This window comes from Heloderma suspectum, chromosome 14 (genome assembly GCF_057233095.1).
Source record: "Heloderma suspectum isolate Gila_16-S chromosome 14, 16-S_ref, whole genome shotgun sequence".
NCBI classification, from domain to species: Eukaryota; Metazoa; Chordata; class Lepidosauria; order Squamata; family Helodermatidae; genus Heloderma; species Heloderma suspectum.
The window spans coordinates 3,890,353-4,410,016 of NC_139471.1; the positions used below are offsets into that span (position 1 = coordinate 3,890,353).

General features: G+C 48.7%; 15 protein-coding genes across 39 annotated transcripts in view; 6 read left to right on the plus strand and 9 right to left on the minus strand.

The window, feature by feature from the left end:
* The window catches only part of MIGA2 (mitoguardin 2), a 39,150-nt gene extending 27,601 nt beyond the window's left edge, over positions 1-11,549 (minus strand). For 2 of the 5 annotated variants that reach the window (XM_084820915.1, XM_084820920.1), the window contains exons 1-4: positions 11,473-11,549; positions 4,430-4,664; positions 3,499-3,709; positions 1,892-2,004 (exon numbers count right to left, since the gene is read on the minus strand). In XM_084820915.1, coding sequence (XP_084677041.1) covers positions 1,892-2,004; positions 3,499-3,709; positions 4,430-4,525 — 420 coding nt within the window. In that variant the 5' untranslated portion in view covers positions 4,526-4,664; positions 11,473-11,549. Of the gene's footprint in view, positions 1-1,891; positions 2,005-3,498; positions 3,710-4,429; positions 4,665-6,302; positions 6,480-7,069; positions 7,177-11,472 lie in introns of those variants that run through there. The other 3 variants (XM_084820917.1, XM_084820916.1, XM_084820919.1) reach the window with 3 other exon arrangements.
* Positions 11,550-15,349: 3,800 nt separating this feature from the next.
* Positions 15,350-83,977, plus strand: SH3GLB2 (SH3 domain containing GRB2 like, endophilin B2). 3 transcript variants are annotated; one of them, XM_084820678.1, is made up of 11 exons: positions 15,350-15,554; positions 40,899-41,040; positions 44,740-44,868; positions 52,099-52,232; positions 54,075-54,167; positions 64,156-64,218; positions 73,599-73,622; positions 77,004-77,093; positions 77,633-77,733; positions 80,672-80,942; positions 81,328-83,977. In XM_084820678.1, exons 1-11 carry the CDS (start codon positions 15,492-15,494, stop codon positions 81,433-81,435), a joined length of 1,218 nt encoding a protein of 405 aa, XP_084676804.1. In that variant the 5' UTR covers positions 15,350-15,491; the 3' UTR covers positions 81,436-83,977. The 3 variants fall into 3 exon arrangements, with proteins under 3 accessions (XP_084676804.1, XP_084676805.1, XP_084676806.1); XM_084820679.1 differs by lacking the exon at positions 73,599-73,622 and having other exon boundaries at positions 81,328-83,975; XM_084820680.1 differs by lacking the exons at positions 64,156-64,218; positions 73,599-73,622 and having other exon boundaries at positions 81,328-83,975.
* A 1,221-nt stretch (positions 83,978-85,198) lies between these two features.
* Positions 85,199-140,259, minus strand: NUP188 (nucleoporin 188). 2 transcript variants are annotated; one of them, XM_084820670.1, is made up of 44 exons: positions 140,139-140,259; positions 133,810-133,864; positions 133,206-133,279; positions 132,398-132,482; positions 131,620-131,700; positions 130,427-130,471; positions 129,719-129,811; positions 128,844-128,963; positions 127,092-127,303; positions 125,532-125,643; positions 123,308-123,505; positions 122,252-122,341; positions 121,495-121,560; positions 120,103-120,222; positions 118,971-119,097; positions 117,612-117,767; positions 116,805-116,931; positions 116,406-116,493; positions 116,242-116,318; positions 115,776-115,890; positions 115,324-115,444; positions 114,861-114,927; positions 114,301-114,426; positions 113,935-114,080; positions 113,640-113,746; positions 107,368-107,574; positions 106,059-106,228; positions 105,526-105,595; positions 104,499-104,566; positions 103,170-103,365; positions 101,793-101,867; positions 98,658-98,743; positions 97,110-97,255; positions 96,486-96,667; positions 94,441-94,641; positions 93,211-93,303; positions 92,213-92,371; positions 91,600-91,737; positions 90,863-90,937; positions 89,225-89,434; positions 88,394-88,525; positions 87,542-87,615; positions 86,020-86,149; positions 85,199-85,488 (listed from the first exon to the last, which is right to left on the minus strand). In XM_084820670.1, exons 1-44 carry the CDS (start codon positions 140,162-140,164, stop codon positions 85,315-85,317), a joined length of 5,220 nt encoding a protein of 1,739 aa, XP_084676796.1. In that variant the 5' UTR covers positions 140,165-140,259; the 3' UTR covers positions 85,199-85,314. The 2 variants fall into 2 exon arrangements, with proteins under 2 accessions (XP_084676796.1, XP_084676795.1); XM_084820669.1 differs by having other exon boundaries at positions 114,301-114,429.
* Positions 140,260-140,391: 132 nt separating this feature from the next.
* Positions 140,392-167,476, plus strand: DOLK (dolichol kinase). Of its 4 annotated transcripts, XR_014785857.1 has the most exons (6): positions 140,392-140,441; positions 144,313-144,465; positions 164,456-164,791; positions 165,181-165,223; positions 166,068-166,365; positions 166,547-167,476. XR_014785857.1 is itself a non-coding variant. In XM_084820677.1 (4 exons), exon 4 carries the CDS (start codon positions 146,848-146,850, stop codon positions 148,417-148,419), a length of 1,572 nt encoding a protein of 523 aa, XP_084676803.1. In that variant the 5' UTR covers positions 140,392-140,441; positions 140,875-141,038; positions 144,313-144,465; positions 146,731-146,847; the 3' UTR covers positions 148,420-148,874. The 4 variants fall into 4 exon arrangements, 3 of the variants coding, with proteins under 3 accessions (XP_084676803.1, XP_084676802.1, XP_084676801.1); XM_084820677.1 differs by lacking the exons at positions 164,456-164,791; positions 165,181-165,223; positions 166,068-166,365; positions 166,547-167,476 and adding exons at positions 140,875-141,038; positions 146,731-148,874; XM_084820676.1 differs by lacking the exons at positions 164,456-164,791; positions 165,181-165,223; positions 166,068-166,365; positions 166,547-167,476 and adding an exon at positions 145,790-148,874.
* On the minus strand, positions 149,585-170,561 carry PHYHD1 (phytanoyl-CoA dioxygenase domain containing 1). 5 transcript variants are annotated; one of them, XM_084820684.1, is made up of 12 exons: positions 169,785-170,464; positions 166,521-166,650; positions 164,444-164,602; positions 161,416-161,491; positions 159,791-159,838; positions 158,494-158,549; positions 158,240-158,302; positions 157,967-157,988; positions 153,305-153,433; positions 151,879-151,995; positions 151,210-151,336; positions 149,590-150,323 (listed from the first exon to the last, which is right to left on the minus strand). In XM_084820684.1, the coding sequence occupies exons 2-12, from the start codon at positions 166,551-166,553 to the stop codon at positions 150,272-150,274; spliced, it is 882 nt and encodes a 293-aa protein (XP_084676810.1). In that variant the 5' UTR covers positions 166,554-166,650; positions 169,785-170,464; the 3' UTR covers positions 149,590-150,271. The 5 variants fall into 5 exon arrangements, with proteins under 5 accessions (XP_084676811.1, XP_084676810.1, XP_084676809.1 ...); XM_084820685.1 differs by lacking the exon at positions 151,879-151,995 and having other exon boundaries at positions 149,585-150,323; positions 169,785-170,561; XM_084820683.1 differs by lacking the exon at positions 151,879-151,995 and having other exon boundaries at positions 164,444-164,734; positions 169,785-170,036.
* Positions 170,562-172,445: 1,884 nt separating this feature from the next.
* LRRC8A (leucine rich repeat containing 8 VRAC subunit A) lies at positions 172,446-219,223 on the minus strand. Of its 3 annotated transcripts, XM_084820671.1 has the most exons (4): positions 218,967-219,223; positions 210,012-210,190; positions 184,131-186,294; positions 172,446-174,921 (listed from the first exon to the last, which is right to left on the minus strand). In XM_084820671.1, exons 3-4 carry the CDS (start codon positions 186,285-186,287, stop codon positions 174,646-174,648), a joined length of 2,433 nt encoding a protein of 810 aa, XP_084676797.1. In that variant the 5' UTR covers positions 186,288-186,294; positions 210,012-210,190; positions 218,967-219,223; the 3' UTR covers positions 172,446-174,645. The 3 variants fall into 3 exon arrangements, with proteins under 3 accessions (XP_084676797.1, XP_084676799.1, XP_084676800.1); XM_084820673.1 differs by lacking the exon at positions 210,012-210,190 and having other exon boundaries at positions 172,447-174,921; positions 218,967-219,052; XM_084820674.1 differs by lacking the exon at positions 172,446-174,921 and having other exon boundaries at positions 183,934-186,294; positions 218,967-219,146.
* An 82-nt stretch (positions 219,224-219,305) lies between these two features.
* On the plus strand, positions 219,306-248,269 carry KYAT1 (kynurenine aminotransferase 1). 3 transcript variants are annotated; one of them, XM_084820925.1, is made up of 14 exons: positions 219,306-219,435; positions 230,515-230,614; positions 234,916-234,974; positions 237,403-237,553; positions 237,958-238,107; positions 239,923-240,009; positions 241,291-241,419; positions 242,284-242,404; positions 243,036-243,112; positions 243,524-243,613; positions 245,125-245,311; positions 245,680-245,756; positions 246,661-246,747; positions 247,509-248,269. In XM_084820925.1, exons 2-14 carry the CDS (start codon positions 230,519-230,521, stop codon positions 247,575-247,577), a joined length of 1,380 nt encoding a protein of 459 aa, XP_084677051.1. In that variant the 5' UTR covers positions 219,306-219,435; positions 230,515-230,518; the 3' UTR covers positions 247,578-248,269. The 3 variants fall into 3 exon arrangements, with proteins under 3 accessions (XP_084677051.1, XP_084677050.1, XP_084677052.1); XM_084820924.1 differs by lacking the exon at positions 219,306-219,435 and adding an exon at positions 225,507-225,567; XM_084820926.1 differs by lacking the exons at positions 219,306-219,435; positions 245,680-245,756; positions 246,661-246,747; positions 247,509-248,269 and adding exons at positions 225,507-225,567; positions 245,519-245,610.
* Positions 248,270-251,855: 3,586 nt separating this feature from the next.
* On the plus strand, positions 251,856-267,511 carry SPOUT1 (SPOUT domain containing methyltransferase 1). Its single transcript, XM_084820929.1, has 12 exons — positions 251,856-251,900; positions 252,830-252,872; positions 254,762-254,878; positions 255,277-255,436; positions 256,945-257,034; positions 258,933-258,982; positions 260,829-260,959; positions 262,012-262,084; positions 262,853-262,951; positions 264,176-264,278; positions 264,748-264,895; positions 266,388-267,511. Exons 1-12 carry the CDS (start codon positions 251,865-251,867, stop codon positions 266,490-266,492), a joined length of 1,155 nt encoding a protein of 384 aa, XP_084677055.1. The 5' UTR covers positions 251,856-251,864; the 3' UTR covers positions 266,493-267,511.
* On the minus strand, positions 266,612-273,604 carry ENDOG (endonuclease G). The gene is made up of 4 exons (XM_084821288.1): positions 273,588-273,604; positions 271,116-272,331; positions 270,070-270,179; positions 266,612-268,501 (listed from the first exon to the last, which is right to left on the minus strand). The coding sequence occupies exons 1-4, from the start codon at positions 273,602-273,604 to the stop codon at positions 268,225-268,227; spliced, it is 1,620 nt and encodes a 539-aa protein (XP_084677414.1). The 3' UTR covers positions 266,612-268,224.
* An 888-nt stretch (positions 273,605-274,492) lies between these two features.
* On the minus strand, positions 274,493-304,215 carry TBC1D13 (TBC1 domain family member 13). Of its 2 annotated transcripts, XM_084820927.1 has the most exons (14): positions 304,074-304,215; positions 297,267-297,340; positions 294,146-294,186; positions 292,791-292,852; positions 290,873-290,972; positions 289,908-289,990; positions 289,564-289,723; positions 288,029-288,239; positions 287,427-287,590; positions 281,789-281,949; positions 280,010-280,067; positions 279,626-279,707; positions 275,350-278,773; positions 274,493-275,239 (listed from the first exon to the last, which is right to left on the minus strand). In XM_084820927.1, exons 1-12 carry the CDS (start codon positions 304,094-304,096, stop codon positions 279,642-279,644), a joined length of 1,203 nt encoding a protein of 400 aa, XP_084677053.1. In that variant the 5' UTR covers positions 304,097-304,215; the 3' UTR covers positions 274,493-275,239; positions 275,350-278,773; positions 279,626-279,641. The 2 variants fall into 2 exon arrangements, with proteins under 2 accessions (XP_084677053.1, XP_084677054.1); XM_084820928.1 differs by lacking the exons at positions 274,493-275,239; positions 281,789-281,949 and having other exon boundaries at positions 277,125-278,773.
* A 5,492-nt stretch (positions 304,216-309,707) lies between these two features.
* Positions 309,708-344,564, plus strand: ZER1 (zyg-11 related cell cycle regulator). Its single transcript, XM_084821260.1, has 16 exons — positions 309,708-309,927; positions 318,816-319,111; positions 320,119-320,269; positions 322,695-323,125; positions 323,990-324,166; positions 327,405-327,519; positions 328,330-328,476; positions 329,996-330,169; positions 332,086-332,301; positions 333,586-333,627; positions 334,224-334,343; positions 334,737-334,852; positions 335,819-336,007; positions 337,166-337,263; positions 338,327-338,429; positions 340,241-344,564. Exons 2-16 carry the CDS (start codon positions 318,954-318,956, stop codon positions 340,296-340,298), a joined length of 2,295 nt encoding a protein of 764 aa, XP_084677386.1. The 5' UTR covers positions 309,708-309,927; positions 318,816-318,953; the 3' UTR covers positions 340,299-344,564.
* Positions 341,579-360,527, plus strand: ZDHHC12 (zDHHC palmitoyltransferase 12). 4 transcript variants are annotated; one of them, XR_014785937.1, is made up of 6 exons: positions 350,705-350,868; positions 353,125-353,261; positions 355,243-355,329; positions 356,683-356,849; positions 359,165-359,960; positions 360,026-360,105. XR_014785937.1 is itself a non-coding variant. In XM_084821263.1 (5 exons), the coding sequence occupies exons 1-5, from the start codon at positions 341,637-341,639 to the stop codon at positions 359,475-359,477; spliced, it is 708 nt and encodes a 235-aa protein (XP_084677389.1). In that variant the 5' UTR covers positions 341,579-341,636; the 3' UTR covers positions 359,478-360,517. The 4 variants fall into 4 exon arrangements, 3 of the variants coding, with proteins under 3 accessions (XP_084677389.1, XP_084677387.1, XP_084677388.1); XM_084821263.1 differs by lacking the exon at positions 350,705-350,868 and adding an exon at positions 341,579-341,640 and having other exon boundaries at positions 359,165-360,517; XM_084821261.1 differs by having other exon boundaries at positions 359,165-360,527.
* Positions 360,528-360,867: 340 nt separating this feature from the next.
* PKN3 (protein kinase N3) lies at positions 360,868-401,018 on the minus strand (the record flags this gene model as incomplete). Its single annotated transcript, XM_084821289.1, has 22 exons — positions 360,868-362,624; positions 364,163-364,243; positions 365,085-365,192; positions 368,819-368,961; positions 369,608-369,684; positions 370,940-371,002; positions 371,331-371,507; positions 372,202-372,293; positions 374,105-374,174; positions 375,491-375,558; positions 375,691-375,802; positions 377,233-377,455; positions 378,449-378,524; positions 380,419-380,562; positions 381,960-382,069; positions 383,227-383,418; positions 384,396-384,594; positions 386,399-386,547; positions 387,748-387,877; positions 389,308-389,459; positions 390,375-390,657; positions 400,677-401,018. Coding segments are annotated over 22 exons (3,204 nt in total), but the record flags the coding sequence as incomplete, so codon positions are not given.
* Positions 401,019-408,015: 6,997 nt separating this feature from the next.
* Positions 408,016-417,483, minus strand: SET (SET nuclear proto-oncogene). Of its 2 annotated transcripts, none has more exons than XM_084821264.1 (8): positions 417,249-417,483; positions 414,517-414,574; positions 413,630-413,772; positions 413,117-413,220; positions 412,870-412,983; positions 411,365-411,535; positions 411,126-411,272; positions 408,016-408,547 (listed from the first exon to the last, which is right to left on the minus strand). In XM_084821264.1, the coding sequence occupies exons 1-8, from the start codon at positions 417,337-417,339 to the stop codon at positions 408,524-408,526; spliced, it is 852 nt and encodes a 283-aa protein (XP_084677390.1). In that variant the 5' UTR covers positions 417,340-417,483; the 3' UTR covers positions 408,016-408,523. The 2 variants fall into 2 exon arrangements, with proteins under 2 accessions (XP_084677390.1, XP_084677391.1); XM_084821265.1 differs by lacking the exon at positions 417,249-417,483 and adding an exon at positions 416,444-416,769.
* A 24,899-nt stretch (positions 417,484-442,382) lies between these two features.
* NCS1 (neuronal calcium sensor 1) lies at positions 442,383-492,060 on the minus strand. Of its 2 annotated transcripts, XM_084821051.1 has the most exons (8): positions 491,849-492,060; positions 468,821-468,845; positions 452,200-452,338; positions 448,489-448,567; positions 448,009-448,097; positions 447,253-447,330; positions 445,001-445,119; positions 442,383-444,170 (listed from the first exon to the last, which is right to left on the minus strand). In XM_084821051.1, the coding sequence occupies exons 1-7, from the start codon at positions 491,910-491,912 to the stop codon at positions 445,021-445,023; spliced, it is 573 nt and encodes a 190-aa protein (XP_084677177.1). In that variant the 5' UTR covers positions 491,913-492,060; the 3' UTR covers positions 442,383-444,170; positions 445,001-445,020. The 2 variants fall into 2 exon arrangements, with proteins under 2 accessions (XP_084677177.1, XP_084677178.1); XM_084821052.1 differs by lacking the exons at positions 468,821-468,845; positions 491,849-492,060 and adding an exon at positions 463,430-463,603.
* Between the last annotated feature and the right edge of the window lie 27,604 nt (positions 492,061-519,664).

Here is a 519,664-nt window from a genome sequence, read left to right on the forward strand (position 1 = left end):
TTCCACCAAATCCAGAGAGCAACAGGGTGGGGGAAAGCTGCTACAGAGAGCCTCAAATGGAAAACGCTCCGCATGGAAGCCCATGCGTTGCCTTTCCTCTCCTCTGAGACATTTGTAGGTCAGGTTGGAGAAGAAATCCAGTCCGAACAACAGAAGACCACCCTCCACTATCTCCCCCCCGCGCCACCCCACTGTGCCTGCGCTGATCTAACTGAGGAAAAAGGCCAAGGAGGGATGGGTTGCAAAACCTGATTACCGTCGCTTATCAGGGCAGCATACAGCAGACGACAGCAGCTCCCACAGATAAGGAAAGAAGGACAGAAAGCTCAATGCATAGAGCTGGAGGCCAGGCCAGGGGAGCGGGCGAGGAACAGCCACAGCAGCAGCCTCAGCATAATTAAGAACATCAGAAGAGCCCTGCTGGATCAGACCCAGGGTCCATCCAGTCCAGCATTCTGTTCACACAGTGGCCAACCAGCTGTCGTCCAGGAACCCAAGGACATGGGTGCAACAGCGCCCTCCCACCCATGTTCCCCAGCCACTGGTGCACATAGGCTCACTGCCTCTGGTACTGGAAGGAGCATATAGCCATCAGGACTAGTAGCCACTGATGGCCTTCTCCTCCTCCATGAATTTGCCCAATCCCCTCTGAAAGCCACCCAAATGGGTGGCCGTCACTACGTCTTGTTGAAGCGAGTTCCATGGCTTAACCCTGCACTGCGTGAAGAAGCCCTTCCTTTGCTCTGTCCCAAGTCTCCCACCATTCAGCTTCATGGGATGACCTTGTTGGGTTCTAGTATGACAAGAGAGGGAGAAAAATGTCTCCCTCTCCACCTTCTCCACATCATGCATAATTCCGTTCACCTCTATCGTGTCTCCCCTCACTCGCCTTTCTTCTAAGCTAAACAATCCCAGCTGTTGTAACCTTCCTTCATAGGGGAGATGCTCCAGCCCCTTGATCATTTTAGTTGTCCTAATTAAGTCAGCCTTTGAGATTAAAAGCCACCACGACCTTGAAAAAGGTATGCCCCTTACCTTGGCAAGAATGTCGGACTAGGACCGGGAGAGGCCTGGGTTCAAATCCCCACCCACCGTGAGCCTCACAAAGGGTGCAATCCTATGCATGTTCAGACAGAAAGAAGTCCTACAACTCCCAGCATTTCCTAGCTAGCATGCTGGGGATTGTAGGACCTTTTTCTGCCTAAACATGCATAAGATTGTGCCTTAAGAGACCTTAGGCCTTAACCTGCCTTACATGGTTGTTGTGGGGATTAAACTGGGGTGGGAGAGAGAACCATGCATGCCACTCCTGAGCTCCTGGGAGGAAAGGAAGGATGTAAAATATAAGAAGCAAACATAGTAGCCCCTAATATTTCTAACCAGTAAGCTGTGGGTAAGGAGGAGAGAAGAGAGCATCTCTTGCAGGTGCAGGTGGGTTTAAAACCCTCCTCTCCTCCTCCTTCAAGACGGGGCTGGACAGCCACCTGTCAGGGATGCTCTGACTTGGATCTCTGCACTGAGCAGGGGGTTGGACTCAATGGCCTTGTAGGCCCCTTCCAACCCTACTTTTCTGTGATTCTATGATTCCTCCAACTACACCCTCTGAGCACCACCCCGTTCCCATATGAAGCCATCCTCTGCTTGAAAAGAAACGGACAGGGACGGGACCAGCTCCCAGTCTCAGGGCCCAATCCAAAGGGCCCCAAACTCCACCCGCACAGCAGCACCGGAGTCAACTGAGCTTGCAACACCAAGAGAAGAGATGACCTCTGCTCCCGCCTGCAGACCAGTTGCCGTTTCTGCACACGTCGGCCCTCCGGAGAGAGGGGAGGGGCTGGGCTCTCAGCCTTGCCCCCGCCCCACACGGCGGCATGAGAGGCAAGGCCCTCACCGAAGCCAGGCTGTGCGAAGAGCTGGACTGCTTGCTGGGATCGATGGAGGAGATGCCACTCAGCGTGTCGTTGCTTTTGCTGCTGGGACTCTGCACTCGCCTGCTGGAATAGCCTGAAACAAGAGAGGACCCAAGTCCGATTGCCAAGGGAATGTGTAAACAGAATAACGGGGGGAGAGAGAAAAAACCACCGGTGCGTAGCAGCTACAACAGCTGTGCCCCCTACGCTTGGGCCACAACCTGCTGCCGGGACCCTCCGGTGACGCCAGCACCATCGCTCAGCCTGGCCTCCCTGGGCTGCAGGCTTACTTGGCCATGGCCACGGCCCCACAATGCCCAGGGGCGATGCAATCGCAGAGGCTCCAGGGCATTGTGGGGAAGTAAAATGGCCGCCTGCCACGGCTATGTAACCTGCAGTTGGTGGGGGCCTCACTGAATGTATCTTAAGGATTCATTACTTTATACTGTATGATATTTCCTCATTCTACTGTGAAGCACTTAACAATATTATATTAATTACCATTTATTATATTTAAGCGGAACAGAAGCATTGGAAATAGATAGACAGATAGACAGCGGTCCCCCTCAGAGGGTACATTGCTGCGGGCTGGCTAGAAACTGGAGCCACCCCTGGCCACAAGAAATCTCACCTTCTGTAACAGCCCTGCTCCAGCTACTGTTTTGGAAGGTTACTGGGGAGTGGATTTAGGGGCCCAAATATTCAAGCCACCCCACCGCAACATGTCTCTCTGTGGCGGGGGTGGGCAACCGAGGGCCAAATCTGGCCCTCCTAGGATGACCATGCTCTCCTAGGATGACCACTGCCCTTCACCTGGCAGTGCCCCTTCACCCAACCATCAATCCTGCAGTGGCTTCCCAGCTTTTGTGCAGTTCATTCCCCATTCAAAAATATTGAAATGCCCCTCCTAAGCTTTCGTTACTGGCTGGAAGAGCTGTAATCTACAATAGGCTGGTAATTTTGGCCCTGCCCCTTTTGCCTTTGGCCACACCCACCACTGGAATGCGGCCCCCAAGAGCTTCTCTGAAATGGAATTTGGTTCTCGAGCTGAAAGAGGGTCATGTTTGGCCAAGAAGGACGGTCTAGTCTTCAGCATTGCTTGTTTACTCAGGCAATGTACCTACCGACACCCCCCCGGGTTCAGTGTTTGAATTACAGCAGGGGTGTGGAACCTCAGGCTTGTAGGCCAAATGAGGCCCGCTGAGGTTCTCGGTATGACCTCACCCCTTCCCCCGAAACTGCCAATCATGTGGTGACTTCCCGCCTTTTGTGCAGTTTTTCCCTGATTCTAAAAGGCTGAAACGTTCTCTCCTAAGGCTTCGTTATGAGCAGTAAGAGTCTAAAGCTAAAACCGGTTGGCATTTGGGCCCCCACCTCTTTTTGCCTTTGGCTCTGCCTCTCACTGGAGTGCGGCCCCCGAGAGCTTCTCCGGAATTGAATTTGGCCCCCAGGCAGTTCAACACCCGTGTCAAGGGGTTCTGCCTCCATACACACACACACACACACACACCCCAACAGCCATAACGACAGGCATTTTTAATAATAATAAGGAAGATGACACCTTGCTCTCTTTGCACAGCGTAAGCACCTTTTTTCACGGAGGGGACCCGCCGCGTCGGCAAGATGGGGACCGGAACCCCTGCAGGCTTGGCACCAGCCTTCTCCGGGGCAAGCTGCTTCTTCCGACGGCGACGGCGCTTCAGCTGGTGTGCCGCAAGGGCCAAGGCGACCGTCCCGAGAGCCGTGGCGAACAGCACCTTGCGTAGGCCCGGGGTGAGTCTCAGCTGAGAGAAGGCAGACTTTAAAAGGGAAAAAGAGAGAGAATGACCAAAACAACACCAACAGCGACACATTTATATCTGCATCACTACCTTGTTTTGCGACAACAACCCAGAAACACTTCTCTAAATAAACCAGACGCTGACTCAGACTGTGGCTCTATTCTAGGGGGTTCCGGCTACTTTTTCTTTTGAGTCAGTGGGCACATTTGGAATTTTGACAGAGTGTCGTGGATGCTCTCACACAATGGCTGCCACAAAACAACCATTTTGCAGAAGGCAAAGTGGTGAGACTAAAAGAAAAGTCACTTGCCCAAGAACCAAAGTTCAAGGCAGAGGCAGGGGCTGAGCTCCAAAGCACAAAACCATTTGAGCTCAAATAAAGATGGTGCTGGAGAGTGGCTCTTGGCTTTGCAGCAAGAAGGCGGCTAGGGACAGGGAAGGGAGAGCAGGAAAGGGGTTGGGGGAGAGAAATAGCAAGGCCAGAGGATTTGAGTGGAACGAGAGAAAAAGTGAGCAAAGGGGAAAGGTCTGCGTGGACAGAAGACGACTAGGTGGGCCAGGAAGCAACTCTTTCAATTTCCCCCTCCCTCCCAGCCAAAATACCAATACTCAGAGGGCAGGACTGTGACCTCAGGAGGGCCAGATTTGGCCCGGGAGCCTCAGGTTCTGAACGCCTGGGCTCTATGAACTTAACTCTATAGATGCTGAATATTACTAAGTGGCTTCTTTTCTTTTTACCTGACCAAACGTTGTGTAAAGAAACACTGGTATCTCCGCCACAGTCATAGCCAAAGCTTGGATGATGGACATCCCTTCGGATCTTTGGAACGCCATTTCAGAAAGAGGCTCTTGGCGCTTGCTGGAACCTGGTGTGGCAAAGGGCTGTAGCTTACAAGGTTCTCCCCGAAATCCAGGTTTGCTTCAGTGAGTGCCTCAAGATGCTACAATCTGTCTTCAGTAGGAAATTTCCTCCCTAGGGCAGAGGTACAGAAGAAGATAAGCAGATGCAACTAACAGTAAAGTTAATTTTGGAGAGGTGGGACCCATTTGCATAGCACATATCAAAAAGCACATTAGAGCACCTTTGAAAACATTTATTTAAAGTATTTTTATCCCGCTCCTCAGCACGAAAAGGCTCCTGCAGCGGCATACACACAGTCACTGAAACAAGACCATCCCTGCCCGCAGGCTTACAATTTAAAAAAGACATGACATGCAAGGAAAAAGGGATGGGGAGGGAAGAGGAAAAAAATGAAGTCGTCTTTCAGCAGCTGGTAAAACAGCCCCGCTTCCCCCTCTCATCTCCTTCTGTACAGCCTGTGCATAAAACAGCGAGACAATTATAATGAGTGAACCACAAAAGACACTTTGTTGCTTTCATAAACAGCTAGAATGAACACAAGTGTCCAGGTTCCTGCCAGCCATGCCCTCTTCCAAAATATTCCATTCTATTTCCACCCAACCCGGGGTTCTACTTTCCCACCTCTTAACTATCAGCCAGCATTCCAAAACCTCTCAGCATGCTCAGCCCCCTTTAGGCGTTTTTCTCCCCCCAAACATTTTTTGTACTTCTCCAAACTCTGTGATTCCCCCAAGACAGCTGAGACTACCAGATGGGGGGCCATTTTGCCTAAATAAGGATCCACACATGGAGAATGAGATCATGGTTTGTGTACAGCAGGGATGAGGAACCTCTGTCCTGTGGACCTAATGTGGCCCGTGGAGGTTCCCCATCCAACCAACAGGAGTGTGGACTCCTCTCTGGGCCCTGCCCCCTCCCCTCCCCTCCCCAAGCCCCACCCCTGGCCTGGAAGCTACCAAGGGCTTGAGGAGGAGGTGGGGAGAGGAACTCCCTTGTTATCTCCGATATGTGGTTGGAGATAACAAGGGCATTCCCTTCCATGCCACTCCCGCTCCCACCAGCCCCCTGAAGTCATCTGTCCCATGGGAGAGTCAATCAGTCCTGCCACTGGAGCTAACATGCTTCCCCACTCCTGGGATATAAGACACTTATACGACAGGATAAGAGCACCTTGCTGGATCAGACCAAATGCCTATCTAGCTCCACATCCGGCCAACCAGGTGCCTCCAGAAAACCCACTAGCAAGACACGAAGGGCAACCGATACTTCCCTCTGGTTGGTTCCCCGTAACAGATATTCCAAGATAGACTACCTCTGACCACAGAGGTTCCATTGAGCCAGAATCACTCACCCTCCTCTAGAGCATGTTAGATCAGACAGCTGCAAAACTACTTTTTTTGTATGCCATGGTGCCAAACAGAGGCTCCAGCAGGAAAGGGAAAGCCATGCTGGCCAAATCTAACAGGAGCCTTAATTGTTGTTCCTGCCAGACCATCCCGGGCCGCTTCACTAGTGTTTAGCTGTGCCGTCATCACCTAAGGGTGTACATTGTGGGGCCCAGGGACCACATGCACTCCCTCACCATTAGGCCTTAATTGCACCACCACCACCCCGAAATTATCTTATTAAATTTCTATACCACCAGCAGGAGCAGCCGAAGCTCTCTGGGTAGTTGACAAACAAAACTTAAAACCAGAGAAAACAACAACATAGTAAAACACCACGTTTATCTCCTTCAGCTTTTCATACCTGTCAGCCGACAGCTTTCACCTGCGGCAATGGGCGGTGTGTACGCTACGCTTATCGCTGTGATCACTACAATGACTGTGGAGACAACAGTGATGAGGTGGGCTGCTTGTTCCGAACTTGTGACTCCCACACAGAGTTTACTTGCAATAATGGAAGGTGTATATCCCTTGAATACGTCTGCAATGGTGTAAACAACTGTTATGATAATGGCACTTCAGATGAGAGAAATTGCCGTAAGTTGATTAAAACTACATATTGTCCTTTAGGATCTGATTCTTTAGGCTTCAGAAGAGGAAAAAATGCTCAGAAAGAATCAGTGAAAGGGAAGAAATCGTTTAATAAAAGCTATCTGATATTTTCGACATAATATGAAAACCTTAGGTTTAAAACATGCATGTGTGGAAAATGGGCCCGGACCCTCTGAACTTGCCCACTCCTGCCTTATGGGGAGTGCAACCCCCTCCAGAGTAAGTTGAAGATCAGCATCCGGACAAAAGAACTGCCACTACCAGTACCTCTGTCTTATCTGGACTGAGTCTCTGTTTACTGGCCCTCATCCAGTCCACTGCACTGATTCAGAAAACCCTGACCCCGAATCCCCTAGGTGCCCTGCCCCTGAATTCCCTCCCCTTGCAACCCTGATGCAGATGGCTCTCCTGTTGCCGGGAGCAGCAGCAAGGAACGAGTAACCCCTATCACAAGCCTGGGGGATCACATTTCCTCCCCCGTCACACGGGGCCAAAACGGCTGTGCACCCCAGTACTAACCGGAACGTGGGCAGCGCCGTCCCTTCCGCCGCCAGAGAACGCGACCTAAAGCGCTGCATTGCTATGCTGAATTGTTAAGAGGCAAAGGAACCAAAATTCTTCAGCGTGACCTCCAAATGGCCGGAGCAAAAGATAAAGACTCCCGAGTACCGAGAGAAACAAACAGAAACAAGTCAGGGTCACTTCTTAGGCATAGTTCTCACGGGGGGGGAGGGTACAATTGCAGTTGGCTTGCAGCTCAATGGACTGCTCCCACGATGGAGTGCTTCTCCATATATTTATTCATTACATTTCTATACTGCCTAATAGCCGAAGCTCTATTATTATTATTATTATTATTATTTTATTAGCTCCTGCACATAGAAAGCTAGTTTCTCAGGGTGAAGGACTTTGTCTAGCTTTCTCCCTGATGTGCTATTTTTCTGTGTGCAGGGATTTACATGAATAGACAAGCAGTCATGTGAGCCCCCAGGCACAGGTTGGTTGTGAGACTGAGACTTCTCACAGGCTGTGCTAAGGGAGATGAGAGGAGGAAGCAGGGCCATCATTCTACCAGCCCTGCTGAAAGACTTGATTTTTTTCCTCTTCCCTCCTCATCCCCTTTTCCTTGTGTGTTGTGTCTGTATAGATTGTAAGCCTGTGGGCAACAGGGACTGTCTACTTTTTTCTGATTTGTAAACTGCTCCGGGAACCATTTTGGCCGAGGAATGGGATAAAAATACTCTAAAAAAATAAATGGTATAAACAACAACCTAAGAGGCCAATAGCACAAAGGGCCATTTCAGCCCAATTTTGGGAGGCGGGGGGAGAGGCAGGGGAAAGGGAGTGTCTTACCGCCTTCACTAAGCTGATACTAGATGGTAGTTGTGGAGAGATCCAGGAGAAACAACAGGGACGCGCACTGTCCCTTGCCCACCTAGCAGCGCAAAACAGAGCAACCCAAACAGTCCCCAAACTGCCAGATGGGGAAAAGATCCAAATCATCAGTTTCATCCAAGAAAAGCTTTGATTGCTAACCTTGCTAATTTTGCAAAGGTGTCTTGGGCTGTTGTTGTTACCTTGCAAGTTATTGTAATTTTAACTTTTTTTTTTTTTTACTAAAACTGTACTGCAATTTTAACTTCCTGGGAACCTGTGGAAAGGCGGGGTGTGACCTCAAATCAAATAAAACCAGATTGCTTCTTTCTGGCCTGGTGTGGGGAAAGTTGTGTACTCTTCTGGCAATAGTTACAGAGAGAGGACAAAGAGATGGTCTCGATTGTTGCAAAAAAAGAAAAGAAAAAAAGACCGGAGTGTCAGAAACTGCCATTCTGGACCCTCTAATGTTCCCAGAAAAGCCTTGATATGCAGAATGCTCCAGCATAAATTCAAAACTGCAACACATCTTCTAAAGTGCTGCATAGACAAGCAAACTGCAACCTTTGCTCAGCTGAGAAAAGCCAAAAAAAAAGCGCGTGTGTCAGCTGTCCCAGTCATATTAAGCCAGCGCGTCACTCTCCGTCACTCAGCGTGGGAGTTTGCAGGACATGGTTCTTTGGTTTCTCGTTTTGGCGGAACGCGGACAACATTTTGTTACAAGTGGACCGTTGTCCTCTCCACATAACCCAAGTCTTCTTTGTTGTGCATCATGTCTGTGTGCAAAGCAACATGATACTTTGGGGTCGGACTCGATGGTCTTATACGCCCCTTCCAATCCTTCTATGGGTATTCTATGATACCCGCAGACACTTTTTTTGGAACACACCATGCTCTCTGCCCCTCCTGATTGTTAATTAATGTGTTAAGTTTTTTCTAAAACTTACACTTTTAAAAAATTGGGAGGCTGCCATGCTGCAAAAGGAAGTGCCGCCCTCCAGCACCATCTTTATTTGGGTTCAAAATAAGTGGTTTTGCATTTTGGAGCTCAGACTGCACCTCTGGCTTGGACTTAGTGTTTTTGACAAATGACTTTTCGCCACACCGGTTTGTCTTCTGGGAAATGAGCGTTCAGTGACCGGCCATGCCCACCATGGGAGCTGTTTTGTGAATGGGCAAGCCCCACCCCCTGCAGCAGCCATTTTGTGAGAATGCCCAGGACAGACTCTCAGAATTCCAGATGTGCCCACTAACCCAAAAGCTTTGGGGACCCCCGTTGTAAACCTTGACTCAGATTTTTAAGTGGAAAAATCATGATCACCATCTCCTAGGCACCATAGAAGACCAGGTTCCTTGCACCTTTTAATAGTTGTGCAGAAGGAAGAATTCTAGCAGGTGGAACTTGTCATGCAAATGACACCTGCCGAAATTCCCTCTGCTGCGCAACTATAAAAGATGCAGGAATCTTGGTCGTCTTTTGCATCTGGCCACCCTGCTGGCTATTAGCCCATTGTTCTGCTGTAAACCCACCACGATACCGTCAAAACTTGCTGTGTCTGCTCCATCATAATGAAATCCATAGGGAGAAATCTCATCTTCAAGCACCTGCAAGTTATTTATTGAAAATTATTTTTAGGCCACTGGTGATGGAAAGGATAGAGTTAAGGTGTAGCAATAGCTTCAGTTCACTTTTTTAAAAAGTGCCTATGGCCAAGCTGGCTGAGAAGGATGGGACCCCATACCTGCCTGCTTGGTTGCAGCGCTCACCAGAAGATCCCCTCCTGGTGGCACCCAAGATTTCAGAGGTCTGGTCCATGACAGCACAGAAAGGGGCCTTTAGTGCCAAAGCCCGCTCTCTGGAACTCCTGAGTGCTACAAATTAGGTGGGTGCTGATCCTTCTGGGTTTTTGCTGCCTACCAAAAATATACTTTTCCCAACACGTATTCCCAGGAAGGCAATTTTGCCTTCTGCATTCACTAATATATAACATTTATTATAATATATATTAATATTTATTTTATTTTTATTTATTAAATTTATTAATCACCTATCTGGCCGGTCACCCAGCCACTCTGGGCGATGTACAAAGCATATAACAGAACAGTTTAAAACAATAAAATTCTACAATAAAAACACCATATTTCTAAAAATACCCTAACCCCAAACGCCTGCCTGAACAACCACATTTTTAATGCTCAGCGGAAGCTCATTAAAGATGCAGTATTTCATTACGACCTTATACTGTATTATATTGCACATTGCTAAGAAACTTCTTTTCATGTTAGCAACTTGTACATTTACATTAGGGAGCAATCCTATGCATGTTTAGACAGGAAAACCAGTTCCTGGGGAACACGGGCGGGAGGTTGCTGTTTGGAGCTGATTGTGGGGAGATTCAGGACAGATAAAAGAAAGGGCTTCTTCACACAGCACATAGTTAAACTATGGAATTCACTTCCACAAGACGTAGTGATGGCGACCAACTTCGATGGCTTTAAAAGGCAGTTGAACAAATTCATGGGGGAGAAGGCTATCAATGGCTACAAGTCCTGATGGCTATATGCAAACTCCGGTACTAGAGGCAGAGTCCCCAATGTTACTGGGGAACATGGGTGGGAGCGTGCTGTTGCACTCATGTCCTGGTTGTGGGTTTCCCTGTGGGCAGCTGGATTAGATGGACGCCTCTCCTTACGTTCTTATGTTTAAAAAGCCCTACATCTTCCAGCAATGCCCCAGCCAGCACGCTAGGAGTTGTAGGACTTTTTTTTTCTCTGTCTAAACGTGTATAGGATTGCACCCTAAGTCACGCTGATTTCAAGGGGTCTATATTCTCACTAAATCTGGATCCAAGCCATCATCCCATTTGCTTGTTTCTTAAAATGCCTGCCAATGCAAACTACAGTTATATCCCCCCCAATTGTGCAGCAGGATTCCATTCATGTTGGGAGCTGAAGGGCTTTTTTGTTGTTGAAACGTGCATAGGATCGCGCCCTAAATAAGTGAATAATACATTGGATGGCTGCTTGTTTTTTGCTCCTCTGTTGTTTTTGTTTCCGCAATCTTTTCAATTATTTCCCCCCATAAGAATAATAGGAAGACAACCAACCAAAGCCAATGCAGAGATGACTGGAAGCATAAATGCTTAGTTATAGACAGATCGGGGGGAGGAGGGGAGCAGTAAAATTGAACGGAACTGAGATCCAGGTATGGACGCTAATGGCAGCTCACCTGTCCAGGTGAGAGGGAACAGGTGAGACAGGTCTACCATCGCAGATATGGGGCAACAGCTACAGATATAGGGAGAGGACCACCCAACCCCCCAGCAAAAGGCAACTGCCCCCTATCATTCCCAGCAGGAGCTCACCCAAAGCACCTGCCCAACAGGTGAGCCACCTTCCTAACCGCGCAGGAGGGCTAGAATAAAAGGCAACGTTACATAGACATTCCCCCCCCCGCGCGATCACGATGGAAGAGGCCGCCGCGCACCTGCCCTAAGCAGAGCGGGCAATACCACTCTCCAGATTGGGGGGGGGAGAAGAATGCTCACCGTGCAGCCGCGGTCCATGGGTTCAGAAGGGCAGCGTCTCCTTCCCGGTTCTCTCGCAGCCTAGCCCGACTGCTGCCAGTAGGGGGCGGAGCGTCGTGGCGAGACTCACGACGGGCAGCCGCCTCGACCAATGAAAAGGGCAGCTCGATCCCCGTAAGGACCAATAGGCATGCGTTCCCCCGGCGGTTTAACATGCCGCAACCCACATCGAGTGCGGTTGAGCGACAGAAAGCAGAGTTCTCTTTTCCCACCCACTGCGCGTGCTTCAGAGCTGATTGGCTCAGGTTGGGCGTGACGCCAGAAGGGGCGCGGCTTGCCTTAAAGAGGCAATGTCTCCTTGTGTTTGGGTACAGCACAACAGGAATCTTGAGATTAAAAAACTAGGGACTAGAAACATAGGAGGGAGCAGCAACCAGGTATGAGGCCACAACTCCGCTCCAGCTGAAACCCCCTCCTTTCCCCCATCAATTTTCTGATTGTTATTTCTATTTATTTATTTGTTTATTTTATATCCCACCTTGTCCCCACAAAATAGCACTCAAAGGCGGATAACAATAAAATACAGATTTAAAACCCAAAATCTTAATTAAAACAAACATTAAAAACAAATAAACTAAAAATACAGCAATTTTAATTAATGTGAGCAACTTTGGGAGTCCATTTCTGGCATACTATAGTACTATATATATGAGATATAGTAAGGGTGCAATCCTATGCATGTTTAAACAGAAAATTGTCCTACAACTTCCAGCATTCAAGTTGTAGGACTTTTTTTCTGTCTAAGCATGCATAGGATTATGCCTTAAATGTGTTTACATAGGGCTGAAACCTGGTTAAAAGAGATTGTAAATGATTAATCGTATAAGTGTTAACCATTTACACACTTTTCTGGGAAGAAGTCCCAGTGAATTCAATGGACCACTGAGGAGACATGCATAGGATTGTAGATTTGGAAATAGGTAAACACAATATTTCTGAAAGCAATACTTTCAGAACATACTTTTGTTTGGGGTTATTTTTAAGATAATCCATGCAGATTTACGGCATTTTGTAGGATTTTGTATGATGTTTTCTACTGGTGCACCAACAATACACCCACAGATAAATACTGTATATATACCAAATCAACAATACACACACTGTTTACAAACCTCCTCCTGTATAAAACTGGGTGACGTTTTAAGGCTGCAGTCCTGTAACTGTTTACATGAGAGTAAGCCCTATTAAAATAAATGCAGCTTTCTTCTGCACAGACATGCATAGGATTACACAGAAATAGGACCCATTCAGTTCAATGGGACTTGCTCCCAGATAAGAGTGTATTGTAGCGTAATGGGCAACCAACCTAGCATTCCCTAGACTTTTGGACTACAACTCCCATAATCCCTGACCATTGGCATACTGGCTGGGGTTTATGGGAGTTGTAGTCCAAAACACCCGGAGGGCACCAGGTTAGGGAAGACTTCATAAAATTTAATCCACCACAAAAACTCTCCATAAGGACATCCAAGTGAATGAAGGGTTGATTCCAGACTTAGTCATATTTAGAGTAGATCACTTGAAATCAATGGGACTTAAGTTAGTCATGACTCACAAGTCCCATTGATTTCAATGGGTCTACTCAAAGTATGGCTAAATCTGGATCCAAGCTATAATTCAGGCTGCAATCTCATATATACACTAAACTGGGAGTGAATGCCATTGAATTCAATAGGACTTACTTCTGAGCAAACATGCATAGTTAGGGTTGCATTGTCAAACCCCTTGCATTCTGATCTATGTCAGGAAATGTTGGCCCAGGAACAGTGTATAAGCTTTGCATTATTGGGTATTTATCCATTTAGGAGTTACTTGGGAGTAAATCCTATTGAACTCCATGGGGCTTATTTCTGGATAAACATGCAAATAGGACTGAGCAACAGTTGGACGAGCTCAAAAAAGTTATCTGAGGATTACAGTCATGCATCCCAGATCCCATGCATGTTTCCTTGGAATTAATTAATTGGAATGGGATTAAGATCAGTGATGCTTTTTATTCCCAAGTAAGTGTTTATGCAATCCTATGCACACTTACCTGGAAGAAATCCCACTGAATTCAGGGGGGCTGACGTCTGAGTAACCTGCAGGGGTTCGAGCAAGCTGCACGTAAGGGTGTGATCCTCATCCTGTTTACTCCATCTACTCCACCTCAATGTGGTGAAGTGGTCAGAATATCATAGCACCATCCTATTTATTTATCCTGACCACAAGAATAAAATGGAGTTGGCTCCTGCACCCGCTGGTCTCTGGGTGATCATTTGGGGCCCCTGTTGGCTGTGGGGCCCGGACCTTGGCCCTGAAGTCCAACCCTAGAGGTGCCACTGTTTAATCCTCCACCTTTTCATGGTGACCCTTTTGGAAATGGTCACCATGGGAGGAAAATGGGACACCCCGTGGTTCCACAGGGACTGCTGGACTGCATTCTAAATCCTACTGTGAAGTGTCTTGAGTTGGCTTGGCATTGCAGCCTTACTCAGGAGTAAGTGCTGTGTACATGGCAGCTGGGATTGCATTTCTGGAGTTCCATCCATCCAATTTCTATACCGCCCCATAGCTGAAGCTCTTTAATCCAACAGGTTATTAGTGTTGCTGAAAAGATTCCTCGCTCCACCCTCAGAGGACACAAGCCTGTGTACAAATCTGCCCCTGCTAATTTATATCAATATGCGCAAACTTTGGAATAATGACCAGGACTTATTTAAATTTCACAGGGAGGCAAATGGGTCCAATCCATTTCTCATCCAACTCATCTCAGAATAAAATAAAGTCTTCACTTAACTTGCACTTTGCCTCGAAACAATGGCATCCCCTCCACTAGAATTAACTGCCAGACAGGGGTTGGGGTGTTGCAATTGGGGTTGGGGTGTTGCAACATGTCGGGGGGAGAGAGTTAACCCTCCCCTCCCCAGTTGCAACCCCCCCCCCCGAAAAGGCCTCCCCCACACACCATGGTAATTAAGGCGAGAACATAACCCTTCTATTGGCATCTGTGGACACTCTGGGCTCTGGGGAAGAGATCCGGCCCCCCAGAAAATAGATTCGGTGCTAGAACCCCTGGCAAGGCTGGAGTGTCCCTGTCGCGTCCAGTGTCTGTCCCATTCATTTGAATGGGACTACTCCGCGTAGGGCTCACATGGGCTATACCCTGCCTGGATGTAACTCTAGCTGAAAACCCCCTCCCACCCGAGGGAGCAGCAGTCCATCCACTGTGCCCACGACCGGCTGAACCCTACGGCTGAGAACCCATTGCCTGCAGCTCTTCCCTCGCACCTGTCCGTTTCTGTCGCGTCTCTTCAGACTGTAAGTCTGCGGGGCAGAGACGCTTGCAGAGCTGTGCCATCCCCCGCCCTTTCAAGGGGCTCTTCCTCCACGCATCCGCACCTGTAGCCCTAAAGACAGGCATTTATTCCTTGCCCGAATTCGCTCCTTTCCCCCCCTTCTCCCTCCGCCTCCCTTTTTCCTCGCGTGCCCCGTGTTTTTAGATTGCAAGCCTGCGGGGCAGAGGACTGTCTCTTTTTCCCCTTTTCTTTCTTCTTTTTGGAAGCCGCCTTGGGGAGACTTTTTGGGGGGCTGGGGAGATAACAGTGCTAAAAAGCAAACACATCAATCAAACCTTGGGAACCCTGGCCCCGACCCTCTACCCGATCCCAGCAGATGCGGGCGGCGTTTTGGGGGGCCCCTTCTCCCCCCACAACGGCAGGAGCGTTGCGCTTTAAGAGGCCGCCCAGAGGCGGCTAGAGGGCGCTGATGGGCGCATCTCTGGGATTGGGTGCCCTGGAAGTTCCGATCTTCCTGCTGCTATTTTTCCTCCTCCTCCTCCTCCCTGTAGTTTGTCTCTGCGCGCAGGTGGGCGGAGGACGCAGCAGAGCGCAGGTTCCAAGCCTGGCACCGATGCCCTGGAGCTCTCCCAGATACGTCTCCTTTTCTCTCTCCTCTCCGCCTCTCTTTTCCCTTCTGCCCTTTGCTGCTGGGGGCTCGAGATGGACTTCAATATGAAAAAGCTGGCCTCCGATGCGGGCGTTTTCTTCACCAGGGCCGTCCAGGTAAGGGCCGGGCAGATGCACGGTGGATCGGGCCCTGGCGCCCAACAGCTACAGCTCTTGTGCTGCAATGAGTAGGGCTGGGGGGGGGGGGTGCGCGTGTGGTGGTTCTTTGGAGGTGCAACCCCAGGCAGGTCTCCTCGAAAGCAAATCCATTGATTTGCTCCCAGGTGAGCGGCTCAAGAGGATTGCAAGCTCATCAACGCTTACGTGGGAGCAAGCCCCATCGAATTCAAGGGATTTGCTTCCGAGTAGACGTTCCTACAGTTGCCCTGTCAGCTGCTGCTTCTCACTGCGTTTAAGAGACAGCTGCTAACTTCCCTGCCTCTCCTTCTGGCCTTTGCACATAAATGCACATTTTATGTTAATATATATACACACACACACACACACACACATAGTGTAAGTAAATAACTTTTCCAAACAGTCTTCTTCAGTGAACCAGTTTCCTAAGCTGTTTTCTAGCGTGTAATTGCACTTAAATGCATATTTTGGTGTGTGTGTACGGCATGACTTGGAAAAGTAAAACAACAATATGCAATTCCATGCATGAGAAAGGTTTGCTATCTAGGGAAAAGGATACAAAATGCAATTAAATGCAAGAGAATGGTGTAGGGGATTGGTTCCCCAAAGAAGATGGGTTGGAAAAGTTGTTTTGCCCTGCCTGTGATTGCATGTTTTCATTCTGATTTTTTAAACTTTGCCAAGCTACACTTCCATAAGCTTTCCTCCTGCGTCCAGTTGCGTCTTGTGTTTTCCTCCTTTGGCTGAACCAGTTTTGCAACCCTCCCTTTGCCTGGGCAGCGTGCTCTCTCTCTCTGTTATAAGCTGGCTGTCCCCAAAGGTTTCTCTCCATCAGCTAAGAAATGATGTGTGTCTAATGGAGTTGTTGTTCTTTTGGGGCTGGGGATGTGAGCAAGGGCTGGGTAGGGATCTGAGTCTGCTGTCTGTCCCCCCCCCCCATTGCTTTAGCTGCAGTCCCTTGAAGATGGCCTGTCTGTCCCCCCCTCCTCTGCTTGCTTTAGCTGCAGTCCCTTGAAGGTGGCAGGTACCACAGCCTATGGCCTTCCCCAACTTAGCACTTTCCAGGTGTGTTGGACTACAGTTCCCATCCTCCCTGGCTGTGGACCATGGGAACTGTGGTCCAACATGTGTGGAGGATGCCTGCCTGGTTGGGAAAGACTGGCTTCTTGCAGTTCTAGGCCAAAGGGTAAGGGTGAGTTGTTACGATGACGGTGGTGGTGGTGGTGGTGATAATAATAATAATAAATTTACATTGCTATACTGCCCAATAGCCAAAGCTCTCTGGCGGTTCATGAAAGATTAAAACCTTAAAGGTACAATATAAAACATACAGGAGCAATTAAAAACAATCAACACTAGCAAATCTCAGGATTTTGAGTTTGCTTCTGCAGAGAAGCTGGGGAAAGGGTGCTTGATTTTAAAAGCCTCCTTTCCAGATGGCCTTCCCGCCCCCTATTCGTATGTGGCTCTTATTTCTTACTGGGACATTTTATTTTATTTTGAAATAAAGCTTAAAAAAATAATGATAAAGGCAATGAATGAAAAGAACGTACATAATAATATAAGAAGGTTGCAAAAGACTACGGGTGATAATTTGTGAGTTTATCACCGATATTGCCAGTGATACGGATAGACTCTCAGTGTTCCTCAGCCTGGCACACTCCAGGACTACAGCTCTTAGCATTTCTGACCTGGCTGGGGCAGATGGGGGTTGAAGTCCTCAACATCTGCAGTGCACAGGAAAGGCTGAGTTAGAGGGAAACTGCCTAAGTGCAAGGTCACAGTCTAATGAAAGAATGAAAATGCAAATCATATAGTGTGTGTGTGTGTGCTGTTTTTGTGTGTGTGTATCAGTCAAAAAATATATAGGCAACTGTACTTGGTTGGAATCTGATCAGAACTAACGGGCTTCCATATAGGGCAGCAGTTGGCTGGGGGATTATGGGTGTTGTATTCCAACACATCTGGAGGACAAGAGATTGGGGAAGGCTGACACATGGAATAAATGGAAACGGTGGTGCCGTAATACCTGTCTCAGAATTGGGATTCTTTCCTTGCTGCACTTGCTGAGTTTGCTTCTACATCGTCCTTGTCTCCCGAATTCTGCCAACCCACTGCCGTTTAGCTGATTGCTTTGGAGACTTCCAATTATGTGCTGTTCGTGGTGGTCGAACGTGGAGAAGTTCCTAACAGTAATAGTCAGCCACCAAGTTCCAAAACGCGGCTCTGTTGAACGTTATTCCATCAAACGCGTGGGATCTCTTCTCCACGTGTGCCCCCACAGAGGCACTTTGCGCACGTAACGAAATGAAACTGAACGCTGTGTCCCGTGCCTTGTTACTGTTGGCCCCGTTTCTTGTTACCTTTGGCTCCGTTTCCCTTCCCTTGTCGCCTCACCTCTGTTAAAATTCAGAGTGTAAGCTTCTTGGGGCAAGGACCGCACTCGTTTTCTCGCCCTGTGCATTAACAGCACTACATAAAAAGTTCTCTGCAGGGCACAATTCTTCCTCTCTCATTTTGCTGAGAGTTGGACCTAGTATCTGGCAGTGACTGTTCAGAGTTCCTGCAAAGTTTGGTCAGAGACCGCTGATGCTGGATAGTGGCTGCGGGCCAGGATAGCACCCCAGTGTCTGCTTGCTAATGATCCGGAATGCTTCAGTTGTGCTACCAGCGGTGTAGCAAAATCAGGGCTCACGGGGACACAGCGCTGGGCCTTTTTTTTATTAGCAGGGACGCTGATGTCACCCCACTCAGACTTCCCTGTTCCCTCTGAGGGGAAATGGATTGTCCCAGCAACCGTGTATTGTTCCCTCTTGTAATCTAAAGAGCCTCTTGTTGAGGGTGAAAGTGGAGAGTGCAAAAGCTGGTTTGAAACTCAACATTCAAAAAACGAAGATCATGGCATCTGGCCCCATCACTTCCTGGCATATGGAAGGGGAAGAATGGAAGCAGTGACAGATTTTATTTTCTTGGGCTCCAAGATCACCGCAGAAGGTGACTGTAGCCATGAAATTAAAAGATGCTTGCTCCTTGGGAGGAAAGCTATGGCACACCTAGACAGCATAGTAAGAAGCAGAGACATCACCTTGCCGACAAGCTGGACTATAAGGAAGGCTGAGGGCCGAAGAACTGATGCTTTTGAACTGTGGTGCTGGAGAAGACTCTCACGAGTCCCCTGGACTGCAAGGAGGTCAAATCAGTCCATCCTAAAGGAAATCAAACCTGAGTGCTCCTTGGAAGGACAGATACTGAAGCTGAAGCTGAAATATTTTGGCCACCTAATGCAAAGAGAAAACTCTCTGGAAAAGACCCTGATGCTGGGAAAGACTGAAGGCCAAAGGAGAAGGGGATGGCAGAGGATGAGATGGCTAGATAGCATCACCGATGCAATGAATATGGACTTGAGCACACTCCGGGAGAGAGCACAGGACAGGAAGGCCTGGCGTGCTATGGTCCATGGGGTCACGAAGAGTCAGACACGACTGAACAACAACCATCTGGAATGGGCAGGAAAGACCCGCTAGCTTTGCGAACGATCTGCTCCTCCTGTTGGAGATGAAAAGTGCAAGACCTGGTTTGTTGCTATGGATTGACACAGCTGCCTGCAAATTTGGACTCTCCGGGGGGGGGGGGGCGCATAGCTGTAGGGACTGTTGCACTGAGCGCCCACACTTTGAAATTTACCATTACAGCCCTGTGTGCTACCAGTGACAGGAACTACTGCCTAATCTGCTATCTTGAAATGCTAAATTCTGGCTGTCTGGTCTTTTCTGCCGTTCTGTATGAGCAGATGACTCTCGCTGTCTGTATAAAAATGATGGTCTTGTGGTGTCTTAAACACATTTATTGCAGCATAAGCTTTTAACCGTTATGTAGCCTTGTTGCAGAATTGGATGTTTCTGGTTGCAGAATTCCTGACACTTCGGTGCAGGACTCAAATGAGGTTGGTAGAGGATATTCTGACTTCCTTTAGGCCAGTTACTTACACAGTTGTTCTGAAGACGAGGCTGAGCGCTTGCTGCATGTCGATTCTTACGCTGGTGATCTGTTGCAAAAGCTGTTTGGGGCACCATTTTGGGCGTAATAAGGGGCTATGCAGGGACAGGACAAAATTCATAGGAAGGTTCAATGTTTTATGAATTCTTTTGTTTACTGCTTTTCTGAAAAAAACATACAGTGTGAATGTTAAGGAAACAACAACAAAAAGCAATGAAGTTTCAGTTCAATAGCCTAAAAATACAGGCAATGGCAACATAAAAAAACATAACATTTCAAAGCAGCATTTTAAAAATTGCGCACTGAAAGCCTGTTGGAACAGAAAGGTCTTTAAAAGATGCCCCCCCCCAAAAAAAACCAATGTGGGTACCAGGAGACCTCCTAAAGGCAGGTATTCATAATTTTGGCACCACCCCAAAGAAGGCCTCGTGTCTCACACTTGCCCCTCTAACAGTGCCGGGTGTAGGTTTCCCAGGAGCCTTGGGCAAGGCACCCTCAATGGGGTCCCCCTCTCAGTCAGTCTCCTTTCTCATCCCCTTGTCACCAGCAGCTCTTGCTCCTCCTCCATCTCCTCATCATTGCTCCCATTTGCTTGCTTGGAAGGCAGGGAGCCAGGCGGCCGCGGCATCTCCTGCTCTTATTTCTCACCACCTCCGTTGTCTGGGCCAGAGCAAGAGGCAGGTGACCAAGCAGGTTGCAATGGGGGAGAGGAGGAAGAACTCCAGGAGGATTTTGTCAGTGGGCCCCTGCTGGGGTGTGGGCCCTTGGCATTTACCCAACCATGCTGACCCTTGACACTGGCCCTGCCATCCGCTTTTGCTCTTGGTCATATTCAACATGGCATTGATCTTGTGTGTTTTTTTTAAAGCATCCGGGTAAAAAATGCAGTTGATGATAGAACTTTGCTGTGATGCCACATAACTGCCAATTACATGACATACCTTGCAATGGTCTGCTCATTCCTTGCCGTGGAGGAGCCGCTTTCAGTTCTCATTCCAACCCTGAGAAAAGCAGTCACAGTTCTTAAAGAGTTAGCCTCGCGCAAGCCCTCTGAATGGATTTCTCCTCCAGAAGAAGGCTTGTAAGGGAAACAAAGCTGAGTTAATTAGAAGGTGAGCTGGAGAACAACAAACATGAGAAGAGAAGCTATTAACTCCTTCTTTTTGACTTGGCCAGTCAACGGTGGCAAGGTTGAAAGTCGTAAATGGATATGCTGTTTTAAGTTGGAGGCTCAAGATGTGCGGATAATCGCCTTGTGAGGTTGGCTTGTGCACCCTAGAAGACAATTCCAATAGTTGCATACCCTCTACCAGTCCTTGTTTACCATGGCAGGGCCTATTTACTGGTTTCTTTCTCTAGAGTAGCCTTCCCCAACCTGGTGCCTTCCTGATATGTTGGACTACAACTCCCAGCATTCTCAGCCAGAAATGCCACTGGCAACCAACACAGCTGGAGGGCACCACACTGGGGAAGGCTGTTCTAGTAAATAATCTCTTCAGTATTTGGGGGGTGCCTTCTCAAAATTTTTGTTAGTGGGAGTCCCTGGCTTCGTGCACTACTTGCTCTCCCAAAGCTGAATCCTCATTGTTATCTCCGATCACTTGTTGGAAATAACAGCAGGGATTCCCCTTAGCACAGCATGCAGCTGATCGGAAGAAATAGTGGGGGTTCCTCCCCCTGAGGGGCGGAGCTTAGAGGAGGAGGTGGCCTCTGCAGACTGGAGCTTCCCCATCCCTGCCTTAAATGAACGGCCACGTTCAGATTTTGTTCCTGTTCTGTTTTTAAATTCTTGTTAGCGTTGTGCTGTTGTGCTTAAGGTGGTGAGCTGCTTTTGACCATTTCTTTTCAAATGAAAATTTGGGGTAACAAAAGTCAAGAAACAAATACCCACTGTCTGGCAAGGGCATTTTCAAGGGAGGAGTGGTGTGTGTGTGTGTGTGTGTGTGTGTTTGTCTGTCTTTGTGGCACATGTCTGCTTGCACAAGAGAAAGTTGGTGCCAATTTGAAAGAGGCTCTTTACCTCCCTGTGTTACTGGTGGGTGGGTGGGGGAATTGCTACACCTGTGGTGGTGTACACTCAAGGGGGGGGGGCAGAAGCTAGATCTCCAGATGTTTTGGACTTCAACTCCCAGCATTCCAGACCATTGGCCATGCTGGCTGGGGCTTTATGGGAACTGAAGTCCCAAACACCTGGAGATCAACTGGCTGCCCACCCCTGCACAAGACCATTTCCCAGACAAGCGTCCCCCTAGGGTTCCTCCTCCTCTTCCCCACTGCAACCCACTTGTTCCCCTGCCTCTCGCTCTGGCCCAGATAACAGTGGTGGTGAGAAGGAGGAGCAGGAGATGCTGCAGCCTCCTGGCTCCCTGGCTGTCTGCCTGCCAAGCAAGCAAGTGGGAGCCATGTTGAGAGAGAGGAGGAGGAGTTAGTGACCATGACGGGGAGAAGGGAGACTCACTGAGGGAGGGGGGCCCCCCAGCGGAGGGGGGCCCCCCAGCGGAGGGGGGCCCCCCAGCGGAGGGGGCCCCCCCAAAACCTGGAGCCGGCATTTTGTTTTGTTGTATCACTGCCAAGAACAAAGGAAAGGGAACACGGCAACACAGACAAGCACAGTCTGACCCCCTTGGCCAGAATATCTAGACAAAATATAATTTGGCCCAGTCTCCACTTGGATCTCCCCGCTGCCTCATCAGCCAATGCAATTCCAATGGACTTATTAACTTTGTGAAAATCAATGGTGCTGGAGGGAGTGTATTCTCCGGTGCCGTATAAAAACCAGAGTTCTGCACTAGCCCATTGCCTTGCAAGTCATATTGGATTGAGAAGAGCCTGCAGCAGCTCTGTAACAAATGGGCCTTTTTCTTTTTCTAGCTATCGAGCTATTGGGAGAAATATGGGTTTTAAGGAGTAAGATAACGTTCTAACAGGGGTGCAGTTGGAGTGGGTAGCCTTGTATTTTCTTTTTTTAAAAGGTTGTTGTTGTTCAGTCGTGTCGGACTCTTCGTGACCCCATGGACCATAGCACGCCAGGCCTTCCTGTCCTGCGCTGTCTCCCGGAGCGTGCTCAAGTTCATATTCATTGCATCCGTGATGCTATCTAGCCATCTCATCCTCTGCCATCCCCTTCTCCTTTTGCCTTCAGTCTTTCCCAGCATCAGGGTCTTTTCCAGAGAGTTTTCTCTTTGCATTAGGTGGCCAAAATATTTCAGCTTCAGTATCTGTCCTTCCAATGAGCACTCAGGGTTGATTTCCTTTAGGATGGACTGATTTGACCTCCTTGCAGTCCAGGGGACTCGTAAGAGTCTTCTCCAGCACCACAGTTCGAAAGCATCGATTCTTCGGCGCGCAGCCTTCCTTATAGTCCAGCTCTCACAGCCATACGTTACTACTGGGAAAACCATAGCTTTGATTAGACGGACCTTTGTCGGCAAGGTGATGTCTCTGCTTCTTACTATGCTGTCTAGGTTTGCCATAGCTTTCCTCCCAAGGAGCAAGCGTCTTTTAATTTCATGGCTACAGTCACCATCTGCGGTGATCTTGGAGCCCAAGAAAGTAAAATCTGTCACTGCTTCCATTTCTTCCCCTTCTATATGCCAGGAAGTGATGGGGCCAGATGCCATGATCTTCGTTTTTTTAATGTTGAGTTTCAAACCAGCTTTTGCACTCTCCTCTTTCACCCTCAACAAGAGGCTCTTGAGATCCTCTTCGCTTTCTGCCATTAGGGTGGTATCGTCTGCATATCGGAGGTTGTTGATAATTCTCCCAGCAATCTTAATTCCGACCTCTGATTCATCCAACCCGGCATTTCTCATGATGTACTCTGCATATAAGTTAAATAAGCAGGGTGACAATATGCAGCCTTGTCGTACTCCTTTCCCAATTTTGAACCAATCGGTTGTTCCATGTCTGGTTCTTACTGTTGCTTCTTGACCCTCGTACAGGTTTCTCAGGAGACAAGTAAGGTGGTCTGGTACTCCCATCACTTTAAGAATTTGCCACAGTTTGTTGTGATCCACACAATCAAAGGCTTTAGCGTAGTCAATGAAGCAGAAATAGACATTTTTCTGGAATTCTCTTGCTTTCTCCATGATGCAGCGAATGTTGGCGATTTGATCTCTAGTTCCTTTGCCTCTTCGAAACCCAGCTTGTACTTCCGGTAGTTCTCGGTTCGCATACTGCTGAAGCCTAGCTTGTAGGATTTTGAGCATCACCTTGCTGGCATGTGAAATGAGCGCAATTGTGCGGTAGTTTGAACACTCTTTGGCGTTGCCCTTCTTTGGAATTGGAATGTAAACTGACCTTTTCCAGTCTTGTGGCCACTGTTGAGTGTTCCAGATTTGTTGGCATATTGAATGCAGCACTTTAACAGCATCATCTTTTAGGATTTTAAATAGCTCGGCTGGAATACTGTCATCTCCGCTAGCTTTGTTGTTACTAATGCTTCCTAAGGCCCACTTGACTTCACTCTCTAGGATGTCCGGCTCAAGTTCAGTGACCGTACTATCATGGCTATCAGGGACATTCAGATCTTTCCTGTATAGTTCTTCTGTGTATTCTTGCCACCTCTTCTTAATCTCATCTGCTTCTGTTAGGTCCCTGCCTTCTTTGTCCTTTATCATGCCCGTCTTTGCACAAAACGTTCCCTTGAGATCTCCGATTTTCTTGAAGAGATCTCTAGTCTTTCCCATTCTGTTGTTTTCCTCGATTTCTTTGCATTGTTCATTTAAGAAGGCCTTCTTGTCTCTCCTTGCTATTCTCTGGAACTCTGCATTCAGTTGGCTATATCTTCCCCTTTCTCCCTTGCTTTTCGCTTCCCTTCTTTCGTGAGCTACTTGTAAAGCCTCCTCAGACAGCCACTTTGCTTTCTTGCATTTCTTTTTCTTTGGGATGGATTTCGTTGCTGCCTCCTGAACAATGTTACGGACCTCCGTCCATAGTTCCTCAGGCACTCTGTCTATCAGGTCTAATCCCTGAAATCTATTCCTCACCTCCACTGTATATTCATCAGGGATATGATTTAGGTCATACCTGAACGGTTTAGTGGTTTTCCCGACGTTCTTCAATTTAAGCCGAAATTTTGCAAGAAGCAGCTCATGATCTGAGCCACAGTCAGCTCCAGGTCTTGTTTTTACTGACTGTATGGAGCTTCTCCATCTTTGGCTGCAAAGGACATAATCAATCTGATTTCGATATTGACCATCTGGTGACGTCCATGTGTAGAGTCGCCTCTTGTGCTGTTGGAAAAGAGTGTTTGCTATGATCAGCATGTTCTCTTGGCAAAACTCTATTAGCTTTTGTCCTGCTTCATTTTGTACACCAAGGCCATGCCTGCCTGTTATCCCGGTGATTTCTTGACTTCCTACTCTAGCATTCCAATCCCCTATGATGAAGAGGACATCTTTTTTGGGTGTTAGTTCTAGAAGGTGTTATAGGTCTTCATAGAACCGATCAACCTCAGCTTCTTCGGCCTCAGTGGTTGGGGCATAGACTTGAATTACTGTGATGTTGAATGGTTTGCCTTGGATTCGTACTGAGATCATTCTATCGTTTTTAAGATTGTACCCCAGTACTGCTTTTCCCACCCTTTTGTTGACTATGAGTGCTACTCCATTTCTTCTAAGGGATTCTTGCCCACAATAGTAGATATGATGGTCACCTGAATTAAATTCGCCCATGCCTGTCCATTTTAGTTCGCTGATTCCCAAGATGTCGATGTTCAATCTTGCCATTTCATGTTTGACCACCTCCAGCTTACCTTGATTCATTGATCTGACATTCCAGGTTCCTAAACAATATTGTTCTTTACAGCATCGGATTTTCTTTTCACCACCAGACACATCCACAGCTGAGTGTCCTTTCGGGTTTGGCCCAGCCGCTTCACTCTTTCTGGCGCTACTTGGAAATACCCTCTGCTCTTCCCCAGTAGCATATTGGACACCTTCCGACCTGAGGGGCTCATCTTCCGGCGTCATCTCTTTTAGCCTTGTGATACGTTCCATGGGGTTTTCTTGGCAAGAATACTGGAGTGGGTTGCCATTTCCTTCTCCAGTGGACCACATTTTGTCAGAACTCTCTGCCATGACCTGTCCGTCTTGGGTGGCCCTGCACGGCATAGCTTATGGCTTCACTGAGTTACGCAAGCCCCTTCGCCACAACAAGGCAGTGATCCATGAAGGGGTTTTAAAAGGTACACGAAAGTGAATAAGCATCTTGACAGAGAAAACTGAAGGTGACTTCCTTCCACATCAATCTGGGTTCACCCAGCATCTGAGATGAGGCGGGTGAGGATGGGGTGAAAGATCTCCCCTGTTCTCTCTTGGTGCCCATTATTTTAATGCCAGGATAAGACCATCTCTTGTTTCCCCAGTTTTTACCACCTAAAAGAGTTTCGATCGTCCAACTTTATTGCTGCGTTAAAAGAGCCCTCCGTCTATCCAAAGTTCTGCCAGCAAGAGTCAGGAAGGGCAGGAGGAACAGCGGAGGCAATTTTGCCTCCTGTTCTTTTAAAATAAATATTGAACCAGATCGGCCTCTGAGCCTGTCTAGCTGACTTACCAGTGGTAAGACCCTCCCTGAACTCTTCCAAGGTTGCAACAGCTGCCGCGGTACTTTCCATGGCGGCTGCGAGGAGGGGGAACAGCCCAATGCTGGAGTTCCCCCTCCCAGGCTCCACCACAGCCTACATTGAATGGATGTTTTATTGTATTTTTTGTCTTTCCTGTGAATTTAATCCTTCTTGTTGTTGGCATGCTTTGTCTCAGGCAGTTTGATAGGCTGTCACTTTGTGTTCTTCCTGGTAGCAGCAATGACTGAAGTAGTGAACGTGTCTATACCCTAGAGGTATAGGTGTGCATCATATCACCAGCAACCTCCCAAGCATTAGCCAATAGGTTCCTGCAGTCTACAGTATGTGGATCTATTCCACCAGGGCATTCAGTTTTGTTAGTCCCAGGTGCTGAGCTATTTGCACCATTGGTTTGATCCTGCAAGTTTCTCTTTTGTTCTTATCCCTATATTGCCTCTGGTCCATCTAGAATATTTGACTTTCTTTTCTCCCTTGCAAGCATTGAGAGCCAGTATGTTGCAGTGGTGAGAGTGTTGGACTGGGACTCAGGAGATCCGGGTTCTAGACCCCACTTGGCCACAAAGCTCTCTGAGTGACTTCGGGCCAGTCACTGTCTCTCAGCCTAGCCTACCTCACAGGGTTGATGCGAGGGTAAAATAGAACGGAGGAGGAGAAGCCACCTTGGGTTCCTTGAGGGAGGAAAGAAGGTGGGATATAAATGTAATAATAAATGAGAGACCAGGGGAGTGCATCTTAAATTGCCATCTTCATTTCAAGAGGGTTGAATTCCAACTCTTGGGTTCATCCCCTCTCATAAGAGAGAGCCTTAAAACAATTTCCCAAGGAGTCACTTGCTCAATGCCACTCTGCTTTCCTTAAAAAACAGAAAAAGAAAAAAGGATGCCTCCAGATAAAGAGCATGGAATATTCATCGACAAACCAGTATGCAGTGGGTGTAACCCGAATTGCTATTTATAAAAATGCATGCTGATGTCTAGGCTGCCTCCAACCTACGCCTTGTTAGTAAAAAGTCTTGGTCTTCAGAAAGCCTCTTTGATCCTGTGCATGTTACTGCTTCTTTTCCAACTCTTCATCTCTTTTTCTTGCTAAAGTCATTTGCATGAGAATTGAGAACCTCCCCCAGGTAAGGAGAGAGATCGGGCGGGGCGCAGATGAGGAGCTTAAAGATCCTGTTCTCCCTTCCAGGAAATCAGGGGTAGACAACCTCTTTCAGCCTGAGGCTGAAGTCTGTTTCTGCCCCCCACACACACCCCAGTGGGCTGAATCTCTCCCCCCCCCACCTGAGTTTCTCTACCCCTGGCATAGACAGTACTGCGCTAGAGAAACCAATGGTCTGAAACCAATGGCACGCTCATATGTTTCTAATGACAGGTGCTACCCATAGATGCAAGACTTCCTTCCAATGGCCCATTTTACCCACGCAACAGCAGTGTAGCCTTAGGGGAGAGAGTGCCCGTGTGGTCTGCGTCACTTTTATGGGGCAAAACAACCCCATTTGTACGGAAGAGCCCCTTTTCTCCACATGCTTTGCGGAGGCTCTGCCCAAATTGGTATGCAGCACAGCCATCCCATAATAAAAGACATCGCAGGCAAGAGCTGAGATTGAAGTTTAGCCTTTCGTTCCGTTTTGGAGGGGCGGTTGTAGTGCAGAAGAGAGCCATTTCGTTATGGGGTGCCCAGATTCCGTCAAAGTGACCTTAACTCTCTCTTTCAGGTCTAACTCAGCCTGGACTCCAACTCCCTGCATCCTCAGCTAGCTGGGGATGATGGGACTTGCAGTCCACCACCTGGAAGACACCAAGTTGGGGAAGTTTGGTCAAACTCCATGCAGCAGCAGCAGCACAGATTCTGTCTGTGTTGAAGGCCTGATCCGGTAGGCATTCAACTTTGGAGTATGGCGTCCGGTTCTGGGCGCCCCATTTTAAGAAGGGCATGGTCAAGTTGGAGCATCTCCAGAGAAGAGCGACCAGGATGATGAGGGGTCTGGTACCCTAGTCCTCCTGAGGAATGGTTGAAAGAGCTGGGTACGTTTAGCCTGGAGAAGAGAAGATGAAGGGCAGACATGAGAGTGGCCTGTCAGAGAACTGTGGTGGCATTGCCTGAGCCATGCCAAGGCCCACGCGGCCACCGTCCTAGAGCAGCCAGGCTGTGTTTGTGGGCAAACATTTGGGTTTATTTCATTTATTTTTATCTCTATCCCCCCCTTCTGCCTCCTTCCCCTGCAACATTTTTGGCACTTAAAGAGGCCAGCGATAACATCCAAATTAACAAAGCATAGCATGAAAACCAATAAATTAAATGAAAAACACAAGAATAACAGAATAAACAGTACCCAACTCATTAAGGAACGCCTTCAGCAACAGGCAAGCTTGCATGCCAAAGGCCTGCCTGAATTAAAAATGTCTTGTCCTTCTGCCAGCAGGTAAACAGAGGTAGTGGGGGGTAACCTAGCCTCCTTTGGCAGGGAGTTCCACAGCCTGGGAGCGGCCACTAAGAAGGTCCTGTCTCGCTCCCCACTAAACATGGGAACCAGAGAAGGGCCTCTCTCCGAGATCTTAACACCCAGGCAGGCTCATGTGGGAGAAGGTGGTCTTTCAGGTAGCCTTGTCCTAAGCCGTACAGGCCTTTACAGGTCAAAGGGCTCTTATCTCCTATCAGCAGATGATCGTAGTGCTTTTCCATGCTTAGCAGGGGGGAAAGGGTCCCTTTCTCAGTGCTTAGCAGGGGAAAGCATGCTGATCAGAGACAAGAGCTTCTTCTTGTGGGGCCTGGGGAGGATGATGCTGAGTGATTCAGTCCTGCTTCCTTCTGAGTAGACATGTAAAGGCTTGGTGTTTGGGATGCTAGTGAGCTGCCCATATGCTACAGTCAGTATCTGAGGCCCTCCTCCAAGGGTGGTTCAGAGGTTGGCAGCAAGGGAGAGGGCCTTCTTGGTGACAGCCTCCCAATTGTGGAACAATCTCCCCAGTGAAGTCTGCCTGGTACCAACATTGTCATCTTTTCAGCACCAGTTAAGACTTTACTCCAGGCATTTGACGGCATACGATGGCTTATTTCAGTTTTTGATCAGGTCCCTGTAGTTTTATGTTTGATTGTTTTGAACTTGTTTTTAAACTGTTCTAAAATTTTGAATGTTAAAGGTTTTCTATTATGCCTTATCATGCTATGAACTGCCCAGGGAGCTTTGGCTATTGAGCAGTATAGGAAACGTAATAAACGATTGAATGAGCCAGTAGGCCGCGGCATCTCCTGCCCCTCCTTCTCATCACAACTTCTGCAGTTGTCTGGGTCAGAGCGAGAGGGAGGGGAACAAGCAGGTTGCAAAAGGGAAGAGGAGGAGCGAGTCCAGGGGGCTCTTGTCTGTGGGCCCCTCCTGGTGGGTGGGCCCTCGGCATTTACCCAACTATACCGGCCCTTGGCACCTGAGGAGTGCCCTTGGTGTGCAAGGGTTTTTAACTCCTGGGGTAAACGGTGGACTCCTGTGCCCGAGACTATGAGCTGCTGTCCGCTTTCCTTTGCCCTTCTGCAAGTCGGACAGAGAGCAAAGAAGGCACCTGATATTGTCAAACGGCAGATCTCCCCGGCGCCCACGCTGTCGCCCTGAGGGAAAGTGACTCCGGCATGAAATATTGATTCTCTGGGATGCATCTTCTCTCCCCTCCCTGGCTGATGTGTGTATGAGAGGCTCTCTGCAGAGGCCGCACTGCATTATTTATCACCGGCATGAACACCACGCTGGCTTCCCTGTGCCGAGAACCAGGGCAGATGCTTTACGCTTCGCCCTGAAGCTCCAGGGAAAAGGGGAGTTTGGGGTGCCAACTCTGACACCCCACCCCCCAGCTGGCACTTAGCGTTGTGTGTATTTCTGTATTTAAAGTTTTTTTTAGCCTGCTCCTCAGCCAAAAAGAAAGGTTCTGGAGAAGTTTCCAATCAATCAGTAAAACAAGCCCATCCCTGCCCACAATCTTTAAAAATAAAAATAAAAAGACACAACAGACAAGGAAAAAGGGATGAGGAGGGAAGAGGAAAAAATCCAGTCATCTTTCAGCAGGGCTGGTGAAACAGCTCCGCTTCGCCCCAACATCTCCTCCTGTACAGCCTGCTGCATAAAATAGTGAAGCAGTTATACTGAGTGAACCACAAAAGACACCTTGGGGCAGCTTTTTGTTATAACCAGCAATGCTGAACAAAAGTGAGACATGCAACAAAATGTTCAGGTTCTCGCCAGCCATGCCCTCTTCCAAAATACTCCATTCCATTTCCACCCAGCCCGGGGTTCTGCTTTCCCACCTCTGAACTATCAGCCAGCATTCCAAAGCCTCTGAGCAGCTTCAGACCCCACTAGGCTGTGCGCATGTGCGTGATCCCCCCTTAGGGTTTTTTTTCCTCCCCAAGACATTTTTTGTAGTTATGTAAACTCTGATATTCCCCCAAGACTGCTGAGATTAGATGGGGGCCATTTGGCTAGATAAAGGGATCCACATGTGGAGAATGAGGTCAAGGTTTGCGTACAGCAGGGATGAGAAACCTCCGGCCCGTGGACCTAATGTGGCCCACGGAGGTTCCCCATCCCACCAACAGACGCTTGGAGTGCTCTCTGGGTCCTGCCCCTCCCCTTCCCAAGCCCCACCCCTGGCCTGGAAGCTACCAAGGGCTTGGGGAGGAGGCAGGGAGAGGAATCCCCTTGTTATCGCCGACCTGTAATTGGAGATAACTCCCTCTCCTTCCAGTTTCGCCCCCTGAAGTCATTTGGCCTGTGGAGGAGTCGGGGTGGGATTACTCCCCTCCTCATGCTCTGCCCCCTGAGCTGGAGGCTAGCAGTTGGGGGGCAGTCCAGCTGGGCCAGGCCCTGATCTTCCTTTTACTTACTCCCTGTTTCCCTCGCTCTCTGCATAGAATCCCAAGATGGGGGTGTCTTAAACTTGGGAGTGAAGGTCCTAATACAAAACCGCTGCATCACTGCCGTGGGTTTTCCTAATCCTGTACAGCAGGGGTGAGCGGATTTCAGGCCTCCGAGGTCTTCTTGGCTTTTTACTAGAACCCTTATGATCCACTAGCTGGGCGTTCGCTTAGAATGAAAGAATTCTGAGCCCAGGGATTTGGGTGGAGTACCAGAACTGAATAGACCTTGCAATACAAAAACCTGCTCCTGGTTGGCAACCCGAGGGGTCTTCATTTCAACGGTATAATTAAAGGTGGGACTCATTTTCTTGCTGCTATTGTTTGTTTTACAGCATTTTTACCCTCATTCTTCAGCCAAAATGGGCTCCCAGAATGGCTGACATAGATTATTAATGTGACCATCCCTGCCATCGGGCTTACAATCTAAAAGACACGACACCAAACGAAAGGGGATTGGGAGGGAGGAGGGAAAAAAGCAAAGCTCAGGCACCAGCTCTTAATCTCAAAGTTTTTACAGGTGTTCTTTCTGGCAGAGAAGGGCAAAACAAGCTCCCTGCAGCTGTTCCTTCTGTGGCTGATGTATGGGACCAGGTTGGTCCCCCCCCACTTGCTGTGATGTCCTTCCTGGCAAGAAGGAGGTACAGCTCCTTGGTCCTCTGGCCGATGGTTGAAGCCAGAGTCTGTAGTCCCAGAGAACTGTCAGTTGGAGTTGTGTGTTCCTTCTGGCAGGGTGGGGTGAGGCAAACTAAACAAATGGGAATCAGAAATCCTTGCTGATCTCCTGCAAATCATCCCAAAATATTCCAGTGCACTCCACTCTACCTTCTGCCCACATCCCGCTGTACAAGACCAAATCAATAGCCCACCGCAATCAATTATCTTTTTTTACTCCCCTTTAAGATGGCATGGAGAAGGTTTCTAATAATAAAAAAAGTGGGGGGGGGAGATTTGGGCTGCAGCATATTTTCTTTATTTATGTCCTGCCTTTCCGGCCCAAAATGGTGTTCAAATCAGCTAGCAATACAATCCAGATTACAAACAAAATCTTAATGAAAACATAATATGAAATCAAATAAGTTGTTTTTAAAAATGTATTTCCAACTTATTAACAAATAAAAGACAGATACCAAAAAAAGAAAAGGTGCAATATCAACAAAAACAACAACAGAATCTTCTTACACCTGGAGATTTCTTTCTAATCTAATACGTTGCCAGTTTCCATTCCAGTGGATAATAAAATATTCTGTTGAGCTGTAGTACAGATTATCTGTTGATTTTCCCAACAGATAATAAAATAAAATAAAAACATAACAATAAAAGAAAGAGCGCCAACCAATTAACCCCCCTTCAGTAACAGACCAGTTTATATGCCAAAGACCTGCCTGAATAAAGATGTATTTGCCTGCCTGCAGAAGGATAAGAGAGAGGCACCAAATTAAAAATAGACCAAATGCATCCCCTTGGTTGATTAAACTTAAAACTAGTTTTTCTAAAAAATACAAGTACTTCTAAAGTACCGTCTTTCCTGGTTAAAAGTGTGTGTGTTTGCTTGTATTCCAATTTGATCAATTAGCTGATCATTTGTAACTTTTAGTTAAGATCAGCATCTTGCTTGGTAGCTGTAAAACCCTAATCTGTGTAACTATTTATGAAAGAAGGCATGGTCTTGGGTATCTAAGGCATTTCTTAGGGATGTGGGGAGGTGGGTTCAGAATCAACCTACCCAGTATGTAAAATTACAAAACAATAGGCCAAAACCTTGTGTCTACTTGTCCTCAAATTAAAAACGTAAAAAGCAAATGCTCCAATATAATTGCAGGCAGCAGACCTTGGAAGCTCAACAGATATTAACTCTAAGACCCCTGCCTTTGGTACATTGGGCAGGGTAGGGCTCATTTCAGTCTATGAACATGTCCATTAATACTCATTGTAGTGGATCTTAAGGGGCGGGGGGGGGATCAGATGTCCCATTCTTTGGCCCCTTGAGGCTTGCACGGGAGGCTGGTAGCAAGTTCAAGAAAGTAGGACCTTGGATAGCTCCGAGTGGGACATGCTGGCTGGAGCTCTCTGCTACTGGGGCAATAGGAGAATGTTGTCTCAGCAGAGAGCTGAAGCCAACTGAAGGCTTATATAGGCTAACAAGATGCAGCGTGGTCATTTCTTCCCCTCTTGGGGGAGATGACTGGGTTGTTAAAGGCCCCTTGCCTGATTTTGTAGCCTGAGACTTCTGTGAGGCTGGGGAGATGAGGTTCTGCTGGGGACTCATCCTCTTGAGCCTGAGGATAATTGCAGGGCTGTGTCCTCTGAGCCTTGAACAAACTCCTGACTGTTCCATATATGTGTGTGTGTGTGTGTGTGTGTGTGTGTGTATATATATATATATATATATATATACACACACACACACACACACACACACACGGAGATACTCTGTGCTTCACCTCATCAGAATTCTCTGCTGCACACTGGAAGATCCAAAGGCCGGGGATTATGACAGATGGTGATCTTTATGGGGCAACCCAGCTCTAAAAATTAGTAAGAAAATATTTTTGCGCTGGCCATGGACAGATAAGGCAATTTTCACTTTGGATCAACCAGTGGGTTGCGATGATGAGTTCTTGTCATTTTTTATCCTGCCTGCCAAATACGACTTGCCAGCTATGGCTGACAATGGCAGAACTTGCAATCACAGCATTTGTTAGTATCCACGTTTGACCCAGACGCTTTGACAGCGTCAGAGTCTCCATCATTACTGGAAGTACTTACTGAGGCTGGTCAGGCAAGTGACCCACAATCCAAGTCTCTACATTCTTGTTATTGGTGAATAAATATGATATATAGGGTTTTAAGCAGAAATGGAAAAGATAATTGGATTGTCCCATTCTGCCTAATCCGTGGATTGCTACTTTGGTGTCCTTCCCTGTCACATCTATGGCTGCATCTTATTCAGCAAAAACTTTCATTTCCTGTTGATTAAATGCCACAACATCTCTTTAATTAGCCAATTTGGCTAATTGCTGGTGGTGCAACGTAGCTAATGCTTCTTTTAAACACAAGTCTTGGTAGTGTCCAATAGTTGCTTCTTTTGGGGAGGAGGTTATTACACAGATAAATTTTGAACTGGAACAGTCTTTAGTATTCACTGATGTACATGCGCCTTTAACTAATTTCCCTGCTTCGTGGAAATTAATGCACAGTCAGCGTAAATGGATTCTCTGCGCCTTCTTGACAGCTAAAAGACTGCTTTACAACTTTGGACAGATAAATGCTCACCTCCTATAGTGCAATGGATTGAGGACCTTATAACGCTTTCAGCATTTGAATGGGTGGCATATAGATGCCACCTTCAAATTAATACTTATTTGGATACATGGTCCACTTTTGTTGAAGTCTATATATAATTGCTAGTAAGTTGTATTTTCATATGTATGAATTTCGTGCGTATTGATTGCTATGGATATATACAAATTTATTTATGTATACTTTAAAAATTCAAAAAAGAAAAAAGATATTGATCAAGAGCCCAGTTCACTGGAGCTTATGTTCTAGATGTCCAACCCCTAACCAGCTCTGAAACTGATTGGCTGCAATTCCATGGAACGGTAAGAACTAGTATCATGAATGACTGGCATGATTCAGCCTGTTCGCTCCTACTCGGCTTCTCCCACTAGCAACTAAAGAAACCAAAAAGAGGTTAGTTTAGCATATCATCCGAACCTGGGATCCTTACAGTAGAGAAGGCAGAAGGTACCGGAGTTGTCCCAGGGGATAGATTTTAGGCCTGGTTTATAAGACACGGGCCATCATTTGCTGCATAGTTTTGGTAAAAACTTCTTAAAAATGGCCGGTTAATCGGCAACATGGGCTAGGAGGTGAAAACTTTCAGTAGATCATTTATGGCATTATTAGTAGTAGTAGTAGGAATTAAAGTTCTCTACTGCCCAATAGCCAAAGCTGTCTGGGCAGTTTACAAAAGATTAGAACTGCAGCCTCTGCAGTATGTTTCTGAGAAAGCAACTTCATTTTCTCCACTACTCCCTTTTCGAACTTTTCCATTGTTTCTTCTTCGAAGATCATGTCATGACCACCACTTGCTATTGTCCTGTACAACCTGTTACCTGGCATGAAACAAACTCGGCATTTTCAAAAAATCAGTGTGCTCGTAGATTAAGTGTACAGTGAAAATGAAAATCTTTTGTACCATAGATGTGCGTTTGGAATCGGGATTTTGCAATCCACATTGCACTATGAAAATAATAGAGGAAGAAGGCAGACTGTACTCTGAAAACATATGGCAGACCAGATGTATTTTTTGCTGATTCTTGCATCATCTTCAATTCCCTTCCCCTAGGGGGTAGTGAAGGGTTGGTCATAGGGAGGAGAGATTATTAATTTGCTGTTGCTTGCTTGAGGTGGCTATGTGAATTACATGGTTTGCACATAACAACCCAGAGTACAAGTTGAATCATGGGTTGTCATTGAATCATGGGTTGTCGTTATGTGCGAACCTTGCGCTATGGTTTAACTATTGATTGTTAACCACAAACAACCCAGAATTCACAACCTGACGACAAACCATGGGTTCATTTCCTGGGTTGCTCTTGGTTAACAACCCATAGTTAAACCATAGTGCAGGGTTCGCATGTCACAACAACCCACGATTCAACGACAACCCATACTCAACCCATGCTGTAGGCTGTCGTTATGTGTGAACCAAGCCACTATTTAGAGGCTAGCAACGGTCATGATTTCAGTCCTTTATTCTGTAGTCTCATATCCTGTATTGGCGTGTAAAAATCTTACATTGGGCCCCCCCCCGCTTGGGTTACAGAAGAGGGCAGGAAGTCAAGTTCTCATGCAACATGTGGAACAATAGCTCAATGGCTGAGTAACAGTTTTCCATGCAGAAGGCCCCAGCTTCTAAGGTTCTAACATCTCCAGGTAAAGGATCTCTCTTAACATGGCTAAGAAAGGGTGTCTGATGACTCTGGAGGTCTGCCAACCGGTCAGAGAGGAGCAGGGGTGTTGAAAATCTTTTAACCAAATGGCCAAATTCCATTTTGGAGATGCTCGGGGAGGGGGGCAGGACGGTGGTGTGGCCAAAATAGCAACAATACCAGCCTGGTTTAGCTTAAAGCTTCTTCCTGCCAGTAACTAAGATATAGGAGCCATTTTGACCTTTCAGAATGGGCAAAACACTGCCTGATTGATGGTCCTGGAAAAGTGCGTGGGGCCAGGTGAAGGGGCGTGGCCATCTGGGAAAATCCTGGGCAGGCCGGATTTGGCCCTCAGGCCCAAGGTTCCCCACCCCAGCTGAAGATTATGGAAAGTGATATGCAGTTAAAACCTACTTATCCAAGCGTTGGAAACATGACCCAACTTGTGGTCCAACACAGCCAGCACGCCCCAATTATATTTATACCAGCAAAGTTTGTGTGTTGCAGCTATCATTGAAAAGAGAATACTAAATGTGAGATAATCACGGCTTGGACGGCGGTGTCCAATTCAGCTGTTCTAAGTAAAATGCCTCTGCAGTACTGATTCCAAGACCTCCCAATGTTTTATCAATTGCGGCTTTTAGCCCATGTCCCTATAGAGAACAGGCAGGCACTATAAAGCCATCTGAGGTCCTGAGAGACTCTTAAGACAGCGGTCGATGGGCCCTCAAATATTTTACCACTTTTCCAGCAAAGCGACTGCACAGAAGCCAAGGCTTGGCGTGTAGGAGAGGACTTGGAGTTCCTTTTACCCATTATGCAGAACGGGGAGCTGAGATACTGGGGTCTTCCGCTTACTGCAGGGCTGGGTTTTTTAGTTTTCTTTTAAAATATCTTCTGAGTGCTCTGCTGTAGTGGGTTTGACACCGAAAGAACTGGCGAGGAGTCAGATTTGAACTGACGCAGCGTCCTGCATATGCTGTTTGAATGCATAGAGACTTGCGTAGCTTCACGTAGGGAGTAGATTTTAAGAGGCTTTATCTAACCGAGGCAGGCCCCTTGCATAACAGGCAGCTTTTTAGCAGGCCTCTTACACGCTACTGGGTACCAAGCAAGTACAGCTGCTAAGCCTTTGCCTGGTTTCCTCCTCTTCCTAAGGGCGTAGTATTGCACCCCTGAGCTGGGAGACTTCCCTCTTCCTATGTTGGAACGTCAGGGCTCTTTCTCCCAGGAAAGGTCATTTATTTCCCAGACTGATGCTTCGAGCACCTTCTAGAATTTGAGAGAGGGCCATATAAGCTTGGAACAAAGCCAACCAATTTGGTCTCGCTCCAAGGGGGAATACGCATGCTACCAGCCTGGAGAATATTTGTTGGTCCTGGGGGAGCACCTCATATGCCTTGGGGACCCCAGAGTGCACATTCGGCTCTGACGAAGGTCTGCTTTGTCAACTGAAGGGACGTGAGCTTTCTTTGCATATCCTTTCTGCCTCCATTCATCATCTTTGTGCAGTCGATAAACTGTTGAAGTGATCCAGTTGTGATTTGTCTCGCTTTAGCAATCACGGATCTGGTTTGTTTGGGACCGAAGTAAATCAATACATCTGCCATGTAAAATACTTGGTGCAACTCAACAAGCGGGTCTGTGGAAGCTTTTGCGTGATTGCTTTCTCTGACGAACCGGTTTAATTTGCATAGGCAGCCTTTTTATGCGGCACTGTTTTAAGGGCCATCCCTGCATTTTGAAGTGGTGCCGTCCTGAATCCTGGCATCTCTTTCTGTACGATGGCTGAAATGGCTTAAAGCTGCAGGAGCAGGGGGTCTAGCGGTGGATCTCCAAGTGATCTGCTGCAGAAGATCAGCAAGGATTTCTGACTCACAGTTGTTTTAAGGACAGCGGCAGCAAGATGGCTCTCCTCCTGCCCCCCCCCCCCCACAGTTATATTACTGAAATAGACAGCTTGGAATAACCAGGAGTGGATTTTCCCCTCTGGTACTTGAAACCAATTCCTAGGCTTAGAATTCTTTTAGCGCTAAGTGCCTTTCGCACCAGGCTCCAGTTGATGGATCTCTGCTTCTGGTTAAAAAACAACAACCCCCAGGTAGAGGGGGTCCTGGAGAGGCATTTTGATCTTTTAGAATTGGGGTAAAACTGCAGCAAATGAGCAGTGGGCGGGGGGGAGATGTGGGCTAGGGGATGGAGCGTGTTCTTTGGGGGAACCCAAGATGGGCTGCATTTGGGGTGGGCCTGGGGTTCAACCCCTCGTGCTCTAGTGCATTGGGCTTCACTTGGTGGGTCAGGATCCCCAGCAGCAGCCCTGCCACCATGCAATACATGGTAAAAAAAAAATTGAGTGGGTCCCCGAAGGCACATTTGAGCGGAAGGTGGGGGGAGGAGGGGGGTTCCGGGTTTGAAGAAGTTGGAACTGCTGTGCTAGCTGAAAACCTGGTTTTGCAAGTTCGCTGTGGCTGAGTTAGAATGGTAGGAAAGCAAGCTGCAGAGGGTATCATTAACAGAGTCTGGCTTTTCCAGGAGCTTTTATTGCAAGGAAACCCAAACAAACCGGATGTCATCATCCGGGTGGGCTGAAGGTTAACCCTTTCTGCTAGCAGCCACCTACTTAGGAATAGCAGCAGCTGCCTTCTCCTGAGTCAGACCCTGGGTCCATCTCGCCCAGTGTTGTTGACACTTACTGGCAGCTGCAACTCTCCAGGGTTCAGGCAGAGCTTTTTCCTAGCCCTATATGGAGATGCCAGGAATCGAACCTGGGACCTTTTGCATGCAGAGCAAGGCTCTACCACTAAGCTGTTGTCCTTCACATAAAAATGTAGTAAGATTCCAGTCCTCATGGTCCTGAATAGAGGGCTGAATCAACTACGAACATAGGAAGCTGCCTCATACTGAGTCAGACACTTGGTCCATGTATTGTTGATACTAATTGGCTGCAGCTTCCTAGCATTTCAGGCAGGAGCTTTTCCAGCCCTACCTGGAGGTGCCGGGGATCGAACCTGGGACCTTCTGCATGCAATCCAGTGCTCGACCACTGAGCCACGGTTCCCTCCTATGTTCCTAACTCACACAAATTCCTCGAGCGTAGGAACTTGCCTTGTACGACAGCACTGAGTCTTAGGGTTTTTCTACACAAGGCATTTATCATATGCTCGTCATTCCCCAGTCACGATTGTTTATGGGTTCTTTAGTTGACGATGCAACTCTCCAATGTTGCTTCTGTAACTAACCAGTGCTTTTGGCGAGGTTTTTTTACTGCAGGGAAAATGGGCCATTTCATTGTGAAAGCAAAAGAAAGTGTAATTTCCTCTTGGGTATTTCTGTGATTCCGCTGTACTGCAGTGCCACCTAGAGGTTATGTAGTAGCAAAGCAGGAAAGGAAGCTTGCCCCATGTGCTGCTTGGAACTCAATTCTGCGACGAAACCGAAAGTAGATACAGCAGATTAACATTCTCGTGTAGAAAAGCTCTTACTTCCCAAATAAAATGGAAAAGGAAGAACTCAGTTTCAGGTTCGGGTTGGTATGCAAAGTGCTAACTAAGGACAAGGGATCCACTCAGTTGGCAGTACCCAACCCCAATATCCTGACAATACCTTAGAAAAGTGGCTTTCTTTATTTTCCATGGTAGACTCTGCAGAACGGCAATATAAATGTCCAAAAATATATATTTTTTCTTCAATGCTCCTCTACTAATGCTAAATTATCTGGGTTTAGACTTGCTTTCCCTTTATTAACAACACATCAGAAACCTTTTCAACTGTACTTAAGTCTTTGATGCATTTCTACCTCCTTATTTCTCCCCCTTTCTATGTTTTGTTCTGATTTGCGTATTGTTCCTAGTTATTGCATCTAAATGTACATTTTGCCCTTTATGGGACACTGTATTAAATGCGTGTATTAAAAACAAATTCTAAACATGAAGTATTTTTTTTTAAATCCCCAAAGACCAGAATTTGTGCCTGACATTCTTTAATGGCTTGTGAAGCCTCATGTTTTATTTCTGAAGTACTGGGCTCTCCAACATGACCCATGGATATTTTTTATTATTATTATTATATAAATATTTATATACAAATATAAATGTCTATATACAAATATATCTCTTCATGCCCGCCAGGCTCCCTGCCCATCCTGATTTTTATGTTGTTAAGGTTTTTTTTATTAAAAAAAAAATAACCAGGAGGCTGGCTTGTTGCAAAGCAAAGATCCACCCTCCAGCGCCATCTTTACTTGGGCTCAAATGGTTTTGTCTTTTGGAGCTCAGACCCACCTCTGCCTTGTACTTGGGATCTTGTGCAAGGGGCTTTTCTTTTAGTCTCACCAGTCGCCTTCTGGGAAATGTGTATTTTGTGACTGGCCACACCCACCAGGGCAGCCATTGTATGAATGGGTCAGCCCCGTCCCCATAGCAGCCATTTTGTGAGAGTACCCACAACATTCTAAATATTCCCATTGACTGAAAAAAGTTGGAAACCCCTGTGTGTAGTACCATGAGCCCCAGAAACGCCCTTATTTTTAAAATATGTCAAAAGTCTCTCAGGACGACAAATCCTGGACTTGGATATAAGGAGCATGCCCTATTTTCCAGGATAAGCAGTTCTTCTGAAACCACAGAGAAAGCCCCATAAATGCACGCTCGATTTATGGCCCTTTCTAGGATCTGCTCGCCTGCCAGCCCTTACGTCTGTCTCTCTAATTGTAGGCTTTTAACATTATTAACTTTGGCTTCGGTATTCCGGGATGTTGCGATTTTGTTATTGATACCGATGCTTCTAACTCAGTTCTTTAGATTTTATTGGAAACTGATTTGAGGGCCCTTCAGAAAATCAAATAAGCAGACCAGTGTTGAGTCCAGTGGATCATCCGTTCTTGCTTCTCTCTTCTCCATTCAGTTCACTGAGGAGAAGCTAGGCCAGGCGGAGAAGACCGAATTAGACGCCCACTTTGAAAACCTTCTGACCCGGGCAGACAGCACCAAGAACTGGACAGAGAAGATCTTGCGTCAAACAGAGGTCCTGCTGCAGCCAAACCCTAGTACGTGCTTATTCTGGTCTTGGAGCAATTAATTTCTTGCAGGGGTATCGAACCGCTTTCAGCCCGAGGGCTGAATTGCATGTTGGATAAGCTCTCGGGGGCCGCATTCCGGTGGTGGGCAGGGCTAAAAACAAAGGGGGCGAGGTCAAAAATACCAGCCTATTTTAGCTTTTATAGCCAGTAAGTAAGCCTTAGGAGGAGAGATATTTCAACCTTTTAGAATAGGGGGAAAACTGTACAAACAGCAGGAAGCCACGAACCAATCAGTGGTTGGGGGAAAGGGGGTGGCCCCAGTGGGAGGGGCATGGCCATCTTGGCAGGCCGCAGAGGCCCGCGGGCAGGCCGGAGATTCAACACACCTGCATTAGACTGTTCAAAGAAATGGTGACAATAACAGTTAATGTCTCCCCGCCGCCGCCTCCTCCTCCTCCTCCTCCTCCTCCTCCTCCTCCTCCTCCTCATGGGGCAGTTGGTTCGAATGGCCTTTGTGATGGTAGGAAAGGCCCAGTGATGGTAGCGATGACTGTCTGCCTTTTTTAATTCATTTATTACATTTCTATACCGCCCCATAGCTAAAGCCCTCTGGGTGGTTTATAGAAGTTAAAACATTAAAATGCAATATACAAAGTTTAAAAACCATTTACATTTATTCATTTATTGCATTTATATCCCGCCTTTATTCCTCCTTAAGGAATAAGGCGCTGTACATAATCCTCCTCCTCTCCATTTTATCCTCACAACAACCCTGTGAGGTAGGTTGGGCTGAGAGTCTGTGACTGGCCCAAAGTCACCCAGCGAGCTTCCATGGCCGAGTGGGGACCGGAGCCCGGATCTCCCGGCTCCCGGTCCAACTCTTCTCACCACGTATAACTAAAAACAACTTTGAACACTCAGTCACAACTAAAGAGACATCCAGGACCAATTAAAACTCATCAAGTGCTGCCAGATACCCGGGAAAAGAGAGAGAGGTCTGAACCTGGCACCGAGAAGATGACAGTGTTGGCGCCAGGCAGACCTCATTGGGGAGCTTGTTCCACAGATGGGGAGCCACCACTGAGAAGGCCCTCTGCCTCGTCGCCACCTTCCAAGCTTCCCTCAGAGGAAGCACCCGGAGGAGGACCTTAAGAGTACGGGAAGGTTCATTTTGGGAGAGGCCTGCCATCAGGTACTGCAGTCCCAAGCCGTGAGGGCTTTATAGGTTAAAGCCAGCACCGTGAATTGAGCTCAGAAGTGTATAGGCAGCCAGTGCAAGGGGGCCAGAGTTGGTCCTATAGGCGCAGTCCTACTGCCAGACCTTCCTGGCTTCCCCTTCCAATAATTTAGTAGGATGCAGGAGGGAAAATTTTCATAGGGACCACGGTGTGCATGGAGGAGGATTTGACTTCACCTCTCCCTGTGTGCTCAGGTCCCAACGACGATCGTCCCCTCTCACGCCTGCTGCTAGAAGGAAAACAAATCACGACTGCAAATGATGCTTTTAGTCTTGCATCTGGGTTGGCCCCGAGTCAACTCAATAGGAGTTGTGGGGAGAAATATTTGGTTTCGATCAGGGGTGCCATATCCAGTTTTAAAGCAAGACACAGAGCGATAACCAGTCACATAAGGCCGTTCTCCCCAACTCCCAGCTAGGAGTTGTAGTCCAGCCAATGGTGTAGTGGTTAATTTTGACATACAGGCAGTCATCATGACATAGTAGTCCCCCTAGCCACGCCCTCAGGCAGAGTCCAGAATTGCAGACAGCTGCGTTGATCCATATCAACAAACCAGTTCTAGCAGGTTTATTGCCTCCAGGAACCGGTCTTTTGTAAAATGAGTGCGCCTTTACTACCCCTTCAAGACCCTCAAATACTTTGCATTTCAACAGGGAAGAATATATAGTTGCTGGGAAAATGCATTCCCCTCCTGCTACTGTGAGGATCGCAGCTAAGCTCAGAAGGAACAGGGAAGCCCGAGGGGGGTGGCAGATGCCATCAGCGTCCCCGCTAATAAAAAAAAAGTCTCGGGGCTTTGTCCCTGTGAGCCCTGCCTTCACTACACCACTGAGTCTAATGCATCTGGTGGGCACCAAGTCGGGGAAGGTGGGCAGAAGCCTTCTCTGTGCAGTCCAGCCCCGAGGCCTCGACGGCTTCAGGAAATCCCGGTGGCGATTCACTCGGCCGCACGGCAGGAAGGAGGGTAGAGGTAACACGGGCTTGCTGTGCAGCATTCTCTGCAAAGCACAACTTCCGTTTCTTTTTTAGCCTTGGCACTTTACACAGTGACCAAAGAGGCTTTCCTGGCCCTGGTTCCCCTTAGCCAAGGGGGAACTAAATGAGCAGCAGGCGGAAAGGTTCCTCTTGGTGCTATCGCTGCTGGCATTTTCCACCCATGGCCACGGTGCCACCCATGCTGATGGCTACTAGTCCAAATGAACCAGCAGCACAGTTGGGACAGACCCAATGCAAGTGTATCTGGCAGACTGGGAATCACCCAAGATATTTGTATAACCTTCTGACTGTGTGAGACCGTTGATTTTGGGGTGCAGAACCTCTTTCGAATGCCACCTTGCAGAAGCTCTGGGGGGCCGTGTTCCAAGGGTGGGTGGGGCCAAAGGCAACAGGGGCGGGGCCAAAAATTCCAGCATGTTATAGCTTCGAGGTCTTGCTGCCACTAACCAACCCTTAGGAGAGGCATTTCAAGCTCTTTGAACAGGAGGAATAATGCAAACGCTGGGAAACCACCCAGCAGTAGGCTGTTGTGGGATGGGGAAGCAGGAAATGGCTGGTGACGTGCGACATGGGCCATCTTTGGACCCTGGGTTGGCAGTATTTGTCCCCCAGATCTGGGGTTCAGCGCTCTTGCTCAGTGCTGCATTACAGTGTCTCTGGAGACCTTTACCCCTTCTTGTCTCTCTCGCGGAGCTGTGTTTTTGGCTGGCGGTTAAAACCGCACAGCTCAGAAAACGGACGCCCCGGGCTCCGTTTGCACCTTGTCCGCGACGCTCGCTGCTCCTGCACGAGTTGCGCCCTTTCCAGCCTCGGTCTCCGTTTTCCAAATGGGCATGCTTTGCAAACCTGAGGTCATAGGCCTTCCCGTTTTACAGCTGGGAAAGTGCAGACAAAAGAGCTGGGAACTCCGGCGTGAAGCTACCTGGTGAGAAGGCAGACATGAAGTGCAATAGTGTGATAATAGTTAAATTGCTGAAATTCGAAACAGAAATAGTCGTCAGTCCGTGACGATTACATGTGCTGTCTTCTGGCTGCTCAGCTTTTAAGACCAAACGACGGGGCGGGGGGATTTTTAATTTTTCTAGCAAAAAACCTAAACATGGAGCCAAACTACACATTATGATTGTCATGTGGCATGTAGCTGAATCTTCGCTTTTTATTTACTCTAGTGTAAATGTGCATGGCCCCAGTTTGCACTGGGATGGGAGAATTAAACCTCCCCCCCGGCCACCATTGTCCCCCCAGATCTCCTCCCAGGTGCACCATGGCCCCAAATCAGGGCTGCCTGCACTTACACTCAAGTAAATAAAATGCTAATCTTCAGCTATGAGCTATGCGATGACCATAACATGTAGTTTGGCTTTTGGCCAACTGTGAAGGGCAAAAAACCTTAGTTAGCTGGTTCTGTGGGTTTTAGTTCCGCCAGAGCTATTTTTCCTTCTTGCTCCCCCAAAACATGCCCAATTCCTAATGTGATCTGATTTATTTCCAGGTGCCAGAGTGGAAGAGTTCCTCTATGAAAAGCTAGACCGGAAGGTCCCCTCCCGAGTCACCAATGGGGAGCTCCTTGCGCAGTACATGATCGAGGCCGCCAATGACTTTGGCTCTGGGTCTCCATATGGTGAGTCTTTTTTGGGGGGGGGGGCTCTTACAGCTTGCATGGGGTTTTGGAGAGAACACAAGGAAGGGAGAGTCTTCTGTCGTGCCCCCCCTTCCTCTGTTGGCAGGTGCAGAGGACTTGGGAGAGGGGTTTGATGGTGACCACAAATGGCTGGCTAAGCAAGCAAAACCAACATTTCTGGAAACACCCCCTGCCCCACTCGTGGGCTGCATCCAGCCTGCCTGGGTTCCATCCGGCCCCCGAGGTTCCCCAGTCAGCCACGCCCCCTAGCCTCACCGCCTTTCTCCTGATTGCCAATCATTTGGTGGTTTCCTGGCTTTTGTGGAGTTTTTTTCCCCATTCTGAGAAGTTGAAATGTCTCTCCGAGGGCTTAGTTACCGCAGGATGAGTTTTAAGCTAAAACATGCAGGTATTTTTTGGCCCTGCCCCCTTTGCCTTTGGCCCCACCCACCTCTGGAATGCAGCCCCCAAGAGCTTCTCCGAAATGTAGTCCGGCCCTCAGGATGAAAGAGGTTCCGCACCCCTGTAGTAGTAAAACATGGGAGGTTTGCAGGTAGAAGATGACACGGTTTGGACTTCCATGTTTGAGGAAGGGCAGCTGCAGAATAAAAGCCTCATCTGGAAACCCTCTCCTCCTCCCCCCCACCAGATGTGGAATTGAGCACAAAACTCTGCTCCTTAAAAATGAAAGTCGAGGTTTTCAGAGAATTAAAAAATACAGCTGCGAGGGCCAGATGCTTACAAAGATCTGCTTGACAGTGTGTGGGTTACTGGGGACTTTTTAATTGCTTGCCTTACATTGACATTGGACTGCTGTGAAACTTTATTAGAAATGGTTAGTTATTGCTAAGCTTACCCTTGTTTAGGGGAAGCTAGCCGTGTTGCTGTGTTTGAGATCTTAACGAGCTATAATAATAAAAGAGGATGCATGTCTGTCCGTCCGTGTGATAGCACCAAGACCATGAAACCGAGACACCTGAAACATGTTGTATGTACTAAGGGGACCTTAGGGGTATGCACCTCAGGGTTATTTTGTTTTTTAAATACATCAATTAATTTAATTAATGTAAATGTGTCTCTGTGGTTGAAGCCTACAGTAACATCTTCAGTCACTAGGTGGCAAGCTTTCCTAATCAGCCCATCGCCTTGCGGTCCATACCGTTTGAAGCCAGGGGAGATTAGGAGGTCGAGGGACACAGTTTTTCTCCTACCCCTCCTCCCTGTTGTAGGACAGACCCCCTCCCTTAGGGGGCTATAGGGTTGACCAAAGGCAGAGGCCATGCCTAAGGTTGCCAGCAGACCTGGCTTCACTCAAGACAGGGTGGGCACAACATGTCCCGCTCTGATAGCTGCATAAGATTGCTTGAAGGCTTTGCTGCATCAAACAAAGGGCTATTCCAACCTGTTCGCAAGTTCTCAACAAGGTAGGCTTCCAACGGTGGTGTTGCGCAAGAAGAATTTAACGTTTCTTTTTATTTGGACGATATGGTGCCTACTGTGGGACCAAAAGATTCAATTCCCTTTCTAATTCAGGAAAAGACCTCCAGACTAAATACTGGGGGATATAATGGAAGAGCGTATAGAAAATTCCGTGCAGGACACGGAATAATGGGCTCAAGTTACAGGAAGCCAGATTCTGGCTGAACGTCAGGAAAAACTTCCTGACTGTTACTGCAATACGACAGTGGAACCAGTTCCCTAGGGAGCTGGTGGGCTCTCCCACCCTGGAGGCGTTCAAGACAAGGCTGGACAGCCACCTGTCAGGGATGCTCTGACTTGGATTCCTGCGTTGAGCAGGGGGCTGGACTCGATGGCCTTGTAGGCCCCTTCCAGCCCTACTCTTCTATGATTCTATGAAAATGGTAAAGGCTAGTTAAAATGGTAATATAATACAAAAGCACCATAAAATTATTATTCAGTGGTGGTATCGCTCCATTGAGATTCAAAATGTGTGGGTTATCTGAAAGTCATTGTTGAGTTCTCTTTATACAGGATCCAGTTAAAATGCATTTTCACAATGAATGTTTGTTAAATGTGGCCGTTCCACTAGAACATGGTGATGTGTTGGACTACAAGTCCCGGCATCCTTAGCCAGAGTTATAGTCCAACACATTTGGCTGTACCAGAAGAATGACTTCTGGATAGCTGTTGGATCACCTTAAGGAAGAACATGAAGAAAGGCTCATTTACTGGTGATAGAAAGAATATCAGATGCCAGATATTGGAAACAAATTCTGTTCTTTTCCCCAGTTGATTTGTGGCTTGTAAAAATTATGGGTAATATAACAAAGAAGACCGCATTTGATTAGATCTTAGGGATATAATAGGAGACAGCTAGAAAATCTGAAATTATCTTCATGTTGAATACGGTCTAATTTTATTTTGGTTCACCAAGTTGTTGGTGGGTAGATTTTGTACAATGAAATAGACAGTGATAAGTGTGTGAGCAATTCTTGCTGAAATGTCAGAAGGTGGAGAGGGGAGCTGAATAAAATTTAGGGCTCCAAGGCAAGGCACTAATGCTCTCTCTGTGAGCTCGTTCCTTCTGAAGGAGCCATAACTCAGTGGCAAAACCCATGTGTTTCATCTAGAAAGTTCCATGTTCAGTCCCCATTCTCTGGTCTTGGACAACCTGCATATATAAGTACAACACCACATCTGTTCTATAAATCAGGAATTCTTAATAATAGTAATAATAATAGTTGTTGTTGTTGTTCTGAGTTCAGGTTTATTCTTTCATTACATCATTCCAAATAGACTTATCAATTAAGTTCGGTATTATATCCATTCATAAATAAGAATACTAACATAAGCCACCTATAAACATAATCTTCACTTCCTGCCTCCTTGAAAAAGAATGCTTAATAAAAAAATTCACAGACGTCAGGTGCCAGGTTCTCCTTCCGGTTCCTGAACCTGCCGCTGATCTGCTGTTCAGCAAACAGGAAGGGAAAGCAAGGCCAAGCAGGAGAGGGGGGAGAGAGCGCGAGGCTGGAGGCTAGCAGGGGGGAGAAACAACGAGATGAGGGAGTGGGGAGAAAGAGCAAGGCTAGATGCTGGGGGTGGAGAGAAACAGCAAGGTAAGGTGAGTGGGAGAGAAAGAGGAAGGCTTGGGGAAGGGAGAGGAAGAAGGTGGCTAGAGACAGGGAACGGAGAGAAGTAGCAAAGAAAGGGGTTGGGGTAGAGAAACAGCGAGGCTAGAGGCTGGGAGTGGAGAAAGAGAGCAAAGGGGAAAGGTCTGTGTGGAAGGAAGAAGATTGAGCTGGGCAGGAAGCAACTCTTTCCGTTTTCCAGTCCCAGCCTCTAGCCTCGCTGTTTCTCCCCGCCCCCAGCCAACTCTTGACGCAGCAGGCCCCTGCAGCAGCCATTATGTGACTAGCCACATCATCCTTGGGAGCCATTTTGTGGTGGTGCCCACAGCAGTTTCTCAGATTCCGCTCCAGCTTCTAGCTAATTGCCATATGGGCAGCCGTCAGGAACTGACGATAAGTCAGAGATTCTAGCAGTCTAATGGAGAAGACCAATATTGTTCACGTTGTTAAACAATTGAGTCAAGATCCATCACCGGCACGCTGCAAAATCTCCCAGATATCTATTGGTAGTTCCCAATCAACCTTCCATCCCTCCCCTGCTGTAAACGTAGTGTCTTTTGATGCATAGGAAATATTGCTGGACTTGGTGATGGGTCTAATTTGGTGGCCTCTCCAGCTCCCCAGACATGTCGATGGCTTCCTATTATAATGCAATGAAATCCATTCCAGCGGAAGAGAAGCACCTCTGTGCCCTTCCCGAACCTTGAGGAGATCCGGCCGTTCCGGATGTACTCCAAGTACATATACTCCAATGTACTCCAAGGAGACTTGTAGTCCTGCCGACTCCAGCGTGTGGGAAGCGTACCCCCAGAATCGGGAGCAAGGAGGCCTTTCTGTAAAAAAGAGGACTGAGCAACTGTAAGAAAATAACTGGACTTGTGTAGAAAAATCTTCTAAGGTCTAGGCTAACAGTTCAGAAACTCAGGCCCAGGAGCCAAATCTGGCCCTCCAAATCCGTTTCTCACGCCCCCTTCCCCCAGCTCTGCCCCCTTTCCCCCCCGACCACCAATTGTTTTGTGGTTCCTTGGCTTTTGTGCAGTTTCCCCCCGTTCTAAAAGGTTGAAATGTCTCTCTGGAGGTTGAGTTACTGGCAGTAAGGGCTTTCAGTTAAAAAATGCTGGTATTTCTGGCCCCGCCTTTTCACCTTTGGCCACACCCGCCACCAGAACGCGGCCCCCGAGAGCTTGTCTGAAATGGAATTTGGCCCACGGGGGTGGGCCAAAGCCAAAAAAGCCAGCCTGTTTTAGCTTCAAGCTAAAATTGTAGCTGCAGGGCCTTCATGGTGCCTCCCCGCTCCTGTTCTGAGTAGGGGAATAAATTGTGCAAAATAAGAGCTTTATGCAAACGTTCCTATTTGGCGTATTATATAGGAAGCAGGCTTCCGCTCTTCTGGGTAGAGTTTGGATTTCTATTTGGGAGTTCAGTGACAGAGAAGGGAAATTTTTAATCCACGGCCCACCTTCGCTTCACTGCAGTGTTCTGGGTTTTGTCCCCAGTTTCCTAAAATCAATAACGGAGCTTGTCGCAGGCAGAACCTGGCTAATTTCGGCTCGTGGCCGATCCGACACCCATTTGCTTGCTCTCTCTGCTCTGGTGCCTTTCAATTTGATTAGGTCGGGTTCTCGCAAATCCATTTCAGCATAGTTCATGATCTCTATCTCTCATAATTGCATGGCGACCATAGGTTGCTTCGGGTGTTCCTCTGGCTGCGGTACGGGAGAAAGACCGCTGCAGTGGCACTGGTACAATTGTAGCGGGGGGGGGGGGGATGCTGCAGGGCAACACCCTCCTAGATGCAGTGTGGTGTAGTGGTTAGTGCTAGCCTGGGACTCGGGAGATCCGGGTGCTAGTCCCCCACTTGGCCACGACGCTCGCTGGGTAACTTTGACGCTTCCTTGGCACCTTCCTGCACTTTACCTGCATTTCAGAGTTAAACTAGCACATGTTCAGACTTCTAAAAATGTCCCCTTGATTTTCCCCTGCACTCTCCTTGCATGTAAAAAAGCAAAAAGCGGCTCGTCCCCCCACCCCACCCCTTCAAAGCCAGGTCTCTGTCAGAGCTATTATAAAGCCAGAACTTTAATTGGTCCCCGCTCGTCTTGCCCATGGGGCAGGCATCCTGAAATACAAGTCCGGGATCATCTTAGATATGAGTGTGGGGCCTTTTAGGGGGACTTCTTGTACATCTCCCCAAAACCTTCATTCAGGTGATTCAACCTCTCCAGAACAGGTTAGCCACCTGCCGCTTGAAGTAGCCTCTTCAGCCTTCTGTGGGCCAAATAATTTAACCCTTTCAGTGCCAGATTAACATAAGGAGCTGGCGTTTACATGGCCCTGTGCCCCCAAAATAGGTTTTTGGCTACCCCATATCACAACCCTTTGTGACCGGGAGACTGTCCTGAGGGGGCAGGAAAGGGCAAAGTTGGCTGTGGGTTGAGGGAAAGGGATAAAGTCGGAATGGGGTAGGGAAGAACCTGAAATGAAAATGGGGGAAGAGGTTTTGGGGGGTCCTGAGGGAAATAATGGGTATTTAATAGGGGGTATTGGAGAGGGAAATAATAGAGCTGAATGGGGATTTCAAGATTACTGAGAGGAATGAAGCAGACCTGGAAAATGAGGATTTGGGGGAGGGAAGGAAGAGATCCTGAGGAGAATGAGGATGTCTTGAGGGAAGTATTGGGATATGTGATTGAGGGGGCATTAAGAGAATGGGCATTGGTGGAAGGGAATAATAAAAGGAATGGGGGGTCACTGACTTGCAAAATGGGAGTTGGTGTGGGGGGAGTGGTACTGAGGGGAATACTGTGGGGGTGACCTGAGAAATGTTGGTGTTATATTGGTGGGCTGTTTGGGACCCATGTGGGACCCATGTGGGACCCATATGGGACCCAGGTCAGCCCCACGACCTTGGGCCTGAGAGAGTGTCTAGTTCAGCTTTCCCCAACCTCATGCCCTCCAGATGTGTTGGGCTGCGACCCCCATAATTCTCATAACGCCCATAATTCCCTCAGTTTGAATCTGCGGGAATATCTAGAGGAGCCTTCCTCCACCTGGTGTTGGAGTTGCAGTCCAACACGTCTGGAGAGGCACCAGGTGGGCGAAGGCTCTTCCAGAAGCAGAGAATTACTGTAGGCCATGCAAAATCCAATTACGCAAAATGGCGCTAGGGACACATTGGTTCCTTCTGAGCGGCCAGAGGGACACATTAAACTTCCGAGTGGTCCTCGGAACGCATTAAAGCCTGGGTGAGCCTTGCAAGCGGCCTTGGATTAACTCTCCGACATCTCTCGATGGTCCCTGAAAGCCCGTTGTGGAAATCATGCATGCTTTAATGCCTTCCTATGGCCACTCAGAAATTCAGTTCCCATTTGGAAGGAATTGATCCATTTCAGTGGCTATTCTTAATTGTTAATTTGTTTTAGTTTGGACTGTAACCCAGTTAAAGAAGCTTTTATAGATTAATGCTGTGAGTGTCGGTCAGTTTTTTCCCATATGCAAGTCAGGTAGAGAGGAGAAAGATAAGATTTCTGAACTGAGAAGCAGAATCTTTTGTTAGATAATGCACACAGAGACAGTGTGGTGTAGTGGTTAGAGTGTTAGACTGAGGAGACCTGAGTTCTAGTCCCCACTGGGCCATGAAGCTCACTGGGTGACATTAGGCCAGTCCCTGACTCTCAGCCTAACCCACCTCACAGGGTTGTTGAGAGGATAAAATGGAGGAGAGGAGGAGGGGGACCATGTAAGCCACCTTGGGTTCCATGCAAAGAGGAAATAAGACAGGATATAAATGCATTAATAAAAGATAAATAAACTGAGGGCACGTGCATGTTTAGACAGAAAAAGTCCTACAACTCCCAGGATTCCCCAGCCAGCATGGCAGCCATTTTATGAATAGGCAAGCTAGCTCCCTGGTAGCCATTTTGTGAGAGTGCCCATGACATGCTTTCAAAATTCCAGATGTGCCCACTCACCCAAAAAAGTTGGGGATGCCTGTTTTAGCACGTCTGTACTGCAGGGACCAGAACAAGGAGGTGACTCCCTCTCCAAACCACCTTTGATTTGCGGGGGGACAAAGATGGCTGATTTTTCTGGTGAGGTCTGCCCAGATTGGTTTCCCTGACGGTTGTGTTTCTTGTAGGGAAAACCCTCATTAAAGTTGGAGAAACCGAGCGGCGCTTGGGAGGCGCCGAGAGGGACTTCATCCACTCTGCCTCCATCAACTTCCTGAGTCCTCTGCGCAACTTCCTGGAAGGGGACTGGAGAACCATTTCGGTAAGGCGGAGGCAGCGGACCGGTTACATTCCCTACAATAGTGCCAGGCGATGGTGGGCCGCCAGCCAATTTCTGGCTCTGTCGGTTCCTGGGATCTTTGCAAAGGATGCTGGATTAAGATGGACATTGATCTGATCCAGTGAAAGCAGTTTCGTTCTTAAGCAACAGTGCACTACAATAGATTCTTTATGCCTTCACACTTAAGGCATCCTGAGTATGCATTGATGCGTTATAGATTTAAAACAGATTGTTGAGTGGTGGGGATTCGAAACTCTCGAGAGTTCAGCGAGTCCATCCTTGCTCTGCAAGCCTGACTTCTATAAGACTAGCTCTTCTAGAATATTCACTTTGCTACAAGACGACGCAAGCTCCGGGTTAAAATGGCACACAAGGGTTTCATTCGGAGGTGTCGAACCTCTTTCAGCCTGAGGGCTGAATTACATTTCAGAGAAGCTCTCGAGGGCTGCAGTCCAGTGGTGGGCGGAGCCAAAGGCAAATTGGGCAGGGCCAGAATAACAAAATACCGGCATGTTTTAGTTTAAAGCTCCTACTGCCGGTAGCTGAGCCTTTCACCCATCAAAAGGGGGGAAAGCATATAAAAGCTGGAAAACTACCCACCGATCAGTAGTTGGGGGAAAGTGGGAGGAGTCGGGGAAAGGGTGTGGCTATCTGGGAAACCCTGTTGGGCCAGATTTGGCTTGCAGACCTGAGGTTCAACACCCCTGCTTTACTGTATGTAATGCATACACAGTAAAATGTATTTCTGGCGTCTCCCAAAAGGTAAGAGAGTCATTAGCTAGGAAGAGACATCGGGGCTAGACACATACTGAAACAGATGGCAAACTGGCTATTGGAAAGCACTGGTTCCTTCCGAATACCCTTAGGAATAAGTTAGACTCGGGGGTATTAGATTTTTTTTTTTAGGGACTGAATTAATCCGTTTTCCCCAACTTTGCAAATGGTGATTGAAATAGATGGAGAACATCAGAAGGAGAACATCCGAAGAGCCCTGCTGGATCAGACCCAGGGTCCATCCAGTCCCGCATTCTGTTCACACTGTGGCCAACGAGCTGTCGACCAGGAGCCCACAAGCAGGGCATGAGCGCAACAGCACCCTCCTGCCCATGTTCCCCAGCCACTGGTGCACATAGGCTCACTGCCTCTGGTACTGGAGGGAGCACAGAGCCATCAAGACTAGTAGACATGGATAGCCTTCTCCTCCAGGAATTTGTCAAGTCTCCTTTTCAAGCCATCCAAAGTGGTGGCCATCACTACATCTTGTCGAGGTGAATTCCGTAGTTTGACTGTGTGCTGTGTGAAGAAGCCCTTCCTTTGCTCTGTCTTGAATCTCCCACCAACCAGCTTCATGGGATGACCCCTTTGGGTTCTAGTATTATGAGAGCGAGGGAGAAAACCTGCCTCCTTCTCCAATTTCTCCCCACCATGCACAATTTTGTACACCTCTATTGTGTTTCTCTGCGCTCGCCTCTTTTCTAAACTGAACAGTTCCAGATGTTGTAACCTGTCCTCACAGGAGACTTGCTCCAGCCCTTTGATTGTTTTAGGATGCAATCCTATGCGTGTTTAGACTGAAAAAGTCCTACAACTCCCAGCATTCCCCATCCAGCATGCTGGGAGCTGTAGGACTTTTTCTGTCTAAACATGCATAGGATTGCCCCCTTTTCCAACTTGACAGCATCGTTTTCTCTAGGTGCGGTGATCAGAACTGTGTCCCAGGTATTATTCCAAATGTGGCTACACCATCAATTTGTGTAACGGTGGTGGGATATCGGCTGTTTTTCCTAGCTGTTCAGGAGCCTCAGCTTCCTCTCTCTTTTGCAGAAGGAGAGACGGATTTTAGAGAACCGTCGTCTGGATCTGGACGTTTGCAAAGCCAGGCTGAAGAAAGCAAAGGCTGCTGAAGCCAAAGCCGCGGTAACACCCCCTCCAGAATCGCTTTGCGTTTTTTTACAGCCCACCTGGCCTTTACTCATATGCATGTGACGAGTTCGATCATGAGTTGTATTTCTCTCTCTCTCTCTCTCTCTCTCTCTCTCTCTCTCATGGGACTGAATCCGTTCTGTGCTGCATGCAGTGCATCTATTGAGGAGGGTTATTGTGTCTGTGAATCCTTCCCTCCACCCCTCAAGCGTGGGGGAAGATTGGCTGAGAAGCTCCCTCAGAGTTACGCATTTGCTTTTTTCTCTCGCAGTCCGGTTGCTCTCGGGTTACTGCAGCCGGCCCTTGCTTTGGAGGCGAGAGGTATAATATGCAAAACTGGATCCTGGATCCGGATGATGGGAGCTGAAACCTCACACGCGCGCGCGCATAAACGCTCCAGCAATGGTCTAGATTTGTGGGTGACTGGGATGCACGACCCAAAGGGCACCTCTCCCCCACCCCAGGTAAATATAGGATGCCATGTCTTCCGGGTCGAGCCCTATTGCGCTCTTTCTTTCAAGGCGCCCTTTCCTCTCGCTTGGACACGGATAGCGGAACGACCATCCAGGGGTCCGGCTCCCAGCATTAGGCTTAGGACCAGCTCCAAGTTTTAGAGGTCCCTTGGGCAAGACATCATGCGTGGGCCCCCTCCCTCAGTGAGTCCACCTTCTCGCCACCATGGTCACCAGCTGCAGTTGCTTCTCCTCCTCTTCCTCCTCCTCGCTCCCACTCGCTTGTTGGGCAGGCAGGGAGCCAGGAGGCTGCGGCATCTCCCGCTCCTCCTCCTCCCCACCACCGTTGCCTGGGCCAGAGCGAGAGGCAGGGGAACAAGCGGGTTGCAAGGGGGGAGAGGGGGAGCAACTCCAGGGGGCTCTTGTCAGTGGGCCGCTGCTGGGGTGTGGGCCCTTGGCAGGTGCCTGAACATGCCAACCCTTGGTGCTGGCCCTAAGCAGAGCATCCCTGATACCTCTGCAGCATCAGCAAGCACTCTGCCTCCCCTCCAAGCCTGGCCACCTAACAGAGCAAGGGGGCCCCCTAAGCACCAGCACGGGCTCGAATCCTCTCATCTGACCCTGCCAGCCCCGATAAAAGTCCTGACGTTGGGTCAGCCCCTCCGTCTGGGCCAGGGAGAGAGGCAGGGGAACAGGCAGGTTGCAATGGGGAAGAGGAAGAGGAGCAAGTCCGGGGGCTCTGGTCAGGGGGCTCCTGCAGGCGCCCCACCATGCCTACCCATGACGTCGGCCCTCAGCACGTCAAGTCAGCCTGCCTCGAGTGGCAGATTTGGAGTCTCATGAAAGAGCGCCAAACTGCAAACTCCTTTCACCATTATGGAGCAGGATATATTCTGCCATACAGATTTTTAGTCCTGATCTCCTCCCCCCCCCCCGCCCCGCCCTGCCTTCAGAGCTCAAGGGTGGCATACACGGCTCTCCTCCACCCGGGCATGTCCTCACAGCAAGCCTGTGAGGTAGGTTCGGTTGAGAGGCAGGGCCACATTTGAGCTTCGTTCACGAGTCGAACGCCGCCACGCACCCCCTGGTCTTATGCCCAACGTTCTGGCCCCGCCTTCTGTGGACCAGTGCCCTCCAGATGAGCTGGAGGATGCTCAGAGTTGCAGTCCAGCACATCTGGAGGACTCCAGGGTGGGGAAAGCTGTTCTAGCCACTATACCTTACAGTCTCTGTGACTCTAAGATGTTTGGGGTCAGAACCTCTGGCCTTCTGCTTTTTCAGACTTCACATTTGCCACATTCCCTCCTGGTTGGATTTGCCCCCGCCTGAGCACCAGTTAGGCAGAGAACCCTGTGCTGGTTTCAGTGGTAGTTGTTAAGCCGTGTCTGGATCCTTCGGCCCGGTTTTGGGATATTATGCAGGCACCCTCTTCTCTCTCTCAAACCCCTCCCCGCGCGTACTGCACAGTTTAGGGCAGTGGCGGGCAACTTTGGGCAGGGACCACTTTTGACCCATGGCAAAAATAAGTTGGCCATTTGCCATCAACCTGCCATAGATCCATAAAAAGCACAACTTTAGCTTGAAAACAAATTTTCCTTTAAAAGGACAAACGTAGTCAGGGGGCCGCAGCAGAGAAAGGGGGGGCGTTTGTGGCCCCTGTGTTGACCAGCCCTGGTTTAGGGTTTCCTCTTCCTTTCAGTGAGTGCAGGGATATTTATCTCTCTCCTTGAACCTGGGAACTAAGCACCTGGCTAATTCCTTTCCCTTTTTGTCCAGTGTTTCATGTAAGAGACATCCCACAGAGAACCCTGCATCCTCTCCTATATAGGCCTAGAGGCACAGTTTAAATACTGGGAGGGGTTAAAGTTGGCTTGGCTTTCTTGCCCCTTGTATTCCCCCCCCCCCCCCGCCGCCTTATTTCCCGTTTCCGGAAGACTATGGTGGGAGTTATGGCTTAGCTAAAACCAGGGGAAGGTAAGAGATGTGGCTTGTGGATCTTATTATGGGGTCCCCTACTTGCTAAGCACTAAAAAGATTTGGGGGCCAGGCCCATAGGACAAAAATCTGCATAAAATTTGCATATGCTAATTTCTAAAGTATGCTAATTTAGCAAAAATTACTAGGATTTCTTTATCTTTCACAGGAGGCAAATGCAGCCACTTCCTTTCTCATCCAAATCACCCCAAATAACATAAATTCTTCACTTAACCCCAGATCATCCCAAATCGGTAGTTCCTCTTTAGTTACGTTTAATTTGCGATCTCTCACTGTCCTTTTCCCCACTTCTCCCCCCACCACACTTGTCTCCCTCTCTCTCTCTCTTTCCTTCCTGGAGGAAAATTCCCCCCACCTCAAGCAATTAAGCTTTGAAGAAAAGCTTCCATTAACATTAATGGAAGTTTTATTTCTAAGCTTAATTGCCATGTGGCAGGAGGATTTGGGGTGGGGGTTGTTGCAGTGGAGGGGGGAGGATTAACCCTTCTCTCCCCAGCTGCAGTCCCCCTTGAAAATTGTCCCCTGCATGGTAATTAAGCTAAGAATTCCATTGGCATCATTGGTCACTCGGGGGCCTGGGAAGCAGATTCGGGAGCCCTGGGAAGCAGATTCGGCGGCTAGGGCACCTTTCCTGCCATAATTCGGGTACTGCATAGAGGTAATGGGGGGAAAGACCAAGGTAATGGGGGGAAAGACCAAGGTAATACACGGCCCTCACTTCTGTTCCCATTTGAAAGCTGCTGTGTGACTACCTGGCCCATGCTGCAGCCAGGGAGAGTTGCCGTTCTCTCTCTGCTTCCTTTGGGGGCATTCTCCATTTGCTGGCATTGATGGCTGTCCATATGGCCAGACAGAGTCAGAAATACAATGCCAATCCCACAACTTTGACAGTAGGCTCTCTTGATGGAAAGTCCCGCTCTGGACTAGAGGTCTATATAGTTCGATTCAGAATTCACATTCCTGGCCCACCAGACTATGGGTTGGTCAAGTGTGGATATACAGTGAGCTCAAGTGTCTCCTCCTCCTCCTCCACCCCCCAGCTGTGGAGGAGAACCGTGTATTCCCCCACCATGTCGGTTTTTAAGCATTCCCTATGGGTCAGGATTGCAAACCAGGCTGTGTGTTCACACAATTATTTCCACCCACGCCCCATGCAAGGTGACTTCAGGCTAAGATAGATGTGCGTGTCTGCCACATTCATGTATGTCAGAGGTGGGGAACCCCTTTCACCCCACGGGCCAAATTTGGCTTCGGAGAATCTCTTGGGGGGGGGGGGGGCTATTGTTTGCTGGTGGTAGGAGCTGTGAACCTTTTAGAACGGGGGAAAACTGCACAAAAGCCAGGAAAGCACTAAATGATTGCTGGGTGGGGGAAGCGGGGTATGGCCAAGGGAAGGGGATGTCACCATTTGGGAAACCCAGAAGGCCAGATTTTGCCCCCAGGAGGGCTGGATTTATCCCCCGGCCTGGGGTTCCCCACTCCTGATGTCTGTGTGTTGTTTTTACTTTATTCATTTAGATCCAGCCTTTCATGATAAAATCTTGCCAAGGGGTCTTAGGCTACGCATAATGACAGGAATAACAACAACAACAAGAAGAGCATAGACTACATCAGCAAAAAAAGGAAAAGAAAAACAGAATCTAAGAGCGTAAAGATAGTAAGACCCTCTCACAAAAAGCCTTGCAGGACCGCAGATCTGTTGTTTGCTCTTGCTCGGAGCTGTCCGCCTGGAACTAGGGTCTTTAACAGGGTGCCTGTAGATACCAGTGTGCCCACAGAAACCTCTCCTGATGCCCGCCAGGCTCCCTGCCCCTCCTGATTTTAATTTTCTTTCTTAAAATACATTAACTGGAAAGCTGGCATGCTGCCAAGCGAAGTTCTGCCCTCCAGCACCACTGTCATTTGGGTTCAACAGAGTCGTTTTGTGTTTTGGAGCTTGGGCCCCACCTCAGATTTTGGTTCTTTTGCCAAGTTATTTTTTCTTTTAGTCTCGCCAGTTTGCCTTCTTGGTAATGGGCGTTTTGTGACTGGCGATGTCCACCATGGCAGCCATTTTATGAATGCCCCTCCCTGTGGCAGCCATTTCATGAGGGCACTCATGTCACTCCCTCAGAATTCCAAATGTGACCCCCCAAAAGTTGGAGACCCCTGATCTGGAAGCAGCCCAAGTACTGCACAGGGAGTCGTGTGCAACCACAATCTCGCTGTGTTTTTTTCCGGTCTACCCTTCCAGATTTTAGGGCGACGCCGGAACTCCCGTGTGAGTAGGCCCCTAGGAAGTGACTGCTACTATCACCTTGAGTGGGAAATGATTGTGTGAACTCCATGATGCCTTCCCAGCGGCCCACACTAGAATGGAAAAGCATCCTAATGATGATGTATCGATTGATCACGCCCTCTCTTCTTAGTGCATGCTAATCCCCTCATTGTGCTTGCTTTGTTTCCCATCTCCATAGAAAGGGGCTGAAGCAAGCATGTCCCCCTGCCCCATCCTCTTAAACCCGTTGCCCACAGATCACCTTTCGGTCCCATTGCAGGATCACAACCTCATTCCTAGCTTTGACCATTTTATCCTCTATGTAGACAGTGGTCAGTTTGGAACTGGAGACACTCATCCTGACAATCCCCCTAGGCATGCCCCCAGGGAGAGTCCAACATTGCAGGAAGCTGTGTTGATCCATATCCACAAAGCAGTTCTAGCAGCTTTCATCTCCATCAGGAGCAGCTCTTTGGTCAAGCAAATGAGTCTGAATTGCCCATTTAGGACCAAGCCACCCCCAAATACTTTGCATAACAATATATTGTTGTCGAGAAAATTCATGCCCCTCCCCATCGCCCCAGCTACTGTGAGGGTTGCAGCTAAACTCAGAAAAAAACAGGGGAGTCTGAGGGGGCTGGCAGATGATATCAGTGTCCCTGCTGATAAGGAAGGTGTCAGGGCTTCGTCCCTGTGAGCCCTGGTGACGCTACGCCATCGCAGAGATACTCGCCATTCAAAGCAAGTTGCTTTCCTGACTCGTTGGTTCCTTCCTACCTTGCTTTATTCCCCCCCCCGCCCCCACTCCTAACTTCTGAATCTCTTGTCCTTCACGTTGCTGCTGCTTTGTCCACTAACCTCTTTGCTTTGTTCTGTCTTTTTTTTTTCTGTAATTTTGCTCAGTGTGAGGGAGATGTGAGTATTACCTGTGTTAACAGTGCTGTGACTTTTGACCTGAAATGCTTCTCACTGTCCCTTTCCCATTCAGAAATGCAATTTTATTATTTTTTTAAGATTTCTTTTTGCTCGGCAGGGACTCTCCTGGGAGAGTGAACTTGAATGTGGGAATGGGGTGTGTTTTGGAGGGAGGGGGGGCCTACTTCCACTGGAAACAGTTGGCTGGCTGTCTACTGTGCATCCACCGTTTCCATCCACGTAGTCTCTTGGAAGCATTACTCAAGAGGTAGCGTTTGGAGGAGGGTGTGGCATGCAGAGCTGTGTGTATACCTGGGACGGTACAAAGAAGTTGCGGAATTTGGCTTTTTTAAAAAGTCACATTTCTAGCCCTTAATGCAGGGGTGCAGAACCTCAACGTGAGTTCCCAATCGGGCCCTCCGGGGTTCTCCAAATGGCCACTCCCCTGTCCCATAGTCCCACCCCCTTTCCCCCTGATCACCAATTGTTGGGTAGTTTCCTGGCTTTTGCCTGTTTTTCCCCCCCATTCCGAAAGGCTGAAATGCATCTGCTACAGCTTCGTTACTGGCAGGAAGAAGCTTTAAGCTAGACCATGCTGGTATTTTTGGAATCTTGGCCCCGCCCACCACTGGAACGCGGCGCCTGAGAACTTCCCCGAAATTTAATCTGGCCCCCAGGCTGAAAAACGTTCCGCACCCCTGCCTTAACGGGTGCAAAGCTATGTTTGAAACAGTGTGTGTGACATCTCAGGCGTTGACCGATCAAATGGCCGGGGCTGGGCTTTGCATCCTGTGTAGTTCCTTCCCTTTCCCCATAACCAAATGAAGAAGCATAAATGATGCAACGCGAGTGGAATCGTGTATATTTGCATGAGTGATGCAGCTTGAAGAATCTGAATAAACTTCAGTAAGGATCGTTGAGAAAGTTCGGTAGGTAGATAAATAGATAGGTTGATGGATTTAAAGTGTTAGAGTATTCACAGCCATGGTGAAAAGGGGTGTGAGGGGATGTGTAGCATTGGAAAGATGAGGCTATGGATCTGCTAGAAATAATGGGGTTTCATCGGGGATCAAGGGTCAAACGTTTGGCAGAGGCATAACTGAACATTTGCAGCGCTCTCCTGCCTCACCTTGTCCCCTACAACTCTGCTCGTTCCTCCCTGAATCCTGACAGCGTAGCGCAAAGGAAACATTCTCCCTCTCTCCAGTGTTGCCCCTTGATCGCTGCTTGCCCATGAGGGCTGCTGGCACAAAATCAATCGCCAGTTTTGCCAGACCAGTCTGAGAGGGTATCTTGGCAAGACTGCATCCCGCAGCCACGAGGCATAAAGGAGGTGGTTAAAAAAAAAAGTCTGGCTAAATAAAGTCGAAGCACAGATTCCTGCTCCAAAAGAAGGTATTCTTTCTCTCCCTCCCTCAGGTCTCCTAACAGTGGTTTAGGTTTCCCAGTTCATACTGTTTCAGAACATCTTACTAGGTGCTCGTAGCTGTCTCTACAGGCTTGTCTGCATGGGGCTTTTATCCTGCGACCAAGATTGGTTACTCATGGAAGTTTGCAGGTCCTTTACATGGCGTTGTCAGCCTCCAGGGCCTCTTCTGTCCTTTCTGAACTTTATCCCATTTTTTTTTTTACGATCAGGGATAATGAGCTATTTAAATATTGCTAGTTGAATTTCTTGTGAAAAGAGGAAGTTGCACTTTAACTTCCAGTATAGCTTCCAGTAGATGGTGCTGTGGTATAGCAGCTATACCACAGCACCATCTACTGACTGTATAAGGAAGCATATAGAACTTGCAGATAAAGGAACTCCCCATGGGGAAAAAAGCAGAATTGCGTGGAAAGGGCTGATCTTAATCATGCAAAGAATCCGGAAGCAGAAGCCCTGGTAAAGTTGTGGGATAAAAAGCCTTTGTGCAGAGAAGCTCTAGGCCTTACCTGAATTTGAGCTCCAAAGTTGAAGAGCTTCTTTCTCCCATAAGAATGTGCGGTATGTTTTTTTTTTTTTCCTTGTTGAGGGTTATATATTCAATCCACATGGCTGTGCGTGTATCCTGTGCAAAAGCCCAGAATGGGAGTGCTGGATTTAACATCCAATAAGCAAGTTTCTAGCCCCTGTTGCTGTGCAGGCTCAAGAATATGCTGGCAGTGTTGGATGAAATTTGAGGTGCTTCCAGATAGACACCTCCTAGCACTAATGCTCAAAAGGCATCGCCCAGCTATACCATCTCTTCTTTCCTTAACGGATTTCTTTTTCCGGTAAGAGAAAGGACAGAAGGAGCAATGGGAAAACACGGGGGGGGTTACGGGTGGAAGACGCCAACATCTGGGCCCTCCATAAAATTTCCTGAGCCCGGCAGAGTGATGGCATGATAAAAGTCTTGTCTGGAAGCACCCAGGGACGGTGCTGCTTTGCCCATCCTCTGGGTGCAGCAGGGAAAAAAATATGCCTATTTGGTGCTTCTTTGCTTTTTCTAATTTTTTAAATAATTTTTTATTGTCAAATGTCGATGAAACAAAAAAAGGAAAAAGGAAGAAAAATGTAGCTACGTAGCTCTGAATATATCAGTTTCAATGCATGCATATGCAATGCCCAGTTTGATATATGTTTACAGTCAGTGTAGTGGTGATTGAAGGGCAGATGCTAATCATGACACTGCCAACAGCCACTCACCCCAACCACACCCAAATAAAGCCCCGAATTGCAGGCAGCTAGTTTGATCCAGATTAGCAAACCAGTTCTCGCCTTTTTCATCTCCCCGGAGCAGGTCTTTCTCAAAGCGAATAGGCCTTAATTGCCCATTCAAGTCTGAGCCACCCCAAAACACTTTCTATTATAGGGAGGAACAATATGTACTTGCTGGGAGAATTCATTTTCCCCCAACTACTGTGAGGGTTGCAGCCAAGCTCAGAAGGAACAGGGAAGTCTGAGGGAGCTGGCAGACAACGGCACTGTCCCTGCTAAGAAAAAGTGCCGGTGCTTCGTCCTTGAGAGCCCTGCCTCCATTACGCCGCTGTTACGGCATTTGGCTTCCCTTTTTTCTGGAGCAGCTTCTTGGAGGAACTACTCTTTCTTGTGATAAACCTCTGTTGCTCCGGTCCATAACAGCAAGAAGCTACTGCCCAGACATTGCCCTTAAGACGAGCTGCGTATATTCCGAAAGTTTGTCACAGCTCGGGCAGAATTTGGCATTCACTGTTGTGGGTCTTAAAGTTTCTAGCCCTCAGCGTTGCCGAACGTTGTGGGTCTGCGCAAGAGCCAGCGTTAGACTGAGACAATGAAAACTGTAGGAATGGGGCTTGTATTGGCCAAGGCTGGAACTTAAATCCTTGTACAGCTAGTTTTTCATGGTTTGCTACTCCATATCCACTTCCATCTCTGGTCATCTAATTCCTATTTCCACGCCATTCCATTTCCCTCTCTTTATTTGCATATATCACGGGTGCAGAACCTCCAGACCGAGGGCCAAATCTAGCCCTCTGGAATTCCCCAGGCAGCCACACCCCCTTTCCTGGTAATGCCGACTTTCCCCAACCAGTAGTTTGGCGGTTTCCTGGCTTTTGTGCAGTTTCCCCCCATTCTAACGGGTTGAAATGCCTCTCTCCATCGTTGCTGGCAGTAACAACTTGAAGCTAAAATATGCTGGTATTTTTTGCCCTGCCCCTTTTGCATTTGGCCCCACCCACCACTGGAATGCAGCCCTCCAGCTGAAAGAGGTTCAACACCCCTGATATATATATACATATTCTCTTACCTACAATTCCTCCAAGGAGCTTTAGGTGATGTTCAGAGTCCTCACCCACATTTATCTACCTGGCAACCCTGTGAGATAGGTTGGGGCGGGGGGATTTGAGCTGAGGTCACCTCCATCTACCCACGACAACTCAGTAGTGCATTTCATGCCTTCACCCCTCTCCAGATGTGGCTTTTGGGCACAGAAGAAATCACGCACAGCCAAGGCATCCTATGCAGACTTCTGCATTTGCTTCTGATAAGAGAACACGGGTTTTACCTTGGTGCACCAGCCTGTCCAGGTAGCATCGCTCACTGGTTAGAGCTGTCCATGCAGGAGGGAATCTTGACCGCATGTGTTGTGGTGCTGATGGTGTGTGTGTTTAAAAACTGCTTTAAAAGCGGGTGGTAATCTTTAGTTGCCAAGATCTTGGGGAAAGAGACGGCCAGCCGGATGAACAGAGGGCCCACTTGCTTCCGATTTCTTTATGCTTCCCTCGATGTGAGCTGTAGGGAAACTTCTAAGCTCCCTACAGGAAGTGTTTGTCCATCCCCCAGTCCCTGTAGGCCTCAGTCCTTCATCGATACCCCTTCTGCATGATCTGTACGTGAAATTCTATTCCCCCTCCGTAGGCTGTGCCTGACTTTAACGAGACTAGACCGCGTAATTACATTCTCTCCGCCAGCGCATCAGCGGTAAGATCAACTCCTTCATCCTAGACATCTGCGCTTCAGCCTTTCTCTCTCTCTCTCTCCCCCTCTCTCTCTCTCTCCCCCCTCTCTCTCCCCCTCGCCTTCCTTGCTGTCTCTTTTTCTTTATCATCTTGGACCAAGCACTAATGCTGTTTTCAACATTTTAACGGGATGCTCGCTCTTCAGAACCAAATTCCTACCCAGCTGTAGGTGGGCCTCATAGGCGGGGGTGCTGAGTAGCAGTATGAGCTGCAGGTTAGGCAAGCGTCACTTCCCCAGCCAGCCGCCCTCTAGAAATATGGGTCTCCAGCGTGGTGCCCCCAGGCACCACTCTCGCTGCCCACAGGGCTGCCTGTCCCGCCTGACTTCAATTTAATTTCTTAAGCATTTTAGGGCGCAATCCTATCGAACGTGGAGGCGACCGCCGATCCAATGCAGGGTAGGAGAAGCACGGAGGGGATCGTCCCCTCCGTGCTTCAGCCGCCCTGTATTCGCAGCTAGACAGCTGCCCTGTCTAGCCGCTGGAAGGTGTGCCGGGGGGGGGAATGCTAGCCAACACATAGGAAACACAACGGCATTTCCGCCCACTCCAGCCTGCCCCTGGGAACACCCCGTTTCCGCCGCTCCGTGCTCCTCTTCCGCGTGCAGAGCATGGGGCTGTCCCGCGCTGCCTACGAGGCAGCACGGGAGGGTGGAGGTCAGTTCTCAGGGAACCGATCTATCCTATGGCCATCTAGCTGCCAACTAGCGGCCATAGGATTGCACCCTTAGTCTGCAGTCCTATGCATGTTTAGATAGCAAGAAAAGTCCCTGCTGGTTGGGGAATGCTGGGAGTTGTAGAATTGTTGGCTGTCTAAACACGCATAGGGTTGTGCCTTTAAGTGTGTTTTTTTAATTGGGAGGCTGGCATGCCGAAAGCCGAGTGCCGTCCAGCACCGTCTTTCCAAAAGGTGGTTTTGTGTGTTGGAGCTCAGACCCCTGCCTCCGGCTTCGGTGCTTAGGCAAGTGACTTTTCTTTTAGCCTCACCGCTTTGCCTTCTGGGAAATGAGTGTTCTGTGACTGGCCATGCCCACCATGGCAGCCATTTTGTGACTGGGCAAGCACCACCCCATGGCAGCCATTTTGTGAGAGCTCCCACAACACTCCTTCAAAATTCCAAATGCACCCACTGACCCCAAAAGGTCGGGACCCCTGCTTTGGATGTGTGGGACAACAGCAAGTCCCAGCATCCTGGCTGGGGATGCTTGGAGCTGTTGCCTTAGGAAACTGTCTTCCATGGTACCTCCTTCTCGTCTTTTCCCCTTGAGGCCAGCCACAAGCAAAGCTGGGACCCTGGAAAAGAGGGCAAAGGGGGTCTGGAGCTCCAGCCCCCCCAGGGGGTGATCAGGCAAAACAAACTGCTGTTGTCCCAGCAACAGACTGCAGCTTGGCAACAGAGGAATTGAGTTGAGAGTTACTGGCGAGGGGGAGGGGTGTCTTTTGGTTGGGATCCCTTTTGAATTTAATTTTTAATTTAATATCTGACTGACTTAAGACACACACACACACACACCCCTACCTCTTAAAAACACTTCCAGGGTCCCTGCCTGTCGGGTTAATTTTGCCTGGAGATAAAGTGCCGTCCAGAAGCAGCTTTTCTAATGGTTCGTCATCTCTTGGCTCACTTGGGCAAGCAGCACAGTCTCTTCCTCCTCTGTGAAAAACCGAAGGCGAGGTGGGCGGCAATGAACGCCGGCCGGCCGTTGGCTCTCTAGGACAGGGGTGGGAAGTGGAGGCTGCTTGCTCCGACATCAGCGGGGCGGTGAACCCGCTCTGGGTTTCAGTCGGAACGAGTCGGAGTTCTAAAGGAGCTCTCCAGGGAGCACCTTGGAGAGCTCCTTTAGAGCTCCGGCTCCTTCCGACTGAAAGCTGGAGTAGATTCACCGCCCCACTGACATTGGAGCCACCAGCCTCCACTGGGGGGTGGGCCGCATGTCGCCACATACACCCCATGGCCTTTTTTGCAGCCTCCCAGCCCATCCCCAAATTTGCAGCAAAAAGCATTGCAGGTGTTTCCTTGTCTTCAAGAAAACAAGCTGTGGTTTGCTGCCGAAATTCAGTGGGGCAGGGTACCCCCGGATGGGTTCCAGGTGAGGGATGCCGCTCCCTGGGCCCCCGGGCATTGCCTACCCCAGTCTAGAAGAACCGTGGCTGATGACTTTGCACTTGTCCCTTCTGGTGCTTCCAAGCGAGGCTTTTATTACGTGGTCGCCCTGCCTCCTTCACAGGGCTTTCCCTGGGGTGGCTGCATGTGTCTCTTCCACTTGTACCCCCCCCCCCCATGTTTCTCCCACGGCTTCTCCCGTCGTTTTTCCCCGAGGCAGGAATTCTGCAACAGAGGGGAATTTGGCATAGCTCGGCTGCAGCCTTTGCCAACTTGGTGCCCCCCAGATGTTTTGGACGCTGCTCCCCAGTGCTTCTTTGGCCCAGGCTGGCAGGGCCGAGGGCCAGGGTGCCTGGGAGCTGTAGTCCAAAGTACCTGGAGGGCGCTGGGATGGGGACAGGCTGCTGTGCCATGTCTTTGGGAAGCACTGGGAGCCCTCGGTCTGGAAGCCCCCCGCCTCGTCTTCCCCCTCCCCGCTGCCCCCTCCACTTGCAAGCCTCCTTCGAAGGGCAAAGATGTGCAGGGGGGGCAGGAGAAGGCAAAGGCCCCTCCCACCCACCCTTCCCTGCCTCTCACGCTGCATCGGGTGCATCTGAACTCGCTGCTCTGTGCTTCTGCCTGCCCCGGCCGCACGGCCCGCACCGTTCTCTCGTTAAAATGTTGAAAACGCTGTGCCTCGCACCCCGGGTTGCGGGTGGAACGGCGCTGATGCCCTTCTGGGCAGCCTGGCAGGAGGGGGAAGGCTTGCTATTATTTTACTTATTATTGTGTTGTTATTTTAATAATCATTTATTATTATACTAATTATCTTTTATTTTTAACTTTCTGTTTTAACTTTTTGTTTTTGTTTCAGCTTTAATTTTTATTATTGATTTATTGTTTTATACCACCCAATAGTTGAAGCTTTCTGGGTGGGTCACAACGATTACAATATCTCTCTTGCCGAGAGGCTCTTCGGTAGGCCAACGCGGCTGTTGCGTTATACGTGGCCTGCGGAACCCCGTTGGAGGGGATTCCACAGACGGGCATCGCTGCCGGCTTCACCGGGAACCTCTCTGGACCCCTCCCACAGCAGCGTTGGCACCGCATGCAGCCCGCTGCGCCTCTGCCGCCGCGTCCCGGTCGACCGCGGGCGCAGAAACCAACCCTCCGGTCAGGCATTTCTTTCCCAGAGCGGCATTTCTGGCCCAGGTGGGCAGCCCTTTGCTCCTGCAGTGGGTGGAGAAGGTGAGATTCGTCATGGGGGGAAGGGGTGAGGCAGCTTTTCCTCTGAACAGGAAGACAAGACATGGGGTTGCATCCGACGTGAGCCCTGCTTCGAGCAGATCCATGGCAATGCGCGGGACTCCGGTTAGACTACCATTGGATGCCACCCGTGGGGCCCAACTCTTGCTCCTTCCTTTTCTTTCTGTTTGTATTCCCCCTTCCCTTTCCCCAGGAAGCTCCCCACCCCATTGCCCTCACAACAACAGCCCCACAGGGCGGGTTGGGCCAAGAGCGGCCCAGGATCCCCAGCGAGCGTCATGGCTAAGGGTGGATTTGAGCCAGGGTCCCCGTGACCCTTGCCGTGCACCTCTTACCGCCGCGCCACGCTGGGTGTGGTCGGCAAACAGCCCCGGGTGCTGCAGATCAGGGCGGCCTTCCCGTGAGATGCAGCTATGGCCTGGGGCAGGCGAACCGCCATCCAGGCTTGGCGAAGGGGCGGAGGTGAGAGCAGTGCCTGGCCCTCCTCTCCTGCTACCTCGGTAAGGCTCTCAGTGCCGGCTCCAGGTTTCGGAGGGGCCTTGGGCACTACACCCTCAAGCCCCCCCCCCCCCCCGGTGAGTCAAGCAGCTCTTTCTCCTCCTCCTCCTTTCTCATCTTTGCTGCCACTTCTTCACCTGACAGGCAGAGAGCTGGTGAACAAGGAGGCCGCGGCATCCCCCGCTCTTCCTCACAACCCCCATTGTCTGGGCCAAGGCGAGTGGTAGGCGGTCGAGCAGGGTGACACGGGGAGAGGAGGAGTGACTCCGGGGGCTCTTGCCAGTGAGCCCCCGCTGGGGGGTGGGCCCAGGCATGTGCTCGGCCATGCCTACCCCTGCCGCCAGCCCTGAAGCCGCTTCCAGGGCGGTGGTATCAGGACCACGGTGCAGACTGGGCAAGTCACTCTTCCTCCTCTACCTCTTTCTGCGGTTTGCCCGGCTGGCGTTGGTTGCCCCATCCCGTTGGAGGCTGACGGTGTTAATCGAAGCACTCTGGGACTCGACTCCGCTTGAGGGGAGATGCAGGAGGCCCTGGAAAAGCAGGGAAGCGCTTTGAGCTCGGAGGCTTTTGGGGCACCCTAGGCGGGGTGCTAAGACTGCATTGCCCCGTTAAAGCGCTCTCCGGAACATTCCGCAAAGGTGCGGAGGGCTCTGGGAGATGTTCTTGGCTTACACAGGGAGTCAGTGGTGCAGCCAGGCAAGCTTAGATGCTGGGATGAGTGGCACTAACCGGCGGCGGTTTAGCCCGCCGTGTCGTGCGCTCCACAACTGAAGTAACACAACAAACGTGTCTCTTCTTCCCCCTCTCCGTCGCCCTCCCATGCTTTAAAACCGCTTCCATGGGCCTGATAAGTTAGAACAAAGCAAAACTGTTTGCCAACCCTGTTAAAAGTAGAGATCCTCTGAGCATGTGCAGTTTTGCAAGTTAACCTCAGTTTAATCAGGGCACCACCCATGACCCCAGGAATAAAATGGAGTTTGCTTCTGCCGTCGTGCTGAAAACACATTGGCTTGGGAAGAAAACGGCATTTTGCTGAAGAAAAGGATAATTTCTCCCGTTTGGGGATGTGCCTAGTTCTGGGGTCTCCAGTGTGGTCCCCATGGGCATCAGTGTGCCCAGAGACACCTCTCTTGGGGCTCGCTGGACTCCCTACCCCTCCTGATTTTTAGTTCCCACCTCCCCATGATACTAAGAACAGCTGCATGAAATCTGGTTTGAAGCAGCTTCTCTCTTTACAGATAGGGTGGTCCCCAAAATTTATTTATTTATTTATTTATTTGACAGTATTTTTATCCCACTCCTCAGCCCAGTCAATAAAACAAGATATACACCACTCCCTGAGAGGTGAAAGGTGTCTTGTCTCCAGATTCTTCACAAGTGCAGCGTGGAGGAATTGTTTATTTGCTTATTTATTTATTTATTTACAGTGTTTTTACCGCACTCTTCAGCCAAAAAAGGCTCCCACAACTGCTTAGAAAGATTAATAATAATAAGACAGTCCTTCCCTTCAGGCTTACAATCTGAAAGATGCGACACAAAAGGAAAAGGGATTGGGAGGGAAGAGGGGAAAAAAACAGTCAGGAGGCTGCTTTCCCGCGTAGTTCAATCGCCGCTAAAACAGCCTTGTAAATTGGAAATCCCCTTCCGGATTTCCGTTGTCTGTTTCTTCCCCCCTCACCCCCACCCCAGACTAGAATCCCTGTCTCGTAACCATGTGACCCCTCCCCATGAAATCAGTATCCCTTATTGGCACCCGTCCCGTGTTGGGAGCGGGCTGGAAGAGCGTGTCTGCTGTGGGAAAGAAATGCCGAGACCTCTGTGGAAAGCTTTGATCCCCCTCCTGCTGCTGCCTGTGCTTGCACGTGTCGCGTACGGTCTGCCGCGTCTTGTGTTCGGTTCCATCCCACTGAGCCAGATCCCAGGAGAGACGAGCAGACGGCCTCGCTGTACCCCAGACTGTCCTGGGTTCGGGGGGGGGGGGGTTGCTCCCGCTTACCTGCAGAAGGATTCTTCCTCTGTGTAGCCGTCATAGTTCCGGTAGGCGGCCCTGAAGGTCTTGATCGATTTGATTGGTGCCCACCTGTCTACCAAGAAAACTGGCGCTCAAGGCAGCTTACAGTCGTAACTTTAACAGTTTAATAAAACAGCAATAAATAGATTACTAAGTTTACTCAATTACTAAATAATAAATAAAACAGTACTGAAGCAAATGCATTAAAGCACAACTACAAATGCAGCAGCAGAATGAAAACGGCATCCGACCGGACATGCCTGCTTCTGTGCCAAAGGTAAGGGGGTAAAGTGTCTGAGCAGGGAGACGAGAAGGCTCTGGTCAGATCTCTACTTTTCTGTGTGAACAAGTAGGCAGTAGATCTTCAGCGCCGGTCCCAAGTTGTGGAGGGCCCTTGGGTAGGCGCCCCTCAGTGCCCCCCCCCCCCGTGCGTCTGCCTTCTCAGCTCCTCCAGCCCTTTCCCATCCTTGCTGCGCTCGCTCGCTCAGCAGGCAGGGAGCCGGGCGTCTCCTGCTCCTCCTCCTCCTCGCCAGCGCCGTTGCCTGGGCCAGAGCGAGAGGCAGGGGAACCAGGGGATTGCAGCGGGGAAGAGGAGGAGGAGCCTGTCCAGGGACTCCTGTCAGCTGGGGAGAGGGACCTCGGCAGGTGCCCAACCAGGCCTCCCTTTGGTGCCGGCCCTGCACTCCTTGTCCTCCGTGCTCCCATCTCTGTTAGGAACATACAGAGCTGCACTAGGAACATTGGAGGAGCCCTGCTGGGCCAGAGACCAGCGTTCTGTTCGCACAGTGGCCAACCAGGTGCTCCAGCAGAGTAGAACCACGGACTGGGAAATGGCAGGGGAGCAGACTTCGGCTGAACGTGAGGAGAAACGTCCTAGCAGCGAGGGCCATCCAGCAGGGGAACAGACTCCCTCAGGAGGTGGTGGGTTCCCCTTCTGGGGGTGTTTCAGCAGAGGCTGGGCAGCCACCCGCCAGGGAAGCCGTAACTGCACCCTGCAGCGCAGAGCCTGCCTTGCGCAGGGGTTGGATAGATGATCTTCAAGACCCCTTTCGTGGCTGCGATTCTGCAGAACCCACAAGTTGGATGGGAGTGCAGTAGCTCCCTCCTGCTCGTGTCCCCCAGCAACTGGCATACAGAGGCACCCTGCTTCCAGTACTGGAGGTAATATATAGCTGAAGTGATTAGTAGCCATTGATACTTCTTCACACAGTGCAGAGTTAAACTAGGGAGCTCGGTACCAGAGGACGTAGCGATGGCCACCACTTTGGATGGCTTTAAAAGGGCACATTCCCGGAGAAGGCTACCAATGGCTACTAGTCCCGATGGCTCTGTGCTGCCTCCAGTACCAGAGGCAGTGAGCCTTATGTGCACCAGTGGCTGGGGAACATGGGCGGGAGGGCGCTGTTGCGCTCATGCCCTGCTTGTGGGTCCCTGGTCGACAGCTGGTTGGCCACCGTGGGAACAGAGTGCTGGGCTGGATGGACCCTGGCTCTGCTCTTCTGAGGTTCTTCTTGTGAATTTGTCTAACCCCCTTTTAAGCCATTCAGATTGGTGGCCATCACTCCATCTGGTGGCAGCCAGTTCCATAGCTTAACTCTGCGCTGTGTGTAAGTGACACCTCCCTTTGATGTGTCCTGGATCTCCCACCACTCTGCTTCATGGGGTGGCCCCTTGGGTTCTCGTGTGATGGGAGAGGGAGGGAGACGTCTCCGCTGCATTGCCTTATATCGAGTCAGGCCGCTACCCTGTTTAGCCCGCTGTTATCGACACTCGCAACACCCGCTATAGAATGCTGCCAGCCAGTGCTGACGACACCGAGTTAGATGAGCCGGGCGTCCGGCTCGGCGTGAGACAGCTTCCGATGTTCCTTAGTTAGTTAGTCATTCGTTATATATGTAATCCGCCCGATGACCAGTGTTCACTGGGCGGATTACAAAAAGGGAAAAGAATAAAATACAATGCAGATGTTTAAAAGACGAATGTGCAATGCAAAGCTACAAACAGCACAGGGATATATATTAATAGCCCTGTCTGTCTGTCTGTCTGTCTGTCTGTCTGTCTGTCTACCTACCTATAAAGCTACAAACAGCACAGGGATATATATTAATAGGTCGGTCGGTCTGTCTGTCTGTCTGTCTGTCTGTCTGTCTGTCTGTCTGTCTGTCTGTCTGTCTGTCTGTCTACCTACCTACCTACCTATAAAGCTACAAACAGCACAGGGATATATATTAATAGCCCTATCTATCTGTCTATCTGTCTATCTGTCTACCTACCTATAAAGCTACAAACAGCACAGGGATATATATTAATAGCCCTGTCTGTCTGTCTGTCTGTCTGTCTATCTACCTACCTACCTACCTACCTACCTACCTATAAAGCTACAAACAGCACAGGGATATATATTAATAGCCCTATCTATCTATCTATCTATCTATCTATCTATCTATCTATCTATCTATCTACCTACCTACCTACCTACCTACCTACCTATAAAGCTACAAACAGCACAGGGATATATATTAATAGCCCTATCTATCTATCTATCTATCTATCTATCTATCTATCTATCTATCTATCTACCTACCTACCTACCTACCTACCTACCTACCTACCTACCAAGCTACAAACAGCACAGGGATATATATTAATAGCCCTGTCTGTCTGTCTGTCTGTCTGTCTATCTATCTTCTACCTATATTTATTAGATTTGTATATCGCCCAAGTGGCAAATGTCCTTGGGTCGGTTTACAGTCCTAAATTGCAGCAACAACAACAACAGGAAAAATAACCATAAATAAATAAAAATACAGCAATACAAGTATAAAGTAATAATTAAGCATTAAAAACATTTAAGAAGTACTAAAAACATTGATGAGCCAGCAGAACAATTAATGAAGCCACAGATCAAAAGTTAAACCCCTGCTTAAGGAGGAAAGCCTTAACCTGCCGTCTCCATCTATACAATGATGATGCCAGGAGGATGGCGGTTCCATAGATCACGGGGCCACTGCAGAGAAGGCTCTTCCCGGTAGCCACCTGTTGCCCTGCACGGGAGGCACCACCCAGAGAAGTCTCTCAAATGCCCGGGAGAAAAGGCAGGCCGTTGCCTGGCACCAAGAAGATAATATTTTTTCAAATCTTGATAAAATAAAAATCAGGTGGGTCAGGGAGCTAGGAAGGCGCCAAGAGAAGTCTGCACAGGTACCATGTTGGAGACGCCAGAGGCCTGGGTGCATCTTGCAGTCCTGGGGACTTGAGGTTCAGCGGGGGATGGATCTGGGTTTCCCAACTAGGGCCACCCGTCTGGGAAAGCCTCCGCCGTCTGCCGTCCCTGCTGGGGGACGGGCCCACCCTTCCTGGCGTGGCCCTGACGGCGTTCCGTGACGTGTCTCCGCCGGCGGCGGCTGCGTCGTTGTGGAATGTTGCTCTTTCGATGTCTTCCGACGCTGACCTCCTCCTCTCCTGTTTGCTCTGTGGCCCCACAGCTTTGGAGTGACGAGGTGGAAAAAGTAAGTACTGCCAATATTGGGGCTCTCCGATGCCTTTTCTAGACATATCCATGCTGAGGGTGTGGAGGGGGCTTGATGTGGGATGAGAGACCAAAGATGCTCTTTGTCCTTGTTTTTGGCAAAACTTGGGTGTAGGCCATGGGAGGGAGCCCAGTGTGGCCTGCAGAGGTTCCCCCTCGGGCCCACGGAGCCTTCATGAATCCCCCGCCCCCGGAGGAATCCCCCACTGCTACGTTGTAAGACGATCCGTGAGACTGTAGGCACACCAAAGGGCTGCCCTCTTATCTCAAATAGACTGGGGACGTGAACATCAGAAGGGCCCTGCTGAATCAGATCCAACGGTCACTTTCGTGTTTCCCACAGTGCTTAGGCCAACACCCCTGGAAAGCCACGCAGGGCATGAGCACGGTAGCCCCCTCCCGCTCCTGTTCTCTAACATCTGGCATTCAGAGGCTTCTTATCTCTCTGATCCTGGAGGTTGCATCTAGACATCGGGGCTAGTAGCCAGTGGATACCCTTCTCTTCCATGCGTTTGTCTAATCCCCTTTGAAAGCCATCTACATCGGTGGCCGTTGCTGCATCAGGTGGCAGGGAGTTCCACAGTTTTAACTCTTGGCTGTGTGACGGAGAACTTCTTTGTGTCCGTCCTGAATCTCCTGCCCACCAGTTTTCACGGGATAATCCCGAGTTCAAGTGTCACGGGGGAGAGTGAAAGAGAACATCTCCCTGCTTGCTTCTTTTGCACCATGCAAAGTTTTCTAGACCTCTCTCGCAGCTCGGTTGTCTCTTTGCTCAACCAGAACCCCCAAATCCTTTAGCCTTTTCTCATATGGGAGTTGCTCCAGCCCCCTGAAACCTTTGGCTGCCCATCTCTGCCCTTTTCCTACTTTGACGATGGGCTTTTGAAATGCAGTGACCAGAACTGTACACGGGGTTCCCACGTGTGGCCAAGCCATACAACACCCTCCCCCAACCTGGCTGGCTGATGGGAGTTGTAATCCAACAGATCTAGGGGGCACCAGGTTTGGTGAGGGTTTCCCAGCAAGATGCAACCTGTCTGGGGACACTGTCTCTCTGGGCAATAGGGGGCTTCAGACCTGTTTGCCCTTCCGTGGTGACTTTTGGGAGAGCCGCCCTTCAGAGTACACGCGTGCTCCAGGGGCACGATCCCAGAGCTGCTCCGAGCCTTGCCATACATTAGCCCCCTTCCTAAGATGCATGTGTGTGGTGTTCCTTTTCATGTAGCTTTAAACACAGGTGGGATGGCTGCTTAACATGTCTGTACAATGTGTTGCATGCAAACATGTAATTTATGTGTGTTACACCTGCGTGTGCCGTTGGTACACACACCAGAGGTCCGAGACTTGGCCGTGTTTTGCCATCATATAACATGTAAAACAGTCCTGACATACAAGAAAGAACCGCAACCCCACCCCACCCAAAAAAGTTGGCCATGTTGACCATAAGAAAAAAATCTGAAATCTAGTGTAGTACCTTAGTTAGGTCAACTGAAAGATCACAACTGCATAATGTTTGTGATCTTTTGGATGACCTAATAGAGGTATTACACTCCTATGGATTTTGGAAGGGTGTCTCTTACAAGCAATGCCATTGCAGGATGGAGGAGACCCCCTGCCCGGGATGCTCATGTTAAGGTTGAAACTGCCACACCCTACCACACATTAATTGGCTACCATCCGCCCAGTCAAAGAGCTTCAGTTGATACATACGTTGTAAACACCACGAGGAGACTTTTCTCCATCTCCCCTGCCCCTCCAGCCCCAGGAAAGCAAAACACACACACACACACACACACCCCAAATGAGGAAAGAGAAGCAAAGAGAAGCTGGTAAGTCCCTTATCTGCAGCAGGATCCAGCTTTGAGATCTGGGGCACCACAGCAAAGATCCAGGGCCTGGGCCCTAGTAGGCCCTTCCTCCCAACATCACTGCACCCAACTTTGGGGGGACCCTCAAATGGAATCCCAAATACTTGGGCGTTCACACATGGAAAATCCCCTGTAACTATGGGAAATTTTCCAAGCTCTAAACTCTCGAAGAGGAAAACACAGAAAAATTCACACATACACATCCAGGTTCACGCTGGATCAGCTGCCCTGACGGGTGTGGACTTCCCGCTCCCGCCTTCCCCGTGCAGAAGGGAGATCCCAAGATTGCAGGGTGCGGGGGAGGACTAGGTTCCAGATACTAAACCATCCGCCATTTCCACGAGCCGGTGTGAGAGGAGCAGGTTCTGAAGAGCCAAGGGCGAGAGCTAGGGGCCTCCTACAGCGGCAAGAGCCCCGCGCCCAGCTTTCGGGAGCGCAGAGCAGGGCCTGTTTTCCCGAGCACGACGAGCATGCAGGCGCTGTAGGGAAGCGGAGCCCTCTGGGCTGCCTCCCAGTCTGGCGCGCTCCGGGAGGCTGAACGAGGCGGCAGGGGGAGGCTGGGGGCTCCGATGTCAGTGGGGTGGTGCGTCCGCTCCGGGCTTCAGTCAGAACGCTAGAGGAGCTCTCCGAGGTGCGGGAGCCTTCGAATTTTGATTGAAACCAGAGTGGATTCACAAACACCGCCGCTGACATCGGAGCCACCAGCCTCCGCCGGTTCCTGCTGTGCCCCAGCGTAGCATTGTTCTGGAGCATTGTGGGAAGTCGTAAATATTTCCTGGCCTTGCCCGTTGCGGGGGGATGTTTTTTTTTAAGGCAGTGCAGGCGTCAGCAAGGATGCGCTGGTTTCCAGCATGGTGCCCTCGGACGCCTCCCGTGGTGCCCCCAGGCTCCACGCCCCTCTGGGGTCTCACTTCGTTCCTTGCGCCTGGCAGGGAGGCGGGCGTGCTGCAAAGCCAAGCGCCGCCTCCCGCGCCGGCTTTATTTGGATCCCACAGAGCGGTTTTTCGTTTCGGAGCTCGGGCCTTGGACGTTGGTGTTCCTGGGCAAGTGACTTTTCTTTGAGTCTCCCCGGGTTGGTTTCTGGGAAATCGTGGCTGCCATTTTAGGGGTGGGCAAGCCCCACCCTGTGGCAGCCATTTTGTGAGAGCACCCACGCCACTCTCAAAACCCCAGATGTGCTTGCCGACCGCAAATGGTGCACGGCTCCTGCCCCAGGGAGCTTTCTGGTGCGTGGCCTACCGTGCTTCAGCTTTGCTGGGCAGAGCATCCCCCCAAATGCAGGCGCTTGGAGTATGAGGCCAGATGGGGTGGGGCGGGTGCCAAAATAGCCATGACTCCTCCATTCAGGCGGGGGGGTGTAATTCCTAGGCTGCGTTTCTAGCTTGTCCCAGGCTTGGGGCCTTGGCCCTTGCTCCCAGAAGCCTCCATGCCAGCACCCACTCTCTCTTCCCTCCCGTCCTGTTCCCCTTCCTGTCGTCGTCATTGTCTTCCAGGCAGAGCATGAGCTCCGGCTGGCTCAGACAGAATTCGACCGGCAAGCGGAAGTGACTCGCCTCCTCCTGGAAGGGATCAGTAGCACACACGTGAGTCGCCCCGGGAAAGAAGAGTGGCTTCCTTGGAGAGGAGGGGAGAGGGGGAAGGAAAGGGGAACAAGGAAAGCAAAGGAAGGGAAAGGTGTGACTGGAGAGCATGGAGTGGCTGCAGCCATTTGGGGGACTTCTGAGCAGTGAACAGAAACAAATGCTGAGGGCCTCTTTATTTTCCTTGTTCCACGCTAGCGGACAGACCTGGCTTGGCACAGGTCGGAAAAGCCCTTAGCTTGGCCAAGGGAAGCCTGCAGGCACACCTGACGCGGCTGCCAGAGTCGGGCACCTTGTGCCCGCCGCGTCAAAGCGAAGCCACACCTGCGAGCGCCCCTGGCCACAGCCCCCGTCGCCTCCTGCGAGGGGGGACCATCCGCACCACTCCCCTGAAGGGGGGCTGCACCACCGCAAGGGCGAGGGAGGGGGCAGCCATATGACTCTGCCCCTCAGCCTCCCCTGGCGCCCAGCTGCATGGGCTGCAAAGCCATGTGCTGGCTGGGGAAGTCCGCCAGCTCAGGGCTTCGCTTCTCTTTCTTTAGGTAAATCATCTGCGTTGCCTCCATGAATTTGCAGAAGCTCAGGCCACGTATTATGCGCAGTGCTACCAGTACATGTTGGATCTGCAAAAGCAGCTGGGCAGGTAAGGGGCGGGATGCGCCGCTGTGTGTGTGTGTGTGTGTGTGTGCACGCGCACACACATGCATGCACATTTTTTTGAAATATCCATCTGGAAACGTCTTCTTGGTTCTGCAGCAGCCTTTCCCCTGTCCTGGCTCCCTCCAGATGTGTTGGGCTGCAACTCCCATCATCCCCCAGCCAACAGGGCCAATGGATGTGGGTGCTGGGAGTTGTAGTCCAACACACCTAGACAGCACCAGGTTGGGGGAAGGCCTGGGATAGGGCTATAGCTCCGTGGTGGGCCGCGTGCCTTGCGTGTAAAATGTCCCGGGTGCGATCCTTGCTGTCTCCACTTAAAAGGATCCAGTGGCAGGTGATAGGGTAAGATCTTTCTCCGCCCAAAACTCTGGAAATCTACTGGTGGTCAGACAGTACTGGACTAGTTCAGGGGTGGGCAACGTGTGGCCCACGCCCCCCCCATCATAAAATAATAATAAAATCAAAATGGCACCTGTAGCAGCCATTTTGAAATGCTGGGGGCGGCTTTTCCACCTGCCCTACCTGAGCTCCTTCTTGCTGGGATCTCCTGGAACCGAACCTGGGCGCTCGGCCTGGCCCCACGCGCGCTCCACAACCGAGCTGCACTCCTCCTTGCCGTCTTGACAGTCTTCTTACTAGGAGCTTCCTGTGTTCGTAACTTCTTGATTTGGGGGAAAACCTAAAGCTGGGGAAGATGGTGGCAGAGAAAATGCTGCTTCCTGCTGCTGCATTGCATTGCTTTCTGAAAGTCTCTTTCTCTTTGTGTAAATAGTGCTGTCCATACTGGTGGGTTGAGTGGTAGGAGATCAGCACCGGCACCATAAGAACGTGCAGGGATTTGGGCACACAGACTCAGTACATGCATCACCCCCAGCCCAGGGGACGATATCCTTGACGTGCCGGCCTCCCAACCCTCATTGGAGCCTCTTCTGTTGCTTGGGTGCCTCTAAGGCAGGGGGATCGAACCTCTTTCAGCCCGAGAGCCAAATTCAGTCTTGGAGAAGCTCTCGGGGGCCGCATTCCACCAGTGGGCGGGGCCCAAGGCGAAAGGGAGTGAAACCAGAATATCAAAAATACCTCCAAATGCCAATAGCTTTTAAGGCTCTTACTGCTAGCAGCTAAGCCTTAGGAGAGGCATTTCAACCTTTTAGAACGGGGGTGGAAGGACTCAGGAAAGCCCAGAAGTCACCAAAAGATGGGGAAGAGGTGGGCTGTATTTGGCCCATGGACCTGAGGTCCAACACCCCTGCTCTAAGGCCAATACGGAAAGTTTTGTTGCTGCAGAAAGTCTGTTCACTCGCCGTCTTATGTCTGCTCTTTCCCCCCTGCTTCCAGCTCCAGAGGAGAGATGTAAGTAAGAGATCTGGGTGATTGAGAGCGGGGGGGTGGGGGGAGTGTTTCGTTCTCTCTGCGTTGTCCCTTACAAATACAGCCCTCAAAATATCTTTCCCTCATTGAGTTACAAAAATCCTGAGCAAAATGTGCACTTGAGAAGACGCCCTCTGCACAGACACCTTGATGAAATAGCTTTTTAAGTACTGATGTACCGAATTCCGGTTATGCCTACAGCCAGGCATGTCTGAGCTTGCTCTTGGAGCCAGGGAGCACTGTTGATTTGGAAGATCTCTACCTTGTCCTTCAATCAGATTCCTGATTTCAAAACGTAGTCAGTATTTATTGTTAACATTTATAGACCACCTTACCTGCTAAAAAGCCATCAAGGCAGTGTACAGCAATTTAAAACAAAACCACAAAACAATAAAAAGAATGTTAAGAACACTGAAAACATTAAAACTACATCTTTTAAAAGGCTGCATTGAAAAGATGCCCCTTCGCATCCTTTCTGAAGGCCAAGAAAGCGGAGCTGAATTGTAGCTCCTGAGGGAGCGTGTTCCGCAGTTTGAGAGCGAGTCAGGAGAAAGCCCGTTCATGCATACCTACCTCTGTGGGTCATGGCTCCCTCACAAGGGCCTCTCCTGCAGATCTTAATACCCAGGCAGGTCCAGAGCGAGACAGGCGGTCTCTTCGATAACCAGTGCCTAAGGCAATTAGGGTTTTATAATAAAACAAGTCTTTAAAAAATCATACGGAAGTATACTGAGAACAGCACAAAAAACATAAAACCCGCCAGCCACGATAAAACAAATCAAGCTCAATGAAAAGGGAATGAAAATGGTTTTTAGCTGGCACCAAAATGCCATGGAAGTAGGCACCAGCAGACCCCCTGTGGAGAGGGTTCAACCATCGGGGTGCCACCATTGAGAAGGCCCTTCCCTGGCTAATGCATGTTTGTGAAAATAAATTTCTGTGAATATACATTTGGGTGCAGGTTATTGCTTTGTTAAACAAAATACAATCAGGGGCACCTTCTCCCAAATCTTTTCCCAATCCCCTCAGAGACCCACTGGATGCACATGTTTAGAGAAACTGGAATCTGTGGGATCATAGAGCTGTAGTTGAGCTGCCTCCCAAGAGCTTCTCCTGGCTATTGATATTGGTTTCCTAGGTAATTAAATAAATAAAACTAGAGTTGTTGTAGCTGAAGCATTTTTACGCCACTCCTCAGCCAGAGGTTCCTGGGGCGGCTTACATACAATCAGTAAAACAAGACAGTCCCTGACCCCTGAAGCCTTACAATCTAAAAAAGCCAAGGAAAAAGGGATGGTGAGGGAAGAAGAAAAATGCTTTCTGGAATGGCCCCGCTCTTTCCTCTCGACACCCCGCTGGAATAGCTACTGGTAGTCTTCGCTCGTGTGCGTTTTTACTTTTCGGTTTGTACTGTTCTGTTTTTATGCCTTGAATAAAACTTTGAAAGCTTTACATGCCTTGAACGGAGAAGGGACCATATGAAACTGAAAGGGAGCTGTATATTGTGTGGCAGGATTGGGCGTGGTAACATTTCTCTCTTCAACGCCACGTAGGCTTCCAGGAACATTTGTGGGCAACGCAGAGTCCACATCACCTCCACCAATCACCGCTTCTCCCACTGCTGCTGCCCCCGCCGCCACGGGTCCAGCGGTACCAGTCATCCCAGTGGTGCCCACGATCGTTGGAGCACCCAACTCTGCCCCGGCTGTCGAAGCCCTGACTCCCGGTGATGTGAAGCCCGCTGCCAGCGGGACCCGGAAGGCCCGGGTGCTCTATGACTATGAAGCAGCAGACAGCACTGAACTGTCCCTGCTTTCAGATGAGGTTAGTGGCAGCCCTCGGGGTGGCTGGAGGGAAATGGATTTTCCCAGCAACGATAGATGGTTCCCTGTCCTACTGCACAAAGTCTTTTGGGGTGGCTCGGTCTTGAATGGGCCATTAACGCCCATTCGCTTTCCAAAGGCCTGGTCCTGGTGGAGATGAAAACTGAAAAGACCAACAACAAAAATCGGATGGCGCCACAAACAGGGAGGGACTGCAGATATCAAAAATTTATTGGTAGGATTTATTTGCTAGGAGTTGTCTGTTGATAGGGATCAGCAGCGCTGCCTGCATTTTTGGCCTCTCCTTGGAGACAGTCACGATGAGCAGCTGTGCGTCACAATTTACCGCTGCGTGCAACTGATCTCTCTCTCTCTCTCCCCCCCAGATGATCACTGTGTACAGCCTGCCAGGGATGGACCCAGACTGGCTCATAGGAGAGAGAGGCAATCAGAAAGGCAAGGTCCCCGTCACCTACTTAGAACTGCTTAGTTAAGCATGCCTGGGGAGGGATTCTCCAAGCAAGCCACGCCCCTTCCTGCGTCCTGACCATTTTTTTTGAAAGGCTGACAGCTACTTCATCCGAGACCATTTGCTCTCTCCAGGGTCAGGTTTTTTCTCATGTAATGTTTGGATTAAGGCACAGAGTTGACTTGGAAGCTGCTGGTGGTTTGTTGGGTTGAATTGGGCTGGCGGTGTTGAGCTCCTCTTTTCCGAGGCTTCCAAGACTGAACCTATCCGTCATCCACCCCATTGGGTTTGAGAGTTGGTGGAAACTGGGAGAGGGTGAAAACTTCGATGGATAATCCATCGAAGCCCTTTGAGGTTGGCTAATGGGTGTAATGACAACCTAACCCCCCTTTTTCTCTTCCTGTGCCACTGCTATTCATTTTGGTTCAAACCAAATGGACTTTATCTAGAATTCAGCTATCTTACGCCATGCCTTGGTTTTCTTGCCCATCGTTTCACTAGCCATCTTGGCACATTTATTTTTTCAGTCCTTCTTGCTATCCGATACATTCCACCAGAGTGGGGGCGGGGGGGGTGTATTTCTAGACTGAAGCCAAATACTAAATTCTCCTTCCAAACAGGTTAATAAACTGTGTGCCGATGTGGGGGAAGGATGCAAGCTTTAGAACTCCAGTTGCGTATTTAGAGCCTCTTTGAAGGTAAAATTCACACTCCCTGTATTCATTAGATCAGGGGTGGGAAACTTGTGACTCTCCAGCTGTTTTGGCTGGTGGTGAGGGATAATTGGAATTGTAGGCCAAAACATCCAGGGAGTCATGAATGGCCCACCCCTACAGTCGTTGATTTGGGAAACTCCAAAGAAAATGAGGCACACTCCAGACCGATAATGGTGTGAATCAAACCAGCAGGAACAAAAATTAGTGTTTGGGGCTGAATTAGCAATTTGAAAGCCCTGTGCTGTGATAGCGTTGGGGGGGTTGTATTGTTAAGTTTACAATAGTATCTCTCTTCCCCACCCCTAAAAGAGAATGTTCTGCCTTTTCAATAAACTACATTTATTCTGCCCCCTCATCTGTTTCCTGGCAAGGCTGGACTTGGGGAGTGTCTTACAATAGATCAGGAATGAGTTCAGTTTCTTGGGTTGCCTCTCCTCCTGGGCAATCTGATTTCATGTTTGGAAATTCTCCGCTGGGCTTCCGGTCTGCTCTGCTCCACTTCTGCGCTAGCCGTGACAGGGAGTCACATGAAATGCAGTAACTGGCAGCGCCCCATCCTTGCCTAGGGCTTCTCCACCACCTCTCACCTGGCTCAGGTGTTGAGTAAGCCGTATTTCTTTCTCTGGATGGAGTAGACCCAATCTGTGCAAGCATACTTTTGAGGACAAGAGCTTGGTGCAGGCTCAACCCTTCGTTGGCTTTTCATCAGCCGCTAATCTAGACACAGCTGTGGGAGATGCACCACTTGGGTGGCTTTTGGTTTTGGACTTCCTCGTGAGCCATTTTTGTGGCTTATCATGATGTGAGATTCCTGAGCAGTTCCCCGTTGCACATGATTGATGTTTGCCAATAAACACCTAGCCTGCCCTTCCGTCTTGCTCTTTTTTATGGGCTTCATTTTTCCCCAGCTATTCTCTTTCCATAGGATGTTGCATGGGGGCTCAGAGCAGCTCCAGCAATGCTCAAGCTGCAAACCAAAGCTTTGATGCACAGGAGGACAGGTCTCCTTTGTGTTTACATAGGTAGGCAGGATTTTGACAGATACAGGAGCCCTGCCCCGCAATACAAATAATGGCCAACAGGTGGAAGAAGCCATGGTTTCACTTGCCCTTGGCATCTCGATTTTTAAAAACACTTCTGAGAGATGACGTTGAACTACCTGTAGGTCAGGCTGGTGCTGGGAAATGAAGGAATGAATCATGCATCCCGAGAGATCAGGCCTGACCTTCCTAGCTACCCATGTGCCTGTTCAACACAGGATCCATAGCGCCACTTGCTACCCTCCAGATGTTTCAGCTTACGACTCCCATCAGCCATAGCCAGCATGGCCAATGGTGTGGGATGACGGGAGTTGTTGGCCCAGACATCTGGAGGGCATGACACCAGGTTTGCTCCCTGGTTCCATTTGCGGTAGGTGGGAATGCAGCAAATGTCTTCTGACCATCCTCTAACAGGCTGTTTGCTCATCAAGTAAATGTCGCAGATGTTCCTGTCTGAATGCTAGTCTCTTGCATGGTTTTTCCTTGGGCTTAAGTTCCACTGAAAGCTGTCTTTCTGCCCTCTTCTTTTGGTGTGGTGCTTGTCTGGCAACACCGGACCATGTCAAGAGCACTCTCTACGAGCCCGGCTGCTGGAGTACATTTCCTTGCAAACCTGGCCCTTGGACAGCTGGTAACACCCATCACTCTCTTCTTTTGAGCTTTTCGTATTTTTGTAAAGGTTCCGCTTTTTTCTTTTCTTTAATTTGCTGTGAATTTAAAATGTTTTGGCTGGGGAGCAAGATGTAACCAGAAAGGTCCAATACTCTTGTTACTGCTACCTTTGACTAATAAACTTATACCTGCAACTCACTCCTTTGCTACCTTCCTCCATCCACTTCCTTCCCGTAGGAGTTGAATGACTAGGATATGCGTGATTCAACAGTCCTTTGCAAAGCGTTGTTCAGCCTTCCCCAACCTGGTGCCCTCCAGATGTGTTGGACTACAACTCCCAGCATTCCCCCAGCCAGCAGACCCTGACAGAAGTCCCTTTCTAGTCTGAAGAGCGGCCCCCTGCAGCTCTTGCGTAGTGCAAAGGCTTGATAAACAAAAGGAGGTCCTGATGAAATGGTGGCTTTAGCATGAGCAGTTCGACTGTTCTGAGGAATGAGCATTTCTCGCAGAAACGATGTGGTGGCTGAAGTCCCCCAGGCAGCTGGACCCCTCAGTTTTTCGTGCAATATCCATAATGTTGGTGTATTTTTCGTGAATTGTTCTAAACCGCCCAGAGAGCTTCAGCTGTGGGGCGGTAAGGAAATGAAATTATAATAATAATAATAATAATTATTATTATTATTATTAAATACCACTCTGTAAGTAGGTCAGGGGTCTCATAGATCACTGACTGGAAGCAATGGCTCTCCAGGGCTTCAGGCAGGATTCTTTCCTAGCCCTACCATTAGCCCCATGGTCAGGGATTACTTTTTGCTGCAAGCCATTCTGGCAGGGAGAATTACTCTTTGTACCGTACTGAGTAGAAGCCCGAGCACCTTGTAAGTCTTTGGGAACTCCCACTGCTTCTGAAACCTGCACGGTGAAGCGGCTGAGGAACTAAAGACAACACAGCACCATGATACTTACTGTACCAAAGAAGTTTGATTTCCAGCATTGCTTAGAAACGTTTTTAATCAGTATAAATAGGGAACAATTAGTACAAAAAGTGAGAACAAAGCAATGGAATACTGACTTTAAAACTTGTCCTGAAAGAGGAGGCCCCCTGTAAAAACGTTTCGCCTGCACTCTGCCAACCTGAGCAGCAGTGACTGGTCCAGTTGGTACAACTAAAAAAAGAAGCTGAAAGATGGTCTCAGTGTCCTTTGGCTTCACCAGAAAGGCTGCATCTTTATACCAAGAAGTTAATGCCCAATCCAGGAAAAGGGAGGCGGGAACCACACTTCAAAGCAACATCTCTTCCCTTCCCAGGCCGTACATGAGCAATAAAAGTAAGTAATTGGTTCGCGAAGGCAAAGCCTGATTTACTCATAACACACGGAACAAGCTTTGTCTGGAAAAGGCATTGTTTTTGAACCATTCCACATCCTTTGGGGATGGAAGCCTTCAGTTCTTCCTCCTGGTGGCAGAGGCACAGGGCCCAGCCAAAAGCTGATGAAAACGAACTCTGGTGGTCATCTGGAATCGGAGGCATGGCATTTATCTCTGCACATGCCGGACAAAGGCCTGTACCAGCTGGAAGAGGGGCTCCTGCCCCTCAGGGCCTAACTTGGAGGAGGAAGGTTTCCCTTGTGGAGAAGGGAAGACGCCACCAGCAGGAGAAGAGGGGCTGCCACGGCGGAAATAACGGGACAGGCTGGAGAGGAGAGTGCTCTGAAAAGAAGACACTCTGAGTTAGGTTCCTTGTACTATATACACCAGAAATGCAGAACCTCGGGCCGGGGGAACAAGTGTGGCCCTCTGGGGTTCTCCAGATAGCCCCGCCCCCAACCACCAATCATTTGGTGGTTTCCCAGCTTCCGCGCTGTTTTTTCCACATTCCAAAAGGTTAAAATGGCTCTCCTAAGGTCAAGGCTTAGCAACAGGCAGTAAGAGCTTCAAGGTAAAACAGGCTGGTATTTTAGCCACACCCCTTCTGCCTGTCCCTGTCCACCACTGGAATGTGGCCCCCAAGAGCTTCACTGATGTGGAATTCGGCCCTTGACCCGAAAGGGGTTCAACACCCGTGATATACACCATCTGGAAGTGTGCTATTTACTTGGGGCTCGGTTTGACCCCCACGCGTGGGAAAAGAAATGCTCTTCCGAAGGGCACATGCTTCCTAATTGTTCAGGTCTACTCCTATTAATGCATCCCTTGAGTTTTAATTCTTGGGGGTTTAATGCAAGGCATCTAGCTCCTTACCAGCTCGGAGCTGAGCTCCTGTTTCATTCTCTGCTTGTCTCGTGGGTGCACAGCAGGGTCCTTCAAATATCGGACAGCCTGAGAGATGAGCAGGTAGAAACAGTTTTCCATTGTAAACATAAGGAGAGACCTGGAGAAGGAGGAGACGTAAAAATAAAAAATTAAAATTAAAAAACAGCACAGAACTCAGCAGTGATGAAACTTAAGCCAGCCTCCCCCAACCAGATGTGTTGGACTACAACTCCTAGCATCTCACAGCGAGCATGCTGGGAGTTGTAGTCCAACGTATCTGTGGGGCACCAGATTAGGAAGGCTGTTGGAGGAGAAGGAGGAGACGAAGGGGCCATAGTTTAGTCAAAGGTCAGCAGACATCAGGCTTCTTAGATCTACTTTGTTCCCCCCCCCCCCCCCCAATATACTGGAACTCCCAAGAGTTCTTCCAAGAGTTCACTTCCAGAACTGAATGGAGCTTACACAGGAGTCCGCTCCTAGTTACCCCAAGCTTCCTTCATTTTAGGTGGGAAAAGTCATTTGGTTGTTGCTATTGTTAAACGACAGGTAAAAAAAAAACCCTTGATGCTCTGACCTGGATTCCTGCTTTGAGCAGGGGGTTGGACTCGATGGTCTTTTAGGCCCCTTCCAACCCTACCATTCTATGATTCTACTCCACATCACCCAGACGTCTACCAACCGACCCCAATCTACCTTCTACCCACCTCTGGCTTAGTGGCAGATGGAGCAGAGGCTTTGTGGTTAGATGATCCCACTCAGTTCCATCCACAGCATCTCTGTTTAAAAGGGCCTCAGCTAAGAAAACGCCTGTCTGAGATCTGGCAGAGCTGCTGCCACTCAAAAGAAACAATACTAACTAAGCTAGGTAGACCTGCAGAAGAAACGATACCAGGCTATATGGGCCTACAGGCTGAGAGCATAAAGGCAGCTTCATATGTCTGTGCGACCTGTACTAATGGTCAATCCCATCTTGAAGTTCTGACGTGGATTTCAGTTCCTCAGGTGAGGGTCAACATCGCCACCACATACGTGTGAGATGTCACACCTGTGGGTAGGTGAAAAATTAACAGTAACTGTACTTCTGTCCCTGGGCATTAAAACGATTCCTTAGAGGATCACTTCTCAAGTGCCAGCATGGTGCCAGACCTGCTGATGAACAAATCTTGTTGCTTTAGCAACCCAGTCTTTCCGAACCTAGCATCCTCCAGAGGTTTGGACTACAACTCCCGGCATTCCTCACCATAGGCCATGCTGGCTAGGGCTGATGGGGGTTGAAATCCAAAACATACGGACAGCACCAGATTGGGGAAGGCTAGACTAACGAAGAAAGTTTCAGGGAGAAGCTACTTAGAGCGCAATCCTAGGCATGTTTGGACAGAAAAAAAACTCCTACAACTCCCAGTATTCCCCAGCCAGCATAGCTAGGGAATGCTGTGGGCTGTGGGGGGAAAGACTCTCAAAACCTCTATTTCTTTGTTCCAGGGGGTAGTAAAGGAATCCGGGTACTTACTTGAGCGTCTTATTTCCCTCCTGCTGGGTGCCCAGTCCTGCAGCCAGGGTGAAAGGCTCCTTCTTCTTATCCAGCTTTGGGAGAAGGAAAAGCATAGCTGAAGACTGGAGGAGGTGTACAGCCAGGGTCGCTGGCACACTATACAATTCCATGTCAGCACAGTATTTGGAACTGAACGTTCAATTCAGCTTTCGCTAAAAAAAAAGTCTCCAGAAAAACCTTTGTGGGCCTGTTACATCCGAGAGAGGTATAGTGGCTTGGCTCCCTTCCCACCCTAGCTAATTCATCTGGGAAAGGGAAGGTACAAGGTGTCCAGACCAAACCATAGATAGTGTGTGTGTGGGGGGGAGACACCTTCCCACTAAAGAGATAACGCTGCTTCTCATTGGCATGGCCCTGCCTGTGGAGGACATGGGAAGTCTACGCTGCCTCGAGGACTATGTTTACTGGAAAGGTGAGGTAGCCAGCCTCTCCACTGGAGGAGAAATACTGCTGTTCCTACTTGCCTAATGGCTGAAGGTCAGAATTTCTAGACAAGGTCTCCAGAAGACAATTTTAATGGATAGGCAGGCTCACAAAGGCAATCCCAGACAAATTGGGGGCTCAAGCACAATTCTTGGTGCAAAGGCCGGCCTGTCCCTCCCTCTCCCACAACCTGTTCCTTTTCTCTGCCTTTCAGCACAGGGCTGCTGCTAGTCCGAGTTCTCCAAGGGAGTGCGCAACCTCCTTAGGTTTCCACCATGTCCCATCTTCCCCTTGCCCTTCAGCAGCAACTCCAGGAGCCATCCAGGCACTCTGGTGCTATGGGGCCCTCTCTAGCCCTGTCCACATGGGTTCCCTCTGGTTTCTTACCTCCCCGAGCATGTTGAGGGCCACGTTGACGGTGGCCAGGAGGGTCCCAAAGGAGGGGGCCACCTCAGAATCAAAGGCAGGGGTCGTGAAGCTCAACATGAAAAGCATGTTGTACTCAGCAAGGTCCAGCGACTGCAAGAGAAAGCAGGATCAAAACATATGGATTCCAAAGTAGGTATTCTCATGAGACTACAGCAGCACTGGGGAACCTGGGAAGGTTCCCAATCCAGCCCACGGAGGAACCTCTGCCGATCCCGCCCCTTCCATGACGTCCTCCCCGCCCACTTTGACATTTCTCTGTGCAGAGAGAGGCACAGCGTTCTATGCCCCTCTTTGCACAGACAACAGGACTCAGAAGGTGCTTGGACCAGTTTCCTTCGCGTGCTGGCTGAGTCCCCTTGTGCACCCTCCCAACGGGTAGGGAGAGGCATGCGGAGGAGATGCCCGACTTGTGCCAGCCTCCCCAGATGGCCACGCCCCCTCCCTTCCCCTGGCCCCACCCACTCTCCCCAACCCTTGATCCTGTGCTGCCGTCCCAGCTTTTGTGCATTTCCCCTGCTTCGAGAAGTCTGAAATGCCTCTGCAAAGGCTTGGCTCCTGGCAGGAAGAGCTTTAAGCTGCAGCAGCCTGATATTTTGGCCCTGCGCACCACTGAAATGCAGCCCTCGAGGGCTTTCACAGAAGGGAACCTGGCCCGCAGGGTACAAGAGGCTCAACACCCCTGGCCTAGAGAATGCCTGGCTAGGAGCCCGCCGGGGAGCTGTGCAGTCTTGAGTTCCAGCACAGAACAGTGGGACATCAACGTAAATAAAGCAGGCGCTGGGGCCGCACCTGGTCGAGGAGGATCTGGCAGATATCCGGGGTGAAGTGGCGCAAAGCGGCTAGAGATTTGCTGAGGATTTTCAGGAGGCTGTACTGCACCAGGTGCAGGGCCTTATGCTGCGCCGCCTCCGTCTCGGGGCTCGGCAGCTTGGCGGGGGCCTGTGAAGGCCTCTGGGCGCGGGGCGTGACTGCCGACGGGAGGGGCTCGCCGTTCTTGGTCTGGAAAGAAGCCACAGGAAGAGAAGCACACAGGTGAGAGGACAGAACACGCATGCCTTTGCGTGAAAACCGTCATCGGCGCAGAGGGGGCCTGCACATGGCGTGGGGCTGCGGGACACAGGCTGCGAGTGCAGATCCTGTGCTTGCCAGACTTCCTGCCCACAAAGCCCGACTCCCTCCAACAAGGCTTAAGCAGGACTGGGAATGATGAAAGCAGAATCCGTACCCTCGCTGCTCTGCACTGCCAAAGCTGCAAGCAGAATCCACAGCGCATGCAAACATCTGTCCATCTTTTGTAAATAATTCCAGGTGCAGAACTTGGATTTTATTTTTTTAGTCGAGAAGACACCCGCGCGCACACCACAGCACTTGGTGCCAATCAGCGGCGGCTCACGGAGAAAGGATTTGTTGGATACACTTTCGTACTTGAACCTTGTTTGGGGGTTTCAAGGGAAGGATAAAAGGCCTGAGTATATATTCTGGCCCTGCCTGTATGTTTGAGTCTGATTCAAGGTGCTGGTTTTAATCTATAAAACAGCCTTTCCAAACCTGCTGCCCTCCACTTCTGTTGGACTACAACTCCCAGCATTCCCCAGCATGCTGGGAGTTGTAGTCTAACACATCTGGAGGTTAGGGAAGGCTGCTATAAAGCCTTATATGGCTTGGGACTGCAATACCGGATGCAGCGCTTCTCCTGGTGTGAATCTACCCACACCTTACGGTCAGCATCGAAGGCCCTCCTCTGAGGGAGGTTCAGAGGATGGCAATGAGCGAGGGCCTTCTTGGTGGTAGCCCCTTCTCAGTGAGGCCTGCCTGGCGCCAAATTTTCATCTTTTCTCTATTCCCAGGCATTTGACAGCTGTGAGCTCTGTAACGCATCAGCTGAATTATTTAAGGTTGTCACTGATGTCATGGTATTCTATTGAGCGCTGTTTTTAGCCTTTTAAATTGTTCTACATTCTTGTATGTTTTAATTTTGTTGGACGTCACCTTGGTCTTCTTTGTTTTGTTTTTAGGAAAGCATCTAATGTATTTAATAAATAAATAAATAAATAAATAAATAAATAAATAAAATAATAATAATAATAATAATAATAATAATAATAATAATAATAATAATAATAATAATAATAGAAGGCCGAGTTCTCCCTGGGGTGGTCAACCTGTGTCTGAGCTGTGCTATTTCAGACTGAAAGTAAAGGCTCAGAGGAGTGAATATTCCTCCAAACAAGAACGACTCCACCTAGAAAACGAACATGCCAGGAAGAATGGTTCTGACATGGGCGTCTCCCTTGAGATGTTTATTTTCTATGTGTGTGGATTTTTTGGTGCTTTGGAACAGCATTCCGTGACGCGCGGCCTCCGCTGCTGTCTGAAGCGGTGCCGCCCAACCATCGATCGACCACCTCAGCCAGTTCCAGTGCTCACCTGCAAATAGTGCTGAAGCATTTTGCGGCTGTGGAGCAGTGAGGTACAGGCCTGGCACAGGTAACACAGGTTCACCTGAAACACAGGGGAAAGCGACTCTGACAAATCTTCCAGCAAATGTAAAATGAAGCCAGCCATCCCTTGAGGATGGTGAACAACAGCTGGACCCGAAGCGCCCACATTCAAATGTCAGACTGCCGCCTTGCAGAAGACATCCCTGCTCAGCCTCAAACTCCCATCTGTAAAGCGGATATGGAGATGAGTGGTTTCACAAGGGAAAGTAAAGCAGTGGTAGGGAACCTCTTTCAGCCCCGGGGCCACATTCCAGTGGTGGGCAGGGCAGAAGGCAAAAGGGACAGGGCCAAAATACGATAACTAAAGGTCTTTCTGCCAGTCACTAAGCCTTAGGAGAGGCATTTCAACCTTATAAAATGGGGGTGGGGGGAGAGTCACGAAAGCCAGGAAACCACCGAACGACTGACGGTGGGGGAGAAGGGGTAGGGCACAGGGAAAGGGGCATGGCTATGGGCCTGATTCGGACCCCAGGACAGGTGGATTTGGCCGCCAGGCTTGAGGTTCCAAACATCTAATATAAAAGAGAAGGCCCAATAGTCTCCGTTATTACAATATGCACGCAGCAGCCCCTGGCAAGCTGGCTTTCTCTGTCAGAGGCACTGCTCTGTCCCTTTCTTGTACAATGCAGGAATTCAGGAACACAGACGACAGGCTCTCCCTACCTGCACGTCTCTCAGGAGCTGGGGTAGGTGGAAATGCCATTCCTTCATGAAGTTAGAAAGCTGAAGAATGAATCCTACAGTATGATCAGCTTCTTCAAGGCAGGCCAGGCTCTGGACTGTCCGGACTGCATTCAGGCACTGGGAAGAGAAGAACAGAGGCCATCAGAGCAGGAAGATGAAACAGCAGAGACCTTCAGAGCAGGAACGTCTCGCCTCCTCTGTGCCCTCGATACACACACAAAAAGTGTGCTGACAACAAAGGCTGTAGGAATACGGAAGCATCTCCACCTTCTCCCATACATTCTAACAAGACATCTTGTCTGCCCCCACCCATTATCTCCCACCTCCTGCAATCAAACTCCACTTTCTTTTGATAAGGTCCAAACGTTGCTCTGTTCTTGCAGCTTTTCAGAAAGAAAACAAGGCCTCCCACTTATGAAAGGCTTATCAAATGCTGCCGTACACTGCACTGTTATTCAGTATTTGTTATTCAGTATTTGTTATTAATTTTGTTGTTCCTGTTTTGTTGTTAATTCCTGGAAAGCTGCTTCACATTTTGGAGACATGACTTACAAATATCGTAAGCAAATTAAACCCATTCATGACAACACACCTGGAGGATCCTCTCTTGGTGGACACCCACGAAGTCCAAAGCATCGGTTAGGAAGTTGTATCGGAGGGTCTTCAGAAGGCGCTCCATCAGTGATATGGAAAGGCGATAGACTCCAGGCCATGAGGGGGCATCCAGAGACTTCCGAGATGATGCCGGCACCTGCACAGGCAATCCGGGAGACCAATTATTGGCACAGGGATCTCACAGAACAAGCGAGCCTTACTACTAATGCAGCTAGATTTTTCCAGGGATATTACTGTGAATACGTGGCGATAATTGCCTATTTTTTCCCTGCCTCTACTTCCCTCCACTCACACTGTAGTATTCCTTGGGTCAAATTTTAGATGTGTGTGTGTGTCTGTCTGTGCCATAGCTCCAAGACTGAGAAACCTAGACACCTGCAACTTAGGATGCATACCAAGGGGACCTTAGGGGAGTCTACCTCAGGGTTATTTTGTTTTTAAAATGCATTAATTAATTTTAATGACTTTAAATGTGTCCATGCAGTTGAAGCCTGCAGTAACACCTTCAGTCACTAGGGGTAGATGTCCCTTAACAGCACACAGCTTTGCATCCATGCAGTCTGAAGCCAGGGGAGATCTGTAGGCCGAAGGACAGAGTTATAGGCCTGCCCGCTCCACTGTGTTGTGGGGCAGCTCCCTCCCTCTGGAACGGAGTGGACAGACCCCTCCCTCCGCAGGCTGTAGGGGTACACCATGGCAGGGGCCATAGCTAGGGGCACCAACAGGCATGGCTTCACTCAGACAGGGCGGGCACAATGTGTCCGACTCTGACAGCTGCATACGCTTGCTTAAAGTCTTTGCTGTATCAAAGTAAGGGCTATTCCAACCCATGTGACATCGGGTCCCATTTGCTAGTATGAGTAATAAAGACGTTGGTGATACACTAGAAGGCCCTTCTGCTCCACTGTGGCAGTAAGAGGAATCCAGACAAAGTAGGCAACCCACCACAAAGGGTGGCAGAGAAGAGCCACTCACCTGACCTGCTCCATTACTGCTCAACTGGTACACGCTCAAGAGGGGCAAACAGATGCTCTGCATGATGCCAGCTCCAGCAATAGCTGCTGCCCCCTGCAAGGAATAGATCCATCACTGTTGGAAGAAACTCCGCCTCTGGCGAGGTGGGGATAATAATCAAAGCGTCCCCAGATTTCTCAGTGCAATTAAAATTCCTGCACCCTGACAGCCCAGCTGGTACAATTCACCCCCTTGCCAATACTCTCCTCTTCACTGAAATCTATCCATGAGGTTGGCGTGATACACGCACTCACTCTCCGCCTTTTATTATCATCTGTCACTTTCCGCCTTTTGTTTTCATCACCATTATGTATCATTAATAGCAGTACTTTAAAACAGTGCAAAGTGCTTATTGATTCAGACCCCCTTATATTGATCCTCACAGCCGCTACCTACCACTGAAGACCAGGGGCAAGCAGCAATGGAGGGCCAGCGCCTTGGCATGAAATGCAGAGAGTGACAATCGCGTTAGCAGCGGCCGTTCACAGAGCAGTCACCGCTGATAATACAAGCCACCTGGCTCAAGGTAAGCTAATTAAGACATGCCATGTTACAATTTTAAAAATCCTTTCTCCCAATTCAAGCCTCCAGCGTTACAATTAAACCCACTGATGAATTCTAACTCACAAGACGTGCACTAATTGGCTTACCTCGTGCCAGGGTATTTGTGTTATCAGCAGCAACTGCACTCTGAATGACCACTGCTAATAATGCGATTGGCACTTGCTGGATTCCACTCCCTTCTCACCTCTCAGCTTACGGTTCTTTCCCCACCATCACCATCACCTATATCAACCTGAAACTCTCGGTAAAGCTCCATGAAGTGAGCTAGTCTGCGAAAGCATATACCTGAATAAATTGGTTAGTCTTTACGGTGCCACAAGGCTTTTTGTTTGTTTTAGCTGCAACAGAAAAACGTCTCCCTATCCACTTTCTCCACACCATGCATCGTTTTGTACACCATCATCGTGTCTCCCCTTACTTGCCTTTTTTCTAAGCTCAATGCCTCAGGTCTCTGCATTGCGCTCCACCCCCAACTCTGAACATTTCCCAAATGGGCCCTGCATACACTTTTGCAGCTCATGAATGTGGCTGCCAAATTGGACCAGGGGGCATTTCAGCCCAACACTACAGGGTGCTGTGAGTCAGCGAAACAGCATGTCAAAGGGACAAAGCTTTTGTGCCTCTCACCTGTTGGGTCCTGGCCAAAGTCAGCAGGAGGTGCAACGAGGCTTCTGTGAAGTGGAGGTTCTGCTTGACCCGTAAGCTGATCTCCAGGGTGCTGAAGAGAGCCGGCAGGATCGGGATCTTGCGGGTGACTTGCAGCCAGTAATCTCCATCCTCGTCCACTTCGCAGAGCTCCTTGGCCAGGTGAAGTCCCAGCACACACACCTGCCAGGAGGAAGAGGAGCACACCAGGGCAGGGGAAAGGCAGGCAGGGTCACTAGGGGAGCCTCTGGAAGTAATGCTACTGGCAACCAGCCCTTCCTGAGGCTCGTCTTCACTTCGTTCTCATTGAACAACAGCATCTTTACAACAATGGGGTAGACATCAACAAAAGCATTGTGGAGGAACATCTTTGGGTGAGGGAGGCAGTTCTGCTGCCAAACTGCTAAACAAGCAATTATAAAATGAGAGAGAGAGAACAATTAGGGATGTTCAGTTTGGAGAAAAGTGAAAATCATGGGGTTTTCTGGCGGATGTTTGAGATTGTCTTCAAACAACGCTTAAAATGGGAACCGCCTTTCCAGAAACGGGGGGCGGGGGGGGGGGCTGTTCACACCCAGTCTAATATCCTCAGTTTGTGTTGCTATTTTGTTGAATGTCAGATGGTCCCAATCTCTTACTGAGCCAATTCCAAAACGGTGGAAGCCCTGAATTTTTTTTCTTTGCCACTGGTTAAGTTCTGCTGTCTTTAAATCATCCACTTCCAACCTAGGAATGCCCCAAAGTGGCTGGGAATTGTGGGAGTTGCAGCCCAACACATCTGGAAGTCACCAGGTTGGATACAGGTGATTTACATGATGTTTTTCCTCTATTATGCACTGTCTTTAACCAAATGTCCTCATCTGTTCAAAGCTGACTGTTGTTCTGGTGGCCATTCGGGGATCTTTCCTTGTTCCAGAAGGTTGGTTGCTTGCCTGCCTACACTTGGGGCCACCCCTTCCGCATACTGGCTCAGCCCTCTCTCTCAGACCAGATCCCAGACGGAAAACATGCAGTCTTCCTATTTAAATGGGAGACAACTCAGAGGTGACATCCAAGAACGCTGCCCCTGCATCACTTTCTTTCCTGCTTTTACCCCATTGTCATGACGAGAGTTTTCCTTGATTATTTGCTTCTGCCCTCCATTCCAACTCACCCAAAAGAAATGGGTTGCAAGCTATTTATAATTCGCTTCAGAGACTGTGATGACAAAACCAGCTTTCCCCAACCTGGTGCCCTCCAGATGTGTTGGACTACAACTCTCAGCATCCCCCAGCCAGCAGGGCCGATGGATGTGGGTGCTAACAGAAGCTAAAACAATGCACAGTAGTTGCTTTGCACAGTAGCTGTTTGATTTGTATCTTCTAACTGATAAAGGATGTTTCTTTCTGTACTGTGAGAAACTTATTTTGCTGCCAAGAGAGAAAGCCCCGCCTCGCTCCTCTGGGTAAAGGGAGGGGTGTTTTCTGACAGTTTGAAAACTAAATGATGAGACCAGGCCCTATAAATCCTGAGCAGGTTGGCCTGCTACCTGTTCTCGTCCGAGAGGGGGAAGACGTGCCACCTGCTCAGATAACCAGCTGCACAGGACGACAGCAGTGGCTCCCCTGGGAACCAGAGTGGCTGAACCGAGAGTTGGATGTATATAAGCTCTCTTTGCTTTTGCTTTCTCTTAATCAATTTTCTATCAATAAACTGTTATTCTTTCACACAAGTGGACTTGAGTCATACTGGTATCCTCGAACCTGTTTAAAGTGTGGGTCCTGGGTGCACTGGGCCCTGGTTTAAGACACGTGCACCATAGCAGCCATTTATGAATGGACAAGCCCCACCCCCACAGCAGGCATTTTGTGAGAGCACCCATGACACTCTCACAATTTCAGATGAATAAAAATGAATATATAAATAAAAATGAATATATAAATGAATAAAATACATTTTTAATTTTGCCACTTCTTGATGTCATTCTTCGTTCTCACCGTCGTTTTTTAAAATATTGCTCATTTTAAGGAATGTTATAAATCACTTGCCCCGTCTCGCTGGTCCTTCTGTTTATGCCGGGAGGCATCGTCCGTCTCCATGCTGTCTTTGTCTTCCGCGGAGTCTCCGGAGGTCAGGCAGTGCCGCGTCTGGTCAAAGAGGGCAATGAATTCCTCTTGGAGCGTCACACACACGCTCAATACCAGCTGGGGATACTGGGGAATCTCACTCACTGTAACACACACATATACACACCCCAGTTTGATACGGAACAGAGACAAGCAGGAAAATGAACATGCTACGAAGCAGCCCGAGTTGGAACAAAGCCCTTTCTGACTCTTAAGTGAGAGATAAGGGGAAAAGAAAGACGCCCTCCAGTTCCATCAGCGCGCATGGTGTTTTACAGAGGAACAACAAATGGATAGGCCTCTGCCCCAAGCAACTTGCCATCTAAAATTCGCCAGAGGGTTCAAGTTCAGCTCCCATAATCCCTGACCCTGCTGGCTGGGATCTGTGGGAGTTGTAGCCCAAAATACCTGGAGGGCACCAGATTGCCCGCTCCCAACTAGGCAGTTGTGCCAAAAGGTCCTCTGCTCAGACATTACGGGAAAGAGCAAAACTGGAGCCATGTGGGAGCTCATCTCTGCATCAGCTCCCCATCAGCAACCTCTTACCTTCCACCTCTTTCATCTGCAGGACCGTGATGAGCGCAGAGAACACTTTGGCTTTGGTCTTTTCCACCATCTGCTGATCAGCCTGTAGCACGCCATCCAGGATCTGCGTCAAGGAATTTATGATTTTATCTACAAAGCCCAACTCGCTGACAACAGGGCCGGGGAAAAAGCAAAAAAAAAAAGGGAAGAGAAGCTCTTAAGAGACCTTGTTATAGCACATCACATTGTGTCTGCTCTGGGCTGGTCACGGCCTCGTGGGACATTCAGAGGGTTTGGTTGGAAGAGAACAGTGCAGGGCAACAGCAGGGACTCCAGCAGGCACAACTCCAGATACTAGAGGGGAGGTTCTAGTGCAGCCGTCCTCCAGCGCGGTGCTCCATCATCCCCAGCCAGCATGGGCAACAACTTGGTGGCTGGAGGTAATGGGAGTTGTAGTCCATCACATCCAGAGGGAAGCAGGTTGGGGGAGGCTGTTCTAGCAGGTCGTGCTTCTTCTCTCAGAGAAGGACTCCTTTTCGATGGTTTATAACTTTTATTTTTATTCATCGTCATTTTCATGGCACTTCGTAATTTGCCAATGGCACGACCATTCTCTTGAGCAGAGAGCACGGCCCAAATCAGCACCCAGTTGCCACCATTGCAAGTTTTTTTGTGTAGTCCCTCCACTTTGGAAAAGGTTGAAATGCCTCTCCTAAGGCTTAGTTACTGGCAGGAAGAGCTTTCCACTAAACTACGCTGGTGCTTTTGTCCTGCCCTTTCTGCCTTCGGGCACCGCCCAGCATTAGAATGTGGCCCCCGAGAGCTTCTGCAAACAGAATGTGGCCCTCAGGCTGAAAGAGGTTCCTCACCTCTGCCATAAAAGTTGCTGTTGTCGCCACTGCAATAATACCAAAATTCACAGCACTGTTTTGCTTCTCAAGCTAAGGCTATAGCAACATACCACCCCACCCCAACCCCCCTGTGCTCTCACTCTCTTTAGCAGATCTCCAATACAACGCCTGGGGATAGAGGAACAGAGAAGCTCCCTTAAAGCAAGTCAGAGCATCGGTCTATCTAGCTCAGTATTGCCTACATCAGGGACGCACTCAAAACGGCTGAGAAACTTGAGAAACAAATTTGAGAAACAGTGCTGGGCCCCACCACAAAATGGCCACAATGGCAAAGGACGAGTGACCTGCCCAAAAGACTGAGTACAAGGCAGAGGTGGGCCTGAGCCCCAACACACTAAACAACTCCTTTAAACCCACAGTTTTCAGTACCAACAGAAATTTCTTTTGCAACAATCCTAGTTGCTGGTAAGAAAATGCGTTAACTTTTTTCTTAAGTGGGAGGGGTAGGGTGTCCAGCGGTGCATTGCTGCCTGTGGGCACCACGTCGCCTAACACTGGTCTACACTGCACTGACTGGCAGTGGCCCTCCAAGGTTGCAGAGAATGGGCTCTTTCTTTCCCCAGTCCTGCCTGGAGATGTTCGGGACTGAACCTGGTACCTTTTGCATGCAAAATAGTGCTCTCCCACTGACCTACGACCTCTCGCCTAAGATACCTACCTCTTCCACTGCCTCAGCAGGATCAACAGAAGGGTGCACAGCATGGATCCTAACTGTAGGCAGCGCATGGAAGTGGGAACCAGCATCTATGGAGAGATTTATTTATTTGTTATGGAGTTAGAAGACTTGAATACTGCCTTGCAGTATAAAGTTTCCAAAGCAGCGCAGCCCATGAAACTGCCACAATCAAACCTTAAACAGATCACAAAATAATTTCTTTTAAAAATACAATATAAAACAGCCAATCAGCCCATGGGGGCGCGGGGGAGGGGGGCGGTGGAAAGCATTTTAGATTATTTCCATATGTACAGTCAGGGCCAGAAATATTGGAACAAGGATAACTGTTTTGGCAGTTGGCCTCTGCACACCACCACACTGAAGTTGAAAGGAAACACACCCAGATGGGAGCAAAGTCAGGACTTTCAGCTGTAATGCAAGGGGTGTGACAAAAGTGGGGCACTAACCATTCAGGAAGTACAGCCAGTGGCATACACACACCCCCATCGTTGGTGGCTCATAAGTAATGGAACAAACCAACATCATTTCAAACTTAAGGATCGCCTTTAATACCTGGATGAAAATCCTTTGCAGTCAATGACTGCCTGAAGTCTGGAACCCATGGACGTGACCAAATGCTGAGTTTCCTCCCTCGAGATGCTTTGCCAGGCCTTTACTGCAGCTGCCTTCAGCTGCTGCTTGTTTGTGGGTCTTTCTGCCTTCAGTCTTGTCTTCAGTAAGTGAAAAGCATGCTCTATTGGGCTGAGATCAGGTGATGGACTTGGCCATTGAAGAACATCCCACTTCTTTGCCTTGAGAAACTCTTGGGTAGCTTTTGCTGTATGTTTTGGGTCATTATCCATCTGCAATGAAGCGGCAACCTATCAGTTTGGCAGCATTTGGCTGAATCTGAGCAGAAGGTATAGCCCTATACGCTTCAGAATTCATCCTGCTGCTTTTATCAGCAGTCAGGTCATCAATAAACACCAGTGGCCTGGTTCCACTGGCGGCCATACATGCCCATGCCATAACACTGCCTCCACCATGTTTGACAGATGATGTGGTATACCTTGGATCATGAGCTGTTCCTTTCCTTCTCCATACTTTTCTCTTCCCATCATTCTGGTACAAGGTAATCTTGGTTTCATCAGTCCAAAGAATCTTATTCCAGAACTGGGCAGGCTTTTTTAGGTGTTTGCTGGCAAAGGCTAATCTGGCCTTTCGGTTCTTGAGAGTTACCAGTGGTTTGCACCTTGTTGTAAAGCCTCTGTATTTACATTCATAAAGCCGTCACTTGACTGTAGATGTTGACAATGACATGCCTACCTCCACAAGAGTGTTCTTGACCTGGCTAGATGTTGTGAAAGGGTTCCTCTTCACCATGAGCAGCATTCTGCGGTCATCCACTTTAGTTGTCTTCCAGGCCTTTTGCTGTTGCTGAGCTTGCCAGTTAATTCCTTCTTTTTCAGGATGTTCCAAACTGTTGTGTTGGCCACTCCCACTGTTTTTGCTATCTCTCTGATGGGTTCATTTTGTTTCCTCAGCCTAATGATGGCCTCCTTCACTCGCATGGACACCTCTTTGGACCTCATGTTGGGAGTTCCAGTGAACAGCTACCAAATGCAAATGTGACACTCAGAACCACCTCCATGCCTTTTATCTGCCATGGGGTACCCAGGAAACAGGCCACACCTGGCCATGCAGCTGCTTGTCAGCCATTTGTTCCATTACTTATGAGCCACCAATGATGGGTGTTTGTGTATGCCACTGGCTGTACTTCCTGAATGGTTAGTTCCCCACTTTTGTCCAACCCCTTGAATTTCAGCTGAAAGTCCTGACACCCTGGCTCCCATCTGGGTGTGTTTCCTTTCAACTTGAGAGTTACCAGTGGTTTGCACCTTGTTGTAAAGCCTCTGTGGTGGTGTACGGAGGCCAACTGCCAAAACAGTTATCCTTGTTCCAATATTTCTGGCCCTGACTGTATAACAGAAAAGATCTTAGCTTGCTTCAGGACAGAAGGGAGCGACGTGGGCATCTCAAAGGAGGATGTTCCAAACTTCCAGGGCTATAACAGAAAAGGCCCTGTGTTTTCTGAGCCCCTTCACCCCAGGTGAAGAGGACAACTGTTTGTGCCTTCCAACTGCCACCGGTCCCAACATTTCTCTTGAGGGTGCTTGTTTACATACAGCCTAAAAGGAAAATGAGTGGGGCACAATGCATTACAGCAGGGATGATGAACCTCTTTCAGCCCGAGGGCTGCATTCATTTTGGAGAACCTCTCAGGGGCTGCATTCCAGTGGTGGGTTGGGCCAAAGTAAAAAAGGTCAGGGCTGAAAGCACCAGCACAGTTCAGCTGAAAGCTCTTCCAGCCAGTTACTAAGCATCATGTTGGGAATTCCAGTGAACAGCTACCAAATGCAAATGTAACACTCAGAACCACCTCCATGCAAGTCAACCTTTTAGAATTGAGAGGCATGTCAACCTTTTAGAATTGAGGACTGCACGAACCACCAAACCACTAAACCAGTGGGGAAAAGGGACTGGAGCCAGGGGAAGGGAATGTGGCTATCTGGGGAACCCCAGAGGTCCGGACTGGGACCCTGGGTCTGAGGTTCTCACCCCTGCTTTACGGGCAGCTGGGAAGCAACTACACAGGACCAAAACCCTGTAAAAACAGAGAAGCCTATGGAAGTCCTCATCTGTCCAGTTGCACAGGATCAACTCAAGGAATGGAGACATGAAGATTTGTCTCTTGTACGAATTGAGGAGCAACTTCAGCTGACGCTACCTTTTGGGACAAGACACACAACTGGAGGTCATGGGGAGGAATTCATAGCCCTTTCCTAGCTACTGTCTGTGCCTGCCCCTCACTTTGGGCACTACTGAGTGAGAGCCTCAGAACTGATGTGCCTAAGATCTAACCACTCTCTCATATTCCATACCTTTGAGACTGCCAGCAGGATGAAATACACAATCCATAAGAGATTAATCCTATTATTGGACTTCCTTGCAACTCAGAAAGATCTCACCTCAAAGACTAGGAGGCCTAGAGTCTATCTGCCATTCCCTATAGCTGCCTATCCAAACCATGATGAAAACTACTGTAAAAATGACAAATATTTAAATACAAACACTCACCAAAGCCTTGGTCCCACTCAGGACATCCAGGAGCTGTTGCCGGACCTCCACGTCAGTCAAGTACATTATGTCAGCCTGAGAATATTTAAAATGGGTAAAGATGAAATCATGTGGAGAGCCTCCATGGATGCAGGAGAATTTCCCCTGCAGAAAATCACCCTCCCATGTGTAGAGGATGGAGGGGGTAGGGCTCGCACGCTGCCCCTCCTCAGGTGTTTAACCTACCCAGATCAGTAATGCTGAATAGGGCTACTGCCTCTGAACATGGAACATCCATTCAGCTAACTTGAGTAACAGCCCCTGAGGGCGCAACTGTATGCACGTTTAGACAGAAACAAGGCCTGCAACTCCCAGCACTGCTGTCTGAACAATTTTGTCTAAACATGCACAGGTTGAGCCCCAATACTCTTATCCTGAGGAGATCTGTCTAATCCCATTCTAGGCCAGTTGTCCTCTGCAAGCCTTGTGCTAATGAATTCCATAAGTTAATTCTCCTGTTGTATGAAGAACCTTTGTCTGTCCTAAATCTCCTGGCCATCAATTTCATTAGGTGATCTCAAGTTCTACTGTTATACAAGAGAGGAAGAAAAATTATTTCTCTGTGCATAATGTTATAAAACTCTGTTACTGAGGTCTCCAGTGTTGTGCCTGTGGACACCAATGTGTCCACAGACAACTCTCTTGGCACCCACCAGCTCCCTCTCCATTTCTTACGCTTTTTAATTGAAAAAAATTAACTGGGAGGCTAGCAGGCTGCGAAGCAAAGCACCGTCCCCCAGCACCATCTTTATTTGGCTTCAAAAGTGTGATTTTGGATCTCAGGCTGCACCTCTGCATTGGACTTAGGTTCCTGGGCAAGTTTTCTGTTAGTCTCACCAGTCTGGCTTCTGAAAATGAGAAATGGCACCGTGGCAGCCATTTGATGAGCAGGCAAGCCCCACCCCTGTGGCAGCCATTTTATGGGAGCATGCATGGCACTCTCTCAAAATTCCAAATGTGCCACTGACCAAACAAGGCTTGGGGACCCCTGACTCTATATCATGCCCCCCCGTAAGCTAAAAAGCCCCCAATTAATGGGGAAGATGTTCCAGACCCTTGATCATTTTGGTTGCCCTTTCTTAACCATTTCCAGAGTAAAACCATTCTTGAGTTCCCTGCAGGACAAGTCACTGGTATTATTCATTTACATGCCACATTTACCTGTCCACTCAAACACAGAACTGACTTGTGCTAGTCAACCTAAGCTACACCTGTTAAATTGTTGCTGGTCCCAACTAAATTATTTAGGCCATGATGAGATTTATTACCTCTCCTCTTCCTCAGTTTCCATCCCTTAAGTGTTTGGGGACAGACAGCACAACCTGCAGAAGTTCTTACGTGGCTGGAAGAAACAATGAGCATCATCCGCCAGGCGGAGATCAGCATCTGGTACTCTGCCATGGAAGTGCAGCCGCTGCCCTCCGTCTCCGCCACATGGAACGCCAGGGATTTCACGTAGCCTGACCAATAAGCAAAGCGCTTCTCTGTGGAAAACTTCTTTAGCGTGTCTTTGAGTGACTGATCCAGAGAACCCCTGCACCCAAATGAGAAATCAGGAGCTGCAGGTCTTTTCAGTTACCCTTAGATGTACAGAAAGGCTAAAGAGCGTACACAGGCAGGCATTATAAAAAATGTGCTATAGAATATGAAAAATGAGACACACACACACAAAACTGGTACTATTGACACCATGCTAGTGGAAACCATTGCATAAACGACATCAATAGGACTTGATAGTGTGACAGGTGTCCTGGAAAATCTGCCATGCTCACAACCACGATTGATGTTGCACAAGCATTGGTTTCCACTAGTGCAACTTCAACAGTAGTCACGCACGCTTGGATCCTTCCCTGTAACCCCGTTTGGCACAAGGTGCAGTGAAGCCATTCTCTCGGATGGCTTTAAAAGGGGATTATATCTAAGAACCACAAGCCCCAATTTGTCTGGTTCCCTTTTTAAAGGACAGAATACTTCACAGCTGGGCATTCTAAAACAATGTCTAACAATCACAAACCCCAATAATACAGGTCATCACTACACTGCCAACAACATCAAAATCTTTTATTTTCTCCCAAGGACTTGAAAAAAAACTACAGATGTGGACAGATAAAGACACTCTGCTGAAACATATTTTGATGCGCATGCCTAAGTGCAGCCAGTTTAAAAGTGGAAGTGGAGGTGATTCATCTCCTTCAGCACAAACACAGAAAAGAGGAGAGATAAGAGGGAGCACACAAGGCAGGAGCTTGTTCATGCAGCCCAGGGGTGCTGCTGCAGGCCCGGGGTCCTATTCCAGGCCTCTGAGGTTCCTGAGACGGCAACGCCCCCCTCTCCTTGTCGCCAGCTGGTTCCCGCTCCCCACCTCCACCCCTGACCACCAATCGTTTGGTGGTGTCACCATTTTTCCACAGTTTCTTTCCCTAAGGCTCAGTTACTGACACTAAGGGCTTCAAGCAAGAATAGGCTGGTATTTTTGCCCCTACCCGTTTTGCCTTTGGCCAGGCCCACAACTGGAATGCGGCCCCCGAGAGCTTATCTGAGATGGAATTTGGCCCTCAGGACGAGAAGTTCAACATCCCTGATGTAGCAGGGAACTATGATTCCTTCTTCCCTCCGAACTGGGCCAATGGGTCACTCTTTCTAGAAAATGCTCTTCAGGATACTTACTTCACCACATAATAGATCTCCAGACAAATGATCTTCATTATCAAGGCACAGGTGTCCAAGACACTGAGCTACAAAGAGGGAATGGGAGAGAATTAACTTCAGAGCTCTATGCCTCCAATCTCTGGCAGACAGAAATTAAAAATAAGAGGACTGAGACCAATGCTACCTGGGAATACTTCATGCCCTCTCTACCGAGTACATTGGTAATGCACATAAACAGGGAGCACAGGAAATCACGTGAAGGAAGTCACAACGAAAAGTGGTTTCTCCACCCGCACAACTCCTGCCCCCCATGCAGGGAAAGTGTAACACAACGTTATGTACGGACAATAAAACCTTGTCTACACAAGACACAGGTTATACAATCCTTAATGGGGAAGGGTTGAAGCTCAATGGAAGAGCCCCTGCTTTGCCTCAAGAAGGTCTGAGGTTCAATCCCCAGCACCATCTCCAGGTAGGACGAGGAAAGGCTCCTGCCTGAAACCCTGGAGAGCCATTGCTGCCAGTCAGTGTTGACAATACTGGGCTAGATGGACCAAGGGCCTGACTCAGGAGAAGGCAGCTTCCTACATTCCTATGACCAGCAACATCAGTGTCCCAACTGGACACAGTATATTTAAGATGGCAAGTGCCATCACAAAGGAAATATTAAGTCATATGAGAATTGTATGAGGTTTAACCGATTTAATCTACATACACTTGCATATGAAGAAAACAACCCTTTGGAAGAAAAAGCACACTTTTTAGATGCTGCGTGTATGCATCGCAGGAGGCACCAGCTAAGAAGCAGCCTTTCCTCCTGCAGCCTTCTCCAATCTGGTGCCCTCCAGATGTGGACTACAACTCCCAGCATGCCCCGATGCTGGGAGTTGTAGTCCAATACATCTGGAGGGCAACAGGTTGGGGAAGGCTGACTCCTGTGTGGAAGTGAAGGGGAGAGACCACTTCTAGGGGAGCAGCAATTCAAGGTTTCAGCCCTACTTGCAACAGCAGGAAATCAGCTCTACTTTCTGTGGGAGCTACCCACCTCAGATGTTTCACAAGGTGGAGGAAGTGTTCCAAAGAGTGGGTTGGTTAAGTTTCCCCAGAACTTCGGCCTAAGAAAGAAAGAAAGAAAGAAATCAAAATACCAATCAGTTGGCGATAGTTTTCACTTTTGCAGATACGAAACATACTTAAGACTATAAGAGCAGACCCCACAGTGGCTAACCTAGTGCCTCCCAGGAAGCCCACAAGAAGGGCATAAAGGCATCAGCAACTCTGACCCCGTCTTCTGCCTCCCAAGCAACTGGTATTCACAGGGACCGGTTGCTTCTAAACACGCATGCTAGTGTAGCTATCATGGCTAGTAGACAAGCCCTCCATGAATTTCTCTCATCCCCTTTTAAAGCCTGTCATCGTCACATCTTGTGGCAGGGAGTTCCATAGGTTAAGTCAGCCTTTTCCTCCAACCTGGTGCCCTTGGGATGCACTGGACAGTTTGCACGGGCCATTATTGCTCTGCTCTGGCCCCATCCTCGATAGCAGCAACAAGAGGCTGGCGAAATCAGCCACACTCACTTGGTCTGGAGGACTAACATGGCGCTGTCCCGGCGATCCTGCCACAGGGCATGGAGGAAGGCAATGGCGGCTCGTTGCAGGAGGGGAGGGCACCAGTACCGCTCCGGCTGCTTGGCATCTATCAGTTCTAAGACCACATGAAGGCAGCTCCACTCACCTAAGCTGAATTCCTAAAAGAGAATGACACTTTCAGGTGACATTGCAGTGCAGACATACAGTTGCCTGGTTGTCAGCAGTGACCAGATCATTCAGTTCAGCCTGGCCACATTAAAAACTCAAACACCTGAGCTACACAGGTCAGCTATGCCTAAAGGTGGTGTTTTCCAAAGAGGGATTTGAAAGAACTTCACCTTTGCTATTTGGGCAGAACCACGGGTAAACTACCAAGGTATTCAGGAATCTCTACTTCCAGGCGACCTACAGTTTCACCCTCAGAGTTCTTGCCTTACAGTCTGGGTCAACCCAAAGGCAGTCCCAGGAAGGTGTGCCAGAATCCTTAATTTCCATGGACCGTGAGGGTTTTGCCCTACATTTTCCTCTTTTATCATGACCAAGCAGGAGCACGCATGCTGGTTACCAGCAGCTCGATTGCTCCCGCTGCAAGCAGGTGGAGCGAAACAACCCAGAGACATTCCATTCCTGAGACGTGCATCATAACTTCCGAATGCAGAACTCTGGGTTGTTGGGGGAGAGAAAACCCGGAGTTGGAACCCGGGTTTTAACCCTCCCAGAGTTCCAAGTCATGATAAACAAGCCAAGGATGGAACATCTCTGGGTTGTTTGGCCCCTCCTGCTTGGAGCAGGAGCAGTCAAGCTGCCAGTAACCAGCATGCTTGCTTCCACTAGATCACAACAACCCCTCTTTGGAAAATGCTGCCTTTAGGCCTGGCTGACCCGTGTTGCTCAGGTGTTTTGAGTTTTTAATGCTGGGAGACGTTTAGAAGAAGCAGGAGCCGCTGAACTGCTGGGAACCAGCACACCTGCTCCTACTCGCTCATGACAACCCAAGGTTTGCTGTTGTTGTTTTTAAAAGAAAACAGAGTACAGTAGTCCAAGATGAAGGTTTACCAAGGCTTTCCCAAATCCTTCCAGAATAATGCACAATTAGGTTCCAATGCAAACAGCTCAAAGCTACCACTGGGGAATATCCAATGTTAGTCCTACATAGAGCAGCCTGATTGAAATGAATGGGATTTAAGTTAGTTGTGACTAATGTAAGTCTCATTCATTTCAATGAGTCTACTCTACACAGGACTAACACGTCCTCAACAGTCCCTCAAAATAGAGAAGTATGCACATCAACGTTTACCTTTGATCCATCACTCCCATCTTTCACTTCTAGGTTGAGAAATAACTCAATGAGCCCAGGCTGGGTTTCTACAGCAACTGTGAGGAACTCCAGAATCATGACTTTAACGCGCATGTCCTCAATTTTGCTCTGCAGACGTGTCAGGAAGGCATCCCGAATGGCGGCAGCATCGTTTCCGAGGCAGGCGTAGACAGACATCGGAGCAACCTGAAAAGGGAGGAAAGCCAGGGAGGGAAGAAGGCCCTACTGAAACTATTTACAATGATGCTCCTGTTCAATGGAAAACGACATCTTCTCTCACCAATTCTGACACTTGTTTATTCTCAGGGGTCCCCAACCTTATTATAATCTACCTGAGAGCACTGCAGGTGTTCTCACAAAACAGCTGCCTTGCTCATTCATCAACTGGCTGCCATGGCAGGTCACAGAACACTCATTTCTGAAACAGCAAACTGGTGAGACTGTAAGAAAAGTAACTTGGCCAAGAACCTCAGTGCATCTGAGCTCCAAACCACAAAACCACGTATTTGAACCCAGCACTTTGCTTTGTAGTATGCCAGCCTCCCAGTTTTTTTTAATGGTTTTAATTTTAAAAAATCTTAAGAATTAACATAAACATCAGGAGGGGCAGGGAGCCTGGTGAGTGCCAAGAAAGGGGCCTCTGAGCACACTGGCACTCACAAGTACCATGCTGGAGACCCCAAAATTGTGTATTATGATACAAAAGAGTAATCAAGCTGTCCTACAGTCTGGATAAAAGGTAAAGGTAAAGGTGTCCCCAACCAGTCGTGTCCGACTTTAGGGTGCGGTGCTCATCCCCGTTTCTAAGCCGAAGAGCCAGCGCTGTCCGAAGACGTTTCCATGGTCGTGTGGCCGGCATGACTGAACACCGAGGTGCACGGAACACTGTTACCTTTCCCGCCGAGGCGGTACCTATTTATCTACTTGCAATTTCTTGCTTTCGAACTGCTAGGTTGGCAGGAGCTGGGACTGAAGACGGGAGCTCACTCCGTCACATAGAATCATAGAATCATAGAATAGTAGGGTTGGAAGGGGCCTACAAGGCCATCGAGTCCAACCCCCTGCTCAATGCAGGAATCCAAGTCAGAGCATCCCTGACAAATGGCTGTCCAGCCTCGTCTTAAAGGCCTCCAGTGTGGGAGAGCCCACCACCTCCCCAGGTAATTGGTTCCATTGCCGTATTGCTCTGACACTCAGGAAGTTTTTCCTGATGTTCAGCCGGAATCTGGCTTCCTGTAACTTGAGCCCATTATTCCGTGTCCTGCACTCTGGGATGATCAAGAAGAGATCCTGGCCTTCTTCTCTGTGACAACCTTTCAAGTACTTGAAGAGTGCTATCATATCTCCCCTCAGTCTTCTCTTCTCAAGGCTAAACATGCCCAGTTCTTTCAGTCTCTCTTCATAGGACTTTGTTTCCAGTCCCCTGATCATCTTTGTTGCCCTCCTTTGAACCCTCTCCAGCTTGTCTGCATCCTTCTTAAAGTGTGGTGCCCAGAACTGGACACAGTACTCCAGATGAGGCCTAACCAGTGCTGAGTAGAGGGGAACTAGTACTTCCCGGGATTTGGAAGCGATGCTTCTATTAATGCAGCCCAAAATAGCATTTGCCTTTTTTGCAGCCACATCACATTGTTGGCTCATATTCAGCTTGTGATCGACGACAATTCCAAGATCCTTCTCGCTCGTAGTGTGGTTGAGCCACGTATCCCCCATCTTGTAACTGTGCATTTGGTTTCTTTTTCCTAGGTGCAGAACTTGGCATTTGTCCCTATTAAATGCCATTCTGTTGTTTTCTGCCCAGCACTCCAGTCTATCCAGATCACTTTGAATTTTGTTTCTGTCTTCCAAAGTATTAGCTATCCCTCCCAATTTTGTGTCATCTGCAAATTTGATCAGCATTCCCTGCACCTCCTCCTCCAAGTCATTAATAAAAATGTTGAAGAGCACTGGGCCCAGGACTGAGCCCTGCGGTACCCCGCTCGTTACCTCTCCCCAGCTTGAGAAGGTCCCATTGATAAGCACTCTTTGAGTCCGATTCTGTAGCCAACTGTGGATCCACCGGATCGTTGTTTCATCTAGCCCACTTCGAGCAAGTTTGCTCATCAGGATATCATGGGGCACTTTGTCGAAAGCTTTGCTGAAGTCGAGGTATATGATGTCTACAGCATTCCCACGGTCTACAAGGGAGGTGACTTGATCAAAAAATGAGATCAGATTTGTCTGGCAGGACTTGTTTTTGACAAATCCATGTTGGCTTCGAGTAATCACGGCATTGTTGTCAAGGTGCTTCCAGATGGATTGCTTTATGATCTGCTCCAGAATTTTCCCAGGGATTGATGTCAGACTGACTGGTCTGTAGTTCCCAGGTTCCTCCTTTTTACCGTTTTTGAAGATAGGGACAACGTTAGCCCTCCTCCAGTCATCTGGCACTTCCCCGGTCCTCCATGATTTCTCAAAGAGAATAGACAGCGGTTCTGAGAGTTCTTCTGCCAGTTCCTTTATTACTCTAGGATGCAGTTCATCTGGCCCTGGAGATTTGAACTCATTCAAAGGAATTAGGTGTTCCTTGACCATATGCCTGTCGATCTCAAGCTGCAATCCTGCCCCTTCAGCCTGTACTTCGCCTTTGCCAGGGGGGTCATAGACCCTCTTTTGGGAGAAGACTGAGCCAAAGTAGGAATTGAGCACCTCTGCCTTTTCTTTGTCATCTGTTATCATTTTGCCATCCTTATTTAATAGCTGAACAACCATTTCTTTCCTCTGCCTTTTACTATGCACGTAGCTGAAGAAAGCCTTTTTGTTGTTTTTAGCATCCCTCGCTAACCTCACCTCGTTCTCCGCTTTAGCCTTCCTGACGCCATCCCTGCAATTCTGTGCTACCTGCCTGTACTCTTCCTTTGTTACTTGGCCTTCTTTCCACTTCTTATATGTGTCCTTTTTTGTTTTCAGGTCATCCCTAAGCTTTTTGTGAAGCCACATTGGCTTCTTCTGTTGTCTTCCACCTTTTCTTCTTGTTGGAATTGTTTGTGATTGTGCCTTGAGAATTTCCTTTTTTAAAAGTTCCCACCCATCTTGGACTCCTTTTCTCGCTAGCATTGTTTGCCATGGGACCTTACTGATCATTGTTCTGAGTTTATTAAAATCAGCTTTCCTAAAATCCAGGGTACGCGTTTGAGTACACTCGGCTTTTGCTTCCCTTAGAACCAAGAACTCAAGTACAACATGGTCGCTTTCCCCCAGAGTTCCTGTAACTGCTACTTTATCCACTAAGTCATCTCTGTTGGTTAGGATCAAGTCAAGGATAGCCGATCCTCTAGTTCCTTCCTCTACTTTCTGTAGGAGGAAGTTATCCGCCACACAAGTCAGGAATTTCCTGGAGGGGCCATGTTTTGCAGAATTTGTCTCCCAACAAATATCGGGGAAATTGAAGTCCCCCATTACTACTACATCATGCTTCCTTAAAACATTGGCTATTTGCTTTTCAAAAGTTTCATCCTTGGCTTCTCCTTGATTGGGTGGCCGGTAGTAGACTCCGACCACCAGGTTCCTTTTATTCTTTGCTCCATTTATTTCAACCCAGATGCTCTCGATGGGGCTACCAAGCTCCTCCTCCTGTATTTCTGTGCAGAGATATGTATTTTTCACATACAGTGCAACCCCGCCTCCCTTTCTGTTCCTCCTGTTCTTTTTGAACAAGTTATATCCTTCAACTGCTGTATTCCAGTCATGAGAGTCATCCCACCAAGTCTCAGTTATACCTATCAAGTCATAATTTCCCTCCTGTATTAAGAGTTCAAGTTCATTCTGTTTGTTTCCCATACTCTGGGCATTAGTATATAGACATCGAAGACCATGTGCTTCATAGTCTGGCTTTCTTCCTACATGTGTCTGAAGACTATTATTGGGCGCTATCAGCGCTGTTCTCTCCATTGCAGTGCATGCGCCTACGTCCATTGTTACCCCCAACATTACATCTCCCTTCCCCGTAGGATTCAGTTTAAAGCCCTCCTGATGAAGTTCTTCATGCTGTGTCCAAACACATTCTTCCCAGCCTTTGTGAGGTGCAACCCATCCCTAGCCAACAGCCCATCTTCCAGGAAGTATAGCCCGTGGTCCCAGAATCCAAATCTCTCTCGTCGGCACCACCTTCGTAGCCAGTCATTCACCCGGAGTATTTTTCGTTCCCTTTCTATCCCTCTTCTAACTACTGGAAGGATGGATGAGAAAACTATCTGGGCCCCAAAGTTCTTGAGTTTCCTTCCCAAAGCTTCAAAGTCTGACGTGATCTCTTCGTAGCTCCGCTTGGCGGTATCATTTGTTCCCACATGGATGAGAAGAAAGGGATACCTGTCAGTGGGCTTTATGAGTGCAGGCAACCTTTCAGTCACGTCTCTAATCTGTCCTCCCGGGAGACAACATACCTGGCGAGTCCACGGGTCTTCGCGACATACTTGGGTCTCGATCCCACGCAGCAAGGAGTCTCCCACTACTACCACTCTTCTCTTCTTCTTCTTGTAGGCCTGGGTTTCATCGCCTCTGTTTGACTGACCTTTAGCCTCTTGCTCACTCTCATGCAGGTTCCCCTGTGATTCTTCCTCTGCAGGCTGTCCTCCAGTCTCATCTGCAAGTACCTGGAATCGGTTCCACAGCTCCACCGCTTCCACTGGTGCAGAGTGGCGTCTAGTTCTTCTTCTCCTAACTGTCACCGTTTTCCAAGGAGTATCCTCTACTCCATTTTTCTTCTCCTCAGCATTTCCCACTTCTGCCTCATCTTGCTGTTGCTCTTCAAGCTTCTGGTCTGCCCTTTGCTGCTGTAGTTCCCCCATTCTGTCCAAGAACTCTTCGTGTTCTCTTATTCCCCGGAGGGTTGACAGTCGCCGCTCCAGTCCACTTACTTTTTCCTCCAGCAGCGTGATCAACTTGCACTTGTTGCAGGTGTAGGCCATGTTGTTCTCAGGCAAGAAAACAAACATTGCACACACCTTGCAGGTCACCACCACTGGAGAGTCTTGTCCTTCCATAGCCCCTTTTCCCTTTTTGTGTCTAGCTTTGTGATTGTTCTAGACTAGCCTGTGCCTGCTCCTCTACTCAGTAGAGGTTAAAAGCAGAGTCCCACTGGTGTGAAAGTGTGTGTTACAAGACAAATAAATGGAAAAATGTTAGGTAAAAAAATAAAAAATGTTAGGGGCCTCCCCCTTGACCTCCCCTGCCGAACTCCCCTGGCCAACTCCTGTTTGCTCCCTCTGTTCACTTACTCTGTTCACTCGCTGTCTGGGAGCTTGCCTGCTTCTGTAGTCCCTGGACCAGCTGGAGCAGCTTCCTCTGCTCTGCTCTGCTCTGCTCTGCTCAGCTGGGAGACGGGAAACAGACTGAAGCTTCCCGCCCAGTCAGCTGCTGGGAGTACTCAGGCCACACCCCTCCAATTCAGTTGGAGCTCTCAGAAGCACCTGGTGAGCTCACAGCCAATCAGAAGGATAAAGGGCAGCCCCCTGGGCTTCCTGCAGCCCACTTACCTCTTAGCCTCTGTCTCCTTTGTCTCCTTTGTCTCCCCCGCCTCCCCAACCACTGCAACTCCCCTGGCCAACTCCTGTTTGCTCCCCCTGTTCGCTCGCTCTGTTCGCTCGCTCTCTGGGAGCTTGCCTGCTTCTGTAGTCCCTGGACCAGCTGGAGCAGCTTGCTCTGCTCTGCTCTGCTCTGCTCAGCTGGGAGGCGGGAAACAGACTGAAGCTTCCCGCCCAGTCAGCTGCTGGGAGTACTCAGGCCACACCCCTCCAATTCAGTTGGAGCTCTCAGAAGCTCCTGGTGAGCTCACAGCCAGTCAGAAGGATAAAGGGCAGCCCCCTGGGCTTCCTGCAGCCCACTTACCTCTTAGCCTCTGTCTCCTTTGTCTCCTTTGTCTCTTCAACCACTGCAACTCCCCTGGCCAACTCCTGTTTGCTCCCCCTGTTCGCTCGCTCTGTTCGCTCGCTCTCTGGGAGCTTGCCTGCTTCTGTAGTCCCTGGACCAGCTGGAGCAGCTTGCTCTGCTCTGCTCTGCTCAGCTGGGAGGCGGGAAACATGGCACTCGGGTCTCGAACTGCTGACCTGCCGACCTTCCAGTCTGCAGTTCAGCGTCTTAACCACTAAGCCACCGCGGCCCACAGTCTGGATGCTTTAGCGGTATTTGCATTCCTAGACACCCCCATATCAATAGCTCAGAACAGCAATAAAACACAAAATAATACAATGGATGGAAATGAAGAGAAGCCTTACTGTAGCCAGTCGCTTCAGGAGCTGGACGGCAAGGCGTGGCAAGGCTGCATCATGCTTGTGATAGATGTACTTGGCCAGGACAGCGACCAGATTGTTCCTGTGGGCACCTGGCAAGAGCAGAGTTTGAAATCACAGGAATATTAGTGCATCTCTGAGGAAAACATTGTAGAGGAAATGTCCTAGATGCAGCCCACATTCTGCCTGAAAACATAGTGTTGCAAATGACACGTATGTTGTTTACGTTATGCGTAAGACAGGTATGGCACTCCTGGCTGGACAGCAGAAAGGTACGTACCGTGCTGAGTAAGGGCGTGCTCTAGAGGGGACACGACCCTGGATGGTGGCTTTAACCGGATGACGTTATTGATAACCGAGAACGCCAGTTTCACCGTATGGATGAGCAGCTGGCCCTGGCTCTCACACTGGCTCTGAGGCTCCTCGCTGCATGGCCAACAAGAACGGCATTAGAACCCACCATCTGCACAGTCCAACTGGAACCCACCATCTCTGCTTTTGTTGTTGTTGTTCAGTCGTTCAGTCGTGTCCGACTCTTCGTGACCCCATGGACCATAGCTACCTCTTATCACACTAGAAGCTGCCAGCCAAAGAACTGGCAGAAGGAGCTCAATTTAAAAAATAAAAAATAAAACAGGCAACTCACCTAGTGGACTGCATGGCCATCACCATGTCAATCGTGTCCACGCCAATGCCCATAATGTTGATGACGGCCTGTCCTGCTTCGGTATTAGACAGGCTGAAGATGCAAAGGGACTGCAGGCTGGGGGCACTGCTGAAAGGCAAGAACACAGACCTCAACTCGCAGGCCAACCCTGACACAGTGAGCGCCAGAAGGCAACAGAGTGCTTGTTTCCTTTGTAGCCACGAGGGCTAGAAGCTCAGCTTGCTATGAGAATCAAGTATGCAGGGTGCTGGGAATTTATTTATTTATTTCAGTACATTTCTATATCGCCCAATAGCCAAGGCTCTCTGGGTGGTTCACAAAAATTAAAAACACAACGTACAGAATAAAAACAGTATACAATATAAAAGCTTAAAACTACAGTATAAACATACAACTAGAATAAAACCTGGCAGCAACGCAGAGATTTAAAATACAGTAACAGATTTAAAACGGCAAAGTTAAAAGACTGTAACGCTAAAATGCTAAAATAATTCCAAATTATTTGGAAGGCCGGGGAAAGAGAGTCAAGCATAGTGTACCTGCTATGGGGATCCATTTCAGGGCACAGATTCAATATTGCATGGATCAGCTGTACAATAAGATACCCTGAAAAACAAGGGAAAATGTGAACAATCTTCAGGGGGAAAACATGGGCTCAAAACAGCCAGTTTATATGCAATATTTTGCCCCTATTCGAATGCTTCTAGAATTATTACAGTTAAGGAGATGCTGGCTGAGTTTGCACAAAACACTGAGCCAGAATCTTCAAAATCCTACCTTATAATTCACGCTGCCTAATCACTCGCGCTTGGCTCCATCTGCAAGTGGAAGCAGCTAAACTAACCAGGAACTTATGAGGGCAGAAAAGCCAAGTCCGTCTCAAAACTCCAAATATGCCCCCTGGCCCAAGGAAGTCGGGGACCCCTGGAATAAGGTATAAGCCCCGGAAAGCACGGGATCTAATAGAAAAAGCCTTCACCCCCTTGGGGTCCTCGCGCTTACCAATTTGTTCTCTCACTCCGTGGGATTTATACCGCCATTTGTGGTAGTTTGGCAGCATCTCCTTCAGGACAAATACAACACAAGGCACCAATCCTTGGCTTTGGGTACTGCCGAGTTGTCCCTAGGGGAAGGGGTAAGACCACAGAACCTTCTGTTAACAGGAAATCCAACGCAGGCCACCACAAAAAGAAAAACCAGAAAACAGCAGAGATCCAAATATTCTTTGCAGCATGCAAGTCTCTCTGCATCCAGGTCTAAGCTCGTCCTAATGCCCTACACGTGTTTTGGACTACAGCTCCCAGCATTCCTGACCATTGATCATGCTGGCTGGGCTGATGGGAGTTGAAGTCCAAAAGATCTGAAGGGCACCAGGTTGGGGAAGGCTGTCCCTTAAGGCATGAAGACGTGCGATACAGAAAGTGATACAACGCCCTCCTCCTGAAAGCACTTACCCGGACAAGTGTCATGACTAAGTTTAGGAAGGAGATCGTAACGCCATATTCGCCTTGTGGCTGCTCAATACCCATGAGCAGGTTGCCATAGCCTCCAGCATTCATTCCCTCTGCACTGTGGAGACACGGGGAAAGCAGGCAAGTGGGGGAAAAGAGAGCGAGGCAGCTGTGACGGTGTGCATTACAGACAACGTACAAGCTTATAGATGAAGCGGCCTTAAACCCAGACAAATCCTCAGGGCAGCTTCCCCCATGGGGGGAACATTTCCTGATGTTTTGGACTACAACCTCCCACAGCCCCTGCCATCGTGGCCAATGGTCAGGGATGGTGAGAGTTGTAGTCCAAAGCAGGTTGGGGAGGGCTAACCTTTGCTAATTTTTAATCATTAGCATCATCCGGAATTTTGTCCAATATGTCCAACCATTTTCATCAGTGGATGATGTCATTCCGTGGGAATGAAATTACCTGATCACGTGACTCATGCTAGAAACTGGATTAGCAACAAATGGTAAAAAGCCTGTATGGTGAAGATCAGTCCAAACCTGAAAAGAGACCAAAAAGTATATTGATATATCTGTACAGATGTGGTGACTCTGAGAGAAAAGAAGTGAGCCACAGCCTCCTCCTACCTTGGCAGGCATTCGAGAGGCCAGTACTGTCAAGCAGTTGACACAGGAAGCGATAACATCAACCGGAGGAGAAATCACAGTAGTCAACCTGGAAAAGGCCATTACAAAATGTTATGCAGAGCTCTCCAAAACACTCAGAGATGAAGTACTGTCATTGCCTGAGCACATGGTGAGATACTTTGGAGTTTTTTCTTTGGTTTCTAAAAAGACTTAAGGCGCAATCCGATGCATGTTTTAGGCAGGGAAAAAAGTCCTACAACTCCCACGCTGGCTGGGGCATGCTGGGAGTTGTAGGACATTTTTCTGCCTAAACAGGCATAGGATTGCACCCTTATGCCAAGGTTACTGTTGAACATCCTGGTGAATTCAGAATTTAAGCAACTGCACGCACTTGCTTACCTCTGTAACAGCATGTAGATCCGTGACGTAATTGGCAGAAGGCAATCTGCTATCGACACATCGGTGCTGATGACTTTGTGGACCAGATCAATGACAGGCTTAACCCTCTGGCAATGCTGAAGGACATCTAAGGAACAGAATGTGTTTAGCATGGACACATCTGTTTCCCAGAGCAAACTCAGGTATACAAATAGACATAAAAGCAAAAAGGTCGAGGGCAGTTAGGCTGCTGAGGACACAGGAGAGGGCCTCCTCAGTGGAGGCACCGTACTTCTAGAATCAGTTTCCTTTGGAGGTTCATCAGGCCAGTTCTTTGCTGCTCTTCAGGAAAGCTCTGAAGACCCACTTGTTTTTGGCAGCCTTCCTGTAATTTTCTGGGCTGCAGGTTTTATTGGCAAGTTCTGTTTTTATTTATTTTTATCAGTAATCTCTTTTTTATATGGGGCTACAATATTTTTATTGTAACCTTCTTTGGTTTTTATTTTGTTACGCCACCTCTAGAGGGCTCCATCCTCCAAGGCGGCCTAAAAATAACTTTAAATAAATGCAATCTAAGGCAGCCCTTCCCCAACCCGGTACTCTCCGGGCGTGTTGGGAGACAACTCCCAGCGTTCCTGACCGTTGGCCATGCTGGCTGAGGCTGATGGGAGTTGAAGTCCAAAACATCTGGAGGGCACCAAGCTGGAGAAGGCTGACATAAGGAACAAATCATACCAGTATGCTAAACGGGACTTTTTGTTCAGCTGAAGCTCTCATAGCACATTTTATAGCACCCCGGCCCAGCTTTCCAAACTTCTAGACACTCACCAGCAGTCGACACCACATGCAGCAGCATCTCAACCTCACATGTGAACAGCGTCCAGCTGCTATACGAATACTCCCACCGTACCAAATAAGCTTGGTCATCCAGCATAACCTGACCCACAGTCCCTTGAGGTATCCTCAGGTTTGTTTGCCCAAGCCCTAAGAAGCAAAAGGGTGACACAAAACAAAGCCAGAATCTTCACGGGAGCAGAATTCCTTAAAAGCATGAAGATATTTTTCTTCAGCAATTCTGCAGGCGTCTTGAGCAAAAATCAATTATCTGGATTGTAGAAGTCTCTTTCTAAAATGCATTTCTTTCAACCGAGGCTTCTAGTCCTCCTGGTTGTGGGCGATGCACTCGAATGCATACAGGCAGGTCTTGCAGGGAGCTCTAGCATTAAGGAGGCAACACTTCTGTGTACAGAGTAGCACCATCCCTCATGGCCATCAGTCAGCCATAACCCTTCCCATACCAATTTACTGCTCCTCACCCTCCTGTCGCTCATCTCCTTACCCAGGTTCCAATTCCGCACACATTGAAATAGTAGGTTTAGAGCGTGGGCAGCAATGTGGACACTTCTCTTGGCATCCCCACCAGGCTCCCTGTCCCTCAGGTTTTATTATTTTTTAACTGGGAGGCTGGCTTGGGCAAAGCAATGGGCGGCCCTCCAGCACCATCTTTACCTGGGCTCCAAAGAGGGTTTTGTGTTTGGGGGCTCAGAACCCCACCTCTGCCTTGGGCTTAGGTTCATTCCTCAATTCTTTATTTCAGTTACTTTTCTTTAAGTCTCACCCACTTGCCTTCTGGGAAATGAGTGCCCCACCCACCCGAGAGCGGCTCCCGAGAGCTTCTCTGAAATGGAATTCAGCCCTCAGGCTGAAAGAGGTTCAACACCCCTGCTTCAAAGCCGAAATGGTCTGGGTCCAGGATATCTGAAAGAGTGCCTCTTACCCTACACTCCTCACCCCACAACCTTAAGATCGGCTGGAGAGGTCCTGCTGCAAGGACCCCCACCATCTGAGGTGTGGCAGACAATTATCCAAGACAGGGCCTTCTCTGTGATAGCCCCCTCCTTGTCGAAACTACCTAGGAATGCCCAACTGGTGCTGAAGACTGTCCATTTCATGAAGGCCATTATCCCCTAGGCTGCATACTACTGCTGTTCTAAAGAGCATGTGTTTTTTTTACAACAGATGTTCCTGCATTTTATTTGTTTCATACTGTGTTTTTATTGAATGAATGTAAAATGGATTGTTCCTCAATGAAACTGTTATGTTTTTAAGTTTCTTGTTGCCTTGCAAGTTACTTCGGAGGCATTTTGCAGATGCAAATAAATCTGTTGGAAGGGCACATTTTCTTACCAAGGGGATAGAGTAGCTTTGGTGCCTGCCTCCGCCATAGGGTGCCGTCTTCATGAGAGATCACATCAGGCGGCTTGTGGTTGTACAGCTCGATGTAGAAAGACATCTTATCCAAGAAGGTATATACCTTTAGGAAGGGAGAAAGGGGGCTGGTTGAGGAAGGTGGCTGGAGACATCATCAATGACTATGTGCCTCCTCCAGTACCAGAGGAGGTGAACCTATGTACACCAGTGGCTGGGGAACATGGGTGAGAGGGTGCTGTTGTGCTCATGTCCTGCTTGTCAGTTCCAAGTCAACAGCTGGTTGGCCACTGTGTGAACGAAATGCTGGACTAGATGGACCCTTGGTCTGACCCAGCATGGCTTTTCTTTTATGTTCTTACAAGCCTACTCTTAGAGTAGCTGGAAAGATGCCCTCCACCACGGTGGCCATGTGACAAAAACATCCCTATCTGAGAGAACCCCAGGAAAGAGGTCGCCCAACATCACAGAACCCTTCTGAAGTGGTTTCTCCCCCAATTTATTTCTATTACACAGAGGGGGAGATTCGCCCTTCCAAAACACCACTGGGAATTAGTTTGAGTTAGATATACCTTCCACACAACCTGACCCCTCTTTTATTCATGTTTACTCCACTGTTATCCTGCCCTCACTCCAAGGAGCTCAGGGTGGCTTTACCTTCACAGCCACCCGTGAAAGAGTGGGTAGCCCAAGACTCTCTGAACTCTGGGACTGGATGGGCACTTCATCTGGAGCCTGTACTCTAGTGCAGGGGTGTCAAACCTCATTCAACGGGAAGGCCAAATTCAATTTCTGAGAAGCTCTCAGGGATGCATTCCAAAGCAAAGCAGGGCCAAAGAAAAAGAGGACAGGTTCAAAGGCAAAAAATGCCAGGGCCAAAAATACCAGCATATTTTAGCTCAGGTCTCACTGCCAGTAACAAAGCCTTAGCAGAGGCATTTCTTCCTCTCAGAGTGGGGGGGAAACTGTGCAAAAGCTGGGAACCACATGTTGGGACCTCAGGCACGCCAGATTTGGTTCGACACCTCTACTCTAGCCACTACACTGGTTCTTGATAGCAATATTGGGTACAGATTCTCTCTCTCTCTCTCTCCAGGACTCTCATATGTACCTTCTTTGCCGTAGATTTATCTGAAACAAGAGCCGTAAGTAACTGCAGAAGAGGAGAGAGGAGGTGGGGGAACATTCCACAGACACTGTCCAAAATAATGCCCAGGCCTGCCGTCGGCTCCTGGCAGGAGACACACAAAACAAAGTTATCAAAAACCAATGCTGATCCAAGACAACTTTTTCTTGGGATAATAACATCAAGGTGGCTTTGCTGTTACAGTTCCTAGCTCTGCTCTGCTCCAAAATCCTGGCTGCTGCAAGGGTTAGAGACAGGGCTCTCATTTTACCTATGCTCACCTCCATCACTGGAATGAGGGCCCTTTTACACATGACGTCTCTGCAACATGGAGGTAATTTCCATGTAGGAAAAAACATGTACAAAGTACACTTGCTGTCATGTGTGAAATTAACCCTCAAATAGTGGAGGCTGGTAGCTCCGAGGTCAGTGAGGCAGCAAATCTGCTCTGGGTTTCAGTCAGAACCAGTCAGAACTCTAAATGAGCTCTCCAAGGTGCTTCTGCTTCTTAGAGTTCTGACTAGTTCTGACTGAAACCTAGAGCAAATTTCCCACCCTATTGACCTCGGAGCCACCAGCCTCCACTTGCCTCAAGAGCTATTTTTTCTGCAAGCAGAAGCACAAGTAGAAGATGAAGCCTTATGTTGTGAACAGACATATCTATTTTCAAAAATTTATACACTGTCTTTCTAAAAAAATCTTTAACACAGAACCAGGAACAGGTGTGGTGAGGTTTGATGCGGAGAGAAGCTCCACTCCCTGCCACCCTTGCATCCACTTAACACACACATGTATCAGGTTCTGGATCAAAAGCCAATTTTTGCCTTTCACACACACACCCTCCCCAACTCCTCATCTCTAGCAGGCAGTTTGCCTTGCTTTGAATGCACTGCATCCATTTCCACAGCAAGTGGAATCCATTTCTCCCAAGTGAAATTCTCTGCATCTGGACATACTTACTGAATGAAACGCTCAAATGTTTCATTAAAGCATCCTTCCCCAACCTGGTACCCTCTAGATGTGTTGGACTACAACTCCCATCACGGTTATGCTGCGAGTTGTAGTCCAACACATCTGGAGGTGCCAGGATGGGGAAGGCTGAAGCAGACCCTGAAATGATTAAAGCAGGGGCATAAATGGGAATGACAAGGATAACACGCCAATGCATGTCATGCAATTTTCACATCATTTTTGCAAGCAGCTCTCTAGGCCGCTTCACAAACACTTGTCTAAAGAATGCAGGTGGACAAAACAGGGGGAACCGCCCTTAAAATAGCCAACAGGGGGTCTGAGGCCTGGCTTTCCCATAAAGACTTTGGTCAAGAGAATACAATGGGAGGAAATACAGGCGAAATGCCTGGCCCACAGCCAACTCACCGTCTTCCAGAACATCGGAGGAATGCTTGAAGCAGCCAGCACTTCACATGCTGTATCTATGATGTCCTTTAGAAACAGGGGGAGAGACAGAGAAAACACACATCACATTACACATCGTTTGCTTATCTTGTTATTTATTTATTTACTGCATTTTTATCCTACTTTTAGACAATCATTGTGTCCCAAAGCAGCTCACATCAAATAAAAAAGAGGGAGGCGGACTTTGCCATCAGCCTCACAAACTAAAATGACAAGATATGCAAGGGGGGGGGGGAGAGGAGAGAAATCAGTTTTCCAAGGTCAAAACAAGGTGGTGAGCTCTAATTGGGCATTTAAATGGACTTTGGGCCAGGCTGAACATCCCTTGCTGCTGTTTTTGTTTGGAATCTTGTTCTTTTATGCATTTCTTAAAGAAATATGTAAGTATTTTGAATATTTCTAAACCACCCCTTTTCCTCACCTTCCAATCATTGTGTAGTTTCCCAGCTTTTGTGCATTTTTTTCTCCCCATTCTAAAAAGCTGAAACGTCTCTCCTAAGGCTTAGTTACTAGCTCTTAAGAGCTTTAAGCTAAAATATGATACTTTGGCCACACCTCTTTTGCTTTTGGCCATGCCCACTCCTGGAATGCAGCCCCCAAGGGCTGCTCCAAAATGGAATTCAGCCCTCAGGCTGAAAGAGGTTCAACACCCCTGAGACAGGCCGTTGGTTTGACGCAGGAGGACTGCTCTTCTCTCCTAAAGCCTTTGGACTCTTACCTGCTGATTGCCCAGTCTGTGCAGCTCCAGTGAGGTAAGGACAAAGGAAAGCAGGCCGTAGGTACACATGCATGCAGTGCTGGAAATGCACTGCAAGACAAAGAAAGAGGTTATTGAGAGTGGAGCCTCCATGGTTCAAAAGTAAAGTAGAGGAGTGGAAGAACCCATTCCTATGAACTCACCTTCCAGGGTAACAAGCCAATACCACAAGCATAAAAGGAAGGTAACAGCTAGGGATGGATGACAATTCTGTTTCAGTTTAATTCTCATAAGAATTCACCAGAATTCACAACGTTATCCATATCTGAGACAAAAAGAACTTGAAATTTTAAAAAACTGAATGTGGGAGAAACCAAAATGGGCAGATCTGTCCATCCAGGCCCAGGGTTTTGACTGCTTTGCTCTTTTAAGTCTGGGCCTGAATGTGGTGCTGAGCTGGGGCTGCCACCTTTTTTCTGACAGGCTCCTCATCTTTAACGGCTATAAGGCAGGCAGATACATTACGGTCCCCTCCTTGCTAGGAACAGCTGTAACTGAATGTCTGGTGCAGAGGGGTGAGCACTGCATTTCAGTGCATCTGAAATTTCAAATTCAGTTCAGAATTTACCAAAATTCCCAAAGCTCTTCATCTTTGGGGGAGAAAGAACTTGAAATCCTACAAACTGAAATGCGGGAGAAAGCGAAACTGACAGATTCATCCAATCCTTGTAACAGCCAATTTCTGACATCCCTTCTCTCAGCTTTCACCGATGCATCTATGAAGTGGCCAAAAGAATCCATGTAAAATACATGGGTTTTGAAAGAATGCAAAGCCATAGGAGAACAGGAAACATCCCTCAAAGTAATGCCCCAAATCGGGGCCCCCATCCTAAGCTTGCAGGGCTACACACCGCACCATTGGAATAGTACGAAACAGCCTCCCCCAGCCTGGCAACCTTCCAGATGTGCTGGAATACAACTCTCCAACATCCCCCCAGCCCAAATCTGGAGGGCACCAGGTTGAGGAAGGCCCCCTCTACCTCAAGAAGCCTTCCATGAGATTGCACTAAGACTCACATGTCCCTCACTCCTTATGGACCGGAGCATCTTCGTAAGATACTGGAAAACATTCAGCTGGATAGCAGTGCTTCCCATTCGGCGAATTGCGCTGGTCGTCTCTTCAGAGTTCAATGTGTGGCGAAGCAAAGCCCAGGCCAAGAGGACAGGGGCATGATGGGAGACATCCCCTAGAGTTAGCAGCAGGCAGTCCATTTCCTGCTCAGGGCAGAGAGAAGAGGAGTTGAGCCACCAAGCATTTCATCCTGAATACTGAGCACAAGAAATGTGAGTTCCAGCAGTGATGTTTTATTTCTTCCCTGCAGACGAGAGGCTGTTGCTGTTCGCCCCATCTCTCAGGAACAAGGCATTTTCCTTTCTTGGGACTGTATTTTAGATACTCCAAGATGAAATTACTTCGAAGAAATCACCAGAATGATTTCAGGTTGAGGTACAACAGCAAAAGGGTGGAGCTCAGCGGGGTGACGCAAATTCTTCAGCTATTTCCTCTGCCTAAAGTGAATTCATCTATTATTCATTGATTACATTTATATCTTGCCTTTCCTCCAAGGAGCCCAAAGTGGCGCACCTGATCCTCCTCCTCTCAGTTTTATCCTCACCTGGCTCAAAGTCACCCAGGGAGCCTCGTGGCTGAGTGAGGACTTGAACCTTGGTTTCGCCTGTCCCAGTCCAAGGGCAGCAAGCAACACTGCCAGTCCACTTACTCCACTAACTTAGCACCAGCATAAGCAACTGCTAGCGGTACACCAATGACTTAAGCTGGCACAACAGGTCTTCCAGGCAAACCTGTTGTGCCAGCTTACATTATTGGCATACCACTAAAGGCCGCTTACACTAGCAGTAGGTCAATAGCGTAAGCACTGCTGGATGCCGCCCCAGACTCTAAGCACTACACCACACTGGAAGGTACAAGACTCGGACATAGCCACCAACAGCCTCGTATACTGTGGGAAACTTCCTGCAGAGCTTTCCAAGCCTCTTGCAAATGACAAAGCTGCCAAGCATTTTCATACTAATTTCATTTTTTACATTTATACCCTGCCTTTCTTCAACAGAACCAGAAGGCAACATACGCAGGATTCCCGAGCGATCTCCCAGGCAAGCGCTAACCAGACTCAAGCTTGCTTAACTTTGGCAAGGTAGCTGCACCGCATCCCTTCAGCCCTGGCTGTCAGTATTAGAAGCTGGACAGACATCCTTGAATCTAACGATAATGGTGGAAAGAGCACAGGGCAGGACAGCACAGAGCAGACTGGAGCAAGGGAGGAAAATGGCTAACTGTCATGAACCAGGACCTGAACTCTCGTCCTCAGAAGAGGCGGCTCCTGAATTAACTGTTCAGGGAGAGGACTCTGTTACAGAAAGGCAACAAGTAGTTTCCACCTCCTGAAGGCGCAGTTCTCTAGGAGGAGCCTAGAGGAAGATGCATTACCACCCTCAGACTTTGAGGACTCCAGCCATGAAGATGCCAGCATGCCACAGCCTTAGGCTGCCAAAACAGACCAGGCCCCTTTCAGAGAAAAGGCCTCAGTCAGTGTGGAGGCAGGGCCAACCAGCCTAAAAGAAACCAAACCCTTGCTTAAGGCTCAGTCCCGATCTGCTGCTTGTTGGAGCAACATACAGCTTGTCTGGCTTTCAGCCCAGCATCACTTGGAGCTCTCCACGGTGCTGCCCTCTTCCCATTCCTGCCGTCATGAGAAACAGCTTTGCCAAAAAACCTGTACAGACTCAATCCATAGTGGAACCCGATAACCCAGGCCTTACCAGCATCCAAAGATGCTTATTTCTCACCATGAGAGAGGCAGAACAGAACACTAAGCCACAGAACAGACTGTCTAAAGTATCAAGGAAACCCCTGGACCAAAAGCCCAGCGCTTGCAAGGCAGACGTGGACTGATTTCAGTCTTGCATAGTGTGCCCACCAGCGAACCACGATCTCCCTTCTGCTTGCTTCTCCAACAAAGTACTTATTGACCTCTGGAAGTCACAGGAAGCTCCAGCTGGACTGCCCTCCAAAGAATTGAAGAGTGGGCTCTTATGGGGGCAGAAGTAAACACTCCTATGCTGCTATCACACTGCCCATCTTTCCAGCAGCTCTCCACTTTTCCCCTTTTGTTATTGATGTTTCATTGAGGATTTTTACATCAATACGCAAACATACTAACTTATGAACACTGAATATTGTAGTTATCATCTGTAAACACAGGTTTTGTTACAGGTTTACCTGGCAGATTTGGCCACCTCCAAATTTATGCTCCTCTTTCCTGTCATATAACAAACGCTCATGCAGGGAATCAATTTCCATGCCTTCCACTAGAATTAGAGCACTGAAGTGCCTGCAAATTGGGGTGGGGGGAGAAGAGGAAAGAGATTCAGAACTGGAAGAAGTAGTAGGGGAACACATTCAATGATTTAATATTTCTTCAAACAGCCCCTAGTTTTGTCTTGAAAGTGCTATGATTTAAAAGTCCAAAGAAATCTAGAATTCCAGTTTTAAGGACCTGATAGTTTAAGAACTTGATAGTATAAATTGTTTTTAGATATATGTTGTCGCCATGTGTGCTATCTGTTTAGATGTTTCTAGGCAAATAGTTTTACAGTATGTATAATGTATTTTTAAATTGTTTTTAATCTTTGTGAACCTCCCAGAAAGCTTTGGCAATGGGCCAGTACAGAAATGTTAATAGTAGTAGTAGTAGTTGTTGTTGTTTATGGACAGACACAGCAGCACCATTAACAGAAAACTGAGGAGTATTTTTCTCTATTGGTTTCTGCAACACTTGGGACCAAGTAGTTGCGCACTTACAGAAGCAGTTGCAGCACCCTCTGTTATGAATAAGGCTGCCTTTTACCCACTCAGATTTACGAAAAACTATGTATGACCTTCTTAGAGCCTTAGCTCAGTCATAAAGCACACGCTTTGCATTCAGGATGTCTCAGGGTTAGATTCCAGGCATCTCAAGGTAGAAAAGGGAGCAGGGCTGAGAAAGATCTCTGCCAGAGATAATGGAGAGTTGCTGCCAGTCACAACAGAAAAGTCCTATGCGGCCATGTCACTGCCAAATGCAGCTTCTCCATGTATCTACACACAGCAAAATAAAATTCAGGCATGATTTTACACACAGCTGTGCACTCTTTCCTATACACCTGTGCAGATAAAACAAAGTAATGTATGAAGCAACTCTTGGGAACCAATTTATTTAACAACAGCCAATGGACCCAGCTTCGCATGAGGTGGTATAGCCCTTCGTTTGATATGGCCAAGCGAACCTACACAGTGGTCAAGAGTTGGACACACTGTGCCCACCTCGTCTGAGTGAAGCCACGCTTGCTGGCACCCTAGGCATGACCCCTGCCGTGGTGCACCCCTACAGCCCCCTGAGGGAGGGATCTGTCCACTCCATTTTCCTGACGGGGGCTGCCAGGGGAAGTTAGTCAGCTGAGGGACAGAGTGATGGCGTATCACTCTGTCCCTCAGCTGACTAACTTCCCCTGGCTTTGAGCCCTATGGACTGCAAAGCTGTGTGCCAGTTGGGGTTGTCTGCTCCTAGTGGCTGAAGATGTTACTGCAGGCTTCAGCATATTTAAACTGATTAAAATTAATCCGTTAAAAAAACGAAATAACCCCAGGCGCACACTCCGAGGGTCCCCTTAGTACGCATGCCAAATTTCAGGTGTCTAGGCTTCACTGTTTGGGCACTATGGCACTGACAGACAGACACACATCCTCTTCAGTTATCAGACGGTCTGTAACAGCCTAATGTGTCACGGGCACCATACTCACCCAATACGGTCCACTAGGCAGTCCATGCTGGCATCAACCAGATGCCTGTTGGTCTGTCTGGAGCCGAAGCCCTGCTCTTTGAACATCTTGGCAAAAGCCAGCAGGTCCTCAGGTGCCATCTCAAAATAGGCGTAGTAAATGAAGATGATTTCAAGCAGCATGGACTGCTCCCGGAGGCACTGCGCAAACCAGCGAGAGACTTGCCGCTCCGTCTGCGGGAGAAGCGGAAGCCAAGTGTGATTAAATGAACAAGCAACTTTGGGGTGGGGGAGGTAGAAAGGCCACATGTGGAAACCTCAAACCTGCACTGAGGGAGGCACATCTCAGCTCATAGATTTCACTGTGCTTCGCCACATGTGACTCCGCACAGGATCGTGCTGAAATGCTTCAGCTGCCCGGGGGAAAGAGCTGCATCTGTAGTTTTTAGAGCAAGAGACAAACAGCCCAAAGCTCTAACCGCAGAGACAAACAGCCCAAAGCTCTAACCGCAGCTTTGGGTGTAGCATACAAGACCGCCCCACCCACAAAAAATAATGGCCACAATTCAATACAGAGTTAAGCATGCTTTAAGACTGGGGTCTCCAATGGAGTGCCCATGGGCACAAAGGTGCCTGCAGACAAGCTCTCTGTCCATTTTTAAGATTTTTTTTTTACTTACTTTTTTTGGAATGCTGCAAAGCAAACTGTGGCCCTTCAATGCCATCTTTATATGGGTTCAAAAGACTGGTTCTTGGAGATCAGACCCCACCTCTGCCTTGGACTTAGGTTCTTGGGCAAGTTACTTTTCTTTTACCTTCACCAATTTGCCTTCTGGGAAATGCCCACCATGGCAGCTATTTTATGAACAGGGAAGCCCCCTGGCAGCCATTTTGTGACAGCATCCACAACTCTCAGTATTCCAAATGTGCCCACCAGCCCAAAAAAGTTGGGGATCGCTGCTTTAAGTCCAGTGAAATCAATGGACAATGGTGTTTAACTGCATTGGATTGTGGTCACTGTATTTCTCTCTCCTGCCACCCCCCCCTAACACACACAGACACACACACACACACACACACACACACACACTTATTCCAAAGGAAGAGCACAAAGGAATAGAAGATCCAATGAGCAGAGATGCAATCCTCTCCTGATAACTAGTCACCTCGCAAGCTAGTTTTGTACTCTACTGAGGGTTTCAGAGATATGCAAACAAAAGGCATGCAATCAGGCACCTCAATATTTGAAACCAGTTCTATGATACTAGCAAGGGTTTTCTTCAGATGGAGGGGCACACAGTGAATTTAGGCAACCAAAGATGTAAATGTGGCAATACTATAACACCCACATTCTCCACTGATAAACTAGAACAGGCATGTTGAACCTCTTTCAGTTCCGAGAGCTGAATTCCATTTTGGAGAAGCTCTCTGGGGTCACCAGTGGCAGGTGGGTCTGAAGGCAAAGGGGATGAGGCCAAAATACCAACCTACTCTAGCTTAAAGCTCTTACTGCCAATAACTGGGCTTTAGGAGAGGCATTTCATCCTTTTATAATGGAAGAAAAAACTGCAAAAGCAGAGGAACCACTAAACGATCAGCTGTGTGGTGGAGTGGGGGGAATGGGACATGGCCATCTGGGGAACCCCAGAGAGCTAGATTTGGACCCCACACAGGCCAGATTTGGCCTGTGGCCTGAGGTTCAACACTCCTGAACTAGAAGCACACTGTACAAAATACAGAATATTGGAAGAAAGATATTGGAGGAATAAAATACCATTAGACTTCCATGTGTCTCCCACGTAGGTGCTTCTGCTCTGTACAGTTCTTCAAATTGTTTCCGGTAATTAAGAACCAGTTCCTTATCCAGTTTTTCCACACACTGTGAAAACTGGACCTTCAAAGTAAAACATTTTTTTAAATAAAAGGCACAGCCATAGACAGATGTGTCAATTTTGGTGCTTTTATCCCACCCTTTTAAGAGGGTTCTCAAGGCAGCTCACTAAACCCAAATTTCGAAAGAATTAAAGGACAAATAAAAAAAAATTGATGTTTTATTTCACAAGTATTACGATAAAATCTATAAAATAGCATAAAAGCACTTGGTGGAGGCACTAATCAAGATTGAAGTAAAAACCAATTAAGAGACCTGGGAAAATAAAAATAAAGAGTGTCAAAACGACATTAAAGGTGAGCCTCTCTGGGGAGAGCATTTAAAAATACAAAACAGTGCCAGCTCCGGGTTTCTGAGGGCCCTTGGGCAGGATGTCCTCCATGGGCCCCCTCCCTCAGTGAGTCTGCCTTCTCATGGCCATGGTCACCAGGTGCTTTTGCTCCTCCTCTTCCTCATCCTTCCTCACATTTGCTGGCTTGGCAGGCGGAGAGCCAGGGAGCAAGGAGGCTGCGGCATCTCCTGCTCCCCACCGCCATTGCCTGGGCCAGAACGGGAGGCCAGTGAACAAGCAGGGTGCCATGGGGAAGGGGAGGAGCAACTCCAGGGGCCTCTTGCCAGTGGGCCCGTGCTGCGGTGTGGGCCCTTGGCAAGTGCCAGACCATGCCTATCCTTGACGCCAGCCCTGATACGCAGTTTAGTACTGAATCAATTCTTATATTAGCATGTGGTGGAATCAGGGAAAGAAGCTCAATACCCACCATATAAGGGTGTCTCTCATCCTGGAAATAAGTGAGAAGGTGGAGGATGCAGCGAAGAATACAAATCCTTTCCTCATAGTAGTAGTCAGCAAGCTGTGAAAACATATCACCATCTCTATCACTAAACAGCAGTGTCTGCATTTTCAGGTTAGCTTTTCCGTTACCCGAAAGCAGGGGGGTGGGCAAAGGGTGGATCTGGATCTACCAAGAGAACCCTCTGGGCAATTTTCAGTAGATTGGGAAGGATTTCTGACTCCCAATGGTATCAGGACAGCAACAACAAAATGACCTGCTTCTGTGCCCTATTTTAGACTGAAGGAATGAAGAAAGCTAGGGGTAACCAGGAGTGGGTTTTTGTGTGTGAACAATATTCAGTTCTGGTCCTTGAAACAAATTCCTGGGCTTAGATTTCTTTCATTCAACGTGTGTGACTTTTTCACTGGGCTCAGGTTGGAGAGTCTCGGTGCTCTCGTAAAAAATAAAATAGATCCCCAAGTCTGAAGTCCGCCCACCCATGACCTAAAGGACAGCCTGGAACCCCCAACATGGACAGGCTCTCCTCAGCTCCTCTGCTGACCAGTAGGCAAAGACCTCTTCCAACAACCATCTGGCCTGTCAGACTCTTAGCTGGTTGCAATATCAGAGAATTGCTGATCATATACAGAAATACCTATAAAAAAGTTAAGAACACAGACTCAAGTTACTAACCTTCAGCATTAGAGCCTGACTCTGTCTTTCATCTTGCAGAACAGTCTATGAACAAAACAAAAGTAAAATAACTGATAACCGTGAATTAATATCAAACAGCCCTTGGCGTGAACTAAAAAACTCATTTATTCTGGAAGTGCTGCAAGGCATTTTGGTTATAATTTTTAGCTACATATTTCAAATAATGAGGAACACAGAGCGCCCTGCAAATATAACTTGATTAGGCCTCTCCTGAGCTTCCCTTAGGCCTTTTCACATAAAAATTACTTGTAATGCCAACATCCAGCTCTTGCATGAGGCTCCAATGGGACTGCTATGCAAGAGGCTACAACTGCTTAGCGCCAGCAATGGTACAGCTTCCATCAGGTGCTCCCAAACTATTCACAGGGTCTAATCCTTTTTATTGTTAAGTTTTGCCTTCATACTATTACATATCCACGGCTAAGAGGTAAACAGTTTTTCTCAGAAAAACTCACATGAGGCCGGAGAATATACCAAAAGATCCTTTGGGTTCACATTTCTGGCGAAATTTGTCCAATAACAAGGTTTCATTTAAATCTTGACTCAAACAATGTCAATTCACATTTGAGGAAAATATTCCACACAATTCAGAAACTTTGTATAACAAATTTATGACCAGCTGCTAAGTGCGGACCTGACCCTGAAAAAGATGTGCTTCTCCTTCGGTCAAATAATGGCTGATTAAAATTCTGGATGCTGCTGAAGCAAACACACAATATCTCTATAAAATTTGATTCCATGTCAACAGAGCTACTGGAGAAGAGAAACATTAAGGGAGCAGTCCTATGGCTGCTAGACAGCATCCAGACAGCCATAGGATATGTCGTTTTCCGGGAACCGACCTCAGACAATCCGCCTCCCCCCACTTCTGCGCTGCCTCGGAGGCAGCACAGAACGGCCCCAACCTCTGCGCTCGCAAGAGGAGTGTGGCGGCCAAAAAGGGGTGTGGCTGGGGGCATTCCAGGGTGGGGAGGGTGGAACTGCATGTACAATGTACAGCAGCCTCCTTCCCCACTCTGTGCTCCGGCAGCTAGACAGCCGCAATCGGCTGTCTAGCCAAAAATGCAGGGCAGGAGGAGCGCCGAGGGAACAATCCCCTCCGTGCTTCTCCTGCCCTGCTTTGGCGGCCGCCTATCTCAATAGGTTTGCTCCCTAAATTGTCAATTACCAACCTTCAAGGAGTCTCTGGTCCCTCTATAATCCTCTTGAAGGTAACACTGTAACAGCTGCACACTTTGCTCTTCATCCAAACCCTGGAGTAACACATACATTCAGCTAGCTTACATCAAAAGGGCTGACAACCATCAACTATCCTTCTCCTTTGGACAAATGCTGGAGTGTTTTTTATCCTGAAGGCCAAATCCCATTGTGGAAAAGCTCTTGGGTGCCACATTCCAATGGAGGGTGAGGCTGAAGGCAAGAGGGGTGGGGCCAAAATTCCAAAACTAGCAGCATATTTTAACATATTTAAACATTAAACATATTTAACATTAAGCATATTTAAGGCTTAGGAGAGGCATTTCAACCTTTCAGAATGGGGGAGAAACTGCACGAAAGCCGAATGATCAGTGGTTGGGGGGAAGTGGTTGGGGGCCAGGGGAAGAGGGTGTGGCCAATGGGGAACACCAGAGATCTGGATTTTGTGCCAAAGCAGGCCAGATTTAGCTGCTGGGTCTGAGGTTCTGCACCGTTGGGGGGGGGGGTGCAACAAATTAAGTCTGTCCCCATCTAACACTCAATGCTTCACGGTTTTTAAGAAATATTGTATTAGCAAGTCATGCATAGTCATCTGATGAAATTTCAGCAATCCCACATCCCACTCAAGCAGTGAGTAAGACAGTGAAGACAACTAGTTTTCCTTTCAACTGTGGCACACCTCCCAAGCTCTTTTGTCCAGAGGGATGCTTAGCAGGGTGAAACAGAGCAAAGCAGCCTGAGACCAATACTTACCAAAAACTTGCTGACTCTCAGACCCAGCTCTTTCAGTGGCGCAGCCACATTTTTATCAGCTTTTACTTCCTCTGCTGAACTTGCACTATGGATGAAAAAGGAAAGTAATTGTTTTCAATACCTGAAAATTACAAAAATGTATTTTGTTTGAAGCAAAACAGGCATGAAATTGAGGCATCTATATTTAAGGACTTATGTCAGGGGAGGGGAACCTCAGAGCTGCGGGTCAAATCCAGCCCTCCTGGGGTCCCAATCCAGCCCTCTGGGATTCCCCTGGCCACACCCCTTCTCCCAACCACAGATTGTTTGGTGGTTTCCTGGCTTTTCCAGAGTTTTTTTCCATTCCAAATGGATGCAATCCCTCTTCATGCTTAGTGACTGGCAGTAAAGTTTTAAACTAAAATATGCTGGTATTTTGGTGCTGTCCTTTTGCCACTGGTCCCACTCCGTTTGCCCTGGGCCCCACCTACCATTGCAATCCGGCCTGAGAGCTTCTCCAAAACTGAATTCAGCCCTGAGGCTGAAAGAGGTCACCCAACCTGTATCAACTACATTATGGGTGCGGCACAGGAGTCTTAGCAATTAACCATTGGAAATATCACCCAAATAGTCTGAATACTTGGAACAAATTCTTGATATATTTTCAGTATTTTGTGCACAGCCATGAGGAACGTGCCACTTTCCCCTGTTGTGCTAGTAACATCGGGCAAGTGTTGGTCCGTGCTAGCACCGCACCATTATTGCTGGTGCTGGGACACCGCTGGATACTACTTTAGGATACCCAACTTCCCTTAGCCAGTGCCTGTACCTGGGGGGCTTGTAGTAAGAAAGCCCTTCGAGCAGCCTCTGGCAGTGTTTATTCAGCTCTTCTGCAAGCTGGGCCTAGAACAGAACAAAGGAATAGTGAATGCAGAGTTCTCTCTATGCTGTAAAATGTAATAATAATGTGTTTATTTCCACAATGATATACAAAGCAAGACAGCAGCAACAGTGGAATATAATACAGTTTAGCTTCTAGTATATAGAAAGGGACCCCCACATTTTTGGGACGAGAGCTCACTGTGTCATGCAAACTTTTCTAAAAAAAAAAATAATAATTTGCCCAAGAACTTGAAGATAAGCCAGAGGCGGGGTCTGAGCTCCAAAACACAAACCCTTCTTTGGCACCCAAATAAAGATGGCGGTGGAGTGCCTTTCACTTTGCAGTATGCCAGCCTCTCGTTTTTAATTTTTTAAATCTTAAGAACGAACAAACAAAGCAAGAGAAAAGAGCAACAAAGACAAAAGCTCACCGTGTGAATGCCCGAGGGATAATAAGAGGCTACAGAACAAAACAGAACTCACTAGTATGTGGGCAGAAATCCTAGAAAAACATCCCCAAAAGGACCCTGCAAAAGCCATCTTCTACTTACTGGTTCTCTCAAAGCTGATTTGCCCTTCACAATGGTCCATAGCTCTCTGCTGCTCCTAAGAACAAAAATAATTTATTTTGTGTCGTTGGGGGGAAAAAAGCCAACAGATTATTTTTGTCAGTACATTTTTGTCAGTGCTCCTTCCAAAGCATGAAACCTTTTAATAGACTTAGCACTCTGGGAAGGCCCTTGCCACCTCCATGGAGGGCAAATGGAGCGTGTGGACTGGTACACTTAAAAAGAACAATCTGAGGAAAATCAAATCCTTCGAAATGTGGATATACCGACACATGCTGAAAATACCGTGGACTGATCAAGTAACACGTGAGAACATAATATGCAGAGTAAGCAAACAAACAGAATTGGTAAAGACCATCAAAAGAAGAACATTACAATACCTTGGCCATATGATCAGAGGCAAAAAATATGCCATACTCCAACTCATTACACAAGGGAAAATGGAAAGAAAAAGATCGATAGGAAGAAGATGAACATCATGGTTAAAGAATCTGAGGGAATGGTTCCGCTGTACTCCTATACAACTGTTTACAGCAGCGGTATCAAAAACAAAAATAGCTGTAATGATAGCTAACCTCGGATAGGAGATGGCACCTTAAGGAGGAGGAGGAGGACTGGTACTCACTTGCCCCAGGGCAGGGATTAACACTGGCCAGGTGTCTTACTTAACAGAGGACAGTCCTGTCTTTGAAAGTGTCCGGTATTTGATGGGCTTTCCAGTCCAAGTTTGGTTTAAAGTCAAAGGCATGGTTTGCACGTAACAACTAAACAACCCATAGTTAGTTGGGGCCATGCAGGACCAAGGAAGCATGCTGCCTTCCACCCGCTCAGCACTTCTGCTTTGCATCAGCTTTCATGAACAACCCAGGATTGCCCCGTTCCCAAGTTATTCCAGAACGAACTTGGAACTCTTAATACAAGAGGGAAATTATGACTTGATAGGTATAACTGAGATGTGGTGGGATGACTCTCATGACTGGAATACAGCAATGGAAGGATATAACTTGTTCAAAAAGAACAGGAGGAACAGAAAGGGAGGTGGGGTTGCACTGTATGTGAAAAATACACATCTCTGCACAGAAATACAGGAGGATGAGCTTGGTGGCCCCATCGAGAGCATCTGGATCAAAATAAATGGAGCAAAGAATAAAAGGAGCCTGGTGGTCGGAGTCTACTACCGGCCACCCAATCAAGGAGAAGACGAGGATGAAACTTTTGAAAAGCAAATAGCCAATGTTTTAAGGAAACATGATGTAGTAGTAATGGGGGACTTAAATTTCCCCGATATTTGTTGGGAGACAAGTTCTGCAAAACACGGCCCCTTCAGGAAATTCCTGACTTGCGTGGCGGATAACTTCCTCCTACAGAAAGTAGAGGAAGGAACTAGCAGATCGGCTATCCTTGACTTGATCCTAACCAACAGAGATGACTTAGTGGATAAAGTAGCAGTTACAGGAACTCTGGGGGAAAGCGACCATGTTGCACTTCAGTTCTTGGTTCTAAGGGAAGCAAAAGCCGAGTGTAGTCAAACGCATACCCTGGATTTTAGGAAAGCTCATTTTAATAAACTCAGATCAGTTAGGTCCCATGGCAAGCGATGCTAGCGAGAAAAGGAGTCCAAGATGGGTGGGAGCTTTTAAAAAAGGAAATTTTCAAGGCACAATTACAAACAATTCCAACAAGAAAAAAAGGTGGAACAGAAGAAGCCAATGTGGCTTCACAAAAAGCTTAGAGATGACCTGAAAACAAAAAAGGACACATACAGGAAGTGGAGAGAAGGCCAAGCAACAAAGGAAGAGTACAGGCAGGTAGCACAGCATTGCAGGGATGGCGTCAGGAAGGCTAAAGCTGAGAACGAGCTGAGGTTAGCAAGGGATGCTAAAAGCAACAAAAAGGCTTTCTTCAGCTACCTGCATAGTAAAAGACAGAGGAAAGAAATGGTTGTTCAGCTATTAAATAAGGATGGCAAAACGATAACAGATGACAAAGAAAAGGCAGAGGTGCTCAATTCCTACTTTGGCTCAGTCTTCTCCCAAAAGAGGGTCTATGACCCCCCTGGCAAAGGCGAAGTACAGGCTGAAGGGGCAGGATTGCAGCTTGAGATCGATAGGCATATGGTCAAGGAACACCTAATTACTTTGAATGAGTTCAAGTCTCCAGGGCCAGATGAACTGCACCCTAGAGTAATAAAGGAACTGGCAGAAGAACTCTCAGAACCGCTGTCTATTCTCTTTGAGAAATCATGGAGGACGGGTGAAGTGCCAGATGACTGGAGGAGGGCTAATGTTGTCCCTATCTTCAAAAACGGTAAAAAGGAGGAACCTGAGAACTACAGACAAGTCAGTCTGACATCAATCCCTGGGAAAATTCTGGAGCAGATGATAAAGCAATCCATCTGTAAGCACCTTGACAACAATGCCGTGATTACTCGAAGCCAACATGGATTCGTCAAGAACACATCCTGCCAGACGAATCTGATCTCAATTTTTGATCAAGTAACCTCCCTTGTGGACCGTGGGAATGCTGTAGACATAATATACCTCGACTTCAGCAAAGCTTTCGACAAAGTGCCCCAGGATATCCTGATGAGCAAACTAGCTCAAAGTGGGCTAGATGAAACAACGATCCGGTGGATCCACAGTTGGCTACAGAATCGGACTCAAAGAGTGCTTATCAATGGGACCTTCTCCAACTGGGGAGAGGTAATGAGTGGGGTACCGCAGGGCTCAGTCCTGGGCCCAGTGCTCTTCAACATTTTTATTAATGACTTGGAGGAGGTGCAGAGAATGCTGATCAAATTTGCAGATGACACAAAATTGGGCAGGAGAGCTAATACTTTGGAAGACAGAAATAAAATTCAAAGTCATCTGGATAGACTGGAGCGCTGGGCAGAAAACAACAGAATGACACTGAATAGGGATAAATGCCAAGTTTTGCACCTAGGAAAAAGAAACCAAATGCACAGTTACAAGATGGGGGATACGGGGCTCAACAACACTACAAGCGAGAAGGATCTTGGAATTGTTGTCAATCACAAGCTGAAGATGAGCCAACAATGTGATGTGGCTGCAAAAAAGGCAAATGCCATTTGGGGCTGCATTAATAGAAGCATAGCTTCCAAATCCCAGGAAGTACTAGTTCCTCTGTACTCAGCACTGGTTAGGCCTCATCTGGAGTACTGTGTCCAGTTCTGGGCACCACACTTTAAGAAGGATGCAGACAAGCTGGAGAGGGTTCAGAGGAGGGCATCAAAGATGATCCGGGGAATGGAAACAAAGCCCTATGAAGAGAGACTGAAAGAACTGGGCATGTTTAGCCTTGAGAAGACTGAGGGGAGATATAATTGCGCTCTTCAAGTACTTGAAAGGTTGTCACAGAGAGGAAGGCCAGGATCTCTTCTCGATCATCCCAGAGTGCAGGACACGGAATCATGGGCTCAAGTGACAGGAAGCCAGATTCCAGCTGAACATCAGGAATGACTGTTAGAGCAATACGACAATGGAACCAATTCCCTAGGGAGGTGGTGGGCTCTCCCACACTGGAGGCATTCAAGACGAGGCTGAACAGCCATCTGTCAGGGATGCTCTGACTTGGATTCCTGCATTGAGCAGGGGGTTGGACTCGATGGTCTTGTAGGCTCCTTCCAACCCTACTATTCTATGATTCTATTTTGATGCAATGTCCAAACTCAGAACTCTGGGTTGTGGAGGGGGAACCCACCCAGAGTTTTATACCATGGTTTGTGTCTCAATAAACAGATTGTTTTCTTTCAGTTAAAATCTTGAGTCTGTGGTCCTCAACACTGGTCATACTTTACCTCCTGACCTAACTGGGTTGCAAAGTTAAAAATCTGAACTCAGATTATACTACTGAAATAATACAATCAGCTGAAACAACAGAGAGCTTTGCTGCACCTTAAAGATTAGCAAAGTTATTATGGCATTGGCATAAGCTTTTGTGAATTAGAATCCACTTCATCAGATGCAAAAGTGTTATCCTCAGTTGGCAGATGTTATCAGTATGTTCAGATGTATCAGATATGACAAATACACATCAGTATGTTCAATTACCAGTCTGTGACAATTCAATTAGAGCTTAAATGCATGCAGATGAAACACAGTCACAACAGCAGTAACTGACGATAACACAACCGTCTCACTGTGGCCAAGTAAATTAACACTTGTAGTGGGATAGGAAACATTGTCTCTACTCAGACGCAAATGAACAGCACTGTTATTAGTTCAGATTCAGCAGTTTCACACAGGAATTTCCCTTTGAAACACCTCTCTTGGAGAATGACAATTTTCAGGTCAGCAGCAGTGTGTTCTAGGAGACGGGAATCTTCTCCTACTGGTTTCTGAATGTTGTGCATATGTATATGTGTGTACACACATAGTAATGCATGCACAAATGAAAGATACATGTAATGTGTGCACAGCACACATACACAGTCGATACCACAATACTTCTGACTAGGCAGGATGTAACACGTGTGTGAATCTGTATATGCATATACGTATGTACACAAGATACATACATGACACTGCAACTGAGGATCCATTTAATTCCTTCCCAGGGAAAGCCCATAGGGCAGTGGGAGAATATTGGCTTTGCATGCAGAAGGCCCCAAGTTCAATCCCCAGTATTTCTGGGGTAGAGCTGGGAAAAACCCCAAAAGCTGCCATCACTCAGTGTAGACAATACCAAGGGAGATGAACCAATGGGCTGGCTCAGTATGAGGCAGCTCCCTATATTGGTAAAACCATAGCGGCTTTGCATGCAAAACACCCCAAGTTCAATGCAAATTAATCTATGCTACATGCACGTAGAGTCTGACTTGGTATAAAGCAACTTCCTTTGTTCCTGCGATACCACATGCCACAGCTATTGCCCATGCTGGCTGGGGAATGCTGGGTACTGTAGTCCAATACATCTGGAGGTTGGGGGAGGCTGCCCTACATAACTCAGCTGATAATTAGCCTAACTACGCATAAGAGAAACAACTACATTTTATTTCCTCTGTTGTTTCCCCTCTGCTGAATTTTAGACTATAAGCTTTTCAGAGCAGGGACCTGCCTCTTGTCCTCTGTAAAGCACCATGAACATTGATGGTGCTGTACAGGTAACAAATAACCACAAGGCATGAAATGTTATCCTCAGCTGGCAAAGGTGCGTGTCTATGCTTGCAGATATGCATGTTTATACATGTATGTGCATGTGTGGTCATTATACACACAAACTCTACATATGTATATATCATAGAGGGATGTATCTAATGTTAGCCCTACTTAGAGCAGACCCACTAAAACCAATGGGAATTAAGTTAGACTAACATTGGATACCATCCATACTTCCAGCATCCTCCCTTCCCTATATATGTATTTTGCACACCACTGTGCATTTGTATAAGTGTGCATACCTAGATACGTTTATGTGTATGTGAGCTCAAATTTTATAGTGTGTGTAATTTACACATGCATTATATTTACATACACACACTTCATCTACACACACATACCCCCATTAGCCAGGTTTTCCTCCTACATACATTTCGCAAACCAGTGTGTGTTTGTATAACTGCATGTAATAACATTACTATACGTGTACCCACGCCAACTAAACGACAGCATCAACTTCACGCCTCTGAATACTGATCTCTCTCTATTCCCTCCGCCTGGTGCCCTGAAGACGCCTTGGACTACAAGTCCCATCATCTTGGCTGACAGCCTGTGTAGTGGTTAGAGCATTGGACTGGGGAGATCTGGGTTCTAGTTCCCACTCAGCCATGAAACTCCCTGCATGACTTTGGGCCAGTCCCTGACTCTCAGCCTACCCTACCTCACAGGGTCGTTGTGAGGACAAACAGGGGAGGAGGAGGAGGAGGAGGAGGAGGAGGGCCATGTGAGCCACTTCGGGCTTCTTGCAAGTGGAAAAAAGGCGGAATACAAATTTAATGATAAATATAAATAATGAAAGAGCCCTAAACTCCCCTCAGCTGCGAAGCTCCCCGGGTGCCTTTGGGCCAGTCCCTGAGTCTCGGCCCGCCTCACAGGGCTGTTGTGAGGATAAGACGGAGAGGAGGCGGCCGCGGAAGCCGCCTTGGGCTAGAGGAAGGGCGGCGGGATACGACAGCAGTCATACAACGAGGCGCATCGGGAGGGCGCCGCGCGGGAGGGGAGAGCGGCCCCGTAGCTGCCCCCAGGGGAAGCCAGCCTGCCCGGCTTCCAGGCGCCGCAAGGCCGAGCCCCCTCCTCGGCAGCCCCTTCTCCCCTCAGCCAGCCCGCAAGCGCGCGCGCGCGCCGCCCCATTACCTCACGCACCGCCCGCCGGCCGCCATCTTGTCCGCCTGCCCACGTGACTCCCTCCCTCAGCGCGCGCCCCCCCTCCCCCCGGCCGCCGCGGGTCAGACGCTTCCTCGGCCACCCAAGAGGAGCAGCCGGAGGAGGAGGAGGAGGAGGAGGAGGAGGAGGCGGGGCGGCGACGTGACGCGTCGCGTCGCCGGCGGGGGCGCGAGGCGTCCTCCCTCCTCGACGGTTGGCTGGCTGGCTGGTTGCGGGCGCGCGTGGATGACGTCAGGGCGCCGGCGTGCGGGAAGATGCCGACCTCCGAGCCGGGTGAGTTGGGCGGCGGGCGGCTGTGGGGAGCGGAGCGGGCGGCCCTCGCCGCCGCCGCCGCCGCCGCCGCCGCCGCCGCCGCCGCCACGGACGTTCCCCGAGCTGCCACCGTCAGTGTCATTCCCCTTATAGCAGCAGTAACGGGGATATTATATTGTCCCTTGTGAACTCCATGGCCACCGTATCTTTCCTATGTCCTTATATCCTATATCCTTCACAGGGCCATTATTGCTGTGCTGTAATATGGCTAGCGGTGTCCTGCCCTTATTTTCTTCATGTCGGCGTCGTCCTCACCTTTTATCGTCATCCTCATCGCTATTACCACTGCTGCCGTTATTGTCATTTTATTGCATTACCTCGTTACGTATTAATGTAACACGGACCTACAAGTTACAACTAAAACATGCGTATTATCTTATTATTTTTATGGTAGGAAATGTGTGCGTTGCTGTGCGCGCAGCAATGTGTGCGTTGCTGCCGACTGCAGAAGCCTAGTCTCAAGCGGCTTGCCCACACAAACACAGAAGTCCGGAATTAATATAACAACATTTATTTAAGATTTGAGATCGGCTTTTCAGCGCACACAGCCCTCGCAAGGTGGCGTATGATATCATAAAAATATGAACATATGAATTATAGTTAAGCATACACACACAGCGGCAGGTATTTATTATAATAGAAGTAATATTAATATTTATGTCCCACCATTCTTCCAAAGAGTTCAAGGTGGTAGACATGGTTCCTGTCCTCTTCCCCCCGCCCCATGTTATCCTCACAACAGCCCTCTGAGGTAGGTTGAACTGAGAGAGAGAGATTGGGCCATGGTCATCCAGTAAGCTTCATGGCTGAGTGGGGATTTGAACCTGAGTGCCTCTGCACCTACTCTGACACTGCAACTACTACATCACACTGGTGTAACAACGATATGTATTATAAAATATGTAACTTTATCATAATTTTGCATAGTATGTATTATGCTTTTGTCAAGCTTGGTATTATCAATAATGCCAAGCTGGATACTATGCAAATAACTCATATACATTCAAAGCATCTTTTCTAAGTGCTCAAAATATTTCCCATACATTTATCTCAGTTAATTATAACCCACCTGACTCTGGTGTATTTATTATTTATATTATTTGAAGTATTTTTATCCCATTCCTCAGCCAAAGGGCTACTGGAATGGCTGAAATGCAACCAGTAAAACAATTTCCAGAGTAGCCTTTGCTTTACCGCAGGCTTACAGTCAGACACAGCACACAAGGAAAGAGATGGGAAGGGCAGAGGAAAAAATTTAATCTTTCAGCAGGCCTGGTGGAATGGCCCTTCTCTCATCTCCCTCTCTACAGCCTGCTGTTCTGTATATTAACTGTTAAAATACCAATCAATATTGTGTTTGCTTTACTGATAGTTGAATGAATTGTTGTCAAATTGGATTACTTCATTTCCCTCTGACCTCACTGCTTACATTTTTCTCTCTCAACATGTTTCTGTGTATTTAATATATATGCTTCACTTCAGACACTTCTGGTCCAGTAATATTTATGCCATAATAAATGTATTAGTCTTCAAGGTGCCACAAGACTCTTTGTTTTTGCTGCAACAGATTATTATAGCTACCCTATTGGAAATTGTTATTGGCCTGGCTTGCACATAACACTAACCCATAGTGTGATTTGTTGAAATCTGGCTTATTGTTACTGAACTCATCCCCGCGAGCAAACTATAGTTTGTTAAGTAACTGCAAACCACAATAGAAGCCATGGTTTATTGTTGCCTTATGAAATGTGGCTTGTTTAAACCATGGCTTGTGATGGTATGGAGAAAGTAGATAGGGAGACATTTTTCTCCCTCATAATACTAGAATCCGGGGTCATCCCATGAAGCTGATTGGTGGGAGATTCAGGACAGATAAAAGGAAGGATTTCTTCACACAGCACAGAGTTAAACTATGGAATTGACTTCCACAAGATGTAGTGATGGCGACCAATTTGGATGGCTTTAAAGGGGGTTTAGAGAAATTCATGGAGGAGAAAGCTATCAATGGCTACTAGTCCTGATGGCTATATTCTACCTCCGGTATCAGAGGCAGCATGCCAATGTACACCAGTTGCTGGGGAACATGGGTGGGAGGGTGCTATTGCACTCATGTCCTGCTTGTGGGTTTCCCATGGGCAGCTGGTTGGCCACTGTGTGAACAGAATGCTGGACTAGATGGACCCTTAATCTGATCCAGCAGGGCTCTTCTTATGTTCTTATGTCATCAACTCAGAATTGTGGCTTATCCCTGGAGTTGTTTGTGCTGCTGTCCACCTAGAAACAGAGGTCCCCAGCAAAAGCAGCTTGAAAATGATAAACCCACTCTGAAAGCTTGCAAAATGGACAGGAGAGAAACAAACCAAAAATCGGGGAAACAAGCCACAGTTTGTTTGCTCGTCTTCAAGACAATTCATGGCTAAAGCAACAAAATATGGTTAATATAAACCATGGCTTAGCATTATGTGTGAACACAGCCACTGACTAACACAACAGAAATATTAAAGACTTAAAGCAAAACATTTCAGTGTCTGCCTTAAGCTGTAGTCAATGTGTTCCAATTTAAGACTTTCATATTTTTGTTGTATTAGTCACTGTAATGTTTGTATGTGTGCATGTATATTTTTTATTTCAAATATTTCTAGGTTGCTTTTATGGCAAAAGCCCCCCACCCCCCAATATGTATGAATGAATGAAAAACTGCTGTGCAGCAAGGAGGGTTATTTATCTTTTTCCTCTCTCTACCATTTTTCTGATCAAAGTTACATGCATACACACAAACACACAGTTGCTTAAGGCAGCAAACAAAATGCATAAAACGAAAATATCCTCTAAAACATTTCAACAGCGACACAATTAACATACAACTCAGTCAGTTAAAACAAAAAACCAAAGTGCACTGTAATGAATACATTTATATAAACAAAATATGTAACATAAACCGTGTCTTGTGAAGGATCTGGGAACACATAGGAAGCTAGCATGGGGATTTACAGTTTTAATTACTGTTTGTTGAGGATCGTTCATGAGAATCTATGGAATTCGGGGGAAATATATACATATAGAGAAAGAGAGAGCACATCTAATATTTAAAGAGAGAGTGGAGAGAAAGAAAGCAGCTAGATGTACAAAAATGCATTAGTTGTGGCTGAGCAGAGAGAAGTCTAACCTACAGTATGCTGGCCGCAAGGTTAAAATCAAATGGTTTCCCCAGGGGGCTTGTTCAGGAGAGAATAGCCATGGCCATTCCTGTTCATTGTGTCATGTTGCAGAGCCGTGGGAAATATGGGTAACCTTTGTGGGGGAGACAGGAATGTGAAAATGGGGTGCGGTGGGTAACCATTATGGCTCTAGAAGAGGGATATTGGCGCGACGTGGCGTGTTTGGAGGCGTTATGGGGACTGTTGCAGATGAAAGAGGACTGAAGATCTTACTGTTCTTGCTTCATTTAAGTTTATATGCTACAGTGGTCGGTTTCAGCTGGATGCTTATTTAGATATGTGGACTGCTTATGTTAATGTATACATTTGAAACAGATGTGTCAAATCCTTTTTATTAATGGAGTTTATGCTTTTAATGCTTTTATATCATGTTCTTTCCCCCACACACACCTTTTGTTGCTGTTTTTCCCCCTTTTCTCTTTTTGTTTCCGTAAATATATATATATATATATATATATATATATATTTAAAAAGCAGATGAAAGGGGACAGTTAAGGGGTTGGAGAGAGTACTACATAGTGCTATAGTATACAAAGATTATGTATTTAGGTTTTTTGTCCAACCCATTTCAGATGCTCGGGGTATGTAACTATGTTCCTTGATCTCATTGTCAGCACTGCCCAGTGAGGTAGGTTAAGCAGAGAGCGGCCTGCCCTGGTGGATGTACCCATTCCGTGAGCTTCATGACTGAGCAGGGATTTGATCCTCATCTCCACATCCAAGCTCAGCAGTTCTCTCGAATCCACCACACTGGCACAACGTGATAGGTAAGAAATGCAATGTTGGAGACCGTACCTGATCTGTCCAGGATCAATAAATGCATGTACACAAGGCGTTCGAAATCACATGTGTGTGATCCACACTTGGTTTACAAGGCTGCAGCAGAAAACACCGGGGTCAATGCAGTGATAGTGCTTGCTGCTGAAAGTGTGCAGCCATCCTAAGAAACCACGTATTTGGCAGAAAGCTGACAGAGAAGCTGTATGTTCCAGTACCGTCGCGTTGTTTCTATGGGAAACTGTACTACTTTCAATAGGAATGCGTACAGACAACAAGGTATTCCATAAAGTTAGCATTAGTACATCTGCTGTGATTTGTTACTAGAGCAGCCAACTTCTCAACCAACTGCTGCTCCTGTGCCTTTTAAAATAGTGTCATGTGCGAACCGTAGAATGGGGGGGGCAAACCTCTTTCAGCCCGAGGGAAGAAATTATCTATCTATCTATCTATCTATCTATAAACTAATATTGGTATAGCACTCCATATCTCGAACAGATTTTGGAGCAGTGAGCACAAGAGATAAAATGGTAAAAGGATAAAAAGATTAAAACACCAGATTAAAAGAATGCTTTTTTAAAAACAGAATACCAGTAGATACCATGACTGGTCAATTAAGGAATGCCTCCTGGAACAGTGCTGTGTTCAGGAGGCACCGGAAACAGCCCGGTGTTTGGAGAAGCCCTTCGGGGCTACATTCCAGGGGTGGGCGGAGCCAAAGGCAAAAGGGGGTGGAGCCAAAACTTTAAGAAGTCCGGCATATTTTAGCTTAAAGTTCTTGCCACCAGTAATGAAGCCTTGGGAGAGGCATTTCAACCTTTCAGAATGCAGAAGAAACTGTACAGAAGCCGGGAAACCACTAAACGTTTGGTAGGTGGGAAGAAAGGGATGGGTTCCAGGAGAAAGGGGGCATGGACATCTGGGGAACCCACCAATCTGAGGTTCAGCAGCCCTGCATTAAAAGATGTTATTTCTGTGCTGGAGCATTGTTATGGGATAGAGCCCACTTCATCTGACCAGAGCAATATATGACTTGTGCCATAATTTGCCCTATTCAGATGAATAACCAACTGTTATTTTGCTGCAAAACACAATTGGACATTTCTAGTCTCCTCTCCTTGCTTGTGGAGGAAGGAGTGGATGTGTCCAAGACAGCGGCTGTTTACATGAGCACTGTGTCTGAAAGCAGCCATTGTCTTCTCTGTCTGTCTTTCATAGGCAAACTTAAATGTGGAATACTGGGATTTAATACCAGCGCAGCATAGGGAACATAGGAAGCTGCCTTATACTAACTCAGACCCTTGGCCCATCTAGCCCAGAATTGTTGACACTGACTGGCAGCAGCGGCTCTACACAGTTTCAGGCAGGAGTTTTTCCAGCACCTGGAGATGCTACCGGGGCTCGAACCTGGGACCTTCTGCATGCAAAGCAGGGGCTCTGCCACGGCCCCACCCCATCTGACCCTTGCAATGAGATGGAAACCGGAGAGGCTGTGGAATGGCCCTGCTCACCCTCTCAACTCTAGGGAGCAAGGGGAGGGGGGAAGAGCTCACCCAACCAGGCCCTGATCTTCCCTTTGCCTGCCCCTGTCTCCTTACCCCTTCCTTCCACCTGCTATGGAAAGGCAAGATGATTTGCGGGAGTGGGCAATATTCTGCCCACCTCAAGAAAACGGAATTCTGTAGAACTGGAAGGGGTGCTGTAGAATTGGAAGCCGCACATTGAGACAGATTCTTCCATGTCTAAAGAACTGAAACTCTCTACACCCTTTATGATGTGCACATAGCAAGCCACGCACACAGAGGCAAGAGCGATCAAGGTATACTATGCCAGACGTACCTCTAAGAAAAAGAGCACCTGAGCCATATTTTAGGTATTTATCCAAGATAGTTATACCCTGTGTTTCCTCATATAGTTCAAGATGGTTCACATACAATGAAAACAATGAAAGAGCAACAGTAACAAGCCGGCAATGAAGCAATTTAAAAACAGCCATCATAACGGCATCATAAAACCCAGGACTGCATATCAGTTATGGCAAGGCAGGCAATAAAATCCAGCTTCTAAAGGCCAAAGGCCTGCCTCGCACTTCAGCAGAAAGGCTAAGGAGAGGGCAAAAGTAACCTCCCTGGGTAGGGCATTCCACGGCACAGCAGGGTTGCCATTAAGCAAAGCGAGCATTTCTACGGCACAGAAGGAGGAGCAGACGGTCTAGCCTGCTCTTTTAATGGTTTAGGTTTTGCTTTCGCTTCTAGGATCGACACTGAGATGCCAGTGAACTTTCGACGGCAGGAGAGCAGCTGTCTTTAAAAAGATTGAACCCGAACAGCTGCCGAGGTTCTTCAGTAGCAGGACGCAACCCGGCTGGCACCATGCTGAACAAACCAGTTCTCGTGGAGTCTCTCGTCGTGTTCACCATCGTGCTGTGTGTGCACAGCGCGGTCTGGGACTGGTTTTCGTGGTGCGCCATTGCCCTCGCAATCCAGGCTTTTTACATCCAGTTCAAGTGGGACCACCTGCTCCATCTGGGCAGCGCCGTGTTCCAGTTCCGGACGGGAGCCAACAGCGGCCTCATCCCAGCTTGCATGGCTGTCCCGTTGTTGGGCATCGTGATGAAGGAGAGGTGCCGCGCGGCCGGCGTTGTGTACTTCGAACGTTTTGGCATTGTCATGGCCTCTACTGGCATGGTGATCGCCCTCTTTCTCTCTGTGATCGCACTTGGCATCACGAAACCTGTGCCGACAAACACCTGCGTCCTCTCCGGCATCGCTGGCAGCCTGATCATCTACACCATGAAGCATTCTTTGACTGTCTCTGAAGTGATTGAGGTCCTGGAAGTGCTGCTTATCTTCGTCTACCTCAGCATGATCTTGTTGTACCTGTTGCCCCGGTGTTTCTCCCCCGGGGAGGCCCTGCTCCTCCTTAGCGGCATAAGCTTCGTCCTCAACCAACTCGTCAAACGTTCTCTGAATGTAACCGAGAGCAGAGGGGACCCCGTCGACTTCTTCCTCCTGGTGGTGGTGGTCGGAGTGGTGCTCCTCGGAATCTTCTTCACCGTTCTTTTTTTCTTCATGGATTCCGGGACCTGGATTTCTTCCATGTTCTTCCATATGATGACCGCGGTGCTGGGGCTAGGAGTTGTCATGCCGTGGCTGTACCGCCTGATCCGGAGGAATCCCTTGTTTTGGCTCTATCAGTTCCTCTCTCAAACGCAGACCAGAATTTACCTCCTTGCCTACTGGACCCTCTTGGTGGCTTTGGCGTGTGGTGTTGTCCTCTACCAAAACACCAAGCGGTTGTCCGGTTCTAAAAAACACCGGGCCTCCACCATCACCAGAAAATACTTCCACTTCATCGTGGTGGCGACATATGTTCCAGGGCTGATCTATGATCGCCAGCTACTCTACATCGCTGCCGTGGTGTGCCTGGCAGTCTTGATCCTTCTCGAGTACATCCGATACTTTACCATCAAACCCTTTGGGCACATGCTCAGGAACTTGCTCTCTCTCTTTTTGGATGAACGGGACAGTGGGCCTTTGATCTTGACTCATATCTACCTTCTCCTTGGCATGTCCCTCCCGGTGTGGCTGTTCCCCAGACCTTGTGCCCCCAAAGGTACCTTGGCTGGGGCAGGAGCTTTGGCTCCCTACTCAGGCGTTCTGGCCGTAGGGGTTGGGGACGCGGTAGCCTCGATTTTTGGTAGCACACTGGGGGAAATCAAATGGCCAGGGACCAAGAAAACATTTGAAGGCACAATGACGTCCATATTTGCGCAGATCATCACCGTGGCTGTAATCCTGATCTTCGACAGCACTGTGGATCTTAATGCCAGCTATTCCTGGATTTTGGCATCTATTAGCTTGGTTTCCCTTTTGGAAGCCTACACAAGCCAAGTGGACAATTTACTTTTGCCTCTCTACCTCCAAGTACTATTGATGGCTTAGGAAACTTTAGCGGGAATATAACAGTGCCCTTTGGTAGATAGTGACAGGGGACCTAAATATCTGTGCTTCGATGGCTCATCTGAGTCAGTGTGGTGCAAAGTGATACCGTGGCTGTGAGATGTGAAACAAATAATGTCAGAATGATTGCTCTCATCAAATTAATATTTAAAACTGAAATGCAAACACATCTGTCAGTTGTCGTTTCTAAGTTCGCTTTTGAAATCGCTCCAGCTGCATAGTCCAGATGTTTTGGCCAACAACTCCTATCAGCCCTAGGCAGCCTGGTCAATGGCGAGGGATCATGGGAGCTGTCGGCCAAAACATCGGGAGGGTCAGCCTTGGAACATTCCCCACATCCCCCCATTTCCATTTTCCCTGTTTATTTCATTATTTTATGACCTGCCTTTCTACTAGGAAGTGACGCTCAGGGAGCTGACAGCAATAAATGCCAAGTAGATCGCACCCCCATATAGATTACGTTCATTACATTTTCATGCCGCACAACAGCTGAAGCCCTCTGGGCAGTTCACAAAAGTTAAAATCATAAATATGCAACACAATAAGACATAATATATATATATATATTTTTTAAAGTTTAAAAACTACAGGCATTTACTTGGTGTCAAAAAAACCCACAATGTAGGCACCAGGCAAGTCTCTCTGGGGAGGGCCTTCACAACCAGGGTGCCATCACTGATAAGGCCCTCTCCTTATGAGTTACCTGCCTCACCTCATTCAGCGGGGGCACCCAGAGGAGGGCCTCTGGTGATCTTAGGATCAAGGCAAGTATGTATGGAAGGAGATGATCCTTTAGGTAACTTGGATTACTGAGGTTTGGGGCACTGTTCCACTATCCCCACGCTCCAAAATGTTTTGGGCTAGCAATGATATGGCCGCTACCAACATGCAGTCATGTGGAATTTCCAGAAAATTCTCCCATGCCCTAAACCCGCTGGGAACTGATTTGGCATGTCTGACTTCTATTTAGAAAACTAAACTTTTAAAAAACAAAATCACCGTGTTAACATTACATGCCATATAAATACCTCTGAAAGTGTGTGTACTTTTTCACCAATATCCAAAAGTAAATATCTGACTGCAATATTGGGGGCGGGGGGATCTATAAAGCACATTTTGTGTAGTTTAAAAGTTCACACAAACTCAAAGCTTCCCTTGGATTATTTTTAATTAGAGTACTTGTAAGTATTAGAACATGACAGCTCAGGCATATACACTTCCCTTTACATTTAAATCATGGGGTGGGGGGCGGTGAGGAAACAGAGGCACTAAATATGAAGCAGAGGTGGGATCTAAGCTCTGCCTTGTACTTCGGTTCTTGGGCAAATTACTTTTCTTGAGTCTTGCCACTTTGCTTTGTGGGAAATGAGTGTTTTGCGACCAGCCGTGCCAACCTTGGCAGCCATTTTATGAATGGGCAAGACCCTCCCCCATGACAGCCATTTTGTGACAGCATCCATGACACCCTGTCAAAACTCCAAATGTGCCCACTGACTCAAAAAGAGTGGGGACCCCTGCTGTAAGGAGCTCCATTCCCCTTTTTATCTGCACAACATCCTTGGGAGGTGGTTTGCCCAAGTTCAACCAGGGAGCTTCACGGCTGAGTGGTGGTTCGAACTCAGATCTTCTCAGTCACAGTTCAACACTAACCACTACACTACACTGGTTGTTGTCCTCTCATCCCCTCAAAGCAGATTCTTCCAAGTCAAAGATGAAACAATGTTGAAATCAGAAACTCCAGGACTAGAAACTTGGATCCAAAGACCATAACAGAGGGCAGCAGCTCCCAAGACGTGCGATAATCAACCAACCAGTCGAACGCCAAAGACTCCAGTTAGTGGTGTGTGTACAGAGGTGGGAAAGGTAAAGCAGGAGTTGGCTGAAGCCTGGAAGATGAAAGAGAAAGGAAAGGGAACCGTTAGCATGTTGTATCCTACTGGATTAGCTAGCTCCATTCTGTGTTTCAGTCAGAACCAGCCAGAACTCTAAAGGAGCTATGCAAGTGCTGAACCTATTTTGGGGCTAGGGTTAAGCACCTTGGAGAGCTCCTTTAGAGTTCTGGCTGGTTCTGACTGAAACCCAGAATGGATGCGTAGCCCCACTGAAATTGGAGCCACCAGCCTCTACTGCCTAGGTCACAGCTTCTGTAGGAATTCAGTGGTCTGATGGAAGCTTTTAATTCAGGGTGGAAGAATCCCAGGCCCATATGGGGCCCAAATTCAGCCCTCCAGGGATGGGCACTTCTCCATTCCCCCAAACGCCAATCATTTGGTGGTTTCCCAGCTGTTGATGATAAAAGGAGGGAATTCTTCACACTGCACAGGGTCAAACTATGGAACTCGCTACCACAGGACGTAGTGATGGCCACCCATTTGGAGGGCTTTAAAAGGGGACTGGACACATTCCTGGCGGAGAAAGCTATCAATGGCTACTAGTTCTGATGGCTGTGTGCTACCTCCAGTATCAGGGGCAGTATCTGTACCCATGGGGAACATGGGTAGGAGGGTTATGCTGTTGCACTCATGTCCTGCCTGTGGCTTTCCCGTGGGCAGCTGATTGGCCACTGTGGGAACCGAATAATGGACTAGATGGACCCTGGGTCTGATCCAGCAGGGCTCTTTGAATGTTCTGATGTTTTCAGCCTCACATTCAAGTTAATAAAGCCAGGGGGTGGGGGTGGGGCTGGGGACTCCTTGGCCGATCACAGCCGATGGGTCACTGTGGTTCCTTCTGCGTCAGAAACCGCTCCCAAATGGGCCTCATTCGTCCTACCAGTTTTCTGTGCTCCAGGTGGTGTCCTTGGCCTCCATCAGGTGGAAGGTATAGGCGTGGCGGGACTTTTGCGAGTAGTTGGGTTCGCTTTTGTGGACGACCTCGCCGTGAATAAGTACCATCCCGCCTATTTGCGATTAAACACAGAAACACCATCTTATTGAGAGACGAGGGCAGAACACAGGCGACGTAAGACGGTGCCCCAGACGATCAACGTAGCCTGCTGGGTCTACTCTGACACGCAGCAGCTAGCCAGATGTTCCGTCCGCACCCTTCAAAGGGGTGTTTTAACACAGACTCTCTGCGCCAGGAGCACTGAGCCCCGAGGGCTGCATTACGTTTCGGAGACGCTCTCGGGGGCCACATTCCAGAAGGCAACAGAGGGCGGACTAAAAATATCAGCCTACTTGAGCTTCAAGCGCTTGCTGCCAGGAACTCAGCCTTAGGAGAGGCATTCCACTCTTATAGAACGGGGGGAGAAAACTGCACAAAAGCCAGATAAACCACCCTTTTATCGGGGTGTCAGGGGAAGGGGGGTCGGGCCATCGTTGAAACCTCAGTGGACCGATTTAGGACCCCGGGCAGACTGGATTCAACCCGTGGGCCAGAGGTTCACCACCCCTGGATTAATATCATCTCCCTCTTAGGCCTTCTGTGCTGCCATTTTACCTTTCCCAACAGGGACAGGAATAAATTGGCTGTCCTCAAATTCCCGCTCATAGCCTGCAAAAGTGGTATATGGTACCGTCCCTGGGGGAGTTCGGACCATCCGTCGCGCGATCCCACCTAGAATCCCACAGGGCAGATAAAACAGCATGTCAGGAAGGAAGGGGCACAATGCCACCTACGTTCAGATTGCTGCAGAGGAACCTTTCACGGATGGGAACGCACCTGCAAGTGAGGTGTGAAGGCAGAGCATCGGGCCGCATTAACTAGGACATATGGGCCTGGCAATTTTGCTCTTGCTTTCATGAAGCTATGGCAGGGGTGCAGAACCTCTTTCCACCTGAAGGCCAAATTCAATTTCAAAGAAGCTCTCGGGGGCCACATTCCAGTGGTGGGCGGGGCCAAAGGCAAGAGGGGCGGGGCCAAAAGCTCAACCACATTTTAGCTTAAAGCTCTTCCTGCCAGTAACTAAATTTTAAGAGAGGCATTTCAACCTTTGAGAATTGGGGGGGGGGGTGAATGCACAAATGCCAGGAAACCACCGAACAATTGGTCATCAGGGGGTGGGGCTGGGGAAGGGGGTGTGGCCATCTGGGGAGCACTGAGGAAATGAATTGGGATCTCAGGCAGACTTGATCTGGCCTGTGGGCCGAAGGTGCTGCACTCCTGAGCTAGGGCCTTAATTATCATCATCATCATCATTATTAACATTTCTCTGGGTGGTTTACAAAGATTAAAAACATTTAAGAATACAGTATACAAAGATTAAAAGCCATTAACATTAACAAGAGACAATATACACAAGAGAACGTATATCTAAAACAACTTCAAACAAGCAATCTCGAGCAAACAACCATAACCATAAGACAATCCAGGATCGATTAAAACTTATCATATGCTGCCGCATGCCTAAGAAAAGAGAAAGGTCTTAACCTGGCACCGAAAAGATAACAATGTTGGCGCCAAGCAGGCCTCGTCAAGGAGATCATTCCATAATTGGGGGGCCACCACCAAGAACGCCCTGTCCCTTGTTGCTGTCTTCCGAGCTTCCCTTGGAATAGACAGCCAGAGAAGGACCTCAGATGTTGAGTGTAGTGTACAGGTAGGTTCGTGTCAGGAGAGGCGCTCCATCCTAAATTGCTTATGTTGACGTTTCCCTCGGTGAGAGTCTTCTCTCCCTAATTTTGTTAACGGGTTGATGCCTCGTTGCCTGTGCAATGCCCTTTCAGTCCATTTTCCAGCCTCTGCTCACTCAGTAACAAATACTGAGCTTGGACATGCTCATGTTGGTAACTTGATTTAACAAACATATTGTTAATCCCTCAAAAAATTGGGATATCCTCATTTTCTTCAAGAGAAATATGCCAATATGATTGCAGAAAGCCAAAATTATTTTAATTTCAAATCCCAAACCCTGGTAATTTCTTACTTGTGTGAGAGCCTGGGATGAACCACAAACAACCATTCTCTCGCATGGCATTTTCCAGGGCTATCCAGAGACCCAGAACCCTGCCCAAAGGATCTGTATGCAGAAATGTGGCATCCTGATGCGGAGTCACTGAAAGCAACAGATAAGAAACACACAGCATTAGGACAGATGTAATGCCAAACCATGGTTTGCTCTAACAGGAGCTTAGACTGTAAACAAATTATTATTATTATAATTCTCATTCTCATTACATTTTCTCAGTGCTGTTCAGGGATTTAAAAATGATGTAATCCATGCCAACATGCAAGGGTTGGTCAATTTCCTCTTCCCCGACCTTCCCTAAGAATCCTAGCCAGCCACCTCTGAAGGTAGAGAGACATCTCAAACCATGGTCTGTTGGTTCAGATGTAACGCCAAACCCCAATTTGCCCAAACGTTGGTTTGCAAACCAGAGTCAAACTCCGGTTGCAGATCCTGGTTTGGCAGCTACACGCAAACAATGGTTTGTCAAATGGGGTTGGTCATAAGAACATAAGACGACCCCTGCTGGATCAGACCAAAGGCCTGCCTCGTCCCTTATCTTGCCCCTGCCCCTGTTGGCCATGCCCCAATGGGAAGCCTACAAGCAGGACATGAGTGCAACAGCACCATCCTGCTTGTGTTCCCCAGCAACGGGTACTGAGAGCCATACTGCCTCTAGTACAACCAGTACCCATTGATAGCCTTCCCCTCCATGGTCGAGACATTGCAACCAGTGGTGTAGTGCAGGAGTGGATAGAAGGTGGATCTCAAGATGTTTTGGACTTCAACTCCCAGAAGCCTCTGCCAGCATGACCAATGGTCAGGGATGCTGGAAGCTGAAGTCCCAAACAGCTGGAGATCTACTTGCCGCCCACCCCTGGTGTAGTGGCTTGTTAGGATGCAGCACCAGCACTTTTTTTTTTTTATCATCGGGGATGTTGACGGCTTCTTCCAGCCCTCTCAGAATGCCTTGTTCCCTCTGAGCTGAGCTGCGACCCCCACAGTAGATGGGGGGAAATGGATTTCCCCAACAACAATATATGGCTCCCTGTTGCATGGTGAAGTACTGAGGTGGCTTGGTCTTGAATGGGCGATTAAGAGTCATTCGCTTTACCAAAGACCTGCTCCCGCTGGAGATGAAAACCACTAGAACTGGTTTGTTGATCTGGATCAGGTCAGCTGCCTGGATTTTTGGACTCTCCTTAACTGGGGGGCGGCTAAGAAGACCATTCAAATGTGGCCGCTACACCAGTCACCAGCTCCGATATGGCTTCTAGCCAGTAATGGCCTTATCCGCCATAGTCCAGACATCACACAAACCATGGTGTGGCTCGACTTCTACACTGTCTCCCTGCCTCACTCTTTCAACGCTCCTGCAATGCTCGCAGAACAGCGGCTTTTAAATTGTGCTCTGGTGCTCCGGGCTTTCCTTGAACGCTCTACCCCTGAGCTACCCCTCTCTGCCAGGTTCTGGGGCAGCCAGGCAGAGATTCCTTGGCAGGAGGCCATGATGTCCTGAAGGGAGAAATGTTGAAAACCCTTGCAACCGAAGAACCATACGCTGCATCCTGTTCTTTCGGCATCTCGTCTATCGCCTTGCCCTTCTCTTGATTGTAATGTTATCACTGACAGTGATACTGCTAAAGGGATATTGCTAACAGTACGGGTGTTCATTTTAGATACAAAGCAGTGCAACAGTTTATCAGCAGTCACCTCTGTAACTGTGCCCACTGGCCTATATCCATCGATTGTAACCTAAGGGGTGTTGAAACTTTGGCCCATGGGCCAGATCCGGCCATCTGGGATTCCCCTGGCCCACCCCCTTTCCTCAACTACTGATTGTTTGGTGGTTTCTTGGCTTGTGCATGACTTCTTTCCCCCATTTTGAAAGGTGGAAATGCCTCTCATAAGGCTCAGCTACTGGCAGGAAGAACTTTCAGCTCAAATATCTGAGGGGTTTTGGCCCACCACAGGAATACAAATCTATGGTGCGACCACACTTGGAGTACTGTGTACAGTTCTGGTCACCACACCTTAAAAAAAAGATATTGTAGAACCGGAAAAAGGGCAGGAAAGGGCAACTAAAATGATCAAGGGGCTGGAGCATCTCCCCTCAGAGGAGGTTACAACAGCTGGGATTGTTTAGCTTGGAAAAAAGGAGGGTCAGGGGAGACATGACAGAGGTGTACAGAATTATGCCTGGTGTGGAGAAAGTGGAGAGGGAGACATTTCTCTCCCTCTCTCAAAATACTAGAACCCAACAGGCTTATCCTATGAAGCTGGTTGGTGGGAGATTCAGAACAGATAAAAGGAAATACTTCTTCACACAGTGCAGAGTTAAACAATGGAATTCGCTACCACAGGATGTAGTGATAGCCACCAATTTGGATGGCTTTAAAAGGGGGTTAGACAAATTCCTGGAGGAGAAAGCTATCAATGGCTACTAGTCCTGATGGCTATGTGCTACATCCAGAACCAGAGGCAGTGGTCCTAGGTACACCAGTGGCTGGGGAACATGGGTGGAAGGGTGCTGTTGCGCTCATGCCCTTCTTGTGGGTTCCTGGTCAATGGTTGGTTGGCCACTGTGTGAACAGAATGCTGGACTAGATGGACCCTTGATCTGATCCAGCATAGCTCTTCTTATGTTCTTAAAGTGGCCCCCAAGGGCTTCTCCACAAGGGAATTTCACCCTCAGGCTGAAAAAGGTTCAACACCCCTATTGTAAGTGATGACAAGTGATAAAAGAGGTGTTCTTCTTAATATAAATTAAAACAAAAGTGTGGGAGGGAAGGATGACAAAGGCCATGTGCCCCTCCCCCAAATCAAAATTCTTTGGCCAGATAAACCAAAGTCTAAGCCTATAAGAACAGCCCTGCTGGATCAGAACAGAGGTCCATATAGTACAACATCCCAGTGGCCCAAAACAGATGTTTCTCCACATGCCAGAAAACAGAGTGTGAAAGTAAAACCCTTTGCTGGCAGTGTGTCTCCCAGAAACTATTACGCAGAGATAAAGTGCCTTTAAATAGAGAAGCTCCATTCTTAGCTGTTATAGTTAAGAGCTGTTGACAGACCCTGAACTGATAATCTAATCCTCGATAAGAACCTTAAAACATTCTTTTTGGATCAAACTAAGGTATTTATGTATGTGCTAGCGAATGGGCCCACCTCTGCCTGGGTTGGAATAGCTCTTAGTTTTGATACAGTGAAGCCTTCAAGAAAACTTATGCAGCTGTCTGAGTTGGACGCATTGTCCTTGCTGCGTCTGAGCAAAGCCATGCCCACAGGCACAGCACCTTCCCCAGTGCGCCCCTACGGGTCCCTGAGGGAGGGGTGTGTGTGTTCCATGCCCCTGGGGGGGGGCCTGCCCCATATCAAGGGACTGGGGGCAGGCATATAACTCTGTCCCTCGGCTGACTAATCTCTCCTGGCTTCAAGCTGTATAGATTTAGGGATGTGCGATACTGGGAATTCTGTTCCATTTAAGCCTGACAGGATTCCACAGTGTTTCCACTGCAGTAAACAACAGCGGACCGTAACAGGTCCCCCCCCCCCCATTCTGGACATTTTTTGCACATTTTTTTCCAGGTTCCATCATTTGCAAATGGTAATTTGTGCAAACTGGAATTTTTGCAGGGGAGGAAGATCTTGAAATGTGCTCAAGTGGGGTCGTAATTTTTTTAAAAAAATGTTTTTAATTGGCAATTTTGCACAAGTGTGCACAATCGCAAGCCCGCCTGTCCACTATGTAGCCCCTGCAGAGGCATATTCCCCTCATGTAAATATCCTTGTCAGTTTCATCCTCTCTACACCCAATGTCCTTTAGCCCAGCAGAGCCATATTCCCTGCTGGTCAAAGAATTTGTCAGTTGCATCCTCCACTTCAGTGTTTGACACGGGCTCATAAAGGACTACTAAGACGTTGCTTTAATTTAGGTCTCTACACTCCCCCCTCCCATCCACGCAATCTTAGGGTTTATGTAACTGTGTGTCAAGTTTCATTCCGAGGTGTGTTGTTACCTGTGAAATGCTTCGCAGATGACCTTCCACAGCCGAGCATCGAGTTTCCAGGGGACAAATGTCAGGTGTTGCCCTCTCCCTGACTTGCTAGTTTTACTTTACACCTATATACAGGTGTATATCGTATTCAAAAATACGATATACACCTGCCCCCCACCCCTCATTCTGAACTGATACAGTCCAGGATTCTGCCACCTTGTTCTGCATAACGTGTAGACGAAATCGAAGCTGCAGTGATCACCAACACCAGGTATTCATTAGAGCAGGGGTGCCCCAGGGCCCAATCCAATTTCAGGGAAGCTCTCAGGGGCCGCATTCCAGCGGTGGGCAGGACCAATGGCAAAGGGGGAGGGGCCAAAATGCCAAATTATCAGCATATTTTAGCTTAAGGCTCTTAATTCCAATAACAAGCCGTGGAAGAGGCATTTCAAGCTTTTATAATGGGGGGAAAACCATTCAAAGGCTGGGAAATCACCAAATGATTGCTGGTTGGGGGAAGGGGGTGTGGGCTGGGCTGGGCAAGGGGGCGTGGCCATCTGGGAAATCCTGGAGGCCAGAACTGGCCGCCAGCCCTAAGGCTCCACACCCCTGCATTGCAGCACAGCCATGGTACGACTCTCACCTTCACCGCCGATGCCAGGTTGCTATAAAAGAAAAAGAAACAAGAACATTTAATTGGGGTGAAAAAAGCCCAAAGCCCCGTGCAATAAATTATTTTATGGAATTTTACAATATTTTACAAAATTTTATTTACAATATTTATATACCGCTCCATATCTAGAACAGATTTCAGAGCGGTGAACACAAGAGATAAAACAGTACAAGGATAAAAAGATTAAAACACCAGATTAAAATTATGCTATTTTTTTTAGAGTTAAGGTTGAGGTTACTGTACTTTGAAGATGTACATGCTCTGTACCACCACAGGACACTCAAGGCCAATTTTTCTTGCCAGTTCCTGTGAAAGAGTCCAGAATTATAGGAGGTGTTAATTTTCTACCTAGTCCTAGCGAGATCAAGATGCATCCACCCCTGCCTCCGGGATCTAACATCTAGAGACACTGGGGAAACAGTGGAATGCTGACCGACACCAGCTGTAGCGAATCACGAATCTTAACCAAGAGGCAGAAACGGGCAGGGTTTGCTCACCTGCACTTGGGGGGCGTGAGTGACTCGCTTGAAGATGGGATCATAGGCATGTAATGCTGCAAAAAGGAAGAAGAAAAAGGAGGCTGAACCCCAGGCACTGAAAACCTCAGTGCAAAACCAGAATGGGGCGCAGGGCCGAATTGCTCTCCCCCAGACCCGAGGTGGGCTGGATGACATCAGAGGGTGTGGCCACGCCCACTGATGGCATATACCTCTCTGCCATTTGTTTTGTCTGTGCTGAGAGGAGGCCAGAGTTCTGTGCTTCACTTGGCATGGAGAAAGTCATAAGAACATCAGAAGAGCCCTGCTGGATCAAACCAAGCGCCCATCTAGTCCAGCTTTCTGTTCACACAGTGGCCAACCAGCTGTCGACCAGGAACCCACAAGCAGGACAGGAGTGCAACAGCACCCTCCTGCCCACGTTCCCCAGCAACTGGTGTACACAGGCTCACTGCCTCTGGTTCTGGAGGTAGCACAGAGCCATCAAGACTAGTAGCCCAGCTTTGTCCCTGGCTTTGTGTATCATCCCCATGTGGGAGCAGCACAAAGCGACTTGGCCAGCCATGTACCCACTGTCATCTCCAGTCTGAGACTGGAGATAACAGAGGGGGGTCCTCCAGGGAATCTGGAAATCAAAGAGGCTCAGTAGGCCAGATGTATAACCTCTGCGTGCCACATTAAGCCTGTGGGCCAAGAGTCCCGCATCCCCGCTATACACATTTACTCAGAAAGAAATCCCATTGAATTCAGTGGAACCTATTACTGCATAGGGGCCGCGGTGGCTTAGTGGTTAAGACGCTGAACTGCAGACTGGAAGGTCGGCAGGACAGCAGTTCGAGACCCAAGTGCTGCGTGATGGAATGAGCTCCCGTCTTCAGTCCCAGCTTCTGCCAACCTAGCAGTTCAAAAGCAAGAAATTGCAAGTAGATAAATAGGTACCGCCTCGGCGGGAAAGGTAACAGCGTTCCGTGCACCTCGGTGTTCAGTCATGCCGGCCACATGACCACAGAAACGTCTTCGGACAGTGCTGGCTCTTCGGCTTAGAAACGGGGATGAGCACCGCACCCTAGAGTCGGACACGACTGGTTGGGGACACCTTTACCTTTTTATTACTGCATAAGCGTGCTTAGGGTCCTAGCTTGAAATTCATGAGATTCCATTTCAGAGTGAGACACACCATTCCCAGAAGTTCAGCTCAGACCAGTAATTCCTTTGCAACACACAGTAACCCCATCATGGAAAAATGGACACCCCAGCAGCCCCTACGTTAAGTCACCCTGTTGTCGTTCATACTTACCATGACCAATTTTGCAAATGGCTTTTTCCTTTGGAACAAGAAAATCCCCTAGGAAACAAAATATACTGGATTGAAAAAAAATCACAAAACAGATCTGTTCGAATATGACTGCAATGTCAACCTGGGACGTGGAAGTCGCTAGAGATTAGATCTAAAATTGAAGGCTGCCTTATACGGACTCAGACCCTGGGACCATCTAGCCCAGTACTGTCGACATTGACTGGCAGCTGCGGCTCTCCAGGCTTTCAGGCAGGATTCTTTCCTAGCCCTTCCTGGAGACGTCGGGGATTGAACCTGGGACCTTCTGCCTACAAAGCAGGGGCTCTGCCACTGAGCCAAGAGAGAAGGAACAAACTCATCTATCGGATGGACTGTTCTTTATACTAATAAAGGCCAATCACGGTAAATTACAGCTGATAAGAGTAAAGTAGGGCTAATAACAGCTTATTATATTTAGCGACATACAAGTACTATTTGTACTTCTATAACGGTGTGCAATCCGACCAGAGAACGTTGGTGACTGGGCGGGTTAAAATATAATTAAAAAAGAAATGCTACTACCACTAAAGAAAGGTGGGCTCATTCCTCCTCTTGCTGGACAGAAGATTTTAACCTATCCACTATATTCTTTCCCCCTGACTCAGACTCAATGGGACCCACCCACATCTTCCCCCCAACCTGGTTCTCATCCTGGGCTAGGTCCCAGGTAGGGGATGTATGAAGTTGTTACATCTGTTCTGCCTCTGTTTCGTGGATTGTCAGGGGTCTTCCATTCTGTCATCTGCTCATTGACAGATTCGGATATAGTTTTAGGGACGCATGAGAATTTCGTTCCACTTGCTAATGCGCATTAGCGCAAGTGTGAATTTCTGCAAATCCCCATCAAAAGTAAAAAAAAACCCAAAAAACACAGTCTGTAAGTCCACAGAATCCGTGTGACTTAGGAAAAGCCGGTCTGCTAAGGAATCTGCAAGGTTGGATTCCTGGAAATCCAAATTCATTTGAATCCGTTCCAGATTTCTCTGACATCCTTTGTCCCAGGCCTGTCTCTCACACAGAACCTGGCCAATCACCCAATTCCCAGCTGACAGTGGGTGGCACCCCTGTGACATGAGCATTCTCAATGTGTATTTGGGGTCTTAAAAAATGAAACATCTCAACCTTGTCCACTCTGCATTTCAGCCTTCTCCAACCCAGGGCCCTCCAGCGCTGTTGGACTACAGCTCCCATCATTCCCAGCTGGCATGCCAGCTGGGAATGATGGGCGCTGTAGTCCAACAGCGCTGGAGGGCCCCAGGTTGGAGAAGGCTGCTGTATGTAATTCATTGGATGGGGGGTTGGATTTCAACCTTGGAAAACCAAACTCCCAGCTCATATATTGAGTCCCTGGGTGGCCTAAGTGAAATCATTCTGTCTGGTTTCGATCTGTACAATGGGAATATTAATAAACCTCCCGCCCCCTGCACGGATGTGTCGTCAGGCTGAGCGAGATAACGATTCAAAGGCACTTTGCATACCCAAACACTGCAGCGGTCATAAACAGAGCGAGTGGCTTCTAAAGTAATCTTTTGGCAGCAATTTCCACCTCTGGGCGTATTTCCAATGCTGAATTGAAAAACAATTACCTTTCTCGTTGAAAACACCTTTTTCAAAAAAGAACCTGATCTTGTCTCCACTGGTAAGGAAGTATTCTGCGCTGCCCTGTTGGAGGCCAAAGTAATTTTTTTTGAAAAGCATCTTAATGAAGATGAAGTCTTGTGGCACCTTCATGAGTACTAACAGCTTTGTTGGGGCACAACCTGTCACAAACTAGACCAGAGCCCACTTCAAAATATGAGCAGTTTCCCCCAACCTGGTGCCTTCTGGATGTGTTCAACTTCAACTTCCATCATCCCCAGCCTACATGGGAATGATGGGAGTTGCAGTCGGACACATCTGAAGTTCACCAGGTTGGGCCAAAAGGCCCTGAATAGAAGAGGTCAGAGGCATCAGTCTGCAATATTTGACATGTCACGGACTGCTTGTGATTACGAATGAAAGGAGGTGCACCCAAATAGGAGGGGCCCCCAGATAGCCAAGGGCCCTCCAAAACTCCACCCACCCAAAACTCTATCCTATGGCTCCCAGGATGCATGGTAGGTTGCAATATTTGGAATGGGTAGTCCTCGTGTGTGCGTGTGTGTGTGTGTATATAAAGTTTTAATTGGTACTCTAGGTGTGGTTACTATTATTACTGCTACTACAAAGAAACTCATTCAGCGTTCTTTACCAAGTTGCTAAGACTTCTTTTCATGACACAAATGAGCATAATACAAAATAGAAACAAGATGCTGGGAAAGAGCGGTGTTTCGCTTAGAAAAAGGGCCAGTGAGGGGAGACATGATAGAGGTGTACAAAATGATGCCCGGTGTGGAGAAAGTGGAGGGGGAGACATTTGTTCTCCCCCTCGTATAATACTGGAACCCAAAGGGGTCGTCCCATGGAGCTGAATGGTGGGAGATTCAGGACAGATCAAAGGAAGTGATCCTTCACACAGTGCAGAGTTAAGCAATGGAATTCGCTACCACAGGATGTAGTGATGGCCGCCAGTTTGGATGGCTTTAAAAGGGGGTTGGACAAACCCGCTGAGATTACGAATGGCTACTAGTCCTGATAGCTATGTGCCACCTCCAGTACCAGAGGCAGTGTGCCTATGTACACCAGTTGCTGGGGAACATGGGTGGGAGGGTGCTGTTGCACTCGTGTCCTACCTGTGGGTTCCCCATGGGCAGCTGGTTGGCCCCTGTGTGAACAGAAGCTAGACGAGGTGTGCCCTTGGTCTGATCCAGCAGGGCTCTTCGTATGTTCTTAATACTAATTTCTTATTTACCTAGGCCAGGATATACTCCTGGGTGCATCTCAGGCAAATCCTTCTCATGTTTGCTTGCGCTCAACTCTTTTCGCCTTGCAGTACATCAAACCACAGGGTTGTGGACAATTTGGACCCATGCACAATCCTACGAAATAATTGGGGTAACAAAGTTCCTTTTCTTTGAGACTGCTTAGCTCCCCAAAAGGTTAAGAATAATGTCCCTTTCTAAGCTTATCAAAGTCCTCTAAGTAGCAGGAGTGGATAAAATAACAGGCTGTGTCCCGAGGAGGAATGGGATAGGCCCACCTATTCTGGCATTTGATAAATGGCTGCCATTTATAAACACACCGGAATCCACACTGAACTGTTCTTCAATTAGATAGAAAATGTTTCTAAAACAACAAAGACCCCTTTTGTTGTTTTCACTGCCACAGACTAACACAGCTATCCCTCTGTTCCAGAAATGTTTCTGGAATCTGAGGTTGACTTTAATAATAATTTAAAAATATATACTGATTTTACTCCAATAATTTAAAGCACATATTATTCATTTAATTGTTATTCCCCCCTCCTCACTTCAAGAACCTCAGGAGAGTATACATGGTTCTCTCACAACAATCCTGTGAGGTAGGGTTTGGCTGAGCAATAGCAAGCAGCTGACAATCACCCAGCAAGTTTCGTGGCTGAGTGAGGGATTTGAACCCAGGACTCCCCTATTCTTTGTCTGACACGCTAACTGCTACGCCAATACTGGCTCTACATCAAGGATGGAGAACCTCCCAGCTCCAGCTTCTTTTTCTGTTATCTCCGATTATCGGGAGGGTATTTAAAGGAAATAGAACTACCCTGCAAAGAATCAAGCAGTTGTAAAGTTTTTGAGTTGTGCATTGCGCAGGCAGGAAAGCTGCTTGCTTGTGAGAAGACGCAAAAGCTTGGTATTTGGGATGCTATGTGAAAGTGCTGCTGAGTGATTCCATCCTGCTAACTTCTGACTAGACATGCAGAAGCGTTGCCCTGCTTACTCCTAAGTAGGCTTAAAATGGTAATAATCCCATCTGGCCCCACCCACAGATGCAATGCGGCCCCCGAGGCCTTTCTCATTTTGCAGTGTGGCCCTCGGGCTGAAAAGGTTCCCCACCCCTGCTCTACATGAATGCCTAAGGAGACAGGAGTGGAGGGGCGGCAGTGATTCTGAATTACTCTGCAGTAAAGGGGTTCTGATCGTGTGTGCATTGTAAAAGGGTATACCTGCATCTTTTTCCCCAAAGAGGCAGCCAGCGTGGTTAAAAGGAAAGAACGATGAGCATAACTTCCGAGGAAAATAAAGATTCCTTAAAATTAAAACTACAAAAGCGCCGTAGAGATAGATTTGTGCATCGGGGTGGGGGGCATTTGGTGCCGATTGTGTTTACGTCAGGGGTGTTGAACTTTTTTCAGTTCAAGGGCTGAATTCCATTTTGGAGAAGCTCTTGGGGGCCACATTCCTGTGGTGGGTGGGGCTAAAGGCAAAAGGGGTGGGGCCAAAGGCAAAACAGCGCAGGGTCAAAAATACCAGGCCATTTTAGCTTAGTGCTCCTGCTGCCAGCAATGGTTCGAATGAGGAAAAAACTGCACAAAAGCGGGGACGCCACCAGGTCATTGGCGGTTGGAAGAAGGGGTGGGGTCACGGGAAGGGAAGGGGCCTTCTGGAGGAATCTCGGAGGCATGGATTTGGCCTGCAGGCCTCGGGTTCAACATCCCTGGTCTAAATAGTGTACCGCACTGGTTGTGTTTCCGTGGGGTGTCTCCATCAGTCTCTCTACCTGTGCCTGTAGCTGCTCTTCCTCCTTGGTCGAAAACTCCGTGCGGCAGTGCGGAGGCACGTCCATACCGGCTACGATCTTCTGGATCCGGGCCCTCAGAGCATCACACTCTTCGGCACTGAGAAACTGTTCGAGGACGAGGAATCCATCTCGGCGAAACTGGAAGAAAGGGTGGGCTTCATCACGGCCCCAGCTTCCATGCAGAGGGCAAGGTCGAGGAGACACCAGGCCTGAGCCGCGCTGGCTGGGGATGACGGGTGTTGTAGTCCAACCCATCGGGAGGGTGCTAGCCTGGGGAAAATCAGCAAGAGCAGCTCTTCTCGTTTGACCACCTGGGAGAGCAGTGAGGTGGGTTTCCACATGTCAGGGGGCCTTCTCTGCGGTGGCCGCACACCTCTGGAATAAGTTGTCATCGGGAGCCCATCATGCTCTATCATTGCAGGCTTTTAAGAAGGCCTTGAAAAAACATGATTTTCCTCTGGCCTTCTCCTAATATGATTGCTGCTGTTGCTGGCTTTTGTTGTTGGGTTTTGTTGCTGGCTTTATTGCGTTTTTAATCACTCCTAATATCGTACCATTTTTACATGTTCTATTTCTGTACCCTTCTGTGGGAGGACTTCTGCCCTGAAAGGCAGCCAAAAAATATTTTAAATAAATGGGAGGAGGTTGGTCTGAGGGTGGTGCCTCGTCACAACAGGCCAGATTATTAATTAAAATTTATATACTGCTTTCCACAGAAGTATCAAAGAGGTGAACATAAAATACAATGGCATCCAAACAGTGAGTATAACAATAAAAACAACAAAACACAAATTAACCAGCAATATTAATCCAATCTACAGATTATCTGATAATGGAGTGCAAAATATTCTCCTAACTTAGTTTTCAGTTTCTAGGAATGTTTGCAGTTGGAATATGGAAGGTGGTTTGACAAGAATATTGTGTTAGGGTTTCTTTTAATGCTGTGTATAAATATGCATTTTCTATGATAATGGCGCTTTTTTATTCTTGTAGAAATTCCTTTTTTTAATACTAAAAATCATAATATAAGAAGTCTCCTGACTGCAGGCCATTTTCCTGAAGATGTTTGGCTATGGACTAAAAATTATAATTAGTGAATTTGTTTCTTTAGTGATCTTGTTATACAGTTATGTATGTTCTTCTGTTATTGCCTTTATTTTGTTAACTTCATTTCAAAATAAAATAAAATTTAATGAGGGGAAAAAAGTCTCCTGATAGCTGAGAATCTCAGTCTTCCTTTGGATTGTAATACCCATATGGGTTTGTGACGATGGTACACAACAGTTCTTATTCAGAGGTTTAGAAGTTCTACTCTTTGTAATTTAGGGTTCAATCCTACGCATATTTAGACGAAAAAAGTCCTACAACTCCCAGCATTTACCAGCTGGCATGTAGGACTTTTTCTATCTAAACATGCATAGGATTCCATCCTAAAATGATCAAGAGGCTGGAGCAACTCCCATCTGAGGAAAAGTTATGACGTCTGGGACTGTTTATCTTAGAGAAAAGGTGAGTGGCTGGGGAATGCTGGTAGATATAGGACTTTCTCTGTCTAAATGTGCATAGGATTGTGCCTTTAACTATTCAAAGGGTTTTTTTGCAGCTATTCAAAATGACGGCAACGTTGCTTTATATCGTCCTGCATGAGACCAACGGACCGACAACATACTCAGTGACACAACCTTTTCATTCTGGCTGACACATTGCCCAGTATAGAACCCAAGGAACTTATCTCTTGATGGACAGACGGGCAGATTTTGGATTTAGAAAAGGCAACAGATAAAGAAAAGAACCAGGAGAAAATAAAGATAATGAGAAGGGGTATTCGAATTCCAAGAGCCACCTGAGATGTTTGCTGTCCCAGCCAAATATCTATATATCAGCAGGGATGCAGAAAACAGGTCAGACTCCAACAAATCATTACTAAATCCAATTGTGAGGATGGGTGGGAAAACCTATTTGCTACTTCAAAGCAACTTTCTAGCACAAGCCTGTACACAAACCCTCCCGCCTCCCCCTTGCAGGGTCGTTGTTTTTGCTCGCTCACTCTCCTTACCTTATGGATCTCTTCCTGTGTTATAGATGCCATCAAAGGCAAAAGGATCCACTGGTAAAGACAGCTTTGTTGATGTGCCGCGGCCTTTCCGAGCAGTTAATTCTCCACCGCTCCTGGTATCTGTGATCCTCTTCCCAGCAACATGTGATAAAACAACAGAGGACACAGGCAGTTATGTCAACTGGATGATTTCAGGGGCCGCTTAGCTGGACTTTGAAATTTTGTCTTTGGGTTCGGTCCATCTTGAACCAATGCATCAGGGTTTATTCTCTCCACTTTTTAAAGGTGGGAAGAAATATTTTAAGATGCAATCAAGAATACCATTTGCATCCTTCATTTTTTACAAGCGCACACAGGACAACTTACATCAAAATCAAAATAATACAAAACACAGCCTTTAAAAAAACAATTTTACAACAAAATCAAAAAGTTAGAAGAACCAGGAGTTAAATTAAGCAGAAGATACATAATGAACCAAGACCCTGAAAAAGCCTGTCTACTTTTACTATAATGTGTGCATTTTTTTCATTATCATTATTATTAATGACAACATTTTGTATTCCATTGTTAACTACTTTGAGATTTTTTCATTGAGAAGTGGTATATAAATATTGATGATGATAATAATAATATCAAAATAATAACAGGCCTTTACAAGACTAGGTAGGAAGGTTTGCATGATATCATTCTGACGATAGGCAAAATCCGTTTTATTTCCTGGCCTTTTAATCATCTATTTATATATTGAAAGCATTCGTTTACTGGAACACTGGCATATAACTTCCTGAAGTATATAAATATTGTCAATTAATAAATGTTCATAAATGACCCCCCCAAAGTGCTTTACATGAAGCATTTCTGGGTGGGTGGGTGAGTTAGTGGGTGGGGATTATACAGAATTGAATCCATACTTATACAATATAACCGAATAAAAACACAGCAAACTACACCTTCTGAAAAGCATGGGTGATTTTTGTTAAACAAGAGGCTTGACTTGAAAAGATAACAGATGCCACTGAGCGAGCTTCTCCGCGGGGGAAGAGATACAGTTGTGGGGAGCCACAACAGAAAATGCTGTACCCCAGGTGACACCCCAACTTCACCACACAGGACCCAGGGGCCCAAAGGGCCTTTGAGCAGAATCTTAATACTCAGGCAGATTTGTGTTGAATGAGACGGTTGTTGAAATGTCTTTCTCTGCAGCTGTCTATGTCAGGAGTGGGAAATCTTCCTCTCCTCCCCCAGGCTGCATTCGTTCCGAGGAAATGAGTTGGATGAGTAATCTGGTCATATTAAAAACGAACAGGCCTGAATATCACAGAAGGGTGGCTTTGGAATAACAGACTTCACCGTGGAGAATAGTGACAGAGCCAGTTTTGCATGCAGAAGGTCTGAGGTTCGATCCCCGGCATCTCCAGGTATGGCCGGGACCCATTCGAGACCCTGGAAAGCCAGTGCCAAATCTTAAGCAGCAGGGGTGTTGAACCTCTTTCAGCCCAAGGGCCAAATTCCATTCCAGAGAAGCTCTCGGGGGCGGCATTCCACATGTGGGTGGGGCCAAAGGCAGAAGGGGCAGGGCCAAAATTACTAGCATATTTAGCTTAAAAGCTCTTCCTGTCTGTCACTAATCCTTAGAAGAGGCATTTCAACCTTTTAGAATGGGGTGAAACTGTGCAAAAGCCAGGAAACCACCAAAGGATTGGTGGTTGGGGGAAAGGGGGCAGGATGGGGGATGGCGATGTGGCCACTTGGGGAATCCTGGAGGGCTGGACTGAGTCCCGAGGTAGGCCAGATACTGTGACCTGAGTTGGGCCAGATTTTGGGGCCCCGGGGCTGAGATTCTCCACCCTGTCACTTAGCCTTTCCCAACCTCCCAGATGCGTCCGGGATGAGACTAAGCGCCTTGAAATGTCTGACAGCTCCAATTCTGAATCAGGGGTGGAGCAGCAGCTAGATCAGAGGCCGGGGGAGGGACCCTCCCTAGTGAGCCAAAACGCTGGAAGAGAGTCCTCCCAAGACCTTGACCCACAGATGGCCCAGGCTGAGTCCCTGCCCCCTTCCTCCACCATGAGAATGCAAGTTTCCGAGGAGGAGGAAGAGGGGTGTGACTGGAGAGATGCTAGGGCACAACACAGAGCAAAGCGGGAAAAGTTAGGGGCAGGGCTCAGACTCTCCTCCCAAAGAGCTACTCTTGGAAGCCAACGGAGGAGGGAGCCGCCCTAAGGGAGGGGCATCCCTGCAAAGCTAGCTTGGCTGGGAGGTTCATACTCCCAAGTGGCTGGCAACTTTCTCTCCCTCTGGTTTGTCTCCTCTGCTTAGAGATGGTTGATTAGTTGTTTAGAGCCTGGGGGCAGCCTGAGAGTTTTCCTTGAGTCTGCATTTGTAGAGAGACTAGGCTCTAGCCAAATAAAGTCATTTCAGCCTGAAGCTTTGTCTGTTGTGGCGTTGATTGCAAAGGGAAAGGATGATTGAAATCTGACAAGATGTGTTGGACTACGACTCCTGTGATCTCCAGCCTGCACTGGGGCCTAACACATGATTAAATCATCCATTGGGGGGTTTCTACTCTATCCACATGGGAACGCCGGAGAGATTTCCTGCCTCCCACTGTATTGCCAGTTTCACTTCCAGAGTCCACATGCATTTTCCACTAGGGTTTTTCAGCTATGGAGTTTATGCCTGCAATTATTCCATATCACAGGAGTGCAGAACCATCAGCCCACAGGGGCCAAATCTGGCCCTCCTGGGTTCCCAAGAGGGCCCCACCCCTTCCTCTGACCCCACCCGCTTTCCCCCAACCACCGACTGTTTGGTGGTTTTCCAACTTTTGTGCAATCCCCCCCCCCATTCTAAAAGGTTAAAATGCCTCTCCTAAGGCTTCGTTGCCAGCAGCAAGAGGCTTACACTAAAATATCCTGGTATTTGGGGCCCTGTCCCTTTTGCCTCTGGTCCTGCCCACCACTGCAGTGCGGCCCCCGAAAGAGGTTCAACCCCTTTGCCATACTCCCTAAAGAGGTAGAAATGAGGGTACACTCGAACGTCCTGATTCCAAAGGGGGAATTCTAAGCTGCTCAAGCAGATGTGAATATCCCATGGAATATCCCATTAACTCCAAGTTAAATGCCTAACTGCACATTCCGCAGATAAGTTGCTAGAGTACACTGTTTTTGAACATGCAATAGTTTACAGATTAACAGAGTGAGGGAGCAAACCATTTGTTTGCTGTGTAAGCGCCATCGTTGAATCAGCTCTTAGCTCACTCACCTTTATTTCTTTGCTGTCGACGCTGTAGCTTTTTTTTAAAAAAAATCTTGCATACTGTCTCTTTCTTGGACACAATGTAGTTTAAATAAAAGAAAAGCACTGGCTAGAGCCTTTATCCTTCAGTTAATTCCCAGGTGCCGTTCCAAAAAGAGCAGATGACGGCTTCTGTTTTAAGGAGTTCTGGCGATGTTTATTCTCCGGGGACCGGGGAGAACAGAGTGTCATGCCAATAGCTCTCAATGCCCTGTCCTTAGACCGGGAAAGGGCAAAAGCAAAGCTGAAGCAAAGCTCTGTAAACAGTCAACCTGAATGTTGGCAGCGCTGAGACAAGGCTCTCAGAACAATTCCCTTAATGCATCTCCCCAAAAGGAGGCTTCCTTGGGTAAGAGATTCCGCTTTTCCCAGGATGCAAGAAGACTCCCGTTATATTTTCCAGACAGCTGGGGGCTCCAAGCAGAGAAAGGTAGCTCAGACTTGTTTTCCTGCATTCCACAAGCAGGACTTGGAACAAGAGCTGGCGGAAGCCCACATAATTAAGGTGCGGTTGTTATTTTCAGAGTTGCTAGCTTTTTAATTATTATTGAGCCCTGCTTCTGTGCTTTTAGTCGCATCTTGATCTGCAGGCACGCAGAAAAATAAGAATATCTACTTCCATACTTGAGAAGCTGCACCTGTTTCCTGCAGGTTGAGGGTGCTGTTCAAGGGGTGGCCACGTGTCCTCAAACAGAGGGCAGTTCTCTCTTTGAAGGCATCCTCCATTTGATGGGCTCTCCAGTCCCAGGTTGGTGAAACACCAGAGCCACATGGAGAGAGAGCAGGCAGGGGCCCGGAAGTTCCCCATCAACCGTTGGCACGGAGAGGACGAACTGAGCAAAAAGAGACGGTTCACCCGGTCGGTCTTCTCCACTGGGTGAAATGATTGCATTTCTATTTAAAATCAGCGGTGGGCAACATGCACCCACGGACTGTACGTAGCCCACCCAAAATTGTAAAAAAAACTTTAAAAATATTAAAATTGTTTGACCCTTTTAGAGCTCTGTAGCTACTAGCTTGCAAACTAATTTTGATCCTGTCGATGCTCTGTTGCCTCTCCAGATGCCGTTTTCAAATTATTTTGTCCGGCACCACCGGGGATGGGAACATAAATGGCTCGTGGACCTCCTGAAGTTGCCCACCCCGTGTAAATTATAATTCCTAAATCGGCATCTACATATCAGTATGTGCAAATTATTTCTATAAATTGGCATCTACATCATTATGTCTAAAGAGGCATCTAAATATTAGTATATGCAAATAATATACAAATTGGCATCCTTTCTTTGCTGATGCACTTCCTGTTTTTGAGCAACGTGTAAGCAGCCTCCCTACCGAAGGCACAGGAGCAGCCCAGCTGGGGATGTCTTGGGGTCAACTGCCAAGCTCACTCCAGCTGTTTTAGACACAACACTCTCTCGTCTGGAAGTTCCCCCCACAATTTCTGGCTTCTTAGTGGTGATGGAAAGATGTTCTGTAACTTCTCGGGGCCACGTCTGTTCTTTGATCTGTCCGTCTGTTCTTTGGAGGTGCCAAAGTCAAGACATAGCATTGAAAATTGCTACAGTTTTGGGGAGCCCTGCGCCACTGACCTCTGGTGCAGCTGGGAAATGTTTCATCTCACAGCACATATTCCCCCTTCCCCCAAGTCCCTTCAGGATTACTTATGTGACTATAACATGCTCACCTTGCCTCCATGACACACACTCTCATTATATCCAGGCTAGACTACTGCAACGTGCTCTCCGTGGGGCTCTTTGAAATTGGTTCAGAAGCTTCGGCCAATAGTAGGGATGTACGAATTTTGTTAAATCCATTCCATCTGTGTTTCACGGATGTCATACGTCTTTCCTTCCATCCTCTGCTCGTTGATGGAATCTTTTTTTTCTTTTCTTTTCTTTGGGATGTACGAGAATTGTGTTCAAATTGCGCTAATGCCCAATTGCGCTAATACGCATTGTCCTAAGTGCGAATTTGTGCAAATCTCCCCAAGAAGTTTAAAACCCTAGTCTGCACAACTCAGAAAAGGCTGTGGTCCGCTGGGAAATCCACAGGTCAGATTCACAGAAATCCAAATTCATTTGAATCCCTTGTGGAGTTCTCCAACATCCCTAGTTGGTATAGAATATGGTGGCAATGAGGACGCTAGAGGAGGGGTAAGCTCTCAGAACATATTGTGCCAGTTACACTGAAGGCTACCTGTTGGTTTCCATGCCAACCTTTGGCTTTGGCCACGTCAAGAGCTGGAATACGGACCCTGACAGGTTTCAACAGAAGCAATGGGAAAAGAGGTCCCCCAACTCTGAGGTGGGTGGTTGCCACTGCACCTTTCCACCAGGTAGGTCTTTTAAGCGGCTAGCAAATATGGTCGAAGTCGTTTATCGGCTCAGCAGGGGCGGGCTTCCAAGGCAGCTCACAGTTGAAGGGTGCGACTAAAATAGGCAGCAGACCGGACCACACCCACTTGAGCCATCCAGCACCCAAAGGGACTGTTGGTGGGCAATCCGCCCCAAAATGTTCTGCATCCCTGTCCTAGGGGAAGGGTGCCATATATAGCTCATGCCCATTTTGCAAGATAATCCCTCACCTTTCAAGTGTTCATAAATAAAAAGAAACAGACCGCGGTCTTCCTCGGATATCCAGGCAGCTTTATTTAAACATTGGCAATACCAGAGGCCTGGTTTACATCGCTTGTCACGTGGCTTTTCAGCATGGCGAGTGCGCGCGGGGGTACGTGTGTCTTTCTCCTATTACAGTGGACGCAGAAGAAAGCAGAAGCTCGCAGCAGCTTTTGAATCCTCTTTACTGCCAGAAACATCGGAAGGGGGGGGAAGGGAAAGGGGTTCGAGCGTTCCCACGTACGTTGGGCCAAAACCAACACCCTTCTGGCAGGGAGCAAAAACTCTGAAATACACAGCAGCTGCTTTCACCCCTCCCTGCAAAAGGCCATGCTTCACCCCAAGGGAACCGTGCTACTGGACAACCTCCATAAACTGAATAGGGCGATGTCTAGCCCAAGAGTATGCTATGCTTTGACCACCTGTTTTTGCAATAAATTGGTAGCCGTTAGGAAGACTGAGCTTCCCACTGGACAGATGGATTAGACAGCAGTGCAAGTCCGACTTATTTTAATATGGGCTCCTTGCTTCCTAGTGCCAAGTGACAGGGAATCACGGAGCCCAGCAGCCTTCGAAGGCCCTTGCACTGCTCCTTTTGAAAGAGGTACAAAGGGAGGCTGCCAGGCTCCATTTGCCGAGATCTGGCAACCAGCTGCTTGCCCCTGCAACGAACTCTGGGAACCGAGGCAAATATCAGTCTCTTCTCCACAGGCTACACAGGAGCCAGCAAAAATCTGAAACAAAACCAAAAAACAGACCAGCTGCTCTATAAAAATCATAAAAGGAAAGGGAAAGAAGGGATGTAGTTTTAGCCCCACGGAAGATACTGGCAGCACCTTAAAAAAAATGCCCCAAAGGAAGTATATAGCAGAGGTGGGAAGAAGGTAGATCTCCAGATGTTTTCATCTTCAGCTCCCAGCATTTCTGACCATTGACCATGCTGTCAGGGCTTCTGGGATTTTTAGTCCAAAACATCTAGAGGCCTACTTTCTGCCCACCCCCGGTGTAGAGGAATGCTGTGTTTCTTTTAGTGTCTTTATCACCTCTGCCTATCCAGAGGAATGCTTCTGAACTGAATGCAGTGTTTCAAATACCCCCGAGTGCTAGGAGGGGAAGGGATGTTCAAAAGTCCATTAAAAATAAATAAATACCCCCCCACCCCACCCCCGAGCAGCTTTTGATTTCTGCCACCGCTAGGGCGTTGCCACTTGAGAATAATTTTACAGACTAGCATTCTTGTCCAGACAAAAGATTAGGCCAGGCAACACCTTGGAGTCGCAACATTTTATGGTTCATCCCATCCAGGAAGGGGTAATAGATGAATCAAATAACCATGGGTTGGAGATGGAAAGATCCTAATTTTAGAACAGGAAAGGGCGGGGGGACACTTTGAAAAGGGATGTCAACTTTTGCATAGCAATCCAAAGTAAAATGACTGAAGATTTAAAAAAAACACCAATGCCAGCATCAAAACTGATTGGCGGGGGGAGAAGAAATTTCTTCCTATCGGCTCCTCCAACAACGTCCTAACTCAGCTGCCCTGCCCACCTGGTGTCCTCCAGATGTTTGCGGCTCCAATTCCCTGCAGCCCCAGCCCACATGCCCAGTGATGCGGGGAGTCGTGTTCCAAACCCCCTGGAGGGCACCAGGTTGGAAAGGCTGCCGTACCCGACAAGCCAGCAGTGAGGTCCGTGTGCAATTCGGCTGCAGCCGCTGGGTATCCTTGATGGCTGAATGCGGAGTCCTCTCCGTGGGCTGCACGAGGGCCAAACGCTCAGTGTCCGGCAGGGGTGGCATGGCAGCAGGCAGTTGGAGACCGGCTCCGCACGCCTCTCGCTTTCTCCCCTGCCCCCTTTTCGACCTGGAGGCAGCTCCAAGCACTTGGCGCAAGTTGAGAGTCCCATTTCCTGGCGGGGAGAGCGGGAGCGTCTGACTCCCTGTCCTGCAAACGGCAACCCCGTCTCTCATTTGCACAGACGGTCCTCTCGCCCTGACCACCGCCTGCCCTGCTCCTCTTCCTCCCTCAAACCCTTCGTCCTGAAGGAGCAAGCAGCCTCACGCCCACCTGCTCGTGGCAGCTCCGGGAGGGCGGGTCTTGGCTAGTCCGGTTTTGGCTGGGAGGGAGAACACGGGGGCGGGGCGGCCAGGGGTCCCCCCCTGGCTATTTGGTCAGAGGCACTGGCTTTCCTCTTCCCTTTCCAGTCAGACTCTCAGGCCTGCTCCTTGTCGGCCCTCCACAGCCGCTCCTTCACCTCCAGGGGCAACGTGTTGAAGAGGTCCTCTTCCACCACCAGCCCACTGCGCTTCAGCAAGGGGCAGTCGCCCAACTCCACTGGCAGACACTCCAGGCGGTTGCCCCGCAGTTCGATCTGGGAGAGGTTCGCCAGCTCGCCCACCCGGGAAGGCAGCGACTGCAACACGTTGTTGCCCAGGTGCAAAGTCCGAAGTTTCCGGCACTGGAAGAGCTCAGCAGGGAGGCTCTCGATCTGGCGGGAGAGGAAAGATTTGGGGGCAGGGGGGGAGAGAGAGGTAAAAACATACAATAAATGTGGGGTCAACAAAACCACTTTCTCCATGATGGTGGTGATAAATATATTATTAATTTTATTATTATTATGACGACACCTACATTGTGCTCTTTCCGGAGCCAGGTGAAGACCTTTCTATTTTCCCAGCTCTGTTGTTTTAAATTTGTTATTGTATTTTAAATCTCTGCATTGCTCCTAGGTATTATGGCAGTTTGTATTTTGACACTGCAGTTTTAAACTTCTACATTTTATATTGTATTTTATGATGTATTTTGTGGTTTTAATTGTTGTGAACTACCCAGAGAGCTTTGGCTATTGGGCAGGATAGAAATGTAATAACAATATATATTATTTATATTATAATATTGTAATTAATATTATTTATATGTCTTTCTCAAAAAAAAGAAGACTCACGGTGACTTACAACAGAATTAAAACATACAAAAGTAAAAACAGTTACAACAATTAGCTCTGAAAATGAAACCACCCTATGAAACAGGGGGCACAGAGCTTCTTATCAGCCCAAGGGCTGAATTTCATCTAGGAAAGCGTCATGGGGGCCATAGTCCAGTAGTGGGTAAAGCCAAAGGCAATAAGGCCAGAGCTAAAATACCAGAATTACTGGTGCATTTGAGCTGAAAGCTCTTCCTGGCAGGAGCTAAGCCTTCGGAGAGGCATTTCAACCTTTTAGGATGGGGAAAAAACTGCGCCAAAGCCAGGAAACCACCAAACGATTGGTGGTTGGGGGAAAGGGGGTGGGTGATGTGCCCTACCTGGGGGCGATTTGTCTGAGGAAGAGGAGGGGAAAGACAGCACAGTAGGCCCCAGCCAGAGCTAAGCAAGGACTGTGAGCCTCGGCTGACAATCCTCCCCTGGAAACATTACAAGAGCCACCAGGCCCCGCTCGAGCAGTTCCTAAATTCCCCCAAATGCTGGAAGCAGAGCCTGAGATGAGCCATCGTTAGCCAGCTGTGTCGACTAATGGTCAGCTATAAATAGGGATGTTGGAGAAATCCTCCCCGGACCCCAATGAGGCTGGATTCTATTGAATCCACACACACCCCGAAGTCCGTGGAGGATCGGCTCTCTTACCTCCACCTCCCCGTGAAGTCCTCACCGGCTGGATCCTGCCTGCTGCTGGCTCCGAAACCCCAGCAATATAGCCGCCATTGCCATGTTGCTGGCTGGACTGATGGACTTCAGACACAAATAGCGTCCACTACGCCATTTGCATCCCTGCTCTTTGACATGACAGGCTACGTAAATCTTTACGTAGCCTATTGCGTGAAAAAAACAGGGACACAAATGGCGTATTTGCATCCCTGTTCCTTCGCGCGATAGGCTACATAAAGATTTATGTAGCCTATCACGTCAAAGAGCAGAGACACAAATGGCATCCGCTATGCCGGACGCCATTTGCGTCCGCAGTACGTCAGTCCAGCCAGCGATACGGCAATGGCAGCTGTATTGCTGGGGCTTTGGAGCCAGCCGGCAGCTCTGCGGAATTGCCGCAGAGCAGAGCCAGCCGGCGAGGATTCGGGGGTGGGGGGGGCGGATCGCCTCCCCCGCCAGAACGGCAGGTGAGTAATTCATACATCCCTAGCTATAAAGCAGCCCAGCTGACGCCAGCTCTCTGCTACGAACAACAGTGAACAGATCCTCAGCATTGCTTCCCAAGACACCAGATCTCACAGGCTACTAGACTCTCGGCTACCCATCCGCGCAACGCTTTTGGACACCCCCCACCCCTGACTGGCCTTGAGGCTTGATCAAACGGATGCTCGTGAACCGACCTGTGGACTGCTTTGACTTCGCTTGTGCCTGCAAAACCTCCTCAGAACGCCTGTGAACGACCCTGGGCTGAACTGGTTGCTCTCTCACTGCTGCTCCTGGGACTCTCTGCGCCTTGCCCAAGGCTCTGGCCTGGGTGGAGACAGCACAGTGGGGCCAGGGAAGGGGGCGTGGCCATCTAGGGTATGCCAGAGGACCAGATTTGGCCCCCAGGCCTGAAGCTCTGCGCCCCTGCTGTAAAACAACTAGGGCCTCAGGGATAAACATGAACAATTCAGCTGATGCATTCAACAGCCCGGCACAGGCCATCATGTGCCAGGGAATAGAGGAACGCCCCTGGTACTGAGAAGATGACAAGATTGGTGCCAGGCAGGCCCCTCTGGGGAAAGCATTTCACAATCAGGGGGCCACCACCAAGAAGGCCCTCTCCCTTGCTGCCATCCTTCCTCGGAGGGGGCACTCAGAGGATGCTGAGCATAGGGTATAGGTAGGTTCAAAGAGGGGGAGTGCTCCGTCAGGTACTGTAACCCCGAGCTGTGCAAGGTACGACTCTATTAAACTCTTCTGGCTCTCCAGGGTCTGCGACCCGATAGAAGCGTAAATCATCATTGTCACCATTATCAGGAGAAACATGTGTACATTTCTAAACTGCACATGAAAATACACACAAATATTTGTGCAAGATGGAATCAAGCTCACAGCCTGATACGGACATGAGTTCATTTTGCTGGTTCACACATCCCTGCAGCAACAAGGCTGAAATCAAGATGAAAACAAGCTCGCAGCCTGATACGGACATGAGTTCGTTTTGCTGGTTCACACATCCCTGCAGCAACAAGGCTGAAATCAAGATGAAATCAAGCTCGCAGCCTGATACGGACACAAGTTAGTTTTGCTAGTTCACACATCCCTGCAGCAACAAGGCTTCTCTGGGTCCAGAATAATTATGACCTTATGCACATGCCTGCAGGGAACAGGGGGTTGGAGATCCTTGAAAATGGGCAGGGAATGGGGGTTGGAGATCCTTGAAAGTGGGGGCAGGGAAAGGGAGCAAGCACACTGCTTCCGAACGTGTTACTACATTAGAAGAGTAGAGAAATCCTCTCTCCACAGAGAGATAAGGAAAATCAGAGCCTTCAACGTCCTTTCAATACTAAAGGCGAAGAAGCCCTACCCAGGACCTGGAGAGGATCTTCATCTCCAGTTAGCTTTGTAGGAACTGGACTCTTGCCAGTGAAGGATGACGCAATCATGAGCTGTTATTCTGAACTTCAAAGCAGAATTATAAAAAATAAAATGCCCAGACCTTGCCCCACCTGCATTTTTGCTCAGGAACATCCAGTGACCCTCACTCACAGAGCCTTTTTCCACTCGAGGAAAAGAAAAATCCACACGTTTGTACCTGCTGCTATACAACAGACATAGTACCGTCACGCCCACCCCACCAAAATCTAACTGAGCCCTTAGCCAAGTTCCTTTCTAAGCCCTTCTTTCCCACTGGACATGGCTGGGCACCCATATGGCAGGGACGCTGCAGTTCCAAGGTTCCTGCAACAAGGGAGAGGGTGGGCTAGATGACTACTGAGCCCCCTTCCAACTTTAGCATTCTATGACCTAAGAAAAGTGGGCCAATTAGGCAAGGCTATTTTTGGAGAAAGTGGATGAGACGGGAGGAGGAGGCGGGGAGAAACAGGGAAAAGGACAGCCTTACATTCACACACACCCCGCGCAAATGCCATCACCAACACACTGAACAGGAACAAGATCATCTAATTATTAAATACCTAAGCAATTTTGGTGGAGTTAAAAGTGAGGACAAGAGCAGAGAAGCCCTTTCACTCCAGAGGGCCGAATTCCATTTGGGAGCTCTCGGGGGCTGTATTCTGGTTGTGGGTGGGGCCAAGGAAAAGGGGGCAGGGCCAAAATCACAACATATTTTAGCTTTAAGCTCTTCCTGCCAGAAACTAAGCCTTAGGAGAGGCATTTCAACCTTCAAGAATGGGCAAAGACAGTGCACAAAAGCCAGGAAACTAGCAAAGGATCCGGGGTCAGGGGAAAGGGGGTGTAGCCATCTGGGAAAGTCCAGAAGGCCAGATTTAGCTCTCGGGCTTGAGGTTGCCAACCACTGGATTAGGACTTCATAGCTTTCAAAGCCTGTTGGCATAATGGGGTACCAGTACTGGCAAACCTTGCAATCTTTACCCCCTAACTGACCCTTCTTTGCCTCTCTCAATATGCCCCAAGAGAAATAAGCCTGCAAAACATGGCTTGGACATTTCCTTCCACTTGAAGAAAAAAATTATCTTCCCAACAGCCTTCAGATGCAAAGGCGGGAGAAGGAAGAGAAGAGAAACATCCTTGTTAAATGCAGGCAACCGCATTGATTTGTTTAGGAAAAAACACAACTTCAGCAGCAGCGCCACAAAAATAGCAAGCGTGCTTTCAGGCTTCATCCTCAGACTGGATGTTTAAAAAAAAAATCAGGAAAAGAAGGACAAGGGGAGAGAAAAAAGGTTGCAGATACAGGATATGGTGGAACTCTAGCCTGTAATATCAGACAGTCTGAATATAGTGATTCATGAAGCTCTTTGCAGACTAATTAAGTTAGTTTATGCCAAGCACAAAAGGTCTCAGGTTGTGGTAAAGTCTACTGGTATACAGAAGTAACGGATGTCCTCCCTAGGAAAACATTAAAGCCGGCAGTTATTCAGATCTGCCTCTACCACTGGTCAGAACACAGGGATCCCTTGTAAGACAGAGAGCAAAGAAAAACATGGCAGTTCTCGTTGCAACAAAACTGGAAATTAATGGCAAGGCGCTGCGTGTAGCATCAACAGGAGCTAAATTGGGAAGTCTGACCAAGTGTTTAGAGGAACCTTGTTTGGGCCGTAGGCACGTTGGGCCCATTGGAGAACTCTCCTGGGCACCACCACAAAATGGCCACCATGGGAAGCATGGCAAAGGACAAGTAACCTTCTCAAAAGACAGCATCCAAGGCAAAGGTGGGGGTCTGAGCCCCAACACACTAAACAACTCCTTTGAAACCGCAATTTTCAGCACCAACAGAAATCTATTTCACAGCAATTCCAGGTGCCAGTAACAACGTGTTATTTTTAAGCGGGAGGGGTAAGGCACCAAGAAAGGTGTCTGGGGGCGCACTCATGGGCAACAACATGTCTACCCCCGGGTTAGAGGTCTGGGTTGGCTCTGCTTTAGACAAAGGCCCATCACTGGGTAATAGCGGTGCTGGGATACAGGAGAGTTAGATAAGGAGGAAACTAAATTCAGTGGTAAATAAACCTAGGGGAAGGTTTGCTGCTCAGTGGTACAGCACCTGCTTTGCATGGAAAGGATCCATCCCTGGTATCTCCAGAGCTGGGAAACCACTGCCTGTCACTGCAGGTCAGGGATGGGAAACCTTTTTCAGCCCGAGGGCCACATTGCAAAATGTGAAAGATCTCAGGGGCCACATTCCATGTCATTGGGGGGGGGGACAAAGGCAGAGTGGGCAGGGCCGAATGTGATCACCACCCATTTTCAGCCTACTCAAAAACAGGCAGGACAAGGCCCCTGCATGTCTGCTCAGGAGTAAGCAGGACTGAATCACCCACCTGTGCTTACGAAGAGCGTCCCCACATACCAAGCCTCTGCATGTCTACTCACAAGTAAAAACCTCTCCTGCCTGCAAAATGCACCATTCAAAAACTGCTCAATCCTTTGCAGGTTATTTAAGAGTTAATTGGCTTTAAATACCCTCTTATCTCCCATCAGCAATTGGAGATAAAAGCAAAAGAAGCTTGCAGGCCGGATGGGGAACTCCCAGGGGCCACATCTGGCCTGTGGGCCAGAGGTCCCCCATCCCTGTTGTAGACAGTCTGGCTCCATATAAGACAGCTTCCTGTGTCCTTTGATTACCACAGTGTGCCTAACTCTGCACCCAATGCTAGATCTTACCTTGTATCACACAGCATTACAACATAGAGTTTCCCTGTCATCAGCAGCCAATGACACCTGACAGGTAAATGCAAAATGTTGTGATGCCAAGCAACACAAGTCCACTAGAGACACTGTTGCAGGGGAGACAGGGAGAACACAGCACACTGTTACCCTTTCTATGGCAGCTGCCCATTTACCATTATGTCTCCCTTGGCAACTAGCAGGAAGGATGTATGAGAATTCCTTTGGGGGGGTGAAAACTTGATGGATTTTTCTGGTTCAGCCCTGCAGATTTCGTTCTGTTTCCCCCCAATGGCATCACCTTGATCTGTAGCGAGTTGATCCAATATGCAGATTCCAATTTTTCATGGCAAGAATTTGCGCAAATTGGATCCCCCCACTCTTTAAATTTCCACAAATGGGGTCGTAATTTTTTTTATTGGTAATCTTGCGCAAGTGCACATGGTTGCAAGTCTGCCTGTCCCTTATGTAGTCCCGCAGAGGCATATTCCCCTCTTGTAAATATCCTTGTCAGATTCATCCTCTCCACAGGCTGTTTTGTTTCACCCAAGGGAGCCATTTCTAGCAGTTGTCAAAGAACTTGTCAATTTCATCCTCCATTTCTGCACTTCCCAAGCAAAGTGGGGGTGGGGGTTGGGGAGAGAATTGACAAGTTCTTTAACAAGTAAGGAGGAAATAGTGTGTGGAGAGGATGAAATTGATGAGGATATTGACAAGAAGGGAATATGCCTCAGCAGAGCTACATAGCAGACAGGTGGACTTGCGATCCTGTGCGCTTGCACAAGATTGTCGATAAAAAATATATTAAAAAATTATAACCTCATTTATGCAAGTTTAAAGACCCTCCCCCCAATCCAATTTGCACAAATTGCTATATCGGGCTTAAATAGAACGCAAATCCCACATCGCACATAATGGATTCTGGGGTTAGTGATATCTTCGGTTTAAAACAGAAAGCATCTCAGGTTGCAGAACTAGGCAGCCAGACAGAAAAAAATAACACTGGGCTAGATGAACTACTGATTTTGTACGAGGTGGCTTCATCGTTATTCTCTTAGGTGGACAACAACTTGTACAAGAGAGAGAAACAAGACAGTCGCTCCTCAACATTATTTCAGCATGTCCCTGTAGCACAGGATGAAGCAGTGTCTGGAAAAGTGACTGTGAGTCATGCTGGAGAAGATCACCACATTAAATACCTCTCTTCACCTGTTCTAGGACAAAGTCCTGGCATTGGAGTACATTATAGTACAGTAATAACATACTACTGTAACTTAGCCCAAGTACATGTCACTGAAATAACTCAAATTCGTTCCCTGTTTACCCCTGCCTTCGCTTCTTTTCCCTGTGCGCACAGACTGCATTACATAAATCAGGGATGTTCAACTGCTTTCAGCCAGAGGGCTGCATGCCATTTCAGAGAAGGTCTCAGGGGCTGCATTCTAGTGGTGTGTGGGGCCGCAGGCAAAAAGGGCAGAGCCAAAAATACCAGCGTATTTGAGCTTAATGCCCTTACTGCCAGTTACGAAGCCTCAGGAGAGGGATTTCGGCTTTTTAGAATGGGGAAAACAAATTGCAAAAGTTGGGATACCATCAAATGATGGGTGATCGGAGGAAAGGGGTGTGGCTACCTGGGGGTGGGGTCAGGGAAAAGGGGAGTGGCAACCTGGGAAACAGGATTCCCCCCCTCCCCGATATAAATTTAATAGATACTTGGGTGGAAAGTTCCAGTTCTGAACTCTGGCTCAGATTAAATCCTGGCCTATTGAACCAGAGGCTCTTCCCTCTTTCACCTCAAGAGCTCCTTTCGGGAAAGCTGCCCACACCAGTCTCAAAGTGGGGCTGATCTCTGTTAGATCATGGGTTATTTAGGTCATTCAAGGCCTGGCAGGTTTGGCACAGCGCTTGCCTTAGCAGTGCTAAGCAAATACCCTGATAATAATGCCCCACCTATGCCCACATGTAGTTGCCATTCCTCCTGCTTTGTATTTTAAGCACCAGAACAAGTTAAGTGCACACCCAAAGGTACACAAGAGACGTGTACTTTCTGTTCAGTTCAGTGAGCGAATGTGACTGTCCATCCCAAGAACAAAAGGCCTGTTATTACTGCAACCGTTATGAAAGGATCACGGAGCTAAGAGCTCCCTTGCGCCTTACATTGTAAAGTGGGATGTCTAAATGGCTGGCAGGGGCTTCTGGGAGTTCAAGTCCAAAACATCTGGAGATCCACCTTCTGCCCACCCATGATGAAACAGCCCCCCTTCCAGACTTCTCCATGTCTGCAAGCTCCGACCAAGGAAAACCGCAGCAACATCTCCCTCTTTTTTTTTTTGCCAGGAAAAAAGAACTTCCATACCTCACTTTTTGCCCCTATCCTTGTTCTCTTGTGGCCTGTGGGACTACCACACATTGGCAGGGCCTTTTTGGTAGCAGCACACCAGCTGTGGAACTCTCCTCCAACAGGGATTCAGTTGTGCCCCCCATGCTGCTCCCATTTAGGCACCCGTTAAAGGGCTATTTATTTGTGCAGGCTTTGGGGGCATAGTGAAGTACTCTGTTTCTGGATTGGTTGTGTTGATGGTTTTATTGCATTTTATTATACATTTGTGATTGTAGAGTCATGGTTTTAATGTTGTTTATGTGGCACACTGTGTTTTCTGGGGTTTCCAACATAGACATGAATGTGCCTACAGACACCTCTCCTCACACCCGCCAGGGGCCCTGCCTGATTTTTATTAGATTTCTTGAGGTTTTTTAAATTAATTATTTTTACTGGGAGGCTGGCGTGCTGCAAAGTGAAGGGCTGCCCTCCAGGCCCATCTTACTTTGGGTTCCAAATAGTGGTTTTGTGTTTTGGAACTTGGAACTCACATTTGCCTTGCATATAGGTTCCAGGGCAAATTAATTATCTCATCTCACCAGTTTACCTCCTGAAAAATGAGCATTTTGTGACTGGCCATGCTCCCCTACATTATGAATGGGCAAGCCCCACCCACAGGGCAGCCACTTTGTGAGAGTGCCCATGACACGCTCTCAAAATGCCAGATATGCCCACCGAACTTTGACCCCTGGTATAGGCTGTTTGCTGCCTTGGGCTCTTTGCGAGGAAGGGAGGAATCTAAATCAAATCAGTGAACACATGCAGACTGAGGCAAGAGCTGCTGACGCTGGAGAGTATGGGACAAGGAGAGGGCTAGAAAGGAAATCAGGAAGTGCAATTTTGGCTACTGACAGCTACCACAAGTGCTGGGAAGTGTCCTTCTGCCTCTCAACGATCAGTCTTCAGTTGCAGAATTCGAGTGGGGTTTTTAATTACGAACATCTAGGAGCCTGCCCTCAATCCCAGATCTGTCTTGCAGAATGACAGAAGAGGACACACCCAACCCAAGTGGCTTCCGGCGACCCCCTTTTTTCCTTACCCTGTTGGCCGTCACAGCTAGGTTTTGCAGACTCTGTAAGAGCCCAATTTCCGCTGGTATGGAAATCAAGAGATTGTGGCTGAGATCCAAATACCGAAGCTTCCGGCAGCAGAACAGCTGTATGGGGATCTTCTCGACTTTGTTCCGGTTCAGGTAAAGGCGCTCCAGGTTGCCGAGGTTGCCGATTTGCACGGGGATGTAGGCGATGTGGTTGTACCACAGCTTAAGGCAAGTGAGACGGTGCAAATGCTGGAAGCTGATGATCTCCTCGATGGTCTTGAGGTTATTGTCTTTGAGGTCAATCTCTTGGAGGTTGTGGAGGCTGAAGATTGAGTGAGGGATGCGTTCTAGGTCGCAGCGGATGAGCTCCAGCTCCGTCAGGTTGACCATCTTCTTCAGGCTGTTGAGGACAATGAGCTTGGTGCCCTCATTGTTGATGGAGAGCTTCTGCAGGTGGACACCCACGTCCGTCACAACTTGGGGCAGCTTGGTTAGATTGCTCTTCAGCCTCAGCACCCGCAGCCTCTTCAGCTCCCGCAGGCCATCAATCACGATATACCGGTTATTTTCTGCGCTCAGGTTGCCCGTCAGATGGAGCTCCTCCAGAGTCTTCAAGCTGTAAATCCACAGTGGTATCTCCTTGATGTCCGTGAATTTGATGTGCAAGGATTTCAAGTTTTCCCGTAAGAAGGCGAGGGCTGGGGCCTCAATTTTGGCAGCGGTGTGGTACAGCCACAGTTCCTTGAGGCTGGTGAGCTGAGCAATGCTCGGCGGGATGGTGACGTCGGGAATGAGCTCCAGCTTCAAGACCTCCAGCTCGACGAGGTCAAAGACCGTGTCTGGAATGCCGCTGAGCATGAAGAGATGCAGCTCCAGCTTGTCCTGGGAGTTTTTGGTGATCCTTTGGCGCAGCTTCTCCAAGGTCCACTCGTTGTTCAGGTTCAGCTGCCGGAGCTTATTCTCGCTCACCTCGGAGAGGAAGACAGCGAAGCGCTTGGAGTACAGGGGGTCGTACTGGTCGATGAGATGCAGCATGAAGGCGAAGTCGTTCTTGACGTCGGGGATGTCGCTGTAGCTGCTCTCCTCCCGGATGGACTCGAAGGAGTACTTCTTGAGCGAGCGCCGGAGCATCCACCAGAGCGTGTACATGCAGATCAAGCCGTAGAAGATCACCAGGCTGATGTAGAAGGAGGCCAGGATTTTGAAGAGGGTGGCCAGAGGATGAGCGCAACGGTACATGCGGTAGCCCGTCAGGCTCTCGATGTCCACTTTGCAGTCAATGTCGAAGGTGATGTTGTTGACATAGTAGACAGTGTAGGAAATGATAAGGATGAATTTGATCACCTTGATGATGGTTTGCCTCATGTAGAGGCGATAGACAATGTCTCCTTCCTCCACATGTGTGCGGAATTTCTTGACCTTCTCGAAGAGCGCTTTGGCTTGCTCACCTTCCTTCTTGTCCAAGACACCATTCTCAGTCCGGTCGACGATCCCTTGCTCAATGCGAGACTTGGTCCGGTGCAGCATTGGAGCTGTGGCTTCCACATCCTCGCTCACTGTGGAGGATTTCTTCTCCACGGAGCCATTCATCTTCCCATAGGCTGGCTTGGTGTCGCTCTCCTCCACCACCGTCTCGGACAGAGCTCTCGTTGTCCAAGGGGAGTCGAAGCACTTGAGCAGGATGGAGACGAAGTGTTCCAGCTTGGAGCTGGTCCTGGGGAACTTGAACCAGAAGTTGCTGCAAGCCAAGAAGATCAGAGTGTGGAGCAGCACCAGGTATGGGAAATACTTGGCGAACCAGTGAAGGCGGTTTTCGTAGCACACGGCGTCCACATAGTTATACTGGTGCCTGTCGAGGTCGTATCTGATCCCTGTCGGACCCGTATCCTGAGAGGACACCAGAGAAGAGTTGTAGAAACCCGAACTGGGGTTTGCAGGCATCCAGTCCCTAGAGGAGTCATTGCAAGCATCTTTGGTAACCCATTTGCAAGGAAGGCAAATCATCTTGTCCTGGGTGACTTGCAGCGTGCCACCGAACACAGCAATCATGAGCATCACAATAGAGATGTAATCAGTGAACACATCCCACCAGGGCTTCAGGATGCGGTATGCCGGCTGGGTGTCGGCAAAGTAGCGTAATTCTGTGACCGGAATCATGGCTCACCTGAAAAGGTAAAAACCATAAAAACAGATGTTACCAACAAAGAACAGCACATTTTCATTTCCAAAGTAAGTAGAGTAGAGATAAGTGACCCGGTACCCTCCGGATGTTTTGAAATACCACTCCCATGAGCTGCAGCCAGCAAGGCCAAGGGTCCAAAATTATGGGAGCTGTAGTCCCAAAACAGCTGGAGGACACTAGGTAGCCTACACGTGGACTACAACGGGCTCACCCAACCTAGTGTCCTCCAATGTTTGGGACTCCAATGCCCTTCAGCCACAGCCGCATGGCCAATGGTGGTTAATTCATTCTTTCATTACATTTCTATACAGCCCAGTAGCCAAAGCTCTCTGGGCAGTTCACAACACGGTAAAAACATAGTATAAAACCTTTAACACATTAAAAACAGTTTGAAACAGTTAAATACAAATAACAATGAAACTACCAAGACTTGATAAAGAAACCACAACATTACAAAGCCGTATCATATGCCTGGGAGTAAAGGGAAGTCTTAACCTGGCACTGAAAAGATGACAAGGTTGGCGCCAGGTGGACCTCACTGGGGAGACTGTTCCTCAATTGGGGGGCCACCACCAAGAAGGCCCTCTCCCTTGGTGCCATCTGCCGAACCTCCCTCAAAGGAGGCACTCAGAGGAAGGCCCCAGATGTTGGTCAGGGACAGCCCCAGCCCAAGGCATGTTGCCGTCAGGAGTGCAAACCCTGGTGCTGCACTGCTTCTTCTAGTCATCATAGGGACTAGAAACGTGGCTGCAAAACTGGACCTGAGCCAGTCACAATTCCATTCAAACCACTGTGCTCAGAATTTTGGGACCACTACGTGATGTGAACATGGCCATGTGGATTTCCAAAGTTTCTGCTGTGGCCTTCCCAAACCTGGCGCCTACCAGATGTCTTGGACTGCAACCCCCAGAATTCCCAGCTAGCACCAAGCGGAGGGAGGCTGCTCTGGTGGCTGCAACTGTTTTCCAGCACTTCTTGTCTAAGCCTGAGAAGCTGCTCGGAGGCTTCAGGAGGGTGTCTCCTCTGGCTTTGACCGATAGAACCTCCAAAATAACATCTGGATGGTCTCTAAACAGTGGTGTAATGGCAAATTTTGAAGGGCAGCTGCTCATCGTGACACATCCCCCAAGGAGAGGCCAAAGAGGCAGGCCACTGTGCTGATCCCAAACTAGTTCCAGCAGTTTTCTTCTCCATCAGGAGCAGGTCTTTGGTGAAGCGAATGGGTCTTAACCGCCCATTCAAGACAGAGCCCCCCCATCCCCGCTTGCATTACAAGAGGGAACCATATATCGCTGCTGGGGGAATCCATTTGCTGAGAAAGTTGCAGCTCAGTGGGAACAGGGAAGTCTGAGTGGGGCGACAGATGACATCAGCGTCCCTGCTGATAAAAAGTGTCAGGGCTGCAGCCCTGCGGAGCTCTGCCTCCACGACACCACCGCCCCCTCAACGTACCATCGGCATTTTTTGCCGCCGCTGGGAAAACAGACGGACGTCCCACAGCACAGGAACAAAGCGCTTTTGGGAAGAAGCAGGAAAACTGGCCACTCCCAATGCGTGAGAACCGTGCAGAATTTGGAAATGCCCAATCTGCTTGCCCTACAGTCGGCAAGATAGGACACCGTTCCCCCAAGGCTGATAGGCAGCAGTGAGTAAATATGCAAAATACTTTCCCGTGATATCAGCAACCTACTCTGAAAGAACCAGGTGATAGTGGCGTGTAACGCAGAGGGGGGGGTGGAAACTCAACTCTGGGGTGTTCTTTTTTTGCAAAAGAAAAGGCACTAAGGTCACAGTAACTCGGGCCTCCCTGCAGAACGCAGTTCCGTGGCTCCCAAGAATTTGCTGTTTCTTTCCTTTTATTCCCATTAGCTCAGCAAGCAAAGGCAACAGAGATCAAAATCAAAGGAGATGTTCTCCACCTGCCCACTCCCACCCAGCAGGAAGATCCTCGCTGGGACTCAGAAAGAGAGTCACATGAGACAAACGCAAGCAGCTGCCTCTCCATAGCTGAGCACTGAAAGAGGCAGCAAAATCGCAGGGTGCAGCATGAAGAAAAGCAGGGATTGTTTACACCAGCGGTGTTGAGCCTTTTTCAGCCTGAGGGATGAATTCCATTTTGGAGAAGCTCACAGAGGTCATGTTTTCATCTCATGTTCTAAACATGGGGGGGGGGGGGACAACCTTATGCCTGGAGGCCAAATCTGGGCTCCCCAGATGCCAAGCCCCCTTCCCTGGCCCTTTCCCCTGACTGCCCATTTTGGGGTGGTTGCCTGGGTTTTTTTGCAATTTCCCCCCAAATTCTAAAAGGTTCAAATGCCTCTCCTAAGGCCTGGATACTGAGAGTAAGAGCTAAGATATGCTGGTATTGTTTTTATTTTTGCCCCACCCCCTTTGCCTTCAGCTCCAGCCATCACAGGAATGCGGCCCCCGATATCTCCTCCCAAATGGAACCTGGCCCTCAGGCCGAAAGAGGCTCTGCACCGCTGCCTTAGACCAATACCAGACCATTCTGGACAGACGTCTCAAGGAGTAGAGCTACCAGAAAATGCGCACTGTGGACTCGGTCTCACTGGGATGGTCAAACCCACTAGTTTTATGAGGATTTTGGTACCGTTTGTATCGCAAAATTTGGAGAAAACCTGAAGGAGAGTTGGGCTGTGATCCAATCCATGAACTGCAAATGAGATCGGCTCATTTAAGCAGGGGTGAGGAACATATGACCCTCTGGATGTTTTGGCCTACAATTCCCATCAGCCCTAGCCAGCATAGCCAATGGTGAGGTATCATGGGAGCTGTGTACCTCCCGACGTTTTGGCGTACAAGCTGCCCTCCTTAAGGACTAGAGGTGTTCAACGAGGATGATCAGGGGACTGGAAACAAAGCCCTGTGAGAAGAGACTGACAGAACTGGGCATGTTGAGCCTTGAGAAGAGAAGGCTGAGGGGAGATCGGATGGCACTCTTCAAGTACTTGAAAGGTTGAAGGGGCTTGCGTAACTCAGTGAAGCCATAAGCTATGCTGTGCAGGGCCACCCAAGACGGACAGGTCATGGCAGAGAGTTCTGACAAAATGTGGTCCACTGGAGAAGGAAATGGCAACCCACTCCAGTATTCTTGCCAAGAAAACCCCATGGAACGTATCACAAGGCTAAAAGATATGACGCCAGAAGATGAGCCCCTCAGGTCGGAAGGTGTCCAATATGCTACTGGGGAAGAGCAGAGGGTATTTCCAAGTAGCGCCAGAAAGAGTGAAGCGGCTGGGCCAAACCCGAAAGGACACTCAGCTGTGGATGTGTCTGGTGGTGAAAAGAAAATCCGATGCTGTAAAGAACAATATTGTTTAGGAACCTGGAATGTCAGATCAATGAATCAAGGTAAGCTGGAGGTGGTCAAACAGGAGATGGCAAGATTGAACATCGACATCTTGGGAATCAGCGAACTAAAATGGACAGGCATGGGCGAATTTAATTCAGGTGACCATCATATCTACTATTGTGGGCAAGAATCCCTTAGAAGAAATGGAGTAGCACTCATAGTCAACAAAAGGGTGGGAAAAGCAGTACTGGGGTACAATCTTAAAAATGATAGAATGATCTCAGTACGAATCCAAGGCAATCCATTCAACATCACAGTAATTCAAGTCTATGCCCCAACCACTGAGGCCGAAGCTGAGGTTGATCGGTTCTATGAAGACCTACAACACCTTCTAGAACTAACACCAAAAAAAGATGTCCTCTTCATCATAGGGGATTGGAATGCTAAAGTAGGAAGTCAAGAAATCACCGGGATAACAGGCAGGCATGGCCTTGGTGTACAAAATGAAGCAGGACAAAAGCTAATAGAGTTTTGCCAAGAGAACATGCTGATCATAGCAAACACTCTTTTCCAACAGCACAAGAGGCGACTCTACACATGGACGTCACCAGATGGTCAATATCGAAATCAGATTGATTATGTCCTTTGCAGCCAAAGATGGAGAAGCTCCATACAGTCAGTAAAAACAAGACCTGGAGCTGACTGTGGCTCAGATCATGAGCTGCTTCTTGCAAAATTTCGGCTTAAATTGAAGAACGTCGGGAAAACCACTAAACCGTTCAGGTATGACCTAAATCATATCCCTGATGAATATACAGTGGAGGTATAGATTTCAGGGTGAGGAATAGATTTCAGGGATTAGACCTGATAGACAGAGTGCCTGAGGAACTCTGGACGGAGGTCCGTAACACTGTTCAGGAGGCAGCAACGAAATCCATCCCAAAGAAAAAGAAATGCAAGAAACCAAAGTGGCTGTCTGAGGAGGCTTTACAAGTAGCTCACGAAAGAAGGGAAGCGAAAAGCAAGGGAGAAAGGGGAAGATATACCCAACTGAATGCAGAGTTCCAGAGAATAGCAAGGAGAGACAAGAAGGCCTTCTTAAATGAACAATGCAAAGAAATCGAGGAAAACAACAGAATGGGAAAGACTAGAGATCTCTTCAAGAAAATTGGAGATCTCAAGGGAACGTTTTGTGCAAAGACGGGCATGATAAAGGACAAAGGCAGGGACCTAACAGAAGCAGATGAGATTAAGAAGAGGTGGCAAGAATACACAGAAGAACTATACAGGAAAGATCTGAATGTCCCTGATAGCCATGATAGTGCGGTCACTGAACTTGAGCCGGACATCCTAGAGAGTGAAGTCAAGTGGGCCTTAGGAAGCATTAGTAACAACAAAGCTAGCGGAGATGACAGTATTCCAGCCGAGCTATTTAAAATCCTAAAAGATGATGCTGTTAAAGTGCTGCATTCAATATGCCAACAAATCTGGAACACTCAACAGTGGCCACAAGACTGGAAAAGGTCAGTTTACATTCCAATTCCAAAGAAGGGCAACGCCAAAGAGTGTTCAAACTACCGCACAATTGCGCTCATTTCACATGCCAGCAAGGTGATGCTCAAAATCCTACAAGCTAGGCTTCAGCAGTATGCGAACCGAGAACTACCGGAAGTACAAGCTGGGTTCCGAAGAGGCAGAGGAACTAGAGATCAAATCGCCAACATTCACTGGGTCATGGAGAAAGCAAGAGAATTCCAGAAAAACGTCTATTTCTGCTTCATTGACTACGCTAAAGCCTTTGATTGTGTGGATCACAACAAACTGTGGCAAATCCTTAAAGTGATGGGAGTACCAGACCACCTTACCTGTCTCCTGAGAAACCTGTACGAGGGTCAAGAAGCAACAGTAAGAACCAGACATGGAACAACCGATTGGTTCAAAATTGGGAAAGGAGTACGACAAGGCTGCATATTGTCACTCTGCTTATTTAACTTATATGCAGAGTACATCATGAGAAATGCCGGGTTGGATGAATCAGAGGTCGGAATTAAGATTGCCGGGAGAATTATCAATAACCTCCGATATGCAGACGATACCACCCTAATGGCAGAAAGCGAAGAGGATCTAAAGAGCCTCTTGTTGAGGGTGAAAGAGGAGAGTGCAAAAGCTGGTTTGAAACTCAACATTAAAAAAACGAAGATCATGGCATCTGGCCCCATCACTTCCTGGCATATAGAAGGGGAAGAAATGGAAGCAGTGACAGATTTTACTTTCTTGGGCTCCAAGATCACCGCAGACGGTGACTGTAGCCATGAAATTAAAAGACGCTTGCTCCTTGGGAGGAAAGCTATGGCCAACCTAGACAGCATAGTAAGAAGCAGAGACATCACCTTGCCGACAAAGGTCCGTCTAATCAAAGCTGTGGTTTTCCCAGTAGTACTGTATGGCTGTGAGAGCTGGACTATAAGGAAGGCTGAGCGCCGAAGAATTGATGCCTTCGAACTGTGGTGCTGGAGAAGACTCTTACGAGTCCCCTGGACTGCAAGGAGGTCCAATCAGTCCATCCTAAAGGAAATCAACCCTGAGTGCTCATTGGAAGGACAGATACTGAAGCTGAAGCTCCAATATTTTGGCCACCTAATGCGAAGAGAAAACTCCCTGGAAAAGACCCTGATGCTGGGAAAGACTGAAGGCCAAAGGAGAAGGGGACGGCAGAGGATGAGATGGCTAGATATCATCACCGATGCAATGAATATGAACTTGAGCACGCTCCGGGAGAGAGCGCAGGACAGGAAGGCCTGGCGTGCTATGGTCCATGGGGTCACGAAGAGTCGGACACGACTGAACGACTGAACAACAAACCCAGAGAGGAAGGCCAGGATCTCTTCTCCATCATCCCAGAGTGCAGGACACAGAATCATGGGCTCAAGTGACAGGAAGCCAGATTCCGGCTGAACATCAGGGAAACGTCCTGACTGTTAGAGCAATACGACAATGGAACCAATTCCCTAGGGAGTTGGTGGGCTCTCCCTGGAGGCACTCAAGATGAGGCTGGACATCCATCTGTCAGGGATGCTCTGACTTAGATTCCTGCACTGAGCAGGGGGTTGGACTTGATGGTCTTGTAGGCCCCTTCCAACCCCACTATTCTATGATTCTATGTGAAGGGTTAAGGGAAAAAACTGGGAGGAAAACAGAAAAAATCAGGCAAGAGGATGGTCCTCCAAATTTTCCCAAATGCCCTAGGGAGGAAAAAAATGGGGAAACATGGGGGGATTGATATTTTCCCCCATTTTTCCCCTGTTCCCCCCATTTTTCCTTGGGTTTTTCCCCCAGGCCTTTGCACCTCTGTTAAGAACCAAACAAAATCCTCAAGCAATCCCTGCACCACCCCCCAACCCCCCCGGACAGCTCAGAAGAAGGGTGGGCATACAAACACAATTGTTTTTTAAAAAAACAGAATCGAATCATGCTACACAAGCAGGGCATTTATGGGGTCATAACTCCGCATCCGGGAGGCTCCCAAAGTCATTCCCCAGCTGTTTTGGGACTTCCTTTTGCAGCAGACACACTGGTGTCCACCCTTGACAAGGACATCTAACCAAAGAGCAAAGAGACCCAGGGGAAAGAGAAAGCAGTGATGCGGGATGGAAATTTTTCCAGCGCTTTTATTTTTCCCATAGAAATTTTTTCGGTTTCATAAGTTCATTAGTAACCATGGACAGATGCCAATTGTAAACACAACATTACACAAGCGTAGCAGTTTTAAAGTTGTAGCTAAGTGGCTCTCAGTGTATCAGGCACAGTTGTTTGGGTTGATAAAATTTGTTGGTGTGTCAACAGTTTTCAGTGCCTTTGTTCTTTTTTCTTAAATTTCAACAATGCAAAGGAAGTACATGCTGTCATCTACATTTTTTCCAAGTATTCTCATAGAAATGTTGTAACACTGAAATCACATTAAGTGTGCTTTAATTTTCCCCCTTAAATAATTCAGGGCAAATAGTTATGGTGTATTGGGACAGAAAATTAACACAAGGAAGTTTTTTTTTTTTAAGCTCTGTCATTTACTGAATACAAGTAAAATAAACATGCTAAATTACATCTCTCAAGGGTATCAGAAACCTTTCCAATGCAAACTGAATTTTTCAGATGCAAATTGCTCTATGCAATTTAACTTACCATAATTTGCCTGGGAACATTTTCCAGAAAAACCACATAACTGAAAGAAAGCAATACAAAGAAGGGGTGGGGGGGACGACCACAAGTCCTCAGAAGCCAGCAAGGCAAAGGAGTGTTGGCATTTCAGGAATGTTATAGAAAAAAAGGAGTGGAAGTTCATTTGACTTACCGCATCGATACCTGGCCTTTCTGTGTGCATGCAGTGTTACGAACAAGATTCCACCTGTCTGTTTTTAGCATATCAAGGCATAGAAAACCTAAGATCAGAGGGCCCCCCAATGAAGGATAAATGAGGACAGTTTCAATGCAATAAGTCCAAGGAAGAGGGAATAAAGACTGAGATTTGAGCCATATTTGGCCATGCCTACAAATTTGTGTCTACCTCATTTAGACACCTGGTCCTCTTTTTTTTTCACAAAGACAGCAAGCCAGGCTGTAAACACTGGTCCAGTCTGCACGATCATGGCGGCTGAAACAAGCAGGTGATCATGCGAACCAGGTCACTATGAAAAAACTAAGTTTAAAAGAAACAGGTGATCAGCAGCATAAGGAACAACCAAAGTTATAGGTCTCTATACCTCTGGAAGTCCATTTGGCTTCTCCTGCCACACACACACACACACACACACACACACACACACATATATATATATATATATATATATATATATATTTTCAGGCAGGCATTTAATCTGCCAGGCTGAGCAGGTTCAGTGCCTGTACCCTAAGTTTTTAGACAGATGCAGCAGATAAGACTATCTCTGTTTCTATTGCTTTTCGTTTTGTGCTGCGTGCATCGAATTAACCACTAAGTTTGTCCCCCTGCCCTTTTTGAAGCCATGCATGTTTGATCATTTAGTGCAGCCTTTCCAGGAAACAAATACCGACACGCTCGCTCGCCGTGAGGAAGGGCTGCTTACGGAAGAAGCCACTTGGCAAACGCGGCTAGGCCATTGTTCCGTCTACCTGATGCTGACCCTCCAAACTCTTGGGAAGATCCTTTAACTGCGGGGGTGCAGAAACTTAGGCCTGTGGGGGGAAATCCGGCCCGCCTAGAGGAAAAATCCAGTCCCAGGGTTCCCCAGACTGCCACACCTCATTCCCTTGCCTCAAGCCCCCTCCCCACTACTGCTGAACGTTTGGTGGTTTCCCAGTTCCTGGGAGGACTGCAGCTAGGTGCAGAGAGAACAGGAATTCCAAGGAGGGGGGCACCTGACGTCAGTGTCCCTGCTAACCCAAAAGTCCTGGCACTGTGTCCTGCGAACCCTGACTCCACTACACCGCTGCTGAGCAGCGGCCCGTGCTCCATTTTGTGCCTGGGGAAATGCCACACCTTCTCCACGGGTGCTTCCCGAAGGGACTTTGTTTGTACAACCGCCCTGCCTCATTTACGGAATTTTAGGAACATCGCTGCCTTATATGGAGTCAGGCCCTCTAATCCAGTACTGCCGACACTGACAGGCAGCAGCGGCTCTCCAGGGTTTCAGGCAGGATTCTTTCCTGGCCCTCCCTGGAGATGCTGCCGGGGATCGAACCTGGGACCTTCTGCCTGCAAAGCGGGGGCTCTACCGCTGAGCTACGGCCCCCTCCCCATTTTGAAAAGGACAAATAGGTTACATCATGTCGAACACCTGTGAACAAAGCATTCATAGGCCAAAATGACAGGGCAGTTGAAGCCCACTTCCAAAATGACTGTGCCAACCTTTGCTAAACACGGGGATTGGAGAAATGCTGTTCCTGTAAGCGGCAGAGCAGTGATCGTAAATCCTACAGCAGTTGCCCCAAGCGTGATAGCATCTTAAAGGGGGGGGGATGCGGCAATCAGGCGTGGGCCCCGCCTCCCGCTCCCCTTAAACACAAGCACCGCGTGATGACGTCCGACCGGATTTGAGACAACGGTGTCACGAGGGATGCTTTCCGCGGGCATGCCCTACTCTAGCGACCGCAGTGAGTTCACGAAAACGATGGCAGAGGGAAGTAAGACAGAGGATGCTGAGAGCTCACTGTCATGGCAACCCAAAGACAAACATCTTGGGCAGCGGGGGGAGTGTTAAAGAAGAGGGAAAGAGAAGGCGGTGCAGATTCCCTAGAAAGAGCGTGCCCAGGTCTGGGAAGCATTGCACGCCCACAACTATGCAGGCAAATACTCACTGACAATCACACCCGACCCCACAAAAAGCATCAACAGAGGATGGTAGGTGATTTGCATCTTAAAAGCATCTTCTGTTCCCTTCCTTGGCACAGTTCTGGTCCGGAGTGCCCTGCAGCGAATACCGGTGGGGGGCGGGGGGTGGAAATCTGCAAACTCTTTGGTTAATTAAACCCTTGGGGGTGAGGGCAAATTCTCAAAATAATTTAATTCAGTCCCTACAGGGTTCTTCTTGGAGACTGCCGGAGGTGGGGGGACGACAGGCACTGGGCCCAAATTTCCAAGTTTTTCTCTTGCCACTATGAGGCCTAGAAACTTCCGCCAAGCCACTCTGGCAAAACGCACATTAGATTCAAAGTGAAAAAGCAAAAGAGTCTTGTGGCACCTTAAAGACATCATCTGCCCCGAGGGAAGGAAGACGCAGCAAGAGATAAAAGCAGGCACTGGGCCTGCTCCAGCTGGACTGTGTCTCCCTGCTGCGCCCTACCCCCCCCCAGAGATGAGAGGGCAAGCCCCCTCATGAGGGTTCTGCCCTTAAAGGCAGCTTAAGAATAATTTTAGATGGATAGATAGAGCCATTCCACCAGCCCCACTGAATGGCTACTTCAGTTTCTCCTCTTCCCACCCCATCCCCTTTTCCTTATGTGTCGTGACTTTTTTTTTTTTTTAAGATTTTAAGTCTGCAAGCAGGGACTGTCTTGTTTTCCAATTAATTGTAAGCTGCTCCAAGAGCTTGGGTGGGGTGGGGGGCCTGAGGAGCAGGATAAGTGTATTTTAACTATAAATAAATAAATCAATACTGACAAATTTATTCTGGCATATGCTTTTATCAGATGTGTGGAGTAATATGGAGTGTTTCAGGGATATAAACAGGACATCTGATGGGGGCAGAGCGGAGAATTAGAAGCACTGAGGTCAAAAGGAAATTCAGTGCAGAAAGTATGGATAGTGAAAATCACATTATTAACAAGTGTCCATTCACAAAGCCGTTGGTGCCGGTAATACATATTCCAGGCACTAGGTGAGCCAATTCACACAGGCACACTCTGATGAAGTGGGCTACAATCCATGAAAACATATGCAGAAATAACAAACGTATATTTTTTTAGTCTTTAAGGTATCACAAGACTCTTTGTTCTTTCCGATGCAATAGACTACCACAGCTACCCCTCTGGAAACGAGAAAGGGCTAGGTCCTATGATCTGTTAAGCACTACTGCAAGCATCTCTAGACATGCTTAGAATGTAACCAAACCCAGGTTTGAAGAAAACTGGTACCAGCATTCAGAAATCACACTAATCACAGAAAGGAAAGCCAGAAAACCTGCAGCCAGCTGTTTCAAACTGGTTTAAGGCCTTTGCAGTGTCACTATTATTTACATTTTTGACTGCTTAATATTTTGTACCACCACCTCAAACACAAGCAAACTTTTCCTTACAACCAATTTCTTACACTTCTGAAGATTCCTTGGTATAGCATCCTTCTCAGGGTCAAAAGAAAATCATTCAAAGGTTTCTTGGTACACTTAACTTCTTACCTGCATTCAAGTCTGTTTCAGATGCTGCTTCCGCCCCAATAGCCACTGTGTTTTCAATGTCTAGATATTCAATTAAAACTGGTTTCATATAACCTAAAAGAGATTCCACACACCACCACCCCTGGCAGACTCAGGAATACCTTGGAGTTTCAAATTCCAGATATTGTCACATTTCTTTTAAGCTTGTTCTAATCTACAGTGCAATCCTATACATATCCCCTTAGAAGACCATCCCATTGAGCTCAACAGGACTTACTGTCATGTATGATTGTACAGGATTGCACTCGCAGACTGCAATCTTATACAATCATACCTGAAAATAAGTCCCAGTGGGCTTACCTCTGAATAGACATGTATAGGATTACACTGTTCATCTCTAAACCTTCTATTGTATTCATTTGGTCTTTTAATTCCATAGTTACATCTGCTAATAGTCTTATTTGCTCACCCTGAAATCTCACCTCTTTGACACCCAACAGTATTTCTTTTAACAAAATTCAGAAGTTCACTGGACTCTTATCTGATTCAAAGACAACAATGCCTCTTCTTTGCAGAAGAGGTGGGTGGCGGGCAAGAGGAAATGCCGCTTGAGCCGATTCTCTCAAACTTACCCCCAGCGAGCGTTGCAAAATGCACCACCTGAAATACTGAAACAAAAAATACCCACACAAAGCCTTTTCTTGTTCTGGCACAACCGAGAGGCCAATAGGAACTTCTCAACACACCCCAAAACACCCGGGCAGGCGATTTACCTCCTCTGCGTCCTTTACAAACTGTGTGCCCGGGGGGGGGGGGGGGGGGGGCTCTTTACAAAGAACTCGGCGTTTCTAGCTCCCTTTTGAGGCAAAGTTCTCTTGGCAACAAGAGAGCTCAAAGACTTTCTTGGAAAAGACTAAAAGTGAAGGGGTTGTGTGTTAAAAGCACAAGGAAACCAATGCCCATTCATCTCAAGGCGCTTTTGATGGTGAAAGTCGGTAGGGAGCGTTACATGAAAGCCAAACGGAGGAAACTCACCATGTAGGGAAAACTCTCAACAGGCTAAACCACACAGGGGTGGTTATTTGTCCCATCTTTAACCCGGTCTTCCTACAGGTTTCCTACAGTTTATCCACCCTGCACTGTATCCTCAACAACCACCCTGTGAGGTAGGCTAAGCTGAGCGATAGCGACTGGTGCAAAGTCACCAGGTGAGCGTCATGGCACAGTGAAAACTTGAACCTGGCTCTCCCTATCCTTTCCCAACATGGCACCCTCCAGATCTGTTGGACTACAACTCCCAGCATCCTCAGCATGCTAGCTCATCAATTCCCATCATTTCTATTTCTTTCTTTGTTTTCTTACTGTGGAGAGTTGGTTAAAGAGGAAAAGATGGAATGGCCCAACCTTTCCCCAACCTGGTAGCTCCTAGATGTGTTTGGACTACAACTCCCACCATCCCCCAGCCAGCTCTAAATTCACTCCCCCCCAAATCAGCTTCCCACCACACACAAAAACAATCCCCCTGAACGGTGGCTACATTACAGTCTTTCTGGCGCCAGGTGAATACAGTTTTATTCTCCCAGGGATTTTAAGAACTGTTTTGAGTGCCTTTAAGTACTGCATTCCGCTGGTGGTTTTAGTGTGGTATTATTACTGTTATTATTGTTGTGGGAATGGTTTTATTCTTTGCTGCTGGTTGCAATTTGGTTTTATGCTGCACTGATTTGTTTTAATGTTTCTACCGTATGTTTTTCATGCATTGTGCACCACCTAGAGAACTTTGGTTATAGAGCATTCATTCATTCATTCATTCATTCATTCATTCATTCATTGTATTTCCCCCCTCAACTCCTCAGCCAAAAAAGGCTCCCGGAGCAGCTTACAATCAATGAACAAAGAAGACAGACCCTGCCCTTAGGCTTTGTTGTTTATCTTCTTTATCTTCTTCCGACTCTTCTTCGTGACTTCATGGACCAGCCCACGCCAGAGCTTCCTGTCGGCTGTCGCCACCCCCAGCTCCCCCAAGGTCGAGTGCGTCACCTCCAGAATATCCACCCATCTTTCCCTTGGTCGGCCCCTCTTCCTTTTGCCTTCCACATTCCCTAGCATCAGCATCTTCTCCAGAGTATCCTGTCTTCTCATGATGTGGCCAAAGTACTTCAGTTTTGCCTTTCATATCATTCCCTCAAGTGAGCAGTCTGGCTTTATTTCCTGGAGGATGGACTGGTTTGATCTTCTTGCAGTCCAAGGCACTCTCAGAATTTTCCTCCAGCACCACAGTTCAAAAGCATCTATCTTCCTTCACTCAGCCTTCCTTATGGTCCAGCTCTCACAGCCATAGGTTACTATGGGGAATACCATTGCTTTCACTATGCGGACCTTTTCTGTCAGTGTGATGTCTCTGCTCTTCACTATTTATCAAGATTTGTCATTGCTCTCCTCCCAAAAAGTAAACGTCTTCTGATTTCCTGGCTGCAGTCAGCATCTGCAGTAATCTTTGCACCTAGAAAGACAAAGTCTGTCACTGCCTCCACGTTTTCTCCCTCTGTTTGCCAGTTCTCAATCAAGCTGGTTGCCATAATCTTGGTTTTTTTGAGGTTTAACTGCAACCCAGCTTTTGCACTTTCTTCTTTCACCTTCATCATGAGGTTCCTCAGCTCCTCCTCGCTTTCAGCCATCAAAGTGGTATCATCTGCATATCTGAGATTGTTAATGTTTCTTCCAGCGATTTTAACTCCAGCCTTGGCTTCATCAAGCCCAGCACGTCGCATGATGTGTTCTGCATACAGGTTGAATAGGTAGGGTGAGAGTATACAACCCTATCGTACTCCTTTCCCAATCTTAAACCACTCCGTTGTTCCATGGTCTGTTCTTACCATTGCTATTTGGTCGTTATACAGATTCCTCAGGAGGCAGACAAGATGACTTGGTATCCCCATACCACCAAGAACTTGCCACAATTTGTTATGATCCACACAGTCAAAGGCTTTAGAATAGTCAATAAAACAGAAATAGATGTTTTTCTGAAACTCCTTGGCTTTCTCCATTATCCAGCGGATATTGGCAATTTGGTCTCTAGTTCCTCTTCCTTTTCTAAACCCAGCTTGTACATCTGGCAATTCTCGTTCCATAAATTGCTGGAGTCTACCTTGCAAGATCTTGAGCATTACCTTACTGGCATGTGAAATAAGTGCCACTGTTCGATAGTTTGAACATTCTTTGGTGCTTCCCTTTTTTGGTATGGGGATATAAGTTGATCTTTTCCAATCTGTTGGCCATTCTTGTGTTTTCCAAATTTGCTGGCATATGGCATGCATCACCTTGACAGCATCATCTTGCAAGATTTTAAACAGTTCACCTGGGATACCGTCATCTCCTGCTGCCTTGTTATTAGCAATGCTTCTTAAGGCCCATTCAACCTCATGCTTCAGGATGTCTGGCTCTAGCTCACTAACCACACCATCAAATCTATCCCCGATATTATTATCCTTCCTATACAGATCTTCTGTATATTCTTGCCACCTTTTCTTGATCTCTTCTACTTCTGTTAGGTCCTTGCCATCTTTGTTTTTGATCATACCCATTTTTGCCTGGAATTTACCTCTGATGTTTCTAATTTTCTGGAAGAGGTCTCTTGTCCTTCCTATTCTATTATCTTCTTCCGCTTCTGCACATTGCTTGTTTAAAAATAATTCCTTATCTCTTCTGGCTAACCTCTGGAATTTTGCATTTAATTGGGCATATCTCCCCCTATCACTGTTGCCTTTTACTTTCCTTCTTTCTTGGGCTGCTTCCAGTGTCTCAGCAGACAGCCATCTTGCCTTCTTGATTTTCTTTTTCTTTGGGACGTTTTTTGTTGCCGCCTCCTGAACAATGTTGCGAACTTCTGTCCATAGTTCTTCCGGGACCCTATCTACTAAATCTAGTCCCTTAAATCTATTCTTCACCTCCACTGCATATTCATTAGGAATATTCGTGAGCTCATATCTAACTGATCTGTGGGTCTTCCCTATTCTCTTTAGTCTGATTCTAAATTGTGCAATAAGAAGTTCGTGATCTGAACTACAATCAGCTCCAGGTCTTGTTTTTACCAACTGCATAGATGTCCGCCACCTTTGGCTACAAAGGATGTAGTCAATCTGATTTCGGTGTCGACCGTCTGGTGAAGTCCATGTATAAAGTCGTCTCTTAGGTTGTTGGAAGAAAGTGTTTGTTATGCACAGCGAGTTGTCTTGGCAAAATTCTATCAGCCTATGTCCTGCTTCATTTTGTTGTCCCAGACCATGCTTGCCTGTAATTCCAGGTGTCGTTTGACTACCCACCTTAGCATTCCAGTCTCCTGTAATGAAAATAAAATCTTTGTTTGGCGTACTATCCAGTAGGTGCTGCAGATCCTCATAGAACTGATCTACTTCTGCTTCTTCAGCATCTGTGGTTGGGGCATATATCTGGATCACTGTGATGTTAAATGACTTACCCTGAATTCAAATTGAGATCATTCTGTCATTTTTTGGATTGTATCCAAGCACTGCTTTAGCCACTTTATTATTAATTATGAAAGCTACTCCATTTCTTCTGTGGTCCTCTTGTCCACAGTAGTAGATCTGGTGGTCATTTGATGTGAAGTGGCCCATTCCAGTCCATTTCAGTTCACTGGCACCCAAAATGTCTATATTTAATCTTGACATCTCCCCAGTAACCACATCCAATTTGCCCTAGATCATAGATCTTACATTCCAGGCTCCTATGGTGTGTTGATCTTTAGAACATCGGATTCGTCGTTCACCACCAGCACCATCGGCTGCTAGCCGTCCTTTCGGCTTTGAGCTAGCTGCGTCATCACATCTGGGGCTAGTTAAACTTATCCTCTGTTCCTCCCCAGTAGCATTTTGACCATCTTCCAACCTGGGAGTCCCATCTTCCGATGGTATACCGACATATCCCTGGTTGTACTGATCCATTTAGTTTTCATGGCAAGAATACTGGGGTGGGTTGCCGTTTCCTTCCCCAGAAGGAAACTTAGGCTGCCCTTAGGCTTACAACCTAAAAAAGACATGACACACAAGGAAACGGTGATGGAGAGGGAAGAGGGGAAACAATATGTAGACTGCCAGCAGGGCTGGTGGGATGGCCCTGCTCCCCACTCTCATCGCCCAAAGGAGGGGCAGTCCAACTGGAGCAGGCCCTGATGTTCCCTTTGCCTGCTACTGTCTCTCTCCCTCCTTCCCTCTCTCCCTCCCTCCTTCTTCTTCCCCACAGGGCCATGCATGTCAGTTAGCCCTGTGGGGGTGGGGAGTCCAACTGGTTTAAAAGTACAGTAAATAAGTAAATAAATAAATAAATAAAGCCTAGATTAATTTCCCATTTCCCCACTGCAAAGGAACCCCCCCACCACCACCAAAGATAGACATATCCCAATCTGACCACTCATTCATACAACCGCCGCTGTTCTGTTTCTCCTTTGCCCTCTGCATCACCAAAAGGATTTCTCAGAAAATTAAGTGCGGGGTGGGGAAGAGAAGGAGGAAACCCTGACCATAAAAGACACAAGAGAGGGGTGACTGTAACAGGTCTAGCCCTTGCCCCAATCACCTTAGTGTGTCGTGCTTGGTTCAGCTGGGCTTTCTCCCAAGAAAGGTGCGCATAAAATTGCAGCCAAAGGAAGGCCTTTAAACTTGATCTCTCTGGCTCCTGTTCAGTCTTCTCCATCACGACACCAACTTGCCCTTGAACTCCCACCATGGAACAGGGAATGCAGAGCTCTGGCATTCTCCAGAACAGTTTCCCCAACCTCGCGCTCTCCAGAAGTCTCGGACTAAAACTCCCAGCACTCCCCTGCCCCAGGAGAGTTGAACCTCATTCAGCTGGAGGAACAAATTGCATTTCGGAGAAGTTCTTACAGGGGGCACATTCCAGTGGTGGGCTGGGCCAATGCCAAAATGGGCAGGGCCAAAAAACACCAGCCTGTTCCAGCTTGAAGCTCTGCCTGACCATAACGAGGCCTTCAGAGAGGCACTTCAACCTCTTAGAATGGGGGAAAACTGGGGTGGGGGAAGCTGGATGGCCTTCTGGGGAAACCCAAGCGGGCTGGATTTGGCCCCCAAGCGGGCCTGAGTTCTGCACCCCTGTGCGACCCAATTTTTAATTGGAGGTGCCAGGGATTGAACCTGGAATCTTTTGCACGCAAGACAGGTGCTCTGTCATGGAGTTATGACCCATCAAGGCCAATACGGTCTACTCAAGACTGGCCCTCCTGGCACTGCAATGTTTTCAGAGCTACTTCTCAGCTTTGATACCAGACTCGCTTAAGTGGAGATGACAGGGGGAGGGGGGATCGAACCTGGAACGTTGGGCACGCAAAGCGTGCGCTGCAACCTCCGAGAGAAGCCCCTCCCCTCTGGCACGGGGTCCGATTCTGCTGCTGCCAGGAAAGGGACGGGAGATGTGCCGAAGCAGCACCCAAGGTGACGGCATAACAGCGGGAGCAACTGAAGCGCAGTGGCGGGAGCAGAGCAACGCCAAAGCAAGCCGGGCTTATGAATCATGGACGTGCCAGGGCACACCGTCCCGTGCGTCTGGGCCAGGGCCAGAGTTCTCGCGTGAGCTGGGAGGGGACGCAGGCGCACCCAAGAACGGGAGAACGCCATGGCCAGGCGGAGGCAGCAGGCGTGCACGGAGGCAGGGAGATGTATCAGTGGAGCAGAGGTGAGGATCGTGGGACTCTGGCACGGCTTTTCGGCACAAGACCAGGATCTTTCACAAGTGGGGCACGCTACAGACCGAGCAATTACTGATCCTTTCTACAGCACCATTGATGTGAATGGTACAAGACTGGAGTAGAACCCAACTTCCGCCCACCCATCCCCGTGGGCAAAAACCACCCCTCCAGGTTTCCCCAGATGGCCACGCCCTTTCCCCCTGGCCCCACCCCCTTTCCTTTGACCACCAATCATTGGATGGCTTCCTGGCTTCTGTGCAGTTTTTCCCCCTGTCCTAAAAGACTTAAACGCCTCTCTGAGGCTTCGTTACTGGCAGGAAGAGCTTGAAGCTAAAGCATGCTGGTATTTTGGCCCCACCCCTTTTGCATTCAGCCCCACCCATTTCTGGAATGCGGCCCCTGAGACCTTCTCCAAAACGGAACTCAGAAAGAGGCTCAACAGCCCTGGTGTAAGAGGACAGATCCCTGCCCCAAGGAGTATGCAATCCTAAATCTGACAGAGGGCAAAGAGAGGAAGGCAAGGGAAGTTGCAATTGGGGTAAATCACAGAAGAATATGCATTTATTTCAGTGAGGGAAACATCCAGTGGAATAATGGGATGAGGCAAGCAGGCCACCGTCTGCACTGTGCAGGAAGGCAAACCTCTCCATGCCCTTCCTGAAATCTACCTCAAGGAAGAGAAGCTTCACTGCCCTCAAAATATGGCGGGCATCCTCTCAAGACCAGCCTTCCCCAACTGGGTACCCTCCCGATATTTCAGGACAAATCTGGGCTGGCTGAGGCTGATGGGAGTTGTAGTTAACTCTCCCTTTCGCACATAATGCAGCTAGGGAAGTCAGAGAAATCCACAATGGATTCAAATGAGGTTGGATTTTTATGAATCTCACCTTAGGATTCCACAGTGGACCGGCTTTTTCCAAGTCCCACGGATTCCACAGACTTACAGACCAGGTTTTCACTTTGGAGGTGAAAAGGCGCTAATTCGCATTAGAGCAAGTGCACATTAGCGCTACTGCGCACTTGTGCACATATTAATGCAAATTAGCACTAACACAAATTAGCGCAAGTAGAAAGAAATTCTGGTTTAAAAACCCGATTCCGTCAATGGACAGGCAACAAAATGAAAGACGCCTGATAGTCTGCAAAACACAGATGAAAGGGACAAAACCCATACGTCCATAGCTGCGACATCCTCCCAAAAGTATTTCTCTGCATGACAATTAAGCTGAGAAAAAAAATAGAAATTTCCCATTGGTTTGCAATGATCTGAGGCAGAGGACAAATTAACTGAAGAATTTATTTTGAGGTGATTTGGATGAGAAATTGTTTGGCTGACATTGCCTCCTGTGAAATTGGCCTAAATAGATATACATGAGCATATGCAGATTTTATGTAGATTTGTGTCCGATGGGCCTGAGCCCCGGATCTTTTAGTGCCTAGCAACCCCATGGCTGTGTGCCAAGTGCGCTGTATTAATTATTCCTGATGGAGAAATTCTAGAAGAGAAGCTGCGCTAGTCTCTTGGGACAAACACAGCCAAGAATCTTGAGGAACCTTACAGGCTAAGAGACTTATGGTGGCCTGAGCCCTTGTATGCAAGAGCCTATGAAAGTGGGCATTGTACCTACCTGCTGGTCTTTAAGGCACCCCAAGGATCTTGGCTGTTTATGCTTACACACAGATCCACTGTTGGCAAAAGCCTAACAAAGGATGCATGGGGGTAGTAATTAGAGCAAGGGTTCCCCAAACTTGCTGGAGAAGACTCTTACGAGTCCCCTGGACTGCAAGGAGGTCAAATCAGTCCATCCTAAAGGAAATCAACCCTGACTGCTCACTGGAAGGACAGATACTGAAGCTGAAGCTCAAATATTTTGGCCACCTAATGCGAAGAGGAAACTCTCTGGAAAAGACCCTGATGCTGGGAAAGACTGAAGGCAAAAGGAGAAGGGGACGGCAGAGGATGAGATGGCTAGATAGCATCACGGATGCAATGAATATGAACTTGAGCACGCTCCGGGAGAGAGCGCAGGACAGGAAGGCCTGGCGTGCTATGGTCCACGGGGTCACGAAGAGTCGGACACAACTGAACGAAAACAGGCACATTTGGAATGTTGAGAGTCATGGACACTCTCAGAAAATGGCTGCCATGGGGAGCTTGCCCATCCATAAAAGGGCTGCCGTGGCTGGTCACAAGACACCCATTTCCCAGAAGGCAAAGCGGTGAGGCTAAAAGAAACATCACTCGCCCAAGAACTGAAGTCCAAGGCAGAGGCGGGGTCTGAGCTCCAAAACACAGAACTGCTCTTTGGAACCCAAATAAAGATGGTGCTGGAGGGGCGCCCTTTGCTTTGCAGCATGCCAGTCTCCAAGTTAAACAACAATTAATTAAAAGAACTTAGGAAATAAAATAAAAATCAGGAGAGGCAGGGAGGCTGGTGGGTGCCAAGAGAGGAGTCTGTGGGCACATTTGCACCCATGCACACCATGTTGGAGGCCCCAGAACTGGAGAATCAAGGCTGCCTATGTCTCTTTCTCACAAGTATCAGAGTGTGAATTCAGTGGTCTTATGAGTGTTCGGATTTGCACCTTGGCAGCCCAGTTGGGTCAGAGGGTGAAGTATGACCAGTGTCAAAGCCCACAGGCTCAAGATTATTTCTTGAGCTGGTGAAGATGACATAAGCTTGGAAGAAAGAGCAGAGGACTGGGAAAGAAATAAATACGATTAAAAATAAACAGCTCCTGAAAGTATTTAATGCTGAAGATTTCATGCTCACCTATTTCTCTCCAGTTTTCTCAGAGACTGGGCATTCTGGAGCACGGATATGCCAAGCATTCTAAAATCCACTGATTGTGACGTTAAATACACCATCTTTACCCAGATCACAAGGGGAGGAATTCTAAAGCATCCACCCCAGCTGCTGACCACAAAAGCATCCCAGACGGTGAGCAACCTGTCAGGACCATGTCTCCTGGCATGAATCTACACTCATCGTCTAAGGCCCTCCTCCAGGTGCGTCCTACAAAGGGGGTCTCAAAGGGTGGCAGCAAGGGAGGAGGCCTTCTCAGTGGTGGCCCCCCAATTATGGAATGAATTCCCCAGCGAGTCCCACCTGGCACCAACATTTTTTCAACACCAGGTTAAGACCTTCCTCAGCTCTCAGGCATTTGGCAACATATGACAAGGTTTTTAATCAGTCATGGGACTTCTTATTGTTAATTGTTGTGTGCGTGTGCTGACTGTTTACACGTCTGTATGTAAATGGTTTTTCTATTATGTACAATTCTGTATTTTTAAGGTTCTCAATCTTTGTAAACTGCCCACAGAGCTTTGTTTTTTTACCCAGGTCATGAGATATTGTTTGGATATGCGTGCATGTGTGTCTGCTCTGCTTATATAGATGTAGTTAAACTGCTTTTAGATTATGCATAATACTATATTTTTAAGGCTTTTGATCTCTGCAAACTGGCCAGAGAGCTTTGGCTATTGGGCGGTATAGAAATGTAATAAATGAAAATGAAATGAAGACCAATCGTTTTCAAAAACATCCGCCCATGGTTCCCAGGGGTTCCTTGGAAGCCTATTTGGAGTTCCTCAAAGAGGTGATTAGGAATGGCCAGCCAGGATTATGGGAACACCTGTCTGCACGTTGCTACTGATCTCCCTCTGCAAACTGCAGCCGCAAGGGAACAGCGAGTGTGTATTCGAGCTCAAGAGTGGCCATGGATGTAAACCTTTAGTCAAATCTGGCCCGCCCAGGGTTCCAAAAAACATGTTGGAAATCCCAGACCTAGAGACTTGGGGGGGGGGGATTAAGAAGAACAGAAATCGAGCTACGATACTTAGCTGAACCTTTCTTACCGAGAAAGGTTCAGCTAAGTAGTTAAAAACACGGTTTGACTCAGAAGTCAAAGAGACTGCAGAGGTCTCCGACAGCAAGTTAGTTTTCAAGGTGAAACTACTGTTTCCCATAAAGTTAAATGGCAATTCATGACGAGCTCCGTCACTTTCTTTGTGAAAGCAGACCATTCCATTCCATTTATTTTGGTTATCCGTCTAGTTCCACTTTCACATGGCACCACACACACAGCTACAATCCCACTTTTCAAACATAATATGGGATGTTTTTACCAAAGTATCCATTAGGAGCCGTTGACTAAAGAATATGTAATTGGTTTAATTAAAGCCAACACGTTAATTGAATAATGACTCCATTACTCATAAAATACAACGCTGGGGACATCCCCACGGGAGACTTGGGCGGCGGCCGCAGAAGGTGGAAGCATAAACTTTCTCTTGTGAGAAAGAGGGAAGAAAAAAAGGGGGGGGGGACTGGAAGGAATCCAGCAAAAACAGGGAATTGGAAAAGATTATCCCAGAATGGACAGGGACATCCCTGGTCTACCCCAACAGGCTGTATCTGGCAGAAGCAAGTGTAGAGCCCATTGCCCAGAGACTCGATGCAATATTGATGTGAACATAGAAGTCCAGTCCCGGTTTGCCTGCACTGGTGCCAATTTGTTTCCGGGACAAATTCAAAGCCCTGGTTTTAGCCTAGAAAGGCCTACCTGGCTCAGGAACCCAGTACCTGAAGGACTCTCTCTCCCTGTATGAGCGTACCTGGCCCGAGGTCAGCTTCAGTGGTCCTTCTCTGAGCGCCCCCTCCAAGAGAAGCACAGGGTGGGAGGGAGTTCAGAAACCAGCCTTTTCTGTGGTAGCCCCGTGTTTATGGAACACTCTCCCCACAGAAGCTTGCCTGGCACCAGCATTGTCATGTTTTCAGCATGAGGCAAAGACGTACTTCTTTTCTGAGGCGTTTGGACATTAGTTAAGGCCCAGCTGTTGTGATCTGCTTTTTGTGGTGTCCATTCTAGGCAGTGAGGGGAAGGGAAGATTCTGCATATTTGTGGATGGACACTTTTCATACTGCATTAGATGATGTTTTATGGGGTTTATGATACAATGCAATGCAATAAGATTGAACTGCATATTACAAATAAAGTTTAATAACTCAATAATACAAATACAATATAAAATAAAATAAAATAAACAAAAAGGATCTGTAGTACTGTGTTGATTACAATTTATATTGATTTGGGGAGGTTCTGTTCTATTAATTATGGCTTTCTGGATCTGTGTGTGTACGTCGCTTTGAGACTGCTTTTTGCAGTGGAAAGCAGTGCATGCTTTTTAATAATAATACCACCTTCAGCTGAAGAACTATTAGCTGCACAAGTAGGGAGCCTGAAAAGAGTAGCTCGGTGCTAGAGTTGCAAACATGCTCTTTAGAGAAGGAGGAGGAAGCTCTAAATACCACCCAGCAATGAACAGGAAAGCCAGGGTGGGTGGGGATGGGATGGCTGCTGGATGCAGAAAATGCTTCAAAGTGGAAGCAGCGGGAAGCCAACTTCCACAGCTAGGCTTAAGAGCCACACCCCAAGTTGTAGAATTTAAGGACACTCACTTCTCCAAACCCATTTCCGACTCAGATTTTTCCTCTTCCCTCCCCATCCCTTCTTCCTTGCATGCCGTGCACTTTTCAGACTGTAAGCCCGTGAGCAAGAACTGCCTCGTTTTACTGATAAGCTGCTCCGGGGAGCCCTTTCGGCTGAGGTACAGGATATAAATACAGAACATTTAAAAAAATATTCAAGTCATGGCTAAGCAGTAATGAGATGCAAAAACGCTTCCTTTTTATTATTCTTTTTTTCTGCTTTACTTTCTCGCCTGCAGGCTTTTTCCACTTGGCCTCACACCAGGCATCTCTCTCTCTCTCTCTCTCTCTCTGCTTTCACATTTCAGAATAGGAAGAGTAAGACCACATACCAAGCACGTCATCCCCAGAGCAGCCCCTTAGGAACTGAATGCCAGGCCTGGCCCTGTGCTGGCTTCTCCTGCTATCTGCACTTCAGCCCTCTGTGCTGAAGATCGAGGCTGCCTCCAGTCGCTGGATCCTGAGCGGGTGCTGAAGGGACGCATTCCCCAAACGCCATGGGAGCAGCAGCCTTAAAAACAAACACACCGCGGAGTTACTAACACAGGTTGGGATTGACTGGTGGTCGTTTTACTCGAAACGCTGGGGAAAGGAAGAAGCAGCCAGGAGCCACGGGCACACAACGCTTCAGTGCAACAAGGCAGATGTTCTCCAAGATAGAACTTGTGCAAAAGGCCTCTGTACTTGATAGTCATGCTCATCATCAACCTTGAGAGGACATAAGGAAAGTCCAGCTGGATCAGACCAAGGGTCCAGGTCAGGCTTGCCCAAGATGGCACCCTCCTGAGGTGTTGGACCACAACTCCCAGCATCCCCCAGCCAGCCAGGAGTTGTGGTCCAACCCCTCAGGAGGGTTCCAGGTTCGGAAAGGCTGGTCCAGATAGCTGAGTCAGAAGAACATCAGAAGAGCCCTGCTGGGTCAAACCAAGGGTCCATCCAGTCCAGCATTCTGTTCATACAGTGGCCAACCAGCTGCCCATGGGAAAGCCTCAAGCAGGACAGGAGTACAACAGCACCCTCCCTCCCATGTTCCCCAACCACTGGTGTGCATAGGCATGCTGCCTCTGATCCCGGAGGTAGCACATAGCCATCAGGACTAGTAGCCACTGATAGCCTTCTCCTCCAGGAATGTGTCAAAACCCCTTTGCAAGCCATCCAATGTCGTGGCCATCCCGACATCTTGTGCAAGTGCATTCCATAGCTGAGCTCTGCGCTGTGTGCAGAAGCCCTTGCTTTCATCTGTCCTGAATCTCCCACCATTCAGCTTCATGGGATGACCCCACTGGGTTCTAGCATTATGAAAGAGCCCTTTCTCCACCCCATGCATAATTCTGTACACCTCTAGCGTGTCTCCCCTCGCTCACATTTTTTCCAGGCTAAACAGTCCCAGCAGTTGTAACCTTTCCTCATAAGAGAGCTGCTCTGGCCCCTTGAGCACCGGAATTGGCCTTTTCTGCACTTCTCCTAACTGTGCAATATCCCTTCTTACAGTGATCAGAACCGTGCACCGTATTCCAAGTGTGGTCGCCTCACAGATTTGCATAAGGGCCATATGATCTTGGCAGTTTTATTTTCAACTCCTTTCCTAATTATGCCTAACATGGAATTTGCCTTTTACAAAGCTGGGCTGACATCTTCATTGAGCTGTCCACCACAACCCCGAGATCTTTCTTGGTCAGTCACCACTAGCTAAGATCCCATCAGCATATATGTGAAGCTCAGGGTTTTTTGCTGTAACGTGCATCACTTTACATTTGCTGACACTGATCTGCATTTGCCATTCTGATGCCCATTCTCCTACTTTGGAGAGATCCTTTTGGATTTGACATCTAGCAATCAGATACACTGCCTCTGAATCTGCAGATTACACCTACCTGTCATGGACAGCGGCCATTGATACATCTATCCTCCGTGAATTTGTCTACGCCCTTTTTAAAGCTACCTACACCAGGGCTGCACAGACCAAATGCAGCCCGCATAGAGACCTGCAGCCTGCAGCCCCCCGCTACTGATTTCTGTCATCCTAACCCTGTGCCCAGTGAAGGCTGGTGGCTCCAATGTCGGTGGGGCAGTGAATCCACTCCGGGTTTCAATGAGAACTCTAAAGGAGTTTAAAGTTCTGACTGAAACCCGGAGCAGATTCACCGCCCCACTGACATCGGAGCCACCAGCCTCCACTGCCTGTGCCCCTGATTTCTCCATTGTCCTGCAACCTACAGATTTCACCCCCTCACCTGAGCACAACCACCCCCTCCAATCATGACGAGCATCGCTGCAGCCTGCTTCTGGGAAAACACTCTAGCTCTCAGACAGCTCTACACCCGTCAGAGTGTGGCTGCAACAGAGAGGATCACACTCATCAAAAGCAAGTGGGAAAGCAAGCAGAAAAGGAAATCACTCACTTGCTTCGGAGAGGACGGTGCAAGCAGAAGGGTGGGGGGCCAGAGGGAACCTTTGAGGGAAAGGAAAGCCATGTGCATGCAAAAAGGTTGTGCGACACTGCTCTAAGCTGTGGCCATTGTCACATCTTGCAGATGCAAATCCCTTACATTAACTCGACAACCATGGCTATGGAACCCCACCCAAGGGAGATCTGGTTGCCCCCTACACTATTGTCGTGTACGTACCAGCTGAAAATATATAATAAAATTCTATATAGCCATCAGCAAAATAGTTTAAAAAAATGACTTTCCTCTACGTCAGAAGCTTTTTGGGTAGAGGCAAGTGTTTTCCCCCGGTTAACTGTCTATTTTGTGCATAGCTTTATTACATTTTATCTACTTGTGTTTCTAGAATTATGATTTTAATGGTATGTGTGGTATTGTGCTTATTAAAGTTGTTAGCTCTTGATTGGAATTGACCAAAAGGCTATCCTTTAACAACCTCTCGCCGTAAGGCAAGATAATTCACCAATCCCCTGGCTGTGCCACAACTATGTCACGCAAACCCAGCGTGGGCAAGCCACATGCCAGCGCAAGTAAAATCATGCCTTGCTTGTGTTTAAAAATCAGCTCTGGGTGACTACACAAGCACACTTTATAGCTGTTCGTTCCTTCCCCCTTTTATAAGCCACTGACATGCCCCACAAATGACTGATACAGATGTATGTGTGGGCAGGCGGGAGTAAAAAAAAAAAAAATGTTGTGGACTTATTTCTAAATTGCAATGAGCAGGAATTTTAAAAAAGGCGTCTGCGGAACAGACTGCTCCAGATGACTTGAGCAAGCCAGCCAACCTGCATGCTGCAGAGGTGGGAGAGAAACCCAACAAAATTTACAAGGGATGCAACGTTTCATTGCTTAAACAGTTAAAAACTTTTGATCAACCTACAGCTCAATCCTATGCGTGTCTACACAGAGGTAAGTCCCACTGAGTTCAATGAAGCTTACTCCCAGGAAAGTGTGTATAAGATTGCTGCCTAAACCTCTCTTCTCCAACCTGGTGCCCTCCAATGTGCCTGAGTGCAACTCCCTAAGGCAGAAAGTGTATCGAGATTTCAGCACCTCTTGAAGACATGCTGGTTTACACAGACTTTCCCTGACCTGTAATGAATTATGGCACTGCTGCATTTTAGGATTCTTTTGTAATGTTTTAATGTATTTATTGGGTGGGGGGGGAGAAAGTTCCTCTTGCTCTTCTACTGTTTCTATATTGGTTTTATATTGCATGTGTGTGTGTGTGTGTGTTATGAACCACTTAGGATCTTAGGATATTAAGCAGTATAAAAGTAGCATAAATAAACAAACAGATGGCTCCCTTTAATTGGGCAACAATATTGAAAAAGTTTTTTCTTTTTAGCACAAATATTTCTAAAAACTGCATCATCTTGAGAGACATCCTTCTTTCCCTCACACATAAGAGCCTCTTCTAAGGTGACAGCTGCCTGGGGAAGAAAGTGGTCTTGAAAGGCAGCTAAGAACAGCACTCATGAAAACAAACAAACATTCTTTAAAAAACAAGGAAAGAAAGCTTTATGGGCAAATTCAGCCAAATCATCCACTAATGCAGGGCCCTCTAGAAGTTGTCGGACTCAACTTCCATCATCCCCCACCATTGGCTATGCTGGCTAGGGCTGATGGGAGTTGCAGGCCAACAACAACTGGCAGGCCAGAAGTGGCCCAGCCCGGCACTATTCCGTGAAAACTCATATGACTTAAGATGACTAAGATGCCTTTAACTGGATGACAGCTCTGGAGTTTACCAGTCAACCCAGCCCCAAACCCAGAACGGCAGTCAGGCCTGGGAAACCCCATCCATTCATCCAAAACCCAAAAGCAAGGCCGGTGTTGTAAGTGGGCGGGGAACACCTTTGGTAACGCAGCTCCCTGGCTGTGACTGGGACAGGGCGTTTCAGAGCCTGGCTTTTAATACAGGCTCTGAATAATAAATAAAGGTTTAATAAAGGTTTCAGGTTTAGTTACGGTCGTCAAACCGGTCTTGAGCTATAGGGCGAGGCTGCAGGGCAGTGTAAAGCAGGGGTGTGAACCCTCTTTCAGCCTGAGGGGCGAATTCCATTTTGGAGATGCTCTCAGGGGCCACATTCCAGGGGTGGGCAGGCCCCAAAACAAAAGGGGCAGAGCCAAACGACCAAAACTCCCAGCATATCATAGCTTATAGTTCTTACTGCTAGTAACTATGCCACAGGAGAGGCGTTTCAACCTTTGAGAAGGGGGGGGGGGAGGACTGCACAAAAGCCAGAAACCACTCAACCATCAGTGGTTGGGAGAAAGGGGGTGTGGCCAGGGAAAGGGGGCAGGGCCATCTGGAGGAGCACAGAGAGTTGGATTAGGCCCCCAGGTTGGAGTTTCTGCACCCCTGGCCTAAACGCTCCAGCTGTGGCCATGTCTCAAGCCATGTCCCTCCCGTACAAGTCCTCTGTAAAGGCCTCTGGGAGGGGCCATAGCTCAGTGTGGCGGAACGCATGCTTTGCATGCAGAAGGTCCCGGGTTCAATCCCCGGCCTCTCCAGGTAGGTCAAGGAAAGAATCCTGCCTGAAACCCTTGAGAGCCGCTGCCAGGCAGTGTCGACAATACTGGGCTAGATGGACCAAGGGTCTGACTTCCGATGTTCCTAAGTTAAGGAAGCTTCCAATGTTCCTAAGTTCCTAAGTCAACAGAGCAAAACCAGTCCCGTGATGGTACATCGCACGTTTCTGGGAGCCAGATTTGAAAGCCAGGGGTTACCACTTCGGGATGGACCAAGCTACAAACCGAATACTCTGCGGAAAATGTTCGGTCATCAAAGACAGCTGACACTATTGATAGTATATCACTTGTGTGTTTTAACCACTCTAAAAAAATAAGCAAAAAGATGCTAACAACCAGCTTTGTTTACAAGACCTATATTTCAAATTCCACAAAGACAGAAGAATGTAAGAGCTGCCCTCCTGGACCAGCATGAAACTCTGCCTCGCCCAACTTTCCCAACCTGGAAGTGATGGGAGTTGCAGTCCAACATGCCTGGAGAGCATGAGGTTGGGGGAAAGCTCGACTCGTCCAACATCCGTTCTCCCCTACAGTGGCTGGTTGGATGCTTCTGGGAAGCCAACAAGCAAGGCCATAAAGACAACAGCTTTCCCCTGCCATTCTTTCCCTCCAGCAACCTGTATTCAGAGCTATACTGCCTCTGAACATGGAGGGACAATTAAGCACTCCTAGAATCACAGCCACTGATCAGCCTGTCCTCCGTGATTCATCTTAACTGTCACTCTATAAAGCCACCAATGCCCACAGGCCCCACCACACAAAGTCCACCATTTCATTTTGCAATTTACGAAGAAGTACGCCTTGGGTTGGCTTGCAAGGGACTGCTTGTCAATTTCATCGGGCGACTCAAAAGAGTCCTACTAGCACAGTCTTCCCCAACCTGGTGTCCACCAGAGAGGTTGGACTACAAGTCCCATAATCCCCAGCCACCTATTATGGGAATTGTAGTCCAACACCTCTGGAGGGTGCCAGGCTGGGGAAGGCTATTCTAGAAAAAACTAACAGGTTCTCCCTAACCACACTCTCTGCATCACACATAATCCTGTAAGACAGGAGTGGGCCACTCCTGGCCCTCCAGATGTTTTGGCCTACAACTCCCATCAAGCCTAGCCAGCAGAGTCAATGGTGAGGGATGATTGGAGTTGCAGGAACAAAACACCTGGATGGCCATGAGTTGCCCACCCCTGCTCTAAGACAATGAAGATGCATCTTCCTCCTGAATTATTGTGACCATGGGACCTTTCCAGGAATATTTCATTCCTCTTTCCAGCTTGCTAGAAAACCAGAACACCAGACCCTTTCAGATGCCACCAAACACAACTCCAAAATTAAAGGGGCTGTCGTTACCCCCCACCCCAAGGAATCCATTCCCGTCTTCCACGAGGACCCAATACTGAAGCAAGACCTCGGTGCTGGGCCCATGGATTTCACCCATCCCTGCCTTAAGGACTTTTTGGCCAGCTTCCTGGAATCATGCGCTCCCTTTCCTGCCCCCACGCTCTCCGAGAAGAGCGCAACCCCAGATGAACCACTTCTCCGAAAGTGGAATCATGCCATATCCCTCAAAAAAGAGAAGATGTTTCTGCCAGACAGACACAGAGAGAGTTGTTACAGCAACCACTACCCTCGGGGACAACAGTAAAGCAAACGCATGAAGCATTTGGAGACAGCGCATAGTGCCGGTAATGCTTTGAAGTAAAAACAGCAGAGGAGGAGAAGCTCAGCCCCAAAAACCCAATGAGTCAGGACCGTCCTTCTCTCCAAAGACTCACCGGCTTCCACACAATCCTCTTCTGCCGCAATCTCTACACCTCCCCACACCCAACCCTTTTCCGCCTCCACCCCTCCCTTTCCCCAGTCTCTTCCTTCCACCTCTTTTCCTGCTCGAGCCCCCTGGAGCCTGCCCCCCTCCCAGCAGTCTACCTCTGCCACCCCCTTTCCTTCCAGTATTTCTTCCCCTGCCCTCCACCAGACTCCCTTTTATGCCACCCACCCCTCTCCAACCCTCAGACGACAGGGACTAGTAACATGGTAACAGCACCCACACAGCTTCTCTGGCCCTCTCTCGACTTGCTCAGGGCTTGACTCACCCGCGTTTCCGGCCAACCAGGCATCAGTCGTCTTCCAGATGCCTTGTCAAATTCAACGCCCCCCCCCCCACTCCTCCGGTCTCCGTTCACACGCTGTCTGCCACCCATTCGTTGCCAGCACATGAGGCACAGGGTCTCTTTCTCTCTCCCCACTTGCCCCCAACTGCCTGGCCCCCAAGCCTGACCAGCCCCGGCCCTTTTCCCTCTGCATCCTTCGACCTCGCATGCCACCCCCTTGCCAGCCCCATAAGTTCAAAAACAGAATATGGAGAAATGCCATATGCCATCTCCCTACTTTCACTGACAACATAAGAGACTTCCTCCTTTTCTTCCCACCCCCATCTCCCAGCTTCCTTGTCACCTCATTCCCCCTCCACCCCCTTCTCATGCCCAGCCCCACAAGTGCCAAAGATGGGAAGGAGCCATGGAATTCCACCCCCTCCCACTTTGGGAATTCCATTTTTACCTATTCTGCTTTCCCATATGCCTTTTCCCATGGGCCCTTTCCCAGTTTCCCCAACCCCACTGCCTCACTGTTCCTTCCTCATGCGAAAAGAAAAGCTCCCTCTTAGACAGCTTGCACTTACCCTCACTTGCCAGTACTGAGCCCTCACTTGCCACCGACACCCCAGGATTTCCAAAGCTAGTGTACACCAGGTCACTGGGGATTCCCCTTTTCCCAACTCCCTCGCTGGCCAGCCCCAAGCCCTACACCATCCCTTGCTTGCCTTCACTGCACACAAGCCCTGTGCTGCCAGAACCCCACCCCATCCCCAGGGCTAAAGCACTGTGGAAATCCCCGCTTCACCACTCTCTCCCCACTCCTCCCAATTCCCAAGTTGTCTCTCTCCATCCTCTCCTCTTCCTTACCCTCACAAACCACACACAGATAATGGCCATTCCACACCTCCATCTTTAGCTCCCACAGGGCTGCCCCTTCCCCCATTTTCAAACTCACCCTCAGGCTCCCAAACCCGCCCCTCCACCCCAAAAAACTACTTTCATACACATGACTTTTAATGCTGCCCCTAAAAGGAATCGTCCTTCCCCGTGCCCCCCAACAAAACTCCCGACCTCAACTTTCCATCCCTCCCCTGCTTGTTCGCCACCCCAAGACCCCCGCCCCTTCTTGTTTACCAGACTCCCTCTCCCCAAAGCTCACAAGCAGGAAGTGGGAATGTGCCACTCCATTCTGCCAGCCCCCCTCATTCAATGGCATCGGGGTTGGACTCGAGGGTCTTGCAGGCCCCTTCCAACCCTACTATTCTATGAAATAAGTGAGGTGACTAGTCTGCTATGTTCCTGAGCCCCCCTCCCCGTCTCTCTCTGAGAAGCTCCTTCCCCGATATTCAAAAGCAGCAGGGGAGGATAATTTCCACTCTGCCCCCCTCCGCATCTTCACTGACATCAAATAAACGAGGTCACTAGTCCTCTAGGTTCCTGAGCCCGCCTGCCTTCTGCTTCTCTTCTCTCTCTCCCCCTTCCACAAGCCCCCTCCTTAACATTCAAAAGCAGTGTGTGTGGTGGGGGGGATCCTCTCCATTCCCCCCCCCCTTTCTTCAGAGACATCAAGCAAACGAGGGTCCAGTCCTCCGGGCTCCTGAGCCCCCCTTCTCTCTTCCAGAAGCCCCCACCCCGATATTCAAAAGCAGCGGGAAGGAGGGAATTCTCTTCATTCCGCCTGCCCCACCATTCCTCCCCTGCACGGACATCAGATAAACGAGGTCGCTGTTGCATTTATTGAACCAGGTTTGCGCACTGCTCCAGCTCCACACCTAAAACAGACAGCTTTAGGGCGCCATCCTATCTGTGCACGTTCGGGCGGAAAGAAGTCCTACAACCCCCAGCTATGCTGGCTGGGGAGTGCTGGAAGTTGCGGGGCTTTCTTCTGTCTAAGCACGCGCAGGATTGCACCCTCAGCTGCTACCTAAAAGTTGCTAGTCCTCTACGTTCCTGAACTCCCCCGCTCTCCCCCCCGCCCCTGCCTGGGCATTCAAAAGCCGCGGGCGTGCGGGGAGCCCTCTCCATTCTCCCCCCACTTGGCTCACAGGCGTCAGGCAGACGGGGTTACTAGTCCCTCGGGGTCCTGAGGCCACCCCACACCGCCTGCCCCGAGCCTCTGCTTCCCGCAGCCCGAGAGCCCCTTGCACGCCCCCGCTCCGTGGGCGGGCGACCCCGCCAGCCGCAAAGCCCCGGGCCCCGCCACACCCACCTGGCAGCGCCGCCGCGGCTCCGGTCCCTCCGGGGCTCCTTTTGTTTGCCCCTCACTCCCTCACTGCACCACTCCGGGCTGCGGCTGCTGCTCCACCCCGGAACTGACCTCACCCAGCCGCCGCCGCCGCCGGCAGGAGCATCCCCCGAGCCGCCGCCATCGCCCGGCCGCCCGCCCGCCCGCGCCTCGCCTCGCCTCGCTCGCCTCGCCCCGCGGCCACCAGACGGCGCCATCTTGGCCCCGGCCGTTATCGCCGCGGGGGCGGGGCCCGCCCGCCGCCATGTTTGGGAAGGGCGGGGCGCCCGGAGGGGAGGCGAGGGAGGCCCTTTTGGGGAAGGGCAAGGCGGCTTGACGGGGGCGGAGCCGGCGAGCGGCCATCTTTCTTGTGGCGGGGGGGAGGCGCGGGGCGCCACGTTTGTAAAGGGCGCCCGCGCTCGCCGTCGGAAAGGCGCTCCAGATACGCGCGTGTGTGAGTGAGGCGGAAAGAATAACAGCAGAGGATGCAAAAATATATTTAAGCTAAACATTGCATATGTTTATGTGCATGTATGTTTATATATATATATATATACACACACGCACACATATGTATATATATATGTGTGCGTGTGTATATAGAGACTAAAGACAGTAATTTCAAAACATATTTAGAGCTAAACATTTTGGCTTCTGCTCTCATCGGTAGCTGTGATGTAGATGTGTATTATTTGCCTGTGTGTGTGTGTGTATATATATGCATACATATGTCTGTGTTTAATGTATATGTGTGTGTGTGTATATATATATATATATATAATATGTGTGTGTATAATTCTATGTATGTATTCGTGCGTGTACGTGTGCATGTGTATAATTCTGTGTATGTATTTGTGCATGGACGTGTGCATGTGTATAATTCTGTGTATGTATTTGTGCGTGGACGTGTGCATGTGTATAATTCTGTGTATGTATTTGTGCGTGGACGTGTGCATGTGTATAATTCTGTGTATGTATTTGTGCGTGGACGTGTGCATGTGTATAATTCTGTGTATGTATTTGTGCGTGTACGTGTGTATGTGTATCTATTTGTTTCATGTATATACTATATATATATATATATATATGGTGTGTGTGCACGTATATATGTGTGTGAGATTACCAGCCACACACAAGCAGACCTTTTCCTTTGCCACCCCTCAGTTGTGGAATGACCTGTTGGTTGAAATGCACCTGCTGACCTCTGAAGGTTTTCAAGCGGGAATTAAAGTCTCTGTTGTTCCAGCAGGCCTTCCCTTTTGCTAACTGTTATATACTATTTTTACACTGTGTTTTTATTGTTGAATTTTTTGTTAAATTGTTTTTAACTTTGTACTCTGCCTAGACTATTTGTATATAGGCAGGTTATAAACTGAATGGTACATGTGCATTGTTGTTGTTCTTGTTCCGTCGTTCAGTCATCTCCGACTCTTTGTGACCCCATGGACCACAGCACACCAGACCTTCCTGTCCTGCGCTCTCTCCCAGAGCATGCTCAAGTCCATATTCATTGCATCGGTGATGCTATCTAGCCACTTATTCTCTGCCGTCCCCTTCTCCTTTTGCCTTCAGTTTTTCCCAGCATCAGGGTCATAGAATCATAGAATAGTAGGGTTGGAAGGGGCCTACAAGGCCATCAAGTCCAACCCCCTGCTCAATGCAGGAATCCAAGTCAGAGCATCCCTGACAAATGGCTGTCCAGCCTCGTCTTGAACGCCTCCAGTGTGGGAGAGCCCACCACGTCCCTAGGGAATTGGTTCCATTGTCGTATTGCTCTAACAGTCAGGAAGTTTTTCCTGATGTTCAGCCGGAATCTGGCTTCCTGTAACTTGAGCCCATTATTCCGTGTCCTGCACTCTGGGATGATCAAGAAGAGATCCTGGCCTTCCTCACTGTGACAACCTTTCAAGTACTTGAAGAGCGCTATCATATCTCCCCTCAGTCTTCTCTTCTCAAGGCTAAACATGCCCAGTTCTTTCAGTCTCTCTTCATAGGGCTTTGTTTCCAGTCCTCTGATCATCTTTGTTGCCCTCCTCTGAACCCTCTCCAGTTTGTCTGCATCCTTCTTAAAGTATGGTGCCCAGAACTGGACACAGTACTCCAGATGAGGCCTAACCAGTGCTGAGTAGAGGGGAACTAGTACTTCCCGGGATTTGGAAGCCATGCTTCTATTAATGCAGCCCAAAATAGCATTTGCCTTTTTTGCATCCACATCACATTGTTGGCTCATATTCAGCTTGTGATCGACAACAATTCCAAGATCTTTCTCGCTTGTAGTGTTATTGAGCCACGTACCCCCCATCTTGTAACTGCGCATTTCGTTTCTTTTTCCTAGGTGCAGAACTTGGCATTTATCCCTATTAAATGTCATTCTCTTGTTTTCTGCCCAGCGCTCCAGTCTATCCAGATCACTTTGAATTTTGTTTCTGTCTTCCAAAGTATTAGCTGTCCCGCCCAATTTTGTGTCATCTGCAAATCTGATCATCATTCCCTGCACCTCCTCCTCCAAGTCATTAATAAAATGTTGAAGAGCACTGGGCCCAGGACTGAGCCCTGCGGTACCCCACTCATTACCTCTCCCCAGTTGGAGAAGGTCCCATTGATAAGCACTCTTTGAGTCCGATTCTGTAGCCAACTGTGGATCCACCGAATCGTTGTTTCATCTAGCCCACTTTGAGCTAGTTTGCTCATCAGGATATCCTGGGGCACTTTGTCGAAAGCTTTGCTGAAGTCGAGGTATATGATGTCTACAGCATTTCCACGGTCTACAAGGGAGGTGACTTGATCAAAAAATGAGATCAGATTTGTCTGGCAGGACTTGTTTTTGACAAATCCATGTTGGCTTCGAGTAATCACGGCATTGTTGTCAAGGTGCTTCCAGATGGATTGCTTTATCATCTGCTCCAGAATTTTCCCAGGGATTGATGTCAGACTGACTCGTCTGTAGTTCCCAGGTTCCTCCTTTTTACCCTTTTTGAAGACAGGGACAACATTAGCCCTCCTCCAGTCATCTGGCACTTCCCCCGTCCTCCATGATTTCTCAAAGAGAATAGACAGCGGTTCTGAGAGTTCTTCTGCCAGTTCCTTTATTACTCTAGGATGCAGTTCATCTGGCCCTGGAGATTTGAACTCATTCAAAGTAATTAGGTGTTCTTTGACCATATGCCTATCGATCTCAAGCTGCAATCCTGCCCCTTCAGCTTGTACTTCACCTTTGCCAGGGGGGTGATAGACCCTCTTTTGGGAGAAGACTGAGCCAAAGTAGGAATTGAGCACCTCTGCCTTTTCTTTGTCATCTGATATCGTTTTGCCATCCTGGGTCTTTTCCAGGGAGTTTTCACATTTGGTGGCCAAAATATTTGAGCTTCAGCTTCAGGATCTGTCCTTCCAAGGAGCACTCAGGGTTGATTTCCTTTAGGATGGACTGATTTGACCTCCTCGCAGTCCAGGGGACTCGTAAGAGTCTTCTCCAGCACCACAGTTCGAAGGCATTGATTCTTCGGCGCTCAGCCTTCCTTATAGTCCAGCTCTCACAGCCATACGTTGCTACTGGGAAAACCATAGCTTTGATTAGACGGACCTTTGTCGGCAAGGTGATGTCTCTGCTTCTTACTATGCTGTCTAGGTTGGCCATAGCTTTCCTCCCAAGGAGCAAGCGTCTTTTAATTTCATGGCTACCGTCACCGTCTGTGGTGATCATGGAGTCCAAGAAAATAAAATCTGTCACTGCTTCCATTTCTTCCCCTTCCGTATGCCAGGAAGTGATGGGGCCAGATGCCACGATCTTCGTTTTTTTAATGTTGAGTTTCAAACCAGCTTTTGCACTCTCCACTTTCACCCTCAACAAGAGGCTCTTTAGATCCTCTTCGCTTTCTGCCATTAGGGTGGTATCATCTGCGTATCTGAGGTTGTTGATAATGTGCATATATATATATATATATATATATATAATATTTGTGTGTGTGTGTGTGTATATAGTATGTGCAACGTATGTGTGAATGGATAAGTGTGTGTTTATATCTCTGTGTCTGTGTGAGAGAGTTTTTTTTCTGACTTAAATACAGGTAAAACAGGTAAAGTACTGGTTTTATTAGCTCATCCTACTCACAACCCATTCTTAACCCCAAAATCTTCCGGGAACATCCAGTTCTGATGCATTTGGAAAAGAACCAAAGTGGCATCCTGTATGGACTACATGCCATTACATCCGTATGAAATCCCATGGGCTCAGAGAATGTGCATTGGTAGTTTGAAGGATTTTTGTGATCTAGCGCATTTTTTATTGCATTGTCCATTATATACACTCAGAGAGTATCACTTTACCACAAGGCTGCAGAAACTTTTTCAAGCTGAAGGCCAAATTCCATTTTGGACAAGCTCTCGGGGGCCGCATTCCAGTGGTAGGAGGAACCAAAGGAAAAATGGGCAGGGCAAAAAACACCAGCATAAGATTGTGGCTTAAAGCTGTTCCTGCCAGTATTGAAGCCTTAGGAGAAGCAGTTCAACCTTTTAGAATGGGAAAAAACTGCACAAAAGCCGGGAAACCACCAAATGATGGGGGGGGGGGAGCCAGAGAAAGGGGGCGTGGCCTTCTGGGGGAACCGCAGAGGCCCAGAGCTTTTGCACTCCTGCTTTACGGCTTAAGGGCACCCGTGACCTTGGGTTTGAAGCTGGGTCTCTCCCCTCCTAGTCTGGCACTCTCTAACCTATCTACATCACACCAGCCCTATTATATGTACCCTGCTTATATGTGCATTATGTGATATTCCCCCAATGATTATTGTTAAAAAAGAAAACCTTTTGAGTGACACAATAAATACATTGACTTGAGAGTATAGTGCTTCCCACAACCCCATTCTGGACAGCAAATATGTTTCTTTTAAAACCAAAAGCCAGCCCAGAAAGTCTCCGTTCCAGAATGTGCCTCCACAAATAGAAAAATACATTTCTAACAACCCCAAAACATTACCGTGACTTTGGTTTGCCAATGTCAAGGCATTTTGGTCAGACAAATGCTTGTGTTATTGTGCCCTAAAAACCAACCTGCTTTCAGGCCTCGGATTGTATCAGATTCCAATGTTGATTTTGCGTGTGGCATCAATAAAAAGTGGGTTTCTTGGTACACCGGATGATTCACTCAGCATCATTTTTATTGGGCTGGACCTTCTCAGAATGTTGACCTGCATGGTAAAATCCTAAAATATTAATAAAGGAGAATTGAAAGGCATTCATTACATTTTCATTAGAGCAGAAGAGAGGTTGCTTGGAGTGTTTAAGTGTTTTGCTTTTTGCAGAAATGCAGTGCCTGCTCCAGGTTTTGAAGGACTCTTGGGGGAGACACCCCCCTGCCCCCCCCCTCAGTGAGTCCACCTTCTCACTTCCATGGTCACCAGCTGCTCTCGCTCCTCCTCCTCTTCCTCACCATGGCTCCCACTTGCTTGCTTGGCAGGAAGAGCCAGGGAGCCAGGAGGCCACAGCATCTCCCACTCCTCCTCCTCACCCCCTCCGTTGGCTGGGCCAGAGCGAGAGGCAGGGGAACAAGCGGGTTGCAAAGGGGAAGAGAAAGAGCTACTCCAAGGGGGCTCTTGTCAGTGGGCCCCTGCTGGGGTGTGGGCCCTTGGCAGGTGCCCAACCATGCCAAGTCTTGATGCCAGCCCTGCAAAAATGCATATTTCCCTAATAAAATCTACCTAAACCATGGTTTTCAGGATTTTCACCAATATTGCAATCCTAAATACATTAACTCAGAAGTAAATTCCTTTTTTCTTTTTTTTTTATGGAACTATGGTGTTCTTTGAGTTGTGGAGCAAGACGGTATGCTCCAGCTGTCCCATTCTTAATCAGAGTTAGCCCTTTTTCCCTGGCAAATCCCTCGCCCCGGTTGTTGTTTTGCTTTTGAGGACGCAGAGACTGAAGGGGAACTGGAACAGAGGCGGTGGTAGGAATGAGAAATAAAATTGGAAGTGATTTCCTTTGTTGGGAACAGAAGGGGTTTTTTCCCCCTTTGGGGAAGGGAAACCAAGGGGGGAAATAATTTAGACATAATTGGAGGGGAATTATTTTTGTTGGGGGGGAAGCGGATTTGTGGGGGGAGAATTGGGGGTGCTGGGAGTTGTCCAAAAGATCTGGAGGGCACCATTTGGGGAAGGCTAATGTAGACAAAAGAAACATTGGAATTCAGATAGCAAATGGGCAATAAACAAACATACTTCAAACGAGGGGAAAATTAATTTTGGGTCTGCTGCTCTTGTGCCTGGCTTGCTTTGCAGGCAAATGGATTTTTTTTCCCCCCAAAGCGTGGCAAGAAATATGATCAGCAGCTGCAAATCGGACACCTGTTTCAGGCACAGCGCATGGGTCTGATCAACAGCTGTCAACCTTAAAGAGGGGGTGGCACAAGATTTTTCCCCTCCCTCCCCTTCATTTAAAACCCTGCCCATGCGGCCTGTGAGTGGCTGGCAGCCTTGTCATGTCTCCACCCAGGAAATCACCTAGGCACATATCAGCTGCTCTGAAAAAGTCCTAGGAGGTTAAAAAGGAGGAAAACGTGGCAGGTTCTCTGCTGTAATGGACAGAGCTGTGCAGAGTAAGTGAAACCACTGTTCTTTTTCTGAAACCTGCTTGCTGTTATTGGCTTATGTCTGTTGCTGCTTTCAGCTGGGCGTGTGCTGTTTGTTTATGTGCTTGCACGTTACATGTTTTATATTATGTGCAATATTGTATTTTTAGGGGTTTGAACTTTGTAAACTGCCCAGAGAGCTTTGGCTGTTGGGTAGCATAGAAAGGTAATAAATAAGATGAAAATGAACCTCCTTTGGATTCTGACTTTTATATCGGAAAGTCAACTTGCTTCCTCTCAAGTGTCCTGACTTTATTAGGCTAACATTTTGTGGGTTTGTGGGGCAAAATCCTCTACTGGGTTTCCTCCCCTTGTGATCTTTTAAGCTTCCGGTAATCTGTAGAACACCGAACACTTACTAGGAGCCATATTTTTCTAAAGCCACAACCGCAATGAAATGCAATATGGTTCTGCAAGCTACTCTGCTCTTCCTAAGAAATGCAGGATTTCCAGGGACTGTGCTCTTATTTCGGTCATCCTAGCATGGGCCGTCTCTTGATCTGTAGAGCTCTGTCGTAAGAGGAGTGTCATCAGTGGTGGAACTCCCTGTTCTTCCAAAGACAGCGACCCATATTTATTTAATATATTTATATCCCATCTCTCTCCTCCTTGAGCGTGCATATGTTTTTCTCTCTCTTATCCTTCAGTAATGCTGTTATGCTGGGGTGCTCTTCCTTGGTGCTCTTCCTGCTTTTTACTCTAAGTTTTTTAAGGATTGCACTCCTTAAACTAGGCGGCAGGCCATGCCGCAAAGCCAAATGCCGCCCTCCAATGTCATCTTCGTTTTGGTTCAAGTGAGCCGTTTTGTGTTCTGGAGCTTGCTCCTCACCGCTGCCTTAGACTTTTGTTCTTGGGCAAGCGACTTTTCTTCTAGTCTCATTGCTTCGCCTCCTGCGGAAGGAGTGTTCGGTGACCAGCCAGGCCCACCAGGGCAGCCGTTTCATGAACGGGCAAGCCATCACACCCTGTGTGGCAGCCGTTTTGTGCAAGCGCCCATGGAACTTGCTTAAAATGCCAAATGCGCCCACTGTCCCAAAGTTGGGATTAGCTAGGCGGCTAAGTAGGGATTTGAGCCTGGATCCGCCCAGCTGCAGTGCAACATTAACAACTACCCCATGCTGCTGTTCATACAAACTCTTTTAGCTCTGTGTGATTTTCATTCTTAACAAGCCTTCCCCAAATCTGGCACCTTCCAGTCGTGTTTGACTACAACTCCTAGCATCCCCCACCGGCTGTAATTCTGATTGGTAGCACTAGGAGACCCCCCCCCCGCCCATCTGGGTGCACACCTGATCTCTGTTCATATCATGGCGATTGTAGCAACTGCATCCCTCGGCCCAGCTGGCTTACTTGGACCAAAACATTTGCACCGTTCGCTAGGTCTTCCTGGTTTTCCAGCAAGACCTTTGAACATGAACTTCAGTCACTAAGTGAGAAATATGTAACCAGCATAATGGAGGGTTTGTCGAGAGCAACAACAGCCTCTTCTTGGAGGTGACCTTATTTCTGAACTGCTGCCAGTTCCCACGAACTAACTCACCCTTCCCGGGCAATGCTGTGCAGATCTACTTGGAAGTATTCCCTAACCAGTTGAATGGGATTTACTCACACATGTGTATAGGGTATGGATCGGTGAAGTCAAAGTTTGTCAGGCCGCCACCTAACTTCCCTCCAGATGTGTTGGGACTGCAACTCCCATGATTCCCAGCCTGGGGATGATGGGAGTTGCCATTCCAACACATCTGGAGGATACCAGGCTGGGGGGGACAGTCTATAACAGATGTTGCAGCTTTGTTGGCAAAGTAAGAAGGGCTGACTTGGTATTGATGTATGTTTTGCTCCCAAACCTACTCATGCACTATGATCGTCAGCAGAGTGCTTTCTCCTCAGAGGAGGGCAACAGTGGAGAGGGTCTTCTCGGGGAGCCATCTCCCTACTGAGGTCCACCAGGCACTAACTTTTTTATTATTGCACTTATATCTCTCACCCTTTTTTCTTTTTGCAAGGATCCCAAGGCGGCTTACCTGATCCTCCTCCTGTCTGTTTGATCCTCACAACAACCCTGTGAGGTAGGTGAGGCTGAGAGTTGGGGACTGGCTCAAAGTCACCCAGTGAGCTTCATAGCTGAGCAGAGACTAGAACCCAGGTCTCCCAACTCCCAGTCCAGCACTCTAACCACTACACCACACTGGCTCTTAACGTTGTCATCTTCTCAGCACCAGGTTAAGACTTTCCTCTATTCTCAGGCATTTGACAGCGTACAATAGGGTTTTCAATGGGTCCTGGGATGTGTTTATTGTTGATGTCAACTGTTTATATTTTTTTGTATGCAAGTGGTTTTTACAGTATGTTTTACAACATTGTATTTCTAAGGTTTTAATCTGTGTAAACCGCCCAGAGAGCTTTGGCTGCTGGGCGGTAGAGAAATGGAATCCATGCAAATCAATCCAGGCCCACCATGGCAGCTGTCTTGTGAATAGGCAAGCCATCATGCCCTCTGTGGCAGCCATTTTGTGAGAGCAGCCATGGTACTCGCTTAAAATGTACCCACTGGCAGGCCCCAGGTTGGGCGAGACTGATGGAAGCAATGGCAGCTAACAGTCAACTGCTGACAGCTGAAGAAATAACCAATGCACCGAGTGCTATAAAATTTAGTTTTGTTCTTCAGTGTCTTAGGCGGCGTTCTCTGACCTGGTGCCAGTGGTGTGGTGATTGAAAGCGGGGCTCACCAGGATGAAGCCCTGACACTTTTTTAGTCTCAGGGTGGCCGATGTCATCTGCCCACCCCCTCGAAATTCCCTGTTTCCTCCACACTCAGCCGCCATCCTCACAGTAGCTGGGGGGAAATGGATTTTCGCAGCAACCGTCTGTTGTTCCTTTTTACGCAATGTATTTCGGAGTGGCTTGATATGAAGTGGCCAATTAGAGAGCCAGTGTGGTGTGGAGAGCCAGTGTGGTGTAGTGGCTAGAGTGTTGGACTGGGAGCCAGGAGATCCGGGTTCTAGTCCCCACTTGGCCATGGAAGCTCACTGGGTGACTTTGGGCCAGCCACACACTCTCAGCCCAACCTACCTCACAGGGTTGTTGTTGTGAGGATAAAATGGAGAGGAGGAGGATAATGTAAGCTGCCTTGGGTTCCTTGCAAGAGGAAAAAAGGCGGGATATAAATGCAATAAATAAATAAATAATCAAACCCATTCATTCTACCGAAGGCCTGCTCCTGGTGGAGATGGAAACTGCCAGAAGTGGCTTGTTGAGGTGAATCGATACCGCTGCCTGGATTGTTGGACGCTTCTTGGGAGCGTGGCTGTGGAGATTATCATGAGTGTCTGCGCTTCCAAACTGACTGCCACACTACTGCCTGGGGCTCTCCAAATGTCTTGGAGTGCAACACATCTGGGCTGCAATCCAACACGGGTGGAGAGCCCCAGGTTGAAGAGGGATGCCATAGTGGCTGCTGAAACAAAGGGGTGGAGTTGATCTTTAACCCGAGTTAGTAGGTTTCTGTATTTCTGTACGGCATGTGGGAAGAAGTCTGCCCGCTCTGCTTCACCAGGACCCAAAGCAGCCTTGATCTAGGCTTCCCAACAATGCAACTAATTTGTGCCACCTCATTAATCTTGGCTACACTTGGGCCAGTTACACTTTGCAAAAAAAGGGGGCGTGCATCGCCAAGAAAAGCGGGCAAAAGAGGAGCCCGGGTTGCACAACGGTGGCCTCTGCTCATTTATATGTGTGGCTGCAAATTGAGAAACAACTATAATGGCTGTTTTATCTGTTATGGCTGTTTTCTCGGTTCCTGGGCTGTTTCTTGTTTTGCGTTGTCTTTTATTCTTTTAAATATTTGTATTGTGTTTATATTTCTAACTGTGTTTCAAAACGGCATCTTTGTTTTTTAACTGGTTGTAATCCGCCCAGAGAACAGTAGTTATTGGGCAGAGTATAAATGGACTAAATAAATAAAACGTAATTTTAAAAAGAAATGCAAGACCTGTCACACCAGCAGGCGAGTTTGTGTACCTGCTCAGTCTGCCATCCTGGTGGTACCTGTTGAAGTTCATCTTCAAGGCCCTGCCTCTCTGTCCGTACTTCAAACCAGGAGTCTGCCTGGGGCACTGATGTACCCATGGAAAGCTCCCTACCTCTCTGGATTTATATTTTATTTCTTATGATTAATTCATTACTTTGAAAAACTGGGAGCGAAATGCTCCCCCCCCCCCGCCCCCCGTGTCAGCTTCGTTTGAATGCCAAAGAACGGTTTGGTGTTTTGGAGCTCAGACCCCTTGGATATCGGATCTTAGGCAAGTGACTTTCAGCCTCACCAGTTTGTCTTCTGGCAAACAAATGTTTTGTGACCAGCTGTGCCCAATGTGGCAGCCATTTTGTGACCTGCCAAACCCCACCCATCCACGGCAGCCGTTCTGCAAGAGTGCCCACGACACTCCCTCAAAATTCCGAATGTGCCCATTGGCCCAGAAAAGTTGAGGACCCCTGCACTGGTGGATCTCCACTGACCAGTTGAAGGCCAGTGGGCCATGAACTTCTCAGTGGCCTCTGATGGCTACTAATGTCTGTAATTTGGGTATAAGAGCATGGCCCTACCTTATAGGATGCTTGTAAGGGGGCTGCTATATAAATGCTCAATATTCTCCTCCTTTCCGTGGTATGGCTATAGTCTGTATGGTTTCCCCCAAAAGAGAGTGGAGGTTACCAATCTTATATTGCCTCTGAAAGAAATAGTTATGTTCTCTCACAGCTAACTGCCCGGAACCCTTTCAAGAGCTGGCATCCGCTTTACAGAACTCCACTTTACAGTTAAATGATTGAAATTACTGAAATTACTACTTGATTCCTCTCTCTTACTTTTTCTTTCTCCGTCTCCCCCGTTTTGCACATGTGTGTGCAAAAATACAGGTTTATGCCTCTGAGACTGCGAGCAGCTTCCGGACTGTCTTTGGTTCGTGACCTTCTGAGAAGGAATAGTCCCGCTGGGTTCTGCTGGTACCACCCCAAGGTATGAAGTCTCTGTAAACCCCTGGTCGGTGCACACATTTGGAATTTTTAGTGTTGTGGGGGGTTTTGCGAAATGGCTTGCCCATTCACAAAATGGCAGGCACGGCTGGTCACAAAACACCCATTTCCCAGAAGGTTAAAAGGAAAGGAACTCACCCGAAAACCTAAGTACAAGACAGAGGTGGATCTGAGCACCAAAATGCAAAACCCACTTTTTTGAATCTATGGTTTTCTGCAACAATACCCATTTTATAGAAAGCAGACTTAGGAGGCTCAGAGACAAGTAACTTGGCCAAGAATGCCATGTATTGCTCAGAGGGATTCTGGGAAATAAAGATAGCTCTGGAGGCTGGCGCTTTTCAAGAGAGGTGTCTGTGGGCACCACATTGAGTCCCTCAGGGTTAACCAATCTCTTCTGATTGGTAGTGCTAAGAGCCTTCTGTCTGGCTCCGCGTTGTCTCTCCCCCAACAACCCAGAGGTGCCCAGTTTGCACGCAACACTAACCAACCTGTGATGGAGCATCTCTGAGTTTTTTAGCTCCTCCGGGCGAGACTGTTCCAGCTCCCAAGTGGAATTCATTCATTTCATGTCTATACCACCCAATAGCCTCTGTGTGGTTCACAAAAATCAAAAACTCCAAATACAACATGATAGAAACATAATATAAAATCTTTAGCATACAAAAAGTTAAAACTGTTTAGAATTGCTAAAAAAAAACCCACACAATTTAAAATGCCAAGATCTGGTAAAACAAACTAAATGAAGAAAGCCCCATCCTATGCTGTCAAACGCCTGGGAGCGGAGGAAAGTCTTAACCTCGCATCGAAAGTACGACTTGCCAGCTATGGCTGAATGGCCAATGCCTGCAATTGCAGCGTTCGTTAGTATCTAAGTTTGGCCCAGGCACTTTTACGGCATCAGAGTCTCTGTCATTATTGGACGCACTTTTTGACGCTGGTCAGGCAAAGCGACCCATAATCCATGTCTATAAGTACTTGCTATTTGTGAATATATGATATCAATGGTTTTAAGCAGGAGTGGAATAGGGAATGGGATTGTCCAGTTTTGCCTAATCAATGGATTGCCACTTTGGTGTCTATATCTGTCACGTTTATGGATCTTAGACTGTATCTTATTCAGCAAAAAAATTCATTTCATGTCTATTGGACACCGCAGCATCTTTTTAAGAACGGATTGTCTAATTCGGCTAATTGCTGGCAGTGCAATGCAGCGAATGCTTCTTTTAAACACATGTTTTGGCAACAACCAGGAGTTGCTCCTTTTGGGGAGGAGGTTAATTGTTGTTCAGTCGTGTCCGACTCTTCGTGACCCCAAGGACCATAGCACGCCAGGCTTTCCTGTCCTGCGCTCTCTCCCAGAGTGTGCTCAAGTTCATATTCTGTGCTCAAGTTCATATTCATATAAGTTATATATATATATATAACTTATTTATATATATATATACATATATATATATATATATATATATATATATATATATATAAATGTTCATATGAGGAGGTTAATACAGAGATACATTTTGTACTGGAATGGTCTTTGATATTCGCTGATGTACACGCTCTTTCAAATTATTTGCCTGCTTCATAGAAATTAAAGCATGGTCAGCGTAAATGGATTCTCTGCACCCTCTTTAGAGCTAAAAGACTGATATTACAGCATTGGAAGGATAAACACTAATTTTCTACAGTGCACCTTGCAACACTTTCAGCATTTGAACAGGTGGCGTATAGACGCCATCTTCAAATGGATGCTTACTTGGATATCTGGGCCACTTTTGTTGAAGCCTATGTATAAGTGCTAGTAAGTTGTACTTTCGTATATATGAATTTTATGAGTATTGATTGCTATGGATATATACAAATTCATGTATGCATTCAAAAAAACCTCAGACTAAAAAGGAATTTTAAAAAAAGATGGCTAGGTGGACCTCACTGGGGAAAGAGTTCCGCAATTGAAGGGGCCACCAGTGAGAAGGCCCTTCGCCACTGTTGCCATCCTCCAAGCCTTCCTCTGAGGAAACGCTCAGATGCTGATTGTGGGGCTTATAGTGGGAGAGGCGCTTCACATGGTCCTGAGTTGTGTAAGATTGCATAGGTTTTGTTCACAACAACCCCAGGTTTAAAAACAAACAAAACCAAATTCCTGGCTAGTTGTGACATGCCAACCAGGCCAGAAGTCACAGCAACTGCAGCACATGACAGGCCTCGATTGCTTCATGCTGTAATTCCCTGGATTCTTGGGGCTTTGTAACTGTTTACCAGGTTTGTCCTTCACGGATCCTGGATAACTAATCCTTGAAGATATGTTGCATGAGGAGATGTCTAGAAGGTTCAGTTCCACACAGGCTTTTTCAGGAGGCAACACCTCAGGGAGAGACTCCAAGACAGACAAGGCTGCAAGGCATCCGGAGGGGTGAGGGCTACCTCTTTGTGGCTTGACCCTTTTCTATTCTGGTTAATTAAATCGGTCAGGACAGGACTAGCCACATGGCTAAGGGAAGCGATGAATGTCTCCTTGCAGGAGGGGCGTGTTCCGTCTTGCTGGAATAAGACTTTTATTAAAGAAATCTTCCCTTGAGCCAACAGAAATGGAAAGTTTATAGGCCACTCTCAAATATTCTGTTTTAAATCTGCTGTTGTATTTTAAATTTATACACTGCGGCTAGGTTTTATTTTGGTTTTACTTTTATATTACAGTATAAAAGTGAATTTTAAGTAATTTTTAACTTAAATTTTAAGTAATTTCCTTTTTTAAAGTATTTTTTTTAATTTTACATTGTGTTTTCTGCTGAACTTTGTGGCTTTAATTGTGAAAGGGCCAGAGAGCTTTGGCTATTGGGCGGTATAGAAATATAAGAAATTCATGAAATGAAATAAATAATCCATTCTTTGCCAAAGTGATCGAGAAGATGAGGGCTTTGCAGCTCCAGGCACATTTGGACTGAACTGATTATCTGGACCCGTTTCAGTTGGGCATTTGGGGATTCAGGAATGGGGTCAAGATGCACCTTCTTTTAATTTGGCTTTTTAAACTGTTGTTCTGGTGTGCAAAGTTGTCTTCACTGTTTTGCTGTGTTTTTATGTGATTTTTATTTTCTGAATGTCTTGTAAAGCATCTTGGCTGGTTTCAGAAAGACGGTATACTATGTTTCAGTTTTATTGTTTCAAAAACGTTGTATGCTGCCTTGATTTCTTTATTTCATTTCTGTACCGCCTAATAGCTGAAGCTCTCTGGACGGTTCACAGTGGCTTTCAGGCAAATAAGGTAGTATATAGAATAATGAAAAGTTGATAAATAGACAGCGCACAGTTAAACTATGGAATTCACTACCACAAGATGAGGTGATGGCCACTAGTTTGGATGGCTTTGAAAGGGGATTGGACAAATTCATGGAGGAGAAGCCTACCAAGGGTTATTAGAGGCGGTGTGCCTAGGTATGCAAGATGCTGGGGAACATGGGCGGGAGGGTGCTGTTGCACTCATGTCCTGCTTGTGGGTTTCCCATGGGCAGCTGGTTGGCCACTGTGTGAGCAGAACGCTGGACTAGATGGACCCTTGGTCTGATCCCGCGGGGCAATTCTTACAGTCTTATGAAAAATCACAATCAATCAATCAAATCCCAGATGTGCTCACTGACGCAAAAAGGCTGGGGATTCCCTGACCAAGGCTATAGATGTGCGTGTGGGTGGTGACTCCCTGATGAGCAGTTGTGCCAGGTTTGGCTTCTCTGCTCCCTTTACGAATGTACATGTTGAAGCAGAAGGAGTGCCATACGAGAGGGTTAACCCGCCTTAACTTGCTGGATCGCCCACATGTGGGAGAACCAGGCAACAAGCCAAGGTCACCAGCTGGGCCCTGTTAACATGTGCCTGGGGTGACATTAAAGGTTTTTGATTGAACTGGTAACACAACTGGGTGTAGGAGGCAGGGCGGGGGGGGGGGGCATGCATTGATTTCATTTACTGAAAGTACTTCTGTCCCGCCCCTGGAGCAGCTTGCATGCAGTCAGTCAAACAAGACAGTTGCTGGCTGCAGGCTTGCAATCTACAAAGACGTGACACACAAGGAAAAAGCGATGGGGAGGGAAGAGGAAAACGACTGAATAGTCTTTCAGCAGGAATGGCCCTCCTTCCCCTCCGCCTGCTGTCAGGTGTGCTCAAGTTTCTTGCAAATAAGAGTGGTCCCCGACGTGGGTGCTCAAGTATGATTATTATCGAGCCCTTGCAACTTTCAGTGACACTTTTGACATGCCTTCTTTCTCTCTGTGTCTCTCTCTCTAGGCGAAAATGTCCAAGACCGTTCAGGCCCGAAGGCTGGAAGGCCTGGACATGAATATCTGGTATGCTACCACCGTTTGCTCCTTGTGTGGCCTCAATTGTTGTGGGCGGCTCATGTGTCTCCCGTGTGAGACACACACACCATATTTGCCCAGGTCATGGAACCTGCCTTACACCAGGTCGGACTGTTTTCCACAGCTAGTCCGGTGTTGTCTGTGATATTTGGCAATCAAGGGTGTAGTGGAGGCAGGGCTCGCAGGGTCAAAGCCCCGGGACTTTTTTATTAGCAGGGACTCTGTCATCAACTGCCAGCCCCCTCAGACTTCCCTGACCCCTCTGAGCTTAGCTGCAATCCTCACAGCTGGGGGAGAAATGCATTTCCCCAGACACAATATCTTGTTCTGAATGTTCCCTGTTGTAAAGTATTTTGGGCTGGCTTGGTCTCGAATGGCAGAGACAGTGGCATAGTGGTTAGAGCATTGGGCTGGGGAGAGCTGAGTTCTAGTCCCCACTTGGCATCGAAGCTCACTGGGTAACTTTGGGGTCTAGTCGCTGCCTCTCAGCCTGACCTACCTCACAGGGTTGTTGTGAGGAAAGAACGGAGAGGGGGAGGTTCATGCACCCCGTCTTGGGCTCCCTGGAGGAAAGGCAGAATATAAACGCAACAAATAATCAGTAAATAAATACGGAGGCTACTAGCCCTAGGATATGGCACCAATGTGCCCGCTGGCACATTGAGTTCTAGTCCCCACTCAGTCATGAAGTTCACTGGGTGCCTTTGGGCCAGTTACTGCCTCCTGGCCTAAGCTACCTTGCAGGATTGTTGTGAGCATAAAATGGAGAGCAGAGGAGGACCATGTAAGTCCCTTTTGGGCTGCCTTTGAGGAAAAAATAATAATGATAAATGTTCAGTTAACTTTCCAAAAAAAGCCCTGCTCCTGGGGGATGAAAACTCCCAGGACCGGTTTGTTGTTCCGGTTCAAGCCATCTGCTGGCCTTTTTGGACTCTTCCTGGGGACGTGGCTGGGGGGACCAGCACCTGGGCTCTGTTGGCACTGATCTTCCCAGGTCTTGGGCAGACAGTGTTCACCAGGGGAGGCCGGTGGCTCTCTTGGCAGTGGGGCGGTGAATCTGCTCCGGGGTTCGGTCAGAACCAGTCAGAACTCTAACTTTGGCACCTTGGAGAGCTCCATTAGAATTCTGACAGGTTCTGACTGAAACCCAGAGCAGATTCACCACCCCACTGACATCGGAGCCGCTGGCCTCCCCTGGCATTAACATCTACTGCTCCCTGATCCTTTTGAGGCCAGAGATGTGGCAAAATGGGGCTGTCCGCATGCAAGTTGTGTGCTCCAGCCACTGAACTAGGCTCCCCTCCCTGGCAAGGGACAAAATCACCAGTTCCAGTTGGCTTGTGGGAAGCGGGCCGCTGTTTCCCTGTGCGCTTTGCATCGAGGCCAAACTCGGTTTTAACTTCTCTAAACCACCGAGAGAGCTTCTGCTCTGGGGTGGTATAGACATGTTGTTATTCTTATTATTAATAATAGTAATAATAATAATAGATGTGATTGTTTTGTTTAATTCCTTTTTTATTGTGGAATTACTAGATGTGATAGCGGCCATCACATGTGACTTAAAAAGATAAGCAGACGACTGTTTATTTTGTTTTATTTATTTTATTTTATTGCATTTATATCCCGCCTTTTTTCCTCCTTAAGGAACCCAAGGCGGCATACGTAATCCCCCTCCTCTCCATTTTTAGCCTCACAACCACAGCCCTGTGAGGTAAGTTGGGCTGAGAGTCTGCGACTGGCCCAAAGTCACCCAGTGAGCTTCCATGGCCGAGTGGGGGCTAGAACCGGGATTTCCCGACTCCCAGTCCAACACTCTAGCCACTGCACCACACTGTTTAAAAAGTAACAAAAGAAGCAAGCGGGTTCCATGGGTGATGGACGCTGACCCATTTGCCCCTATGACAGGATGCAGATGCTCGTCCCGGTCTGGTCCTCCAGGGGTCCCCAGAGAGCCACGCCCCCTTGCCCCAAGCACTGATTTGTTTGGTCACAGCCCTGTGGTGGGCAGGGCCAGTGCAAAATGGGGCGGGGCCAAGTACCTGCCTATTTTAGCGTAAAGCTTTTATGGTCAGGAACTGGGGCTTAGGAGAGGGATTCCTACCTTTTAGAACAGGAGTGGGGGGAAGCCACTGAAAAACTACAGCCTGCCAATGAAGGATTGGCAGTGAGAGGGAAGGGGTGTGGCCAAAGGAAGGGGGAGTGGCCATTTGAGGGAGCTGGGCCTGAGGTTCTTCACTGCTGGGCTGGAGTGCGAGGGGCCCGGCAGCAGTCTATGCCCAGATAGAAGCATGCCGAACTGGCCTGCCTCACAAGGCAGTTGTGGCATAGCGAATCATTGCAGCCCCTGTTTCTTGCTCATGTGACGTTGGAGGTTGCAACTCGGCATTTCTGCAGCGCTGTGTTCCTCTCTTCTTAGGGTGGAGTTTGCTTCATTGGCTGCGAAGTACAAGGCTGTGAACTTGGGCCAAGGGTTCCCGAATTTCCCCCCGCCGGATTTCATCAGGGAAGCTTTAGCAGAAGTTGTGGGTGAAAAGGATACCTCCATGCACCAGTATACCCAGGCTTTTGTGCGTGAGAACCTCCCCAGCCCTTCTCTCCCACCCCCTTGGCCAATATTTTTCAATAATTCCTGTTTTATTGTTATTCACATAATGCATAGTCATGTCCTAATACCTGATGCATAATCATCCCAAACACTGCTCACGGTGATCAAATTCTAACATTAAAGATTAAAATTAATCAAGACAAATTAAAAGTGGTCTTGAGCTTTTAAATGCAGACAATTTGTATATCAAACATGACATGAAATCATCCCCAATAAAGAAAATGGTTTTATTGGTTCCTGAGCGTTTTTGTTCTAAACCCTTCTCTTGCCAGTAGATGCAAGTACAGATATTTGAATAATAAAAGCCTACAGAGCGGAGTGCCTTTTGGTTAGCATTGCATGTTATCATTCTCGATCTTTCGCCAGGGGCACCCGCGTTTGGTGGCGATCCTGGCCCGGCTTTTTGGGAAGCTGTTTGGGCGAGACCTCGATCCTCTGACGAATGTCCTTGTGACTGTCGGCGCCTATGAGTCTCTCTTCTGCTGCTTCCAGGCTCTGGTGGATGATGGTGATGAGGTAAGGCGGGCACCTGTCCTCTTTGGAATGGCTTCATACCTCCAGGTTAGATTACTGCAATGCACTCTGTGCAGGGCTGCCTTTGAAGACTGTTCGGAAACTGCTGTTTGTGCAAAATGCAGCAGCCAGATTGATAATAGGGACCAGAAGTTCTGAGCCTATAAGTTTTGGCCCACTCTCACTGGCTGCCCGTACCTTTCCAAGCACAATTCAAGGTGTTGGTTTTAACTTATAAAGCCTTATACAGCTTGGGACCGCAGTACTTGATGGAGCGTTTCTCTCAGTATGAACCTACCCATACTCTAGTATGAACATCTGAGTACTTCCTCTGAGAGCTTCCTCCAAGGGAAGTTTGGAGGACAGCAGGAAGGGAGCAGGGCCTTTTCAGTGGTGGCCCCTTGACTGTGGAATTCTCTTCCCAGTGAGGCCCGCCTCACACCAACACTCATCTTTTCAGTGCCAGGTTAAGACTTCCCTCTACTCCCAGGCATTTGACAGCATACAATGGGATCTTTAAGGTATCCATTGAATTGTCTGGGTTGTCGCTGATGTCTTAGTTTTAAGGGGTGTGGCCTTTTTAGTGGATCATTGTTTTTAGCTGTTCTAAATTGTGCATGTTTCAATTTTGTTGTCAGATGCCTTCAATCTTTTTTGAGAAAAGTGTCTAATAAATCTAGATGATTTATGTTATACTATTAATAATACTATTAATAATAATAATAATACTATTAATAATTAATAATACTATTATTAATAGTATTATTAATAATATTCAATAGGGCACTGTTTCCCAAACTTCATGAGAACAAGGAGTGGGGGAGACACACCTCTTCCTTGCTGAGTTTTCCCCACCCTTTGCTTGCAGGCAGGCAGAATCCTTGTACACAGTCACTACTATTTTTATTATTGGACCCTCAATACGCACCGTGGTTTTCAAAGTACAAAAGTCTGGGTCACTTTGTTTATCTTTTGGACTGGCCCTATCAAGCAGCAGCATGAAGTCGTCTGTTTATTTATTGATCTATCTGCAGCATTTTAGCCCCACTGTGCTTTAGCCAAAAAAGTCTTCCGGAGTAGCTGACAAAAATTAATGATAGGACAGTCCCTGCCCTGGGGATTACAGTCTAAAAGACACGACACAAAAGGAAACGGGATTGGGAGGGAGGAAGAAAAACACAGGCACTGGTTCTTAGTTTCAGATTCTTATCAGTGTTCTTTCTGGCAGCGAGAGCAAAACAAGCTCCCTGCGGCTGTTCCTTCTCTGGCCAATAAATGAGGCCAGGTTGGTCTCCCCTTTGCCATGACATTCTTCCTGCAAGGCAGGGGGGTGCAGCTGCCCAGGGACCCTTGGTTCTCTTTATTATGGCCATAAGACCTGTGCAGGTTTAAATACAAAATGGGCCTTACAGAATGCAAAGATGCCATTTCTCCTGTTTAGCGAGTACAGCCAGTTGAGTCCTTATGTGCATGGCACTTAGGAAAAAAACAGTTCCCTGTTCAGTAATATGTGGGGCCTGATCTGACAGACATATAGGGTCTCCAACATGATGCCATCTCCCTCAGCGGTTAACTCTTGCATTTTGCTTATGTTTTTCTTGGGTCCCTGTCCCTTTTCGCTCTTCATATTGTGCCTAAAAGGAATCGCCTTAAGTGCAGGACAGACAGCTTCTGAAACTGAGGGCCTTCCTAACAGACAAGCTTCTTCTCAGGTTCATCCAAGATGAGGGTTTAAAATGCGTCAGCGTGAATGTACAAAATTCTCTTGGCCACCGACTCATAAAAATGCTAGATCGTTACACTTGTGCGTCTTCCTAGGTGATTGTAATCGAGCCGTTCTTCGACTGCTATGAACCGATGGTGAAAATGGCTGGTGGGACTCTTGTGTTCATGCCTCTTCGAGTGGTAAGTGAAAAGATTTTTGTTGGCTCCTCTGGACAGCAAACGTGAAAGGCCAGGAATGTTGAACCTCTTTCAGTCTGATGGCCAAATTCCATTTTGGAGGAGCTCTCGGGGGGGGGGGGGACATTCCAGTGGTGGGCGGGGCCTCAGGGGAAGGAGGTAGGGCCTCAGGGGGAAGGAGGCGGGGCCAAAAATGCTGAAAATAGCTGCCTGCTTTAGCTTCAAGCTCTCACTGCCAGTAACAAAGCTTTAGGAGAGGCGTTTCAGCTTCTTATGTTAAGTATTTTTATGCTGCTCCTCAGCCAAAAAGCTGCCATGTTCCTTCGCCCTCTCCCTTCGCAATCAACACACTCCAGGAAACAAGGCTTTGGGCTAGCACTACTTTATTAGTTAAGGACTAGCTTCTTTACAAGTGCAGATTCTAGGAAACTCTCAGATTGCATGGAACCAGCTAATCCACACATTTACGAATATCAATAGAGGAGAAGAAGTGGAAGTTAGAGAAGTTGCCAGCAACGTCATGGCCGGACTTGCTAGGCAGGGATGCCCCTCCCTTAGGGTGGCTCCCTCCTGTGCTGGCTTCCACGAGTGGCTGACCTGGCGGAGCGTCTGAGCCCTGCCCCTACCTCTTCTCACTCTGCTTTGCGACGGACCCTAGCGTCCCTCAAGTCACGCCCCTCGCCCTCCTCCGAACCCTGAGTTCTCATGGTGGAGGAAGGGGGGGCATTCAGGCTGGGCCATCTGTGTGTCAAGGTCTTGGGAAGAAAGCCTCGCATATCTGGGCTCCCTAGGGAGGGGGCTCCCTCTGTACTGGCTGTCCCCATTCTGATTCCAGATCTGAGCTACCAGACAACTCCACATGCTCAGATTCACTCCTGACAAAGCCTCCTGGAGCACCTTATCAGTAAAACAAGACAGTCCCTGCTCGCAGGCTTATCATCCAAAAAGACACGACATGCAAGGAAGAAGGGATGAAGAGGGTAGAGGAAAAAAATTAAGTCTTTCAGCAGGGCTGGTGGAATGACCCCGCTTCCCTTCTGTTACCTCTCTGTACAGCCAGCTGGAAGGGCTGCTGAGTTAATGATGTAGATATCTTTTGGCTTCTTTCTCTTTCCCCCACCTCACTTCCTGTTTATCTCTCCATGGTGCCCCCTTTTTTAAAAAAGAAAAGAGATCAAAACAAAATGGCAGTTGTGCCCTGGGTGTGACCCACAAGGCAGTTTCGGATCCTGGCCCATCAAGAGAAGGCCAGTAGTATAGACCATGCTTCCCTCTTTTCTCCAGGAAGTTGCAGAAAGTGGAAAGCTGACCTCCAGCAGGGACTGGCGACTGGATCCGGCAGAGCTGGAGGCGAAGTTCACCAAACGCACCAAAGCCATTGTTCTGAACTCTCCCAACAACCCCCTGGGGAAGGTAACAACACACCCTGCAATTTGCAAGCCGCCAAGTGGACGGTGTTTTAATAGTTACATACGACTCTGTCTGTGTTCAAAGTGTGTGTGGTAGAGTGTGGGGGTAGCACTGAATGATAGGCAATGTTTGCACCACATCGCACAAGGGTGTTGAACCCCTATCAGCCTGCGGGCCAAATTTCCATTCTGGAAAGCTCTTGAAGCCCATGTTTCAGTGGTTCCAAAATACTAAAACTATCAACCTATTTTAGCTTGAAACTCTTAGTGCCTGTAACGAAGCCTTAGGAGAGGCATTTCAACCTTTTAGAATTGGGGGCAGGGGGACATGCACAAGCCATGAAGCCACCAAATGACTGGGGAGAGGAGAGTGGGTCTAAGGCCGGATTTGGCCCACAGGCCAGAGGTTCAGCACCCACAATGTAGCAGGTGGTCATTACGATCCCATGGAGATGTGAAGCAGCTTCGTCCTGACCGAAGCAGAGATGGGGTTGGCTGCTTTCCTGTTGAACGAGGAACGTTCCGTCACGGCCGGACAAAATAAAATGGCAGTAGCAACATTTGTTGACTTGTGTGGCTTCTTCACATATAAAGTGGGACCTCTAACTGTAAAAGATCAAACTCTTTTCCAGTACTGATACTAGAAGCTTGGAAGAATGTGCTATGGGGAAGTAAAACATGAAACTGGGGGAAGGGGTGTTTCAGAGCCCTTTTTGATAATGCCACACCTGTCCCTCACCTTTTATCTTGAGCAGCGCAGGCCTGCACGACCACAAACATGGCTGCCGCTGTCTTATCTAGCTGGGAGTCCAGAGTTGCTAATCTTTGGTCTGCCTTGTGTGTGTGTGTGTGTGTGTGTACGAGGCAGGTGTTCAACAGGGCAGAGATGGAGGTCATTGCAGATCTGTGCGTGAAACACGACATCCTGTGCTTCAGCGACGAGGTATATGAGTGGCTGGTCTATGATGGAAATGAGCACGTCCGGATTGGTAAGGAAGGCCTGACTCTTTTTTGGATATGTGGTTCACCGTTCTCCCCGCCCCCCCAACCCCACACTGCAAACACGCACACCCTGTGCCTTCCAGCTCTGTAAATTTGGACCAGATCTGAAGAAGAGGCGTCTTGCGTACCCCATAGCTCCAGACCAGAGCAACCCGTCTCTTCCCAAATCTCTCAGCTCCCTGGATTTTCAGCCTCTGCAAAGAGATGTGAGGGGCCACGTTCTCTGGTCACCCAGTGGGTTCATGGCAGAGGCAAGATTCAAACGGAAGACGTCCTGATTCGTAGCTCCCCTCTTAGCCACCGTGCTGCACCAGTTCTCCCGTCTTCCGGGCCTGATTCAAAGTGTGGGTGCTGACCTTCAGAGCCCTACATGGCCTTCTGCCATCTGTTCCTGCCCGATTGCTAAGATAATCTTCGGAGTTTCTTCTCTGGGGTGATGCAACGGGTGGCTACCAGGGTAAGAATCTTCTCTGCAATGGCCCCCTAATCTATGGAATAGCCACCTTAAGGAGATCCATCTGCTGTCCTCATTGTATAGTTTAAGCCAGGTGAAGACCTTCCTCTCTAAGCAGGCTTTCAATTTTTAATCTGTTGCTCTTTTCCCCCCTGCATGAATAGCCAGTTTACCAGGGATGTGGGAGCGAACGGTGACCATTGGGAGTTCCGGCAAAACTTTCAGCGCCACGGGATGGAAGGTGAGGACCGTGGCGGAGGAGGAGCTTAGAGGCGGGTTTGCTCTAGGGATGTACAGGAGATTTGTTTCACTTCATTTTTGATCAGGATTTACCCAGTTTGCACCTTCCGGACCGAACATGGACTCGGATGCAATGTGTGGACAAAGTCCATACATTTCCGAACTTGCCATGTGATTTGTGGACCCAAAAAATTGTGTCTGGAAACGTCAATTGGAGCCAAATTTGGGTAGCTTTACCTAGTAGTTGGAGGGGATGAATTTACTATCCTGTGGACTTTTCCATACCCTCTGTAATGTGTGAAGGACAGATGGCTTGGATGTCCAAGTAAAACCGCACAAACAAAGGCAGTTGTGTTGGGCTTTGGATCTCCACGGCTCTGACATCGTTGCGTCTCCACTTCTGTGGCTATAGGTCGGCTGGAGCCTGGGGCCTGATCGACTCCTGAAGCACCTCAGGACAGTTCATCAAAACTCTATCTATCATTGTGCAACAGCACCTCAGGTAAGAAAATGGTGGCCAAAGCAGCGGAGGACAAAATGGCTTCCAGAAGAGACCATCCCAGGCGATTAAGTCAAATGTGTCTCCTGTAATGGTCCCAAAAATAGGCTCCCTGAGGTGTTTCTCTCATGGTACAGACACCCCTGTAAAAACTACATACCCCAGCCTTCCGCCAACCCGGTGCCCTCCAGAAACGTCGGCCTGCAACTCCCAGAATCCCCCAGCCAACACATCCGGAGGGCACCAGGCTTGGGGAAGCTCCCATATCCACACAGTTGCTTGTTTTCACTTAGAGGAAAGGCGCATGAGGGGAGACACGAGAGAGGTGTTCGGAATTCTGCCTGGTGTGGAGAAAGTGGCGGGGGAGACTTTTTCTCCCTCTCTCCTAATACTAGAACCCAGTGAGGTCCTCCCGTGAAGCTGGATGGTGGAAGATTCAGGCCAAATAAAAGGAAGGACTCCTTCACACAGCACAGAGTCAGGCTGTGGAATTTGCCACCACACAACTTAGCGATGGACGCCAATTTGGAAGGCTTTAAAAAGGGGTTAGGCAAATTCACAGAGGATAAAGCTATCAACGGCCACTAATCCTGATGGCTCTGTGCTACCTCCAGTACCACAGGCAGTTAGCTTATGTACACCAGTTGCTGGGGAACATGGGTGAGAGGGTGCTGTTGTGCTCATGCCCTGCTTGTGGCTTTCCCATGGGCAGCTGGTTGGCCACCGTGTGAACAGAACGCTGGACTAGATGGACCCTGGGTCTGATCCGGCAGGGCTGCTCTTATGCTGGACTAGATAGGGCTTTGGTTTGGTTTGGTGGGGCCCTCCTGTCACCGCACCTAAAAAAAGGAATACTGTAGAGTTGGGAAAAGTGCAGAAAAGGGCAACTAAAATGATCAAGGGGCTGGAGCAATTCCCCTGTGAGGAATGGTTACAACAGCTGGGATTGTTTAGCTTTTAAAAAACGCTGAGTAAGGGGCAACCCTTGGTCTGATCCAGCAGGGCTCTTCTTGCGTTCTTAAGTTTTAACTTGCATCTTACTCTGGTTATAGCATTTGACGTAGGCCAGTGGTAGGGAGCGTGGTGCCCGTGGGCACCAATGTGCCCCCCAGACACTTTCCTTGCAGCCCACCAAATTGCCACAATTTCTTTCCCCAGCAGCTGGGATTGCCTTGAGGCCAGGGAGGGCCTCGAGAGGCTGCCGTCTTTGTTTCCCGTGAATGCCTCTGGGCCGCAGACTCTGAGATGTTCTTAGCGATGAAGATGGAGGGTTGCTGCAGGCCGATGCACCCAGCCACCAAGGAAAGAAACCAAAAAGGGACTTCTCTCTCACAAGCCACACCTCCTATGGCAGCCATTTTGCGGTGGTGCCCAAGCCAGTTTCTCTAATTGCCCAGTGTGCCCCCACAAGCCTGAAAAGCTTGTCTACCCCAGCGTAGGGCTTTGAAAAACATTCGAATGCGGAGTACCGATGGCCGAGAAACACGTTTCCCTCCCCTCATTTTCACCTCCAGGAAGCCATGGCCCGTGCGTTGGAAAAAGAGTTCGAGTGCTTGGGGCAGCCTGAGAGCTATTTCATCCAGCTCCCTCAGCAGCTGCAGCGGAAGCGGGACTTCCTAATCCAGAGCTTGGAGGCCGTGGGCATGAAACCCATTGTCCCCGAGGGCAGCTACTACTTGACTGCAGACCTCTCGGCATTCAGTAAGTTTCGCACCCGCAGCCCCAAGCCACCGCTCAGCTGACGGCAAGCCCTGTGGTTTAAGAACAAGAGAGATGGGATTTGCAACATAACTCTGCATTCTTTTCTCATATGGGGTGGTGGGGAGGCACCAATCCCCCCTCCCAATTGGCTATTGGGTAATATTAAAATGTAATTTATAAATAAATAAACAAACTTGGGCTTTCCAGAAATGCATTAATTCAGGCCCACCAGGTATTTGCCTGGTCCTGAGCTTGGATGCAGCTGGGAAAATAAGCTGTGGATGTGCTGGAGATTGTAGTCGAGGGTGAAAGCTGTTCTGTGTCGCAAATCGGACTCCGCTGGTCGCAATTCACGCTCTCTCTTCTAGAAGTTGAACTGCCTGATCTCCCGGACTCGGAGGAGCCTTATGATTCTCGGTTTGTGAAGTGGATGATCAAGAACAAGGTAAGTTGCCGTTAAGTACAAGGAGGCTTCCTTGGGCAGTGAAATTTGGACACCGCCGAAAGAACCCAGCACTGCTGTGCCTTTAACGGCAGCTGTATCTGCAAATGTTGCTGGGAGATCCGGTTGCAGAGAGCTTTTCAACCACTGCTTTGTGCAGCTTGTAAAGGCACGGGAGCAGGCCATGCCTGTGTGCTGTGATAAGTTGGCAACCCTACTTTTGCGCGTGCACAGTTAGGGCGTGCATGCACATTATTGCAACAAAAAGTTACAGTAACATACAGACGCAGAGGCGGCATCTTCAACTTCAAACTTCCCAACTCTGTGACAAATACAAAGTCAAATAGATCAAAACAGCAGAGTGAATACTCAGTAAAACTACTGCTGCTTAGCCAAATATAGTCAATGTGGTATAGTGGTTAGAGCAATGGGCTGAGACTCAGGAGACCTGGGTTCTAGTCCCCTGTTGGCCATGAAGCTCACTGAGCAGCTTTGGCCCAGTCACCGACTCTCAGCCTAACCTACCTCACAGGGTTGTTGTGAGGATAAAATGGAGGAGCTGCCTTGGGTTCCTTGCAAGAGGAAAAAAGTGGGATATAAATGTAACAATAATTTCTAAAAATTATTAAGGTTGCAATCCTATGCATGTTAGACAGAAAAAAGTCTTAAATGGCTGGCTGGGGCATGCTGGGAGTTGTAGGACCTTTTCTGTCTAATCATGCATAGGATTGTGTCCTAAAATGTTTTATTCAGGGAGCTTTTACCCAAAGTCCACCTTTGAACATATTAAGGAATTGTGATGTTCCTTACAGCAGAAATCCATCACTTCTTCTTCTTCTGTTTGCAAAAGTTTGGGGGCCCAGCAAGCTCCCCTTTTCCTTCTGACCTCCCCCTTCCACTTCTGCAGGGCTTAGCTGCCATCCCAATGTCTGCCTTCTACAGCACTCCACAGAAGAAGAACTTTGACCATTTCATCCGCTTCTGCTTTGCAAAGGTGAGGTACTCCCAGGCTAGCGAGATTTCCCCAGCTTTGAGGTTGTTGGAGGAGAATTTATTTTCTTGAAGGTTCGTTTCTTTTCCAAAAGAGAAGAGAAAATATTCTCAGGTGCCTGAAAAAAAAAAAAGGTTGATTATGCCCGGCGCGTTTCAGAAAGGACTTTCCTTCCTCAGCGGCCACTTATCTTTCTCTAAATGTGTTGCAAAGAATCCTTCCATTGTTTCTTCTGTCTTAAAATACATTTGAAGGATTCTTTGCTAAATGTATTAAATGCCTTTCTCAAAAGGCTCAAGCTGTGTTATAGCAGGGGTTAAAACACAGAAAAACTTACAGCAATATAAAACAGCAAAAAACAATTAAAAATGCTCAGGCTGGTAAAAAAACTAAATGAAGAAGCCCTATCGTGTGCCATCAAATGCCTGGGAGTAGAGGAATGTCTTAACCAGGTGCCAAAAGGGTGACACTGTTGGTGTTGGTGCCAGGCACACCTCAGTGAAAAGACCATTTTAGAATTGGGGGGCCACCATGGAGAAGGCCCTCTCCCTTGTAGCCAACCTCCGACCCTCCCTCAAACATGGCTGTCACCATAGCTTCTACTTTGGCCCTCACTCTCTTGGGTGGTGGGGAACAGCCTCCAACGATTTGATCGCAAGTAAGCAGACGTGATTGTGCAAAGGGAGGGATCGGGTAATGAGTCTTGAGCCCTGCTGAAAGCCGGATGCGGGGGTGCTAAAACCTCTTCTAATTTTGTTCTTTAGGAGGACTCTACTCTGAAAGCTGCGAGTGAGATCTTGCAGCAGTGGAGGCAGAAGGAACCCGGCCAATAACCTGCTTCCTTGGAGCAGGGCTCTGTAGCCAGAACACTGGCAGAAGGAGGCCTGTGTGCACATATTTTGCTGCTGTTCCTGGACCGGGGCGTGGACTGTCTAGTGAATTCTCCCCTGCCAAATTGCGCAGGCAGGGTGAAGCAACGTTAGTCTCTAGGATGGTGCATCCATCAACTTGGTGACTTTCTGCCCTGCTGTGACAGGATCTGAGACGTTCTTCTTCACCACCCAGGCTCATGCTAAAGAATCGCCTCTCCTTGCAGGTTCTGTGGCTCTGACTAGAGAAGAGCATTGTATGGCGCAACACTCTGTGAGCTTGGACAGAAAAAAGTCCTACAAGGCCCAGCTGGGGCATGCTGGGAGTTGTAGGACTTTTCTCTCTCTTAAACATGCATAGGATTGCGCCCTGAGACTCTCTTCAACTACATCTTTTTCAAACTGTGTGTTATGCAGGCAAGTGGCTTGTCACACTGGCACGAGGCTGTGTGATTTCCACCCGCCCTCGGGTGGAAAGGGTTTTTTTTCCCCTTGCGGGGAAAGAGTGAACTGCCTCCTCCTGACTTCACTGCCTATCTCCAGAGGCTAGAACGGACGATCCTTCCCCATCTTGTTGTATTCTCCTCCAGAAAATCAGGAACGGTCAAGGAAATGCTACCGATGGCCAATAAAAGGAATGCATGTCAAAAATGGTTGAGCTGCACAGTTTATTCCTAGACTGTGAATTTTCGGGAAAGCAGGACCAATTCAGGATCCAGATGGGAGATCCAATGAATCTCTCCTCTCTGTTCCCCAAGGAAATCACGGAATTTCTGCGGAAAGTGATGGGGAAGCCGCGTCGGAAATGTCTGTACTGGGCTCCCTAGGGTAGAAGGTAGATCTCCAGAGCCTGTGGACTTCTAACTGCCAGAAGCTGTGGCCGGAATGGCCAGATGTCAGGAAGCCTGGGAGTTGAAGCGCAAAACATCTGGATATCTACTTTCTGGCCTAGGAAGCCCCGTACAAATTTTTTTGGTGCTGTTTCCTTATCAGTGTCCATAAACTCAAGCCATACAGCACAGAGGGGTGTTGAAGCTCTGGGCTGCAGGGTCCTCTTCACTTCTTTCCTCTGACTACCGATCATTTGGTAGTTTCCCAGCTTTTGCACATCGGTGTCCACCCCTTTTGCATTTGGCCCCGCCTTCTTTGTCTTCAGCCTTGCCCACCACTGGAATGCAGCCCCCGAGAGCTTCTCCACAACAGAAAGTGGCCCCAGACTGCAAGAGGTTTGATGCCCCTGGCATATGTGGGTGTTTGCGTGCAACACATGAAGGGTGAACTGGGGAGGGGGGTCCAAGTAGCATTGCCACTGCAAAGAGAGGTAAGATAAGCAGCAGCCTGAAAGGGAGGCAGAGACCCTCTGCTTTCTCTCTCTGTTTTCAGGAGAATGCTTTAGAATTGTCTGCAGTCTGGGCTGCCTATTCCACACTGGCCAACCTTCGAGACGCCCACGACTTGGGCATGAGCGCAATGCAGCCCATTTTTTCTCTTGTTCCCAGTGACAAGTATTCAGAACCATGCTGTCTCTCCTCCTGCAGATAGCATACAGCCATCGTGGCTAGTAGTCATTGGCTAATGGCTCCAGCATTCAGTGGTTGGGCTTAACTGCCAGCGATACATATTTTCCACCCTAAGGCTGCAATAAACTGTGGCAGAGGTGGGCAGCTTGGTAGCCAGATCCAGATGTTTTAGAAAACAATTCCTTGCATTCCTGACCATTGATCCTGCTTGCTGGGGCTTCTGGGAGTTGTAGTCCGAAACATCTGGAGGACACCCATGTCCTGTGCACACTTACCGAGGTGTGAGCCCTACTGAACTAAATAGGACTTGCCTGTGAGTAAATGCTATCACAGCAACTTCACCATCAGATCATATGTTAGAGCCAGTGTGGTATAGCAGTGAGAGTGTTGGACTTGGACACTGGAGATCTGGGTTCTAGTCCCCACTTGGCCACGAAGCTTCCTGAGTAACTTTGGGTCAGTCACTGACTCTCAGCCTCACCTATCTCGTAGGGTTGTTGTGAGGATAACACGGAGAGGAGGAAAAGGACCACGTAAGCAGCCTTGGGTTCCTTGCAAGAGGAAAAAAGGCAGGATATAAATACAATAATCATATTCTATATATATTCCTTGCAAGAGGAAAAAAGGCAGGATATAAATACAATAATCATACTATATATATATATATATATATATATATTCCTTGCAAGAGGAAAAAAGGCAAGATATAAATACAATAATCATACTCTATATATATATATATTCCTTGCAAGAGGAAAAAAGGCAGGATATAAATACAATAATCATACTCTATATATATATATATTCCTTGCAAGAGGAAAAAAGGCAAGATATAAATACAATAATCATACTCTATATATATATATATATATATATTCCTTGCAAGAGGAAAAAAGGCAAGATATAAATACAATAATCATACTATATATATATATATATATTCCTTGCAAGAGGAAAAAAGGCAAGATATAAATACAATAATCATACTATATATATATATATATATTCCTTGCAAGAGGAAAAAAGGCAGGATATAAATACAATAATCATACTATATATATATATATATATATATTCCTTGCAAGAGGAAAAAAGGCAGGATATAAATACAATAATCATACTATATATATATATATATATATATTCCTTGCAAGAGGAAAAAAGGCAGGATATAAATACAATAATCATACTATATATATATATTCTCCCTGATTATATATATATATATATATATATATATAATCTCCCTGATTTCCACCCACCCAAACCTGCATTTTGCCTGATGGGTTCTAGAGATTTTTGGTGATCTTTTGGCATACGGTGTTACACTAATAGGATTTTTGAATACTTCTGAGTAGATGTATAAAAGATTGCACTGTAAGGATTTCTGCAGAGAGATTTAAAATGCCTAACCAAAAAGAACTCTCACGGGCAAATCGCAGGGGGATGCCTCAAAGTTGAGAAAACTGCAGAAGGTCTTGGGACATAGAACTGTGGCAAACGGCCATGGCAGAAAAACTTGTGTACCAACTGAAATTAACTAAAGGCAAAGTCAAAATATCTAATTTTTAAAAATGGCCCTGGAAACGTACTACTTTACTCAGGCCTTCCCCCGTGTTTGTTTCATTAGACTGGGTTGTAACTGCAGTTGTTTGCAAGTTTTATTTCATGCTGGTGTTTGTTGTTTTTTAGAATATTTGCTACTGTTGCTATTTCTACTTGTTTTTATTACCCCATGGATGGTTATTATGTGTGTTATTGCTGTGTGCTGCCTTGGGAGTGCTCCTGCCCTGAAAGACAGCCAATAAATATTTTAAATTAATAAACATAAAATGATTTCATTTCATACACAGATCAGGGACATTAGCAGCAATGTATGTCAAAGCCTTCCCTCCGATTACGGAAAGGAGACTAAGGGCGCAATCCTATGCACGTTTAGACAGCTGGGGAATGCTTAGAGCTGTAGGACTTTTTTCTGTCTGAACGTGCATAGGGTTGCACCTTAAATATCATTTGTTATGATGACGAATGAGAAAGAAAACCTCCCACCAGCCAATGGATTCCACTGGTGTACTTGTTAAGTAAAGTGGCGAGGGAAATGTTAAACGTACTACTGTCTGTCAGTAACAAGATTAACCCAAACTACATTTAAATTCAATGCAGTTTTTGTTTATGTATTTAGAAAGGTTTTTTTTTTTTAAGAACTCTTTTGGGTCACGTGCACACAAGGGGGGAAAATCCAACCTAAGTCCGACTTAGAGTAAACCACGGAAATGAATGGGACTTAATGCGAACACCAAAAAACATGCAAATTGGTAGAGTTGTTTTTTAAAAAATGAATTTGGGTAAAATCCGCGCTAAGTCCTATCCTATTCAGAGAAGAGTAGAGCCATTCCAGTGAATGGGATTTAAGGCTCATTCATTTCAGTGGGTCTGCTCTAAGTAGGACTTAAATTGGATTATACCCAAATTCTTTTTTTTTTTTTTTAATCTAGCAACATGCATGCTTTTTGGTTAGCGTTGCATGTTTCCCGTTCGCAGATTTTTCCCCAGGGACACCTGAGAAATGGGCGGGGGGGGCTTTTCAATGTCAACCCGGAAACGCCCCATACAGACAGGGAGCCCTCTTACCTACTGTGTAACTCTACAGCTCCTTCCCCGCCTCGCCCAATCAGCGTCGGCGCGAGAGGGGCCGCCGGAAGCTGCGCGGCGGCGATTGGTCGGCTGGAACATGGCGGAGAAGAGCGGAGCGAAGCGCTTGCGGGAGGTACACGTGGAGGCGGCGGCAGGCGCGCAATGGGTTAAAGGGAGGCTATGGAATGTTCACGCTGCGCATTGATGCGGGGGGAAGCGACGAGAGCAAAGCGCTAAAGTGGCCAGTCCTCATGTGTTGTTAGTCCTCCCAGCAGCCTGGTTCTCAGAGGCGCCCTGCCTCCACGCCCAGGTTGCTATCAGGATTTAAAAGCCGGAGACCCGACGTGTGGCCCTCCGGATGTTGCGGGGACTGCAACTCCCATCAGCCTCAGGCAACCTAGCCAATGGGGAGGGATGATGGGAACTGCAGCCCAGCAACATCCGGAGGCCACACGGCCCCCAGCCCTGCTAGAGCAGACGGTAGAGCTCCACACGCTTGGGACTGCAACTCCCAGCAGCCCCTGCAGGCATGGCCAACGGTCAGGCGTCCTGGGAGTTTGAGGCCAAACACCTGGAGAGCTCCCTTCTGCCCATCCTTGCTCTAGGGGTGCAAAAAGCATGGAGGTGTCGGCCCTGATTCTGTGATACCCACAGCACCTTTGGATGCGAGCGGAACGGGTGGGGGTAACGTTGATGCCCTTGGGCTTCTGGTTTGAGATTTATCAGCTTAGGACTTGCGTGGATATTTGGTCTGCTTTTGTTCAAGTTTATGCATAATTCCCAAAGCTGTAGTTTCGACGCACATTTATATGTACATGTTGAAGTTGGTATATTCAAACGTACGTAGCTACCATTTTTCCTTTTTTGTTTTGTTGAAATTTCACAATAATAATAATAATAATAATACACATGGGCAGGACTGAATAAGGTGCTTTGCCGGTGTATCACAGAAGCGTGTACTGAACAGAACAGCGTGAGGGGGCTGTTCTTGAAGCCTCTGCGCTCGCAGATAAAAGTCAGCCTGGGCAGCCGATGGCATCTGTGTACCTTCCTCTTTTCTAGGGGGACAACCAAAAGATCGACTGGCGCAAATGGAAGCAAGAAAGTAAGTACAGATGCACTTTATGGGTACCTGGGATTTTTTAAATTTCTTAACGTGCAAATCTTTGGAAAAGGAGCAACCGGGAATCGGTTTTGTCAAAGGAAACCTTGTCAGTCATTTTATTTGATACATTTATTTCCCGCTTGTCCTCCAAGGGGCCCATGCATGATTCTCCACCTCTCCATTTTAGCTTTACAACAACCTTGTGAAGTAGGTTACGTGGAGAGGCAGCCAGTGAGCTTCATGGCCAAGTGGGAACTAAAACCCCGGTTTCCCAAGTCCCAGTCCAACACTCTAACTGCTACACCACGCCAGTTCTTGCCTTCACACCGACTCTTGTGAATTCCCAGTTGGGTCTGCAGCAAAGTGTTGCAGCATATCCTCACCTTCTAACGACAGTGCTCCTAATCAGGGATCCAGCACCATGATTAACGATGCTTGTTTTGCAGAAGTTTTGACTTCAGTTTAAATGGCCACAGACTGTTATTTGCATTCATCGCATTTCTTTATTTGGTATTTCTTTATTTTAGGATATTTATATACCATTTCCCATTTTTTAAGAAAATCCCAAATTTGCCTCTATAGTGTTTGCTGTTTTCCCCACTCTGCACCTGTGTGCATGTATACAGGCCAGCTGGTGGTATTTATTTATCTGAAATATTTTTATCCCCACTCCTCGGCCAAAAAAGGTTCCAGAGTTTCTGACATATAATTAATTAAATAGGGCAGACCCTCCCCTTCCGGCTTGCAGTCTAAAAAAGACACGACACACAAGGAAAAGGAATGGGGGTGGGGGGGATTAATTATTTTAGCAGGGCTGGTGGAATGGCCAGGAACAAGTAATGCATCCGATGGACTCTAGTCTGCAAAACCTTATGCCACAATAAAATTGTTAGTCTTTCAGAAGCAAAGGTAGCTGTGTTGACCATAAGCAAAATCCCAAGACTCATATTAGCATAATACCTTTACTAGGCCAACCAAAAATGTGCAAGCCTTTGAGACCTCCAGATCTCTTCATCAAGCAAAATGTTACAAAATGACTTATTTGAATGTCTGCAGGCCCCTCTTTCCCTGGTCCAGCTTGGGACGGTGAACATGCAGACTCTGTGACTTCACCATCAAGTCAGATTCCCCCCCACCGATCTCTTATTCCCCCCACTGCACCTGCTTTTCATAACATCTTGCCTGATGAAGAGATCTGGAGATCTCAAAAGCTTGCACATTTTTGGTGATCTTTTGGTTAGTCTTTAGGGTACTACAGAACTCCTTTCTGTCCATGTGGCCTGGGAGAGTCACATCTAACTTGCAGGCATCTAATTTGGGCTCACCTCAAAACGCCAACAGTGTGCAGAGGTAAGGGCAGAGAGCATTTGACCCATACAGCCGTGAACCAACCCGTACAGTACACTCAAAGACCCTCCCCCAGGTGCCTCTTCCAAAGGAGGCTTGGAAGGTGATAACAAGGGAGAGGGCCTTCTTGGTGGCAGCCCCCAATTATGAAATGATCTCCCCAGCGAGGCCTGCCTGGCGCCAAGATTGTTATATTTTTGGCGCCAGGTTAAGACCTTCCTCTGCTTTCCGGCATTTGGCAGCATATGAAAAGGATTTTAATTGGTCTTGGGATTTCTTATTGTTGGTTGTTAAAATTGTTTGGATGCCGTGTGCATGTTGTGCGCGCGCGCTGTCTTGTTTCCATGTTTGTATGTAAATAGTTTTTCTATTATGTACCATGTTGTATTTTTAAGGTTTTTAATCTTTGTAAACCACTAACTTTGTTTCACAACTAACTGGGATGAGTCCCAGCTGGAATGCCCAGGGACTCCTTTAATTTTACCTGCACACACTCTGTGTCTCCATTCCAGCATCTCTCTCTCTCTCTCTGTGTGTTCCAGAAAAAGAGGAGAAGAAAAAATGGAAGGAAATTAAACTGTTGAGAAAAATAGAGAAGCAGAGAACGCAAGAGCTGATGGAGAAACAGAAGGAAGAGGCAAAGCCAAAAGAAGATAAAGGTAAACCCAAGTGGTACATTGTACTATTGTCATGTTGGCCATGCCCCTTTTGCCTTTGGCCCCGCCCACCACCAGAATGCGGCCCCCGAGAGCTTCTCCGAAATGTGGAGAATGTTTTGTGGGACTCTCCTCTCTCTTCAAACTCTCTGGAAAAGACCCTGATGCTGGGAAAGACTGAAGGCAAAAGGAGAAGGGGACAGCAGAGGATGAGGTGGCTAGATAGCATCATTGATGCAATGAATATGGACTTGAGCATGCTCCGGGAGAGAGCGCAGGACAGGAAGGCCTGGTGTGCTATGGTCCATGGGGTCACGAAGAGTCAGACACGACTGAACGACGGAACAACAACAACAACCTCTCTCTCCTCTGTCGCCACCTCTCAATTCCTTATTTCTTAGGGTGTCACTACACGGTCAGCATTGCCCTTCCTGGGTCAATTCTAAGCAACGCACAGTCGCCAGAGTTGCGGACGTACCTTGCAGGGCAGATCGCCAGGGCCTGCACCATCTTCTGTGTGGACGAGATCGTGGTGTTTGATGAACACGGAGAAGATTTGAAGTGAGGATTTGGTTACTCCCTCCCCCTCCATATCTGCTTTCAGTTCCTTTCCCCCCCTTGATTGCCTGAGAAAGTGAATGTAAATACACCCCTGCTGGATCCATGCGCTTCCCAGCTTTGGGGGTTGGTGGGCACATTTGGAATGTTCAAGGAGTGTTGTGGGCACTCTCACAAAATGGATGACATGCGGGGTGGGGCTTTGCCATTCAAAAAATGGCTGCTGTGTTGGGCACGGCCGGTCACAAATCACTCATTTCCCAGAAGGCAAACTGGTGAGGCTAAAAGAAAAGTCGCTTGCCTGAGAACCCGTAAGGAGAAGGTGGAAGGAGGTGTGAGCTTTTGTGAACCGCCCAGAGAGCTTTGGCTATGGGGCAGTACAGAAATGTAAGAAGTACATAAATGAATAAAACATAAAAACACATTATTTTAAACTAAAATAAAGATAGCACTGGAGGGAAGCTCTTCACTGTGCAACACTCCTAGATATTTTTTTTTAATTCTTAAGTAATCAAATTAAAAGCATGAGGGGCAGGCAAGGAGCCTGATGGGCACCAAGCGATATGCCCATATAGCATGGCTAGTAGCCTTATTTATTATATGTTACATTTTTATTTATTTATTATATGTTACATTTATATCCTGCCTTTCTTCCAAGGAGCCCAAGGCGGCGTACACAATCCTCCTCCTCTCTGTTCGATCCTCACAACAACCCTGTGAGGCAGGATAGGCTGAGAGTCAGGGACTGGCCCAAAGTCACCCGGTGAGCTTCATGCCCAAGTGGGGACTAGAACCCGGGTCTCCCGAGACCCAGTCCAGCCTTCTAACCACTACACCACACTGTCGCTCGTCCTCCACGAATTTGTTTAATCCCCTCTTAGAGCCATCTAGTGTCACTGCATTTTGAAGAACTTCCCTTTGCCTCTTCTGACTCTCCTGCCCACCAGGCTTAATTGGACCCCCCCTTACTTATATATTTGATGTGTACCCCGCCTTTCCACCCAAAAACAGCACTCAAGGCGGCTTACAAAGCAATTTAAAATAGACTGAAAGATCCTTGAGTCCTGGTATTATGAGCAAGGGGGAAAGATGAATCTGACTTGGACTGATGCTCTGACTTGGATTCCTGCACTGAGCAGGGGGTTGGACTCGATGGCCTCGTAGGCCCCTTCCATCCCCGCTATTCTGTGATTCTATGAATCTCTAGCTGTAAATTAGAAATGTGATTGATGGCACCGTGCACGCCGCGGCGCTAAAAAGAGCCTCCAGAGCCTTAGAAGCCTCTGGTCACCTTTGGCAGCACGATGTCACACAGGGATTTTCCCCAGCCCTACCTGGAGATGCGAGGGATCGAACCCTGCATACAATGCAGGGGCTGTGCCAGGGTGTTTTGAACCCCCTCTTGAGCATGGTTTCTTTGCAAAACTAGCAGAGTTTTCACTGAGAAGCAGAGCGCAGAGCCGTTCCCTTTTTGGATTTCACGGGCCGTGCTTCTGTCTCTCCTCTTTCAGGACGGTCGAAGGCGAGTTCGAGGGGATCAAGAAGAAAGGCCAGGCCTGCGTGCAGCTGGCCCGGATTCTGCAGTATTTGGAGTGTCCCCAGTAAGTCTCGCAGGAACACTTCGGAAGCGTCTTCAAGCTCAGATTCCAAAATCCATATTGGAGTAACACCTTTATTGAGCCAACACAAAGATCACCCCCGCAAAAAAGGGTGCAAGCTTTTGAGATCTCCAGATCACTTCCTCTGGCAAGATGTTACAAAAAAGCAGGTTCAGGCAGGAGGGGGAATAGGGGAGAAAAAAATGGATTTGACGGTGAAGTCAGAGTGTTTGCATGTTCAGAGTCCCAAGATGAAATGGGGGAGGAGGTGGCGGTAAATTTGGAAGCTCAGGCACTTATCCAAAAATGCAAGCTGCTGTCTTGATCCAGATCAACGCTCCAGCTCTAGCAGTTTTGGACTCCAGCAGGAGCAGGTCTTTGGTCAAGCGAATAGGTCTGAGCTGCTCATTCCAAGCTAAGCCACCCCAAAAGCCTTTGCATCACAACAGGGAACAATATACCATTGCCAGGCAAATCCATCTTCCCCCTCTGCTGTGAGGATTGCAGCTAAGCTCAGAGGGAACAGAGAAGTCTGACAAGGCGGTGGAGGACATCAGCATCCCTGCTAATAAAAAAAGTCCCGGTGCTTCAACCCTGTGAGCCCTGCCTTCGCTACGCCACTGCCTGGAGGAGGGGTCTGCGGACACTCAAATTAGCCTCTTCAAGTCACAGGATGGCTACAGGAAGGACCTGCAGCTGCCCCTGGGATCGCTGGCAACCAGAAAGGAGCACTTTTTTTTTTACTCGTCCTTTTCTGTTTTTGCTGGTTGTCGAGTTTCATTTTAATTCTCGTTATATGCTGCCTTGACCACAGGAAAGCTTGCGAATACATTATTTCCATACATATATTAATTGATGAGCCGCCTTTTGTCCCAAACAGGGCCTCCCACAGCAAGTGACAAAACTTTGAAAACCGTTCGGACTGGATTGCTGCAACGCAGTTTATGCAGGGCTGCCCTTGAGGCTAGTCCAGAAGCTGGAGCGAGTGCAGAATGCAGCAGCCCGGCTGTTGTCAGGAGCTGCCCCTTTTGCAGCATGTAACTCCTTTGCTGAGGGAACTGCACTGGCTGCCTATTCACTACTGGGCCAGGGTTAAAGGTTCTGGTACTAGTGTATAAAGGCCTAAACAGCTTGAGACCAGGACATCTGAGAGAGCGCCTTCTCCCTTGCCAACCTGCCCAGTCACTGAGGTCATCAGAGGACATGCCCCTGGTGGTTCCATGTGGACCCATGGTCCAGTTGGAGTCCACCAGGAAGAGAGCCTTCAGCGTGGTGGCCCCCTTCCTGCGGAACTCCTGGTCTTTGGAGGTCAGGCAGGCGCCAACGTTGTGTTGCTTTCTGCGCCTCCTGAAATATTGCTATTTCGAGAGGCCTTCCCTGAGTGACCAGCCGCGGTTTATTAAGTTCAGAATCTGTTCCTTTTAGAATGTTTTCATTGTTTTAATATCATTATTATAATATTTATTTTTTCTGTTGTTCACCGCTCTGAAACCTTTGATGTGGGGTGGTATATAGGTATTGTAAATAAATAATAAATGTGAAAACAAGCAGAACGCTTTGAAAACAAGTGGGGAGCTTGACAAACACAATGAAAGCTTTGAAACATCAACAGCAGAACAAATGTTGCAGAACTCTTTGTGGCTGCTACACAAAGAGCAGGAGATGATCTTAAAAAACAGTGGTTCCAATCCAACCGAAGACCTACTTTGATTAAATCCATTGAAATGAATGGAATTTAAGCTGATCATGACTAATTTCAATCCCATTCATTTCCATGAGTCTACTGTAATTAGGACTTAGGCTGGATTTGACCCCATATAAACAAACAAATATCCGTAGCCCCTTCTGCCTGTGTTCTTGCAAGAACCAATGGATAACGATGCTTTTTCTCTCCCATACAGGTACCTAAGGAAATCTTTTTTCCCCAAGCATCAGGACCTGCAGTTTGCAGGTAAGGCTAAGGCCCTCTTTGCCTGGACAGCTACCAACTTTTCATACTTGGCCACAGAGACAATGAGTGGTTTTCACTCCGTTGCCTTGGTCGTCACACGGCTGAAAGGGTGCCTGTTTATCTCAGCTTCAGCTCTGAATATACTCAGAGAGCCACTGTAGCAGGGGTGTTGAACCTCAGGCATGCGGGCCGAATCGGGCCTCCCTGGGATCTCAGTCCAGCCCTCCAGAGTTTCCACCCTCTTTCCCCTGACCGCTAATCATTTGGTGGTTTCTGGCCTTTTGTGTCGTTTATTCCCCCATTCTAAAAGTCTGAAATGCTTCTCCTGAGCCTTTTTTACTGGCTATAAGAGCTTTAAGCTAAACTATGCTGGTATATTTTCAAAGTGCTGGCTTAGACCTTTAAAGCCATAAACGGTTTGGGACCAAGTTACTTGAAGGACCGTCTATACCCCTATCAGCCTGCCCACACTTTAAGATCAGAAAGAGAGGCCCTTCTCATTTGCCCACCCGTGAGAGCCGTCAGGTGGGTGACCATACGTGAGAGGGCCTTCTCTGTGGTGGCCCCACATCCATGGAACAAGCTGCCATCAGAGGTCCACCATGCTCCACCATTGCAGACTTTTAAGAAGGCCTTGAAAACACATGATTTTACCTTGGCCTTTTCTTGAGATGATTGCTGTTGTTGCTGGTATTGCCATTACCGTTGCTGCTGGTTTTATTGCTTTTAATATTTTAACTGTTTTTATGTGTTTTATTGCTGTAAGCTGCCTTGGGAGGGCTTCTGCCCTGAAAGGTGGCCAAGAAATGTTTTCAATAAATAAAAAAAATAAAGTTTTTTGCTAGATTGGCTCTACCCCCTTTGCTTTGGCCCCGCCCAACACTGCAATGCGGCCCTTCCCCAAATGGAGTGCAGCCCTCAGGCTGAAAGGGGTTCAGCGCCCCTGGGTTGGAGTGTCAGACAAGGAGCAGGAAGACCCCGGTTGAAGTCCCCACTCAGCCACAAAGCTCACTGTGTGAACTTGGCCGGCCATCTCTGAGCCTAGCCTACCTCGCAGGGTTGTTGGGGTAACAACATTCCACCCTCCTTGCTGAAGACCCCGCCCCCTGCCCCAGAACAGCTCCTCCTCCTTCAGCTGCCACCACCAGCCATTCCAACAGGTTGCACTGAGGGAGCGGAGCCCTTTCACCAGCCCTCCTTAAAGACTGCTTAATTTTTTTCCTCTTCCCCCCATCCCCTTTTCCTTGCATGTCGTGTCTTTTTAGATTACGAGCCTGCAGGCAGGGACTGTTTTGTTTTACATGTAAACCACTCTGGGACCCTTTTTAGCTGAGGAGCCAGGATAAAAATAGTTTAAAGGTGCAATCCTATGCATGTTTAGACAAGAAAATGTCCTACAACGCCTAGCATTCCCCAGCCAGCGTAGCAGATAGAGTTGCCGGACTTTTTTTCTGTCCAAACATGCATAGGATTGTCCCTTAAAAGAATAAAATACCACACAGATAATTAAAAGAATAAGATACAGTACAAACGACAAACACCAGAGGAACAGGTAAATATAAATGTATATGAAAATAGCTATAAAAATCTAAAAAGTCTGCAATTCTATGCATGTTTACACAGGAAAAAAGTCCCACATTTCCCAGCATGCCGCTGGCAACACTGCTGGCTGGGGAATGCTGGGAGTTGTAGGGCTTTTTTCTGTCTAAACATCCATGGGATCGCGCCCTTAATGAATCAGTAACAGAGAGACAAATGTTTGTATGCTTTGCTGTGGTTATGAGTGGTCACCTTCCAACTCTGTCGCAGTGACTCAGTAATTCTGCCCATGAACGTATCGTTTCAGGGCTCCTGAACCCCTTGGACAGCCCTCACCATTTGCGGATAGATGAGGACTCGGAATACCGGGAAGGCGTGGTTTTGGCCCGGCCCACCAAGCCCGGCCGGGGGTCCTTCGTGAACTGTGGGATGCGGAAGGTAAAGTGTGGTCTCTCTTGTGGAAACCCCTTCTGGTCCCATCACTGCCTTCACGGGAAGAGTTGTGGTCCCCGGCCGTGATGGGGCGGGCGAGTTCTGAAAGGCAGCCGGGGCGTGACCTCAGCTCTCCGGAGTTCCTGCCCTTTCAGTGCATTTATGACATCGGTGGGAAACCTCAGGTCAAATCCAGCCCTCTTGGAGTCTTGATCCAGCTCTCTGGAGTTCCCAGATCGCCACACCTCTAACCAGCTGCAGACCCCTTTTCCCAGGCATTTTAATCTTTCGGTTTCTGTTGTTTGAAACCTGTTATTGTATTTTAAAGCTTTGCACCACTGCAAACTTTTATTTTGGAGTGGGGGGTTAGGGGGTATTTTATAGTATAGTTTAAAACTTTTAAAACTATATTTAATTGTGTTGTATTTTCTGGGTTTAATGGTTGTGAATGGCCCAGACAGCTTCAGCTATTAAGCGCTATAGAAATGGAATAAATATAAATAAACCCTGGACTTACCCTCTTTCCCACCCACACCATTCACTTACTGGCTTTTGTGTAATTTTTTCCCCATTCTAAAAGGTTGAGATTCCTCCTCTAAGGCCAAGTTACTTGCAGTAAGGAAGCTACAATGTGCTGGTATTTTTTGTGCCTCGGCCCAACCCACCACTGGAATGTGGCCCCCAAGAGTTTTTCTGGAATGGAATTTGAGCTGTTCAACTCTCCTGGTTTAGAGAAGCTGGCCACCTGGGTGTGGTTTTCACATCCCAGTCATCACCTAAGAATGGACCTCAATATGATTGACTGACCCATCTCCCGCGGAATGTCTGTGAACATTCTGTGACATGACAGCTACTTATCCAGTGGGAGGTGGGAGGAGTTGGCGTGCTCTGCTTGACCAGCATAGTAGCTTACATGGTTCCCTTGATGTCTGGCTACGGGTTTGACATGGTTCCCTTGATGTCTGGCTACGGGTTTGACATGGTTCCCTTGATGTCTGGCTACGGGTTTAACAGTCCTGGTATTTGTAATGTCCCATGCCAACGTTCTCTTCCTGCAGGAGGTACAGATAGACAAACAGCTGGAGGCTGGCCTGAGAGTCACAGTGCGGCTAGATGAACGGCAGAATCCAGGTAATATATCAACTCCCTACCTTGGCGTAGAACAGGGGGGTGGAACAACAGGGGGGTGGAACGACAGGGCCAAATCCAGCCTGCTGGGACTCCCTACCCAAGGCGGCTTTTTAGTCTTCCTTCTCTCTGTTTTATCTTCACAACAACCCTGTGAGGTAGGTGAGGCTGAGAGTCAGCAACTGGCCCAAAACCACCAGTGAGCTTCCTGGCCGAGTGGGAACTTGAACCCAGATCTCCCAAGCCCCAGTCCAGTGCTTTAACTGCTATACCACACTGTTTCTCGTGTGCTCCTACTTATGCCATTTTACTGTAGATGTTCCATAACCATAGTGGTTTTAGACTAAGAATTATCATTAGCGAATTTCTTTGTTTCTTTAGTGATCTTGATTTATTGTATTTCTTCTTCTTCCCCTTATTTTATTTTGAAATAAAATAAAATCTCATGGGGGGGGAGAAAGAAATTCCTCTTTGTAGGCACTATGAAGCCCTGAGGATCTAGTGACTAAGAGAGCCGGTGTGGTGTAGTAGTTAGAGTATTGGGCTGGGGAGACCCAGGATCAAGTCCCCCCTCGGCCATGAAGCTCACCGGGTGACTCTGGGCCAGTCACTGACTCTCAGTCTAGCCTAACTCGCAGGGTTGTTGTGAGGACAAATGGAGTGGAGGAGGAGGATGTACGGCCTCTTGGGCTCCTTGCAAGAGGAAAACATGGGAAATAAACGTAACAAAACAATAAAAAACTCCAGATAATCCACCAATTTCTCTTGTAGACAGCAAAACGCAAAAGGGCACTGTGGTGTCATCACATCAGCCGCGCACCATGTCTGGCCTTTACTGGGGTTACACTGTCCGCTTAGCTTCCTGCCTGAGTAAGTATGTGCACCACATTAACCCCCCACCCCACCCCACCCACACGAACACACACCATGATTGGTGGTCAGGGGAAGGGCGGGGCCACCTGAGAAGCCCCGTCAGGCTGCATTGGGACCCAGGCGGGCTGGGGGCTCAACAGCTCTTCCTTCATTCGTCCCCATGCCCTGTCGACTGCAACTTGGCGCCTGAACTCTGCCCCAGCACAGGCAACTAAAGCAGCTGCCCGTGGCTTCCCTGTTTCCGCTTGCCTTCTTCCACCTTGCCCTTCTTCTGCCGTTTCCCCCTTGTTGCATTTGAGACTGTACGCTCGAGGCAGGGACCTGCCCCTTGTACTCTGTTAAGTGCCAACCACACTGAGGGCACTGAATAAACAACCAATAATAATTGATCTTATGTATAAAAGCACTGTTCCATGTACAGCGCAGGGGTCCCCAAACTTTTCTGGGCCACGGGCATATTTGGAATTTTGAGAAAGCGCCATTTCCCACCCCCCATCCCGCCCAGCAGCAACACTCTCTTTCTCTTAGACACCCCCCACCCTTCCTTCCTTCCTTCCTTCCTTCCTCTCTCTCCTTCTCTTCCTTCCTTCCTGTCTTCCTTTTTTTTCTCTCTCTCCCCCCTTCTCTTCCTTCCTCTCTCTCCTTCCCTTCCTTCCTTCCTTCCTTCCTTCCTTCCTTCCTCTGTCTTTCTTCCTTCCCTTTCTTTCTCTCTCTCTCTCCTCCTCTTCCTTCCTTCCTTCTTTCTTCTCCCTTTTGGATTTTCCACAGGATCTGGGTTGGATCCTGGAGAATAAAGTTGGATCCTGTAGAATAAAAAAGGATTCTCTTCCATTTTACATGGAGTCCCCTCCTCCAAATAACAACTACAGATAACAAATATTTAGCTTATGACCAAAAAGAAGGGAACATTTTTTCATGCACAAGGCTTATAGCACAGGTAGGCCACTTCTGGTCCTCCAGCTGTTTTGGCCTACAACTCCCATCAGCCCGAGCTGGCTGAGCCAGTGGTGAGGGATCATAGGAGTTGTATTAGGTCGAAATATCTGGAGGGCCCTGGTCGCCTGCCCCTGGCTTATAGGATGAGTCTTACCTTGTTTCTGGTATTCAGAGGTGTGAGTGCATCAAACTACATTCCCTAACTTAAAAAAATTATTATTAAAGAATGAGTTGGCAAGTGACTTGATGGATTAGATCTCTTAACACCCCCTCTCTGACCCCCAGGTGCTGTGTTTGCTGAATCCCCGTTTAAGGAAGGCTACGATCTCTCCATTGGGACCTCTGAGCGAGGGACCTCTGTGGAACAAGCAGCTCTCCCTTCTTTCAGGTAACAGGAACAGCCTTTCTCTCATCAGACTACAGCTTGTCCAGCAGGGGAGCAGAACCTCAGGCCCAGGGGCCAAATCCAACCTGCTTGGAAGCCAAATCTGGCCCTTTGGGGTTCTCCAAACGGCTGCGCCCTCTAATCCTAAGCCCCACCTCCTTTCCTCCAGCCACGAGTCATTTCGTTCCCCAGCTTTTATGCAGTTTTCCCCCATTCTAAAAGTTTGAAATGCCTCTCCAAAGGCTAGTTACTGGCTAAGAGCTGTAAACTAAAATAGGCCAGTGTTTTTGGCCATGCCCCTTTTGCCTTTGGCTCCACCCACCACTGGAATGCGGCCCCCGAGAGCTTCTCTGCAATGGAACTTGGCCCTCAGCTGAAAGAAGTTCGACACCCCTATTGTACTGTGTTCTTCAAGACCTGAAGCCCCGTTGCCTCCAGTAAAATCCATCTGTTGTTCCTTCGTTTCTCCCAGCCACGCTCTGATTGTGTTTGGAGGCTTGCAAGGCCTGGAGGCCGGTGTGGATGCCGACCCGAACCTGGCAGTCACAGATCCGAGCACGTTGTTTGACTTGTACCTGAACACCTGCCCAGGGCAGGGAAGCCGCACCATCAGGACCGAGGTAGGCCACCTGGGAGGCTTAGGTGCTGTAGCACTGATGCTGTACTTGTAATGGGTTCAAAAGGTGCTACATCTCAGTAGTCCTCCTGCCCGTCCCCGGTGGTATGAAACTGAGTGACGGGCTGAAGCCCCCTTTGAGTTTTAAGACTGAGCAGGGATTTGAATCCGGATCCCTCTGGTCCCAATCCCCAAACTCTGGCCCTGGGGTCTCCAATGTGGCGCCCTATAGGGATGGAATCGGTACCAGCTCCAGGTTTCTGGGGGCACCCTCCATGGGTCCCCTCCCTCTGTGAGTCTCCCGTCTCTTCCTCCTCCTGGCTCCCACTTGCTTGCTTGGCAGGCAGGGAGCCAGGCGGCCGCGGCATCTCCTGCTCTTCTTCCTCACCACCTGTTGCCTGGCCCAGGGCAAGAGGCAGGGGAACGAGGAGCAACTCCATGGGGTCTTGTCAGTGGCCCCCTGCCAGGGTGTGGGTCCTTGGCAGGTGCCCAACCATGCCGAACCTTGCCGCCCCTGCATGGAATCCTTATAGACCACAGCATCCACCCCCCTGTTCCTGACCCTTTCTCCCTCATCCTCCATTCCGGAAAACAGGCAATGTATGTCCCTCTATCCAAGCAATTCAGGTGGGTACATCAGATTTGGAAAGGTCTAAGCCGATACCCAACACAGGGTGTTACCTGGGAGTACAGCTCTTTAGGCAGGAAAATTCCGTGACTGCCACTGTTACAAGGGTCCCCAAACTTTTTGGGCCAGTGGGCACAGTTGGAATTGGGGGGTGGGCACTCTTGCAAAATGGCTGCCATGGAGATGGGGCTTGCCCAGTCATAAAGTGGCTGCCATGTTGGGCATGGGCAGCCATAGAACTCTCCTTTCCCAGAAGGCAAAGTGGTGGGGCTTAAAGAAGAGTCGTTTGCCCAAGAACCCAAGTCCAAGACAGAAGTCACGGTCTGAGCTCCAAAACAGAAGCGTTCATTTGAACTCATTTATGCTTTTAATGTTCTATATATTTTAAATTGTTTTATTGTGTTGTTTGGTTTTAATTTTTGTGAACCGCCCGGAGAGCTTCGGCTATTGGGCGGTATAGAAATGAAATAAGTAAGTAAGTAAGTAAATCAATCAATCCCAGATAAAAATGACACTGGAGGGCAACTCCTTGCTTGCAGCTTCCCAATTAAAAAAGAATGTAATTAAACATATGTATGTATGTATGTATATATATAATCAAATTAAAATCAGAGAGGGAAGGGAACCTGGAGACATCAGGTTGAAGACCTGTTTTAAGGACATCGGTTAGGACCAGGGCTTAAAGCAAATCCTGTTTTTAGTGCTAGACACATGCCAACCTCCTAATTAAAAAATAACTTTAAAAACTATTAATACAAAAAAATCAGGAAGAGTAAGGAGACTGGCGGGTGCTAAGAGTGTCTATGGGCACCATATTGGAGATCCCAGTCTCACACTGACTGCTAAACTCTTTGGGGTTTCCTTCCAGGAAGCAATCCTCATCTCTCTGTCGGTACTGAGGCCTCAGATCGACGCAGCGGCGAAGAACGCCGGCGACAGCTGCACAAAAGCAAGCAAGCTGCGCAAGATGTAGAAAACTCTGCTTTGCCCTGGATCTTTTTCGACCCATGCTAGCTGCAAACCAAAAACACCAGGACAACTGTGGGTCCGTCTCATACACAGAGCTCAAGAAATGCATCAGGACTAAGGATTGTAGATGGTTTTTACATTCCGTGGAAAGACTTTATAGATTTTATGATTCAGCAGAGAGAACTAAGGCAACCATTGCAATGATTGATTAGGATAAATGAATACAAAATGAAATGATCAGAGGTGCTTATCGAAGTAATTCACTACGAAAACAACCCCAAATCACGTTCCAGTTCACACGATTGCAGGGTGGTTAAGAAGCCACGTTTGTCAGGGTAGGTGATGAACCACCCAGAGCCACTGGCTGTTGTGGGGTGGTTTGTTACCCACCCCAACAAGCCACCCTCGCTGGGTTCGGAGGACACGAGAAGCCATGCCAGCGAGGGTAATTTTGCAAATCTGGCCAGCACACAATGGGTGGTTAACAAGCCACGGTGTCTTGTTGGCCCCCCTGTGATTCTACCGATCAGGCCATGGCACGCGTAAACAAATGAAGACTGTTCCACAATGTTATTTTCTATTGTTGCATTTTGAAAAATTAGTAAGAATACATTTGAAAAGAAATGCATCGGGACCGACCAACCTGCTTCTATTGGATAGCAGAAATGGCTGAAATCCGCTCCTTGTGCAGTAGTCAAGAGCAAACTGATTGAACTGTGAGACCCATCAAGGGCATCTAAACAAGCTGGCTCAGCTTCTGCTTCGTTTCAGAATGACAAATTCTCCGTAATTGAAGACTTCTCCTTAATTGAACACTGCACTGAATGCAACAAAAGATGGGAAGGAGAATTTGCTTGTTGTGTGGACTGGGGAACAATTGGTGATATAAGCAGTGAGGTTTACTGGGGATGACCTTTCACCCATTAGCCCCCCAAATGCATTTTGTTGCAGCTGGAAGCCTGACATTCCGCTGGAAGCACATCTGTATCTATAATAATAAAAGAGGATGTCTGTCCGTCCATACCATAACACCACGTTTGTGAAACCGAAACACTTGATGCTTGGCATGCATGCTAAGGGGACCCCAGGGGTGCACACCTGAGGGTTATTTTGTTTTTAAAATGCATTAATTTTAATTGATTTCAAGGTGCCTGTGCATTTGAACCCTGCAGTAACATCCTCGGTCCCTAGATGGTAGACTTCCCTAAGCAGCACACAGCTTTGCAGTCCATTCAGTTTGAAGCCAGAGGAGATTAGGAGGCCAAGCGACAGTGTTAGATTGGGGGGGGGGGAGCACCGTCCCAGCAGCCCTCTCTATTCCACACACACACACACACACACACACACACACACACCCCAATAACTAGCCAGGCAGAAAAAAATACTGCCTTGCCAAGTAATGAAGAAGAATGCTTCGGAATCAAGTTTTAGCTCAGCCCGGTAGCGATCAGGTGTGAAAGTATTACAGGGTTCTGAACTGTTTTCAGCCAAAGGGCTGAATTTCAAGGGTGGGTGAGGCCACAATCCCGAAAATGCTAGCCTAGTTTAGCTTAAAACTCTTCCTGCCAGGCACTACGCCTTAGGAGAAGCATTTCTACCTTTTAGAATAGGGGGGAAACTGCACAAAAGCCACGAAACCACCAAACGACCAGTGGTCAGGGGAAAGGGAATGTGGCCATCTGGCAATCCCAGTGGGCTACGTTTGGCCCAGCAGCCTGAGGTTCGATGCCCCTGCGTTATGAGGCCGTGATGGTTTTTAAGTTGCTTGTCCTTTTCAGAATGTTGGAGACAAAGAGGAGCCCCGAGGCCCGTTCGATGCTCTCGATAAGAACCAGGAAATGCTCCAGCGGGATCTTCTCGCCAACAGGGCTGTTGGGCATGACGTAGGACCTCAGCTCGACCTCCCCACTGGGTTTCTCCAGGATGAGCACCTTGAAGAAGTGCGTGGGGACGGCCACGTGGTTTTTCCCAATCACCTGGTACTTCACGTACATCTTCCCGTCAGCCTCCATCCTGCAACGGGAAGCACGGTTCTTAGGAGCCGTGTTGAGGAGGGAAAAAAAAAACCCTTTCCCCTGCCTTTGCAATGAAATAAAATGGAGATAAGGTTTGAGTGCACGTTGAGTCAAACAAGTATGCCACTGCCAGGTGTTTTGACCTACAACTCCCCTGACCATTTGCTGTGCTGGCTCAGGCCGATGGGAGTTGTAGACCAAAGCGTCTTGAGGGCCCACAAGTAGCCCCACCCCTGAAGTGCAGGAGGGAGAGCTCAGCTCATTCCCCCAACCACCACCACCCCTCCCAGATTCTTGAGTGGGAATTGCGAAAAGTAGGTTGCAGCATCTCTTGACTTCCCAGCATGAATGCTCCCATTCAGGGTTCCAGTCTGTTATGACTTCTTCCTTCCTAAGCTAGAAGGTAGCCTTCCAGAGGAGGCTGGGGGAATCTGGGCATTGTTGTCCAACACATTTAGGGGGCACAGGTTGGGGAAGTTTTCTCTCTCTCTCTCTCTCTCTCTCACACACACACACACACCAGCTGTGTTTTTCTTTTCCAATCGATACTCAACATTCTAGGGGTACTGAGCATGCTCATTCCCCTTTGGGCTGTTTTTGTGGGGGGGGGGTTGCCACCTTAGGCTGTTTTTGTTTAAAGGGTTTTTGGTAGTTTCGCAAAATTCAGGGTTTCCCTGAGCACACCAGTCCCTCCCTCTTGTTTCTCAGCATCCCTGTTTTTGTATCGGCACTCCCCACCGGAGTTTTCTATTAGAGTCTTGCGGCATAGTACTCAAAGCAGACTACTCCATCTAAAAAAAACTGCAAGTGAGGAAATATTATAAAATCTGTCTTTTAAAATGCACAGCAAAAAAACCATCAGAATCCCAGCATACATTTAAACACCCACCCACCCCGCCCCAGTTATCATTAAAAGTTAAAATCAGCACCCTGAGATGAGCACCCATTTCAGAGAAGGTCTCGTGTGGGGGCGGGGGCACATTCTAATGGTGGTCAGAAGGCATGAGAGGCGGAGCCATAGTCAAAGGGGTGGAGCCAAAATTTAAAAAATACTAGCCTATTTAGCTTCAGGCTCTTAATGCTTTATTGACTTCTCATTTTTCTGTACACCATCCAAAGAATCTCAGTGATGGGGTGGCATAGAAATGGAGTAAGTAAATAAATAATTACTTTGGATTTTTTTCCTCTTCCTTTCGTGTGTGTGTGTGTAAACGTTTGTAAATACTTCCTTTCTTCACTAAATAAAAAAAATGAAGAAAAACTGAGTTGACATGCTGGCTGGGGAATGCTGGGAGTTGGAGGACCTTTTTCTGTCTAAACATGCATAGGATAGGGCCCTTAACCTGTTTTGACCTCCATCACTCCCACTGACTGGTCTATGAATTGTTCTGCGGCAACCATTACGGCAGCCGGACTCTTGCCCTGTCTCGACCTAACCTCTGGGAAGGACAGGATCCATAGATGGATCCTCCGAAAGTTGCAACTGACGCGACTGCTAGAGTGGGGGAGCAGAGTAGGCCTGGGTAGGGAAGACACGTCTATCAATTTTTTAAAAAACGAAGTTACCTGGGTAGAAAAAGTGGCCCAGTGCAGACATAAACATTCTTGTTATATTTTGTTAAACTCCTGCAATATTTCTCCAGGTTATTCCAGGTGTTCTGATTCAGGTGGGGGTTCTAGAAGCAAAAATAAAGGCCCATAATCCATTGGCTTGAGTAACCAAACTGGGAGATGCACAGATGCAAAGCTAGGCCTGGCCTACATGTTGCAGGAAGCACAAAGTGGTAGAGTCCTACCTGTGGGCTGTGCCATTGAAGGGTAAGCAAACTGGCACCTTCCTGATGTTTTGGACTACAACTCCCATAAGCCCCAACCAGCGTGGCCAAAGGTCAGGGGTTTAGGGAGTTGTAGTCCAACATACCTAGAGGGTACCATGTTGCTTACACCTCACATTTTTTGATCTTATGTTAAAAAAAATACAAAACCTCCTTGCAAACAGAAATCTAGCCGAGCAGGGTGGAAACTCCTTGATTTTCTGTTTTCTATTTGCAGGGGTGCTTCCCCCCCACCTTTTCTTTGATGTAGGGGGCATTAAAAATGGCACACACACACACACACACCCCTTACACCCGGTCTGAAATGGCATAGCCCATTCTTCCCAGCCAGGACTCTGTCATCTCATTTGGCTACAAGTGTAGCCATACTTGACACAGCCTTTCCTGACCCGGTGCATTCCTGATGCTTTCGACTTCAACTCCCATCTGCCTCAGCCAGCATGGTTCATGGCCAGGGATGCTGAGAAAGTATGATAAAGTGAAACAAATACAAATACAATAAAAGCAAAGCAAATAAATATGAAGAAAATGAACAACAAAGTAATGCACGGAAAAGAAACGGCACAACCCTAAGTGCGTTTATGCAGAAGCAAGCCTTGCTATGCAATAAATGTGCTTTAGGTTGGAAGCCTGCGGGCAGGGGCTGTCTTCTTTGTTCAGTGATTGCGAGCCGCTCCGGGAGCCCTTTTTGGCTGAGGAGCGGGATAAAAATACAATAAAGTGACAAATATTAATACAATAAAAACAAAGCAAATAAATGTTAGGAAAATGCGCCACCATGTAACGCATGGAGAAGAATCCCGGAGTGCAGAATAACGGGCTCAAGTGACAGGAAGCCAGATTCCGGCTGAACATCAGGAGAAACTTCCTGACTGTTAGAGCAATAGGACAGTGGAACCAAGGCCCTAGGGAGGCGGCGGGTCCCCCACCCTGGAGGCCTTCAAGACGAGGCTGGACAGCCACCCGCCAGGGATGCTCTGACCGGGATTCCTGCACTGAGCAGGGGCTGGACTCGCTGGCCTTGGAGGCCCCTTCCAGCCCTGCTATTCTGCGATTCTCTAAGAAACAGTCCGCGCCACCCCCGCGCGTTGACGCAGAGCCAGCCTCGCCGCGCGCCACGAGCCGCCCTGCCCGGGAGCAGGACCTGGCGGGACGGGCGCGCCGAGGCGGCCGCCTGGGGCCGCGCTCGCGCCCCGCGCGGGGCTGGGCTCGAGGGCCTCGCGGGGCGCCCTCCAGCCGCGCCTGCGGCCCGCGAGGGGAGGCGCGCGAGGCGCCCGCCGCCCTCACCCGCGGGGCGGCGTCGCGCAGGTAGAAGGTGTCCGCCAGGGCCGTCTGGCTCCAGCGGTGGTTGGCGGCGCGGTGGCGGGCGCGCAGCGAGCCGTCCTCGCGGAAGGCGCCCGGGCGCGCCGCGCGGCCGCGTCCAGGCGCCCCAGCACCCAGAGGGCGCCCCGCGCGCGCGCGCGTCGGAGCCCGGCGCGCGCGGCTCGCGGCGCCGCAGCTGCGGCACCCCGGCGGGCCGAACCTGGCCCGCTCGCCGCCGCCCCGCGCCGCCGGGGCCAGGGGCGCGGCGGCGGCGGCGCCCGGCACGACCGGCGCCCGGGCCAGCAGCCCCTCCGCGGCCGCCCCGTCCGCCCGCCCGCCCAGCCCCAGCCCCAGCCCGAGCGCCAGCCAGCGGGCGCCCCACAAGCGCTGCGTGGCGGCCAGGGGCGCGCGGGGAAGGCTGCGCCGTCGCGACCTTAAGCGGCCTGGCTCTGGCAGCCCCCCCGCCCCGCCCCGCCCCCCGGGGCACTGCGCCCTCCCCCCTCCCAACCGGCGCCCGCTGCGGGGGGCGGGACAGAGGCGGGCACCCCTGGCGGACAGCTGCCCAGCCTCGTCTCCAGTGCCTCCCGGGTGGGCCAGCCCGCCGCCGCCCCAGGGAATGGTTCCCCCTTCGCCAACCGGGCGGGCGGAGCTGTGCCCGGAGCCCCGCGCGCCCCCGGCGGGCCGCTGCTTGCTTCAGGGTGCTTCGGGCGTCCCGGCCGGAGGCGAGGCGAGTTCCGAGTCAGCGCCCCCGTGCGCAGCAGCGGCCTTCCTTCATTTGCGCGCCTCCTCGAGACGGGTCGCTCTGCCCTGCCTCTGCCTGAGGCACAGAGTCGCGGAATAGCGGGGTTGGGAGGGGCCCGCAAGGCCATCGAGTCCACCCCTCTGCTCAGTGCAGGGATCCAAGTCAGGGCATCCCTGACGGATGGCTGTCCAGCCTCCTCTTGAACGCCTCCAGCGTGGGAGAGCCCACCGCCTCCCTAGGTCATGGGTTCCACTGTCGTATTGCTCTAACAGTCAGGAAGTTTCTCCTGATATTCAGCCGGAATCTGGCTTCCTAGAACTTGAGCCCATTATTCCGTTGGCTGATTTCCTTTTGTATCTGGCCTCGAATTAAAGTGTAACCCTCCAGGGAGGGGTCTGCTTTATTTTTTAATCTTGTGCAACATCCTCCACCCACCCCCCTTACTGGATCCAGGCACTTCAATATATACACTTTGACTTTTTAAAAAGCTGTGTGTGTGTGTGTGTGTATATATATATATATGGGGAGAGAGAGGTGTAAAGCAGCACAACAGCAAAGCCACAAGTTGACCCTGGATCCACTATGGATGCATTCAGTCTTAAGGTAAAATATACAAGAAAGACAGAAAGACTAACAAGAGAGTATTTTTAAAAAATATATATTTTGAACTAAACTTTGAGCTAAACTGTGCTACTGATGAGGACAGAAGCTGAAACATTTAGCTCAAAATATATATACTTTTAAATACTCTGTTGTTAGTCTTTCTGTCTTTCTTACGTGTGTGTGTGTTTTATTTGCAAGTACAACAGTAACAAACGAAAAAGGGGGGAAGCTACAAAAGAGAAAAGAAGAAAAAGAAAATGTATCTTAAAAGATATCCATATACAATAATACTTTTCATCACCTGTAATATAAAAAGGAAAAAGAAGGACTTAACACTTCTGTTTCAAATATACAGTATATGTTAATATAAGCAGTCCATATATGTAAGTAAGCATCCATACTGATGCAGGGCCCAACTCCATCTGCAGTGGACTGGGCCAGTACGCGGATTTTCCTGGAATTTTGTGTATTTTGGGTCCATAATTTGAACCAGTTTGGCCATGATTTGTGCAGATTGCAGAACCTTTCCCCCATACACACACACACACACACACACAAAACACAGTTCCCAGCTTGGCTCACCAACGCAAAGTGAGTCCTACATGCCACAGAACTCCATTGAGCCAAAACAGAACTGGATTCCCCGCAACGGACATCCCTAATTGAGATGGATTAGTTCATATCAGTTCCCAAATGCAAGGGCACCTCTGTTACCACCCAGCCACTGGTTAAAAAGGCAATTGTCACTGTCTGTACTTTGTGCATTTCAATTCCTTCTGACATCACGGTTTCACAATCCGCCCCCTTGTATTTTAAAAAAAAAAAAATTAAATTAGATTTAAATACTGCTAACCAGATTTACAAATTTCTCTAAGTGGTCATTCCGGATAACTGTTTCATCTCATAAATTAGGTAGTAGTACATGAACGTTTATGCTGTAATCTATCGGTTTCCAAGCAGGTGTTTTCTACAACTCCTAGCATTCCTGACCATTGGCCATGTTGATAGGAGTTGAAGTCCAAAACACTGGAGAAGGCTGCCATAATCTATGGGTTAGGACGCAATACTATGCATGATCAGACAGAAAAAAGCCCTATAGCTCCCAGCATCCCTCCACCAGCCATGCTGACTGGGGAATGCTGGGAGTTGTAGGGCTTTTCTCAGTCTAAACATCCATAGGATTGGACCCTCAGTCTTCCAAGAGTTTCTGTTAAGAACACCAGAAGATCCCTGCTGGATCAGATCAAGGGTCCATCTAGTGCAGCATTCTGTTCACGCAGTGGCTGTCCAGCTGCCCATGGAAAACCCACAAGCAGGAGATGAAGTAGTCTAGCTTTTTCCAACCTGGTGCTTTCCATACATACTGGACTACAAGTCTCATCATCCCCTGGAAAGGGGGTCTTAAGCCCTGTTTGAGTAATTTATTCTCTCTCCTCCCCAAAACTTCCTTATCAAGCCATTCTACCTTTGAGCCTGAAGGAATACCCCCCCAAAAAGCAAGCCAGGATTTACAAAGAATGTTTATTTAGGAAAAGACAAAACCAAAAGGGAGGCATCTGTGATGAGTTCCTGACAGTATATTGTAGGTGATCCGGCACAGAAAAATAAGCTGTGTTTATTGGGATAGTACAAAACATGGACACACAGCCGAGCCTTTGTAGTTCATAGTGTAGTCCTCCCAAGAGTCAACTTAAAAATAGCCTTGTTACCTTCCTGTGCAGAGGTAATGCTGTGTTCTTTTTACACTTGATACGTGGCAAATTTCTTAACCACAGCATCACTGTTGCTGATGCAGCCTCGCTGTTTATTTAGTCCTGAGCTGGATAACAAAGAAGTCCGTGCAGGAAAACAAAATCTGACAAGAAACATTCTGTATCTAGCAAACCTCTCCTTAAAAAAAGAAAAGAAAAAGCATATCCAGGCATCTTATAGATATCCAGCAGATCTTTTCAGCTTTACTCAAAAAACAAAACAAATGTTCCCTTTACACCTCAATGAAGAAGAGGCAGATGTACAACTGTGTGCTTAGCTCTGATCAATCATTTGTTGAATGTTATATTTCCTGTACGAATGGAAGGCTTGTGAACTCGCTTTTGAGTCAATGCTGCTGTTCATTTTGTTAAATCATAATTTCTACAGCATCGCAGCCACAAGCCATCTCCCTCCCTCATCCTTTTGCATATGAATGTTCTCGGCAGACTGTTCAGTATTGTGAAAACCAAACATCATTGAAGAAAAAGTATAAGGCACAATCCTATGCAGTTTTAGACAGGAAAAAGTCCTACAATTCCCAGCATGCTCCAGCCAGCCATGTAGGACTTTTTCCTGTCTAAACAGGCATAGGATTGCGCCCTAAATGAGGACAGTCATGATTTTTTCAAGATAGGCAATGGAAGGTGTTTAAAACATGCTGACAAGAAACCAAGACAGACCCGATCTTAAAAGAAAACCCATTAAATTGATCTGATACAGAAGTTCTGCAGTGCCACTACCATGCAGCCCTAAAAAACAGACACGCTCAAACTGGTGCCGTTCTATCCCCCAAATGTGATGGGATTTACAGTTTCTCAAGACATCCACAGAAGTATCGTTACAAACTCAGAATAAGGTTCTTTGGACGTTGTGTCCCACACAGACAGAAGCAATAGAAAGGAGTCTTCAGAGTTAATTCACTCAAAGCCATTTTGGAATACAAAAAGGAGAAAAAAGATCCCTTAAGAGATGTTCACTAAGCCCATATTGAGGATACTGGAATTCTTGTTCTCCTGACAAGGAAAAGGTATTTGCCTCAAATAATTTGTACAAAGACTTGCTAGATTTTTCTTCCCCACACCACAGAATAGCATTTTAGAAGATAAATCTTTCCTTTATGTACTGGACAGTCACTTTTATTTCATTTGTTGGCTGAATTCTGAACGATTCTTGAGTCCCATGAAAGTCAGCTGTTAACCTTCTCAAGAGCCTTTTCACCAGGCTAAAAGTATACATAATGTTCAACCTGAGGCTGCCCACAAAAACAAGAACCACACATTAAAACTCCTTCTTTATCCCTCAGTAAAACCCCAGATAGCAACAGTGCCCATGTTCCAACATCATGGGGTTATATATCTCCCAGGCAGCAATGGGGGAAGCTTACAAGGCCATGACCTAAGTTCTCCAGGGTAATATGAAGGGGGAATTAAAAGCGTGGCTGCTGATTTTGGCAGCAGGCACATGTGTCATGTGTGATGCTGACTCCATTTCTCCCTTGTTTCAGACAGCACCCTTCTCCGGCTTCTAGGAGAACCCATCTCTGCACCTGGTCTCTTCCTCACCCATTACCAAAGTTGTTCAGTCCTATACATTGTTTCCAAGGGATGGTGACTGTTTTGTTTAAGAACTGCATTCTTATCTAGTCAAAATTTACTCCCCAGGAGAGGAGGAAGGAAAACTCTTGAGAAATGGCAGTAATTATGCTCTGTAAAAGCTATAAAGCAAGGCAAGAAGAGTTCAAGGGCTCCGGCAATTTCAAACCAAACCACGTACATCCTTGTTTAAAAGTACGGCTTTTTGCATCCATCAGACATTTTGGCTTTCCTAAGCCAAGGAACTCCACAAGGCACTAAGTGACAGGAAAAATAAAAGAATGACGGGGAATATCCAAGAGCTCCCTGGGTTCTTGCTAATCTGTTCGCTTCCACAGGAAAGCAAGTCCCAGAGAGAAGTTTCCCATACTAGATTTCAGACCATGAGTGATGGTTTCAACAGCCTGGTTAGCCCTGCAGCTTTTAGGGAAAACACAGGTGTAGATTAGGGAAACAAAAGGATTGATGAGATGGACTATGATTCCCATCAGCCCTAGGCAGCATAATCCATAGTTTGGGATGATGGGGATTGCAGTCCAGGATCTGGGGGGCTACACATTCCTCATCCCAGATTTCTGGTCACAAAGCACTATTTGAGGCAAGAGAGGACGTAACCTTTCCAGCATCCTCCTGATCAAAAGCAGAGAGAGAACAGAACTCCAGTCAGCTCCCTTTTAAAGAGTAAACGCAAGCCTCTTTCACTATTTAAAAGTGCCCCCTTTTTATTTTAAAAAGGGAAGGCTCCTCTCACTCAAGTTCTGTAATTCAGAAACAAAAACTCTCCGGAGGCGTTTTGACATTCAAAGGGTGTTATTCCATCACCAACTGACTTGTCTAGACACCGCCACATCCAGACCCAACCTCTCGTCTCTGCCCTTACATTCGAGGATAACCTTGACATTGACGTAACAGAGAACCAATTCCAGAAACCGCATAAAGATGACGAAAGAGACAGTGTTGCCGGGGTACATGAAGCAAAGACAGCCGGCACTTCCTAAAACCTTGTGAAAGATACAAAGCTGTTGTGTGTCAGCTTGTTTTTCAAGAGCGTTTGCTCTTTTTATTTAAAGAGCTTCATATTGGTGAAGGATACCTGGAAGTGTTTTCTTACTCTGATTAAACAAAAAGGGTGGGGGGAGAACTGAAGGGCAGAAAAGAACAAAGAGGAAAAAAACGTGATGTGCATCGGCTATCTAGGACCCAACGAGTGCCAGGCAAGCTTTTTTAGACATCGCAACAGTGGCTCAAACAGTTTTGTGTGTGGATGGGCTTATCCCATGGAGGGCAGAGAATACTAACGTCACGCAATAACATTTTAAAATGTCCCCTCGGTGAATTCCCGTACCGTGTCTAGAACCCCTGCCTGTTTCTGCTTGAAGTACTGTGCCTTCTTCAGACTCCACACCGGGGCCGACAACTTGCGCTCTCCAGATGTTTTGGCCCACCCACCAACGACAGCATAGCCAATGGTGTAGGATGAGGAAAACATCCCGAGGACTGCAACTTGGCCATGCCTGCTCTATAACTTCTTCCCAGGTGATGCTTTCTTTCCCAAAGACTGTTGGGCAGATGTCCTATGGACCGTCTCCTGCTGCTACTATAACCCCCACACACATATGAGGTACCGGTGCGGGTCACCCATGCCTATTCCGGCCCACAGAAACAGCGGTGGCCACACCTTGCCACGGTCCGTTTACAGCAGAGCTCGGAAGTGTACTGGGGCTAATCCGAGGCAGTCCATCTACAAGAGTAGGTTGTAAGTCCATATTCCCACGCCTTGTGGAGTCACAATGAAAGATGATGCCAGAAAGCCCGAGTTAAGGAGCAAGAGACAGTGTCACCTTGTGTATCTCAAGATCTTGTGTCTAGGCCACCCTCTTCCCTTTCAAGCTGCCCGGGCAGTGGCTGAGCTATCAGGCCGCCTGTAGTGGCATCTGATGGGCTGCAATCTGTCAACAGCAGAAGGAAGAGGTCTCTCTAAGGCGGTGGGTGATAAGGCGGATCCAGTTTCATCCAACTAAGCTTTGTTTTGCCTGCTTTGGACTAGCGTCCAAGGATAGCCAACATCCAAAAAAGGAGAGGAAGAAAAACATCAGATTTGACCCAGGCAAGGGGGAAAGAGAGTCCTACACATATCCTTTCCCTTGGAAGGGAAGATGGTCAGAGCTTCATCTACTAGGCAGCGATGAAAAAAACCCCAAACGCACACAAGAGGGGGATGTGTGGAAGTCGATTCCAGCAGCTCCTCGCAGAAGACGTTGCACAACGAAAGTTGCGAGAAGAAGCTGGTTCTCTCTTCATCCAGTCAAAGTCCACTGGTTCTCGGCCTGCCCCATGGGTATTCCAGAAGGTTTCGTGCAGAAGGACCTGCTTCCGTAATGCCATGTGTTATTATCCATTCCATAAAGATTGAGAAGTAGGTAGTTTGTCGTTTACCTGCCTGTCTGGAGTCGTTAAAATAAAAAAAATTACAGGGAACGGGTCACTCAGCATGGAGTCATTTCAGAAGATGACATTCAGGAAAACAACAGCGCAAGCATCAGCTAAACTGAACATCTCTCTGGAATTAATCAGAGTAGAAGGCTGGATTCACATAACATGACAAGCCAGAGTGTGGGTTGAGTATGGGGGGAGTGTGGGTTGTTGCTGAATCATTCATTGTTGTGTTGTGTGAACCCAACTGTGCTGAGAAGCCATGGTTTGTTAACCATGAACAACCCACAAAGAGAACCCATGGCTTATTGTTGGGTTGTGACTGTAGGTTGGTTGTGGTTACCAAACCACGGTTTGTTAGCATGGATGGGTTCACACAACACAACAACCCACAATTCAACAACAACCCATGGTTCAACGACAACCTACACTCAACCTGTACTCTGACCTATTGTGTTGTGTGAACTATGATTATGTGCTGTGGGTTCACACAGCAAGGCAAACCAGAGCATGGGTTAAGTATGGGTTGAGTGTGGGTTGTCATTGAACCATGGGTTGTTATGTTGTGTGAACCCAGCCATGCTAACAAACCATGGTTAACCATGAACAACCCACAGTTTATAGCCCAACAACAAACCATGAGTTCTTTTCATGGGTTGTTTGTGGTTAACAAACCATGTTTTTTAAGCATGGCTGGATTCACACAACACAACAACCCATGATTCAGCAACAAGCCACTGTTCAACAACAACCCATACTCAACCCATACTCCACCCTGAATTCTGGCTTTTTGTGTTGTGTGAACCAAGTCGAAGAAGTCTTCCCAGGGACAGAGATCTCAGGCCCCTGCCACATCTACATACCATGAAGAGTGGGGAGCTATTTGGAGTCCTGAAGATCTTTTGCTTTCTTCAGAATCAGGTGAACATCAGAGATGGGGTAATCCTGCATCGGAAAGAAAAATAAAATAAGAACTTAAAGGAGGGGATTTGTGGCAAAGTGAGGGCAACAGGTTATTCAACTGGCTAGGCTCGCCCATGCGATCTTTGAGTTGACCTGGTAAAGGTATTATACTATATGGATTTTGGCATTTCTCTTACAGCCAACACGGCTGCCTTTGTTTTTTGTCTCTCTGCTTATACTCTCACTAGTGCAAGTAGTAGGGAGAGATCAACAGAAGCGATATCCTTGCACAGACCGTTCCCATGCAGCAAGTAAATTATTTTTCTCCTCCCATGTTATTTTACCTGTAGAAGCCGCATGTTCAGAGTAAAATCGCCTTCTAGTAATTGGTCCCGAATGAGCCTAGGGGGAAAGGAAGAGAGAGACATTTTGTTTTATGTAAGTCAGAGCATTCTTGCTTCATCAGCCGGAGATGGTGAGGAAGGATCATGCAACTTCGAATGTAAGATGTGAGAATATGAGAATGAACATGCACTATGCAAATATTCATAAAGCAATCATTAATACAGCAACTGCCAAGAACTCCCCTTATACAAATCTATGCTGAGACCACACTTAAAATAATGTGTGCAGCAGTGGTGTAGTGGTAAATTTGGAACTGCAGGAGCTCCCTGTGACAGTCTCCAAGGGCAGTCCAAAAATTTCAGGCAGCTGTGTCAATCCATATCAACAAACCAGTTCTAGGACTTTTTATCTCTACCGGGAGCACATCTTTGGTAAAGCGAATAGGTCTTCATTGCCCATTCCAGACCAAGTCATCCCAAATACTTTGCATTCCAACATGGAACAATATATTGTTGCCTGGAAAATTCATTCCCCCCACAGCTACAGTGAGGGTTGCAGCTAAGCTCAGAGGGAACAGGGAATTCTGAGGGGGGTGGCAGGTGACATCAGAGTCCCTGCTGATGAAAAAGTCCCGGGGCTGCATCCCTGCGAGCCCTGCCTCTGCTATACCACTGATGTACAGTTCTGGCCACTGCACCAAAAAAAGGACATTGTAAAGCTGGAAAACATGAAAAAAAGGGCCATTAAAATGATCCAGGGACGGGAGCAACTCCCCTATGAGGGAAGGTTTCAACATCTGGGACTGCTTAGCTTAGAAAAAAGATGAGTGAGGGGAGACAGGATAGAAGCGTACAGAATTATGTGTGGTATGGAAAAAGTAATACTAGAGCCCAATGGGGTCATCCCATGAAGCTGATTGGTGGGTGATTTGGGACAGATGAAAGGAAGTCATTCTTCACACAGCACAGAGTTAAACTATGGAACTCACTTCCACAGGATGTAGTGATGGCCACCAACCTGGATGGCTTGAAAAGGAGATTGGACAAGTTAATGGAGGATGAAGTTATCAGTGGCTACTAATCATGAAGGCTATAGGCTACTGGAGAATCCCAGTTGCTGGGGAATACGAGCTGGAGGTGCACTCATGTCCTGCACTCATGTCCTGCTTGTGGGCTTCCCATAGCCATCTGGTTGCCAATGCAGGAACAGAACGCTGGACTCAAAAGGCCTTTGGTCTGATCCAGCAGGGCTCCTCTTAGGTTCTTAGCTCAAAACCCAACACAGCTCAGCTCAAGGCACACATAGAAGAATAGCCTCGAACTGGACCAAAGGCCATCCAGGGTTGGGCAGAAAGTAGATCTCCAGATGCTTTGGACTTCAACACCCAGCATTTCTGACCATTGGCCGTGCTGGCAGGGGGCTTCTGGGAGTTGACGTTCAAAACATCTGGCGATCTACCTTCTCCCCCTGCCCCCCAGATGTAATTCAGCATCCTCTTTCTAACACCATCTGCCTGCTCACAAGCAATCTGTGGCGGTGATGGGTATATATCCTCTGCCTCCACCACCTGATATTCAGAGGTACACTGCCTCTACACATAGAGGTTCCATTCAGCTATTCAGGCTAACAACCACTGATAGACCTATCTATGAATGTATCCAGCTCCCTTTTAAAGCCTTCCACATTAGCAGCAGCCGCCCTCACATCTTGTAGCACTGAATTACAAGGGAGGAAGAGAAAGGGCACGTCAGAGCCACGGTCCTGGCAAGGATGCTCACATCAACATGGCGCAACAGACTAGCAGCAGGAAGTCGAAGCGGTTGTCGTCGGCAAAGAGGGAGTCCCAGATGCGAATGACGTCTGGCAGCAGGAACTCTTGGGACAGCAGTAGCGTCAGCCAGCGGAAGGCAAAGAACTGGGGTTTGATGTTTTGCTCTTGCTGGGGGAGAGGGAGCAGAGAGAAAAGCATTGTTTCAATTCGCTTTTAAGGGGAAGGGGGATAAGGATTAGGAGCAGGTATCGACTCCTTCTTCCCGGACATCTAGGAGAGAGCGGGAGGCAAGCAGAAACATCACTGAGAGGGTAAGCAAGGCCGTTCCACCAGCACCGCTGAAAGTCTGCTTAATGTTTTCCTCTTCCCTCCCCATGCCGTTTTCCTTGCATGTCATGCTGTTTTGAGATGGTAACCATGTGGGCAGGAACCATCTTGTTTACTGATTGATTGTTAGCTGCTCTGGGAGGCTTTTTTGGCTGAGAAGCATGAGAAACATACTTTAAACAACTGTGGCAGACGAAATCTTTCATATTTGCATCATCTTACCGCTGTTGCTCAATTAGGAAATTATTTGATCAAGAATTAAAAATTCTCCAAGAGAATTTTGGAATTAAAAATGAGATTCCAGTGCCTAATACCACCCAGTATAGCCTTCTGACCCAGGAGTAATAAAAATGTCTCATCTCTGAGTTTTGCCAGATGAGAGACGATTGTACCAGGCTATTAGAAATAGATCATTAGCACCCTTTTACTGATTAGAAAGGAATCCAGATAAGGAGGTGTCAATATTAAATTTAGGGTTATGACTATCACTTAGTAGTGTATCATAAAACTATAAGGCCAGATGGGCCATCAGATAAGTGACCAAGAGGCCTCATTCCAGACCATAAATATGTAAGAAAAACAAGCTCACAAGACAGGATGATGTCACGGAAATACTTTGATGTCAAAAAAATACCTGTAACATGTCAAAGAAAGCTAAAATGTTTGGATAAGTATGTTGGGATGTGCATTAATCTTGATAAGAAGCTTCAAACTTCAATAATCTTATTTAGACATTTAAAGTAGAAAAGTTATCTTTGGAATTCTTGGAAAAGAAATATAAACTGTAGTAAAAAAAATAATTTGGACATATTTTATAGCATCCAAAAAGTATATAAAGGAGACTCAGAACACGCAACAGTGGAAGCTATCCTTTAGGATCAGCTTTCCTTAACATGTTGCCTGCACAATCCGCCTGGTAAGCTTGATATTGATTCTCATTGGGAACTAGCAAATGTACTTGACTCTGCTTAGAAGCCTTGCTTAAGAATGATGTTAGATGCTTCATGCGTTTGAATTTATGCATAAGCTCTTGTATTTAGTACAGTTATGCTTATACTTTGTAGTAAAAAGACAAATCTTGTCTGAGAGAGTGTTTCTTAAGAGACAGAATTCTGCATCACCCATATCAAGAGTAAAGTCTTGAGCTTTGATGGTATTTGGTTTTAGGAGAAACCTGACTGTATACACAGTAGACAGATCATCAGTGGTTGCCAATGTACTGACAATATAGTTTGAGAGAATCTCTGAACCAGGACATATGCCACAAAACAAATATCAGGTAGCTTTTACTGCTGGATTGATTTTGAGTTTTGGCTCGTTGACTGTATGGCTTTCAATGTAGCCATTGCATTTTTCAATGTTGTGAGAGGTGCTGAGGACTCAACCCCAAAAGCAGAATAGAAATCTATTCAATAAGTAAGTATTCCACAAAATGGCCATGAGGTCCAACAGGATCACCAGTGGGGCTGGTAGGTTTGGACCTCCAAATGACCACCCAGAGAGCAGCAAATAACAGGTCAGCAGCTGGGCTGGCAAACGCCATATTATTCCTGTAGTCACAATGGTGCAACGAATTAAGTGAGTTGAAAATGTGAAACCGCAAGTGCTCAGGGTATTTCTTTCATCAGGGCTGGCAAACAGTTTGTGTCGCTTTTGTTCCAACATATCAGGCATACAGAAGCAGTCCCAAAGCATGGAATTGCAATTGTGGGGTACAGGTAGCGGGGGAGAGAAATTGAGTTGGGTGCTTCACAAGTGAAGTAATACACAGAACTCTCTAAAGCCCCCCCGCCCCTGACATAAGAAGATAAGAGCTATACTGGATCAGACCAAGGTCCATCTAGGCCAGCATTCTGTTCAAACAGTGGCCAGCCAGCTGCCCAGGGGAAACCCACAAGCAGGACATGAGGGCAATAGCACCCTCCCGCCCATGTTCCCCAGCAACTGGTGCACATAGTCACTCTGCCTCTGATACTGGAGGTAGCCCAGAGCCATCAGGACTAGTAACCACTCATAGCCTTCTCCTCCATGTATTTGTCCAATCCCCTTCCAAAGCCGTCCAAGTTGGTGGCCATCACTATATCTTGTGGCAGCGAATTCCATAGCTTAACTCTATGAGGTGTGAAGAAGCCCTTCCTTTTATCTGTCCTGAATCTCCCACCCATCAGCTTCATGGGACAGCCCCATTGGGTTCTAGTATTATGAGAGAGGGAGAAAGATGTCTCCCCCTCCACTTTCTCCACACCATGAATAATCTTGTACACCTCTGTCACGTCTCCCCTCGCTCACCTTTTCTCTAAACTGAACAGGCCCAGATGTCATAACCTTTCCTCAAAGGGGAGTTGCTCCAGCCCCTTGATCATGTTAGGATGCAATCCTATGCATGTTCAGACAGAACAAAGCCCTACAACTCCCAGCATTCCCCAGCCAACCATGCTGGCTGGGGAATGCTAGGAACTGAAGGACTTTTTTCTGCCTAAACACGTGTAGGACCACTACCTTAGTCACTTCGTTTTGCACTTTTTCCAACTCTGCAATATCCTTTTTCAGTTGTGGTGAGCAGAACTGCAGGTGAAGTCCAGGGTCTAAAATTATCCCCAGCAGTGCGGCAAGGTAATCAAAATGCGTAGGTCTCCTGGGAAGCTCTTCATACAAAGACCAGAATGGTCAAACACGCCATACAGGAACCAAGGCAGATTAGTTTTACTAGCAGTCTCTGCAAATGGGGCTTGGTGCTCTTGGAATGGAAGACAGCAGTGTTCTGGAGAGCACACAGCTCGGGGGCTGAGCCCCTGCTTTTCATGCCGAAGGTTCCAGGTTCAATCTCCTGTTAGAAAGGATCAGGTACCATCCAGGAATGAGTCATGGCCCTGCCTGAAAACCTGAAGGTACTGAACCTGAACTGTCAAGAGTACGCAGTGTTGGGTTCGATCAGGAACATGGAACCTCAAAGAGGTGAATTGGGATGGAGTGTGCGTCCTGCTGATGCTCACCATATTAAATGTACAAGATGAGCATGCAGCGACTGGCAAAACTCCATTTATTTGAATGTCTGCAAAAACGATGTGCATGTCTAGCCAGTTCTGCACAGCTACCTTCTCAATGACCTGATTCAGACGTAATGACAACCTAGAGTGCAGATTGAGTACAGGTTGTTGCTGAACCGTGGCTGGTCATTACATGCAAAACCCCCACTGTGGTTTAACTATGGGCTGTTAAGCATGGACAACCCAGAGTTCACAGCCCAACAACAAACCCTGGGTCTCTTCCTGGGTTGTTCGTGGTTAACAAACTATGGTTAAACCATAGTGCAGGGTTCACACAGGATGAAAATTCATGGTTCAACGTGAACCCATTGACCTTGTTTGCACAACACGACAAGCCAGAGTATGGGATGAGTATGGGTTGAGTGTGGCTTGTTGTGAACCGTGGACTGTTGTTGAATCGTGGGTTGTTGTGTTGTGTGAATCCAGCCACGCAAACAAACCATGGTTTGTTAACCATGTACGACTCACAGTTCACAACCCAACAACAAACGATGGGTTCTCTTTATGGGTTGTTTGTTGCTTGCACAACACAACAACCCACGATTCAACAACAACACGCACTCAACCCATACTCACCTCCGCTGCTCCTCCCGCTCTGCATTGGATGGCTGTAAGCCTCCGGGTTCAGAGGCCTACAGCCTTCCCAACAGGATTGCACCCTTAATTTACTAAAGACTCTCTCTAGTCCTCTTTTTGTTTCTTACAGAACTGCAGGACAGTTAGTTCTCCACAAGTAACCCCCTAAAGATTTAAATCGAGTTTCGTTTAGTCACCACACCACTTCAGCGGAAGTCTGTGGGTTTCGATCAGCAGTGCTTCCTTCCTTCTCAATCGCTAAGAAAAAAAATAAAATGTACAGATCACCAGGCTTATTCTTTGCATGGAAAAGAGGAGGCTTGGGGAGAGGGGGTGTCAGTTTGGACATTTGCTGCACAGCGGCAAGACAAAGTGCTGTAACCCAATGCTTCAGGTGGAAACCCGTCTTCAGGGACAACTCAGCATATTCAGTTATCACTTAGACCAGGAGTGGTCAACTTCTGCTGGTGTGGGGGCCAATTTCCCCCCGTCTCAAACCCAGCAAGGGTCTCGAACCCACTCTGAAACTGCCACTGTGCTGCCAAATTTGCCACTGAAATTCGGTGGCATGGTGGCAGAACCCCCTCCCCCCGATTTTCCCTGCCCTGATTTAGTGTCCAAAGCAGTTTCCCCCAAGCCAACGCCCTCCAGATGTGTTGGACCACAACTCCCACCATTCTCAGCCAGCACCGCCAATGTTGTAGCCCAGCACATCTGGAGCCTGCCAGCTTGGGAAAAGATTTGTCACATCAGCTGGTGTGTTGCAGGAGCCCTGTGAGTCCAGCATGGATTGGAAGCCCTGCATCACCACGGGGCCTGGGAAGTATTCTAGGGTGCGCTCAGCTCTCGCAGAAGGGTGGGTGAGCCAGTTGGGCCTCCCTTTTGCTTCCCGTTAACTGAGTGAGCTCACTAGCACAACTAGGACAAGCACATCTTACGACAGCACAGTTTAAGGCAGGGGGCGCAACCTTTTTGGCCCCATCAGCCAAATCTGATTTTGTTGGGCCCCTGGGGGCCACACACATGGGGCGAGGGGAAGACGCATACACACGGGTCAGGGTGGACACAAACACACACACACACACTGGTGGGAGGATGAGACAAGGGCCAGGCCAAGACATTTTGCTGTCGGAGGCGAAGAACAAAATGGCGCCCCCTCCAATTCCACGTATAAAACCTTTCCTTCAAGGCGGAACATCTTTCTTCAGCACTAATGATGGGTCAGCATCATCTGCCACACCTGAAGGTGGCAGGCTAGCTGAAGAGGTGCAGGCAAAGTCACGCAGCACACCAGTCTCTCCTCCAACACCTTGCTGCCGCCTCCCAGCATTTGCTGCCTGAGGCAACCGCCTCACTTTGCCTAATGGTAGGGCCAACATCATCACTGTGACATAAGAGAAGTAAGGAATCTCTTGCTTGTCTCTGATCTCGGATGAAGGACTGGAGGTAAGTAGTGGCAGATGCAAGGCGATCTGGTGCGTCAGCAGAAAAGGCCTGGTAAGCTGTATGTGGCCTGTGGGCCGCATTTTTTGCACCCCTGGTTTAAGGGTCGATGGCCCACAGCAGGCTGGCTGCCTTTTAAATGTGCCTCCCATTACCGATAGGCTTGCTAAGGAGCCCCCAATATCAGCTTCCATGGAGCTGCAAGTTTTTCCAAGGCCTCCTTTTGAAAACTCCTGGGGAAGAACTCCTTACCAGTTTCATGTAGAGCTCCACATCTCTCTCTTTCAAGGTGGAGTAGACCTTCTCCATTTTGTAGGTGATGCCGCACTGGGAGTCATCCAGACTCTTGATGAAGTTATCCCTGATCTCGGACATGAGGTTCGTGAAACAGAAGAACGTATCCGCCTCGGCGTGTTCTGCGTGGAGAGGAAAAAGAACACCATCAGCTTCGTTCACAAGGTCACAAGCCAGAGAGTGTGGAGGTAGGGCTGGCGCCAAGGGTCGGCACGGTCGGGCACCTGCCAAGGGCCCACACCTCAGCAGGGACCCACTGACCAGAGCCCCCTGGACGTGCTCCTCCCCTTCCCCATTGCAAGCCAAGTGTTCCCCTGCCTCTTGCTCTGGCCCAGGCAACGGTGGTGGTGAGAAGGAAGAGGAGCAGGAGATGCCGCGGCCTATTTTCTCACTGGCTGTCTCGCTGTCAAGCAAGGAAATGGTGGCGATGTTGAAAAAGAGGCAGAGGAGCAAGAGCAGCTGGTGACCGCAGTGAGAAGGTCGACTCACTGAGGGAGGAGGCCCACAGAGGGTGTCTTGCCCAAGGGAGCTCAAAAACCTGGAGCCTGCGCTCTCCTTACCTTTCCATTCGCTGTTGGGGTCTGTTGCAAAGGTGTAGTAAAGAGGTCCTACGATTTCATTCATCCCTTGGACGTAGGCTATCCCGGGATTCAGTTTAGCATAGATGAAGAGAATCCGTTCGACCACTTCCCAGTGGTCTTCGCACCCGTTGGGCAGAACCTCATACTCATTCAGAGAGTTGGGAGCCGACGTTTTCAGAGGAGAACTCACCTAGGAAAGCACCGAAGAAAAACGGGGTCAGAAACCGTTTGGGGCAAAAGCGAGGCCTCCACATCATCTGAAGAATATTTCTATCCTGCCTCTCCAAACTCTCGAGGTGGAATATAATATAACTGTAACAAAATCACTCGTAAAATCAAACTTATAAAACTAGCTATATGTTATAAAAAAAACAACTTCTTAGGGATGTTGGAGAAATCTGCAACAGAATCAAATGAGTTTGAATTCCTATGAATTGGACCTGTGGATTCAACAGAGGACTGGCTTTTTCCAAGCCGCACGGATTCCATGGAGTTGTGAAGCGGATTTTTTACTTTCCAGAACTTACGCAAATTTAGTCAACGAAAAATATGTAAAATAAAAAAACACCAGCCCAAAATGTGCATTTCCCACATGGGCTAAAACAGCAAATTTGGGGAATTTCGGAAAATCTAATTCCATCAATGAGCAGATGATGGAACAAAAGGCACCAGGCAATCCAGGAAATGCAGATGGAATGGATTTTACCAAATATGTACATCTTTACTTCTCATACACTGCTAAAAAGGTAAAACCCATAAACTTCTCATTTTGCTAGCACCTGTAGGGAAACTGCTCTTTCACTGGGCAATCCCACCCATGGGGTTTCTTATTTAGAGCAAATGCTTATATTTATGGACCTAAGGAACTCTCTGCCACTATAACTCAGAGTTCCCCAAGCTGACCCTTTTCCAATCCCACCAGTTCCCTTAGAATACTTTAAAACCGCCTAGTAGCTGATATAAGAGGCTTAGGTGTGAGATGGGCCCTAGCACCAGAGATGAGATGAACTATTGAACAAGTTAATTTATTAAAGGGAGATTTTGTCCATAAGGGAATACTAGTATTTACTTTGGGTTTTTCAAAAGCATGCTTGCTGACACTTCTTAAGGACTCAGGAGACCCTCTTGCTAATACACACCTCTAAATTACTTATTTTTTCTCAGGCCAAATACACTCACAACCAGGTCCAGTTCTTGAGTACAGCCTCGGACTCCCAAAGCTGCTCCTGCTGTATTTCTGGCTGCTTGGACCATTCATCTGGGTTTTTACTGCCTGCTTGTGCTTCTGTACTCTTCTTCTGGCAAGATCTTAACGCTGCCTCCTGGCATCACAGATCCACTCTACACCTGATCTTCACAACCACATATGGTTATCCCACAGAGGAGGAATACCTCACTATTCAGGCCTTAGCTATTCACATTCTCCTCAGCTAGTCGCTTTTCCCCCACCCATGATCTCCGTTTTCCTCTGCGTTATTCCCACACCAGCCTCTGCAGCCAAAGCAATCCCTCACGTTTGTCACACCGCTCCGGTTCCGTGCCACCGTCTGTGACTTGAGCGTGGTTTGTTCCACTCGCTTGCGAAGCGTCTCGAACTCATTCTGGGGGTCGAGGATCAACAGGCAGGGGTATTCAGTTGGGCGTTGGAAGAACGCCATATCAGGGTATAGTCGCCTGGGGTGGGGAGCAAAATAATTCACTCGTGTTTGTAAAAGGGTGAGGATTGGGAGCATGAGAGCCAGAGAGAGGAGTCGCCTCAAACCAGAGAAGCTCTGGCATGAGGATTCAGGACTCACATTTATTCCCCAGTCCCCATCTGTCCTTCTCTCTGTCTCACGCACAATTTGCCTTCACTTACCTGACATCCTTGTCTATCTGCAACAACACTTCATTGTCCTTGAAGTAGGTGTTCCACCGGCTATCTGGGTTGGGATTCAGTGGCTTCACAGAAGGATTTAAGACAAGTTGCAGTAAGAGCGGAACTGACAGCAAAAAAAGCTTTCAACAGACAACCACTTTCAGTGGTTGAGTGTGGGTTGTTGTTGAACCGTGGGTTGTTTCTTGAAACATGGGTCATCGTGTTGTCTGAACCCAGGACATTTTCCACAGGCTGGCTTGTTAACCATGCAGTGTGTTTTATTTTTCTTGAACGAGACACCTTGAGAACCCATGGTTTGTCATCGGGTTGTTCAGGGTAGTTAACAAGTCACACTGCATGGTTAACAAGCCACCCTGCGGAAAATGCGCTGCGTTCAGGCAACAGGTTGAGTATGGGTTGAGTGTGGGTTGGTTTTGAACCATGGGTTGTTGTTAAATTGTGGGTTGTTGTGTTGTGTGAACCCAGCTGTGCTAATAAACCATAGTTCGTTAACCATGAACAATCCATGAAGAGAACTCACAGTTTGTTGTTGGACTGTGAACTGTGTCAACTGTGTCAACAACAACCCACACTCAACCCGTATTCTGAATTGTCGTGTTGTGTGAACCAAGTCATTATGTTCAATAGGGCTTACTCCAAGATAAATGTTCATAGGGTTGCAGCCTTAGACATCTGGACCAAATTTATATGCTAGAAAGACAATTTATATGCTATAAAAATTTGGCTGCATGCTTTTTAGCATATAACCAAAGTCATATGCTCAAAAGACCATTTAGCAGATGCACAAAACAAAAAAAATAGAATATTCAAGACCAACTGCTTGCCAAAAATCCATTTTAAACATTAAAAGAGATTTTAAAAAACATCCTACAAGGACAGACTGTAATATCCAGAGTCACAGACTGGAAACTACAAGTTAGCCATAAAGCTAATGGTTCACTTACGTGATCCTCTAAGGTCACATCTTCCCTGGAGACTCCAAGGTTGGCTTTGGCTATCCCAGGCTGAATAATCATTTCCTTCAAGAACTGGGCATACAATTCCCTTCAAAAGGGGATGGCACGGGGCGGGGGGAGAAAAGAGAATGCCACATGAGGAAGCATATTTGCAACCAAATACCATGCAGTTCTCTCCGTAGTGGTCTGCTGCGTAGAGACAATGTAGTCCTAAGCACCAGCTGAAGCAAGAATGACTAAAGGCACAATCCTATGCATGTTTAGACAGAGAAACGTCCCACGACTCCTAGCATCCCCCAGCCAGCCATGGGCCTTTCTGTTGTGGGCCTTTTTTCTGTCTAAACTTGCGTAGAGTTGTCCCTTAAAATAGTCTCCTACAACCTGGTGCCTTCCCAGTATTTTGATTTGAGGTCCTACCTGTGCCACACACCACCTCTTTCCTTAGGTTTCGCTTTGCCTCTTGCCAAAGGGGCGGATGCGGAAATCCAAGTGGGATTTCCTCCCCCAGAGCCATAGCTCTGTCTACGGCCTCAGAGGGGACAATCCGCAGGACCTTGTGGTTCCTCAGCACTGTCTCAGGGCCAAAGTCCGCTTGCTTAGTTAGAGATGCTTTAAATAAAACGATAAGGAGCCCAATTTAGACTTTTATCATTTGCTTTTGTGTGTGTTACCCAGGTGGTCATTGTTCCAATCTGAATGGAGCAACTAGCTTAATTACAACAAATAACGGGGCTGGAATCTTCCAACGGTCCTCTCTGTGGATTAATCCAGCAACGCTACAGGTTGCCTCGAGTTTGTGTGTGTGTGTTTTTTAGGCTACTTTAGGTCTGGTATCAAGTTAACCTGATATTGTTCTGCTAAGTCTCCGAGGCTCACCACAAACTAGAGATGTAAAGAAGATGTGGAGGAGAAAAAAAAAGAAAAACGGGGGGGTATTTCCCCCCAAATCCCCCCCCTCCAAAATCCCTGGGGAAAATGTTGGGGGGGGGATTTTTTTTTCTTCTGGTCCCCCTGCCTTTGATTTCCCTGTTTTTCTCCCAGGCCATCCCATTTTTTTTTCTTCTGGTCCCCCTCCCTTTGATTTCCCTGTTTTTCTCCCAGGCCATCCCATTTTTTTTTCTTCTGGTCCCCCTCCCTTTGATTTCCCTGTTTTTCTCCCAGGCCATCCCATTTTTTTTTCTTCTGGTCCCCCTGCCTTTGATTTCCCTGTTTTTCTCCCAGGCCATCCCATTTTTTTTTCTTCTGGTCCCCCTGCCTTTGATTTCCCTGTTTTTCTCCCAGGCCATCCCATTTTTTTTTCTTCTGGTCCCCCTCCCTTTGATTTCCCTGTTTTTCTCCCAGGCCATCCCATTTTTTTTTCTTCTGGTCCCCCTCCCTTTGATTTCCCTGTTTTTCTCCCAGGCCATCCCATTTTTTTTTCTTCTGGTCCCCCTGCCTTTGATTTCCCTGTTTTTCTCCCAGGCCATCCCATTTTTTTTTCTTCTGGTCCCCCTCCCTTTGATTTCCCTGTTTTTCTCCCAGGCCATCCCATTTTTTTTTCTTCTGGTCCCCCTCCCTTTGATTTCCCTGTTTTTCTCCCAGGCCATCCCATTTTTTTTTCTTCTGGTCCCCCTCCCTTTGATTTCCCTGTTTTTCTCCCAGGCCATCCCATTTTTTTTTCTTCTGGTCCCCCTCCCTTTGATTTCCCTGTTTTTCTCCCAGGCCATCCCATCCTGCCACAAGCCACTTGGAATATTTTAATAGAAAAGCAGCATAAAGATATCTAAATTCTTTAAGAAGTCTATAGAATTCACAACGCAGCATTGACCGCTCCTTTGCAATAGGAATCTGAGCTCTGAGAAAAGGCTAGTTTGCACCCCGCACACAGGGAGTGGCCGATGCAGAAAAAATAAACAGATAAATTCACCTCTGCTTCTTCAACAGGGAACTCCAGAGGGCTCTTTCCACTGGGAGGTAGTTTAAGAGGATCTGTTCAGGAGGGAAGCAGAAAGGAGGGCCTGATTCTTGAACAGAAGGCACTGAGAGAGATACTGATGAGTAACTAAGGGTGCCGCCCTATGCATGTTTAGACAGAGGAAAGTCCTACAGCTCCCAGAATTCCGCAGCCAGCATGTTCTGTACTCTGCACATGCATAGGGTCGCACCCTAATCTGGATTTCTAGCAAAAGAACAGGAAGCTTCTTTAGAACCCAAAGGAATCCTGTTGTGTGTCCTTCGGCAAAGCTCCCTCACACACAGCCTCTCCCTCACAGGCTGGGTTCACACAACATGACAATCCAGAGTATGGGTTGACTGTGGGTTGTCATTGACGTGCGGGTTGTCGTTGAATTGTGGGTTGTTAAGTTGTGTGAAACCAGCGGCACTATCAAACCATGGTTTGTAAACCCCGAACAACCCATGAAGAGAATCCATGGTTTGTTGTTCAGTTGTGAACTGCGGGTTATTTGTGTTTAACAAGCCATGGTTTGTTAGTGTGGCTGGGTTCACACAACACAACTATGCATGATCCAACAAAAAAACACAGTTCAACGACAACCCACACTCAGTTCATGCTCAGCCCGTACTCTGGCTTGTTGTGTTGCATGAACCAGGTCACAGCCTCAGTTCTCCAACACAGCAAATATGGAGTTTGCTGTGAGGATTAACCCAATGGCTTGGTTCATATATAACGCTAACCCATGGTTTATTTAACCCATGGTTTGTTGTCCTACCCAGGGTTTGTCTGGGAGAGGATCGAACTAACCATGGTTTGTTTTCTGAATCCCTGGGTTGTTTGTTTCCCTCCTCCTTCACCCGCTCCCTCCCTGTATTCCAAAGGCCTCTACAGCACTGTAGTACTGGCATGCAGAGCGGCTAGGTTTTTTTTTTTACCGCACTTGCCCGCCGCCCCTGTAGCCAGGCCAAACAAGCCATGAACAACCCCTGGTCCTGTGTTTGCATGCAACGACAACCCATCATATAAACAATCCAGAGTTCATAACTCAACAACAAACCATGTTGGGTTTCTTGTGGTTAACAAAACCATGGTTTGTTAGCACAGCCACATTCACACATCACGACAACCCAGAATTCTACAACCCAAGCCATAGGTTAGCGATACATGTGAACCAGGCTAATGTTTGTAAAGCACTTAGAAGTGCTATATAAACAGATATTGTATGATTCTTAACTCTCACCCCAACCTCTAAACCTGGACAAAACAGAAAGAGGAACACTCAGGAAATGAAGTGAGCCGCCCCCCCCCCCGCAAAAAAAATTCACCTTCCAGCAGAGACAGCGCAAGCCACTTTCAAAAGGGATCCCTGTGAAATGAAAGGAACAGTATCATGAGATTAAATATAGTCCTTTCACAATGCCAGTGCTGTTAATAAGAGGGATGCAAGTTTTCAGTAGGAAGCAAGCCTGTTAAAAGGAGTTTTTTTGGTGTGCATAACAAGTGGAGAAAATATATATTTCATAGTTAAATGGAAAGCAAGAGGAAAGGATGGCTAAGCATATGGTAATGGAAACAATTATTAATGGCTACTTGTTTGAGTAATGAATTCGGTTTTGAGCGATACAACTCAATGACTGGATTCAGCCAGCATGATAACCCACACCCAAGGGTTGAGTATGGATTGGGTATGGGTTGTTGTTGAACCATGGGTTGCTGTTGGAACACGAGTTATTGTGTTGTGTCAACCCTGTCTCGCTAACAAAGCATGGTTTGTTAATCACAAACAAACCATGACGAGAACAGATGGTTTGTTGTTTGGTTGTGAACTGTTGGTTATTCATAGTTAACAAACCATGGATTGTTAGTGTGGCTGGGTTCAGACAGCATGATAACCCATGTTTGAACAACAACCCACATTTCAACAACAACCCACACTCAATCCTTGAGTATGGGTTATTTTTGAGTTGTATGAACCCAGCCAATGACTGAGTTCACACAACACAACAAGCCAGAGTATGGCTGAGTGTGGGTGGTTCTTGAATCATGGCTTGCTGTTGACTTGTGGCTTGTTGCTGAAACATGGTTTCTTGTGTTGTGTGAACCCAGCCACACTAAAAATCCATGGTTTGTTAACCACAAACAACCCATCAAGAGAACTCATGGTGTGTTGTTGGGTTGTGAACTGTGAGTTGTTTGTGGTTAGCAAACCATGGATTGTTAGCATGGATGGGTTCACACAACACAACCACCCATGATTCAGCAACAACCCACAATTCAATGACAACCCACACTTAACGCATACTCTGGCTTGTCTTGTTGTGTGAACCAGGTCAATGAGTGTGTCTTTGGGATGTATTCATAGGTGAGTGTATTAAAAAAAAATCAAGTAGAAGTCATACGGGATGGGGAAACACAAGACAATTAGAACATGGAGCCCTTCAAAATGGGCTGGGAGTGTAACTCAGTGGGTAGAGCTTTGCTTGAAGAAGATCCCAGGTTTAATCCCCGGCATCTCCAGTTAGGGCAGGACGGACTGCAGCCTGAAACCCTAGAGAGCCAGCAATGTTTACACCCATACAATTACACCCCACAGACCCTCCAATTCCTGTGTAGAGACAGATGCCATTCTGTTGTTTCCAATCCCTTCATTTTAACTAATCTGCATTGCGCATGGTACTTTTGAGATGAGAATCACAGGGCACTTCCATACTTGCATCAACTTCTAAAATCTGCAAGTGGTAAATGTTTAGATATCTGTCCATATGTTCTTTTATTTACTACTGTTATCCATCTCCCTCCAAGACGTGGATGAACAGGGAATCCTGAAATATTCAGTAAGGTTCCACAGTTTACTGTTGGTCAGTGCTAAACTGCCAAAGGCCAACTTTCTGTCACTGAGTTACTATGTCTATAAATATTTAACCAAAAGAACTTCTTGTAGACTTAAAAGTGTCCATGCACAGAACTTTTTAATCTGCTTTTTTAATGCTGTCTTTAGATGTGGAAATGCAATTACGTCCCGCAATTAGCGTGCCAGTGTCCAAGAGAGAGCCAGAGTGGGGTGTTGTGGTTCATATGTTCAGCATGTGGAGACAGTTACGTTCTCTTAGCCTAATCAGCCTCACAGGGTTGTTATGAGGCTAAAAGGGAGGGATGTGTACTGAAGGCTTCCCTCCCCAACAAGCAGAGAAAGGCGAACAGGGATCACATACACAGGGTGAAGGAAAAGCTGCTGGCTCCCTCTCTCCTTCAGTTGTTTATGTCCCCTTATCTCTCCTCTTAGTGACCTGGTTTGCACGTAACGGCAGCCCAGAGTATGGGTTCAGTATGGGTTGTCGTTGAATCGTGGGTTGTTGTTGAATCGTGGGTTGTTGCTCTGTGCGAACCCTACACTACAGTTTTTTCCTCCTCTACCGGGAGATGCTGAACATTGAACCTAAGACCTTCTATAGGCAAAACATCTGCTCTGCTGTTCAGCTACAGCCCTTTCCCCTAAACGCAGTAAGGTTCCAGTCATGGTTCTGAATAAAGGGCTGATTTAAATAGGAACATGGGAAGCTGCCTTATACAGTGTCTGGCCACTGGTCCAGCTAGCCCAGTATTGTCGACACTGATGGGCAGCAGCTATCCAGGGTTTCAGGAAGGATTATTTCCTAGCCCTACCTAGAGATGCCAGGAATCGAACCTGGGACCTTCTGTGTGCAAAGCAGGGGCCCTGCCACTGAGCTACAGCCCCTTTCCCATAGAAGGCGATTCTACCAGTGGCACGTGGTGCTCATTGGGGCTGGTGGGGCAGAGGGCAGGAAGGATACTCAATATTCTACCGAGAATGTCGGAGAAGATCATGAGTTACAATTGGTAATTGCATGCCATGCATTGGAGCAAATGTACCTGGTTGTGGGGGGGTTTCTTTGCCACAAGTGGGTGGGGTAGACGCAGAGGGCTGCCGCCCCCTTCCCCCAGATATAGAGCCCCCTCTGGATTCTATGAGACTGAAGTCTGTTCTAGGGCACACGTTCAGTACACACAGGGCAGTGATCAGGCCTGCGGGCTTCTCTTGTTGCCTTGCATGAGCTGAGAATGCACCCGAAAGCATGCCCAGCACCCACGGGGGCTGCACATGCAGGGGATGATTGATAGATTGATAGCAAAACAGTGTGCCAAGCCATGAGATATAGATACCTTGTACACATCACAGTGCGGTACTAGCCACATCACTTATCTACAGCTTCAGGGCATGGCTAACGTGACACACAGATGGTTATCTCCAAAGGCAGTAATGCGTTTGTTTTTTTAGGGAGAGACCGCTGCCTGCAAAATGCTGTTTTCTATTCTGATCAAAGGATCCTTTTTGTTGGGATGAAACCTGATGAAGCTCATCTCTCTTGGCAAGAGACCGAATCCGACCCCCGCCGCTGCCACCAAGGAATGGCCAACGTCGCTTACCGCTAAAGCAAAGTTCGCGAAGCTTCTGCAGCAGAATATTTGGCTCGCTAAGGATGTCTTGAAATTCCGCGATCCTAGAGGAAAAGGGAGTACAACCGCACACACAAACGTAAGCGCTCAACAAATGCACAAGTTGCGGGGAGGAGAAGATGAAAACAAAGTCCTGTTTGCCTGCCAAACCAACCGCATGATTGTAACAATGGTTACAAATCTGTATTATATATCATGTTTATAGCTCAGACCGAGTGTGCATAAGGTATCTTTCAGGCCTGTTTGGGATGGTGCTCAAGATTATTATTTTTTTCTTTCTTCCTTTCAAGGGCACTCAAAACCTAGTCTAGGCCATTGTAAATAGCCAGGGAAACATGCCATTCCGATAAGAGTTTTTATCGAAGTACAAGAAACCGCACAAATAAACAGCCACCCGCCCCAGCAGTTGCTACAGCATCTCAGGTTCTCCCCTGGTTGCTGAAGAACTGTAAAAGTAATAACACATGGCAAAGGGTAGGAAATTCATCTGAAGAAGAGGCCTGCTGGAACCCTAGCTTTGGGGGCTAAACAAATTTTAATTCCAACAAACACCATACTTCTCTTTCTGCCTTGATTGGACTTTATTTGGGAGCAGTCCTTGTAGTTGTGCAGGCACAAGAAGTTAAGGGCAGCCTGACCCGTCGGGGACTTAAGAATTTGTCCTTCTTCTGGGGACAATCACACCGGCTCCTTTCGCACATCACGGCAATCTAGCATTTTTTAAAAGTTTGATTCCATAACGATAAAGAGTTCCAAGACATCTCCGACCTCATGCAACTCCTTCTTCGGGGAAATCGAAAGAACAATGTATATTGTTTTGCACATTGCTTAGTCTTTGGGTCAGTGGGGGCATTTGGAATTTTGAGAGAGTGTCATGGGTGCTCTCACAAGATGGCTGACATGGGGGTGGGGCTTGTCCATTTGTAAAAAGGTCAGTCACAAGACACTAATTTCCCAGAAGGAAAACTGGTGAGACTAAAAGAAAAATAACTCTCCTGAGAACCGAAGTCCAAGGCAGCGGTGGAAACTGAGCTCCAAAACACAAAACCATTCTTTGGATCCCAAATTAAGATGGCGTCAGAGGGCGGCTCTTAGCTTTGCAGCAAGCCAGCCTCCTGGTTAAAAAATTATTAATTAAACAAATCTTCAGGAATAAAATAAAGATCAGGAGGGGCAGGGAGTCTGCTGGGTGCCAGAAGAGGTGTCTACAGGCACATGGATGTCAGTGGGCGCCATGTTGGAGACTGTAGGAGTACCCCATTGCTTTTCGCATCCATTTTGGGATTCCCCATTCTGTTGGGTTCTGGTGTGCTGGCGACACACGGCTCGATCACTCCCGCTTGGCTTCTCCTGCCAGTGAGAGCAGCTACACAAACCAGGGGCTCTCCGTCTCTGTCTTGGTATGGTTATGTCCGAACCGGGAACTCTGGCTTGCGTCTCCCCCATCCAGCTTAACCACAATCGAGCCTTGTGTGCTAGAACCCCGGCTCGCTTGCGCTAACACAGAATTTTAAAAATACATGAATCTCGGTCGTTGTGACATCTGAATGCCACCACGTTTGGAAGGGGTCCGTTCCTAAATGCGTACTGAAAAGCACCTCCCAGCGTCTGCAGTGCCAGGAAAGACATAGATATGTTCAGCAGAAAGGACCAGCGCAAGTCAGCCAGGTCATAGGTTGTTTTGTGGCTGGGTAATCTCTTATTGCTCCTTTTTGCTTCTTCCTATGGAATTCATGACCATAATGAATATGCGGTGACAGCTACTAGCTTAGGTAGTTTTTAAAAAGGCTTTGTCAGAATTCACAGAAGATATGGCTCATATCCATCGATATGCCTTGCACAAGCCAAATAGAGCCTCCATTCTTAGAAGCAGTGTACCTTTGAGTGCTACATACTGGGAAAACAACTGCAGCACATGGCTATTATAGCATGCCCAAAGCATCTCACTGCCACTGTTTACAGCACAGGTCTAAACTAGATGGAACTTTGGTCTGATCCAGAAAGGAGTTTCTTCCTCCTCCTCCTCATTGGGTTGTGAACGCTGGGCTGTTTAAACCATGGGTTGTCACTGGATCCACACAACAGGACAAGCCAGAGTACGGGTTGAATGTGGGTTGTCGTTGAACCGTGGGGTGTCGTTGAACCGTGGGTTGTTGTGTTGTGTTGTGTGAACTCAGCCATGCTGAGAAGCCATGGTTTGTTAACCCCAAAGAGAACCCATAGTTTGTTGTTGGGTTGTGAACTGTGGGTTTTTCATGGTTAACAAACCATGGTTTGTTGGCGCAGTTCGTTCACACAATGCAACAACCCATTGATCAACGACAACCCACACTTAAGCCACACTCAACCCATACCCTGGCTTGTTGTGTTGTATGAACCATGTTTATGTGTGAACCCAGAACCGTGGGTTGCGCATGGCTTGTTTCGCCAGGCTACAGAGGTGGCTGACAAGAGCAGTAACACAGCCCCCCCCCCCCCCCGGTACTACAGCAACCCCAAACGCATTTGGGATACAGTGAGGGGGCAAAGGAGGAGGGAAGCAAACAATACAAGGACAGAGAAAACAAACCATGGTTTGTTCAATCCTCTTCTAGACATCTTGGGCACACTGACAAACCATGGGTTAATTATGGGTTAAATAAACCATGGGTTAGCATAATGTGCAAACCAGGTCAGTAAGATTCTGCAAGGAGCTGAAGCATGTGACCAGCATATAAGTGAGCTAGGTGATGCAAGTTACACAGAAGTTAGTTTAGCACTAATTCATTTCACAGTTAAAAAACCACATGAAAGGCTTAATTTTTGAAAAGGAGAAGCACTTGGGAGGGGTGCATGCCCCAGAATCACTCCCATTGACCTGGAAACTCTTTCTTCCTAATTCGCCATGTTGTGGTTACTCTGTTTTTGAAGAAAAGGTACTTTTTACCCGTTCTCCTGTCGTGCAGGCCGGAGGCCACGTCACGGCAGCGCAAGAGGCGCCAGGGTGAATCTCTGAACACGCGAACACACCCTCGCAAAGAACGGCAATTCTGCTTTGCATTTTGAGCGTGTAAAGGGGAAAGGAAAACACATCAGCAGGATGGCCCAGAGAGGAAAAAGGGATTGTTAGGAGAGATTCTCAACAGCCGTTTCGGAGTTCTTTGACACGGCACCAGCAAAGTATTTGGCCTGTGTGCTTGAACCCCACACAAAACCATAGTTGGTAGCAATCAGGTGAGCACTTAAAACACTTGGATAACTTAGGGCACAATCCTGTGCATGTTGAGCCAGACAAAAATCCTACAACTTGCAGGACTTGGGGCAGGGGCGGGGGGTAACATGCATCCGACTGTGTCCTAAGAGTCCTTTCTAGTGGTGGAGTGGTAATGTTTGAAGTGTGGGGGCTCTGCAGGATTTCAGACAAGGAGACTTTCTCAGCACTACCTGGAGATGTCAGGATTCGAACCTGGGACCTCCTGCATGCAAAGCAGGGACTCTGTTCCTGAGGTACAGCCTTTCCCCTAAATAAAATGGGGTATTGTGGAAATAAGGGATAGAATGGTGTGTTTCTGGAAGCTTGAGGGTGAGTTTCCTGTCCTGCAGACTGGGATCCAGCTGTTCTAAAGCTGGCTGGAGAGTCTGGGACTTGTAGTCCCACACATCTGAAGGCTTCCAGACAGCCTTAGTTTACCAGGATGGTTTATATCCTGTTGGAAGACCAATACAGGCAGCATAGCGTAATGGAAAGTCTGTCAGAATCATACCAGGGAGACCTGGGTTCAGATCTTTCCACAGTGATCAAGTTCACACTGAGTGACCGGGAGCCAGTCACCATCTCTCCCTGTAACCTACCTCACAGGGCTGTTGTGAGGATAAAATGGGAGAATGAATAATGCGCACCTTGGAGGAAGGACAGGATATAAACTTCAGTTGCAGGAAGGCAGATTTCGGGTGAACATCAGGAAAAACTCGCTAATGGTCACAGCAGTTGCACAGTGGAGGCATCTGCCTGGGGAGGTGGTGGGCTTTCTGTTGCTAGAGGTACTCAAGCAGCAACTGGACGGACATCTGTCAGGGATGCTGCTGTTGCTATTGTATTTTTTATTGTTTTTAATTGTTTTCATTGTGTTTTAATGTATTTGCTTATTATTTTTATCAGTTATTTGTAAGCCGTCTTGAGGGCCATTTTTGGTAGAAAGGCGGGGTACAAATCCAATCAATCAATCAACCAATCAATCAATATTTGTGGAGAGGCAGAGGGTGGGCAGAAGGGGAATAAAGTTCCCTAGGGGTAAATGGGGCCGGTTTACAACTACAGGGTGGTAAAAGGCAGGCAAAAAACTCCCCAAAGGTGCGTTTGAGTGGGGTCCCCTTCCTTAAATTTCGCAAGCTGGCAGGAAAGGGAAGTGGGCAGTTTTCACTTATTTATTGGTTTGATTTGTACCCCGTCTTTCTACCAGGAAAAATGGCGCTCCAGGCGGCTTACAATGGCAAATAAACCGTGATCAAAGCAATAGTAAAAACAAACGCATCAAAACACAATTAAAAACTCGGTAACAGGATAAAAATAGCATCCAGCCCAACAGACCGCTTACACGCCCAAGGCCTGCTTGAATAAAAAGGGCTTTGATTTCATGGGTGCAGGGTGGCAAAGACTCACCTATTACAGGGAGACCTGGGGGTGTTACAGAGAGTAAGTCAGGAGTAGAGGGACTTGTAACTTGTTGGGGAGATCATATTTCCCCAACCCTGTAGATATTTTGGACTGCAACTTGGACCATTGGCCATGCTTGTTGGGGTTGATGGGAGTTGTAGTTCCCCAGCCTGGCTGGGGGATACTGTTGTAGTCCCCCAGCCTGGCCAGGGGATACTGGGAGTTGTACGAGTTTTTTCTGTCTAAACATGCATAGGATTGTGCCCTAAACATATTAAACTTTGTGAAGGGCAGAAGAAAGTTTCAACCTAGTGGGAACGTCCATCAAAAGTCACGGAAAGGAGGATTACTTCCACATATACACACATACCCTGCGCCCCATCTCAAGTGTTGTAGGGGAAACGTCAGAAATGGGAGAAAATTTGGGTTGGGGGCAAACCACGCAGGAGGAAACCCCAATTCAGAAAAAGGTTGGAAAACGGGGGGGGGGGGGCGTTTGCCATATTTTGGTGGGGGGAGAATGTTTGGAGCAACAATTTCCCACAGCGTCAGAGGTGACCCAAAGCTTCCCTCAACTATAGGAAGGGCAATTTCACCCCGTTCCGCCTCACAGAAAAGGACAAGAGCCACAGTCGGGGCCAGCCAAAATTTCACAAAACTGTGCAAGCTTTCGACTGCTACGGAACCCTTCATCTGGCTCGGTGGTACAAAAAGTAGGGGCTGGGTGAAGAAACACCCTTGCTTTTTGTACCCCCTAACCAACCTTCTTGTTGTTGTTCAGTCGTTCAGTCGTGTCTGACTCTTTGTGACCCCCTTCAAAAATGGAGAGTCTGTAGCTCAGTGGTAGAGCCCCCGCTTTTCAGGCAGAAGGTCCCTGGTTCAATCCCTGGCAGCATTTCTAGGCAGGGCTGGGAAAATTCCCGCCTGAAATACTGGAGAGCCCTTGCTGCCAGTCAGTGTCGATAAAACTGGGCTAGATGGACCCAGGCTCTGACTCCATCTAAGGCAGCTTCCTAGGTTCCTATGATGAAGAGTTCTGGAGAACTCGAAATCTTGCACACGTTTGTGGAATATTGGTTGGTTGCAATAAAGGTGCTGCCCAAATGTTAGGAAATGAGAAGGGATCTTCGTTTGCATTAGAAGAAAGAAAAGCAGCAGAAAGACCAAGGAGGGAGATGTGTGTGTGTGTGTGGTGTGTGTTTCCGTGTCTGTGTGTGCGTGTCTGTGTCTCTGTGACCCTGTGTGTGTCTCAGTGTGTGTGTGTGCGTGTGGTGTGTGTCTCTCTGTATGTGTATTTCTGTGACTCTGTGTGTGTCTGTGTTTGGGTGTGTGTGTGTTACATGTGTGTGTGTGTCTGTGTTTGGGGGGTGTTACGTGTGTGTATGCTTGTGTGCGGTGTGTGCATCTCTGTGGTGTGTGTTTGTGTGTGTCTCTGTCTTGTTTGTGTGTGTGTTTCTGTGACTCTGTGTGTTGTGTGTGTGGTATGTGTGTGTCTCTGTGTGTGTTGTGTGTATTTCCCTGGCTCTCTGTGTGTGGCGTGCGTGTGTCACTGTGCGTCGTATGTGTGTGTCTGGTGTGGGCTTCTGTGTCTCTGTGTGGTGTGTGTGTGTCTGTGTGTGGTGTGTGTGTATCTCTTTATATGCATTGTGAGTGTGTTTCTGTACCTCTGTGTGCTGTGTGTGTGTGTCTCTCGGTGTGTGGTATGTGTGTCTCCCTGTCTCTCTGAGTATGGAGGGGGGGGGTGTCTGCGTGTGGATTAGGCGTATGTGTCTCCATCTCTCTGTGGTCTGTGTGTGTCTTTGTCTGCATTTCTGTGTGTGTTTCTGTACCTCTGTGTGTGGTGTGGATGTCTCTGTGTGTGGCGTGCCTGTGTCTGTTCAGTTTCATTTCCTAGAGGGAAAACAATAGCTGGCTTGTGTGTTCTTTTAATATAACAAAAATTACAAATCCCCCCCCCATGCATGCATGTGAGAGGAAACGGTTTCTAGGGTCCCTCTCTGCAACACCCCCTGCAAGCCCAGGTTACGGGGTGGGAGGAAAACCACAAGCATTTCAGACCCATTGCATACCTCACTCCCAATCAATAATAATAATAATAATAATAATAATAATAATAATAATTTCCTGCTCCTCCTGAGCCCCACCTGGTCTTGTGGAGACTCGACATGATGGTGGCTTTGGCTCCTTCTCCTTCTCCTCCTCCTCCTCCTCTCCCTCACGAGAGTCCAGCCACCGGCGGCCACTCGGAGCCCCATGCGCGGCGGGCGGAAACCCAGCCTTGGCTGTGGGGAATAAATAAATGAGGGGAAAGGGAGGAGAAGGAGAGGAGGAGAAGGAGGAGCTGCTGCATCAGCCCGCCCGCCCCACAGGCCCGGCTCACATGCCAGTGGTGAGGCGAGGCAAACAGTGGCGCAGCTAGGCCGTGCGAGACCCTGCGCATAGCAGTCTTATGGGGCCCCCTTTAAACAGCCCTGTGCATTACTTCAGTTGCAAAGCACAGCAGGCACATTTCTCTGGGCCCCGCGAGCCCCACAAGGCCGTGAGGTCCAGGGTCTAAACTGTCCGAGCCCTGCACCGTGGCTTGCACCCCCCTTGTCTTTTCCATGCGCCGCAAACGCTTCTCCCTTCCTGATAAATGAGATGAACATCAAGGACAAAACGTTGTCGTATAACCGTGTTCGCCTTCTGTTTACACATTCAAGGGTTTCGGTGTAGCGCACATCTGGACTAACTGTTTTAGCGGTTCAGAGGGTTTGATAAATGAGCATGAGCTTTCAGGGGTTACGAAAAGGACCAAGCATGGTTGCCAAGCCTGATTTAAAATAATAATAATAATAATAGTGATTGTCATAATCCTCTGAGCAGGTGCAGTTCTGCATTTTAGACCCTCGACTTAGCCGGGGTACAGGGGCTCCTTTTAAACAGCCATATGCATTACTTCAGTTGTGAAGCACACGACTCACATGTCTCTTTGCACCCCTCAAACCACCATAAGACCATGAAGTCCAGGATCTAAAATGTCCATGCCACGCCATGGTTTGTATCCCCTCGTTTCTTCCGTGCTTCACAACTGCTTCTATGTTCCTGATAGAACATTATAGAATAAGTCTGCCTTCTCTTTACAAACCCAGTGTTAGTCCCACTTAGAGTAAACCCATTAAGGTGAATAGGACTTCAGTTAGTCATGATTAACCCAAGTCCCATTTATTCCAGTGGGTGTACTTCAAAGTAGGACTTAACTTGAATTTTACCCTAGGCATTTTAGAGTGCAATCCTATGCATGTTTAGACAGAAAAAAAGTCCTACAACTCCCTGCATTCTCCAGCCAGCATGGGAATGCTGGGAGTTGTAGGACCTTTTTCTGTCTAAACTTGCATAGGATTGCGCCCTTAGAGAACCACATTTTAGGGTTTTTTTTAAATCAAATCCTGGGCTGTGTTTGTTGTTTTGCATTGTTTCACATATTTTATTCTTTTAAATATTTGTCTTGCATTTTCTATTTTTAACGGTTTGTATGGCGTTTTAGTCTTTTAACTGTTTGTAATCCGTCCAGAGGACGTTGGTTATTGGGTGGATTAAAAATATAATACATAAATAAAGTAAGTAAGTAAGTATGTGTGTAGGGCCCAATCCAGATTGGGACACAAGCATGGGGTGGGAGGGTACAGGAGCTTTTTAAAGATCCAGATTGGGGGCTTTTAAAAGATGCCAATTAGCACCTTCAAGACTGACAAATTTATTATCCTGGCATAAGCTTGAATGGTGACGCTGTCCACTTTGTCAGATGCACATCAGATTTAACATAACAGATTTAACATTGGCAATGGTGGCTGTGGCTGATGGGAGTTGAAGTCCAAAACTTCTGGAGGGCACCAGGTTGGGGAAAGGTGGTTTTGACCCTTGCTTGCATGCACAAACACATCTGGCACAGAGTTGCAGCGATACTAAGCTCCAGGCCTGTGTCATGTTTATTTATTTCAAGTATTTTAAATAGTTTTAACATATTTTAAAAAGGCTTCCAGAACAGCTTGCCTGCAATCAGTAAAACAAGACAGTCTCCGAAGGCTTAGTGAGTAGCTGTATTATTTTTCATATATTTATTATTACATTTATAGCCCATTTTTTTTCCTCTTGTAAGGAGCCCAAGGCAGCTTGCATGATCCTCCTCCTCTTCTCCATTTTATCTTCACAACAACCCTGTGAGGTAGATGAGGCTGAGAGTCACTGACGGGCCCCAAGTCACCCAGTAAGCTTTACAGCTGAGTGGGGACTAGAACCCAGGTCTCCTGAATCCCAGTCCAATGCTCTGACCACTACACCACACTGGCTTTCCAGTGTTTTTGCCTTTTGCCAAAGGCAAAAGCGATGGGAGCAATTTTGACCCCACCCCTTCTGCCTTCTGGCCCACCCATCACCGGAACGCAGCCCCTGAAAGCTTCTTCAGATTGTCTTTGGCCCTCTGCATCCCAATTGTAGTACTTAAGTAGCAGTAAATAAAACATTGTGTTAGGGTTGTTATTAACTCCTGTTAAAAGTTTTCACAATATTGTCATATTAGATTATAGATTTATTTTAACAGTGGTTTTTTAGTGTTTATGTATGTAAACTGCTTTGGGATTGTATGATATTAGGCACTGCATATATATTCACTAATTTGCCTGTGGGCAAGGACAGTGTTGTTGTTGTTGTTGTTATATTTGTACAGCTCCATAATAATGATTTAGTTGTTTGCTTATTATCATTATTAAACCCCTTGTAAAAACCAAATTTCTCTAGGCGTTGTGCAAATAATTTAAAACTGCCTTCCACAACCCAATGCCTTCCAGATTGTTTTGGCTGTCAACCCCCATAAGCTCCAGCCAGCACGGTGGACACATCTGGAGGGCATCAGGTTGGGGAATTTCAACCATCATCATCATACAATAAACATCACTATACCCCTCTGGAATTTGTAAATAAAATAGAACACCACCACCCCTGCCCCCATGGAGACAGTTCCCTAAGGCATCCCTAAATAGAAGCACAGCCTGATCCTATGCATTGTTAATGCCTGTACCAGGACAGGAACTCATTCAAGCACAAATCAATAGGAACAGACATTAAGGGCGCAATCCTATGCAAGTTTACACAGACAAAAGTCCTACAACTCCCTCCCAGCATTTCCCAGCCAGTTATGCTGGGAGTTGTGGGTCTTTTTTTCTGTCTAAACATGCATAGGATTGCACCCTAAGGATACAATCCCGTGCGGAATCCATATAGTGTAATTCCTTTATTAGGCCAACTTAAAGATCACCCCCCCCCCAAAATGTGCAAGCTTTTGAGATCTTGAGGTCTCTTCATCAGGCAAGATATGCCTGATGAAGAGATCTGGAGATCTCAAAAGCTTGCATATTTGGGGAGTGGTGGGGGTGAGCTTTGAATTGGCCAAATAAAGGTATTATGCTACATGGATTCTGCACGGGATTGTATCAGAGCACGATCCTATGCATGTTTAGACAGAACATGCTGGCTGGGGAATGCTGGGAGCTGTAGGACTTTTTTCTGTCTAAAATGCATAGGATGGCACCTTTAGTCCCTTAGATGCGGAGTCCTCACTCCAGGGAGAGTTAAGAGGAAAAGAGTCAGCTTGTTCTGTAGGGAGGCTAAAAGCCAGAAGCTCATTTAACTATCATGGGCTCTTATCGCCTTGTATTGGGGCTAAGATCTTGAAACTACAATTTCTAAGCTGCCATTTGTGGTTGTCATGCTGTTTGGAGTGAAAGCATCTGCAAAAACCTACTGAGGCATCCAGTATTTTGTGGAACAGGAGAAACACTGGGACCAGTTCACTGCAGTTGCAAGAAAAATTCACATTTCTATCTGGACTCAGAAGGCCTATAGGTTGCATTTATTTTCATTGGGGCAAGTGCTGTACATTTTGGTATAACTGTGATTCTTACTAAAGACATGTTCAGTTTATATCTTTGCAGGTTTTATTCTAATGAACTTTTATTCTAGTTATTATGTTCTAATTCAGTGCCAGAGAGAACCCACATAAGCAGAAGTTATGCAGGAGTACCTGGTCAGCTCTCCCACACTATGGTGAAACATACTGGATTTTTATTTACAGTATTTCTCAACCACTATGGTGAGACATACTGTATTTCTATGGCCATTATTTCTCCATTTTGCATCTATACGTGTCAATTAGCACATGCAAATGTTATACCAATTGGTGTCCTTTGTTTCTTTTCTTTTTGGTGACGGTGTTTCCTCTTAGCATATGGAAATGTTATGCAAAGGGTATTAGCACATGCAAATATTATGCAAATTCCACAGTAACATATGCAAAAGTTATGCAACATGGGGTCATCTTTTTTTCTTTTTGGTGACATGTTTCCCCTTAGCATATGGAAATGTTATGCAAAGGGTATTAGCACATGCAAATATTATGCAAATTTCACATTAACACATGCAAAAGTTGTGCAAAATGGGGTCCTCTTTTTTCCTTTTTGGTGACGTGTGTTTCTTCTTAGCATATGGAAATGTTATGCAAGGGGATATTGTTGTTCAGTCGTTAAGTCGTGTCCGACTCTTCATGATCCCATGGACCATAGCACGCCAGGTCTTCCTGTCCTCCACTCTCTCCTGGAGTGTGCTCAAGTCCATATTCATTGCATCTGTGATGCTATCTAACCATCTCATCCTCTGCTGTCCCCTTCTCCTTTTGCCTTCAATCTTTCCCAGCATCAGGGTCTTTTCCAGGGAGTTTTCTCTTCGCATTAGGTGGCCAAAATATTTGTGCTTCAGCTTCGGTATCTGTCCTTCCAATGAGCACTCCAGGTTGATTTCCTTTAGGATGGACTGATTTGACCTCCTTGCAGTCCAGGGGACTCGTAAGAGTCTTCTCCAGCACCACAGTTCGAAAGCATCAAGTCTTCTGCGCTCAGCCTTCCTTATAGTCCAGCTCTCACAGCCATACATTACTACTGGGAAAACCATAGCTTTGATTAGACGGACCTTTGTCGGCAAGGTGATGTCTCTGCTTCTTACTATGCTGTCTAGGTTGGCCATAGCTTTCCTCCCCAGGAGCAAGCGTCTTTTAATTTCATGGCTACAGTCATCGTCTGCGGTGATCTTGGAGCCCAAGAAAGTAAAATCTGTCACTGCTTCCATTTCTTCCCCTTCTATATGGCAGGAAGTGATGGGGCCAGATGCCATGATCTTCGTTTTTTTAATGTTGAGTTTCAAACCAGCTTTTGCACTCTCCTCTTTCACCCTCAACAAGAGGCTCTTGAGATCCTCTTCGCTTTCTGCCAAATACTATACAAAATCCACATGGACATGTGCAAATGTTATGCAAAATGGGGCCCTTTTTATTTTTGGTGATGGGCTTCTTCTTTTTCGGAGAGCTGTCAGCGACCACCTTACCCAGCGCCCTCCGGGCCTGTAGGAATGCTTGCTGGGAATGATGGGACTTGGAGTCCCACAGGCCCGGAGGGCGCCAGGCTTGGGGAAGGCTGCCCTAATTCCAGGGATTCCCCTCAGGAATCATGGGGAGAGAGGGCATGGGGAAGGAGGGTTCCATTTTATATATATATATATATATATATATATATATGTGTGTGTGTGTGTGTGTGTGTGTGTGTGTATATTCTCTCTCTCTCTCTCTATATATATATATGGAAAGAGGTGGGTCTGTCCCACCCTCGGAACCCTCCTCTCGCGCCTCTTGTTTCCAGGGGGACGGGAGAGAAAGGAGCACCGCTCTGGTTCCCCGGACTGGGGGGAGAGAACAGGAGACCGGCTGCCGGAAGTGACGCGCAGGTTTGTTGACAGCGGCTGCTCCTGCTGCGAAGGAGAAAGAGAGGGGGGAGCGGACCCTGGTGGGAACTCGGGACTCTTCCCCCCCCACCCCATCTCCCCTCTGTGCCCCCTCCCCCCTCCCTCCTCCCTCCCCTCCCTCCACCGGAACCGGAACCAGGCTCAACCCGGACACTTGTTCAACCTGGGAGCCAGGTGAGTGTGTGGGATGGATGGAGACGGGGAGGGGAAGGGAGGGGAGGCGAGGCGGGCCAGACACAGGGACGCACGCAGGCTGCAGGTGGGGTATTGGTGGGAGGGGAAGGGGGCAGCCCCAGCCTACCCCAGTGAGACTCACCCTGCTGCACTGGGATGGGTGGGGGTGACATGGTGCATGGGATGCACCATGTCTGACACCCACCCATTGCAAAGGTGCATTGAAAAACAGCTCCCAGCCGGCACCACCATGTTGAAAGCTGGCAAATCTCATCCTGGTGACCTCCAGATATGTGGAACTACAACTCCCATTGTCCCCCGAGCCAGGTTGAGAGCTGTGCTCCGCAACAGGCAGCATGGGCATCAAAATGGCCAATGCGGTTCAGTGTCAGCAAGCGTAAAGCGATGCACGTTGGGGCGAAAAATCCCAACTTCAAGTATAACCTGATGGGATCTGAGCTAGGGGTGACTGGCCAAGAAAGGGATCTTGGGGTTGTGGCGGACAGCTCGATGAGAATGTCCACCCAGTGTGCGGCCGCTGTGAAAAGGGCAAACTCCATGTTAGGCATAATTAGGAAAGAAATCGAAAGTAGAACTGCCAAGATTGTAGTGCTGTTATGCAAATCTATGGTGCCCCCACCATTGGAATAGTGTGCACAGTTCTGGTCACTGCACCTAAACAAGGATATTGTAGAATTGGAAAAAGCGCAGAACAGGGCGACTAAGATGATCAAGGGCTTTAGCAACTCCCCTATGAGGAAAGGTTGCAACGTCTGGGATTGTTTAGCTCTGAAAAAAGGCAACTAAGGGGAGACATGATAGAGGTGTAAAAATTATGCATAGTGTTGAGAAATTGGAGTGGGAGACATTTTTCTTCCTCTCTCCTAATACTAGAACCCAGTGGGGTCATCCCATGAAGCTGATTGGTGGGAAATTCAGGACAGATCAAAGGAAGGACTTCTTCACACAGCGTAGAGTTACACTATGGAACTCATTTCCACAAGTTTTAGTGATGGCCACCACTTTAGATGGCTTGAAAAGGGGACTGGACAAATTAATGGAGGAGGAGAAGGCTATCAATGGCTACTATCAGAGGCAGTGTGCCTACATGCACCAGTTGTTGGGGAACATGGGCGGGCAGGTGCTGCTTGTGGGTTTCCCACAGGCAGTTAGTTAGCAACTGTGTGAACAGAATCTGGACTAGATGGACCTTGGTCTGATCCAGCAAGGCTCTTCTTATGTTCCCATGATCCTCCAGCCATAACCCTTAAGATCCACCTGGTTTGTCCCTTGCATGGGAGGCTGCTGTGCATTGCATGTAAGAGCAGGTGATAGGTCTAAATACTAAATATTCTTAAAGGGAACATTTATTTATTACATTTCTGAAACGCCTCACCATATGCGTTTATCTAGCTGTTTTACAATCGTGATTAAAATACAGATAAAATCCACCATATGATACTAATAGGTGTACCTACACAGCATAAAATACGATATATTGCAGGGACCAAAATCACAGGGACTAGGATAATACAACGTTGCAGGAACTAAGATGATAAAGCACAAAAATGCTAAAATATTTTAAAAACCTTTGAAGAATTTTAAAACCCCCAGGAGAACAGGAAAGTGTTAGCCTGGCACTGGAAAGATGGGTGGGCACCAGGTGAGCAACCCTTGAGAGAGGTTCCAGAGCTGGTAGGCCACCACCGAAAAGTTCTCTCTGTCCTTGACACTCTCGGGACCTCAGAATGAGGGGGCACCTGAAGAAGGACCTCTGAGGATGACCTTAAAGTGTGGACAGGTACATATGGGAGGAGGCATTCTACCAGGTGCCAAGCCGTGTACATCTTTATAAGTTAAAACCAGCACTTTGAATTGGGTCCGGAAACAAATTAGCACCTAGTCCCAGTTAGAATTCTCTCAGCCATATTTTGCACTAGAAAATGGGGTGGGGGGTGTCTTGGGAATCCCACCTGCTGTGGGATCTACTCCTTGTGATCTGGTTGCATGTCAGCCAAGATGCCTTAGTCCCAATCGAACACTTGGAAAGGATAATCTTGATCATGTCCTTTCCCTGATGTGCCCCTTCACTGCAGATAAAAATTCTGCAAACGGCTTTGTGCAATTGCATTAACGCGGGTCTTCCCCCCCCCCTTTCTTTTAAAAAGAATCAAATTCCAAAGCAGCATGTGTTTATGTGGACAGAGGCAGGATTTTGGGGCTGGAAATGGCTAACCCAGAAATAGGTGCTGTGTGTCCTAGTCATGATGTTCTACCACCTACGCAATGGTATAAAGGCTTCCAAGTTCTCATTCGGAATTGAGCAAAGCAAAAATGTACACGGGGGTATCTTTGCCAGAAGCATCTTTTCAGGATTTGGATGACATTTCAGCTTTCCCCCAGCCTGGTGCCTTCCAGCTGTGTTGGACTGCAACTCCCAGAATTCTCAGCCAGCAAACAGATGGAATTCTGGGAATTGCAGTTCAACTTATCGAGAGGACATCAGATTGGGGAAGGTTTATTTGCATGGTTACTGGAGAGGGCTCCCCTATGAGGAAACCTCTGGGACTGTTTAGCTTGGAGAAAAGGCGAGTGAGGGGAGACATGATAGAGGTGTACAAAATGATGCCTGGTGTGGATAAAGTGAAGAGGGAGATGTCTTTCTGTCTCTCTCATCATATGAGAACTCAGTGGGGTGTCCCATGAAGATGAATAGTGGGAGATTCAGGACAGAGAAAAGGAGCTACATCTTCACACAGTGCAGAGTTAAACTAGGGCAGGGGTCCCCAACCCTTTTGGATCCGTGGGCACATTTGGGAGTTTGAGAAACTGCTGTGGGCAACACCACAAAATGGCTCCCATGGAGGATGTGGCTAGTCACATCGTGGCTGCTGTGGAGGCCTGGCTAGTTAAGAGTTGTGCGGACAGGGTGCGGGGAGAGGAATAGCGAGGCTGGGAGGGAGGGGGAAATGGAAAAAGTTGTTTCTTGGCCTGCCCAATCTTCTTTCCACACAGACTTTTCCCCTTTGCTCGCACTTTTGCTCTTTCCACTCCCAGCCTCTAGCCTCGCAATTTCTCTCCCTCAACCCCTTTCCTAGCTATTTCTCTCCCTTCCCCATCTCTGGTCTTCCTTCTCTCCCTTCCTAACCCTTAGCCTTGCTCTTTCTCTTCCACTCACCCCTTTGTCTTGCTGTTTCTCTCCACTCCCAGCCTCTACCCCTAGTGTTTCTCTCACCCACACCTCTCTCCTTTGCTGTTTTTCCCCCTCCTAGCCTCTAGCCTTGCTCTTTCTCTCCTCTCTCCCCCTTTGCCTTGCTTTGTCTTCCTGCTCTCTGAACAGCCGATCAGCGGCAGGTTCAGGAACAGGAAGGAGAACCTGGTGTCCTAACGTTTTTCAGTGTTTTATTAAAAAAAAAAAAATGAAGGTGGCAGAGAGTGAAGAACTGTGCAGGTGCCATTGGAGGGAACCACAAGACGTGATGGGCACCATTTTGGATGGCTTTAAAAGGGGGATTAGGCAAATTCCTGGAGGAGAAGGCTATCAATGGCTGCTATATGCTACCTCCAGTATCAGAGGCAGTGTGCCTATGTACACCAGTTGCTGGGGAACGTGGGCAGGAGGGTGCTGTTGCACTCCTGTCCTGCTTGTGGGTTTCCCATGGACACGCTGTGAACAGAATGCTGGAAGAGATGGACCCAGCATAGCTCTTCTAATGTTCCAGCATACCTGGAAGGTAGCAGGTTGGAGGAGGAGGATGTAGCCTGTGCTGTGATTTGCAAGTCCTCTTTAGCTCTGCCTGGCTCTGTTGATTGTGTGTTGTCTTTTTTCCCTCCCTTCTCGGTGAAAGCTGCAGTGTCGGCTGCAGTCCTGATTGATGAGAATGCATCTCTGTAGCCGTGGCCAGGGAGGTGATGCTTCTTGTCGCAGGGCGCCAGGCTGCCAGGAGGAACGTAAAGGGGACTGACTCTGATGCAGAGTCGACTCAGGCTTGGCACCTTGGGCCCCGTCTGCCTTGAAGAACAGCGGGAGCATCATTAGCGTTCATGACTTGGGCAAATTGAAGGGCTTTTAACCTTTAAGCAGTTGATTACTCCATGAAAACCTGTATCAGTTTACTGAAAAGGCATCTTTCAGACAATCTATTTTTTAAATGTTATTTTATTAGTAGTATTTATAAAAAAGGAGACGTAGACACCATCTTAGAATTGGCACTCCATGTATTTCTTCCAGCAGTATTGTTTTACTCATGCACACATTGCGTTAATGTATACAACAGCTAAAACTCGCATGGTTAATTGACTAAGGGAGCAATCCTGTGCATGTTTAGGCAGAAAAAAAGTCCTGATCTCCCAGCGTGCCCCAGTCTAACTGCATCGGTTATGGCTTACTTTGCTTTCGCTCTTGGCCATGGGGTGTGCCCGCCCCAGCGCAACATTTATTTATTCATTCATTCATTCATTTATTACATTTCTATACTGCCCCATAGCCAAAGCTCTCTGGGCAGTTTACAAAGGTTAAAACATTAAAAGTACAATATGCAAGATTTAAATATAAAAACACACAAACAGACAGTATGCACAAAGACAACATGTCTGGGGATGCTCTGCCATTACTTTCTAGGGTCTCCAACAGGGCGTCTGTGAGCATTACACCTCTCTTGGTGTCTGCCAGGCTCCCTGCCCCTCCTGGTTTTTATTTTATTTCTTAAGAAGATTTCTTTTTGTCTCACCAGATTTTCCTTCCGGGAAATGGCTCTTTTGGGGCTGGCCACGCCCAGCTTGGCAGCCATTTTGTGAATGGGCAAGCTGCCGCCACAGCAGCCATTTTGTGAGAGTGACCATGATGCTCTCTCAAAAGCCCAACTGTGCCCACCGGCCCAAAAAGGTGGTGGAAGACACCTGATTTTACATCACTTACCAAGCCACTCTTATGGCCCACGACAGAACCACAAGCTGAATGGCCAAGTAGATGAGGAAGAGCGCGTGATTCCTCTTCCCGACACAGTTCTCAATCCAGGGGCAATGGTGGTCGTAGCGACGGACGCAGGGCTGACACGCCTGGCAGTGCTTTGCCCGCGTCGGTTGCTATAAGAAGCAGAGCAGAAGTGTCGCGTCACATGGTTCCATTTCACAGAGGGTTATGGGAAATCTATCCCCAGATCAGCAGGCTGAGCATTGGAGGACTTTTTTCTGTCTCAACGTGCATAGGATTGCACCCTACGATTTCTTTAATCGGGTGACAACTCTAACACATAGGAGATTCCGGAAAAGCATGCAAGCCGGGGATAGGGGATAGAGCTTTGCACAGCGCAGATCCATGCGCTATGCAAAACCAAAGTGATGTAAAAATTTAAATCCTACATTCAAGGTAAACTTGCCACAGGGATATAGTCCATTCAGATGTGCTTATTTTGTGCACATTGGCATGTTTTACCTTGCAGTCCATGACCAAACATTTCTATAACTTGTTCTCACCGAAGTGGGAATTTGGCTTGGATTTCTTGCTCGGCAGTGTCCCCTCCCACTGCTGCATGTCAAGCTGCCTTTGAAAGACCCCTCGGTATCGAAAGAGGCTTGTGATGCTTAGAGCAAAAGGTCAAACCCCATTGAGCATGCCCTTGGGCTCATCTAAAATTGTTTTTTTAAATTGGGGCCCATGTTTGTTTTTTGGAGTGTTACTCTGCATGCTGTGGATACAATTAGTGAGCAAGAGGCGGCCTGTGGCAAACCGGTTTTGTGGGATCGGTTCCAGCTTCTTCCTCCTGATGAAGTGGACAAGGTGCTTTCATCTGTAAGGCCGACCACCTGCTTACTTGATCCTTGCCCATCTTGGCTCATTATGGGCTGCAGAGAGAGACTGGGAGAGGGGATCAGGGCAGTGGCAAACGCCACCTTGAGGAGGGAGTGATGCCATTAGCCCTCAAGGAAGCAGTGATAAGACCGCTCTTAAAGAAGCCCTCCTTGGATCCTCAAGTTCTGAACAACTTTCGCCCAGTCTCAAATCTGCCATTTTTGGGCAAGGTGACTGAGCGGGTGGTGGCGATGCAGTTGAAGGCACACTTGGAAGAAACTGATTACCTAGACCCATTTCAGTCGGGCTTCAGGCTTGGGCATGGGACAGAAACGGCCTTGGTCGCCTTGGTAGATGATATGAGGAGGGCTCTGGATAGGGGTGAATGGTCCTTCCTTGTTCTCCTTGATCTCTCAGCGGCTTTTGATACCGTTGACCATATCCTCCTGGACTGCCTGAAGGGGTTGGGCATTGGAGACACCGTATTGCGGTGGTTCCGGTTCTTCCTCTCCGGCAGGTACCAGAGGGTAGCACTGGGAGAGGAGGTTTTGGACCCGTGGCTACTCACTTGTGGGGTGCCACAGGGTTCCATCCTCTCCCCGATGCTATTTAACATCTATGTGAAGCCGCTGGGGGCTATCATCAGGAGGTTTGGGGTGCAGTGCCATCAATATGCGGATAACACGCAGCTCTACCTCTCATTCAAATCTTCACCAAGGTTGGCCATAGAATCCCTGTCCAAATGTCTGGAGACGCTGAGTGGCTGGATGGGGAGGAATAAGCTGAAGCTGAACCCTGACAAGACCGAGGTACTTTTGGTGGGAGACAAGAGGAGGCTGGGGGATGTTGACCTGGTGTTGAATGGGGTACGGCTACCCTTGAAGACCAGGTCCGCAGCCTGGGGGTCATTTTGGACTCCCAGCTGTCCATGGAGGCTCAGGTGTCAGCTGTGAGCCAGACAGCACTGTATCAACTCCATCTGATACGGCGGCTGTGCCCCTTCCTTCCCGACCATCTGCTCCCATCGGTAGTACATGCCCTGGTCTCCTCTCATTTAGACTACTGTAATACGCTCTACGTGGGGTTACCCTTGAAGACGGTTCGGAAGCTGCAGCTGGTACAGAACGCGGTGGCTTGCCTGATTACAGGCAGCCGCCCGTGAGATCACATCACTCCAGTACTGAAGGAGTTGCACTGGTTACCAGTTGTTTTCCGGGCTAAATTCAAGGTGTTGGTTTTGACCTTTAAAACCCTATGCGGTTCCGGCCCAGCCTATCTTAAGGAGCGCCTCCAGCAACACCAGACAGGCCGCTTAACAAGATCAGCCTCGGGTGGCCTTCTCTCTGTCTCATCAGCCAGGACAGCTAGACTGGTGGGGACGAGGGAGAGGGCCTTTTCTGTGGTGGCCCCCACTCTGTGGAACTCCCTCCCTAGGGAACTCCGCCAATCCCCCTCTTTAATGAGCTTCCGTCGTGCATTAAAAACGTGGTTGTTCAGGCAGGCATTTGGGGTGGGTTAGGGTATTTTAGAAAATGTTTTTATTGTAGAATGTTATTGTTTTAAACTGTTTTATTATACGCTGTACATCGCCCAGAGTGGCTGGGTGACCAGCCAGATGGGCGATTAATAAATTTAAGAATAATAATAATATTTTGCTGTATATAATAATAATATTTTGCTGTATATAATAATAATAATAATATTTTGCTGTAATATTTTTTTGACCATTTAGCTTAGAAAAAAAGTGGCGAAGGTTACATTTTTCTCCCGCTCCCTTAATACTAGAACCCAGTGGGATCATCCCATGAAGTTGAATGGTGGGAGATTGAGGACAGATCAAAGGAAGGCAGCACATACTTAAACTATGGAATTCACTTCCACAAGACGTAGTGATGGCCACCAATTTGGATGGCTTTAAAAGGGGGTTGGACAAGTTCAAGGAGGAGAAGGCTAATAGTCCTGATGGCTCTGTGCTACCTCCAGTATCAGGGGCAGTGTACCTATGTACACCAGTTGCTGGGGAACGTGGGCGGGAGGGTGCCCTTGCACTCATGTCCCATTTGTGGGTTTCCCGTGGGCAGCTGTTTGGCCCCTGTGTGAACAGAAAGCTGGACTAGATGGACCCTGGGTCTGATCCAGCAGGGCTCCTCTTATACATGGTTTTGCTTTCTTTTGTTTTGTTTGTTTTTGTTTTGTCTGGACGTGAAGTTTATTCATTTATTTAATAGGTTCATATACTCGGGACCATATTTAAAAATATCTCCAAGCTGAGTTGCAGTATGAGCAGCGGGCACTTGTTCTTAATTCTAGATGAAATGTGAATTCCTTTAAATAACCCCAACAACAGCATGTATATTTTGCTTTGCTATTGGAACGGCAAGAAATAGAACGATTGAGTCCCCCCCCGCCTTAGGCTTTGACCCAATCATAATTTGACTTAATTATACAAAACAGAAATCTTCCACCGACCACCCATGAAATGACCCCATAGATCAGGGGTGAAGTTTTTGTTCCAGGTCTGCATTCCATTTCAGAGAAGCTCTTGGGGTCCGCATTCCAGTGGTTGGTGGAGTCAAAGGCAAAAGGGGCGGGGCCAAAAACTACCAGCATATTTTAGCTTCAAGCTCTTCCTGGCATAACTAATCCTGAGCAGAGGCATTTCAGTCTCTTAGACCCTGCCATGAAGCGCCCCCCTGTCTCTTTCATTCTTCATCAGACCTTTCTCAAGGGTGAGTTTACCAGTTGGCACCGAACACCCATTTTGTCACCCATGGGACCACTGAATCATGGTGTTTGCTTTGGATGGGGGAGAAGTGAGGTGTAGTGTGTTGGACTGGGACTCAGGAGACCCGGGTTCAAGCCCCCACTTGGCCATGAAGCTCACCGGGTGACTTTCAGCCAGTCACTGACTCACAGCCTCACCTACCTCACAGGGTTGTTATGAGGATAAAATGGAGAGGAGGAGGATCAAGTAAGCTGTCTTTGCCTCCTTGCAACAGGGAAAAATGGAGGGATATAAATAATAAATAAATAAATGTGCGGTGTGCTCACAATCAGTTGAGAAGAACTGATGTGTTTTTCTTTCCTCTGCCTGCAGCAGTCCTGATAACACTTTGAAGTCTGTTCCGAAATCTCCTCAGAACAAGGGAATTCCAGGAAGAAAGAAGCAGCACTTACTTGCCTTGGATTTCCCCCCTCCCTCCCTCCCCCGTTTCTCCCCGTCCACTGTCACAAGATGGCTGCCGACAGCCCAGAGTCGCTGATGACGCTCTGTACCAATTATTGTCTTCACAACCTGGAGGGGACCCTCTGCTACCTGCTGGACAATGAGACCCTCCGTCTTCACCCAGACATTTTCCTGCCAAGCGAGATCTGCGACAGACTCGTCAATGAGTAAAATATTGTTTCTTTCCGCTTTTCCTCTCGGGAGCTCACAGTGACACATAGGGTTCTCTTCCCCCAACGCCCACCAAAATCCTACCCTGTGAAGGAGGCTAGATGAGGAGACAGTGGCAGGCTTCATGCAGAAAGTAGATTTGAACCTGGATTTCCTAAGTCTAAACCCGCTCACCACAGCATCACAGCGTAGCAAGGATGTTCACTTATGCTACTTGTTTTGAAATGTCTTTACATCAGTCATTGTCTTACAACAAGAGAAAGGTTGCGATAAATGTATAAAGGAAGGGTGTTGAACCTCAGACCCTTGGACCAAATCTAGTTCTCTGGGTTTCCTAGATGGCCAAGCCCCTATTCTCTCAATCACCAATCATTTGGTGGTTTCCTGGCTTTTGTGGCTCTCCCCCCATTCTAAAAAATGGAAATGCCTCTCCTAAGGTTTAGTTCCTGGCAGTAAGAGATTTAAGCTTTAATATGCTGGTATTTTGGGCCTGCCCACCACTGGAATGCAGCCCCCGAGAGCTTTCGTGAACGTGGTTTGACACCCCGGTCTTACGACAATAAACTAGGGTCCCATAACTGCCCTCATATAACTTTTTAAGAGTGAATGACAACGGGTCGTGTCCAAGGTTAGTCCTACGTAGAGAAGACCCATTGAAATGAATGGGACTCAAGTTACTCATGACTAAAGTAAGTCTCATTTATTTCGATGGGTCTACTCTACATAGGACTAACCTTGGACATTACCGAAAGTCTCCTTAAGGATACTTAAGGCTTTGGGTAGTATCCAAGGTTAGTCCTACATAGAGTAGACCCATGTTATCCACTCAACAATCCCGTGAGGCAGTGTAGGATGGAAGAATGTGAATAGTCCTGACAGAGGCCAGCCCGGGAACTTCGGAGCTCAGCAAGATTTGAGTCCAAACTCAAGCCTCCGACATGCTGTGCTTTGCAAAGGACGTTAAAATCCTTTCCCTGCCTTGACACCCCTGTCTCTTGCGTAGGTACGTGGAGCTGGTCAACGCTGACAGCATCTTTGAGCACAACGAGAACTTCTTCACCCTGTTCTCAGATCCTCGGAGCACCAGGCTGGCACGGATCCATTTGAGGGAGGACATCGTTCAGGATCAAGATCTGGAAGCAATTCGAAAACAGGTACTGTTGCGCTGATTTATGCCACTTTGGATGCCGTTGGCGCTTGGTAGCAGCCCCCGAAACTCTGTGGCTGAGGAGCAGGGGTGCTGAACCTCAGTCCCGGGGGCCAAACCTGGCCCTCTGTGGGTTTTCAGATGGCCACACCCCCTTCCCCACATCACAAAATGGTTCCTGCTTTTTTCCCCCGATCGCCTCTTCTTTCCCGGCTTTTGCATGATTTCTCCCGGCCTCCACATTCTAAATGTTTTAAATGCCTCCCCTAAGGTTCAGTGACTGTTTTATATTATCTGCTGTCCCTATTTAGCTTCATAGTATCCCAGGAGGCAAAAGGGTTTGAATTTGATTATTTGATAGATTTTTGAATTGTAAGCCACCCTGAGTGCGTGAGATGAAAGTCCTTGGAGCACCTTAAAGACTGACAGGTTTATTACAGCACAAGCCTTTGTGGACTAGGATTTATTTATTTACTGTTATTAGTACATTTATATCCCACTTTTTCCCTCTTGCAAGGAGCCCAAGGCGGCTTGCGTGATCCTGCTCCTCCTCTTCATTTTATCCTCACAACAACCCGGTGAGGTAGGTTAGGCTGAAAGTCAGTGACTGGCCCGAAGTCACCCATAGAATCATAGAATAGTAGGTTGGAAGGGGCCTACAAGACCATCGAGTCCAACCCCCTGCTCAGTGCAGGAATGGCTGTCCAGCCTCGTCTTGAATGCCCCCAGTGCGGGAGAGCCCACCACCTCGCTAGGTGATTGGTTCCATTGTCGTATTGCTCTAACAGTCAGGAAGTTTTTCCTGATGTCCAGCTGGAATCTGGCTTCCTGTCACTTGAGCCTATTATTCCGTGTCCTGTATTCTGGGATGATCGAGAAGACATGCTGGCCTTCCTGTCTGTGACAAACTTTCAAGAACTTGAAGAGCGCTATCCTATCTCCCCTCAGTCTTCTCTTCTCAAGGCTAAACAGGCCCAGTTCTTTCAGTCTGTCCTCATAGGGCTTTGTTTCCAGTCCCCTGATCATCTTTGTTGCCCTCCTCTGAACCCTCTCCAGTTTGTCTGCATCCTTCTTAAAGTGTGGTGCCCAGAACTGGACACAGGACTCCAGATGAGGCCTAACCAGTGCTGAGTAGAGGGGAACTAGTACTTCCCGGGATTTGGAAGCGATGCTTCTATGAATGCAGCCCAAAAGAGCATTGCCTTGTTGCAGCCACATCACATTGTTGGCTCATATTCAGCCTTTGATCTACAGCAATTCCAAGATCCTTCTCACTTGCAGTGTTGTGGAGCCACGTATCCCCCATCTTGTAACTGTGCATTTGGTTTCTTTTTCCTAGGTGCAGAACTTGGCATTTATCCCTGTTCAATGTCATTCTGTTGTTTTCTGCCCAGCACTCCGGTCTATCCAGATCCCTTTGTATTCTGTTTCTGTCTTCCAGAGAAGCTCCCAGTGAGCTTCATGGCTGAGTGGGGACTAAAACCCAGATCTCCCCAGTCCCAGTCCAACTCTCTAACCACTATGCTGGATATACTCAATGTTTTTAATAAATAAGTAAAAACAACAAACTTTAGGAGTAACTTTAGGAGTAACTTTTTTTTCCTCGCATGCACATCTATTCCATTAACTCAGGGGGTTGGGCTGCTTTTGGCCCTCCTGATGTTTTGGCCTACAACTCCCATGAGCCCTCGCCTTTGGCTATGCTGACTAGGGCTGATGGAAACTGTAGGCATCTGATTGCTTAATCACCTAAGCCTATGCACGTTTAGACAGAAAAAAAAGTCCTGTAACTCCCAGCATTCCCCAGCCAGCCATGCCAGGAGTTACAGGATTTTTTTCTGTGTAAGCATGCACAGGATTGTACCTTAGAGCCCTTTCTGGTGGTGTAGTGGCAATATTTGAAGTGCAGGCGCTCATCGTGAGAGTCCCCATAGCCATGCTCCCAGGGAGAATCCAAAACTTCAGGCAGTTGAGTTGATGCATATCAAGAAACCAGATGTAGCAGCTTTAATCTCCACCCGGGGCAGCTTTTTGGTAAAGCCAACGGGCCTTAATTGCCCATTCAGGACCAAGCCTCCCCAAAATACTTTGTAGGCAATGTGTCGATCCGTATCAACAAACCAGTTCTAGCTGTTTTCATCTCCACCAGCAGCAGACCTTTGGTAAAGCGAATGGCTCTTAACTGCCCATTCCAGTCCAAGCCACCCAAGAGCAGGGAACCATATATTGTGGCTGGGAAAATTCATTCCCCTCCAGCTGCTGCGGGGATTGCAGCTGAGCTCGGAGGGAACAGGGAATTCCGGGGGTGGGGGGGAGAGGATGTCAGCATCCCTGCTAATGAAAAAGTGTCGGGGCTGCCTGCAAGCCCTGCCTCCTCAACCTTTGGTTGCATGAGAGCTGTCTGTCTCATTCCCCCGGTTCTTCTCCTGTAGGACCTCATCGAGCTGTTCTTGACGAATTGCGAGAAGCTGACGGCCAAGAGCCTCCAGACCTTGGGCAGCTTCAGCCCCACCCTTGTCTCCCTCAGCCTCTTCGGCTGCACCAACATTTTTTACGAGGAGGAGAACCCCGGGGGCTGCGAGGACGATCTGAACCCCAAGCGCCAGGTCCTGGTCAAGGGTTTCACTTTCGAGGGCTTCCGCCGCCTGCGTATCCTCAACTTGGGCCGGATGACCGAAGGGGTGAACGTGGAGAGCCTGCTCCGGCCCCTGGCTGCCCTTACAGCTCTGGACCTCTCTGGGATCCAGCTCAACGACATCCTATTCCTGACCCAGTGGAAAGACAGCTTGGCGTCTCTAGTGCTTTACAACATGGACCTTTGCGAGGAGCACATCCAAGCCATAGCCCAGCTGCGCAAGCTCAGGTCAGCGAGCGGCTCCCCCTCCGCCCGCTTCTTCTTTCCGCCTTGTCGCACTTCTCTTCCTGGCACTGACTCGGCTTATGGGACTCGTGGCCGCAAGATGTTGGCGATAGCTTATATATTAAAAAAAAACCCAGGGAAGATCAATCCATTGACAGCAGGGGGTGGAGTCTCTTTCATCCAAAGGGGCGGGCCCCCAAATACCAGCATATTTTAGCTTAAGGGATCCTATGTGTGTTTAGACAGAAAAAGGCCTACAACTCCCAGCATTCCCCAGCCAGCACTGCTGGGAGTTGTAGGCCTTTTTTCCTCTCTAAACATACATCGGATTGCGCCTTAAAGCTCTTACTGCAGGGGTGGGACATCTCAGGCCCAGGGGCCAAGTCTGGCCTGCCTATGGTTCCAATCCGCGCCCCCACCCCGATGGTCACGGCCCCTGACCGCTCATTGTGGGGTTCGCAGCTTTTGTGCAGTTTCCCCCCCATTTTAAAAGGTCAAAATGCCTCTACTGATGTTTTGACACTGGCAGCAAAAGGTTCAAGCAATTTGGGGGGAGGGGGGGGCGTTTGGGGAACTCCAGGTGGGCCAGATTTGGCTGGTGGGCATGGGGTCTGGAAACTTGCTTTTAACAAGAACAGAAAGCTGAGATCCTCAGGAGAGCACGTTCTGCCCCCAAACCTACATTTCTGCCCCCTTCTGCACTTTTTCCGGAGCTGACGTGGCATCCAACCCACACACAGCCATGCTCGTCCCCTACTGTGCATGCTAGAAGTGCCTGCAGCGTGCAACGGTGTTAATCCAGCTGGCCCATCGTACTGCTCTTGGTCCCTGGTGGGTGACGTGATGTTCTCTTCTCACTTGTCGCAGGCACTTGGACATCTCCCGGGACCGCCTATCCAGTTATTACAAATTCAAGCTGACACGCAGAGTCCTGAACCTCTTTGTGGAGAACCTGGGGAACCTCACATCCCTGGACATCTCAGGCCACACCATGCTGGAGAACTGCACCTCCTCATGCCTGGACGAGAAAGTGGGCCAGACCAGGTAAGGCTGCAAGACTGGTCTTGACGGCCAAAGGCGGCGGGGCGGGGTTGGGCATGCTGCTCCTGTAACCTCTGACCGACGTTGAGAGGCTAGTGTCAGAGCTGGCGCCAAGGGTCAGCATAACTGGACACCTCCCGAGGGTCCACATCCCAGCAGGCTGTGTGAACCTGGCTATGCGACCAAACCATGGTTTGTTAACCCGCAGTTTACAACCCAACAACAACCATGGTTTCCCTTCGTGGGCTGTTTGCTGTTAACAAACCATAGTTTGTTAGCGCGACCGTGTTCACATGGTGCAACATCCCACAATTCACCACCAACCCACGGTTCGATGACAAGCCATACTCGACCTGTAATCTCAATTATCGTGTTGTGAGAGCCAAGCCTATATATTGTTCCTTGTATGTCTACATGTATGTATTTATTAAATTTGTTAATTGCCCATCTGGCTGGTCACCCAGCCACTCTGGGCGATGTACAACAACAAAACAGTTGAAACAATAAAATTCTACATTAAAAACATCATAAAAAATACCCTAACCCACCCCAAATATAATAATATTATTATTATTATATACATACAGCAAAATGTTGTTGTTGTTGTTGTTATTATTATTAAATTTATTAATCGCCCATCTGGCTGGTCACCCAGCCACTCTGGGCGATGTACAGCGTATAATAAAACAGTTTAAAACAATAAAATTCTACAATAAAAACATTTTCTAAAATACCCTAACCCACCCCAAATGCCTGCCTGAACAACCACGTTTTTAATGCACGACGGAAGCTCATTAAAGAGGGGGCATGGCGGAGTTCCGTAGGGAGGGAGTTCCACAGAGTGGGGGCCACCACAGAAAAGGCCCTCTCCCTCGTCCCCACCAGTCTAGCTGTCCTGGCTGATGAGACAGAGAGAAGGCCACCCGAGGCTGATCTTGTTAAGCGGCCTGTCTGGTGTTGCTGGAGGCGCTCCTTAAGATAGGCTGGGCCGGAACCGCATAGGGTTTTAAAGGTCAAAACCAACACCTTGAATTTAGCCCGGAAAACAACTGGTAACCAGTGCAACTCCTTCAGTACTGGAGTGATGTGATCTCACGGGCGGCTGCCTGTAATCAGGCAAGCCGCTGCGTTCTGTACCAGCTGCAGTTTCCGAACCGTCTTCAAGGGTAACCCCACGTAGAGTGCATTACAGTAGTCTAAACGAGAGGAGACCAGGGCATGTACTACCGATGGGAGCAGATGGTCGGGAAGGAAGGGGCACAGCCGCCGTATCAGATGGAGTTGATACAGCGCTGTCTGGCTCACAGCTGACACCTGAGCCTCCATGGACAGCTGGGAGTCCAAAATGACCCCCAGGCTGCGGACCTGGTCTTCAAGGGTAGCCGTACCCCATTCAACACCAGGTCAACATCCCCCAGCCTCCTCTTGTCTCCCACCAAAAGTACCTCGGTCTTGTCAGGGTTCAGCTTCAGCTTATTCCTCCCCATCCAGCCACTCAGCATCTCCAGACATTTGGACAGGGATTCTATGGCCAACCTTGGTGAAGATTTGAATGAGAGGTAGAGCTGCGTGTCATCCGCATATTGATGACACTGCACCCCAAACCTCCTGATGATAGCCCCCAGCGGCTTCACATAGATGTTAAATAGCATCGGGGAGAGGATGGAACCCTGTGGCACCCCACAAGTGAGTAGCCACGGGTCCAAAACCTCCTCTCCCAGTGCTACTCTCTGGTACCTGCTGGAGAGGAAGGACCTGAACCACCGCAATACGGTGTCTCCAATGCCCAACCGTTCAGGTGGTCCAGGAGGATACCGTGGTCAACGGTATCAAAAGCTGCTGAGAGGTCGAGGAGAACAAGGAAGGAGCATTCGCCCCTGTCCAAAGCCCTCCTCATATCATCCACCAAGGCAGCCAAGGCTGTTTCTGTCCCATGCCCAAGCCTGAAGCCCGACTGAAATGGATCTAGTTGTTGTAGTGTGTCAGGGTGGAAACTGAGTCAATAGAGCCCTGGAGCAGTTCTGATTCTGAGGAGGAACAGCAATCCGTGGGAGAGGAGCTCGCTCGTCTCTCACAAGCACAGCAGCTGGCAGAGATTCCTCCTGCCAGCATTCCTGGGATAGATAGTGACCCTGGCAGTGAGAGAGCGCTGGTGGGGGGCTTGCTGGATGCTCGGCGCAGATGCAGGGAGCGATGACAGATGGAGGGCGCAGAAAGGAGACGTAGTGCTTGTTTGGCGCGCAAACAACGGCCGCGTCCCGAGGACCCAAGGGAAAGAGGGAGGATCTCTCTCTAGCCCATAAGTTCAGGGTCTTCCCGTGGTTCTCCTTCAAACGGGGACCAACTGCCTTACCTGGAGCTTAGGCTACTCTGCTATCTTTCCCCAGTGCTGTTCCTTGCTTTGGTGCTAGCGACTAGTATTCTGAAAGAGTCATAAAGTAATAAAGGAATAAAGTTTCGGAAATAATTCCTCGTCGTCTGTGTCCTGAGTTGGCTGTTGGTGGGGACTGCAAGAGGCAGCTAGGGCGCTGCTGACATAGCGCAAGGTATTTTGGTGTGGCTTGGTCTTGAATGGGCAATTAAGAGCCATTTGCTTTACGAAAGACCATGGCATAGATGAAAACTGGTTTGTTCAGACGGATCAATGCAGCTGGCTGCATTTTTGGACTCTCCTTGGGGGCATGACTGCTGGGGCTCTCATGGCGAGCGCCTGCACGTTAAAATTTACTGCTACACCGGGGGGAGGCTGGCTTGCTGCAAAGCAAAGGGCTGCCTTCTGGTGCCATCTTTATTTGTGTTCCAAATAAACCAAGAACCAAGAACTTTGGTTCTTGGGGAAGTGACTTCTCTTTTAGTCTCAGTTTGCCTGCTGGGAAATGAGTGTTTTGTGACTGGCCATGCTCACCCTGGCAGCCATTTGATGAATGGGCAAGCCCCACGTCCCATGGCAGCCATTTTGTGAGAGCACCTATGACGCTCTCTCAAAATTCCAAATGCTCCCACCAGTCCAAAATGCTTGGGGACCCCTGAGACGATGGGGAAGAGCTGTAGCTCAGTGGCAGAGCACACGCTTTGCATGCAGAAATTCCCAACTTCAGTCCACGGCATTTCCAGTGAAGGGGATGTTGGGTTACCGGATCTAGGACCTTTGAAAGCTGCTGCCCATCAGAGTGGGCAATGTGGGGCTAGATTGACCCACTGCCTGCCCCATACATGACCGGTTCTTTTGTTTCACCTCCAGCACCAATCCAGAAACAAGCAGCATCACCCCCTTCAGGAACTTGAAGCGGCCACTCCAGTTCCTGGGCCTCTTTGAGACCTCTCTCTGCCGTCTGTCGCATATCCCAGCTTACAAGGTAAAGCCAGATTTAGAAGATACAAATAATCTCCACCCTCCGGAACAACATGAGAATCTAGGAGCTACCTGAGAATCTGCCCATGTCAGAGCACATAGCAGTAGCGTATTTAGCATTTATATTACACTTTAGAGCAGGGCTCGGCAGAAAGTTGTTTTGGTCTTCAACTCTCAGCATTCCTGACCATTGGCCATGTTGGGAGGGGCTTTTGGGAGTTGAAGTCCAAAGCATCCTTTAGAGCACTTTGTGGTCTTTATCTTGTTGTAATTCTCACAACAGCTCTGTTAGCTAGGTCATTATCCCTATGCTGCAGGTGAGGGTGCAGGCCTTAATTTGTAGCCAAGATTAATGTTATGTCCATGTATTTTTCCATATATAATTTTAAAAATAACTGGGTTCACCGCTGGGGTGGGGGCTAAAGCTGCTTTCTTCTCTTGGTGACTCCAGCCATTGAGAAATCAAGCCTCTTTCTATCTTCCCTGGGTTCTGTTTCGTGCTACTGAAACTCCTGCTGAATTTGTTGCTGCCTTCACCACAGCAGCAAAAAGTACAGCAATTTTCCATGGAAACAGTTCTCATGGGGACCCCACGTGCCCTTTTTCCTTGCAAAATCGCCCTGTTTTTTGCTGCCACCAGGGCAAATTTGGCAGGGGAAACGGAGCTGCAGAAGTGGCCATGGGGGGCTGTGTGTTGCGCTGTAGCCTGACGGAATGTCAGGAGACGGGCTGTATGCGTACATTTCTACATAGGCCACTTTGGTCAGTTCCTTCGTTAATTCCCATGTCTGGATATTCTCATTTTTGATATCAGGTGACTGGTGATAAGAACGAAGAGCAGGTGCTCAACGCCATTGAGGCATATACCGAACACCGACCCGAAATCACGTCTCGAGCCATCAACCTCCTCTTCGACATCGCCCGCATTGAGCGCTGCAACCAACTGCTGCGGGCCCTCAAGGTGAGTTTGTGCATCCCAAGGGAAGTGCTGAGGCTTGGTGCATTTGGCTTTGATTCGAGGGTCAGTGGCTTTTTGGGTCAGTGGGCACATTTGGAATTTTGAGAGAGGGTCGTGGGTGCTCTCACAAAATGGCTGTCATGGGGTTGGGGCTTGTGTGTTCACAAAATGGCTGCCATGATGGGCATGGCCAGTCACAAAACGGCCATTTCTCAGAAGGCAAACTGGTGAGGCTGAAAGAAAAGTCACTTGCCCAAGGTCTTAAGTCCAAAGCAGAGGTGGGGGTCTGAGCTCCAAAACACAAACCCACTCTAATGAAGCCAAATAAAGATGGCGCTGGCAGGACGCACTTTGCAACACGCCAGCCTCCCACTTATTTTTTTTTTTTAATTAAAAAGCATCTTAAGAAATAAAATTCAGGAGGGCCTGGGAGCCTGGGATACAATAGGCCATGGGGAGAGCAATCCTATGGCTCCTAGACAGGGTTTGGGGGGCCATAGGATAGTTTGGATTCCTGGATCCAAGGTTGGAGTCAGCGCTCCAATCTCAGACCCAAGAGTACGAGCTCCCCACCCTCTCTCTGTCCCCCTCGTAGCTGGAGGGGAGAGAACCAAGGTCATGGAAAAGAGACCTCGGAGGGAAGGTAAGAGTGGTGATCCCATCGGAGGAACCACAGCTTATGAGCCCAGCTTACGAAGAACCCTCTGGCCTCCCCAACCTCCTTCCCCCCCCTCCCCAATGCCTCAGCTAGATGGGCAAAAAAGCCCATCTAGATGAAATGCAAAGCGGAAGGAGCATGGAGGAAAAGATCGTCTCCACCACCCCTGCCGCTCTGCACTGGATGGCCATAAGCCCTTAAGTTCAGAGGCTTGCAGCCATCCTCATAGGATTGCGCCCTAAGTCCAGAGTCTTAACGTTTCCTAACTGCATCACTGGCTATCATGGTTAATAGGTTTTGGTAGATGTCTCTTCCATGACAACATGGAATATGCGCGGTCATAGCAAAGTTCCGTCAGTCCAGCATTCTCTTCTGCACAGTTGTATTTTTTTAATTTATTTTTGTTTATTGTGTTACATTTATATCCTGCCTTTTCCACCAAGGAGCCCAAGGCAGCCTACATGTTCCTCCTGCTCCCCTCCATTTTATCCCCACAACAACCTTGTGAGGTAGGTTAGGGCTGAGAGTCTGTGGTGGGCCCAAAGTTACCCAGTGAGCTTCATGGTCGAGTGGGGACTTGAACCCAGGTCTCCCCAGTCCGACACTCTAACCACAACACCACACTGGGCTCTCACCAGAACCCACCACAAGTGGGTCGTAAACAGCAATCGCCTTCCCACGTTGTCTCTTCCCAGCCATGGGTACCGAGAGGAATACAGCTCCTGAAACGTGGAGGTGCTGCAGGATGTGCGTGTAGATGGTCTGGTCCCTTATTTTCAGCTATCAGTCTCTCTTTGCGTAACATGAGTGGGCAGGAAAAAAAAGACATGTAATAAGGTCAGACTTTGCGCCCCATTTCTGCAGCTCGTCATCACCGCTCTCAAGTGTCACAAGTACGACAAAAACATCCAGGTGACTGGCAGCGCTGCCCTCTTCTACCTCACCAACTCGGAGTACCGCATGGAGCAGACCATCAAGCTGCGGCGGCAGGTCATTCAGGTGGTGCTGAACGGCATGGAGTCTTACCAGGAAGTAACCGTAAGTTCTGATTCTATTTATTGGACATGATTTCTAAGCCGCCTTCAAGGGTGGAACCCTCTCAAGGTGGGGTTCAGGAGTAAAGATCCATAAGAACATATTCAGTAAAAATCCACTAAAACAGAATACAAATAAAAATCTGTGGGCAGTGTCCAGCGAGGCACTGCGCCCCCGTCGGGTCGGTTCCACAAGCAGCTCCACCCGCCGATTCCATTGCGTGAGCAGGACCCACCTCTTGCGCAACGGAGATTTAACGCTTCCTAGAGGAAGCCCTGAAATGAGTGGAACTGCCAGTTGCCAGATCTGGACAGGTTGGCGGAGCTCCGTTGTGCGAGCTTCGCTGGCCTGCCCCATTCCAGAAACTAGTACTTCTGCTTGTTTCCAGTTGCTTCCAGAAGCACTCAGTCTTGGTTGCGCAAGCGGTGGATACTGCTTGCGGGGCGGAATCAGCAGGGGCGCAGCGCCCTCTGGGATACTGCTCGATATAAACAGAACATACCGAGAGAACTGGAAGGCCGGAGAAAACAGGTGGGTCTTCAGAGCTTTCCTGAAGACCTGTAAAGAAGGGGTCTGATGAACCCCCGATGGAAGCCAACTCCAGAGGTGCGGGGCCACCCCTGAGAAGGCCCTCTCCCTTGTACTCACCAGCCTAACCACCCTTGGCAGCAGGCAAGTGAGGGGGGCCCTTGCTGACGACCTCAGGGCGCAGGCAGGCTGGTATGGGAGAAGGCGGTCCTTCAGGGAGCTTTGGCAGCTGCCAAATCACACCAGGTTCATAGGGCTGGACTCAGACGTCCACGGAGACCTGCTTCTAAGCCTCGTCTCATTCCCCACTTGTTTATTTGTTTTAATCAGTCGTCACTTCTGTGTCACTCGTCACTGTCTTACAATTTATCATCTCACTTTGCGGAGATACGGAGAGTCAGGGGGTGGAGTCTGGGACTGTTGGAATGTTGCCTCATAGGTAATGGGGCGGAGCCTAGTAGGAACAGGCCACACCCACTGGTATAATCCCACCCCCCGTATTTTAACCTTTCTCTGCGCTGGCAGAGGCACAGAGTTTCATGCCTCCCCCAGCGTGGAGAAGGGAACTTGTCTGGTGCTGGCTAAGTCCCAATGGGAGGGAGTTTGGCACACAAGGGGATCCCCACTGTTAGATCAGAGAGAACAGTGGGGATTTCTTTGGGGGGATTCCTCCAGGGGGCGGGGCTTTGAAACCAAGCCCCTCCCCTGGGAGAAACCCAAGGAGGCTCCAGGCCGAATTGGGGAGCCCGGCAGGCTTTATTAGGCTCACGGACCGCAGGTTCTGCACCCCTGGCGTAACTGTTGCTATCAGCAGGACATTCAGGGCCTGTAACTGGAGCCAAAATAGCTCTATGGGAGCTGTTACCCCAGCAAAGGTCTGAGGCAGATGGGGAGCTTATATGCTGGCTGTGCCTGATTCCCCAGTAGCAGCTGGGTCTCCCTTGTCAGGAGCCCCAGCTGAGTCTTCTTTCTCCTGAGTAGACTCTTTCTCATGAGTATGCCCTGGGCTAAAGGCTATGCTCTGGAGACGGATCTCAGCATCCCCACCTGATCCATCACTGCTGCCGGTGCTCTGATGGACCATGGGTGGAGGGAGGAATGTCTCGGACCACGGGTGGGCTTGGGACAGAGTTAAAGGGGTTCTTGGGAGACATCCCTGCCACCGGACCCCTCAGGTTGCCCCAGATCTTCTGTAGGTGAGGGGGTGCTCCTCCTCCGAAGAGGTCTCCCCTGAGCTTGGGAATCCCTGTAGGAACACAAGGAGGCTCTGGGCCAAATTGGGGAGCTCAGGCCGGCGGGTCGGAGTTTCTGCACCCCCGGCATAAGCGTTGCTGGCTGCAGGATGGCCCTTTCTGGCTGGCAACCACTCACCCTTGCTTCCTTCTTCCCAGGTGCAGCGGAACTGCTGTCTGACCCTGTGCAACTTCAACATCCCAGAGGAGCTGGAATTCCAGTATCGCCGGGTCAATGAGCTTCTCCTGAACATCCTCAACCCGACACGGCAGGACGAGTCGATCCAGCGTATTGCTGTGCACCTCTGCAACGCCCTGGTGTGCCAGGTGGACAACGACCACAAGGAGGCCGTGGGCAAGATGGGGTTTGTCATGGTTGGTATGGCCCCCAAGACGGCTGCTTATCGCCAACCTGGGCCGCTGGAATTTCTGTCAAAGAATCTTCCTCTGGCGGGTCTTTTCCCTCCTCTCTAGGTGCCCGTGATTTTTTTGCTCAAGCCAGGGGTGTTGGACCTCTTTCAGCCTGAGGGCCAAATTCAGTTTCAGAGAGGCTCTTTGGGGCCACATTCTGGGGGTGGGCGGAGCCAAGCGCAAAATGTGTGGGGCCAAAACTGCCAGCATATTTTAGCTTCAAGCTCCTACTGCCAGTGACTGTGCCTTATGAGAGGCATCTAATTCTCTTAGAACAGGAAAAACCAGTGCAAAAGACGTAAAATCACCAAATGATTGGTGATGTTGGGGTGGGGGGAAGGGGGCATAGCCATCTGGGGAACTTCGGACGGCCATATTGGAACCACAGGCGGGCTGGATTGGGCCCATGAACCTGAGGTTCAACATCCCTGGCTCAAGCCATCCCAGAGGTTTAAAGAAAGATGAGCATTTTGACGCAACTGCTTGAACATGGGGAAAACATGCAGATTTGTCGCCCTATCTGTCTTCCCTCTCACTTGGAGGGAAATAAACCATGCCAACTCCAGCGTTGGCATAGTTTTTCTCCTGTTCTGGGAAATGGGAGAGCTTTGAATGCCATGGATCTTAACACTCTCCTGGAGCACTTCCAGAATTGCCTCCTTTTTGCCCTCTTCAACATCTGAGTTCCAACACTGGAATTCCAGCACCCTCCCAGGGACTTTAGTACTGAGCCCTTACTTAATTAACTCCTTTCCGTGTGCTACGTGCAACTCATCAGTAGTCCCTCTAATAAAAACTAAACCTTGACAAACAGTTCCTACCTTCATTCAAAGTGCATTAAGGTTACATGAACAGCATTGGAGTGTATTGGAGTGCACTTTATGGTAATTCAAAGAACAGAAAACACTACTATTGCTTTATTTAACTCCACTTTAAGGAGTTCTCTGGTTAAACTGATGCTAATCCTGTCTGTCTATCTAGCTATCTCTCAATTTATGAGTCACCTTTCAGCCCAAACAGAGCTCTCAAGGTGACTTACAATTAAAACTGAAAACAATGTGAAAGCTTTTACATTTTTTGGAAAACTTTCAGCACAACTGGAAAACGTTCAAAACATCACCAACAGCAGAACTAAGAGCAGGAGAGAATCTTAAAATCATATCTGGTGATTACCGTTGGTCATAATTTTCCTTTCTGCAATTCACAAACCTTGTATGTAACTTCTTCTTGCTTGTTTTCTGCCAACAGACAATGTTGAAGCTGATTCAGAAGAAATTGGTGGATAAAATGGTAAGATCTGGCTCCCTGAAAAAAATAAGTCTCAAGCGTTAACGGCTAGGTGTGGGTGTTTTAATCGTACTGGTGTTTGTTTATTTAAATTCATATTTTAAGACCGCTTTAAAATACAACACAATGAAAGAGGCCATGACAGTGGAAAATCACTCTCGTGCAGGCCAGCACAAGTGGTGACAAGTTGAGCAGACCTGAGCTCGCCCTTGCGTTGTGGCTTGCTGGGAACTTGACAATCTCCTTGTTCTTGCAGTCTGGGCTATCATATAGGGAGAACAGGTTGCCTTTGGTATGGCAGGGCATGGGTCACACAAGCTTCCTGTAGTCGCTCGACTAGCCCTGGCCTCTGGAGGAGGTTCCGAGGGCCGCGTGGGGAAACTCCGCGGGCCGGAGGTTCTTCACCCATGCTTTAGCGGAAAGTGCCATGAGTTCTGCAGCAGCCGTTACAGTACTAGTGTCCAGCTGCTGCTTTTCCTTTTCTTCCTCCACAGGGCACCTGGTCTCTGAAGCGGCTCTTGCACGTGGACTTCTTGCATCGTATCCTGCGTCCCTCGTGACTGAACCTTTTTTCCCCCTCTTTTCCTCTGCTCTGGCAGTGTGACCAGGTGATGGAGTTCTCCTGGAGCGCCTTGTGGAACATCACGGATGAGACCCCCAACAACTGTGAAATGTTCCTCAATTATAGCGGCATGAAGCTATTCTTGGAGTGCTTGAAGGTGTGTAGAGTTTTGGCCTTGAAAAAAATGTTTCAAGCATGTAAATAAATTTCAAAATAGTATCAGAAGACGTTGGTCATGGAACAAAATGTTGCAGTATATTCTCATCTCCTGATAGGGCCGTGTCCTTTCCCTGTAGGCCTTTCCGTTTTCCCATCCCCCAGCCCGTGGAGGGTTGTGCCTCACTCCAAGCTCCACCCCCTGTCCTGGGGAGAGGAATCTGCGTGTTGTCTCCAGTCTCTCATTGGAGATAATCAGGATATCCCTGCTTGCTAGTCACCCTCCCAGCAAGATTCTCTTCCTTACCTGTATTGCCTCAGGCTGGGCGTTTGGATGCAATGACTACTCTGGATTCCGCTCTGATTCCATTACTCTCGCTGTTTTTTACTTCAGGAATTTCCTAACAAGCAGGAGCTGCACCGCAACATGCTGGGCCTTCTGGGAAACGTAGCAGAGGTGCAAGAGCTCCGCCCACAACTTATGACTTCCCAGTTCATCAGTGTATTCAGGTGCGTCCCTCGTCCGGCATTAAGGCTCAAAAGGTGGCTGCTGCTGCTGCCTCTGGCACTTAAAATGTTGTTCTGCATGATTGCTGTGTGAGCCAGGCCCTGCAGCCAGAAATTACTTTGTGGGTGGAGTCCTAACAGTGTACTGGAGAGTATTCCTTGCAGAATCATCTAATACAGGGGTGGGAAGCTGGTAGGTCTCGGAGAACCCTAGGTGATTTGCAGTAGATCAGCAAGGGTTTCTGACTCCCAATTATTTACTAATACAAAGCAACAGAAGGACACCCTCCTGCTGAGCACCCTAAATTATACTTCTGAGCTGAAGGGAACTTGAAGTAACCAGAGCTTTGCAGTAAATGAACAGGCTTAGGGCTTGGCAAATGTTACCAAGTCAAAAACAGACTAATAAACAGACTAAGCAGTCAGAAATATAAAACAGCAGAGCAGATCAGGCCAGGCTTCTATCGGAATGAAACCACAACTACTACAGAACATAATGAAAGTGCTAGTTGTTTGATACAGACACACATGCACATATTAGGCTAAAAAGAATAGCCACCTGGCTGTTAGGCAACATACCCTCACACACACACACACACACACACACACACGTTTCTTTGATACATCCAGAGCTGTCAGTTAACTCTGCACCCTGAGTCACCTGTGTTATTGTGCCCACTAACTGCTTTAAAACTCTGAAGACAAAAGTAATCCTTAGCTTGACCCTGAAAATACCTGCCTATTTTAGCTTAAAGGTCTTACTTAAGAGAGGCATTTCAATATTTTTGAATGGGGAGAAAAGCTGAACGAACGCTGGGAAACCACCAGAGGACCGGAGGTCGGACGAAAGGGGGTGGGGCATGGGGAAGGGGGAAGGGGGCGGGGCCATCTGGGAAACCCCAAGGGGCTGGTTTGGCCACAGGTCTGAGGTCCTAGAAGTTTCCAATATTTGGGCACGTTCCATGACAGCAACCTGTTGGACAGCGAAGCAGACGGGATTGAAGTGTCGTACAACGCCTGTGGGGTTCTCTCCCACATCATGTTCGATGGGCCAGAGGCCTGGATGATCTGTGAGCCGCACAGAGAGGAAGTTGTGGACAGGATGTGGGCAGCTATTCAGCGCTGGGACGTCAATTCCAGGAGAAACATCAATTACAGGTGGCGAGAGACTGTATTGTGGGCGTGAAAGGGGAACGGCCTTTAGTTGTTCTGGGATACGACTCCCTAACAGGAATCTGCCCTTTTTTCTTTCTTTTTTTTAACCATAGGCTGTGATCGCTTATTGCTGCTTTTAAACCAGAGGCAGTCTGACTTCAGTTTTGTTTGTTTCACTGCGGTTGTTCTTTTATTAGAAGGCTTGTGATTGGCTGGTCACTTCCAAGTCGAAGATGCATTTTGGGGATCTCTTAGGGCAGAACAACACTGTGTCGAGTGATCCGGCATTTGCACCCTTGCTTAAGAACCATAGGAAGTGCTCCACTGAATCTGACCAGCATCCTTGATAGGAGTCCCAGCCACCAGCAAGCTGAAGATCAGGGATGGGCTGCTTCTAGCCCTTCAGATGTTTTGGCCTACAACTCCCATCACCCCTAGCTGGTTAGCCAGTGGTGAGGGATGATGGGAGTTGTAGGTTGGAGGGCCACCAGTTGCTCCCCCTGCTGCAGGTCACAGGTGTTAAACCTCTTTCAGCCAGAGGGCCGGATTCCATTTTGGAGAAGCTCTCAGGGGCCGCATTCCAGTGATGGGTGGGGTCAGAGGCAAAAGGGCCGGAGCCAAAAATACCAGCCTGTTTGAGCTGAAAGCTCTTCCTGCCAGTAACTCAGCCTTAGGAGGGGCATTTCAACCTTTTGGAGTGGAGGAAAAACTGCACAAAAGCCAGGAAACCACCAGTCAGTGGTTGGGGGGAAGGGGGTGGGGGCTGTTGAAGAGGGTGGGGCTGTCTGGGAAACCCAGGAGGGCTGTTTTGGCCTGAGATTCTGCACCCCTGCTACATGGGGTAGACGCACCCACTAAAAAAAAAAAGTCTGATCCCCTTTAAAAGCCATCTGTGCCCATGGCTATCATCACTATATCTAGTAATGATGAACACCAAATGACATGATGACAACGATCTTTGTAGGAATACGTTTAGCCTCTTTGTGGGATAAATGTGATCTCTGAAAGCAGGTGTTTTGACTGTTACTGGATTCAGGAACATAGGCATGTTTTCCCCTCAACAAGCTTCAAATGTTTGGTTTCCATCCCCCCATTTCCCCACCCCCATTTCCTCCCCCACCCCCGCCTGCCCTGATCCCCCTTTTTTTGTCGTGTGCACAGGTCCTTTGAGCCAATCCTTAGACTCATTCCTCAAGGTATCTCCCCAGTCAGCCAGCACTGGGCTTCTTGGGCGCTGTACAACCTCGTCTCTGTCTACCGTAAGTCCTTCAACGGTGGCAGCTGGTATTAGATCAGAGGCATTCAGAGCACGCCTGTATGGAAATAATACCTCAGGGGGTGGGGTGGGGGTGTTAATACGTCATCTTAATGTTTTACTCTTAATAGACGCGCATCTCACCTTTCCAGTCTTTTTTTTCAGGGCCACTTAGCATTCGCGTAAAGTAATGTAAAAATGCAAAAAAGAAGGAGCGTACAATTAAAAAACAATGCTTTAAACACTTGGGGAAATGGCTGTGGATCCAAACTTAGGGATTGTTCAGATGATCAGTGGAGGAAACAACGCAGCGTCGGTGGTTTCCCCTGCCTCCCACACACGCTGGTCGTGCGACCGGGATGACCCTAGCTACCCGCATTGCGGGTTGCCATGTGCAAACTCAGCACGCGAGGCGGGCATAGTGCATTTACACCCACCCTACAAACCATACTGCCATGGGTTGTAGGCTGGGTGAAAATGCAGGATGCTCGAACCGCATGCCGGGTTCGGATGACATGGTAATCTCAGGCGCGCGACTGGCACGCGTGAAGGAAACAACCAAGGCTGCGTTTCCCCCCCGCTGATTGTCCGAACCCGGACTTAAAGTAGATTAATTGAAATCAATGGGACTTAAGTTAGCTCTAATTACTACTTAAGTCTGGATCCAACTGTGTGTGTGTGTGTGTGTGTGTGTGTGTGTGTAAAAATAAGTACATAAGTTTGCTTGCAGGTTTCACTATCAACATAAGGGCTGCATTTTTAGGCTGCCTTTAAGGGATATCTATCTATCTATCTATCTATCTATCTATCTATCTATCTATCTATCTATCTATCTAATCTATATATACACACACACACATACTGTTTAGTGGGGAAAGGACATATCTCTTCCCTCCATCTTCTTTTTCACTCCTCTCTTCTCATCTCCCTGGTTCTCCAGGAACCAAGTCAGACCCAACGTTAGCCCCTTTTTGAGAGCACAACAAGGTCTCTTTTATTGTTTTTATAACGTAGTGGTGTTGGGCAGCAAAGGAATATCCAACCACCTGTGTTCCTCCCATTTACAGCGGACAAATACTGCCCCCTGCTGATCAAAGAAGGTGGGCTCCTTCTCCTGAGGGACATGATTAAAATGGCGTCGGCACGACCAGAGACGAAGGAAATGGGACGGTAGGTTCTCATGGGAACAAGCGCATCTCCCAGTGATGTAGGGGCATGACCCCATTTTGCCAACACAATATTCCATCTGTGGGCAGTCTCTGGCCCGTATAGGCTTGGCTTCACTCTTCAGGCCCCACCTACTCTCCTCCCCAGGCTCCGCCCCCAGGCTGGTGGTTACTGGGGGCCTTGCAAGGAGGCAGGGAACGTAATCCCCATGTTATCTCCGATCTGTGGTAGGAGATAACGGAGATTTCCCTGTACGCCGCTCCCCTCCCAATGGAGCTCCTGACAGGGTGGGCAAGCAAAGCCTGGCCGCTTCACCTGCCCAGTGGGAGAAAGCGAGGGGCAGGCAAAGCGGCTTTGCTGAGTGAGGGCCTTCTCCAGTTGGAGCAGACGAAATGGTTGCCAGCGGATGTGCCAGGAAAATCATCCTCCAGGCGAGGACCAAGTGGCATCAGGGGCGTAGCCACGGACCTTTGATGTCATTCGGCCTGTGGCGGGCAGGGTGGGTGGGTCATAAAACAGTCCTGCTCTGTTCAGGGGGTTGGGCTCAATGGTCTCATGGGCCCCTTCCAACCCCACTTTTCCACTATTCTGTGATTCTATTCCATGCAAAAACCCGACAACTAACCTGCCAAAGTCACTTTCCCAAACCTGTTGGATGCCTGCTTGCAGTGAGGTTATTTCCCACCGCTACCGTTGTTAAGGACTCTTTGGCTCTCTGTTGCTCCGCACCGTGTGTTTTGTGATCTTTGCGCTGCCTTGGCTGAGACTACAAATCCCATCTGCCTGGCGCTGGGGCCTCCGCCGATGTAAATCTAGGGATTACAGTGGAGCACTTTCTGTCCAGGGGATGGAGTGCAGCAGCGGTGATTTAGGCTAAGCTGTTTTGTGATGGACGTTTTGATGGAATAGGGCTGTGGTCCTCCTCCGAACGAGGCCTTCCTTTCTCCCTTGCATGCTTGGAACACCTTTATGCCGCCATCTCTTGCTCGCTCCCTTCAGATCCTTCCTCAAAACCTCCTTTCTTCCGTTCAGCCTTTGGAATAACCCCTAATCCAGAGGTGTCGAACCTCTTTCAGCCTGTGGGCCTGTTCCATTTCAGAGAAGCTCTCGGGGGCCGCATTCCAGTGTTGGGCGGGGCTAAAGGGAAAGGGTGTGTGGCCAAAATACCCTCAGTTTTTAGCTTTAAGCTCCTGCTGCTAGTAACCCTGCCTTATGGAGGGGCATTTCTTTGCACTGCAGCTGGCTTTTATCGTGGTCACTGCTGCTCCTGTTTTGAACATCTGCTTTTTATATTACGTTTTCCTACGTGATGGAATCGTACAGTTTCCAGCTTTGTCTTGTAAAACCGCCCAGAGAGCGTCGCCTCATGGGTGGGCTAGAAATGCAATAAATAAATAAATAAATAAAATGTCGACCTTTTAGAATTCAGGGGAAAAACTGCAAATGCCAGAACCCACCCAATGATTGGTGGTCAGAGGAAAGGGGATGAGGCCAAGGGAGGGGTGAGGGTGTCCTCCTTGGAAAACCCAGAGGGCTGGATTGGGACCCAGGCGGGCTACGTTTTGGTCCCCAAAACCAATTCCTGGGCTCAGACATCTTTAATGCTAAGTGTATCTCCTTTGGAGCAGTCCCTGGTTGGTGGAGCTCAGGGTTCAGGTAAAAAAAACAAAGTAGATCGCACAACCCTGAGTTCTCCTCCCACCCCGGGTCAAAATCTATAGCCAGCCATACAATGGGTGCGCGCGCGTGTGTGTTCCTCATTGCAAGCTGCCTTCTTTGCTATTTCCTAAGCTCTTCCTCGATTCTCTTTCTAGGAAAGTCATAGAACACTGCAATAACTTTATGGACGAGAACATGGACACGTCTAGATAGAGGCGAACGTGGCATCCCTGCCTGGCTCTGTATCCAGCATCTCTCCAGTTCACTGTACATAGGTTGGACTTTCTCACCAGCTTAGCTGTTGGAAGGAGCCTTTATGAATATTTGTGTGTGTGGGTGAGCGTGCGGGTGCGTGTACGTCTAAAAAAAAAAAAGACCCCCAGCAGACAGAGGAAAAACAAAATTGCACCTGAAGAAAAGTTGCTGGAGGGGGACCATTTTGCACAACAAAAAATGCTTTCCTTTAAATTGTGGATTTCCCTCCCCCCGACTTTTTTTTGTTTAAAAAAGTACAAATTGGAGTTTGTGTGCATGGTATGATTTCTGTATAAAAAAAGAAAAGGAAAGAAACAACAGAGGCATCATGTATCTGTCAGACTTTTATAGAGAACAGGAAAAGCCTCAAATGGACGTCAGAGCGACAATCTAGCCTGAAGATGGATAGAATAATCCCACCCCCACCCCTGTTTCTTTTCAATTCTAGATTTCTGTGCTCCCATTTGTGTTGCATGAGGTCTTGTGACTCCATCAAAAAGAGCGGCTGGCTTCAGATGGGTGCATTTGGGTCCCCTTAGCAGAGTTAAACAGGGTGATAGCGAGACTGGTGGTCCAGAGGCAGACAAGGACAGGTTGGCTCTGCCTCATCAGCAAATTGCCCTGATCCAGATCAAGAACAGCATGTACAGTAGTGGGATGCGGTGTTAAACCTTCCCACCCAGCCACATTTTTTCTTTAAATATCTGCCACCACCAATGGAGGTGTTTTCAGCGCCAATGGAGGGTTTTTTGGTGCCAGTGGAGGGTTTGGGGGGGGGCAATGGAGAGTTTTTTGAGGGTGCCAATGGAGCGTGGGGGTTGGCCCCAGTGGTGAGGGTTCTTTGGCACCAGTAGAGAATTTGGGGGGGCAACTGAGGGTTTTTGGGGGTGCCAATGGAGGCTTTTGTTGGAGCCAGTGGAGGTTATTTTCTTTCTGAAACCACTGCATTGGGTGGCGGGAGGGGAATATAACAAAAAAAGTGCTAAGTGGGCAGATTTAAACCCCCACCCACATGCAGTGGTCCAGATCAGGGGCCTGTGCGCTTACACAAAAGTCAAAAAGTTGTGATTGCCTACACACTAGGCATTTAACGTAGCATGTAGTTAACCCTTCTGGTACCTTTGTATTCCTGACTCCTTCTGAGCGGTAGCAGCAGCCCTTTCTCAACATCCCTTCTCAACATCCAGTGAGTGTCACTGAAGCACAGCAGGGAGCAAGCAGTCTCCGCATCCATGAGAAGAAGGGGCAGAGAGTCCCTCCTGCCAGAATCACTGTTTTGAGGCCCCCCGATACCTTATGGGTGAGAGGTTTAAGTTTTTTTTCAAAATAAAAATGATGTTGATAACTCGGTTAGTATAACACTAAGGCAGACTTCTGCAACCTGGTCCTCTCCAGATGTTTTGGGCTTCAACTCCCAGCAGGGCCTATAGTCAGGCATGCTGGGAGTTGTAGTCCGAACCATCTGGAGAGGACCAGGTTGAAGAAGCCTCTGGCTGTACAGCAAAGCAACGTTTGGGTGCAAACGGCCATTTTTTAATGCCAGAAAGCGAGCTGGAATTTCTCTGTTAGCACTACAGTTCAGCCCTCTGCAACCTGGCGGCACATCTGCGGGGGCCCCCCAGGTTGGGAAAAGCTGCGCTAAAGCAGTATCTCTCCATATTGCATGCGACAGTTTGAATGCATTATGTTAGGAGAAGGAACTGCCTTTTCTGGGGTTTGCTTTCTGTGTTTTAAGCTACAAAAGGTCAGGTCCCTTTTATTTTCATATTAACCGTGAATAGCTGTTGTGTGTAAGCCAGTACCTTAGAGATCTGTCGCGCTCCGGCGTGACCGAGCAGTTGAACCCCAGCCGTTGTAGGGTGTAGACTGGGGTGTTCGAGGTTGTTAGGGGAGGAGCACAACCCACTCTGCTAAAAACAAAAAACAAAACCTGGGTTCACCAGGGACTAAGGAGGCAGGTTAAACCCCACACCGGCAGTCCACACCATTAGTTCCTCCATTGACTTCTAGGTGGGGGCAGGAAGCTGCCATTCACTCCTGTGGGAAAAATAAAGCATTCCACTTGGGAACCCAGTTGCAGTTGGTGCAGTATCTTTCTGTCGTGCACACTGGGCAATTTGACCTCTGCTAAGGAGGGACCCCACAGGGAGGGAGGAGGCAATGTGTCTCTGTGTCTGGAGAGACATATTTCCCTCCCCGCCAGAGTGCCTGCACTCTAAAATCTGTCTTTCCACCCCTACACCCACCCCACCCTAGTGGTTCCCCTTTTGCTAGTATTTGAATGGTGGCTTGATCCTGCCTTTGCCTCTCAAGTAAGTAAAGGCAATGAATAGAAGTTAAGGAAAAAGAAAAAAGAAAAACCTCCCATATTCACGCACATCCTCTGTTTCGACACCACATCAGGCCTGGAGACAGTGGCCCATAAGAACCCCAGAAGTGCCGTGCTAGATCCAACCAAAGGCCTGCCTAGTCGTTCTGTTTTGCATGATGGCCAGGCACATGTCCTGAATGGGAAGCCCACAAGTAGGCCATGAGCGCAACAGCACCCTCCCGCTTGAATCCCCCAGTGTACTGCTTCTGATCTCAGGGGTAGCATATAGCTATTGAAAGCCTTACCCTCCACAAAGCTGTCTAATCCCCTTTTAATAGGGAGCTGCAGTGCCCCAAAGCGGGGGCATCAGAAGCTGCTTTCTCCAGAGTCAGACCGTTGGTCCATCTAGCCCAGTATTGTCGGCATCCCTAGGAATTATGGGCTGGGAAGGAGGAGGATGGAACACGACAGGAACCTAGGCAGGGTGGGAAGGAGAATTTCTGGGATGAAGTCAGGAGATTGGACGCTAAAATTGCAATGTTTAGCTGGTTGATTTGTGGGTTAAAATCTTTTGATCAACTGGACACCCTCCTCCACCCCATTATCATGGCAGCCATTTAAAAAGAAAAAAAGGTTAATTATTTTAATACGCGACTATACAAAAAGCGTGGGCAGCAGGCACAGCCTTAGAAGAGAACACTCCACGGAGGAGCGCTTCCTTTGAGATGTGCCCGCTGCAACCTGCACACACATCAGGTTGGATCCAGATTTGGTCATCCATTGGGAGCGGACCTGTTGAAATCTACTCCGAGTCATGGCTGTTTTGAGTCCTGTTGATTTCAGTGGGTCTGCTCTAAGGATGTCTAAATCTGCATCCAACCCATCTCCCCCCCACGCCTTTTGATAATATTCCTTTATTCCTATTACAATTTGATTGTGTGATAATCGACTAAAACCCGTACAATTCATCTCCAGAGATTTCTGAAATTGGGACAGCACCAGATGACCTGATGCAATTCTGTATTTTGCGGCCGCCCGCCAAGCAGAGGGCCGGAGCTGAGAAGGGCTGCCACTCAGTGGTGGAGCCCCCGCTTTGCATGCAGAAAGTCTCCGGCTCGATCCCTGGCAGCCTCTCCAAGTGCGGCTGGAAAAGCTCCTGCCTGAAACCCTGGAGAGCCGCTGCTGCCAGTCAGTGTGGATAGTACTGGCCTAGATGGACCAGGGTCTGACTCAGGAGAAGACAGACGTTCCTAGCTGATTCACCCCTCAGTTCAGAACCATGAGAACTAGAATCTTACCATATTTGTATAGCTCAGTGGTTAGAGCCCCTGCTTTGCGTGAAGAAGCTCTCAGGTTCAATCCCCAGTGCAACTAAGGCTTCTCCTGAGTCAGAACCTTGGCCTGTCTAGACCAGTATTGTTGACACCGACCAGCTCTCAGGATTTCAGGCAGGATTCTTTCCTAGCCCAACCTGGAGACACCAGGGATTGAACCTGGGACCTTGGGCATGCAAAGTGGGGGCACTGCCACTGAGCTATGGCCCCCTCTACACGAATCCCCTAAATCAATTATAAGTTCAAAGACAGATCCAGGCGTTTCTCTACTGTCGTGCATTAGCTCTGGCTTGATGTATTGCTAGAACGGATGATGTTTGAATGCTTGGGAGGTTGGAGAGGAATGTTTATAAGGATGTCCCTGGGATGTCGAACTTATTTGGAAAGGCACTGGGGTGGTTATTGTTGCTGTCTCCCACCACAGCCGGTCTAACTCCATGCAGTTATTAATTGTAGACTGTGTTTGGATCTCAGGAGAGCTGTGCCTTCTTGTCGTCTTCCTTTTTCTTTACTTTTTTAACTGTTCTTCAGCGTATCTTTTGTGTCCGTTGTGAATGTATATAAATTGGAAGATTTGACAAAGGTTGAGGTTCTTTGGCATCTTTCACTTTGCTGTTCCCCCAGAGTTTGTGTCTGATCTAAGAGGATGCCGGGTTTCCTGCCTGCCTTGATACTGGCAGAAACTCAGAGCCAGGGGCCAAATTTGGCTCTCCAGGAGTCCCTTCCCCTGGCCCCATCCCCTTTCCCCCGACTGCAAGTCACTGGGTAGTTTCTTGCCTTTGCAGGTTTTCCCCCATTCTAAAAGTTTGAAGTGCCTCTCCTAAGGCTGAGTGACTGGCAGGAAGAGACACTTTAAGCTGGTGTTTTTGGCCCCTCCCCTTTGCCTTCAGCCCCACCCACCACTGGAATGCAGCCCCCGGGAGCTTCTCCGGAATGGAATGTGGCCCATGGGTTCTGCAGCCCTGGTGTAACGTTACCCACCAGTAACATCATAATGGTAGAATTTGATGTGCAGGATCTCATCATGGCAGTCTCCCTAGCCACGCCCCTAAGGAGAACCCCCAAGATGATCTGGATCAAAAAGTTGATCAGCAAACCAGTTCTCGCCATTTTCATCTCCACCAGGAGCAGGTCTTTTGCAAAGCAAATGGGTCTTCATTGCCCCTTCAAGTCTGAGCCACCCCAAAACACTTTCCATTGCAACCGCGGACATTATATTGTTGCTGGGAAAATTCATTTCCTTCCAGCTAAGCTCAGAGGAACAGGGACGTCTGAGCGGGGTGGCAGCTGACGTCGGCGTCCCTGCTTATAAAAAAGTGCTGGCACTGTGTTCTTGCCAACTGTGGCTCCTCTGTATCACCTCTGTCCATTCACTCTCCGTAATTCTCCCTTCCCGTCCATTTCAGTTGCAAATTTAGGCATCAGTGTACATCCTAATTTCTTTCCACCCCAAATATATCTTGAGTGCATCTGAGAAATGGGTTGGAACCATTCCAGGTGTTGACGTGGATGTGGCTGGTGAAGTCACCTGGGCCTCAAAGCTTTGTCTATGGGGCGGTATAGAAATGTAATAAACGAATAAATCCCACTGACTTTACATTTGGGCTTTAAATGTGGGCGGTATCGGCCCACCTGTTTGGTCAGGAACAGAATGAAACAAACACAGTGTGTGAAGTTCAGTTCATTTATTACATTTCCATACCGCCCCATAGCCGAAGCTCTCTGGCCAGTTTACAAAGGTTAAAAACCATTAAAATACATTATATATAGTAGAAAAACTTGTTTACATACAAATATAGAAACAGACAGCACACACACATCTAAACAATTTTTAAACAATAAGAAAAATCCAGGACCTGATTAAAACCACATTATACGTTGTTCAGTGTTCATTTGCCCAGCGGCTGCTAGTTCCATCATAGACTGCTGAAATTCTGGCCAATGTAGAAGTTTCCATTTCTTCTCCAGTTCACGTGTTACTAGAAATACGGAGGCCTGGTGGGGAGGAGACAGGGGAAAAAAGGGGGGGGAGAGAAACTAGAAAAAAACTTACAGCCAGGAATGGCACCCCAAATCTAGCGGTTGAGGACACTGCCTCGTCTTTACCTTATGTTTAGCCCCCCCCCCCCCCAATCTTCTCTTGTTTTTCAAAGTTGGTTTGGTGGTTCCTCAGACCAGTAAAATAGATACCCAACTCCTTGCCACCAGCGGGTTGGATCCAGGAGGACACTGGTTCATGAAAGTGGACTTCCTTGGCCCCTCCTTCCCAGGGTAGTCCCTCCAACCCCCCTGAAAATGCTACACAGAGAGTCAGGGGATCCTGGTGAATGGGTTGATCTCCAGTGTGTGTATGGGGGGAGCGGAGAATCACCAGGCAGAGGGACCTTCCATAACCAGAGCCCTTTCTCCTGCGGAAGGCATATCCTGGCTCCAGCTGTGTGAGTGCAGAAAAGGAAAGAAGTTAACTTTGATGCGTTCTGATTGTATTTCACCTTATTTTTTTGATGATCGTGATTTTAAGCTACTTTATTTTCTTTTGGATTATTGTTGTCCTCATGTGAAGGCAACATCCTTGTTTAAGCTAAGGAGGTCTACTTCTGGTGAGTGCCTAGGTGGGTGACCATCTGGAAAACCCAGGATGAGTTCCATCCTGGAAGGAAGGCGGAGTAGAGATGTAATAAATAAATACTAGATGTTCATAGGCTCTCTCTTGGCCAGAGGTCCTCTCAGTTGCTCTTCTCAGATACACAGCTCATGGCTTAAGAGTGGCCGAGGTGGTGGTATGACCCAGCAGGGTCAGATGGAGAAATACCTCTTCTGGAAGAGACCAGCCTGCTACATTACCAATTCGGTTTTGATTCCAAATAATTATTCGCCTGGGAGAGCTTGGCTGCGTTTGCACGTACACTAAGCCATGAATTGTGCTAACACGGTTTGCTGCCATAGCCATGTTTTGTCTCATAGACAAGTAAACATGGCAAGCTTGTTTTCCCTATTTCTGGTTTGTTTCTCCCCACCCATTTTGCCAGTCTTCACAACAGTTTTATTTTCAGGCTGCTTCCTCTGTTTCAGGGTAGATGGTGGCTCAAACAAGCCAGGGATAAGCCGCGGTTCAGGGTTCAGACATCATGACAAGCCATGGTTAAACAGCTGAATTGTGTATGCCAAAAACAAACTATGATTTCTATTTGTGGTTTGTAACTGATTAACAAACCATGGTTTGTTTGCAGGGATGTGTTCAGGCACAACAAGACAGCATTCAACAAACCACACCATAGCTTAGTGTTGTCTGTGAACCAGGCCCTTAACTTTATTTTCTTTCTTCCAGTAATAACAACCCTAAAGCAGATGATATGGCTTGAAATGGATCAGAAGTGTGTATTTCCAAATTAAAAGAAAAATAACACTTGCTTCCCCTGGTGATCTGTTAAGGGTAGGTCTGGTTTACATACTCAAGTCATACCAGAATGGAGAAAGAGGTGACTTAGCTGTCAGTTCCTTGCAGTTTTAACTGAATTTTCCATTTTGAACAGCCTCTTCTTGCACCTGGTGTTTGTGATGAGATTTTTAATTTGGACAATTACTAACTATTCCGTTTGCTGTCATACATTGTCAATAAATGAGGAAGCTAATTTTGCTCAGCCTGATCATGATGGTATGTGTGTGTGTGTGTGATTTATTTTTGAGGAAATTGATCATCCAACCTTTACAGTGCAGAAGGAGGCTTCCAAGAAGAACAAAACGGTTAAAAACCATTCCTCATCAATGTTATGGCACAATAGATACAGCCAGTTAAACTTATTAATAATAATAACAGTAAAAAAGGCAGAGATGGCAGAAAACCTGGGCTTTTGGCTGGTACAAGCCTGATTAACAGGGGTCCCCAACATTTTTAGGCTGGTGGGAGCATCTGGAGTTTTGAGAGTGTTATGGGTGCTCTCAAAAAATGGCTGCCATGAGGGTGGGGCTTGCCCATTCATTAAATGGCTGCCAGAGTGGGCACGGCCAGTCACAAAACACTCATTTCCCAGCAGGCCAACTGAGACTAAAAAAAAAAAAAAAGTCACTCACCCAAAAACAGACGTCCAAGGCAGAGGTGGGATCTGAACTCTGAAACACAAAACCAGCCAGAGAGCTTTGGCTATTGGGCAGTATAGAAATGTAAATAATAATAATAATTTTTTTAAAACCACTCTTTGGAGCTCAAATCAAGATGGCGTTGGAGGTCAGCACTTTGCTTTGCAGCCTCCCAGTTTTAAAACAATGTTTTAATTCAAAACATATTAAGAAATAAAATAAAAATCAGGAGGGGCAGGGAACCCTGTGGGGGCCAAGAGGGGTGTCTATGTTGTGGACCACAGGAACCATGTTGGATACCATGAAATCCTCATTCCCACAGTACAAACCTAGAGCTCAGGAGAAGATGATGAGAAACCCTGAGAAATGGCTGGAATGTGTTGCAGCCAGAGCACAAAATGGCGCCCAACTTTCCTCACCAGGATAGCAGCAGTCACCAACCAACAACATCCATTCATCAGTCTCTCTGGGCACAGAAGTTGCCTGTTTGGCAAAGGACCACATCATCCTAATGTATTACTGTGATGTGGTTTCTCGTGGTGCCACCAGAGTGCTGCTGCTTTACGGAGTACAAGGCACTACAAGGCAACAGCTCTGTCCCCAAGGAACTTGCAAACTAAAATGTGAGACCGTGAAGCAACAGAGGAAAGAAAGGGGAGCTGAGGCAGGGGTCAACATGGAAGCCATATCCAACTGAAGCTACAGTAACACAAGCATGGCTTCCAAATCCTGGGAAGTGCTAGTTTCCCTCCACTCAGCACTGGTTAGGCCTCATCTGGAGTCCTGTGTCCAGTTCTGGGCACCACCCTTTAAGAAGGATGCAGACAAGCTGGAGAGGGTTCAGAGGAGGGCAACAAAGATGATCAGGGGACTGGAAACAAAGCCCTATGAAGAGAGACTGAAAGAACTGGGCATGTTTAGCCTTGAGAAGAGAAGACTGAGGGGAGATAGGATAGTGCTCTTCGAGTACTTGAAAGGTTGTCACAGAGAGGAAGGCCAGGATCTCTTCTCAATCATCCCAGAGTGCAGGACACGGAAGAATGGGCTTGAGTTACAGGAAGCCAGATTCCGGCTGAACATCAGGAAAAACTTCCCGACTGTTAGAGCAGTATGACAGTGGAACCAATTGCCTGGGGAGGTGGTGGGCTCTCCCACACTGGAGGCCTTCAAGACGAGGCTGGACAGCCAGTTGTCAGGGATGCTCTGACTTGGATTCCTGCACTGAACGGGGTTGGACTGGATGGTCTTATAGGCCCCTTCCAACTCTACTATTCTGTGATTCTATGAAACACTGTCATGGGCTTAGGGTTGTGGCAGGCTGATAGAAGTGATAGGGGGTTCAGCCAAAGGGCTTCATAGAAAAGATGAGTTTTAATTTGAGGGATTTGAAGGACGCAAGAGAAGGGCTATCATGTCAGTGTTCTGGGAGGCAGTTCCAAGCATAACACATCACATCTGTATAGGGATTTAGAGCAAAACGTTTCAAACTCGCAAGTCTGTGTTATGATCCACCATGGACTTGCTGAAACCCACCTGGTGAGCCTGTGGCAGGGGCCCATTTGCTGCTCAGTCTTCTGTCTATACCCGATCTCATTTTTTACCACATGCACGACGCCCATATTAAAGATTCCATGCCCACGCGTCTTCATAGATGGGAAATGAGGTTAAAAAATGGCAAGGGAGAGCCAGTGTGGTGTAGTGGTCAGAATGCTGGGCTGGGACTCCGAAGATTTTTGTCCCCAGTTGGCAACTTTGAGCCTGTCACTGACTCTCAGTATAACCTTCCTCACAGGGCTGTTGTGAGAATAAATGGAGAGGAGAGGATCATGGGAGTTGTCGGACCTTTTTCTGTCTAAATATGCGTAGGGTTGCGCCCTTACATGTGATTGACATGGAAAAGAGAACAGCATTAACAGCACCTGATGGAAGATGCATTTCTGTCAATTGCGGCGCAATCCCATGCATGTTGAGACAGACAGAAAGAAGTCCTACAATTCCCAGCATGCCCCAGCCAGCATGTGTGGCTGGGGCATGCTGGGAGTTGCAGGATTTTTTTTTCTGTCTCAACATGCACAGGGCTGCACCTTTACATATCAAAGACATGGAAGAGAGAACAGCAGTAACAGCACTGTCACTTGATGGGGAAAATTGCAATGGATTGAACAAGATGCATTTTAGTCAGTCAGGGCTCAATTCCATGCATGTTCACACCCACAAGGAACGCCCGCCGCACAGTTCCCAGCAGAAAAATGTTTAGGCAGAAAAAAGTGGTCAGACTTTTTTCTGCCTCAACATGCACAGGATGGCACCCTTACACATCAAAGACGCAGAAAAGAGAACAGCGGGGCTGTTTTGAGTATTTATTCTTCTGGCATTTACAAGGCCAGGATAATACAATCCTTAGGGCGCAATCCTATGCATGGTGAGACAGAAAAGGTCCTTCAACTCCCTGGCTGGCTGGGCATGCTGGGAGCGGGAGGACACTGTTTTTTCTGTCTCATCATGCACGGGGTTATGTCCTTAGGGCGCATCATTACGCACGTTTAAGACGGAGAACGGGAAAGTCCTACAACTCCCAGCATGCCCAGCTGGGCGCGCCCCCTGCTCGCCGTGGCTATCCAACCGCCTCCCCAGGAGTGGGCGGGGCTCCAGCAGTTCCGCACTTGGCAACTCAGTAGCGGGCCGGGTGTCCGGTGCTCCGGGCGGAGGATGCGAGCGGGGGCAGCCGGCGGCGCCTGGCTGGTGCGGGCAGCTCAGATGGGTCTCAGCGGGGGCATCACCCTGGGGCTTTTCCTGCACCCCACAGGTGAGGCACCCCCCAAAAGCCCCCTTCCTCAACCGCGCGCCCTCCCCCTGCATTGGACTCCAACTCCCATGAGCCCCAGCCAGCATGGCCCATGGTGAGAGATGATGGGAGTTGTAGTCCAGGAAGATCTGGAGGGCGCCAGCTTGGGGAAGGCTGCACCAGAGAGAGAGAGAGAGAGATCAATGGTCCAGAGCTGGACCAGGGAGTCCCCGGTTTGAATCGCCACCCTGCCATGAAGTTCATCCAGCCAAACTGAGCCAGTCATTCTCGTTTAGATGGCCACTTATGCATGGCGAAGGAAGGGAGATGCCCGGCCACCCGACTTTCTCTCTCTCTCTCTCTCTCTCTCTCACACACGCACACAAAATCTACCAAGCCTACCTCACAGGGTTGTCGTGAGGGTAAAATGGGGGAGAACAGATGAAAACTACTTGACCAGCACCAAAAGACCAGAGAGACAAGGAGCCACCACAGAGAAGACACTCTCTCTCTCTCTGTGGCACTGGGTTTGTGGTCATTTTGGAAGTGCAGATGCTCATCATGACAGGCCCCACAGCCACATCCCCAAAGAGGGCCCCAAAACTCAGGCAGCTGTGTTGATACAGATCAGCACCACCCCCAATCTGTCATGCAATGGACTGAAGGTCTTACTGCTCTTGCTGCTTTTGAACGTGTCTCCTACAGCTGCCAATTCCATTTGGTTGTTTCTTTAGATAGAGGGTTAAATCCTTCTTTTCCCCTCTTTTTCTTTTTATCTTTAGGGTGTTGTAAATAATTATTGTGCCTGGATATGTTTTATGATACATTCTTTTGTGTTTTTTCCCCTTTTTTCTCTCTTTTGTCGTCCCCCCCCGCCGCGGTTGTTTCTGTTTGTTTGTTACTCTTGTATTTGCAAATTAAAAACTGGAAAACAAATTCTTTAGAAAATGAATTCAAATTAGATTTATTGATTGATTTGATTTCTAGGTTACTTTTCTCTTTTAAAAGGATTCGAGGGGCCTGATAACAAGATTCACACATAGAAAATTTTAAAAGGCTCAAAACGATTTCCACTAAAATAACACAAGCCCATAAAGGCTCCTTGTCCCTCAAATGTTGCCCCCAGCAGCCATTCCAGGAGGCTGTACTGAGGGAGACGAGACCATTTCATCAGCCCTGCTGACTCCCCCCCCCTTCCCTCCCCATCTTTATTTCCTTGTGTGTTGTGGCTCTTGTTTTTGCTTTTTTAGATTGTAAGCCCGCGGGGGCAGGGACTGCCTTGTTTTACCAATCATATGTAAGCCGTTCCAGGAGCTCTTTTGGCTGAGGAGCGGGACAAAAATCCTCTAAATGAATTATTTATTTTGTTTCATCTCTATACTGGGCAATAGCCAAAGCTATCTAGGCGGTTGACAAAAATTAAACCCCCAAAGCGCAGCGTAAAGCAATATAAAATATGAAAGGTTAAAGCCACAAAATAACAGTGCAACCAGAATTAAACCTAGCAGCAATGCAGAGGTTTAAAATACAGGCTTGAAACACCAGAGCTGAAAGAGTAGGAAGCTGAAATGCTAAAATACTGGGAGAATAAAAAGGTCTTCACTTGGCGCTGGAAGGAGTACAATGTAGGTGCCAGGCAAACCTCTCTAGGGAGCTCATTCCACAGCCAGGGGGGCCACAGCAGGAAAGGCCCTTCTCCTGGTAGCCACCTGCCTCACTTCCTTTGGCAGGGGCTCACAGAGAAGGACGCCTGAAGATGATCTTAGGATCCAGGCAGGCACATATGAATAAACAAACAACGAAAACATCAGTGACAACCAAATGCTCTGACTGATGCATTAAACAGCCCATCACATACCAACAACATACCATCAACATACCTCGCCTGGGACGAGGGGAAAGCCTTCACCTGGTGTCGAAATGATGGCCGTGTTGGCACCAGGCAGGCCTTGCTGGGATGAGCCCTCTCGGCACCAAATTAGCCCTGCGGTTTTGACTAGGCGCAGCCAAGAAGGCGAGGTTCTCCTGTGTTTCCATTAGGCCTAGCCGATCCAGAGCATTCATACAGCCAGCCAGTCCCAGGGGCCGATATCGCACATCCTGGACCGTGGCATTTCTACAAGGCCTGGCCAATCCAGACGCCTCCCGCCACTCGCCAGGCACAGGGATTCGAGCTGCACGTCATTGCTCTGAGTGCGCACGCTGGCGTGCCGGAGGCTGTGCTACGGCTGTACATCAGGACAGTTGCCCAGATCCGTTTGTCTCCCTTTTCTTCAGATCTGCAGAGGCAGGTCGAGCGGAGGGAACTGCTGCGGCCCTTGTGGTTCGTCTCCTTGGTCCTCTGCTCCGTCTTGCTCTACTTTGTGGTCTCTCTCATGGATCCGGGCTACGTGGAGCATGATGAGGATGAGGAGGTAAGTGTGGCCACTTGGGGTGAAGGCGGGCGCAACGCTTTTCGGCCTGGGGGCGCATTTGGGAATTGGAGAACCTGCCGCGGGCCCCACCCCAAAATGCCCATGAGTGGATCACCGCTTGGGCATCCACCTGTCGCATCAGTGGATCTTGGGCTGCGTCTTATTTATTTATATTTATTTATACCCTGCCTTTTTCCCAGTACTGGGACACAAGGCGGCTTACAAAAACTAAAGCATATACAATTAAAACATAAGAAAATATACAAAAGTTAAAATATAAATTAAACAAGACAATTAAAATTATATTAAAACATTAAAACAGCATTTTAAAACAGCATTTTAGCAGCTTACCCCTAGGTTCCAACGATGTCCCAAGGCCTGCTGGAACAAGAATGTTTTAGCCTGCCTCCGGAAACACATCAAGGAGGGAGCCATCCTAGCCGCCCTGGGAAGGGTGTCCCACAGCCGTGGGGCAGCCACCGAGAAGGCCTTCTCCCGGGTTCCCACCACACGTGCCAATGACAGCGGTGGGACTGAGAGGAGGGCCTCCCCAGAAGATCTCAGGACACGGGCAGGTTCATAAGGGAGGATACGGTCTTATTCAGCAAAAACCTCTGCTTCGTGTCGGTTGGACACCCCAATGTCTCTTTAATTGTGTAATTTGGCTAATTGCTGGCGGTACAACGCAGCTAATGCGGCCTTTGAACATATGTTTTGGCAGTGTCCAGGAGTTGCGTCTTTTGGGGAGGAGGTTCTTACACAGATAAATTTTGAACTGGAACAGTCTTTGATATTCACTGATGTCACACTCTTTCAAATGATTGACCTGCTTCTTGGAAATGAATGAATGGTCAGAGTACACGGATTCTCCTTTTGACAGCTGAAAGACTGATTTCACAACACTGGAATGATAAACCCTCACCTCCTCTAATGCAATGCGTGGAGGACTTCACAACGCTTTCAGTATTTGAACGGGCGGCATATAGACGCCACCTTCAAATGGATACTCATTTGGATATTTGGTCCGCTTTTGTTGAAGCCGATGTACAATTGCCAGAAAGTTGTATGCAGTTCATGCGCATTCATTGCTATGGATATATGCAGATCCATGTATGTATATTTTTTAAAATGGGAATTTTTAAAAAAAGTTTTGCGGGTGCCTGCAAATGCCACATTGGGAACCCTTCCCAGGCACCATCCTGTGGTTGCTGCATTGGTGATCCCTGCTTTAGGGTTGCTTTTTAATTGCTTTTAATTAATAAAATACAAACGATAGAAAATATTATCTTGAAAGGCTTTGTGTGTGTGTGTGTGTGTGTGTGTGTACACATGCACACACACAAGGAACATAGGAAGCTCCCTTCCACCGAGTCACCAGGCCCTGGGTCCATCTAGCCCAGTATTGTCAACACTGGCTGGCAGCTGTGGCTCTCCAGGGGTTCAGGCAGGAGTTTTTCCAGCCCTCCCTGGAGATGCTGCCAGGGATTGAACCGGGGACCTTCTACATACAAAGCAGGGGCTCTACCACTGAGCTACAGTCCCTCCACATGTGGGTGTATTTATTTATTTGAAGTGCCTTTTTTATCCTGCTCCACAGCCAAAAGGGCTCCTGGAGAAATGGTAAAACGAGGCAGCCCCTACCTGCAATCCAAAAGGAGATGACATACAAGGAAAACAGGGATGAGGGGGGAAGAGGATTTTTTTTTTTTTTTAAGTGGAATGGCCTGGCTTCCCCCATCTCACGCCGCCTGGGGGATGTTGGGAGTTGTAGTCCAACGCATGTCTGGAGGGCACCAGCTTGTGGTAGGCTGATTAAGACTCTTTGGAGTGCCGACTGGAGCGCCATTTCCTTGGTAGAAAGGCGGGGTACAAATCAAACCAGATACACATTAGAGTCTTAAATGCTTCAAAGCCGTGTTTACATCCCTCTCCCTCTCTCTGTGCCTTTTTCCGCAACTGGCTATTTTGTCGTTGCTGGTAGGAATCGGTGAGTGGAGAGCAGAAAGCCATGATATCGCAGCAAGGTTCAGCCCTTCGGCTCCGGCGCTGTGGCTACTGCATGCTGAAGGTACGCCATTGGGGGAGGGGACGGACGGACGGACCTGGTTCTCCTTGAAGGAAAAAAAAACCTCTGGGGCTTAGGGAAGACTGTGTGGATATGGGTAGACACATATCTGCATGCCATTCCCCGGCATTCCACGTAGGGCCACCTCCTTCTGCCATGACCCGTGAAAGGGAGCGGAAGCGACTTCCCCGCAGATAATTGCATCACTTTCCGTTTGAGGACCAAATATGGCCCACCCGCCCACCGCCGAGAGCTTCCCTGAAACTATTTGGCCCTGAGGTTGAAGGACCTCAACACCCCGGCTTTACCAAGAACACTAAAACTACTCCGATTTAGATTTCTCACTCGCCTGTCGCTTGGAGCTGAACGTTCGGAGCTCGAGTTCTGAGAACCCAGGTCAGTGCTTCCCTGTGGCCGATGGTGGCAAAGGAGGGGAGTCGAGGCAATTTTTGCAGGGGAGAAGGTGGGCAGGTGTTTAACCCCTTATTATTACACTATTACTTTTAATGATTGCATTTATATCTTGCCTTTCTTCCTCTTGCAAGGAATTCATGGTGGCTTACATGGCCCTCCTCCTCTCCAGTTGAACCTCCCACCAACCCTGTGAGGTAGGGTAGGCTGAGAGTCAGGGACTGGGCCAAAGTCACCCAGGGAGCTTCATGGCTCATGGAGGGACTTGAACCTGGGTCTCCCCAGTCCAGTGCTCTAACCACTGCACCATACTGGCTCTCCTTCCCCTGACATTCCAGTTACCCTGCAACCTTCTCCCGCCCGCCCGCCGGCCTGCCTGCCCCATATGATGTTTTCTGGAAATCCCAGCTATGGGAAAAGTGACTGGCAGGGTATTGATCTGCAGAGGAAGGTGGCCACTGAGCCTCCCCTGCAAATTGTCCTCTATCCTGTTCAATTTTGGCCAGAGATACGCAATTTAAAATATTTATCCTTGTTTGCAAAGTCTTCAACTTGGCTTACACAATCCCCAGTGATTCCAAAATCCCTGCCAGCCTGCTTTTTGTAACATCTCGCCTGATGAAAAGATCTGGAGATCTCAAAAGCTTGCACATTTTGGGGTGATCTTTTGGTCGGGCTAATAAAGGTGATACTCGAATATGGATTTGGGGATTTTTCTTATGGCCAACACAATTGCCCATTTGGGGGTGGGGGGGTTGAGCCCTGTATAAAACAGTTTACAATGCAACCGCTTCCAGAGGGGGACTTGTGCTCAGTCCATTGCAGAAAAAAGAAAAGTCCTACAAGCCCTACAACTCTTAGCCTGCTGATTTGGGGATGGCGTTCCCATAACCCCTCTGTGAAATGGAACCATGTGACGCGACACTTCTGCTCTGCTTCTTATAGCAACCGATGCGGGCAAAACACTGCCAGGCGTGTCAGCACTGCGTCCATCGCTACGACCACCATTGCCCCTGGATTGAGAACTGTGTCGGGGAGAGGAATCACGCACTCTTCCTTGTCTATTTGGCCGTTCAGCTTGTGGTTCTGTTGTGGGCCGTGGCGGTGGCTTGGTAAGTGGCGGATAATCAGGTGTCTTCCACTGCCTTTTTGGGCAGGTGTGCACATTTGGGCTTTTCAGGGAGTGTCGTGGCCGCTCTCACAAAATGGCTGCCATGGTGGCAGCCTGCCCATTCACAATATGGACCTGTTTCCCAGAAGGCAGTCTGGTGAGATGAAAAGAAATCATAAGAAATACAATAAAATAAAAACCAGGCGGGGCAAGGTGGTGTCTGTGGGCAAATTGGTGCTTAGGGGCATCCTAGAAAGTAATGGTGGGGCATCCCCAGACATTTTGCACTGGGGTGCACACACCCCACAGCCAAGAGCAAAAGCAAATTAAGCCATAATCGGTGATGTTAGGCTCTCTTGAGCCCCTCACAGCCCTGCTCAAGACAGCTAATGTGTTGTGATGGAAAGAGAAAGCCTTTTCAGTGGTGGCCCACTGGAACTCCTTGTCAAGAGAGGCCATGGAAGTTCCATCTCTGTTGTCTTTCCACTGGCAGCCAAAGACATTTTTATCCAGAGAGGCTTTTGGCATCTAAACCTGATTTTCCTGCTGGGGTAGATTTTAATCTGGGGGCTGCATTTACTTCTTTCTTCTTTATGTGTTTTTATTGAATGTTCCACCATGTCCACTTTTTTTTTTGCTTTGTTTTATTTATTTTTCCTTTGTTTTATTTTTGTTTTATTGTTTTATTTTTGTTTTATTGTTTTATTTTTGCTTTGTTTTATTGTTAGCAGCCTTGAGCACATTGGTTTTTTTAAGCGGATGTGGCGGGGTATGTTTTGCAAATTTCCAGACTATCATCGCAACACAGGAGTTCCCAGGGAGTGATAGAAGGTCCTACATACAAATATATTTGTTTATTTTACAGTTAATATGAATCACTTCCAGTAAGATAAATTTCTAAGCAAGGTACAAAACAACACAGTACAAGATTGTAATGAAATACTGTAAATTATTGCTGTATACAGAAGACAAGATACTTTTTCCAATAAGCGTTCCCAGGAAAATAATGTTTTCAGTAAGCACCAAAAAACCAGAAGAGTTGTCTTATTTGCAATGGTAGGGAATGCACCTGTTTGGTGTTCATTTAAATATTCCCCCTCGGAAGACCACGAAATATAAATGATGCTATGATAGTTATATATTTCAAATATTCACAGTGCTTCATATTTTAAAATTGAGGCTGGTGGCTCCAATTTCAGTGGACTAGTAATTCTATTCTGGATTTAGTCAGAACCAGCCAGAACTCTAAAGGAGCTATCCAAGGAGCTGAACCCTATCCCCAAAATGGGTTCAGCATCTTGGATAGCTCCTTTAGAGTTCTGGCTGGTTCTGACTGAAACCCAGAATGGAATCACAGGCCCACCGAAATCGGAGCCATGCACCTCTACTGACATATTGTCTTCAGCACAACGGTCCTGTAAGGCTGTGATCCCCACCTTGCAAAGAGAGGTGGCAGGGAACTTGATTAAGGCCACTTACCGAGTTTGTGGCAGAGGAGAGTTCTGAACTGGGGACTTCCCTGGCTCAAGATCAGTCTCTTAGCTCCCCGCCCCCCTGCCCCACCTGCAATATGGGAGATATTAACCACACTTTGCAGAAGGGGTAGCCAAACCCTTTTAGCCCAGGGGCCGAATTGAGTTTTGAGCCTGTCTCTGACTCTCAGTGTGACCTACCTCACGGGGCTGTTGTGAGAGTAAATGGAGAGGAGAGGATCATGGGAGTTGTCGGACCTTTTTCTGTCTAAATATGCGTAGGGTTGCACCCTTACATGTGATTGACATGGAAAAGAGAACGGCATTAACAGCACCTGATGGAAGGAACTGTAATTGATTTAATAAGATGCATTTCAGTCAATTGCAGCACAATCCCATGCATGTTGAGGCAGACAGAAAGAAGTCCTACAATTCCCAGCATGCCCCAGCCAGCATTCCGGCAGTGGGCGGGGCTGAAGGGCGAGGCCAAATCCAAAAGGGGTGGGGCCAAAAATGTAGAAAACTGTAGCATGCTGCCGCGTCAAGCTCACAGCCAGGAACTAAGCCTTAGGGGAGGCGTTCCAGCCTTTTAGAACGGGGGGCGGGGAGACTGCACAAATCCGGGAAATGATTGGTGGTTGAGGGAAAGGGCTGGAGCCCAGGGAAGGGGGCGTGGCCCTCTGGGGAACCTCAGGGGGCCGGTCCCCCCCCCCACGGTCCTTGTAAGGATGGCAAAAGGAGAAGGCACGTGGAGCATTTTGGGGGCTTGCAAGGGCTCCGCAGCGGTCTGGGGCGGTACTCCGGGAGCGGTTCGCAAGGCCCCTTCTTCCGCCCCTCTTCACAGGTCCGGCCTTGAGTTCGGGCGGTTCTCCTGGGCGTGGCTGCGGCAGCACGTCCTCCTGCTCCCGGCCTTCCTCGTGACGGTCGTCGGCACCGTGGTGGCCTCCCTGCTGCTGGCCTCGCACCTGTACCTGGCCTCCTGCAACACCACCACCTGGGAGTTCATGTCCCGCCACCGCATCTCCTACCTGAGGCACTGCGAGGCAGAGAACCCTTTCGACCAAGGGGTCTTCCTCAACCTCTGGAGGTTCTTCTGCGCCTGCCGCCTCGTGGCCTGGGAGAAGCTGTACCCCCGGGAGGACGGCAGCGTCGTGTGACCGCCCAGCTGGCAGCAGCAGCCGAGCAAAGGGCCAACAGAGGGCCGGGTCGCACCAATCGCTGCCGTTCATGCCGATGAGCTCCCGCGTCAGGAAACGGAGCTGTGCGTTTGCGCTGGCTGCCGGAGAACGGCCCTCTTCACTGCCTGACCTTGTACAAAGGGGCCACAATCCTGCTATGAAGCAACCTCGTGGGGAATGTTGACACTGGGTGGTGGCCCCTAGCAGCCTCTCAGGTTGGCACCCAAAATGCTTTCCAGCGTGCCGGACAGCTAAGTTGGAGAGAAACAGAAAGGAGGGTCTTGTTGTTTCAGGGCGAGAAGTCTCCAGCAACAGGCTGCTGGACCGCTGACTTCGACAGCTGCATGTCCTAACGCCTCATCGGCTCTGGGGAGCGGGCATAGCTCTTCCAACTTTTCATGTCGTGCCTTAAACCTTTAATAAAGATTGTTCTACTAAAACAGCCCAACTGGTGCGCCCCCTGCCGAGGCAGGACTACAACTCCCGCAACCCCCAGCCAACGTGGCTGGGGATTGTGGGAGTTGTAGTCCTGCCTCAGCGGGGGGCAGCTGCCAGGTTGGGGCAGTTGGTATTAAAATGTTAGCCTCTGAACTGGCGTTAGCTTTTCAAGATCCTTGTACAACTGTCATTTCAATTAAGAGTTTTGGACTAAGCATCTGCAATTAACGTAAACGGGGCCTTCTGGATGTTGTCGGACTGCACTTCCCATCAGCATAGGCAGTGATGAGGGATGATAGGAGGTGACGTCCAAGAACATCTGTGATCAGAGATAACAAGGGGGTTCCCTCAGGGGAGCAGGAGTTGCGCAGGGGGGGAGTGGTGTTCTCAGATCCCTCTGGGGAGCTCCTGTAAGCGCTGGATCAGTGCACGGTCAACCCCCTGCTTGCTCTGCAAAATGCTCAAGAGAACAGTGGTAATTATTATTTTTACCACCTGTTCACCCTGGAAAGCAGCTCCGCGCTCTGGATTCATATTCAAAACAGTTTAATTTTAAATATTAAATCACAGCGGGTGGCTTGAAAACAGCACATCAAACCTTGTGCTCCTCTAAAGACGTATGCGTTTCTCTTTTCAAGGCCCAGGGGATGGGGATTCTCCAGCTGTTCTATTCTCTCTCTCCCTTCTTCCACACACTTTTTGCAATGTTCACCCCTTTGCCAGTATTTTATACAAGACAAAGAAATTCAGTGGGGAAAAAAAGCAGAATCCATGCATCTTTTACAGCAGCCCTATCGTGACATCTCTGGAGACAAAACAGAGGGGAACACATTTGCTGTACCTATGTTGGCACAGCAAAACCCTTTAAGAGGCAGAACAGGAAATCAAAATGCTGCATTCACAAGGAAAAGAAAAGCGCAATCTCTGCTGTCGTCGGGATGGAAAGACAATGGAACCTCTTTATTTTGAACCCACGCGGAGAGCAAACACTCTGGAATTTTAATGTGTCATTCTTCATGGAGAGTACAAGTTACATCTCGGCAAAGACAAACGCCCTCTTTCATGTGCACAGGGTAGACGTAAGGACAGCAATGTGGCTCGCTGCTCCTGCTCTCCGATGATGCGCATCATGTTCGCCCCACCGGCTGCGTGTTGACATGGGCGCCTGCAAAGGGAAAGCCGCTGCACATCGCTGTACATGCTACAACTTCTGTGCGATTTGCAATCCTGATTTTGCAAGGTTCCCAATTGTGTGGAAGCTTCGGTGTGTTAGGTTTCCCCTGGCAGCCCTCTACATCAATGCACAGATGTCAGGGGGGTGGGGGATGGCAGGGGGAGGATGCACAGTGGAGAAGTGCTCCAAAAGGGCCTAAGGGTCACTCTTCCTTAGCTCTCAAAGCCAGTTTCGGTGTGCTGTTCACGTGTGAACGAGTCGTAGGTGAAACTTCGTTGCGTGGCGGTCCTGAATTCGTCCGTTACTCCTCTTTCACATTCGTCAGGAGCACACGGTGTATATAACCCACTCCCGTGTACTTTATCAGCACATTGTGGGAAGGGTTCTACGGGCCATCCCATGTCTTGAGAATGTGACACCGGTGGAGACTCTCTGTTCAGCAGCCCTCAAGTCAATAGATCCTTCGTTGTCCTGGTTTCGACAAACTCGATTCACTTGGAACCGCTTGAGATGTGACAATACTGTGAAGGAACAGGAAGCACAAAATTCCCCTACAGGAACAAAACTCATTCCAGCTGAGGTTTCACATGGTTCTACATCCTTTTTCCCCTGCCAACCACCCATGCTGGAAATGTGTGTAAGCATGCTAGATCTTTCTTCAAAGAGGTACTGCCTTTCATCCTGGATGAGTTTCACCTGTGGGGTGATGTAAATCTTGGCAGTGTTGTGAAGAGGAGCGGGAGTGCTTTACGCTTCCTGTTCCTCCGTCACTCCATTTCAGCTGATACGGGACTTCTGCATCTCCCAACACGAGAGAAACACTCAAACTGTCCCTGAAATCAGGGCGCTCATTCATTTCTCAGGTGTGGAAGATGCAAACAAGTTCTGTTTCGGACAAGACAGAGATGTGAAGCGAACAGGAATTGCTGGCACCTTGTGCTTCCTCTTCCTGCACAGTCGGGTCACATCCTAAGTGGTTCCTGGATCTGAGTGAAATCAAGTTTTTAAACATTTGCAAGTGGCCCAGCTCTGCTCTAAATCAAAGTTGGAATCTGCCCCAAGCATATCCCAAGAGTATGGGCCGGTGGGGGCGGGGGGAGTTTTCAAGATAGGAAGGTTTCACTCTCTGTATCCACACTGGAAACAAAGGGACCATTTCCTATAAGACTTCATATACCGAGCTCTGAAAAAACAGCACTGCTTGGAAGCGTCCCCTTCCGCAGACCAGGTTCTCCAAGTCTCTTTCCTAGCAGCAATTGAAGTCCGTATATATGAGCAGCCTCTTGGTTCCCCAGCCAAAATCAGACCTCCAAGAGGTGTTTGGAGAGGAAGTCAAAGTCTTTGAACCTGGCCTGATCTTCTACAGTGAGAGGAGGGAGATAATCCGGAGGGGTCAGGACGGCCTTCTGGGAGGTGAAGGCCTTGTCAAAGTTGCTGACGTCGGCAGCCCCTCTCAAGTTCGGCACAAACGGGGGCGTTACCTTCCTGGCGAAGAGGGCACCCCAGTCAACCTCCTGGAAAAAAACAAGGGAGGGAACACGTGGAACAAATCTGTCGACCCAAGCGGCAACTGGGGAATGTCATCTCACTGGCTTTCTAGGGCTAAGTACCCTGTGACACCCCAGATGTTCGTGGACTACAACTCCCATCAGCACCAGCTCTAGGTCTTGGAAGGCCCTTGGGGAAGATCTGATCCGTTCTCCATTGCCCTTTAAGAAGGAAACGGGGAGTGAAGAACAGTTGCACCCTTGTTCCTTTGCTGCCGTTGTTTTAATTTACTGTCACCGGCCCGTGGGAGCAGGCAGCGTTATTCTGAGCCTGTTTCCCTGGCTCCCAAGTCTATTCCCCAGCAGTGCCAGCTCCAGGGTTTTGAGGGCCCTTGGGAAAGGCACCTTCCACGCCCCCCCCCAGTGAGTCTCCCTTCTCCCCGCCATGGTCACCAGCCACCCTTGCTCGTCCTCCTCCCACTTCCTTGCTTGGCAGGCAGGGAGCCAGGCGGCGGCATCTCCTGCTCCTGCCCTCCTCCGTTGCTTGGGCCAGAGCGAGGCACCAGTGAACAAGCGGGGTGCCATGGGGAAGGGGAGGAGGAGCCAGTCCAGGGGGCTCCGGTCGGTGGGCCCCTGCTGGGGGGCGGGCCCTCGGCAGTTGCCCGACCAGGCCAACCCCGACTCGCGTCCTCCATGACCATTGGCTGTCCTTGCTGGTGTCGATGAGTCCAATGTCTTCTGCACAGCCGCAGGCCCGCATCCCTGCTCTAACTGGATCCCTGGCTAGGGAACAAGCAAGCTGAATCCGCAGAACAAGTAAAGCTGCCTCGTCCTGACCGGAGGTCCATCTGGTTCAGTCGTATTTACTCTGACTGCAGCCTGGGCAGTCTCTGTCCAACACTGCCCACCCAAGATCCTTTCACTGGCGTTGTAGGAGGTCCCAGGTTCAAAGTGCATGGCTCTGAATGGGGGTGTCAAATCTCAGGCCCATGGCCAGATTCAGCCCACCCTGCAGTCCAAATCCAGCCCTCTATTATTTCCCCAGATGCCCACACCACTTCCTTGGGCTCACCCCCATTTTTGCACAGCCCCCCCCCCCCAACAGTTGACCCGGCTCTCCTAAGGCTTAGCTACTGGTGCTCAGAGCTTTCAGCTAAAATAGGCTGGTATTTTTCATACTTTTGGCCCCACCCCATTTGCCCCGCCCACCACTGGAACGCAGCCCCGGAGAGTTTTTCTGGAATTGAATGCGGCCCTCCGGCTGAAAAGGCTCCACACCCCTGCTCCAGACTGAGCCGTGCCCCCTTTACTGAGGCCCGTGTGCAGCTCTTCCTCTGGAACGTTCTGGGCAGCTCATGGACGGTTGCTTGGCAACTGCCCGCCTAGGTGGGAATCCCCCTGTTTAGCTTTGGATGCAGAACGGCATTTCGTACTTGCCAGCCAGGTCTTTGGACTAAAGCAGCTACCGGACCAGAGAAAAGGAAAGGAAGGGAAGTAGAGCTCCATCAAGAAGCGGCCGGGGTGTGCGTGGGGGCGTGTGAGAGAGAGATAGCAGCCCCCGTTACCTGGAAAAAGGGCTGGTTTTTAATTTCTTCGGCATCCCCTACACCTGCTCCAAGGCGACGCTCTGGACACTTCTGGAGAAGCTGCAGGGAAAGATAAATACACAAGAACAGACGCAGAAGGATGAAGCAGAAAAACGGAAGAGAGAATTGGAAAAGGGGAGTGATGAACAGTTCCACCCTTCTTCCTTTGCTGCCACTGTTTTAGTTTACTGTCACCGCCCCATCGTACCAGGCAGCATTATTACGGCTGGGCCCTGAATCTATTCCCCAGCAGCGCTCCAAATCTATTCCCCAGCCAGGTCTCCAACGTGGTTCCAATGCGCCCGTGACCAGTGCCTCATGGATACCTCTTGGTGCCCGCCGGGCTCCCTTCCCCTCCTGATTTTTATTTTATTTCTGAAGATGTAATTAATTTTTTTTTTACTGGGAGGCTGGCATGGTGCAAAGCAAAGGGACGCCCTCAGTGCCATCTTTATTTGGGTTCAAAAGAGTGGTTCTGTGTTTCGGCACTCAGAACCTTGGACGAGTTATTTTTCTTTTAGTCTCACCACTTTGCCTTCTGGGAAATGAGTGTTTTGTGCCCAGCCACGCCCACCATGGTAGCCATTTTGTGAATGGGCAAGTCAGGGCCTGCATGGCAGCCATTTTGTGAGAGCACCCACGACTCTAAAATGCCACATGTGCCCCACCAACCCAAAAATGTCGGGGACCCCTGGACTAGCAGATTGTGAGTGCGGAAGGGCAACAGAGCAGGAGAGACACACAGACCTATTTAGAGATGAGTCGCACTCCATCATGAGGACTAGCTGCGCCATCCCCACAGAAACAATGGGGCGCTCTGTGATAGTCCTCTCCGCACAGATGAAGTATGCTTTCATGCCAGTCAAACTCCCCATCTCTTTGAGCGATCCTAGGATTGTACCTTACGCATTATGGTGGTCGTGTTTGAAGAAAGGAACCGTGGGTAATGGACGTCTTCATTGATGATGCTGTCAAAAACCTCCTCTTCGTTATCACCAGGGAATGGAGCCTGGAAGGAAGGAAGGAAGGAAGGAAGGAAGGAAGGACAGGAGTCTGTAGTTCTAATACCTGAAAATCCTTGAATGAGCCTGGCACGTTTCGGAAAGAGATTTCCTTCCTCAGGGGTCTCCCATCTTTCTCAGCCTGCATTTTGAAAAACCTTACTGATAATTCCTCTTTTTCAAACTGTCGTATAGTACAGTATCAGTAAGATTTTTCTAAACATATGTGGAGAAAGAGGAGCGGCAAAGTGTTTCCAAAATGCATCAGGCTTATCGAAGCATGTTCAGGCACCTGAGAATCCCTTTCTCTCCTGGCTGCTGCCATAATTCGTGCCTTCCTCCCTCGTTGCTTTTTTGTAGTCCTCATAACTACAGCTTCCAACTCTCATCCAATTTACTCTTTTCATCAGGAAAGGGAGCTCTCCATCCGGTTGCATGAGTCCTTCTCCCTTTAGTGTTACTTAGCGGCCAAACCAGTCACTGTGGTGAACAGACATCGCTTCAAAATCTGTCTCTAGGAATTAACTCAGCTTTTCCCAAACCTGGTGACACTCGAGACGTTTTAGATCACAGCTCCTAGCAGCCCCAGCTAGCAAAGCTGAACCAAGTCTTTTATGTACTCTAGAGTAGGAGCAGAGGGGCCCATCCGGATTGCGACCCTAGCATGGGGTGGGGGTAGGGGGGCGTTTGCGATCCAGGTCAGGCTGCCGCACCTACTCTGGAGTAAAAATGGAAACAAAAAAAGGAAGTCGCGCTAGACTCAGATTTAAAGTAATGTCTGTTTGGGCCCAGAGGTCATCGGATGAGGTGGTCCTGGTGGTCCCATATGGACCTGAAGTCAGTTTAGAGTCTAGTCGGAGTAGAGCTTTTAGCATACCGGCTCCCTTGCTGTGCAATTCCCTGCCGGCTGATGTCAGGCAGCTGCCAACATTGCTTTGACGTCAGCGTCTGCTAAAGATATTTTTATTTAAACAAGCCTTTCCGGAAAGACCAGCCACTGTTTTATTGGTATAACTTGATTTTAAGTATTCTGACTCTTTTCTATTCTGATACTTTTTCCTCCTGTTTTTTCTCCTTGAGAATCTGTTGGGGCGGGGGGGTGTTAATCCACATTTCACTTTATTGTTATCAGAAATATTGCACATAATAATTATGTCACAGATAACGTCCAGCTTTACAAACCACAATTCCAAAATACAACAGATATTCTTAAAAACACATTGTTAGAAGGCCTAACAGTGCTAAGTCAGGAGGCCTATACCTGATTCTTTTCTCCCTCTTTGTTTTTTTAACACTGTACTCTGCTCTGGAATCTTTTTTAGGTATAGAGCTATTTATATATTTTGTAAACTAAATAAGCTCTATAATAATAAAAGAGGATGTGTGTCTGTCTCTCCATCTGTCCATGCCATAGCACCAAGGCTGTGAAATCTAAAGACCTGAAAATTGGCATGTGTACTAAGGGGCCCTAGGGGTGTTCTCCTTGGGGCTATTTCATTTTTAAAATGCACTAATTAAGTTTATTCATTTAAATGGTGTCTATGTGATTGAAGCATGCAGTAACATCTCTAGTCACTAGGTGGCGGATTTCCTTAACTGACACATACTTTTGCAGTTGACATAGTCTGAAGCTAGGAGAGTTAGGAGGCTGAGGGGCAGAGATAGATGGCTTCCCTCTCCCAGCACTGTAGAGCATCCCATTCTCAGGGGAATGGAGTGGACAGACCCCTACCACAGGGGACTATAGCAGTGCCTCATAGTAGGGGGTGTGCCTAGGAGTGCCAGTGGGTGTGGCTTCATTCAGACAGGGCAGGCACAACTTCAACAGGTGTGTTGGTTTGCCTGAACCCTTTGCTGTATCAAACTAAGGGCTATTCCAACCCATGCAAAGTCCGTTTGTTAGTAAATAATAAACCAGAGCAGCAGAGTGGATGTGTAACCCTGGCCTCAGCCTACACTTACAATACAACAAAAGAGAGGGCCTTCTCAGTGGTGGCCCCCCAGTTGTGGAATGATCTCCCCGATGAGGCCTGCCTGGCGCCAACATTGCTATCTTTTTGGTGCCAGGTCAAGACTTTTCTCTTTTGCCAGGCATTTGGCAGCATGTCATGAGTTTTAATTGACCCTGGATTTGTTTTATGGTTTGGCTGATTGCTCAAAGTTGTTTTTTAGAAATATGTTGTCTCCGTGTATACTGTCTGTGTTTTTTATGTTTTTAAATTTTGCATATTTATTTTTAATGTTTTAATCTCTGTAAACCGCCCAGAGAGCTTCAGCTATGGGGCAGTATAGAAATGTAAATAACAACAACAACAACAACAACACCATCACCACCTTTGTTCTCACCAGCAGGACTATTTTTAAGGAAAGTTTTGAATTGCACAGTGATATATTACTGCAAACAGCACACATAGCACATGCCTGTGCATTTTCCTTGTGTGCACGCGCATGCTTTCATTTCTTAGAAGCCTACAGCCTATGGCAAGAAGTCCTCAGAACTGGGACAGTACTAACGTGGAAAAGTGTGACATCCAGGCTTCACCCAAGAGGCATCATGAACTGTGAGGGGTATTAAAAACAAACTAAGGGTGGGGAAAAAACCCAGATGTAGGGATGTACGAAACACCTACCTGGCTCTGCGCCAGGCAATTTGCGGTGGGAGGGAGGTGCTCCGTCCCTCCCCCCGGAATCCTCGACAGGGGGGGAGGCGCTCCGTCCCTCCCCCTGGAATCCTGCCCAGCCGGCTCCGGCCGCCCACAGCTGGACATCCGGCCACTGGGCAGCCCTGCAGGGACGCAAATGACGGCTGTTGTAGCTGCCGCCATTTGCATCCCTGTATTGAGCCATGATAGGCCACGTAAATATTTACGTAGCCTATCACGGCACGGGGAAAAACCCCAGCGTATGCAAATGGCGGTAGCCGCCGCCATTTGCGTACGCTGGGGTTTATTCCCCCCTGCCGTGATAGGCTACGTAAATACTTAGGTAGCCTATCATGGTCTCCGTAGGGATGCAAATGGCGTCCCTGCGTTAGCCGTGATAGGCTACGTAAGTATTTACATAGCCTATCACGGTTATGAAGAGGAGGAAGCGAATGGCGGCCACAGGACGGCCACCATTGGCAAAGCAGCATGGACGGGAGCAGGTAAGTGCTCCATTCCGTGCGCCTTTTGTGAGGTGAGGGCAGCGGGGACTTTGTCCCATGTGCCTTTCGTGGGGGGGCGGGGGCTTCATTCCGCAACGGATTTCAGGGGGTCGAATGCACTGGCATTCGGCCTCACCGAGATCCGTTGCGGAATTCTCTTACATCCCTACCCAGATGCACAAACCCAGCACAGCTGTCCTCTGTTAAGAATGTGATATTTAATATTTCCTGGCACCATCACCCTTTATCAGAACATGGACACCTTCACGTGACTTTTCAAGAAAGGGGTTCCCACATTCTAGAATGATTTCCTTCATCTTGGAAAGATTGGTGAACACTCTGTGGAGAGTAACTGCACATTCCCCACCACCACCCCTCTGGAACTGCACATTTTTCCCTGGGACTGCACATTTTGTATCTGGTTGCATACGTTAAAAAACCCAAAGGCCCTACTCCCTAGACCCAACTCACTCCAACAGCTTCTCTCACCTCCCCAACAAGCATTTCAAAAATGAGCACGCCGAGTCCCCACCAGTCTACTGCGCGGGTGTACGAGGGATCCGTCAAGACCTCGGGAGCCAGGAATTCTGGGGTGCCACAGAAGGTGCTAGTTCGGTCTCCAAAACCTATCCCTGCAGGGGGAGAAAAGCGAACAACTAATAAACCAGGGAAATGAAGTCAGAACAGCCAAACCACCTGTTATTAGTGATGGTTCCTGCTGGACTGGCATGCAAATAAGCCGAGTGACGTCACCGGGGCACAAATGGTTAGTTGCAGGCAAGGGTGTTGTAGGCCCATAAAAGATGCAGAGCGTAGGCCCACAGGACACAGATCTGCATATGCTAATTAATATATGCAAAGTTAGACAGAATTACTAGGTTTTGCTCAAATTTCACAGGAGGCAAAGCCCGCCAATCAATTTCAACTCCAAGTCGTCTCAAATAAAATAAATTCTTCAGCTAATTTGCACCCTGCCTCAGATCAACCCAAACCAATGGGAAACTTTCCCCCTAAGTTTAATTGCCGTGCCGGGGGAGATTGGGGTGCGTGTGCGTGTGCCAGTATGAGGGAAGCGGAGAGTTAATCCTCCCACTCAAGCTGCAATCCCTCTTGAAAATCGCTTCCTGCATGGCAATTAAGCTGAGTTTAAGAAACAAAACAAAAAGCCCCCCCCTTCCAAATGCACTGATGGACTTTCAGGGCTCTGGGGAATAGTTCCGGGGCCGATCAGCCCAGGTTTAGCAACGCCCCCATTGCAAGGATGGCCAAGTCACTCACCTTCCTTGCAAAGGCCAAAATCGCCAATCTTTACGAAGCCCTCTGCGTCTAAGAGCAGGTTATCCATCTTCAGATCCCTGCAGACAGAGAGGAAGGAGCAAGGCAGATCATGTGCCCAGCTCATGTCTCCACGCTGTGCGCTCTTTGCACAGCACAGAATTAAACTCTGGAATTGGCTTCCGCAAGATGTAGTGATGGCCACCAATCTGGATGGCTTGAAAAGGGGGTTGGACAAATTCCTGGAGAAGGCTTTCAACGGCGACTAGTCCTGACGGCTCTGTGCTACCTCCAGTACCAGAGGCAGTGAGCCTATGCACACCAGCTGCTGGGGAACATGGGCGGGAGGGTGCTGTTGCAGTCATATCCTGCTTATGGGCTTCCCTTCCGGACATATCTCCTCCCATACATACCTGCCCAGACCCTAAGATCATCTACAGAGGCCTTCCTCTGGGAGCTTCCACCGAATGTGGCAAGGTGGGTGGCTCCCAAGGAGAGGGCCTTTTTAGTGGTGGCACTCCAGTTGTGGAAGTGCCCAGAAAGGCTTGCCTGGTGCCTATGTTGTGGTCTTTCCAGCAGTAGGCAAAGACTTTCTTCTCCCAGGCTTTTTAAGCCCTTAGTTGTAAAAGACTGTGTTGGCACATTTAAGATCTTTGCACTCCTGCTGGCTTTGATCTTGGTTTTGCTTTGGTTTTATTCTGACTTAAAACCATAAAATACAATAACGTAATAAAACATGACTATAAAGGCTGTAAGTTTAAGCGTGTTTTGTGAACTGTCCAGAGAGCTTTGGCTAATGGGTAGTGCAGGAATCTAATCAATCAATCAATGCGCTGGTTATGAGCTATAAAGCCCTATCCCATTTGGGACCAGGTTACCTGAAAGTCTGCCGTCCTCCATACAAGCCTGCCCATGTTTTAAGTACTTCGAGGGAGGCCCTTTTTTCGGTCCCACCACCATCAGGGGCATATTTCATGGGACGCAAGACAGGGCCTTCTCAGTGGCCGCTCCCAGGCTGTGGAACTCCCTGCTAAGGGAGATTAAGTTGGCCCCCTTTGTGCTGTCTTCCCGCCAGCAGGCAAAGCCGTTTTTGTTCAGGCAGGCCTTTGGCGTGTAAACTGGAATGTTGCTGAAGGGGGGTTTAATTAGTTGGTGCTGCCTATTTCTTTTATAGCTGTGTGTTTAATGTTATGTTATGCTCCCCCAATTAATCAGGGAGCAGATCTGTTTTTTTGAAAATTCAAATACTTGTTAAAAACTGCAAACAGGGAGTGCAACCTTAGGTTCTTGCATCTAAGGTGATCCCTTATGACACAGGTGATTCAAACGTCTTACCTGTAAATGATCATCTTCTCGTGTAAGAACTGGAGCCCCAAAACGACACAGGCAGAGTAGAACCTATGAAAAGGAGATTCAATTCGACAATTGGGGAAAACCAGGTTAAACATATACACAGCTGGAGCAGCCAACGTTGCAACGATCCTGCGTCAAGTTCCTTCTTCCTCCCCACCCAGCATGGCTGCTATTTATTCATTTGTGATTTTATTTACTGCCTTGTTTGCTAAAAAGCAATTGGCTTATGTCCTTAAGATATTTAGGCGCAATCCTATGCATGTTAGACAGAAAAAAGGCCCACAGCTCCCATGCTGGGAGTTGTGGGCCTTTTTTCTGCCTAAGCACGCACAGGATTGCATCCTTAGAGAGGGAATGACCTCAACACACTCACCGCGTCACGTGCTCTGGGAAGTTGTTGACGCAAATGTGCATCATGAGGTCCCCGCCTGGGGCGTAATCCATCACAAAACACACATGGCTGGGCGTCTGGAAGCAAGCAAGCATGTTCACCAGGAAGGGGTTTCCGGAGGAGTTGACAACTTCAAAGATGCGCTTCTCACAATTCAAGCTGCCAGGGAGAAGTTAGAGGAAAGTGTCAGGGTGGGGTGGCAAAACCCCACACTAAAGAAAGAAGAATAGCGCTCTCTCTCAGTCTCCCATTTCTCCCTAGAACCTTGAGGACTAGGAACCAGCTTTAAGAAAAAGGTTGGAACCACAGAATTCCACACTTGTGGTTTAGAAGGGCAATTGCAGCCAGAGAGATCTCAAGATTTTGGCCAAGCTGGAAATGTGTTCCTCTTTTTCTCAAGAATGTAGTGGTAAATTCTGAAGTACAGGCGCTCAGCATGACACTCCCCATAGCCACACCCACAAGGAGAGTCCAAAATTGCAGGCCCCTGTGTTGATCCAGATCAATGAAAGCATTCTAGGGTTTTCATCTGCTAGAACTTTCGTAAAGCTAAAGGTTCTTTATTGCCCATTCAAGCCTGAGCCTCCGCAAAATACTTTGCATTACAACAAAGAATAAGGTATTGTTGCTGGGGAAATTCATTTTCCCCAAGCTATTGTGAGGGCTGCAGCTAAGCTCCGAGGGAACAGAGAAGTCTGAGGCGGCTGGCAGACGATGTCAGCGTCCCCGCTAATAAAAAAGTGTCAGGGCTGCATCCCCGTGAGCTCTGTCTCTGCTATACCACTGCTGATCGGCTGTTAATAGAAATCTCACTGGGCTGGCAGTTGCTGTGTCGTTCCGGGCAAAGACTCACCTGTCCACATCATCCCGGCTAACGATTTCATGTTTCTTCAGGGCTTTGATGGCGAACAACTTTCCTATCGCTTTATGTTGAGCTAGCAACACCTGAAAGACAACAGACGAGTGTTCTTGGAAACGTAGAAGGCCTTACCCTTTCTGGGATTGCCCACACGCTGCTTCCCCAACTAAAAGCTAGCACACACATCCATAGTTCCCTGTCTCTGTTAAAAAGTTGCTGCAAAATTCCAAGCCACGGAAAAATCTGACAATGGCTTCCCTGTACAGCAACCTGGCCTTGTGTACTTGGCACAGACAGCCTAAAACATTTCAGACATGACAGTTTGAACTAGTTCAACTAAGTAATTCAGAAAGGTTTATCTCTCTCTCTCTCTCTCCTGCATTTTTCCCCTATAACCATGAGGACTAGGAACCAACTTTAAATATATATATATATATACACACACACACACACACACACATATATATATATATATATATATGAGAGAAAGCCTGGAATCAAAGAAAATTCTACATTTGTGGCTGCCCCAAAATCTGCTTCCTGAAGTGAGTAAACTCATCTTGCCTGATGTCAGGACCAGGCCTGGCACTTGGGCAACCCCTTGTACAGAAGTTGTAGCCCTCCTCTTGCTTTTTGTTGGGTTAGGCATGTTGCTGCCCCCTGGAGGCAGTGTGGTACATGACAGCAGATCTATAACGTAAGAACGTTAAGAGCCCTGCTGGATCAGACCAAGGGTCCATTTCATCCAGCATTGTGTTCCCACAGTGGCCGACCAGCTGCCCACGGGAAACCCACAAGCAGGACATGAGTGCAGCAGCACCCTCCCGCCCATGTTCCGCAGCGACTGGAGGTGGCACATACCCATCAGCTAGTAGCCATTGATAGCCTTCTCCTCCAGGAATTTGCCCAACCCCCTTTTAAAGCCATCCAAACTGGTGGCCATCACTACATCCTGTGGTAGCGAGTTCCATAGTTTAACTCTGCGCTGTGTGAAGAAGGACTTCCTTTGATCTGTCCTGTATCTCCCACCCATCAGCTTCATGGGACAGCTCCTTTGGGTTCTACTACTATGAGGGAGGGAGAAAAATGTCTCCCTCTCCACTTTCTCCACACCAGGCATCATTTTGTCCACCTCTATCATATCTCCCCTGACCCTCCCTTTTTTCCAAGCTAAACAATCCCAGCCGTTTTAACCTTCCCTCATAGGGGAGATGCTCCAGCCCCCTGATCATTTTAATTGCTCTTTTCTGCACTTTTTCCAACTCTACAATGTCCTTTTTTAGGTGCAGGGACCAGAACTGAACACAGTATTCCAAGTGTGGTTGCCTCATAGGTTTGCATAAGGGCCGTACGATCTTCTCAGTTTTACTTTCAATTCATTTTCTAATTATACCTAACATGGAATTTGCCTTTCTCACAGCAGCTGCACGCTGGGTGGACATTTTCATCGAGCTGTCCTAGACAGACAGGCTCAAAGTCACACATGCCTTCGAACCCTATTTTGGAAAACTGAGAATGTGTCAGGCGCTCCCTGCCCACACACACATTTCCAGCGTTCTCCAACCAGCATCGTAAAAGGTGCACATGCATGTAGAAATAAATTGCAGACCTGTGTTCAGATAGAGTCACTGAGCATTTATGCATACCTAAAAATAATTTTGGGGAAGGCCATAGTAACGTTTAAAAGCCCTTCCTCCCTCCCCACAAAAGCTGGACTTGAACCTCTTACTTTCAAGACCTTCCTCTCAAAATGTGCCTGTGAACTGTATTCTCACAATTAAAATAACATCTAGTTTGACCCTTTGAGCTCCCAGCTCACACTTGAGAATTTGCAGAGGTGGAAAGAAAGACCCAGGTCTCCTACCAAAGGGGCAGCAGATGCAAGGACTTATTCTACCTTTCCAAAGTGCCCACGTCCCAGCATGGCAATACAACAGAAGTCCTCCCACTGGACAGTTCTCCTCCTCCTGTTGGCAGAGAGAAAACAGTGCTTTGGCAAAAAGAAGTGAGGAGAAAATGATCGGCACACACACTCCAGGCAAAGGAAAGAGCGTGAAAGTGAGACTGGAGTACCGTCTTCGCGGGTGGGGTGGGGGAATCAAAACAAAAAGAAAACAAAAATGAAAGAACAGATTAAATGGGACTGGGAAATTTAAGGGAGAGACAACTGAAGCATGGGAGAAAGGTAACAGATGACCACAAAATGCTGTCCGTCATTCAGAAAAGGATGACGGAACGTAGGGAAATAAGAGAAAGGCAAAAGATGGAGTTGAATGTGATGGGACCCAATTCAGAGGCGGGGGGCGGGGGGTTGGCCACAGAAAGTTGCCAAGGGAACTCTAGCATCAATTCCCAGAACTCTTGCTGGCTGGGGAGGGGGAAAGCAGTTAAAAATATGTTGTGAGGGGATCCTAACACAGAGGGCAAAAGGAGAGTGCCACTTCCCTCAGACAAGAAAAACAGAAGAGAGTCGGGCCCCTAAACACGGTATCAGAGGGAGATGAGAGGGGGAGCAAGGCCAGTCCACCAGCCCTGATGGAGGGCGACATAATTTTTCCCTCTTCCCTCCCCATTCCTTTCTCCTTGTGTGTGGTGTCCTTTCAGGTTGCAGGCCTGCAGGCAGCGAGTGTCTTGTTTTACTGACTGCATGTAAACCGTCCCGAGAGCCTTTTTGGCTGAGGAATGAGATAAAAATACCTCTAAATAAGTAAATAAATAAATACCAGGGCCTGGACAGTGTTCCAGAAGTAGGCTACTGGTGCCTTCTAGATGTTTTGTGTTACAATTCTCCTGACCATTGGCCATGCTATCTGGGGCTTATGGGAGTTGTAGTCCAAAGCATCTGGAGAGTACTGGGTTGCCTGCCTCTGGATTTGGGCATCTCAGATCAGGAAGGTTTCACTCCGAGTTACTTGAAGGACCGCCTTCGCCTGTAACAGCTGGCCGGTACTGTGAGCTCAGCAAGAGAGGTCCTTCTCACTTGCCCACCGCTGAGAGCAATTAAGAGGGCAATGCACGAGAGAGGGCCTTTTATGAAAGGGGGAGCCATTTTATGAATGGGCAAGCCCCACCCCAATGGCAGCCATTTTGTGAGAGCACCCACAACACGCTATCAAAATTCCAAATGTGCCCTCCGATCCAGGAAGGCTGGGTTCCCCTGGTGTAAGGATGCCAACAAGGTAACGTGAAACACTTTTGAATACTGCACAGCACTGTTTAAAAGGATGAAGTTGATGAAGATGAACCCAATAGTTCCGCTCACCTCTCCTAATTTGCTACTCACCTGGCAGCATCCTGGCTCGCCTCTTGTGAGCTATGAGTCCGTTCATCTACGTGCAGCCTTTCTGGATTCTAAAAGTGGAAAAAGGGAGAGAGGGGAGATCTCATGATGACAAGCGGGGCTGTTGAAGTCCCACAGAAGATGCCCCGGCCGCCACCTTGGAGACCCCAGATACGACACCATGCCGCCCCCTGGAACCTTACCCCAGGGTCCACAGGAGTCCGCGGCGGCTTTTTGGGAGAAGACTCGAGAAAGAGGCGGGGCGGCTTGGGAGGGGGCTCGGCGTCAAAGCTCAGCTTAACTGCTGGGAAGTTGCTGCATTTGGGGAAACGTCTTTTTAGAAACGGTCTTTCTCTCTTAAGTTCTTCTGGCAGACATCGCATGTTGGATACAGGGCAAGAAATATGTGGGGAGGGGGATCGGAGCTCGGTGGCAGAACCCTGCTTTGCACGCAGAGAGCCCAAGAGCTCAGCGGCCGGCGGCTCCAGGGAGGGCTGGAAAAGGGCCTTGCTTGGAACCCTGGCGAACCGCAGGCAAAGAGCCGGTACTATTCTAAGTGGACCAACGGACCACATAAAGCAACTTCCTGTGTTCCTAGATACGCAGGCCTCTGTGTCTCTGCTCCTCTTGTTATCAATTATTACTAATTACTAATAATCACTGTTAATAATTATCAGTGATTATCAATTAGTTATGGTAGTTAGTTATTGTAATTAGTTATTATCAGCTATCATTATCAGTTATTGTTATCAGTTAGTTATTATCAGTTACCGTTGTCAGTTACCACTGTCAATTATTATTAGTTATCATTATGAATTAGTTATCGCAATTAGTTGTCGTAACTAGTTATTATCAATTATCATTATCAGTTATCATTATTATCAGTTATTATCAGTTATCGTTGTCAGTTACTGTTGTCAGGTATCATTGTAGATTAGTTATTATCAGTTAGTTATTATCAATCAATTAGTATTAGTTATCATTGTCAGTTATTGTTATGAATTAGTTATTATCAATGAGTTATTATCCATTAATTATTACCAGTTATTACTGTCAGTTATTGTTATGAATTAGTTATTATCAATTAGTTATCAGTTATTGTTATGAATTAGTTATTATCAATTAGTTATTATCGGTTATTGTTGTCAGTTACTGTTGTCAGTTATTGTTATCAGTAATCCTTATTAGTTAGTGACAGTAATTATTACATATTCTTATTTATATTTCTATACCACCCACTAGCCAAAGCTCTCTGGGCGGTTCCCAACAATTTAAATCCTAAAAAAGCATAACATGAGACAACAGAGCACAAAACCTGCTTTTAAAATTTCAAACAGAATCAAACCAGACAAAAAGCCAGCAGCAGGGTCAAGACCTAAAGACACAAGAAATAATGCATCTAAAAGCAAAATTGAAGGACTTAAAAAGCCAGGGAAAAGAAAAAGGACTTTGCCTGGCACTGAAAAGACCGCAGCGTAGGCCCCAGGCAAGCCTCTCTGGGCAGGGCATTCTACAACAGAGGTGCCACCACTGAAAAGGCCCTTTCCTCAGTAGCCCCCCACCATGCTCCATTAGGCAGGCATACCTTTCTTTTCTTTCCACCAGGAAATGTCTTATGGCTATTTTAGTTCTATACCCCCCACCAGATTTGCATATCATGCTAAAGGAAGGGCGGGGGGGGGGGGGACAACACAGTAATCAACCCAGCATGCTGGCACTTATAACACAATATACACGTGGCTTACCTGGCCCCTGTAGCCCCAGAATCAAGTTGACTCTGGGAAGGGGCCGCAGGGCTGTTGTCTGCACACATGGAAACCCGAAGCGGGGGGCTCAACGTGTTCAGGGAGCTGCAGGGGGGCAGGAGGCTCAGCATCAGGCGCCCCCAGGCCGCAACGTTGATATTCATCTGAGAGGCACGGAGGAACTCTTTCCCTGCAGAAAACCAAACCTCAGCAGCTGCGGAGGCTTTTTAAACACGGGCTCTTTAATGCATCAGTCAAATGGTTTATGGGTGTCACTGCCATTTTAGCTGTTTTATTGAGTTATTTATTACATTTATATCCCATCTTTTTCCCTCTTCCAAGGAGCCCAACACAGTCCTCCTAATTCTCCATTTTATTCTTACAACAACCCTGCGAGGTGGGTTGGGCTGAGAGCCAGAGACTGGCCCAAAGTCACCCAGTGAGCTTCATGGCCGAGCGGGGACTAGAACCCGGGTCTCCCCAGTCCAACACCCTAGCCACTACACCGCACTGGCTTTTATGGGGTGGCAGTTTAGTGGGTAATTGCTGCAGCTCTTTTACATTTTGCATGCTTTGGTTTTGTTGTAAGTTGCTGAGAGTCTTTTTTTGAGAAAGATGTCGAAGAAATATCATCATCACCACCACCACCACAACACCGGGAGCCAGTGTTAAAAGAAAACTTGTCCCAGAACCGAAGTCCGAGGCAGAGCTAGGGTTTGAGCTCCAAAGCACAAAGGCACTCTTTGAAGCCCAAATCAAAATGGTGCTGGAGGGAGGCACTTTGCCAGCCTCCCAGTTAATTTTTGTTGACATTAAAAAAAAATCTGAAGAAATAAAATAAAACTCAGGAGAGGCAGGGAGCCTGGCGGGCCCCAAGAGAGGCATCTGCAGGCACATCGGTCCCCGCAAATGCCACGTTGGGGACACCTGGTGCTCTCAAAACTCCCGTGCCAGTGCACATTGCAGGGGGCGATTGCAAGTGGGCCAAGAAGCCATTTCCCGAGAGAAGCTTCTCCGCCATTGTGGGCGCTTCTCATTGAGGGGCCCACAATACGGTTCCGAGGAAGCGCTGGCTTCGTTGTGGTCTTCGTTGTAAAGCAGCTGTTCAGTCTTGCAAAGAAGGGGGGAAAGATGCTGTGATGCCCCCCTCAGGAACGTAAACCATTGATGCACAGGATTCCCTGTCGGCGTGGTTCTCTGCTCCCAGCTCCCTTACCTTTTTGTTTGGGGAAAATGCGTTTCTGCCGCTGCAGCTTGGACCGCGTCTCCAGGACAGGGTTGCTGAAAGTTACCTGCAGAAGAAGGGTGTGGGGGAAGAAAGATGACTCCTTCAAAATGGCAGATCTCCTTGGGGGAAACACCAGTGGCGGAGCTCACAGGCAAGGGAGAGTACATGCTTTGTATCCAGACAGTCTTGGTTTCATCTTTGGTGTTTCCAGGTAAAGCTGGAAAAGACCCCTGTCTAAAACTCCAAAGTGCAGCTGCCACTCACCACAGAACAGGGGGTGCAGAACCATACTGAGACGGGGGGCTGAATTTTATTCATGCTGGTTTGTTTCTTACATTTCCATGCCACCCAACAACCAAGCTCTCTGGGCGGTTCACAACAATTGCCCCACACTAGCCGCTCTGCGGGTCAGAAGATGTCAGTGGGCAACTCCAGGGGGCTCTTGTCAGGCCTGGGGTGTGGGCCCTTGGCCGACCCTAAGCACCAGTCCCGAGCCCCTGCTGCGCTCTCCAAACTCTTCTAAACCACAGTCCTGTTTATTTCTTTGTGGTAAGCAGCTGCTGCAGACAAAAGGAACTCATCATCTTTGGGAAGCAAGCACCAGTCTTTTTCGCTAGTGGGTTGCTCTTAACCTGGTGGTTTTATTGTGGTGTGGTTACATGTTGGATACACCAGATTCCTGTAAATTAATACAAGGTTGTTTGATTTCTCTACATGTTTCGGAATTTAGGAAGGAGCACACTTCTCCCCATTTTCTGCATTCAGCTACCACCCGCGTGACGAGGTTTACAGAGTTTGTATAGAAAATATTTACTGTTACATTTATTTTTTATTAGTTTACACTGATTTGATTATTTGAGCAAGGAATATAATCCCAGGTATTTCTAAATTTGTTAATTTTGCTTTACAGCTTCCATGTCGAAAGTTTAACATCATGGAAATGTTGTTTTAGCAAGGGCTGCAATTACTGTTTCTATTTTTCCCACTGATGAGGACCAGTTGGGCAAAATGAGTTTGGGACACAGGCATAGTATATTTGTGCAGACTTTTTGATTTGGAAATCAGCGTTGCAACTATGTACATGTGATCTATTGCTGGACTGCTCATCAAAACTTTGGGCAGTGTCCAATGTTAGTCCTACTTAGAGTAGATCTATGGGTTAGTCATGATATTTCACACAAATATCAGTATTTATATTAAAATTTTGATATACTTTTAACATGCATAATTCTTATTCTTATTAACATTTCTATACCGCCCCATATAACATTTCTATACCGCTCCAGAGGCGGTTTACACAAGTTAAAACATTCAAATACAGTACACAGACTTTAAAAGCCATTTACATAAAAGCACGCAGACAATATACACAAACCACATATAACTAAAAACAACTTTCAACAGTCAGTCATAACTAAAGACACATCCTGGACCAATTAAAAACTCATAATGTGCTGCCAAATGCCTGGGAAAAGAGATGGGCCTTAACCTGGCGCTGAAACGATAACAGTGTTGGTATCAGGCGGGCCTTATCGGGGAGCTTGTTCCACAGATGGGGAGCCACCAGCGAGAAGGCCCTCTCCCTCGTGCTGCCTTCCGAGCTTCCCTCAGAGGAGGGACCTGGAGGAGGACCTTAGATGCTGAACGTAGTATATGGGTCGGTTCATTTCGGGACAGACACACAGTCCCAAGCCTATTTTGTTTGGTTGTTTGTTAGTGGTTAAGGACAGAGCCATTTTACTGGGGTTGGCTATAGGTGTTCACCATAGTACAGGCCGTGCCAAGAGGTGCCAACAGGACATGGCTTAAACCCAGATGGGATGGACGCAATCAGTGCGTCCAACTCCAACAGCTGCATAGCTTTGCTTGACGCCTTTCCTGTATCCAACAAAGGGCTACTCCATCCCTTGCGAAGCCAGATGTGTTTGCTAGTTTAAAAAAATAAATAGAACGATTACCTCAGCAAAGAGCATCCCTTGGGGTTCAAGGGAGATGTGTATGCTGTGGCGTTCGTTATCGAGGAAATCGTCCAGGCGGAGGAACTTTACCGCACACAGCCCTCGCCAGTCGTGCCAATAAATGGAAATTTCTAGCTCTCGGGACTGCAAAGAAAGGGACCGGAAGAATATTAGAGCTTTTATGCCTGGGGTGTCCAACATCTTGCCCAAGGGTAACTACGTCCCCACAGACACCTCTCCCGGCACCCGCCAGTGCCAACTTAATTTGGGCTCCAAAGAGCGGTTCTCTGCCTCGCACTTGGATTCTCAGACCAGCGGCTTTGCTGTTTACCCCCAGCATTTGCTTTCTGAGGTACAAGGGTTCTTTGAACAGCCACGCCCACCACAGCAGCTATTTTATTTTATTTTATTTGTATTTTAAAAAAAATATTGTATTAGTTTTCCGAAACAAGATTATACAAGCCAACAGAAAAATAGATAGATAGATACACATTGGATTTAATCCTACTTATTGATAGAGAGTAGTACATTTAACTTTGGTGTGTATTTTTCCCTTTACCTTACATATCAAGATATAGGTGGAATCTATAGGCTGCTGGAAGTTTTGCTTTATAGTTCTTCACCATAACAGATTGCATTTAGTTTCTTTTCCATAGCCTAAGGAAGAGCTTTGACAAATACCGCTGGGTATGTCCCTCATTAGTATCTAAAATTAAATCCTGCCATATCTTATACAAGGCAGATGTTTTGCCTTTGGCTAGTTTCAGTTAGGACATCCATTTTCTGCCATGGCTGTTTGCCACAGCTCCGTATACCACGATTTCAGCGTTAGAAGTTCTGCAGTTTGCCAACTCTTTACTGCGACTCTTCAAGCTGCCATCAGCATGAATGCAATTAAGTCTTTCGATGTCACTTTTGCGTTTTATTCTTCCCATGTTGTCAACAGGGCCAATGCTGATGTACCATGCATGGCTTGACAGCAGCCATTTTATGAGCTGCGTCTGAGGCAGCCATCTTCTGAGAGCGCCCACGACATGCTCTCAAGATGCCGCAGCAATGGCGCTCTTTGTTTTAGCTGGGACGCCGACATCATCCCTCACCCTCTCTTGGACTTCCCTGTTCTCTCGGAGCTTTGCTGCAATCCTTACAGTCCCTGGAATTTTCAGTCCCCAGCAACAATGCAACGTTCCTTGTTGTAATGCAAAGTATTTTGTGGGCAGCACCGTCTTGAATCGACAGTGAAGGGCGCAATGCCAGAGGGGGAATGCTGGGAGTTGCAGGACTTTTCTCTGTCTCAACATGCGAGGACTGCGCCCTAAGTTCCATTAGCTTTACCAAAGATCTGCTCCTGGTGGAGATGAAAACTACTAGAACTAGTTTGATGATCTGGATCTGCCTGTAATTTTTGGACTCTCCTTGGGGACGTGGTTCCGGGGATTGTCATGAGGAGCAACTGCACTTCAAAACGTACCGCTGTTTTTTGTGAAAAGGAGATCAAAGAGTCCACGGTTCTAGGATCCTAGAAAGACACACACACTTACCCGATCCAATTCGACGATAAACGTTTGGTCCCAGGAGTGGCTTCGGATGGGTCCCCAGTTCGTCTGGCCAACCACCTTGTTGTCTACTTTGAGCACGGCAAGGACTTCACCTGCACCATGGGAGAAAAGGCAGGCGACACCGTAGATCTTGCAAGGGCCAGGGTACATACTCAGACACTGATGGGGGAGACCCCCCACGATCAATCCCCTAAGGACCTGAAATACCCCAGGTAGAGTAAGGCATGATGCAACAAAGCCCACCAGAAATTCTATCCTCCAGCAGTGCCAGCTGATGCATCCCACTTATGGCCTACATCAGGGTCTGCCAGTGTGGCGTGCTGGTTAGAGTGTTGGGCTGGGAGACCCAGGTTCTAATCCCCACTTGGCCATGAAGCTTACTGTGTGACCTGGTTCTCAGGAGATGACAGTCCGTCGTGGGTTAATTTTGCCTTTGAGGAGCCGTGGCATGTGCCGGCCACCATTACGAATAGGCATGCCCCGACCAGGGGTTGCCATGGCTCGGCGTGACACGCGAAGCCGGCTGGTGGGGAGATTTGAGGGTTGAACAACCCGTGCATAATCCACGGTTTGTTTTAGGCTCCTCAAGGGTAAATTAGCTCACAATGGGCTGTCGGGTCGTGCAAAGCGGCCCAGTGAGTTTGGCCTGGTCCCTGGCTCTCAGCATAACCTACCTCACAGGGTTGTTGTGAGGATAAAATAGAGAGGAGGAGGAGGAGTTTGTAAGCTACACAGCAAGAGGGGAAAAGGTAGGATACAAACGTACAAAGAAGAAGAAAGAAGAGGAGGAGGAGGAGGAAAAAGACACTGGAAAACACCCATCCCACAATTCTTCTGGGAGTCACATTGAGTCTTTTTTTTTTTTAGAAAGGCATTTAAGAAATGTATATTACAATGATAACAATAATGCATTTATTTATTATCTGTTTATGTAAACTACTAATAAACCATGTGATATCGTAAGATCTCTAAGGATAATAACAACAACCGCAACATTAATAATGATTTGTTGTGAACCACCCAGAGAGCTTCGGCTATTGGGCAGTATAGATTTGTAATAACTAACTAAATTTATTAGTACTATTGTTGTTGTTGTCTTGTATACAGCCCAGAGAGCTTTAGCAAATGGGCATTAAGAAATGTAATATCTATCTATTGATCGATCGTGAGGTAATTATGACGATGATTCATCTCCCCAACTCCCAAAACACCTCGAACAAGGAACCCAACAGCCGATCCTGCCACTCACTGCACAGTTCCGCATTCCGGAAGTGTTTCCCGGCAGCGCCACGGCTGTGAACGCTGACGCCAACCCACGTTTGGGTCAAGGGCTTCAAGTCGCCGGGGCTTCCATAGAAGGGCGTTGCACTGGCCACTCGGGAACGGCCGGGGACCCTTTCCAGGAGATCCTGACAGCCTATCAACCGCACTTCCAGCATGCCTGAGGAGGGTTGACATCATCAGAGAAGGAGAGGAAACACAAGCAGGGAAACTTTTCAGCAAAGCATACAGAATAATTCGGTACGAGAGCCCAGCTCTCCAGCTAGCACAAGGGCGCAGAACTGCTTTCAACTTGAGGGCCGCATTCCATTCCAGAGAAGCCCTCGGGGGCCACGTTCCAGAAGAACTAGGAGGGATACAAAACCTACCAGCCTATTGTAGCTCAGAGGTCTTCCTGCCAGTAGCCATGCCTTAGGAGAGGCATAAATAAATATTTATTTTTTAAAAATATTTCTTGGCTACCTTTACTGGGCAGTTTGCAGCGATAAAACCCATAAAACCGGTAGGATATTCAGAGCAATAAAAACACAATAAAGACACTAAGCACACAATAAAACCGCCATATAACCAGCAACAAAACTCGGCAAATCAACACAGCAACAAAAGCAGCAATGATATGAGGAGACAGTCAGAGTAAAATCATGGCCTTCTAAAAAGCCCGGAACGATGGAGCAGGATGGATTCCCAATGGCAAATTATTCCAGGGTTGTGGAGGCTGGTGGCTCCAATTTCAGTGAGGCTGTGAATCCATTCTGGGTTTCAGTCAGAACCAGCCAGAATTCTAAAGGAGCTATCCAAGGTGCTGAGCCCTCTACCAGAGTTCTGGCTGGTTCTGACTGAAACCCAGGACGGATTCACAGCCCCACAGAAATCAGAGCCACCAGCCTCCACTGGTGGGGCCCCTGCAGAGAAGGCCCTCTCATGCACGGTCGCTCACCTGACTGCTCTCACTGGTGGGCAAACGAGGAGGGCCTTTCAACTTTTCTTAATGCAGGGGTGGTGGGAAACTGCACAAATGCCAGGAAACCACCAAATCATTGGTAGTTGGGGGAAAGGGGGTGGGGCAATTTGTGGAACCCAGGCGGCTGCACCCTTCGGTACAGGCACTAAGCCTAAACTGAGCTAAGTCAAGGTTACCTGTAAGAGCTGTGGGCTTGATCCAAGAGGTGAGCGGCGGCCCACTCCCAGGCCGCGCACCCAGAGAGAAAGTCTTCACTATCTCCTGCTTGACGAGTGCCCGCTTCGGGTGACCGGGGGAGAGCTGGCCAAGAAGGTCTTCGAGGGAGAGCCGGAGCAAGTCAACCTTCTGCGAGGATTCTTGAAGGCAGGCCTGCGCCTGTAACACAAGAAGGGAAGATGCTTGGTCCGAGGGAAGGCCTGAACCACAAGTGCAGAAATTCAGGCCCATGGGCCAAGTATGGCCCTCCAGGGGTCCCCAAAGGGCCACGCCCCCTTCCTGGCCCCACCCCATTCCCACCGGACCACCGGTGGTTTCCTGGTTTCTGTGCAGTCTTTTCCCCATTCCCAAAGATCGAAATGCCTCTCTTAAGGCTTCCTTACAGGCAGTAAGAGCTTCAAGCTTAAACAGGCTGGTAGTTTTGGTAGCTTAGCCCCGCCCTGTTTTGCCTTTGGCCACACCCACCACTGGAATGTGGCCCCCAAGAGGTCCTCCGCTATGGAATTCGGCCTTCTGGCTGAAAGGGGTTCTGCACTGTTGCTCTAATTTCGCTCTAATTCAGCTTCCTCCAACCTGGTGCCTGCCAGATGTCTTGGACTACATCGCTCATCATCCATGACCATCGGCTCAGCTGGCTCGGGATTATGGGAGTTTATTTATTTACTCTATTCAAAACATTTGCATGCCGCCCTGTACGGTTAAGATCTCAGGGCAGCGTACAGATAAAATCAATTTGAACAGTATAAAACAATAAATAATTTAAAGAGCCAAAAGCATACTAAACCATTAAACACTAATCTTGGCACCCATCTTCTGCAGTGGCGCAGGGGTAAATACAGGCACTCAGCATGACAGTCTCCAATCACGCTCCCCATGGAGAGGCTGAAAACTGCAGGCAGCTGGGTTGATCCGGATCAACAAACCAGTCCTAGCCATTTTCATCTCCACCAGAAGCAGGTCTTTGGTAAAGCGAAGGGGGCCTTCGTTTTATTATTTATTTATTTATTGAAAACATTTGAGAGCTTCGGCTATCGGGCAGTATAGAAATGTAACAAATCAATAAATAAGTGTGTATCCCGCCCTATATCACTAAGATCTCAGGGCAGCGTACAGATAAAATAAATTTAAACAGCATGCCCATTCGAAACCGAAAATACTTTGTATTGCAACGTGGAACAGTATGTCGTTGCTTGGAAAATTAATTCCCCCCACAGCTACAGTGAGGATCGCAGCTAAACTCAGAGGGAACGGGGAAGTCTGAGCGGGGTGGCAGAGGACATCAGCGTCCCTACTAAGAAAAAAGTCCCGCGCTGCGTCCCTGCGAGCCCTGGTTCCGCTACACCACTGCAGCTTGGCCCGTCACATACACGGAACCAGGGGATTCTTTTCCCAGCACCACAGAGAAGCATTTCATATCAGAGCCAACAAACCAATTCTAGCTGTTTTCATCTCTAGCGGGAGCAGGTCTCTGGTAAAGCGAAGGGGTCTGAATTGCCCATTCGAGCCGGAACCGCCCCAAAATACTTTGCATGACAACAGCGAGTGACATCTGGTTGCCGGGGAACCTCATGTCCTCCCAGCTATGGTGGGAGTTGCAGCTGAGCTCAGAGGAAACACAGAAGTCTGATGGGGCTGGCAGATGATGAGGACGATTACCACTATTATGATCATTTCTTACATTTCTATCCTGGGCCATAGCTGAAGCCCTTTGGGAGGTTTACGAAGATTGAAGACCATTACAAGTACAGGATACAGGGTTTAAAAACCATTGGCATCGAACCACGCAAACAGACAGAGACAGCGCGTATCTAAGAACAACGTTGAGCAAGGCGGCAGTGAGCCTGCTAATAAAAAAAAGTCCTGGCGCTTCATCACTACGAGGGCGAGGCCTAGGCAGGACTACCTTAAATGGCCCACCCTGGCCGTAGAGACCCGCTGCTGGTGCCCTGGCCCTCCTGCCTACCTCAGCCAACATTCTCCTGTCCTGCAGCCGTCGGCTGCCAAGCAGTTTCACCACGTTCTTGGCCCCTTCGGCCACCGCGGCTTCGATGTGCAGGCGATGCCGCAGCTCTTCGAGGCGGAGGTCCAAGAGACTGATCGGGCCTCCGTTTCCTACGGAGGAGATGGCACACTTGAATCGCGGGGGGCGGGAGGGGGGAATGGTCTTATAGTGGACCGCCTGCAGCTTCGCAAACAAACTGTGGGAGGGTGGAGTTCCCCACTGAGTTCCCCACTGGGACATCTTATTCAGCACCCTCAGAATCTTGCTTGAGTTTTTATTTCAGTAAAAAAGCACATTCCCAGGCCTTATTGCAGGGGTGGTGAACCTGTGGGCCAGATTCCACTTTGGAGAAGCTCTCGGGGGCTGCATGCCAGGGGTGGGCGGGGCCAAGGGCAAAAGTGGCATGGCCCAAAATACCAGCCTATTTGAGCTTAAAGCACTTGCTGCTGGCGACTCAGCCTTAGGAGAGGGGCATTTTTTCAAATGGGTTGGGGGAGGATGCACCAAAGCTGGGAAACCACCAAAGGGTGGTTGGAAGGAAGGAGTGTGGGCGTGGGAAGGGGGCGTGGCTCTCCAGGGAATCCTGGAGGGCCAGACTGGGACCCCAGCAAGGCCTGAGTCAGCTACATCAACGGTTGTGCTTTGCTGTTTCTCATGACTAGCAGAAATAAAAACAATTCTGCAAAGGAATGACGTATCTGCAAATTGATTGAAATGCATACTCATCAGACTCCTTTCCCTGTGCTCCCTCATCATGGAATTTGACTGGAGAATTCCAATTTCTTACGTGCACAGCTTGGCCCGTAAGAATGTAAGGAGAGCCCCGTTGGATCAGACCGAGGGTCCATCTGGTGCAGCATTCTGTTCACACAGTTGCCAACCAGCTGTCGGCCAGGAACCCACAAGCAGGACAGCAGTGCAACTGCACCCTCCCGCCCATGTTCCCCAGCGACTGGTGCAGAGGCATACTGCCTCTGACACTGGAGGCAGCACATAGCCATCAGGACTAGTAGCCATTGTTAGCCTCCTCCTCCAGGAATTTTTCTAACCTCCTTTTAAAGCCATCCAAGTTGGTGGCCATCACTACGTCTTGTGGTAGTGAATTCCATAGTTTGACCCCGCGCGGTGTGACGAAGTCCCTCCTTTGACCTGTGCTGAATCTCCCACCCATCAGCTTCATGGGATGACCCCGCTGGATTCTAGCATTATGAGAGAGGGAGGAAAGTGTCTCCCTCTCCGCTTTCTCCACACCAGGCATCATTTCGCACACCTCTGACCCGTGGCCCAGCCCATGCCACAGCAACCCATACCTGGCGGGTCCCCTGCATCACCTCTGCCACCTATGGATTGAGACACCTTCACGATTTGCATGCGGATCAACTCGATCTTGGTCTTGCTGTCCTGGAGCATCTGCTGAGCTGCGGCCAGCAGCTTCCGTTCCTGGGAAGCAGAGAGGGGGAGGGCGGGGAGGGCGGGAGGGGGGCCCAATTATGCAGAGGACTCAAGAACAGGATCTGAGCCTCAGTAGTATCGCGATCGAGTCTGAAGTGCAGGAGCTCACCATGACCATCGCCATCGCCTCGCCCCCAAGGGGAGTCCAAGATTGTCGATCCGTATCAACAAACCAGTTGCAGCCGTTTTCATCTCCACCAGCAGCAGGTCTTTGGTCAAGCGAATGGCTCTTCATTGCCCATTCCAGACCAGCCACCCCAAAATACTTTGCAGTACAACAGGGAACAACAGATTGTTTCTGGGAAAGTTCATTTCCCCCCACAGCTCCTGCAAGTGCGGGGACCAACAACTTTCCTTTGCATTCCTCTGCCCCGGCTTCCATTCTCAAGGCCAAAATAGACATTCCTTTAAATCCAGGCATGGCAGCTACATCTCCCCCCGCCACATTTTTACTCTAGAGTAAGCACAGGGCCCTCAATCTAGATCTAGTAATTTATTTAATTATGTATTTATTAAAATATTTCGTGGCTGCCTTTTAAGGCAGAAGCCCTCCAAAGGCGGCTTACAACAATAAAATGCATAAAAACAGTTAAAATATGAAAAGCAATAAAAACGTAAACACAATAAAATAGCAATAAAAACAACAATAAAACCAGCAGCAGCAACAATGATAATAACGGCAACAGCAGCAATAATGGGCCTTTAACCCTTCCCCTCCCCACTATGGACCTGATCCGGATCAGAAGGAGCAGGCCTGCAATTTCTATTCCAAAATGTTGATCCATTCGCTTTATGGATCACTATTTTGCAACACAAAGTGCAGACGTGGGGAGGGTGGAGGTGATCTGGATTAAGTCCCCTGTGGCAGGGAAGGGTTAAAGCCCCCTACTCCCGACACTAGGGTCTTGATCCATATCAGGTCCAATGCACCTACTCTAGAGTAAAACAAAAATTAAAAAGCAGATACATCTTTAAAGTAATGTCTATCCCCCCCACTCCACCCCCGGATGCAATGGAGACTGGCTTCTTCTTTCAATGCATCGATTTTATTTATTTGCAATATTTATATACCACTCCACATCAAAGATTTTGGAGCGGTGAACAACAAGATAAAAAAAACACACCCCATAATTAAAACAATTAAAACATTTGAAAAGAACAGATTCTTTTTCTGTGGGTAAAATTTCTATTTTACCCCAATCTTGTCAACTCTAACGTTTATAGTGGGCAGGCGGGCGGGCAGATCAACATCTCAAAAGGCACTGATTGGCGGACCTGGTCTAAAGGGCAGAAACAAGATCACATCCCAGCTAAAAACGAGCAAAAGCCTGCCTTTAAACAAAACCGTTGTAGAGATCTTGGGAATATTTGTGATTCAATGCAAGCTCTCCCTCCTGGGGGGCCTTTCCCAAGCTCACCTTTGCCGTGTTGGAATACATCTGGATCATGTTCTCCGCTCCCTGTTTCACCTTCGTCTCGATGTGAAGCTGTTTCTTCAGTGCCTCAATCCTCCTCAGCACCGGGTTCGAGTTCTTTTCCCGCAGGTGGGGCTCAGGCAATGCACCACCATCTATAATGACAGAAGGGCAGCCCTGTGGGAGCAGGTGAAGGGGCCGCCTGTTCCAGAATCCCTTTGCCCACAGTTCCAACTTGATACCTCTGGGAAGCCACAAGCAGTGAGCCAAGGAACGATCCCTCCTCCATTTGTCCCCCGGAAGCCGGTATGCAGACGTATGCTGCCTCTGGAGCAGGGGTGCAGAACTCAGGCTTGGGGGCCAAATCCAGGCCACCCGGAAGGCAAATCCAGCCCACCCAGGTTGCAAATCTGACCACACACCTTTCACTTTGCCCCCATCACCTTTCACTGGGCCTTTCCCCAGCTTTAATGCAGTTTATTCCGCATTCTCAGAGGCTGAAATTTATATTTATGTATTTATTTCATTTCTATACCGCCCAATAGCTGAAGCTCTCTGGAAATGCCTCCCCTAAGGCTGAGTTACTGGCAGTAAGCGCTCAAACCCAAAATACGCTGGTGTTTTGGCCCTGCCCACTTTTGCCTCTGGCCCCGCCTACCCCAGAATGCAGCCCCCAAGAGCTTCCTTGAAATGGAATGCAGCCCTCAGGCTGAAAGAGGTTCAACACCCCTGCTCTGCAGCTTCCACTCAGCCCTGGTGGCAAGGATGCATTTGCGCTGTAATGTTAACCGGATTATAAACCAATCCCACTGTCGTCATGCCTTCCCCCTGCAAGGAATTCTGGGAACTGTATTTATTTATACCCCACCGTTCTTCCATCATGGAACTCAAGGTGGCTGCATGTGGTTCCCAGGGGATCTCCCCTCCACCACTGACCAGACCCAGACCTGCTTAGCTTCAGCACGGTGCCTGCCTCAGGTGCCTTCAGACCAGGCTCTGGGACCTGTATGGGGGGGGGGGGGATTTTGCCCTGTTTTGCGAGAGGCAAATGTTTCAGTTTAAAGCCTCACCTGCCTTGCCGCCCTCTGTCTCCATGGCCACAATTCGGGCATTGAGTTCCCAGAGCTCCCAGTGCAGCTGCTCCAGTTTGCGGCTGGACGATTTCAGGATGTTCTCCACGTGTACCAGGTTCTTTTTGTCAGTGGTCACCCGGCGCAGGTTTTCGGCCCCTTCCTTGATTTTCAGCTCCTTCTGAATGGCCTGGCGAATGCGCTCCTTCTCATTCTCCAGTTTCTGCTGGACCTCCAGATCCATGAAGTCCACCTTATTGTTCCACTGCTGGAGGCAGCTGCCCTACAACCGGTCCAATTCAGAAGAGAGGGTGATCCACGTTGTATAAATCCGCCAGGGAGCAAAAGCAGTCTTTGTGCCACTCGTTTTTTGCTGTTTGTCACTGGATAAGAAACCCAGAAGAGGTTATCACTCCCTCTTAATGGCAAACTCAAGTGATGTGGGCCGATGCAAATGGAACCAAAATGGGGCCACTGAGAAGCAAGAGGAAGGCATCGACGTGCTCAGAGGAACCCAAGATTTGCAGGAGTACAAACAAAACTTTAAAACAAGGCCCGAGTTACTGGCAGGAAGAGCTTTCAGCTATAATATGCTGGCATTTTTGGCCCTGCCCCATTTTGGCCCTGCCCCTGCTGCCCACCACGGGAACGCAGTCCCCCGAGAGCATCTCCAAAATGGAATGCGGCCCTCAAGCTCCAAGAAGTTCAACACCCCTGTTATATAGGACGGGCAGACACGTAGACGTCACCACCGTGCTGGGAAGCGTGAAGAACACCACACGAAACACTCTGATAATGGGGATCAAACGAAAGCACCTTAGTTCAGCAGGACTGAAGGCCATAAGATTTTCTTTTTAAGTTCCTCGTACAGTAGCACACCAGATCCAACTATCTCTGGCAAGACCCTAATTTTTTGGTACCTGTATAACCCACTGGTATATTTCTCTTTAAGAATTCTGAGTGGGAATATTCCTGCAAATGCTCAGTAAAGGAGTGGCCACCATTTTACTCGGTTACCAAAATGCAGTGTGGAAGAAGTTGGCTTTCTGCTCCCTGTAAGATCCTGAACCCTTGAGGGAGGTTTCCTTTTGATTTTTTTTTAAGTGGCATGATTTTTTTTACAAACACTAAGAGTTTGTTGTTTGTTATGTTCTTTTATACTGTATAAAGGGCTGTTTACAAAGTTGTTCCTGTGTTGCTGGACCCATTTTGAGAAGATTGCTGCACAGCTGGAGTGAACTGAGCAGAGACTGTTTTCTTTCTCTGGCCAGCAGAAAAAGCAAGCTTCAGAGAGAAGTTTTATTTATATTTTTGTTGTGGACTCAAGCTGAAAGACAGAAATTTGGGAGGGCTGTGCTCTGTTTTATTCTTTTGGCGATAAGTGTATTGTTATGCATGTAAAATTATTACATGTGCATTATTATTGTTTTTAATTAAGGAATTAAAATGATATATGTTCATTGTCCCTGTACAAGGCCTTTGCTGCGAGTCTCTTTAGAGACCCTGGAGAAAAGTGTTACACCTGGTGAATCACTGCCCCCATTTTTGTCTTATTAAAAATGTGTCTGTGGCACTTGCTGGTGTTGCTGCATCCCGGGGATCGCTCCCTCCTGCTGTCTCTAAACCGGAGTGGGCAGCTGGCAGCCTTGGGTGAAATTTTGAAAGCCCCTCCGCAAGCGATCAGTTCAGATCTGCAGAAACTGAACTGCGGCAGCCAGGAGAAAGGGGGCATAACCATCAGGGGAACTATGGAAGGCTGGGTTGGGAAGCCCAAGCAGGCTGGATTTGGCCCATGGTCCTGAGGTTCAACAGACTCTACTAACAGGAAGTTCATCCTGTCCAGGCCCCACGCCCCTTTAGCCATCTTTTCGCTGAACAAGATTCCCCAAACTCTTTAATGATATTGTCAGTGGGCCAGTGAATCCGCTCCAGGTTTCATTCAGAACCATTCCAATCCAGGTGCACCTTGGAGAGCTCCTTTAGAGTTCTGACTGACACCCGGAGTGGATTCACCAGCCCACTGACATCGGAGCCCCCAGCCTCCACTGAATGCTGTTTGTAAGCCCCCCTGGGAATATGACTGACAGGCGTAATAAAGATACCCATCCTGCATACTGACAGCAGACATATTCTGCATATGTGGATCCTTGTGGGGCCAAAACGGCACCATCCATATGCAGGGGGGAAGAATCAGCCGGCTGGCAGGAAACCCAAGTTTTGTAGGAGTACAAAACATCTGTAGAAAAAATAACACCCCCCCCCCCAAACAGCCCCATGAGGATTGAGTGTGCTCAGTGGATATGGAATGCTAAGTGACTCGGGGGGGGGATCAGAAAATCATGGCCGGGGTTCTCAACCTTTGGGGGCAGGTGGAATTTTGAGGGAGTGTCGTGGGTGCACTCGCAAAATGGCTGCCATGGTGGCTCACCCGTAAAATGGCTGCCATGGCCAGTCACAAAACATTTATTCCCCAGGAGGCAAACTGGTGAGACCAAAAGAAAAAAGTCACTAATCCAAGAACTTAAGTCTGAGGTAGAGGTCTGAGTTCCAAAACACAAAACCCACTTTGTTGAACCCAAATAAAAATGGCGCTGGAGGGACGCACTTCGTTTTGCAGCATAGCCTCCCAGTCAATGTGTTTAAGTAAAAGAAAACCTTAGAAATAAAATTAAAACCGGGAATGGCAGGGAGCCCCGCCGGCACCAAGAGAGATGTCTTGTTGGAGACCCCCAGAACGGAGTACCCTGGCAAAGGGCTGGCCGGCATCTTGAATTGGAGCGTTCCATGCTGCAGCATTTTCTGGCAGGCTCCACTTGCTTTGGGCTTCATGTCTCAGAAAAGGAAGAAAGAAAACTGGGGCGCAAAAGCAGCCTAGCCAGGAAATCTGTGAAGAATTCACGCCCCTCAAAAAGGTTCAGCTGAGAAGAACCGGAAATCAGACACAGTCGCTCCCATTGAATATCCTGGATGGAGGAAGTTCTCGCCCGATGACTAAGAAGACGGGGAATTCAGCCAAAGGCCCAGAGCGGGAAAAATCAAAGATTTCGGCTGCAGAAAAACAATTGCCGAGCCTCAAACATTTGAGCTAAATATTAACGCAGGGCAGGACAAATTCAGGGAGCTCTGTTTGCCCAGCATGCAAAAGCAGAACAAAGAACAGGCCAGTTTGCAAAAGGATATTTTAGAAGGAATTACTGGGGTGTGAGATTTAGGGTCAAATTCATACTGTTCTTCTCCCCCCAACACACACACAATTTCCCTGCTCCCAGCGGTGCTTGGGGATCAAGCTCCCAGGACACAAATTGCCATAAAAACAGCATATGCAAATTTAGAAATCATGATTAGGATTTCTTTAAATTTCACAGGAGACGACAGCCACTGAAGTTTGCATCCAAATAATCTCAAATCAAACAAATAGTTTAGTTCATTTGCACCCACCAATTCTGGTCATCCGAAATCCTCTTCAATTGCACCTAACTGGCATTCTCTTATCCTCTCCAAGGTTTTCTCCCTTTCCCTCCTGGAGGAAAGTTGCCCAGACTGCATTTATTTATTGATTTGTACCCCGCCTTTCTACCAAGAAAAATGGGACTCCAGGTGGCTTACAACCATAAAGGAAGCTTGATCAAAACAATAATAAAACAAACGCACCAAATCACAACTAAAAGCCCAACACTAACAGAATAAAAAGAACAGCCAAGCCAACAGACTTGCTTACACACCAAAGCTTGAATAAAAAGGTATTTGCCTGCGGGCAGAAAGACAGCAGAGAGGGAGCAAACCTAGCCTCCCTCGGCAGGGAGTTCCACAGCCAGGGAGCTGCCACTGAGAAGGCCCTGTCTTGCATCCGTGCAATTAAGCATAGACAGATAGTGTCCACTGGCACCAATGGAAGATTTTATTCTAAGCTGAATTGCTATGTGGTGGGATTTTTGTGTTGGGGGGTCACAGCATGGAAAAAGGGGAAGGCTAATGCCTCCCAACTGAGACCCTCCCCCGCAAGCTCAGAAATAAATTCTCATTTGACGCTGATGGAAGATTATTTAAGGAGCTTAATTACAATGTAGGGGGATTTGGGGGTTCCAGCACGGGGGGAGTAGGAGGTTAAATCTTCCCTCCCCAGTTGCAATCCCTCTTGAGAATTGCCCCCTTGTGGCAAGCTAAGAAAGGAGCCTTCCATTGGCATGGACACAGCACTCTGGGGTAGGGCCGGTGCCAAGGCTCAGCATGGTCGGGCAGCTGCTGAGGACCCATGCCCCAGCAGGGGCCTGGTGACCAGGGCCCCTTGGACTTGCTCCCCCTCTTCTCCACTGCAACCTGCTTGCTCACCTGCCTCTTGCTCCGGCCCAGACAGCGGCGGTGGTGAGGAGGAGGAGCAGGAGACGCTGTGGGCTCCCTGGCTCTCAAGCAAGCAGGGGGTAGCAGTGATGAGATAGAGGAGGAGGACAAGAGCAGCTGGTGACAATGGCGGTGAGAAGGCAGACTCAATGAAGGTGTTCCTTGGCGGTGTCATGCCCAAGGATCCTCTAAAACCTGGCAAAAGCACGGTTGGGGAATAGATTTGGGGCCCAGGGAAATAGATTTGGGGCTCAGCCATAACAACGCCACCCGCTCCCAAAGGACAGTGATAGTAAATTCAAACAATGGCAGCAAAGAAACAAGGATGAAACCATTCATCACTCCACTTTTCCTTCTTAAAGAGAAATGGAGAATGGATCAGATCCTACCCAAAGCACACGCTGAAACTCATTTAATGGGCATTCCCTCTAGTTCTGTGATGGGAAGGAGGAGGGAACACTAACAGAGAAACCACAACCCCCAGGATTCTTTGCTGGGAGCTATTTCAGTGAAACTGGCATAAAACGCGATGTAGACTGCCTACTGGGATAAGCCAACCGACACACCTCTTTGAGACCTTTTTAACCTCCCAGGCACAATATCATAATTCGTCACTCTACTAGAGACAGTGTGGTGTAGCGGTGAGGGTATCAGACTGGGGAGACCCAAGTTCGAATCCCAACTCAGCTAGGAAGCTCTTTTCTCTGTTCTTTGTGCTTCAGCCTAACCTGCCTCACAGGGTTGTTGTGCGGTTAAAACAGAAGTGGTGGGGAGGTGGTCCTCTTGTGTTCCTTGAAGGAAAGGCAAGATTACAATCTAATAAATGTATTATACAGACCCCCTCACACAACATATACAAAAAACGTGTTGGGAGAGTTGTGGGGAGAAATCAGGGAATTGTATTGAAACTCCTTATTAAAAAAAAGCCTGAAAAATCAGAAACAAACTTTTAATTACAAAACAAAAGGGGGAGGAAGGTAAAATGGAGGGGAAAGGAGGAGGAGGAGGAGGAGGAGGAGGAGGAGAAGAAGAAGAAGAAGAAGGAGGAGAAAGATAAGGGGAGAGGGAAAATAGAAGTTTAGCCCTTTAAGTTCTACCAATTTCAATGGGACAGTGGGCCATTCAAATTAATTGGATATTAGGAGTACTTAAATTTTGTCTCGACTTTTCCCCAGAATGTTCCCAGAAATGTTTCTCGAGTAAGAAACTTTCAAAATAAAAATCCCAAGCTATCCTAGCAGTGAGGGGAAGATAATGCAGAAGAGGCAAAGATTAAATCAAAGGAGAGGTTGTGCAAAGGGAGAACCTCTAAACAAAGTAAGGACATTTCCGAACAGGAGCAAATAAACAAGCATACAAAGCTTCTACCAGCCAAAAACACAAGCAACTTGCCATTAACCTCGGCCCCGTCTCCTAATTATATTTTAGCTTTTCCAAAGCTAATTAGCAAGATTTATTCTCTTTGTGTTCTAGGAACGTGCAGCCCACACAGGAGCAACTCCAACATAAATTGGCAGTTTTCCCATTCATAGAACCATTCTAGCTGTGAACGCGGTACTTTTCTAACCACCAAATCTCCCAGGTTGCTAGTCCTCATGAGCTGTAGAAATATTCACAGAAATATAAGCTAACTGTTAATCAAGGGCGAGATAATGGAAAGTAAAAACAGGGCAACCAGGCATGCTGAAACATGAAAGAGTGGCAAGAGCGTTGGACTGGGAGCTGGGAGATCTGGGTTCTAGTCCCCACTCGGCCATGGAAGCTCACTGGGTGACTTTGGGCCAGTCACACACTCTCAGCCCAACCCACCTCACAGGGTTGTTGTTGTGAGGATAAAATGGAGAGGAGGAGGATAACGTAAGCCGCCTTGGGTTCCTTGCAAGAGGAATAAAGGTGGGATATAAATGCAATAATAAATAAATAAAATAAATAAAGAACCCAATAGAAAAAAATCTAGATACAAATCATAAGTAACCAGTGGGGGGGGGGGAGACAAAGCCATTAATTGCATCCTGTTAAACAAACAGGAAAAAGTCACAAATGGGAGGAGTATTTCTTTATGGCAGCTGGGCATCCCAGTCAAATCCAAACTCAGAGCAAACAAAGGATTTTTAGTTTCTCCATAGAGGAACTCAAGGGGTATAAAATGCAAATCTGAAATTCTTGTTGAAAAATTTGTCTACAGTGCTGTTCTGTACATGCTTGCACAGAGCTAGGTACCAATAAGTTCGGTGAGGTTGATGACCTCATATCTGCGTTTTGGACTGCAGCCTTCAGTGTTAATAACAAAGAAATCTTGTGGCACCTTGAAGACTAACACATTTAGGGCGCAATCCTATGGGGATAGGCGGCCGCCTATCCTATGCAGGGCAGGAGAAGCATGGAGCGGATCATTCCCTCCACGTTTCTCCTGCCCTGCATTTGCAGCTAGACAGCCGATTACTGCTGTTTAGCCGCGGGAAGGCAGTGCAGGGGAGGCGGCTGCCGGACAACACATAGGGTGCGTCATACGGACATTTCCGCCTTCCCCACCCTGGAACGCCCACCGGAATGCCCCATTTTGGCCGCTCTGTGCTCCTCTTCCGAGCGTGGTGCGCGGGGCGGTTCTGCACCGCCTGCAAAGCCACGTGGAAGGGGGGGAAGGTTGGTTCCCGGAAACCCACATATCCTATGGCACACTGACTAGAGACCATAGGATTGCTTCCTAATTCTGGTAATTGCTTTCAGTAGAGATAAAGGATTTTTTGGATTCGGATCCCCCCTTCCGAGTTCAGAAAGAGCACTCCAACCTCAGAATGGAGAGTTGGAGCTCCAATCCTCCTCCACCGTCTCCTTGCAGCTGGTGCAGAAACCATGCTGGTTGCTCTCTGAGGTTGGAAAAGCGACCTTGGAGGAGGAGGAAAGGGGGAATTCCGGTGGGCAGGGTGGGAGGAAACTGGAGAGGCCAGGATACGCATTATCCTGAGCCTCCTCCAGCCTCCTTCTCTCCCCCTCTGAAGCACCCTCGCTAGACGGACTAAAAGGTCTGTCTAGCAAAATCTGCAGCGCAGTAGGACAGGAGGCAAAGATCACCTCTGTCGCTCCTCCCACCCTACACTGGATGGTTGGACACCTCCGAGTTCAGGGGGCTTCCAATCACCAAGGGCGCAATTGATAGGATTGCGCCATTATGGAGTTTATTATATTCAGCAGTGTATAAGTATTACTAATAAGTAAAATAAAAACAACAACTGCACAGTGAATGGCCACTGTTAATAACGTGATTGTCATTGTCTGTACTTTCGGCATTTAATTTCCTTCTTATCCCACTGTTTACCATTCTTACCACCACCACCCCACCAACCATATATACCGTATATAAACCTGAGACTCTCCATAATGCTTCATGCATCTGATGACGTGGGCTGCAGTCCATGAAAGCTTCTAGCTTCTGCCGGTATAACCGTGTTCATCTTGAACACGCCACACGTGCCTTTGTTGTTTTTGGTGCGACAGACTAACCTGCCCAACCTCCAGAAATTGTTACGCTTTCATGTAACTATCGCAGTCTATATCAGCCTCCTTGCAACCTGGTGCCCTGGACTACAACCCACATTACCTCCAGCCAGGTGGGCCAGTGCCTGGGGATGATGGGATTTGCAGTTAAATACATCTGGAGGTTGAGGGAGGCAGATTTATACTTCATTTACATTCCATTTCACTCAGGCCCACCTGTTTAGCTCTCCTCTGACCTGCTTCTGCACTCGTGTGTGCGCATGCACGCGCACACACACATGTGTGTATGTACAGGCAAACTGAAGATAATAGCACTTTGTACATCTGATGGACTATAGTCTATGAAAGCTTCTGTCATAATAAATGTCCCAAGACCAATGACCTTAATGTGGCCATTCTTGAACAAAGGGATTTCAAAGACAGGTATCAAATTGTTGATATCTGTTGACAGATATTGCAATATCAGCACTGAAGTACAATTCATCAGGAGATTCAACTCTATCTCCTGTGGTTGGAATCAAAACATCACATTACATATGTTAATCAGCTCACCAGAGCAATGATGTCTGTGTTGTCACCCAACAGTGTTTTCTGAAGGGCAACTGTTAAAGTAATTAGCACTGTCCGTACTTTTTGCATTTCAATTTCCTCTGATAACTCAGTTGACATCTCTCCCCCCACCCCCACCCCAGCATCCGTATATAAATCTGCCAATTTGAGATTAACTCTTCACGCATCTGATGAAGTGCATAGTATCTGCAAAAGCTCATGCCAGAATAAATTAGTCTTGGAGGGAGCAATCCTATGGCCTCTAGACAGCGGCTAGATGGCCATAGGATATCTGGTTTTCTGGGAACCAACTTTCCTCCCACTTCTGCACAGCCCCGTGCTCCTCGCTCGCAAGAGGAGTGCGGAGTGGCTGAAAAGGGGGCGTCTGGGGGCATTCTGGGGCCAGGAGGGCGGAAAGGCCTGTATGACAATATGTTGTACAGCCGCCTCCTCCCCTGCTCTGTCCTCCTGTGGCTAGACAGCTGCAATCAGCTGTCTATCCAAAAATGCAGGGCAGGAGGACTGTGGAGGGAATGATTCCCTCTGTGCTTCTCCTGCCCTGCGTTGGATAGGAGTTCACCTCTGAGTTCAGAGGCGGCCAGCTATCTGAATAGGATTGCGCCCTAAAGATGCCACAAAGACTGTTTGTTGTTTTTGCTGCAAAAGCCAAACACACCTAGCCCTCTGGACGTGATGAATGCGTTAAGCCTCAAGATGCCGCAAGGCTCTTGGAGGCTTTTCTAATTATGGGCTTGTCTTGATTTCCCAACTCTACTCAGTTGCTTCAGGGAACTCTTTACACCTGGAGTAATGAGGTTCTAAATGATTAAGAGCCCAGCATGGCTTTCAGAGATGGCAGCTCTTCCTTTTCCTAAAGGAGAATTGCCCCCACCCCACCCCATCCCACCCCACCCCACCCCATCAGGGGAAGAGCTGTAGCTCATGGGCACAGCCCTTGCTTTGCATGCAGAAAGTCCGGGGTTTGATTTCTGGCAGCGTCTGCAGGGAAGGCTAGGAAAGAATCCTGCTTGAAGCCCTGGAGAGCTGCTGCTGCCAGTCAGTGTCGACAGTACCGGGCTAGATAGGCCCAGGGTCTGACTCAGTATTAGGCAGCTTTTTGTGTTCATTAGGAGCAGCCATCGCTCAGTGGTAGAGCCCCTGCTCCACACACACAGAAGGTGCCAGGTTTGATTCTCCCCCGCCCCCCGCACCTCCCGGAAAGGCTGGAAAAACACCTGCTTGAAACCCAAGAGCAGGGGTGTGGAACTTCTCTCAGCCCTCCAAAGATGCTCTCGGGGGCCACATTCCAGAGATGGGTGGGGCCGAAGGGAGAAAAGGGCAAGCACCCCCCAAACACCCACATATCCGCACTTGAACCTTTTCTCGCCGGTAAGGAAGCCTCCAAAGAGGCATTTCAACCTTTTAGAATGGGGGGGGGGGGCTGCACAAAACCCGGGGAACCACCAAACCGTTGGTGGCTGGAGGAAAGGGGGCAGGGGCAGGGCCATTTGGGGAACCCCAGAGTTGGCCACCAGTCAGTGTTGACAAGACTGGGCTAGATGGACCGAGCGTCTGACTCAGTAGAGACCAGTTTCCAATGTGCCCGCTAAATTATCATCATCATTGTTATTATCGGTGGTGGTGGTGGTGGTGGTGGTGGTGGTAGTAGTAGTAAAAATGCGCACGCCGCTCCTGCGACGTTCTCGGAGAACGGGCAACGTCGGTGCCGCCAAACCCAGGAAGGAGCGCCCAGAAGAAGCCCGCCCAGCCGAGCCGCGGCAAAGCGACGCAGCCGCGGTGCGCTCCGCCGGAGCGGCCGGGTCGCCTCCCGGGGAGCGCCGCGGAGCCGCGTCTCCGAGGGCGCCTGGACGGCCGGCCCCGGCGGAGGGCTGGCACGCCAGATCGCCGGGGCGCCCTCACCTGCTGGGGGCCGCTGGGCAGGACGCGCGCCGCCCGCCTTCCCCGCGCGCCTCGAGCCGACTCGGCCGGCCGATCCGGCGCAGCCGCCCGGACGCCTCCAGACGCCCCTCCCCACGAGGGCCCGCGCCCCCTGCTGGCCGGCCCCGGCGACGGGGCGGGGGTCCAAAGGCTCCCCCGCCCCCAAGCCGCGCCCTCGCCGCCCCGCTCCGCAGGGAGAGGCGCTTCGCCAAGCCCCGGGGCTGGAGAGGCCTTCCGCGGGACGGGCTCGGCGGAGTCCGGCGGGAGCGAGGCCGGCTCCGCGCTGGCCGGGCGGGCGGAGGAGCGCAGCGCCCGCGCTCCGGGTTAACCGGAGCCCAGCAGGTGCCGCGGCGCCGCGATGAGCGAAGGCCGGGGCCCGCCGGGCCGAGGGGGCCAGCGGTGGGGCGCGGGCGCTTCTGCGCCGGGAGCCCGTTGCGCGCAGCGCCCGCCGCGGGCGGCGGCAGACAAGCGGCGCGCGGCGGGACGCCTCCGCAGCGCCCGAACGCGGACAGGCCGCGCACGCTCTGAGCCGCCGCCCAGGCGCAGCTTTCGATTTTGAAGCTGCGCTGGCCGTGACACCGATGTCATGTCCCTCCTTTTCCCTCTCACCAAGGGGCCAAGGAGGTTCACGCGGCCCTTCCGCACAACGGCCTTGTGAGGTAGGCTGCGCCGAGAGCCCAAAGTCACCCAGTGCTGAGTGGGGATTAGAAGCTGGAACTCCTCTCCGTTTTACCCGCACAACAACCCTGCAAGGGAGGTTAGGCGGAGGGTCAGAGACTAGCCCAAAGGCACCCAGCGAGCTTCGTGGCTGAGTGGGGTCTCCCCAGCCCCAGCCCAACACTGTAGCCACTACACCATGCTGGCTCTCTCCAGCGGTTATAGGCTGGATGAGGGCCGATACACTGAAACTGAACTCTGAGAAGACGGAGATCCCATGGGTTGCTTCCGATGTTAGTCCTACTTAGAGTAGACCCAATGAAATTAATGGCACATATGACTAATTGAAGGTCAGTTGATTTCAGTGGATCTTCTCTAAGTAGGATTAAAGTTGGATAGAACCCTAGGGGTGGGTGCACAATTCCCAAGTCTAGGAAGTGGGTTATTTACCTGTTCTGGGTGGGGCTGCACGCTGAAGGAGCAGCGGTGGTGTCGTGTGGGGATGCTCTTGGCTCCACCTGTGTCACCTGAGGCCCACGTAATGGGTGATGACTTGGTAACATGAGGGAGGGAGGGAGGAAGCCCTCTTCTAAAATGGTGCCTACCGCCAGCAGTTTTCGTATGAAAAACAGTTCAACGTGTTTTTTAAAAAATGTACTGCCCTCACGGCAGTACATTTCTCACAACAGCCATGCGAGGTAGGCCCAAGGTCCCCCAGCAAACTCCATAGCACAGCGACGAGACTGGAGCCCACCACTCATTCCACTCCCCCACCATGGGATCTCTGGGGATTAAAGTGCAGAAAAGGGGCCTGCAATCTCAACAGCATCGTTTGTGGTCACTTTTCTTGTTAAACCCCACACGATAATTATAGCGATGTTATCATCAGCCACACAGGTCAAACCGACGGCCTTTTAACGTAAGCAACGGATTTGTGCCCCTGGCGTCCTGCTGCATACCTAGTCCATAACAGCGATTGAGTCGTTTTTAGAACATTAATTCAGTGTGTGTAGAACCAAGAGAACTATCCAGAAATAGAGCCGGTGTGCCAACAAGGCAGTGGGGTGTAGTGGTTAGAGTGCTGGATTGGGACTCGGGAGATCCCACTTCTATTCTCCTACTTTGCCATGATGCTCGTTGGGTGACTTTGGGCCTGTCACTGACTCCCAGCCTAACCTACCTTGCAGGGTTGTTGTGAGGACAAACCGGAGAGGAGGATCATGTAAAAGCCGCCTTGGGTTCCTTGGAGGAAAAGGTGGGATATAAATGTAATAATAAATAAAGTGCTGCTGATCTGAAACAGAGTGGCCAGTCTGGAAGTGCAGGCTCTCATCCTGACAGTCCCCAGAGCAAGGCCCCTGAAGAGAGCCCCAAAATGCAGGCAGCTGGATTAATCAGGATCAACAAACCAGTTCCAGCAGTTTTCATCTCCACCAGGAGCAGGGCTTTGGTAAGAATGATGGGTCTTAATTGCCCATTCAAGATGGAGCAGGCACAAAATATTTTGCATTACAGCAGGGAACAATCTATTCTTGCTGGGGAAATCTGTTTCCCTCCAGCTACTGCCAGGATTGCAGCTAAGCTCAGAGGGAACAGGGAATTTGAGGGTGGGGGGCAGATGACTTAAGCGACCCGGCTAGTAAAAAATAATCCCAGGGCTGCGTCCCTGTGAGCCCTGGTTCCACTACACCAGTGCAAGACACCTTCAAAATACAGTTCCAGAAGAGGTACTGGGATGCAGCCAGGCTGGCACTTAGCCCTCTGCTCTGATCAGTATTTGGGGGATGCTGGTAGCTTGGGGGCTCACTGGTTCAGCCCATGATCCACATGGAGAAGGTCCCACCTTCAAGGGCAGGCACCTCCAAGCGGCAGTGCTAGACCAAATAGCATGATTCGTATTTTATGTTTTATTGCATTTATATCCCGTCTGTTTTCCTCCAAGGTGGCTTACGTGGCCCTCCTCCTCTCCGTTTTATCCTAACAAGCCTGTGAGGCAGCCCAGGCTGAGAGCCAGAGACTGGCCCAAAGTCACCCAGTGAGCTTCATGGCTGAGGTGGGACTAGAACCCAGGTCTCCCCAGTCCAAAACTCTAACCGCTGCACCACACTGTCACTTCAGATGAGGAATGCGCAGGCTTGACTCTTTGCCTGCCATTGGATGCCAAAGGGAGGTTTTCCAAACAAGGGCATTTCTACCCGGTCCAACTCTCAGAGAGGGAAATTCAAACTGATCGATCGGTAGGCTGGGAGGAACTGATCACGGGTGATTGCTCCAGGTGATTGCTCCATGTACCTTGTAAAGGGATGAGTCATGGGCATGGGTGGAAAGGGGGAAGAGGCAGCCTTGAATGTGTAGCAATGCAGATGTTGGTACCCAAAGATGCCTCTCCTTGGTTCAGAGACGTTTCTAAAAGGGTGGGACAAGATGGCTGGGTTTGTCTCACAGGGTCAATTTGCTATGATAAAAAACCATTAAGCACACAGAATTATAAGAACGTGAGAAGAGCCCTGCTGGATCAGACCAAGGGTCCATCTGGTCCAGCATTCTGTTCCCACAGTGGCTAACCCACAGGCCACCTAACCGTGGCTGACCACGGGAAACCCACAAGCAGGACACGAGAACAACAGCACCCTCCCACCCATGTTCCCCAGCAACTGGTGTACATAGGCTCACTGCCTCCGATAACGGAGGTAGCAGGGAGCCATCAGGACTAGTAGCCATTGATAGTCTCCTCCTCCAGGAATTTGTCTAACCCCTTTTTAAAGCCATCCAAACGGGTGGCCATCACTACGTCTTGAATTAAAACACCAGCTTTTAAAATAAAAACGAAACAACACAAAGCCTAAAGAAAAGGAACAGGAAGACTCCCAAAGTTGTAACCCAAGGGTTGTATCCGACATTAGTCCTGCATAGGGTAGACCCATGGAAATGAATGGGCCTTGTTATTCATGACTAACAGAAGTCCCATTCACTTCAATGGGTGTACTCAAGTGAGCAGGGGAGAGAGATCTCTTCAAAGGTGTGAGGAAGGGACCAGAGAAGCAGAAACACCTAGAATAACCTGTCAGTAGCAAAGGGTGACAGAGGACATAATTCGCACGTTCAATCCTTGGCGTCTCCATTTCATTTATTTATTGGATTTACACCCCACCTTTCCACCAAGAAAATGGCGCTCAAGGTGGCTAACAAGCATAAAAAGCCAAATGTTAAAATAAAAACTTGGTTAAAACAAATACTTTAAAAACACAATTAAAAAAACCCACACACACACGGCAATAAAAGAACAAAAGAGCACTCAACCCAACAGACCAGCTTACATGACAAACGGGTTCCTGAATAAAAAATGTCTGCCTACTGGCAGGACAGCAGAGAGGGAGCCAACCTAGCCTCCTTCATTAGAGGGTTCCACAGCCTGGGAGCAGCCACCGAGAAGGCCCTGTCTTGCGTCCCCATCAAACATGCCTCCGATGGTGGCAGGATGGAGAGAAAGGCCTCCCGCAAAGACTTTAAACCACGGGCAGGCTCTTGGGGAGGTGGTCTTTCCGGTAGGGTTGATCAGGCAAAAGGACTGGAAACACACCTCTATCTGAGACCTTTCAGATCCACTGACAGAGTTGACAAGACTTGAGCTACACAGACCAGCTTCAGATACTCAATTTTTTAAAATCCCAAAGTATTTATTACTACATTTGCATCCCACCTTTATTTCCTCTTGCAAGGAGCCCAAGGCAGCTCAAGGAGCCCAAGCCACCCTCCTCTCCATTTTATCCTCACAACAACCCTGTGAGGTAGGTGAGGCTCAGTCAGTGACTGGCGCAGTCACCCAAGGAGCTTCATGTCAGAGTGGGGACTTGAACCTGGGTCTAGAACCCAGTCCCAGTCCAACACTCTTAACTGCTACACAACACTGGTCCTCTTCCTCTCCATTTTAACCTTGCAACAACCCTGCGAGGTAGGTTAGGCAAAGGGTCAGCGACTGGCCCAAACCCGGAACTCCCAAATTCCAGTCCAACACTCTAACAGTGCCACCCTCCCCCACAAGCCAGCCCATGGAATGTTGACAGGAAAAACCCCAAGAAGTGGAAGAATGAAATAAGAGTGACTGGAAGATATAAAAATGGGTCCAGAAAACCCTTTTTAAATCAGTCATTGCCTGGTTCACACTGAGAAGCAATTTTTAAGATGGCCCCAGGGGCAGAAGTGAGAGCTGCCCATAGTAATCAATTTTAACACATCTTGGACTGGGCATGTCAGCCAGCCCACCCCCCAAATGGAGAAAACGCCCAAATACCCCAATGCGGACCGAGTGTGCTCAGCCGGCACAGAATTCAGACTGAGACAGAAAAAGGCGCAAGGTAGGTTGGAGAGATGGCATGGCTGGAACTCGGCAACACTTCACACTGCAACACCTGGTTGCAGGGAGTCATTTGTTCTTCATATACTCGAGCACACAAAAGTACTTCGAAGTCTGCAGACAAGGAATTGTCTGACCAGTTCCTATCAAAATCGGAACCCCACCCTCTGCGTATCATCCATCCTTAATTGTGTCTTGGTTCTTGACGCATCAATCCCCTTGAGGTCTACCTCACAGGGTGGGGGAATGCCTGGGCCTCCAGCTGTTGCTGTACTCAAGTCCCACCACCCCAGCTAGCATGACCAATGGACCGATGATGGAAACTGTATCCCAGCACCATCTGGAGGACCAGAACTTCCCACCCTTGGTCTAGATTCTAGCAAGTGGCCCTCACCTGGGCCATTATCTTCTGTTCTTCACTCCAAGTCTCCTCTATCTCCCCGCCAAGTTCTGACTTGGTTCCTGGCTCGCTTTGCACCCTCCCTTCAGTCACAGTGCCTGTGCTTGTCCCTTCCCTGCAGCTGCTCCTTATGTGCTCATCCGTCTGCCCCAGATAAGTAATCCTGTCCATAACCGCTTGTGGAAATTTTAATTCTGGCAAAATGTGTTTAGTTGCACTGTGTTCATCGGGTCTTTATTGCCAGTTAATGTACGTAATTGCAGTTTTTAAGACTGCTTAGCGTTCTCGGTTTTAAGAGGGCAGAATAGTTCAGTGATTTCAACAGGAGCTAAAACAATGGTCATTATTTTTAAAGTAGTCAACACTCAACAAGGGAAGTTATCTTGAAAAGATGGAAAACCAAATGGAAGCTGAAGTAGCTTTCCATATTACACTTAAGCCTGTTAAATGTAACAATTTAATCTCACTTTTTTGCACAGAATGCACTAATTTAGCAATGATTCGGCATCTATCCTTCAGAAACGTATACATATTTTTCCGTATAACATTATACAAATTATTTCCAAATGCAGGTTAAACATTGCTTGTACATATAGCTTAATCCATATAGTCGCATATACATCACTTTTAGTGTCAATAGGAGGTTAACAGGCTCAATATTAAGATTAATCTTTTTAGGCGTGTTACCTAATGTCACATGCGTTAGTCTGCTGGGCTAATTAGTAATCAGACTCAATGCTCAATTGTGATATTAACACTACTTTGGATTAGTGCCTGAAGACTAAGACTATATGGAAATGTTAAACGAAGAACAGATGTGTCCATTTGCTTATCTATGTACATCACAAGGTGGAGCAGTGAAAGTTCTGCAAATGCCACCTGTAATTTAAAGGATACTGCAAGGAAAGTATTAATCCAAATTCACCCACAACCCATTCCCAAAAGAAATAAAAGCTTTTAATTCAAGCAACTCTAAAGGAGCAAAACCCACTAACAAGTGACAATCCAGTGATTATCTTTATTGATACCAATAGATGAAGTTACATAATTCCTCCTACATTGAATATCATTTTCCAAGTATCACTCTACCAGATCTCAGAGCAGGCCCTTGGAAACAAAGCAATCTCTCTACCTGCCCCCCAAACAGACTGGAAGTCTCAGTCCAATGACAACCAAACTAAGGAGAGGTGAGCTGACCGGCTATCTGTTGATATGGAAATTGCAATACTTTCCCACGTTGACTGAGGGAAACCAAGCAAGCTCCAAGTCACTTTGAAAAAGCTAGGATGAGCACTCATGAGCAAATGCCTCCTCTGCCTAATTCCATCACAGAAGTGTGCGTGAGGGGCTTGCTTGGTGGAGGGAAGAGGGAGGGGCCTGCCAAGATTTATATGTACAACTGACATTTTTTGCTGTTTTCTTCCTCGTAATATAGTACCGGTCCTAATGGTTCTAAGTTATATGCTGAGAAACCAAACTAAAGGGGACGAGTCAGAAGCGTGCTTTTTTTCCTTTCAGTGAAGACTATCAGCCCCCTTGTGTACACATTAAGTTTTATTGTAACAAAGCAACTTGTACACTTTTAACGTTTAAAACTGAGCGTCTTTCTTTTCCAGTGAAACAAAAAAAAAGTTGAAAAAACAAAACAAGGAACAAAATTACAATAATAGAGAATGTAAATTCCAAATAAGATCCTAAATAAAGGTTCTGCTGATTTCTCCATCAAGTGGCAGGGCTCACTGTAATCATTAGGAGAGAATTTTATTTCTTTTAAAAGTGTCATCTTAAACTGCAAGGATGTTTGTTAAACATCACGATTAAACATGCCAAAGGAGAAGAAGCCATGTTTTGTCAAAATGCCCATTTAACCCACCCCAACGTCTGAAACCCACCCTTGCTTACCCTGTCTATAACCCCCCCTTTTTTTTAGCTTTTTCTTTTTTTTTTTAAACAAGAGAAGTAGACAGATACATGTTGGTAAATGCTAACTGTCCATATTCACATAGAGACACAGTGTAATCTCTGAGCCCAATATACAGAGAAAGAAGGAAAAAGCTAGATTCTATGCACTACTACACAGGGGCCTAGCACTCTTCAGCTTCCAGCAGAGTGAAGGGAGCAGAAGGTTCTCTTTCTTCCCCACAGAACACGGTGTGTTGATTCCATTAACAGTTTTTTGTTTCAAAACAGAGGGATAAAAAAATTGAAATGCGTAGATTCTTTTCTGCTGTATTCTGCTCAAGGCATTTTCTCCAAAATCATTTGTGAACCATGGTGAAGAGGAGAGGGAAAAAAGACCTCAGGAGAACAAGGTGACTGAGCACAGAAGGGAAAGGGGAAAAAAATAGACAGCAACTTGCTCCCAGGGACTGGAGGGGGGAAAGGGACAGGTAGAGGGTGGTTGGAATCTGTCAGTGTTCAGTCATCTTCTCCTTCATCCTCCTGTTGAAAGAAAAGCAAATTTTAAAATATCGCTAAGCATTTTATCAAGTTAATCCAAACTTAATTTCCAGTTTTAATCACTACACTACTACTCTTCAGGAGGTGCTTTGCAATCGCTCCTTTCTTTTCTAGAAAAGACTGCATAAAGGAAAGGTTGCAATCCTAGACATGATTAGTAAGGACATAGTCCCACTGAACAATTAGTAAGGACATAGTCCCACTGAACACCGCAGGACTTGCGTCTGAGTAAATATGCTTAGTATTGTACTCTTTGGTTAGCAAAACAACACTAGTGTTGTTATTGCATGAAGCCGGGCTACCAAAAATGGCTGAACCTGCACATCCTTGTAATAAAGCCAGTCCGAAACATGTGAAAAATGGAATGTCCCAGAAGCTTCTGAAGATCTGTCATAGATTCTACTCCGACACAAAAAAGGAGTGTCTCAAATCTGAAACTAGTTAACCCAAGTCACTCAGACCATGGCCCGTAGAGGCGATACCAGATTGCTGTGCCACAAATAACCGTCAGGGCCAGAAATATTGGAATAAGGATAACTGTTTTGGCAGTTGGCCTCTGTACACTACCACATTGAAGGTGAAAGGAAACACACCCAGATGAGAGCGAAGTCAGGACTTTCAGCTGTAATTCAAGGGGTTTGACAAAAGTGGGGCACTACCCATTCAGGAAGTACGGCCAGTAGCATACACACACCCCCATTGTCAGTGGCTCATAAGTAATGGAACAAACCAACATCATTTCAAACTTAAGGATCGCCTTTAATACCTGGATGAAAATCCTTTGCAGTCAATGACTGCCTGAAGTCTGGAACCCATGGACATGACCAAATGCGGAGTTTCCTCCCTCGAGATGCTTTGCCAGGCCTTCACTGCAGCTGCCTTCAGCTGCTGCTTGTTTGTGGGTCTTTCTGCCTTCAGTCTCGTCTTCAGTAAGTGAAAAGCATGCTCTGTCGGGTTGAGATCAGGTGACTGACTTGGCCATCGAAGAACATCCCACTTCTTTGCCTTCAGAAACTCTTGGGTAGCTTTTGCTGTATGTTTTGGGTCATTATCCATCTGCACTATGAAGCGGCGTCCTATCAGTTTGGCAGCATTCAGTTGAATCAGAGCAGAAAGTATAGCCCTATACACTTCAGAATTCATCCTGCTGCTTTGATCAGCAGTCAGGTCATCAATAAACACCAGTGACCCAGTTCCACTGGCAGCCATACATGCCCATGCCATAACACTGCCTCCACCATGTTTGACAGATGATGTTGTATGCTTTGGATCATGAGCTGTTCCTTTCCTTCTCCATACTTTCCCCATCATTCTGGTACAAGTTAATCGTGGTTTCATCAGTCCAAAGAATCTTATTCCAGAACTGGACATGCTTTTTTTGGTGTTTGCTGGCAAAGGCTAATCTGGCCTTTCGGTTCTTGAGCGTTACCAGTGGTTTGCACCTCGTTGTGAAGCCTCTGTTTACATTCATAAAGCCGCCTCTTGACTGTAGATGCTGACAATGACATGCCTACCTCCTCAAGAGCATTCTTGACCTGGCTAGGTGTTGTGAAAGGGTTCCTCTTCACCATGAGCAGAATTCTGCAGTCATCCACTTTAGTTGTCTTCCGTGGTCTTCCAGGCCTTTTGCTGTTGCTGAGCTTGCCAGTTAATTCCTTCTTTTTCAGGATGTTCCAAACTGTTGTGTTGGCCACTCCCACTGTTTTTGCGATCTCTCTGATGGGTTTATTTTGTTTCCTCAGCCTAATGATGGCCTCCTTCACTTCCATGGACACCTCTTTGGACCTCATGTTGGGAGTTCCAGTGAACAGCTACCAAATGCAAATGTAACACTCAGAACCACCTCCAGGCCTTTTATCTGCTTGATTGGTCATGGGGCACCCAGGAAACAGGCCACACCAGGCCATGCAGCTGCTTGTCAGCCATTCGTTCCATTACTTATGAGCCACCAACGATGGGTGTGTGTGTGTATGCCACTGGCTGTCCCTCCTGAATGGTTAGTGCCCCACTTTTGTCAAACCCCTTGAATTACAGCTGAAATTCCTGACACCCTGGCTCCCATCTAGGTGTGTTTCCTTTCAACTTCAATGTGTGGTGTATGGAGGCCAACTGCCAAAACAGTTATCCTTGTTCCAATATTTCTGGCCCTGACTGCAGGTATACATAGACAGGTGAGCTAGTAAAATCCTTCAGTGGCTTTTAATTGTTTTGGACTTATTTGCAAGGCTACCTCAAAAAGTCTTTCACACAAATTTACAAAGTATAGAGCATATTCTACTTTGGGGCTGACTGAATCCAGATGTAAAGTAGCCAAAAACTATTCAAGCAGCTGGATGTTCACAGCTGCATAGCTTATGGCAACCTTCCCTCAACCTGGCATCCTCCAGATGTGTTGGCTAATGGCTATGCTGGCTGGGAATGATGGGAGTTGCAGTCCAACACATCTGGGGAAATCCAGGACAGGGAAAGGCAGGTTCATGCCCAGTTATGATCTTCATAAAGCCATTTACAAGCTATTATTAAGACCTGTCATTTCAAGAACGAAGCCTTAAGTTCTAACCTCTCCTTCTTCTCCCTCGTCGTCATCTTCGTCTTCCTCGCCCTCATCTTCATCACCTTCCTCATCAATATCCTCCAAGCCTTCTTCTTCTTCATCGTCATCATCATCCTCTTCACCTTCACCTTCTTCATCATCCATATCAGGAACCTTATTTGACACACACTAAAGTTAGTTTAACTATCTTAAGTCCACCATAAAAACCTTTCCACAAGTATGAGGACATCACTGAGGACACCTACCAAGTAGTACTGTAAAGGATTTGGCCAGATATCATCCTTAATGACCTCTCCTAATTCATCGGCTCCTGCATCAGAATGGTCAGTGAACCAGGTGAAGAAACTTTCTGGTTCTTCATGCTGCCTCTTTCTGCTGGCCTTGTTCTGTGTCTGGCTTGACCGCTTTGTCAGATCCTGGGGGGGGGGGGGGGGGGTGTGGAGAGAGAGACACACAAGAAATCAGAGCATTCATTGGAAAGTGTGAAATTGCTAAGACCATCAATTGTCACTTGTGTAACAGCTAAAAGTATTTGATACACATTTATTTGGAGACCACAAGCCTCAAGCCACCTACTGACTTGGTTATGGAAAGTTACTTTAAGTGGGCCAAACCAAACTCCCCCATTCCCCAAACAGACCCTCATGCCATATCAAACTAATGGCAATACCTCCCCCATGCGTTTCAGAAAAAAATGGCCATTTGGAAAAACAAGACTGAAGCTCCCCTGGGCATGAGGAAGTAGTTGTGTGCAGTCTGAAGTAGTCCCACTAACACTCTGACCCGGTCCAGAGTACTGAAGGAAACATAGCTTCATAAGGCAATACCGAACAATGCCATTAGTCATCTTTTAACCCCACCAGATGTTTTGGCCTACGACTCCCACCAGTCCTAGCCAGCACAGGCAATGGTGAGGGATCATGAGAGTTGTAGGGCCACAAGTTGCCCACCCCGTTAAAGACTAAGGTAGAGAAAACTAAGCATACAAAAGTTATAATTTTGGCTTTTTCAAGACCCAACTCAACATTAGTTCTAACTACCCTCATTAAAATATTGGGAACACCCCCCCCCCCCGAAACAGATTTGACCTTGGTAACGTGAATCTTCAGATAATGCCAGGCCTGGCATAGAACAGCCAGTGTGGCGTAGCAGCTACAGCATAGGACTAGGACCAGGGAAGTGCAGGTTCAAATCCCCCCTCAGTCGTGAAACTGACTGGGTGACCCTGGGCCAGTCACATTCTGTCACAGCTTAACCCCACCGCGCAGGGGTGTTGCAAAAGTAAAGCAGAGCTCTTTGGAGCAAGAGCTGAATTTAAGTGTGAACTGAACCAGTTCAATGAGCTTTAAGATCTTTTATGCTCTTCTCATTTCCATCAGTTGTAAAAGATCTCCCTGTGGCAAACTAATGCCATTGCTCTTTCCAGATTGAGGGTCTCTCTTCACATCACACAACTGCATTATAATTCGGCATTTGCACGCACAAATTGTTTAGTGAACTTTAGGAAGCAAACTCCCAAAACGCATTGCCTCCCCAATAATGGTTTGACCTCTTTTAGGCAAGGTTAGATTGAAACACAGAACAATCTGAAATTCTCTACGGTGATGCAGTCTTGCTCCGCTTCACCCATGTTGGGAAGAAAGATTCTAGCTAGAGAAGATGCTACACTAATGGCCAGAATCAAGAAACTTACAGGGAAATAAAACTGTCAGTTTCATATAGTGATTTAAAAACAACAACATCGACATACCTTCCCAGATTTCCATTTGATTTCACTGGATTTTGATGATGGGTCCCCACTCTCATTCAGATGGAACTCTTTGGAGAGCATCTTATTTTCAAAATATGGATTCTCATCAAAATACTGCAGTCAAGGAAACACAAGAATGTAGACAGTATGAAATCTATATACTGTACATTAAGGCATCAGGGGCATGAAATTGTTCTCCCAGTCATCCAATGAACATGTAAGAACAGTGCAGTGCACCGACACTTACAAAATCTATTCTGTAACCCGATTTGATGTCTTCAAACTCCGTCACCTCAACTCTGATCAAATAATGCAGTGCTTCTTCATCTTCTTCCCCCAACAGTGCAGACACTAAGACAGAAATATCAATGACAAATTTGTTTTACAAACAACTTTACTTCCCATGTAACAGTTTTGCTCTCCTGTAAACCATATGCTTGTTTCAGGAGGTTTGTTATTTACATAAAAAGCATCACACGGCCGTATCGTACAACAATCAAGACTCTTAAGCCTCAGTTCTACTAAATTATTCTTGACTTTTTCTAGAATGTTGAGGCCTTTAGTTAACACAAAATGATGGAAACCGTAGTTAGTGCCTTGGAATTTGAGTTATGGGCTTTGCGTTATACAAAAAGTATACCTAGATTGTGGTTTATACGTTTCAGATATGATATTGAATGTTACAAATCACTTTGAGAATTACCTCAGCGAGTACATTTACAGAGAAAATACACTTAGAAAATACACAACGTTAGCATACCTTGTGGGTGGTTGACAAATGTTGTTACCCAAAAATTTGGGATTTTGGCGATCAATTCTGACCTCTTCTGGAAGAATGGTTGGCGGAGTTTGTTGTATTTCTGTTCTACTTTCAAGATTTCCTCACTGGCTTGTTCATTCAGTCTGTAGCAAAGATATGATCCGAAGAAAACATGGGGATCTGAAGTTTTAAGGGCAGCATGGAATTCTACAGTAGATTTAGGGTGCAATCCTATGCATGTTTAGACAGAAAAAAGTCCTACAACTCCCAGCATTCCCTGGCCAGCTTAAATTGTGCCCTTCAATAATTAGAATGCTGAAGGAAGGCTATCCTGCAATTCCAACTACAACAACCTAAAAAAAGTAACGTTTAATCCGACTTCAATTGAACTTGATCTTCAACTGATATAACTGCAGCAATAACACTATTTGTATGGCACTATTAGCCATACAAGTCTTCAGGTCAACGCTTAGGCATGAGGTTGTGAGTCGAATCCAGCCTACCACATGGAGCTCTGGCTGCAAAGCCTCAACCTTCTAACTGAAAGGTTCATAAGCACAGCAGTGTACACCCCACATTTGATCACTGACATCAAGAGTGTGCAAAAAGAATTAAAAATGAACCAAACGAGCTCCCATTCATATGTGTGAAGTCCACAGGAAGGGGGGACGGGAGAAAAGAGCGAGCAGTGAAAAGGACAGGTTGAATTTTTTTAACCAATGATTAAATAAAAGTTCAAAAAAACTTTTATCATCAATTACATCTAATGATAAAACTGACCCTGGATTTTAGAGTGCAAAGCCGTTTCAGAAAATATCAAACTTATATCAGTTATGGTTATTTGTTAATGTCTTCTAAAGAAAGATATTCAACAACATATGGGTTACCTGTCTATTTCATTCTGTACTTCATCAATATGTTCGATTGCTTCCTGTTGCTCTTTGTCTGGGAAAAAAACACACACCAGTCAAATCTCTAAGAAAGGCTTCATTTAACACAATTCAAGACAAGTAACATTTTGAATATTATGGACTTAATGTTTCTGGCTTTGTAGAGCTTTTGCCTTGTATTCAGTTGCTCAGACTCTGCATCCACAGCAGGGATTTGGAGATGTTCAACTAACTTGGATCCTGAGACTGAAACTTACTATTTGCTGCCGGAGGCTGCAATCCTAAGCACATGTTAAGTCCCTTTGAACTCAGCAGGGCTTATTTCAGAGTAAACACACTAAGGATTGAATGCAAGGTTCAATACAAAATTTGGAAGAATTTTTCCATGGGCAAAGAGTTGTGCTTGCATATTCATGAGCTATTTTTCATCAGTATTGATAGCACTGCCACATTTTAGCCTAGTTGGCTCACCAAGACGGTTATCCCCCATATTATGAGAGCTTCCCATCTTGTGGATCATACTGATCTACAAGACAGTAGATAAAGCTTTACAACAGCATTGAGAGCCGCATGCTTGCTCAGCTAAGTATCTTTTAAAAAAACCAATCGGCACTGAGCTGCAAAAAGTGCAGCTACTTTTTAAGGGGATTTAAAAATAAAATAAAATTCCAGCAATGATCATATCACAGCAAGTTTTCCTTCAAGAAACTTTGCTTACCTAGTGTGTTTTAGGATGGAGGGTAGTCGGCAGAAATTAGGCATTTAAAAGCAGACATTTAAAAAACCAGAAGGCGCGATTTGGGTCTAGCCCGCCTTATGAGGCAAACGGGGAGTGCAGTGAGGAGATCCCTGTACACACACAAACAATTAACTAGGGCTGAAATCCTATGCATGTTTGCTTGGTAACAAGTATCACTCAATTCTGCCCGATCTACTTCCGAGTAAAAAACCTCCTCGGGTACCATCACTGCGATCACCTTTAGAACTCGTCCCGCCAGCAAGTTTCCGAAGAGGGCAGGTGGGGTCGGAGGAACACGTGCGCCTAGGCACACGCGCGGGGCCAGATTTGCACACTTGCACCCTGCTAGACAACGTGGGTTTTTCCAGAAGCGCGATTTAAGGGGGGGGGGGAGGCCCGATTCATTCTTTCTCCCTCCCTCTCCTTCACACACGACGGGCTGCAGTCGCCACTTCTTCTAAAGGCGTGCGTTTTTAAAAATGTTGCAGCCACGGGGTGGAATAACTCTTACATGCAACGGTGAGGGCGTCGGGTCGCAATCCGCCCCCCTAAAGAGAACCGAAAATCTGGGGGGCAGCCCCGTGCAAGGGGGCGCCCTACTCGCACATGGCGATGCCAGAAGTTGCGCCCCCCGAAGGGAATTTATCGGGGGGGGGGAGCGATCAGAAGCATGCCAGGCTCGCACGTGGTGCTGCTGGGAAGTTGCGAAGCCCCACACTGCGCTGGGGAAGCACCGAAAGGCCTTCCTGCGTGGATCTCAAAAAAAAAAAAAACAACCAAGACCCCGAGCCGAGCCCCTCCCGAACGCGCCCCACCCCCGCGGCGCCCCGCGGCGAAGCCCCCCGCCCAGAAGCCCCCCGGCGCGCGGCGGAGCCATGCGGCCGGGGGAGCAATCATGGCGGCACCGCGCGGCCGCGGCGGCAGCAGCGGCGCGCGCGCCGGCCGCGTGCGCGTGTGCCAGAGGCCGCCAGAGCGCGCGGGCGCATTTTTGTGCGCTCGGCGCGGGGGGCGGCGGCGGCGGCGCGGCGGGGAGAGCGCGGCGGCGGGAGACAAAAGGGGCGCCGAACATGGCCTCCGCCGCGCCGCGCCGCCGCGGCCTGCACATCCGGCCCGAGCGCCGCGCGCGCCCTTCCCGCCTCCGGCGGCCGAGAAGATGGCGGCGGCGCGGCCCGCCCGCCCCCTCACCGGAGATCTCGTCGGCCCCGTCGTGGTTGGAGTTGAGCTCCTTCTTGCTGACTTTGGCCGCCGGCGCCGACATGGTGGGGCCGGCCGGGGGGCGGGAGGGCAGCAGCGGGCAGAGCGCGCGACGGAGCCTCGCCTCGCCTCACGGCGCCTCACACCGCGTCGCCCTCCGCCGCCGCTCACGGGCCTCCTCCCGCCTGGCGCCGCGGTGGTGGTGGCGGCGGCGGCAGCGCCCGCGCTCCCCTCACGCGATGCCCGCGCCCGCGCCCGCGAAACCGCCGCCTCCGCTGCCTCCGCCGCCTCTCGCTGCCGCTGCTGCTGGTGGCGAGGGCGAGAGCGCTCTGCGCAGGCGCACAAAACCTCTCCGCTCCCGCCCCCCTCCGCTGGAGGGATCGCCAGGCGGCTGCGCACAGCGCCCCTCTGTCTGCCTCCCGCTCAGGGCGCGCGGAGCTGCGGGAGGGTGCGTGCGTGCGTGTGTGTTGCTCTCTGTGCCACTGCGCACGCGCAGAAGCGTCCCTCTGCGCGAGAGGGGGCGCGCGCGCGCGGGGCCCTCGGCAGCCGCGCGCGCACAAGCGTCCCTCCGCCTCCCTCCCGGGCAGCGCGCGGGGGAGGGCGACCACGCAGGCGCGGAAGCCTCCGCCCGCCTCCTCCTCCCCTCTTCTGGGCCGCCTGGTGGAGAGACCGCGCAGGCGCAGGAGCTTTCTTCTTCCCTCCCTCCTGAGGGCGGCTGGGGAAAGGACTGCGCAAGCGTAGGACTCCTGGGGTATCGCAAGAACGCGCAAGGGGCTGCGCATGCGCACAGACTCACTTTCATACCTCCCCTCCGCTCCCCTCCACCGGAGGGGGTAAGGTGCACGGAGGAGGGGGTTGTGAAGCAGATTGACGGCGCCTCCTCTCATCGGGTTAGAGGGACTGACGTCAGCGTCTAAACCCCCGCCTCCCCATCGGGGAGAGAACTCTCCTGCGCAAGCGCCTTACTCTCCCCCCTCTGCATCGGGGCGTTAAGGGGGAAAGGGACGTGAGAGCCCGCTACGGAAGGCAGGACAGGGATAATCAGCGCATGCGCAGTCATACCCCGCGACTTTTTTTTTTTTTAAGGTAGCGACGTCTTCAACCGAGGCGAGGACCTGACGGCGTTGAGCCCGCCCCCGCTGGGCGCTGATTGGTCGCCCGGGCTATGTGTCGAGAAACAAATATATGCATAAAGTGGGCGTGGCTCAGAGGAGACCTCCGCGCGCCGAAAAGCCGCGGGAGAAGGCGGCGGCGGCGCGCATGCGCGGGCAGGGAGCCTCAGTTACTTGGTGGGGAGGGGGCGCGCGGCGCTCTGTTGCCGAGGCGCGTTCCGCGTGACTTGCGCACTGGCGCGTCCTCCGCGGGGGCGCGGCGCTTCACGCCCCGTTGCGCCTTTTTGCAAACCTTTATTTTTTCCGTTTGTTTATTTATTACTATTTTTGTTATTATTTTAATTATTTTAATTGTTTTCATTTAATTATTTTAATTGTTTTATTTAATTGTTTTTATTTAATTGTTTTAATTGTTTTTATTTAATTGTTTTTATTGCTTTTTATTGCTGCTGCTGCTGCTGCTGCTATTCTTGCAAGGGCTCGGAAAGGCGCGCAGCCCCCGGGGGCGGGCTGCGCACGGACAGCGCTGCCCCGCTCCCCCCCCCCCGAGGGGCGCGGCGCGGCGCGGCCCAGGGCAGGCGGCGGCGTGCGGCGGCGACGGGCCGGCCGCGCCTCCGGGACTCGCCGCGAGCGCCCCGCGCCGCCGCGGGCGGGCTCCGGCCCCGGCCCGCGCTCCGCGCTCCGCGCTGGGCAAGCGCGCGCGCTGGCGGCCTGGCCGTGTTCCGCGCGTCCCCCGGGACGTGCCCGTGTCCCTCTGGCGGGACGTGTCCGCGAGGCCGGCTCGGAGATGGCCCCCCGCCGGGCAAGCGTCCGCGATCCCCGGGGCGCTCCGCGAGGCAGCATATTTGCGAGAAGCGGGGGGATGGGGGGCGTCGGGCGGCTTGCGGTGTCTGCGCAGCCGGAACGGTGAGGCGAGAGGACACCCGAGGGTGCGGCGCCGTGCGTGCTCAGGCAGAAAAGCGCCGTGCTTCCGCGCGCGGAGCCTCGCACCCCGAGAGCCTTGTGGGGGGTTTCTCCAGCGCCGCCGCCGCCTACGGGGCCTCGGCTCCTTCTCTGGGCGATCACAGCTGTGGGGTTTCTTATTTTTAGCACATGCTTGATATTTCACGGCCCACGGAACTCTTTGCCACTGTGCCTCGCAAATACCACAAGCTGACCCGTATCCATCGCCACCGTTTCTCTTGAGGTGCGACCCTTTGCGTATTTAGGCAGAGAAAAAAGTCTGGCTGGCCGAGGCATGCTGGGAGTTGTAGGACTTCTTTTCTGTCTAAACATGCAGAGGATTGCGCCCTTGGAATACTTCACAACCTCCCAGTAGCTTGCTGGGGGCGGGGGGGATGTAAACGGAGTTATCAGAGGGAATTGAAATGCAAAAAGTACAGACAGTGATAATTTAACAGTTGCTGTTCACAAAACATTGTTGGGTGATAACGCAGAAGTCATTGTATGGTGAGCTGGTCAACAATAGTGATAAAAATAAAATAAAATCTTAGTCCTTATTCAAACCAGAGATAATAGAGTTAAGAAGATGAGGAATAGGGGGGTTTGCAGACATTCAGATTTGGCTCAGCCAAGTGAGGAGATGGTTTCAGGTTTCAGTGCCCCCAGGACCACGGGGAACAAGAAAGTAGCAGACAACTGTGTTAATCCTCCATTTTCAGAAATAGAAAATCCAGCTGTTAACTGAACACTGTCTCCATTGCGGGTGAACCAAACAGGTTCCTTGGGTGGTGGAAAACAGTAATTCTGACTAGGCAGAAGATGAGGATTTCAGCCTTAAAACAGCAAAGAGTATTTTTCATAAGAGACTTGATGCAATCCTAGCATGGTTTCTCAGAAGTAAGGCACGCTTGTGTCCAATAAAGCAAAGGTAGCCATGTTGGCCTTCAGAAAATTCCCAAATCCATGTTGCTGTGCATGGTGACTTCAGAGTAAGCCCCCACTGAATGGACAGAGACTCATTTCAGAGTAAATGCGCATGGCATCAGACTGCGCAAAACTTGCAAATGTTGCTAACGTGGCATAAAAAATTGAATGAATGCATTTTATCTTTTTATTTATTTATTAAATTTCTTATTCGCCCATCTGGCTGGTCACCTGGACTTCTTTTCTGTATGTAGTATAGTAACGTACTGTATATATTCAATTTTACTGTCTTGGTCTTCTCAGCCAAGCTGGGACAAAACTGTTTGGACTCTCCTTGGGGCAGGGATGGGGAATATATGGTTTTCCAGATGTTGGACTACAGCTCCCATCAGCCCTCACCATTCGCTAGGATCTGCTCAGAGTTGCAGCCAACAACATCTGCAGGGCCACAGGTTCGTTCATTTATTCATTGCATTTCTATACCGCCCAATAGCCAAAGGTCTTTGGGCAGTTTACGAAGATTAAAACCCTAAAAATACAATATAGTAACATAATATAAAACCATTTGCCTACAAAAATATAAAACAGTTTTGCACCATGGACAATAACCATCCTGAGACCCTGTAAAAACCTTATTGTATGCTGTCAAGTGCCTGGGAGTAGAGGGAAGTCTGAACCTGGTGCTGGAAAGATGACAATGGTGGCACCAGGCAGGCCTCACTAGGGAGATGGTTCCATAATCCGGGGGCCACCACCGAGATGGTTCCCCACCCCTGCCGTTAGGGGAGCTGGATGTGCAGAGACTGGGAGCCAGTAGGGTTTTAACTAAGCATTCCAATTAGATCCCCCTCCACACTTTTAATACTGTATTTATTTACAAGTACTTATGGTTGGAAAGAGGGAGACGGGAGCAGGCAAAAGGCGTATCAGGATCTGCTCCAGTTGGACTTCCCCATTCCAACCTTAGAGGTGAGAGGGGAAGCAGGGCCATTCCACCAGCCCTGCTTTTCCTCTTACCTCTCCATCCCTTCTTCCTTGTGTGTCATGTCTTTTTAGACTGTAAGTCTGTGCTCAGGGACTGCCTTTTTTGTAAGCCACTCCGGGAGCCTTTTTGGACTGAGGAGTGAGTTAAAAAATACTTTAAACAAATGGATATATAAAATATGAACTGCTTACATCTAAAGATTTCAAAGTTGTGTGCACAAAGGATAGAAGCATTAAAAGTAAAGACAATTGCATAGAATATATTAGATTTATATAAGATGGTAGGCTACCCTCAGAGGGAAGGTTTGCATAAACAGATGGGTGTTCAACATCCACCTTAAAAATAAGTGTTGTTGTTGTTGTTGTTCAGTCGTGTCCGACTCCTCGTGACCCCATGGACCATAGCACGACAGGCCTTCCTGTCCTGCGCTCTCTCCCGGAGCGTGCTCAAGTTAATAAGTGTTGACATAGGTCTAATTTATTATTTATTTATTATATTTCTATACCACCCAATAGCTGAAGCTTTCCAAGGTCCCGCTGCTCTTTAGCAGAGTCAATGGTGGAAACCATTTACTTTTTGGACAACTTAGGGTGGATTTAGTCTTAGTAGTTTAGCTGGAGCAAATAACACACCCATCAAATTCAGCTGAAGTTGTGATGCTTTGGGGTGCCAGGATAAAGAAAGGGGCTCTCTGAAGAATCCCAAGGACATCACACGTTCCCTCTTTCATGTAGCGACTCTTTATTTGTTACATTTACACATTTACATTTTTCCCTCTCGCAAACAACCCAAGGCAGCTTACACGATCCTCCCCCTCTCCGTTTAATCCTCACAACAACCCTGTGAGGTAGGTTAGGCTGAGGGTCAGTGGTGGGCCCAAAGTCACCCAGGGAGCTTCAGGGCCAAGTGGGGACTCGAACCTGGGTCTCCTGGGTCCCAGCCCAACTCTCTTCTCAAACCACCCCCTCCATTAACTGGAGTTCTGCTTTTGCTTTTCTGGGAGCTGATGGGAAGTAGCGATGGGCTAATGCATCTTAATGGGAAATACTATGGTGCAATCACACTTGGAATACTGTGTACAGGTCTGGTCTCCACACCTAAAAAAGGATATTGTAGAGTTGAAAAAGTGCAGAAAAGAGCAACTAAAATGAGGGGCTGAAGCAACTCCCCTATGGGGAAAGGTCACAACCTCTGGGACTGTTTAGCTTAGAAAAAAGATGATTGAGGGGAGACATGATGGAGGTGTACAAAATTAAGGTGTGGAGAAAGCGGAGAGGGAGACATTTTTCTCCCTCTCTCATGCCAGAACCCAAAGGGGTCATCCTGTGAAGATTAATGGTGGGACATTTAGATCAGAGAAAAGGAAGAACATCAGAAGAGCCCTGCTGGATCAGACCCAGGGTCCATCTAGTCCAGCATTCTGGTCACACAGCGGCCAACCAGCTGTCAACCAGGGACCCACGAGCAGGGTATGACCACAACAGCACCCTCCCACCCATGTTCCCCAGCAACTGGTCACATAGGCTCACTGCCTCTGGTACTGGAGGGAGCACAGAGCCATCAGGCTTAGTAGCCACTGATACCCTTCTCCTCCAGGAATTTGTCTAACCCCCCTTTAAAGCCATCCAAACTGGTGGCCATCACTACATCCTGTGGTAGTGAGTTCCATAGTTTAACTCTGCGCTGTGTGAAGGATGACTTCCTTTGATCTGTCCTGAATCTCCCACCAATCAGCTTCATAGGATGACCCCGGGATCTAGTATTTTGAGAGAGGGAGACAAATGTCTCCCTCTCCACATTCTTCATACCATGCACGATTTTGTAGACCTCTATCTTGTCTCCCTTTCCCCCCTTTTTTAAGCTAAACAATCCCAGCTGTTGTAACCTGCTCTCATAGGGGAGATGGCCCAGCCCCTTGAACATCTCAGTTGCCCTTTTCTGCATCTTTTCCAGCTCTACAATATCTTTTTTTTCCAGGCGTGGTGACCAGAACTGGACACAGCATTCCAAGTGTGGCCGCACCACAGATTTGTATAGGGGCAGCATGATCTTGGCAGTTTCATTCCCAATCCCTTTTCTAATTATGCCTAACATGGAGTTTGCCTTTTTTTACAGTGGCTGCAGATTAGTTTTGGAGCCTGGTATGGTCACCCACAGTGCTTCTGTGGAAGAGCCTGCCCTTTTTAGGTGTTTTAGTCCGCTCGACACTATGCCCTCTTTGACATACAGGGCAACACCTCGCACAGTACGCCCTTGCCTGTCCTCGCTACAGAGCTCATATCCAGAGATGACCGTATCCCACTGGGTCTCTGTAATAATGCCCCACCAGGTTTCTGTAATGCCCACTGTATCCAGGTTTTCCTTCAAAATCCAGCACGCCAACTCTCCCATTTTGACTTGGAGGCTTCTAGCATTTGCATAGAAACACCTATACACGGTGTCCCTCCCCAGACGCCTCTGGCGTGTGCATCTTTTGCTGTGGGACATTGGCCCCTTTGACTGGCTATCATGTTCTGCCATGTGCTGCTGGCCTATTTCCTCCCCTTCTACATTTGGACATTCAAAAACATTTTCATCTTCATCCCTTTGAGATGTTTTAACCCGAACAGGATGCTTCCAAGCCCCTGTTGGCTTTCCCCCAGGGTTCAGTTTAAAAGCTGCTCTGCCCCCCCCCCCCATTTATGTCTAGCGCCAGCAGTCTAGTTCCATTTTGGTTCAAGTGCAGCCCGTCCCTCTTGTACAGGCCCGGCTTGTCCCAAAACGTTCCCTGGTGCCTAACAAATCTGACTTCTTTGCACAGTGCAGAGTTAAACTATGGAAGTGGCTAGTACCAGGTGTAGTGATGGCCACCAATTTGGATGGCTTTAAAGGGGGATTGGACCAATTTCTGGAGGAGGAGAAGGCTATCAATGGCTGCTAGTCCTGATGGCTATGTGCTACCTTCAGTATCAGAGGCAGTGTGCCTGTGTATACCAGTTGCTGGGGAACATGGGCAGGAGGGTGCTGTTACATTCATTTCCTGCTTGTGGGCTTCCCATCAACAGCTGGTCCGCCACTGTGTGAACATAATGCTGAACTAGATGGGCCCTTGGTCTTGGCAGTTTTACATCAGGTGGGTTGGATCCTGCACTCTTGGCCAGCAAAGCTCAGAACGAGGGGCGTATTGACAGCTCTTTCAGAATTTCCATTGGAGTAGGTTAAAATCCTGAACCCCAGAGGATCAAGGCTGAGGAGTCAGAATGAAGAAGAAGGTAGCCAGTGTAGTGTAGTGGTGAGAGTGACAGACTGGGAGCTGGGAGATCTGGGTTCTAGTCCCCACTTGGCCATGGAAGCTCACTGGGTGACTTTGGGCCAGTCACAGACTCTCAGCCCAATCTACCTCACAGGGTTGTTGTGAGGATACAACGGAGAGGAGGGGGATAATGTAAGCCGCCTTGGGTTACAAGAGGAACTTTTTTCCTTGCAAGAGGAAAAAAGGCGGGATATAAATGCAATAATAAATAAATAAATAAATAAATATTGACAGGCTTGTTTCGGAAGGGCCTTGCATAGGGGAGGGTTGAATCCTGCCCTGCAAAATTAATTAAATAGAAAGGGCTGCCTTTCGAAATGACCAAAAGAATGCACTGAATTGCTTGAAGATTGCAGGGTCAGTCAAGTGGTTTTCTGAATGGCCATAGAAATGCATGGCATTGGGCTGGATTGTGTTAATGGCCCCCGCCCCAAATCCCTTGTTCCACTGTCATCTGCATACAAAATCAACGGAGTTTATGAATGGCCACAGGAATGCGTTGAGATCGCTGGCCCTGCCTGGAGGCCCAGATGCCTTTTGTGATGCCAATGAACTGCGCTTGCAAATGGCCACAGGAATTCACTGAGATGGCCACATGTAACTGTACATTCAGGTGACCATCATATCTACTATTGTGGGCAAGAATCCCTTAGAAGAAATGGAGTAGCACTCATAGTCAACAAAAGGGTGGGAAAAGCAGTCCTGGGGTACAATCTCAAAAACGATAGAATGATCTCAGTATGAATCCAAGGCAAACCATTCAACATCACAGTAATTCAAGTCTATGCCCCAACCACTGAGGCCGAAGAAGCTGAGGTTGATCGGTTCTATGAAGACCTCCAACACCTTCTAGAACTAACACCCCAAAAAGATGTCCTCTTCATCATAGGGGACTGGAATGCTAAAGTAGGAAGTCAAGAAATAACCGGGATAACAGGCAGGCATGGCCTTGGTGTACAAAATGAAGCAGGACAAAAGCTAATAGAGTTTTGCCAAGAGAACATGCTGATCATAGCAAACACTCTTTTCCAACAGCACAAGAGGCGACTCTACACATGGACATCACCAGATGGTCAATATCAAAATCAGATTGATTATGTCCTTTGCAGCCAAAGATGGAGAAGCTCCATACAGTCAGTAAAAACAAGACCTGGAGCTGACCGTGGCTCAGATCATGAGCTGCTGCTTGCAAAATTTCGGCTTAAATTGAAGAACGTCGGGAAAACCACTAAACCATTCAAGTGTGACCTAAATCATATCCCTGATGAATATACAGTGGAGGTGAGGAATAGATTTCAGGGATTAGACCTGATAGACAGAGTGCCTGAGGAACTATGGACGGAGGTCCGTAACATTGTTCAGGAGGCAGCAACGAAATCCGTCCCAAAGAAAAAGAAATGCAAGAAAGCCAAGTGGCTGTCTGATGAGGCTTTACAAGTAGCTCACGAAAGAAGGGAAGCGAAAAGCAAGGGAGAAAGGGGAAGATATACCCAACTGAACGCAGAGTTCCAGAGAATAGCAAGGAGAGACAAGAAGGCCTTCTTAAATGAACAATGCAAAGAAATCGAGGAAAACAACAGAATGGGAAAGACTAGAGATCTCTTCCAGAAAATTGGAGATCTCAAGGGAACGTTTTGTGCAAAGACGGGCATGATAAAGGACAAAGAAGGCAGGGACCTAACAGAAGCAGATGAGATTAAGAAGAGGTGGCAAGAATACACAGAAGAACTATACAGGAAAGATCTGAATGTCCCTGATAGCCATGATAGTGCGGTCACTGAACTTGAGCCAGACATCCTAGAGAGTGAAGTCAAGTGGGCCTTAGGAAGCATTAGTAACAACAAAGCTAGCGGAGATGACAGTATTCCAGCCGAACTATTTAAAATCCTAAAAGATGATGCTGTTAAAGTGCTGCATTCAATATGTCAACAAATCTGGAACACTCAACAGTGGCCACAAGACTGGAAAAGGTCAGTTTACATTCCAATTCCAAAGAAGGGCAACGCCAAAGAGTGTTCAAACTACCGCACAATTGCGCTCATTTCACATGCCAGCAAGGTGATGCGCAAAATCCTACAAGCTAGGCTTCAGCAGTATGCGAACCGAGAACTACCGGAAGTACAAGCTGGGTTTAGAAGAGGCAGAGGAACTAGAGATCAAATCGCCAACATTCGCTGCATCATGGAGAAAGCAAGAGAATTCCAGAAAAATGTCTATTTCTGCTTCATTGACTACGCTAAAGCCTTTGATTGTGTGGATCACAACAAACTGTGGCAAATTCTTAAAGTGATGGGAGTACCAGACCACCTTACCTGTCTCCTGAGAAACCTGTACGAGGGTCAAGAAGCAACAGTAAGAACCAGAGATGGAACAACCGATTGGTTCAACATTGGGAAAGGAGTACGACAAGGCTGCATATTGTCACCCTGCTTATTTAACTTATATGCAGAGTACATCATGAGAAATGCCGGGTTGGATGAATCAGAGGTCGGAATTAAGATTGCTGGGAGAATTATCAACAACCTCCGATATGCAGACGATACCACCCTAATGGCAGAAAGCGAAGAGGATCTAAAGAGCCTCTTGTTGAGGGTGAAAGTGGAGAGTGCAAAAGCTGGTTTGAAACTCAACATTAACAAAACTAAGATCATGGCATCTGGCCCCATCACTTCCTGGCATATAGAAGGGGAAGAAATGGAAGCAGTGACAGATTTTACTTTCTTGGGCTCCAAGATCACCGCAGACGGTGACTGTAGCCATGAAATTAAAAGACGCTTGCTCCTGGGGAGGAAAGCTATGGCCAACCTAGACAGCATAGTAAGAAGCAGAGACATCACCTTGCCGACAAAGGTCCGTCTAATCAAAGCTATGGTTTTCCCAGTAGTAATGTATGGCTGTGGGAGCTGGACTATAAGGAAGGCTGAGCGCCGAAGAATTGATGCTTTTGAACTGTGGTGCTGGAGAAGACTCTTACGAGTGCCCTGGACTGCAAGGAGGTCAAATCAGTCCATCCTAAAGGAAATCAACCCTGAGTGCTCATTGGAAGGACAGATAATGAAGCTGAAGCTCCAATATTTTGGCCACCTAATGCGAAGAGAAAACTCCCTGGAAAAGACCCTGATGCTGGGAAAGACTGAAGGCAAAAGGAGAAGGGGACAGCAGAGGATGAGATGGCTAGATAGCATCACGGATGCAATGAATATGAACTTGAGCATGCTCCGGGAGAGAGCGCAGGACAGGAAGGCCTGGCGTGCTATGGTCCATGGGGTCACGAAGAGTCGGACACGACTGAACGACTGAACAACAACAACAACAACTGTACATTGATCTGTATTAACCAAAGACCCCCACCAACCCACCCAAAGGTCCTGGGAAGCTGAAGAAGTAGAAACTGGTATGTCTGCACAGCCACCCTGTGGGGCAGGGCAGGCTGCAAGACACCCCTTTTGCCTCTGTTCCACTGCCATGACTCGCGTGTCTTTTGAATATCTCCAAGTAGGGCTAGGAAAGAGTCCTGCTTGAAACCCTGGAGAGATGTTGCCAGTCAGTGTTGACAATATTGGTCTAAATGGACCAAGAATCTGACTCAAAAGGGGATCATACTACCCTTATACAAATCTATGGTGTGACCACACTTAGAATACTGCCTATAGAAATGTACAGAATTCTGCCTGGTGTGAAGAAAGTGGATAGGGAGACATTTTTCTCCCTCTCTCATAAGTCCTTCATCTTCCAGCATGGCTGGCGAGTTGTAGAACTTTTTATTCTGTCGAAACATTAATAGGATTGTGTCTTAACGTAGTTGCGAGCTAGTCAGGGAGGGAAGTTTGAGCAAGCATGGAAGCGGTTCGAACAATTATGGAACAGTCAACACATTAGAATGACTGGTAACCCATTTTTGTTGGCATAAGGACGAGGAAATGTTGGTCTAAATTGGCTGTTTAGTATGTTGCTGTTGTTGCAGGTATCTTCCTCCGTTGGAAAATTTAATCTTAAAAATCCATTAAAAATATGCAAGCTAAAATGCCTATTGTAGAGATGGTGATCGTTTCCTTCCTCTCCTTCTCCTGCTCACAGGGCATGTGGTTGGAATGGCCCTTGGGAGGTGGAATGCGCATCACAAAATGGCTACCGACTTGGCAAGCAAGTGGAAAACGATGACGGGAGGAGAGAAAAGGATGGAGCAAGGTGGATGATCAGGAGAACTGGGCACGCAGAAGCAGCCCAGGCTTTTGCAGTTTTCCTGGGCATGTTCAGGAAAATGGCCCTGAAACTTTTTGTTGTTGTTGTTTTAACAAAATGGGCTGGTCACACACTACCCTTGAGACCTGCCAAGCTATGTTCCTGGAGAATGCACAGAGTGCACATGCTGTGAGCAGGCAAAGCAGATAAGCCCTGAGACTTCAATGTGCGCTTTGTGTTTTCCAAATGCAGATATCTGATTTACTGGAGGCCTGGGCCAATGCTAACATTAAATACAATAGAACTAAGATACTGATGCTGGGGACCCCAAAATGGTACTCATGTGGGCATCAGTGTGCCCCAAGACACTTCCCTTGGGGCCTGGCAGGCTCCTGTCCCTGCATTTTTTTTTTTAAGGTAAACTTCTTTTGAAAATTAAAAGAAGTGTCACCTGGGAGACAGTTGTGCTGCAAAGTGACCCAGCACCATCTTTCTTTCCCCGAAGCCTCTTGGCCCCACATAAGGTTTCTTGTATCATATTGTAGTGGTCATTTTTTAAAGCAGTATTAGGTTCTTTGCATTAGTTTGTTCACCAAGTGAGTCAGGTTTTGACATTTAACCCAACAGGGCTGATAGGAGCAGGCAATGTTCTTTTGTCTCATTGCAGAATAGCAATTCTGTGCATTTGCACCCTTAGCGGCTCGAACAAATAGTGTATGAATAATGTGAGAAGCTATCCAAACCCTTGAGACAAGAGGCCATGTTCGCAGGATTCCTGGCTTCGCCGTTCTGTGCGAATGTGGCTGAGCTCTAAGAGAGGCTGGAAGCAGTGGAAGTGAGGAGACAGGAGAAACTGAAGCAGGCTGAAGGAGCCTGTTCCGGGCAGACAAGACAAGCGGGGGTCTCTGGACGGGCCACCTCAGAAACCCAGAAGGATTCGAGGAAGGGGAGGTCTCTGCAGGAGGCCTCAGTCTAGGGCTAGGCAAAGTGGTGCCAGCACTCGAGATGTTTTCGCTTACAACTCCCATAAGCCGCAGGAGCATGACCAATGGTCAGGGGTTCTTGGAGTTGTAGCCCAAAATATCCGAAGGGCATGCAGATGCCTGCCACTGCTTTAGGCGCTAGAGGGCACTCCAGTCTAAGAAAGGACGTCAAAGGACTTGGGCAAACTGGAAGCATCTAAAAAAATGGAATTAAAAGATAAAAGCGTTTTGTTGCCCGGTGGTGAGCTAAGCATCTTGTTCCCTGAATGATATGGGGTACCTGGGAACCTTAACACACACACGATGGAAAAGGAGTGTTGGCTCTGAAGGCCTTTGGTGTATTGATTCTGCAGAATTGTTGCCCTAAACCCTGGGTTGGACTGTCAGTGTCTTGCTACAGAGAAAGGAGAAAAGCCATGAGGAAAGAGAGAGAGAACAAGATGGATATTGATTTACTAAAGGCACTGCAATTTACGTGAAATTATTTAAACAATAAAAATCAATACAATTATGCAATAAAACAAAAAGGCAAACAACGGTTTGTCTTGGAGACGCTGGTTCTGGTTCTCCTCCTCTCAGGGCACGATGGGAGCCTGCATGCCAGTGTTGCCACCCTCCACCAGGCCTTGCGAACTGGGGCAGGTCTAAGGTGTCCATAAAGCCTGCATATATAAACACCACTGCTGCTGACTTTGAGAGAGGACGTGACTCATCCGTGGCCATTCTCTTCCAAGCAAACTTCAGTGGGGCACTTTTGATGCCTTGATCTTAGACTCCGGGGAACTGTAGGATCAGACAGGTGGAAGAGGCCATTGAGTCCACCCCCCCGCTCAGTGCAGGAATCCAGTTTCATGCATCCCTGACAGACGGTGTCCAGTCTCTGCTTGGATACCTCCAGGGACGGAGAGCCAACCACCTCCCCAGGGAGTGAGTTCCATTGTCTGACTGCTGGGATCGCTAGGACATTTTTCCTGAGAATCATAGAATCATAGAATAGTCGGGTTGGAAGGGGCCTTCCTGTAACTTCAGCCTGTTATTTCGTGCCTTGGATGACAGAGAACAGGCCCTCTTCTGCATGACAGCCCTTTAGGGACTTGGAAAGCACTATCACATCCGCTCTCAGTCTTCTCTTCTCCAGGCTAAACAGACCCTGTTCCTTCCATCTTTCCTCATAGGACTTAACTTCTAGGCCCCTGATCCTCTTTGCTGCCCTTCTCTGAGCTTGTTCCGATGGATCCGAATCCTTCTTCAAGTGGGGTGTCCAGACCTGGCACACGGTTTTCAAGGTGAGGTCTCACCAGCGTGGCGTAGAGTGGAACTATAACTTCCCGTGATTTTGAAACCATGCTTCTCTTGATGCAGCCCAGAATTGCGCGTGCCTTTTCTGCAGAGCATCCTGGATTGCCTTAGCTTCTCCCCTGCTTGCCTCCGAGCATCAGCCTCTGAGAACTCCTCAGTTTCCGCTCGCCTCTTGCGGCTGCCTCCTTGGCTCTATTCCTCCCGCCAGTCCTAGAAAAGATGGCTCAGACTGCCAAGGCATCCCAGTAGTTCCTCTCCACTTCTGCTTTTTGGAGGAGTCCCCCCATTTCCACTGCGCCCCATTGATCTGCCTCTTAAGGACCCCATCGCTGTGTCCAGTTCAGCCTGCAAGGGGGCAGAGAGGTCTTATCGGTGGGCGATCCCCTGTGTACCCACTGGGAACAAGCACCCTTCAGCATTGAAAAAGTCGCCTGCACATCAAAGTTTACACCCTGCCCCTTATTCAAATGTGAGAGGTGGTTTAGCCCCACCCCTGCCAGAAGTCCCACCCCACCCCCAGGAGTCCCACATCCGGAAGTCCGGCCCCAGTTGGAGGGACCACCAGACAGGGGTCATGTAATCCCTCAAATTGTCATGGACCAATTGGAAGAGGGTTTCGATTCCTGCCATAGATGTAAGGGACAGGGTGGTGCAGTTGTCTGCACCTTTTGACAACTAAAATATAGATACTACAAAGCCGGAAGGGTAAATGTGACCTTCTTATTATGCAATGGATTGAGGGCCTTACAACGCTTTCAGCATTTGAAAGGCTGGTGTCTAGATGAATGGAAACGTATCTGGATTACCTGATCCACTTTTCTTGAAGCTTATGTATAACTGCTAGAAACAGGCAGGTGGGAGATTCAGGACAGATCAAAGGAAGTTCTTCACACAGCACAGAGTTGAACTATGGAATTCGCTACCACGGCATGTGGTGATGGCCACCAGTTTGGATGGCTTTAAAAGCGGGTTGGACAAATTCATGGAGGAGAAGGCTGTCAGTGGCTACTAGTCCTGATGGCTCTGTGCTCCCTCCAGTACCAGCAGCAGTGAGCCTATGTGCACCAGTTGCTGGGGAACATGAGCGGGAGGGTGCTGTTGTGCTCATGTCCTGCTTGTGGGTTTCCCATGGGCAGCTGGTTGGCCACCGTGTGAACAGAACGCTGGACTAGATGGACCCTTGGTCTGATCCAGCAGGGCTCTTCTGATGTTCTTGCATTTTCATATATATGCATTTCATATGTATTCAAAAGAGGAAATGGGGGAGATTCATGTATGGAGCCTTAGAGGAAAGGGTTAGGGTTAGAAATAAATATCCAAATTCCTGAGTATCCAGTTTCATTATGCGCACAAACACACAAAGAGATGTGCCCCTGGATACCTTTTTTGGCTCCTACTAAAGTGTCCTACCCACGGGGGTGGCTTGCCCATTTCTAAAATGGTTGTCATGTTGGGCATGGCCAATCACAAAAGGCCCATTTTGTGGAATACAAAATGGTGACGCTCAAAGAAAAGTCATTCACCGAAGAACTGAAGTCTGAGGCAGAGGTAGCCTCTGGGCTCCAAAACACAAAGCCACTCTTTTGAACCCAAATAAAGATGGCGCTGGAAGGCTGCACTGTGCTTAGAGCTACCCGTCTGTCTGTCTGTCTGTCTATCTATCATCTTGTTGTTGTTGTTCAATCGTTAAGTTGTGTCTGACTCTTCGTGACCCCATGGACCACAGCACGCCAGGCCTTCCTGTCCTGCGCTCTCTCCCGGAGCATGCTCAAGTTCATATTCATTGCATCGGTGATGCTATCTAGCCATCTCATCCTCTGCCATCCCCTTCTCCTTTTGCCTTCAATCTTTCCCAGCATCAGGGTCTTTTCCAGGGAGTTTTCTCTTCGCGTTAGGTGGCCAAAATATTTGAGCTTCAGCTTCAGTATCTGTCCTTCCAATGAGCACTCAGGGTTGATTTCCTTTAGGATGGACTGATTTGACCTCCTTGCAGTCCAGGGGACTCGTAAGAGTCTTCTCCAGCACCACAGTTCGAAGGCATCAATTCTTCGGCGCTCAGCCTTCCTTATAGTCCAGCTCCCACAGCCATACGTTGCTACTGGGAAAACCATAGCTTTGATTATACGAATCTTTGTCAGCAAGGTGATGTCTCTGCTTTTTACTATGCTGTCTAGGTTTGCCATAGCTTTCCTCCCCAGGAGCAAGCGTCTTTTAATTTCATGGCTACCGTCACTGTCTGCGGTGATCTTGGAGCCCAAGAAAATAAAATCTGTCACTGCTTCCATTCTTCCCCTTCTATATGCCAGGAAGTGATGGGGCCAGATGCCATGATTTTAGTTTTTTTAATGTTGAGTTTCAAACCAGCTTTTGCACTCTCCACTTTCACCCTCAACAAGAGGCTCTTGAGATCCTCTTCGCTTTCTGCCATTAGGGTGGAATCGTCTGCGTATCTGAGGTTGTTGATAATTCTCCCAGCAATCTTAATTCCGACCTGTGATTCATCCAACCCGGCGTTTCTCATGATGTACTCTGCATATAAGTTAAATAAGCAGGGCGACAATATACAGCCTTGTCGTACTCCTTTCCCAATGTTGAACCAATCGGTTGTTCCATGTCCAGTTCTTACTGTTGCTTCTTGTCCCTCGTACAGGTTTCTCAGGAGACAGCTAAGGTGGTCTGGTACTCCCATCTCTTTAAGAATTTGCCATAGTTTGTTGTGATCCACACAATCAAAGGCTTTAGCGTAGTCAATGAAGCAGAAATAGACACTTTTCTGGAATTCTCTTGCTTCCACCATGATCCAGCGAATGTTGGCGATTTGATCTCTAGTTCCTCTGCCTCTTTGAAACCCAGCTTGTACTTCCGGTAGTTCTCGGTTCGCATACTGCTGAAGCCTAGCTTGTAGGATTTTGAGCATCACCTTGCTGGCATGTGAAATGAGCGCAATTGTGCGGTAGTTTGAACACTCTTTGGCGTTGCCCTTCTTTGGAATTGGAATGTAAACTGACCTTTTCCAGTCTTGTGGCCACTGTTGAGTGTTCCAAATGTGTTGGCATATTGAGTGCAGCACTTTAACAGCATCATCTTTTAGGATTTTAAATAGCTCAGCTGGAATACTGTCATTTCCGCTAGCTTTGTTGTTAGTAATACTGAGGGCTAATAAACTGAAACTCAATCCAGACAAGACGGAGGTACTGTTAGTGGGTGGTTCGTCTGCCCGGCTAGGTGATATTCAACCTGTTCTGGAGGGGGTTGCACTCCCCCTAAAGGATCAGGTTCGTAGTTTGGGGGTGCTCTTGGATCCAGAACTGTCACTTGAGGCACAGGTGAACTCAGTGGCACGGATCACTTTTTATCAGCTTAGGCTGGTATACCAACTACGCCCTTATCTGGACAGAGATAGCCTAGCTACAGTTATCCATGCTCTGATAACTTCTCGTCTGGATTACTGCAATGCGTGATACGTGGGGCTGCCTTTGAAAACGGTCCAGAAACTTCAGCTGGTCCAAAATAGGGCAGCAAGATTGTTAACAGGGACTGGCCTGCAAGCTCATATTACACCAGTACTTTTCCAGCTGCACTGGCTGCCAGTCCATTTCCGGGCCCGATTCAAAGTGCTGGTGTTAACATTCAAAGCCCTTAACGGCTTGGGGCCAGGTTACCTGAAGGATCGCCTCCTCCCATATGTGCCTGCCCGGATCCTAAGATCATCCTCAGCAGTCCTTCTCCGTGAGCCCCTGCCAAAGGAAGTGAGGCGGGTGAGTGAGTTCAGCTGAGAAAAAAGGGTGAGTGAGAGGAGACATGAAAGCGGTGTACCAAAGGATGCATGGTGTGGAGAGGGGGACATTTTTCTCCTTCTCTCATCGTAGTAGAATCCAATGGGCTCATGCCATGAAGATGAATGGTAGGAGATTCAGATCAGAGAAAAGGGAGGGCTTCTTCACACAGCACAGAGCCAGACTATGGAATTGGCTATGATCAGATGTAGTGATGGCCACCAATCTGAAAGGCTTTAAAAGGGGATTAGACAAATTCATGGAGGAGGAGTTTATCAACAGCTATTAGTCCTGATGGCTATATGCCACCTCCAGTATCAGAGGCAGTGTACCTGAATACACCGATCGCTGGGGAACATGGGCGGGAGGGTGCTGCTGCACTCCTGTCCTGTTTGTGGGTTTCCCATTGGGGCAGCCAGCTGGCCACTGGGTGAGCAGAATGCTGGACTAGATGGACTCTTGGTCTGATCCGGCAGGGCTCTTATATTGTTATGTACGGCAGCGGAGGAGAGGAACTGAGGCAGGACCAGAGAGCTGGCTGGAGGGGTGTGTTCCGGGCGGAAAAGGCCAGTGGCACCCTGGGATATAGCTTGGCTGGGCTTTCCTAGGGACCCAGAAAGATCCAGTTAATGGGAAAAGCAGGGAGAAATCTGCAGGGAATGCTTTGGACACTAGAGGGTGCTCCAGTCTAAGCAATGAAGTAAATGGGCTGGGTGTACTGACCGGGTGGAGACCCCACTGAAAGCTCCTGGGTGTCCCCTCCGATCCATGGCTCCCTGCTGTACCAAGGATTGTGAACAAGGAAACCAGCTGGGTGATGGCTAGAGCGCAAACAGCGCAAGAGCGCATTGTGCCTACCGCGTAGTGGCGAGGGCAGCAAAGAAGGCCTATTTTGCTGCTTCTCTATTAGCCATCCAGCGGAGCTCTTCAGAGTTGTCTGTGGTTTATTGACACCTCTTCTGGTGAGTGGAGTCTTGGATCCCTCAAAGGCCCATTGTGATTTATTTGCTTGGCACTTCCAGGATAACATCGCTCCGTTTCACAATGAGCTGGGCACAAAGAGCCTTTGTTGCACAGAGGTGTCGAACGCACAGGCTCCGGGCCAGTGTTGTGGGATGCGTTTCACTTGCTGTGGCCCGATGACATGGACCCGCTGCTAGGAGCGCTGGGTCCAACTACGTGCCCTCTCCATCTTGTCCCTCATAGCTGTACTACGGGAGGGGAGAGCGAGAGCAGGGCCATGCCATCAGCCCTGCTGAAAGACTCCATTTTTCCTCTTCCCTCCCTGTCCCCTTTTCCTTGTGTGTCGTGTCTTTTTTAGATTGTAAGCCTGCAGACTGGGACCGTCTTCTTTGACTGAACATTTCTAAGCTCTCCGAGAGTCTGTGTGGCCAAGGAGCAGGATAAAAATACTTTAAAGAGCATCTTCTCTCATAGAATAAATCTCCCTCAGCACAGCCTGCTGGAATGGCTGCTGGTGGCGATAGCCTTTAAATGGAGGAGCATTAAGTTGTGTGTTAGCCCTGCTTATACTCGCCAGAGGAGGCAGTGTGGGAGGAGGAGATTTTTCTCCCTCATAATACTAGAAGCCAGTCGGGTCATCCCATGAAGCTGATTGGTGGGAGATTCCGGACCGATCACAGGAAGGGCTTCTTCACACAGCGCAGAGTTAAGCTATGGAACTCACTTCCACAGGATGTAGTGATGGCCACCAGTGTGGATTGCTTTAAAAGGGGGTTGGACAAATTCCTGGAGGAGGAGAAGGCTATCCATGGCTACTAGGCCTGATGGCTATGTGCTACCTCCAGTATCAGAGGCAGTATGCCTATGTTGCTGGGGAACATAGGTGGGAGGGTGCTGTTGCGCTCATGTCCTGCAAACTCATGTCCACAAGGTTTCTTGTGAGCAGCTGGTTGGCCACTATGTGAACAGAATGCTGGACGAGATGGACCCTATCATAGAATAGTAGGGTTGGAAGGAGCCTATAAGATCATCGAGTCCAGGGGGGTTGGACTCGATGATCTTATAGGCCCCTTCCAACCCTACTATTCTATGATTCTACGACCCTCGGTCTGATCCAGCAGGGCTCTTCTATTCGAGAATTTCACAGGGAGGTCATGGCACTCCTGTTCCGTGGGCTGGAAAAAATACCACATTTTTTGCGTTTGGGGAAAACACGAGATAGGCTGGGGGAAATGACAGGAGACGGCCAGGAGGTTAACGCTGCCATCTAGAGGGCCTGCAAACTTCCGTATGTGAGCAATCTCAATGGCAGGATCAAAGTTCTGTGTGAAGAAGCCCCTCATGTTTTTAGGGTGGGCAGATCTCTGTTCCAGCCACTGCATCTCCAGAGTGGCCTTTTCACCCTGAGCGCGCCCTGCCTCCACTACCACCATCACAGTAAGTTCCCCCTTTTCCCCAAACTGTCACAAAATGGTTCAGGGGCCAAATAAAAGGCAACACAAAACTCCCCCCTCTAATTTGGGAGGGGGCGTCTCAAGGCAGTGGTGAGGACTGGGAATGTTAAAAGCTGGTACGCATCCACTCAGGGTTTGCCTCTTGGTACCACTGCCCTCAGAAACACGTTTCATGGGGATGCGAGAAAGGGATTTGTTAGTGGTGGCTCCTTGGCTCTGTAACTCCCTGCCAAGGGGAGGCTATTGATTGATTTATTTACGCCCCCTCCCTTTCCATCAAAACAGTGGCACTCAAGGTGGCTAACTGGGCAGAGTGCCTCTCCTGACATGAATCTCCCTGGACACTATGATCAACATCCAAGGCCTTCCTCTGAGTACCTCCTCTTTGGGAGGTTTGGAAGGTGGAAGCAAGGGAGAGGGCCTTCTCAGTGGTGGCCCCCTGACTGTGGAACTATCTCCCCACTGAGGCCTGCCTGGCGACAACACTTTCAACTTTTTGGCACCAGGTTACGACTACCCTCTGCTCCCAGGCATTGAATGGCATATGGTGGGGCATTTATGTCAGGTGTCTTTAACAGGTCCAGTAAGTTATTGAAATTGTTTTTAGCTGTTTAAATTGTTTTACATTTTGTATTTTAAAATTTTTATACTATGTTTTATTATCTTGTATTTTGTATTTTGTGATTTTTGTGAGCCATCCAGAGAGATTTGGCTATTGGAGGTATAGAAATAATAATAATAATAATAATAATAATAATAATAATAATAATAATAATAATAATACGAGAAGAAGAAGAACCAAGATTAAAGTGAAAACTTAGTTTATACAATGACAACAACAAATTTATTCAGGCAAGTCTTTGGCATATAAGCTGATTTGTTGCCAAAGGGGTGTGTAGTTGGCTGGGTGCTGTTTATTTATTTGATGGTTGTGTTCTCAATTGCATTGTTAATTTATTTGTCTTTATGCTAAGTTTTCATAAAGATTTTGTTTTTAATCTGAATTTTACTGTTAGCATCCCTGAGTGCCATTGTTTTGGCAGAAAGCTGGGACAGAAATCACATAAATACCTAAGTATTTACGGAGCGCTCTGCAAACTGAAACACCTAGCAGTGCTAGCCAGTCTGAACTGCTCCAAATTTAAAGTAAAATGACATGTTCATCTTACATTGGGAACTAAAAGCTTCATGTTCAAAAACGTGGGTGGCAAAATTGGGAAGCGTCAGCACATTTTATTTTTGCTGAAGTTTTGTATTTTTTTCTTTTGTGTGTGTGTGCAAAGTTCCAAAATACAGAACTCAGCTGCAACCCAGAGTATTTTCCCCCCTCGTGAGTGCCACAGCCACTGGAAGGCTGCAGTCTGCTTTGATTTCACTGTGGAGCCATGAAATGCTGCCCGTGGGATGCAAGGTTAAACAAAAGGACCAACCATCCCTGCTTAGTGGTAACTGCCCTTGGAAGTTGTTTTGGTTTAGAACAGGGGGCCCCAACCCTTTTGGGATGGTGGGCACATTTGGAAGTTTAAGCGAGTGTCATGGGCACTCTAACAAAATGGCTGCCCCTGGGGGTGCCTTGCCCATTCATAAAATGGCTGCCCTGGTGGGCATGGCCGGCCACAAAACACTTGTTTCCCAGAAGGCAAACTGGTGAGACTCAACGAACAGCAAGTTGCCTGAGAGCCAAAGTTCAAGGCAGAGGCGAGCTCTGAGCTCCAAAACACAAAATTGCTCTTTTCTGGAACCCAAATAAGGATGGCACTGGAGGGCAGTTGAAAAATAACATTAATCTTACAGTAAAAATCAGGAGGGGCAGGGAGCCGGGCAGGCGCCAAGAAAGGTGGCCGCAGACGCCTTGGTGTCCATGGGCACCACGTTGGAGACCCCCGCTTTAGAAAGAAGCCTACTGCGGTCTCCAGAGAGCAGTCTGGTTTCTGGCTGCGGTACGGTTTCCCCCTCGTCTCTCTGATGCCTGTTCTTTGTGGGCTCTTCCAGAGAGGAATGAAATATTGTGCCGTTCCTTGGGACCCGGCGGTGTGTGGTACCAGGCAACCCCACGATGTCAGCAAGCGATGCGGTTGCTTAGCAACCACGCAGGCCTGTCTCCTGCCACAATGCATATCCTGAGTGAAACAGCGGAGCCCTGGGAAAGCAAACGCGCCATCTCTGCACAACGGTATTGTGGCACCATGCAAGGGGGGCCCCTTTCCTGAAGCGTAAACTTATTTACTTACTTAACAATATTGATGAGTCGCTTATATTAAAGAAACGTCTGAGTGATGTACAGAAATGAGTGGTGGTAGTGGGAGCAGGAGAGGAACACACACTCAGAGCTGGCATCAAGGGTAGGCGTGACTGGGCACCTCCCGAGGGCCCTCATCCCAGCAGGGGCCCACAGACAAGAGCCCCCTGGAGTGGCTCCTCCTCTTCCCATTGCAACCTGCTTGTTCCCCTGCCTCTCGCTCTGGCCCAGACAACGGTGGTGGTGAGGAGGAGATGCCGCGGCCCCCTTGCTTTCCGGCTCTCTGCCTGCCAAGCAAAGAAGTGGGAGCGAGGAGGAGGAGGAGAAAGAGCGGTTGGTTCCAGTGGTGGTGAGAAGGCAGACTCACTGAGGGAGGGGGCCCAGGGAGGGTGTCCTCCCCAAGGGCCCTCGGAAACCCAGAGCCAGCAGGGCAGAAATTCCAGGCCTGGATTTGGCCAGCTCAGCCATGACAAGAATGTAAACAATTTCGCCTCATGGTGAGCGGCTTGACAAAGTCGCCATTCGGTTCCTGCAGCCCTGGGGTGTTGGACCTCTGTCAGCCTGAGGGCTGAATTCCTTTTTGGAGGAGCTCCGAGGGGCTGCACTCCAGTGGGGGCAGAGGCAAAAACTAAGCACCCAAAATATCAGCAGTGGTGTTGTGGTCAATTCTGACCTGCAGGAACTCATCATGGCAGTGCCCATGGCCGCACCCCCATCGAGAGTCCAAAATCTCAGGCAGCTGCGCTGATCTGTCTCAGCAAACCCGTTCTAGCCGTTTTCATCTCCACCGGGGCAGGTCTTTGGTAAAGCGCTTGCCCATTCCAAGCGATCCCAAAATGCTTTGCATTACTACAGGAAAGCATATATTGTTGCCGGGGAAATTCATTTCCTCTCCCGCTGTTGGGAATACTGCAACCCCGTCTGCAAGTAACTGGAAGGGGGCAGTGTTGCAGTTAGTTAATTCACGGGAATTTTGACCACAGCTAGCCTCAGGATCTCTATAGCCTACAGTGTGGTTTCCTGTGATTTCTTCCTTTTGCTCCTCCCCCACTTTCTCTCTCTCTCTGACCTTCCACCATTGCTGGGAGATGTGTGTTTGCCCTCTTGCTCCTGCCTGTGTAATGGAACAGAAAATAGACTGAACAAACTCTACGTTGTACCTGCATTGTATATGCAAGAATATTGTGAGTAAACTATTTTGGCTTTTCTTCGCTGAAGAGTGTGGTCTCCTTCTCTTAAGATAGCATGTGGGACTGGTAAACGCTCATTCTGTGTTGCCTTTTGTTTTTCTCTGCTAATTGCTTTTCTAACAGGAGGCATCATGACTAAATAATCCCATCACACCCTGTAGCTACTGTGTGAGCTCAGAGGGAACAGGAAAGTATGGGGGGGGGGATGACATCAGCAACCCTGCTAATAAGAAAGTGCCAGTACTTTGTCCCTGTGAGCCCTGACTCCAGTACACCACTGAATACCAGCCTATTTTAGCTTCAAGCGCTGCCTGCCAGTAACTAAGCCTTAGGAGAAGCATTTCAACCTTTTAGAATTGGGGAGGGGTGGAGCTACCAAATGACTGGTGGCTGGGGGTAGGGGGCAGGCCATTTGGGGAACCCTTGAGGGTAGGATTTGGCCTACAGCATTGAGGTTCAATGCCCCGGTTTCAAACACTGCAGTTCTATTACTCGTTCACCATGTGGGATGGGAGCATGAAAACTTGCAGCCACCTAGATCCCATTTAGGGAAGCAGGTTCGAAACATGCACAAAAGCGGGGGTGGGGTGGGGTGTCTCCTGTGGTTGAGACAAAGTCTCCCATCCCCCAAATTCACCATCCCATTCACAGATGTTGAACTGGGGGAGGATGGGATGTACTCATTTATTATTGGAGGCACAGCAGTGCCTCCAATAGAGAAGAGGAGTCAAAAAAGGATTCTGCCATGTTAAATGGAAATCTGGGGGGCGGGGCGGGTTATTCTAACCTTGATAAAAATGAAAGGGTTTCATCAATGTTCCTGAAAATCACACATGCCAAACAGAAATGTCTATTTTACTTAACCTGGAAATTTGGTTAAAGACTGAGGGAGAAAGTGAAGTTCACAGAAAAAATAAAATACTCGGTCATGCAGTTTGGGCATGTGTTGGCAACCATTTGCCAAGGGGCTGGGGGCGATTTATGAAAACCATATGTTTTCATATTCCTTTTGTATTGTGGTTGGTGGAATAGAATTTCTCTTTTAAAGCTTGTATTGACACAGACTATAAAACACCTTTGAAAAATGTGTGTGTGTGTGAAACAGAGAGACCGCTAGTGCTCGCTATCAACAGTAAGTATTTTGCTCCCACCAAAACTGCCCCCCCCCCAGTTTTGTGGCTCAGCAACTGTCCCCCACAAAAATGGAAGCCAAACATTGGAAAAAACCAGACTTTCAGCTCTTCTCAAGTGTCTGCCACCAGGGTCTCCAATGTTTTTGGGTCAGTGGGCACATCTGGAATTTTGAGTGTTGTGGGTGCTCTCACAAAATGGCTGCCACGAGGAGGCCTTGCTCATTCACAAAATGGTTGCCATGGTGGGTGCGGCCAGTCACAAAACGCTCATTTCCAAGCAGGCAAACTGGTGAAACTTAAAAGTAAAATAACTTGCCCAAGAGACAGAGGTGGGCGTCTGAGCACCAAACCACTTTTTGAACCTAAATAAAGATGGCGCTGGAGGGCAGCACTTTGCTTTGTAGCAAGCCAGCTTCCCAGTAAAAAAGTAGAATCATAGAATCACAGAATAGTAGGGTTGGAAGGGGCCTACAAGGCCATCGAGTCCAACCCCCTGCTCAATGCAGGAATCCAAGTCAGAGCATCCCTGACAGGTGGCTGTCCAGCCTGGTCTTGAAGGCCTCCAGTGTGGGAGACCCCCCCCCCCACCTCCCTGGGTCATGGGTTCCACTGTTGTGTTGCTCTAACAGTCAGGAAGTTTTTCCTGATCTTCAGCTGGAATCTGGCTTCCTGTCGCTTGAGCCCATTGTTCTGTGTCCTGCACTCTGGGATGATCGAGAAGAGATCCTGGCCCTCCTCTCTGCGACAACCTTTCAAGTACTTGAAGAGCGCTATCCTATCTCCCCTCAGTCTTCCGTTCTCAAGGCTAAACAGGCCCAGTTCTTTCAGTCGCTCCTCATAGGGCTTTGTTTCCAGTCCCCTGATCATCTTTGTTGCCCTCCTCTGAACCCTCTCCAGCTTGTGTGCATCCCTCTTAAAGTGTGGTGCCCAGAACTGGACACAGTACTCCAGATGAGGCCTAACCGGTGCTTAGTAGAGGGGAACTAGTACTTCCCGGGATTTGGAAGCTATGCTTCTATTAATGCGGCCCAAAATAGCATTGGCCTTTTTTGCAGCCACATCACATTGTTGGCTCATATTCAGCTTGTGATCGACAACAATTCCAATATCTTTCTCGCTTGTAGTGTGGTTGAGCCACGTATCCCCCATCTTGTAACTGTGCATTTGGTTTCTTTTTCCTAGGTGCGGAAATTGGCATTTATCCCTATTAAGTGTCATTCAGTTCTTTTCTGCCCAGCGCTCCAGTCTATCCAGATCATTTTGAATTTTGTTTCTGTCTTCCAAAGTATTAGCTATCCCGCCCAATTTTGTGTCATCTGCAAATGTGATCAGCTTTCCCTGCACCTCCTCCTCCAAGTCATTAATAACAATGTTGAAGAGCACTGAGCCCAGGACTGAGCCCTGCCGTACCCCACTCGTTACCTCTCCCCATAAAGTAATTAATTAAAAACATCTTAAGAAACATTATAATAATTAGGAGGGGTAGTGCGCCTGCCAGGCGCTGAGAGAGGCGTCTGTGGGCACACTGGAAAGCCCAAGCCTACCAAAACATGACTAAAGAAGGTACTTCATCATACAGGTACTGTAAACATCCATCTAAGATAGCAATATTCATGAGGGTGTCAGATGCAGAGGACAAGGGTGGGCAGGTACCTTGGAGGCAGGTGGGCTGCAAGGTAGGCCTGGTGTGGGCAGAAATCTTGAGGCGCTGAGGGGAGGGCATGTGGCCAAACCTGAGCGGAGTCAACCACTCAGTGAGACTTTGTACCCCTGAGTAGCACCTGACTGGCCCTCTGGTATCACCTGACCGTCCAGGCCGCTATGCCCAAACACCCATCTGGAATCGTTCGATGTCCCCTCTCTTCCGTCGGTCAGCCCTGATGGCACAGGGAACCCAGGCTTCCTCCTCCTCCGCAAGAAAGAATCAGATTCCCAAAGTCCACAAAGAAACGAGATCTGTACCATTTCTGATGGTTTTGCTTGTTTGCTCTTTCAGAAAGAAGACGACTTGTTTTTAAAGCTCTGACAATATCGGCCACATTTAACACTTTGTTTCATGCAGAGAAAACTTTGGGTACGGGATTATTTCGTCATTCGTCTTGTACAAACAGAGGCTAAAATGGCGAAATTAACACAGCAGGGCAAAGGAAATACAGAAAGTTACGCAGACACAGAGGAAAAGACAGTGTTCGAGAGCTCTCCAAGGCAAGGCGGATGTAGCAGATCGCACAAGTCTGAGATCAACCGGCTTCAGCGGGGGCCTTTCGGTGTGGGGGGACGGACAAAGGATGCATACAACATAAAGGGGTCACATTTACCCCCTTCCACCTCAGACAGGCAGCAGAGCTCTCATTTGTAACTTCAGGGGAAATCTTTCTATCTTTTTTGGCTTGATTTCTACTGTGGGTAACAACACCTCAGCAGCAGAGACGCATGTAAACCTTACAGCCTTTGATCGCGGTTTTTGTCTTTCTTTCTGACACATCCAACTAAAAATACAACAGCAACATTGAAGCGGCAAATAAATAGGTACCGATAATTTAGAGGTCTTTCGAAAACGGGGAAAAAGTGCCTCGCTTTTCCTACACGCACAAAAATAAAATAAAGAAAACATACAATACTGTGCCACCCCCCCAAATTAATTTATATGTGTACATATATTCCCCCCCTCCCCAGCAATGCAATTTTCTGCAATCCGAGACGATGATGTGGAACATGGATTTCAAATGGATTTTTTTAAACTCCCTTATCCCAAACCCCTGGTTTAAAAGCAAAAGCCAGCTCTGGTTAATAAGCCATCCACCCTGACATCTATGATTCAGTCCTGTGGCAGCCAGACACATCGATGCATTAATAAGTACCTTTGTCTTCAGCCTGCATTTTTCCCCCATGAAAGAAATGTAAAACATCACTTCTTCTTAGTCCATTCAAAACAAAGAAAAAAATGTGTGAGAGGAACGCCCCATCCAGTGATATTCGGGGGCTCAAGCAAATTATGTTGTTTTTACTTCTGCTTTCCCCCCTTCTTTTCCTTCTTCCCTTTCCCCCTTCCTTTCCGTTTTTTCGTTAAATGCAGAAGTTGGTAAATGGAGACAAGTTGAATTGGAGCGCAGAGTGGCTGGGTTGACGTCATGCCCCAAGCGCATCCCTTGTTCGCATCTAACGTAAAGGGGGGCTGGCGAGCGTCTTGTCTGAGGGCAGGGGGGTGTCTGATGGCACTGGAAGAGACTTCCCTCAGGTGTGTCTGCAAAAGAAGGGGAGAAGAATACGCGGGAGGAGAAAGAGTTAAAAAGGAGCCAGGAGCACTGGGCCGGCATCGAGAGTTGGCATGGTGGGGCGCTTGCCGATGGGCCACGCCCCAGCAGGGGCCCACTGGCAAGGGCCCCCTGGAGTTGCTCCTCCTCTTCCCCATCGCAACCGGCTTGCTCCCCTGCCTCTCGCTCTGGCCCAGGCAACGGAAGTGGTGGCGAGGAGGAGGAGCAGGAGATGCCGCGGCCCCCTTGCTCCCGGGCTCTCTGCCTGTCAAGCGAGAAAGTGGGAGCCATGACGAGGAAGAGGAAGAGGAGCAAGAGCAGGTGGTGACCATGGCAGTGAGAAAGTGGACTCACGGAGGGAGGGGGTGTCCTGCCCAAGAGCCAAATAACCCTACAACAGACCATGAGTTATTTGAAGGTGGTTTAACCTGTCACTCAGTTTTGGACAACATGGTAAACTATGGCAACCCCCTGAATATTCAAAATGGCCACCCAGGCGTGGCCTCGGTGGGTCGCAGGAGGCGTGGGAGGCCATTTTGAATATTCAACCCCCAGCAGGGGGTTTGTTGTTCGAGGCTTCAAAAAAAAAGTCAAATATCCTTACAAGAGACTATGGGCTATTTGAGGGTTGTTTAACCCTCAAACGACCCCTGCCGCACAGTTTTGGACAGCACAACAAACTATGGCAACCTCCCTGAATATTCAAAATGGCCATGCAGACACACTGCAATCCACTGGGGCTTAAATAAGCCACAGTGGGCTGCGGTGATCATGCCAACCAGCCCCCTCTCTCTCGCTTGCTAGCCACTTGGCCACTCACCAAAGCATAGGACCATGGAACTATACGAGTCCGTCGTAGAGGGAGAGCGCCTGGACGATGGAGGGGTCAGCCTTGGAACCCTCCTGGAATTCCTGCAGCGTTAGCTTGCCATCGGCATTCTGGAATAGAGGACGAATGAGGGGTCAAGGACGGAGCTGGGCAACCCATACAGAGACTCGCATTTAGTTTCATTTCTTTGATATGTTCATTCATCCAAGGAGCCTGAGGTGTGGCGTATCTCTCTACCCTCCCATCTTATCCTCACAGCAACCCTCCGAGGTAGGTCAGGCCGAGACAGAGCGTGCCTGGCCCAAAGTCATCCTCTGGGCTTCACAGATCTGAACGAGGATCTCTCCAGTCCCACGTCCCCTGTTACCCTCGCTTCCATCTTACTCCCACCCATGATTATACCCTTCCCCCCAGAAGTGAAAAGAAAAGGCAGGAGCACTCTGATCCAGTGATTTGCTTTTGTAAATCGCTGGGATGCTACACTTGTGGGAGAGCAGTTCTCAATGTGTAACTCGCTACAGGAGGGGGCCAGCAACCGGTTCCCTGACTCTGCTCTAGGGCATCCTTTGCACAGATTTTATTGCATCATGGTCAAATACAATGAAAGGAATCCACATGGACATTGGAGGTTGCCTCCTACCGAGTCAGAACCTGGGTCTATCTAGTCCAGTGTTATTGACACTGCCTGGCAGCAGCGGCTCTCCAGGGTTTCAGGCAGGAATTTTTCCTACCCCTGCTTGGAGAACCCGGGGATTGAACCTGGGACCTTGCGCATGCATGGCCATAGGACACATGCTTTGCTTGCATATGGCCCCCATGGTGTAGTGGCACCAAGGCTCACAGAGACACAGCCCTGACACTTTTTTATGAGCAGGGGTGCTGATGTCATTTGCCACACCCCTCAGACTTCTCTGTTTAAGAACACGAGAAGAGCCGTGCTGGATCAGGCCAAGGGTCCATCTCATCCGGCATTCTGTTCACGCAGTGCCAACCAGCTGCCCACGGGAAACCCACAAGCAGGACACGAGTGCAAGAGCACCCTCCCACCCATGTTTCCCAGGAACTGGTATACATAAGCACATTGCCTCTGATCCTGGAGGTGGCATATAGCCATCAGGACTAGTAGCCAATGATAACCTCCTCCTCCAGGAATTTGTCTAACCCCCTTTAAAGCCATCCATGTTGGTGGCCATCATCTGGTGGTAGCCAATTCCATAGTTTAACTCTGGGCTGTGTGAAGGATGACTTCCTTTGATCTGTCCTGAATCTCCCACCCATCAGCTTCATGGGACGACCCCGCTGGGTTCCAGTATTATGAGAGAGGGAGTTTCCTCTGAGCTTAGCCGCAATCCTCCCAGTAATTGTGGGGAAACTTATTTCTCAGCCACAATGTATTGTTTGTTCCTTGTTATGATGCAGATATTTTGGGGTGTCTCAGTCTTGAATGGGCAATTATCACCCATCCGCTTGACCAAAGACCTGCTCCTGATGGAGATGAGAACTGCCAGAATGGGCTTGTTGATATGGACCAATACGGCTGCCTGCGTTTTTGGACACTCCGGGGGGGCGGGCGGTTGTCACAATGTGTCAGGGTGGACACTGAGCCCATAGAATCCCAGAGTAGTTCTGATTCGGAGGAAGAGCAGTCGCTCCTGGGAGAGGAGCGCGCCCCTTTTTCCCAGGGCCCGCAGCTGACAAAGATTCCTCCCACCCACATTCCTAGATTAGAAAGCAGTCCAGGGAGTGACCCAGCACCGATAGCAGACTGGTTGGATGCGCGGCGCAGACGCAGAGAGCGGCGCCAAATGGAGAGCGCGGAAAGGAGGCGTAGCGCCCGGTTGGCGCTCAAAGAACGGTTGTGCCCAGAGGATCCAAGGGAAAAGGGGAGGGATTCTCCCTAGTCCTTATATTCAGGGGTCTGCCAGTAATTGCCTTTCAAACGGGGACCAACTGTTCCAACTTAGGGCATAGGGATGCTGCTGCTCAGATCTAGTTGCTACCTGTAGAGTTGTAAGTTGTAAAAGAAGAATAAAGCTTTGAAAAGAATCCCTTTGTCTGTGTCTGGACTTGGCTACTGGATTAGACTGAGAGAGCCCTCCAAGGAGCCCTTGACACAATGAGTGCCTGCCCTTCCAAATTGACCACCACGCCACCGATTGGCTGTGGCTTATGGCATCCCATGGACATCTCTGGATGGAGCCCAAGGTTGCAGCAAGGGAACAGGACACTGGAAAACATCTCACTTTATCCATCATGGCGAAAATCCGATCTACCCTCTTCTCCGGCGTGTTTTCTTCTTCGGGAAGCTCCACTGTGTTGCCCTGCGGAAAGGAAGAGAAGAGGGAATGGCGTCTCCCTGTTTCGGTCAGGATCCTCCCTAGACCTGGAATGTCCCTGCTGTCTTTGTTCTTGAAAGTCAAGCTTTGCTGCTCTCTAGCTCTGCAGCTCCGTTCCATTCGCCTTATGCCAGACCCTCACCTCTCCCCCAACCCTGCCTCTGTCCACATAATTGTAAGCTGTAGGGGGTGGGGGGGGGAGTTGTAGTCGAGGGCAGGGTTGGAGCATGCAGGCAGTGTTTCGGCAAGGAAACTAGCTGCTTTCACAAAGGAAACGGGCTGGGGGCCCAAGGTTGGAAAAAGGCTACTTAGCCCCTAAGAGGTTTTATTGGCCCAATGGCTGAGACAAGCCCAAGAGAATAATTTGCGGCATGTCAGTAGCCTAAAGGAAAGAATCAACTTCTGCAGTTTACTAAAGCATGATTGTCTGATCGCCTGGAAGTTATTTTTGCTTTGGTTGCTTGGGGTGAGTAAAAATAGTCTCCAGGTGACCAGACAAAACATATTTTTGTAAATTGCAAATGTTCAAGCGTATATTAGGCATCATACTCTTCTTCTCCGGGGGGTATATCCTAGAACTTGCCCCTCCCTCCATCTGGCCCTCTTTCCAGAAATCACAGCTGCTCATCGGAACAAGCCCTTCCTCCTCTGTGGCACACTCACCACCATCTGGTAAATAGCATCGACGATATCCAGCATCTCGTTCCGTGTGATGTACCCGTCGTTGTCCAGGTCGTACAGCTTAAAGGCCCCTAAAATGACAAGGAGAAGGTGGGGAAGCATTACAGGTAGAGCCTGGAGGAGCAGTGCATGCCATGGCCTCCGTGCTCACCGGCTCTCTGCTTGCACGTGGTACCAATGATGAGGAAGAAGAGGAGGAGCAAGAGCAGATGGTAACCGTGGCAGTGAGAAGGCAGACTAACTAAGGGAACGCCCCTTTTGCCTCTGGCTCCACCCACCACTAGAATTCAGCCCCTGAGAGCTTTTCCAGAATGGAATTGGGCCCTCGAGCTGAAAAAGGTTCAACACCCCTATCATAAGACCCATCACACACACAAAAATGAGTTTTGCCCCGGGATTGACAGCGGGGGGCCAGCCCCCAATTTACAGGACTAAAGCTGAATGGCCCAAGGGATCACTTACACCGTAGTTTCTCATCCAAAGTTCCTCGGGAAGTGACTGAAAGGGCCTGGATGAACTCCGAAAACTCGATCCTTCCATCCTGAGAACAGAAAAAGGATTTGGTGAGAGCAAAACTCCCTAGAATGCAGCAATTTAAAAAATGGACCCGAAAGCCGTTGACTCAAAGGTTGGAGCCTCCAAAAAATATTAAAATATTTACACACACACATGCGTGCGCACGCACACACACATTCAGACACCATCACCCCAATTTTTCCCTTCTGTGAAAACACTGTTCTGGTTCTCTCTCTAGGGAACTATTCCTCGGCTCAGATAAACCTAGTTTTCTTGTGTCCCTTTTGAAAAGAAGAGAGTATTAATCACCAGAGGGAAAAGTAGAAAAGGGGCAGGGGAGAGCAGCAACTTAGAAAAAGCATTTAGCATTTAGCTTTGCTGCAGCCCGTCAGCAGGGGGGAAAAAACCCTTAATCTGGTCAGCAACAAGAAACCCGACGCATCGTGTAATTCCTGCTGCAGATAACTCCGGAAGCTTTTACTAAATCAGAGGTGGGGGGCACAACAACGACGACTGCCCAGCAGCCTTTCTAAGCCGCATGCAATGTCTCATTCTCTCTCCCCCTCCCCCTGCCACCCCCAGCACCTTTTAGCATTTCGCTTAATATCCATTTCCCTGTAATAATAACAGAGCAAAAAATAAGCCCCGGGGACCGCTGGTGACAGACGGCAATTTTATACCATGGCAGAGCGAAAGATTTTGGCCTCCCAAGAAGAGCTGTGCTAGAAAGCATTTTAAAAGCGGGAGTTCTCAGCATCAAGCACATTAATGCTTTAGGGGGGCGTGTGGTATTTCGGCCCCAGGGGCAGCATCTGGTGTTGGCTGTGGGGCTAGGTGCTGCGTATGTGCAGCTAGGTCATTGTAGACCCTGGACTTAATGGTCTTGCAGGATTGGGCTGCCGGGGGTGGGGGGAAGAGGGCTTTTGACAGCCATGTGTATAACTCAATTGTGGGGAGGTCTGTGGAGGCCCCTGGACTCCTCACAATTCTCCACCTGTGTTAGACCATGAGCAAAACAAACAAAACCCCCACAATGCATACAACTGATTGCCAACCCTGATAAGAAAACAATTTGCGGTTCTGCATCTTAAACGGCCTTGTATTGTACTGCCAGCCTGGCTATAGGGATAAAATGGAACTTGTGTCTGCTGTCCTGATGCTAAAAACATCTACTTGGGAGGCTGGTCTCAGGGAATCCTGCCTCTCTCAGCCTTAGCCCCGCCACTAGGGGTGGCACCTGGGAATCCAGTGGACCCCCCTTGCCCCCACCCACAAGCCCCGCTCACCAAGCCCCTGCCCGGCGAGCAGCCCGCACTCACCCTGGCAGCCTCGCCGAGCCCTGTGATCGCCATTTTTGGAAAAAAGAACGGCCATCATAAAAATTCGCATATTTGCGTATGTGCGAAAACGCGCATTTCACGCATACGCAAATATGTGCGTTCACAAAAACGCACATTTTCACACATACGCAAATATGTGCATTTTTATGATTGCCACTCTTTTTTCCAAAAATGGTGACCGTGGAGCTCGATGAGGCCGCAGTGAAGAGCACGGGCTGCTCGCCGAGCACAAGAGGAGTTTGAGCACGGTCCAAGGGTCAGCAAGCGGAGGCAGGGGCTGGGTGGGCACCCAGAGAACCCGGACGGGGGTGGGTTCGCACATCCCTACCTGTCACTACAATTCCCGCCATAGCTGTCTGGGGGAATATGGGAGTTGTAGTGCAGCACTGTTTTGTTACGGAACAGGGTAATACATTTGAAAGGGAAAACGAATGCAATGAGCACCTGTAACTATGTACATGCCTGGATAGTTCCTGGATAGCTGCCCCGGGGCCGTAAAAGGTTTTTTAAAATAAGAAGATAGAAAGGGAGCTGCAGTGGCCAGCATCAGCGTTGCTGGGACTCAGCTGGCCCAGGCTGGCCAGGTACTGATATGGGGACTGTTTCCCACTGCCCGTATCGGCTGCCGTTCTCTGGATGGTCCTTTTGGGACCTCTAGACTAAGGGACCATGGACTGTAGCTCAGGGGTAGATCCCCTGCTTTGCATGCAGAAGGTGTTAGGTTCAAATCCCAGCATCTCCACGTAGGGCTGGAAAAACTCCTGCCTGAAACCCTGGAGAGCTGCTGCTGCCAGTCAGGATCGACAATACTGGGCTAGATGGACCCAGGGCCTGACTCAGGATAAGAAGGCTTCCAATGTTCCCACTTTAAGTCAGCCCTTCATTCAGAACCATGAGGGTTGGAATCTTACTTCATTGAGGGGGAAGGGCCATCGTTCAGTGACAGAGACTGGTTTGCATGCCGAGGTCCCAGGTTCGATCCCCGGCAGCATCTCCAAGTAGGGCTAGGAAAGAATCCTGCCTGAAACCCCAGAGAACCGCTGCTGCCAGTTAGCGTTGACAATACTGGGCTAGATAGACCCAGGCTCTGACTCCGTATAAGGCAGCTTCCAACGTTCCTAGGACTTTGAGGTCTACCTCCAGTTGCATCACGATGTACACACACACTCACTCCTCTACACACACACATCTGAGCATGCAGAGCTGGGGAGGTTTAAACCTCCATGCCCCATTTGCTAAGATCAAGGGATCGGGGGGGGGGGGAAGCATGTGGAGACAAATGCCTCTCCCTACACCAGAGGTGCAGTGGTCAATGTGGACATCCAGGCGCTCATCGTGGCAGTCACCCTAGCCACGCCCCCCGGGAGAGTCCAAAATGGCAGGCGGCTGCATTGATCCAGATCAACCAGCTCTCGCAACCTTATCGCCACCAGGAGCAGGTCTTTTGTCAAGCCAGCTGTTCTTCCTCGCCCATTCCAGACCCCAATATTTTGCCTGACAATGGGGAACCATGTATTGTTGCTGCGGAAATCCCAGATTTCCCCCAGCTACTGTGAGGATTGCAGCTAAGCTCAGGGGGAACAGGGAATTCCGAGAGGGGTGGCAGATTCTGTCAGTGTCCCTGCTAATAAAAAAGTCCTGGCACTGCGTCCCTGTGAGCCCTGCCTCCACTACATCACTGCTCACTGTTCCAGCCTGGTATTGGATCCTGGAGCTCAGAGCTCAGAGAAGTGAGGCATAGAGTTTTCATCTCCACCAGGAGCAGGTCTTTGATAAACCGAGTGGGTCTTCATTGCCCATTCAAGACCAAGCCGCCCCCCACTTTGCATCACCATAGGGAACAATCTATTGTTGCTGGGGAAATCCATCCTGCTCCCCACCCCAGCTACTGTGAGGACTGCAGCTAAGCTCAGAGGGAACAGGGAAGTCGGGGGGGTGGGGGTGGCAGATGATGTCAGCATCTCGGCTAAGAAAAAAGTCCCGGGGCTTCGACCCTGCGAGCCCTGCCTCCACGACACCACTGGCCATCTCCCAGCAATCGCTGCCAGGGTCACTGTTTCTCTGCAGCTTCCAATGGCAAGAGAACAGCTATCTCAGAAGCAGGCTCAAAGGGAGACGAGAGAGGATTTTACCTTCCTGTTCCCCAGCGAGATCAAGGAAAAGGGTGGGGTAAATAGCAGCACTGGAACACTGTTCCCCCCCCCCCAGTCCAGCGGATCAGCTGCATTTGGGGGACAGTGAGCGGGCTTTAGAGGGAAGGGACTAAGGCACAGGAGAGGGGAGCGGCATGAGTCACCGAGGAAAGATGCACATTTACTTTGTTTTCGTCAAAGACGTTAAAGACGAAGGTCGCAAACTTGGTTGGGTCACCAAAGGGGAAAAACTGCTTGTAGATCTTTTGGAATCCAGCGGCATCCAGCTGTCCGCTGGGGCAGTCCTTGATAAAACCTTTGTACCTGAGAAAGAGAAAGAGAGAAAAAATGAATTTGAAGCAGGGTTGGAGTTGCTGTAAGGCCGTGGTGATGCCTTTCGAGCTCAGAAAGAGCAGAGAACACGGGGATCACTTTCTAGACCAGTTGTTGAGTTGGTGGGCACATCTGGAATTTTGAGAGAGTCATGGGTCACGGAATCCTAGAGAGAAAAATAAGAAAGTGTGAGCAGAGAGAGAGAGAAAGAGAAAGACAGAGAAAATGGAAATGGTGGTTCTGAATCCACCAAACATATTAAACCTGCAGGCCCAGGCATGGAAAACCTGAAAAGATTGCAATGGCAGATAAAGAGGAGTTTGTGGAAATGAAACTGTTTCTGTATTTGATTGGAGAAATGGGGAGATAATTAAGTGAGACGCAGTGTGCAAGCATTCCCGAAGCACAGCATACTTTGGCTACAATAACCGGTTGTTTTGATGTCCGCTGCAACCCCAGAATATTGCACCAGTTTAAAGATGTTAGCAGGCAGCTGCAATTTTGGAGATATCAAAGACTCCCCAGTAAGGGACTGGGTAGTGTGTGGAATACAGGACGCGCGTGTACGAGAGAGATTGCTGAGGGAAGCAAACTTGACCCTAGAGAAAAGCTTGGAGGTTTGCAGGGCAGCGGAGTTGTCCAAAGTCAGGATTAGAGCCGTGGAAGGGCAGACAGTGGAATCTGTCCGAACAGGATAGAAGAAAGGGACAGGGAAACCGGATGTAACAGTGAACACCGCAGGCCAATGCAAGTATGTGGGGGGCAACATGCAAGACAAAAAGAGAGTCACCCAGATGATGGGAAGAAATGCCACAACTGTGACAAACTTAGGGTGCAATCCTGTGGCGATGCCCGTAAGCCTCTGAACTCGGGGGCTTACAGGCATGCTATGTAGAGCGGGAAGAGCAGTGGAGGTGATCTTAGCTTCTGCGCTCCTCCCACTCTGCATTTTGGCCGGATGGGCTTTTTTGCTGGGGTGCCTTGGAACGGGAGGGAAGGAGGCTGGGGACACCTCGGAATACATCGTATCCCAGCTTCCCCAGTCTCCTTCCCTTCCTGCCCCCTTTAGCTCTATAGTGGGGCCTTGGTTTAAAATAAAATGTGGAGGTTTGTTGATAAAGCAGAGTCCGTTTTATTCTGTGGGGTGCAACCACCAGCTTGGAAACACCCAGCAACTGGTGCACCTAGGCACGCTGCCTCTGATACTGGAGGTAACATATAGCCATCCGGACGAGTAATCCCCTCCTCTGTGAATTTGTCCAATCCCCTCTGAAGGCCATCCAAATGAGTAGCCATCACTCCATCTGGTGACGGCAAAACCCCATAGCTTAACTGCGCCATGTGAAGGACTTCTTTTTGCTGGACCTGAATCTCCCACCAATCCGCTTCATGGGATGAGCCCTTTTGGGGTCTGGTATTAGGAGAGAGGGAGAAAAATGCCTCGCTTTCCACTTTTGCCATGCTGTGCATCACTTGGTACACCTCTGTCCTGTCTCCCCTCACTTGCCTTTTCTCAAAACTAAACAGTCCCAGCTGTTGTAACCTTTCCCCGTAGGGGACTTGCTCCGGCCCCCTGGATCAGTTTAGCTGCAGATACAAACCACACCAGCAATCAATCTTATTTCGTCCATCGGTGGTGGGGGCAACAGGAACAAATGGCCAAAATATTTACTCATTGGCCCCTTCCGCCCCCGGCTGTTACTTCTGATTTAGGTAACAGAGCAGCCGTTGTTAGAATAATATTTACAGGAAAAGAGAACTTGATGGATGCTCCTGCTGTCATTGTGAGAATCTGGCTTACCTTTCCACTACAGGGATTGGGGGGTGGGGAGAAGTCCGCTTGGTCAAAACGCCGTCGCAAGGTTTATCCTAAATAACCTCCTTTTGCCTGGCTTCGCTCTTCTCCATATAAGCCCACTTGCAGGGGAGAAGAACGGGCGGCTGGCACACGCTCCGGGGATGCCGTGTGATCCCACCTCCCTGTTTACAAGAAGTATCCCAGGAATGATTTCACAAGCACGATATCCATTATTCTTATTGCTATTGATGTATCCAGGATGGTATAGCTTTCTAGGCGCTTCACTGCACTGAAGTCATGACCCCAACAGAGCAATGGCCTCTACCACCAGGCCACGGGGTGCCCTGCAGTCTGGGAGGGCCCCCAAGCGACCCCCAGACAGCACCAGCCATCCAAGAGGCTAGCGGGCAGCAAACTACAGCATGCACGGTAAAAGCGTGGTGCAGAAACAGCGTGATGCAGTGGCTAGACCGTTGGGCTGGGACTCAGTTCTGGGTTCTAATCCCCACTCGGCCATGGAGCTCACTGAGTGATTTGAGGCCAGTCCGTGACTCACAGCCTCACCTACCTCACAGGGTTGTTGTGATAAAATGGAGAGGAGGAGGAGGACCAAGTAAGCCGTCTTTGCCTCCTTGCAAGAGGAAAAAAGGCAGGATATAAATGGAATAATAAAGACACAAGAGATAAACAAAATGAAAAGTAAGTGCTGCACCAGACCAGTCAGATGCGGCCTCTGGGGCGCCGCAGCCAATGAGAGCCCTGGAGCAACGACGGTCACCTTGAAGAGCTGCCGGATGTTTGGATCCACTGTGGCCAAAATGCCACATGGAGAGAATTTTCACGAATGGTCACTTTAAGGGAATCAAGGGGCAGGAAAGGAGGATTGTTTAGCTTGGAAAAAAGGAGGGTCAAGGGGGACATGACAGAGCTGTACAGAATGATGCCTGGTGGGGAGAAGGTGGAGACGGAGACATTTTTCTCCCTCTCTCCTACTACTAGAACCCAAGGGGTCATCCTGTGAAGCTGAATAGTGGAAGATTCAGGAGAGGTAAAAGGAAGGACTTCTTCACACAGCACGAACTAGGGAACTGGCTACCCCCGGACGTAGTGATGGGCACCAGTTTGGATGGTTTCAAAAGAGGGTTAGACAAATTCCTGCAGGAGGAGAAGGCTATCAACGGCTACTAGTCCTGATGGCTCTATGTTCCCTCCAGGATCAGAGGCAGTGTGCCTATGTGCACCAGTTGCTGGGGAACATGGGCAGGAGAGTGCTGTTGCGCTCACATCCTGCTTGTGGGCTTCCCGTGGGCAGCTGGCTGGCCACTCTGGGAACAGGATGCTGGATGGAATGGACTCTTGGTCTGATCCAGCAGGGCTCTTCTGATGTTCTGATGGGCAAATTTGTCTAGTCCTAGGAACACTGGAAGCTGCCTTCTATCGAGTCAGACCCTGGGTCCATCTAGCCCAGTGTTGTCAACTCTGACTGGCAGCAATGGCTCCCCAGGGTTTCAGGCAGGCGTTTTCCCATTCAGTCCTACCGGGAGAAGCCAGGGGTCGAACCTGGGACCTTCTGCTTGCGAAACAGGGGCTCAGCCACTGAACTACAACCCTTCCCCTTAGTGTGGTTACACTAAAACCTGAGGCCTGCTGCATGGCTTCAGAACACCCCTGTCCCTGGAAGCATTTTTTTTTACACCCCATCCTTTCTGCTACCACTGCTGAGGCTACTGAAGAGAGAGAGGAATCTGCAATTGCCACCCCCCTGCCCTCCCCTGCCTGGAGAGATCTCCTGCTGAGAGCCCCCAGCTGTGGCCAGTTGTTGCTGCTGAGGCCATAGGAAGGAGAGAAAGCAGCGGCCCTTCGACCACGCTGAGATCTGGCTCCATGACCTGCCGAACTTTGAGACTTATGAACTTAGTGCTTGACTGTGCTTTTTTCCTCCTCCCTCCCCAGCCACTTTTCCTTTTCCACCATGTCTTTTAGACTGTAAGCCTGTGGGCAGAGCCTGTCTTATTTCTGGCCCTTGTAAGCTGCTCTGGGAGTCTGTGGCTGAACAGCAGGGTAAAAAGGCTAGTGCTAATGCTAATAATGCTGATGATGTTTCAGTTTATTGCTCAATAGCCAACCAAGCTTTTGCACAGACATCAAACAAAAAAGAAACATTCAAACCATCAGCATACAAAGAGATCAGAGTAAGTGTAATGATAAACTGTTTATGACTGGTTAGCATACTCAAATTTTAAAAAGGCATTAAAATGAATTAAAATAACACAATGGCCTGTGTTCTCACCTGTCGAAATAAACATCTTCCTCTTTCCTAGAGCTAGCTTAACAAATTTAACGGGGCCATACATCACAAAATAATCTATCCTGGCCAATAAAAACAGAATTTTGTTTAAAGGGGAGCTTTCTCCAATACCAGCAGTAAGGAGATGAAGGTACAGCATCCTCAAATCAAAATGCAGTGGGCATTCCAAAAGAAAGGGAACCAAATCTGAAAGGGGGCTGGACTCAATGGTCTTGTAGGCCCCTTCTAACCCTACCATTCTATGAAATCCTCTGCTTTTGGGCATCCAACTGGACAACGTCTATCCATCCTATGTCAGCCATTCTAACGTCCTCAAGCCTCCATTAAGTGCAGGATGTTTAATCTGCATTTAGTTAAGAGCCATCTGGAACCCGTATGGGCAGTTAAAAATAATAGCTGCCTTGGGTTCCACAGAGGGAAAAAGGCAGGACATAAATGTAATAATAATAACTAAAAACATAAATACAATAAAGTAAGGGTGATGGTGAAGTTCAGAGGCAATACACCTCTGCATCTCAAATTCTGGGGACAATTAATGGGGAAAGGGCCACATTCATACCCTCTGTGGGCTTCCTGAAGGCATTTGGCTGAACATGTCTGGAAACAGAATACTGGGTTGGCTGGACTGGATCTGTTCCAGTAAACCACTTTTTACATCCCCCTTCAAACACTGCCCCACATTGCTTTTTTCCCCTGGGTTGTGGCTTTGCCAGAATGCAAACGCACAGTGATGATGGGGTGTTTGCGAAGATGGATTGTAGCTCATCCATTCCACTAAGGTATTCCGAGCACAGCTTCCTTTCTCGGACAACCTCCTGGAGAAATAATCTCGATCGGTGTCTGTTGGAGCAGCTCATGGCGGCAGCACCCATCAGCACCAACTCCACCTGGCGCAAAGACGTTAAGATTTGCTGTGTGGTTCTCTGCAATGGCCCTCACTGCAGCATAGATGTAAAGTCGGTCAGGCACAGACATTTGAACGGGCGTCCCCCCGATGCGTGTGCATGCACGAGGTGTGCATAGCAATAGGATCATGTTAATGGAGTTTCCAGAACGCAGTTTGCAGAGCACATGCTTTGCAGGCAGAAAGTCCCCGATTCAATCTCCCTGCTTCATTGGAAAGGATCTCAAGAAAGCAAGACAAGAGAACTCTCTGTGGCAGATCTCGAAACAGCTGCTCTTCCAGCCAATTCAGTGCACTTCAGACATTTTAAATGAACGCCAGGAAATCACCAAACGATGAGCGGTTGGCGGAAAAGCCAGGGGGAGAGGGTGTGGCATCTGGGGACCACAGGGAGTGCCAGGTTTGGCCTTCAGGCCTAAGGTTCCCCACCTGATGTACGGAAACGGTGCTCACAGAGCACTCTCACGAACACAACACACACAGCGTAACGACAGATATTTTAACTGAGCAGCCTCTTCCCCACTCTTTCCCATCCACAGCAGATGGAGTTGAGAAGTTGGAACATTGTTCAGTATTTCATAACAGCTCAACAGCTGATATTTACTACTCCTGGGCAAGAGGGCACAATGCACTATACTGAGGTCTCAGGTCCAATCGCCTGTGTTTATATCAGGCAGCAGCTGCTTCTTCTGCCTCTGCTGCCTGTGTATCTTCTGCCTCTGCTTCTGCTGCCTCTCCCTCTGCCTCCTCTTCTGCCTCTGCATCTTCTCCCTCTGCTTCTTCTGCCTCTTCTCCCTCTGCCGCCTCTGCTTCTGCTGCCTCTGCCCCTTCCACCTCTGCTTTGTGGGTAAATTAGCAAAACCAGCTTCCCCCCCCCGCATGCTCTGAGCTTTGGCGCAACACCTCATTTGCTTCTCTATTTAGTACACATCCCCAAACATCATCCAAAACTGGAGTTGATTTGCAAAATCAAAATAAGTGTCAGGCACCTCTGCCAAATTGTGCCAACCCATGACAAGGCATGCAGGTAAAACAACATTTTAACATCCTATTGCAATGTGGGGGTTTCTCTTTGCCACCCAAGACAGGTGTGACACCTCAAAGACACCAATCCAGCCGTCCGTGCCTCCCCAGAAGGCCACGCCCCCTTCCGCTGACACTACCCCCTTTCCCCCAATCAGCCCCTCTGCAGGCCAGATTGGGAACTGCTGAGGGCTGGATTTGGTCCACAGGCTGAAGGTTGCCAACCCATGAACTAAAGCCTTAGCTAACCGGTTAAGGATGCAGCCTTAAGCCCAGAAGGACCAGGAGCTCAGCCCTACTGAATCAACTGGGGCTTCAGGTTTGGGCTGCACAGCTAGCAGCCTTCATGCACTGGCTTTGGATACATCACATCTGTCCAGCTAGTGCTACAAACCTAGTGTTGACAAACCCACCTCAAGCCATGATTTGACATGCTGGCTTCTGGTCGCACCCAAGCCACGGCTTGGCGATTTGGATGTCATGCCCAACCACGGTTCCTGAGCCATGACTGAACATGACATCTGTGCAGGACCGCTCTCTCTGCTGCAGGTTGCCGTCTGTAAAATGGATGGCATTAGCGGCCTACCTCGCAAGGTTGCTGTAGGAGCCAGCACAAGAAAAGGCAACATGAGAAAATTTGGGTTTTTTTTTTTTTTGCTTGCTCTCACAGTGGCAGCTCCAGGTTTCGGAGGGCCCTTGGGCAAGACACCCTCCATGGGCCCCTCCCTCAGTGAGCCTGCCTTCTCAGCACCATGGTCGCCAGATGCTCTTGCACGTCCTCCTCACGGCTCCCACTTGCTTGCTGGTCAGGCAGACAACCAGGGAGCAAGCTGGCTGTGGCATCTGCTGCTCCTCCCTCTCACCACCTCCGTTTTCTGGGCCAGAGCAAGAGGCTGGTGAACAAGCAAGGTGCCGTGGGGAAGAGGAGGAGCAACTCCAGGGGCCTCTTGTCAGTGGGCCCCTGCTGGGGTGTGGGCCCTTGGCAGGTACCTGCCCATGCCGACCCTTGGTGCCAGCCCTGCTCTCTCTCCCTTTTCAGTTGCAAGGAGAAAAACAGAATTTTGCTTGTGCGCGCTCTCTTTGTTTTTAGTTTAATGCTAGTTAAATTCCCCCTGCTAATGGGGAGGGGGGAAAAGAGAATTAATCCCCTCTCCCTCAAAACAAGCTGTGCAGGAAATATCTCCTTCCCACGTGCTGATGGAAAACTGGCCAATATACAAAAGGGAAAGGAATAAACAAGAAACCAACATAGAGAAACAGCGTATCGGGGGCGGAGCGCACGGTGGTGGGAGAGAAGTGGGGAGCGTTATGCAACGGGGCCACCCAAATCTGTCAGGCAACAGTCAAGCTGCTCGTGCCGAGCGGAGCTGGGCCAACAGGTGGGAGGGAGAGCGGAGAAATTGATGGGGAAAGTTGATCGGAGCCCAGCTGACATCTTTTTCACGTTACTGCAGCCGTGACTCAGCGAGGAGGGGAAAGGGCGTTGGGGGTGGGAGGACATGAGGATGATGGATGTTGGGACTGCAGAGAAAAGGAGGAACATTGTGGCCTGTGTGAGGTTTCACGGATGGGGTGTCAGGAAAATGGATCTGCAAGGAGATTATCCCCCCCGCCTGCCACCAACAACCCTGGTCAATTCCCCCCCTCTTCCCTCCCTATTCCTTCTTCCTTGTGTGTCATGACTCTTTTAGATTGTAAGCCTGTGAGGGCAGGGACCATCTTGTTCGATGTATCGTACGCAAGCTGTAAAGCTTTGGGAGCTGCGGAGCGGGATAGAAATACTTCAAATAAGGTTGCCGTCGGAACGGAAGGTCTATGCAAACACTTTCCCATTAACTGCTTTTATTGCTTCCAGGGCATCAAGTGTTCAGAAACGTCACTTTGAAAGAGAGACAGGGAGACAGAAAGAACACAAGAACAATAATTTCACATTGATGCTGTTTTATTGTGGGGGCCTGGGGAACCCCTCCCAGTTCTTGGGGGCCTCATTCCAGTGTTGGGCGTGGCCAAAGGCAAAGGGGCGTGGCCAAAGGCAAGAGGGATGGGATCAAAATAGCGAATGACAGAAGCCCCAGCTTATTTTAGCAACTCAGCCTTCGGACAGGCATGTCAGCCTTTTAGAATGGGGGAAAACTGCACAAAAGCTGGGAAACCTCCACATGATTGGTGTTTGGGGGAAAGGGTTGTGGGACCTGTGGGACCCAGAGGGCTGGGCTGCGACCCCAGGGGGTCAGATATGGCCCCCAGGCCTAAGGCTCCCCACTCTTATGCTAAACAGTTCCAAGCTGAAGCCCCACAAGATGTGCAGAGCTCAGTGACAATAAATGGCTCGCCTAAGGCCATCTTGGGAGCGCACAGGTGAGAGGCGGCATCTGAACTGCTTACAGCTCACACGGCCAGCCCCCACGCTGCAGCGGTTCGGTTAAATGGGCTGAATTTGTCACCTGCCCTCGCGCAGAAGACTCGTTCGTTTCCAAGCAGGCTCTCTGAGGTAGCTTACCATAATACTTCATACGATGACGTAATAAAAAAAAAATTAAAACTATGGAGACAGATAGGTATGGATGGAGAGAGAGAGAGATTGAGATGGGCTGAAGGAAAGGGAGGGGGGAGAGAGAGAGAGAGAGAGAAAGAAAGAAAGAAGACGAGATACAGAGAAATGGAAAGAGAAAGGTATGGATGGATAGAGGAAGGGAGAAAGAAAGAGACAGAGAGAGAGATGGGTGGGAGGGAAGGAAGGAAGGAAGAAAAGAGATAGATGGGGTATGGATGGATGGAGAGAGAGATAGAGATGGGCTGAAGAAAAGGGAAGAAAGAAAGGGTACAAAGAGAGATGGAAAGAGACAGGTAGCTGGCTGGAGACAGGGAGGGAGGGAGAGAGAGAGAGAGAGAGACAGAGAGAGATGGGTGGGAGGGAAGGAAGGAAGAGAGGAAGAAAAGAGATAGATGGGGTATGGATGGATGGAGAGAGAGACTGAGATGGGCTGAAGAAAAGGGAAGAAAGAAAGAAAGAAAGAAAGAAAGAAAGAAAGAAAGCGTACAAAGAGAGATGGAAAGAGACAGGTAGCTGGCTGGAGACAGGGAGAGAGAGACGGATGGATGAGAACATTAAAAAAACCCTGCTGGCCCAGAGCAAAGCGCTACCAAGCCCAGCATCCATCTTGCCATAGTGGCCAAGGAAATCAATCAATACTCCCCTTTTAAAGAGATCTAAGCCAGCGAATTCCCAAAATCATGTGCTAAGCATAAGTGAAGCATGCAGGACTGTACCCAGCCAAGCCTACCCATATATTGGGCAAACATCACCTCCCCGCCCCCTGCACTCCATGCTAACTCATTCCCACCCCCTCCCCAAACCGTTCCCTGGAAGGAAAGTGTGAAGGAACGGAACATTTGCACTCATCCATTCAGCGCTGTACGTTAGCTGGCTGGTTACTCAGAAAAAAGGGCCGTGGGTGGGTATTTTTGCTTTTTAAATTTTTTTATGATGGTGATGTTTTCCTTTCCAGAAAGAAGGAACCGGGTGTTTATTCTTCAATGACTAATAGCGTGCTTTGTTGTTCGATCTGTAACAACCGAGGCCTGCTGGTGCATGGAAGCACACGTTTGCATCAGCAAAAAGATCGGGGGGAATTTTTGGTAACATGCAGCAGACCAGAACCGCTGTTGTGGAGATCTTCCACCTCTCTCTGGAGCAGTCATGAGGGAAGATAAGAATTCAACTCACCCTGCCCCTACCTGGAGCCCTCCCAACATGTTGGACCATGCTTGCTGGGGATGATGGGAGTTGTGGTCCAACCCACCGGAAGGGCATCAGGTGAGGTGTTATTCTCCAGTGCCGTGTTTCAAGTAGTCCACATGTTTTTCTTTTGCAGGAGGGGAAGGTGCTAGTCCTCATGAATTTCGAAATGATGGGAGCTAAGACTACAATGTATGCATGAGAGGGGGAGGGGGTGGGGAGAAAGAAAGGCAGGAGTCCAGTTTCTTTCACAGCCCCCCAGCAATAGTCTCTGTTTTTCTCTCTGCCAAATGTCAGGAGATACAAAACATGCAAGAAGTCAGAACTGGGAAAGGATCCTGATTTTTATTAAAGGGGGAAAATACAGAACAGATAATGAAAAATGCTTACCTCATATAATGCAACGGATTGAGGATCTAACAACACTATCAACATTTCAACAGGTGGCACATAGGTGCCACTCGCAAATGGATACTATGGATATTTGGTCTGCTTTTGTTGAAGTTTATGTATAATCCACTTTTTTTTAGACTATTGTAGCCAATTGAAATTGATACTTTTAATGCATATAGTTACAATGGATAGTCCTTACTTTTTTATGATCTGTTTTGTTTTGTTGAAATTTACAATAAAAATAAATGCCTCTTTTCCCAGGCGTTTGGCAGCATGTGATGAGTTTTAATTGACCCTGGATTTGTTTTATGGTTTGGCTGATTGCTCAAAGTTTTTTTTGGAGGTATGCTGTCTCTGTGTATATTGTCTGTTTGTGTGTTTCTTATGTTTTTAAACTTTGCTTATTGTATTTTTAATGTTTTAACCCTTGTAAGCCACCCAGAGAGCTTCGGCTGTGGGGCAGCATAGAAATGTAAACAACAACAACAACAACAACAACAGAAAGAGCTGAGAATGAAAAAAAAACACAAGAGTAAGAAAATAACTTTGGTGCCAATCTTGCTCATATATACCAAGATTATCAGTCCCTACCCAGCCTTCTAACATAATTAACAGGAGGCCTAGCACAGACTTTCCTAACAATGTCCAGTGAAGCCTGGAAGCTGGCAGAAATATTGAAGGCTGCCGGATACCAAGTCAAACTGTTGCTCCTTCTAGGATTGAACTTGGGACTTTCTACATGCAAAGGAGGTGCTCTGCCATGGAGCTATGGCCACCTCCCTTATGGGGAGTGCTGGAAAGTCTGGTGAGACTTACAACAGAGCTGCTTTACATAGAGATAGCGTGGCAACAGAGCATTTTGTACTGGAGGCAATAAACGTAGGCCAGAGCCAGTTGAAAAGTTCAAATCAACTTACTTTAGTAGTGCTTTTATACACATCATCTGAGAAGGCTATCTCACGCTGTTTAAGTACAAGTACCCTCTAACGCTGGGTGTGTGAGTGTAAGTAAGCGAAGGCGTGAGATACGGTCACTGGCTTCCTCACTGCGGAGACCACATGGTGCTTGTTGTAGAGGCAGGGGAAGAAGGCGGAGGAAGGAAGGTAGGAAGAGGAAGGAGAGAGAGCAGGAAATAGGAACTGATCAAGCTACAGGACATTCTCTATTGCCCCCTAGTGACTGGAAGCATGCAGAGTTGTTCCTATGAACCCACAGGGAGCAAGTGGAGAGATGGAGGAAAAGAGGGTTCAGAGGAAGCCAGTGAGGATGTGTGTGTGTGTGTTGGTCGTGGTGGGGGGAATGTACACAGTGCCAAGGCAGCACAGGTGCAAAGGTTTGATCCAGATTTATGCCAGATCAGCTGCACTGACAGGACTCCCCTCCCTTCCAGCCTCCTGAAAAGGCAACACGGGCAGCCAAGAGCCCCCTGATGATATCAGAGTCCCTGCTGATAAAAAACGTCCCTGCGTTGCGTCCCTGCGAGCCCTGCCTCTGCTACAGAACCGTCTGTCTGAGCAACACTGGCTCAAAAACACCACACACCTGGCGGTGAAGTCTGAGGTCACCAGGCAGCCAGGTTTATAACTGCAGCCAGCATGATGCCACCTTCCCTCTTTGCCAAAGCACGCGCCCGTTTTTATCCTTACCATTATTTTTAGCATTCTTGGATGCCAGGAAGGAGAGTTTCTGCCCATCTGCTTACTCCAATCCCCACACCGAGTTGCCTCTCCCTTGCCAAACCAACCCACTCCCTGCCAATGGCCTGAAAAGGAAAGCACCTCCAGATAATAAATTCAATTTAAAGCAAGAGAGAGAGGGTGGGGGGAATATTTTGCTCTTTGGCTGCATCTGTGTTCCAGTTTGCCAACGGCTCCAGGGGTAACACTCTCTCTCCTTGATAGAGACTGGCCTCTTTCCAAAAAAAAATAAAAAATACAAGGTTGTGGCGCACAAGAGCCGACCTTTCTTGACTTCACGTGTGCCCCGGAGGTGATGCACCCTTGACAAAATATGCAGGGGAAAAGAAAACAAAAGGGGGAAAGAAAGAAAAAAAAGCCCCACAACCCAGTGCTAAAGACAAAGGGAGAATGTGATGGGATGCTTTTGTAAATTAAACAGACGGAGGTTGTAGCTTGAGCTGTGGGTTAACTTGGAACGTGTAAACCCTTAACAAAGACGAGAGCGCCTCTGAATAAATAATTTGACATGAGGGTTTATTTACTGGTTTTTTGCATTGATGTGCATCACTTTACAGCTGGGGTCTCCTACATGGTCTCCATGAGCACCGGTGTGCCTCTCTTGGTGCCCACCAAGCTCCCTGCCCCTCCTGATTTTTATTTTATTTCATAAGATTTTAAAATTATTTTCTTTAACCGGGAGGCTGGCTTGCTGCAAACCAAAGTGCCGCCCTCTGGCACCATCTTTATTTGGGTTCCAAAGAGCAGTTTTGTGTTTCGGAGCTCAGACCCCGCCTCTGCCCCGGACTTAGGGGTTCTTGGGCAAACGACTTTTCTTTTAGCCTCACCACCTTGCCTTCTGGGAAAAGAGTGTATTGTGACTGGCCATGCCCACCAGAGTAGCCATTTTACAATAGGGAAAGCCGCCTCCATGGCAGCCATTTTGTGAGAGTGCCCACAGCACTCTCTGAAAATTCCAAGTGTGCCCACTGACCCCAAAAGGTTGGGGACTGCTACTTTATATGGAAAAGTCTCCAACTTGGGCAGCAATGTGTCCGTGAACACCTTCCTTGGTGCTCACCGGGGCTCCTGGCACCTCCTGATTTTAACGTTGTTTCTTAAGGTTTTTTACAATTATTTTTCTTTAACTGGGAGATTGCCATGCTGCAAAGTGTAGGACTGCCCTCCAGCCCTGTCATGGGTGTCACATGAGGACGGCCAATAGAATGCGCAACATAAATTTAAGTAATTTAAGATCCAAAGCACCAATCACAGAGCAGGCTGTCCAGCAGTGATGTGCTGGAGGCGGGGCTTGCGGGGACGAAGCTCCGGGACTTTTTTATTAGCAGGGGTGCTGACATCAACAGAATTCTCTGTTCCTTCTGAGATTAGCTGCAATGCTCATAGTATTTTCATGAATCTGAACTGCGAGTTCCGCATCTGTCGGGTGGATTCTGTGGACTTGTGGACTGGTTTTCTAACTTTCCTGAATTTTGTGCAAATTTTGTCATAGAAAAACAGGCAAAAAATTTTTAAAAACCAGTAAAAAATACACATTTACCCCATAGGTTAAAGTGTGAACATGCACATTTTGGGGAATTTGCACATTTTCACATGTGCAAAATTGCCCAAATGTGAATTTGTGCAAATGCAAATTTGGAAAAAAAATCAGATTCCATTGATGGTTGCATGATGGAACGAAAGGCGCCTGACAATCTGCAAAACACAGACAGAACAGATTTTATACAATCTGTATTTTGGGCAGCCTGGTCTTGGATGGAGAAGTGAAGCGGGAAAGAGCACCGTGAATAACTGTGAAAAAAGGAGAGACACGTTCCATTTCAAAGTGTTCTTTCCTCTGGATACTTGCAAACGCTATTATTGAGATCTATTGCTCTCATGATGGGGAAAGAACCTTTGTCTATTTCAGAACAAGAGATCAAACAGCTTTTAATAGCTCCTGAAGAAGGAAGCATTCTGAAACACGTCGAGCGCAATACGTTGCGTTTTCTCGAGCACCAGAGTCGTCTCCCCTTTTTCACCACTGGTCTTGGATGGGCCATTAAGAGCCATTTGCTTTCCAAAAGCCTGGTGGAGCTTCCAGGTGGAGTCGAAAATTGTTAGAACTGGTTTGTGGATATGGATCAACGCAGCCGCTTGCAAGTTTTGGATTCTCCTTGTGGGATGCGGCTCTGAGGAGTGTCACGATGAGCTTCCGCACTTCAAGACTGACCACTACATCACCAGTGCTCAGTACAACTTTGCATGATACACGGATCGGCCTTTCCAAATCAGAAGGATGCTTGGAGCAAGGACTTTCACAGCCGCCCCTCTGAGACTGGCTCAGTCTTATTATCACACACTCCAAATGGAAACTATTTCTGGCTGGGTGATGTGGGTGCGCCTCCATTTTAATTGGAATGCTGACCGGTATCAAACACACGCTCTGTCAAATACGCAATTTCTCCCAGCTGCCCTGGAAACTTGGTTCTTTCTGTGTTTGACTTTGACAGACTTCAGGGTGGACCCAGATTTACGTTCCATCGACTGCACTAACAGAAGTGGACTTCCCCCCTCTCCACTTACTCCCACAGAAGCCCCTACAGCCCCCTGAAAATATTACAGAGAGTCAGGAGCCCAAATGGCACGATCTGTGTTGTGTGTTGGAGGAAGAATCCCCCAAATCAGGCAGAAAAACCTTCCGCAAGCAGAAGAGAGATACTGGATCATAAGAACATCAGAAGAGCTATGCTGGATCAGACCAAGGGTCCACCTATTCCAGCATTCTGTTCACACAACGGCCAACCAGCTGCCCACGGGAAACCCTCAAGCATGACATGAGGGCAACAGCACCCTCATGCCCATGTTCCCCAGCAACGGGTGCACACAGGCATACTGCCTCTGATACTGATAGAGCCAGTGTGGAATAGTGGATAGAGTGTTGGACTGGGAGCTGGGAGATCCGGGTTCTAGTCCCCACTCAGCCATGGAAGCTTACTGGGTGACTTTGGGCCAGTCATAGACTCTCAGCCCAACCTACCTCACAGGGTTGTTGTTGTGAGGATAAAACAGAGAGGAGGAGGATCATGTAAGCCGCCTTGGGTTCCTTGCAAGAGGAAAAAAGGTGGGATATAAATGCAATAAATAAATAAATAAATAAATAAATAAGAAAGAAAGAAAGAAAGATACTGGAGCTGGCACTTAGCCATCAGGACTAGTAGCCATTGATAGCCTTCTCCTCCAATCTTAATACTCTCCTTGGAGAAAGATGACCTGATATTGGGGCCAAACCCGATGGGATGCTTGGCAATGTGTGAAATGCAGCCGCTGAAATGTATTCATTCATTACATTTCTATACTGCCCAATAGCCAAAGCTCTCTGGGCGGGTCACAGAAATTAAAACCCTGGAATACAGCGCAATCAAACATACATCGAAAACCCTTCAAAATTTTGAAACAGAATAAAACCAGAGTAAAACCAAGCAGCAGGGTAAAAATCTAAAAATCATTTTGGAGAAGCTCAGGGGGACCACATTCCAGTGGTGGGCGGGGGCCGAAAGCAAAAGTGTTGTCCCCCCCCCACCACAAGAACCTGTGTATTGTATCTTAAGAGTTCTGACTGCCGGGAACAAAGCCTTCGGAGAGGCATTTCAACCTTTTAGAATGGGGAGAAAACTGTGCAAAAGCCAGGAAACCACAGAACGATTGGTGGTTGCAGGAGAAGGGGCTTGGCCATTTGAGGAACCACAGAGGGCTGGACAGGGGCCCCAGCTTGGCTGGATTTGGCCCTGGGCCGAGGTTCCCAACCCTTGGGGTACAGGGACTTTGTATCTTTCCTTCTGTGTGTGGGGTGGGGTTGACAGAGAATAGCTTGGGGCGGTGGGGGGAGTTTTGGATTGACAAAGCAACTGCAACGGAACGGGTCAAGTATTCTCGTTGCTGCTCCAATCAGACTGGTGACCCACTGGGGCTCTATTTCGGGTGGTGGTGGAGCTATGATGGAGCGTCTTTCAGTGCCTTAATGAAGTTGGCCGTCCGTCGCTCTGTTTCTCTCCTTCTCGGTTTAATCGCACTTTTCAGGTGTGAAACCTCCCAAGCTGAAATCTCTCGGATTTCACTCCTCCCGAAGCAAAACAGGCCTCCAGATGGTGCTGAGAAAGCTGCCTCGCTTTTCCCACATCACAGGCTCAATTCCCCAAGGACAGGGGTGGGCAATGTTGTTCCACCACCCCGTTACCCCCGAAATTGTAAAAAAAAAGAAAAAAAAGTGTTTTTTCTAAAAATGGTGTCCGGAGCAGCCCTTTTGACCCAAACTAATTTTGACCCTTTTCTAATTGACTAATTGACCCTCCACAGTCGCTCTGGGAGCCATTTTTTAATTTATTTGTTTTTTCCCCAGTGCCGTAATGGGGGGTGGGGGGAGGTGCAGGCTGTGTGTGGGGGTGGATCTGGGGATGAAAATGTCCCCTGGAGACAGCTACACTTGTTGACTGATGGCAAGGGCATACGCACATGTATACATGTGTGCAATGCAGCACTCTCTGTTCTGATCTTTTGGCACAATCATGCACATGCACACACACGCACAAACTCGTGAGTTCGTGAAATTCTGAAATAGCACTGATTACTCACCACTGCTGGACCTCCTTCTCTGTAACTGAAAAAGAAAGAAAAGAAAAAGAGAGAGAGAGAGAGAGTTCAAACACACGTGCACATCAATCGATTTCTCAGTGCTGAACACTTGGGCCTAGTTCACACATTCAGAGTCATCCCTAACAGTGGCATAGCAGACCAGGGCTCGCAGGGACAAAGCCCTGACACTTTTATTAGCAGGGATGCTGATGTCCTCTGCAACCCCCTTCAGACTTCCATGTTCCCTCTGAGCTTAGCTGCAAACGTCGAAGTAGCTGGGGGGGAAATGAATTTTCTCAGCTACAGTATATTGTTCCATGCTGTAATGCAAACCTTTCATAAGAACACAAGAACTGGCAGGATCAGACCAGGGAGTCTGCTTCCACCAGCACAGAGGATCCAGCATAAATCTGGATCCAACCCAGGATATGTAATGCTTCAAGGCAGTCCCCTGATTTTGCTCACTCAGAAAAGGTAATTAAGCTTCCTGGCATCAACAGCAATAGTGTGTCATTGCAAACCATGGTTAGGGCAAACCAGAGTGCTCCTCATCAAACCATGGGTTGAAGTGAGTTTGTAAACCATGGTTAGCAGGGACCCATATATGTTGCTTCATGCCAGGAAGGGAAAGGAGCATCTCCCCAAACAGCAGACAGGGAATGTGCACCGCCAAAACTGACTCCCAATGTGCAAACCATGGTTTCTATGGGGCCCACATCCCATCTGCCCCACTCCCAACAGCCTCTGCAGTAGCTTCCTTTCTGACCCGCCCACTGTATCCTCCTTTCCCCCTTCATGCTGGCTGCCTCACGGAGGCTGCTGTTTCAGCTCACCGCCAGCCGTCGACGCATCTTCAGAGCAAAGCGTGCGAAGATGGCTCTTTAAGTCCTTTTCATGTTCCTTGCTTTTCATACCTCCTATATTAATCCGAAGCTTCAGAGCAATCTCACTCGCCTCCCGCCCCCGGCCTGGTTTTGATGAATAAGTTTCACATAGTGCCAAGAATTTCTACACACACACACACACACACACACACACACCACCTCTCTCTCTCTCTTTTACATTACTATTTTTATTCCTTCCTTGCAAGCCTCTTTTTAGTGGTTATTAGAGCTGGGAGAGATTTCTCTCCCTGGGTAGCTAAGCCTTCCTCAACCTGGTGCCCTCAAGATGCATTAGGCCAAAACTCTCAGAATCCCCATTCCAAGAGGCCTGAAATGCCTCTAAGTTACTAGCAGTAAGAGCTTGAAGTGACAATATTTTTGTATTTTTGGCCCCGACCTTTTGCCTTTAGCTCCTCCCACCACCGGAATGCAGCCCCAGAGAGCTTCTCCGGAATGGAATTTGGCTCTTGGGCGCAAAGAGGTTCTGCACTCCTGCTGTGGCCCAACATATCTGGACTGTTACCACTACAAGTGCTTCTCCACAGAACTTCTCCACAGGAAGTTACTTTCAAGTTACCTTCAACCAAATCAGCCTGGTGCTGTCTAACTATCTTGCCACAGGCAGATGGTTAGACAGACTACCTGGGGTCTCAGGCAAAGGAGAACTCCTAGCCACTCCTGCTGTCTGAGATCCATTTTGCTTACAGGTGTGCAACTCACAAACTGTGGGCCACATGTGGCCCTCAGAGGCCCCTGCTGTGGCCCCCAAGTCCCCAAATTCCCACCCCCGCAACCCCACCACTGAACACACAAACTCTCACCCCCCCTCTTTTACATTATTATTTTGTGGGTTGGGGACAGGATGCAATTGTGCTTGGGAAGACAGTGTGAAGCCCTGCTCACAATCCCCCCCAAGAAATCATGCCTCCCCACAGCCTGCCACTATTTGGGGGAGCAAGGCTGTGTGTGAGAGAGAATGTGGGGAGAGTGAGGGGGATGCCACACTTGGCCACACCCACCGCCTGCCCGTGACCCGCCCACCAGTGCTTTCGGCCACACCCAAGACTGGCGTGTGCCACCCTAACCCACCACCCATTGCCGTGTGAGGCCCCCTGAGCCTAAAAAGAGTTGCCCACCTCTGATGCAACTGTTCTAGGGCTTTGATAAGCAAATAGCCATGTCTGCCTTCTCACTGCCATGGTCACCAGTTCCTCTTCCTCTTTCCCATCATGGCTCCCACTGGCTTGCTTGGCAGGCGGAGAGCCCGGGAGCCAGGAGGCCGCGGCGTCTCCTGCTCCTCCTCCTCACCTCCTCCGTTGCCTGGGCCGGAGCAAGAGGTAGGTGAACAAGCAGCTTGCAACAGTGGAGAGGAGGAGCAACTCCAGGGGTCGCTTGTCAGTGGGCCCCTGCTGAGGTGTGGGCCCTCGGCAGGTGCCCAACCATGCCGACTCTTGGCGCCCACCCTGCTGCTTCCCAAGCCAGTCTGTTGAGGGACTCCCCTGTCCTGACCTCGGCTAGGCGCCTGCCGTTTTCTTCTCGCATCCTGTTCTTCAGTTGTAGCAGCGCGTTTGGGTTTCTTCCAAGGAGTTTGTGCCCTGCCTCTCCCCTCCTGCCGTGGAGACCTTTATCGGCATGGCTTAATCGATACCCTGTCAGAACGGCACTGAGCTAATGAGGTGCAGGGGGAAAGACAGCGGTTTCGAGGCTGTAAAGGCCATTTGGACAGTGTAATGTAATTGCAGTCATAAGGAGACAATTAGGGGAGAGAACTGGAAACACGGAGAAATGTAGGAATCTGCTTTATACTGAGTAAGACCATTGGCACATTTGGAATACAACCCCTATCATTTCCTCCTACAACACTGGGACCTTATCTGGCAGACTACTGCAGACTGTGGCCTTTGAGGCCTCATTAGATGAATAAGAGGTCTCAGGTTCAAAACCTGGCATCTCCAAGTAAGGCTGGGAAAACTTCTGCTCGAAACCCTGGAGAACCGCTGCCAGTGCATGTCAACAATACTGGGCCAGATGGGCCAAATGTCTGACTCAGTTACAGGGCCCCCAAACTTTTTGGGTTGGTAGACTCATTTGGAATTTTGATAGTGTCATGGGTGCTCTCACAAAATGGCTGCCACAGGGTGGGGCTTGCCCATTCATAGAATGGCTGCCATGGTGGGTGTGGCCAGTCACAACTCTCCTTTCCCAGAAGGCAAACTGGTCAGGCTAAAAGAAACGTCACTTGTCCAAGAACCAAACTCCAAGGCAGAGAAGGGCTCTGTAGTCCTAAACACAAAACCATGTGTTCGAACCCAAATAGTGATGGCACTGGAGGGCAGCACTTTCCTTTGCTATCCTCCCAGTTAAAAAAAAAATTGAAAAGAACTGCCTTAAACAACAAAATAAAAATCAGGCGGCTCGGAGACCCTGGCAAGGGCCAAGAGAGGTTTTTGCAGGCAGAATGGTGCCCATGGGCAATCCGTTGCGGACCCCAGTTCTAAATATTTCTCAGTTCTCTACAGCTCTGAGGCAAAGAATCTTTTTTCTTAAAGAACCCGATATTTCCATCCCTGTGGTAATGTTAATCCAAAAGGGGACACACCCACTCCCTTTGGCAGATATTGGAGCAGCTTCTCTTTCTCTCTCGTTCTCTCCCTCTCCCAAATGCTTTGACTGTTCTTGTCTGATTTTCCTGCCCTGCTAATGAAATGCCACTCGACTGAAGGCTGGGAAGCAAGGGAGGATAAATGAAGACGAGGGACAGAAAGATCCTACCCTCCCTTCCCCATCCTCAAGCACTAAAGCGCGTAAAGCCGGGATCCTGGCTGGCGAATTCGTTCAAGAGGGATGGGAATTAACCTGAAATAAATCAATATTTATTCATTGCTTGGAGTGGGGCGGGGGGAGAGAAAGTGTGTGTGTGTGTGTGTGTGTGTGTGTGAGAGAGAGAGAGAGAGAGAGAGAGAGAGAGAGAGAGAGGTGGGGGCAGTTCCTTTAATCTGGGCTGCCATCACAGTGGAGACGGATGCGCCGCCGCAGGAGAGAACCGGGCAAAGCATGTAGCCGAGGGCGGAAGGACAAAAAACACATTAGTGGAGTGATGGATTGACACCCGCTAAGCGGCAGAGGGAATCTTCTGCAGCAGGAGTGTCCACGCTGCAGAGGCTGTGCTCATACTAGCGAAGGGGAGACGGAGGCACTCTGTCCCCGCAAGCCACCCTGTGGGACGCGAGCCGTGGAGGGGCCTCTTCCATCGAGTATCATTTCTTATCTGGGGAGGAGGGGAAGATGGTGGCAAGATCTCCCCTCCCCTTTGGAGTATCACTGCACAACTTTATTTCTTGATTATTATTTGATTATTATTTAATTATTTAAATTATTTAAACAATTATTTAAATCATGTAAATATTTATTATTATACATTATTATTTAATTATTCTAATAATTATTAATTACTTAATTATCATTTCTTGATTATTTCATCATCATCATCATTATTTAGAATATTTCCACTCTTACCTTTCTACCACCAGAAAGACCCAAGTGGGTTCCTCTTAGCTTACAATGGTTGTGAAAGGGGACATTTCCCCCCCTTGCCCAACCCAGGGGTGTGGAACCCCTTTTAGCCCGGGGGCCAAATTCTGCTCCTGAGAAGCTCTCGGGGGCTGTGTTCCAGTGGTGGGCGGGGTGAAAGGCAAATGGGGTGTGGCCAAAGGCAAAAGGGGCGGAGCCAAAAATACCCGCCTGTTTTAGCTTAAAGCTCTTGCTGCCCAGTAACTCAGCCTTAGGAGGGGCATTTCAACCTTTGAGAATGGGTGGGGGGAACTGCATGAAAGCTGAGAAGCCACCAAGTGATTGGGGGGAAAGGGGGCATGGCCTTCTGAGGAACCCTGCAGGGCTGGATTGAGACCCCGGGCTTGAGGTCCTGTATTCCTAGTCCAATGGCTCAGTAATCCCACCAAACCTGACCCAAACTGATTTCCCAAATTAATGTCCAGTTTTTCAGATTAAATGGAGGAGCCCACTGCGGCGAAGGGCTCTAGGGACATATTCTCCTCTGCTCCCGTTCTTCCCCTCGGCAAGATTGAAGCTAATCATCTGCTTACCCTTTGAACTATCTTGATGCCATTGGCTGATCTGCTGTGGTGTCACAAAGTGGCAGGCAGAGCTTTTTACAACCCTTTGGCTGCCATAGGCTGACTTTCTCTGATGTCACAGAGGGCTTGCCTGCAATCAGCTTGCTTGCAATCAATGTCTGTTATAGGGTGCCTGTATGACTGCAGAAATAAACAAGCAAACAAACAAACAAACAAGGGCCTGGGCAGCTGAGTGCTGCGGGCGACAGCGTGCAAGACCTGACAGTCGGAAGGACGTCTTCACACAGCACTCAGTTAAACTACGGAATTCAACAGGATGGAGTGATGGCCACCAGTTTGGATGGCTTTAAAAGGGGATGGGACACATTCCTGGAGGAGAAGGCTATCAGTGGCTACTAGTCCTGATGGCTATGTGCTACCTCCAGTATCAGAGGCAGTATGCCTATGTACACCAGTTGCTGGGGAACATGGACGTGAGGGTGCTGTTGCACTCCTGCCCTGCCCATGGGTTTCCCATGGGCAGGTTGGCCCCTGTGTGAACAGAGTGCTGGATGAGATGGACCCTGGGTCTGATCCAGCAGGGCTCGTCTCACGTTCTCAATTTTATGGGCAGGGCTGGCCCAATCCTTACACTGTGTGGCACAAACTGACTCAGGTGCTGCATTTGGGGAGTAATGTTTAAAGGGCAGCAAACTCATTCTAGGGCTGCCTTTGGAAATGGCCTGGAAACTTCAGCTGGTCCAAAACAGGGCAGTGAGATTGTTAACGGAGGACTGGCCCATATGCTCATCCTGGATTATCTCCTCCCATATATATCTCCTTGGACCCCAAGATCATCCTCAGAAGGCATCTTCTGGGTGCCCCCGCCAAATGGAGTGAGGTGGGTGGCTACCAAGGAGGGCTTTTTCAGTGGTGACACCCCGGTTGTGAAATGTCCTTCCTAGAGAGGCTCGCCCATCAGGCCCGTGTTTGGGTCTTTTCGGCACCAGACAGACTTTTAAACAAATTCCCCCAGGTTTTTTAGTACTTCAGTTTGTTTGTTTTTAAGTGTATTTTAAGGTATTTGCACTGCGGCTGGCTTTTACTTCGGGTGTTGTTGTTGTTGTTGTAAATCTGGCTTTATTCTGTTGCTTCAACTTTTTAAGGTCTTTATAGTACGTTCCATTATGTTATTGTGTTTTATGCTTTTAAAGTCTTCTTTTGCGAACTGTCTGGAGAGCTTTGGCTATTGGGCGGTCTAGAAATGTCATAAATAAATAAATAATTACAATTTCCTCTTTCTCCATTCACACAGAATGCACCATCCAGCTGAATGCAATCACATTTCACACCTCTCCGCCCACTCAACACCACGGCGCCCTTCCATGTTGGCTTCTCTCCCGTCAGAAGCTTTTACACTTCTGAGGCCCAAAAAATGGCTTTGCTTCATTATCATAACTTAAGTTCCAAACAGATGGGGAGAGAAAGGAGGAGAGAAATGGCAAACAAATTATTGGGGTTTGTTGTTGTTTTTTAAAAATATCAACGTTACTTGCACATGGAGCCCAATTTTTCCAGAGTTCTGCCTAGAACTGAAGCCCACCCTTCTTTCTCCTGGATTAAAATTGGAGGCACTATTAGGGATATATGAGAATTTCGTTTCTGTTCATTGCAGACCAGAACTTGCCCCGTGTGCACCCCAAATGCAAGTGCATTTTGAAGGCAAAGCTCACACTTTCTTAAGTTTGCGATGTTCGCCCACAAAAATGCATACTTTAGAAAAATGTGCACATAGAAGGATGCAAATTTTTTTGGGGGGGGGAAGTGCATTTTTGTGCTTCAGTCAATGGGGGAAAGCCCATATTTGGATGGACACTGGCAGAACTTCCATCTCTCTAACCTTGCAGAAGTTCCAGGCTACAAAATCAGGTGAGGGCTCTTAAACTATCCAGTCATCTCTGCCCCCCTCCCATGGAGGGGCCAGAAATGACCACACTAGATGTCTTGTCAGCCTACATAAGCCTTCAGTTGGCTTCAGCTCTCTCCTGAGACAACATCCTCCGATTGCTCCAATAGGAGAGAGCTCCAGCCAGTGGGACCCACTCAGAGCTATCCAAGGTCCTACTTTCTTCCTGCCTTGATCTTGCTACTGCTTCCCCTGCAAGCCTCAAGGAACCACAGAATTAATTTGATTGATGTATTGTACTTTTAAACTGCCCAATAACTAAATTATTCTGGGCGGTGTGCAATACATTAAAAACAGAAGATACAAACCTTAAAACAAACAAATAGAAACAGGGCAGAATAAAACCAAGGTAAAACTAGGAGCACAGAATAAAACTATTCCAGCACATAAAACCAAATTAAAGCCAACAGCAGAATAAAGTATTAACAAGCACTAAAAGCAGTTCTTAAAATGGGACACAACGCAGAAGCAAAATTTCTGGACATGCTGCAGAAGCAGCAAAAGCAAATTTGAAAAGGGCAGATGTAATGGGCCAGAAAATATTGGGTATAAAAATATTTCAAGCTTCTCATCAACTGGGAGGGACAGCACCGGAGTGGGCCAGGTACATGCTTTGCATGCAGAAGGTTCCACGTTCAAGGTCTGACGTTCTCCAGTCAAAAAGGATGAGGCAGCAGATGGGAAGGAAGACTTCTGCCAGAGAGCTGGAGCTGGGGTTCCAACATGGTGAATATGGGCGCCAACGTGTCCTCAGACACCTTGCTTGGCGCCCGCCGGTCTCCCTGCCCTTCCTAACTTTTATTTTCTTCTTACATTAAAACAATTTATTTTTAAACTGGTATGAACATTAAGTGCTGGTATTAACATTCAAAGCCCTTAATGGCTTGGGGCCAACTTATCTGAAGGATTGGCTCCTCCCAGATGTGCCTGCCCAGACCCTAAGATCATCCTCAGCGGTCCTTCTCCATGAGCCCTTGCCAAAGGACGCGAAGAGGGCCTTTTCTGCTGTGGCACCCCGGCTGTGGAATGAGCTCCCTAAAGAGGTTCGCCTGGCATCTATGGTGCACTCCTTCTGCTCCACGTGAAGACCTTTTTATTCTCCTAGGTATTTGATCTTCCTAGTCTTTTAGCTTCGGTGTTTTAAATCTGTATTTTAAATCTCTGCATTGCTGCTAGGTTTTATTCTGGTTGTATTGTCATAATGTGGTTGTAATGCTTTTATATTTTATATTGTTTTATCCTGTGCTTTTTGGCTTTAATTTTTGTGAACCACGCAGTGAGCTTTGGCTATTGGGTGGCATAGAAATGAAATAAATAAATAAACTGGGAAGCTGGCTTGCTGCAAAGCAAAGTGCCACCCTCGGGTGCCATCTTTATTTGGGTTCCAAAGAGCGGTTTTGTGTGTTGGAGCTCAGACCCCACCCTCTGTCTTGAACTTAGGGGTTTTTGGGGAAGAGACTTTTCTTTTAGTCCCACCCTTTTGCCTTCTGGGAAATGAGTGTTCTTTGACTCACCATGCCCACTGTGACAGCCATTTTGTGAATGGGCAAGTGCCCCTCCCATGGTAGCCATTTTGTGATAGCACCTATGCCACTCGCAAAATTCCAAATGTGCCCACTGACCCAAAAAGGCTGGGGGGCCCTGCGCTGGAAAGCCCTGCCGGTCAAAGATGAACAACCCCACCCCTTATGCCAACTAAATGGACAATCTGAACTGGCATACAGCGGCCACCCATGTTCAGTCAAGAAAGCAAGATTTTATTTTATTTTTTAAACAAATGAAAGAGCCAGAGCTCAGCTTGACTGCCCCAATTCCCTTGTTTAGGGCTATCATTTTGACACTTTTTAAACAAGTACAAGTGTTTTTACCTAGTCATTTATTTCTACACCATTAAGGTGTGGTTTTCTTTGGTGAAAACTACTTATTACTGATGAGACAGCTCTCTCCCTCAGGCTTAATTTTATTGTATATTTATCATATATATAATTTTATTTTATACATTTTATTTATTTATTTATTTATGTTTATTATATATATGAATTTTATTTTATATATTTTATTTATTAATAGTTTATGTATATAATGTTATTATATACGTTTTATTTTATTTTTTATATTTATTACATATATAAAATGTTATTTCATATTTATATATATACATACACATACTGCTTTATTTATTCATTATCCAGAAGGCAATGATCCCTCCTTCTGGCCCATGGACTACAGGGAAAACTCTCTACCAGAACCCTTGGGAGGCCACTACCAAAAAGGCCAGACGATCTTGTGCTAGATGGAACAATAATCTCACAGAATCACAGAGCTGGACCCCAAGCCCCCACCGCTGCAGGAGTGTTGAATCTCAGGGATTCAAATTCAGCGATCCAGGGTTCCCCAAGGGCCACGCCCCCTTCCTGTGGTCCCGCCCCCTTCCCCCGGCTACTGATTATTTGGTGGCTTCCTAGCTTCTCCATGTTTTTCCCCCGGTCAAAAAGGTTGACATGCCTCGGCTAATCAGTTACTGGCAGTAAGCGCTGTAAGCAAAAACATGCTGGTAAAAACATGCCCCGCCCCTTTTGCCTTCAGCCACGCCCACCACCAGAACGTGGCCCCCAAAGCCTCCTCCAGAATTCAATTCGGCCCTCGAGCAGCAAGAGGTTCAACGCTCCTGGGATAAAGCAGTTACTCTTTGAATATCCCACAATCCGCAGCTTGGAGTGTCGGATCAGGATAAAAAATATGCAAAGGGCCCTGGTGGCTGCCCGACGATGCCCAGTATTGGCACCAGCCCTGTTTGTACTTCCCAAAATTATCTTGAGAATTTCTGACAAGTGTATTTGTGTGACACCCAACTTTTGCTGCATTTTTAAAATTTTACATTTTCAGGTACAGATGTAAACAAAATGGAACACGCAAAGCAGCTTTTAAAAAAACGTTAAACAGCTCTCCACAGACCGCCTGCCCCCGCATGCTGGGAAGACCAACTGCGTTAGAACAAACAGATATATTATCAACTTCAGGTCAAACGTTAACAGCCCAGGAAATTGGAAGCTTTTCTACATTACACGAACAGCAGTGTCACAGTCACAAAGCCTGAAACCCATAAAACCGTCTCTGGGTATTTCATGAAAAAACCCTCTTTGCAAATTCATAATCCTGAAGCAGAAGGTTGATGACTGTTTGAGAAAAGGCCTCCTAGCCGTGATTTAAATTAGGTTCATTTTTAAAAAATCGTTTTGCTCTAGTGGTTTCCTCTCATAAAAATTCTAACTACTCTGGTTAAACATTAAAAGCCCCCCCAAGAAGTTATTCATTCAGGCTTAGATCTCACTGAGGCCATCTGGGCTGTACCACTTGTGATTACAAGTCACATCAGCTATGTTGCTTCATACAAAATGCATGCACATAGAAATCTAATGTGTCAGGGGGGAGCCACCCAGCTTTCTTCCTGACATGCTAGATTTCTATGTGCAGGGTTATGGCTGTTGTTGTTTCTGTGGAGGAGCATTCATACTTGAGAGCTGCCACCAAAGTGGTACCGCGCAGAAATAGGTTTTCTACCTCAGTGAGAAAATTTGGCCAGACGTTCCTATTTAAATGCTCCCACTTCCCCAGGCTTAAACGTGAGTGCCAGAATTCAGGAGATTGTTCCAAACGGGGATTTGCTGTCGGCTTCTCCCCGATAACCGTTTGCTGACAAGCCAGCTTTACATGACAGGCGGAAAGGTGTGTGAGTGGGGGGATGCACAGCGGCATCTCATTTAGACTACTGCAATGTGCTCTATGTGGGACCACCCCTGAAGAGAGTCCACAAACTTCAATTGGTGGAAAATGCGGACACTATGCTGCTAAACAGTGGATGGTATCAGGACTGCATGACACCTGTCCCGAAAGACCTGCACCAGGGGCCAAATGCTTTCTGGGCACAATTTAAGGTGTTGGCGTTAAATTTTAAAGCCCTAAATGGCTTAGGATCTGGCTACGGAAGAGACTGCCTGTCTTGGTATGAACCTGCCCAGGTATTACGATCTGGAGGAGAGGGCCTTCTGAGTGTGCCATTACCCACAGAGACCGGTTTGTCGGGCGCCTGTGAAGCAGCTTTCTCCTGCATCGCTCCCTCAAGAACTACTATTGGCCCCAATTCTCTTGGCCTTTAGAAAGGCTGTGAAGACGCATCATTCCGATTTAGCCTTTGAAAATGTGAAGTTTTAACATTGTAACTGTTTTTAATGTCCTTGCTTTTATTGCCGTAAGGTTTCATTGTATTAAATCAGGGGTCCTCGACCTTTTTGGGTCAGTGGGCACATTTGGAAGTGTGACAGTGTCGTGAGCACTCTCGCAAATTGGCTGCCATGGGGGTGTGGCTTGCCCATTCATAAAATGGCTGCCACCGTCGGTCGCAAAACACCCATTTTACCGGGAGGCAAGCTGGTGAGACTGAAAGAAAAGTCACTTGCTCAAGGACCAAAGTCCAAGGCAGAGGTCGGGGTCTGAGCTCCAAAGCACAAAGCCACTCTTGGGAACCCAAATCGAGATGTTGCTGGAGGACGGCCCTTTGCTTTGTGGCCTGGCACCCTCCCAATTAAAAAATAATGGACTTAACATCTTAAGAAATAAACTAAAAATCAGGAGGGGCAGGGAGCCTGGCGGGAACCAAGTGTCTGTGGGCACATTGGAGGCCCCACTTTTGTGCACTGTTTTGATGCCATTTTTAGAAGATAAGGTAATACTAAAAGCAAGGTGGGATCTATTGTTTGTAATGTTCGGAGAACATTAGTTATTGGGCAGATTAGAAATGAAATAAATTTTATTTATTATTATTTATTCAATCTATAACCCGCCTATATATGAATACTCTAGGTGGTGTACAAAGTTAAAAAACCTTTAACAAAAAATCCAGCAATAAAAACAGCATGGCATAAAACAGCATACAAGAGCCAACAAACGGAATGAGAGTTCTCAAAAGGGAAGGCCTGCCGGAAGAAGAGGGTCCTTAATTCCCACTTAAAAGCCTTCAGAGAGGTCAGCAGGTGCCTTTCAACTGACAGGTCATCTCATAGCTGAGGGGCGGCCAAGGAAAAGGTCCTCTTGTGTGGGGCTGCTAATCTCGCATCAGCCAGCCGCAGCAGGGAGCCCTCAGAGGACCTTAGGTGGCGGACTGGGATGGCGGGGAGAAGGCGTTCCCTAAGGATACACAACTAGATATTGTACGCAGAGCTGATGAAGAAAGAAATTGCTGACACAATGCCAGTGCCTGCATCCCGGCAATGTCAGGGGGCAGGGGTGATACTGAGATTGGCCACGGGGCCAGAAACTGTGATCCAGCTTCCTTGGTGCTCTCCCAGCACTTGGGACACCCAGAGCAGAGCGGTTAGGGTGACCACTGATAAATCACCCCCAAAGAGGATACGAATTGCCCCCAAAGAGAACACTCGATTGCAGAAAAAAAATCATCTGCTAAATTTCTAGCTATAGTTGCAAATTTATAAACGATTATTATAACTTAAATGGAAATATAGTATGTCTCATGATAGCGTGGAAGATGATGACCAGGTGACTCATCTGCTTCACTTGGCCTGCTGTCCAGGTGCTGTTGATGGGCAACTTCAAGGCCTCTGAGCTCTTCCTTCTTATAGTTCTTGATCTTCAAACTGGACTTGGATTTTAAACCAGGCTTTTAAACCAGACTTTTAAACTGGACTTTCAAATAGAGGGCGCCTTCAAAATAGAGGGCAGTCCTCTGTAGAAGAGGACACATGGCCACTTGAAGGAAGGTGCATGGTCATGCTCTCACTCTCGGATGGAAGGAGCCAACATTGCATCCAGGTATCCCCCAGATCTAGGAGCCTTCATAACAGGGGCGTTCAACCTCTTTCAACCCGAGGGCCGAATTCCATTTCGGAGAAGCTCTCGGGGGCTGCATTCCAGTGGTGGGAGTGGCTGAAGGCAGCAAAAGGTGGCAGGGCCAAAAATAGACAATGATACCAGCATATTGTAGCTTAAAACTCTTACTGCCACCTGCAAGGTCTTAGGAGAGGCCTTTCAAACTTCTAGAATGGGGAAAAAACTATTGTTGGTTGGGGGAAGGGGTTGTGGCCCCCAGGGTAACCCTGGAAGGATGGATTGGGACCCAGGAAAGATTTGGCCCCCAGGTCTGTGTGGTTCTCCACCCCATGTCCAGGCATTTGACGCCATATGACGGGCTCTTGAATACATGGGTTGAATTGTTTACAGGTGTCCCGGATATTCTAGTTGTTTTATGGGGTGCTGGTATTTTTGAGGATACTTGTTTTGAGCTGTTTTAAATTACCCATGTTTTAAGTTTCTTGAAGACAACTTGAGTCTTTTTTTGAGAAAGGCATATAAAAATATTTTTATTATTATTATTACAACAACAACAACAACAACAACAGGCTAGATAGACAGATAGGCAGCTTCTTTTGTACCTACAAAGGAGGCCCCATGAGGCAGCAGATTTTTGGCACCCTGAAAAACCAGGAAACCATCCACTGTTCAACCCATTATCATATTTCTGACTCTGGGCCGGGCAGAGGGAGACCTTGGATATTCTGCCAAAATGTCAGATCTGCTCTCCCATCTCCTTCTCCCACCCCCCGCTGCTGTGTGATCTCCAGCTGGCCCCTCCTGTCTTCAACACCCTATATTCTTTCCGTCCTTTGTGACAGAACTAAACTGGCACCATTCACATTAGCTGAGCTCTTGGCTTGATGCCAGGGTCGTCTGCCCATTATATCTTCCAGGACTAATTCTGGGTTGTCAGTGACTCCCGCCAGCGTGGAATTTGTCTGGGCTATAAAATCCGGTAGCCGAGATGATGAGCTTGCCTTTCCTTTTTCTTTTCCTTAATCAAGGGGGCAAAAAACCAAGTTCCTGGGCCTTAGTGCAGGGGTGCGGCTCCTCTTTTTGAGCTGAGGGCCGAATTCCCTTTCAGAGAAGTTCGCGGGGGCACACTGCAGCGCCGGGCGGAGTCGAGGGCAAAAGGGGCGTGGCCACAACGCCAGCACGCCGTGGCCTGAAGCTCTTCCCGCCAGGAACGAAGCCTTCAAGGCGGCATTTCGACCTCTCAGAGGCGGGGGGGAAACGTCACAAAAGATGGGAAGCCACCAAACGATTGGTGGTCAGGGGAAAGGGGGTGGGGCCAGGACTGTGGCCATCTGGGTAACCCCTGGGGGGGCCGGTTTGAACCCCCCGGGCTGAGTTTCTGCCCCACCGAAGTCGATGGTTCCAGGTAGTCCACAAATGGTGCATGAAGGCAACGGTGCCCCCCCCCCCACGGATTGACGCCAGCATCTCATATTCAGAGATGCTATGTTACTGGAGGGGGAGGCAGCGGAAGCTCCAGGTTTTGGAGGGCCCTTGGGCAAGACACCCTCCAGCTGCTCTGTCTCCTCCTCCTCTTCCTCCTCATGGCTCCCACTTGCATTCTTGCCGTGCAGACAGCCAGGGAGCCAGGAGGCCGCGGCATCTCCTGCTCCTTCCTCTCACCACCGCCGTTGCCTGGGCCAGAGCGAGAGGCAGGGGAGCCAGCAGGCTGCAAAGGAGAACAGGAGGAGTAACGCCAGGGGCCTCTTCTCAGTGGGCCCCTGCTGGGGTGTGAGCCCTGGGCGGGTGCCCAACTGTGGCGATCCTTCATACCGGCCCTGGATCAAAGGGTTGGAGCAACTCCCCTATGAGGAAAGGTTGCAACATCTGGGATGGTTCAGCTGAGAAAAACGGGCAGGTGAGAGGAGACACGATAGAGGCATACAAAAGGATGCATGGTGTGGAGAGGGGGAGATTCTTCACTGGGCCCCCGCCCTCACTGAGTCTACGTTCTCACCACCATGGTCAGCAGCTGCTCTTCCTCCTCCTCCTCGCTACCACGTGCTCGCTTGGCCGGCAGGGAGCAAGCAGGCCGAGGCATCTGCTCCTCCTCCTCACCATCACCAATGCTTGGGCCAGAGTTGAGAGGCAGAGAAAGGTTGCAGTGGTGAGGAGGAAAAGCACGCCAGGCGGTTCTCACAGGTGGGCCTCTGCTGGCGTGTGGGCCCTTGGCGGGTGCCCGGCCACACCGACCCTTGGCGCCAACCCTGGGTGGAGGTTCCACTGATCTATCATAGTGAAGAATCAGAGAAAAGAGCCCTGCTGGATCAGACCACGGGGCCATCAAGTCCAGCGCCCCAATTTCCACAGCAACCAGCCAGATGTCTTCCGGAAGCCCCCCAGGAAGGCTCCTAGGCAATAATTTTCACACACCAACAAGCAGAATGCCCAGGAAGAAGGCGGTCCCTTGTAACAGTAGCTGGAAGACCCCTCCGCCTCCTCTATTTATTTGCCTAATCTCCTTCTAAAGTCATCAAAGCCAGACAGTGTCCCCAACCTCACACCTTCCAGATGTGTTGGACTATGTATCATAGTCCAACACATCTGGGGGACACAAGGCTGGGGAAGGCAGCCATTTTAGCTTTGCCTTTGGCAAACTTAAGTCGACACACCATTTTGCTGCCATGGCTCTCTGCCACAGCTTCCCGCCTCAAGGCTTCAGCGTCAAATGACTTGCTCTTTCCCAACTTTTCGTGATTATACTGCAAGCATGGACTCGATCCATTCCTCCGATGTCATGTTCGCATCTTGTCCTCCCTGGTTCTGCTCAGTCTAACGTGCATGAAGCCCTGAGGGAGAATTGCTCTCTAAAATCCCGCTGTATTATATTTTGGAACATCATGATGAAAACTCACAGGGAGAACAAAGGAAAGAGAGCATACAGGGAGCGTTCCACGGGGAGACCCGGGACGCTCCTGAAAGGCAAGATAATATTCCAAGAGCCAACGTCTCTCGTCTTTCATTACCGCGCTCAGACACACCCATCTGTGCAATTTATTTCTGTACGGCAAAAAGGAAAAAATGGAACTGCTTTCTGGCAGGGAAATTCCAACAGGGAACTGGTGCTTTCCCCTTTTGTAAGAGGGATTTGGCTCGAGGGTTTCCCTGGGCTGCTTTGTACAACAAGAACTTGCCAGTTGTCATCACCTCTGGATAAGGGCCCTGGGATGACTCTCCTGTGCACCATCAAGACTGTTGCAACTACGCTCCCTTGCTAGCAGAGTTCTGCTTTTCCGTGAAGCCCTGAGCTCAACCCCTTAGTCCTCTTCCCCTACTGGCATTCTTGCCACATAGAGAGCCAAGGAGCAAGGAGGCTGCGGCATCTCCTGCTCCTCCCTCTCACTACCTCCGTTGCCTGGGCCAGAGCGAGAGGCAGGTGAACAAGCAGGTTGCAAAGGGGAATAGGAAGAGCAACTTCAAGGGGGCTCTTGTCTGGGAGGCCCTGCTGGGGTGGGGGCCCTCAGTGCACGCCCAATCATGCCTACCCTTGACGCCATCCCTGCTTTTCCCTTTTGTGTAGATCAGCTATCTCCAACCTTTCCGATGAATGGGGCTACACCTCCCATAATCCCCCAGCCAGCATAGCTTTGCATTATAGTCCGACACATCGGAAGGGAAGCCGGGTGTCAACCCCCCCCCCCCCGCAGAGAACCTTCTTGTTCCACCGGCATCGTGACCATCCTCAAGGGGGTCTACAGGGGTGGGCTGGGGGCTGTTTTCTCACTCTCCGTCACTCGCTGCCGGGCCTTGTCAACAGCAATTCATATTTACGAGGCTTGGGGGGGGCGGCAACGGGAGCACAGAGTAACTCCGGCCTACACGGACCCCGCGTGGCACGGTGCCAGGCAAGCATCAGGGCTGAGATGCTGAACGTGGACACGTTGTAGGGGGGGCGGCTCTTGGAGTCCACTCTGTGCTTATTTCTTCGGGGGCAGGTGGATGGAGAAAAGCTGTTCTGACAGATGAACTGATTGGTAGCCTTCTGGGACTCGTGCCGAAGAGCTTACGGGAAAAGAGCTTCCCAACGCTGAACAGGTCATCCCTGCCCGGTACTGAGACGCGAGGCTTCCTGGAGACACCCGTCGCACCACCTCATCTACCAACAGTGATCTCAGTTCTCCAAGTGACGGCCCTCGGTAGCCAACACGGCGCCATCCATGCCAAAGAGAGACGTCTTTGTTTGCTGGTTACATTTATGCCCCCCCCCTTTCCCCTTCTTGCAAGGGACCCAAGGCAGCTTACAGTCCTCCTATGCTCTACTTTACCCTCACAACAACCCTGCGAGGTAGGCTAAGGCTGAGTCAGTGGCTGGCCCGAAGTCCCCCAGTAACCTTCATGGCCGAGAGGGGACTAGATCCCAGGGCTCCTGAGCCCCAGTCCAACACTCTAACTGCTACACCACGCTGCCTCTCAGTGATACCGATTCTGTTCAGGGACATGTTTGAGCCTCTGCAGGAGTGGAGGTATCCCTTTATTTATTTATTGGTTGCATTTATATCCCACCTTTTTTCCTCGGAGGAGCTCAAGGTGGCTTACACGGTCCTACTCTGCTCCATTTTATCCTCACAACAACCCTGCGAGGTAGGCTAAGGCTGAGAGGCAGTGGCTGGCCTGAAGCCCCCCAGTGGGAGGCCCAAAGTCCCCCAGTGGCCTTCATGGCCAAAGGGGGACTAGAACCCAGGGCTCCTGAGTCCCAGTCCAACTCTCTAACCGTTACGCTGCGCTGCCTCTCAGTGTGGGGGAGCCCCCTCCACACGGTGGGTCCAGTCTTCACTATCGTGGTTAAGAGCTGAGCAGAGACCATGAAGTTATCTTATCCTTTAGATCAGGGGTGTCGTAACCCCAGATTCCACCTCGGAGAAGCTCTCGGGGGCCGCATTCTGCTGGTGGGCGGGGCCAAAGGCAAAAAGGGCAGCCCAGAATGCCAACATACTGCAGCTTGAAGCTCTCAGTGCCAGGAACTCAGCCTCTGGAGAGGCATTTCAACCTCTTAGAATGGGGAGAAAACAGCGCAAAACCCAGGAGACCACCAAATAACTGGGGGTCAGGGGAAACGGGGTAGGGCTGGGTGGAGGGGGATGGAACCTGCTGGGGGGCTCCGGAGGGCCAGATGTGGCCCGAGGGCCTGCGATTCAGTACCCCTGACTTAGTAGATCCGGTACCAGCTTTGCCACACCTTTGTTCAACAACTAGCTTGCCAGGGAAGCAAAGGCACCATACCATAGTGAGCCGAAGGCGATCCCTAACATATCATGTCAGCAAACCGGACGGCCACAGATGCGGCTCTCTCAATGCCACTTGGAAATCTCCGAGTCAACAACCAGAGAGGGCTGCTTGGCGCCCAGGATTCGGCCCCAGGGACCGCCAGTTGCTGACCCCAAGGCTAGGGGGGACCAGCCATCTGACCCTGGAGAGGGCGGCATCCTCCCATCCCTGTACGCAGGATCCAGGAACCATCTGGGTCCGCTCAGGGAGCCGACCCAGAGTGCCAAAAGCAGCGCTGGCTCTGAAAGGGTTGTGCATTGCGCCAGTGTGTAGCAAGCGCATGAACCTGCCGCGTTCTCATTGATTGCCTTTTTGGGTAAGTGATGCCATGGGACTGCAGCACTGACAACGGAAGAAGTGGGTGGGAGAGAGAGGGGGAGAGAGCGCACACCTTTGTCTGGAAACGTGCTCAGCATTCAACGGCTCTGCAAAGCCGGGGTTTCCGACCTGCGTCTCCCTCCCCCGGCCACCCCGAGGTGAGAAACCCCCCCCAATAAGCCCCCAACACCTTTGTGTGTGTGTGTGCGTGTTTTTAGCAGAAGCTCCATCTCTTTCGACAGAACTCCCCATCAAAGCTAATTGGTGCTGCCGAAAAGAACAGCCCAGCTGCTCTGAGGGCTAATAAAAATGGACTGCAGAGGATGTTTAATAGGAAGATCGAGGCGGAGGGGGTGCACGGGGGGGGGGGAGAAATTCATTCTGAAAGGCCAACGATACCAACAGCCAAGGGTGGAAAGAAAGTCTGCTCAGTGTCGTTTTGCAAAGTTCATTTGCTTATTGTACGGTGCGAAGGGCGAGGAATTGCTCGCTTGGATCAGATCCTGGCTCCATCAACATCAGCTTTCCCCCACCCTGGTGTCCCCCAGATGGGTCGGACAACAACTCCCAGCATAACCCAGCCTGGGGATGCTGGGAGTTGTAGTTCAGCCCATTTTGAGGGCCACCCGCTTGGGGGACACCTGATCCAATCTGCAATTCTGCGAACATCCCCAGGAAGCCTGCAGCGGCCTTCGCTTCCCAGCAAGTGGCATCCAGCATGACCCGCCATGGAGCCCCTGTTCTCGCAGCGAAAGGCAGCAGGCAGCACACCATGGATCGGCACATTTATACATACGGACGTTAGAATCACTTTGCTGGATCGGACCAAAGGTCTGTTTTGCAGGTACCTCTGGGACCCTCTGAGCAGAGCATGAAGGCAGCAGGCGCCTGGCCTTCAGAGGTACAGTGCCTCCGACTCTGGGGTCTCCCTTTAGTTCTGGGGTGTCCAAGGTGATGCCCAGGGGCCCCAGCGTGCCTGCAGACACCTCTCTTGGCATCCAATTTTTATTTATCATTATTGATCGTTACATTTATATCCCGCCTTTTTTCCCCTCTCAAAAGGAGCCCAAGGCAGCTTTCACAGCCCTCCTCCTCTCCATTTTATCCTCACAACAACCCTGTGAGGTAGGTGAGGCTGAGAGTCAGGGACTGGTCCCAAGTCACCTAGTGAGCTTCACGGCCGAGTGGCGGCTAGAACCCGGGTCTCCTGAGTCCCAGTCCAACACTCTAACCCCTACACCACCCTGCCTCATTTTATTTCTGAATATGTTTTAATTAAAATGTGTGTTTTTTTCAAACTGGGTGTCTGGCATGCTGCAAAGTGCTGCCCGCCAGCGCCATCTTTATTTGGCTTTGGTTTTTGGTGCTCAAAGCCTTTGACTCTGGTTCGTGGGCAATTTCCTTTCCTTTTCATTTCATCTCACCAGCTTGCCTTCTGGGAAACAGGTGTTTATGACCGGTTGTGCCCCCGCCCCATGGCAGCCATTTTATGAACCAGGAAGCTGCTCCCCTGCAGCAGCCATTTTGTGAGAGCACTCACGACACTCTCTCAACATTCCAAATGTGCCCACCCCAAGTTTGGGGACCCCTGATTTAGTTAGTGTGGCTAATGGCCATCGATTGCCATAATGCACAGAGGGTGGGGAACTCTAGACGTTGCTGGAGTCCAACCACTGTGGCAAATGGTTACGGATGGCGGTGGTCCAGAAAGATCTGGAGGGCTGTCGTTCCCACTCCTGCACTCTGTGCTAAACATCTGGATGGCACACATACGGGAACATCCTCCCCATATGTACCCCCCGACACGCACAGTTTTAAAAAGCAAAGCTCTTTCACACACACACGCACACTCGCACAAATACCCTAGCAAAGGGAGGGACCGCAGTGCCACCGAGTCCAAATCCACCCATATGACAGGGATAAATAAATCGGAATAAATCAACCCATTTTATTGGGTTGATAAATAAACCCGTCTATCAACCGTCCATTTCATTGTCGAAGCCTGATAACAGCCTTCTCCAACACAGCGCCCTGCTGAAGTTTCAGACCACAACTCCTACCATTCCCTCAACCAGCAGGCTCTGGCTGTGCACCATGGGAGTTGTAGTCCAACACATCTGGAGGGTGCCAAAATTGGGGAAGCCTGCTTTGTACCCTCTCAAGTGCCATCCAAAATTTTGTGTATGAGGAGGATTAATACAGGATGGATAGTTTTTCCTCTCTCCCACATAATACTAATAACTTGGTGTGGGGCTGGGGTGTCGCCCAATGAAACAGATTACACCAGAAGCTGCCTGATACGGAGTCAGGCCTTTGGTCCATCTAGCCCATTATTGTTGGCACTGGCTGGCAGCCATGGCTCTCCAGGGTTTCAGGCGGGATTCTTTCCTCGCCCGACCTGGATTTGCTGTGGGGGATCAAGCCTGGGACCTTCTGCCTGCAATGCATGTGCTCTACTACTGAGCTATAGCCATTTCACCTCAAAACAAAGTATGATTCTAGTCCTCATGGTCTGAGAAAAGGGCTGCTTTAAAGGAAATCATAGCAAGCCGCTTTCTACTGAGTCAGCCCCTTGGTCCATCTAGCCCAGTAATGTCGACACTGACTGGCAGCAGCAGCTCTCCAGGGTTTCAGGCAAGAGTTTTCCCCCCTACCTCTACTTGGAGAAGCCAGGGATTGAACCTGGGACCTTCCACATGCAGATTAGCAGTAAGTAGGCTGAGGACAGACATAAAGAAAGGCACCTTCTGCTCAGCGTGTCATCAGTGTTACGGATTTTGCGGCCACCAAAACATGGGGTTGATGTTTTAGTTGTTTAATGGGGTGTTATTTTAATGGATAACTCTTGCAGTTGTTTTAAACTGTGTAGGTTTTAATTCTGTTGCAAGTTCCCTCGAGCGCTGTTCTTTCTCTTTCTCTTTTTGTTGAGAAAGGTGACTAAGAAATAATAATAATAGCACTAGACGGGGCACCACAGATTATTTTCACTGCTCATCTGTGACACAGTGTTCACTGAGTGATCTTAGGTTGATCACCATTGCAGGGCTGTTGTGAGAATAAAATGGGAGTGGGAAGAAGTTCTTTGGAAGAAGGGTGTTTTTTTTTTTTTAACATCCTTAATACATACATTATATAGATTTTTTTTTAAAAAATGCTTTAATACAGTAACATTTTGTGCCAAGATATTCCAAGCCCTGCACCCAAGCAAATTCTCCTCCCCAGATCATGCAAATGATGGTCATTTGCATAATGGCCACCGTTTTGCTGATGTTTGTTCTAATTCTGTATTTTGTTGCAATTTCAGCATCATTCATGTCGCCCGACATGGGATAGGCAACTGAGGCCCCAATGGCGACCTTATTCAACACACACACACACACACACACACACCCCCCATGGGCTTTTTTGTTGCAAACAAATCTTTGCCCACCATAAGGCCTAGAAACTTTCTCCTTTTTAAGAACAAGCCATTCCCAGAAAGCGATGCCGCAGTCTGGCTCGACCTACGCAGCGTTCCACACGCGCCAAGACAGAAGCATGGGGGGCGGGGGCCATCCCTCGGGGGCAGAACAGCTCCAGGCGACTCGGGCCCGCGAGCCAAGCTAAATGCTGTGCTAGAAAGCAAGCGCAGCCCAACCGTATCGCCGCTGGCCTGCCAATCCCCGAGGAGCCGAAATCCCTCGCCGACGGGAACCGCGGCGCCGCGGGCACAGGTCGAGCCACCCGCCGTGCCTGCCCCCCTCAGGACGCGCACACGATGGCAACACGCGCCCCGGCGTGAGCCTGCGCCCCGGTTCGACGAGCGGGGCTCCCCTCGCGCTGACGCAACGGTGGAGGGGAGAGCGCGGGCACCCCCAAGCCTGAGCGACGCTCGCTGGCCGCATTTCGGAGCCGCGCGCAACGCTACCCAGCCGAACGGGGAGATCGAGGGAACGGGAAGGGGGGAGGGGAAATCCACGGCTCGCCGCCTGCGTCCTGCTTCGCCCCCCGTCCTGCATTATGTTTCTCTTTGGTCCCTCGTTCAGATGGCTCATTGCCCCCCCACACACACACACACGCGCGCGCTGCTGGGCCCTTCGAGGGCGCGTCGCGGGAGGCTGACTTCCCTCCTCCCCAAATTAATTTTTTTGAGCCTCGGGAATCGTGCGCACCGCTTCTCCCCTCTCCGCGCACGTGCGCACACAGGCGCGCGCGCGCCCGCGCCCTGGCTCCCTTCCGGCTCAGCCGGCCCCCACCCCACCCACCCGCGGCGGGCGCCCCTGCGAGCGTCTCCGCAAGGAGACGAGGCGCACGAGCCGCCGTGGGGCGCGCGAGCCCCCGGAGAGGGCAGGGAGGCGCCGGGAGAGCGCCGGCTCGCCGCTTCGCTTCGCGGCGCCGCAGCCGCGACTCCGCCGCCCGCCCCTCCGCCCCGGGGCCCCGCCTTCGGACCAGCACGCCGCCGCGCGCCACGGGACGGCGGCACCCTCGCGCCTTCGGCCCCCCTCGGCCCCAAGCCGGCCTCGCGGCGCAGGGCTGACGACGCTGCACTTGCAGCCCCCCCGCAAAATACGGAGCCCAGCCCAGCCCCGCGCCTCCCCTCCCCTCCCCCGGCTCCGAAGTCCGGCCGAAGCCGGAGAGCTGCCCCACCGAAGGGACTCACAGTACGTCTTCCTGGTGAGCTCCTCCACGACTTCGGGCTTCAGCTTGCTGTTGGACTTCCCCATGGCGGCGCGCGGAGCCTTCGCCCGGCTCAGCGGGGCATCGGCCTCGCGCTCGGCGGCCCCCGCTCGCTCAGCGGGGCGTCATGCGGGGGGCGCGGAGAGGGCGCCAAGCGCGACGCGTCCGCTCCCCTCCCCTCCCCCCCCGGGGCGCGGCAAGGCCGGGGCGCGCCGGCTCCCCTCGGCGCCTCCCGCCGCAGCAGCCCCGTCCTGGCGGGCCCTCCCGCGGCGTGCCAGCCCGGCCCTCAGGAGCGCGCCAGCGGACGGGGGCGCCGCGGTCTCTTCTCCATGGCCGGCGAGCGGGGGGGGCTGGGGGTGCAGAAGAGGCTTGTGGCGACGTGGCAGCACCCCCAAGGGCGCGGGTTTTGCGCAGCGACCCGAGGGAGGCAGCGCAGCCGAGGCCGAGGGCTTCTCGGCGAACGTCCGTCTGCCCGCGAACGGAAGCGGTCCTGGGGGTTTTCCCCGTCCGGCTGCGCGCTCCCCGTCTCTGCCTGCCTCTGCCCGTGTCTCGGCCTCTCCTCCCACTGTGGCTGCGGGGAGTGTTGCTGCCGTCGTCCCTGGTTACGCAGCGCCCTCCTCCTCCTCTCCCCCCCCGTCGCGCTCTTCCCGCCTCTCGCGCTCCCGGCTGCTTTGGCAGGCGCGGATGTGCCGCGGCGCCGAGGAGGCGGTAACAGCGACCCGCCAGGCCAGGCAGCCAGGAGAGCTCCCTTTTGTCTTCCCCGTGCTTCTCCGGGAAGGGGGGGGGCAAGGGAAGGGGGGGGCGAGAACCACAAATCCACGCCGTTTCCGTTCCCGCAAGTTCCCTCTCCTTTTGCAGAAAACCAGCACGCTGAACTGTCCGAACTTGGCGAACACGGATGTTTACGAGGAATTCAGGGCGCCAATAGGAAATGTCAGAAAATTGCTTTGATAAACCGCCGGGTGCTTTTGGCCGATGCGCCGTCACCCCTGCTTTTGTCGCTTTCTCGGGGATGTCGACATTGACCAAGTCATCATTGGAAAAGGTCCCAAACGAAGCTGGGGCGTGACTGTTTCTGGACATTGGCCAGTAAGTCCCAACAACATCCAAAGGCCTTTGACAAAGAATCGCATTTCCTCATTGTTTGGATAAGTGGATGTGTTGGTCCTGCACACACCAAACATCGAAGCCCTCCCCGCCTCTTCACAATGCATCGCGTTTAAAATCCAGTTGAGGGATGAGTGAATCAGCCCCTTTGCAGTCCATGTCACTTTTGCATGTGGTCACCCATCTGTCCATTCCCACATGAATCTGTGCAATTTCTTTTTAAGCCACAACCCCCCAAAAATTGAATTTAAAAATACAGATTTCTAAAAAGTATTGTCTCTCCAAACACACACATGCTGATGTGTATTTCGATATGTTTTTGGAGGGAAGAACTGCATCGGGAGGTTCAAGGAAATGCAAAATCAGGTCTCACAACATGCAGAAATTGAATTCCTTGAGCAGCCCTAATCAAGTCCTGCCCCAATATTGGACATAAATGGTGGCTTTACCATAGGAGCAATGGAAGCTGCCTTATCCTCAGTCAGACCCTTGGCCAATTTAGCCCAGTATTGTCAATGCTAACAGGCAGCAGTAGCTCTCTGGGGTTTCAGGCAGGAGCTTTTCCAGCCCTACCTGGAGATGCTGCTGGGGATCGAACCTGGGACCTTCTGCCTGCAAAGCAGGGGCTCCGCCACTGAGCTACGGCCCCTCCCCTCATAGGAAGCTGCTTCATACTGAGTGAAACCCTTGGTCTATCTAGCCCAGTACTGTCGACACTGACTGGCAGCAGTGGCTCTCCAGGTTTCAGGCAGGCGTTTTTCCTGCCTTGCCTGGAGATGCCAGGATTCGAACCTGGGACCTTCTGCATGCAAAGCAGGGGATCTACCACTGTGCTATTGCCCCACCCCTCTATGTTAGCTTGGAGTGAGATGGAGTGGTGTTGCCAGGGTTGCGGAGGCCTGCCCAAGATGGTCTCTGGGGCTCCCTCCCCTCGGACCCTCTGCCCCCCTGGTTTCTTTTTCCCCTCCCTGGCACTCTTTGCTCTAACCCCCTGCCATGCAGTCTTCCACCCTCTCTTTCCACCTGTTCTTTCCTCCCCACCCCCCTGTGCTCTCTCTCTGGTCTATTCCCCCCCATCCCCCCAGCAGGCAGTGCAACCTTTTCTTTCATTAAGAACCAAGAAAGAAAAGACAAAAAAAGACTAGTGCAGAACGAAGCCGCGGTCGCACCCACCATCTTGATTTCCCCAGAATGCCTTTGCCACCTAGAGGCACCCTGGAGAAATGACGATGCCAGGCGCAACTGCAGCTTTGGTCTGCGGCATGCCGGAACTCTCCTGACGCCATCTGAGGGCCCTCATGGCCCGCTCCAACCTATCCTTGTCACAAGGATCATCTCTTGGCAATTCTGGCCTTTGCCAAACTCCATGGGAAGTCCACATCCCTACCTCACCACCCTGAGGTCCCAGATTCAGGATTCAATATACAAGGATTCAATATACAAGATTCTCAAGTTGTGAATACCAAGCTGGGACAGCGGGTGGTGGTATAGTGGAGGCAGGGCTCACAGGGACGTGGTCCCAGGCCTTTTCATTAGCAGGGACACTGACATAATCTGCCACCCTCCTTGGAATTCCCTGTTCCCTCTGAGCGTAGCTGCAATTCCTACAGTAGCTGGGAGGAAATGAATTTTCCCAGCAACAATATACAGTTCCCTGTTGTAAGGTATTTTGGGGTCTTGAATGGGCAGTGAAGAACTGTTGGCTTGACAAAAGACCTGCATCTTGTGGTGAGAGTAGCCGGCTTTCTTTGTTAGCTGGGGCAGCCATATTTCTGGTGGGACATTCTTTGGAAGGCAGGGAGGCACATAGCACCAGCCAATTGCCCCTGCCCCCACCCACTCACTGGTGGAGAGGATATGAGGGCCAGGCCAGGGGAAGGGAAAGGCGAAGACCTTCTCCCTCACACCTCCTCCATGCAGAGAGCGTGTAGGGATGTTGTTGCTTGGAAATCCAGCCCTTTGGGGGCTCGACAGACTTCTGGTACCTGCCCAACTTAGCTTGTATTTGTGAGCCAAGCTGCAGGTTTTCCCTGAACTCCAGGAATTTTTTTCATTTTGTTTTTGGTCGGGCTGCAATCTGTGCAAATAGAGATTTGCAGAAATCGTGGCTGAAATTTGAGATTTGTGTACTTTGCACAAATTGCGATGGAAATTTGTGTAATTTGTACATTGGATGTTTCTAATCCCCACTATATTTTTCATGGGCTCCAGCCAAATATGATCCCTGGGGATTTTTGCAGCCCTGAGCGATGTCAAAGCTGGGGTAATTGAGGTTTAATGTAATGCGAGTACTACTAACAGAACACACAATTCAACCGTGATGTGAAATCCCTTCATATGCAGTTTCAAGGCTGTACATATGCCACAATTCCATAGGAATGCTGAAAAAGCACAGACCTGGCTTCGGGCATAGAATTCAGCTTCCTGCAGATCTTAGCTTTTGCTTTACAAACAGGTTTCTAGTCCTTATGATTGTGCTTGAAAGCGCATAGACCACACCTGCTGAAATTCCAGAAGCCAGAGGGATGGCTGAATAAGAATTACCCTTGCCGCTCCTCCTGATTATGTGAAAGTGCGCAACTTACGTAGTATATTCAGGCTGCAGAATTCAGGTCCTGCAGCACAGAATTCTGAGCGCAGAATTTTCATCTCAGCACACAGTGCCACAGTTATGCTATGGTTTTTCAGCTTCCAAGCGATAGCATATATCCCTCAGGCTAAATTCCCTTAGCTTTGTTCCAGACGCTGTTCAGATGCTGTTTGAATGGTTGCTGCCCTGCTACACCTCAATTAACCGGGAAAAAGCAACTTTCTGTGAATGCCAGAGATAAGGAGAAGAACGTCGGCTCCTTTTGTGATGAGCCAGGGTGGCCCAAAGCCCTCCTCAAAATGAAACCCATTGACAGCTCTGACAGGTCTTGACAAACAATTATTTGCCTAATCTCCAGGGAGGCAAAGAAAACACTCTGGATGAAATATTAGACCAGACTGGGCAAAAGAATCCAGCACAGCGATGGTGGCAACCGCCCATCCTGAACTGTTATTTATTTAGAATGATCACTGGTCCCCTCTCTTATGCTCCATCCATCTCAGTCACAGAGTAGCAGGTTGTTGACTGCAACAAATTGGAAATCTGACCACGGGAAGACCCAGTGGAGAGGGGGTCCCTGCTCTGTTCCGGGCCAATTCGCTGCACAGGGGCCAAAACTGGGAATGAGACAGGGCTGGAGCAGTCAGTCTTGCAGAGACACCATGGGATACCGCTCAAGTGAGGCTGACCCCCCCCCCCGAAGGGATAGGCAATTTAGTGCCTTTGGGGCGTTTTGGACTACAACTCCCATAAGCCCCACTCAGTATGGCCAAGAGTCAGGGGTTATGGGAGTTGTGGTCCAAAACATCCTGAGGGCATCTCTCCAACCTCTGGCAGCAATTAAGTTTGGAAAAAGCCTAAACACGCATAGGGCTGCCTAAATGTCTAGTGCTTTGGGTCGAGTCGCTGGGATACACGAACACAAGTGCCAGTCAAAGATGGCTACATGGAACGGCTTAAATTTCATCTACAGATTTTTAACGCGTTTGCCAAGTGTGAGAGAAAACCAGGAAGGGGGGGTGGTCCTTGAGTTCAGAACATAAGCAGGAACAGCAACTGCAAAGAAGCCTGGCTGAATATTGTATTTTCAGAGCTGCAAGGCGAAGGCAGCCATGAGATTCAATTCAGATTTCAGAGATATGATCTAGAAAGCCCTGGATGAAATTAACTTCTTATTAGAGGGCACTCAGGCATAAGGGTGGATGTATTCCACATTCCTGTGACTGATTTGATCCTGGATGCACAGGAAACGAGTGGGAGGGGCCCCGGTGGGCTACGCAGTCCAGGCCCAAGCCCAGTGCAGGAAATCCCCCAAAGATGGCTGTCCAGCCTTTGCTTGAAGGCCTCCAAGGAAGGAGAGCTGACCAAAACTCTAGGCCAGCAGTGCCCAACCTTCTGGGGTCAATGGGCACATTTGGAATTTGGAGAGGGTGTTGTGGGCCCTCTCACAAAATGGCTGCCATTGGGGTGGGGCTTGCTCACTCATAAAATGGCTGCTATGGTAGGCGTGGCCAGTCACAGAACCATCCTTTTCCAGAAGGTAAAGCGGTGAGACTAAATGAAAAAGTGACTTGCCTACGAACTTAAGGGCAAGGCAGAGGGTGGGTCTGCGCTCCAAAATACACTCTTCAGAACTCAAATAATGATGGTGCTGGAGGGTGGCCATTTGCTTTGCAGCAGGCCAGCCTTCCAGTTAAAAAAAGTAATACATTAGAAAGGTTAAGAAGTAAAATAAAAATCAGAAGTGACAGGGAGCCCAACGAGCACCGAGAGGTTTTTGTGGGCACATGGGCACCACGTTGTAGATCCCAGCTCTAGGCAAAGAGTTCTTAACTTAAGAACCTTTAACTCAAAGAGGTTTCTGCTAATGTTCAACCAAAATCTGTCCTCCTGCAATTTAAGTCCACGAAGGTGGCTACATGAACAAGCTGATATTAAGCCCAGACCAGATGGGAGGTGTTGTTGGTTCGGTAGAAAGCCCTGCTTGGAGTCAACCTGTTCTGGATGGGGTCACGCTCCCCCTGAAAGATCAGCTTCGTAGCTTGGGAACACTCCCAGATCCTATTGCTGTCCCTGGATCTTCAGGTGGTAGCAGTGGCGTGGAGTGCGTCTGCACAACTACGTCCAGTATGCTAGCTGCGGCCACTCCTGAGTCAGTCTGATCTAGCAACAGTTATCCATGCCTTGGTGACATCCTGGTTAGACTACTGCAATATGCTCTGCGCGGGGCCAACCCTTTCTATCGGTGGAAAATGTGGCAGTGAGGCTGCTCAGTGGTGCATGGTATCTTGATCACATCGCCCCAATTCTAAAAGATCTGCACTGGTTGCCAATAGTTTTCCAGGCTCAATTCAGGGTGTTTGGGGGCATTCCCCACCCTCAAACTATCCACTTCTTCACTTGACAACACCAGAATAGGGTTCCCACAAATCCCATAACTACAGTGGTAAATAAAAGGGAGAGGTACCGACGATGAGGGATGGAATCAATGACACAGAGAAAGCACGCTTCCTTTCCTCGGGAAAGGAAGCCACACGATTAATTGTCCAGGGGTGAATTCCCTTCAGCAGCCATTTGAAAAATACATAATCCCCTATTAGCCAATCTTCTGAAAACAAGCTTGTTAAAGCAGTAATGCTTAAAAGCAGAGCGGCTGTATTTGTCATCACATCGGGGTGAGTGAAAAGCCGAGACTGGGTTTTAATAGGGGGAGGCAAGAGGAGAGAGAGGGACTCTTGGATGAAGCACTGTGGATGTCTCACATGGGGTGGTGGCCGGGGAAACATCCAGGGAGAGGCTGCCTTGCTGGTTCCCGTTCTCTCCCGAATTGGCCCTTTCTTGAACAAAAGGGGACATCGGACCTAAGATCAGATGCAACCATTTGTAAGGGGTTCCCCAGCCTTTTGGGGTGAGTGGAATGCTGAGTGTCATGGGAACTCTCGCAAAATGGCTGCCTGGGTGGGGCTCGCCCAGGGTGGGCCTGGCCGGTCACTCATTTCCCAGAGGGCAAAGTGGTGAGGCTGAAAGAAAAGTCGCTTGCCGAAGACCCTACGTCCAAGGCAGAGGTGGGGGTCTGAGCTCCAAAACACAAAACGCGTTTGGCTTTGAACCCAAACAAAGATGGTGCTGGAAGGCGGCACTTCACTTTGCAGGAAGTCGGCATCCCAGCTGAAAACAAGTCTTACGAATGAAATAAAAATCAGGAGGGGCAGGGAGCCTGGTGGCTACCAGGAGAGGAGTCTATGGGCACATTGGTGCCTGGTCTATACTTGTGAATTTCTTCTGGGTTTGTTTTTGCTTTCTTTTGTTTTGTTGAAACTCACAATAAAATTCTTACAAAAAACATTGCCGCCTGGTCTAATCGACCGTTCCTGAGTCAGTCTGATCTTGCAACAGCTATCTGTGCCTTCGTTGCATCATGGTTAGACTGCTGCAATGTGTTCTACGTGGGGCTACCCTTGAAGAGCATCCAGAAACTTCAACCGGTGCAAAACATGGCAGCTAGGCTGCTGACCAGCAGATGGGATCACCCCAGTACTAAAAGATCTCCACTAGTTGCCAGCAGTGTTCTAGACTCATTTTACAGACACAAGATCAAGTTTGGAGGATGTTTCCGGATGAGTTTTTATTGGGCGTCAAACACGGGGATCCGGACGTCATCATCTTCCATTTGTAACCCTCCCATGTTTCTTAGCACTGCTTCTCCCAGTTTTTTTCTAACCAGAAAAAAAAAAAACACCTTGAGGAGGTAGAGATGGAAGAGCTGCAAAAGGCCTTTTGACTGGCGATGCTAGAAGCCCTCCATTCCAGAGCAGCAGCAGCCTTTAATGCATCAAGGCTGATGGACGATGTGCGCAGGGATGGGGAAAACGGTGATGCTCAAGTTTGCCAAGATTCTCCGAGCTGCCCTAGAAGCTCAGACCACCTCGCGCCCATTCCCCATTGCGATCTGTTTTTCTTTTTGTTTGGGTGGAGAAAGTGCACAATTTTGTTAAAGTGCGCACCCAAATGTCTACTCCCCCGCCCAGTAGACTAAAGTGTGAAAACGCATGCGTTTAAAAAAAAATAAAAAATACACATTTTTAATGGGCACATTTTCCTAGCAGATGCATTTTTCAAACGTGATTGCAAGTTCGGGAATGTGCAAGTTTTCTCCGAAAACCGTGCTCTTGTTCATATTTGGGGTTGCAAATGGGGCAAATTCAAGTTAATAGGAAATCGCAATGAAATTCTCATACACCCCTAAATGTGTGGCAAAATTAGAGGAAGAAGTTAGGTAGGATTTCCAGTGGTGGTGGGGGCAGGACTTTTACCCGTCTTTTACCCCTCTCCATGTTTAGCAAACACAGAATCACTCTGCTTCATTTGTGTAACAGTTGACAGGTTGCAGAATGTCAGTTTCTCAGGCGCAGAATTGGCAGCTGTGTTTTGGTGGGAGGGGGGCGTTGAAAGAACTTAGCATACAGAGACCTACTCCTCACCTCCCGGCAACCCTCACATCAGCCGGTTGATGCTGAGAGAACAGGATGCTAACGGGATTCGTTTCTATTTTAAACCCTGCCCTGCCTCCAAGATCATGTGACCAGAGGATGAAAGTCACCAGAAAACAGGCTGCTCTTCTCTCCTTAACTGCTGGATTTATTTTATCCCAAGTGTCAGGAAGAAAACTGGCAGGGGCGTTGGTGCAAGAAAAAAACATTACACTAATAATACTAATACTCTCTGAGTGCCAGTCCTTGGGTAGCCAAAACGGCACCACCCATTCACAAGAGGGAAGGACCAGCAGATTTGGGGGAGCCCCAAGGTACCCCTAAAGTTTCAATCCAGGCCTGGCATCAAGGGTCGGCATGGCTGGGCACCTGCCGAGGGCCCACACCCCAGCAGGGGCCCCCTGACCCCCTGGACTTGCTCCTCCTCCTCTTCCCCGTTGCAACCTGCTTGTTCCCCCGCCTCTCACTCTGGCCCAGACGGAGGAGCTGACCCAACATCAGGACTGGAAATGGGGCTGGTGGGGTCAGATGAGAGGATTCGAGCCAGTCCTGGTGCTTTGGGGGCCCCCTTACACTGTTAGACAGCCAGGCTTGGAGGGGAGGCAGAGTGCTTGCTGATGGTGCAGGGATAGCAGGGCTGATATCAGGAACCAACGGGGAGCAATGGGGCAGACCAGTATGCTCATGGACAAAAAGCCAGGATTCTGAAGATGTCTGGCTTTGCATGTTGTACAACTGTGGCCATCATCTCAGCAATCCTGACACCAGTCTTGTCCCCAAGCACTCGCCTGGTCGCCAAAGGTGACCAAAAACTGCCTGCAGGTGAGCAATTGGGCTGGCAGAAGAGGAGCAGTCTGTCCTTCCTCTGCCCCCTGCATAGCAATGCAATGGATCATCCCACTTCTACCAAACCACAGGAGGCGAGTTAAAGTTACTAGCCTGCAAACATTTTTACAAGGCTGCCTTACACAACGGTCCTATAAGGCTGGCCATCCTGCCACGGGAGCGGGAGGCACGGGGCTGACTTAACGTGTTTTAGCTAGGAAGTTGTTTGTGGCTGATGCAAGATTTGAACCCAGAACTTCTCGGCTCACCGGCATATAAGAAATCTAATAAATAATAAATAATAACTCTTCGAGCTGTTACGCTAACCCTGACTGCTCTTGAATGAAGGCTTTGCTCTCAAATTTCTCAGCGTCTCCTCTTACCACACCACTCTCACCTCTCGCACGATAATTGCAACATAATCGGGAGACGTGCTGAGTATTTCCCCCCGCCCCGCGAGGAACAACAGCATGCCGCCGGAAGCCACAGAAAGATATCGGAGCCCTTCGAAGGCTCGCGCTGAGCTTCCTTACCCTGCTCCCCGGCCTTTCATTAAGCAACTGCTGGCAGGATACATTCACACATCAGCTGTTCACCATATTGCGAGCTGCGGGTGTGAAAATGCAGAAGCAAAGAGCCGTCACCTCTGGGATGAGGCGAGGCTGGGAGAGAGAATGGGGAGGCTGAAAATAAGAAAGCAGTCACAACGGGAGGTTCAAAAGGAGAGAGGAGTAGCACAGTCTTAAGCAGGGCTGCAGAACCGCTTTCAGACAGAGGGCCAAATTCTGTTTTGGAGAAGCTCTCGCCAGCCACATTCCAGGCGTGGGCAGGGCCCAAATTACCAAAAATACCAGAATGTTGTAGCTTAAACCTTTTCCTGCAAGTAACTCAAGAAAGGCATTTCAAGAGGCATTTTAGAATGGAGAGAAACTGCACAAAAGCCAGGAAACGACCAAATCATTGGTGGTTGGGGGAAAGGGGGCGGGGCCTACTGGGAAATTCCCAAGGGCCGCATTTGGCCCCCGGGCCGAACATTCTGCACTGCTGCCCTAGAGGAAAGCAGGCATTTTGGCCAAGGCAGCAGTGGCCTGCGCCAGGATGCCTCTCAACTGGATCCCGACCAGAGGAGACACTAAATCCTACAGATCCATTGTTGTGGGTTTCCTTGTGTTTGAAAAGTAAGATTTTTCTGGGGAAGGAATGCTACAGAAGAAATACCCCAACGATTTAGGCATTTCATGGGAGCGATCTGCAACCTACTCCCACTTCCATGCCATCACTTTGAGTATTTTATAGGGAGCTGGGGCATAAATGATGAAAATAAGAATGAATATAATGAGGATGATTGATCAGTTGGCTAACAGCCCTCCAGCCCATGATCAGACTAAGTATGGCTTGCGGGAGGAGGGTTAGAGCTGCCACTTCCCCGCAGGATGTTTAGCTAACTCAGTAGAGCTGGAGACTCCAATTTTTTTAAAAAATGGGAGGCTGGCATGCGGCAAGGTTCGTGTTCCAAAAAGAGCAGTGTTGTGTTTGGAGCTCAGACACACTCCTGCCTCGGACTTCAGTTCTTTGGGCAAGGGACTTTTCTTTCTGCCAACTTGCCTTCCGCAAAATGGGTATTTTATGACCGGCCTTGCCCTCACTGGCCACCTATATGAATGGGCAAGCCCCACCCCAATGGCAGCCATTTTGTGAGAGCACCCACAAGCCTCTCTCAGCATTCGAAATGTGCCCACCGACCCAAAAAGGTTGAAGAAGCCTGCAGGAGGCAACCCTGGGGGGAGATGGGACAAACCGCCTGACAGCTTCCCATGACACCCCCCCCTCCCGTTGAGAACAAGGGTCTTCACAACCAGCCAAGCAAGCTCAGTATTGTCTCCCCTGACTGACAACTGATTTGCGGGGTCACTGCGTCTCCCACTGTCTGCGACCTGAACCTTTGAACGGAGAGATGCCAGGGACTGACCTCCCAACATTTTGCTGCTGGGATCCCTCACTGAGCAGGGTCTGCTCGTGTGCACAGTGTAATGTTGGAAAAACTTCCAAGGCCAGCCAGCCCAGGACCTTCTAGTGACTGAAACAGAAAATTCAAAGGGAAACCCTACTTGTTGCTGGTGATGATTAATAATAATAATCTTAACATCTTCATCTTCATCGTCATCAGAAGAGCCCTGCCAGATCAGACCCAGGGTCCATCTAGTCCAGCATTCTGTTTGCACAGTGGCCAACCAGCTGCCCACGGGAAACCCACAGGCAGAACATGAGTGCAACAGCACCCTCCCGCCCATGTTCCCCAGCAACTGGTGTGCACAGGCTCACTGCCTCTGATACTGGAGGGAGCACAGAGCCATCAGGACTAGTAGCCACTGATCGCCTTCTCCTCCATGTATTTCTTCAATCCCCTTTTAAAGCCATCCAAATGGGTGGCCATCGCTACATCCTGTAGAAGTGAATTCCATATTTTAACTATATGCTGTGGTTATGTTAAGATGATACATTTATATGTATGATACATTTATATTTAAATGCATGGTGATATATTTATATACATCATCATCATATAATACATTTATATACCACCATACCTGCAAAAAAACTGTCAAGGCAGTTCACAACAATTCACAAGAAAACCTTAACATGATAAAAATAATAGCATCACAAACTGCAAAACATGAAAACAGCTACATCGTTTGGGAGAGATGCGGGAGAAAGCCGGTTCACGCTTGCCAGGGGAACAGGCCTCTGCGGGCAACGGTGCCCCCCAAAGAACCTCTCCCGCAGATCTAAACAGCGCGGCAGGGTCCGAGCGAGCCAGGCCCTATGCTGGTTAGGGCTTTCAAGGTTGAAACCAACGCCTTGAATTGCGCCTGGAGAACAACTGGCAACCGGAGAGGTTCAGCTACTGTAATAAATGTAACCAACCAACCAACCAGTGCAGGTCTTTCAGGACAGCTGTAACACGGTCCCGATATCATGCAACAGTTCGCAGCCTTGCTGCTGCATTCAGCAGCAACTGAAACTTCCGGATGCTCTTCAAGGGCAGCCCCACGTAGAACGCATCGCAGCAGCCTATGGAACTGAAATGGCTTCTCCTGAACACATGTCATTGCGTGAATTGCCATGCTCAGCTCTTGGACAAGAGAACTGGCGGCCTGGGCATCGGAGCAACCTGTCTCCTGCTCCATCACCCTCAACGGCTCCCCAAGTTTGCCATCTTACTTCTGATAACACACATGCAGGGGTGTGCGCGTGCGCCAGGCGGTTGGGAATCTCTTTCACAAGTGGCACTAAAGATGCACTTGAGGCTGAGATGTGACGGCTGGGAATGCTGCGAACAAGAGACAGAGCGAGCGGGCGCACACATTAGCCGCTATGTCCCCATCACAGATGCAGGAAATGCACGCGCATGAAAACAGCAACAACAACAGCAACGATTCAAGATGCCGCTTTGGAAAATGGCCTTGAACATTTCTGACCTAGGGACGGGACAACCAGGGATGTTCGAGTTCACAGAAATTCTCCACACTCTGGAGCTCGGTTCTTTTGCCTTCTGCTAAGGCAGCAAGAGCCACTTTCAGCTAAAATAGGCTGGTATGTTTTTGCATTTTGGTCTCGCCCACCCGTGGACTGCGGTCCCCGAGGGCTTCTGGGAAACCGATTTGGACCTTGGGCTGAAAGAGGTTCGACCGCCCGGGATTAGAGAAATTCACGCTGCGCAGTTCTGTTGTAGCTAAATTAGAACCTCCATGTTCTAGCACACTCTACCTCTGATGCTGTGGGCACACAAATGGAGGAGGATGTTACCAATCCACTTTGCTTGTGAGCTTCCCAAACCTTCTGGCTGGGCCAAGGGGGAAAGACAATCCCAGTCTAATCCAGCCAAGCGTTTTTGTTCTTTCTTTTGGCAACAGGGGAGAGAGCCATTTTAATTGCTAGGACCATCTGAGGAGCTCTTGATGCTAATATCTCTGATGTACCAGGCAAAGATCTTTTTATTTTCCTAGAGTGTTTAACTTCGAATGCATTTATTACTATTAAGGTTGCTATTTCTGTTGGGATTCCTTTTAGCACTGCCTTTCTTACTGATGCAAATACTTTTGCTTGGTTAGTGCTGATTCTATTGAATTTTTGTTGTTGTTGTTGTTCAGTCGTTCAGTCGTGTCCGACTCTTCGTGACCCCATGGACCATAGCACGCCAGGCTTTCCTGTCCCCCGCTCTCTCCCGGAGCGTGCTCAAGTTCATATTCATTGCATCGGTGATGCTATCTAGCCATCTCATCCTCTGCCGTCCCCTTCTCCTTTTGCCTTCAGTCTTTCCCAGCATCAGGGTCTTTTCCAGAGAGTTTTCTCTTCGCATTAGGTGGCCAAAATATTTGAGCTTCGGCTTCAGTATCTGTCCTTCCAATTGAATTTTACAAACCTAGAAATATCTATATATAAATAATAAAACTGTCCGTCCGTCCGTCACTGCCATAACGCCGAGGCTGTGAGACCGAGACACCTGAAACTTGGCATGCGTACTAACAGGACCCTAGTGGTGTGCACCTCAGGGCTATTTTGTTTTTAAAACCTATTAATTAATTGTAATGAATTTAATTGTGCCCATCTGCTTGAAGCCAGCAGTAACAACTTCAGTCAGTAGGTGGCAGACTTCTCTAACCAGCACATAGCTTTGCAGTCCATACAGTTTGAAGCCAGGGGAGATTAGGAGACTGAGGGGCAGGATTAGATGGCTGTCTACTCCCCACTGCTGTGTGGAAGCCGTCCCTCAAGGGAATGGAGAGGACAGACCCCTCCCTCAGGGGGATATAGGGGTGCACCGTAGCAGTGGCCATGCCTAGGGTTGCAGGCAGACCTGGCTTCACTCAGATGGGGTGGGAACAATGTATCCAACTCTGACAGCAACGTAAGTGTGTGTAAAGAGCCGGTGTGGTACAGTGGCTGGAGTGTTGGACTAGGAGTCGGGAGATCTGGGTTCTAGTCGCCACTCAGCCATGAAGCTCACTGGGTGACTTTGGGCCAGTCACAGACTCTCAGCCCAACCTACCTCACAGAGTTGTTGTTGTGAGGATAAAATGGAGAGGAGGAGGATCGTGTAAGCCGCCTTGGGTTTCTTAAGGAGGAAAAAAGGCAGGATCTAAATGTAATAAATAAATACATAAGTAAATAAATAATAAAGGCTTCGCTGGATCAGGCCATTCCAACCCTGGTGAATCCAGGTCTGTTCACTAGTAAGTAAATAAATAAATTGAAAGGCAGCACATCACAATTTTAAATAAATAGAAAACACCTCCACATGCAGAAGCAGTATCTATCTATCTATCTATCTATCTATCTAAATACTCCACTTCCTGAGGAATAATGCTAAAACTGGTTTTCGGCTTCTTGGGCAGCATTTAGCTGACCACCGTTCGAAAAAGGATGTTGCACTTGGTCTGATTAGGACTAGCCACTGTGGTCTAGTGGTTAGAGCATCAGACCAGAACTGGGGGAACAGAGTTCAAATCCCTGCTCAACCACTGAACCCACCAGCTGCCTCGGTCTGTCCATATCACCTACCTCGCAGGGTTGTTATGAGGATAAAAGGGCAGGGGAGGAGGAAAATTGGGTATGCAACCTAGCTCTGTTTCCAGGATTGGGCGGGGGGGGGGGGGACCTCAGGCATGGGATCCTAACATGGAAGAGGTGGGACATGCACACCAGGGGCATTCTCTTTGGCAGCGTCTGATCTGCTTCAATATTCTGTGCAAAGTGGAAGTAACCGCGCAGCTCAGGTGGGGCCCTTGTCTAGTCTCGGGGCCTTGGCAAATGCCCAACTGAGGTGGTCCTAACACCCGCTCATGCTCCTTGGGGGAACGGCAGGATACACAGTGGTGCAGCTGGGAAATTTTAGGCCCCGGACCAAAAGTGCAATCCTATGCATGTTGAGAGAGAGAAAAAGGCTGGCTGGGGCGAGCTGGGAGTTGTAGGCCATTTTTCTGTCTAAACATGCATAGAATTGTGCCCTTAATGGGGTTATATCCCCCCCCCTTCAGATAGCCATGTGGATTCAGCTGTGACGCACACCACTCACAATTTGCCCCCTCCCCGGCTGAACAACTGCTCCTACATTCCAGATGCATTACAATCGCCTTTCTCAGCCTGGGGCCTTCCAGATGTTTTGGATTTCAATTCCCATCATTCCCAGCCAGCATGGTCAATGGTCAGGAATGCTGAGAGTTGTAGTCCAAAACATCTGGGGGACACTATATAGAGGAAGGCTGCATTAGAGCAACAAGTAAACATGCATAAATTACAAAAAAATAAATACACCAAGCATGTGCAGTTCAGCAGTTTAAAGTCATTTGCTACATTTATATCCTGCTTTTCCTCCAAGGAGACCAAGGTGGTGTACATGATCCTCCTCTCAGTTTCATCCTCAACCCTGCGAGGTAGGTGAGGCGGAGAGCCAGGGAGCGGCCTAAATTCATCCAGTGAGCTTCACGGCCAAGTGGGGACCCAAGTCCTAGTCCAACACCCTAACCCCTTAAGCCCCTTACAACTTAAAAGCGCCAGCATGCCAGGGACAAAAGGGGAAGGTTGCTTGTGATGCATCTCCTGCTGCCCTCCGGGGGGTGATTTGGGGGGCAGGCAGCTGGGGCTTTGGTCCCAAGTTCCAGCCCTACCACTTACACCATGGAGGCTACAAACAGAATAAACAGAAGAAGAGCCCTGCTGGATCAGACCCAGGGTCCATCTAGTCCAGCATTCTGTTCCCACAGTGGAAACCCACAGGCAGGGCATGAGCGCAACAGTGCCCGCCTGCCCATGTTCCCCAGCCACTGGTGCACACAGGCTCACTGCCTCTGGCACTGGAGGGAGCACAGAGCCATCCGGACTAGTAGCCATTGATGGCCTTCTCCTCCAGGATTTGTCCAACCCTTTTAAAGCCATCCAAGTTGGTGGCCATCACTACATCCTGTGGCAGCGAGTTCCACAGTTTAACTCTGCACTGTGTGAAGAAGCCCTTCCTTTGATCTGTCCTGAATCTCCCACCAATCAGCTTCATGGGATGACCCCGCTGTGTCTAGCATCATACGAGAGGGAGGGAAATGTCTCCTTTCCCACTTTTTCCACACCAGGCACAATTTGGTACACCTCTACCGTGCCTCCCCTGACCCTCCTCTTTTCCAAGCGCAACAATCCCAGCTGTTGCGACCTTCCCTCGTAGGGGAGATGCTCCAGCCCCTGGATCACGTTAGTTGCTCCTTTCTGCACTTTTTCCAGCTGTACAGTGTCTTTCCTTCTCAGGCGCGGGGCCCAGGCCCGGACGCGGCGTTCCACGTGTGGCCGCACCTCGGATGTGCCCAGGGGCAGCACGATCTTGCAGAAGGGGGCCGGCAGAGGATGAGACGGCGGGAGAGCACCGCCGATGCCACGAAGACGGCCTCGAGCACGCCCCGGGAGAGCGCGCAGGGCAGGGAGGCCCGGCGTGCTCTGGGCCACGGGGTCGCGGAGAGTCGGCCACGACTGAGCGAAGCACGACCTTGGCAGCGTCGTTCCCAGCCCCTCTTGGCGCCACGCCCAGCGCGGGGCTCGCCTCCTCTGCTGCGGGGGCGTCCTCGCCGAGCCGTCCGCCGCAACCCCAGATCCCTTCCCGGGTCGGTCCCGGCCGGCCAGCCAGCGGATCTCCCCCCGGCCCGCGCCCGCAGCGCGGCCATCGCGCGCCCCGGATTCGCGGCCTTGCGGGCCCCGCCGGCCGGCCACGCGAGTGGCCCCCGACGGGCGCGCCGCGCCCCGGTCTGCTTCGGCCTCCCAGCGACGTCCCAACGACGAGCGCGGGCCAGCCCCGGCCTTGTCTGAAACAGGGCTCCGCTGAGCACGTGCAGCTGGGCGCTTCAGACCGCGGTCGACGGCGGGGCCCGGGGCGGCCACCGGGGTAGACCCGCGCCTGCTTCCGCGCCGGGGTTCGCTGCGGGGGGGGCGCTCCAGCGACTCGGGCCGCGAGCCCGGCCCCGCTGGACCACGGAGGCCCCGCCCGTCTCCCGGGACGCGCCTTTGCGCTCCGCCCCGCGCGCGCCCCTTGCGCCGGGACAGCCGAGGGCCACCGGCTCGGGCAGCCGCGCGCGCGGCGGCGGGGGCAGCTCGGCTGCAGCTCGGGGCCGGGGCGGGGGCCAGAGGGAGCCGGCGCGTGGACGCGTCCGCAGCGGCGCGCTCCGGCTCTCCCCGGGCGCGCTGTGGGCCGCTCCCCGCCGGCGAGGCGCGTCGTCGGCTGCCGCCGCGGCGCTCCCCCGCCGGGCTCCCGGCCGCCTCGCCGGGATGCTGCGGGGGCGGCCGGGCCGGGCCGGGCGGCGGGGGCGCGCCCCTCCGCCCGCCTGGGCCCGGCGCCCTCCGGCCGGGGGAGAGGAGAAGTGCGCGGTCAGCCCAGCGGGAGCGCCCCTGCGCGGGCCGGAGACGAGCGAGCGCCGCGCAGCCCGCGGGCGGGGGCCCGCTCAGGAGGGGGGTGGCCGAGCTCAGGGGGACGTGCGCCAGGCGACAGCCCGGCCGCGGCCCCGTCCGCAGGGGCGCGCCCCACAGCGTTCGCCGGGGCTTCCTCCTGCGCAGCGGCGCAGCCGCGGCCGCATTTACTCAGGAGCAGGCCCCGCGAAGCGCCGCGAGGCGTCCTCGCAGCTGCGCGCGCGAGCCATCCCAGCTGCGCGGGGCGGCCCCGGGCGCGTTTTACTCGGGAGCAACCCCGGGCCCGTTCGGTGGGGCTTCCTGGCACGTGGCAGAGCCGGCGTGTGGGGGCCGCCTCCGGCGCCCGGCCCACTGGCCAGGGGCGCGCGGGGTGGCGGCCTCCGTGCCTGGGCCTGCGAGCGCTGGCCCCGAAGTAAGCCCCTCCACGGGCCTGGTTCCTCAGGGGGCGCGCCTTGGATGGCCGCCTTCGCCCACTCGGCCTGACGACCCCTGCCGCCCGAGGGCGGGGCACCTTCGGCGGAGGGCCTGGGGGCAGAGGTGCAGGGCCCCCTTGGAAGAACAAGCAGGAAGGCCCCGCATCCAACTCCCATCGCTCCCAGCAACTCCCAACTCTCACCATCGCTCCCAGCTCCCAACGGCCAGCCATGCTGACTGGGGGGCGCGGGGCGCTGTAGCGCAGCACACCTGGTCAGGTGCCGGCTGCTGCAGAGTCGCACAGTGAGCGGAGCACTTCCTTCCCACACAGATGAGGCCGCTTAAAATCCTGGCGCCTCCAGCTCAGAGATCGCAGGGCTGCCCCGTCAAGTCGCAGCAGACTTAACCAGCCTCCAGAGGAGGAGGATTCAAGTCCTGCAGAAGCAAACAGGAAGGGGGCCTCCCCTGAAGACGGGTACCTGTGGTTATCACACATACTTTGGGGTTGCACATACACAGCCAGAGACTCCTCGCTTAGCACCCGCCAGGCTCCCCACCCCTCCCGGCTTTTATTTTTTCCTTAAGATTTTTAAAAAATTACACTTTTCTGTTTTTAACCCGGAGGCTGGCACGCTGCCAAGCGAAGTAGCGCACTCCAGCACCATCGTTATTTGGCTTCCAAAGAGCGCTGTTGTGTTTCGAACCTCAAGCCCCACCTCCGCCTTGGACTCAGGCTCTCGAGCAAATGACTTTTCATCTCGCCAGGTTGCCTTCTGGGAAATGAGCATTCTGGACCCGCCCTGCCCACCGCAGCGGCCATTTTATGATGGGCAACCTGCCCTCATGGCAGCCATTTTGTGAGAGCAGCCACAACACTCCACATTCCAGATGCACCCACTGACTCAAAACGGTCGGGGGAGCCCTGCCACAGAACCTGAAGGTAACTCCCCACTCCTCCACAGCCAGGCCTCTTCAAGCCTCCCCGTGAAAACCATGTCGCAAGGCAGCCTTCAAATCAACCCAGAGCAGCCATTTAGTCGCCCGTTGCGTTGTTTTAATAGAGGCGATTTCCTTTGGCGGCCCAAAGTTCCCTCCGGTCTCCGAAGCGCAGACGCGCCATCGATCCACGCCTCAGCTTGCAGACAGACACAGACTCAGAGGAGGGCTCTTTTAAGACCACCTTGATGATCCGATTCCAGCCAGTCTCTTCTGCAGCCTTTCCTGGCCCTTGTGAAGAAATCAAGGATGGACGTGGCAAAGAGCCCCTTGGGAAGGTTATCGCATGGACGGCCTCCCCAAGGTCTGGTGCTCCCTTAAGAGAGCAGCGCTCTTTCTCTTGCTAGTAACACGCTGTCTGTCAGATGCATGAAGAGTGTTGGCGAAACAGCGTCACGCCAGAATAAGTGTGTTTGCCTCTCAGGCACCGCAAAGACGCCTGGTTTTGGTGCTCCACCATGGCCTACCCCGCTAGAAAGGGCTCAGGAGAGTTCTCCCATTGGCAGACGCTCTCCAGGTTTTCAGACAGGGTTCCCCCCCGCCCCAGCTCTGCCTTGACCCACCAGGGACAGATCCTTTTGCATGCTGAGCACGTGCTCTGTTAGAGTATCCGTGAAAGCACTAAATCGGGGTCCCCAACCCCTTCAGGTCGGTGGGCACATTTGGAATGGCGAGAGAGTCTTGTGGGTGCTCTCCCAAAATGGCTGCCATGTGGCGCTGCGTGCGCATTCATAAAATGGCTGCCGTGGCTGGTTGCACAACACCTGTTTCCCAGAAGCCAAACTGCTGAGACTGAAAGAAAGGCCACAAGAACCTAAGTCCAAGGCAGAGGTATGCCTGAGCTCCGAAACACAAAAAATCACTTGTTCGAACCCAATTTCTGCCCCCACCCCGCAACGCTCCTTTCACAGAAAGCAGACCGTGAGAGGCGTGGGGCCAGAGGGTCGTTTTTGGGAAGAAAGATGGTTCTCTTGGCAGAATGCCGGCCTCCCAGTTAAAAAATAATTCATTCGTTTAAAATCTCGAAAACTAAAATCGAAATCAGGAGGGGGCGGGGAGCCCAGAGGGCGCAGAAAGAGGTGCCAAAAGCTGCCCACGGGCACCTCTTTCATGGCACTCATGGTGCCCACACGGGAGACCCCAGCCCCAGGAAGGCGATGTGCAAAGAAACGGCACGCTCCCGCACGTTGAAACATCAGACTATCAGGGTACGGGGGTGGTGGAATTGCATAAAGCCTGCTAGTCTCTCTAGGCGTCTCTGGGGGGATAATTCTTATGCAAATACACAAGCCCGGGAGAGGGGAGAGTTCATTGGTTCAGTATTTGTTTGCTCAGATTGTGTAGAGTCACAGTAGCTAAGGAAGAGGGTGTCGGAGAAGTTGGGGCGGGTGGGGGGAAGAGAAAAGAGAGGAGATACTCATAGCTACCCAAACCCGCTAGGCCACCAGGTGTCAAGAGGGAACCCCACTCTCCTCGCTGCCCCTAATGGATTTGACACGCTGGGAGAACTGCAGCTGGGGCTGCACCATTTAGGCGACTGACTGCCGGGTTCCGATCAGAAGACGACCCGAGCTAGACAGACGGCAGATCCAGGGAGGCCTTGAAATGAAGATCCATCTTGGACCGAAACAAAAAGCCCCACAGAACAAAAAAAGAGGCATTCATACAGCTGTCCTTGCAAGCACGCTCTTCAGAGTTCAAAACAAAACCTGGGTCGGAGGCAGGGCTCTGCAGACTTTTGGGTCGGATTTGCTCAAATCCTTTGAGAAACGCAGAGCCCCCTGGACAACCCCAAATTCTGTGCCAAGGGCAGTGGAATTCTGCAACAAAAGTGATAATTTTCCTGTATTTTGGCGGTGATGTTTTTATGGTGCTATGATTAGGACATTAACTGCTCGGATAGTTCACTGGAAAGCAGCATATAAACCTGTGTAAGAAACAAACATCTCAAAGCTGCAGCACACGTCCTCGCAAAATTTGTTCTGCTATCGCTAATTGTGGGGAGCGGGGGCAAGGAGGTACTGAAGGGCCACCCCATGCCCTGGAAATCTTATCCCACCCCTTCCCCAGCTATTGAAATTTCAGCAGGGATCAGCCTCGCAGGTCTTCACAACCCATAACACTGATTTATTTAGGGCGCAATCCTATGTACGTTTAGACAGCCCAGCCAGCCTTGCATTGGCTTGCACCCTTAATAGATTTCAGTAAGGGCTAGAAATTAACTTTCCCCCCTATTTTAAAAGAAAGCTGAGACTGCAGAAGCTCAGTATCTATTGAGACAGGCCTCTAGTTTTCCACTCTCCAGTGGAATCACACGCAAGAACATAAGAAGAGCCAAGGGTCCATCGCGTCCAGATTCTGTTCACAGAGTGGCCAACTAGCTGCTTGTGGGAGACCTGCAAGCAGGACATGAGTTTAACAGCACCTTCCTGCCCATGTTCCCCAGCAACTGGTGTACATAGGCACACTGCCTCTGGCACTGGAGGTGGCATATAGCCATCACAACTAGTAGCCATTAAAAGCCTTCTCCTCCAGGAATTTGTCCAATCCCCTTTTAAAGCCACCCAAAGTGGTGGCCATCACTACGCCTTGTGGAAATGAGTTCCACAGTTTAACTCTGCCCTGTGTAAGTCAGATCTATCCTGAATCTTCCACCAATCAGCTTCATGGGATGACCCCGTTGGGTTCTAGTATTATGGGAGAGGGAGAAAAATGTCTCCTTATCCACTTTCTCCAAGCCATACGTATCCCTGCGCTGTCCAGAAGAAAGAAAGCCTCAATCTACCATTTGTGATACACGCCGTGCCCCTCACACATGGGGAGCACCAGTCAACACGAGAGCGATCTTACTTCAAACATGCCTCACGGTGGCCTTTTGGACAAGCCCTGCCATTGGGGTCCGCAAACATTTTGGGCCAGTAGATACATTTGGAATTTTAAGGGGATGTTGTGGGTGTTCTCACAAAATGGCTGCCATGGGGGGGTGGACCATTCATAAAATGGCTGCCATGGTGGGCATGGCCAATCACAAAACACTCATTTCCTAGAAGGCAAAGTGGTGCGCCTAAAAGGAAAGTAAGGTGCCCCAGAACCGAAGTCCAAGGCAGAGGTGGGGGTCTGAGCTGCAAAACACAAAATCAGTCTTTTGAACCCAAATAAAGATGGCATTGTGGGGCAGCACTTTGCTTTGCAGCAGGCCAGCCTCCCAGCTAACAAATAATTACACAAAAACTTAAAACAGAGAAAAATCGGGAGGGGCAGGGAGCCTCGTGGGCACCAAGGGCAGTGTCTGCGAGCACCACACTGGAGATCCAGAATGTGACCCTAATCCGGCACACGATCTCTGGTATCCTCTATAGACATTCCTTATTCTGGCTTAGCCACCTTTGCTCTCTTAATTGCCCCTTTGCACAGGGCTATTCTCCCCGCCTTGCCTCCGCTTATTCACTTTGGCTTCCTGCTAGTACAGCATCTGCTCCGGGGTCGCAGCAAGACAAAGCCAACACCCTTTTTTGTCCGGAGACAGTCAGTGGCCCATGCGCCCTGCGCACTTAATAGCTTGCAGTGAAGCTCTGTAACGTTTCTGTGCGTAGAAAACCTCTGATTGAAATGGCAGCGAGGTACCAGCAGAGGCGAAGGCAGGAGGGGGCTCTCAGCACTGCCGCTGAAAAGGCTCATTCAAACTGGTGTCGGCCCATTTCAAAACATCTGGAGAGCCAGGAATTGGAACGAAACGCACAACGGGCAAAGGGAGATGCGTCAAAAAAACCTGCCTTACCAGTTGAAATGAAGGCAGGACGGAGCGGAGGAGAAATTGGCACAAGGGCAAGGTGCATGTCCCATAGAGGCCCTTTGGGGTTGAGGTGTCGAATCTCAAGTCTGGGATTCAACTCTGGCCTGCCCAAGTGGCAAATCCAGCCCCTTCCCTAGAAGGCCATGTCCCCTTACCCATGTCACAGGAGGTCCCCGCTTTCTACCCAACTGCCAATCATTTGGTTGTTTCCTGGCTTTCGTGTGGTTCCCCTATACCACTCTAAAAGGTTGAGATGCCTCTCTCAAGTCTTAGATCCTGGCAGTGAGCGCTTGCAGCGAAAATATGCTGCCAGTTTTGGCCCCACCCACCACTCGGATGCGGCCCCCCAAGATTCTTGGAAATGGCATCCAGGCCTCTGGCTTAAAGAGGTTCTGCACCGTTGCTCTATCCCATCCCGTTTCTGTTTGCTGGGACCTTTGAACAAAGGGAAACATTAAAAAAATGCAGCCATTAAAAGCGGTACAGGTTACTCCAACACATTCCGGTGCTATGTGGATAGACCAGCAGTCTGTGGTGATGCTACAAACAGTGATGCTAGATTGTGACCCAGAGGGAGTAAACATGTCAGAGGAGCCCTGCTGGATCCAACCAAACATCACAAAAGAAAGCCAGATTCTGCTATTGGAAGTGTGCTGTTAAGCGAATTTTTGGTTATTTTTATCTAGTTTATTCTGCACTCAAGATGCAGGTTTGCAAGAGCTGGGGGAATAGGAAGATGGAAACTTCTTCGGACAGAAGGGGGAGCAGGAAGGTCCAAGAGTAAGTTGGAGGGAAGAACTGGGAGATGCGCAAACATTGAAACTATCCTTGCTGTGTCCCACGCTGCCCCCAAGTCTTCTAGCTTTTTCTCAGCAGTCCTAAGGACTTTTGTGTTAATGCCTTAAGTAAAAAATTAAGATTTTCAGGATGCTCAGCTCTGGAGCCTGGATACCAAATTTTGCACTTAGACTGTGGGCAGGACCAAAGGGAAAAGCGGGGGGGGGGGGAATACCAGCCTCTTTGAGCTCAAAGCTCTACCTGCCAGTAACTCAGTCTTAGGAGAGGCATTTCAACCCTTTAGAACGGGGGAGGGGATTGCAAAAAATGCCGGGAGGCCATCAAGTGATTGGCAGTTCGGAGGGAAGGGGGCGGAGCCAAGGAAGGGGGCATGGATTGGCACCACATGGGCTGGATTTGGCCTCGGTGTTTACACTCCTGGGCTACAACAATGGAAAAATGACCCCTTCCAATGTTCAGCCATGCTCAGGAGGAAAGCAATTAAAACAGCAGAGGTGAAAGATTCCTAATCATCAAATCTTTTATTTTGTACACCTGTTCCACAGCAGGAAAACCACATCACATAGAGAAAAAAAGCCCCCTGATTGATATGCCCCCTGCTCCCCTTACATAAATACTGTCATTTTTTTTTTAAAAAGGGAAATTAAAAAAAGCAACAACACACACCTTAAAACACAGATTCGTTTTGCATCCCAAATCCTGAATGAGGAACAGAGATGCTTGAAGGTCCCCCAGGGGAGAAAACACACACACATCTTGCTTTCTTAAAAAAAAAAACCCAAAAACACATTTGTAGGTTTTATTAAGACGGCTGCCTTTTTACCCAGAAGCTTCTTTAGGGCATTTTTTTTTAAAATGTGGAAGAGGAAAAAAAGAAGAAAGCACACAGACCTCTCTCCCGGATTAACCAGGTAGTTTGCCAGATACTGAATTGGTCCTCTGCGTACAAATGTCGTCAGATATAAAACCAGGGCTGCCCCAGGGCCAACGCGGATACTGCAAGCTCTTCTTTAATGTGGGATGACAGAATCTCCAGGGATGCACTAAGAAACATCAAGCACAAAGTGCTCAAGGGAAGGAAATATTGCTTGCAGAATAGTCATGCAGTGGGTTCTAGAGCTGCCACCTAATGGGTTCTAGACCGGTGGTGTGATGGGTTCTAGAGCAAGGGGGGTTGGAAGGTTGTGTTTCTTTGTACAAAAAAATTGCAAACATTTAAAAGGATACTTTAAAAGGGGGAAGCACAGCCTCTTAAGGAGCTCATGGGCTTGTCATTTCAAGCGAAGACTCTGTAACTGTGTGGGAAACTCCCTTGGTTGCTTTTCCAAAAGAGTTCTCTGTTGGTGAACAAAGAGGGCTGGCATTCCATATTTCAGAGGACAAAACACTCCTGTAAACCTCCCTCCCCCTTCTCCCCTGATCCTGCAAGACATCCTGCCTTGATTGTTTTTAAAATGTATGATTCAGGAGAACGCAACAATTAAAAAGCCCCAGGTTCAGAAAACAAACTGAATCGTGACTGAACATCAATTATTCGTCCCTGGAGCTGCACATGTCGGCTGCTATTCTGCTACCCGTCGGCTGAGCAAAGGTTCTCACTGCTTGTTACAATCCCAGCCAAATCTAGTCCCTGTCCGATCAAAACGTTTACCCCAGCGGTGGGCAATGCCCAGAGGCCATTTTTGCCCCGCAGACTCCCTGGTGCATGGTGCCACACAGCCCACTTCCCCCAAAATGAAGGAAAGTGCTGAAATTTGGTGGCAAAGTGCTCCATAGTGCTGCAGAGCACCACAGTGGTTAAATTTAGTTTGTTTTCAAGCTAAATTGGGTGCTCTGTAGCGACACTGTTTCTTTTGAGGGCCATGCATTGCCCTCCCCTGGTTCACCCCTTCTTGCTGCACTCACATGAGTAGGCCATCTGGACCGTAAGTCTTACAATTAGTGTTACCCTTGCCAACAGCTTCCTATGCTATGGACTTGTGATGCAGCAACACACAAAAGAGGTACCCTAAAAGCCCAGAGCTCTCACCATCTGCATTGGGGTGGGGGGCTGTGCTGTTCTCCCACTCCAAGGATGCATGGGACATAGGGAAGGGGCTACCAAGGCTGATTACGAGCCGGATGTACAAGCCATCCCCTTCTAAAATCGCCATATATTGCAAGGAAACGTCAACAGCAACTCTCGGGAGGCCCCTCATCTACAACATGAACCCAAACTAACAACACCGCAACCATGTGTCGGCCAGGCTCCTGAACAGATTGATGGAATTGGGCGATCCCAACTGGCCATGAAGCTTGAGAGACTGTCAATAGAAGAGCACGTGCACTTCTGCTCTTAAAAAGATGCTCACCCATTTCAGGGGAGAAGGAACAAACCAAAAACGTTGTGGAAAAAAACACCTGGTATTGCGGGAACGGACCGGCAGCAGCAACTCCGGCTAACAGCACGGCGTTCTGTGTTCAGAGGAATGTTCCATGGACAATACACAGCATGTTTTCACATTGTCCTCCTCGGGGTGGGGTGGGGGCTCTCAGACACAGATACCTTGTGAAAATGCTGCAATGCACCAAATTCTTTGGCAGACGTGCTCCCAGGATGTGCCACATGGCCGGGGAAACAGGAAAGGGGCAAAATCAAGCGCACACAACTTTAGGAGAGGGTAGGAGAAATGTGTCAGAGGCCTGCCCACACAATCCTTGCACACAAACACACAAACCAAAACCCTCCGGCAAGTGACTTTGCGCAGCCTCTCCCATTCCCTGAACCACGGCTCCGCAGCTGGAGCGTCACGGCTGCTGCTCCAAAGACGGGATCAAAAGTGTGCGGATGCTGCCTCTCGCACTGTACGCCTTGGGCAAAGGGAAGCCTGGGATGGAGCCAGTTTAAGAGGGGGAAGGTCTCGGGGGCCCTCTGGATGTAATGCCGCAGAGGACCAGGTCAAAAGCTCCCATCTCCTCCCTGCCACTGCCTTGGGATTTTATGTCCAACCAGCCTATACAGCAGCCTTTTGGAACCTGGGGCTCTCCAAATATGTTGGACTTCAAGTGGCTTGGAATTCCATGTTCTGGAACATTGCCTGGTCTGGATGAATTATCTGCTTGTAGTCCAACACACCTGGAGGACCCCAGGTTGAAAAAGGCTGCTATAAAGTGAGCAATTGGGGGGGCGGCTTGTGACGGAAGCGAGATATTCATCCAAACCAGGCAATGTTCCAGAACATGGAATTCTACCCACTTAGATGGCTGCGTATTGTTTGGGGGCCCTACAATGCCACCCAAGTGAAGTTCATTCACTGGAACAGAATCTTTCCTATTTGAAATTCCAGGACTGCAAGAGAGCTCCCCGCCTCCATCCCTAAAACGAGTCGAGGCTGCCAGTAGCTTTTCGCAGCAAACCACGGAAGAGAGAAGCAGCCCAGAGAGAGGCTTGCTGCTAGAAAAGGCTCCCTGGCAAAGCTGAAGTGTCGCTTTCCCCAAGGAACCTCTGGAGCTCTGGGGTTTGTTTTTTACACCCCTGGCACTTATTTCAATCGACTGGTGGGACAAAAAGATGCATGGACTGCAAACCTTGGTCCAGATGCTCACGAGAAGCCACAGAAACATGCAGCTTCACGTCTCAACCCAGAGTTGGTGGGGGGTTTTGAACCTGCCCCCCTTTCAGCCACTAATACCAGGATACTAAGAAGCATCCCTCCTTCAGTCATCGGACACGGGACAAACCCCTCAGATGGCGGCGAGCAGCATGCAGGTCGCGCAGCAGACGCCCAGGACTCTGTCGCTGCCACTGCTGAATTCACCACCCAAATTTGGCGGTGCGGCAGAAACAAAGGGCCTTAAGGGAAAACAAGTGGCAGCATGGCACCAGTGGGGTGGCGGGGTGGGGGTGAGAGGAGGTACGGTCCCTTGTGAGTTCCAGGAAGGGGACAGTGGCCCCTGGAAGTTGCCCACTCCTGCCCTAAATGCCAAAATTTCTACAGCCTGGCGAGGCATCCAAGACACCTCGCTCACAGTTAAGAGACGCGCACGACAGGATCGTGCGCCTTCAAATTCCAGAGGTGCATCCTCAGTGGCCACGCTCCACTCCTGCTCACGTGGAGTCCTCTTCGCCAGAAGCTGGCTCCTCTGATGAGCGTCCCATGCAAACCCTTCCTAAGAATGGTCCTTCGGAACAGAGGCACGTGGTGGCCCCTCTGCTGCCGGGCAGCGCCAGGCAGCCCTGCTGCCGCCAACTCGGCAGCTCCAGGGCCACAACAGAAAGCTTCTCCTGTCTGAGCGCGCCTCAGATCTGACGGATTATCCCAAACCAGCATCCGCTGGGCTGGCGGGATGGGGAGAGAATGAATGGGG

Coding starts and splice junctions, on each gene's coding strand:
- NCS1 (XM_084821051.1), bottom strand. CDS start 491,912: ATGGGGAAGTCCAACAGCAAGCTGAAGCCCGAAGTCGTGGAGGAGCTC. Junction 468,846..491,848: donor GCTCACCAGGAAGACGTACT/GTGAGTCCCTTC, acceptor TTTCTTTTTCAG/TTACAGAGAAGGAGGTCCAG. Junction 448,568..452,199: donor ACGTCTTTGACGAAAACAAA/GTAAATGTGCAT, acceptor TTCTGTTCTCAG/GATGGAAGGATCGAGTTTTC.
- ZER1 (XM_084821260.1), top strand. CDS start 318,954: ATGGCTGCCGACAGCCCAGAGTCGCTGATGACGCTCTGTACCAATTAT. Junction 324,167..327,404: donor GAGAAAGTGGGCCAGACCAG/GTAAGGCTGCAA, acceptor TTTCACCTCCAG/CACCAATCCAGAAACAAGCA. Junction 337,264..338,326: donor CAACCTCGTCTCTGTCTACC/GTAAGTCCTTCA, acceptor TCCCATTTACAG/CGGACAAATACTGCCCCCTG.
- SPOUT1 (XM_084820929.1), top strand. CDS start 251,865: ATGGCGGAGAAGAGCGGAGCGAAGCGCTTGCGGGAG. Junction 262,085..262,852: donor AGATGAACGGCAGAATCCAG/GTAATATATCAA, acceptor TTTCTCTTGTAG/ACAGCAAAACGCAAAAGGGC. Junction 264,279..264,747: donor GCAGCTCTCCCTTCTTTCAG/GTAACAGGAACA, acceptor CGTTTCTCCCAG/CCACGCTCTGATTGTGTTTG.
- KYAT1 (XM_084820925.1), top strand. CDS start 230,519: ATGCCTCTGAGACTGCGAGCAGCTTCCGGACTGTCTTTGGTTCGTGAC. Junction 240,010..241,290: donor TGTTCATGCCTCTTCGAGTG/GTAAGTGAAAAG, acceptor TCTTTTCTCCAG/GAAGTTGCAGAAAGTGGAAA. Junction 241,420..242,283: donor CCAACAACCCCCTGGGGAAG/GTAACAACACAC, acceptor TGTACGAGGCAG/GTGTTCAACAGGGCAGAGAT.
- NUP188 (XM_084820669.1), bottom strand. CDS start 140,164: ATGGCGGCCGGCGGGCGGTGCGTGAG. Junction 116,494..116,804: donor ATCTACATGCTGTTACAGAG/GTAAGCAAGTGC, acceptor GGCCTTTTCCAG/GTTGACTACTGTGATTTCTC. Junction 103,366..104,498: donor GAGATCTATTATGTGGTGAA/GTAAGTATCCTG, acceptor ATTTGGGTGCAG/GGGTTCTCTGGATCAGTCAC.
- TBC1D13 (XM_084820927.1), bottom strand. CDS start 304,096: ATGTCGAGTCTCCACAAGACCAG. Junction 297,341..304,073: donor TCGAGTCTCCACAAGACCAG/GTGGGGCTCAGG, acceptor CTTTTCCTCTAG/GATCGCGGAATTTCAAGACA. Junction 289,724..289,907: donor CAGATAGACAAGGATGTCAG/GTAAGTGAAGGC, acceptor TCCCCACCCCAG/GCGACTATACCCTGATATGG.
- PHYHD1 (XM_084820682.1), bottom strand. CDS start 164,719: ATGGGTTGGACTACAACACCCGTCATCCCCAGCCAGCGCGGCTCAGGC. Junction 158,303..158,493: donor CTCACGCCCCCCAAGTGCAG/GTGAGCAAACCC, acceptor ACTCTTTCACAG/GAACTGGCAAGAAAAATTGG. Junction 151,337..151,878: donor TCCTGTCCCTGTTGGGAAAG/GTAAAATGGCAG, acceptor AATCGCAAATAG/GCGGGATGGTACTTATTCAC.
- ENDOG (XM_084821288.1), bottom strand. Junction 270,180..271,115: donor TCTTCTCCATGCGTTACATG/GTGGCGCATTTT, acceptor TTTTGCTTCTAG/AACCCCCACCTGAATCAGAA. Junction 268,502..270,069: donor GGGCCACTTTTTCTACCCAG/GTAACTTCGTTT, acceptor TTCCCGTTGCAG/GATGGAGGCTGACGGGAAGA.
- DOLK (XM_084820677.1), top strand. CDS start 146,848: ATGCTGAACAAACCAGTTCTCGTGGAGTCTCTCGTCGTGTTCACCATC.
- ZDHHC12 (XM_084821261.1), top strand. CDS start 350,772: ATGCGAGCGGGGGCAGCCGGCGGCGCCTGGCTGGTGCGGGCAGCTCAG. Junction 350,869..353,124: donor GCTTTTCCTGCACCCCACAG/GTGAGGCACCCC, acceptor CCTTTTCTTCAG/ATCTGCAGAGGCAGGTCGAG. Junction 353,262..355,242: donor AGCATGATGAGGATGAGGAG/GTAAGTGTGGCC, acceptor CGTTGCTGGTAG/GAATCGGTGAGTGGAGAGCA.
- LRRC8A (XM_084820671.1), bottom strand. CDS start 186,287: ATGATTCCGGTCACAGAATTACGCTACTTTGCCGACACCCAGCCGGCA. Junction 174,922..184,130: donor TAGCTGTGACGGCCAACAGG/GTAAGGAAAAAA, acceptor CTCTCCCGCCAG/ATCGAGAGCCTCCCTGCTGA.
- SH3GLB2 (XM_084820678.1), top strand. CDS start 15,492: ATGGACTTCAATATGAAAAAGCTGGCCTCCGATGCGGGCGTTTTCTTC. Junction 44,869..52,098: donor TGGCTCTGGGTCTCCATATG/GTGAGTCTTTTT, acceptor TGTTTCTTGTAG/GGAAAACCCTCATTAAAGTT. Junction 80,943..81,327: donor TGTCCCTGCTTTCAGATGAG/GTTAGTGGCAGC, acceptor TCTCCCCCCCAG/ATGATCACTGTGTACAGCCT.
- SET (XM_084821264.1), bottom strand. CDS start 417,339: ATGAGAGGAGGCGCCGTCAATCTGCTTCACAACCCCCTCCTCCGTGCA. Junction 413,773..414,516: donor GTACAGAATGAAATAGACAG/GTAACCCATATG, acceptor TCTTTGCTACAG/ACTGAATGAACAAGCCAGTG. Junction 411,536..412,869: donor TCAAATGGAAATCTGGGAAG/GTATGTCGATGT, acceptor CCCCCCCCCCAG/GATCTGACAAAGCGGTCAAG.